Below are 576,716 nucleotides of genomic sequence, written 5' to 3' on the forward strand. Positions count from 1 at the left end.
GCTCAGAGACGTTCTTCTGTATACCTTGGTTGTGAAAAGTGGTTATTTTAGTTACTGTTACCTTCTTATCAACTCTAAGAACTCTGATCTTTCTCCTCTGACCTCTGGCATAAACAACATAAACTGGGTATTTTCTCTGTAAACCTTAGAAAATCCCCACAGATCAGCAGTTTGTGAAATACTCAGAGCGGTCCATCTGGCACCAACAACCATGCCACATGGTTTCAGCAGGTTATCTTCACCATCTCTGTATGCCTACATGTCTGTTGAGTGGATGCCACATGATCGGCCAATTAGATATTTGCATTAACAAGTAGATGAACCGGTGATGAGAATGAGTGATGACCCTCTGGAAAGCTTTTTTTAAACTCAGTCAAGTTCGCAAGCCTACTGAATATTATCATTCATTACTAGTTACTTTTCAGATTAACATTTTACACTTAAGTAAATATTTAATATGTTCAAATGCCTTATTAAACATTAAATCACTGGCTCCCTAGTAATAAAAGCATGGACATAAAAAAAGCCTTGAAGATGCAGAGAGCACTAATATCATGGCATTTCTTAAGTCAGTAGAAAAAATGGCGGGTTCATAAAGTGCCATGAGTTTGCATTTTCATCCTAACCAGTCAGTTTGCAGAATGCATCAATGAGCCAGGTCAAGATCTCAAGTGATGCTTCTATTGTGCACATTAACATGATCCAATACATGTATCACTTTATAGAACTATACTTGCAAAGTCTTTCTGTGAATGTCATTAAGGGACTTTGTTCCAGGGCTTTAAATGATCAGGTCATGATGAGCCTGTAGCAGCCTTCTCTCAGTAATATCACTGCATAGACTCCTCAATGCATTCGAAAAACTCTCCTGAGGATGCTAGGGATGTTGACACATGATTTGTTAAGAGAGCTGGTCAGGTGGATGTGTATGTTGTTTCATTAGCTGAAAGGATTATTAGCCTTGTTAACTGCTCTGAATGCCACTGATTTCCCCGGGGCATGCTGGAAACACATGAAGGGAGCATCCTGATGAGGCTGGGGCTTGTGATTAAATTAGTATTCAACTCCCCTTAACCAATAAACAGGTCAACAGGTAATTAAATATGATTCAGTCCCAGGTAGCACTCGGGAAGAGTATACGCAAGATTTAACGATGCAGCATCAGAGTCTGAGTCCTAAAACAGATCATAGTCAGTAAGATGAAGTCAGCACTTCTCAAAATGTTGTGTCTGTTTTGAGTGAACAATGCAATCATCTTTTCAAAATTGCTTTTGTGAGAACAAATTTGTGCAGGTATAAATTATAAATCAAGGTTAAGTAAACATTTAACCCTGATGTCCTTGTTTAGCTTTGCTTTCTCACATCAGGTAACAAAAAGCCTCTAAGATTAGATTGGAAAAAGAAATGAAAAATCCCCAGTTCCCACTTCGGCAATGACTTTTATCTGGCAGAACTAAAGGAAAACTCAAACTCTGTTTTTCTCCCTGAAGTTCTCTCTTTTTTTTCTACAAACTTCTCCAGTGGATGTCCCACTGTCAATGCCCAACTGTGTCTTTGTTCAGACTCCAATTATCTCTCATTTTCTCTTTAATCTACTCACTCTCCACTAGCTGCTTTTATCTCGCTGACATGAATGAAAAGTATAAAGTGATGTGGTGTCTGATCAACTGCGTTAACTGGTTTTAAAAGTGCTGCTTGATGTGTGGTGTCTGTTCACTGATGAACATAGTGTGGGTATTTATAACAGTGTGAAATAGTTTAGATACTACTATAATCTATGGCCAGGCCTCGGCCTGCAGGAGCCTCGTGGGTGGATTCGGGGTGTAATGGACTATCAGGTACAAAACTACACAGCTCAAAAAATTAAAGGAACATTGTGAAAACACATCAGATCTCAATGGAGGGGAAAAATCAATCTGGATAGCTATACTGATATCAATTGGATAAAAAAGCTGCCGGGTCATTCGATGGAAATAAAAATGATCAACAGATGGCTGAATTGGAAGACACCCCAAACATCCGAGTGAAAAAAATTTGCAGCAGTGATTCTAAGTACACACACACACACACACACACACACACACACACACACACACACACACACACACACACACACACACACACACACACACACACACACACACACACACACACAGGCAGCACAGGCACTGTTACTGGCACGTTTTAATGTGCCACCCTGGAGCAGCAGCAATACCTGTGCAACCTCTATAGGTCCTCTTTAGGGTCCAGGTATTGGCGATTGCTGCAAAACTAGTGGAAAAAAACAGTCAAAAAAGATGAGGAGGGGAAGAAAATGTCATTGATCTGTAAAACGATTCCTGTTTTCGGAGTTCTCTCATTGCTCCTCTTCTTGTGCACCTGCTAATTTAATTAACACCAAAGCAGCTGAAACTGATTAACCACCCATGCAGATCAATATCCCAGAAGTTTAACTGACTTCATGCTATAGTCTGATTACAAAATGTAAAGTTTTTGAGCAGTGTCTTTAGACAGTGACACAATTTTGTACACTATAACAGTGAACTTTTTTTTTTTAAGATGTGGTTGAAGTCCCTACTTTCAGCTTTCAGGGTTTAACAAAACCACTGCAAGTGCTCAGGAATTATTTTCAGAGTCTCAAAAATAATTCAACAATTGACTGACAAGATGTTTTGTGTCCAGGCGAGGCCTGTTCTCTCATTATTCTTTGGCAGCTCACACCAATAAAAGCTCTGGAGATGATTCCAAGTTTGATTTGGTAGCTGATCACTGGAATATAAGGTCAAAGAGGCCTTGACAACAAACTTGACAGCTGATCTACTGTGCATACTCAGGTTAAATCACATAAATCCAGTATTGTATAATGAGACAACAAAAACCTTCCATAAACAGAACAAAAATCCTGCACTTAAATAGCACAGAATCTGTATCTGGGTCTGGAACTAAATTTTAAATGATTTTCTCCAGTTTCTTAAAAGTAGCTTTGTAGTACTTTTTCTACTTACTTAAAAATAACACTCACATGGTGATATTTATCATGTATGACTTACTTGTTTATTTGTTGTTGGATCTGAGAACAAAGGAGGACAATATGTGAACCTAAGGTTTAAAATAGACAAATTGGAAAATACATGGAAGGCAAATATTGTGTGTGATTTGGGTGAGTTTGCCTTGCAGCTGTAATAACTCCGGTAGTTCTGTTGCTTTGTAGCACGGGTCATGGATACTCAAAGTAAGAAGAAAAACAAAAAAAAAACTGTATGGACGGTAGAAAATGGAGCATGTTTTTAGAGGCGATCTGTAAATTTAATGTATTCTTATGAAGACTGGATAAAATTTGAAGATATAAAAAATTGAAAAAACAGCTAGAAATCTCTCGAGACATGAATAAATAGAACGCCAACCTTGAACCAAGAAAAACAGGAAGAAATCATCAGCCGTTTCACCCGTAGGCAAAAAATTTGCTTCAAAGTTTCTTCCCTGGCCCAAAGCAAAACTAATTTAAATCCATGTTTTTAAGTTAATCTGCTAATGAATACTGAATTTAGAACAGAAAACCTCCCTAACAGAGGCAGTATTTATTGTACATCTATGTGAATTCTTTCTATATTTATAATAAACACTGAGTTCAAGTTAAAGTGTAAGAATATTTAGCAGATAAATGGTTTCTTCAAACTTAACTTTTTAACTATAAGTCATTTTTTTCACAGGTTTAAGCTTATAAAATGTAATTTTTTGACATCTAACTACATAACTTTGGGATTTGGACTCATGGTAAAACACTGGGTATGTCTGCTTTTTTGTTGATGCTTGTTTGGTTCCAGCTGTTCAGATAATGAGTGTTTGCTTTAACCCTAAGAATTCTTTAAAATTAACCTTCCCTTCCCTCAAATTAACCCTCACATTTATACTTATGTCTAAAAGTAAACAAACCATGGCAAAAAACTGTGTCCATTATTACATTTGCAGGGTTTATAATGAGCGTACAGACAAATGAACTGTGGTTGTTCAGATCAGAGACCCTTTGGCTTTCCCTCGTGAACACCAGCCTGAACAGATGGATGCACATTTCTTTCTGACACGGGATTTGTTTTAAAAATCCATATTTGTGTGATCTTGCTTTGTCACACAAAACATATAAACAATAGGCTTTTTAGAAAGTGTTTTTCATCTAGAAACAAATGCATCCTGACATATTTGGGCACACAGCCCCGTTGTGGACTCTGACATAACAAAACCCATCTCCCGTTTCTGTGTTTGGCAGAGCTCAGCCATTTTCCGTTCTTGCTTTAACATGCAAAATTGATTCATAAAACACTTTAATGCACCAAAGCATTTGATTTTATTGTTTCTGCCATGCTCTTTTAAGTACTTGTGCAACCTTGTCTTTGTGTGGCTTCCCGCTCTACCAAGGCAATCAGTGTGTTTACATAGAGTTTCTGATGCACTATGGCTGACCTGCCGGCAATTTCCGATTCCTAAATATCTGTTAAACGAACTAAGACTGAACTGAGGCTGAACTCCAGCCTGCAGCAGCTCCGAGAAGACAAAAAGGCGTGAAGAATACTAATTTACGTAAACCAGAAGTAACCCTTTTGGAAAACAGATAACTCTGAAAATGTAACTGCTCCTTATCTCTGAATTTAAACAAAACTGGATGTCCCTGTGAGTATAATTCCCTCAGTGTGCCCATTAATCATTCTTTCTTTTAACTTTGATGCATTTCTAAAGTAGAATATTATCTCTTTCCTTTAACCTTCATCCCACAGACCCTGGAGGAAAACGCTTTTTTAATCATGTCTCACAGATGCTTCTTTCTATCGTACCAATTTTTAGGACTAATGATTTCATATCATTGGTTTCTTTTGCCGTTTGGTGCTTTCTAAAAATGAATTGATGTATTGAGATTCTTGGGGACACTCAATTATATTAATGCAGTTTTAAGAAAAAGGAGCTCTTTTGAGCCCATGTCTCCTGATTTAGTGTATCATACAGGATCAAAGGAGGACAGGCACACTATCATCAGGAGGCAGACACAGATGCAGCAGGCACACATTTTCTCGTGCTCTGTGGAAGATGACACCCTATAGCATTAAAGCGCTACATAAACAACACTCAAGCCACCTTATCTACACATCAATAAAAATGATTTTAAATCATATATGTTACCCTAATTGTTACAGGTGGCGATAGTATTCACCGTACTCTGTTAAGTAAATTTTTAAAAACTTGAGAGTAAAAGCTCTTCATTGACAATTAAAAAGAAAAAAACAAAATATTGGAAAGTGTGAAATCACAAAGGATTTAACAGACTCTCAGTGAGTTCCAAAGTTCATTACAGCCACTGTAACGGTGTTAAATTTTCTTAAAAGCACTGATGCCTAGTAAAACCTGACCAGTGAGCTAAATCGGGTTTCGAGAGGATTTTTTTCAGCTGCTGTGGTGTGACTCCTTCTCTGTTCGAGCTGTTGTAATCATCTGAGACTGAATAGGGGAACATTTCTGTCGATAGTGCATGTTGCACAGATGTCAGCATCTCACCAGGCCACTGTACAATTGATCCAACGTGGCTTGATTTTCTTCAGGTTTTTTTTTTTCTGTAGGAGTTGTGTAGGTGCCTGTGAGCTTTGGACTATATGGCTGCCCTTTTTCTCACAAATCTTGCTTATAACATTCATGGACAAAATCTAGTTTCACAGTCAGGGGATGGATCAAATATGTCCAACGAGTGGGCTTCAGATTTGCGCTCCTGTCGAGCGGTGACCTCGAGCGTGTAGTGGGACAGTTTAGAGTTGAATGCAATGTAGCTGAGATGAGAATTGCCAGTTTTGAAGCCATGATTCTCAGGCAAACAGCTGGATTGCCTGCTCCAGGCCTCATATGGAGAAGTCAAGCATCTCAGTTCTTGTTCATGGTCAGGAATGACAGGCTGTTTGATGTCATTTCTGCAGCCATGCTCACCGTCCTGGTCTCTTGTGGTGAAGTGGGAGCACAGTTAATTGGTGGATCATCTTCTGTTTCTAACCACACCTATGTCCAAGAGAAACACTGAACTGACGGAACCTTCTCGGAAGAATGTCCTAGTATACCTTTAGAGACCAGCTGAGGAGCTCAGTCAGTCGTTTGGGAGCGGCTGAGAGCAGAGCTGCTGTTCCTGCAATACAGGAACAAGTTAAAGAGGTTTGGGCATCTGTCCAGGATGCCTCCTGGACGGATCTCAGGTGAAGTGTTTTGGGCATGTCCAACTGGAGGGGAGACCTCAGGGCAGACCCAGGAAATGCAGGATAGATTATGTTTCTTGGCTGAGGTGATTGCCTAAGTTTCCCCCAGGATGAGCTGTAGGCAGCGGCAGGGAGAGAGAGGGCAGCACAACTTACTGCTGTCTGGGATAAATGTTAGAAAAGCTATGGATGGATGTCAGATCTTATTCTTGTATTCTTATTATTATTTTAAATTCTCCAAAATAATTTCTCAGATAAATAAAGAATAACTCATTGTATCTTACAGAGTTCAGAATGTCCTTAAAGACCACTCAGAGGTAACTTTCTACCCATCACAATAAATTACACATCAAAGAACTACTACTGCCATAGAGAACAGCAGATTAACAAGCTCAGAAATACAAAGCAAAAACAATATCTATTGGAATAAGTGTGCAGCTAAGGAGGTAATCAAATGTCTCATTTTTAAACTTAAATAATTATATTCTAGTCTAGCAGTTTTTATTGGCTCAGTCAAAGGGGGTCATATGTGTTTTCTCTTGTTTTGGCTGTTTTCTGTTGCTGTGATTTATTTGCTAGATAAACAAAATTGAATTTAATTGGCTGGATCTGACTGGACTCACCGCTGCTGGGATAGATCTTATTTGCAAAAATCAAATAAATAAAGAAACATCCTGATACATTTTGGCACACAGCCTACTTGTTGGCTTTAATTCTGCACAGTCTAGATGCCTTCTTTTATTCAGGAGAGCACAGCATTTTACTTCTTTAGTCATTAAACACTTGAATGCACTGAAGTATTTAATCTTAGAAAATATGGTCATGTTTTTAGCTTTAGTGTGGTCAACAACATGCTTCTCAGAAGTCTGTCTACAACCTTTAAGCTCTTCTGTTTTACATAATTAGCTGTAAATATCATGAATGATGCTCACGTTTATAGACCAAATATAAAAAAACACAAACGCAAACCCAAACTGCATTGTAACTCTATTATTATGATTCTTCTGTTTTATTCAATTGTTGATCATTATTGTCTTTATTCTTTTATTTTCTTACAATCACATGTTATTAAGCTGTCTACACTAGTGATGGTAAATTTGATTCTTTTTACTGAATCGAGTTTTAATGAGTCACTCACCAAAGTGAATCGGGGTTCTTGAGTCATTTGAGTCACTGAGTCAGTTGACCAGAGAGTGCAAAAATGTATATTTTCACTCAAACTTAATTTGTTTCTCTTTTAATGTAAATCCTACTGCTAAGATGAATGATTGTAAAAGAAAACAACTATTTTTATTAGAGCAAAACATTTATTTATTTTTATTTTTATTTTATTGGTATTTTCCTTAAATGTGTCAAATATATATTTTCTCATCTAAATGTCCACTGAGCTGTGAGCCAGGGGGCGGTAAAGTGCCTTAACATTGGTTGCCAGCCAAGAAGAAGAAGAAGAAGCTGTGAGCCAGGAGGGAGGGGGTGAGTGAGTGAGTGATTCCTAACAGGAAGGGAGGGGGTGAGTGAGTGAGTCAGTGATTCGTTCAACTCGTTTGAGCTGTGAGCCAGGAGGGAGGGGGTGAGTGAGTGAGTGATTCGCCTTACGCTATGATTCAGCACAGCAAGGGAGGGGGTGAGTGATTCAGTGATTCGTTCAACTCGTTTGAGCTGTGAGCCAGGAGGAAGGGGGTTAGTGAGTCCTGAGTGATTCGCTTATGCTATGATTCAGCACAGCAAGGGAGGGGGTGAGTAACTCAAATGTGCTGTTAGCATGCTATCTGAGCGATGCTACTGTGAACCTAGGAGCTATTGTCTTGATGTGAGCTAGAAGCTCACCCTGAGTAGAAAAAACCCTGAGTAGAACTCGTTTGAGCTGTGAGCCAGGAGGGAGGGGGTGAGTGAGTGAGTGATTCGCCTTACGCTATGATTCAGCACAGCAAGGGAGGGGGTGAGTGATTCAGTGATTCGTTCAACTCGTTTGAGCTGTGAGCCAAGGGTTTTTTCTTGTTTGAGTAGAACTCAGGGTTTTTTCTTCCAGTTCAGAGCAGGAATGTTTTTGTTAATAAACTGGCTGTTGTTTTTTAATTATAAGCTAGATATATTTCTACTAATGGAATTAGTTTGCTAACAGCAACAGGGATGAGTCAGTGAGTCAGTTGCGCTTGTGAATCATGATTCACGAGTCAGTAAAGTGATTCTCGAGTATTGAACGATTCGTTCACGATTTGAACATCACTAGTCTACACAGCTCTTATTATCCAAAACTTTGGATCAGAGTGAGAAATTTCAAAGAAAAATGGATGTTTCAACACGATATTTAGTACAAATATGTTTGTTTGTCTTGATTTTTTTGTTTTTTACCACTTTCGTTCCTAACCTTAACCAATAACCATGTCAGTAATTTGGTATGATCTTTATGTCTTAATGTTCTAACCTTCTTATCAGCCCTCTGCGAACGCATTTTGCTTAAGGCTAATTGTTAGCATGCTAACAAGTTAAACTAAAGTGAGGATCCTGTAAGGATCCTGTAAGGATCTACATGTAAGCAATCAGAGAACTGCTATTTCCATCCGCAATAATTTATAACTGCCCATTTTCCAGGACCTCCCCACCCTATAATATGCAGAAATTAAAGGCATAGGACATTTAAAACCCCAGCACAGAACAAAGAAGGCATCAGTGACAGCATATATGACATCGATTAACTCAGGAATAGTAGTAAGAGAAGGATCTGGTGCGTATGTGGGTTGCAAAGCGGCTTACAGAGATGTAACACCATTATTTCAGCTGAGGTTGCAGATGCCTGAACTAAAACTATCCTCAGTTTTCATTCCCAGCAACTCTTCTTCTGATCCTCTGTTTCCTGCTTGATGCCCTTGTAAAACACATTAAGTGTCCTTGCTGTTCACCGGTGATACACAAACAGGCTTGTCTTGCTCATCCGTACCACAAAAACACCCCAGCCGCTGCAAAACAATGTTTTCATTTAATCATTTCACATTAAAAACACACACTGTATGCTGCATCACAAAATGAGAAAACGCTGTCCTCCAATAACAACTGAAGCTGACGTAGACAGAAGAAACAGCCAGTGTCGGTGCCGGCGAGAGAAGAGAGACACATTTATGTTCCCCCCTGCAGGGTAGCTGAGGACTGTGTTCGTCTGAAGCCACAACATGAGATAGTACACACAGACAGCAGGTTGAGCCACAGATGGGAAATCATAATTCAAACAGTCTAACAAAGCACTTGAATTCATTCCTACCTGTAATGTACATTACCATGATGACAGAGACCATGCCAGGATGATCATGGGCTAGAAATGTAAAAAAAACAAAACAAACAAACCCCAAAAAACTCAGATACACTAAATCTTCCGAGTAGTATCACAAAAGCTTTTGGTGTGAAGCCACGATGTACTATGTAACGGTTGCTTTTGAGTACACTCAAGGTTCAGCTAAACCTGTACTGAAAAGCATGGGTCTTTCATTTTTAGCACGACATTCAACTACCTCAATAACATACTGGCCTACTTAGAACTGCTGAATGAGTAATATTCTTAAAGAAACGTGACATATATGCAGTCAATTGTGGACCTAGAGTTGACGTTTCACCAAAGTTCTTTTAAATAAGATTTGCTTCAGGCATCTCTGCGTGGTACCCGTTTTTATGAAAGCCATAGAGAGAAAATAAAACACAATTATTTACACCATAACACAGCAGACCCTGTATCCTAACAAACATCCTGGCCAAACACTCCTCATGGTGCTTTTGTAATCATTTTTATAATCATGAAAATGGTTTAAAATTGTTAAGCTTGGGGATTTCTTTTGGCCGAGGACAAAACGATGCCATTCTTGATAAAATGGTAATAGCTGTCCAAAATTTCACCCTGACATTCTCTTAATGAAATAATGGTTTAACAACTCCCTGGCCGTATTCATTTACTGCAGTGTTTTGTACAAGGCTTGCTGTCTGGCAGGCAAATAAATCCTCTGGTGAAGTGCAGCAGCCAGAAGCAAGTCCTTTATTCACATAAATTAAATGTAAGCATACGGCATCCTTTTAAAGATGCTTGTAAAGAAGGGCTTAGCACTGCACGCAACGAACTTGCCTTCGAGTAAACTCGTTAAACAGAAACTGAAAGGTGAAAAGAATATGCAAAATGTGGGCTCCAAAATGTTCACACTGTTTTCAATAAACAAAGCAAAAAATATTAAGTTTTTTTCTCTCTCACCAACTTCACCAACTCCTTCTACTACAAAGATAATTAGCTGCATGTTGTAAGAAATGATAAACTGCTCATTAGAATAGATTTCAGAGACGGTTTGGTCACACCTGAACTATGATTTTAAACAACCATACGTTCAATCTGTACATTCGAAGTTCAATGTCTCACCTGGGCCCTTGTTACAGGCCTGTGCTGCAGATGGGGGGCGGGGCAAATGGCACACATATAGAGTAAAGCAACACTGCAGTCCAACGTATGCATCAGCAAAGAGAGCAAGAGAGATCGACGCATGCAGTTTGGACAGTCGAAACCAATTTTTGTACAGTTCGTTTGGCAGTGAGCAACATATTTGTGTTATTTTACATAAATATGCTGCACAGGGATGAGTCCCCTTTATGGGTTATTGTCCCACCCAGTCACATGTTTTGTGTGTGCGTGCATGTGGAGACTCAGACCCCACTGCGGGTTTGGCACAGCAGAGGCCACCCTCCCATTGCAGGGTGACAAAAAGTGCTGATAAGTCCAGCTGACAGCTCCTTCATCCCCATTAGTGCTTCAGACGGGGGGAGGGGTGTGACAGAGCAAAGCGCTGTCCTTAGACCAACCAGTGTTCTTGTCCTTATCTCCTCCCCTCCCTTTTTAAGGTCCTGCAGGATGCCGTAGCGAAGGATGTAGCGCCACCTAGTGGAGGCAGCCACTGGATATGTGTTGCTCTGAGGGGAAGGGAGACGGGCTTCAGCAGGCAATCTCCTCCAGGGTGCCCAGCGTTGTCTGCAAGGGGACAGTCACGGTGTGGCTGATGGACTCTGAGTGGTTTGCCACAGGGTCACAGGAACTCTGGGAAAAAGAATGAAAGGCCAAGGGCTAGGTCACATTATAAAGCGGCAAGATCATACAGCTCGTATTTAGAATGACCAAACTTCCACCTGAACTCTGAAAACTGAATTAGTATAAGTATGCAAGGTCTGATCTAAAGGTTTTTACTTTACCAATAAGACGCACAAACCCTCACTGGCTTTAATGTGTTTTCATTTCCTTAATCTGAATTCAGGAAAACAAAACAAATGATAAATCTGAGGTTATTGTACTCGGCCCTAAAAATCTTAGAAACATGGTGTCTAACCTAATACTAACTCAGGATAAAAACAATTAGTGATGCTATGAAAAGTTGCTTACTGCATTTATTACTTAGGCTGGACTATTGTAAATATCAAGTTGTTCTAAAAGCTCCCTCAAAAGCCTTTAGTTGATCCAGAACGCTGCAGCGAGAGTACCGATAGGGACTAGAAAGAGAGAGCATATTTCCCCTATACTGGCTTCGCTTCATTGGCTCCCTGTTAGTTCAGAATCAAATTTAAAACCCTTCTTCTCACATTCAAGGTCTTGAATAATCATGTGCTAGCTTATCTTGAAGTCCTCATAGTACCATATCACCCCAACAGAGTATGTTGCTCTCTTTAAAAATAGATTGGGAGGGCTCCCAGTTTGGATTTGGGAGACAGATACCTTCTCTACATTTAAGAGTAGACTTGAAACGTTCTATTGTGATAAAGCTTATAGCTACGGCTGGATCAGGTGACTCTGAACCCTCCCTTAGACACGATGTAATGCACCTAGGCTGCTGGGAAATTTGCATGATGCACTGAGAAGTTTTTCTTCACTCACCACTTTTCATTTATTGTGCATTTATATACTACTTTGCATTTACTCATTAGCTATCATTAAAGTCTGGCTCTCTTCTATAGTATGTATTTTGTCCTGTCTCTCTCTGCTCTCTACTCTTTCCATCATCCCCAACTGAGTGTAGTAGATGGCTGCCCCCTCCTGAGCCTGGTTCTTCTGGAGGTTTTTTTTTCCCATGTAATGAACCCTCTTGCTGTGAGGGAAAAAAGTGCTAACCTCTGCACTCACATAACTGGGAGTGCTAACCAGTAGACCAGCTAATTATTCCCTTATTAAAACTGAAACTCAGTCATGACTGGATAACTTTGTTAGCATAAGAGATATGCATATACACATGAGCGATTTTTTCAGTTTTAATAAAGTGCAGCAAAACAAACAATAATAAATACACAAAAACTAAATAATAATAATAATAATAACAATAAAATCAATTAGCAAACAAAAAGTAATGTCTAATAAGCTGCTACTAAAAGCTGATAATTCTCACTGACTACTCTGCAGATATCCTCCTTTAAATTTATATTAAATTAGGGCACAGTTTGACAGTTCTGTCCATCAACATTATGGTACTCCTTATACTGTCGCTGACATTAGTAACACTAAAGACAGTGGTTGTTGCTGCTTGGTTTCATCAAGACATCTCTTTTGGAGCTAAGCTTTCCTGCCAAATTGCCATGACATGGTCAGAACACAGTCTTAGTCTTGCTTGGGTGCCCTTTCTACATGCTTGTGTGGAGGAGCAGGAATAGGGCATGGATATGCATGATCAGAGTGAGTGAAATTATACCAAATTTACATGCTCCACTTCCAAAGAGCTCTCAGTGAAGTTGACTAACAAGAAAAAGTGTAAAGGTCGCTCTTACCACGTCCTCTCCATGACTCTCCTCCTCCTCCTCTCTGCTTAGTAAGTCCAGTAGTCTGTCTTTCACCACCTGCAGATCAGAAAATAAAAATCAGAAACACTTAATTCCGACTGTTAGAGAAGATCTCTGAGAGCTCTTCTTGTAATTACTGACTGTAAAGAAACATTTGGTTTCAAGGTAAAAACGTAATTAGGTGGGAAATGTGGCAACAAAGTACGACATTACAATAAGCTCAGCGTGAAAGCAACAGCTTTCATGTTGAAAGAAGTTGCTTTAGAAATGCTTATGTCAGCGACATGAGGCCTTCTTATCCCCATAACTCCTTTATGGTCATTAAAATGAAGGAAAAATTCTTCAAAATTACTTTTTCTGTGTATTTGTAAAACCCTAGGGGAGGCGAAGACTATTATGTGCTTATCAGAACCCCGCGAAGCTGAAAGCAGCATGAGAAGCTCAAATAAAAGGCGCACAATAGAGTAAAGGTAATGGAAAAGTATCATCCCACAGTCCTTTATCTCACCCAGAACCAGAGTAAATTTAGCTTTTTATGTGCTTTTTGTATCTGTGACATTGATTCTGTTGTCACCATTCACGGTCAGGGCTCTACCAAAAATCAAAAAACCAAGAATCATTAAACTCTATTGAGAGCAGGGCTGGTGTTCAGGATTTATTAGTCATTTCAACAGGTATATATGACAGTAAGAAATTTGAAACAGACCTCATACGCGTAGTCAAACAGCTCTAAGATGGTGAGGATGCTGGCTCCAATGAACAAACCCATCTGGCCACCAATATCACCTGTGGAAGGACAGAAGTACAGTACAGACACACCAAGAGAAATACAAAGCGAAGACACTCTTTTGTTTTTCTGGAAAGATCTTTGTGTCATGGTCAGGAGGAAAGACTTGATTTGATTTACTTGCAACACGTAGGCACAGATAACGGGGACAGACAGGCAGAAAGAGAGACATTTTTTTTTCATGGTGAAAACAGCCTGGTGTTATAAATTGCAAGAGGCGTGTTGCTACTGGTGAAATAAAAGATGTGACCCAGAAAGTCCAGCCACACTGACAGATCCATGGGTTTGATGGCTCATCAGATGGTGCTGCAGTTTGTTGGACCAAACTGAGACAAAAGATATGTTAGGTCTTGAAAGGTCATTAAAATGACTACAAAATTGCACTTTTTAGTGCATTTATTGCCTTTTAGAAAGTAGAAAAAGTAGAAAGGGATCATTTAATTTGGAAATAGTCTATCAGAAAGCTCTGCACCAATTCTGAAGCTGCTCAGGAGGAAAAAGGAAACACAGCAGGGAGTGATAGGACACCTAAACAAAATGCAGGGCATGAACCACAGTGCTAAGTATTAATGCCGACTTTATTGCTCTCTAAAACAGGTCTGCTATCCGTCTGCATCTAATATTGCTTTGGCACATAAGGGCAGTGATGCTGTCTGTGACGTCAGCAGCATCTGACTGAACGGCCATATTTGACATGGTTTATTTTTCTTTGGTAGTTTTGACACCAGAATCCCAGAACATCTCAAACCATCACAGCTCGTCTCAAAGCCACTGGCGTTCATAAACTATATAATATGAAAACATAAACAACTTTACTGAGCTTTTTGTGTTCAATCTCTAATAAGGAAACATGGAGATTATTAATGGGTAAATTTATGAGGTATGTTGGAATTATCTTTTTAAGACAAGATGCTCCATTACCAATAAGTAATGAGTAATTTAGCTACGGCTAACATCCTTTATATAAGAAATAGAAATAAATCTCAAAAATACAGTAACCTTACAAAAGCAACATTTTTTATAACTTAAGTATGAATCAAGTAAACAGTATAATCTATGAAAAATGCTCATGAATAAAGATAAATAAGATAAATCACACTTTTAAGACTTGTACATAAAACAAACATCAAGATTTTATACATGCGTTCTGTTTGTTTTCCATATGGGATCCAGGTTTGGAAATCAAGGTAATCAATGAGCACACCTACCCAGCAAGCCTGCCACCTCATAGGCTTTCTTCTGCTCGATGGTCTCGTAGTTCAAAGCTTCAAAGAACACATCCAACACCAAGATGTTGTCTCTGTAAAAGGTAACAGAAGGTTCATTTATTTTTCCTAATAAAACCCCACTTCAGGTAAAAACTTCAGTTAATAATAGTTCATTCATTTCAAGAGTGACTAGAGGAAAAACAACTTGCTTGCTACCTTAATTCAGCTTTCAACGATCCCTGTTATCTACAACCTTTATTTAAAGCAAGAACAGAGAAAAGGCCAAGTGGTTTGCACGGGTAATTGGCAGGGAGAAACTGCTGAACCTCTTTACAAGCAGAGTTTGGTTTTCTCCTTTTTTTTGTCTGTCTCCCCTTCAAATGATCAATTCATAGACACAGTAAGCTCAACTCCTTTTTTATTCAGTTGTAAAATGTCTGTACGAGTAAACAAAGTGAACAGTTCTAATTAATCAACAAAAGCACATTAGTACTCACTAAACTGGGTTTAATTAAGGTTAAAGATAACTACAAATTATAAACTGTACCACAGGATCAGTGATAAGTGTAGGAATTTTGTATCTGCAAGCCATCATGCTTTAAAAGAAGTTTGTGTGTTTATTTTTTTCTCGGAAAAACTCCTCCTGCACGATCAGTAGTGCTGAGCAACCAAACTTGGCTAACAAAGAACACCCCAGGTCTCTGAAGGTTCTCATCTATATTAGATATCATCATGGCATCATGTTGCCTTGCACCAAATGGCACGTTTTCATCGTTCACAAACCCAAAACAACTTACATTATTTTCATTTTATGATAATAACATCTAATTTATATTCACAAATCCTCAATTATGCACAACATATTCTGAAATCATCAGGTTGCTTGGCAACCACCTACCAATGAACTAAAATTACCTGTTTTTTTGCCTTTATGCACTTTCAACTACATATCACACCTTATTCTGTCGACATCTGCAAAAGCTGAATTATACACTATAACATCATCATGTTGCCTAACAACACCATGGTAACGGGCTACAATGGCCTATGTTTTGTGTCTATAACACCTTATACATGCATAGTGTCATTTCCAACAGCAATAACAGGACAAACTGTAGCATGGTTATGTACTAATTACTATAATATAGCAGGTACAGAATGATAAGGAGAGTTATCTACTCACGTGATGTACTTCTCTGACTTGTTGAACTTTTTCTGCAGGTAGCGGGCTGAAGTCTTGCTGGGGATTTTGACCATGGATAACTCTTTGTTGTAGCGGGTCATGTTGCATGGCGTCCTGCACATGCAGTTACTGCTTTCCACAGCAGACAGTTTAGCTTCATAAAGATGTGGTTATGGAGATGGGGGGAGTGTATTTAAATTTGAGATTTTAAAAAAGGAACAAAATGACGGAGGATGGGATGAGCATGATTGACACAAGAAAAAAACATTAGATTCCAATTCCAGACATAGTCGGAAATCCAATCTGAAGGCAGCAAATGGAGCAAACTGGCTCATATCTACCTGAACAGTGTTTTCATAAAGAGTTTCATAAAGTATTGATTGTGGGTGTGAGGCTCCTGATGTGTTTTTGAATATTAAGCTGACAATCTCCGCATTTTTTTAAGCCCTTCATCCCACAGGCAATTCATATCAAACTGGCAAAAACGACTCATCCCATTTCTTTAAAGAACCTTTGCCCAGACTGAACTGGTGTAATAATAAATTTCAATAAAAATGTCCAGGAAGTGAGTCATCTGCACAAAGCGGTCGATATATTAATCTAATATTGTATGAGAAAATCAACTCACCGTTGAGACTACAGAATATATATCTCTTATTACAAAATATAATAAAAGACTAAAAGAATGTCTATACTATAGGAATTGTCCCCTGGGATTGCAAACCCTTTTCTTTGCCCTGCTCAGAGGATAGTGCTTTCTGGGATTTTTAGTGGGGCTTACTGTCCTTTCTCAGTTATCTAAAGGTGAGTGGCCACAAAAGTTCATAAAAACTGTTTGCTTATATTAAGGTATAGAGCAGTAACTGACTGCAAATACATCTAGACTTGGGCCCAAATGCTTTTTTTAACCACTGAGAGCAAGAATAGTGGACAGTGAGCAGCACAGAGAACGAAGAGTGGGAGCAGCATTTGTGCAGACAAACAATGAATCAGAGAAATAAACTAGTTTGCTTGTTTCACTAAAGTGATGTTCTGAAGGACAAATAAACCCACCCACACCTCCACATAACCCCATTTTTGTGTATGAAGTTTAAGCTTATCCAGTCCACACTCTGCTCTCAACTGTAGAAGCATCAAAAACAGCAGTTCCCTCAGTGTCCACCTGAAGCTCCAGAACTCAATTCCTGATGTTAAAATGCTTAAAATGATGTTTAACGTCACAGAAGAAGAAGAAAAAAACAAAAAACAAACATGGTTACAGCCTAATACAAAAACAGTTTTTGTCTCTACCTCTTCATAGGAACATACAGAGTGATTTTGAAACTCACCCTTTTTAACCCTTTTAAACTTAATGCCAACTCAGGCAGCTGTAGCTGATATCTTTACAGGCACTAAACTGGATCTCTAGATTGTGCTTTTGAAGCTTTTTCTGGATGATTATCTGGATATCTGGATGTATTGTATTTGGAAGTATTGTATTTATAGTATTTTTTTTTTTTTACTTTGATACTTAGTAGTTGGCAGGATCTGTATCTATACGATGCACCCACATTGTTCACTGATGTAGCCTGCTAACCCGTCATTCTAATGTTAACTGATAAATTCACCCTTTCATTTAAATGTGACCACTTCTGACTACACATTATTGTGGTACTGATACACATTTTTACTTTTTTAATAGTTACTATAGTTTTACACTCCATCCAACTGCAAACAAACAAACAAAATTATTTGACTGACGACCTTTACTATTCTTTTCCTTGCTCGTCTGGCATTATTATAACTAAAATTAGAGGTCACACGTGCTGTACGTACAAACACCGGCATAGAAATCAGCATAAACGGCTGCCCACATTTAAAAAGTTCTATTGTGTCACGTGGATGTTTACTCAATCAAGCCCTAACGAAAGTGAATGTCATAATTAGTGTCACAGAGGAGAAATTATAAAGCATCAAACATAACCATGTGCTCTGTGATACACCCTTTACCCTGACGGGGACAAAGTCCTGATGCAGAAACATCAAGCTCTAGTCTGCCAAAGCTTCTGCTTTGGCAGACTCGGAGGAAAAAGTACTTGAATACACCGAATGAGTTTGTGTGAAGTCCACAGCCTCCTATATAACACCGACTCTCTCAAGAGTGATGGTAATATCAAGCAATGTTTTTTCAAATAAAAGGTTCTCGGGTACTGAGACTGCTCACCCATCACTCTCTTAAAGTCAGATTTTCTAAAATTGTTTAAATAGAGCTCATTGAATTTTGCCAGAGATTACTGAGCTCTTTTTCCCACAATGAAAAAACTTCTCTTTTCAGAGCTAAAAATCCTGGGAGTTAAAAAAAACTGTCAGAATGGAAACGAAAGCAGAAGTTAACACAATCAGACCTTTTTTCTGACCAAGGCAGCGCTGTGGCAGGCCCGCAGATCACAGAGCAGGAGGCAGATATTCCCCACGGTGCACTAATAGCTGGCGGGACCACACAGTCACGTAATTGCAAGAGGAAATTCAATATGGCTTCACAGTGGTCTCTTATTCTTATTCAAATGAGACGTTATTGGATACATGAGAGCAAGGCCTCATGCATTCGAATGATTGATTTCTTTGTCTAAGCCTATAACCTTTGTCCAGCTTCTCCACTCTTTTTCTCGTGCACATTTTAATCTAAAACGCCAAATTACCATAATGCATTTCCTTCTGATAAATTTCATAATTTTCATAATGCTAGCATTAACAGCTAGTTATACATTACCTGACAAAAACTACGAACACGCTGCTTATGAAGCAGCTACATGAGAAACTGAAGACCATTTCTGCCTGTATTTATAGTTTTAAGCCATCTACATTTCCTCAAAAGCAAAGAAAAGCAAGTTGTTCACAGACAGCAGATGCAACTGTCTCCTATTAAAATATATTTTCAAGGCTACTTCAGGACTTGAGTGACGCAGTTATATGGGTAGAGAAACCCAATCAAACTCTGCTGTGTGAAATCTCCTGTGGTGGGTATAGCAAATTGGCAGTTGGACTTTAAACTTGAATTCATTTGCATTCAATGATCCAAGCTGAGTGAGTGAGTGTGTTGGAATTATGAAAGCCTCACTGTTCCAAAAATGAAGCCAATTACAGAAGAGAGAGTAAAAGAGCTGTCTGGAATATGCACCTAAGCCTTGTACACTCCAGGATCGTACCATGTAACTTGTGCTCTCGAGTGCATGCTAACAAAATATGGGCGAGCTGCACCGAGGGCTCTCGTGGTGTGGGAGTGCTGCGGCTTGGTGCTGATTGCCTCAAAGTTTTGTTGGACTGTTTTGTCTATTCCTTGCTTGCCAGAAATAATTTATGATGAGATGAGAAAGGTGGGGGCTGAGCAGGGAGAAAGCTGTAGGATGAGAGCAAGTATTGCTGATGAACTCCCACTGGCCAGCAGTTGAGGTTGATAAAGGTCATCATTACTCATTGTGCTTCTGAATCTAGTCAATATTCAGTGTATCTATGTACTCGCTCAGTGTTTATGCGCTTTTGTTTACCATAAAAATATATTAGATTTGAATTAACATGGCTATCAGTGGCTTTGGTTAACAGTTTCAGGTGTGCCATGATGTCGTAATTACTAGTCTTTCCCCCCCAGTAACAGTGGAAATGTCTTGCATTGCAAAGGTCTTTGAGTCTTTAAACTGCAATGGGCCAGCGGAAAACCAAGCCAGACATGATGTGCATCAAAGTCACAATTCTTATTGTGTTTGTTCTGTTTCTCAGTTCCTTTCAAGAGGAACTTTTAGCCACATTCCCACTTCCTACATTTTTGTTTTCCCACTGGTCCCCGTTCAACAGGGCACATCCAAAACTCATAACTTTTTTTGCTACAGTTCACAGGTTGAACAACACATAGACAGTGGTGAGCTATAGGGCTTTCTGTGGCATTTTTGCTTGCCGTTCAGTGGGGATGTCAGAAGCGTTAAACTATTAGCAGAAAGATGCTCATGAATCCCTGGCGTATAAAAAAGGCGGCGCACATAATGAATGAGCTGCCATAGGTGCAACCTTGGGTAACATACCAGGGCACCACCATTTCTCTTTTTTTGAAAAAAAAAAAAGAACATGCTGCTGTGTGTCTTGATTCCCCTGCAGCCCTCCACTGACCTGTTTCCCATTTACTCATTTTCTAAGCATCTATTCAGGCCTATGTTTACCTTCTCTGGGCTACACCGTTGCTGTCCTTCACGCTATTTATTCTTGCAACCTAGCTTCCATCATTGTTATCATTTCTTCTGTATGTAGTTCCATCATAGTGAGCTCCAAACACCAAACTTTTTTATGCATTTTCAAAAAGAAGACACATTGAAAAGGGGACAGATGATTTTTTTTCCTAATTAAAAATGGGCTTTTCACCACCACAAGCATTAGATTGTTGTTGTTGCATAGACTGTGTTTAGTCAGATGTTGTATAATTGTCCTTCTTTTCTCTTGTCACTGTGTTTACATGCATTTATGCATACACTCAGAGAAGGCCTTTGCTACTGTATGTGAAAAGATAATTACCAAGTGTCTGTCCTCATCTTCCTTACTGATGCATTCACTCTCTCAGGTACAACGTGGGGACTTAAAGTTCAGTGTATAGTTACATTAGCTATGCAGTAGACTTTTTAACAGTGCTGCCAGGTTGGTTAGCTGCTGTAGTTTTATATTCCTTAAAGTTTTTTATTTAGGTGTTGTGCGTGCCCTAGATTTTCAATGAACTTGCTACACATAAGCTCCACCTCTAGCCTAAACTGAACTCTAACACTGCAGTCCCTGTCTTGCTAGCACACCCTAACATGACAATCATATATAGGAAACGGGATGAGAAAACACCTTATGATCCAGCAGGCTTGAAAGGCTATCACTTTTCATGAAATTTAATCTAGATAAAATCACAAAAAATCAATACTGCCTGGCTTGTGTGTCAATTTGGTAAGATATCAGACAGATGTATTTGCAGAAGCATTTTCATAGGAAGTCAAAACAAACAAGCCGTTGGATGAGCCTACACTTAATAAAACTGGCAAAGTTAATATAAAATCTTGACTCTGAAAAAGTGAGCCAGGCCTGTCAGAACTTTTTACATGGCTGTGTCTTTTAGCTCAATGCAGGAAATATGACGCATTATCTTTCTGACCATCCAGGCATTAAATTGAACTCTGCAGTCCCTGTCCGCTCTGATGGTGGTTACAGACTTGATGAGCCCTTCACGCACAAGGGGAAATATTAAGATGACTCCTCTTGATTAATTTAAAAACTTCATAAGTGACACATACACTTACAGTATAATAGACAGAAACTTTTGACGCCTTAGTAGAAGAGCAGCATTGTGTCTGCAGAGCCTATGTTCTCTTACAAGCAGGATGCACAGTGTGACAGTGGCAATCAGTTGTTGTCCATGTGTTTTACCACATTACTCTTAACCTGAGCTATTTCCCTTTTAAAATTCTCTCCAGTGTTGCTCACTTTTAAATCAGGTTTAGCATTAAAGCTCTGTGTCAACAGAAAAAAATAATCCTAATCCTTTGCTGAGGCAAAAATCATATGTAAACCAGCATAGGCTACATGTGTATCATCTTGAATCCCGAGTGTGTGTATCCAAACAGACTTACCAAGGGCAGGCTCAGCACAGTCCTTGTACTGCTCAGGTGTGCAGTACGAAGCATCTCCTAGGAGCAGTTTAAATAAGACACATTAGAGGAGGTGTTGACCCAGTGGTGTTTAAACATTAAGTTCTTGAAACACTCGCACCATAAACACATAGATGAATGAATCAATCTGCAAGGCACAGCACCTTTTTCCCTGCCAGACACATAATCCCAGGGCTTTTTAAATGCCAACACCTGATCCAGCATTGACTTATCATATCATTATGAGGCCTCTCAATGGAGTTAAAACTCATAAAACCATGCTGAAAACTCTTGCTGATGAATGCGTGCTCAATACCGCATCACCTCTACTTTGATGTTTTTCTGCCCAATCCTGTCAGAACAGCACGGGAGCTTACCAGGCATGTGCACCATCCTGCAGTTGCAATTCTCCACTATGTAGCGTGTTTCACAGTCGATCCTGCAGGCAGTTACACTGTAGACCTGGAAAAAGCCCGACTCCAGAGCTTTCGACTCACACTCGCCCCATGGGGGAGGCAGGTAGGTCAGCTACAGGTAAGAAATAAAGTGAAGGTTGGTTAAGGATGGATGTCTTTGGAGGCCTGTGGTATTACATAGTAATAATACATATAATGATGTAGACAAAGAACTAAGAAAGAAAAGGACCTACATCTATTTATAGATTTTTATTGACATTTCTATTGTGCCTGTATGCATCATCAGTTTGAAAATATTCAAGATTTGTATGCTATTTTTTTCAAAGACACTTTCAAAACCTGCAGATACTCAACAACCAACCATGATGCGGTCTGATAGTGACAGCAGCTCTACAAAACACATTCCTCAGCTGCTGAAATCTAGCCAAGTCGGAAAAGCAGAAGAGCCTCGCAACAAACCAGGCAGTGCAGAAAACAATTCAACAGATAGAGTCTGTCTGGGAAAAAAAATCCACAACACCCAGACATGGGAGCACAAAAACTCCAAATGTTCTCCTCCTGCTCCTGCAGCTCTGAGGACTGGGACAACAGATGAGAAACGAGGGACACCGGGCTGAGCAGCGTGGAGGCCCATCTGCTCCACAACAGAGGCAGTGAGGTCCAGCCGTGCACTGTATCCATCACTCACCACCCTCTGCTCCTTAGTTCCCTTCATTGTCATCACAGCGCATCCCAAGAGAAGCAACGTGCTCTGCCAAAAGACCACTTTTTTTTTTTTTTGGATGAGACAAAATGTTACAGCCTGCCAGGTGAAATTTGGCCACAGTCTGCTTGTTAGCGGTGACAGAATTTAAAAACTCTGCCTTGCTATCAGGTAATGTTGTATCTCTGCTTCCAGACAGACCTAATTCTGTAGTTCTGCAGATTCAATCATTTTACCAGCAATTAGAACAATACATTCAAACACAATCCAAACAACAATCTACCATGTTGAATGTTTCATAGCCCAGAAGCCTCTAGCCATTTCTGGGCAGGTAAGAATGTCTCCTGCGATAATTAAACATGTCCTGCATGATGGCTGCAGGAAGCGTGAGCAATGACTACAAACACCCAGGCATTATTAATTTGTTAGAGATTTACAAAAGGTGCCCCTCATCCTTAACCTTTAAAACCACCTTCACACCTCAGCTAATCTTCACTTCTGGCCTAATTAGAGTCAGCTGAGGCTGATTCAAAATCTGATTATTTCTAGTAATCAGATAATCTAAGGTGCTCAATATCACTTTTCACTGCGTTGAGACCTGCTGACCTGATTATGTTTCATCTAATAAGAGCTGAGGCCTGCGCCCCAGTCAAAGTGTTATTAATCAATGTTCCATTCCCCTTGTTATACCCCAGCAATGCAATTAGGCTTTACAACTTAGTCAGCAAAGAAAAAAAAAGTTTACAACAGGGTGGGCTACAATAAATTAGTGCCGGTTGAGTGAGCTGAAAAGCAAATTTGAGAGTTGTGGCTTAAGCCTGACCTCAACAAATCAGAAGCAAGTTCCAAAATTTGCACTTATCCATGTTATTTTTCTTAATTCTAATGCTACCACGGCAAACTGCAGCATAATGACTTTGAGCAATAGAATAATAGTATAATGAAATGTTTTTTTTATCCTTGGGAAGAATGACTGTGACAATGAAGGGGACACCATGCCCTTTTAGCTTCAGCTAAAAGCACACAGTAGGGCGATTTCTGCATCCGGGGAGCTTAAACTTGAAATTGCCCTGCTCCATATGAGGGCTCATTCATCCCTCACCATAGGCTATGTATTTTGTGCCTCAGCACACTTGATTAAAGCTGCTTTGATCTCCGCCTAATATTATTAACCAAAAATGAGTTCATTTATAGTCTTTGTCAGTCATTTTAACATGAAAACTGATTGGTATCCATTACAAAGATTCGCTAATCACCAAGCTTCTTAACATCCTCCACAAGGCCTCTTTCCAAATCATTGTCCCAAATTACCCTACCCAATCATCATTATCCTGATTGTTTTGGGACATATTTTAAAATGCCCTCCAGGTTTACGGAGAAAAAGCTTGAAAAGACAGGTGGGAACTGCTCAAAGTGGTAGCTTTTTCTTCTCAGACTCCTGATACAAAGTGGAGTTCTGCATTAATTAGCTGGAGTGGTGTTTCCCACCGTGCAGGCTTGTGGAGAGGGACAGTGTTTTCGCAGCAGGCAGGCAGGAAGAGCAGGGGCTGTCTTCACCCTGCCAGTCACAGAACTGGGCTGACAGATGAGCTGAGACAGAAGCCCTGGAGGCTCATTACCCAAGAGGCTGAACCATCCCTGGATAGATCTCCTCCTCTCCTTTCTGCCTCTCACTGAAGTCTCTCTTTGTTGCACCGCAATGAGCTGTGATTTAAAGAGGCAAGGTTTCAGCTACATTTTGTTCATGATAAGTTCCTAACATTCACGCTGGAATACCTTACTGACTTATCTTTACTTTTCCCCTCATTTTCCAAAGTGCTGGGCATTGCTAACATAATTTTGCTGGATTGGAAAATATAACAACAAAACAGAAAACAGCACTACAAGTCCTGTCTCCGCTATATTTAGACCATAATTTCTTTTTTTTATTTTTCTGCATTACCATCATGACATATTTCTCACACCTTATTTAGTTGTTATCAGATCCATAACTATTGCTGGTAGGTGCCCTCCTCTTCCTTCAATAAGGTTGAGTATACTGTCACTGTCCAGTCTACTCAGTGATAAGACAGCAAGACATATTGTGTAGATATGACATCTAGAGGCTGTGTACACATGCACATATTATGTATCTTTGTAAAATGTGTTTTACATATGTTCTTTTCCAATCTTAAGTATTTTTGGTGCTTAAATGATATCAAGTTCAACAGATGAGCCCCGAACTTGTACGGCACAGAGAAGTCAAGTGCTTTAAACATCCTCCTCTCTTCTAGCCACTCACGTGTGTGTGTGTGTGTGTGTGTGTGTGTGTGTGTGTGTGTGTGTGTGTGTGTGTGTGTGTGTGTGTGTGTGTGTGTGTGTGTCAGCATGTGTGGAATCACACTGCTGATAGTTATTTCCTTTCCCGTGATGTGATAACCACCTAGACGGGAGAGGAGGCAACATATTGACAGCATGCATGGGATTGATAACAACCATCCAATTTCCTCATAAGATTTGAAACTGGTGTTCCCAGACAGTGATGATACAAACCTAAAAATACACAAAAAAGTAGAACCTACTGTGTCAAAAAGAGATATCAAAGGTTCCTGTCTATGAGCCACTATGTGATATGTTGGGGGTGAGAATTGGCTGCTAATAGAGAAGCAGCAGATAAACTTGGAACAAAAAGTTAGGTTAATTATGTTTGGTTGATTATTTCTTTGTTGTAACAATGCTTCTTGGCAGTAAATCCAACCCTGATTTCCAGAAGTGTTCCTGAGCCCTTACAGGGATTTCCATGATGGAATCATTTCTGTTTTTACTGTAGAGCTGCCTGAGGCCCCAAAGATAACAACACGGATTATTTAGCAGATCCCTCACACAGAGATTTCTCCAGATTCACAGAATATTGTGATGATTAGATAATGAGATATTCAAAGTCTTCACAATTTTTCACTGAAGAACATTATTCTGAAACTATTCTCTGATTTATAAATAATGTTTTGTTGCAAACTGGTCTGCTCATCTTTACTTCTGAAAAATTCTGCCTTTTGAAGATGTTCTTTTTATATCAGCCTCTTGCCAATTAACCTAATGGGTTAGAAAATGTTCCTCCAGCTGTTTCTTTTTCCACTTACCTTTCCAGTCATTTGTTGTCCTGACTTTTTCGTGATGTGTTGTTGCCATCAAACTCAATATATTTAGCATAAAATGCAATGTGTTAATTTAAATAATTGATATGTTTTCTCTTTTTTTTGTGAATAGAACATTTGTGACATTCCTAAATCAGTGCATTATAACTGTATTTAGATTTTGAATCAGTCTTCTTGAAATTAGGATTGTAGGTCTGAATTTTACCAGCTATTTAAGCACTAAGGGAACCAATTATGACTTTCAGCAGCTACTTTGAATAAAAGTTTCAAATTTAAGTGTAACTTGATCTGGTTAACTATCATTTTGACTCAATTTTGTGGATATTTAAAGCCAATTTCCTTTTGTTGGCTTGATTTTCTGGTCCAGTGTTTTTTTGTTCATTATATGGTTTAACAATCTAGTATCCAATGGCCTTGATTGGCCAAAATAAAATCTGTTTTTGCGTGTGCTGTAAACCTTTAAATGCACTAACTGACAGGCAGCAGTTTTCAAAAGATATTTCATTTCTCATGCCAGATGCACAGGCCATTCTAAAAATGAGATGGCAATGAATTTATCTTGACAGAAATCTGCCTGCTCAAAGAAGGGCAATCTAGTCAACTCCTGCTATTGAGCCAGACAATAGATTTCTAAAAGCCTTACTGTGAGAGAGGAAAGGAGAAGGAGGTAGGCAGAAAGAAAAAAAAATAAGACATAGAGCCACAAAAGGTAAATGTGAAAGACAGAACTAATAATCTCAGTAAACTGACAAGGCTCACAGGAGCTAAAATAGAAATATATTCACTTTGGCACTGCAGAAACACCTTTTGTGGAGTTTTATCAACTCAGGCCTCAAGAAAATGGAAAAAACCCAACTTTATGAAGAGGAGAATGGTGACACTGAAAATGCTATTTACATCATATACAACTGCTGTATGCTTGTGAGTTTTGCAGCCTTTAAAACTGGCCGTATGTGATGTGAGAAAGCTTCAGTGTGATTGAAGAAGGCTGAGACTGAGTGAAGATCCTCTCTTCCAGAAAGGTCAAAGCCAGTAAATGGAGGGAAGTTCATCATTTGTCTGCCAACAATCATCAAGAGACCACAGAGGCCAATTGAAAGTTCAGACTACGGGGACCCACATGGGTTTCCACACCAATCCACTCACACGCCTGCAGAAAATCTCACAGTCCTGTTATGGCAGGTTATTTATCACATACTTTTTTGTCCCTTTTATCACTGTGAGATATGCTTAATATGTGAAAAAGGAGTGAAAAACTGCACAAGGAAGAGAGAAGATTTATAAAAAGCCATTAACTGTATATGAGTGAGAGACACTTACCCTCTGCTCCTGTGTTGCTACAAAGGTCTGGAAGCCAGGCGCCACACCAAAGCCCAGCTCGTGAATGAATGGAGGCTCTGCCTGGCTGTGGATTTGTACCCGCACACCTGCCTCAAAGGCTGTATCTTCTGGAAGAAAAGAAATGGAGAGACCCGGTTAGTTAATGTAATCTCTTAATAAACAGAAATTTGCTCTGAATGTCGCTGGCTTTCTGAGTGGTTCAGGTAAGTTGTTTGAAAGCTGTTTGAACTCAAAAGCAAAATTAATGTTGGAAACAATCGTTCAGCGATGCATTTCAGGGATTTTGAGTCAAAGCCATAGACGTAGGATTGCCTTTATTATAATAAACACGCTCGAGAGGTGCTATGTGATTTGTTGTGACATCATAGAGACAGTAAAAAAGGTTCAGTGCTGACTCCGTAGTTGAAAGGACTATTATCCTTTTATTCAAAGCACTTGTATGCACACACACATACACACACACACACTCATAGAAGCAAGCACCAAAAGGGCCATAACATTTATGGTCAAAGAGAGAGCGATTTTTGCAGAAATCGATAATGTTCTCTCTCCGTGTCCTCACATTCAGCCGCATGCTCCTGGACATTCAATCAAGGCATTCCCCTGCCAGCTGATCAGCCTGACACCTCGGGGTGCTCGGCAGCCAAGATATTGGAGTCGTTCGCAAATCGACATACTGCTCACACAGATGCACAACGGCATCAGCCCGCACTGATCCACTCATCAATCAAACATCTGCAGTGACTGATATGACGACGGCGTGGATGCAGTCACGTTTAGCAACAGATGAAGGGCTCAAACGTGCTTTTTTTCCTGCTCTGTGTTTGAGAGCATCAGTTGTGTGTAAAAGGGTATGAAAGAAACATTGGCTGTATGAGAGAGATAATCAGTCCACGTTTCTGAGAGAGTAAGTATAGGCAGGTGTGTGCATGTAAAACAAGATGAGAGATGCTGACTCTGTATTCATGTGTGGGGGAGGAATAGTTTTTGTTCTTCATCCTGTGCACTGTTGAATCTTTCACGTCTTTTGAATAGATCATGTCTTTTGTGATGACAGCCTTATCTGTAGCTAACAAATTTAATGTCTCATCAAAATTTCGACTGGACTAGGGTGATTTACATGCAACTGCAGCACAACATCTGTGCATGTTGTAAATACCATATGGCCAAAAGTATGTGGGGACATGAGCACAGCGCACGCTGCTGAGATTTGCTTGCATTAGAATACAAAAACGTTGACATGGTTTGCAGCTGGTCTCGCTTGCAGTTGCTGTTTCAAGGGTTTTGACCCGAACAATTAAAAGTATAGCATCAATCAAAAAGTGTGTATGGAGTTTTGGGGATTTTTTCCCCCCCTCTGATGCTTGATCCAAATTTGGCATATCATTGAACACGAATTCAGTTTGACGATGGTTTCATCTGCTCAAGGAGGGAAACTGCAGGGCTTAATTTTAATCTTCGGTTTGGCATGTTGACAACTTGACAGCCAAGTGTGATCTAATAGGAAACACGAACATGTGTAATGTGAAAACTCGAAGCCTCCCCTGCACATACACTGAGATTGGACTATTCAGTGATGCGAGAAATGTCGTCTGTCTAGTTACATTTTTTTTTAAATGAGCATCTCTATCATAGATTCACCATTTTTCAGCTAGTTGATATTACTTTACATAATTTTAACTATTTTTTCACCCCACTGCTTAAGAACATGTCACAGAACAATAATTATTCAGTGTAGAATATTTCTCTTTATATGGTTATTTATAGTGGGACTTGTTAAAAAAGAAACACAATACCCAACTATGTCCTTTTAATACTATTACTGTTATAATGCTGTAACAAATGCCCCATTAGCACTTTAAGATTGCACATAATTAGCCACTGTTGTCCAAAGACGATTAAAAACCATTAAAGAGCCCTTCTGTTGTACTGGATGACATAATCCTTCATTAAAATGAGCACTTAACAGTGTAAACAAAGAATTTCATCCCTGAGCTACTGACACTAACTATGCAGGCTGTTTATTTTAATAAAGGAGTATGTCACCCTGTGAGACTGTGTGCTGTCTAATGTCTTTTAATCGTATATATATGAGAAAACTGTATTTATATGAGTAGCAAATAAACAAAGGCTGTCAGCATAAACAATAACTACAGCATATATTCTCTGCTGGTTTTTATTTTGCCAAGGGACATTTAACAAGTTTTTACAGAGTATTTCTGCAAACAGTAGCTCAATAATATTCCCTTAATCATTATTATTATTTTTTCCAGCAGTCACTTTTCTGATGGCCAATCCAGCCATGTATACAGCTATCTTCAACATATAAAAACTGTGTTAAAATCAATGTATCAAAGAACATTTAATATTCTGAAAAGGTTCCCCTAATTTTGCATAAAAAGGGTAAACTTTTATATTCATGAAATATTTCAAAATTAAATATTTCAAAATATTTCGATTGTTTGTTTTACTTCATTTTTCTTTTTGTGGGCTACAGGCATGAGGAAAATAAAGTTTCCATAGGGTTCTATACAGTGCCATGAAAAACTAAATATAATGTTACTCCTCCCACAGCAATTAAGGGGATAAGTGACAGTCAGGTGCTGCTAATGAAATGTACTTGATTAACTGATCAACAGCAAGTGTGAGCACCTCTACAAAAAGTGATCAACTCAGTGTTTTTACTTTTGTGCCTAGAAAGACAAAATTGGCCAGCAGGCTAGGTTGTCCACGAAGTCAGTACGTCGCTGTGAGTGCTGTAGGGTTTCCATCTTGGTCAACGATGGACTCGAGCGTTAGACGCCATTGTTTAAGATCAAAGATTCAATTTGCTTGATTCAAGTCTTCTTGGGTGTGTCATGCTTGATTCTCCAGTGGGCGGGCCGCTGCTGCAGCAGAAGGCGATATGGCAGGCAATAGTTGCTTGCATGCGGCAGACGTGGCCAAACCATTGTAGTCGTCGCTTCTGGACCAGCTCTTCCATCGAGGGCTTCTGGTGACATTGACTACATATTGCTCTGTTGCTGAGACGGTCATTGAGGGACACTTGGAGAATCTGACACCAACAGTGCATTTGGAAGACCTCGAGCTTGTTGAGGTCATGCTTGAGGATGACCCAGGTCTCGGATCTATGGAGAAGAATGAGCAATACCAGTGTGCGGGACAGGCGGATTTTGGTGATGAGGCCTCTTCTTCCAGAGGCACCATCGGAGGGAGGCGAATGCTGCTGCTGCTTGACCGATTCTTGAGGGTAACTCAGTGTTACCTCAATGCAACACACAGCTGAATGTACCTCAAAGAACTTAGGCGACATTGTAAAGAAGATTGGGCCAAAATTCCTACAAAATAATGTGAGACACATAAAGTCATAGTGAAAGTCATTATTTCAGTCGTTTTTATAGGACTGCATAGCTCACATCATGTTTCCTAAGATTAATTAAAAAGTTTTTATTTTTGTCCAGTGTTTGGAAATATGTTCATTTATACGTTCGAAGACTGAGTAGGGCTCCTTTGTCAAAAATCATTCCATGCAGTGGAATGGAGGAGATCAGCTTACTGAATCTTTTCACTCATCTGTTTTCATTGGGGTGTTTCATCTCCCTCTTAACAATAGTTCAGGTCAGGTGAGTCGGCTGGCCAATAAAGCACAGTTATAATGTGGTCAGTATAGTAGTGGTAGTTTTGGCACTTGGGGCAGGGGATAAGTCTTGCTGGAAAATCTGCACCTCTCAAAAGCTTGTCAGCAGATGGAAGCATGAAGAGCTCTAAAAGCCACAGTTAGAGGGCCAAGTTGATTTTGGACTGGATAAAATCCAGTGGACCAACCACTACCAACATCGGGAAATGGCATGGCACCGAAAATCATCACAAACTGTTGAAACTTCACACTGGACTGCAATTACCCTTGATTCAGGGCCTCTCCACTCTTCCTCCAGACTCTAGGATATTGATTGCTAAATGAAATGCTAAATTTACTTTCATCTGAAAAGAGGACAGTGGACCATTGAGCAACAGTCCAGTTCTTTTTCTCCTTAGCTCAAGTAAGACACTTTTGATGTCATCTCTGGTTCAGGAGTCCCTTGATATTAGGAATGCGACAGATGTAGCCCCTTTCCTGAAGACGCTGGTATGTGATGGCTCTTGATTCCCTGACACCAGCTGCAGTCCACAGCATGTTAAGCTCTCCCAAGTTCTTGAACTGACTTTTAAATATTTTCGTTTTTCTCTTCCAGTCAAGTTTTCATTCTCTGTGAACAGCCACCCTTTTCAGCAATGACCTTCTGTGGCTCATCCTCTTGATGGAGGGTGTTGTCCTCTCGAAAACTGTCAAGTCAGCGATCTTCCTCAAGATTGAGGCTGTCTCTACATATCAGACTTATAAAACAGTCTACTTGATGATGATTTTTCTGCTTTTCTGAAGAGCATAAACTGCAGCATGTCACCCTATTTTACCCAAATCTGCAAATCTCCAGACAGACAAGACCCGATCATTCACTGAGATCAGTAGCAGACTTTCGCATTTGACAGCTAATAAATATGAGAAAACGACCTGGCTCTGTGTGAATGATGGTCATGTTCGGGTTGATCTTTTTACACAGGAGTGTGTCTGTTCCTCTCTATTAGCCCATCACAGCAGCTGCACCATCAGGCGAAGCTAACAAACTGTGTGCATAATTTCTTCTGAGATTCCCGTGAAATCAAAAGTCTCTACAGGATGTCACAGACAGCAGTTCTAGTACTCACCAGGCAGCTCACCTTTCCAGAGTATTCACAAAATAACAATCAATTTTATTTTATTCCAGCTGGGGATTAAAATGTTATTTTAGCAGAAGCAGACACATACATAGCTCAGAATCAAGCCATGGCAGTATTTTTTATTAGCAATTAACCACGATTTTTCAGTTAACGCGTTGGTCTATAAAATGTGGAAAAAGCTAATCATCATAGTTGTGCGTTTTTTGTGTTTTCATGACAAAAAAAAGACATTAACTACCCACGTAGCCCACAAAAAGCAGCATACTCATGCAAATGACAAGCTGGACTTGTCTGTTTATTTGAAAAAGCTTGACTTTACATTAGCTTTTATTCACACCCAGTTGTCTTGCATTACATAGCTAATAGAAACAAATCCAGTACCGAAGAGCAACTGCATAAAGGTAATAAATGATGATAAAGAACACCAAATAAGCTAACCATCCTGCAAATGAATGTTGCTTAGTTGTAAGACACTAGAATCAGACTGTTTGAGACCTTTATCTCTCATAACAAGACATCAATTTACACAGAGCAAGATGCAGCACATGAAACAATGATCTCTTGCTGTGATTGAAAATGTGTTATTTGTATTCGCTCACTGAATCTCTTGAGAAAGTGTACGCATGTGCGCGCATGTGTGAGCATAAGAGATCAGAGCAAATGGGAATGGCTGTGCTTGTTTGCGCTCCCATCAGTTCATCTTCCCTTATCAAAAGATGATCAAGAGGATCATGGATAATGATGTTTGCTACATATGACCATAGCTTTAGCAGAATCACAGATCTGCAGTTACCATCTATTTCATCACTGCAGTCACACTCATTTGACTTATATTGCCCTCTGTGCAGTCAGAGGGCTGGACTAACTTAGGATGCTATCAACAGCTACAGTCATAACCTGAATCCTGCTTGCTTTGTTTGACAGATATTAAATGCAGGTGGTGTTCTGATTTCACCTCCATTCACCTTCAGGATTTCAGCTCTATATAGGCGAAGAGAGAGGTGAGGAACAGAAGACGATCAACTGATCTGCGCATGCAAGACTGTGGGTGCATGAATAGTGTGTAAAAGATAGGATGACAAAGTCCCACCACAGCCTATCACCTTCCTCTCTCTATTTCACCTTTCTACAGGATTTGTCACATTCAGGACTGGGCATGTCAGGCTTTATAAAAGGTCTGTATTATGTGTGTAATGTAGGAGAGCAAAAATGACTTGGCAGCTGGCAAGCTGAAGAAAAAAATTCAAAAGAAAGTGAATATAAGAAGCCTTCACTCATAAAGTCTGTATAATCACGTGAATGCTCACTAATTTATTACAGTTAGCGACTGACTACAGTTTATATTTGATGTGCTTGTCTCTTTTTATTATTATCTGGTCTTTTTGCCTTCCTCTTGGTCTAATGAAAAATGTATGAACATCAGATGAAAACAAATAAGCTCTATTTCTTACTCTCTTTCTTTCTAATCAAGCATCAGGTCAACATTTAAATGTGTCTTTTTATTTCAGTAAATACATACTTACTGAAACAGATGGTAATCCAAACTTGATAAACTAGTGTGCAAACAGTGTGGATGTTAACCTAGTCGTACATATGCTAGTGTTGGGGTTCATTTACTCATTACTATATTGAGCTGTTCCTAGAATTACCATCAGATTCATACAATGTGTGAACCTGACAGTTTTATTCTTACCAAAGTGCATAATTTAGCAATTTAGAATCATTCTGAATTGCTGATAGGCCTGCTTGCAATCAGAAATACTGCCAAGCCCCCATTTCTCTTTATAGGGAAACAAATTTACCTCAAGGTGCATCATGGAGAAAGCCACCAGAGGAAAAAGAAGAAAAAAATCGCCTTAAAGTTGACCTGTATAAAAATACATTTTAAAAAGAAGCTACTTTCGGTTACTCTCTTGTCACAAAGGGTCGTCACAGTGGGTAGCTCCGCATGTTTGATTTGCCTTTCCTGACACAACCCTGAAGAGAATTTGTATCTCTAAATGGAAATCAACCAGCAACCTTTTGCTTGCCAAACAAAAAGGTAAACCACTACAATAAGGTGTATCTTTAACATAAATAAATAAGGAAGCTAGTGGAGCACAAAGACTATTTGCTCTGTCAGCCCAAAATGTGAAACTCACTGGACTTATTAGTCATCTGCTGACAAACAAAGAAATGCGGGAGAGAGGATCATGGCAAAGATGCGAGTTTGCAGTGAAGGATATCTGACCTGTTACAATTCCATGCAAAAAGGCTACATATATTATGCTAAGCTTTTAGCCCACACCTTTTCAGTCAATATTTATTTGCTTTTTACTTTTCATTTCTCTTCACTCACTGGCTACTTCATTAGGTACACTTAGGCGCACATTAACACAGGTATTTAATATGTCATTCAGAGCAACAGGCATCTGCTTGAGTTCAAATTGAGCATCATAACAGAGCGAAAGGTGATTTAAGTGACTTTGAATGTGGCGTGGTTGTTGGTTACAGACACTCTGGTCTGAATATTTCAAAAACTACTCATTTACTGGGTCTTTTTTTTCCACAGAGTCATTTCTAGCTCTTGGGTTTAAAGTAAAAAAAAAGAGAGAAAAAGAAAATCTCCGTTGAGCTGCAGCTCACAGCACAAAAAATGCCTTGTTGGCTTCAGAGTTCAGAGGACCTCTGGAATCAAGAGGACTTAAAGCACAGACTTGTGAGCACATGTACAGCATTTAGCGTCAGGAATCACTGTGCCTAACCACAGCCCCAGAAAGATGATGCTGACTTCTATAGCATATATTCATGCACTGTGCAGTTTCATATATAAAAATTCAACTTCTGTTGAACTAAAATCAATTTCTTAAATGCACTCACATTTTTCACCTTCCAAAATCTCACCATGAGGTCCATTTAGCAACTTTTCTGGACTGTTTGATCATACCATATGATCTTTAACAGCCCACAAGTTTCCCATTCGTCATGGAAAAGTTCACATCTCTACATTTTTTGAACACTTAATCTATGTTTATGTTCACCTGTTTAATCATTCATTCAGTACTCTGCTTCTCTGTTCAACATAAATGAATTCGACCGGCTTCTGTATTCAGTCTTATGTCTGGCATTTTTTTGTAAAAAGCTACAGCAACATCAATTCAATTCATATTCAGATAGAAACATCGTAGATAAATCTGAGCAACAGTCAAATCATACAGAGCTAAAATGCTGTCTTTGCTAAATTTTGACATGAAGAGTAATAATAGTTTCCAAGCAGACTGAATGAAACAGCAAAAAGCAGCAAATGAGCACAGCATTCAGATGTGCCACCTATGCTACTGTAGCTAGATGCCTAGAAAAAGATTTTTTGACCCACAATCCTGTAAAAATACCCAACTAAACATAATATTTGGATGGCAGATTGATTAAGAATTAAACTGATCCCTTGTATTTTTCCCCCTCGTCAGTTTAAGAAACAATACGGTTCAATCAAAGACGCACTCTAAATATCCAAGAAGAAAAACCCCACACACAAAAGATTGCACTTGAGAACATCACACTGACATCACAAAAGGAAAAGATACAAAAAGTAAAGATAAAAGGATCAAGGACTTTCCACTTCCACTTGCACTTGGCTTAACCTGCTGTTGGAAAAAAAACCCTGCTCCTTTTCTCAGTGTTTTCACCATTGCTTTCATTTCCTAACAGCAGACAGAAAATGTACAGACAAGGCACGATTTTAACGGCGGACTCTGAGGCTTGTTTGGGTTGGACTTTCCTGTTTGCCACATAAGATGGAAGCTAAAATCTGATAAGATGAATGGCAAACAGATGGAAAATAGACAACAGAAGAAGACAGAAACCCCTGACTGCTTATGTCTCTCACAAGTATTTATCAAGGAAGGCCTTTTAAAATACAACATTTTGGCTTCATTTTATAAAAAGAGGGGGACGTGAGGAAAGCAAGTGAAAAAGGATGAAAAGGAGCTAAAGCAGAGATAAAAAAGCAAAGTGACATAAAAAGAAACATTAAAAAGTTGATATAACATCCCATTGTCCCATTTACAAAGCAGAATTCAATAACTCTGTGATTCTTTGCATATCTCTTACAATCTGCATCCCTTCAACCAGGGCACAATACAACTGGCTGTTTAGAACAGTCTAGTTTTTGTACACAAGGGCTGACTTTATCTTTAAAGAAATCCTCTGTGATGATGATGAAAAGACAAATATATCTGATATAAGAAAGGACTGGACTTCAGTGTCATCACAGTTTGCGGCTTTGCCTGTAATGTGTCTAAAGAGATTTTCATTATTCTACAAACACTGTTGTGCTATTGAATGGACAGGGTGCTGAGTGCATAAAGACTGCTTGCTGACTTTAAATGGAAAAACGGATGAACTCTAGGTATTATGAAATTTTCAGAGGTTTAATGTAGTACCACAGCACTCTTAAAACAGCCAAAACAAAATATTTACTTAACGATCCAGTTCCTTCCCTCCTTACATTGAATATGGCACCCCTCAAGGATTTTAGATCCTCTTCCTTTTCCACTCTACCACATGCAATAACTCTCTACAGTACAGCCTGGCTGTCTGGCAGAAAGACAGCTGCCACATTATAATAACAACATGCAAGATAAATTCTTATGTACTATGATTACATATATGATTTTTAAATCCTTTCAACTGCGATGACAAAATGGTTTTCAAAATATCAAATACATAGACTGATATAGATAACAGCAAATATGTATCAGGTCATACACAACTACAAAAGAGGAGCTGGCATGAATGTGAGCTGACAAATTTGCTCGCTGATGTACAGCTACTGTACGCATGCCAAAGAAGCCTAAATAGCATACTCTATATGAGATTTGCCAATTAGATGGGTAAAATGTTTATCAGATGACCCAGTAGAAGATGATGTCCTGGCACTCAGATTTGCTCTGACTGGGCTGTGCTTCAGTTTCTGGCTTGCTTGAAAGAAGGTTCTGCACATGTTTTCTTTCTAAAAGCAGTTTGTCCTTATGCATGTGTTCTTATGAGTCTATAACAGGAATTGCATTTAAATTATATACCCCCATCCAGTATAAAATAAAAACATAAATAAACAGCTTGGCTGAAAACTCAGACCATATAACAGTTTTCTGTGGAAACTCTTTCGAGCCGCAGTTATGCAGCGGGTAAAGTAAGTATTGATCACGTCATCAGCTTTCTAGATAAATATATATCTAAAGATGCTATTGACATGAAATTCTCACCAGACGTTGGTAACAGCCCATCCAGTCCACACATGCAACAAAATCAAGCCATAAATTATTTGTAATAAGAAGAAACGACACAGGGAAAAAGTTTTGAGCACGCTTACTGAAATGTATTTAACACCTTGTACAAAAGCCTTTGTTGCAACGACAGCTTCAAGACAGGTCCTATATGTTAAAACTAATGGCATGCATTGTCCAGGTTTGATTTTGGCCCATTCTTCCACACAAGCAGTCTTCAAATCCTGAAGGTTCTGTGGGCCCCTTCTATGAACTGTGAGCTTCAATTCTTTCCAAAGACTTTCAGTTAGATTCAGTTCAGGCCAATCTTGCAGCTTTATTTTCTTGCTCTGAAACCAATTCAGAGTTTCCTTGGCTGTGTGTGTTTGGGATCATTGTCTTGCTGATTCACCCACCCTGATTTAATCTTCATCATCCTGGTAAATGGTAGAAGATTTTTTTATTAAAAATCTTTCCTTCAAATATATAAAGCGTGCCAGGGTCATGTGATAAACACCCCCACACCATAATGTTTTCACCTCTAACCTTCACTGTTGGTATGGTGGTTTTGGGGTGATATATGGTGCATTTTTACCTCCAAACATGGTGTTGTATTATGGCATCCAAAGAGTTCATGTTTGGTCTGGTCCTTGGACCAGACTATATTTCCCAGTATTTCACAGGTTTTTCTAACTGTTGTTCAGCAAACTTTAAACATGTTTCAACACTCAGCCATGGCGACTGAGTGCATTTACTCATCTGATCTTTTCACTCCTCTGCCTGAAATCTTGCGATTGGCCCCCGTTAATGGCCGGTTCATGGCGAAATGATCTTCTTTGCACTTCCGGATTATGGCTCCAGCAATGCTCATTGGAACCTTCAGTACTTAGAAATTCTTGCTGTAACCAATGCCATCAGCGTGTTTTGCAGCAGTAAGGTTGCAAAAGTCTTGAGTGAGCTTGGTTTTATCCATCCTGATGTGTTTCTTGTGTGACACCTTGGTAATGAGACACCTTTTTATATGCCATCAGTTGGGACTGAACCAGCTGGTATTAATTTGAACTAAGTGTAAGAATTGCTTTCTAATCACTGATAGATTTTAGCTGGTGTCATGAGCTTCCGTGCCTTCCATGCATCTCCCTTCTTCATGTGTTCATTACTTTTTCCCTGTGTTACACAACTGAATTTATCCACATTCATGGTTTGATATTTTCTTTGCATGTGTGGATTTGATGGGTTGTTACCAACATCTGTTGAGAATTTCATGTCAACTGCATATTAAGAAATATATTTACTTTGAAAACCAGTGATCCATACTTATTTTACCCGCTGAATATAAGAGGAAAGAACAAAAAATGCTTGATCATGGACCACAATGGTGTCCTAATTACTCTAATTAATTTCCTGGTGAGAATTTAACTATTTAAAGTCTGGCTGAGGAAGCATTTTGCAGGCAGCAGTATGGATAGGAAAAACAGACAGATCCAGTCCATTTATGATTTCCTTCACTGAGCAGTTTGGTCAGTAACATGGCGAGAAGAAAGCTGCGTTTCCAGGCAACAGGCCATCTGTTTTCTCCCACCTCTCAAAGTTATATCTGTCTTGTTCATTTTTCACAGAATGAAGCACATTTCTTGCGATGTTCGTCCGTCATGATAAAGTGAGGAGTATCATGGTTGCCCTGCAGCATCCTGGATACTGTAGTGTGATAATAGAACCCCAGAGACCCAACTGCTGCACTTCTGGATGATGGACAGTAGGGGAAGCCTTGTGAGGGATGAAGGTGGGTTGTCTGGATGGAGAAAAAGATAACTGGTGGGAGGATATGTGGAATTAGGGCCTGTGCAGCATGTTTCCATCATGTCTGGACAGCACAGAGACCTGGCACAGTTGAGGAAGCAGCATGCTCCATGCTGAGGCTGACTCAGTGCATCCAGGCTAATTAAACCACAAGGGGATAAACAAGGGCACTGAAAACTGGAGCCTGCTGGGAGAAGGAGTTCCACATGCTGTCAGGGTGGTGGCAGAAGTACAGCATGTTCAAACTGAATTAAAACCTAAAGGAGGTTTGGGTGGAATCCTGCAAAACCCGGTGTAAATAGAAAGAGATAAGGAGTGAGAGGACATGGAGTTTCTGATGATAGTTTTTTAATATCCAAAACTAATGCCCATCTGCAGAGCTGTGCATTGCTTGGCTAGATGCTGTGAACTCCCCTGTCTACCCTTCCACTTGTTTTAGCCGTGAGCTGGTCATTCAATGTGCTACAATATGGCACTGCTTACAAAACAAGCCTCCCTTAAGCAGTCACCCTGCATCAAAAATAAGATATTTACATGTATCTCACTAAATAGGATAATTTAAAGCTCCACTATTTTACAAAATAAATTAGAGATTTCAGTGTTTGAGCTGAAAAGAGTTTGAATATGTATTATGATCAGTAAGACGTCTACATTCTCAAAGGAAAAATATGCCCACAGTTGGGCATAAATGAAGATGCATCAAATGAAAATATCCTGAGAAATTTGTTTAGAGCCTTACTCAAAGTGAATACAACAGCAGTCGTGCAACAAAAAGTGCTTGATGTGGGCTAGAAAAGCTATACAAATAAGTCTTCTATTCATTCAAATCCTTGGGTATTGAGCTCAATAGAATGCAATACTTTTTACTTTTTAAAAAGACAGGAATGGTAATAACATTTTTCATCTGATTTACAAGTATAAACAAGAAGAGATTTATAGTTGTTTGGATTAAAAAAAACCTGATGACTGTCATCTCATGCATTTTAAAAATTTCACACCCAGTTTTCTGGAACTTTGTTTGATTTGGAATTTCTCGGTATGAATCTGTCCCTAAAGAGATTTCATCAGGAGAAACAAAAAAACCACAAATCGCTTTTATATGTATTATGTCTAAAGTAAATAAAGTGAATAAAAAAAAATACCATCAGCCCAAAGGCTCAGTTTGGGCAACAACTAGGGAAATAGTGTTTTAAACATTGCAATGATTTTTACCATCTGAAATTCACTTTGCAAGAGATCAGTTAAAAATATTCCCATAACACAGACAGACAAATGAATAAACGATGGAAGGAAAGAAATAACTTTGAGAGTTGACTGAAACAAGTGGACTCTCAAGAAGTCCACTTGTTTGAGTGGAATAGAATAATGTTTTGTAAGCTGTGTAAAATGCATTTTATGAATTATTGCATGCTAACACTGAAGCTTAGAACAACACAGTTTTTGAGGTATTGAAAAAAAGAACATGAAAACAAGCTTTTACCAAAACCAGGAATGACTGACTCATAGGTGGATAAATCTAAAGTGCAAGTGTTGCATGAGTTCATACGGCATCCTCGATGCAATCACATCAAGGAAAGAGGTACAAATCAGTCAAGGTAACTAAATATTGCTGTTGCATGGATCATATAATCAAGCAAAAGGCTACAAGTGAAGAAAAAAGCGGAGAACAAAATGAATCCTTCATGAGCAGCAACATTTGAAATCGCCTCGTTTAACTATAGTGGTCTTGTTTTTAACCTGGTACTGAAAGGGAAATCAATCAGTAATGAACTTATTTTTGAACATCATGGTGATGTTTCCAGGCCTACCTGTGTCACCCCATACAGGCAGGTACTCATCCTGCTGGATGTCGAGCATGATCTCCAGGCCATTTCCAGTCCCTCCCTTCATGGTGGTGCGCAGTGTCTTCCCCTCCTCTGCTGCGTTGAACATATAGCACTTCCCATATCTGGTGAACACCTAAGCAAAGACAGAGAGAAGTGATGACTTACGATTTATTAATGATGATGCAGAGACCTCAGACTATAAAAATATCACTGAAGTAGAGACATTTGGCTGCACACCGAAGGGTCTAATTTAAAAGGGGATTTATTTCACACCAAAGGCATCAATTTAGCAATTAAATTTATATCTATAGAACGATAACGAGCTACGATTCGATTTTTCATGAGCCTAATGTTTCCCTCTGAGTTGTCAATTATTATGTATTTCAATATGAATCTATAAAACTTTCTGCTTGGTTCTCCCTCTTATGATATAAACAGTTATGACACTGTCACTACACATCTGTGCACCTTATCTCACTATTTGGAGCAAGTCGGTCTACTGTGACATGTTGTTATTTTTCACATGTGTGCAAACATGTTCCATGGCTGCTTTTATGAGCATGGACCAGTGTAATTGTAAATCACCTTTGCTTACACAAGGCGGAATACAACAGGTGCTACATTCACTGTGCTAGGGAATAAACAGTGGAATTAATAATACATTTCTGCTTTTCTGGTTTCCTGTGGCTTTTCAGATAGATATGGTTTGACAGCATCTATATTGCTTTTGGTAAAATACTATTATTGTTTGCAGTTTGGTGCGTCTAAATGATAAAATATTGTGCTGCTGAACTTCTATCAGTTCCTGTTGTTATTCAAACACTATGTTTAAAATCAAAAAATTGCTCGGTATCAAACATTATACAGGCTAAATTTTGATTGAACATGATGATTGCTGAGGTGAGGGTCAGAGGAAGTACTCTCTTCTGCTAGTACACCAAAAGCACAAAAATGGAGACGATATTAGATGACAAATTCATACACAAACACGCTATTATGAGTGATGGAGCTGGACGTGACCGCTCAATCGGTATGTTGCCCGAGTTTCATCAAATACAACATTTTCCACTACAGTACAAGGATTTGTGCCTTATAAGAGGATGTCACGGAGGAGGTGTAAATTTTCCCTCGGGAAATGAAGAATTATGAGAAAGTCTACACTAATATGAAACAAAGCATCTGTCGCCACACGAGACAAGGATAAGAGGATATAGAAGATGTTGTGTGGTGTATGAAGCTAAGGTTGCCCAGCAACACTCAGACCAAAATGACACACGAAAGCATTTTCAGGTGATTGAGAACTCAAGCATCAAGGGTACAAAACTGACATCTAAGCCGTGTACACACTGGAAGCGATTTGTTTGCCACGCATCACTTTGAATCTGCCACTTCTGATATTCTCTGCTCTGGTTGCCCAGGTGACCCTCTAATGTCTTTACTAGCAGGTTATATGTCAATCAACGGTATTCTTTACTTTAGTAGTCTCTTCAGTTGCTCGCCTTAAAGTTTACTGGAGGTCCTGCCCACTTTGAATCGGCAGCAGTTATTTCATCTGTAGTCACTTGAAGTTGGCAAATATTATTCACGTTCTATGTACTTTGGTTGCAACATCACCACAATTCACTTCCAGTATGTTCATGGCTTAAGGAAGCAGTATCATATATACACCATACACAATCTATAGCAAACCTGTTAGAATAGGGAAAAAAAATCGGAAAATCTTGATCACAATCAGGAAAACAGCACAAGGAATGAGAATGAACATGTAACAATCCTCATTCGAGTACAGAGAATATAGATGTCCTGGAACAAATATAAACAAAACTAAAAAATGAAGCATTGATTATTTTTAAGCTGTTTTTTGTTGTTGTTGTTTTTTTTGTGCAGACTTTGTTTGGTCAAATTGTATTTTTTCCATAGTGCACACACAGAAACACAACACTGACAGTTAAAACGTTGCTGTTTAGTATGTCTACGTGAAGGTCAGCCTTGGCATTAAATACATCCTGCTAGAGGGGCACTTTCCCTCATTTCCACATCATCTACCTTTCTTTCTACAGGACAGTTGTTCACAGCTCTAATTTGCTAAAGCCAAAAATATAGCAGAGCCCACAGAAACACGCAACACGCACGAATCCAAAGGCAATGTTCGACATAATCACTTAAAAGCAGAGAGCGTTCGGCCTGGACTTGAATAGGCCTTCAGAGAATATGTCTCACAAACTTTTTACTCCTTTCATGTGTGTGTGCACAGGGAGGGAGAATAAACAAAACAAAGTCACATTCCTAATTACTGTATGTGGACAACAGCTTCTCCCTTCACTAATATCTCTCTGTGCCCCCTCCCGTTCACCAAAAACCAACTAATGGCTACAAGGCATTTATGAATAATAGACTGAGTTAAAATTGCAGCTTATTTGAGTAAGAATGTGTGTTAGTTTGTGTGTAACACAAGCAATGATAGATTTGATGTGATGAATAGCAATCACTGTAACGACCATCAACTTCGAAGCTGCAAATGACTGATTAAAAGGAAGTGACTGAATGAAACAGTTTAATAAATCAGGAGCACCACTGTTCTCTGAACCCTAATCAGCAAAATAAAAAATATACCCATCAATATCACAAACACCTCTCACTGTGATTTAGTACAATGCAACAGCACCACTGACTGCAGTCTTTAAAACTATAACAAAGCCTTAAATATTAAACACTTGTCTCAAATAGTATTGGCAAAACCCAGAACAATGTAAGCTATAATAATGGGCTACTTTAACAAAGTACACTGGTTTAACTTTGTAACTTACACATGCTTATATTGTGAAAATGCTTTTCTAATAAAGGTGTTAAGTGGAAAAGAGGGTGCTTGTTATGACGTTCCCACATTCTCTTTGTGCCGTTACAAGCAGCCCATGAAAAAGCTGCAGATGAGTAAAACAAAAATGAGCAGAGGCCATAAAGCAGGTTGTAGCTGAACTGGGTCTGCTAACAAGCCCTAAACTAGTTATAAGTGAGCAACATTACACATATTTTACGAGTGTCGCTTGATTTGCACATCACAGCGAAACCTCAAGAGTATCTCACAATAGTTTAGTGTTCTAACTCCCACACTGATATTTGCTCACTATTTGGAAACGGTCGAGATAATGAGAATCCTTTCAATTATCAGCTGCAATCTGTGATCATATGCAAATATCCAGATAACACTCAGACACAGATAATGGTACCCCGTACTTCCTAATGCTGAACTAAAAAACTTAAGAGATAGTTTAAACACCTTGTAGGGACCTTATTAACATCAGGGGCTGAAACAGTAAAATTTTACCCTTAGTTTCACATAACGTTGTCATGGTTATGGGTCCTTTTGGCCCAGCATTTTGTGTTTTCTTGTATTCTTGTGGTGTTTTGCATTATGGGTTATGATCTGGTTCATTAGTAGTCTTTTCTTACATTCCCTGTTTATTTCCTTGATTTTTTAGTATTTTCCTCTTGTGTCTTTGCCCTCGGTGTCTTTCTCTGTGTGTCTGTGTTTATATAGGTTGTGTGAGTTGTTGTGTCATGTTTCCTCCTCATGTTTCATTCTGTTTCCCCCTGCCTGCCATGCTTATCCATGTTTCCCCAGTCAGTCATGTCTCTGTGTCTGTCTGCGCCTCTGTGTGTTTGTTCCCCCATGTGTTTCCTGTTCCCTCGTCATTTAAGCCCTTTGTTTTCATCTGTCCAGTGTTGCGATCTCCCTCATAGTTGTGTGTGTTTCTCCACATCTTTATCCGTATGTTTAGTTTTCTTATTTATTCCCAGTATAATTTTGTACTATTTTGCCATTTAGCAAATAAAGCTGTGTTTTTGAGTTTACTTTCGCCTCTGTGAAGTCTGCGTTTGGGTCCTTCCCTGCCTTCACACAGCCAAATTATGACAAAGGCAGTACTGAACATAATTAAATGCAGACTGAAGTATATGGTAGCATACCAAGGTATACATTGGTGTGTCTAACTCTACAGTTCTGCAGCTGTTTCATATTGATCAATAACACATAAAAATGGGAACATTTTTCATCTCAACCTTCTCTCCTTTTATTTTAACACAGTGGTGGGTTTGTTAAAACCAGCTGTCTGTCCTCAATGTCGATGGAGGGAGAAATGTTGATTGTGACTACTCAAGAGGCAATCCAGCTGACAAAAATGTGGGATTCATGCCTCTTACTAAAAAATACCATTTTATTTTTGACTGCACAGTATTATGGTTAACAAGGTTGTTACTATTGGTTGGAGTTATTATTAACCCCAGCCTCTCCCACACAAACAGCACTCCCTATTCAGGACTGGTTAAAAATTCAGAGCTGAGAACACAAATCTTCAGTTTTGAGGGTCTGATGTTGATATTTTATGTTGCTGTAAAAAAAAAGGAGTGGGGGGGTGGGGGTGTTAAAGTGCATGGGTAATAGTTGGTTTTTCACTGCTGCTGTGTGTTTGAGATGGGTTTTTCATTTCATGCTCCTCCTCCTTTATTGACACTGGCCCTCTCATGGATGGTTTACACACATGATTGATCGACTACCTGATGCCACGCTGCCACAGAGGTGGTGCGCTTCGGAAGAATATGAAGTACCACATTAGAGGTTCATTCACCTCTGCAAAACAGAGGTGCTCTAGACGCATATGTATGTGCACGAAACAAATGACACAGAGAACCAGTCAGCTCCTCGTCTGCCGAGACAACTTTACAGCAATGAACTTGGTTTCATTAGCAGAAACCGTGTGTTGACATGCATCACATCACCTCCATTTTTCCTGAATGAAAGCATTTTCTAATGATGCCTCAGATGAACTTCATTTACGCAGCTGTCTAAACCCTCCAGAGACTGAAGTGTTCCATTTAACCCTCAGTAGCTAATTGGTGGGGGCCTGTACCATTAAGCGTAATTACCCAACAGTTATTTGCTATTCCGATACACATTTGTGTGTGCAAGTGACGAAAGCACAGTTTGAACTGAATATTTTCTTTAAAAAAATGCAGTTGTTGCCTGATTCTCTACATCTCTGTCATCTCTGGATTTTTTTTTATAGGAGCGAATTGCATTCAGGGGGACACTGCTTGCCCTTCTTTGCCTCTTTTTGTCAAGACTGATGATGTTTGACAGACAGGACCAGGGTCGGGTCAACATCCCATTAGACCTCAACCAGACAGAAAGGCTCCTCTTCAGCCACTTGATGACAAAGACCCTGACAAATCCTTGACAGTGGGGTTCTGTTATTTTGCAAATCCTCGCTACTGACCCTGCCTGCATGTCCCCCGTCTTTGTCACTTCCTCGCTGAACTGCCACTTCAAGCAGAGATGTCACATGGTAGAAGGTAATGACTTCTCAAACCTGTCTAGGAACCAGAAATGTAAAATAGCACAGAAACCATTGCTCTGCATGACAAATGTCTTAAGGAGGATAGGATTATCAGTTCTTATTTAACATTTAATTGGCAACAGTGAAAAGGCAACTAGATCAGTTATTAACTATCACTGCTTTCGGAAGTTTGTCACAGTTGCTCTTTGGAGAAAGCTGTCTGTAATGAGCATGGCAATGACACCTTTTCCAAGGTTGGTGCCAGTCGAGATAGTCTTAATTTATTAACAGTTTTAATATAGGGTTAACACATCACAGAGCAACTTGGAGTTCTGTATCTTGCACAAGGGTCCTTTGGCAAATAATACATCAACGGTCACATATTTAACTTGAAAGCCTCACACATTCCCAGAAAGTGTACTTCAAGTTTCAGATGGGATTATGGCATATGTGTTTTTGTATTGTGCTTGCATACACCAGATTCTTAGCAGCGCATTCAGTTTACGACTCTGCATCTGTTACAGATCTGAATGGGACATTCACCGCACAATCATAGTTTTTGATACATGTGTACGTGTAAGCTGATTTTGTCGGACATGTCATGATTATAAATAGGGCATTTTAGCACACGGAGCAGCAGCAGAAGTAAAATCGATGCATTGGTCATTGCTTCTGCAATCAGTGACTTCTGTACAGTGCTGTAATCATTTATGCTGATGATTGAGGCACGTCTGACTAGCTGTTGTCTTTGCAAAACAATAGGTTTTTGCACAAAATCAAAGCGATCATGCAGCTTTTCCCCACCGTTTTTCTGGTCTCTCATCTTTTCCAGCTACCTGGGAATATCTATGGCCCTGCATAGACACATTATAGACATATTTGCAGACTTGTGCTTTAAAATGCAACCCAGACAGGTGAGAAACAAAGGCAAAACAACACAAGACTACACAGCATGCCATCAGTGATATCAAAGCATGTTTGATGTAGTTAGTGTGCAACACTGTTTTATCAAAGATTTTTATTTATCCCGAACATCTAGTATCATTATTGATACATGTAATATTTAATATGGAAATGTCTCAGTTTACTACATATAATGTTGAAGCTTCTATATCGGCAGATTTGGATGCACATGAAAAATTAATTAATGTTTTTTTTTTACTTAGTGTTGTTTAAAAAGTGTTCATGTAATACATTTAGTGGAACTGCATTAAAAATAATAATTGCTAGTTTAACTTTATACCCTGTGTTGCTTCTGCCTCTTCTTTTCGGCACTGTTATATTTTTGAACACACTTACACGAGTCAGTGTAGTGTACAAAATGTCAGTGCTCAGTTGAGCTCAGTTGCTGCTGATATCACATTAGTTTTTCCTCTATTCAAGCCAGAGGTCTGAGAGCCAACCTGTGAGTGAAAGCGCGCACATTTGGGCTGCCAATTAAAATGCCTTTTGACCAGCACAACACATCTCATTAGTATTCACAGCTGCAAGTGTGAATGTCTGGAAGAGCAGAGCTGCAAACATGGCATGACCTTGCCTATTTGCTGTGCAACGCCTCCCACAGAGAAGAAGCCAAAGATGACATGGCCATTAGTGTCTATTCCTGTCATGATGAAAGGTCACTTGTTAACACTAACCACCAACAAATTACACTCTTAAACATGCTCCTGTATAATGCAGAGCCTAGTAAATATGCATTCATGGCATCGACAAGTTGATCAGGTATGCCAGTGGAATATAATGAATACCAATACAGTAGTTCTATCATAACCTCTGGCTCTACTATTTTTCTTTTTAAGTAACAGAGCTCATACCATAGTGGTGGTGTTTTAAGTAGTCCTTCATGCTTTACATACAGGCTGTTACAGGACTGCATAAAACTTCTAAAGTCACAGTATATGCAGTTAAAACAGTGTACTTGAGAAATTCTGGCTGGAGGGGTATCTTTAAATTTGTGACCTTGACTGAAGTCAAGTGGCTGCTCCTCATGTTGGACTGTCACACACCCCTTCTAGTCTAAATTCATCTTGTTTTCTTCCATACAATTCTATTTTGTTATCTCAGCTTTGCAAATGGCTTGCTGACACGATGCCAGGCCAAAAAAAGAAAGGAAAATGGCAGATTTACGCTGTAAAAAGAATATGTTATATTTTTTTCTTTTTTGCTCTAATGCCATTGGCTTCTAACTTATCTGCTTCTGCCCATGTGGTGTCCAAACTATCAACATACCCTGAGGTGAACCTGCAATATTTAAATATCCTACTTTTAGCATAACTGACACAGCAAAGCTATCTACTAAAAGTAAGTGTTTTGCCATATCACCTATGCTGGCCCTTGCCAGTTTTTTCCATTATTTGAATAGATTCTGCGATGCAGACGAGCCATTTTCTGTTGAAAATCGATAAACAGAAAGACCAGATGATGACTCCTTTGCATTTGTAATATTATGGTCTGTTTGAGATTGGATGTAGCTTCCTGAAGTGCTTATTCATCAGGTACTGGATGCTGACTTTGCTATTACTTTTCCGTCAGTTGTATTGTTTATGCAGCTTTACTATGAAATTCCCTTCCACAAAACTAAAGAAGGAAGAGCTGTATTCATTGTTATTTATTTATTTATTTATTTTGGATGACATTCCACTGTCAACCCTCTTGTATTTTTCCATTACAGTATAAGGAGGCAATAAGACACTTTTCTTATTCGTCCCATTTGCTTTGCTGGCAGGTGGAATATAGAGTGAAAAGCACCGAAGAGTAAATTGAAATGTTAAGCACAAGAGTCAGCCAACCAGTTTAATCAGCTCTCATGAAGCACCTCCAACTTTCAAGGTTATGGAGCTTTTGCACAAACTGTCTATAATGATCTGCTGTTATTGTTTGACAAATCAATATCCATTATAAGTGAATTTAGATGGCGTTTTATGATAAAAAACGAAGCATAAAGGGAGCTCGAGGGTAGAAGGAGAGATGAAGGAAAAAGGTGCTTTATCCTTATGGCTTACTGAGAGAGGAAGAAAGGAGTGAAGTTTATGAAAAAGGTCTTGCAAGGTGTGCACTTTCTCCGCTGTGTGGCAGCAGTAAAAGTGGTTGTACTGCTGTGGGGATAAATAATGCAGAGGGCTGCTGCGTTAGCGACAGGGTTGGCACTGAGCACGAGAAAGGAGGGGTTTAAGCACACACACACACACATATGCACACAGTTGCCTCACTCATCATTATGACTTTATGCACGCAACTCTACTACTTGCATGCCAAGCTAGCTTCCTGAAGGAACTTAAACACCCTTGCATCCTAAGCATATTTCAGATCACATTAAACAAATTCCGTCATTTATGTGACATGTTCGGAGCTTTATGGTACACATTTATCATTGCACCCTAATGTCATTTTACCATGGCAGTCTATAATATTTTATTTTACAAGGCAGCACATAAGTGAGGCAGAGCTGCGATAGGACACAAAGGATTGCAGGGCTGCTAGCAGGATATTTATGTTTTTGGAGAGAAGGGAATAGGTGCAGTGAACAACAAAGAAACAAACTACAAAGAGAACAAGAGAAATAAAAAGAAGAAGGCAAACAGAGTGAGTGAGACGCTGGTATCAAAAGACAAGCACCCCTCGAGTACAGAAAAAAATAAAACCTCTGTGGCCGAACCCTAACCAGGATTACTCGGCATTGTTTGCGGGTTCAAGAATTTCTCGGTCTAATGGCATTAACACTGGGAGAGGTCACAGAAATAAAGGGTCTGATCCCTTACAATGCTGCTTTTGGAAGAAGGGCAGTTGTTCTTTTCATAATGGCATTCTGTTTTAATTTCCTGCCCTATTCATCACCATCAAACTTCTGTCATCATGTGCCTTTTAAATAATCTTCATTAAGACCAGCCTGAACTGAATACCTGCTGTGATTCTTCTCTTCTTGTATTTTATGCCAAAACTACCATGTTGCTACAGCGTGATTATACTGTTACTAAGAGAACACGCCGCAGAGGCAGCGAGGATCAGGATACACAGAACTGACAAGTGTGTTGCAGTGTAATCCATCAAGATATACAGAAGCTCCAGAGCACCAATCTGCAAAAGGACATCCTATTGCCTCCAAAGGTGTCTTAAAGGAAGAGTTCAGTATTTGAGGGGAAATATAATTATTTGCTTTTCCCCTCCAAAAGAAGTGACATGAGATGATTGATATGGACCTAATGTCTCTGTCGAGATGGGAGTCTGGATGTGGATAATGTGTGTTATTGGAGGCAGGGAAAAAAATGACTACGCTGGCTCTCTTAGGGAAAGAAATATGTCCACCAGCTCCTGTAATGCTGAATTACTGTCATAATATATCTCTCAGTTTTGAGGAAAACAAGTGTAGGTACAAGTCCGAACTGTTGTCAGTGGGGATGCACCAATTCAGCCTTTGCCTTTTAAATACCAATTCTGCTACTCAACATACAATAAGTACAGATAGACAGCACCAGGACTCTGATATTCCCAACTTTAAAATATGCTTGTGAAATCAGTGTAAAAATAACAAAGATCAACTTAACATAAGGCAACACGTGTACAGATATTTTGCAGTGGCAGCAAACGAGCTGATGTGGCTTGCTGAAAAACATTTAATTTTATAAAAGGATTTACATTGGTCACTTAATGGCATGTAATCACATCAGTGCATAATCATATCAGTATCGATGCCACTGCTAATCTGGCATATTGGAGCTACATTCTTTTTATTAGCCAGTAATAAACCCTAGAAGGTCCTAGCAGATAGAAAAAAAAGAAGATGAATTGTTTGATTTGCTGTTTTAGACTGTGCAGCGGTTTGAAACTACGCCATATACCCTTTTAGCCTTAAAGTAAAAATTGAACTACCTTCATCGAGCAGAGCAGGACTGGCCAAAGCCAGACATACTGTAGGCCCCCAGCCAGATTACTACTAATAGGAGTAATCGCACAGAAATGTACAAGTCTATCAAACCTTGTCTGCCCAGGAAAGCAGGGAGAAATCATTAATGAGGGTTAAACAGAATGATTGCGAGCACTTTCGTTGGAAGGTAAGTTGTGTTTTCAAATTTCCTCCAGCCACTTATCTAGTCAACACACGCATTAGCACAAATGTAAAAACAACAATTTGTGATAATCGTTTTACCTCAAAATATATCCTCAGCCATAGCAGTAGCTGGACATACATGCACACACATACATGATTCATGTCTCAGTGGCACACACTTGGTTAAACTGTGAGATCTGTAAGATCAGACAGACTGGATAGTGTAAATAATTAAGTCAAATGAGATCAAACATGTTAATTACTAAACTTGGGGTACATGTTTCCCTGTAGTAATCTTCCTGTATCAAGATTGGGAACATAGTGTAAAAGGATATTTGTTAAAAAGCAAAACAAAAAAATCTCTTTAAAGCTCAAAGTCATTTGTAGCTTGAAAATATCCCCATGAGAGAAAAACATTTTGCTCAGTAGGCACTATGAGCCAGTGTATCTCCATTGAAAACAATAGAGAATTAAAGTATTTACACTGGAACTCTGTGCCCTGAGCCACAGGATTCCTCACCTTATTATAGAGTATCATCCCCAAGGTCCTCAGGTTCAGATTGTGCCTCAGAAATGACATCAAATAAAAGAAGAGTTACTTTGGGTGGAACATCTTGGCCTCCCTGAATAATAATTGTATTGCTCGCCTTCCCTTGAACCACGCTTTCTTCTTGCAGGAGCAGAAAAATTTAAATATTAAAATGACATGTTCTCTTTCGCTCTTCGTCTCCCGTGGCATGTCATTGTGAAGGAGGTGTCCATATATAGCTACGGACTACGAGCTGTCATCCCATTCTCATCAATCACATAGCACATACCCAGTCATTATTTTTAATAAGTCACCTCTCCCTGATGGCCGGTGGGGCTCTATCTCACCTGTCACAATGTGGCTGCCTCTGCCAGAGCTGATGCAAGGCAAAGTAATGGACCAGAGGTGAAGGACCTGTGGCAGCCCCTAATCACCAACAGAAAACCAAATCATCTGACTGGATGGCATGTCTCAACTCACAATGGTATATGCAGTAGATGCCAGTTCTGAGGGATTGCTAAGATGAACTGTCAGTCTCCTATATATATATATATATATATATATATATATATATATACACACATATATATATATATATATATATATATATATATATATATATATATATATATGCACACTCAAACTCACACCTCACACACATAATGCTGAATACTCCAACTAAAGGTCAACATTTCAAATGTTCAGATCTACATATGAGCTGAAATTTTAGGGTCTGGATTGTTCTGAAAGTTTAGTTTATGACATATTAGGAAAAAACACTTTTAGATGTTTATGATCAATGAGAAGTAGTTGGAGGGTAGCCAATAGAAGACAGGGGTAGAACTGAAGAGCTGCTCTGAGTCCCATTATCAAAGTAAAAAAGCATTATTTTAAACTAGCACACAAATCATGCAAAGCTACTTTACTAACATCCAGGAATAAATTCATGAAGTTGGAGATGAGCACATATGTCACATTTAATGCATTGCTAAGATTAGAATTTTTTCATCAAAAGCTGGCCTTGAAGATTGGATTCTCCAATTTCGAGAATGTCAAGAAGAGCCTTTAATAACGAGTTTGTTCAGTGTGAAGGACATGAGCTCTATCTTCAAGCAGACAGTATTAATGTACATGTAGGACCTGGCAGCAGCTTAGTCTCATTCCACCAAGATCTGACACTGCAAGGGCCGCCTTCGCTCTCTATTCTGTTCATATTTTTGCAGATGATGTGGGATGATGTTTTTCTTTGTTTGTTTGTTTTTGTTTTATTGACACAAGGTCGCCAGCTTGCACTAGAGAAGTCTGCAACAGAGTGTGAAGTAGTTTGGATGAGAGTTAGCACCACCAAGTCTGTTCTCAGCCAGAAAAGGGTGGAAGGGTGGAGTTGTTCCCCCGAGTAGAGGAGTTTCAACCTCTCAGGGTCTTGTTCATGAGTGTGGGAAGAATGGAGCAGGAGACTGACAGATTAATTTGTGTGTCATGTGCTGTTATGCGGAAGCTGCAACCATCTGTTGTGACAAAGAAAGAGCTGAGCATGAAAATGAGGTTGTCAATCTATGTTTCTATCCTCACCTATGGTCACAAGATGTAGAAGTGACCAAATAAATGAGGCTGCAGTCACAAGTGGTGGAAATGAGCTTCCTCCAAATGGTGTCCAGGCTCAGCTTTGTTCTCAGAGTACAGCTTCCAGTTTAGGTGGTTTGAATATCTGGCTAGGATGCCTCCTAGGCACTTCCCAAATGAGGTGTTCCAGACATGTCTGATGAAGAGGATGTCCCAGAGCAGACCAAGGACACCCTGCAGAGATCTCTTGGCTGCCTTGGGAATGCCTTGGTCTCTCTATAGAAGAACCAAGGAGGGTGGCCAGGGAGAGGGAGTTTTAGGCATCTGCACTGCCCCCACCTGACCTGACCTGGACCTTCTTGGTGTTTGCATGGGCAGATGGATGGTATCCAGTGAAGGTTCTTAATGGCAACCAAAGGGCTTAAAACAACACACCTTGGAGCAACATTTTTTATGGATGCTTGCAGATTGCTAAACTAGTGAAGTAGTTAATCCCTACTTTGATTAATCTATAAATCACAGTTTACAATACAAGAATTGTGAAAAAGAGGGTGGAGTTTAACTGGCGGATAGTATTTATCAGTTCTGACTTTGACACCGGAGAAAGGGAAACTACTTTCTGCTGCTCTCTTATACACAAAGGGTTGCCACAGCGGGTCGCTCTGCATATTTGATGTGACAGATTTTTATTCCAGATGCCTTCATGAAACAATCCCCAAAAGGACTTTTGTCTCCTCCCAGGATATAACAAGTGATCTTTGGCTTGTTATGCAAATGTTTTTCACATGCAAGATTCAACAAAGAAAAGATAATCAGATATTCACCATCACCAAAGGAAAAATTAAATGATTCTAGTGTGCTGAGTCATTTTTCTCTTGCACCACAAACTGGTTTTGATTTTTTGTTTTTTTGTAAATAGGAAAATATTGGATGGACTGTAATAAAACCGGTTACACTATTCACGTCTACCTCAGATAAAACCTGTTTTTGTCATTATCATGGAGTCCGTCATCTTTAATTTGTCTAACGCTTGCTGAAACATAGTCAATCTCTGGTGTACTTTTTCAGTTAATTGTTAACTAGAACATGGTTACATGGTTAACAAAGAAGAAAGAACATGTAGCATTTTAGCTAAAACACAATCTTAATACTGTGAGAAATGTAACATAATGATAGATGGTGCAGTCACTAGCATTGCTGTAATTGTCTATTTTTATCTTTATTGTGCTGCAAAGTATTTTAAAACTAAACCATACATAAATATATATTAGTTGGAATTATCCAATGATTTCCCCTATACCAACCATACCTTATTTGATTCACAGATTTTGCAGTTAAAGTACAAAAAATATCATTCAAAGCAATCCCGTCCAATAGCAACATTATTTTCCAGTGAGTGCGATATGGTGAACAAAAACTCCATCCCAGGTACACGCTGAAGGGCATTCTTTGTACATTTTACTCGCTCAGACTGAGCTGCTCTCTGAACACATATCCAAACTGGCCGAAGAGGTACATCCCTGCTGAGTTTAATTGTAAAAGTTGCTGGATCAATGTACCGGATTACTACATCAAATAATTCACATGTGAATCCACATCCACATTTCTAAGGAAGCCCCCGGAGTTCATATGCCTGCCTCTGAAAAGCAAAGAAAGCTCAGTGAAACAGCACAACTTCAAATTTGTCTTGCAAGTCTTTCTGGTGTTTTTCAAAAAAATATTTTTTATAGTGGTCAATATTCAGACTGCCAGTTGCTTACCTCTTTACAACCTGCATGGGGATTGTGTTTGCTAGTTCCCTGAGATGTCTACCTGTAACTCTTAAACTACTGAAAGATAAAAACACAAATATGAAAGAGATTCAATCTTTCCTTGTTTTAGAGTCTCTGTGAATAAAATATTTTGCTTTGGCACGATGACAAGGTTGGTATTTTTATTGTTTTAGTCAAAAACAAAAGAACAGCAGGCCAAAATAGAACTGAAAAGTCTCTGTTGAGCAAATAGCTTTCACTACACATCACTTTCCTTTTTGTGTAAGAGACGCTGCCACATGAATTAGTGATTTTGGCTTAGCTTCCCTGAAAATGGGGAAGGATGACCCTGGGATAACACAATTTAATATACTGACCTGACAGCAGCTTCCAGCCATGCTGGGGCAGCATTTCATATCTGCTGTGCAGTAAAGTTACTGGCCCATGAAATAACATAGACCCAAATGAAATAACCACTGATCACAGCGACTGCTAATGATTTTGGAGCTAATTTAAAAGATCATGTGTGTGTATGGTTGTAATCAAGAGAGAGAAGGCAGGAGAAGCTGTGCGTATTGTCAGGTTTGTGCAATTCATTATCAATCAAGGGAAAGTGTCCAAGAGAATCTAAAAGGGATTACCAAATCAGTGCCTCTCTGGTGATTTTTTTTAAACTTATTGCTTCAGCCTTATTAAACAGAAAGCATGCCAATGGTGTGAGGAGTCCATTGTGTATGGAGGGGTATGTGTAATACCTGCTATTGTGTGAAACTATAATTACTGCAAAATTAGAAAAAATAATAATAATCAACCACATGCCAAACCCATCTATTTGCAAGTTAGTAATTGAGCAGTTGGGCGTTTCCCCACAGCTACTCAATCAGCATGTAAATTAACATAAATATGAGGCTTTCTGTAACCAACGGGGATGCTTACAGATGGAGCGTGAAAAATTTGTTGTTTTTCTAACAAGTAGCTCATGATCAGAATTCACTGAACAGCTGACTTCTTTTGGATTTCATTAATAGTGTCAGTATCATTTTTTCTACCTCAGGAATAAAATCTGTAAGGTGTAGAAAGATCATTTTTGAAATGATCCATTATATTCTTCCATTCTTCCAAGTTTATTTTGTGAAACATATAGAATACGGCAGATTTTTGTTTCAGTCACTGCGGTGCAGTCGGGTTCCTAATGGCATGCTCCTGGAAATGAGCTCATCAGCTATACAGCAGACTCACACATTTTAACTCCATGGGAACAGTCAGTACCTGCCTCAAATGTACACGACCCGACTGTGAATTGCTCTTTATGTTTCAGCCTCTAGAATACTCTTGCTCAGTTCAGACAACTTGTACGTCAATCCGCAGCCATCCTCAGAAACAATATACAGTGCTGGAGGGGAGAACACACCTAGGATTAAATTTACCGAATGCTTCTGTTGCATTAACGTTGGCTCGGATGTTTACAGACAGCAGCTGCTTTCAGCTTTGATTACTTCCAGCGAGTTCATATAGTGGTGGGAGAACGCACGTATTAAAGCATCCAATAACCATTCATTTGAGCTTTTTTTTAAAGCCAGTAGGTGATCAGGAGACCATTTTTCTTTCAAATAAAAGATCATAAAGAAGTGGGTCATAAGGGAACACGGTAAGTCTGGTAACCTCAAACCAATGCCCTTCACATTTTTAAAAAAATAAATAAAACAGGTGTGGCGACAGCACTTTCTCCCTGTAGGTGATAAGCTCATTCATTATAAGCTTTGTAGGAGGATTAGTAATAGGGATGCCATATTCCCATAGTGAAGCCAGAAAAACCACTAGGACAAATGGTGATGAGCCAGTGAAAGCTTTGTGTTGGATGAGTTTGCTCAACATTAGATTAACTCTGTGCTGCAGATTGAATGCTTACAGGATGTAGCTGGAAGTTGATATTGATTGGCTACTAAAACCTGAAATATACTGTCATAACTACAATGTCAGGCTGAACAATGAATAATGGATAACAACATTAAAAAAACATAGGATTGTAGGATCCACTGTCCAAGCTTGTATCTATAATTCCAGGAGAGCAATATAAGGAGAAGCCGAGTGATGACTCAAGCTCGAGGATAACATGTGCAGTTCCACTCTGCCTTTCCTGGAAAATGCATTCACAATGTCGTATTTGATAGCACACATAAAAATAATAGAACCAACACAGAAAGTTAGAGGATTGCGTACTTTTCTCACCTCCGAACACCTGACCAATCACACAAGTGGATTTCAGATTGCTGGTGTCAGAGATTTAAATAGAGGGTTGAACACAGACCCCCCTAAGCTGCAATCAGCAAGGTTCACGGAGAGGCAGTTTCTCAAACTATTCAACTGTCTGACAAGCATTTCTGGTGACATATTCAAACCTCTTAAACCAGCTCTGTTTTTCAAGAAGGTGCAAACAAACATTTCAGTGAGAAACCACTCAACAAGCGTTTTTATTAGCAATGCTTGTTGAGTGTTTTATCAGTTCACCTGCCTATTCATGCAATTATCCAATCAGTCAATCATCTGGCAGCAGTGCAATGTATAAAACTGCTCAATGACATTTTTAAAAATGAAACAAAACAAAAACCTTCAAGTAACCAAAAGTTTCAAGGATAAGTGTGAGACACAAGAGGAGAATGAGCAGATGCTTGATGCTGGATTATAAACGATAAGAATATATAGAGTAATATCCTTAAAATATAATACAGGGCGTCCTTTTATAGTATGAAAACTAACAAGATTTTAATAACTACCTTAAGGAACCTTATAGACACTACAGACTAAAATATGGGGACTACTACTAAGGCCACCCACTTATCCGTGGGTGCAGCAACTTTTCTTACAAAGTAGGAAATGCTCACTTCCCACAACAAACCTGTTATGTTAAACTTCACTCACACAGGTGCAGCTGCTTGTTGTTACACTGAGTAAAACCCTGGAGACGGGCGAGCTGTCGCAGATTTAATTCTTAACTCACAAGTGTGTTTACAGTTCTAGAGTTGTTTACAAGCTGGCCTGATTGACTCATTGCAATATGGTGTTCTTTCTTTATGATTGTTCTGCATAGTCAGTGATATTTTTTATACTTTTTTATGTCCTTTATATTTTGATATTTTTACATCTTGATAATAATTGTATTTCCTCCCTTGATATTGTGACTTCTTTCCTAAATTTGCAGCATTACTGATATCAAGACTTCTTCCGGCCATGATAACCATGTAATGTAAATTTGACATAGCTGGAGCTTTGAGGTGAATTGGCCACAATGGCAGAACACAATGTTGGGTTCCACTCCTGTCAGCCAAGAACAGAAATTTGAGGCTGAAGTAGGCATAGGCTCACCCAAAGTGAACAGCTGAAGACCGTAGCCTGGTCTGATGAGGCTTGATTTCTGCTGAGGCTGGCAGATGGTGGGCTCAGAATGATTTCGTGAACCCAGCCTGGATTGTTACCAGTCCAAGCTGGTGGTAGTGATGGAGACTGTGAAATGTTTTGTGGTATATTCTGGACCTTCTATAAACAGAACTTTGTACCTTCTAATGGCTATTCTGTGCAAAATATGTGTCCGTATCACAAGGCTAAATCTGTCTTTCAGTGGAAGCCACTATGTATATATCCATGCAGATCAAAGGGAGGCTTCATGGTGTTCCTAATAAAATGATCATTGGGTATTTACCAGCTTTTCAGTGTGTTTCATACTAAAAAGGCAGGGTTTAGGCAGTTTATTTTAAGGTGAGGCCAGAATCTGTTGGGTAAGCCCTGAATAATCACAAGGCATAACCTGCTCTTACTTTCACAAAGAACTGTTTGATATTCATATAGAGGATCAAAGGAGAAGGACACTTAGAAGCTATGTTTCAGTCTTTAAGGTTGATGCTCTTACTAATCCCTGCACTCATAAAAGTAGGTTGCACTAAGTATCCCATATAGAGAGACTAGCAATGTGCAAGAGAAGCATATGATTTGCATAGCTGGGAAATCAAATAACAATATGGCACTAGGTCCTTGCTGCGGTACAGTTAAGGAAGCAGTGAGACGACAAGTGATATGGACAGCTAAAGTGTAATTGGGGAGCCATCTGCATAAATGTGTTCAGCTGATCTTGCATTTTCAATATGTCAAAGCTGTACAATGTCTCCCTGCATTAGAATCCATCACATAAGCTCTCATCGTGGAAGCTCCCTGTAAGTTCATTGCTGGGGGAAGGACAAAAAGAAAAGGAAATGTCTATATTGCCTCATTCGACAGCATGAAATTGGATAAAATGATGTGAAAAAGACGTGTTGTGATACTGGGAATCACCAAGAACAGATATGCCAAATACATAAAGACATTTTTATAGTAGTTTGTTGTACAAATAGGAAGTTAGTGGAAGAACACAGCAATATGAATTCTGAGTAAATGATTGTGGGCTGTATGTAACGGTGAGCACAGCAAAATGACACGTATCAACCAGTCGTCATTGACAGTATCTCATGTGGATTTGTTAAAGGAGCACTTGTGGATAGAATCTATTTTTGCATGCACTGTATGTGTCTGCGCGAGTGGTTTTAATGAGTACAAATGAGTAGCTGAAATGATCATAAGCTGGAGTCTGAAGTGACAGAAAGCTGATATTCAGAGTGAATGTACGTCTACTGGTAAGCATTTTGTCCTAGAATCAATGTTAGCATCTGCAGCTCAAGCACAGCTTGTATTTAGCATGATGAAACCTTTGGGATTTCATTTACCTTAAACAAATTTTCCAAAAACACATAAAATCCCCTTGTTTTGTACAACATGAGTTTACAAAGTCAAACAAATGTTCCACTTATTTATTAGTTTTTTATTTCTACTGCTTTCTTCTATTTTCTCACGAGGAATTCCAGACTAAACTAAACAATAATGACGGTATATGTCTTGAACTGTTTCAACACAGTGGCTGAAAACCCTGCTTCTCCTTTGGTTCTTACTAATCTGCATGATGTACTGTAAAATGCCTCATTTACTGGGAGGTGTTTTGAAGGTCAGGATGCAGGAATGACCCCAGTCGCTAGAAAAACAATTTTTTGAGGAACACATCCAGAGATAATTAACTACAGCAAATTGAAGCTGCTACATCTGCCCCAATCTGTTTATGCCAGTGTGAAAAATTTCCATTCAGTTCTCTGCAGTGTGATTTATTGGGTTCTGCTACAACAATAATGGCTGCAAAACAAGTTTAAACAACAGTTAAAACAGAATAGATTACTAGTGCTACTTTCATATGCCTGTCTCTGAATTCACAGCCTCACACTGGAGCTAGGTTTGTTCTTTAGAGCCATTGGTAACACTGGTCTGTCATGTAGTTACATCACGAATACATCAATACATCCAAACTGCTCCCCTGGCATTATCAACTGCTGGACAGAATAGAACAGCCTCTCGCGTGTTCAGTCTTAGGGGGGAAAAAAATCAGTCTCAGAGAATGTCAGCAACAGAGCAAGTAGTCCCTTGGCTTCCACCCTCAGCATATAAGAAACTGACAAATGTCAGGGCCTCCATCATGAGCTGCTGGCCTTTCCAAAACTGAGGGAGCCAGACACACCTGTTTCACCTCCAAAAAGACAATGAAGACAACAGACACAAAGATTCACAGAGACAAAGAAACAGTCTGTCACCTTCAGTGCATCACCTTCGATAAATAAAGCAGTCATCACGCAACATTACCTCTCTTAAATCAAGGACAAACTCAGAATTTGAATGAAATCTCTTTGAATATCTACCCGCACCTATCCCCCTCCTATCTCTGTGCACACATACACAAAGGTATTGATTCTGTTCTTTTTTTTTTCCTGATGGCTGAACTTGAGACACTGGCTGAGTCCACGCTGACGTAGTACAAAGTCATAACGCTTCTCCCTAAAAGACATGTGAATGCTCAGAGGTGGAGAGCAAGTCCATCTGTTCATGTACACGTCCATCTGTTCCACAGATTCATCCTTTCTATCTACATTAACATCCACACTGGCCTATTTCTCTGACTGACTGACTGGGTTTTGCATCATACAATATAATTTAGCCGTAATTAACTATCCAAAGCCGTCTGCTTAGAAGTTATGGAAACTAAAGCATGAGTTTACAGCTCTGCACAGCACTGAGAGCGCTGAAAGCACTGACCTTTCATTTTTAGGTCACAGAAGCCTAGCATCCCAAGCTTAGTGCATCTTTGTGGCCCTGTGAATTTTAGTGTGACATTTACTTGTTTTATTCTGCTTTGAAAAAATGGAATATTCAAGCACTTAACGCCAGTTGCAACAACTGGTCTTTACTAGCTGCTACGCTGGTTCTGAGAACAGACTGTAACCCTGAAAGACCAGAGCAAAGGAAATAGAAATGTCACCAACACTGAAAACCAGAGGCCTGCACAGAGAGTATAGAAACCCTCTGGCTGCCATGCAGTCTAACTTAAACATGAAATGGTCCACAGGGAAATAAATAAATAATAGTTGTGAGCAGGGTAGGATTAGAAAATGATAGAAAACTTGAAAGACAGTATATGCTAAGCAAAGAGGCGCTTTGTTAAATATAAATATGAACATCAGTACACAGCGATTGATGTTTTTGTAGAAAATTAAAGTGCATTTACTGGTTTGCTTGGAGGGGAAAGCACTTGTTAAAGCCTGAAACAATTGGGCTCAGACCTCAAGTGACATCAAGTTTAAATAGATTTGCAACCTCTAATTCAGCTCTTCATTTTTTTACACGCCCAGTGGAATGACAAAGTTCATCTAATGTAAAGATCTATTACGCCCAAACTTGGTATTATGGGTATAGCCTTACAGGCGTATACTATATTGTAAAAAAAAAAAAAAGGCTTAAGCTCAGATGGTGCAACTGCTCTAACAATTATTTCAGACTTAAAACAGGAAGTCATGACTTATGACTTATAGCTTAACCCCAGATGTGATTAGTGCAAATAAACCCTTGGTCTCAAAACGAAATTCAGCCTCCATAGTTTAACTTTTTCAGGCCATAATTAATATCAAGTCAGTGCCAATGCTGTACGCTGTTATACATCATTAATGTATGATCTTCTGAAAGGACACAGCATCAGGTGAGTGTCTATGATGAGGTGGACTAAGTTTGGTATAAGCAAGGATAAAATTTAGCAGAGAAAAGGCAGCTTTTTGAAACTGCAGGTATTATTTTTTAAAAGTTCTATCATAAGTAAATTAATCTCCCCAGTTTCAATTCTATATGGCCCAGAGATTTTGATATGGATTGCAAATCTGATGGTGCAGCATTTATCATTGGTATGCGGTAAAACGCAACACATCCGCCTTTATCATCACTGACAGGTGCGCAGGTGGTTTTTCTCACACTAACATTCATTATACTTTTGCAAAGCTCAAGCAAAGTGAGAAAAATGATTGCCGGCAACATTTAACTGGATCCAGTCCTGCAGGGTGAATAATAAACAAGAAATAAATAAATAAAAAATAATAATAACCTGGCATCTACTGGCTGATATTGACATGTATTTGTTGACTCATGCATGTAGGCAGAGCAATGCCTTAGTGTGATGAATAATGATCTTTACTGGCAAAGAGAATGATTAATGAGCTTCCCATTACTGACACAGAGACCGTATGCAGAAAAATGTGGTCGCCTGCTTAGTGTAAAATTTAAGGGGTACAAGCAGCTGTGTGGGATGCATTAGTGTTTAGTATTGTGTGTCTGTGTGTGGATACAAGTCTACTCAATGTGCCATTTATCTGAGACATCAAAAAGAAAACAGGTGCTCTATGTGAAATGTAAAGCACCATATTAAACAAGGTTTGGGGGAGCACTGTGCACTGGCTTAATTAACACTTAAAACCGGCTAACATCACTGGGCAAATTATTCTCAAACCATCTGAAAACATGAATATTTCAAAGTATTCTTTTGCTGCTACGCACAAATATGAGCCACATCCAGAGCAGGTTTTAAAGATAAGGTCAAGTCATTATTCTTTTTCTGTATTCGGATGCATCTCTGCATTTCTTAAATTCAGTTCTCTCTGTCTGTTTTACGACACTACGTTCACTCATTAAAATGACCCTTATTTAATGAATGAACACATGTAGTGACAGAAAACAGGAGCAGGAGAGCTCTACAGTCTATTTCATTAATCACTGTATCTCACATATGCTGGCTAATAACTAACCCCAATTACCTAAATGTGAAAGAGAGGAAACAACCGCGGCCATTGTAAGCGCCGTCAAAGATGACATGTTAAAAAAGTGATAAGCTGTGAGACAGCACATACAGAACACAAAGCACTATCAAAGCTATTTGCCTATTAAAGAGAAATGGCTAATTTTCTAGCAGGCATTGGCTTTGTTTTTATTAAAAAAAACATCTTAATTTTACTCCTTTGGTAAGAAAGACGTGAGAAGGCATTGAACACTGAACAGAATATTAATAACAGGCTCAAAGGTGGGTTCAACTGTTAGAAATGTTTATCTATAATTACAATAATCAGGACAGAGGCACAACCGTGTGCGTGCTCTTCATTTTTTTTAAATTTATTTATTGGTATTTACACCTTGAAATTGCTCCTGAAACATCTCAGGGAGGAAGGTTTGCAGAAACAACCCGAAATGAAAACTCGGGTGTCTTTCTGGCTACACTACCGCAAAACTACTCGCCAGGCACAACCAACAACTTCTGCAAAATAAAACAGAATTTAAGGAGGCTTATTGTCCACAAACAAAATAGGAATCTCAAAACAACAGGAAGAGATTGAAATATTAGAACATATGATGACTTGTCAAAATTGATGGACTTTCCCAGGAAAGTACTGTCAGATTTTCATCGGCCATGCAAAAAGCACTTGGTTTGGAAAGTCTCTGCTTTTTCAGATGGACAATGATCTCAAACACACTAGCAATGCAGTAAAAGCATACACACAATGGAACACTATTAGTCATGAATTGGCCTCCCCAAAGCCCGGACCTCAACAATACTGAAGCAGCTTGGGATCATCTTGACAGAGAACAGAACAAAAAGGCAGTCAACATCCAAAGAAGAGATTCAGAATGTCCTTCAAGAAACCGGGAGAATTACTCCTGAAGTCTACTGAAAAAAAAATACAAGAAATCTTTCCTAAGAGAATTCAGGCTGCACTGAACAATAAAGGTGTTCAACCTACTATTCAGTTTCAAGCTTTTGAGAATTGTCCAGACACTGTTTATGGCTTACATACTCCATTTACATATATGTTTGCACGTGTTTCAGAAATGCCTGCACCAATTTCCTGTTTTTGTAGCAAAAGAAAACAATGCGAGAGACTTTTGTGCAGTACTATATAGTTTGTGGCAAAAGATGCTGGGACTAGAGAATTACATAATACATATACAATATACAATATACATAATACAATACATACACATGCAGTGGTTTTCAACCTTATACCATGTGAATAGCAGGTGTTCCTGAAAACAAAATAAATAAATAAACAATTAATATTACAGCAAGTATTAATAATATATATAAAAGTAAACCTCTGTGGAAACACCTTGTAGATTTCCTGCTCTACCTTAAGCCTCTTGGGTGGAGCTTCATTAATAAAGGAAAGCCATGTAGCGGTATTTGCCTCCAGCTGTGTTGTCATTCTGAGCTCTCAGCCATTCTCACACAGCTGTAATTGCCCAAAGAGAAAGATCTTGATGAAGCGTTTCAACCTAAAAAACCTAAAAGTCGGCATGTCCCACGGAGTCGTGCCAGGATGGGAGGTGCGATGAAAGCCTTTTCACAACCTTTCAAAGGCTTTTCTCTGATAGGTTTTCTGCACGCGGAAAGTACTCCTCAGTAAATGTTCATCTTTTCCTGATGCAGACCTGCAAGAAGTTAGGCTGAAGTGAAGTTCTGAAGCGATAACAAGCGCTGATCCACTTCTCACTTTCTTTGCCTGTAAACCACTGGGGAGTGTCCTCCAATTCTTCCAGTTATCTCTGAGGGGAACTGCACTAACAGCCTGCTTTCAACCTCGGAGAGTGTTAACAGGAAACTGCAACCAGCTTGGATGTTTGGCCTTATCAGAACACTGATTTTTACAAGGACATGCAAACTCTCCCTCAAGCCCTCAAATTTATGTGGGCACAAAACAGACTTTCAATGCAATCCTCCAGATGCCATCAATAAACATTCTTGTAATTAATCACAATGGCTGATTTGCACAGTTTTGCACTGGACATATGGCGAGGCTTCATGTTTCCACTATTTAAAGCTCACAATAAAGTGTTTACACAAACTACCAATCAAAAGTTTGACATGCACACTTTGTAACATATGGAATAAATAAATGAATCCATAATCATTTTAACAGAGTACTGTATCTACATTGGCAGAGAGAGGCGTGTTTTAAAAACCACTGCAAGATTGTATAACCCTAATATGACTTTATCATGTTAAAATGCTGATTATTAGATTGTTTTAGATTTTATGATTTATTAGATGATTATTAGATTAAAAACAATTATATTAGTAAAAACTCATACCTGTATTCTTGTTCTAAGAAATTAAGGACATCTCATGCATGAAACTGTCAAAGGTTTTTAGGCTGGTTTTGGACAAAAAAGTCTCTTTATTGAACAAAATAAAAAACAGAGCTTTAGCCAGGGAGACAGTTTGTAAAGTGTATAACTGAGGAAGAGGACAAACACATCAGAGCCTGAAGTTTGGCTCCTAATGATTCTTTAACTAAGGGTAAGAGGTGGGACACACCCTGGATGGGTCACCAGTCTGTACAGGGTGCGTCACAGAGACGGGCAATCATTCAGGCTCACACTCATTTCCAAACCTGCAACAGACTGGCGAGCCAGGACCTTCTTGCTGTGAGGTGACACTGCTAACCACCACACTAATTTGTCACTCAGTTACATTTAATAGCATTAATTTCTAATTAAATATAGATTACAAAATTAACTCCAAGGACTGGCTGGTGCAGTTACTGGTACTCAAATCTATTATCCTGCTGTGGAAACAGTTTAATAGGTGGATCGTATGATCTGTAAGAAGGGCCTGTTTAATTAATTCAGCTTCCAGAAACCACTTGAGGAATTAACAGTTGAATTGTCTTTAGATTATTTCATCTAATTGAAGGTCGCCAAGCTGTGATTGTTAAATTACTCCTTACAAAAAGTAGCGTCTTAGAGGGACGAAAGTATAATTGAAAATCCAAATGATTATTTATAACCTTGTTGATGTTTTGATTTTTTTTCTTTTAATGAATAAAATGTAGCTTTCATGTAGAACATTTTGTTTTCTGTGTGACCTGCGTCTTTTAAACAGGAATTTATTCCTCAGAATATCATAAAAAAAAAGCAAGTCAGTCATTGTTAATGAGTTGTCAGCCATTTTTAAAATACTTTCCACAACTTGTGATAAAACTAAACTCAATCACCCTTGTATGACTGTAATGACTGTAATTACAAAATGATGCACTGATCAGGAAACCAGTCACGTTCTCTTTTGTACCTGCATATCTGTTAAAAGCTCAAACTAGCACACGCATACAATCGCACAAATTATACTGAATGTAACAGGTAAGACCTTTAAACCTAAGTGGGAATAAATTCTTCCTTTTATCCATTTCCTTTAAAAAAAAGGGAAAGTTTTACCTTGGCACAAAATCCATTCTTAGTGAGCAAGTGCCAGAAAAAAACTGACTAACCAATATTTAGTTTTCCCTGCCATTACAGCCCAGGCAGTTTGGTAAACACAAGCATCATTTGCATGCTTTAGAATTCTGGAAAAAATGGGCAACATGGTGGTCTGGAGATTAGCACTATTATACACACCGTGACGCTGAATTTGATCAGCGGAAGAGAATGGATGGACAGATGGAATTGGAATATAAATTTGAAGATACAGTATTTTATTGTATGCAGTCTATGCTTACTTTGACACATTGATTGCCTATGTATCAGAATAATTCTTTTCATTACCATTCCATATTTGAATATTTAGAATATTTATGTTTTAAAATTAAGTTGAAATGAAATATTCCTAGACAGACCTGAAAGATGGAGGCTCTACCTCCCATTCTACTTTGAAATATCCTGGGAACCATAAGTAAGCCAGCACTACCAGAGCGAAGTGCTCCATTGGGGCAAAATGCTACTATGAGGTCTTTAATTATAATATTATGCGGTTTTAATTAAATTTGATATTTTCCATATCACAGTCATGTTTGCAATAAGATGAAGTGCAATTTTCAGCATGACCAATCTCATACAGGGGCAATTAAAAAAAGCTACAATCATTTCTAGTCAAGGTTTATCACTGGATGTGAGTCATCAGCCACTTTTCCAACACAGAACTTTTTTTTCCCCCATAGACTGGGATTGATCACAAGGACCAAAGACTGAATTAAGCTCTGGGGGAATTATTTTATTCCACAGGACGTTCTTGCTCGGGTATAGTACTGTCTGAATGTTCAGGAACTCTGGGGGTGGGTTTGCAACACTGAACATTTCTCATTATAGCCTCTCAAGCAGCTTACATGCAGCATTTCAGCCAGTCTGCCTCACTCATCTCACAGTGATCTTTAGTTCAATTTACTTGTGTTAAATCACACTGCAGAAATGGTTTGTTATTATATGTATGTGCAACATTCAAATGTATCCCCCATTTTAATGAAAAAGACAGAGATCACAACGGTGGTCGGTTGAGGTAAAAGACGAGTTGAAATGGGGAAAGAGGTGATACGCACACAAAGAGATGTTTGTGAATGTAACCAAAAATCCTGTCTGCTGAGGATGCTCTACTCTGTGTGTCTATACCACCTGCAAAACAGAGACACAGACCTGCAGCTCTGACACAGAGAGATCAGAAGAAAGACAGATAGCAGAGGTGTAATCTGGTCATTTAGAAAACAGCCATGTGTACGACAAAAATCTTTAGACTGCAGTGGAAGCATAGACAATAATGATCTGCAGGAGTTCCTTGAAAAAAAGTTTCTGGTACTGAAAAGTTTCCAAGTGCTTTGAGTAGAAACACAATTATTCAGTGAGGAGCAGTAAACTACATGGATTAAAACTTGCTTCAGATACTCTTTATCTGCTGCAGATAGTTTATTTTTTAGACCTGCCAGGTCTTCTTTTGTCTGCCACTCTTCCAGTTTCAATTTTTTTAACGACACAATGCAAACCAGGCTGAAATATGCCAAGTTTTTGGCTAATAGCTCTTTGAGAATTAATGTGCTGGAGCAAAAATATTATTTTATGCTTGTCAAACTGTGTTATCTCTGGCGATTGTTTGTATTTCAACTAAAGAAATAGGGAAACTTTTTTGGGAACAGGCTGCTAATTTAAAATGTGTTCCTTGTTAAGATGTCTGTTATGTGTAGACACACCCATGGTTCATCCCTTGACCTTTTTTGTGCTTGAATGATTTATAGGTCCGCGTTACGTGGCTCAGCAAACATAAAAATATCCCTCTGAAACTGATCAGGTTCAAGGAGTGAACCTAACATGAATGAAAAAGCAACAAGCATGCAAAACGGAGCTTTGAAAGACCTTCAGTAAGCCCGGAGAACTCTCGCTCGCGGCCACTTTAAAAAGTTTCAAGAACGTCTGGCTGCTTGCAAGCGAAATACAAAGAAATGAGGAGCTGCTCATCATGTTTGCACGGTACTCGGCAATTATCTCATAATTTTTGTGATCTGGTGCACTGCTGAAATTCTATTTTAACATTCTTCTAATGAGTATTTGTTGGCTAACGCAGTAATCAGTGGTTTTGTCTTTTATAATTGTGCCAAATCTTTCTTTTTTTACTAATTGCTCTTGAGATTTATTGATACTAAACCTCTTTAAATCTGGTTTCAGCAGCAGATTTATCTTTACCTTTCCAGGCTGCTAATGCCTATCTCTTAACATTTGGTTTTGGGCTCTCTTAGGAGAGAGATAAATGACCTGATTGTCAAGCTTCTGATCCAGTAACAGGATTTAGTGACACTTTCCTGACAACTTCCACTGCAGCAGCCAATAATTACTCAAACTGGAAAATAAATGGCAGCATTAAGTAGTATTAGTGGTAAATGGTGGTGAGGGTTTTGACTGAGTGTTCTATATTTCTCTCACCATTCAAGCAACAATACAACCTTGAAAGCCAAAGAGAGAGCCCATCAGCCCGTCAATTTCAAGACGAAGAGAAAAGCAGCTTCTATCAAGAAAAGTCGAGAGTGTGGAGAGTGGAGGCGCTTAAAAAGCCTTATTTAGAGCATGCCGTCTCAACAATAGCAATGTTGTGATGGTCAGTAGTTACAGCATAGTTTGTTCCCCATGTGTATTTCAGATGTGATTATGTCTGTGGTCTATAATAAGGCAGACAGAGAGACAGATGCAGGTGGACAGACAGCACGAGGTAGCGGTAAATAGAAGGATAGGGACGGTGTCATGGTAAATAATGAGCTTGGGGAGCTCTTCATATCCCCGTTGCTTCCTGTGTTTAAAGAGGTCAGTCACCAAATGGACTGCAGGCTAATTGACTTTTAATTAGTGTCTGATCAAACACTTAAGCAGCCATGCTAATACACACAAACACTGCAGCCTCTATGCAGAGATCCCCACAAAATGCCTTTCAACATCAAATGTGAATTTAAAGCAAACGACTGCAAGATGCGTCTGATGAGCCACCGACTTTGCTTGCAACTCAACCTGGTCTTTAAATCTTCAAGGAAGATAAATTACCTTGTAAAATGCTACTTTTAATGACCGTGCATTGTGAGGAGTCGTTGGGGACCATTAATTTATAAACTAGTGAGCATCTTGTAACTCAGAAACAGCTATCACTTCTTTTTGTGAACGCAATAAAAACTGAAAAATAATTTACAGGCAGATGGGCAAAACGAACCGGTTATTGTTCACTCCTCCTCGGTCTTTTCCATGTCCGCTAACTCTTTTTTTTCACCCTCATCCTCCCTTTACATTTCTATTTGAAAGCCGTAGGTCTGTATAATAACATTTAATGTGAGGATTGTCGTGGCTTTCTGATTGCAGTGAAAGTGCCTGTCACCGGCAGATCAACACCTCCACTCTGAGCTCAATGCCCTGTCACGCCCACTGTGGCTGAGTGCCGCTTCGGTTTGGAAAAGAATTGGAAAGGAGGGAGCAAGAGTGAAAAACAGCAAAGAGGATAAGATAAACATCCTTTGAAATTAGAGACAATGTGACAGAGAAAGATTCACACCAAAGTTAGCCATGAATAAAAATACTGCCAGCACAAAGGGAAATGTGCAATTCCAGGAAACATTTAAAGCCCCTGTGTGTGTCTCCTGCAGAGCAAAATGAGGACTCTGTGGTTTACACACACAGATAATACAGTCTAGCATTTGCCACCGATGAGTATCTGTGTGGGCGTGAAGAACCATCTAAGATATGGTCTGATTGTTCTCTCCGATGAGGTGAATGTCAATAGGCATAGTGCTCTCCCAGTGTGAGTGTTGCACCTTGGGCTACGGTGTCACTGACATTTAACTCTGACGGGAATAAAAATCCTTCTGTAAGGTGACTGATGATACAAGCCAGCTGCGATGACTCAGCCACACTCTGCTGAGCTGCAGTGATAAGTAGAGAGAAATCAGTCCATCTCTTCTCTGATTGAGCTCATTGTGAAGCAGGAACACTCAGTGACAGCCCAGCGAGGCAGCCCAGCAGCAAATCAGAAGCGGTAAGATTAATATCTGCTACGGCTCTACCTCGCAATGACCGTCAACAAATTAATGTACTGTACATAGAGTCCAGTTTCACAGAACTGTGGAGTCTCTGTGATTGTCTTTTATTGTGAAAAAGAAGGGGGAAAAAACACCTCTGCGATGGGGTGGAATCACTCCGATATCATGAAAGGTCAAAACCAAACACATCACTTTTCCCTGTACCAAAAGGTCATCTGAGGCATAATTTCCACGGTGGATATCTCTCAACTGGATCTGGTTACTGTATGATCACGGCAATGGAGCGTCACGGTAGGATGAGTGACTTTTGGCATGTGACGTTCCACAAGAAGGTAAGGCCATTTATTTTCTCAATAGACAGTTAGATTTAGATGGCTCACACAGTTGGAGCATGAAACCTTGCTGACTGAATTTCAGTGCAAGCTTTGAGAAGGTACATTAAAACATATTGGTTCTTTGATGGAAAATGTTACAAGCCTATGTCTGCAAAAGATAGGGATTAAATTCGACTGATTATCAACCCAGAGTTGCCGTGGGGCTGGAAGCCTATCCCAGCTCGCACTGGTTGAGAAAAGCTCTAATTAGCAGCATTAAAATTTTACATATTTGTCAATTTTCCCATAATATTTTGGCCCAGATTTAAATAGAGCTTACAAAATATGTTTTCAGTTTTATGATTATCTACAGCCATCCTCCACATCAACCTGCTGGAAAAACATGATTTCTCCGAGATGCCCCTGAAATACCTAAAATGTGTTAAATTATCCAGGTGTCTTCTGTGTGTTCTACCAATTTTCAGTTATACCAGATTTATGAGCAGCAGGGACTGCCTTTCTATCTCATTTTTTTTTTCCAAGCTACAAATCACACTTAATTTTTGATTAGTGGGGCTCTCTGAAGAGGTACTCAACTGGGAAGCAGCACTGGATATGCTTCCTTACACAGATAAAGAAAAGCTTTGGACTCAATCTGCATATTTTCTGGAAATAAGAATATGTGATGTGGTGCTATAATCAGTGTGTCCTTCCAAAAACATGCTTATCTTGAACATACAGTGAACTTATTTTTAGGAGGAAATATTACGAGCTTGCTTCCACCTGGAGATTCAAATCCTGCCTGCTATGACATGTACAACTACTCTGTCACAGTTTAGCATCCATTTACTTGCAAAACTTGTGCAAGACTCGAATATTATCAGAGGTATTCCCTATACTTAGCAGTGGTACCCTGGAGTGATTGCAGAATCAGCAGGCTATCACACATACCTTTTCTCAATCTCCACATTTGTGTGTAAAAATGGTCTTCAGGTATCAAACCATTTGCTATTCCAAAAGCTGAGCTTAGGAATGAGACAGAGGACATGCTGAACTCTGGAGGAAGAAGTGACAAAGAAATCTAACAGCTTTTCTCCCCTTAAGGAGCAAAAGTTTCTAGGTGGGAGGTGTTTAAAGGGAGGTAGGAAAAAATTCTCTGGGGAGCTGTCAAAATGTGCAACAAAGCCAAAGCAAACGTCTTCTTAGCTCTTTTAGCAAGAAAATGTGCAATATTCAGTTTGCAGCATGAAAAACTGTTGCACAGCTAAATGCAGGGTAAACACAGGTACAACGTGGCGTGAGGAAAAAAAGTCCCACTGAGTCCCCTCCAGCTATAAAATGGCAGCCTCATATCTTTCAGATAGCCGCCATTGGCTCCCAGTAGAATGAATCCTTTGAATGGCCCATTAAATCATTAAAACAACCTCCCATTCAGAAACCTCTGCTGCATAAGTTATTAACTACACAGAGCGTCACACACAACACTAAACTCTCGCTAAATTCTCACAGGAACACTTGAAACGCACAAAAAAGAGAAGATAAAAAGACAAGGAAAAAAAGCCCACTAAAAGTTTAACATGGAATTTCAAATCCACATGAAATCATATTGCCTCTTTCTTACAGCATTTCTTTGAACAGCCAATAATGAAGCCATCTTCTCATTTCACAGAAATAAAAGTTTGACTTCAGGCAGCTCTGACAGCATGTGAGAACGCCAGCTGTAAAAAAAAAAGATGTTTCACCTCATCAATATACACATTTTTATAGGCTACATGAAATATGACTTTATTAGATTTTGTTTTTTCTTGCTGGATAAAGTGTGATATTCAAAGTTTCTACAAACAAGTGTCGGTTTAGGCCAAAACTCTGTGAATTCCATCACATGAGCACAAAGTGTTAAAATTAGTCATCTACAAGAAACCCAAAAGGCCACTTCTGTAGCTTCTTTTAGGTCAACCCGAGTCTCTTAGTGTCCCATGCATTCATGTGCGCAGAGGTTATATTTTCTTTTAGCAGATGGATGGCGAGACCCAATGCTAATGAATTTTATGGTTTCCATTTGTCCTCTAGCCTCACATCTGTCCATCCTGTCCCCGAGCTTATTGCATTTCTGTTGAGATTGAGTTTAATGCTTTACAGGGGCAGTGGGAGTTGTATACTCTTTTTGCTACTACTACAGTAGCCTCAATAAATATGATGAATCCCAAGAAGGCTTTAAACTGCACTGTGAATTTCCAAAAGTGAAGTGCTACATCACTCCATAACTGCTTTAGCAGAACTTGTGGTTTTAGGCAGTTTGATCTTTGGCTATTTATGAAATGTAGTTTGTGTATTTTTCAAAAAGAACAAGAGGAGGAAAAAAATATTTAATGCCAGATTCTTTTGCTCCAGGTTTATTTGTTTTGTCTGGCACACAATGCTCCCTTAAAACCCCTCCACTCATATTTCCCTTTATCTGAAGTGTACACAACCAGCCACACAGAAAGAAAATATAAATAAAATATATCCCTTCTCTCCTCAATCGTCTCTAAATGTGTTCTTTTATTTCTTGAGTGTCTGGATGTCTAGACCTATTCTGTACCTACGACTCAGCCTGCCTGGCTGCATAGCCACGCAGTCACAAATTGTTCTTCAAATTGTGAGCGACAGCAGGCTGCTTGCTGGAGGCGACCGGGAACAGTCTGAAGCAGGCCGGAGTTTTTTCATCCATCTAACGTTAGGATGCACAAGCGGGAGGAATGTCCTGGGCATAAAGGGGGATCCATATAAAACAAGAGATATAATTTAGAATTTGTGGTGAAAAATTAAGCTTGAAGCTTGTCTACTATATTTTTGGTTATTTTTTATATCACTGGCATATTTCTTTAGAGTAAAAGAAGACAGAAGACCTGCAAATGGTAGAAAAATAATTAAAATAACTAAAAAAAGAAAGGTGCTTTTTTAAGTCTATCATGGAAACACTGCAGATAGAAACCTGCCAGAAGACCAGCTATATAAAAAAAATGGCCATAGTATATATTGTTTCAGTGTTGAACCCCGAGGCTTGGACTGATAGTTTGAACCGCAGCGCTGAGGACACAGTGTCAGGCCACTCAGTCCTTCTTACGCTGAACTGTTGGTGTGATGCTGCTGCCCGAGGCTACTGTCTACGCTGTCAACCACTCCACCACTGTCTTCTTCACTACTTTATAAACATCTCCTCTTCTCTTGTCGATGTTTTGGAAGATTCAAATAAGAAAGTTTTGGAGTTCAGTGAGATTTGTATTTGAAAAGGCAAAGCGCTTCAGAATCTGAAACAACAGACGATGAAGCGCTGGTGAAGACAAGAACAGCTTAGCATCAAAGTTTACTCAGAAAACACGGCTCTATATAAATACACACATTTGCTTACTTTAACCAGACGTTTATGTACGAAGAACGGGGTGTGATGGCTGAAAGGAAACAATTTGCAAAACACAATCCTATATCCTACATATAAATAAAACCAACACATTAATTCAGCAACTCCCAAAGCACCGAAATTTTAGGAAAATACTAAAAACCTGACAGACACACTTGATCTAAAGCATATTTTGTAGGTACTACTGTCCAAAATTACTCAGAAAAACTGACCTTCAGCATTTTTGCATTAATCTGCTGCAAGAAACACGATAAAAAAAACAGCACTGAAGAATACAGGATCTTTAGTAGAGCCCTTTTTAGCGGTCAGCTTGGGAGATGGGTGTCGCTGAAGTCCAGAGGTTTGCAAACCACACTGAAGTTGAATTATACACAAAAACTAGAATCAAAGCAGGTTATGTGTTTGAGGATGTGATTTGTCATAAGCAGTGAGGCGGTGTGCGCAATCTGAGCCCTCAGAATTTATTCTGTGCCTGATTTCTGGCTCTGATGCACACAACAAGAAGGCAAGCTGCTCTCCAAATCAGAACGTGCAAACAGTACTGTTACTTTTTCAGTGCCTGAATAAATCTAGAACTTCCCAACTTCTGACTGGATGGGGAAAGACGCATATTTGATTGGTCTGAGCCAGGCTCAGCGCATAGCTACAAATAAACTTTGTGTAAAAATCTTTATTTTTGATTTTATTTTCATTAAATCTATTTGGTAACCTTAGTGTTCCTTGCCAGGCTCTGTGGTCTTGCCAACAAACTCTGTAAAGAAAATTACAGCTGGCAGATAAATAATAGTCCAGTAGTGATACTGTAGATTATCAATTGCAGAGACCTGAACACAAGCCTGCAGCAAACAGCATATGAAAACAGCTCTTTGTATCTCAGTAATGAAGCTGTTTTGCCATGAGACTGCCGCCTTAAAAAAATGTAATCCAGCAATAGAGACGAGGCAGTTTGACCATATCTTTGTGAAAACAACAGTGGGAATTTTAAAGAAAGGTCTGATTACTAGTTTTTACAATAAAATGAGATCTTTCTTTTTCAAAGAAAAATAAGGCAGAGAAATTGTCTATTCTTCCTGTTTTGACTGGAGCACTGCAGTTGTGAAACCCCGAAAAAGAAAATCTTATATCCCTTTAACACCGTTTGCTGAGCTGACCTTGGAGACACTTTTTTCACTCTGTTTCATGTTGATTTCCCTCTTCATCCTTCATTTTATCTTTTCCCATTCTCCTCTCTCCCCAAAGTCTCACTCTTGCCTTATCTTGCCGTTCCCCCTCCACATCTGCCTGCGACCCTCCATTTCATCTCAATATTTGCTTCAGCAACTAGAAAACAGTCCCGGTGTGAGAGAGAGACGGTATGCCCGACACACTCTGTATCTTTAAATTAAAAGAAAAACGCGGATGACAAGCAAGCGATGATGTCTTGGAGGAGAGGGAGAAGCACTTAAAGGGTAAGTAACACTGAAGAATGAATACTGAATAAAAATCCTCAAAGAATTTATTCTTTGAGAAGGAAATAAAACTAAATATAGAACCCAAAATGAAAGAAAATGAGTCAAATTATTGGTACGTCGGGGAAGATAACAAGGGGAAAATCAGAGTGCACAAAAAACTGACCTTTCAGCATGAAACTTTTAATAACGGTATTCAGACAGCTCATCATTAAGTTTGTAACTGAAGTCATTAACTGACCTGTTCATTTACAACATCACACTCCTCTATCTTCAGCTATCTGCATGTTGGAGAGTCTACCATCTTTCCTCACTTGGCCCTTTGGCATTTTCTGACTGAAATGGAGATGAGTCGCATCCCCACTCTTTCAAATCTCTTAAAACTGATGAATATAAAAAATAGAGATGAAGAACACTGAAACACTGTATTTGTGCTACTTTTCCTGTTAATAGGCCATTTTTTTCTTTATTCTGATAATCTTATTCAGTGAATTTAACAGCGCAGATGAGTCATACATGTTCACGTCAATGCTAACTAAAGGCTAAATTAGATAAAACCCAAAATGTTTTGCTGCAACGATCAGGTTTTCCCCACAAAGGTGAACATTAATCAGCACCTAAAAGAAAAAATAAATTATTCATACTTTCGGGTCTCATGTAGGGCACGGTATTATTTTTAAAAAATAAATTTCTGACTCATACCTAACTTTTAACTGCGTTTTTTCCCCCTGCTTATCTCAAGATTGGTCTCCAGCAAAGTTTTCCAGCTCCTCCAGGGGAGATCCGGAGGCGTTCCCTGGCTAGATGAGATATACTATCATTCCAGCACAATCTGTGTGTTCCCCGATGCCTCCTACCAGCTAAATATGCCCAAAAACCCACAGCTTGCCTCTTCTCCTTTTACAAAAGAAGAGCAGCTTTTTACCCCACATATGAATTCCACACCCTGTCTCTCAGGTCACTACCCAAAGCTCATGGCCATAGGTAAGGGTTAGAACATAAACCAGCCAGTAAATCGAAAGCTAGGGCTTCCGCCTCTGCCCCATCTTACTGATCTCAAGCTCCAATTTACTGCTGCTCACAAAGAAAAGAACTAAAACCCCTTAACCTGGGGCAGCAATTTACTCTTAGCCTGAAGGAAGCAATCCATTGTTTCTGGCAGGGACCCTTGGCTTCAGACAAACTTTTCTGCACCATAAAGTCCAGTCAGAATCAACAGAAAAAGAATCAGTGACAATTCATAACCCCAACTGAGGCCAAAACCTGCTGGAAAGTTGCTTGACTCACTACGAAGAATACAGAATCAGCTTTCACTCTGGTGATTTAAGGGCAAAACAGATATCCACACAAAACTCTCTTATGAACATGAACATAATCCTAAGTCTTCAGACAGTTCACAAAACACAGGGAATGGTGAAGAAACATGTTTATAATGAACAATATGTACAACATGACTAACATATTTAACCCAGCTAACTGAAGAGCATATGTACGGATTGCAACTGTAGAAAATTCCATTAAAACAAGAAACAGTTCCATCAAGTTCCAGCTTGTATTTACTTTGACCAATCAAAAACGTTTTATTTTAACAGGAGCCAGCAGACAGAAGCTTCTCTGCGAACAAATGTTCACAAGCGAATAAGCTTGTTTGCTGGATTACACTATCACTGCACTGTAGGGTACAATTGCCACTTTAGTGAAGATGTTTCATTCATTTTCTTGGGCCGGTTACCAAAGAATAGCACTGGAGTTTTATATTCAAACCCTGAAACAAAAAAGACTCTTTGCATCATGTTTCCTGTAAACCACTGGAATAGGGCTGATACAGCTGGTAAGGGGGGTGATACTTAATTGGTTCGGTGGACTTTTTACTGACAATTATAATTTATTTTCCCATTTCAATTATGAAAACTATACTTTGGAATTTATTTTCATCATTTTTACTCAAGGAGGGAAGAGCTTTCTAATCACAGTCAGCTGGTTCTTTGAAACATCAAACCACAGTCAAATTTATGGTCGTCTCTTACGATCCTCACTACCTCACGGTGGAAGTACAGCTGTATTCAAACAGTCCAACCTTTTTTCAGCACACTCATGCAGCTTTTCATCCTCCCTTTATCTGTCCAATTTAATTAGAAGTCTTTCGTCTCCCGTGCTCCTTTATGCTTCACCTCTTTCATCTTCTGTCCAACACAGATCAATTCTTCATGGCACACTTTCCCGGTCCCTGCTGATGCTGTCAGGCTTTCTAAGAAGCACACAAAACTTTGCTCCCTCCAGCGCAAAGTTTAACATATCTGAAAAAAATATGAGAACTTCACAATCCACTGGTTGCCCAGCAGTTTTTAAGTCCAAGTGTACCTCTGGTGGAAAAAAATCAAATGGGAAAGGATCTTAAAGTTACCATGTTGCTGATGGCATATTATTACATTGATAAATAACTCGTAGAACATATGGAGTACTTCTCCAGAGCAATTGCTCTATTCCTTTTGCATAGAAGTAGAGGATCAGCAGGAGGGTGAATGGGATGGGATAATCAGGAATACAAAGGGAGAGTCTGAAGGATGGTTACAGTGAGGCTGGGGGGGGGGGGGAATGAATCGAAGACACTTTGTGTATGAATAAGAAATAGAAAAATGAGCTTGCAGGGGATTAATGGAGAGAGGAAAATTTAATTTAAAGCACCATGTGTATAATGTAAATGTGGCTTCCATACTGTTCACCCCCCAAGTTGACTAAATCCATTTGTTAGATTTTTATTGTTAAATGTGATGTGAATCCATTTGACTCATGACCAGTGGAATCCCACAGGTGATTAACTAGTATGAGCTCTTGCAGGTCAGAGTGAAATCATCTCTGTTTAACCCATTAGCCAGGTTATTAATCAGGGCACATTTATGGTATCTCTGCGGTCTTCATTATAGAACAGGGTCTTACAACCCAGCCACAGGGGGAACATGATATAATTGTGGTAATCCTCACATACTCTCCATGAATTACTGTGATGTGATTTGATGCAAACCGCAGTGTTTTGTCACCCCGTCTTTCAGGAATCAAGATGCAAATGGATGCTTCAAGTACTGATCTTTATTCATTTGACTGTGCTCGTAACCTGGCTCACAATTAAATGCTTTTATCCCTAGTGAGATTACATTATAAACAACCTACGCCGTTTCATTCGGCACCTGCAGCAAACCACGGATATCTATCCATCGATTGTCTTTATCTGTGTTCCAGGCGGTTGCTGCTCCAGCTGGAGAGAATGCTGCTAAGGCTTAACAGAGGTAGCAATAAGCCCAGCAAGCAGCAACTACAGGATCCTGAGAGGGGAGAACTGGGAGTGTACTTTATGCGAGTGAGGGGAGCTGGCTGTTAGTCGTGCTGGATTAGAATCTGACAGCCAGCACCTTTAGATGCTCCCATAATAAAAAAAAGGAGAAGGAGGAGGAGGCCTCCTGTTCTACCACAAATGGCCATGACATAAGGTCCACCCATTATCGACACCAAGAGAAATGGAAAGACATGACAGAGCAACCCCGAGACCCTGCAGAGCCATTCACTGTCCTTCAGGATGCGACAACGGATGAGTCTAGGTGTGTATTTTTTTCAGCCAGAGAGAAAAGCTCCGCTGCCCCGAACAGAGGATGGAAAACTAATGATGTCTCAGTAAGACTAAGCCCTAATCCCCAATGACATTTCTGAGAGGAATTGTTTTTGTAGTCCAACTTTAATGACAGGGAATAAAGGGAAGATTTTGCTCCTGGTGAGGTCCAATTACAACCACAAGGACACACCAAGGAAGACTGAAAAAAAACCCCACTCATTTTTGACATTGAACAACTTCAACGCAACCAATAACTAAAGCGCTGTCAAGATCAGCTGGTGAAATATCACTGACCCTTCTGATATATTTATATTTTTTAAAAACAGTTAGGCTCCTCTTAAATAGAAAAGTGGATGGATGATCCTAATTATAGACTAAATATGGACACACCACTGTACTCTAATGCCTCATAAATTACCACAGGGATAAATCAATGCCTCCATGACACTTTTTACAAAAGTTGAAAATTATAACAAAGCTTATATTGATTGCGCCGTGTTAATCAAGCTGCACATTAATTATACGAGTGTTGATATGAGAGCAGCAGATCATTTACTTTATTTTAATTGTCATACTAGGATGCAACTTTCTTCGTATCATTTTCTGTTATGATCAATTTTAAGTCATCAGATACAAAATAAAAGTAGCTGAGTATACAAAATGTCATGCAATTTATTATATTTTATATACACTGTACATGTAGTGTTATTAAAGGATTTGTAAATGTACTGCAATATCTATCAGTATCACTGCCTGAGCTCTGAAACTCATCTAAAAGGTCTAACTATATTTTTCTGATGTAGTTAGTGAGAAGAAAAATCATGTTTTTTCACCAGTTTCAAACGTGCTTGTTATTAAAAGAGAAACTGGAGGCTACATGGGAACTAGTAATACCAAAAAACCATAATTACATCAATAATATCATTAATTTAAGAGAACCTAAAGTGATGTAACTTACTCTCACCCGGCAAAAGCAAAGTAAGTGATGTGGATATCATGCATGTGAAGCACAGCAGTTCACTGACTGTATATCACAGTTTGAAGCAGCAACCTCTGTCCTAAAAAAAATTAGAGTTAGCCTGAAGTAACAAACACTGCAATTCTGCCAACGGCCGCTGGTTCAATATCTGTACATCTGCTATTTAATGATGATGAAATTGGCCTCTTCAAAGCATCTTCAGAGCCATTAATAACAAGTTTCCCCATTTTTCCTTAAATTACTCGTCCTTAAACTCAAAATTGGACAGACGGCAAAACAGATAGCCGGATCTCACCTTCAAGCCACTGAACTATAGTCTGGAACATTTTCTTGTGCATTTTTAGTGGCAAGTATCACTAGTTGGGAAGTTAATGTGAAAGATTCAAAATAAAGGTACTATAGCCATCCTATAAGTCAATTCTAGAGTCCCATGCAGGGCCAACCCTGTGCAAGATGTAGTCAAATAACTAATGAACATGCTGCAGCACTCAAAGTATTTTTAGAGTTAATAGATGAATCTTGGGTTTTGTTCAAGGATAAATTGACTGGTTGTCTGTCTCAAAATGGTCTTCTGTAATACGGATCTGCTGAATGAGTGAGCAAGAAGGCATATATGAAGAAAAATAGGGGAATAATGCAGCAAATGAATGAAACAAGCAACTTTTCACCGAGACTGTAATGTCTGAAGAGTAATAACTCTCAGTCACTTTTGTCTGCACTTTTGTGACAGTGAAAAGTTCTGTATCTAAGCACTGAGATATTTGATGAACACACACAGCTTGTATGTATTAACAATGACTGTGGACTAACAATTAATTATTAGTAAATTACCAAGTTAGCTTGTAGTGAAAATGTAGGGAAGCATCCCCCAAATCATGCAGAAAAATATGAATTTCTTCTAAAACAGCACTGGATGTAAATCCAACCCCTAAAAACGCTGCTGGGAAATAAACCAAGTATATTTTATCCTTAAGACCTTATCTGGCCGTTCGTGAGTACCGAACCATCTGTGTTTTTTAAATATTGATCGATTAATTTCCAGAAGCCAGATATTTTTTCTTCTTCTGTATAGTTATGAAGAAATTTGGATTGAAACCCAATTGTATATTAAGAGGCATTTGCTCCCAGAAGCTTCAACAAACAGTATCATCTTTGAACATATGACACTAAACACTGCTTCCGGTCTGTTCTTCTCTTCTCTCTTCCAGCTCCAAGTAACACTGCAGGAATTCCCTGACTGCACTACATCTTTCCACTCTCTACATACAGATTACTGCATCACATCTGTTTGAAGAACAAACAGGCATACACTCCAACCTGAAGCAGTAATTGCATCCTGATTTCTAAACCTCTGAATAAACCTGGAAATATGAACAAGAAATAATCATAATAAGCCTCTGTAAACAGAGCCAAAACCTGCTTGCAAAGCCAAACAAGCATTAGAAAGGCTGTGGTCACACTAAAGGTGCTGCATCTTTATTTGACGCACAAATGTGAAAATATCTGGCAGAGCTAATTACTTGTTTTATTGTGAATGAACACAGGGCAGACTTTAATCAGAACTGAGGGAGGAAATAACTTTGATTGCTATTAAAGCGCCGTAAAAATACGAGGGCAAAGAAAGGGGAATTTGAATAATTATTCAAACTTGAATAATTTAACTGGAACACTGTATATTCCTGAATAATAATGAGTACTGCACCCCTTGGGCCAACTAAATTATTTGTGGGACCCTGTGACCACTGGTGTTATTGCCAGTGTCCTTTTGATGAGGGGGGTAAGGGGTGGAGGGGACATAGAAAGTAGAGCTTCCTTTTTATCAGAAAAAAACTGGGCACATAGCCTGAAACAGTAAGAAAATGCTGGCAGCAGCAAGACAAGAAAATCTACTCTCCGGTGTAACAGTAACTGTTGCTCGTTTGGACGAACTTGGCTTCAGGTACAATTTTTCTGTTTTGTGTTGCCATTTTCACAAAATACCGTCTGCACTAATTTATAACAGTAAAATAATCAACAAGTTGGTAGTTCTACCAGTCTTACATAAATGAAAATGGTGGTAAAAATCACATGTTTAATCAACATTACCTATCCTCTGTGTCAGTTGAATAGGTGTCAGATGACAAGAGGAATATGGATGCCTTTTTTTACATTGCTGAAATATACCAAACACATGCTTTTAACTTGAGGTATGACTTTAAACCATCAGACGTAGCTTGAGTCCTTTTTTTCCAGCAGCAGAGGTTAAAAGTTTGTAGAAAAATCTTTGAAAAGTACGTCAGAAGACAAAAAAGAGAGATGATTCTAGCTGGCAGGCAACAGAAAAGAGGAAAAATGGAAACACACGAAGGCTGAGTTCCCGCCTCTTTCCCGGAGCACAGGAGGACGTCTTCGCACAGGTTTCACTTCTTTTCAGAATAAATTCACACTGAACGTGCACGTAAGAGTTTTGTGAGAAAATTTTTTAATCAATAATTTCTAAAGTCATCGTCATTGATTTTAGATGCAACAGCATGTGTAAAATAGGGCGGGTGCGCATCAATGGTACAAATGAACCTCCAACAGAATCAATTAAATAGTAGAACAAATTCCTTTGTTTGTGGTGAAACACGATCCAGACCAAAACGCTGCAAAGAATCAAAATAGGTGGGGCTTGTCCTGAAATGACCTGCTTCGTGTTGAATTTTGACAGAGCAGCCTGCAGCAGCTTAACATTTGCTGTTCTGTTGGATACTTTTGTTTTTTTCTCTTGTGCTGAGCCTTTTTCATTTTGAAGATGTCAGTGGTTCTGCTCTTGTCCTCAGTGATTTTTCAAATGGCACTATTCTGTCGCATAAAGACAAAACTTGATGCACTCAAACTGATGTGAAAAAGACACGCTTATCACACAACTTATACAGCTTGATTATTTCCTCATAAACCTCCCCTGACCTACTTTTTTTAAAAATCTGTCTTTTCCCTACTCTTCATTTCACTCTACATAAACCTACCAAACACACTATAAACACTCAGGCAAAGCAGTACATATGTATGTATATATGTGTTAGAAGTCTCGTGGACCCATTTGTGGTACACATACATTAGCTACATGTATGATGTATTACTTGGTAAAGCCTAAATACAAAACAACATGACAGTTTCAGCTTGTCTAATACAAGCTGATGCCGTCCTTTGTGCACTATTTAAAGTAGCTTCTTTAAGAGACAAAAACTATTGGAAAAGCTTGAAGTGTGGGAATCTTTGACATCTTAAGCGGTTTTCTGACATTATTTTATATACACATTCAGTCAAACTAACTGTCAATGAAAATGTGTAAACTGCTGCATGCAACTACAGTAGAAATGATAAATGAGCACTACGGATAATCTTAACCTGCAATACACCTCTCGGTCCAGCTTTCTTGTTAAAGAAAGTGGGGAAAAAACAGCTTTCTATTATGATGCTAATGATGCACTTTGTAATCAGAGCTATTCAGGCTCAGGTTAGTGTAATTGGGGTATTGACTCACAGACCAGAGGGCCATGACAATAGCCTACTGCAGGGCTCTGACCTGATTAGACCAAACAGTAATTAGCTAATAACAATCTGATAAGAAAAAAGTAGCACACATAAATAAAAACGCTGTAAGAAACGTAAAAAAAAAAAAGTTTTTATTTTTTTTATTTTGCTGTTTATGATCCAACCTCATCGGAAATTAAGGGGGCACATTAAATAAATAGCACTCCTTGTTGGGGCTTACAATGGAAGCATTTTTTATGTAATCGGTTCTGTTTGTTTGTTAGCACTTTAGCCTCCACAGTTTTCACGATGTCATTTTCAACTTTTGTGTGGTGGCAGATATCGATAGTAGCTTGAGTTATTTTTATTTTGCTGAAAATTGGGTCAAGGTCACACCAAATGTGACAATCAGTAAAAACTTTACATTACCCACAATTTTTTTTATGGATCTTCTTTAAACTTTGCAACAAATACCAGGTCGTAGATATGTCTGTCATATACCAGGTCATGCAGGACATGACTTGACTTTGACCTTCATTGTTAGCTCTCAAGGTCAAAATAAATTTCAACAAACCATGTCAAGTAACATATCATATGAAAGGGCATGAAGAGAGCTGTGCAAAACACGTTCCAACATAATACGTAAACATAATTCTTTCAATACGACACTCTACGACAATGACGGACTGAATTAACATGACTTAATGTCTCAAGTTTTACAGCTTACAGAAGCCAAAGATTTCAGCCAATTCTGCGCCAATCATATAGGTAAAGATAACAAAGTACACATTTTTATTATATGCTTCAAGGTCATAGGTTAAAGGTCAGGGTAACACAAATTAGGAAAAGATGTTAGTGTAGTTTCCATCTCCAAACTTTAAAGCAATTTATTAGTAATTTGGGGACATAAGCACTTTCTTTGCTTGAGTGCTTTAAAGCATTATTTTTCAATACAGCATCATATAACACAAACCCATTAATACACTACACTAGATTTCTATATTAATTGTTAGGAATTTCCATATTTCCAATGCTGACAGCTGCATAAAACATCAAAGTTTTAGTGTTGCCCTTGCCCTTTTTTTGGACCTTCGTGAGAAGGTTCGTGAATCCATCTCAATTCAGATCACAAATCAGGTTTTTATTAATAGCTGAATTCATCTTTAAGGATTCTTACTGTACAGTTATGTGCTGTGAGACTCTGGTCCTAAGTTTGTTTTTTGAGATGGCATTTTTCCATTTCTTTCTTTTTTTTTAATCTAACCTGATCTCCTCACTTTAACCTTAATCTTGTACTAGTTGAGCCTTTAGGGGGTGTTGGTGTAATTGCTGTCTAAGAGAATGCATTCAAAGCCCCTTAACCCCAGCATGAGGGGAGACCTGGGCTTTGAACCAGTATCTGAAGGCTTCATCTAAAGCAGTTGTGTATATTTAGAGTGGCTGCCTTTGTCTTGTAAAATTCATGTTACAGCCTGGAGCGAAGCAGTCAGATCTTTCTCTTGATCTCTTAACATTTTTGCCTTGTTGTTGTTGAGAAGCCATTTGGGGATTGTCATGCTTCAGATTTTACTGCTGGAGCTTTTAAACAGGGGCCTCGTCATTAATGCCCTCATATTTACGACACAACAAACAAATCAATGATTTTTTGGTTATACAGTGCAGCTGTTAACTTCCTTCTTCATTTTATTTCATTTCATTGTGTATACAAAATCAATATCTTGTAATATGGAGAAGCGTTTCTGCAAGGCATCCTCGCAGGCTTAATTTCACATTTCATCATTTCCTTTATTACTCTTGCAAACATACCTCAAATCAATGAGGTCATTTCAAAGCTTATCTCAAAAAACTCCACACGCAAAGATAACTTCATTTTCTCCAGCCAAGATTTAATATTTCTGGTCCTGTGTGCAAAAATGATAAAGATGAAGGAAATTGTCAGTTTGAATGCAACTAGCCAGGAGCGTGAAAAGGATGTCGGTGGTAAAAAATGCGGAGGTGTGGAAAGGAGGAGCTGAGGAGAATCTCCTGACACGGATGAGGCCGTGTGAAATTTGTAAATCCTTGATTAGGAGGGATTGTCTCTTCCTCTAAGAGGAGATTAAAGAGGAACGTTTTCTAAAAATGATGCATAAAGTATGAGAATTTGAAACAACAGGGGGACTTCATGAAAACAGAAGTAAACTTTGTTAAATTGGTGTTTCTACAGTTCGGGCAGGTATTAGAGAGAACACCAGCTTGAGGAAATAAGTCCAGCAGCAGGGGATGGGATGTGGCTGGAGCTGGAACAGCAGGGCATCCAAGGTCTGATCTCTACATTTTAAAAATTCAGTACTACTCCTCACCTAAATTCAGGTCCAGCAGAGTCGAGATGACTTAACTCAACGCCGTAACTCGAAAGAATATTAAGAACACGTCTCACTTCAGGGCATATGAATTTTCAACATGAATTCAAATTTTCTATTTTGCTGATTTCCGTACGGTGTTGCAATGGTTAGCATGTTCAGCTCACAGCAAGAAGATCCTGGATTTGAACCCACCGACCGGCTGGGGCCTTTGTGTGTAGATTTTCCACATTCTCCCTGTGCCTATTTGGCCTCTCTGTTGTTAAACCTGCTTAAGTCCAAAAAATGTATGTCAAGAAAACTGGTTATTTAAAATTGACTGCAGTTGTGAGTGTATGTGTTAGCTCTGGATGCTGTCCAGGTTGCACCAGCTGAATGACAGCTGGGATAGGCTGGCTAGAATATGCATTCTATACTATATTAAGGAATTAAAAGGAAAACAAATGAGTAAATTCAAAATAAAATAAATCACTCTGCATCCAAACATACTCACAACTGCTACTTGGTGGAGCAAATCTATTTAATATCACCATCAACTGGAAAACCAGATAGAGACGCAGACTGAAGAGTTTAAACTGTTCACTTCATGGAGATTATTTAACATTTCACTGCGTGCTTGATTGAGTATCCAAATTAAAGCAGATGGTCTGATGGATTTTCATGAAGCACGCAATTATGTTGTTGTACTTTTTTTTTTTTTTCAAATCTATTGCTGGAGAGTCTATAATATGCTGTTCTATCGTAGCTTGGTGTGGGATTTTTATGATGCTACAGAAACAGCTGAGAGGACACAGTGAGCTCATAAGAGGAGAATAGTGGCTGATGGCTGATGTAAGAACTGTCGCGCTTTAATTCAATTAGCATAGGCAGTTTTAAAGCATGAAATCTTTAAGAATGATCACTTCTTTCCGTTCCCTCTGACGCCAGATAAGCTTAGCAGGCAATTTTAACTCGGTGGCAGCTGCTGTCTTCTTCCAGATCTCATGTGTTTTGTTTTTGTGTGTGTCTCTTTTAGGTTTGCTGGTTGGCTGGATTTTGGGCTAATCAAGAAACCAGAGGCAGCTGGCTTCTCTAGATCGATAAAGCCCAACTCTCCCTGGTATTCTGGTGAATCCTTCATCTCTGAGACCATTTTCTCTTCTCTTTGAGTTTTTACATTTCTGTATAGTTTTAATTGAGTTCATTTGTTAGCCTTGATTTTTGTCGCTTTTGTCAAGAAACACAGAGAATGCATTTCATACAAGCTCAAGCACAATGCTTTCCAAGAATCCCTTTGCCAAAAATGTTGAGCATTTATCAGAAAATTTAAAGCCTTCTGATTTTTTTTGTAGGAGAACATGAACCTGGTAAAAAAAAATTGTATTACATAGTTATACAAAATTCCTGAAAGCTAACCTGAAAGCACCTACAAAAATGAATACAGAAATGGAAATAAGTCCAAAGCTGATATTGTCAGTATTGTGACATCAGAAATTGTGGTTACCGTGCAGATTGCACACAGTACTGTCAGATGCCCTGTGTGAAACACAGTCGTCCTGAAAACCCCAGACCATTTGATGCTTTACCTGAGTCTCTAATTTGCATAATCCCTGCCTGAAGAGTGAGGGCGATAAGCTTTTAGGTTGAGGTTGTCAGCTTGTGGCAGTCAGCAGTTTTGTCCCAGAGGCATGCTGGTCTTGTTCTGTGGACAAACATAAAAGCCTAGACAGGACCGATAATGGTTTAACAGGTCTGCCGGGGGACAGCCTTTGCACGCACACTCAATGTGAAAAAAAAGAGAAAGTAAAACAGCCATGCCAATCTCAGCCAAATAAAAAGTTAAGATGGGCTGCCTAGTTTCAGAGTGCTGATCTGTTAGTCTGGGAGAATTGAAGCTTATCGGCTCTGCTCTCAGCATTTTGCCAACAAAAACAACTCCCTTTGACTTGAAGCAAACTGCAAACTTTTAAGGAGATGAGATCGCAACACTTAATAGCCCCAAGCTGATTGGTGAGGTCAGAAGCAGGCCAGATTCTTAATAAGACAATTTTTTTTATGTCTCTGATTTTCTTCTGCTGTTCCTCTGCCTGATCAAATGTGATGATAGGCAGGGGGATTGCATTCTGGTCTTAAAATGACTTCCGCCAGCTTATCCGCACTGGTCCATCCAGGTGCAGCAGCCCCTGACCTCTGCTGTCAACCGAGTGCTGCGCTTCCAACTGAGGCGGCCAGTAATAAAGTAAACAGAGTACAGAGACTCTCATGCATACCAGTGCACACCAGCAATGTCCAAAGAACACCCACACTTGGAAGCTGGTACAAATACCAAAACAAACAAGCAAACGCTAAATAATTTTGTGCACTTGTACGCTTGTGAATTCTGTCTCACATGTTAATTTTCAGAACAAAGAAGAAGCCCATTAAAAAAGCAGTCACATACTAATCTCAGGAAAAACATTTCTTGCAGCAGATAGGTGAGTAAACTTTATTTCCACACTTTTTTGTCAAACTTCATCAGAGATACTTGATTCTGTTCCAAATCTCTGCGCTCAGCTGCCTCAGCCACATCATTGGCAGGTCCATAAAAGCCAGGACAGTCTAAATGATAAATCTATGACAACTTACAATGAAGTGGATCAAAATGAAGAGCTCAGCGATTCTGTCTTAGGATGGCATCTTTACAATAAGTCAGTTTTTCAAATTTCTGTCCATCCAGAGTTGCCCCTGTCAGCTGTAATTGGACTGTTATTGTGATGTGGAAATACCTAGGAGCAACAACAGCTCAGCCATGAAGTGGTATGCCACATAAGCTCACAGTCAGAGATTGCTGAGTCCTGAAGCACACAGTGTGTAAAAATAATTTTGTCCTTGGTGGCAACACTTACTACCAACTTTCAAACTGCCTCAAGAAGCAACATCAGCACAAAAAACTGCACCTTGGGAGATTCATGACATGGGTTTCCATGACTGTGTGGCAGCCAGATCACCACCCATCATTTCCTGCACTGCCACTGCACTCCGAAGCACTGGGAGCACATTTTCTGAAGCTCAGTCAGGCTTCAGAATCTAATGGAGGAATTTGGGTTTAGTGGACGCCAGGAGATAAAGCCCTAATGCCACAGCAAACTGGAATATTTTAGACAGCAGGGTGCATTCCACTTTTTGGTAATCTGCTGAGTTTCCTATCAGAATACGATCAAGCCACCAGAGATGATGAAAACTGCCCATAAAAGCAGAAATCAGAGCTGCTTTCAATTTGATCTTCCCTTCAAGCTAATGTCTTTAAGCATTGATGCAGCACCTTTGGTGAGGCTCCTATTTTTTTCCCCCTCGCTTCCGACCACATGCACTTGTGCTTCAACAAAAGTCAAAATATTAACCTGTTTACTTGTTTTTCATTTTAGGAGAATTCAATTCAATTTTATTTATACAGCACCAAATCACAACAACAGTCGCCTCAAGGCACTTTATATTGTAAGGTAGACCCTAAAATAATACATTCAGAGAAAAAACCCAACAATCATATCACCCCCTATGACCAAGCACTTTGGCGACAGTGGGAAGAAAAAACTCCCTTTTAAGAGGAAGAAACCTCCAACAGAATCAGGCTCAGGGAGGCAGGCTCATCTGCTGCGACCAGTTAGGGTGAGAGAAGGAAGACAGCATGAAAGACATGCTGTGGAAGAGAGACAGAGATTAATAACAAGTGTGATTCAGTGCAGAGAGGTCTATTAATACATGTTGAGTGATAAAGGTGACTGAAAAGGAAAAACTCAATGCATCATGGGAATCTCCCAGCAGTCTACACTTATTGCAGCATAACTAAGGGAGGATTCAGGGTCACCTGATCCAGCCCTAACTATATGCTTTAGCAAAAAGGAAAGTTTTAAGCCTAATCTTAAAAGTAGAGATAGTGTCTGTCTCTTGAATCCAAACTGGAAGCTGGTGCCATAGAAGAGGGGCCTGAAAACTGAAGGTTCTGCCTCCCATTCTACTTTTAAATAGAGAAGATGAAGGGAAGGTGGTGAATGATGACTGCGTTAATGTGGCCAAAAACCTGTGTTTTCAACACACTGTGTGTTCACACACAATAGCACTTTTGCTTTGAATGCTCACTTGGTGACACTTCAGGATGTTACAACTGAGCCCCTGTTGACATTCTAATCCTGAGGGGGGTTAAAGGACACTGTTGACTCTTCTACTGGAAAAAAAAACCTTTCTGGCACTTGAATAATAGATGAAGGTGCAGCTCTTATTACCAGAAATGATTCTTGACATGACATTTTGGTCAGTTTCATATAAGTTTCAGTTTGAGGCATCCAGGGAAACTCGCAGATGCACAGGTCCAAGGGTCCGAAGCCACACTTAAAGCAGTCCAGAGATGCACAAGGAGATGACTAGGAAGGGGAGATTACAGGAACTTTAACTAGCTTTTTTGTTGTTGTTGTTTTTTTAAATTATACCCCATATGTGTTTTGTGTCTATACCACTGGCCTCACCTCCATCCACAGCTTTTCGAAAAAAAAAACTGCACCAATGAACTATGAGCCCAGCCACATCACCCAACATTACTACTGCAAAAACATGTGAAGGAAAAGAAATAGGAATGAGTTTCAGCTGACAAAGAACAAAACAAAGGGCCTGAGACAGGCTGGTCTATTTCATATGCAAGAGGAGGATTTTTTTGACACGGTGTCTCCACCTAACATGTTATTTATCTGACGCAGCTAGTCAAGTTTGTGCACGAATACACATACAGACTGCATAAATGTCCCTGGAGATTGTTGGTTGCCATGCAGCTTCGCGGATGCACATCATTTCGTACTGTAAACACACAGCACGTCATTGTACGAAGCACAGAAGGCCTTTGATGTTTCTGCTGCAGCACTGCTCAATGTGACCTCAATTCACATTCTTCATTGTAATTGAGGAGAATAGTGTAGCGCTCATTATCCCTCCGCCTTCCCCTGTCAATCCAAAACTACACAAGCGTAAAAGTACAAGCAAAGTGAGTATATGTATCATCACCTGCACACACACACACAAATCACGTACTGCTTTCACACACACATGTGCATGCACAGGGAGTAAGAAGAAAGTTGAGATTCACCCAAGAGTCTCAGAATAAGCCCATGGCTCAGCGTCTAGCCAGGAGTTATTTTATTTTATTTGTCATTCTGTTTTCTTCACATCAAAAGCTTTCAATTGGATGACAAGTAGTGTCAAGGCAGTTCCATCTTGGTTGCCTCTCAAGTCTTTCAGTCAAAGGATGCCTCTCTCACTCATTCCCCCCTTTTCCTTCTTTACTTTGCATTATACACCGCACTCTGAGACTGTGACAGCTGAAAAAAAAAAAGTGGAAAAAAAAATCACTGCGTCTCACAGATTGGTACCTGCAGTGCTCATGATAAGGTGAAGTGGACTGTGATTTATTTCATATTTGCAGTTGTCATCGTTGTCATTGACATGCACATTGTTCTCTCCCCTCACTTGGTTTAATACACCAAAAAGTCACAGTAAAGCAGATGCACACTGCACTAGGGTGTGTTCTCCACCCACTGATGGATTGACTGATCATTATAACAAACATCTGCTTTGATCTAGTTGAATAAAAAAAAATGCCTAAACAGAAAATATTGTACTGCAGGGTATGAATAAATGAAACGTCAAGAAAACAGTGAGGGGAAATGAAGTCAGACTGAGTGAAGAGGACAGTGGGAGGGGGAAAAGAAGGCAAGAGCAAAGCAGCTCAGGGAGTCAGTGAGGGGAGAAATGATAATGATGAGCCCTGAGACCGCCGACTATTTTAAGACTCCTTAAAAGTGAAACAGCAGCTTCGGGAAATTTATAGATAGTGCTCAGGCTGAAAAGTACTGTTTCCATTATTGATCATTATGCGGGCTGTTTTCTTAATTAAATGATTAACTGTTGATCCTCTAAAATGTCCCAAAGGTAAAAGTTACTTCAGATTTTGTTTATTTTCTATTTGGCTACCAGAGCTTTAGCTAGACCAGTGGTTCCCAAACTTTTTTTTGCTAGCCCTCCTTTTGTTTTACAAGAAAAATCTTCGCCCCAACCTACACGTGTATTTTTGAAAACACAGCTGTTTCTATGCGTTTGGGCCTTTCGTCCACATGTAAACGGAGTTTAAAAAATCTCAGTTTTAGGTGATTTGAAAACTGATGATGAGATGAATTTCTACAATCACGGATAGAGACAAAATACTGTTACTCTTAATCTGACTATCTGCAGTTTTTACACGCTTACATATACACACGCAGTTACTGTCCCTCCATTTAGAAAGGCAGAGGCGTCACGGTGTAATTATTTTACGTGTAGTTGTTTTTTTCCTGTGTAATAATATTCAACATTGCTTTCAATACATTTTTCAAAAAATGCCTCTCTGTGCAAAATGGGTTCAAAAACATAAAAAACTGTGGGATGCTGTTTGTCTGTGATTTAGACAGGGGGAACAAATTACAGCAGGATCAGCCTGATGTTGTTTGTATCCCACTTTAACTTTACTGTATAAAGAGCTAAAATGTCAGGAGCAGTTAGTCATTATAAGAAGTGTTTGTGAACTAAAAATCAAGAATGTGGGATACTGTTTGTCCGTGATTTGGAGAGCCCAGCGTGTGCTCCCAACACAGGGAAAACCAATTCTGCAGGGGAGACCTACCTTGGCACTTGTGCCGGTGAAGCCAAAGGGAAGATATGCTTTTCTAGTCTTTGGCTTGGAAGGAAGTTGGTTTGGAAACATATTTGGCGATACTTCATCTCCTGCTAGCAGTGTCCAAGCATTCTTTTTTTTTTTTTTCATCCCCCCCGGCAATGGCTCTGCACCAGCGGGCGGGCCCCACACTTTGGGAACCTCTGAGCTACACTAATGTTGTATATAAAAGATGAATTTAGCCAAAATCCATTAACCCAGTGGTTTATGGACTACCAGTCTAAAGCCTCGGGTTCAGCATTTTAAACCACAGTCAATGCAGCCACAGTCCTGGCTCACAGGCAGTGTTCCGTTTCATTCCAAAGGTGTTGGACACTTTGCTGGATCCTGCTGCAGCAGACTGGTTTTATACACAGGGATCTGTCTTGTTAAGAGTGAAGAACCTCCCAACAAATGATTGCCATGAAGTTGCAGGACACTAGTAAATAAATTCTTACTGTGCAGTGCAACTTTAAAAGTTGATTCAACTGGAACTCTAGCATATATCATTAAGAATCGCCAAAGATCAACTGGATTCAGATGCAATGACATACAATTATCCTTTTGGGACTATTTTGTTTTCAGCTATCTAGATCTGCCCATACAGCACAATCCAACCATTTAAAAATATAAATAGCAAGTGTTTACACAACACAGGTGCAAATATCGATACTGCATATGCATCTCTGCTTTGTCATCTCATGCAGGCAAGCTCTTCACATTGAAAATCTTTGGCCTCATTCCTCCTGTGGACGTCACACTTTATATAATGTGTTCTGACAAGAGCGTCACACCCCCTGAATTTGCAATACACCACAAAAAGGCACATCAAGTTCCCAATGTATGCACAGAGAGGCACACGTTCCCACCACTAGCGGATGAGGCAATCAGCGTTCAGGCCCACCTGGGAAGCGTGAGTGACAACCCTCTAAGAATGACGAACAGGATGTGAAACAAAATCTTCAAAAAGGCTGATCTGTTCCAGATCCTTCGCCAAGAAAACCCCACAGCTGTTGCAGTGTTTTTAAGCTTCACACCGAGGCTCAGGGTTATACATAATTTGCAGCAAAATGTTTAAGTGGCATTGTTTGGATGAGATGTCTGGGTACATGTTGGTTAAAGTCAAGAAAAAGGAAACGTGATGTGACTTTGCTTACTCACGTCTCTCTGAGCAGAGGAGTGTGCTCCTGACAAAGCGTGGAACAACTGTAAGTCACAGTGAGGCAAGAAAAATGAAAAAGGCTGTGAAGTCAGGGAGGAGGAGGCCCTTTACCCCGTCTGCCTCCTTTTATCTTTAAGATGTTACTTTAAAGAAAGAAGCCGTCTTTGTTACTTCTTCTGCTATCGAGGTGCAGAGAAAAGACAAGAAGCTGATGAACCTGATTCTAAACCAGACAAAGGAGTAATGGTCTGTATGTCTAGACTAAGTAGCTTATCACAATAAAATGACTTCTGAGAAACAACAGCAATCTTTAGATGTCAGCATTATGCAGCTTTAGTTGCAAGTAGCCATCAGGCATCTGAGTCATCCATCTGTCATCTCTTCTACAGAACTGTACAACAAAAGAGTAATTACTAATTATTATCCCTGTACATGTTTTGCCTTGAATGTAGTCATTTTAAAAATATTTGCTTGGCATTATATTTTAATTTAACTACATCATAATAACAAATATAGAAAATCTAATGGTGCTACATGTATTGTAAATTTAGATTTCACATCAGAAACAACTTTGTAAACAATGTCTCTAGGTAGGTTTCCATGGCAGCAGCTGATTGACATCTGCGAGCCAGTGTTGGCATGCAACATGCTGTCAACTTCCATTGTGTAGTATGAACTAGAGAGCTGAAGAGCTGTTATACTGTAACCTGCCAATAATAATACAGTTTTTAGTGTGTATGAATTAACAGGCCAAAAACTATATAGTGAACATTTTAGTGAGCTGTGTGAGCTGCCTGATTATTACCTTTATAATATTTAATATTTGTAATCATGGTATATTACTGTTATCACAGTTATTCCCTGGAATCAATGAAACCCACATGTGATGCCATTTAAGAAGAAGTCACCACCCAAAGGGAGATCCCAAAGGGGCTTAAAGGAAGATTCACCCTGTGCTCCTTAAAGTTTTGGATATTGTGGACTGTCCTGGTTAGGCACATCAGTCCTGCACTGTATGAAAGTCTGGGGCAGTACCTCTGAATTGGCAGAGTGTGCACAATATTTTAAAGACCAATGAGATGTTTTCCAGCTTCTGGGAGATCACACTCCTCAGCCTCCCTGGGAATGGAGGATACTGGAGAGAAAAGTCCAGACAACAGTCAAACCCTGAATTCAGGAGGAACAATGCAGTTCTTGTCCTGGTCAAGGATATTCCCTGGTGCAGGGGAGTCTGCCAAACTTGGCTAATTCTCTTTTCTAGACTTTAAGGTATTTGAATATCTTTCTGAAGAGTCAAATACCTTGTGTGGCATTTCAGGTCCTGTTACAGTCCATTTTGGTAACTACACAAGTGATGCAAGGGCTTGGTCTGCATTGTCAGCAAAGGGTGGAGAGACCACTCTGGATGTGAATGAGTTTAATATCTCAGGATCTTGTTCATTATTTGGAGGAAAGTGTAGTAGGAGACTGACAGATGGGACTAATACAGCGTCTCAACTGATGTGGATACTGTTCCAGTGTGTTGTGGTGAAGACAGAGTCAAGGATCATTCCTGTTATTACCTATAGCTATACTGAGAGTGACGATATAACCTCTTTAAAAAAAAACAAACGTCATTTGTGCTCTCTCTTGGAGATGCGCGAGGGTGACGAGCTCAGTCATTTGGAATGAGCTCAGAGTAGAACCACCACGCCTTCATATCAGAAGGACATCTGACTAGCTAGTCTCCTGAATGCCTCCTAGGGGAAGTGCTTTGGACATGTCCAACCAGCAGGAGACCCAAGGCAGACCCAGGATAGACTGCAATGATTATGTCTCTTGGCTGGCTTGGGAACACATTGGTGTTCTGCCAGAGGAACTAGAGCGAGCGTTGGGGGAATGGGAGGTCTGGGCATTTTGGCTTAGACAGCTGGCCCGTGACACAGACTCAGATAACAGATGGATGGATGGACGGCTCTAAAGAAAACTCACTAAGAAAAGATGAAATGTGTATATGTTTTTAGGGATAACTAATATGCTAGAGTTTAAGTCACTAGAAAAATTATTTTGAGGGCTGAACATAGCAGATAATTCACCATACAAACTTAAAAAACAATAATATACAACAGTGCATCTGAGAAAAGCATCAAATCTACAATTCTGCTTTTTAGTAATACCTCTAAAATACAGAAAGGAGCTAAACAAATTTATGCGATACATTTTGATTTTTCACCTTGACTTTAAAAGAGTGCGTGGAGACATTTAGACAAGCTTGTGAAAGCAGTTTTTATGATGAGATCAGAAATCTCTGAAATGAAGGGAATTAGTGAATTAAACCTAGAAATGTAAACCTAACAACACCAAAGGAAATGCAGCTACTTTAATCTCTCATAAAAAACAGCAGCAACCTCTTAAATTAAACATCCAGGTGCAAAAAAAAAAGAAACTCCGGTTAAAAAACAGCTCCTGCAGCTTTTTGAGGCTGTTCTGCAAGACACTGATAAATCAACAATATGGCATCGTAAGTAACAAAATTATCAGCAACAGCTTCTTATTTACTGGTGGTCTTACTTACAGCCCATGTGTGAGCAGCACATTCTCAGTAAACATTTACAGCTACTTGAGGACTGTAGTCTACCAGTGGTAACCTACATGGTGTTTATGTATTTAATGTATTTACTTTCAACTTCATGATGTCCGTCTCTGTTGCCTCTGTTGGTGTAGCTCAGGTCAAGCTGAGTAAGATCTGTGTGCTTGTGCCAGAAATAGCAGGAAGTGGTTTTGTAACGCAGAGAACAAGATGAGCAGATATATTTGAATCATGACGGTGCAAGGTCTGGACTGTGGCCTGAGAAGCTGCCAGCAATCCTGAAGGGAAGCCTCTGGAGACGAGGATAGTCTGTCAGGCCAGGCTGCTACAGACACACACCATGGCCCTGTTTGCCTGCCACATCGGAGCTCAGTGCCTTCGGAGGATATCGCAGACAGCTGAACTCGTCTCTAACTGAAAACAACTGATTAGCCTTTTTAAAAACTAATTTTCTTTTGGTTGCGTCTAAAGTTCCAAGTCGACCGAGATAAAAGACATGTAAACAGATATGCACGCCTCATATCTGGAATTAACTGACAGCTGATTCAAGTCTTGAGAGAAGGAATGATGGATATCCCGCCACAGGGGAAATCATATTGGGAAGATTTCTGCAATGGGCATGTATGAGCGTTGAACTATAACACACACAGCCAATTTTACTTCCAGCCAAATCCAGCAGCTGTGGACACCAGAACTATGCCACTGTGAGTTCAGGTACACTAATGACCACCCCAAACAGTTTTTCTTCTTCTCCAATTCACTCTGCAACTAATTTTTTCATATTTTGTACTGAGGTTTTTCCTTCACATTAACCTATTTCTTACATTTTTTGCACTTCTGCAACTGCAGTACTTGTTGTCATCTTAAAGTTGACTTGCTAATTACAACAACTATATTATTACAAGATTAATAATCTCAAGTAATATCAGATATGCTATGAGAAGCACAGTAAAAATCAGAGTTTTTAAAGCACAATATATTACGAATCATATAAAAATGAATGGAAGAGGATATTAGAGAGGGCAAATGCAGTATGTTTTTCAAATGATTCAGAGGCTTGGAAAATGTGATGGTTTGCCTCAATGGCTCTGCGTTTGCACTGGAAAAGAGTACTATAAGCCCAACTGTGATGGAGACAAAAGGTCAGGGCTGTGCAGGTCAGAGCTGGATGGCTGGTCAGGTTAGAAAGGAGCACAGTGGCAAAACAGTCATTTTGTAGCAGCATTTTATGCAGTACATGTAGTAACTTCTGCAGTTTTATCTGTATTGAAAAAGGTATTTGGGTTGAATGAGTTCATAATACACATGATTTAATATGACTGCACCGTGAGGGTCTTGGGGGTTCTCCAGATAATCCATGGAAATCCGGAAATAATAAACAAGACTGACAGCCAGAACAGAAATATCATTCTCGATTTGAAGCAGCTGAATAAAAGTAACAGCAGCATAAAAGTGATAAAAAGCTCTGAAGTTTTCAAAATGAGCTTTAGATATATGAAAAGAAGTTCTCTGGCACAGAGATAAAGTGGAAAACTTCTAAAGCCACTTAAGTTCTTAAAGGCAGAGAGAATACATCAGCTATATTGCATTTCACCTTGTCCTTCGGGATCTGCACTGAAAGAAGGGTAAATATGTTATTATTATTTTTTATTTTATTTATTATTTATTTATTTTTACCTTCATTTAAAAGGAATAAATCCAACAATGTTTTCCATGGGAGGCCTGACCAGAAAGCAACTCTGGTTAAGGTGTTTGGAACCACAGATTGTGTTTAGTTTGGTTAATATGCTGTTGGATTATTTTCACAAAAAAAATGAGCCCAGAACCTAGACATGCTCCTTGAACCTAACTAACTCAGCCCCTCGCAGGTGTACACCACATAAGTATGATGGTTTGGTTTGTGATTAGGGAACTTTTTTAGTTTTGTTCTAATCTATCTGCTCTTTTTTAATCTCTCTACACTATCAACTGCACAACAAAGGAAATTATTGGAAAGCCATGGGTGAATTCTATAATGCCAAATATGGCAACTGTCCGAGTTACTTCTACAAGAACTCGACTAGACATGATCCATCTAGATTTCAACCCTCACCAGTTCTTCTTGCAGCTAATATGTCTGATTAGCTGCAAGATCCCAAAATACCAGCAGCAAATAGTCACACGCACACTCTAATGTGGAATTGGCCATGTTTGTGTCCCCTAGTTTTCTCGTCTTTAGAGTATCCAGGATTTTTCAGAACTTCTAGATCAGTCTCTATTTTAAATCTTGATCATGGAATAACCTTCAGAGCACACTAAAGCTGAATGCTTCAATCTCCCTGGGAGATTTCAGAGCTCTCATAAAGGCTTCTGTAAGGGAGTATAAGTGCTACTCATAAGCTTGACCTTGTATTTATAGTATTTTGACTTTAGATTATTTTATTTTATTTTGTCCCATGAAAAACAAATGTTAATCTCAAAGGACTTCCTGGTTAAATAAAGGTTAAACAAAATGTATTAACAAAAGGATCAAAGCAGTTATGAGGAAAATTATGGAGAGGACTAAAAAAGAGAAAAGGTTTTGCTTCCTGTTAGCTGAAGAATTTATAAAAATACTGAAAAATTATGTAAGTGACATTTGTTTTGTTATATAAATCTGTTGCACCTGCTTTTGTTGGTAAGGTAAAACATGTTTGGTGAAAGTGGGAGTGCTGCAACTCATTTTCATACAGTTGTTTAAGTATTGAAGATCCTTTACGTTACTACAGTTTGGGTGAAATTGTGGCGTTTATACTTTCTTTTATTATGAAAATTAAATAAAAGAATTGACAAAAATCCATATCAGGGGGTCACAATGAAAAATCATAATCAGCCAATGAAATTACATTTCAGTGCATTTTGTATTTTATTAGATTTCACTTGAACTGTTTTTTTTTTTTTACATATATAGGGTCAAATTATAAGAAAAAAAAAGCACTTCTTGACGGGAAACTTTAGGAAGTTTTTGTTCCTGTTAAAAGAAAAGATAGTCTTCCTTTTAACAGGAAAAACCTTTGGCAGGGCCAGGGTCACAGAGGGGAAGCCTAGGGGGGTGAGAAGAAAGGGAAAAAAGAACAAATGCCAAGAGAAAAGGCAAAGAGAGCATGATAGCTACATGTGATTTGCCACTTGTGTTCTGACAGTGTTACAAATGATATAAAAATGCCTGAAAAACTAAATATGTAGAAGGAAGCTGGGATAGGCATTAATATTTCCTCAATGAATTAATGTAGCTTGTTGTTTGAGTGGCCTGCGCCTGACATTCTAATCATCAGATGCAAGTCATGACCATTATTGGTAAACAAGGGCAGAAGCCAATAATCCTGACAGATATCTGTCTGTAGGGCGTGTTTACAAGAAAATCTGCAGATTAGCATGCGTAGTACGAAAATGTGTCATGCTCTGCGTGCTCACAGTATGGGCTCACACTCCATACTGTTGTTTATTAGCTTGCAAAGCTGGACATGATATGCACTAAATTACCATTGGACCCCAGACAAGGTCCTAAAGATAGAACCACACTGGACACACTGGTGCATGCATAACAGTTACAGTGGCTGTGAAGGTGCAGTCTATTGTTTTACTTCTCTGCAAACAAGCCCATGATATTCTGATCATGTACTGCTGAATGTTCAAAACAAAAAATTGCATATTTATGTAAGGACCCTTAGGAGTTCTTATTTGTGTTTCTCAGTGAATTGCCCGTTATGATAGCGAGAGCATGATGTTATAATACTTCAAATAGATGATTATAAAATTCAGCTACAACTGCTAGTCAACAAATGCTGTGCTCTGTGGGTAAGGATATATTTAATCCCCATGAGATTTATGCATCTTATTAATGTGCTTTTAAATAAGATTTACAGTCTCTGCGGTGCTCAGGCCAATCTTAATGTTTGGCTAATTAGAAGTTTGATTTTGAGAATGGCAGGTGGTTGAATAAGAAATCTGCTGCTGGGTGACTCGTCACCTCCCAGAATGACATACCGAGAATGGATCATAAAGAGGAAACATAATAGCTGCTATTTCCCCGGCTGAATAAAGCGAGTTATCCGGGCCATTCGGCTTCACACTGCTTCCTCGTAGCTAAGATGCAGGAAAGGCCTGCTGAACAGATGAGTTAAGGCTGTGCATCTGGAAAATTGGACATAAGTTACAGCAGTAATCAACATGGAGGTGGAGGTCGTTTCCTGTGATGAACGTCTCAACGCATGCCACAGAGTCCGTGCGAGTTTCATGTGTCTTGTTAACGAGGCTGAAGAGACAAGCAGGCAGACTTTCAACAAGAGTTAGGGAGATGGATTTTCCAGCTCGTCTACATTAATGGATATAAAAGAATAACAAAAATCATTACCTTCCTACCCATGCCACCACTGAGAATGAATGCAGCAGGTTCAGATACACAACACAGATCATTTTTAATACTTTCAATTTCTTCTTCTGTCTGGAGCGCTTGGATTACATATTTGCTAGAATAAACATTGAAATCTTGCAGTTAAACAACATGTGTCTGCAGGTAAAGGCATTCGATGATGACATTAGACTGAACGTTTCATTACAGAAAGCAGGATAAATGTGTTCATGCCACCATGGCTGCATCAACTTGCCCGTGTGTCACTCACACTACAGCAGCGCATTCATAATATTACAATCTCATTTTCAAACTGATTTCATTTAACACTAGTTAATCTGCATTAGCATAAAGGCCAGCTCTTTCATACCTATGAGGTAAGGTCAGTGACAGTATGATGTGCAATTCAGGCATACAGCTCACGTGCAACAAGCAAACCAGAGATCGGCCTGTGAAATGCTAGGACTAAGAGGAGACGCGAACAGTAGAAAAAGACGAATCACAGCTAAGATGACAATGACAAGTAGAAATAACCAAGATCCCAATATAGCATATCATCAATACATGTTAGAGGAAAAATTGTGTTCACTTTATTTACTATACATCACAGTTGCGACAAAAACCCCCAATCCTTTTTCAAAACTCTGTAATCCATCATTATTATAGCAAATTAACAACTTTGGGAAAATATATTTGCTTATGGTAAACTAAGACTAATATGTAGCAGAGTTTTGAAATAGTTACAAATGTTTATGCATTAAAGGATATTGTCCATGTCAACAGCTCCATGTGAATGAGATTAATTTGTTCTTTTGTCTGAAGCTGCTGGTGTCACAAAGAGAATATATGGTGGTTTTTAGCCCTAGGGCCTTGGTGCTGCAACGATGTGAAATCTAAAAACTAACAGAGCTGTTTTGGCAACTTGTTTCTACTTGCTGATTAGTTTCCTTTTCATTACTTAGGTCTCAGTCACACAGGTCTAGAGAGCAGTCAGTGACCTCTGGCAAACATCAGTCACACTGTGTATTTTATGACTTATTGGTGAGTGGTTGTTGGGGGCTTTTGGCTTTGGTTGGGTGAAACAGGTCATAAATTGGGTGCTGCACCAAAAGTTTGATCGCATTGGTTGCTATCATAACGCCGTGGTCCCATTTAGTTTGTATGGAAGATGCTAAATTGTCTGCAAACAAATTGCTGAGTAGTGAAACTGCAATAAAAACCAGAAAACGCTCTTCCAAGTAAACGCTGTGGCTTACTGCTGCTCCCAGCATGTTTGAATTGATCTCATTTTGCATCATTCACAGTTTCACTACCCCTTGCTGAAAACTTTGTGAACACATGTCTGCAGTATTTGCAGAAATGTTGGTGTCTGCCACCAACTGGTCAAGGAATACACATTTTTTCCCTAGCAATTGGTGGTTGCCACCTGGTTGCTGACCTGAAAGAGTCTTTAGGAGTGTGAGTGAGGTCTTCACTCATTGCTCGGTCATATTTAAGCACAAACGTTACCTAGTTAGTTTTAGGAAAAGGTCCTAAATCAGTATCCCAAACCATCGCATCAATATATGATTAACAAGTGCCATGACCTGAGGTGTCACAGCAGATGCTAAATGGCTCCTCATGCATATCAGTCAAACACCAGTGGTTTTGACAAAATGGCAGATTTAAAATCGAGGAAATGAGGACTGGCTGGTGTCCTCAAACCTTTGTCTTGGTTCTCTTTCAATTTACTGGAGATGCCTCTTTATATATTTTAAAACAAATGATATTAATACAGAGTATCAGTATTATTATTTCATGTTTTATTTCATTTTAATACATAACTCACTACATAATTGGCTTACTAAAGTCCAATGACTGAGTTCATGACCTCTGAAAACAATTAGAGCTGCAAAGGAGTCAAAATTCATTTTGGCTTGAGGTAGGATTAAAATCCATCTGCACTATATGCACTAATAAAATGTAATTCTTCCAGACAAGTAAATCCCACATGACTATTTCTTTAGGGTCACGAGTGACACTGATGATCTTAATAGGAAATAAAGAGGTGATGAATCTTCTGCAGCCCTTACTCATTACACAGCATCCAGTGAATGTGGAGTATGATATTCTTTCACATATGCAAAAGTTTTCCTTTTCCATTTCCTCAAGAGTCAAATTCATCGAAGGTGAATTATTTACCACAGCACTCTTCCAGACACATCACAAAGAATACCTAATAAATGGGCTAGGTCCTGAGGCAGTTATACACTGCTCAACCAGTGTAAGTTATAAAAAGAGGAGATCCTTGTCAACAACCAAGAATCTGTAAATATTTTAATGACTAAATGAATAAGGAAAAAATATTGAACAATTTAATTTATCACCCTAATTGACTAATGAAATCTAAAATATTGAAATATGTCAATACACTGTGGACTTAAGCCTAAAACAGAAAATAGAACAGACTGACTGAATAAGTTGAACTTTTACTGACACCAAAGAAAGTTGGGTAATATAATTCAGTTCAAGAACCAAGAAGGTGGGAAAGCAAAGACGAAATACAAGAAGCAATGTTGTGGAGCACTTTTGGCTGTGAAAATGTAGCTACAGTCACAACACCATAGGAAAGACTAAGAACAAAGTCATTAGACAAGTGTGAAAAAATGAAATCTTGAATCCAAAAGACTAAAGTATGTCTATCCATTAGACAGAAGGTACTTCATAGTGATGTGCGATACCACTGATTTCCGTTCTGATCCGATACCAAGTAAAATTCAGGGTGGTATCGACGATACTGATCCGATACCGATACTTTGTACAAAAACGTAATGTTTTATTGCATTTCAAATTATAGCTTCATAATGATTACAGGACATCAGACTACTTGTTCTCATTGCTTAATAATGCAGAATTATCATATAGAAATAAAAAACCTGAAGTTGTGCGCTATTTGAACAGGTTGCCTGCCTAGCAGCACCTGTCCCTGTCCTCTCCTCCTCTTCAGTTCGCCTCATCATAAGCTCGTCATATCCTGTGATATGATTTACTCTGAGGTGTTTGACAGGTTAGTGGTGTTGCCACAACACCTCACTGTCTTGCCACATGTAACGCAAACTGCGTCTTGGCTGTTAGTGGAGGTAAAATACGTCCACACATGACTCCGTTTACGCTCAACCATTGTTGAAAGTGTGCACGCCAGGGGCTGCGACACCTTTATACAGCCATATTTCGCTTATGACTATGAAAGGCGGAAGAGGAAGTAGTTCCTTCCAAGTTAGACAATCCGAATGATATTGTTTCTTTCCACTGTGTTCCTGTTAATGATAAACTATAAATTTACCCCAAATTACTAAAATATCGATATTTTAATATGAGAATCAATTCTAGAACATAAATGACTGGTATCGGAGGAATCGATAGTTCAATATCGATCCGCACACCACTAGTATTTCAGACTTACCTTCGCATTTTTTAGATGTCGATCTGTTTGACATATTTAGTCTGATTTATTATAGCCAGTCTCGAAACAAGCAGCGCAAAATGATTCATTATTATTAGTTATCAACACTTATTATATGACACTGTAAAGAGTAAATTTCTCAATGTATATTCAAATGAATGTATACATCACAAGTGAGCATGGTGAAGTAAGTATGCTAACCTTTTGTGGTTCGAAATGTAATTTCTTTTTACTTGAATGACAAGATTTTGGTCATTCGCGTTAGTTTGCAGTATTGCAAAAATTAATTAATTTTATATTATTTTTATGGCTGAAATGACAAAGATAAAACCCAGCAGATCCCCAACATCAGTAACATCCAGTACCAACTCATGTGGTTCTGGTGCAGATCTCCCTAGGTGCCTTTGGACGATGAACCTACATTTCATCTGCTTTCAGACCTAAATAACATTATGTAGTGAAAGCCTGGGTAATTTCCCCTGAGGAAAGTCACAGTGAACATAACAAGCAGGTTGTATGTACAAATCATCTGTGGAAATCTGTTAAGGGCTATCAGAAGTAGTTTTTCAGTGTCTGGATCCAAAATTATTTGGTGTAAATGCATTGACAGGCTATACGGCGCCATGCTGGTGGAGAAGAAAGAGTCAACCCTTTTTTATGTGCCAGATTTACGACACTGCCTTCAGTAGTTGCGCAGCATACTGACAAATAGGCCTGATGAGTGCAGTCACCCTTTAATTTTGTTCTTGACTCTCAGAAGCTGTCATCAACTGTCATCCAATGAAGCAACACAGGAAGAACTTACCTTGAGCAAAATATAGTCTGACAGATAACATTTTCATATTTGTTTTTGTTAGGCTTATACAGCAAACAAGCCATCAGGGAGCTTCAGGTGTAGTCATGGATATCTTTAATATCTGAACACCAAGCTGACTTTTTCTCCTTTGGTCAACTTGCATACATTCCAGTATACAAAGTAAGCTACGGTGATTGGCTAGTGATGCAGTATTACAGTAGAGTGACGTTTAAAAAAAAGAAAAAAGGCAGATTATACAATAACTTCAGTTAACTCAACCAAACTTAATCCACATCTTTACTTGCCACAGAAAGATTCCATCCTTTTTCTTGTATTGAGAAAAAAAAGGCCAGTATTAATCATCCAAAATAGATGTTATTCTCAGAGACAGTGGGCAGCTAAAATGATACACACATGTGAAAATGCATGAATGCATCCAGCCATCCACCCACACACCTCTGTATCTTCTTTATCTTCTGTATCTTCCCACAAACACACAAGTTGGATCTGCTCATCTGCGACACAGGAGGGAGAACGGTCTGACAGCAGAGTATATTTGATCCCTCTGCACGACCGGTCCTGCAAGGCACGAGTGAGGGACAGTGGCTCAGCACTGCCCCACATTACCATCTCCACAGGTCTGCTGGGAGTTCTAAAACATGGGCTGCCCCAGAGCTCCACAGTCATGATAGGAAGGCTGGAGGGGGGATACTGTAATGTTTAGACAGGACTGACAAAATACCACCTGTCATACAGTCACAGCTGAGTAACATGCTGACCATTAGTGATGCTAACTCCTGCTGACAGAAAGATGGAAACAGGTGATATTGGAGCAAGAAAATCAAAACACAGAATAAAAACAAAGAGTGCAAATGTTTCATAAGCCAGTTTTAACAGATACAAACAGGCAGTAATGCACAAAGTGGTGCTGCCTCACTACCTATAAGGAAAGAAGGGATTCACATGCTTTTTCTGACTTTTAGGAAAACATAGGAGATGACACCTTGAATCAGAGTGCCTGCTTTGAGCCTGTCATTAAGGATAGGAGGGGAAGCAATTAGGAGCTGCCACATCGTTATGACATCCCCTTTAATTGTTCTCTAATGTAACGTATTTTTCATCTGCTTCATTACCTACTTGAAGTAAAAGGCGTTTAGTCTAATTATTGGGAAGAAAAAAAGTCTAATACAGACCATGTCACTAGAGGTACAAAGAAACTAAATATGTAATTTGTCAGCAGCTGATGGTTTTACACAATACTGATTAGTGTTGTCCAGTGTTCTACGAGTGTTGCACGAGTTGTCCAGCAGAAAAGTTTTCTTGCAGAACTATAGCAGTGAATCGGCACAGTATGTGTAAAATGGGACGAAACACTTTGCAACAAAGGTTTGCCACCAAACTGAAAGGATAAAGAGTGGTTACAAATAAAATACAGTGTCTCCAAATGGAGGTAGAGCTCATCCACATAGTTGATCACTCAGAACAACTTTGCATCATTTTGCAGTAGGGGTGCAACGATACTCTTAACGATATTGAACCGTTCGATACAGTGCTTTCGGTTTGGTACGCATATGTATCGATCAATACAAAATTTTTAATTTATTTTATCAACTTTTCTTCTGACGATGCTGTCTGTGTTGAGAGCTCAGTGGATCTGCGTTCGACTTATCCGCCTAGGCTGCACTGTCGAGCGCAGATCCACTGAGCGCAGCGCAAGCTAGCGAGACAGAAGTTAAGCTCCTTGCAACATGGCAAATTGAACCTCCCCCACCCTAATTCAGATCTGGCGTTTGGAACTATTTTGGTCTTCATGTGAAGTATGACCCTGAAGGTAAGCGCATCATGGACAAAAGTAAAACAGTATGTCGGATGTGCCACGCAATGCTCAATTACATTGGTGGGAACTAGTGCGTTAGCGCAGTTAGCTTGTTAACGTGTTGACGTCGTCCAGCCCCACGCACGGGGCGATCCGCGGTAGCTCGTTAACGGAGATTTGCCGTGTTGTGGCGTTAACGTCATTTCAACGAGATTAACGCTGACAGCACTAGTGGGAACACAATGAATATGACTGCACATTTACTCCGACATCATCCTAGTGCAAAGACAAGTGGAAGCAGACAAAAACAACAAGCACGCATGCTACAAACTTTACCCGTGTCATTTAGACAGCCGTTAGCGCATGATTCTCCTTATGGGGACCTGATATGTTTAATATGCTGCTGAGAATATAGCCCAGAAGAAGCGTATAGTATAGCTTTTATTTTGGAAAGAGCCATTTCTCTGTAATAAACTCTTTTTTTCCAAAGATGAGTGATTTCTCGATCAGATAGATTTATTATTTTGTTGTTTCAGCAACATTAAATTAAAAAACTGTACTTTTGAGTTAAAATATATATTTATAATTTTAATAAATGACAAATTAAAAAGGCATGAACATTTTTTTGTATCGAAAAAATATCGAACCGTGACACCAAAGTACCGAACCGTGAATTTTGTGTATCGTTGCACCCCTATTTTGCAGGACAACATAACACAACCAACAAGAGCCCCTGAACGCTGAAGCCAAGGGTTCAGATTTTATTAATGAATCCCTCCACTCTATCTCATGGGAAGAATTGAAAACTGGAAATCATTGAAAAGTCGGCTTGATAAATAAATAATAGAAATAAATACAAAGTACAAAAGACATATTTTGATAAAACACTCACAACTTTTCCCTACTTTTTGGTGTTAAACACCTGAGACGAAAGATGAGGTTCTATCTCAGAGATCATTATTAAAACATCACACGCAAAGTCTTTCATTAAATTATCTTTTTGTTATATTGTCTGACAGTATCAGATCTCACTGCACAAATGTAATCAGTGTAAAATGCAATCACGACCACAGCAAATGATGGAACGTCAACGCTGCTTTCAGCTGTCATCTGTTAAGGGAGCTGTGAAATCAAGCCAATGGTGTATTCGCTCTGTTTTAGCACCTGAAAAAGAAGGTTTTCACAGGTTTTCACAGACTATGAAAAATTAAGTACATCTCATGATTTAATAGCTTCTAAAAGCATGTTTAACAGCAGTAACTTAATGTCATACAGAAAATAGAGGAATTTGGACCAACTCTTCTTTGCAGCGCTGTTTCCGTTCATTAAAGTTTGCATGCATTTGCACAACTTCCTTAAGTTTCCACAGCAGCATTTCAAACAGGTCTAGGTCAGGACCTTGAATAGGTCATTGCAACACCTTGACTGTTTTCTTTTTCAGTCATTCTCTTGTAGATTAGATTATTGTCCTGCTGAAGGACTCACTGGCCAGCTTTAACTGTCAGATGGCTTCAGATTTGACTCTTTGGTATCAGGACAAGTCCAGGGTCGAGTCAATGACTTCAAGGCGTCTGGGACAGCAACCACAAATCATCCCCCGTTCACTATTACAGAAGGTACGAGGTTTGTACTGTGATTTTGTCCAAACATGGTGGTGCTCATTATAGCCAAACATTCCCACTTTGAATTTGAGAGTGCGTTGTTTCTTTTTCACGACTGACTACATTAAAAAATGTGTATTCTTATTTGTGATTAATGGAATCACTAGCTACATTGATAGAAAGGAATATAACACATTGCAACTGGCACAAGGCTGATAAGCAGCATGATATTTTGAGAAAATGAATGCTCTCAGGAGGAGGGCACTCATACCACAAAAAACCTGAGGCGCATAACTCGCCACGACACTGCACCTTTCCAGAGGCAGCATCACAGACTACAGCAAAATGGAGTAGGCAAAACACGAATCAGATGAGATTTCTATACTGCCAGCTGCCAGGTTAACATATCAGGGACAGATATTCATTTTGCATGCTTGACTTTGAAAATGTTTTTTTTTTTTTCCTGGTAATCCATTTGATAAGAATGATCCAGGAGAGAACTTGATCAGTCCAAGGCCCTCGCTCTAGGACTCCCATTCATCTCAGCACGGCCATGCAGCTTGCCTGACTCGTGCTCTTCAGCTCTCTTTTTGTGCATTTGGTTAAAGCTTTTATACAGCTGTCATCATCAGTATGGACAGCCCCAGCATGTCCTCTTTCCAAGAAGGTCCCCTATGGGCCAGAAGCACCTGTCCTTCAGAAGGACAGCTGGGTCTCTGTTTAACAGTGCTGTCAGGACCTGCATTCTTCCGGCTAATCACAAAGCCTTGAGGGAAGTGAGGAGGTGATAGGGATGAAACACTGAAATCCTGAGTGAAAGGAGTAGATAATGGCGCACATCATTATGGTATAGGGAACAAGGCAATTTAGAGATTAGTAATCACTGCAGGGTTTACACCCGTCTTTGAAAATTCTCAATAAAGCTGAATTTGGCAGTTTTTTTATTTTATGAATCTTTGTAAACAATCATACTATTATACATGTGTGCACTACTGTAGTACATTTTTATTCGTTTATTTACTTTGTATTTTATTAACATCACTTTACTTTGTTTATTGTAATTCTTGCAAACAATAAAATTAGACATGTTTAGTGTAATCTTATATGCAGCATCTACACAATGCAGTCTACATGTTGCAAGCATATTTGATAAAACTATATCAACAAAAAAACATTAAGAATTTGAGAAAAAAGTACAGTTTTGTACAGGAATGTTTTGACATGCTTCAGAAACCACTGCAGTGATTTGCATTTAATTTGGTTAGGGATGTTCTTTAAGCCTGGGTATAACCACTTTGCTCAATGCACTAAGCTCAGCTTATTTTACTAACTAGTCCATCGTGGCTGCTCAGCTCAGGCAGTTCACATGTATATTTGTCAGACTCTCTTTGAACAAAGTTACTTTGAGAGCTACCTGTCAAAGGGGGAAAGAGGATCAAAGAATGCATTTCAATTTTAAATTTCAGGTTTTTATGCAGTTGTGTCCATCAGCCTGAGTTGTCTGTGTTCCCAAGTTATCAACTTTTCTGGCAGAAGCTGTACTGTGCTTTGGGTCTGCTGCTGCTGCTGATTGTTTAATGTGTTTCAAAAAATGACTGCCTAAACTACTTCTAATGGAAACAGAACTATATTAATTCTCAGTCGTGCAGCACAGAAATCTGGGCTATCCATATGTGGTTTCAAGTTTTTTATGCTCTTCCCGTCTGTATGTGTACAGTATCTGCAAAAGCATGACATTGTGTAAATGTTATATATATGATAATGAGGTCAGTGTATACAAACCTAATTCCTAAGAGCCTAAACCGGAGACTTCAGATTGCTCTCCACACTGTGTTTCTAGTGGTTTCTACTCTACTTACTTCTATGAGGTATCGTTAATATGGACATCCAGACAGACAGCTCTGGTTGTGAGCATAGCAGTCCCACCCATCTCCTTCTCAAACCTGTTTGTGGATGGAGGGTAGCCTTAAAGGGACAGGAGCTAAAGCAGCTAGTTTTAGACAGTAGCGAATCGCTGTGCCAAAGCCAAGTGGAAGACACACAAGGAAGGTTTTTGAATTGTTTATTATGGAAAACAACTGTAGCAAAGCCCAAGAAAAGAAAATGAACTATGTCACCTTTACCTTAACTGTTCTGTAACAATGTGAGTTATTTTACCAACATGGAAAATGACTTCTTTCATATATTTATATCAGAGCATAGCAATGGCAAAAAGGGCTTATGTGTTACCGTCTTCCTGCGTTTGACTCAGTGAGCACAGACTAATTATATTCTTTTATTAGTTTCCAACATTTAGAGACAAACTCAATATCAAGAGCCCCAAATACTGCACTGATACAATACTCTTTATAATAACCTAAAAATAGATGGTGCTCTAATTGTAATGACAGATGTCCTTATAGCGCTACATTTCTACACTATTTAGGCTCGGTTTCTTGCTCTGGTGATATAAGATTCACTGTATGTAAAGTTTAAAGATGACGGTAATGTCCAGAATGTGTTGGCTGACAGATTGGCCTCCCTGCTTCTGCGAGGCCTGGGGCGGTCTGCTTGCCTCCACCCCGGGGGGAAAGGGTCACATCTCTTGGGTCTGGGTGCCGTTTCCCCCTCTGGGGGCGAGGGTACCTGGACCCGGGGTATAGAGTATGTTTGGGGAGTGCGATTGTGTGTACATGTGCATATATGTCTATTCCTACGTTGGATGAGTGCTGAGTGTTTGTATATGTGTGCATGAGGGTGGGAATGCATGTTTGTGTCTGTGTGTGCCTGTTTGTCTGTGTTTATATGTCAGGTCAGGTCTTAGACTCCACCTCTCTGGAAACACCCAGGCCCTCCAAAGTGTGGAGGCCTATCTCCCCTCACCACACTCCCTGCCGGTAACTGATGAACTCAGGGGTCGGTGCATTGGTGGTTCTTGGTGTCCGGGGCTGGGCGCTCAGGTATACACCAGCTCACTCCCGGTGGCTACTTGGCGGGGCCTGGTGCCTGTCGCTCGGTCAGGCCTCTTCCGGGGCAAAGGGGGCCCTCGAACCTCCGGCCTCGGGGCCTGCAGCTCGGTTCACTCTGGCACAGCTGGCTGCCGGCAGAGCCGGCGGGTGCGCCAGTGCAGCCCCCTCTGGCTTCTGCTCCGTGGCTACTGGGTGACCCCTCGTCTGGGGATCTCCTCAGCCCTTCCCAGGAGGGTGGCACGGATGCCCCTCCGGTGGTACTCCTTGGGCTCTCGCACTCTGGGGTCCCTGGATGTCTGGAGCCTGGATCTCCTCCATGCCTGCTTCATGCCCTGGGGGACGGGGCTATGGCCCTCCACACCCTCTAGCAGACCGTTACATGGGGAAACCTTCTGTATACAAGCGCGCTGATCCACACAGGTGTGCACACGGGTGTTCACTGTTCGTAGACATAAACTACACCTTTCTTAGCTGCTACTTCAAAGCACATTGTGCGCTGTCTGTGCTGCACAACAACATTCAATATTTAGTATTTATTGCTGTTTACACTTAGCTAGATTAACATGATGGTGTTGTGTTTAGTATGTTGCTTTGTTTTTTTTTTTTTGCTTGTTTTCTATTCTTTTTCTCTCAACAGGTGATCCAGGAGATTTTTTTTTCTCTTTGTCTTTGTAAGTGCCCTTTCTCACTGTCCCTCTTCCCTTCTGTTTTTCTTTTCCTTCCTCTCTTTCTTTCTCCCTTTCCTATCCCCCAATCATGTCTGTCTCATCTGTAACTACTGAAAATAAAATAAATAATAACAACAAAAGTTGATCAAATGGACCAATACGGCAATGCCATGATGATCCATTTGGCAAAATAAATCCATTTGGTATCCTTGTTGGTCTTCAGACAACAATTCTGACGGCTAAAGAACCAAATGGGACAGACAAAAAAAAAAAAAAATGTCCAGAACCTAAACAATGTAGGAAATAATGAATACTGTTTGGATTTTACATGATGTGCATGTAGGCTTATACTGTAAGCTTTATTTGTGGGGAGCCAGCATAGATAGACTCATAACTAATGGTGTCGCTGACTGTACTGTGTATGTGTCTGCAAAAGTATGACAGAGAGTGAAAACTAGAAAAACACTTTGATCTTGCTGGGTCTGACACCAATCTCTGCCAGTCTAGCAAGCGTTCCCTGCCTTATTTTGGTATTGCTCCACAGCATCTACTTTTACCTGTATACTTGTTTGTTTTTCTCCTCCGCTGTACTCTTCTATATTTACACAGCCTGCATAAATATGGCTAAGAAACACGGGTAAAGAGGGGGGTCACAGCTTAGGATCTAATTTATTTAGCCTGTTTTACTTTTATCATTTATAATGAGGAAATGCAGATTTATCCATTTTGAGAAAGAATATGTGAAGTCACCTTTTTCATTTATTTTCTTTGAAATACATGCTACTTTCAGGCCATTTCTTTGTTGTCTCCCACACGTGTCCTGACCCATACGAATACTCCTTGCCGCAGTGGGGATGTGCTAATAGTAGTCCATAATTCCCTTTATCCATGAAAGATAGCCCATAGGGGTTTGAGTAATGAGTCAGTGCCACCTGTGCCCATGGTGCCAGGGGGATGTGGACTATAATGCTGATGAGCTTGTGAGGGCCAGTGTGACACTCTGCTCCTCCATTCCCCCTCTTCATATGTCCATCTATCTTGGAAATGCTTCTTGCTAAAGCTTTGTATGTCTCCCATTTCACATATTTGTAAGAAGCGCTTTGCCTGCGCACTGTAAAGAAACATTTATGTGAAGGAGAGTCATGGGTCTCATTCAGTGAGGAGGGCAGTGTGGGAGAACACTGAAAGCACTGCAGAGCTAATGTGGGCTTTCTCATATAGTCTCAGTCTGGTTTGGGAACACACTATTTGTGAGGAAGAAACAAAAAAACACTAATTGCTGTGCTAAGGGAGGTGCAATTCGCTTTCACAGACTTTGTGAGCGGCTTTGTCAGCAGTGAGAGATGACTGTGAATGTATAGAAGACTATATCTATATGAATTGTCCATTATTTACAGTGAAGTAGTTTTCGCAGTACCCAGCCTTACCAGTAAGTCTAAGTTGGATTGATTTTGTTGGTGACATGGAGGGGTAATTAACCTCTGAAGTTCTAATTAATCTAAGAACCTCTAGTAGCAAAATCCTTTATTTCGTACAGCGTGTAAATCCTAAGAGAAAACCAAAAGCAGTGCTGAACGGTTCCCGCTAACTTTCTGTATATCCAATGCCTAATATAACTTGCACCTCTTTTTGCCATAGAGCTTTGCCTATGCCCAAAAACGATTTAAAATCATATCAGTGAGTCACACTCTTGCTCTAGGTGACATGTTCCTTCGTCACAATGAACACAAACACTGCAGTTTATTTTGAGTCCCTCTCTCATAGATATTGTTGCTAAAAAGAAACTCACCCAATGTGCATTTTCACTCTTATTTCCAACTGCAGTCATTTCTATTTGGAAGCTTAGCTTGGTTTTCGTGCCAAGTGTTGCAAAAGTCTTAAGACACCGCTCATTTCTTTATATATTGCTTCGAACTACCCAGACTTTGTCATTTTTTTTAAAGTAGTTTTTAAACAGATGTTCTCAGGGCTTTCTGAAGATCTTTAAAAGTTTTTCTTTGGACATCAGATGAATGAGGGCTCCCCCCTTTCTTTGTTAAGTCACTTAACACTGAATAATTGAAGCATAAAAAAGGCATAAAAGTCAAAGGATGAACCAGTGTTGATACAGGGTACAATTTTAAATCGTAACCTGACACAAGGGGAAATTTCCTTGATACAAGGTTCAATTTTAAACCCTGATACATGCCGTGATCATTCAGTTTAATCCACTTACTGCCATCATCAGAAACAAGGGGAAAAGGCTTAGGTTTTCCTAAATTACACAAAACTATGACAGGTATTATAATTGATCAATCCAAATTTTGATTTCCTCGGGCATTTTTTTATTCAACGTGTCATCAACATGTAAAGAAGAGGACTGTAAAGAGGTACAACCCTGAATGTCTTCAGCGAGCTATAAAACGTAGTGGAGGTTCTGTCATGGATCGGAGCTGCATTTCAGACAGTGGTACTGGAAAGCTGGGAAACTTTTCCTGAAACCTCCTTAAAGGAATTAGAGGAAAGATTACCTAAGAAAGTTCAGGCTGCATTGAATAACAGTGGTAAAAAAAATATATTTAAAAAGCTAATAAACTGGCAACAACCAGGTGATTTCAGACAGCAGTGAAAAGAATCATAAGAAGGGTTGTCCAAGAGTCAAGGACAGCTTGTGGAGAGCTGCAGAAAAACCTGAATCAGCAGGTACAAAGAAAACAATAACTAATGCACTCATGATATGTCTTTAAAGATATCTTCAAACTTCAATCAAAATTTCACACAGTCTGGAATCATCATGATATACTGTGACATTAATTTTTTTCCCCCTTCATACACTTTGAAATTTAAGATATTGCTGTATTCAGGTCTTCAGAGCAGATCCTGGCTTTTATCCAACATCACAGAAAATGATCACGTTTTGAATTTTTTTTCCATGAAAATACACTGAAGCCAATTTACTTCGGTCTTTGGGTCGTTGTTCTGCTGCATCACCCAACTTCTGCTAAGCGTCAGCTGGAAGAGAGCCTCTGTGATATTATCCGGTAAGATATGCGGATAAACCTGGAAATAATTTTCCCTTCCGCGATGGCATGGTGCCCAGGTCCAGAGGCAGCACTTACAAATCATAACGCTCCCCATGCAATACTTCACCTCTCAGATGATGTTTTCCTGTCAGTACTGTCACAACCTGGTTATGGGTATGACAAAATCACCAAAGAACTCATCTCTGTTGTTATGCCATCAGTTCTGCGTTGTATAAACTCAACAAAATCATTTCCCGCCAGGGTTGTAAACTTTACCAAGGTGCTCCCAGTTTGCCTAACAATGATAAAATGTGAGGCTGAGTCATTCAACAGGACAAAAGAAGGACTACTTTTAGAGTGACAGAAGAAGAAAAGAATCAAGGTGTAGGAATGACTGAGTCAAGGTTGTGACCTAGACCTGAAATGCTGTTGCAAGACCTCAAGAGGGCTGTTATTAAGTGATTGCCCTGCAAACTTCATTGAACATAGCAACACTGTAAAAATGAGTGGGGCAAACTCCCTTCACAACATTGTGAGAGACTGATAAAGCCATACAGAAAACAAGTTTAAGTTGGTGCTGATGAAGGTGCTTCTCCAAACTAATGAATTACGGGCAGTTTTTCAAAGGACTGCATATGGAACGTAGGAGTACTGAACACTTTAGACCAGCCATGCTTGATAACTTTTCTTCTGAAGGTTTTAAAATTAATTTCCCTGGTTGATGAATTAAAAGGGCTGACGGCATGAACCAGAGTGGTGGTTTCACAAGCTACCGAATAGATTTTCACATGAACACATAGAGTCCTATGTAAATTTTCTTTCTGTATAAATGGATTATAAATAATTTATGTGATATAGATTTTTTTTCTTCATAGCTGTAGTTATAATAATATTTAAAGAACTGACATATTTCAAGACACACCTATTTAAAAATAGTAAACCTTCAAACATATTTCCTTACTTTAACTTGCCACTGTAGTTTCTATCAATCTGTTATCTGATATCTACACACTAAGTGAAATGTTTTTTTGTCTTTTTTTAATTTCTGTGAAAAAATCATTTCACCATCAAAATCAATAACGATTAAGATTTCTTAATGACTGCAACTCTGTATGATGGTTGAAACATAGCAAAACTTTAAATAGTGAATAACAGAAACGAATACAAGCTGAAGGCACACGGAGAGAAAAAGGAAAAAACTTCTGTTTCTTCAGTGAACAGAAAAATAATTATTTCATTCCCATTTAATTTAATTAAAATATATTTATATAGCACCAATTCAGACATAATTTATCTCAGGGCCTCACTGTGAGGCTGAGAACGTACAATAGCATTGAAAGAAAGCATGCAGTTAGTGTAGAGGGAGAGGAGCATATCTGAATAGTCTCAGCTGGATTTCACACAACATTTCTTTTCTCTCTATTATTTATTTTTTGCACAGCAACAGATCACCTGAAGTAATAAAACGAGTGAGCTCACACAATAACAAAAACCGTAGTAAACATACAGAAACTTCAAAAATATATTGTTACAAGGGTTGACATATGGCAATTTCTTATTAATTAAGCCGAGTGGAATATTTAATTTGCCACCTACGGTAGATATAAGCAATGGGTAATACTGAAATATTTACATATCTGTATGCAACATATGGGTGAGACTGTAAAGGTAAATTAAAATGTGCTGTCAAGTTAACAGGATGAATTGCTGTAAATAGCTCCTTTTATGAGTGTATTCTTGTCTGAAATAGAGGCACAAACAACCGTGAGATATGTTAAATTATTGACAGAAGTTGAGAATCTCAGACAGGTTTCTCTCTTTGATATTGCTAAGGTTAAATCTGGCACGTTGCTGTGTTCTTTGTCTCTTGATGCCTACTCCCTTTCTTAGCTTTTTACCTATTTTCCTCTGACTTACAAAACAACCTCCTCTCCTCTCTGCCTCCCCCAAAACAAAACGGACCCAAGGGACGCGATATCAAAGGCTCACAGAAAACCCAACATGATAAAGCAGAAAGGGAGTCACACGCAGACTCATTTAGCTGACTTCAGTTTGGTATTTCTAGGCTGAACATACAACATGTGCTATTTTTTCAAGCTACTAAAAAGGAGGTGAGAGCCCAAAATTGAACTACTGACATACTGAGGTAAAGTTATAAAATATGGATTAAGCCAGACATCAATAGTATCCAGTTCAACTGACAGGTCAGAAACATAAGAAATGAAGTCTATATGGGAAACGTGGACATGCGCAAGGAAGTGTACGCACAGGGTGTGAGTGAGGGAACGCATCTTTGAGTGCTGGCTAAAGGCGTATCAGTAGAACCAGCTTTCATCAAAGATGCACAGCCTTAAAACAGACTGTCAGGAGAGTAGGCTGGTATCCTTCACTTGATTCTTCCTTCAAAGCATAATCTTGTGAGATTCAAGGGAGAACAAACATCTACTTGCCCTTTTAAGTCTGTTTACATTTGCCTGTGCTGTGGTCCTTCGTTCTCAAACCTGATTTACACAGGTGTCCTCAGAGAAGCCTGATCTACAGCAACATTTGCAGGCTGTAGGAATTTTCAGACGCACACACATCTGAGAGTCATCCAAAAAACAACCTCATACTGTTCACTACAGATCATCTAGGCTGAAGCAGCTTGGGAGTAACTGAACAAAGGTACAAGTAATGGAAATGGGAAAAATGGGGGGGAGCTCTAACTGAAGTCTCGTTTCTCTCTCCTTAAGATATCTTCCCATTTTAAAATTTGAAGAAGAAAACTAGCAGTGTGCAAAGGAACTGCTAGTTGTTTGTCAGATATCACCAGAAACCATAAAACGTCCATCAGCAGGCGCATTTCCTGGATGGAATAGTAACACTGTAGCATTCAAAAACGAGATAAAAACAAACAAACAATGGGAATAAGAAATGGCTGCTTTTGTCCTGAACATAAATGAGGTGGGCTGACACCAGAATCTTTATGATACATGAGTCTCTGATCAAATCAGACGATATTGTTATGCATATCCAGCGTCTGCATATAAGGGAATGCAGCATGATAAGAAGGGATGCAGCTAGGTGGGACTAAATATGTCTAACATGGCTGAATCTGCTTTTTTTCCCCTCCCTCTCCCAGAGCCAAGGAACTTTTATCTTCTAATGCCAAGACACATTTTGACCCGAGCCAGCTGATTTAAATCTAAAAAAACACAAACCATATAATGAAAGAAAGCAGGTTAAAAAAGAAGGTCAAAATTATGTACACTATGGTCATTCTGTATGTCATGATAACTCCCTAAGGGGATTGCAGAGCCCTGAATCTCATATTCAGAACGTGAAATCTGGAATGTACCGTATGTGGGATGTAATAAGTTGGAAATATGTTCTTGGCCTGTTTCCAGTGTGTTAGAAATTATGTATATTTTGTGCAGTGCCAAATTAATTCCTGTATATGTGCCTCTTAATACTTAATTAGGCTTTTAGGGTAGACTGTGGATTCAAAAAGAGAGAAGGTGTGAAGTTTAGAGTGCCGCTGTGAGGAAGAAAACATGCAGCTACACCATTCTCTTCACACTCTAATAGCATCTTATGTGTGTGTGCATGAGTGTGTTTTTGGCTGCATGGGTTGACTGCTGCCCTGTCATATGATAAGAGACTCCTATGAGGAGAACCACACAGAGCCAGTATCACATGCTGGGAAGCCCATATTAGTGTCAGTGCCGTGCCTGCTGCTGAATGATCCACCCCGTCTGTGCGTGATTTTTTTTTCTTCAAGCACTAACCGGTTGTTTATATGATTGATTCTAACACACGGGCTGTTACTGCTGTACTTTGTTTTAACAGAAGCAAAGGATCAGAAAGAACTGCAATCTGATTAAATTCTTACATTGACAAGCAGAAGTAGATGGCTGTAATGATAGATGTAGCAATACCGAATGACAGCAACATCAGGAAGAAGGAACACTAGAAGCTAGAGAAGTACCAAGGGCACAGAGAAGAGCTTGAGAAGATGTGAAGGGCAAAGGTAACAGTGGTCCCAGTGGTAATCGGAGCAATAGGTGCGGTGATTCCCAAGCTAGGTGAATGGCTCCAGCAGATCCCAGGAACGACATCCGAGATCTCTGTCCAGAAGAGCGCAGTCCTTGGAACAGCCAAGATACTGTGCAGGAACCTCAAGCTCCCAGGCCTCTGGTAAAGGACCCGAGCTTGAACTGCCCGCTAGGGCGAGAGGAGAATTTTTGTGTATATATATGTATATATGTGTGTATAAAACTACCCACTCTTGTTCTTATAAACTGTGACTCAAATAAATGCTACTACAACAATTACCACTCCCAATACAACAAAAATATGAAAATGTGAATCAGTTGTTGCATTAAAGAAATGTATGAGCTGTGTTGGCAATTTGTTTATTCCTCGTTCTGATGTAAATGACGCAGAGTCAAATTAATTCACTTGGGTAATTCTCTTTGTCAGGGAAATGGAAAAAATGTTGGGTTGATTTCATATAATCTTATAGTAATAATTTTTTGACTTGTAAAAATTGTTTACATAAACTTACAAGTTGGAATATTGTTTTTCATTTTCTCTGCAAGGTATTTTGATCATTAAACGACTAACTCTGTAATCACACTTCAGAGCTTTTGATAAGCCCTCCTGTTGTGGCATAATTAGACATTTTAAGTTCACCTGTCTCAAAACCCATAAACACATCTAATTATGCTGAGAAAATCTAATGAGTTTATGGAATGTTTTAGTGTAGGTGGCACTTTACAAAAGCTGAAGTACTATAAACATAAATCGTAATGTAAGGAAATCAAAAGCATGCTGAGCACAGTCCAAAAGGAAAATGCCTGTGATGTGATGTAGAGATGATGTCGGTGTGTTTCACAGGGGGGACTTTGGAAAACTGAACTGTCTCTTGGACTTCTGAAATGCATTTAATATTCTTCTTACATTTTGTGCTCTGAAATTAAAATATACAGAAGTGCAATGTAATGCAATCTGATAGAACATCCCTGCAATAACATCTCACCTTTGCGAAGCTTAGAACATTTAGTGATTGTTGACTTTGTGTCACAGAGTTGTTGATGCAACTGTAGGGTAATCTCTGAGACAATGTTACCAGTGTAGTCTTTGCTTGTGTTGTACTACACAAAATGCTGGATCTCATATAATGTCCATTAGCACTGAGCTATTTGGCCATATTGTATGTGCACAACACGGAGATGGTGCTGCAGGTGGGTGTTTTTTTGCCCAAAGGTGCTCACAGTGAATATAGATTTAAATCGTGGGTGTAGTAGTATGCATATCTTTAGAGCAGAATTTGTTTGTGTATGTGGGAAATGAGCTGTTAGGAAAAATGGTGAAATGTGAGACTTAAACTACACACTTTTTAAATACTGCAATCACTGCATGTGTCATCACTTATGTGCTGTATAAATGTTAAATATACTAAACACATATTGTGCCTTTAACCTTAACTACATCCCAGCCTTCGCTTTAAAATGAGATTCTTATTCACAAAAGCGTGTCAGCACCAAGCACTGAGAGGAACTTTGGGTTTAACGTCTTTCCTGATGACATGTCTCGAAGTGTAGAGCCTCGGGATCAGACCGACCCTGCCATTACTTGATATACCACTGCTTCAGTCACAGCCTCCTAAGAGAAGCTCAACAACGCAAATGTTTTTCTTAGCAGTACTACAAAGAAAGACCATGTGAAGCTCATTTGCTGGAACTCACACCCTTTATAAGGTGCAGTGGAGACTGGATACAGATTCTGCTAATGGTATTCATGGAACAGAACAGTATCCATTAGCTCTCTATTTCAAACACTAACCTCTTACACAAGTTTTGTGGTTTATGCATTGATGCGACCTTATGAATACTAACCATGTATAATCTTTTCATCTGCATTACGCTGGCAGATTAAGGTGACTGTTCGTTGTGCTTGCAGTCAAACAGCTACTGGATGCCGCCTGCATCTAGTGGCATATCAATGACCTGCGCTGTGGCCATTCATACACACAGTACTATTATGGTTTTTAATGTGGAACCTGGAAGTTGGAGCTCATGAAACCACTCAGGCCATCTGTTCTGAAGAGGGAAATTGGACTGGGGCTGAGGAGCATGGTTAGCACCAGGCCACCTGTGTTAATGAGATTGCTCTCGTTGGAGCTGAAGCTTCCAGCCTGACTCCCACTATTGTTTACTTGAAGCCAAATCAATAGCTTATGGTCTTACTTTGTGGAATTCTACCGAAAAGGTCTGTGACAAACGAAAGCAGGAGAGACCAGCATTATTACCTGGATGTGCTTAAAACTCAATCAGGGGCCTCTCCAGGCTCAGTGGAGATTGACCAGGCTTTGTAGGTGGCTTCGCAGGGCCCTCTGCAAATACGCCTCTTCATTGTGTTTATAGGCTCGGTGTGGAAAGTAAAAGAGGAAAGTCAAAAGGTGGTGCAGATCTCAGGTTTTCCCAGACAGACAATAAAATTGCAAATAATTAGAGCTCCAGAATGAAAATGGAAGGTTCAGCTGAAAATAGCCCCAAGACAACTGCAAGTACATCTACTGCCTAAATAAAAAAGTGGATGATGTTCCCAAACTTTCTGTTTCAGCTCAAAAACAATAAAAATAGGAATATTATTTTGAAGTAGTAGTTTACACATTCACATAAGAAATAAAATATTCCCAGTTTGATCTTGGGAGTAGACAATTCTCTTTGCGGATGTTTTCAGAAAGGCCATCTAGTGATATGTGCCAGTCAGGGTTCAGGTCCAATCATAGCCCAGAATCAGCTTTTCCTGAAGTCATCAATGACCTAAAAATCAACAGTGCTCCTTTTGACTCTGCTGATCATGACTTGGGCTTTATGATTCAGTTGGTTAGGTACTTGACTGGCTCTCGTCAAACCTAAAGGGTTGAGGTTTTCATTTTCAATTAGCAGTTGTAGATCTGCACAAATAAAAATTAAATCAGGGATTCCTCGAGTGTCTGTCTTGGTTCATTGCTCTTTAATCTTCGTATGCTTCCAGTTGGTGCTATCATAAAGAATCATAACATAGCCTACCATTCTTATTCCGCTGACAGACAGTTGTACCTATCCTTTTATGACGATCTAACGCCTGTTTACTGCATTGATGGCATTATTTGCTGAATATCTCAAAGTTTTTAGAACTGAACAGAGGCAAGACAGGGAGCAAGTCAGGAACCTCTGCATTATTTTAGACAGTGATCTCAGGTTTGATAATCATATTGATAAAATTAGCAGAAGTGCTTTCTATCACTGAAAAAATATAACAAAAGTTAGAAAATTCCTGTCTCAAAGAGACTGAGAAATTGGTCTTGCTTCCATGTCGGGCAGGTCAGATTATTGTAAACATTTATTTGCAGGACTCTCCAGATTGTTAGTAGGACAGACTCCTTATAAGTATGCAAAAAATATTGTGATCCCTTCATTGCCTCCCAGTGCAATACAGATGCTTTAGCTTTAAAATCCTTTTTTGCGTTCACAGAGCTTTTGATGGTTTTGCTCTCCAGTACATCTCAGACTTGCTTACTGTTTATAACCCAGTCAGACCTCTCAGGTCATCAGGTGGAGATCCTTTGTTATTAGAAACAGATCCAAGTGTGCTGAAGGTGCTTTCAGCTACTGTGGTTCTGTTCTTTGGAACAAGCTGCCTGTTGACCTGAGATCAATTACATTTGTGCTGACATTCAAAAACAAACTCAAAACCTCTTTGTTCACACAGGCTTACACTCAATAGCTGAGTGTGTATTTTAAGTTTTATTTTGCCGTTTCACTGCCTTAAGGCATTGTAACCCTACACAGGTTTTGATGCTTTTATTCTTTTGTGCTAAACACATTGAGTTTATGTGTAATGAAATGTGCCATATAAATAAAATTGCCATTGCCCTGAGCAAATTAAACATATCTGTCGTTGATGGCCACAGAACATCTTCTACATGTAAGCACATTAGTATTTTTTCTTATTATTAAAAAAAACCCAAAACACTTTTAAGCAATTTACTTTTATATAGACCTAAATTCTGTCTCATTTGTTACATGGTGAACCTAACGCTCCAGACAGTTACACCTTTAATGTCAGCAACATAAACACAGAGATGCAGAAGTCTCCAGTGTGAATTCAACTAGCTCAGTAGAAAACAAAGTTGGAAATGTGAGCTCACACGTTTCGCCCTTGACATATTTTTGTTTGGAATTTTTCATTTTTTAATTGGAAATGGTTTGTTTGCTTTGTTTTATTCTAATCAATAAAAAAGCAGACAAACAGTTTTTGAACACTAACTTTCTCTTGTTAGAAAATCTAGCAAGGACGTCCAGGCAACATTAAACACCTCAAATCCACGATGAGTTAGCATCTCTGACTTCGGTTTGACTTTACATCAACATGAAAATGAATCTAAAATCTAGAAACCTGGATCTAGAAATCTAATCTAATCTAGAAATTACATTAATCACCAGTGTAAAATCAAACAAACACACAGAACTGGCTTTTTTTTGGCTTCCATCTATTTTCTTTAATTTTGTAACCGTCATATACGAGCACCTGGAAACTATGAACAAATGAGAGCTACTATGTGGACTTCACCACTGGTTAAAATAAGCTGATAGCACTCTGGGATAAGGGTAGGGTGTAGGGAGGAGGGTTTTTTGTTGTTGTTGTTGTTGTTGTTGTTTTTGTTTTTTGTTTGTTTTGTTGTTGTTGTTTTGACCGCCCTTTTTGGTACTTTCCACTGTCTTGGTTGTGTGTTTTGTTTTTTCTTGTTTTTGTTGTTCTGGTTTGTTTTTGGGTTTTTTGGTTCACTTTGTTTTTCCCCTTTTCTTGATGACAAAACTGTAAAAAGGCAATGTCAGCCTATGGGGCAATTTGTGATTGTTATTTGTGCTTCACAATGAAAATATTTGAAGAGAGAATTTTGTAACCGTCATGTAACCAAACTGGTGAAAGCACGGATGCTGTTTACATGTATATGTACAATACTGAATTAAAGTATTGTGAAGCAAATAATATTTACTATTACTTTAATGATTATAATAATTTAATACATTTTGGGGGAAAAAAAGAAAAAAAATCCTTACTGTGATTGTAAGCAGAGAAAACAACGAACATTAGAAAATTAGTATTATAATAAAGCGCGTTTCTGTTAAGAGGTCACATAAGACAAAGACGCTGAACAGAGGAGCAGTTAAAGCCATCGTCCATTACACCATGCCTGACCCACAGCACCAATAGAAGATTATTAAATTTGTCATGTGCAACCCTGAGCAGACATCTACTAAACACAATGAGGAGATGAGGCTAATGAAAAATTAAAGTATGCTTAAAAGATTACTGCTAAAATTCACAAGAGACCTTGAGATTTCACCAGAGCAAAGGATTTGTGTTCAAATCTGTGTTTTTTAAAAGGAACCTGGGTTTCCTTTTTTTTGTGCAGTTGAATGTCACTTTAAACTAAACAACTACCTTCCTGAGCAGATTTACAAAAACAAAAGGATTTAGGGTAAGCTATGTCTATGTTGTTATATCGTGAAGAGGCAAACTTATATAATCAACTTCAAATTTAGGCATCCAGCAAACACAGAATATAGTTGCTTTGTGGTGCTGAGCAGCATGCAGAGGAAGCTGTAAGGTTGCTAAGACTAAACAAAAACAATAAAGTTGCTGTAAAGCCAAAACAATGAGCTGAAAGACTCTAAACTGCAGATGCAGATTTAAAAGTAGAATATACCAGCTCTAAGAAAAACTTGGATTCATTAATATTTGATACATGTACTGCATAATTCACAATTCAAAAACACGTATGAACCTCCTCAAGTCAAACCCCACAGGGGGGAAGGGCAGTATTAATGTGGCTCTGCAGTTATGAGATTTCTACTGAGATAGAGTTGATACATTACAGTGGGCAGACAGGGAGGTTCACCTTTTTTCATTCCCTACTTGGAGTATGATTAGGTGCTACTCTCCAACTCCAAGCAATGTTTAATTTGTCACTGCAGGTGCAGTTATCTCGTCCTTGATGGAGCTCTTAAATGTATGGTGGAGATGTATATCTGCTCGTCATAGGAAGTGGCTCTGTTACCTGGGATTTGATAAGGTATCAGCTACTCCCACTGAGGATGCTGAGAACAGTTTGCTTGGCCTTTGGCACGTTTCTCCAGATCTGTCATCCCCCGCTATTGGGACTAGCTGTGGGGTGGCTGAGAATACATCAGTATTGGAGATGTGGGAGCAATACAGACCACCATAAACTACAGCACGGAGCTAACAGATTTATTGATTTGCCAGCTTTCTACTAGTTCGCTGTGATGCAGTAGATTTAGCACATGAAATCCTGCTGCTATAAGGGCTGGGCAGAATTATGGGAACCATTTGTATTTGCGACCTGATCAACTAGATGCTTTTTTTTTTCAATGCCATCACTCACTTCCAACTTCTTGTCATACCTTTTTTCTTCTCTCCCAATCAAACCAGAGGCTGCCTGGCAGTTCAAAGGTTCCTCTGTACTCTAAAATCTGTAATAACCAACACATATTAAAACTGCATTTCCCACTTCTTTCTAAGACAGTTTTTACACACAAAAGAAAAGGGCTCTCTCAGGTTTATTTAGCCACAAGTCTATGTACGTGTACTTCCTATGTCTTGTTTAATCTAGCTGTTGCATGTTTTTTGGTCAGAGTGACACTGCTTTAAATACAGTGATAATGAATAGGCCTCAGGGAGTCTTTGCTGACTTGTAGCAGCAGGCTAATGAGATTAGCAAAACCGCTGAGGCCCGTTAACGCCATGAGGCCCACTTTAAGGTACAACAAGATGAAAAAGAAAACAGGACTGGAGCATCAATGTGACTCTGATCTGCAGAGTGGAGAACTGGCGTAGTATCCATGTAATAACTAACTAGGGAAACCTATATGGTGAAAAATATGCGCTAATTGTCGCTTGATTGGGGATCAAGCTGTGCTAGCGCTGCATCAACCTAGCTCCTTATGGTTTCTGCCTTTTGGATTTACTGGTATGGAGAGAGATTGCACAGATTGAGTCTTTATGTTTGGACGTTTGTATGTTGTGAAAGCAAGAAAATCATTCAGCTTGGATGAACTGCTGCAGTACTATTACTACTACTTGAACAGTTCACATCCTGAATGGATTCAACATCAAAAGTTTTGCATTGTTATATTGCAGCTAACCAACTGAATGCTTCTCCTTGACATCGATAGTAGCAACGCGCCCTTTCTACTGCTGCAAAGATTTCAAATATCTGAATTTAAACCAGAAAGAATATGTATTTGTCTTTACTGCAATCATTAGCATTCTTAAAAAAAATTAACGCATGGCTTGGGGCATGGTTCTGATTGCACACTTAATTTGCATGGTAGCAGTCTGATGTGCTTTGTCCTGTTTCTGACAGAGGACAAAAAGACAGAGTAAACACAAAGTTCAGCATGACAAATAAGTAAAACTGACGAAAACTAGTTTGATTGAAATGCACACACACAGAAACAACAAGAGTTGTGTGCGATTAGTCAGCTGGATGATTAATACAATTGGCTACAGCAATTATTCAAACTTTATTAATGCATAATTTAAGTTCACTCTTTGGTCTAAGATGCTATGCAGCCACTCATCACCAGTTGGAGCTATAGCTATTTCATATGGCAGCACCACTCTCCTTCCTGGAAGTTCTAAAATACACCAGGGTGGAAAATAAGAGATGAAACCATCGTGTGTCTGTAGATAGAAAATGGGTGTATGTCTACTAAAAGGGCATGTAAGTGCATTCAAAATGTGATCTGGTAAATGAGCTGGTTCTTATAAAGCGCTTTCCTGCTCTACCTGAGGACTCAAAGCGCTTTATATTTTGAGTGTCATTCACCCACTCACACACATTCATTTGAGCACTTTTTTCTTGTTTGCTTTCTATATAATATTCACCCTTGCCCAAGTTGCTCATATTGGAGAGCAACTTGAGATTATTTTTCTTGCCCAAGGATACTGTGGCATGCATACTGGAATGGGCAGAGATTGACCCATTAACGTTCCAATTGGAAGATGACCTGCTCTACCTACTGAGCTACAGCCACCTCTGGTTATTGGATATTGTTTTATCATTTAACACACTCCTTGAACATCCCTAAAATCTATGTTTTTAATTTTTTTCTTATAATCTGTGTTTTACTGTAAGGAGGGTTCCAAGCAATGCAATTATGCTGCTTTGTTTCTCAGCTTTTGTTTCTAAGGCTGCATGGCAAGCCATGTAAGAGCTTATACAAACTAAAGAAACTGAACTTGTATTAAACAACAAGAACAACTAAAAAGCTATTCATCTCTGAATCTCATTACTGAAGTGATAATGATGATGATGGTCTGCTCAGTTCTATTCAAAAGCATAAAGAGAGAAAAACACAGTTAGCTACAGTTTTGTTGTTAAACACAACAACTGTAATTCACTGGGATTTTTAGTGTAATTGTGATTATACCACCTGAAATGTCCTGCCAGTCTGACAGTATTGATGAAGAAGGAAAACAAAACTAGCAACACATCATGCCACGATCTAAAGAAACAGCTTTAGACAACAAACTTATTGATATCTATCGATCTGTAAAGGGATAGTAAGCCATTTCTAAGCCTTTGGGACTGCAGCGAACCAATATCCACAAATGAAGAAAACTTGGAATACTGGTAAACCTTCGTAGGATTGGCCACAGTGTTTTGAGTCCATGCTAGATACCATGTTAATTAACTAGTTATTAGGTTTAGGAGGGCAATTACTTTTTCACACAGGGGCAGACAGGTATTGGTTGAATTTAACTGAACTGAATTAAACTGAACTGAATCTCTAAAAATTTCATGTTGAACCTGCAGTAAAATGTTCTCCATTAGAAGAATCAGTATTAAAGTAAATTAAAATAAACTGTTGTAAAGAAAGCCTACATTAACCTGAAACCTGAAGCCTACACTACCCACAATGACACTTGACTATCAACTGTTCAGCCAGAGCACTAATGCAGCACTAGTAGCAGTAGTAAATGAAGTTTTTGGCAACATAGATCTGATAAGTTTACTTCTTGTCAGATTTGTTGTCTTCATTCAAAACCAAAATGATAGCAATTAAGACAGTGACGCTAGCTTCTTCTAAAGAAGGAATCTATGTCAACATATGGCAAATGACTAATATTCCACCTGCTATATGTGCTCCTCAAGACCTCAAATTAGACTTTGATTAAATCTGTGGAGTTCCCCTCTAACTGTTTTCTTCAGCTTCACTTTACACCATGTGCTGTATGGTCTTGGTTCCTTTTGTGTGGCTTATTATTGGAATTTATTGTAGTAAAAGCAGACAAAGTCACTAATGATATCAAAAACTAAATACTAAAAGTCTAAACTAAAACCTAAAAATTAAAATCCAAATATATTTAATTTTTACCAATCGAAAAAACAACTATAATTACGCTCACTATGGATTTGTTTAGATTTGTGTGCATTTTATACAGATATTTAATCATTTCTCCTTCTGTTTCCAACACTGAGTACATAGTAGAAAAGGAAAAAAAAGACAAAAAAAGTTTCAAACACAGCTTGAGCTTCAACATTTCCACAGAGAAAACATCTGCCATGTTTCAAACATGGCAAGGGAGCCCACGAGAAAGTGTGGGCACAGAAATCCACCAAACTCACATCCGCAGAGAAAAATAAGATGAGTGATCAGACACAGAGGCAGTAAACTCTCCTGGGGCAGTACTGTTAAAGAACATTTTTGATATGTAGGGGTCGTTTAATAGCCATTCTTGCCCACGAGCCTATAATTAGCCCATTTCATCTGTGTTAATGTATGATAATGGCTACTGTCATGCAACTTCCGAAACAAATCTTCTGAAAATGCATAAATTCATATCCCTTGGTTATTTTCTTAGCCAAGAGGTCTGGTGGTGATTTAATAAATGCAGAAAATGATGTTCAAACATTTCTATGATGACCAACAAAGCTTTAACAGCCAGTTATGCGTAAAATAGATTTTACAGTCTTATGTATTTAGGCTGACTACCGCAAAAGATGAGTTGCTTCAGCATGATGCAAATATTATTTTAACTTTTATACTGCAGTTTACTGCTTTCAGAAAGAAAAACACAAGAAGCCGACTTACAGAAGAGAAGTTATGAGCTCCACATGGCTCTCCTCTATATTTGCAGGACAGAAGCATGTCATCCAGTTGGTGGCTCAGTCTGTCCATAAACTCCAGGTTGGTCCCTTCAAAGTTTCTGGGTGGGAGAAAGAGCCTGAAGTCTGACAGTTTCTTGAACCAGGTGCGACGGTCCTCCTGAAGCAAGTCCAAAACCATGGGTCTCACTGTCCGGTTAGCAAGCAGCAGGCCCAGCCAGTGGCCAGCAAAGTACAGGTCACTCTTGGTGAGTTTGTAGAGGCGGATAGGGTTATTGTTACAGATAGTGACTGTAGGGAAAGCCAGTTCTTTGGCCCATTCAGTGTGGACTCGCGTGTATGTGGGAAAGGAAAGCCAGTGGAGTAAGCGGTTGGAGGACCAGGATAAAAGCAACCCTACAGAGGTGCAGAGTGCCAAAAGCCAGAAGGCCCTGCGGCCCACAGAGCCACCAGGGACGCAAATATGCCGCAACCCGTGTAGGCGTGTCCTTGACAGCAGAGTGGAAGTGACCTGGGCCAGAGTTGGCTTCGGATGAAGCCGCTGACGGCCTTTTCTGATCATGGCCGGAGATCCCCTCCGGAGACAGCGCCCTTCCAAGGCCATTGCTGTCCACAGTGCTCCTAAAGCCGCGGGAAAGGCTTCATTTCCCAGCCAGGCCTCAGGAGCTGGGGCCCACATGTAGCTCCAGGATAAATCCACTACTGTAATCCACACATGGATATGTGTTGGCCCTTAAAAACACTACAGACCTATAGACTTTGAAGTGCATTAACACTGCATGCACACACACACAAAAAGTGACCTTACGAAAGCTGTGTGTTTTGAAGCTGCCTTCTCTTATTGGTGCAGGAGCTCTGTTGAACTGAGCAGCAGCTACTTGTTGGTCATTTCTCTTGGTCTCTCCATGTGAGAGTGCTCCAATCATCCAGCTCAGCAGGGACAGAAAAAAAATCAGCTAGGCAAATGTGCTCCAAGCAAGGTGTCTTCTACATGAATGACTCCAGCATCCACGGCAGTTAGGGTGACAGTGAACAAGAGAGGATGAGACAGAGAGAGCGAAGGCAAGAGGAAGAGGGAGGGGAGAAGAGAGGGAGAGAAGAGGACAGAATACAAAATACCACAGGCTTAGTACAGAGGACAAAAAACAAATGAAAGAAGGGAAGGTAATTAAAATAATGAGATGACAGAGGACAGAATTGGTTGGTGTGGTGCAGTCCGCGAGAAGAGCCGTGTTCCAGCGCTGTAGTTTGTCTTCTTTTGGGTTAAGTATGTGTTTTTGAGCTTCACAGGCTTGCAGAAGTATTCATCAGCCAGAGGCAGCAATCACTTCCTTGTCACTATTAAGTATGTGGTTTAATTGAATTCACAAAAGTCTACCATCCTCATTTGTTTTCTTCACCCACTTTCTGGTCTCACTTTTGGTGCCTTTAGTTCTTTCTGATGTCACTGATCCGCTCCTCGTCTGTCCCTGAACTCGGTTTTAACCGGCGTTATTGGGTCCTGCAGGTAAACATGGGACAGCTTCATCGTGCAGCGGACCTCCTTCTCAGCAGCGCGGTCACACTTAGAGACGTACCACAACACACTTTCACATGGAGAAGGAGGCACTCATGCACGTACACGGACAAACACTCACAGTGGTTTCCTGCGGGAAACCAGACCAGAGATAATCTGTTCTGTCACACTCACATCTCAACATCTCTCCCCCCTTTATCTGTCTCCTGTTATTCTTTCTCCATCTTCTTCCCCCCTAGTTTTTTCTCCCCCACTCACAGACAGGATCTCTAATCTCAATATTCCCCTCATGTCTCCGCTCCTCCTTCTAAAAATACTCTCTCCAAATCAAATCCATCAACTTGCCCTCATGCTCCTCCTCCTCTTGTCTTTTATGTCAGTCAAGCCCCGTAAGCTCGACCTCCTGTCGGGCACCCCCACCTCCTCCTCTTCTTCTTCTTTTTCACTTTGTCCGAGCACTCCCTTGCTTTTCTTCCATCAGGAAAGGCTTCTGTGTGCGCTTTCCTCTCTCTGTGTCCTTGTCAGTTTCATCCAGCTCGCTCCCTCTCCCTGGTCTGAATGACTTCTCTCCTCTCTGTGATCTCTCTTTTCTCTCCGCCTCCCTCTCTCGATGTCTCTCACGCTTTTGCTCCTCTGTTTTGCTCTGCTTTTCAGGCAGCTTGTCCCCCCATTGCTCTTCTTCTCCTCCTCCTGCGCCACAGCTCTGTCCACGCAGCCGGTGAGCCCGTCACTGATGAGAGCGCCTGTCTCTCTCTGTGCTAACTTGCGCCGTCCTTCGCCCCCCTCTGTTTGTCTGCTGCTGCTGCTGAGCCACACAGCCTCAGAGCGATGAGAGGCTGCTGTGTGCATGCAGTGCACAAAAGCCACGCGTAGAATCTCTTGTTCTCTGGGTTAATTTTTTTTTTATCTCATTCTTTTTATTCCGGCAATAGAGATTTTAAATTTGTTTGGAAAAACTGGATTGGAATAAAATGGGTTATGCACTCTTTGCCGACTTTAGCTTTGGTCTTTTAGCACTTTGTCTAGTAAAGGGACCGTCTTCCCTCAGCTAAGTACCTGCTCATTGAGATTCACTGGATTTTTCTCTTAACTTTAACTTGAAATGGTCCACTAAACCTTAAGACATTTTAGTCTAGCAAAATAATAAGCAAAAAGAAAATTATATATATACATATTTTTCTTTTGATTGTAATTCCAAGCTGCTCTATTTCACGTAAATTTGTCCTTGTTCCTTAACCTGAGTTTATATCTCAGGTTAAGGAACACCCACTGAATTTTATGTTATTTCTTTTAATATCTCAATAGCAAAATTGATATGACCCAAATAGACACTCTGGCTATGGTATGTTTAGTGCTATGAATTAAAAAAACTATGTAAATCATTCATTTTTACACATAATTTCCATTTTTAATTTATTTGGTTCTTTGTAAGTAGCGCTGGTGGCCTCTGTAGTTCTATAAAGACAACGACCTTAATACATACCAAGCAAGGCTCCATATTCAATTCTCTGAGAAAGCTCATTTTATTTTTCATAAAACTTAGAGGCATAGTTCAGTCTTTGAGCGTGTCCTTTGTGGCTCTGAGCAAAACAACCTTCCACACAACAAAATGTTATCTTATTACCTCGCTTCTGATGTAAACCCACCTTTTGTACCATTTTTTTCCTTTTTAAATGGTGAAGGATTATTACATTCCTGGTCTGCAAATATAACTTGTGCCAACAAGCACTCTCCGTTTAGGACAGTCAAGTTAAATAGCCTTCGTCAATACAAGTAAACAGACAGCTTCAGAGCCAACTTGGTGTAAGGACTCTTGTACACCGAGTCCTGCAATGCATGGTTTTGTAAAATTCAAGGTTTCACTCATTAACATTCAGTAATGTTCTTGTGCCAATTACAGAGGAGACCATTTTCTCCCTGTGTGATGAAGGCTATTTTTCATTTCATTTTCATTTTTTAGATTGCTTAATTAAACTCCCCTAAGCTGCTCTCTGTTTCTACAGAAAAATGTAAAATAAAGCTCAGAATATAACCCCGTCTATATAATTTGTCAGAACCTGCAATGTGTGGTGGCTCTGAATAATTATCACGATATTAGATCATTTCTGTAGTTGTATATAATAAATGCCAGAGACCAAACGAATTAATATAAAACGGTTTCTTAACATCACGGGGTGAATATCGAACTCCGCGTGTGGGTTTGACAAGATTTTGACTGGAACCGTGTTGCTTTTTGCCGTTCAGCTGAAAGTTCTCGAACGCTGCTTGACAACTTCTTGTGATCTCATCTTTGAATGCGTAATGATAAGACATTTTTTAACTTTGAACTATAAAGCCCACACATAAGTTTAAAGAAACATTTCAGACTGTCAAGAGAAATTAGCACAGAAATCCAAACTGGCATGTGCTCGCATTTGCACACATAATGAAGCGCATCATTCCCAAACAGCAAAACGTGCACTGTGAAAACGTTAAAACAGGTCCATGTATAATGCATAACCAGCAAAAATACAAGAACAGGAACACAGTGTGAAATCTGAAATGTCAAATGCATGCATGTATATATATTTCTTCTAACGCCTACTGTATGCTATGGTGGAATGCATAAGCACGCACACATTCACTGCCTACAGCTAGAGGCAGAGGCAGCCTTCCAGAGCTTGGATCCACAGGCTGAATAATTAGCTTGGAGCCATAAAGAGGGTTTCTCAGTCCAGCTATGCAGCCAGTGTAACGAACAGCTCAAAGGCTCAATATATCCAATTTGCAATTCTAAAACATAAGGGAAATCACAGATTAATTAGGGACACAGCCAGCCCAAACAGATACAATTAGACCGCATTGTATAGCTGCAGCACCGTGGCACGTGTCTCCTATAAAATAATCCAGTATGTTTTAGTCAAACGCACTGTCACAAGATCAAAGGCCACATAGTAGCAAACTGGCAGTGAGAGAGCAGCCTGTAAATACAAACCACAATTAAACATTCATAGATTCATGTTAATGAGGCCTAGAATGTTTCAGAAGCCTGCATTAAACACTTAATAGTTAAACAGGGACTCTGCAAGGTTTTAGCTGATTCATAAGAGGGCAAGCTCCACGCTGGCCTTGTTAGTGAATGCACAGGTGAGGCTGTGTCAAGGGCAAGCAGAAGAAAGACAAAGGAGGCGAAGAAAAACAGTATACATGCACTGGGCTGCCATTAATCAAGACCCCAGCTTAATTTAAAATGTTAGCGGTGGCAGGCGAAGCAATCAGTGGCTTTTTCTGAGCTGTTAGACTTTTCCAAACTAACGGCAGCAACACTTGTCATCAGAGAAAAAAGCTTAGCGGGCAGCTTCACTTTCCATATTCCAGCTGGACTTAAAGCTTTTATTTTTTTAATACAAAGATAAGTCCCTGGGTAGCTACTGATTAAAACTTAAAGATTGATGTCTCATGGTAGCAGCTCATTTAATCATCATTCCATCTAATAGTTGTTGTCAGGGTTCATAGAACCATCTAGAGATCGCTTCCTTTGTGATGTGACAGAGGTTTGGCTTGGACTTGTCTATCATCTTCGAGTCTGTGTCAGGGATAACAACATGTTGAGGTGTGGCGCTCATTTGTGGCCAGAAAACTGGCTCCAGTGAAATCCTCAGCACGTTCCCCATCAAAGAATTCATATACTCAAACAAAGGTAGTGAATGCTGCTGTGCTCATCAATTTAGCTTAATTGATTTAACCTTAAAACAGCTGCTGCCTTGCATTAACACGAAAAATGTCTTTGATGTAGCTGATGCAGGCAGAACTGTCCTCCGGCATTCTTCTCCTGTAGAAGACAGTCTCTTTGGTTTATAGCAACACCTGCTCTAGATATTTTTTGTGTGTAAAAATGAGCCAGACTAAACCTTTACTAAACATTTCTCTGTTATAAGCCTTAGAGACACTTTCCAGATGTTTTTCAGTGACTTATTCTTACATTTAGAATCGCCCACTAAAATGCATTTTCTGTAAAACCTACAGTGTTTACACCATTTTTATCCAAGCAGTCACTCTTTTTCTGTTAATCAAAAAGACTGACCTCATTAGTAGTCAAAATGTTATCAGTGTATTTTTAAGCAACATTTTTTTTGCTCTATAAAATTCTGAGGATTAAGCTAGATAAATTTGATACGTCTTGGTTTTCTTTACTTTGTTTGCTTAGATAAAGTATGTCACTCTATACAAACTGCCTCGATGTGCAGCAGCTCAAAAGACAAGGCTGTTGAGACGCTTAAAAACAGTAAACGGAGACAAACAAAGGAGACTGTAGCGCTGAAAGGATGTGAGATAAGTGGCAGTTATCTGAGGATTTGTTACCAGTAGCAACACCTTCAGTAATCAGTTAACATGAATATTGATCACTGCCACTTTCAGCTACGAAATCCAGTCTTAGTTAAGAGGACTATAAATACATAGTGGTGTTCAGACATATATACAAGTCACATATACAGGACTATAATTTTGTAGCTAAAAGTAATGTTTACTTTTTTTACTGTACAGAATGAGATAAATAACTGGTATATGTTTGAAGTAAAACACAAATCAGCACGTTACTTAATTGAAGATAAGCAATCAGTCTGCTGTGCCAAATTCAGAAAAAAACAGGTTCTAGTCAAGACCGACTATTACAGAAGTTGCCCTTTGCACTCACCCGCATACTCATTTTGATTGAAAAGTCTTTAAAACTCTGAGTCACATAGAGAATAATAGGGCGCATGGTGATCATCCTACCTGTAAACGGCACAGCTGTCTCCTCTGTCGGGGCAGGAGGTGACACCACTCAAAGAAAACCACCAAAAAAACAGTCTCAGCAAGAAAACTGAACAGTTAGCAGTGATGGAGATGCTGTAATTCAGCCTGCAGGCTGAAAAAGAAGCAGCATTTTTTTGTGTTAAGAAAAAAACCACAGGAGCTCTGTTGCACATAGTCAGAAAGACTTATTTTAAAACTAGCTTTCTATACTGCGAATGACTTCAGCAACTGTCTAAAAGCAGCTCAACTTGCACAGTAGGTGTTAAGTTGAGATTAAATAATGTTAAATTGCATGAAGCCCTAATGATCTCTGTGGGATGTTGGGATTGAGAAAAGAATGAAAACACACGAGTGTAATGCAAAAATAATATTAAGAACACATTTAGAAACCTAAGAATAAAAACCGAGCACCGCTATTATTTAATCAGAACTTTGAACTCGTTTATTTTATTAAATGTACATATTATATTTTTCTTTGTCAAAATTAGAGAGAAATAACTGAGGGTTACTAGCTCCTCGCCAGCTAATGAAAAGCAGATTTACTTCATTTTCTGCTAAATCAATAGAGGTGGAAGTGGAATGACTTCAGCCCTGATGGCTTGAGGGTGGCCTGGAGGAACCCACAATGCCGGTGCTGTCGATCGCCCAACATTACAGAAGCAAACTGTGCTGAACATGATCACCTCTATTTTTATTAATTATCAGTGGTCACGGAAACATAACGAGGCACAGCTCAATAAAAAGAGTCCACTGATGTTGGGTTTCACCTGCTCGTTCAATATACTTATGCCACATCTGCTGCCACTGCTAAATGTTTTTAATTGATTCTCCGCATCATTAGGGAGTAGATTATGATGCTCCATATATCTTATATAACACATCAATTTGTCTGACTGATTTTGTTGCTCATTTTCAAAACCACAACTTATTTAAAATAAATCAGGAGTTTTGTAGCACATCATTAACATTGTACTCTTAGACTGCTGGACTAAAGTGGACAGAATCTGACAAATCGTTTCACCTAGATTACCAACAACGAAAGCTGACACCTGCAGCTTAGTCAGACGTTCATATTTGTAATGCTAATAGTGGTTAATGAAGCCTCGAGTTGGTAAAGCTTCAAGTTGCTAAAGCCTCCAGCAGAGATGAGGTGTGTGAGACTGACCAAGACCTGTCAACAGACGGTAATGTGAAAAATCAGATATCCATTTTTCGCCCAGGGACTTTTTATTCCCCCCAGTATCCATAATTTTATACAGTCACTGAACCTCTTCATAGTTGTTATTCATACGGATCCTGTGCTACCTCCAAAATCAGCTTCTCGTTTGAGGACAAAGGGAGCAAGCCAGGCAAACACTATCCTTTTTTTTCATCTGCTTCATGGTTGATTAGGTTTATTTTCATGCTGCTGCTCTTTTTTTATTAAACTACCACCACCTTTTTTGATTTAAAAATAGTGGGAAGCAGCTGCTTTAGATCCATCCTCACACCTGGCCCACATTTAGACAGAGCAGAAGGACATTTAAAATCTGACGAGCAAGTAGTTACAACAAAAAAGGGGAAGGTGCTTAAAATGTGGGCGTGCACACGTCTCAATGAATGTCCCAGTTTTAATAACCCCAAAACTGGTGTGTCATTCATCCAGCTGGACTCCAGTCCCCATGATTACACAATCAGCTTCAGTTACACTTACAATTTTCCCCAACTGACACTAGCTAAACACTGTCTGACAGGTTGGCAGCATCCCAGCTCCACTCTGCAAACACACTCCTAACCTTTATGGCTCCCTGCGGCCATCCACACACTTTGATAACCCCGGCCATGATTCAGTCTGCACACCAAAGAATCAACAGAAAACAATTGATGTCTTACCCTGGGATCTGCTGCGTCAGACAGACAAACTTAACACTAAAAGCATTCCTGTTTCCATAATTGTTGGAGCATTGCTGGAAATTGAATTAAATGCAAAAAGACATAATGTGCAAGTCATTGAAATTCTATATTCAATTGAATTTTGTACAGTTTGTTTTTATAATGCATTAAAATAAATTGGTTAGCAGTGGTTTGACATTGTCTTGCAGAAATAAGCAAGGCCTTTCTTAAAGAAAATGATGTGACATTATGTTACTCAAGCCTGTCCACAAAGCTACATAATGCGTCTTCTCTTTAATTTGCATGATATGGTACTCTTGATTTTCAAACAGACTTTCAGATTTTGTGTATCCAGATGGCAATGGCAGCATTACTGGCTCTTGTTTGGGTGCTGGTAGAGTTCTGACTTGCATTTGTGAACAATCTTTGCTCACTGAACATAAACACACATTTTCAGAAGTGTTACTGAAACATTGCTGTGAGCCATTTAAGAATTGTGATTTATTTATTTATGTTTTTAGAGATCTTAGCTAGTAGATCATGCTCATTCAGCACTGGGTTTTTGCCTTTTCCCTTATAGATAATTGCCTGGAACAGTTACTATCGGTTATTACAATATGATAGTATCTAGAGATTATGAAGTTTATGATGGAAATATTTTCCTACACAAGCTTAAAAAAAGAAAAACCTATTCTTATCTTTACTTCTGAAAGACTGAGATACTCTGGTATACTCTTTTTTTGTATTCAGTTCTGATACCGACACAGTGGATTTTTTCACAACTGTTCCACTCTTTTGTTGTATAGGGTGTGAACGGTTATATAACACTGCCTAGACCTGTTGGTAGAAGTAGTAATGGGGGTAACTTTAGGTCAGTGAAATCTAATTTACAATGTTTGTTTCTGCCATAACACTTAATGAGCACCAACTGCTGGCTGTTATGCAATAAGCAAACAACTTTAATTCTACCTTTTCACAAAATGAGGGTACTTAAATTTGCATTATTTGCATCGAAACTGATGGGGAAATCTACAAATGAAATCAACAAGTCTAGCTGGGTTCTACGATGGGTTTGTCCTTTTTTTCCCCTGTTATACTCACTTTACCCATGAATCAACACTTAAACTTTGCATGTCACATATTTTTCCAGGTGAAATTACTTTGTTCTTTTTTTAAGGTAATACAGTCCATAAGCACAAATTGAATTAATAAAGTAACACTATCATGAAAATGGGCAGAGTGTCTGAAGGCAGTCACAAATATGTGCAACAAATAAGTCTAAAACTTTTCTCTTTCTTGCTTCAGGCAACTAGCAAACATTAAAAACTCTCACCATGCATGCTCACAGCTTCTTGAGTGTGTCAGACTGTGACTCGGTAGTTATCAGCTTGCTCTTGTACAAGTTTAACAGCTGGTAAAGATTAGCGTGTTGATCCTTTGAGCTCAGAAAGCTGACTGTTCATGAGAGACATGACTCTGCTGCACATTTAAGATGGCTGGGAAGACAGAATCTGCAGCTTTGACACATAAAAATCTTGTTAAATCAAAAATTGAATTTCCAGCTGTTTTTTTTTCTTCTGATTGGCAGGAATTCATAAAGTACACCAAAAGCAAAGTTTCACTTGTGTCACTATAGGCTCCTGACCTCACCCACCCCCTGCAAAAAAATAAAAAAAACAGTCCATCATGTTTACGTACAATTAGCATCCAGGTGCACATGTATCATTCCCTTACTAATGATACAAGTCTCACTGCAGCTTTGCTTGCCATCTTTCTCTTCATTTTTTTTTCTGATCATTTTTCTTACAACAGGATTTGTTCCAGGGTTTCCATGGTAACACTGGCTACAGCTTAACTAACAGAATGACCAAAGACTGAACGTGGCAACACTCGGGGTTAAGGATCTACGTTTTTCACCTTTACTAAAAATAAAGCCAATTAAATTTAAAATGAACCCATCCCAGTCTAGGATCTTAATAACAACAGAAAGGATAAAGAAAATCTCTGTTAGGGAATTGAAAGCTCAGAGCCGAGACTGCCACAACAGTTCCAGCTAATGATGCCATTAGTGCTTTGGAGCACCACAATCAATCAGAGAAGTGATTAGCATGAGCATGTACAGAGAGTCGGGCCATTAGTCAAATGGGCCGTGTATAACCTTCAAGACATCGAGTCATCCGACATGCTTACACCTGCACACTAGAAAAAAAAAGGTGCATCACAGGGTAAGCAAAAAACATACAAATGGCCTTTATTAATACATGTTAAAAAGTATAATTATGTTGAGAGAGGTGTTGTGTTTCCATGGTAATTTTAGAGCGAAATAAAACGAGATCCAAATTTAGTCAAAGATTAAGTATGTAGCTAAGGTACCGCAGAGCTGTCTGACCTGAGCAGGAGAAGCAAACTTTACTTTTTAAGCGAGATGGATTAATGGTCTACCTCTGAATGCATTCTGTTGCATAATAAATGGAAATGAAAAATGTTTCAGGCAGAAGATTTAATGGAAAAACAGCAAACGCCGAGCTGACACTGAGCCAGGCCAGATGAGGGTGCTGAGGTGAAGCAAGAGAGAAAACACAGAGGGCAGTCATAAAGCTTTTGTTAAAATGCAACCATGGAAATCCATCTGTCCTTAATCTCCATAACTTATGTCAAAATAACGATGATGTCTCTGAAGTGATTCATTTTGTGCAACTTTGAGCAAAACGTCGTGTGGATTTAAAGTGAGTGGAAGTGTTCGGCAGATGTAGCAGAAGTGGCAGTGACTGATGGTGAAAAGATTTAGTTAATTTTGATCAAATGCGACACTAATTTATTTCAGAATATGCAAAGAATTGTCAAACACTGATACTTCATTATTAATGCAATTTTAATGACGCAGGGATTTATGAGAGTCGGAGAGATGGCATATGCTAAAGTCATTTAGGGAGCTGATGACTTTATGTTAACCCCACGTTAATTCATTCAGAGCTTCGTATTTCTAGCTCGAGTCTACCTTAAGAGCTACAGGTTTATGCAAGGAGGGACAAAACACAAGCAGACAGAGAAGAAAATGTGAACAGCTTGGATATACTGGCACTGCATGTATTTTTTTTTCACACTTCAACACAAGAGAACAAAAAGAATGTGTCTGAATAAAATAATCAAAAATCTTTTGTAAGCAGCGAGTGAGGCGAATATTTACAGAAACAATCGAAGCACAGTTTGATGAGAAAATCCTGCTGCTGCTCAGTTTTCTCTCATTTATGAACTTCAACCAATGTTGAATAGCGGTATTATGTTTGTATTGTAGAGATCGATTTTCACAACTGTAATGAATACAAATCACCACTGAATTAGCACCTTTATATCTCACCTGGCTACAGGGCGACGCCGAGCATTATTAGTTGCAGTATCCACAATAACGCATTTAATGACTGAAAATGAAATGAATGAAAAAGACATTAAGAAAAAAAAAAGTAATTACAGATATTGCAAATAAAATCAATTTGTCATGATTCAATAAGACCCACATCAAAACAGAAAACAATGGGTAAAAAAAACCCAAACACACTTTTTCTCTCTGTCCTGAAATTGCAGATCAATAAGAAAAAGTAAAGTTATTACTTCTTCACTGTACCTCTAATTTGTCTTAATTCCTGTGATTTGTTAAGGCTACTTGATTATGACAAAAATCATTTAGTTTAGAGTAGCTTGGTAAAGATGGAGATCTCAATTACTTCTCATGATTGCTCATAATTTATTGAGCTTTTTGCTATTCTACATGTTCACCTACCAAACACTTACGTTCATTTCCTTTACATGGATCCTTTTGAGCAAAGAGCTCTTTTACCTGCATCTTTGGGTGAAACGAAGTAAACTGAGAGTGAGCTTAAGCTTTAAAGGAAGAGCCAAAAAACTGCACTGGTTTTATATTTAACATAATATGAAATAAGTGTTTCACAGAAAAAAGACAAGTAAATGCAAAAATGTGTTGTTTTATATGGAAAATCTTGTAATCATGATATGTTGAATTCATATTGTGATCAAGCATTAACAGTTATCCAAGATTAAAATGACTCACTTAATATAAATCCTAGAATTGTCCTTTTTATGATCAGTCCTGTCATTACAGCTTCACACACTACACATTAAAACTAGGTGTGCTGTTCCTTAGCAACTCAAACTAGGGCCAAACTTCAAATAAATAACATCCCTTCTCTTTCCATGCCATAGCTTATTAACCAGCAGGTAGTTTAGAGCATATAAGCTATTTTGAATCAAAGTGCACAGCAGAAGCAGCAGTGTAGCTGGAGCTGAAAATCTAACACTGTCATCAGCATCAGTCAAAATACCCTCAGCAAGCCTCCACTCTTTGATTTAACCGTGAAAATTATTTTAGAATCATAAGCGAACTCCTCACTGTGGCCAAACTATAAAAACAGGCAGGCAAGTCATCGTTTTCCTCCCAGACCAGAGTAAATTTACACCCAGCATTGAAGTTTTCTGTTTCACTCAAATACTGTATCTCCTGAGAATGTATGTCTGATGAGTCTCACAACAGTACAAGAACCTTGCAGCTTTCAAATTTGCTGGCCGGGCTGCAAAGATAATACCCAGGATCAAAACTCCTCACACTTGTCAACAGTGGATGCTTCTCAGGGAGATGGAGGAAGGATGGAAAGTATGAGAACTGTGGAAGACATTCAGTAGGAAGCCTGCTTCCAGCTGTTTCCCTAAGGAAACATTGACCCTTCTGAGAATCTGCTTTTAGCGGTGCGCAGAAAGAAGACTGCCCTGGCACAGCACTGTAAGTGCTCCCATGAATTAAAGATGAGCTCAAGTTATTCTTCTGGCTTGAACTGACTGGAACAGATTTACAATTTGCATTTTATTTGAAAAGAACATAACCATCACATTCTTTCATTTGCAGGATCATATGTGACACATCTATGGTCAGTTTTCCAGGTTGCTCGGGAGATGATGGAGGCAGCCTTTCAGAAATAACGGTTAACTGTGTCTGTGTAAAATGTGTTATTTCAAGGCTGGGCAACGCTCAGAAAAAAGGGATCTTAACGTGAAAGATGGAACCAAGTGAAAATAAATTAAATATAATTATTATTTTATTAAGTAAAGGTTTGTGATGCAGAACATCATTTTAAAAATGACTGCAAATGTTAGATTTATATTTGTGAAAAACACTTTCTTTTTGTTTGTAACTTTCTTACAGAACTTGTGCATCAAAGTTAGACTTGTTAATTCGGGGCAGGATTTTCTTCCTAGCCACATTCTTGTTATGCCAAAACCAATTTATGTGACAGTGAGCTGAAGAAAGGTGCTGCCGTCTCCCCGATACAAGTGTGCAAACATCACTGCTGAAAGGTTGATGCATTTGAAGCCTGTAGACGATATCATGAAGACAGATGTGGTACACAGTACAGCTGTGCTTTAATCTAAACACAAACATCAGCCTCACAATGAAAACGTCAACATGCTGTTGTTAAGTGGGTATAATGTTTGCCATCTCAGTTTACTGTGTTTGTATGCTAATTTGGATTAGCAAATTACACAAGTACAACAGAGGCTAATGGCTATTAAGCAAAATACTGACAAACTGAAGCCATTTTCACCCGTGCACTGCAGTTGTGAATGTTTCTAGTCACTACTTTAAAGATGTACTTCATAGTTTCATATTAGTTTTATGTTGTGTAGATTTTCTTGGGTTTTCTAATTGTTAGGGCTCTGCATTGTGAATCATCTGCCTCGATCCCACCCTATTCCTATCATCCTCCTCTGTCATAGCAACCCTCTGGACTTCTTTACTGCATCCTTGAATCTTCTCTGTGGTCTTTGTTTTCCTCTACTTTCTGGCAGATCCATCTTCTACCTCCTTCTACCCATTTCTAATCTTGTCCATCCCGGTCCCTCCCAATGAAAATCGTAGCATCTTCAACTCTGCCACCTCAACCTCTTGTCTCCTGTTGTCTCGTCAACATCATAGCAGGTCTCACTAGCATCTTGTAAACATCCTCTTTCACTCTTGCCGCTATCCTTCTGTTACTAATCCTGACACTCATCTTCACCCACTCCATTCTGCCTGCACTCTCTTCTTCACCTCTCTTGTGCTCAGTTCATTGGTTTGAATGGTTGATCTCAGGTCATCAGCACTAGCCTCCTTCTCATTCATAAGCATGTATTCTGTCTTGCTTCTAATGACATTCATTTATCTTGTCTTCAGAGCAGACCTTCACCTCTCCAGGGTTTCTCCAGTGCTCCTCACTCTCGCTACACATCACAATGTTTCCTGCGAATATGCTAGTCCACAGAAGCTCCAGCATGACCTCCCCTGTCAGCCTGCCGATCCCTCTGGGACACAGAGCTTAAATACATATGAAATACATTTTTTTAGTCATATAAGCCCTGCACTAAGTGAAGGACAGTCTAGAGCTGTTACAATATTGTGCAAAAACTGTTTATTAATGTAATTGAGCATATAAGCAGATGGATTAGAAATGCTTCAAACATGTTAGATACAGTGTGACTCCAAAGAGCAGCAGGTTAACATGACCTCAAAAGCCACTCACACAATGATCCATTATTTTTCAGGTAGGGGCCTGTGATTGTAAAGTACATTATCTGGCAGCAGCTCTTACCAAAGTTCAGTGCTTCTCACAAGAGAAGTGAGAAAAACTGCTCTAATCTAGAACTTGTTCTTTAGACCTAAAGAACAGCAAAGGTTCTTTCAGGTCAGTGCTGGTAAACTGAATGTCTTTTTATCTTTTTATCTTTTCTTTTTTTTAATATCCACACCTGGTTGAGTAAAAAGGAAAGAACGTCTGAAAGAAAAATGTGGCTGTGCACTCCAAACAGTGTCCAGCCAGATTATTTGTTATGCTGACAGTGAAGGCACCTTGCAAACCTATGAGCTGGCAAACTCTCTCAGCACACTCAATTCAGAGTATAGCAGTGGCAACAACCTTGCTGCTTAAGCCAGGAAAAGCAGCCCACTCCAATGTGACCACCTATAAATTGGGAACTATTGTAGGGCATCATGTCCGTGTCACATTGTATGCATGTGTGGCTTGCACACACATTCAAAAGCTGTTATATATAATGCTTATATGGGGGATGTGTAGATATTTTGGGGCATGATCTGCTTGAAAACTGTTAACCTAAAGAATTTTGATAACAGTCATTATCACAATGATGTATAGGTTCAAACTGTGTCCTCTTCTGCTTCTTCACTACCTTATGAAAATCAATCACAGGTGGAAAATCTTTCAGCTAGCTATATCAGTATCTTCAGCAACAGCTACATGCTGATGCTCACAATAAGGGACACATAATCAATATCAACTGCACATCTTGATATATGGAGAAGAATGCAATGTACACACATGCCTCTTACAGAAAAGTCTGTGTGAAGCATGAATAGCTGTGTGTAAACACATCATTATCTTCTCCAAGCACATAAAGAGAAAGAACAGGGATTTGTTAGAACCAGTACAGAACTCTCAGGGCAACACTGAAATACACCAGGTAGATGTGAAATATATAGAAACTATTTCTTATTTATTTCCTTTTATTGTATTTAACCTTATAGCCTTTACATCTAGCCATCCCTCTCATGTTGTCTTTACTCTTGCAAATACAGTTGATGGAGTTTAACTTGTAAAGGTCAGAGATGTTGAGACAAAGCAATAATGAGATTTGTTGAAGGGCACCTGTATTAGGTTTACACCAGTGTGTGGCCTTTTTAGGTTAAAAATAGAAACTGTAAGAACAACAAAGACCTCGATGTTTTGGCACTTCATATTTAGTGACCTTTTTATCTAAAAAGCTTTGGGTGTTTGGTATATTACTGCAACACTGTCTGAGCAAATTATTATCTTTTTATATAAGTGTGATAAACTCAAACAGTACGTCTGTGTAGGGTTATTTCATTAGGTACATGGCATAAAACACTGCAGGAGGGGGAACAACTGAAAACACTCAAGTTACAAAACGTCTGACATGTAATACGAAAGGTTTTTGCTGAGTACCAAACAATTATTTTTCAGATGACTCCATCCACTGTATGTATAACTGCAACGGAGGTGAAGAGGAGACACGTTTTTCACTAATTGTCACACATCAGGAATTTTTTTCCTCTGTGGCAGTAAAACGCTGTCAGAAGCTCCCATAGATTCAATCAGGCATTAGACTTTGAAGGTTAAAAGAGACAATGCAAACAGACATTAAAAAACTCAAACTCAGTAGCAACAAAAGACTTAGCTAGAATTAGCGCATTCAGCCCAGATATTCTCAAAAAATGAAAGTATGATGAAAAATAGCACAAGAACTAAAATTGACATAGAAAATGATAATTTTGCACATAATTCAGAGGAGCAGTCTTTCCTATACAGAGCTTCAGAACAACACAGAATTTTGCCAGGCATATAAAAGACACAGAAGCCATTTCTTTTTTTAAATCTTGGCAAGGACTGGTACGTTAAAGATGCACCTATAGTTATTAAAAGCTTCATCGTCACAGTGAGGATTCGTTAGGAGTTGGCACAACTGCAAGCAGAACACTAAAAGTAAAAACTACAAGTACTGTAAGTATTAATTGTAACCAAAAGAAGAGTGGCACAGAATGACAGTAAATCTTACCAGAGACAAAATACAGATTACACAAACATTAATTATCAAGGTTGTTCCTTTATTCTAAATGGGTATTAAATGAACAAAAAAAAAAGTACAATCCTGAAATTATGATTCAGTTGATCAAATAATTGTATTCATCTTTGTATGCAGATGGTTTTGCTTTTATGTCTACCCATCCCTTTGTTTACTGCTGCTGCTCAGATGTATGTTTTTGAACAACAAGCTTAATGGACCCTAAGACACTTGCCGAACATGCTATTAGGGTCACTATTAAAAACAGCAGTTTAACGGCATCACCCGGTGAATAAGTATTTGTACTGCGATGATGCTGTAAAGAAATAATGTTGAAATAATGATCTTTGAAGAGAGCTGGACCTCGGGGTTTTACATGAACGAGTGCACTGACAACGGTTAGCAGAAAGCACTGCATGTATTTCTGCACAATTTTAGCTTTGCAACAGGTTGGAATAGCACCAAGCAGGAGAGGAACGCACTGTGATTTAGAAACAATACTGAAGTGCAACATGCCCCGAAACAGCAAATACATCTCATCAGCATCTAAACAGGCACGGAGTTTCGAAGACGCTGTTTCAGCTGCTGTCTGTTTAATAGCAGGATGCACATGATAAACTGCTCTACAGGATGGAAGTCTGATTTCTGATCAATTGCTTGAGTGCTGATGTTTTCACAGGAGAATACTGATAGAAAGTTTAACCCATCACTCATATGCTTGTCTTGTAAAATGTCTACAGAACACAGAGGCAGAATTTTGTTCCCGAACACATAGTGATGGTTTGGCAGGAACGCTGGTCCAGTCTAAATGGGCTGAAATCTTCCACTCCTTCACTGTTGCAATGGTAGTATGGAAATGCGACTATAAGGCTGTCAGTGCTGAGACTGGTCACCACTGGGAATGGGAGTTGCTGAGTTTGGTTAATTTGCTAAATTATTGAATTGCAGGCCTTGGAAGTTTAATAAAAAACCTAAAAAATACAACCATTGATGTGAAAAAAGGTTTATTTGCATGAGCCAATATTTGATTACACAGTGTGAGAAATACTATGTGATGACCACAGCATCAAGTCGAAATCTTTTAACTAAGGTTTCATGGATTGTAAGTGGGGCTTGTCACCTAAGGGAAAGTTCAAGGATGCTTTTGCTCCCCTACAGATTTGTATAAATGTAGGTAATGATATTTGAAATTGTTGGTGGACTTGTTGGTGGACTTGTTGGTGGACTTGCAAAACAACTGCAGTTATTTTGAAATGGTGAAAAATACTGCATTCCACCAGTCTCGATAAATAAACGTGCTTTCTGAATTTAGAAATACACCATGCACAGCCACAAACTCTCCAGTAAGCAAGTTATTCTTACTCTCAGCTGCCCATATTTCAATCTGTTTGATGATAAAAAAAAAATCACAGAGTGCTGCCGTACCACGACCAAAGAGCGGACTACAAACTGTAAAATGTTTCTGACAGATGGCCTGATATTTTATAGCAGAACACACAGACAAGCTTACAGATAAAAATATTCACAGCAAAGCTTGACTTACGAAAATGTTGGTTAAAGCTATTGCAACCTATCCTATGGATAGTATGATGTAATATTTTTGGATTTTAACCTCATGAAAAAACATTGAAGAAAAATCCCTTTAATGATTTTATCACAGAAGAAGTTTTAAAGAGAGAACTATATTGAAGGGTATGTTGGTGCACATGTATTCATATGTGCTATTTATTAGAATTCTCTCTTGTCGTCAGAAAATGACAAATATTCAGACATGCTCGGGAAATAAAAATGTGAAAGTACTGGGGAAACATTATAAATGTCTCAAGGATATACTGCTGCAAGCATTTCATCCAGACTTATTATATACAGTGGACACACTGCCAGGCAGCTGATGCTGACGTATCAGTAAACAACTTCATCAATAAATGACCTTGAAGGTGGCTCTGGATTTAAAATGGACAATGAAGTTAAAAAATGAGCAGAGGACAAATGGAGCTATTGGCAAGATCTCAGAGGTAGTGATTGGGACGGTACTTTAAGCACAAATACTAAAACTTAAAACTAGTAATAAATTATTATTATTATTATTATTATTATTATTATTATTATTATTATTAATAATAATAATAATAATTAATAAAAATAAAGACATGGTGGCACAGTGGACATGTGGTTAGTGGCATGAGGTTAATTGGTTATTTTAAACTTGTTGTAGGTGTGAATGTGAGAGTGAATGGTTATCCGTCTCGCCCTGTTAGCCCTTTGACAGACTGACAACCTGTCCAGAGAGTACCCTGCCTCTTTTCCACCATAGCAGCTTGGATAGGCTCCACCTTTCCTGAATTAGATAAGCGGGAAAAAGTGGTTGGGGGGATTATTATTAACAAATGGTGTTTAATGGGTCCCTTTATCATAAAAAAGGTCCTTTCTGACCCCAGTGCTCACGGGAGAATAATTTGCCCCATTACAGACCTCATTTTCATTTGTTTCCAAGAACTCCACACACAATTTTATCATTTTTTCAGTAGGTCTTTGTTTGCACATTTCTCTTTTACCAGTTTAACGTGTGCTAGTTTGCAATGTCCATCCATTCATCCATCCACTTTGAGATGCCTACACATCCCTTTCCTCAGTCACATCCTCCAGCTCCTGGTGTTTCCAAGGGGACACTTCAATGTGAAGGCGTAGCAACCCTACTCTTAACTCCCTTTAATGTACAAACCAACAGTTTTTAATGTATTGTGCTAGTTTTGTTGTTTATTAGCGATCGTCAAACAGCTTATAGATACAGTAGCACCATGTCCCGCTGCTGTTAAATCAAGTGAAGATGTACATTTGAAGATGAGGACAAAAAAAACAATTATTCTTTTAATTTTCTCTATCATTGACTGAAAATTCAAGACTCATGTTGAAATAGAAGCACTGAGATGGGGAGGTCAAGTGCCAGTTTTATCAGAATCCTTTGCAATAACATCGCATACAGTGCCATCACACAAAAAAAAAACGAATGCTAGCTTCACTCAGATGCTTTACTCACCTTCATCTCATCAAAGTTGATTTGAGAAGATGGGGAGTACAAAGAAAAAGAAATCGAAGACCAGTTTCACTTGCAAATTTAGCTTCAACAGGCATTTCCTGCTTTTTCTGAATTGCAGCAACACAAACATTAATAATGAGTTAAAAGTAAAACAACTCACGGATGACACAGTGAATACGGAACCACATGTGGCGTTAGCACAAGTAAGAATGGAAATGAACTTGTTCCTCTCGGGTGTTGCAGAAATCAAGCTCCTAAAGGGTCCTCAAAAAAACAACATCAACACAAAGAGCACAAAATCATTCCCCAGAAAGTGACCATGATCAAAGCCAGGCAAACAAACAAAACACCACTTTACTGATTTCACTGCTTCTTAAATTATTTCTAAGGACTTCTCTGTTCTCTAGTTTGGTCTGCAGTGACCTGCAGACTGGCGTAATTGTTTTCCCATTTATTACTTTAAATTATGGGCCAAGAAAACAAAAGAACACACAGTGCAAATAAGCGTGGTGCTTGGAAATAAAGCATGTTGTAAGTGAAAGGGGGAAAAAACAAAACTTTTGTGGCGTTAACTTTAACCACCTTTGCCTGTCAATTTCAAACAATTTGTCTGCTGGATATAAATACATCAAATCATTTTCTTTAGACAAAATTAGCATCACATTAAGGTTCACTTTTTGCTTAATATGATTTATGCTGTACTTAGATTTGTGAATTTGCCAGGTACTTTTTTATTTCATATAAGGTCATTAAAAGCAAAAAATTTCCTCTCTTTTTAAACACAGCGTTGGTGTGCAGCAGTTGCTTTGCTTCAGTAAATGTCATACTGTTCAACAAGATAGCAGCTAACAATGTCTGAGAACATCCTACTAATAAAACCACTTAAGATGCAACATTTTTATGCTCCTTACATTTCTTTTTTTCTGCTTTTATTCTTTAAGCAGAAAAGACCCAAATTAGGCTCCAAGATTAAAAAGGCTTCTTTTTCAGGGAGATCTTTATTTCGATGTATAATCCTAGATATCTTTTATTAATTGAAACCATTATTTGGTGTTGCATAATGATCAAATGCACATTATGGCATTGATATAAAAAACCTCAGTAAGAAATCAAACACCAAACACCATCAAAAAGTGATAATTACATCCTCTTTTAACTTTAAGCAAAGAATTTGGGTTTTGTTTTTGTTTTTTTGTAAATTTCAGCAGATGATCTTTGTCCACAAAAACTTCCAGGTTCACTATAGAGTTAAAAATCAGCTGGTATACCGTCATGAACCTGAATGACAGAAATAACACTGAGCATCTGAACAATGGTACTACTGAGTACTCACAGTTATTACATTTTAAGGTAGTACAGAGACGAATGCTGTCAGTAGTGCAGTAGCAGCCTGCAGGACCAAAAATTTAAAGGCGATGTCTTCTTAGTCAACACTCCAACATGATGCTTTTAATGATCTCTAAGGACAACATACTCATTCATTTGACTTCCAGGACCTTTTTTTAAATTCTATAATGTATTAAAAATAGTCCGACACCTTCCATTGTAATTTCCTGTGTGCAAGATCTGTTCTCTGATCTCCTGAAAGCTGACAGCGTCATCATCGTCTGACCCAGGACTTCTCCCCCCTTGGAGGAAACAAATCCATCTTAGTACACGTTTTCCCTCTCAGATAAGATGTCACCTTTCATCTCCTGTGACAGCACATGCTGAGATTACTTCAGTATGTGCTGTCTACTTCACTGTACTTTTGGCAGATGGGGGAACTGCTAATATCTTGTCAGCCAGTCCTAACAACTGGGCTTTGAAACCACAGAAGCACACGCTGGGCTACATTGTTTGCCTCCACTAGCATTAGCTTGGAGGGAGATCCAACTGTAAATAGTGTGCATGCAGTGTAGTGAAGGTTAAGTTCAGATTAAATTATCAGATTATTTAATTTAAACATCAAATTTGCTGGATATTGTTCATGAAGAGAGGTTTAATTGTGCACTCATGTGGTCCTCAAAGCCTTTATTTCAGGTTAGAGACTGAAATAAAGGCATATGGTAAGAAACTTTTGATCAATTGTTCAAAGTGGTGTGTATTTTGGTGTAAGACTTTAACCATTAGTTGCTGTCCACATGCAGCAGCCTAGATTAGCTCGAAAACTATTTATTAGCAGTAATTCCAATAATAAATCAAGTAAATTGCACCCAAACACACTGAAGTTAAAGAGTTGAGTTTCCAACTCAAGAAACGGTGCCAACTGAGAAGCATGTGTATGCTCGATAAATCAGCTTCACAACCCAACGTCAGCTGTGTTTTTGTGTTACTGCACAGCAATCTATAATCAGTACTGAACAGAAACAGCTGGAGTGCAGTTAGAGCCCAATGATCTCTTACAGAGGCTGGACAATAAAAAGATGGCCTCCTGTTGAATCCGCCCACCCGGTGTCTGTGTTTCAAATGGTAATCTGAGCTCGTTTCTTCAGCTCAAAAGGATGCACCCACTGTGATGACACTGACACCTGTGGGATCAAACAGCACAAGCTTTTGAACTGGCGAGGAAAATTTGCTCTCATGCAGGTATAGATTTCTGTTGCTTGTGATGCCAGTGCAGTGATTTATATTAGGCTGCCATATAAGGTGTTTTTGGCAACATGTTTTTGTAATATTACTCACCAAAGTGCACTGAGGGCGAACAAATACATTTACTTCATTGTTAAAAAAAAAAAAAAGGTAAATAATAATAATAATGACAAAAAATTATATTTCTCTACCTGTGTTGGCACATTATTGACACCACAGATTGACTACTGTTGAAGACATTGGCAGGAGTGTGTAAATTATTATTATTATTATTATATTAGAATAAACAAAATAATGGATGCTTGTGATTGAAGCATCGTGCAGCACTAACATCCTTATGTGGTAGCTGGTTTGGTTAGTTTGGTAAGTTAGTTAGCTCAAACCTGTATTTGACATTTCTATACATCTGTGCTAAGCTAATATTTATGAATCAGTCACATCGCTGCTTTATCAGCATTAAAATGTGCTGCAAGAAACAAAGACCTGTCAACACTGGCGTTTCTCACTGAACCACACGTATCCTTCAGGTGTAACAATGTTGAGCGAATTTTGCATGTCGTAGAACATTTGTAAAATCTTCTTTGTTGTGTTTTGCAGCAAAGAACTGGAGGGTGTTTTTTTTGCTTTTTTATTCATTTATTAATTTTTTATTTTTATTTGAATACTGTTCTCATCCCCTTTCTTTCATCACATTTAGGCAGATTTTGCTTCTTCTTTTTTTTAAACACCATTTTTGTGACCTTTTGTCTGAATTTAACAATAGCATTCATGAAACATTTGCATTTCAGTCCCCTGCAGGAAAATGGTTCGTATTAATATTAATTACACATGCTCTCAGTGCATATATGCATTCATGCACGTTTTTTAAGAAAACATAAAAATACACGAGCACTAAACAATACTCCCCGTGACAGAGTCACTGCAAAGTTGTATGTGGACAATCATGGAAAAAAATATGAGAAAAACATGTGAAATGAACTAATGAGACTTTGATTCCACTAAAATTACCCTAGATTATTTTTTATTCATAATATTTGTTAATACGTGATAAAAGTTACTAAGTATTAATCATGAAAGTTTTTTAATTTTTGAAGTAGGGCATGCTGGAAAAAATCTGACAACCGCTGCTTTAGAGGTCCCACGATTTTGACTAAAATTGTGATTCTACTCCAGTCTCTTGTTCCAGTCGTGTTAACTTCAATTATTTTTTCCTTTATGGGTTTGAATTAACTTTTGCTTTGCAGTTGTATACCCAAGGGGGAATATGACATTATTTGTAATAAGAACACTGCCTGCATGGTAATTTCCTATTAAGAGTTTCCTTCATGAGGTCACCATCCAAGTATTACAAGCGATGTAAACAACTGGTTTCCCATCAACCATCATCGTTATTTTAAATTCATATTATTTTTTAAAAGTTAAACAGAAATTTAAGAACTCCTCTGAAATTATTTCTCCAAGTGCCTGAGGGAGTATTAATGTCAGATTGGATGTGAATTTACACTGTCTGTTTCTAGTGTGGTCAGTGGATGCGTTTGTGTTAACACAGGATCATTTAATGAGTAGGGCCTTTTTTATATTTGAGTTATGACACAGGTATGCATCACATATGTATGCAGGAGATTAAGGTCCAGATCTTGTCTGAAGATGGCCTTTCTCGCAGGTAGCGTGCAACAGGAATTTGTACACATCAGCTGCGTTTTTACTACAATAACTAATCTGATTGGTTAGAGTAAGAATGATGGGTGGAGCCTGGGCAGAGTATGTAGGTTCCTGTGAATTCTGACATAACTCAGTCTAATGTTACATAGACAAATGATTCAGACTGTTACATTGTAACTAGAGCTCGCCAGCTGATATATTCATCCACTGACTCATTGTTTTGGCTCACAGTCCACCTCCAGGACTATATACTATCATTTATTTCTTTGTTTGTTGTGGGCATATATTTTTAATGCTGGTTCATTTTCCTGCAAATTACAGCACACATTTAATTGATCAGAAAGAAACGGTGAGCTAAGTCAACAACCACAGAAACGGGGATGAGAAGGAAACAAATGTATCTGTGAATTTATGTAAGAGATTTATTCCCTATGAAAGGTTTGTTTGCAAATGTCACAACACTTACCAAGAAGACAGTGATGAATATCTTCTGCTAAATGCTAATTTAACTGTTTTGGAAGAAATGAAAATGATGCAGTGCTTAACAAATTTATTAAACCAGTTGCCATAATAGCAACAAAACAAATATTTTAGAAATCTGTCAAAGATTAATTAATCATAACATTCAACCACGACCAAATCTTCCTGTACAGAAAACAACTTTTATTTATAAAATAATAATAATGTGCTGAAAAATGATTTTTTTTTTTAAATAAAACAGAAAATCGTGGATTAAAAACAATTTTTATAATTTAGCAATAAAGAGTTTGCATATACTAGTGATTAAACTATTACACACATATATACATACATATATATATATATACACATATATACATACATATATATATATACACATATATATGTGTGTGTGTGTGTGTGTGTGTGTGTGTGTGTGTGTGTGTTAGTTAATGTAGGGCAGCTGTGACATAAACCTTAAAACCTTACATTGACTGGTGGTCTAGAAAAATGAAATGGACTTCAGTACTAGACAGTATTTAATTTTACAGACCTGACTGACTGTCTACTGTTTACAGACCAAAGTCAAAATTCACAGTACACTGAAAAAGAAAAGGTTGAAAAACCAAAGTTTTCTTCTTTTTTTGTTTGTTTGTTGTTGTTTTTTATTATAAAGGATGTGAACCTGAGCCTGACCTAGATGGGGAACTCGATATACAGTATATACATCAATTTAGAAATTACAGCCTGGTCACATTGTCTATGCATCAACTGTTTACGCTAACTTGTTAATTAAGTCTTTAAGCAGTTTCAAAAAACAGTTTACAGTCAGTGCTATTAGAGAAATGTCTTAAATGTAATCATTCCTATTCATCTCTATTCATAGGGACCTTTTCACTGTCACACATAACTGCAGACGTCTCTGACATCAATTTATATTTAAATGTATATTTTGTTATACAATACAGTTTATTTTGTTATTATGCTAAATACTTAACCTTCATTTAGTGAGATTCACCTTAATTCTTTCTGGTCTCAGCTGATTATCATTCACGCAAATGTTACTTTGCATATTAATGGAACAGGTGTTGAATGTTCAATTCCAATTAATCAGTAATTAAATTATTTTTTTATGAAATAACTGTATGGAAGTTTGCATACAGTAGAAGCTCATCATTACCCTTTTTAAAGCTTAAAGCACATTAATCCCTAGTCTTTGGAGGATTTAGAGGAGTCTGGCTTTACTCGTAATGAAGAGCTAGTGAAAGAGAAGATGATGAAGAGAATTCTTTTTAATTTCAGAGCCAAGGTTGTAGCTTAATTAAAAGAGAAGTGCCACCCGGATTCTATCCTGGAAGGTCTTCGAGCTATGACCCGACAATGTAAAATTTTCTCTTGAAAGAAGTATGTGAAAGACCCCGAGTTTCTAAGGAGTTTCAAGTGGCAAACTGATGTAAGGTGAAGAAATACAGATGCTTGTTAAGTGCACTGAAAAAGCATATTATCAAAACCCCAGGGTGGAAACAAGGACTTCAGAAGTAGGAGCTCTATCATCAGAAGAGTGACAAATGTGCAGAGGTATTGTGTATAAGGCAGATAATATATCAGTGTTTGTCTATGTATCTGCCTACGCTCGCACACACATAGGTGCTGATAGTGCTTATGTACCTTTTTTGCATTTCAAGTCAATACTGTGAGATTAACAGTGGGGAAGAAATGGTTTAGTCATCAAAGCACGGTGGCCCCGTTTTCCAATAGTACACTGCACAGAATGCTGAATTACTTTCACAAGCAGTGGTCTAGCTGCTTTGATCTGAAAGCTGAGACTCAGACCATTTAATCATCTTTTCGGAATAAAAAAGGAAGAAATTTGATAGGGTGTGCATGTCCTGCCCAAAGGGAAACTCAATTGATTGAGAGAATGTAATCTGTGGTTACATATACAAGTGTGAAAAAGGAATATTGGAGTTTGGGTGGCAATATGTTCTCCACAGAATTGGGCAAAAAATAATATGACAGAGGAAATACGGATAAAATATCTGCTTGCAAGTTCATACAGTATTTATAGTTTCTGTTTATTAAAACAGCAGCCGTGTTTTAAAATTTGTAAGGAGATGTTTTATTTCTCTTGCTCAGCAATGGCTTTAAGCAGATTATTTACTGTTCTATAAACTGTATCGTCATCATGGGAGTAAAAACTCAAGAGGAACCAGATTTAAAAGCCTGATTATTTATTTAAAAGTTGTAATGCTCGCAAGGCAGGCTCAGCGATTAAACTGGAAATCTGATGAGAGGAAGTCAGTGGGTGATGTTAAAGGTACAGTAAGTTTTTTTTTTTTTTACTTTATTTAATATTAAAAAAGCATGTTGCACACATAAATATACACTTATTAGTGTCTAAGTACATCTTCCAAAAAATTAATCCATTAAAAGTACATAGGTGCAAGTGCTGGTGTGTAGAAGCCCTGTCTTAAATACAGTAGTTGAGACACTTTGGGACATTTCCATTCCACCTAATTGAGTTGTATGTTTGTGGCTAGAGACTGGTCTCATACAAAGCATGAAAACAGAGGAGAGGTGAACTGGTAGGTGTTTGTGTTCTGTACCTTCATACACAAGATATGAAGGATTGTACCCATTTTTTAATCACATTTTCACACCAAAGAAGTGAAAATGTGAATAAAAGAGACAAAGTGACGAGCATTTGGATAATACAATATCCTCTTCTTCCTAAGGTCAGGGCTCGAACACATGAAAATGTGCATAAATATGCTTCTTTATTCCAAATATTGTCGCAATGGTCTGCAGATTAGTCCCGTCTCTAGACAGCTGACAACGAGCCAGCTAAACAACAACAGCTGGTTATAAGCTAAAATTATGCCATGGTCCCCAAGTCCTTCTGTGCTGGTCTGCCTTTTCCTCTCTCCCTTTCACTGTCTCACTTTTTCTCCTTTTCTCCTTGTCTGTGTATGCATGTGTGCTTCCCTCTTTCAGAGGTGGTTTCATTGGGCTTCCTCGCTCTTACCTGCTGAAGACCTGCTGATGAACTCACCTGCTCCTCATGTGGTCATCAGACTGGCTATTTAAGGCTGAAGCAATCCCTCAGTCATTGCCACATCCTTGCATCAGCAAGAGGTATTATGCTCTGGCTTTTGTCCGGTTCATGCTTGCTGTCAGTGTGTTCTCAGCTCTAACCTCTGTTTCTGTGCAGATCTCTCCAGTGTCCCTCCAGTAACTGTGAAAGTGTGTGCATGTGCCCACGGACATACCTGCAGCTCCTCTGTCCACTCTCAGAAACCACGGCTTAAGACATTGCTTTTTGTTTTCTTTCTCTGCACTAAGGAAACCTGTAAATAAACCGGTGTAAACCTTGTAAGTGTCCTGCTAGCGAGTCCTTTCTATGAGTTTCAGGAGAATATGAGAGTTTATTTGCTAAGTGTCAGAGTCCAGCAACGACTTTAAAGAAAGTTTCACTGACGACAGCTAAGAGCAGCAAAAAAACAGCAGCACTCACCAAGAGAAAAGTTCAGGATAACCTCAACAACTGACCTCAGTATCACTGTCATCAGACAGAAATGAGCTACACTGACTTCTCGGTTTGTATCAGACTCATATCAGACTCCTCTGTAGAGTGAGTGTAGAACTTTCATCAGCAAAAAAAATATCATTGCAAATAGCAATCAATGTGCAATACTGGGTGTTTAAATCATTGTACTATATTCTTCTGTTCTTATTCTTGTTATTGTTGATACCTTAAGTAGTAAGGCAGACTTCAATGTAGCAGTTGGTCATGTTTAAGCAGTTTAACAGTATAAACATTTACTCTAAATGAGTAGTTCAACCTATAATAATAGATATACTTACTAGCCACTTTATTAGGTATGCCTTTTCAACTTTTCATTAATGCAAATTTAGCTAGTTGCATGGCAACAACTTATTTAGACAAGTAGGTGTGTAGACATGGTCAAAATGACCTTCTGAATTTCTCACGTGATCAGAATGGGGAAAAGCTGATTTTAAATGGAGCTGATTTGATTATTTTAAGAACTTTTGATCTACACAACCATCTCTTTACACAGAATGGTCTGAAAAAGATCAAATATCCAGTGTTGGTGTCAGAGGTCAAAGGTGGAGGTCCAGATTGCTTCAAGCTGATAGAAAGACAATAGAAACTCAAATAACCACTTGCTGCAACCAAGGTTAGCACAACAGGTTGGACCTTAAAACAGGGTGACTACAGCAGCAGAAGAACACGCCAGGTGCCACTAATGTTAACTAAAAACAGGTTACAGTTCACATGTGCTTACTGCAATTGGACAATAAAAGATTGGAAAAACATTGCATGACATGATGAGTCTCAATTTTCTCCTGCAACATTCAGATAAAAACATGGATTCATCCTGTCTTGTATCAGCAGTTGGTGGTGGTATAATAGCGGGAGGGATCTCTTCTTCACCCGATTATTGTTGATGACCATAACTTTATGACCACCATCGTCTTATAGTTGTTTCCAGCAGCTTTCCATGTCTCAAAGCTCAAATCAAATGGCTTTCTTGAAAATGGCAATGTGTAATCAAATGGACTACATAGTCATCAGATCTCAATCCAGCAGAGTACCGTGGGGATGTGGCAGACTGAGAGATCCACATCATGAATTTATAACTGACAAATCTGCAGCTGCTGCATGTCTGCATCATGTCAATATAGACTAAAACCCCTGAAGAATGTTTCCATCACCTTCTTGAATCTATGCAATGAAAAATTAAGGCTGTTCCGAAGGCAAAAGGGAATCCAAACCAATAGCAGCGAGGTGCAACAAAAAATGTGCCATGAGTGTATATTGGAACTTCATCATCTGCTTTGTACATCTTAATCCAAAAAGCAACTGATATTACTCCTGTCAAATAAGTGTAGATTAAATTAAAGTTGTTCCCTGTGACAAAAAAAGAAACAAAATCTTAGTGTTACACGTAATAAGAAAATCCTCGAACTTAAGCATTAGGTGGTCATTTCCATGTCCATAATCATATATATATATATATATATTGGAACTGTCAAAGATATTAAATTAGTGTCAGCAGAAAAATCAATGAGCAGCTCACTGTGGACTTTGAGGGGGAATTCATATGCTGCTGTCGTGCTTCTTGCATTGTGCAGCCAGTGTAGATTTTATTTAAGCGTCTCAAGAAGACTAAACCATATGCGCCTGCAATCTGTTTCTACTGGCCTACAGAAAGTTCTGCACCCTGGAAACCTTTTCTCATGAATGTAATGTTTAAATCTGTCAGTTATACAAAAAGGTGCTATCGCTCTTTACAATTATTAAAGACTTATTTTTAGATCTGCAATTAGAAGCGTTGATGCATTTTTACAATTCAAGTGTACCACAGTTAGCTACTTAAAGAAAAAAATCAGCATATAGATGCAGTCTAAATCCGCGGTGCCCAATCTTTTTTGCGCCACGGACTGGTTTATGTCCCACAACATTTTCACGGACCAGCTTTTAAGGTGTCGCGGATAAATACAACAAAATAAAACCAGTACCGGGACCACAAAAAATACGATTTATTCATAACACACAGGAAAAGACCCAGGGAAACCGAGGAAACGATAAAAACAAATAAAGCTATAAACTGATAAAAGCCCTGAAAACCATGAATTTCACACCCGAGCCTCAACTATCGTGGCCCAGTACCAAACGACTCACGGACCGGTACCAGTTCGTGGCCCGGGTTTGGGGACCACTGGTCTAAATCATTGTCACTATATGAGGCATTTTGAAGTCTTTCAAGTAGTTTGTCTGTCCAAGACAAACAAAAAACCCAAAAAGAATGACATTATGCTGGAGACATGGAAACTGGTAACAAGAAGACAGAATCACTTTTAATTCTCCAACTTCATCTCCAATTTAGAGCCTCTTTTTCTCTTCTGTTGTTCTGTTTGATAAGGAGTGATTTTGTTTATCAACCGAAATACTGAAAAATCACAGGACACTGCATACTAAGATGATAAGATTATTTTCACTTCACTTCTATTTAATAAGCTCTCCTAATTTGTTTTCATTTTAAAAAATTGTACCAAACATGTATACTCTAATCAGGTTGGGTTTTTTTACTTAATAGTTTTGCTTTTGTTGAACAAATGTGTGAAAAGCAATCGCAAAAAGAATTCGAATAACAATGGGAGCATGCAACCTAGTTTGTAACGCTTTAGTCCAGTAAATCAGTTACTCCTCTGTCACATTTTACCACTGATGTCATGAAATATTTACTTCAGGGAGCTAAACGTACACTGAGTGACGGCTTCGTACATTAGCATGAATGTGGACACTGGGATTTATTTTCACTCAGTTCCACTTTCACCAGCAACTGCCACAAGTTCACTAGCGCAGTGTTTGATACGTCAGTTCAAAGCAGCTCTCAGGAAATGCACTACGGAATTTTTGTGACCCATTTCATGACCCAAAAAGAACATCTTTAGTAGACTTGAGTGGGAGCAGGGTGAGAGCCACAAAAAAAGAAGGGAAGTCAAGAAGTACAATGACATGGAGTGACACACTGTGCCTTTCAGGGGATTTGTTGACAAAAACAAAAGTGTTACACATCTCCAGCCTGAAACATAGGGAATATGTTACAGTGGTGTCTTTTTGTGAGGTCTTTGGAAAATGAGGGGAAACAATGCGAGAAGGAAAGCAGATAAAAAGTCTTAATTTTCTCTGGATTCTTATCTATTCTGATAAATTAATGAACAAAGCTGTGGCCGACATGGGAACCGCTTCTCCTACTGCCTGTCTCGCCACTAACAGATGGATCTATAAAGTAAAAAGGAGCAAACACTTTACTCCTAAACAAAGATTTTGAAGGCTTTTAGTCTCCATAAGAGAAACAAGGGCAGAGGATGTGGTGGGAGCCACACAGGGAGGTTCTGGTAAGACGCTTGGAAGACAAAAACACCAGTGAGACAATTTGGTACCTCCTCTCCCAAATAGTCAGTATAATGCACTCATATATTTTTCTTAACTGCCACAATAGGCAAGGTCAGCACAGACAAACACTCCAGTGATTGCAAAACCATTCTATCTTTATTTTAAAGCTTTAGTACAGCCTGCTACTCACTTAGAAATACAACATGAGAGTAAACTAAAAAATGGGCATCATTTGAGGCGCATTTATCAAATCAATTTATACATAATTTTTAAAAAGCATGGCAGAGTGCTTTTTTGCTGAGCAGATAAGGAAGAGAACAACAAAACCCACAAACAGGGTATACAATTTTAAAATGACCTTAATGTATTAAATTCAAACAAATGCATCTCATATTGAATCCATCAGCATTACTCTTTTCTCAGGCCATTTCCTTCTATTAAGTTGTTCCACTGTACTACGCGTATTATGCAAAGTGTTTCCTTTTGCCTCGTTTCCAGAACAAGAGCTTTTGCACCTTATTCCATTGAGAGGATAATCATATGGGTCTGATGTGAGGCATTACTGAAAATAATTGCTTGTTGTTTGCGTGGCGGTTAGCATTTTTCTATTTATTACAATCATTTCATCATGCAGTGTCTTCACCTGAGAGATTTGAAGGCGTGAAGAGGACGTAACAGATGCTGAGAATGAAGTGCAGCGTGTAGGAAAGAGCAAAAGAGCTAATTACCGTAGCAACTGTTGGGACTGCCAGTCAGAGTGGCACTTTTCTGCTCAACTGGATCCTTATTTCTTTTTCGTTTTTTTTTTAGTGTCGGGTGCTCGACTTTAAAAAGCTCTCACTCTCTGCTTCGCGTTTATGACAAAGAAGCAACACACATGTATTCGTACATGTACACTGCTCACTGCAATTACGCCACATGCAGGGATGCAAAGAAATGGTAGCAGTAATAAGACATGATCATCTGGCTTTGCTTTCCAGAGATACTTTTATGTCTCGTGTCTCTCAGTCTGCTGTGAAGTAAAAAACAAAACCACAAGAACAAGTAAGTAATTTCAGAGTGCACGCTATACAGGAGCGCAAGCTATATTTGAGGAATAATAGACAACAGTGCTTTGATTCTTCACACTGTATCCTGTTGTTTTTAGTTTAAAAGTTTTCTGTCCTTAACGCCCACTCACAGGCGCATCTTTCCCAACCTGATGTGATAAAAATGTAACTCGAGTATTATGAAATCAAATCTTTTTGAGGTGATAAGATCCACTGGGTAGCTGCAAAGATGCATGAATTAGCTCAGGGCCACAAATGTAAAATATGATCAAAAACTATTAGAGTATAATTACATAGCATTTGAATCTTGGGTTGAATTAAAAGATAAAATTTTAAAAAAGGTCTTATAACTAAGATTAAGAAGCATTCGTGATGCATTTATTCTTGAATTGATTTTAAATAAAATAAAAGAATCTCGTCCTGCAGATTCTAAGTCTTTACGTCTACGCAGGCAAAACACATGGACGGACAAACTGATGCTAACAAAGCTATTATCTCTCTTTACTCGCTGATGAATAGCAAAGCAAAATTCGGGTAGCAGTTTGTCAATTTTAGGCCACGCTGACGGTCACTTTCTTAGACTAAAAGGACAAACATATCAGCTGTTGCTAATCTATTTCAATTCTGCAAGTAAATTGATAACATTAACCTTTATTGTTGTCTGCTTAAATTGCTCTTTGAAGGTCGGTGTCTGTGTGGAACCAAAAATCATTTGAGATCAGATTTCAGCAGATACCTGACGCAAGAGGACATAGGAGTGCGGACCCCGAAACCTTGACTGGAATATTTAAGAGATAATAGTGGAAAAAAGTGAAATGCAATAGAGATAAGGAAAAGGATAATTAGGTTAATTGGTAGTAGGTCAGTAACACGACTACTTAAAAAGAGCATCCGAAGTTTATGGAAAGATGGCACACAAACAGGATATTTGGAAATAGTGTTTCTCAAAAGAAAACACGAAAGATTTTGTGGACTAGACTAAATAGTATTGCTGAAATATTCAAAGAAATCTATGTACACAAGGGAAAAGGCCAAAAACCAACACTAAATGGCTGTAATATTTGGACCCTAAGGCAGCAGTGGATTACAAATGCAGCATGAGCTAAAGAAGACTTCTAAAAACTATTCTCAGTGAACACAGTCTTTTGCTAAAACCACCATTAATCAGGCAAAGAGAATAGGCAAGAGGCATAAATAACTACATTCTCTTTAACCATGAATGACAGGGATCACTGGTTTGTTATCAGCTCAAAAGCCAGAACGCAGATGGTGTATAAATAATAAGTGCAGGTCACATAAGCTGCATAGTTCAATAGATATTGCTGTCTGGTCCTTTTTCATTTCATGTGTTACACAAGTATGGCCCTGTTATTACAGAAAATCTTTTAAAGTGTTGGGATAGTGAAATGGTCTTTTTGCTGTCCAGAACTATTACAGAAAATATTTCAAACATTTGAAAACCAAAAGCAGCAACAAAGAAGCCCTGAACTACCATGCAGCTAAATAAACTACTACATCAGGCAAGAATGAGAAAACATTTCACTTTCAAAACCACAACCCGTCTCCTTAGTCCCAAAATGTGTACAAAGTGGTGTTCACACAAGATGTGATGCAACACAGTGTTAAACATCCAGAATTGCCAGTTTTTAAATCTTTGGCGAGCATCAAATTCAAACTGAGCACGTAAAAGGAGATAAAAAATAAACTTTTTCTTTGTTAAAACATTTACTGTGTACAACTTGATGTATTTGTGTGTGTGTGTGTGCACTTGATAAGACCATACTGAGGATTTTATAAACAATGCCCGAGTCACTCATTTAAGGGGGGAAATCAGCCTCTGCTGCACCAACAGAGGTGCATAAAAGATCATACTGTTTTCAGTGGATCAGTCTAATTTCTGGAAAATCTGTGCTTCTGATTAGATTACAGAAGATTGTTTTACATTGATTTTTGTCCCCCCACACGACAACGTGTGAAATATTTCTGAAACAACTGCTTACTTTGGGATTTTCACAAAACAGAAACAGCAGCCTGCACACATATTCACAGAAGCACATACATGCATGTCGTATTGAATGACAAACAACGCACATAAACACTAACAATTCCCCTGAAAGCTTATTTGACAAGCAGAACAGACCATGTTTTCCTCCCGACTGCCTTGTTCCCTCTCTGCAGACGCATGACATTGTCTGACGCTGATGGATGACGCTCTCACTTCTCCTCATTAAGAGACTCATCTGCTCCAACAGCTACGTAAATCACTGGGTTTACCTCACCTTGGCCTCCCTCTGCTAAATACTGTAAGAGATAAATGATTGTTGTGTCATTTTGACATGCCTGCTGCAGCATGTTTTTGTCAATATTGTGCTTTGCAGTGTTTGACCAGGAGCGGCAAAGCCTTCAGGGTAGAATGGCTTCAAGCTGTTTCCTCTCAAATTTGCATCACCAATTCTACTTAAGCCTACAAACTGTTTCAATTAATGTAGACTAGAATATTAAATGCAAAGGTGTGAACATACAAATTAAAATAATTTAAATTTGTTATAGTTTTAGGCAATCTTGAACTCAACTTGTCCTCAGTTCCTCTCCTTGTCCCCACACAGTGAGATGCCTCCCCGCAGCTTCACACTGACAGACTCTGTGTTGATTTCTCTAAAAACTAAGGAAAGCAAAGACACAGAAAATGAAACAGCAAAAGGAACATTTGACACAACTGGATACAGGCACATTTTGAAGATGAGCCCATTCTTGACCTACTACATTCAGAAATAAGCTAAGACTGCTTATGTGGTTGAATTATAAGGATGAACCCGATTCGACTCAACTTCTCAGCTGATTAATTATCAGTCACAACATGTGTGTTTTGTACAGGCTGCACTCTAAGGCCTGACTTTTTATAAAGTACTGCCTACTTGACACATTTGATTTTCTGTTAAATGTGTAATAAAAGAGATGGCACAATGTGCAAATACCGCTTACCAAAAATCCCCAAAAGTTGATTCTGTTCATCTGGACGTAGAGTTTTCAGTGGGAGAAACATTTCATCACTCATCCAAGGCTATGTTCACACTGCAGGCCCTATGCGACCCATATCCAATAATCGTATGACAGTTTGAACGGCACAAATCCGATAATTTCAAATCCGACCTGGGTCACTTTCATATGTGGTACTGAATCCGATACATATCTGATGTTTCAGAAAGCACCTGCTGTTTGAATGGTCATGTCGCATTAAATCCGTCTTTTACGCCACTGACACAAAACAGACGCCAATTATCAGCGCCGGAGAAGACAAACGAGAAATCATGGCGGCGGAAACTAGAGACGGAGCGAGTCAGTGGACAGAAACTGAGGTTTTGGAGTTGATTAGCATATGGGGAGACAATTCTATTCAAGCTAAGCGACTCAGTGTCCATATATACCTCTGCACGAAGGTAGCAGCCACTGCTCCAAACAAGGCCATTGTTAAAGCACGGGCTCTCTTTTTTCTCAGTGTCCTTCTTTCTCTAATTAATTTGTCAAAATTCTGTCGGTTTGTAAGATGGCGAAAGATGTACCCTTAGGCCCCCTTCTCGATTCAGAGATGGTCTTTCCCTTTTCACGTAAATGGCCTCCTTGACTCCGTGCTCAAACATTTCTCCCACTGAAAACGCTACGTCCAGATGAACAGAATCAACTTTTGGGGATTTACTTACCTGGATGATTGAGCATGCATCAAGACACTTACCAAAAACTACCTCTGCCTCCTTCAGCAGACTGCCGCCCCCCCCACACACACACACCCCAAAAAACCCAAAATCAAATAAATAAATAAATAAAAGACATCATTTAGGAGCACTCAAGTATCTAACAGACAATGAAACACAGTTTAATTTCAGTTGAACTTAAGTTGATGCACGATTTTTCATGTCTCACTCGACACTGAAAAAATAAATTTACTGTCAGTGTGAAAGAGATTATTTCATGGCTCCAGGCTATGTTCACTGTTTCAGTCCTCCTGGTTGGAGGTAATGAGCATGATATCCTAGATCTTTGGCCTCAGCCTTTCCCTGTATCTAGCTGTCTTACTGCTGGGTGACATCTCTGCATTTCACATAACTTGATGCAGACACTGAGACAGAGATGTGTTTTATATTTTTGTGTCTGTTACTCTGTCAGTGAGGTTACACCTAAACTAACAAAGTGAATTTCACGACACTTGGTGGAGAACAGGAGCATGGGCAATGAAGAATGCATTAAAATATGGAATTCTTTCTTTAAAATCGAGGATTATCTTTAATAACATTTATGATGACCACAAGTGATCATCATTAAATACCTAGTTAGATATGTCAGTACATTATAAATCAGTATGGTTCCCCTTTTGTTGTATCCTGTAGTAGTGCCCATGCTTTACCTTGCTTTTTTCACCAATTATTTTCACTGATGATCCATTGTGTGTCGCATACAGATGCTTCAACTTGTTGTTGAACCCGTAATTTGCTGGAAATATCTGCATTCACTCCTGAATACTGTTGATTATTGGTAGTTTAACAATTCAGTCAAATTAAATAACCTATTTTATTCATGTAATGTAAATATATACAGGGATAATGTAGAAAATGCTTAAACGTAATGATTACAAGCTGTAGACTGAAGTTTTCTGTGGGCTTTTAAGGACTGCCGTGGTGTGGACACAGGGGAACAGGTCCCTCTAGAAATGAGCTTATTGACTGCCACTGTGGCTGATCTGAGGAACTGATAACACCCAGTGAGCCTCGAGGTTGCTGTTGCCACTGGGAGGGTGGTGTGAGTGCTCTGGCTCCATAGCCATCAATTTGCCTAGCTCCGTGTGTCACAGAGCTCTGACATACATCTGACTTCCTATCACTGGCACCCAAAGACCTCTGAGACAGGGAACAGAGTCAGAAATTGATGGCCTGGCTCCCTGGCTAGGGGCTAATATGCTATAATAAAAAATACCTGTCATGAGAGAATAATTTTAAAAACGTAGCGTGCTTTGTTATAAAATAAATAAATAAATTCACTAATGGCATGTGGGTTCCAAAGATCAATTCAATGATTCAAGTATGTAATAAATCATAAAATTCTGTTTGAAAACGTAATAAAAGGAAATGAGCAAACATACAATAATGTTTACCTATTTCTTTCAGTACAGATACAGCCCACAGACAACTGAGTCAGACCCCTGGCTGATGAATAATTATTAATCACAATACTCTAAATGGTACACGTTTGTTAGTCACCATATCCACAATAAACTGATTTTAAATATGAGAGAACAACAAATTGTAATAGCCTTTTAGATATTGTTTGACCTTAGCATATTTAATCCCTAATAACGCAAATCCTTATGAGCCAAATAATGGAAAGACGTCTTTTTTTTTTTCCCCTTGTGCATTTTAATATTATGTTGTTTAATGTTTCAAAACTAAAACAGATGACTATGGGGCTTACCAATGGAAAGACAAGAAGCATCAGAGAGCACAAACCTCAGCCAAGGCAGCCCACTCTTTGGACAACTGAGCCTGACCCCCAACTGATGAATAATTATTAATGAATAACAGTACGCTAAAAGACGTGTTTGTTAGTCACTATATCCATAATAAAAGTATTTTAAATACAAAACATGCACAATGCATGACTGTAACTTCCAGCTAGTAACTGTTTGACTTTAGCATATTTAATTCCTAATCACACAAAACATCAGTCAAAAAAATGGGAAATTTTAAAAAATATGCATATTTAATATTAAACTATTAAGCCCATCTCAGGGTCTTGTTCACGAGTGACGGGAGAAGGGAGCGGCAGATCGACAGACAGATTGGCGCTGCGGACGCTGTACCTGTCTGTTGTGGTGGAGAGAGAGCTGAGTGTAAAAGCCAAGCTCTCAATTTACCGGTCGATCTACATCCCTACCCTCACCTATGGTCACGAGCTGTGGGTAGTGATTGAAAGAACGAGATCGCGGATACAAGTGGAAGAAATGAGCTTCCTCGAAGGGTGGCTGGCCTCTCCCTTAGAGATAGGGTGAGAAGTTCAGCCATCCGGGAGGGGCTCAGAGCCGCTGCTCCTCCACATCGAAAGGAGCCAGCTGAGGTGGTTTGGGCATCTGACAGGAATGCCTTCTGGGGGCCTCCTGGGTGAGGTGTTCCGGGCATGTCCCACCGGGAGGAGGCCCAGGGCAGACCCAGGACACGCTGGAGAGATATCTCTCGGCTGGCCTGGGAACGCCTTGGTGTTCCCTGGACAAGCTGGAGGAGGTGGCTGGGGAGAGGGAGGTCTGGGCTTCTTTGCTTAAGCTTTTGCCCCCACGACCCGGCCCCGGATAAGCGGAAGAAGATCGATGGATGGATGTTTAGCGTATCCCACAGAAAATACATGACTGTTACAGCTTACCAATAGAAAGACAAGTAGCACTCTGAAAGTGCAAATCTTCACTAACTCAGATCAAGCTCTGGGCAGTGTCAAAAATGCGGGGGAACAGTACTGCATTTTGTATACATTCGTGTTGTTTTCTTGGTTCTTTTTAAATTTATTTCAAGAATATTTTAGTGCAGTAAAGTTAAAGTATAGGGTTTTCTTATGTGCCCCCCAAAAACCCATTTTAATATACTATATCTGACATAATCTGGATTATAATTATTTATTATTTATGTGGATATAGAACATATGTAGCATCCATGAAATAAAAAAAAAAAATGATCACAAGTTTATTCTGTACCTAATCAGAAACTAACTCCACCATAGAGGTTACATTAGAGTGTGCTTGTGCCTTTTTTCCTGTAAGCACTACAGCTAAAAAAAAAAAAAAAAACAAAAAAAAAAAAAAAACTTTATAGGGTTGTAGAGGGTTATGTTACCAATTCATTAAAATTTCTTACATCCACCAAGTACTTCAAGGCAAACTTAATCATTTATTTGTCGAAAATTGACAAAATGCCTTAAAACTTATAAACTACAATCTTACATTTGCACATCTAAGAATCACAGTTTCTTTTGTCAGTTCTTGACCAATAAATAAGTAATTTGACCTTGAAGACCTTGGTGGATGTAGAGCACCATTGTAATGTATTGTTAACATGACCCTACCCCTACAAAGTTTTATAGAATCAGAATTTTTTAGAGATATTGTGTTTACAGACAGAACAACAGAATGAACATGAACTCAGGCACAGGTTACCAAAAACAAACTCCTTGGCAGAAGTAGTTAGAATAAGTTCCCTTCCCTCAGTGTCTCTCATGTACCTTGTGATGTTTTAGACATGCTATTTGAAACTCTGCCATTTCACTTACTGCTTGTCTCACAGGCTGTGAAAACCCACGCCGAAAGAAAGAACAAAAAGGTTAAGTCTCTTCTCTAAAAGCCAGTATAAGCTTTACCAGCAACCTCAAATCAATCTAAAATTATCCATAAAATTTGAAAGGATTAAAAAAAAAAAAAACATGGGGAATATGGCCAGTAAAAGTACCTCTCTCCGCACACCTCTGCTTCTATCCACTATATGTCAGAGTGTGTAAGTTCCTCTCTTACTAGTGTGACCCGTGGTAGGTACCCATTTAAAATAGGACAGAGCCGTAGGCGCACAGTCAGTTAAAAAGGGTTTAATTTTAATACAAAACAAAAGTAACCGTGTAACAGCAGCACCTAAAAACAATTAAAAACTTTCCTTTAATACGATAATAAAAAAAACAAAAAAAACGATAAAAATTGTATGACTGCCCGTGAGACAGGATAAGCGCTGCGGGGAACCGGTTAAGAACAAATCAACATATCACACACATTAAAAAGGGACGGCAACTCACACAGAACTCCGAATGGGCAAGACACTATAAAAAAAAAAAAAAAAAAAAAAAAGCAAATCTTCAGTGCCGTCTTCACTCAGACCCTCCGTAGTGCATACAAAACGCAGCAAGACAAAAAAAAGGATTTGTTTTCCACGCAGCGCCTTCACTGTCTGCAACAATATATATATATATATATATACACACACATTTTTTTTTTTTAAAAAAAGGATAAAACACTAAAAGACAATCAATATCTGCGGTGCCTACTGATACAGAAAAATAAAACAAGAAACAAAATCGACAGCCACAGCAGTCAGTCTGTCGAATTACACCAGGTTAGAACAAATTAAAATACACTGATGTGCCGGGTTCTTTGCCCGCAGCCAGAAATCCACTCTGCAAAGCAGCAGCTCGGTACTCTGTAAATAAAGGCAGCAGATGACTTACACTGGACAGTAAAACGCAGCGGGAGTATCCCTCAACTGTATTGTTTTCGTTACCTGTCCACAAGTTCGCATCACACCCTAATAAATATGGGACAGTGGCGGTAAAGTCCACTACACGTTTCTGAAAGGAGCGCAATGTTTCCCACCTACAAGGGTGCAAATAACTGTAAATCTCTGCCAAACAGCCAGAACTCAAGTGGTACATTTTTCTATAACCTACCGTTCTAACAGAAGGCTAGGGGGCCCCCATCAAACTTTCATAGAAAGTAGTTAAAAGTGCCAACTTGCCCGGCTTGGACCAAGCACTCGCAGCTTCAGGTTTGCTAGAGAATACCTAATTGCCCACACCTGAGCTTATGAAAGGGACAAAGACCAGCTCCGCCTACCAGGGGCGGTTCCCAGACTCAGGTCTCACCTGTCACACTAGTAATATTAGTCAAAGTAAGAATCACTACCTGTTCTAAACTGCCTAATATAAAACCATGTAATAATCTCATTACATCCTCCTGAGAACTGACCAAAAATGAATCTTCCCAATAAACTTTTTTTGTGATTTCCTGCCTTTTTGGAGCTAAACAAGCCCACCCAAACACATGATAGTTTCCTAATAACATCTCGTTCATGGGGATCAATTCTAAGGCAACTTCAAGAAACAGCAGACAGAGCAACTGAGATTCATCTCTCAGGTCCCGTGCTTGGTCTTTGTTATTATAATTCTTAAGGTCAAACTTTCATATATTATTCATGTACTGCTTTCTTCTTCTTCTTTTGTTCCCCACTTGTCCAGTTCCCTCAATTTTTTTAATACACTGCACACCACGCTGAGATGTGGCTAATAGCTCTTTTGCCCATAAAACTGTGTTATCTTGGACATTTGTCTAGATTTAACTAAAGAGATGAGAACAAATGACCTGTTTTTGTCACAGTTTGCTATTAAAAAAGTGCACATAGATACAATTTTGAACCCTGTTTTGATGTCTGTTATATCTTGACACAACACTGGTTCGTCCTTTGAAATAGTCGCATTTTACTCTTGAATCAGTCAATGTTAAGTGACCTAATCATGAAATAAATAAATCAATAAAAATAAAGCATATTTAAAAACATAAATAGCAGTGAAAACCCCAAACTAAAGTAAGAAACACCCAAATTGCAGCAGTTTAATTAAAAATCAATTTGCATTTGGGGATGGCTAAAAGTTTATCCACTTCTACCCTGAACAGTCATCTGGGAAGCAATGTTAGTAAGACTTTTATTATAGATTATACTGACAATATTAATTGTGACTTTACTGAATGCTGTCGTGCTGATCTTTTAATAGACTGTGCCAACTTTTTCATCAAAACATCTGTGGGGATGGAATCTAAATCCTTTTAGCCTGCTGACATTTTAGTTATTGACGTAACCTAATTTGACATTGTAGACGTTACAAAACATCCACGTTGTGTAATCTAATCCTGGCGTGGTATCAGTGAAATGCCACAAGGCCATCCATCACAGGACGAAGGAAAAAACAAAGCAAAACAGGATGACATAATAGTGTTCATCATACTTCACCGGACGATCACACTCATTTACACTCTGTTACTCCCACTCAAATATTATTAGTTACTTAAAACATTCTTTTTATGATTTCTTGTTCAATAAGTACTCGAGTCGTGAAGTGAGGAAACTGCAGAAGGCTTTAATAATGGCTTTAATAATGGCTTCGCCATTTTGTTTACATGGTTTGAGCTTCAATCACTTTAATCTATTTGACCCTACATCCTCACTGTATATTTAGACTGAGAGAATACGCTCTTGTGCATGATTCAGCTTCTCTGTTACACAGACACAGCAGATAGTATCTTGGTTTTTAATCGCAGACCAAAAATGAGACGTTAGGCAGTCTGTGAAGGGAGATGGGTGATAAAACCACACATTCATCACACCGCAAACTGTTGCAGTCAAACTCAATTAATTTCCAGAATGTGCTGTACAGTTTGCATTAGCGCTCATTTAGTGGGTGGAGAGCAACTGAGACAAGTAAGGCAGACAGGAGTAATATTGTCTTCATAAGTCACTGTGTTAAATGAGGGTGGTCTGATATTTGTGTCACAGAGAACTCCAGCTGACAGCACAGTTGCAACAGAAGAAAGCTAATGACCGAGGAGACACGGCCCAATTAATAATCATCTATTATAAATATGACACAACAATTAATTTAATAATATTCTCAACCAACAGCTTTAAGAATAAAAAAACAAAGACTTCGACTCAAGGTGGTCGTACCATTAATTGCAGGCGTAAGTATATTAATCAAGAGAAGGCTTACTGGAAAGCAACCTACTTTTCAAACACTCCATCATTAAAGGAAAGCTGTACTCGAAAGAACTTACGCAACTCGCGAGCTATCATACAATAAACATGACAGCAATGAGCACTAAAATAAAAGAAAGGAGCGTGGTGAATGATGGATGAGCCAATGTGCAGGATGTGTCTAGACAGCGGGTTAAAAAAAACCAGATCAGAAACACAGACAAAGGCAGTCTCTGACTATTGTTTGGCTTCCGCATATTATGACTGACATATTTTTCTGATTAGCAAGTATCTGCTCTACAGTGTAAGAACAGGTGACAGAAAAAGAAAGCTAACACAGAGATGCACACCTGTCCATGGAATTGAGCCTCAGACAGCTCGGAGACTAGCTGATTGTTTCACTATCTCAATTTGATCATACATGTGTTTCAAGTAGACATGATGTTCAGAACAATAAGTCACAGATAAAGACAAAAACACACACACTTACTTTTTGGAATATGAATCTGCTCAAGTTATTGTTACATTAAATATTATACTTTAATATCACGACGAAATCCAGAATACACATTTATTTTTAGCTAAATAAGTTTAAGTGTGGATAGACAGACTGTATCTTGGCATGCACTAATAAGTTCATCTCAGTGTATGCTCCCACAGTACTATCTCATGACTAAGCTAGTGCTGAAATCACAAAATCTGGTTCATATTGGTTTAATCAGAGGTTTGAGGTAAGCTATTTATGCAGTTTAACAGGAAATTACTGCTATTTCAATACAATTTGGTAACGAGAGTGTGAAATATGGTTCCCTGCAAAAAGGTAATAAATAACTTAATTGGCATGAATAACAAAAAAAATAATTGTGTGGGAATGAACCTTATAATTGATTCTGTTGATCTAATCAAGTTGTACCAATAAGAAATCTCTAAGTTCTCTCAGTAATTCTCCGTGTAAATGCATTTTTAGGTCACTCTCATGGCCTTTTCCTCTTTCCATTCCGCTCAGGTAAAGGTGTGCAGGTTACACTGTTTTCCTGCAGTTCAGTTGGTACGCCTGTTCCTCGTCACATCATCGCCTTCCAGCGTTTATGGTTGGTTTGAGCTTCCAGTTTTCACCAAATGTCATCACAGTGATCAGGTTCTTTGTTGATAGTTGTTGAGAGTTTAAGTTCCGAGTGAGTTCCCAGTGTTAATGTCATTCTCTACTCTGCTCCTTAGAAAATGCTTCTCATAAAGTCCTTTCTTCTTATGGAAATTACTCACCTGATATCCCAAGCTGGTCAGTTCCTGAGAATAAAAGATTGTGTTTTCACTTACCTCCAAAACTCACCTGCCTGTCCACTCTCCTCCATCACATGCGCCCTGGGAAACTGGCCAGTTACTCCCTCTGCTGCTGGCTTTCCATAGCTATGCACGTAAGAATCTGATTTGGTCCTGAATTTCTAAGGCTAGAGGCTGATACCAGCAGTACAGATTAACCTACTTCTACTTTCTGACAGAAGTCTCCTCCTGTACTGTGAACCAAAGCTTCCCAGTTTCTCCCCAGTTGCATATCCTTGTTGTTATTCCTGAGTTTCTGTTAAATAAATCTTTTGAATTGCACGCTGATAGTCTTGGGTTTTACATCAGAGTCTGCTGCATTATTTATCTACATTGGTTATGACAGTGCATAAATAAACACATAAATAAACAATCTGTCACTGTTAAAACATCGATACCATCTATCAAGTGTTGACCAGCAGAAAGCACGGTGCAGAGCGCGGTCCATGCTCCTTTTACTTTGAATGAACCATTCAAGGGTGACATTTTGACAGAGCTAAACAGATCAAGGTGCAGTCCAAAGTTTTATGTCTAATGCAGCTGGTAGAGCAGCTATCCAAAGAAGGAGAGGCTTTTGCAAACATATAAGATTGGTCTGTTGAGTTATGTCAGACTATGTCCTAAATTTGATGTGTTAGAGCTGACAGATGACAACTCTGCCTTTCACTGTGTGTGCTGGGAAAGGCTCCAGTTCCCTGTTACACTTTGAAAGGTACAGAAATGAGATAGATGGACTTGGTGGTATAATACAAGACAGAGAGATGGGCAATAACACAGCATGACTCACTTAAACCTTTCCAACACACTCCTCTGGAGCTTTAATAGAGCGAGTGCAAGGTTTCAGCAGGGTTCACTGAAACATAACACCTTTTTACTACCATGTATAATACAACACAAATCTCTGTGAAGACATTATGGAAAACCAATAGCAATGTTTTAGCGTTCATTATTTATAATCACATTATTAGTATTTGCAGCAATATATATGTTTAATTCCTAATGATTTCATACTTGCTTAGCCTGCTTTCACTGTAATCCAACTGTAAGTGTTAGAAGATGGATGGATAGAATTAAATTTCATAGTTTAATATCTTAAATATTTTAATGTAATTAGGGCTTCAGTGGTTTACATTCAGAATTGTAAATATTAACCAAGTCTCATCTTTATTTATTTGGTCACTCAGTCTGAGTTAACATACACATGCAGAACAGAAAATGACTTAATTCATATTCATGACGATCACCATGCATTTGATCTTGATGATTTTCTGTGAAAAATAATATTCTCTTCATTCACTGATGCAGCCATTTATTCTGGTCGTAAGTACCAGTTTTGATGACACCTGATGAATGTGATGTGCCATGAGTCTGTATTTTTAACATAATATGATGTTTTTCATCATTAGCTTTTGCAGCTGCACTAGCAAGACAGAAGCTCATTTCAAAGTTGATACAGCAGTGAGTGGATGGCTTTATGTATGCAATCTTTTCATTATAATCTCACATTATGAATCAATATGTGTACTTAAAAGCAACAACTGGCATTTTCTAATGGAAAGGCTCTATTTTTTAAAAGTATCACAACCTTTTGGGTTTCCAAATATTGTACAATAAAGAATCTGAATATCCTATTGTAAAATAATCTGCTATATCTACCAAATTTATAAAGTTTAACAAAGGTCAGCACTGTGTCATGTTAGAATTCTGTGGTTCAACATGTGGCGATTTGCTGACTTTCTCTTAGTCAGTAATGCTTGCTGGGGGTGAGGGGTGGGAAGCTCTAGATCAGGGGTGTCAAACTCAATTGCACAGAGGGCCAAACCTCAAGGCACACTTTAGGTCGCGGGCCAAACAAGATGAACATTTATTGAACACACTAAAACAATGGTTTTTTAAACATAAATATGAATAAAAACAGACAGGAATATAATTCCAGAATAAATAAAGTTAAAAAAAATAAACTTTAACTTTAAATATTTTGCTCTCCATAAAAATATATCCTGTCAAAATTATGCAAGTTAGAAATATGAACATGCTGCCAAAAACCCCAGAAAAAATAAATGAAAACATACACAAGGTTGGAGCTGCATGTAGACGGAGCTGGGGCATTGCTTAGGAATGGAACTAATAAACTGTGCGGGCCATTCAGTGTCGTACTTTCCCTTGAGTGTATCATTACACTGCAGCTCCATCTGAATCTGCACAGGTGCAGTTTCCACGTCAACTGTAAATGGGTTGTGAAGCAGCTCGAAATTCTCATTTTGTGCTTCAAAGTCACCAAAGCGCTGCGCGAACTCAGTGCGCTCAGTTTATCAGCAAAGTGCGCATTTAGGAACACTGTTGCGCTGACTTGGTTCAACATTACTTGGTAACAGGGAAAGTGAGGCAAGTTGCACTGGTGCATTTGTGACAGCTTCACTTGAAATGCCTCCACCGCATCATACATCATACAGATTTCCTTGCTGAGCTCAAAAACTCTATTGAGAACTTTTCCCCAACTCAGCCAACGGACCTCTGTATGATAAGGAATGCCGGCAAACTCTGAATCTATTTCCCACATAACAGACTGAAATTGACAGTGATTTAAACCTTTAGTTCGGATAAAATTTACGGTTTGCGTCACGGTGCTCATTACATGCTCTATTTTTAGGATTTTACCACACAGCCTTTCCTGGAGCATGATGCAGTATGCTGTTAACTCACCGGTACAGTTCTCCTGCATCTTTACTCGCATCCTGCCGACTAGTCCACTTTTTTCACCACACAACACCAGCGCTCCATCAACAGAAGCGCTTGTTGGACTTACTTACAACAGTAAGTCCAACAAATTTGTCCCAGGGCAGTTTCATGTCGGTTACACTTTGACATACATCTCTGCTCAGGCTCACATTTGCCAAAATCTGCGTTTTGTCTGGACACAAGACATCTCACACCTTCATCATACAGCTCTTCAGAAACTCTCCCTCGGTAAATGGCCGGGCTGATTTGGCTATCTCCTCTGCTACAATAAAACTTGCTTTCACAACAGCTTCACTTTGTGATTTTGCTCTGGTGAAAACCGTCTGCTGAAATGTTAGATTCTTCTTTAGCTCTTCTACTTTCTGTAGTTTCTGCTCTGCACTTAGGTTTTTCAGCTTATCCTGATGTTTGGTCTCATAGTGCCGTCTTAAATTAAATTCCTTAATTACAGCCACATTAGCTCCACAAATAAGACACACGGGTTTACCGGCAATGTTTGCAAACATATATTCAGTCTCCCACCAGTGCTGAAAGACTCTGTTTTCAGAATCAACTTTTCTCTCCACCATTGTGAGCGGCTAGCTTCGCAATAACAGAAGTTTGACTTGATTGATGCAGGAATGTTCCCAGCTAGCCTAGCGTTCAGCAAGGAGGCTGCAGCGCTGCATTTTGGGATCTGTAGTTTGTGTGTTATTAGCGCCTCATATCGCCGGGCCATGCATAACAATAATAATAAATCTATATAAAATGATCTCGCGGAAAAGATATAAATGTCCGCCGGGCCAGATGTGGCCCATGGGCCTTGAGTTTGACACATGTGCTCTAGACCATGGGTTGAGGAGCACATTTTACAAGCATTTAAAAAAATTAAATAACCCTACTGTCTCAAAATATGTTGCTGCTGGAGGGAACGAAGTTCCATAAACTGAACGATTTCCCGAGTCAGTGATATTACTTTTAAATTTAAACTTAATACAAAAACAGAGAAGTGATTATTTCTACTTAAGAGTCCAATAGTACAATAAGTTAGTGCCTTCCCTGCTGTGTTACCTTTAAAACTCTCACCCTTTGAGATTCTCCTGTATTTTTTCCCCTGGATCTTAACACGATGGATTAAAACAAGTTTGATTTAGTAATGCTGTTTGGGCCAGTATTTAAAATTCCACATGTGGAAACATTTAAGAATGAAAAGTCAAGGTGACTGGAAATACGCTTCTGAAAATACTTGTTCTTAGTCTAAAATACAGACCTAGGAGGAAACAGTTATGAAAGTTCATTTCAAATTTTAATTTGAATTAAAACCAAATTCAGTTTTCTCACTTCAAATGACTAATAGTATACACCGTCCTAGCCCAACCAGTGTCATCAGCACTCTCCCAGACACAGCTGTGGAAGTGCAGCATGCAACACGGGTTTATTTTGTCTGTGAAAACAAGGCCAAAGGCGGTGAAAGCACTCTGGGGATTTTTCAGCCTTCTGAGGAGACTAGATCTAACGTTTGGGCGTATTTTGGATTTTATACAGAAGGAGCAGTTGGTAAATCTGTCTGTAGAAAATGCAGACATGAAAATTCCACTAATCACTCCTTTACAGTGAATGCATGGCTGTGTGAATGATGTGCCGAGCTCAAAGTACATGTCATGGTTTGTCTCTCCAACTCTCCATCACCTTGTCAATAATCTGAAATATATAGATATAAATTTATTTATTTTATACTATAACACTATAATTCACATTATAATTAACTAACTAAAATAAATATAAGTCCAAAGCTTATTTCGGTTCAACGTTTGATCCCAGAGACACATCAGGGCAAAAGGAAAACACAAAAATCTAAATTTTTGGGACTGGCCCCAGTTTAGTCTGGGGAAAACGGCCTTTACTGAATTGTTGTGGCAGGACCTGAGGTCTGCAGTTAATGCTAAACAGCCTTCAAACTGAAGTGAAGCAGTTCTGCGGGGAACATGAGCTATAATTACTTCAGAGTGCTCGGAGAGCAAGATTAATTACCGCAGAACACATTTAATGCTCTTGATAAAAAAGGTGATGTAACTGTGTTTTGTGGAATAAAACTTATAAACAGGGTCAATGTTTATACTTAACTGGGCAGACAATAGTTGCTGGTCAGGCATATGTAATTTGGTTACAGAGGAAAACTGGCTTTAAAGTTCACACTAAAGGCTGCTCTCTTAAAGTGATTGTCACGTTGAATGAAAGAATAACTTAGGTCCCACTTGTTCTAATGCTTTTTACTTGTAGTTTTACTAAATTGAATTTATGTATTGTATACACAGTTCTTAAAGTATATATGTATAAACTGATCCATGAGGATAAACTTCTATAAAAATCCCAAAGTAGTTAATTGCCCCTTAAACAATTCATATTCTTTAACTACATTTCTTGATTTTTTTGCAGAAGTTCTTGTATTTTCATTCGGAACTTTATTATAAAACACGAAACAACCTTTGAATAACCGTGTTTCGCTACTTACTGGCATAACATCACTGCAAAGAAAAGGTCTAAAAAGATAAGTGACTGGGAATTTGATTCAATATATTTTCAATTACTTTCAAACTAATTTACTTCAGCCAAACTTTTATAGAAAAAAGGCAAAAATGAGGAAACAAACTGTAGACTGTGGACTCTATACAGGATGAGAAAAAAGAAAATAAATCCTTTTTTTTTTTTTTCCATAGTTCAACATGGTGATTACCATAAAATAAAAACAATCACACAAACACAAAATCGAACCAAATAACGACACATTTAACCAGAGACCATGCTGCAATGGGATCACACCAACCATGAACCCAATGAGTTTTTGGAAAGCACTCATCAAACTCCCCCTTCATTTTGATCTCAACCACGCACCGATCTCTGTAATTACATCTGGCACAGATGCACAGTGATGCCGTTGTGTTGACAAAATCTGTTGCTAGACAGACATAATCACCTGCCAAAGTGCTCACAATTGCCTTTGTGGTAGTTCCTGCTACAAAATTCATGTTTCATCGGGAGCATAATTTACTAAGACGAGTAGAACGCAGGTAGACAGACAGACTCACAGTGTAACAATGGTTCATACACCATTACAGCTATGAAAAATTAGATGTTTCTACACCAGATAAAGGCACAGTGTTTGGAGAGTTAGAAATACATGGGAAAGAATAACACCCCAAATACTGACACCCTTCTCTCAGAACTCATAGGTTAGACACAGCCTAACCTATATTTTAAATGGCTGCAAGATCAAGATAGGGACAACAAAAGACTGGAAAAGCAAGTGGCACTAAAGAGAAACAGCTGGAGGAATAGTTTACAACTAATTAGCTTATTCTGAAATAGTTTAGTAACATAACTGTGTATATAAAGAGCATCTTATCAATGCAGGGTTTCAACATTCTGCAAAATTTGAAAAATTTGGACATCTTATCGTCTAAGTACTAATATCATCGAAAGAGAATCTGAAGAAATCTCTGTGTGCAAGGGACAAGGCTGAAAATCAGTACTGGATGCATGTGATCACAGGGCCCTGAGGCCGCACTGCATTAAAAAGAGATTTGATTATTGACATGGAAATCACTGAATGCGCTCAGGAACACTCACTGAAATCACGATGCCATCCTCATCCTCAAATGCTCAAGTTAAAGCTGTATTGTGTAAAGAAGAAGATACATTTGAGTATGATCCTAAAACACAGCTTTCTTGTTGGGACCAAAGCTTTTACATGTACTGTGTCTATTACAACAGCAAGGTTTGGTAGCAGAAGAGTCCAGGTGCTGAACAAACCTCCCTGCAGTCCAGACCTTTCATCAAATAAAAACAAGTGGTGAAGATTAAAGACGACTAGCTAGAATCCTGAATGCAACAACACGACTCTCCCTAAAGTTGAGTAGCTGATCTACTGAGTTTACATCCTGTTGTTCAAAGAAGAGAGGATGCTACATAATGTTAAACATGGGACTTCCCCAACATGTGTTGCAGTTTTCAAAATGAGCTGCTAATTTTTATTAAAATCAAACTTTTTCTAAGTTTAAACATTTTATATGTTTTCTACATCTACTGTGAATAAAATATTGGCTTACGAGATTTGCAAATGATTGCATGTTGTTTTTATTTACATTTTACACAGCATTTTAACTTTTTGGAAACTGGGTTCACGTTTATTTATTTGTTGCTGTGGTGCTGGAATTTTACTTTTTGTCATTAGTGATGGCTGCATTATTTATTAGGAACAAGTGGTTTGAAGAGTGCTGCAGTAATGGAGGGGATATGCCACGGCCTGCTTAACAGTTGTTTATGATGCCAATAGCGCTTATTTGTGGCTCTGAAGTAGTGTCAGGGACTTATGAACTATGGTCATAATGACTATGTTGTGTAAAATAATGAGCGGCCAAATAATTCCGGAGTTGCTTGCAATCAACAGTGAACTGGGAAATCAAGGCAATACAAGCAGTGTGTGAAAGTCACACTGTTAAGGATCAAACTGAAGTTAGTTAAGTGTGATGTTTTCATTTTGATAATACCCCATGAATATTCACAACAATGTGGAAGTCTGAAGATACTCCAAAGCTCAGAACTTTCATTTTCTTCCCAAGTAGAAAAGAGCTGGAACAGTCAGAGGCAGCGCTCCTCTGGTGCTCCTTTCTTTTTTGAGCAAGTTTCTTGTGATCTGAGATTTGTCACTTATGAAAAGTAGGATTGTAGCTGTCATTGTACTTGTCAGGAACAACGTGTTTCCATCCAGCTTGGGAGATGTCAGAGTGACAGAAAATTTTTACTTATTCACTAATGAACTGTGTAGTCAGTACTAGTAACCCTGCTTTGTCTGATGTAGATGCTGTAGATCAGAGCTTTTGGATTAGTTTACTTTTCAGCACACGTACTGTTTTCTTAAAATTCAACTCTCAGTGGAAGGACACCTGTTCAAGTTTTGCTGTTCTAATATTTACTGTTGATGTGAGTCTCAAACATTTCTCTTTGAAACTATATTAAAAACAAAGAGTTTCAAAAAGCACAGGAAAGATTTTCCTCACTTTTATGACCCAAATTTTGATTTTTGCCAAACACTAGACTCAAACTATGGGTTGCTTATACGTTACATTTGCCTCCGATTCCTAAATTCATTTGTGTGATAACATGCATGCAATTTGGACAGCCGATTTAATTATGTCTATATTACTGCCACAGGTTTTCATTTCTCTGCTTCACTTCAGAATGCTTCCACATACTCATTTTACTTGTCATCAAGAAAAGTTGTGCTCGCTGCCTTTATATAAATCATGTTACTTATGTATAATAATAAACCTTGTGGTAACACTCAACAACCACGGCGTGCTCTAAGCAACTGTCTGCAGAACTTGAAAAAAAAGCTATCAGTTAGTTTACAAAGCACGGGAAGAATAAAAGACATAAAAGTGCTTTCAGTTTGCAATATCTGCTGTCTGAAATGTCATTATAATATGCAAAGCAAAGGAGAATAGTCAAAGTCAAGACAAGATCAGGAAGATGAAGAAAACTTTCATATCACTGCTTTGGAGTTGAGTGGCACCCTCCGGTACAGCAGCGCTTTGCATATACAGCAAGGAAGAATGGATTGGTAGCAAATTCTGGATGCAAATTGCATGCAGTCAGTCAAAAAACCAAAACAAGTCATACTTCTGCAGCATGATTATAAGTCAAGGCAGACATCAAAATCCACCATGAGCTACTTTAAGGAACACATGCTGCAGCTTTTGGTCCAGGGCTGCTTACCTGAAATGCCCAGAAAATCTATGGCAAACCTTTGAATATGCTGTGTTTGCAGTGTAGCCTAAAATATCTTTAAAGCCGAATTGTTAGTGAATGTTCTTGAATCAAAAGAAAGGCTCAGCTGGCTACAAAATATAAGGTATGTGCAACCTGTGATATCTGATTAACTACTGATTCACACAAATGTCACACTGCAGTTTTCTGTTTTTAATCAAAAAGATGCAGAGAAGAGGAGGTACATTAATATTAGACCCAACAACCTCTAATCAACAAAGCAACCAAGCCTATTAACCCTGAGTGGTGGAAAAAAATGTCTTTAGACCACTCATTGCGCCACACTGCTGGTTATTAAGCCTATTACTCTAAACTACTCAGATGAAAATATGAATATTTTATTAACTGCTCTCACTCTCATTTCATTTCCCTCCTATTTGGAACTTAGGTTGCAGGAGGGAACAAAACAATGCTGAAAAAAAGTAACTAAAATTAGTAATTGATCTGAAAAACTGGAAAGGAGAATGAGAAGGAGAAACAATGGGAGGAGCAGCCTCTGGGCAAATTGTAACCATGTGTGATTGTGTGCTAAGAAATTAATCTCCACTTTCTCATCAACATGATGGCATAATGCACCAACTGACTTGGAAAGTATATCTCTTTTTATTACTTTTATTTTCTGTGCCAAGAAGCCAGAGGTATGCGATCACTGCTGTTTTCTGGACTGCCTATTTGTCTGTTTTTCTCTGCTGTCTCTCAAGGAAATTACATAACGAACATTGACCTGAATTTCATGAAACATGATTGAGAGGCAGAGCATTGGCACAAGAAGAACTTATTAGGTTTTGGTGCTGATCCAGATCACTTTGTTTGAAAATTGCCAAACTGGGCACCGTCGAAGAATAAGTTCTCCGAGTGCCTTTTTAGTTTTCACTAATGTCATTATCATGTACTAGACAAAAGACCAGTATCAATAACAAAACTATTTGCACATCTTCCTCTTACATCAAAAACATCCAGCACTGGACCTGAATAGCTAGGCTACAAAGGTGAGGCGGAGCAAAGAAGCAGAACTATGACACGTTTAATTTCATACACACTGACACTAAACCAAAGATAACCACAATTGACTAGACAGCAGTTAAAGTGGGTTTGAAATTCCAAAGTCTTTAAACATAAAACTGCGTCTTGAAACAGAAACAGTGGAAGACAGTTGTGACACAGGACTGGCAGAAACGTCAATGATGGACGCCTTAACCTTTGATATAGGCAGGCATCAGGTAGTGAAGGGTTCACCAGAGAGTAAAAAACTGTACTTAACCTGCTACATGTTCACACAAAGAGTAAATTCATGTAGTTAAACAGTAAACCAAACCAGCAGCTAACGTCCATGCTTGTTTTTTTGACAATCGCTGTGCACGGTAAGTGAAAATGTAGATGTGAAAATGACAAAGGACAGATGAGAGACTGGTCAATGGTCAATAAGTGCCAACTTTGTTGGGTTGCTAACATGGCTATACATATTTATTGTAAATAAGCTCCATCTCTGGAAGGAATTATAACAAATTTTAGTTTAAAAAGCAAACAAAGACAAAGCAAGCAAATTTAAGTTACGTTTGTGTATTAGACAAAAAAACAAAAACTTTCTGCTAATGCTTTTTCAAAAAAAAAAAAAAACCCCACATCTGATAACCATTTTTCTGCAAAAAGTATCCTTGGTATTTTCCATAAAAATATACAAAATATGCAACATGCTAAATCCTGTGTGAAGGACTTCACCAAGGGTATAAAAGTATTCCAATGTTACATGGCTGGCATGTAAATTCATTAGACTTCAGGTAGGAATGAGCCTGATGAACTCAGTGGCAAAGAAAGGTTTCACATTTGCTTAGAGAAGTTAAAATATGAGCCTTCTCCACATACATTTTGCAGTCATAGCCGCTCCATAGTCAAATGCTTTAATATGTTTTTTTCAGTAGCAAAAATAAAGCTGCAACCTGTAGGACCCGCGACCTACACATTAAGATTAAAGAAAAGCTGCGACTCAATTAATACAAAGATAAATTGAATACATTTGTGGTTTATTGTTTACTCATATTAAAGTAAATCTATGCAAACAATACATTCAATCAAATAATAAAAATCAGAAAAACAGTTCTGCAAAATTTGAAAATAAAATCTGGTTATACAAAACTAGCAGCTACACTGTGGACACGCATATTAATACTGATGTTATGAGCATAAAAAGATGAAAGAAGAGTACATTCTTGTTTATATACACAGCATACCAAATGGTCTATGAAATTAGCACAGCTTGATGTGCAGCTCCACAGCCCTACCTATACACAGCAAACAGCTGCCTCAGAAACAGAACAGACAATGAAGTGAAATTTTGAGACCGGGGTGGTTGCCATGAATGAGATGGAAGTACAGCTATTATGTTCTCTTGATTGGCAAAGATGGTGAGACAGACCTCTGTCATATTAGAAATATTTCCAGATCTATCTAAATCTGACTTGTGATGAACAAACAAATGGACACGTACACGAGAATGTGAATGGAAAGAAAGTGCAAGGAAACAACATAAGGGAAGACGCAGCAGAGCTCTAGGTCTTTGGGGCTCCTCAAAGACTCCAATACTCCTCAAAGACAAAGCCAGATGACGAGGGACAAAAGGAGGAGCTGTCATTTTCACACTGCACTCTCAGAGCACCAAGCACAATTTAAATTCTATTTGGGAGGGGGAAATTAAAATCCTTTTGTGTTAGCAACAAATGAACTCCTACTTGTTTAAGTACTATCCTTTGGGAATTCATACATTGCATAGAAAACATTAGAAGATGAAAGTGTTCATGTAAGACACCAAGAAATGAAAAATAAGATAAACCACTGGAGGCCAAGTCATTAACTTGAGCCCCCTTTTCAAAGCTTTTGCTGGCAGATGCTCGCCCCCGTCTTCAGACGAACATCTAGTAAACTGATCTGGCACCAGCCTACCATGCTAAAATCTAGTCTAATCCTCAAAGCACTTCAAAGCTGTGCATGAGCGTGCGGTCTGAACTACCCTGTGTTGTACTCTTTTAGATGGGGAAAAATGCTCTCCGCAGCCTTTCGACAGATCTCATTTACATTTGGTTTGAAGCGCAAAACACCATCTTAACACATGTCTCATGTGATTTGGTTTCAAAACGTTATTTTCATTGTGTTTTGATGCTTGATAATATTGAGAAAGAATGCACAAGTGACAAAAAATAATATCATTATATTGTTAGAGCATACAGATGATTACTTAAACCCAAGGTTTAGTAGGCTTCTTCAAGATAAAATGTACATGTCAAGTTTAATAACTGGGGCCTATACATAGATACAGAAACTGATCAGGAGTAATTGTTTCAGTCAGCCACTAAGTATGAATGATGGTTTTAGTGTAAAAATATTGCAGTCATTTAATTAGATATAACTGTCATCTTGTTTTTGTTGAGTTTTTCTAACAATGATGCCACAAACATACATGCAGCACTGGAGTCAAATTAGTAGTTATTCAGATGTTTCCTTGTGTTATCAGGGCACAATGATTCAAATTAAAATTGAAAGCAAACAAATTGGATCACGCACACACAATCCTGATGAGGCAAACATTAACAAAGTCATGTTCTTCTGTACGGTTACATTTCTGCTGCTCTTCAGGGCTATATACATGTTTCGATGTCTTATCCAAGTATAGAAATTATTAACATTTAACAGTTGAAACACAGCACAGATCTACAAGTGTCGCCCTCCATTCACACCAAGCCAGTGAGATCTTATCCCCCACACCAAGAGTGAGTCTGAGAGTTATTTAGTAAGTCCCCTGGGTAAAAAAGCTGGGCTTACTTTTTTCATAATCATACTTTTGCATTTCTCTTATTACATGTTTTTTCTATCAACAAATGTCTCCTGACATCTTTATTGCAAATTATAATATAGCCAGGAGTGACGGCAAGTCACACGAGATAAAGTTGAGCCCAAAATAACAGAAATGCTAAAAACAAAACGGCATCCACAACAGCAACCTTAAATTTAAAGAGCTATAAAGTTGTCCTCTTAAAAACAGTCAAATAGTTGGATAATACAATTTCTGGGCAGCATGGTGGTGCAGACCAGCTGAGCCCTCAGCGTGTGGAGTTTGCATGTTGTCCCTGTGTCTGCGTGTGGTTCCTCCCACAGGCCAAAGGTATGCATATTATCCTAATGGATGATTCTAAATTGGCCATAGGTATGAATGTAAGGGTTGATGGTTTCTGTCTCCCTCTCAATTTCCACCTAAAAATACTATATGGAGCTAAATAAACAAAATAGTTGCTCTAAGATATCATGTTAATGGTGTTTTAGTTGCAGGTAAATGGCTGTGTACATATTTGACAGTAGCAGATGTGCAATATGGGTACAACATGTTTTACTAAAACCATGTATAACCTTCAAAAAGTCTTCGTCCAAGCAAAGCTTTGCAAAAGAAGATACTTTCTTGTAATCAAAGTCAAGGTTAATGGCTGTAGCTTTATAGGCCTGTAATGTTAAATAGAGTGTAGCTCTTGTGTAAAAAAAACAAAAAAAAAAACCACACATTTAATAGAGTCTAAGGAACTTGGAAAGAAAAGCGTCTGGACTTCTTTAAGTAGCTTGAAGACTACGATGACCTGGATGACTGAGAACCTCCACAGACACATTTCCTTGAAGATGTTTCACCTCTCATCCGAGAAGCTTCTTCAGTTCTAGAGTCAAATGGTGGAGAGTCCCAGATTTAAGCCCTGAGGAAGTGTCCCCCCAAGAGGGACAATGGACCTCCTATTGATCCTCTACCTAATCACATGAGCCAAGGTGTGAAAACAGTTGTGGGTCACAATCAGCCAAGGTTTCAGACGAACCCATTGTGAAAACTAGCCCAACCCTATCATGTGATTTATTGAGGCTTTTCTTTCCAAGCTCCTTAGACTATGATGACCTGGATGACTGAGAACCTTCACAGACAACATTTAATAGATTTTCCTTGTGTTCAAGAGAATAATGGAAATAAACACAATCCCCAAACATGCTTAAATGCATAGCAAACAGCAGACAAGTATGTGTTCTGCAGAGGCTACTGTATGTTGAATTAGGAAAAAAAAAAAGCATCTGTATCAAATATATTTTTCACTTTTAGATTTAAATAATAAAAATCCCTGGAATAAATGTATCTAAAGTGGACAAAGAGCATCTGTTTCTTTAGAGAAATAGCAGCAGGCCAGTTTAGTTTATCATTTAAGCAAGAATGCAAGATCCTATTGATTTCAGTGGGTCTTTTTGAGTAATTTCGCCTAGGGTGCCATGCTTTTGCTGAAAACTGGCAGCAAAATGTCCACTGTCTTTATGACTCAGACCGGAATAAACTGTGTCAGCTTGGCAGAACCCCAAAACTCTTTCACAGAAATGAAGGAAAGGGAACTGGGGGGAAAAAAGGAGGATGCAAGACACAAAGACTGAGCTCTCCACTCTGGTTGTGCCTCATTGAATCAATAAAACAGCCCTAAATCATGAATTAATTATATAAAATAGTCTGGGAGCATTCTCCCCTATTCACTTCAGTTAGATTCATGATCATTTTACAATTTATTTTCTCTCCTTGGTATTCAGATTTGGTCAGGCCTCGTGTTGTGTTGTATGATTGATGGCAGGCCCTAAGCAGCGAATGAACCCATGTAAAGTAACAGCTATGTCTCAACAGTTCTGTGCAGCGACTTTGACATCTGGCTAAAAAAATAAATAAAATAAATAATCCAGCAAACAACACAGTGCTATGGTCTGGGTATTCATGCTGGCTAACATGATGGCCACTGACCTGACAGTGGATGAAAGCCTTGGGGCTGGAGTGAAGTAAACACCCCCGCCTGCCCTCATTATGTAGAGCTGTCAGTGTAGACTCCAGCCCACTAATACACTGCAGAGGAAACAGGGAATAAACTCTCTTTAGACCTAACCCCCACCTAACCCCATTCGTTTCTCATTTCTCCTTGGACAGTCTAATTAATTTAGAGATAAGAATTAATTAAAAATGTTCACCCATCTGGGAACTGATACATACTACACCAGCAATGTTCATAAAAGCTTTCAGCAAAATGACGAACCCGGTTCTTTAAAAGGTTGACATCCTAAAAGATTTAAAAGATACAAGATCTAAGGTAGCGTTGGTAGGGGAGCTAATTAAATCTAATTATATTAACAGGTCTACAACACCAAAATTACCAGATTTAGACAAAGAATAACACAAAAATTGTGCTTAATTAAAAATAGAGATGGCATTGGCCTGTTAATGAAATACTTTTTTTTTCTTTTTTTAAAAAATGCAAAACAAATGATTAAAGGGAAAAGGTATTTATTTTGCACACAGAGCTCATCCACCATTTCTAACACATATACACTTTAGCGGGATTTAGCAGGATTTACTGAAAAATGCATAACCCTAAAATAAATTATAGAGCAAATTGAACAGAAACTTTTCCCCTTACTACTTCTTAGATCCCCCAATTCTGAGGACGATTTATCTACTTATTTATTTATTTTTACATTCTGGCAAACTAACTTAATCAATCGGAATGCAGGGATTATTTCTCTGCTGGGACAAAAACAACAGGCTGGATTTTAAAACTTATACAAACAAATTGGTAAAGGATGAACTTTGTGTTGAAATGTGAGGAAAGATTCTCTCTCACTCACAGTCAAGAAAACATGAGTCTGCCCCAATGGGAAGCTTTTTCTGTGTGTCTAAAGTGCACAAACTAAGTGTTCTGTAAGTGCACCATTTCTTTTACGATGGAAGAACTAAAAGGTAGAGGCGCTTTGAGGATAGACTATGTATGATCTGTACTAACACTGTTTTTTTTTTTTTCAACAAAATTCATTATATTTAATAGATTTTTTTCAGTTACAGTCACAGGCTGGCAACATACCCTGGCACAGATCCCCCCCTGCTGTGTCTAAAAATGACTCATCCAGGCAGAAAGTGCAACTAAATAGAAGAAAAGCGTTTTTATATTTTGGTTTTGATTGAATAACAGTATTCAGAAATTGGTGGAAACTGTTAATTTTCATGAATGAAAGAACACTGATTTTTTTTGTTCCCGAAACAATTACCTGTTGCTTAAACATGCACTTTTAGGCCACTTTATTAGATACACTTTATTAGGGGCTTTTCTTTGTGGGATAGATTCAACAGGATAGATTTCAATCCATATTAACATGACAGAATCACACACTTGCAGCAGATTTGTCAGCTGCACATCCGTGGTTCATATTCCCCATTGTACCACATCCATATTAGATTGAGATCTGGTACAATGAAGACCATTTGATTACAATGACCTCGCTGTCACGTTCACCACATCAATTTGAGATGATTTGATATTTGTCACATGCTGCATTGGAAGCTTCCAGGAGTGGCAACAGGTGTAGTCTATTGCTCTAGCCCAGAGGTAGGCAACTCCAGGCCTCGAGTGCCGGTGTCCTGCTGGTTTTAGATCTCACCCTGGGTCAACACACCTGTATCAAATGATTAGTTCATTACCAGGCCTCTGGAAAACCTCAAGACAGTTGAGGAGGTTATTTAGCCATTTAAATCAGCTGTGTTGGATCAAGGACACATCTAACATCTGCAGGACATCGGCACTCGAGGCCTGGAGTTACCTATCCCTGCTCTAGCCCATCTGCTTCAAGGTTTGATCAGTTGTGTATTCAGAGATTCTCGTCTGCATATCTTGGTTATAATGAGTGGTTATTTGAGTTTCTGTTGCCTTTCTATCAGCTCAAAGCAGTCTGGTCTCCTCTGACCTCTGGCATTAAAAAGGTCAGGCAGTGAACTGTCACTCAAGATTACCTTTTTAAAGAAATTCTCATCGCCCAGCAATTTCTGACCTACTCAGACCAATCCATCTTTCACCAACAACCATGCCATGTTCAAAGTGACTTAAATCACCTTTCTTCCTCATTCTGATGCTTGGTTTTAACTTTAGAAGACCACATCTTGACCACATCTCCATGTCTAAATGCATTTAGTGACTACCATGTGATTGAGTGCTAAGATATTTGCAGTGACAGTATACCTGTTCAATAAAATAGCTGGTGAGTGTATATCCTTCAAGGTCTAACAAATCTGTAGGCTTAAAAGCAGATAACCAGATTACCTTTAAAGAAAGACCATGGAACCGTTGTATTCATTCTGGTTAAAGTCAGGGAACTATTGTGTTCAGGAGTTAAAGAGAACAACACTGAAAGTCAATAAAAAACTTTAATGCAATATTATGTAATGAAAAGATTTGCTAGAGTTATTGGCGCTTCATTTTTCTTGGGCCCACATTCTCATTTAAAATTGTAATGAGTCTATACAGAATGAAGTGAATATAATGTAAAAGGCAAACAGAGCTGTGTGTGTATGTTTCTGATTACTTTGGCAAACTATTAAGTCTGTTCTGATAGCTTCATCCCAACCATTTTCCTCAGCATTACAAGGTAGTGAACATAACAACACAAAAACAGAGTGGCAACAGTCAAGGATTTTGACTGTTACCACTCTGTGTATATACAACATAAAAGGTCATAAGGACACTGTGTTTTTGCATCAAGTCATTTTTGCACAGCAGTATTTATTAGCGATTTTGTTTTTTGTCTATCAAACAGGTCTTTGCTAATCTGTAATCTTTTGTCTTGTTTTTGTCATCAGCAAAAACAAAACCTCAGGACACCCTGAGAAACTTTCCCCAATAAAAATCAAAGTTACATAGTAAATATGTATGAAAAATCCTCATTGATGCCATAAATTATCTTGATCCTGTGCATGCTGGGAACAGCTCCAGTCCACCTCTAACTCTGATTATAATTAGGCACAAAAAAGGCAAAAGTCTTTGCACTCAATACTTTCTTATACTGCAGAATCCTCTGCATTGCACTCATTGATTCGTCTCTGTGAAAGATTTACTACTTCTACATTAACCCACAGGTACTTAGTGTTCACAGGATTACAGGTTGTAAACACAAAATCAGCTTGAGAGTTATTTATAGAGGCGTATATCCAGACTTGAGATAAATGGAAGCAGTGGGATTTATCAGCAGAACTGTTGCAGCTTGACATTCAGTCTTTGGGTTGTGCACAGAAGCTTATTTAAGGAAAGTACTAAACAGCTTCCCTAAACCTGTCGTTAATATAATGTGCTTTGAACACATTAAACATATCTTGTTAGCAAAGTTTGTAAAATGCAGTGATGTCTTTGAGAAAGGCCCAATTTCAAATACTGCAATTTACACCTTATGTACTCTACCTGAACCAACTGTAATTTAAACTAAACACAGGCAGCCATTTGGGCTTCAGCTAATACCCAAGCCCGAAAAGCAAGTAAGCCAAAATATGCATTTTGTCAATGTTCCTGCCCAATTTGATGCATTGGGTATTTCTAGAAAAAAGGTTATTCCAAAAAAAGTAAATATTATATTTGACTCACAGGACTGCATATTTAATAATATACATTTGGTAAAACAGTGAATATTTCCAATAGCAGGACAGTGTGTCTGGGATTGAGATAAAAACATCACAGTGACCATGTTCATGGTAATAAAGTCACAAATGATGTGTTTAGTTTGTGTTTTGGAGAACAATGTAGCTCCACCATGCAGAGCAATAGACTTGATTAGGATTTTATGAAGGCACAGTATTGTGAGATCCTCATAGTGAAATCAAATCAAATTCATTTACTGTAGGGGTTAGGGCAACTCGTCATGACCCTAAAGCTGTAGAGCTTCCTCTAGATCTGAACTTTAAACCATGTGTGCAGCACATCCATGTGTCGCGTAACTATGTTTTGCAATGAAGAGTAATAGCAAGTCTTTTCCTGACTCACATCATTTCTGCTCAGTGCTTCACGGACTCTGGAGGGTTCTGGACATTTTGAGGTGAAAACAAACATGCGGGAAATAAACCCTCCAAATAGCACACTAACACACACAATGAGTAACAACATTTTCAAAGAGCCATCAAATCTAATGAGCGTCAAAACTGCGCATGACTGTCCTCCCCCTACTGGTGTTGTAGAGCTTCCAGTGTGAAAGGCTAACAGTGAGTGACAAGCACCCCTGATTATTTCATCACTGAGTAAGGTGTGCTGAATATAGCACGGAATTCAAAAACAGCAGCCTCTCAGCCTGTCAGTAGACTCGTTCCTCGCTTCAAATATCTACTAATGTCATAGACAGCGGTTTGAAATAAAAGGGACAACTCTAGTAAGAAAGATAACCTCCTGAGATGTATCCATAGCGTGTTTCTCGGCTGTGCTTTTACTGTCACGCTATGTAAAATTAGGTCATTATATCCAAACCAGTATAAGGGAAAAAAAACTCAAAACAAAACTTATTAATCATTTATTCCACTGTTGAATAAACAAACTGAAATTAGCATTCCCAAACTGTCAAGCAGAGATGGTGTCTGCAGAGCTGCACATTCGTTTTAATGAATTAAACAGCCAAGAAAGAAGATGTTCCATTCAGACAGCACAAAAGTGACTCATGTATAATTGATGAGTGACTCAGTGTAGGGAATTTTATGTCAGGGCTGGGTGTTATCATTTGGAGCCCCAGTGCAAATGCGCAGCAGGCAGTGACACTCGGGAAGTTGTTCCCACGATTCAAGTCCTGAAAGTGTAACAAGACCTATGCAGCGACTTGTGTGCATTTTGGCTCCATCTTAGTTCTGTCATTTATGGCACTGTTGCGACTTCAAATAACAACACTTTCTGGGACCTCAAAGACTAAAGCTGCTTGAGTCGATACCGTTTCCTCTGTCATTGTCCCTGGTGTCTAACCATCCTTCACACATCCATGCTTCACACATCAGCAAACTTGCACATACTTTTAGATGTAAAAATGCCACATACAACTGGATAAACAGCCAAAGGCCACCATGTACAATGCTTTCCAAGCTCCTTAGACTGTGAAAACGTGTTTGTCCCATTTCAGCTGTCATAAGCTTTTCAAAAGGCTCCACCCTCCAAAACTGAAGATGTGTCTACAGATCTGTCTTCAGTCATCACAACTAAAAGTAAAGTCTGCAATAGCTGAAATAATAACTTTTCAAGCTTTAATGCATGACCATAATTTCAGCAGGAAGGACACACTATGCAAATTCCACTTAATTATTGTTTTAAGGTGTCCCCAGTGCTTGTACAGGGCAACAAAATGAGCAAAAGCCATCTGCTGATTTTTCCTCTTTCTTCATATATCAAAAAGACTGTGTCGGAATAAGCCATTCAGTCCATGGTGATGTCAGTCGGATAAGCACTACGCCCTGGCGGGTGAACATATCCGCCCTCTTAAGTTCCAAATGAGCAGCTGCCTCGCAGTCCACCAGATTTATTTCCTCGCTAGAGCAGCTTCTGTTAACTGCAGAATGTATCAGCTATGAGCAAAGCACGCCAAATGTTTTGTTGTTGGCTCCAAGAGTGAACACAAGTTTTCCTGCAACCTGGCATCTGAGCAATGGAAGACACAGGACATTACTTAAGTTTTGAACGTGACTGCGGTTTCAGTTTCTATAAGTCATAGCAAATTCCAAAGGGTGATAATGATGATGATGCATTTTGGAAAATGTGCTCGATTTTAAACAACTGGGGTTGCTGTCTTTTCATCATACCTTTTCTGTTGAGCTTTGCCTGTCTGTGGATTACATACATGTAATCAATGAATGAGCGTGATGCTAATAATTTAAGAAATTATAATGTCATGTCATGAAAACATTCTTGACTGCAATTTAAGAATACCAGCTATATTGGGGCACAGGTGGCAGCAGCACATGTCAATTAAAGATAATAAAGTGAGTAAAATTTAATTGCACAGCATCTTTCAAGAAAAAGTTCAAAGTGCTTCACAACAAAATGCTAAAACATAAAAAATAAAATAAAAAATGAGGTTTTAGCTGTGTGCCCCACAACAACCACAGATCTCAAGCTCAGAGGGAGAGAGTACCAGAGTCTGGAGGTCACCATTGCAAGAGCTCTGTCTCCTATAGTTTTCAGCCTTGTATGCAGTATAGCCAGCAGGCCGATCACATGACCCCAGGGAACTCTTGAGGACGTATGGATATAAAAGTTCTCTGATGTATGCTGGTGCCTGTCCGTGCAGAGATCTAAAAGTCAAAACCAGAATCTTAAAACAGACTCTGGATTAGATGTGGAGCCAATGCAGCTGGACCAGCAACAGCCTGACATCTGAGTACTTACTTAGTCAGAAGCCTTGCAGCAGCATCCTGAACAACCTGCAGATATTCCCAACAAACACTAAACCAGCCCATTTGAAACCAGGCAAAATAACAAAGGTAAACAGGTGTTATGGAGTAAACATATAGTATTTTTGAGGTACAAATGAGGCTGGGTGGTCAAAACGTGGGACCTTTAGAAATGCTCTAACCAGATTTTTTTAAAGGCAGTGTAACATTTTAAAACTGAAATGTTGTTGGCAAAATGTGTCTTTCTGGTGTTAAATGCTGTATTACCCTTCACGTAATGAATGATGATTAAGTCTAACTGCAGTATGGTTATATTTAATTACTGGTATGTTTTTCCTTGAAAATTGTTGAATAAAAAGCTGCCAGCAGTAGTACCAAGCCAGTACCTAGGACATTTGTGAAAACTTAGGGATGTGCAACATTGTGCAAAAAATGATCAAACAGGTAAACAAGTCAAAGCACACATGTAAACTACTGAGGGATAAATCTGATTAAATAAATACATACAAACAGACTAGGGGTTATTTCAAGTCAGAAATACTCACAAAGGCGGTAACTTGTGACTCAGCTTATTTCATATCTATCTAAAACCAAGCAGGTGACTCAGCTTCATCTCAACCTGATGTTTCTGACAACAAATAAAGGTGCTAATGTTTATTCTCATTCAAGAGCTGAATAAAATTTGAATTGACTTTGCATTTTCACCAGTGTACTAAATGAGGGTTTTTTTCCCCCTCTGGATGCTAATATGACTTATTATAATAATGCACTCAGACAAGCAGCCAGTTGTTCCAAAAAACATCCTGGCTTTAGGAAAAAAACAAAGCAATGCCTGCCAACTCACTAACTCGCTTAAGGGTGTCTCAGATTGTGTTAACTTTTTCAAATCCATGAAAAATTTCACTTAATAGCTAAGACAAATCTGTTACTGCTGATATAGATGTTAAAACAGGACGTTACAACAGGAATATTTAACTGTGCATTGCATTTAAATTGCATTACGTTTAGTTGAATCATTAGGTTTGCTAATTTCTAAAGTGTATGTAATGCTTGCTTCCCTAAAAAAAAAGGAGCCTGTTAAGTGATTAAGGCAACAACAAAATTTTCTCTAAAAATCTGTGTTATCTTTACTGTATTAAAACATGTTGATCTCACTTCTTGCATCTGTTTTGCATCTCCTTATCCTAGGACGCTGGATGCAAAGCCAGTTATTCATGCAAAATATAGTGCAAACTGAATAAGGAAGGTTGTGACTCCTCATTCTCCTGGATGTGTTTTAATTGTTAAACCCTGCTGCTGGTCCTCGCAGAGGGCTTAATGGGGGAAAAATCAATTAGTCGACTCCACTGAGAGGTACCTTGTATGTACCAGAAGACTGAGCAACTATCAGAGCATAAACAGTTGATTTGTGTACTTATCCTGCAGAGGGGGGCATATGTTTATCACGTATCTTAAAAGTTAATCTACTAATGGTTGTAATTAAACCAACTTTCTGCTAAGTTGGAATAAATATGAAGTGAAGTGCATAAATATAAGCTACTTTGGGGGTTTGTCCAGCCGCTAGTGGACAATTCAGATTTAACAGCTGGTAGCACTGTCATTACAGAGAACTTGTTTTTAACCTGTGACAACAGGAATTTCAACACATGGGAAAGGAGAAAAAATCTGCAGCACAGGCTGTCCTGTGAAGCTCATCATACGCTGCAATGACAGCAAGGCTGAGAGATGACAATCTTACCATTAATTTGGACAAAAATCAGGTGTTCACAGTGTTTTAGCTACACGGCAAATAGTTTGCTAACATGCAGTGTCATCATAGCCAGCACAGCCATGCTCTACAAAACTGATATCATAGCACACCTTTTATTTACTTACAAAACTCTAACAGAAAAGTCTAACAGATTAAAAAAATCAACACATTAATAATCAAGATTTCAATCAGTTTATACAGAGACAATGGTGCTTTCCTATTTTTTTCTAAATTTATTATAAGAATAGGAAACAACTTGTCCTTTCTTGGCATTGTGCTGCAAATTGGCAAATTGAAATCAATACTGATCTGTATTAAAAGAATGTATAGGTTGATATTAAAGGCAAAAAATGTATATAGGCTAGATAAATAAGTGACTTATACTTCAAGCTGACCTTGTATTTTTGCACTTGTACCTTGTCTGTGAATGCTTGTAATGTTTCAGTCAGCTGCTGGACCAATTACCCAAACCAGTCTGGAATTCATGCACAAACTGACTTCTTCATCTTTGACCGTTTTTGTTGCTTTTTGGTTTTACTGTGCAGCAGTTCAGACTCACACACATGTCGTGCTGCTGTTCATGTCTCACAGGTTTTAATGTATTCTTTCATCTTGCTTGTGTTGCTGAACAGTCCATCCAGAGAGAAAGCTGTTTTTCTGTGGCGTTCCCACAGCACAAATCAGGTCATTCATTTGTGCACGCACTGTGACCAGATGTGTACGTTGTCTTTTCATCAGACACAGTGCATGCTTGTGAGTTCAAAAAAATCCAAAAGATGTTTTTGTCTACATCCATTAGCAATGAAAAAGATGAAAAGTTTTATTAAAATTCCCAGAAATTCAGTAAGTTGATATCTTTGCCTCCAATTTCTGACATCTGAATATTTGCATTGACTAACAATTACATCGTTCTTTCTGTTGTCAGACAAAGAGTCTAATGGAGTTTACTTGTACATTTGAAATCTAGTTTTCTTACTTTCTTACTTAATGGTGACTAATATTGCTTATACCTGATGTCAGTATTGCAATTTTTTAAGTATAATAACATAAATTGTGAAACTAAAATACTACTTATAACTAAGGACAAGACCAGGGCAATTACTATTATTACCTGACTGCCACCAATTACTGTAAAGGCAGGTCAGTGATGGCATACTGCTCCTTGGGGTCCTCTAATGGCAACAGGAATGTAGTAGGAGGGACAAAGACAAGGGCAGAATTATAAAAAAATACAATGGATAATTATTACATGCTTTTAAATAGAAAATGATGCCAAGGGCCAAAATTAAAATCTTTAACTAGCATCATTTAAAAAAAACTGAAGACAAAAATGTTCACTAAGAGGGCACATACCAGGTAAGAGCACTACCTGGGGTACCTGTGCACGTGCCTAAATGTGATACTTCTAGTGTGATTTATTAAATATGGAGAAGAAAGAACTGTATGTTAAGAGGTGAAAATCTGAATATATTACTTTTGAAAAAGGAAGCATTTTGTGAAAGACTGCACAAGTCAGTCCTGCACAAAGAACATTAAGCTAACATCAAATGACTAAGGGTTCAATTAACCCCCCTTTTTATTTTTCCCGTCATTTAATTAAATACTGCCTTGTACATTAAAATGAGGCTATCCACTACAGGCTTTCAAGATAATAAAACTGGTATCAACAAAAGTGAGGTGATCCATCTCCCCATCAGCCAAAGGCACTCAGTGGTGAACGTGGCTTTTATCCAACTGTGAAAAAAAGGGTGTGCATGCTAGAAAATAACAATTCTAGTTAAAACTGACTAACATTAATGAACTTTGCTAAAATTAAATCTGTCAAACCCTTATTAGAGGACGCAGTCAGTATTCCTGGCATGTAAGCATTGCTCTTCTTCTCCTTATAAGTTAAAATCTTTGCTTTGCCTTGTGCAAAGCGTGTTGTTTTAGTCTTGTTCTACGTTTTAGAAGAAGTCTTTAGAAGTCTTTTTTTTTCTACTTGAAGACTAAAGTGGCCCTCCAATGAGATGACAGTGCCAGCAGTGGCTCATAGCTCATTTAAGTTTGAGACCCCTGCTCTAATGTAAGCGTGCTGTTAATGCTGGTGGCATCAGTTACACAGTGGAGCCAGAGCCAGCAGTGCACAGGCAGGAATGCATTTCTTACTTGGAAATTCTGACACCACTTCACATTTAAAGAACAAAGGGAGGGGCAAAATCTGACCGTGTAATGCAAACTCTGTTTGGCAGCAAACAAGCTGCTGGAAGTAAGTTCTTTTTTAAAAACTAAAGTTAGCCTACTGCAACTACCTTGTTTTAGTTGTGGTAGCTACCTGGGTTATGTGCCACTTCAGTATCTTCCATGTACTATTGCTGTGTGATTTATTAGTATTTAATGAAGGCTGCATTACAACTGATAGCTGCAAATAATCATGTGCAGTTCTGAAAGCAGACAAAAAGAAAACATATTACTGATATGGAAATAGTTTTCTATACGAGATCGCTGCAAAAAGTGCAGCCTTTCCTAATGTCCACCCTACTGCTACTCATTTTATATTAAGATTTAAAAATCTAGTTGGAATTGGTATGGCGAGTAACCCTTAGTCATGTAGTTGTAAAAAGCATGATAATATAGTAATCGAAAGTATTCAGAATACATTACTCTCATTGAGTAACATAACGGAATATGTTACAAAATACATTTTGGGGCATGTATTCTGTAATCTGTAGTGGAATACATTTAAAAAGTAAAATTCCCAACACTGCTGGCAACAAAGAAATGCTTTCCAGTCCTAACCTTCACTCCAGTTAAAACTTTCACCCTATAGTACGTGTTTTCAAAGCTGATATATTTTCTTTTAAGAGATGAAATTTTTTTTAATTAACTTTTGAATTAACTTTAAAATAGATTTATAATTAATCAGCATTCCTTAAAACCTCTTAGGCCCCAAAGGGGTTTCTGAGCTTCCTGCTCGAAAATGCAATGCCCAAATTTAATTGATTATTTCTCTGCAATTACAAACTCTGTGCTTACAATCTTGGTATCAAAATAAAGCTAACACTTGTGAAATTTCATCAGAGGTGTAAATATTGAAGCAGATATTACTGTGTCAAAGTTACTGAGACTGGAACACAGAAAAAGTAAGTAGATTTTATCCTCGCCTAATTTTTTTTTTTACCTTTTTTTACTTTTCAGCATATAACCCCTTTAAAAATATATCTCAGTTCACATTTCATTCCAGAAATTCAGTAACCAACATATAAACATCATCTGTGCAAAGATTTATGTCGTGCGCATAGAGCGTTTAATTGGCCTCTGGCCCTTTAAACTCTGAGGGGCTGTAACTTTGGTTCCTTTTGGTCAATTTGCAGAATTGACACCTCGTTTTAATCATTTGACCTAATAGGATCACAGTAACAATGCCACGTTCACGTCACTTCAACCAATCAGAAGTTGCAAGGCCAAAACCCACGTGGGCCCAAATTTACTGCATGTGACATCTGTCCAGTCACGTGTCTATAGGTGGGTCTATAATGGAGGCTGTTGACAGAAAACGGTTCTGATGCGGCTAGGTAGGCATGGTAACTACTGATAATCACGTGGCTACTGGCTACGGGCGAAAATAACGGAGGAAATCTGGATGGTACGCCAATTTCTGTCTTATCGCATTTGCGCCGCTGTGTGTTTTTGTGGTCTTCTTTTGCGGCTCATTCAGTGAATTTTGGTCAGAGCGTGCTGAAACTTGGTGTTTGGAGTCAGTGAGAGCTCTGGAAGATAGCCAGCCTTTCTTTAGCCGGTTACATGAAGTCTGAAGAATTTCTTGTTTGGTTTTGTTTGTTTAGCGGACTTCTGCGCATTTCCGTAACTGATCGTTTAATCATGGCTTGTTTTCGGTGTGTTTGGTGGTTGTAGAAATGGTTTATATGACATTTTAGCTGAGATTCAGAGGTTTCTGTGGATACCACACATGTCTGGACTTATATTTCTTACCCCATGTTATAACCGATTAAACGTGATCTCCTTTTTGCCCCCGGTATCGGGGGCGTGGGGATATTACAACCATAGCAACATTAATAACTGTCTGTCATTAGAAATGTCTATTTGCTTTCCTAGCATAGCGGATAGTTTACTTACCTAACACATAAAAGCTCCTGAGTTTGAGGTTTTCTTTTTTTACCCAAAAATAATTTCTTCTTTTATCCAATGAGAAATAAATGATATTGAGGACAGAATTTTATTGTTAACCTAGGAATGTTTTAGTTATTTAAACTAGAAAAATTCAAACAACCAGAATGTTTGTCTAAAGACTAAAATCTTAGTTCAATAACAACAGTGAAAAGTTGAGAAAACTTGAAAATGTTTTGAGTTTTTCTTTTCTTTCCTTTAACAATGTATGACCAGCTTTGCAAAAGTAGTTTAACAGATGAGAACAAAATTACAATGTCTGCTCATAATGCACAGTACCACATTTGGCAACACCCCCCCCCCCCCCCCCCCAAAAAAAAAAGACAACACCCAAACAAACCCCAAAACACAGCCTATGAGCACAAACAACCAATGCTAATTGTCCGAGATAGTGGTTTGGGCATGACGATGTAGGGTTTTTCTGCAGCCACAGGACCTGGTTACCTTGGAATCATTGAGACAACCTGGACTTAAAGTCCATCAAAGTATTCTTGAGTGAAATGAGAGGCTATCTTGTCCAAAAGCTAAAGCTCGGTTGAAACTGGGTCATGCTACAGAATCATGATCTCAGGCGCACAACAGAATGTCTGAAAAATAAAAGAATCAAAGTGTAGCAATGGTTCAGTCAAAGTGCATTCGGAATGACATGCTATAGAAGACATTAATTTTTGCGCAACTCTCTTAATGTCAGCAAGCGTCAAACTAAAGCAACGTTGAAAAGTGAAGCAGGCCAAAGTGATGACAATGATAAATTTATAAATAATTATTTAAAGTTCCTGCTGCTAAGGGTGGTTCTACTGAATCATGAGGGGTACTTTTTTTACATGCTCCTTCTGGATTCTGGTTGTTGTTTAGATCTTGTTAAAATGATTTTAAAACCGGATGAGGAATAATTTTTCATTTGTAATAATTTTAATGACACAGTTTCTTTTTACCATGACTATATAAGTATAAGTTAGGGATGTTATAGTAACAGTAATCATAGTGTATGTTTTTTGCTGTTCTGTAGAAGAATTAGTGGAAAAGTACTAAATGCTCCCAAGCACCCAGAAATGCTTAAGCACACTCTTAAACGATAAGAATGTCACTTTGTTAATGTTCATTTTGATACTTGCTAACAACCATCTCTGAATTTTACAGTAGTTAATTGAGTACACCTACTTACAGAAACTTTTTCCCTGATCTTACATTTGTTTCTTTGTATTACTGTCCATTAAAAAAGAAAAACATCATCATCATCCCATGGAACCCCAACTTTTTAAACCAAGCTATTTAAACAATATCTGTAATCATCATGGAAACACTGTTAACAGACAGAGATGACACAATATTCTTGAACACAATCCAAAGATTAAAGTAGCACATCATTGCTTATCTTTTATTCACCAGCAACAACAAAAAAATACAGACTCATGCTTTAAGTTATGAAAAAGGCTAAAGTATTTTTAATTTATATATGTGTTTATGAGTATGTAAACCTTTATTAGAAGGCACAGATTCAAAGAAGATGAAATATGTACTGGCCCAATATGTCCCAAAAAGCCAACTGTTTCCATGGGACATATTTTTTCTTTTACAAGAGAATTTTGCAACAAAAATATCAGCGACTACACAAGTACCATCAATTCAAAAGGACAAAGTACCCAGCCTGTAGGTACAGGCTGTGATTAAAGACACTGCAAATATGAAAATGCCTCCTGTTAAAAGCAGGGTAGGCATTTTAAAAGAGGGGGGTGTGCCCGGTCTATTAGACAGGCAATGGATTACTGCTATTGAGATTTTGCACTGCGATGGCTCTTTAAACGTCATGATTTCTACGAGCAGGCAACAGAAAAGAGACAGACCAGAGACATGAGACTGAAACGGGGCCAAAGAACAAGACTAAAAAGAACAAGAAAAGTATTTTCACTCTGTTGACTTCATCCCCAACACTGTAAATCGTCCTTAACCATCAGTTATTATATCCATGAATATCGTTACCATCGCATTGCTATTAATTCCAAGCAATTAAAACTCCAGTCTCCAGTAATTTCCAGTCTGAATAAAGTCCTACAATAGATTTCACAGTCTCCACATATCTTAAGAATCAGACTAAGCTAAATTAAATGAATGAATGAAATGATGAATAGAAGCATGCACTTCAGTCTATGAGGTCTGCAGAAACTAACCAAAGATTAAGTAAAAAAAACAAAAAAAACAACTCAAGAATAAAGTTGTGGTAATGTCTTTAAATTCTAGGTTTCTCTGTTTTCTTTTTCACAGCATAGTCTGTGCTCCCTCTTATTACATCCTCTAGAAAACAGAGCTAAAGAATAAACACTGATGAGCAGAAGAACCTCACATACCTACCTTGTCAAACAACAAATAATAGTTAACAGATGCAAAGAAATTGGGCATAATCATTTTTTGTGGCTGTCCTGCACTACCACATAAAGGACCAAAATATTGTCCTTATATTCTCATAATGGCACGTTTTAAGTCTATTATTTCTGGTGACAGCATGAGGACATTTCCAATGTAGTCACTAAAGTCATTCAAAACAAATTTCTCATTTCCTAATACATTTTCAATACAGTTTGAAAAAGGAAGTAAGAATCTAGCTATTAAAAGCAGGAAATTATTTATTTGTTGTTTAGTCTTTATCTCTCTCTATGTAGGATTATTATTATCGTAGTCAGAGACAAGTCATTGCAAATCATGCAAAGTGAGTTCCCTCTTGGTATATATATTCCTGTTACATCCCAAACATATTTTTTTTGACATTTTTTGTAGGTTTATAGAAGAAAAGCTATGCTTCAAATAACTCTGTAGTAGTGCAGTGAATTTTTATCATTACCTGACCAGATATGAACCTCATTCTACGCCTTTCTCCAAGAGTAAAATCCTCCAATTCATTGGGGTTTTCGTAAACTTTCACAAAGTTTCAGTGATGTTAAGATCTACTGTAGATACGCTGAAGAAGCTGTGATTCTGTTTGGTGTAATATTACACTTCATAAACAACCCCTAAATTTGTTTACCAGAGTGTCAGGAGGTAATCATCATACTGGCATGTGAGAACATCAAAGGGGAAGTGTGTTTGTACCTTAGGTGCAATTCTTTCTGTCTCCAAAATAGATGTTACATCACCATGCTGAGGTGCCATCAGATAAAATGACAAGACTCGGCATGCTATTATGGAACCAATCCTGTGTTAAACTATCCTCGGCAGATAGTGCTTTTATGTTTCCATATTTGTTTTATGCAAACCCATTGAAAAACACAAGGTCTCTGGTCATGATTATATGAACTCTGTTTAAGTGTTTGCGTCTTACAGTTAATTAGAGAACTTTATGCCTTCAACATAAGAGGTTTCTGCAGTAATCCTTCCAGTAAAAAAAGATAAATGGGATGTTTTCATTGCACTGAAATACTGTTATATATTTGTGGCATAATTTCTTAGGAACAAAAAAACTCTGTAGGCTTGCAGTACATTTCCAATACTAATCAATTTTACACTAATTTAAGAATTTAGTGGCTGTCCAAGTCTGACGGCATTAGCTGGTTCCGGGTCCAAACTCCGTCAGCTTCAGGTCCCAAAGTCAAACGAACACTGCGGCATCACTGAGAGTTAAAAACTGTCTAAATTCTTTTATCTTTAATAAAATGATGAGTGTGGCTGTTCTACCAGGTGTAACAATTAAGTTTAACATCCAGGCATCCATGAAAACAAAATTTATGAAGTTTAACGGAGTTAGAAGTTAGCAGGGAGTTAGTTTCCATCTAAACATGATATAGCATGTTCTGACTGAGCGATTTCTGAAAAAACAAAACGTACAGCTCTGCTATCACCTCCAACATAAATGAAGACAGAAAACTTAACAGCAGTGGCGTTTTTAGGGTTACTGAAGTTGGACTAGCTGGTATATAATGATGTGCTACATGATCGCTAGCTACAGAGCATTATATAAACACATTAGCACAGTGAAGCTGGAGGATGAACTTTTTTCCACAAAAGTTGATGGTTCGGGACAAATGCAATCGCATGGCAGGATGCTGTAAATGGACCAAACTTCAGTCAGGAAAACAACTGAGATAATTCCAGCTACAATACGAGGTTAGCCATTAATATACTGCTACATGGGCTGGGCTGTAGTTATATAGTAATGTTTGAAAAACTGAGCTTTAAAGGGAACAGTGGTAACAAAAAAAACAGAGAGGCTGACAGTGATCACTGACTGTTTTAGGGGCTTGTTCAGATTAAATAGAACAAGATACAAAGCATTAAAACATGTTAAAAACACAAGAGCCTTAATACAAACGCAGAGTAGTTTGGACACGGAAGCAGGATTCATACGTCATCACTTAAAGATTGGATTACCCATGAAGCTTGTCTTTATTATGATGTTACCGCAACCAATTTGGTTTACTCTTATCCTTTGCAGACTCTGAATACCAACATATTCAAAATCACAATGAAAACTAACAGGTATAAGATTTGCTATTCAGTTTAGTGTCTTTGTGAGCTAACAATTGCACTCAACACAAAAGTAAAGCTGGGGTTACCTGGAACAGTTTGAAGAACACTTTCAATGAAAAGTTATGAAACCACCAAAGTGATTACTTAGATTATATCAAAAACCTGCAACTAAAGGTTATTACACTATTTCAGTTGGGTCCAAAGTAACTGAACTAAAAACATGCCATCATTGTCAAAGCTAAATTCTAGCCTCTGGTCTATAAAATGGCTAAAATGTCATAACTGGAATTCTAAAATAATAGCGAACATCATGACTCATTCATGACACATGCTACAGACACGCATTAATTTGAAATTAATAACTTGAATGTAGCTGCTTTTGTAAATGTGATTATATCATTCAGTAACTAAAACACAAAGCCATTTGAACTCTTTCAGCCTGCCAGCATTGAGTTGTACCTCTAGACATAAATATTAATACCCTTTAGCTCAGAGAGAGTATAGTCATCACAAATTCATCAAGGAAACCTAACAAACTGAGCTTTTGTTCCTGCCAGCTTTTTTGGAGCTGACATTTCCTCTCTGAGGGAGAGCTAAACCAGGTCAGCTCGCAGCCATTGCCTGAAAATACAGGACACCACTGGGGTGCAGGAAGATGTTCTCCCCAGTGGGTGAGGAGTGGAGCAACATTTCTACACATTTCTAAACTCCACACCCCAGAGAACATGCCAGGAGACAGTTTCAGCCAAAGAACTGTGATCCATTTGTGGATTTTCTTTCTCCCCGAGCTAAGGAGCCAGTTAACGCTGCAGTATAGATAATGGCTTGACACATGCCTGGACAGAAGTGGTAAGAGCTCAAGTAAAGGGTGTTACTTTAAGCATTTAGCACTTTTAAAAGGTGAAAAGGAAAATATGAGAAATGGTCGTATGCACTGTAAAGTACGTAACAGCATAAATGGGCTTTTCTCCTTCAGAATATGTTCAGGCAAGCACAAATAAAACCAGAGCTAAAATCTCATACTTAACCTTTTGTCTGCCACCTTTTAAACTCAAAATACGAATCCAAGACTGGCCATTCTGTGCCAGTTTGCCCCCCTCTTTGAAAGGCTGTTCATTGTGCTACAATCTTTCAGAACAACTCCTTGTTACTACTTGTGTTGCATGAGTAGCATGTCTATGAAAATCAAGGGGCACCATCTTTGTTCCATACATTAGTACCATTCAATAAACCCTAGATGTTTTATTGCTGTTAGAGGCTATTGTAATCTTTATTGTGCATACACTCATGAAACAGCAGTTTAAACCTGAAAATCACTAGAGGAAACTATCTTTTCCAAAAAATGTTTGGCATGAGTAAGAGGATAATGCCAGAAAAACACAAAAGACCACAATGCGGTGTAATGCAGAGTATACAATAAAATGGCTCAGACTCACCATTACAGATCTTATTGAAGTCTGTGAGACAGCTCAGTGGATTAGAGTCTTTGCCTGATTGTATGTTTTCCTAACAGTATGGAATAAAAGCATGGCAATGGCAGAGTAGGGGAAAAATAAGTTAATTACTCCAGCTGAGAAAATATTAAAGGCAAGCAGCACACTCAGTAACAATCAGCTAAAAATACAATACAGTATGTGAAGAATAATTCATGGTGCACAAGCGCTAGGGTATTCTGCTAGAGTTTGACTTTCAGCATACCACATGGTTCACTTCAATGTCTGTGGATGGAATTCCCGTGGGTTTAATCGCAGCCCCTGCCTATATAACACCAAATCTATACTCATGTTTTCCATCCAATACTTTAATTCTGCCAAAGCTGTAAAACCCACAGAATAGTTTTAATATATTATATAATGCTTTGATTTGCCAGGCTTTTCACTGAAGTCATAATTGAATTGTTCTGCTACATAATTTTACTTTTAAGTTTTCCAACCACTTACTTCCTCAATCACATTCAAAAATTGTGACAAAGACAAAAGACTCTTGGCTTTCTTGCTAATGCTGCTGCACATTATGCAGAGTCACCTCCAAGATTTTCAACCTCATAATGCTCAATTTATTGTAAGCTGTCACCTTGAACAAATCTTTTACACAATTAGATCTACTACACTCACAAACTAAAAGAAATTAGGAAACATCTTTCACAGTACCAACATAATATCAGTTGTGTTTTTGACTTAGAATTATAGTGTTTTTATAGCCGTCCCTGGTCAATTATACACAGCTTTGTCTTTCACTTTAAGGCCAGGCAAGCAAATTTTGTGCAAGCGTCCAAAAACAAGCTTCAAAGTCATAAAGAAGAGTCAGCACACAAGCTGTCAGTCATGTCAACACTTCTCTGTTGGTCTATAAATAGCATATGCAGCCTAACAAGTCTACTGATGTCAAACGATTGGTAAATAAGCCTAAAACACAAGTGGGAAATTCATTTTCCCAAGGGCCCACATGAGAAACTGGGACTGTTGTACAGGTCAGCTCCAACAAGATAAACAGCCTATTGCTGCAGCCCTCCACAACAGTCCCAGTGTCTAACATAACTCTATCACTTATATAATGCAATCCATCACCTATTATATGTACAAAAACCTCCATCCACACAAAGTTGTGGAAGACGAGGACTCTTGGCACATGCTCAAGGCACTGGAACGCAGATATGTAACACCATCACTACGCTTTTTCACAGACTGTAGCGCAGACTTGCAATGCGTGGAAGTTTCAGGCTGTGGATTCATATGCGACTGTACCAAATTATCTCACAGAGGACTAGCAACTGTTTTCTCACCTTCAAAATACCTGCGATAGCACAGTAGTCCTCACAGGCATTCAGTTAAGACGAACTAGACTATAATACAAACAGTTCAGTTTGCCAGGTTTATGACAGACTTTAATGCCAGCGTTGGTCAATGTTGTGTCAGCTTCACAATCTCATTTTGTCGTAATAAAACAGTGAAATGAGAAAAAGAGTGAGAAGTTTACGGTGTCATACAGAACAGATGTTGACAAAGTTTATTTTTGGAGACATCATTTGCAGTTGAATAAAGGTGGTAAACTCCAGTAAATCCCAATGTATCGCATATAGCTCAACATTTCAACAGTTTAACAATACTTTCATGATAATATATCTTGTTATATTTCATCTTTGTGATAATAGATTTCCCTCCTCTTAATATACAGCCATTATGTTGATATAGGGCAGAAGCAAAAACATTTATTTATAGACATAACTATCTATTGTCAAATCGAAAACAGTCCTAAGCTGAAATTCTGACACAGTGTCAGAGACCCTTAAGCCCTCTAAGACTCCATGACATGGTGGGATGCTGGATATTACATATACGTCTTCTGTCTTTTTTCTTTTGGCTCCGATAATGTTACTAGAAACTGGTAACTATCGCAAAAACCAAGGTCAAAAATGTAATACAGTTATTGTCTATGCACTGACATATGCATAAGTGTGACTGCAAATACTTGTCTAGTGTCACATGACCCGTGGAGAACATGTAGACACCACACAGAGGACCATCTCAGGTACAAACCCAGGACCCTTTTGACACAATACTGCTAACCACTGACCCACCATGTTGCCATATAGTGAACCAAAAAGACACAAGACTCTAAAGCTGTGCTAGCAGTTGTTTCAAACTGCACTTGGCAAACTTAGTAGTTGAAAGTTGTAACGCCTTAAAAATTATTTAAGTTATTAAAATAAAATGAGAAGAAAGAAAAAACGATGAAAAAACAAACAAATGAAACGTCTAAAAGGCACTTGGAGGTTTAGGGAGCAAAATCATACTAACTAAAGTGGGCGCTAAAGTAATTTCCACTCAGACACAGTGGATGGCTCATCAGTCATGGAAATCACCTCCTTCTTCCAATGTGCAGCCACCTCATCAAACACCAGTGATAAGGTCTCATTTCAGAAACAGACATCTCACCTTCTCTCCTGTTTAGTCTTTCCTTTCTCTGTCTTTTCACAGATGTGTGTACAAAATGCCGCAAATGAATTCTACCTGCAACGAGCAAGGCTGGAGAGTCGACAACCAAAACAGTAATGAAAAACAAATCCCTTCAGAAAGAAATTCCAGCCAAATATTCAACATTCATTTCTGATTCCAAATCCTCCCTTGGCATTTCCCTATCCCATTGTCTTCAGCCATACCTGTGGATGTTTTCCCCTCATATGCAGTCTCAAATCCTCCTATAATGCCAAAAAAATGAGCATCGTAACAACAGATGCCTGGAATATTTAAAATGGAATCAGAAACAGTTTTCGAAGAGTAATTTTAAAAAGAAATATAAGGAGTTTTTCTGTTTGGTTTCACTGTTTGCCAAAGTTTAGAATACATGTTTTACAGTTCCAGCTGTGGTTCATAAGCAGTCTTTTGGATTGGTGCTTTAATAATATTTTATTTGGCCTTGCACTCACTAGGGGCAAGGTTAGAAACAGTCCTCAAATGTGACAGCCATACTAAGTAGCAGGTAAAAGCTGCAGGGCCGAGAAGGTGCAGCTGCTGGAAACGCGCATCATAATAAAAACAGTACCACTATATTCCTGCAACACTGTAACATTCACAATATCATGAGAGACAAAGCGTGAACAGTCTGAGATGGGGCTTGAACCACAAATATCACCCAATCCGTTGCATTAATTTAGCCTTTTAGTTATCCCTGCCTCCAGAATCTAACTTCAAATATCACGAGTCCAGGTCCAGGAGCTCATGGTGTATTTTTAGGAGAACCGGTCAATTAAGAGAGCTGTTAATTAATCATTGTGCCATGTTCAGTAATACTTGTCCAAATTTCCCCATACTCACGCTAAATGATGAAGAGGCTCTGGACTGACAGTTCTTCTCTGTCAAGACCCGCATTCACAACAGTAAATTAAGAAATGAAAAGTACCCTAAATCCTCAAACTATGGTTATTAATTATGAACATAAGCGTGTATTAGGAACAGATGGGCCTTTATTCCTCTGTTTCTCTGTTGTTTTGGTGTACTTAAATGATAGTTTTGGAAGACATCACTCACTGCCTGCCTGCTGGGTTTTCTCTTTTTAACAAAAGTTCTGTGTCCATCCATTAATCACTTTCAGCCTATTCTACTTTGCAGTTTCTTTTTTGCAATACTTAAATACACTATGTTGCATTAAAATACTTTTTTTGCAATGTAAACGCATAATGCATAGCCTTCCTGGTACATTTTAATGTGGGCATATATTTTTTAAAAATCCTACAGCTAATGGAACTTTTAATGGTTGCAGCTTTGCTGTCCTCTCATTACAGGGCATCACAAACTGCCATTTTATGGCAGATATTCATGGCATTGCAGAGATTAGCAGGTGCTGTAGCAATTTCAGAGACGTCAAGATAACATGGTCTTTTATAGAGCTGCAACGTGCCAGAATGTTTGAGTTTGGCTAAATTGTTTCATTTTCACTTACTTTTTTACTTCACTTTTAATCTCCAGTATTACTTCACATGCGCAACATGACCTATTTTCTCCTGGTGTTACATCAAAACATGTCCAGATGACCAGTTAACAATACAAATTAGGCTTAGACGCTCACACACTGACATAAATCACATCCTAAAAAAGGAATACACAAGAGTTTCATTTTATTGTTACCAGAAATATAACCAGAGCTGGCTGTAAGGTTAAAAAACAAAGGCCAAAGTGAAATCTTGTGGCCACAACAAATGTACTGTCTAAACAGGTATCAGGGTAGAGATTCAATTCACTTCAGTTCAATTTTATTTATATAGCGCCAAATGACAACAACAGATGCCTCAAGGCGCTTTATATTGTAAGGTAGACCCTACAATAATACATACAGAGAAAAAACCCAACAATCATATTACCCCCTATGAGCAAGCACTTTGGCGACAGTGGGAAGGAAAAACTCCCTTTTAACAGGAAGAAAGAACCAGGCTCAGGGAGGGGCGGCCATCTGCTACAACCAATTGGGGTGAGAGAAGGAAGACAGGATGAAAGACACACTGTGGACGAGAGCCAGAGATTAATAACAAGTGGGATTCAGCAGAGAGGTCTATTAACACATGTTGAGTGAGGAAGGTGGCTGAAAAGGAAAAACTCAATGCATCATAGGAATCCCCCAGCAGTCTACACCTATTGCAGCATAACTAAGGGAGGATTCAGGGTTACCTGATCCAGCCCTAACTATATGCTTTAGCAAAAAGGAAAGTTTGAAGCCTAATCTTAAAAGTAGAGATAGTGATAGAGTGATAGAGATGGAGGCTAGAACCCCAAAAGTATTTCTATATAGTATTTCATCCCTGCTTTTGTTACCTATTGAAATATAAGGGTTCTTTGCTCTAAGCTTTATCTTAGCAGCATGCTACTTGGTGGCTCACTTGGCAGATGCCATGTTAGCAATGGCGTGTTGCTCTTTACAGCCATGTTCTTGTTCTTTCTCTGCCTTCCCATTATGCAGATATATTTATATTCTCAAATGTGTTCATTCAATGGATTTATTTGCTACATTATATTTTACAAAACTAACAAAGCAATGTTAAAGTCCAGCCTGATCTTGCCTAAAGCTTACAAGAATGATCCCCGGTCTTTTCCTCACAGCGAGGATTACAGCTTAATAATTCAACATTGCTATCAGATCAGTACTTGGTATTGGCAGATACCTTAAGCCGAGACATCTACTGGATCGGAAATGAATACAGCGGTATCAGTACATCCCTAGTGTTAACCCATTGTGTCTCAGCAATGATGCAAAGAACACCTGGTGTGTAGCTGTGTGATCCCAGCAGCTTTAAAAACAAGAGCAGTGTTTACTGCCTTGAGAATGACAAGTGGCTGATTTAACAGCAAAAGTATTAATTCATTTGCTGGTAAACACAATATTAGTAGCTATATATTCTGATAACCAGTTAAATAATTATTTTGGATACACATGTATGTCAAACATTCCATTTTCCAACTCTTTGATTTCAACAATTTGACTTTTTTTTGTTAATTGTGTGACAATTAACTGTTAATCTGTTCTGTGTCCTGTGTACTGTTTGTTTGTATATGTGTCTTTTTTGCTGCTGTTACAACCAAATTTCCCCTTGTGGGACAATTAAAGGATTATTCTATTCTATTCTAATAAATTTATACCTATAATTAATTTATACTCTTAATTGGATAAAACAGTTTCTGGGAGCACTTAGCAAGCCAGAAACCAACTGTGAAATTACAACTAATTGTGATATTATGACCAAGCAGTTAATACATTTACTGAGCAAACAGATCATGCTTCCATTGCTGCACAATGTTTAAATCAAATGTTCATTTGAGCATTTACAATATTTTGGGAAATGCAGAGGAAATGTTGTAGAAAAACAATTGTCATGCTTAATTTAATGAGAACACACACACACACACACACACAGTTGCAATTTGATCCAATAAGACAATGCTTAGTGTAGACAGGCATTGATGCAAAATGCCCCTGTCAAACCTCCAGCTTCATTGGATGTTTCATTGATGCAACTCAATGACAAATTAAAATTCAGTAATAATACATATTAACAAACATTACTGAGAAGGAACAGAATACCACAAATGACTATGTTATTTGGGAATGCCCATTAATAAGGAGTAAATGGTGAAAACCCTCTCATTATCCAGTTGTCTCCCTGTCCATCTCTGCTCCTGGCAGCATTGTTCATAAGCTTCCCTTTCTTTGAAAACGGGGTTTCTGTATCTCTGTGTGGAGAAAAGAAAAACACGCTCCACCCCAGAGTTTTCTATTGAAGGGGTCTGTTTTATATCTCTGTGGCCACTGTAGAAGTTTGACTTTTTCCTTGTGTACTTTTAGACTTATAGTACAACTATTCCACAAGAAAATCCAAAGCAGAAAGTTTTCTTCTGTTCTCAATTTCGATGTTGCGGAAGGTCAGTTAGATAGGTAACTATAATTTATTAAACAGCATGATGGCAGAGGTTTATTCCCCTTTTTTGTAAATGGGGGCTTGACGCCTCTTACTAAAAAGTAATGTTAAAAAAACAGATATTCTGTACACTTGCTTTCCTTTAGTTTGTACATGGAGCAAAACAGACAGAAAACACGGTTTCATGTCAATGTATGCATGGTGCCACAGTGACTATCAGTGCATGTGAGTGGGTTGATAGCGAGTAAATAAAGAAGTGTGGTCCATGAATAATGTATGAAGAGATATCCAAGGCTTAAATGTTTCTTTTATATGTTTTAAAAGTGAATGGGATAAAGCATTACACTTTATTACAAGAAGGGGCTATGTTGTCTGTGATGTTGCCTTCTAATAAAACTTGAGGCAACAATTTCAATGAATACAATCACTCATGCCCTGTAATTAACATAAGGCTTGCATAGAGTGCAGCTGTTTATCACACCCAGAGAGGCCTAAAACTGACTTGGAAAATGAGACACTTCCTCATCACACACAGCTTTAAGCAAGGAAAAAAAACCATTAGCAACTCTAACATTACCCTATTGTCTACTGGCACTCTTATTAACTGTGTTTAGTAACCGTTTGTCTCACAGCACGTACAGTATAGTAAAAGGTTGTATAATACCACGGGGTATATAAGCACTGGACTTTTGTTGTAAATTTGAATAACAAGTGGTCCAACTAATGTTACAGCAGTAAATCTGTTTTATGCACAGCCTAACACTGCCTCTTTCTATAATCTTTTTCAATATTTGCAGAGCATTGCCCTTGCCAGTAAACAATGTCAACAGCATTTTCTCATCCATACTGGCGCCACTTAAGTTTTCTGTCTAGACAGAGCCATGTGGCTGCAAGTTAGGATGCACAAACACTCAAGAGATATATAAAATATTTCACGCACAAATCACTTTAAATACGGATTCTTTGCTGACGAGCTTAGCGCTATTATAGTTTTAGATAAAAGTCTATAGTACATAAAATGAGTTTAAAGGTAATGAATTTCATACACAGCACCTAAACACAGGCTTCAGTCATTACAGTCCTACATGACCATCAGGGTAACTACAATTTTTATTTTTATTGACATTTCAAACTAACTTCCCCAAAAGTTGGAGCACTGTGTAAAATGTAGCTAAAGCAATGACTTGCAGATCTCACAAACACATATTTTATTTACAACTGAACAGAAAACATATGAAATGGATAAACTGAGGTATTTTGAAATAATAATAGCTGATTTTTAATTTTATGGAAGCAAACACATCTCAAAAAGTTGGTACAGTGACAATAACAGGTTGGAAAATGAAGTGGTGCAAAAAAGAAATATTTTAGGTAGAAATATTTTGTACCTAATTCGGTTAAGTGACAACAGGTCAGGTCCATCCATCTATCCACCCTGTTCCACTAATCCTTGTCAGGGTCATGGGTGGGCTGGAGCCTGTCCCAGCTACCATAAGGCAAAATGCGGGGTACACACTGGACCATGTCAGTAACATGAAATTAAAAAAAAGAACATCTTCGAGGGGTAGACGTTCAGCAATCCGCAAAAAGCTACATTTGCAAATTGCGGAATAATTTTAGAATAATGTTCTTCAATGTAAAACTGCAAAGACTGTGAATATCTGCATGAGCATTTCCAGTACATAGTATTATCAAAAGATTCCATGAAAATGGGGAAATGTTTGTGTGCAAGGGAGAAGCCCGAAAAATCAGTACTTGATAGCTGTGATCTCCTGAAAACAGGCATGATTCTGTCATGGAAATCGCAGCATGGGCTCAGAAACACTTCCATTATCTGTAAACACGGCTCACCATCCCATCTACAAATACAGGTTAAAGCTCTATCATGCAAAGAAGCAGCCAAATGAGGTAGAGATAATCCAGAAACCTTACCTTTTTCTGTGGGCCATGGACTAAGGCAAAGTGAAAAACTGTTCTGTGGTCGGTTGAACCGTAATTTGAAATCGTGGTTTGAAATCATGGATGCCTCCAGACTAAAGAGAAGGACCGTCCAGTTATCAGCTCTCAGCATCTTTGATGTTAAGGGGTCCATCAGAGCTCAATGCTGAAAGGTATATACAGGTTTTAGAGCCCAATACTCTAAATTTCAACAAGATGATGCTAACTCACATCCTCCATCTCTTATAACAGCATGGCTTCCTAATAGGTGTTGAACTGGCATGCTTGCAGTCCAACATTTGTCGCATCATGAAATGAAAAATATGTCAAAGAAGACCCAGAACTGTTAAGCAGCTGGATTTCTTTGTCAGACAAGAGTGAAACAACGCTCTTCACCCAAAGGTCCAACAGCTGGTTTCCTCAGTTCCCAGACATTCATGGACTGCTATTAAAAGAAGAGGAAACGCTACGTCCCTACCCTCACCTATGGCCACGAGCTGTGGGTAGTGACCGAAAGAACGAGATCGCGGATACAAGCGGCGGAAATGAGCTTCCTCCGAAGGGTGGCTGGCCTCTCCCTTAGAGATAGGGTGAGAAGCTCAGCCATCCGGGAGGCCGCTGCTCCTCCACATCGAAAGGAGCCAGCTGAGGTGGTTCGGGCATCTGACAAGGATGCCTCCTGGGTGAGGTGTTCCGGGCATGTCCCACCGGAAGGAGGCCCCGGGGCAGACCCAGGACACGCTGGAGAGATTATATCTCTCGGCTGGCCTGGGAACGCCTTGGTGTTCCCCCGGATAAGCTGGAGGAGGTGGCTGGGGAGAGGGAGGTCTGGGCTTCTCTGCTTAGGCTGCTGCCCCCGCGACCCGGCCCCGGATAAAGCGGAAGAAGATGGATGGATGGGTGGATGGAAATGCTACACAGTCTTGAACATGGCTCTGTCCCAACTATTTCGTCATGTGTTTTATGTGTTACCTGTTATTTCACATTGATTTTATATTTTTTTCTCAGTTTAAAATTTTGATATGTTTTCCATTTGCTTCCATTCCTTTTTATTTGTCTTTAAATTGTACACAATTACATTATTTCGGTAAATTGGCACTGCACGTTAACTTTGCTGAATAACTCCTGTACATGGTTATGATGTTTAGTATGCACAAGTGTGCAGAAGTGTGAACCAAAGCATAAATGATGATCTAATACATCTAATACAAAAAGAAAATACATCTGTTTTTCTTTTTCTATCTCTCTTGAAAGGATTACTGTTGCTGAGCATTACTCACATGCATATGCCAATAAATGGTTAAAAAAGGAAGGCAAGTGATGGCAAATTGTACCAAATGAGACCAAAAAGCCGTCCAAGACAGAGCCAATCAGGAAGCCATTTTCTTGTCTAGACTTCCTCTCATCAATCAAACCATCAAAACACTCAAGCACTTGGCCTTCACTCAATAGTCAAGAAAACAGTGAGAGCCATTGTTAAGGACTCCTTGGTGTAAGTGCTAATTTTCCATGGGCAAGAAAAGGTCAGGCAATTCATCTGTAATTTTTACCATGGCAACTGAGGGACAGAGGGAAAAGACTGGACGCGGCTTTGAGACTGTGAAGAAAAATATGCAAGAAATATATAGTATTCTTCAGTGACAGCAAAATCCGTAAAAATTCACTGCCCCAACTGCATTAAGCTGATTAAGATAATATTGTAGATAGTGTATCTAATATAGTGGCAGTGCTTATCTGTACTATTTTAAGTTCCCCGTGTTCAAAAGGGAAGGTGGGAGAATCAAATGTTGATTTATGACTCTTATAGGGCTGTTTAGTTTTAGATGACTGGCAAAGATCAGATTATACTACCACTTACAAGTGTGTCAAATATATTTAGAGAACATTGATGTCATGACAAATGCCTCAAGACATCATATTATGGCCTTGTGATGAGTTCTCTTTTACAATTGTTTAGTGCAGTCCACAAAATGTGGACATGCCTTAGAGAGCCACGGGTGGGCCTGAGGGTGAGAAAAGCATTTCCTTTTTGAAAATTTACCAGCCTATCATTGCTACCACATGGACATGAACAAATTATATCAACTTCCGTCATGCTTCAAAATGTTACAACTCAGCGTGATAGCTTATTTGACATTGCTTAATACCCTTATTTCTTTTTACCCTGAAATTTCACATGCATCAATCCCACTATAAATAAAATTACTTTGTCTATGTCTGGGTTCGTCCTTGTCTTTGTTTTTTAAAACGATTCGTCCAGTTAATTTCACACTTGTCAGTATGTATTGCTGGGGACCAAAGCAAGTCTAGTGTGGATTTTGGAGTTTATTGGATAAGTGGTTCCCAAAAAAATCACCACCCTTGATTACAATGATACATTTTAAAGGGAGCTACACCTATTCAAAGCACAGGTTCCCCAACAAATGAGCTATAGCTTAAAAAGACTCTATGATCTAAAATTCCAGAGCACAGAAATTAAATAAAACTAAACAGCTTATCACACCAGTAACTGCTTTGCACCAGCTCTTGAAACAAAAATGCCAGCAGCAACAGCAAAACAACACCACCATGTTTACATGTGTCCCCCACTGAGGCATGATGCTGTGTATCAGGATTACTCAAGAAGGAAAACATGTTCCATTAGTAGTGGTTTCTTCATTTTTTAAATGCATGCTCTGCTGCTGCTGTTGGGGCCATGGATACACAAAGTGTTCAGCTAATGATGTAATTAGGAAGATTTATATGTTCTTGTCTTGTAGAACATTGACAGAAAGTAAATAAATACAAGTGATTTTTAGTTTTTCCAATTATTTGTCTTGCTTCATAATGACAGAAAAATATATCTGCCATGAACTGTGACAACCACATACTCTAGCAATCAAATTAATCCAAGTTAAAATCAAGTTTTAAGTCTTATACTTAAGTAAAACCAGTGATCTTGAAAAAGTCGGCAGCGGTGTGCATATTATCAGATTGTTAGCTTAAAGTATCATATTTGGGACAAAGTAATTAATGGACCAAAGTAACAAACAAAATCCATATAATAATGAATAAAATGTAAAGATTTCATTATCATGATTATTATTATTACAGTTTTTACTACTTTTCAAATCTGTAATTTTACTCGTGTTTTTTATGAATGTAGAACATTAAACTTGTCCCTTTGCTACTTGTTCACTAATTATGTTTACACTTTCAATTATTTATTTATTGTTTATCGTTTGAATTATAGTCCAATTTTTTTACTACCTGCATTTTTATATTCAGTAAGGTGATCCAAGTACAAACCACTTAATGACTTAAAAAACTTCCAATGCCTTGCTTTAATGCTGAAAGGTTTAATTGGGAACCAAATTTGCCTTCGGGCAAGTTTGTGAAGTGGTTTCACTTTACAATTTGAATGTGTCTCACTCCCTTGTTTTACTAATCTGTGACACATCCCTACTTTGGTGTTTTGCGCTTGGTATTAGACGCAGAATAGTCACTTTAGACACAGAGAACACAACATTTTCTTTCCAAGCTCTAAATTTGCACCTACAATTTCAGCACCCAGTTTTTATATATTATACCATATTTATATAGTCATCTATATTATACCAATTTGTCAGTTTCAACTAACTAACTTCTACTGACGAAGCACAAAACATCAAAACAGTGAAAAGTAACACTGTAGCTGACTAAAAACTCAATAATGAAATGGTAGGTTTACTTGGATATACAATCCCTCTCCCCCCCCACCCCACTATTTAGAAAACTGAGAAAGCTACACTAAGCAATTGGGGCGTTCCAGATGGGCACATTTTGAACAGGCGCTGCACTGGTTAAATGTAATTCAGAAGCCGTATGAATTCTGTGTGCAATTCACCATAAAATCCAAAGTACCAAAATTCAAACAAAAACTGCTTTCAGAAGGCTGCTATTGTTTTGAAAAGCATATGTTTTCAGAGTAAACAAACAAATAGTTTAAAAGGAATTTCATTTTGTATTTATATGCAACAATAAAGCCAAAAAACAGACTTTAGAGAGAACAAAGAACAAAGAAATCATGCTGTGCACATGCAGAGTGCCATCAGCCTGCTAGGAGTTATTCATTGGTCCCTTTGGATAAAAAGAATTTTTCTAAATTGACGGGGATTTTTCATGGATCATTGTCATTTGCTCATTAGAACAAGTAGTTGTGGATTAAGACAGCCTTGCCTGTCAGCGGCCAAACCTCATCTGGCAGAGCCCTTACCCTCCCCCTTGTAGGCAGTGAAAAACTAAACTAAAATAAAACTAAAAAAGAAGGAAGAGCATTGCATACAAATAAAAACATGTATGTAATTTAACACCCAACTGAAAACAGTCATCGCTACCCAAGATATCAAGCAACATCTCTAATAACTTTTCATTTCTTGTCAACTTATATCTGACAAGCTGCTAGCAACCTTTGCCTCGTGCTTTTCAACAAATGTGAAATGCCAACAAAAACAAATTACAACACCAATAAAAACTGGTGTTTCATTTTATGTGATGTATTGTTTTCACTTGATATTTGCAAAATGACTGTTTGCAGAAGTGATTCAAAGACTTTAAAGAGAACAGACATCACATCTTACTGATGGATTCTGCATGCAATCATGACACAAATTAAGCTTTCGACATGAACTTTTTCATCTCACACCAGTCTCCAGCTTGAGAAAACTCATGCCAATTCTTGTTTTTCTGCCCATTTTCTATGGTGATTATCAGGGGAAAATACACTAACAAAGTTTATCATTATCTGAGCCTTTTATATTGCACACATTGAAAACAATTTCAAATTAAACATCAGTGCTGTTTCAATTTTGCGTTACTTCATACTTCAAATACACAGCTTGCTGTTGCATCTGGGTCACATAAGTAAATTCGGCTGTAAAATTTGACTACAAATATATATTACAGTTAAAAAGTCTTGGAAAACTTGTGAACAACTGTGCTTAAGATCTTCAGGCATTTCAGTACATGCCCCAGATGTACTGCTTGAACTACTGAACTTTTCTGATAACTATTTCTTGTTCTGAATGTGAAATTTCCAATAGACCACAGAGATTTCAGGCAAGTGTATTAGAGATATAAATAAACTGCTACACACAAAAAAGAACTTACCACACTTACAACAATAACTATAGACCTACAGTACCCATAGGTGTCCCATTTTATGCTAGACTGCATTTTTATCCCTTGTCCCCCCATATTGAGATAATTTCCCACATTCTGATTGGGAACAGTCTTCAAAAATCAACACTGCAGGATATACACTTAAAAGTGTGTCTTACATCCAGTGGCTGGAAAGAAAGCAACAAATGCTGTCATCACAGGTCAAGTGCAGGTTAACCTGTCACTTCTGCTGCGTACCCCACACCCCACGGGGAAAATTGTGAGTCATTGCGAGTTACAAGCTATGCAGATTTCAGCAGCATTTGACAGAAACTGCCACAAAGAAAAGCAAACGCAGCTGCAATAATGACTTGGAAACAACTTAGAACTGCGTGAAGCTAGTGAAAGGTGATTTTCTGAGATAATTCAATTTCGGAGTGCCAGAATCTGACGTGAAGTCACACAATATATGTGAGTTTCATGACAAACACCTGGCTTTGAACAAGACATGTCCTTAACTATGGAATCATCCATAATGAATACCAAAAGTGAGTAGCAGAGAGAGCAGCAGCTAAACCTCAATGCCAGTTCCTGCGATCACATTTTATGGCATTTGATATCACAAAACAGCCTAACAAGTTAATTTAGCTGCATTTAATGTCTACTGTATTTAATTTTCAGTAACATTCAGATAAACTATAATTATATTTCGTGGCAGACATGTGACACCTGTAATTTGCTTTGCTTTGTACTTTCACATACTTCAGTGTTGGTAAGAACTATATTATAATACAAAAAACTGGCAACCACCAGTGCTACCCCTCAGCCTCCTAGTAGGCATACCTATGATACCAATTTCAAAATCCTACATCACTTTGTTTTCAAGTTAATGCATTCACAAGATTTTCAGAAAACTTGACCTCTGACCTTGAGGTCACAGTTTCAAACTCGTCCGACAGTTTTAGTAGATGCCCTGAACCTAGATGACCTTCAGGTCAAGGTCACTGTGACTTGAACTCCTCTGACATTTTTAGATGCACCTATTGCATCAATTTCAAACTCCTACGGTGCCTCGTTCTTGGTTGTCTACACCGCCCGACCACCCGGCCTGCAGGGTGATGACAATACCCCATCAGTCTTTTACGCCTGAGGGTTAAAAGTCCAAATCGATGAGGTATTTTAATCCAGAATTACATTAAACAAGAATAATGGTTAAATTCTCTCAAAATGAAATAACTGCTCTGATCTTCCACAAGTCAGACTGTGTGTTCTGTGTATTTCAGGGATATTTTCATAAACATTTTTATGTTCAGTGAATGCAAACGACATGATTCTGCAAAAAACATGAGATTATTACAGATTCTACTGAAAACCCAAAGTAAATCAATAAAAGAGCAATGTGGCCTTTTTACAGTGATCCCTTTGACTACAACCTGAGGTGCTGTACAACATTATCACATATTTCCTCACCTTCACGAAGACAGTACAAATAAACAGATATTATCCTTTTATAACCAGGACACACATGCCCTGGGATGTGAAACGCAGCGCACTCACGCCAAACTTTACACATCTATACAGGCTGGAATTTCACCTTGGGTGCCATGTTGCAACAAGACTGAAAACAACAATAACAGCTCATACGACAGCTTGGGAATTGCATCCTGTGAATAAAAATGTGTCATGTTTGCCCCTCATCACTGAAATCTGCCCGTTGTTTTCTCCTGCCCACCCGGTATACACCCAGGAGGCACAAGAAAAAGATATGGATGAATGAATATATTCATATAGCAGGTTTGTTGTATATTATTACACATGTACAAAAAGGTTTGGCATAAACTGTAGAACAGGTGCTTCGCTCAGGGGTAGCACTTCCTTTTAAACACGCTGTGTGATTGTTTCACTTCTGCTGCCAAAACACAAAAAAAAACAATAAAAACCCCAACAAAGGTTCAAATCTTTACTTTTAGGATTATTGGTGATTTTAGCTAATTCTCAAGGTTTTCCTGATTTAAATTATGTTTAAATTATGTCTTAATTAGCAACAATGAAAACACAGATTCATAAAAGAAAATAAATGTTTTAAAACAATGTAAAAAAATAAGCTGATTTGCAATTTAATAATGAATCTCAGGTATGAGCATTTGTTTTGATTACCACCCAGTCACAAGGATGGTGCATGCTTAACCATGATAAATGCACTCTCACTATGGCCAAAATTAGCTTTCAGAAATCGAAGAATGTGTGTCTTATTTAAAAGCTAGCTCAAAAAACATTGAAACAATTTAAAATGTAACCCTCAATACTTCACATACATCACCAACCAGTCTAGCACCTTAAAATTCAGGAAGGCCCAGCTGGTTCCTGCACTCAGACTTGCAGCATTTTCCAATGTATAGCGCTTTGTTTCAAATCAGTTAATGAGCTGATAACTTTAACTGTCCTCTTGGTTAAATTAATTGCACAGAGAAAAACAGATATCGGCATGTTGACTACACTTTTAATAAGATGTGCCTGGGACAGGAGTGATAAAGTGGACACATGAAGAAGGTCCTATCTTCCCGAGTATTGAAAAGGCAATATAGTTCAGGTCAGACAAGACAACTTCCTCTAAAGGTTTCTTTGGTCCACCCAAGACAGATAATGAAAATGAAGCCATATACAACTAGACAAAACTAGATGCTGCCCATGTGATGGATGAATGACTGGACAATAACATGTTTACACTGAAGGTGTAAGTTAATCTTTAATAGCATTAAGACTCTGCACTATATAATTTTCACTGGCCTCTAAAAATCTGTATATAGCTACCAAACCTGAAGAGATTTCTGTTCCCGGGGCTTCTCATCTATCCATTCTAATGATGTTGTCGATGAATACTGAGTCAATATGCAGCCCTGCAGGGCAGAGCCACTCGCTCCTATTCTCTGCTTCCCATCAGCCTCAATCATCACCCTCTCTGCAGGGTTCCACGACAAACCACACTTTACCAAACAGCTTTGCTCAAATGACACACTGGCACCCAAAGGCAACGCTTTTAGTGGAAGTGAGAATGCGTGAATCCTCGGGGTACGGGTGGGCAGGGCTTGTGCCGGAACAAAGGACCAATCTAATCATAGCATTTAGTCCAAAAGCCAACTCACAGCCCTCAAGAGACAAGACAGCAATGGCTCGAGTAGTTGATGTACTTGTTTCAAGCTCGTCCCCTGTGGTTCTCTTAATCTTCTAAAGACCGCAAGTGAACGGTAGAGCATCCATACCTCAGTGTGGACCAAAAATATATAAATATAGTGGAACATAGAGTTGGGTTTGAAAATTAGATAGTGTGAGGATAGGTGAGAGTGTGAAACTCATTGGGTCACTATGGGAGTATGTACTGAATGGCTGCAATTCCAATGTGCATCACTTCATTAGAGGGCTGATGGCTTTTGAAAGTAACTGAGCTGGAACTGAACCACTACCGGTCCACGAGGACCAGGATTTGTACACTCTCTATGATCCTTTGAACTGTTTTTGACTCCTTCCCAAACACACTCACCACCCAGCATGCAAAGTATAAATGATGTGCTAAACGTCCCGCTGTGTGCTCTCAATATACTCCACACATAGATTACAATTGAGTAAATAACAGCCAAAGCGGCGTCCACTGCAGCATACTAATTCATGGGAAATTGTTTTCTCATTTCCTGCTCCCGCTAAACACCACTTTGCAATATGTGAAGACATATCCAACTCTCTGTGGGCAAAAATATCTCTTTTACTTTTACACTGACTTTGCTAAGAAACTTTATGATTTCTAGCTGTTATTTCCTGCAACACGGCAGGAGACAGGAACAGTGGGCTGTCTGAGAGACACAATTTATCGATTTTTTTGTTCCCCTCTTATATAGAGTTGCAAAACAGCATGATACCTGTTTATTCAGTTTCATATGCATGAATATTTGTGAGGCAGAAATAAAAATGGAGTTTATGTGTATGGTTAAGTGTGCTTGTTGTCATATAAAAAGTAAAGACCAACCAGCTCACTTCATCACCTGCTGATAGAATCAATTCTGGATCAACATCCAGCATGGCTCGTGGTGTCCTCTCCTCCCAGCATTGCAGGTATATGCACAAACACTCCTCTGGATTCCCCCCAGACTTCAGGACAAATCTGCAATCATTAAACCAACAGGCTTTCCGTAACATCTAAAAACACTGAGAGAAAACCTTTCCTCCTAATCAGACAAACATAAGAGTGTATTTTTTTTTAGCAGCTGCCAGAATAGAAATGTTACCCAATGATTGGACTCGAGCTGTGTTTGGTCTACATGCTTTGGTTGCTGTAGATAAGTGAGAGTTTAGGGGGGCAGGAGGGTATTTCATCAGTTTCAGGAAGAACAGACACAAAGCATGAATTATTGAAATGCTTAATCTTATTACGGTGATTTCATTATTCTGCACGCTGTAACATACTAGCAGGTTCTGCAGGCAGAGAAATGAATTTCTTAGGAAATGAAACCCAAACCTGAAACCACTTCATTACTCAGTGCTGAGTTTTATCAGAGGAAGAGAAGGAAAACAAGGAGGATAATAATAATAATAATAATAATAATAATAATAATAGGTAAGACAAAGTTGATGTAACCAAAGTTCCACCTGATGAAAATAAAGTACACTGATAGCCTGACTGAATACAGCTAAGCCGTACAGAAAGCCAATTTATGCCAATTTAAATTTGATACACCTGCACCAATGTGGACATTGCAGCTACAAGCCAAACTTGTTGAGCTTCTTCAGCAGATAATCTGGTGTTGGATTATTTCTGTACTGTAGGAATGACCATCAACCCAAGCAACCCCATCTACTGAAAGTATTTCTTCATACTTTAGTTTCAAGGAGTTTTCTTGGACATACCTAAAACAGTTAGATGGAATACAATCTTCTAAGCATCAGTGGAAGATCATGATGAAATGCAGCATTCTGAAACAAGCTGTCATCCAATACTCACTGTTAGGAAGACAGTATTTATTTAGCTTATTCAGACTTTATAAGATTTCTGAAACATTTAAAAGATTTGATTTTTTCTTTTTATTCAAAAGTGGAAAATCAGATCAAGATTTCCAGAAAATCTGTGAAGAAAATGTTAATTAATGCACATTTCCACCCATAACTGTCTAGGAACTGGGTGCATTAAGATAAACATTTGGTGGTGCTAATTGTCCAGTCCCATGTAATTAAAATACAGCAGAAGAAAAGAGTCTGATTTTGTCAGTTTTCCATTTTGGATTGAATTCATTGTCAGCAAAATTAAAAGTCACAGGCAGGAGATTATATCAGCTGTAGCTAATTAACATCAATTCTGTAACAGCTCTGCTGAAAGCTGTGGCTGTTTCCCTCTCCGGAAAACTACCCTCTTCACTTGGCCAAAGATTATTTAGAAGTCAAATAAAACATCATGCATCAATAGAGTCTACTCTCTCACTTAAAGTGGGCTGTGTGGTCCATATTAATATCTTAATGCAATAGCTGCAAGGCATTTACAAATATACTGTAGGGGCAGTAATTTATTAAAACACGAGCAAACATACACAGAAAGACAGTTTATAAGCCAAAAATAGAGTTTGCACAATTCCAACAAGCTTGAAAGTTGAAATATTTAGTATGACCACCTTTATTCCTCAACACAGCCTGAGCTCTCGTAGGGAAGCTTTTTTGTCACCTCTTCAGCAGAAGTTCTCTAGGTTGCTTGAAGGACATTCAAAGCTCTTCTCTGGAAGTTTACTGCCTTTTGCTCCGTTCTCTATCCACATCTTCCCAAACAGCTGATGTTGCAGTCTAGGTTTTGGGAAGGACTGACGTTGTTCCATTCTGTATTTTTCAACCTACGTATTGTTTTGTCCATTGCTAGTGTATTCTTCCTAGCATGGTGAATCAAAAATCTGACTACTTTTTTTTTCCCATTCATAATTCCATTAATTTTGACAAGATCCCCAGCAACCATGACAGAGCCTCCACCGTGTGTTGTAGATGGCTTTAGACACTCACTGTTTACTACTTCTCTCCTGACCTCATCTATACAGATTGACTTGTTGCTATTGTTTGTCAATAGCCTTTTCCATATTTCACTTCCTTAAAACAGCCACCCCTACCACTGAAATCCTTTCTGATGTGGCTTTGTGGAGCAGTAGATGGCTCAACTGAAGGGCCAGATACATCTCTTAAAGACCTGACCGACAGGTCTTTGATGGATATTTTTTCCTATTTCTTAAGGACCTGGCCTTCAGATACTGTCCATCTGTTGCAGATAGGTTACTAGGCCTCCCATGTCTTCTTTTGTCCTCCACTTGTCCAGTATCCTTGAGGTTTTCAAGGATACACATCACACCATGTTGAAATATACCAAAGTTTGTGGCGAGTCACCTTCTTGGTGCACAAAAATCTTATGCCTGCCAACCTGTGTTATCTTTGGCACTGTTCTTGGAATTAACTAACGGGCTGGGAACAGATTATGCGTTTTTGTGACAGGCTGCCAAGTTGTCTTTTATGTTTGGCTCGTCCTTTAAGTTAAGGATAAAAAAAAAAGGTACTTAACTGATTCACGGGTCAATTTTAAATGGTTTACAACCAAAAAAAAACCAAAAACAAGTGGTCAGGTACAAGGGCTGGAGTAAAAAACGAGTTACAAATGCAGTAAGTGACCAAGGAAAAACTGTAAAAGACTTTCAGCCTGAAAAACTTTTGCTTAAGAACACAAAAAAAAGATTGTAACAAAGTCTGGGTCTTTGGAAACAAAGACAGAAATGAGCAGCTATCACTTGTACTGGCTTAACTCACTTTTGGACACAAGACACAAGTTGCAACATACAAAGGTCACCTGTTAAGTGTCCAGCTTATTTGCCAACAGAAGCTCATAATAAACACTACTCTATTGTGCGTTGATTATAACTGAATCTACTCTCCATTAATTACAGCAAAAATAATAATTAGATTTGATCATTCAAACTGAATATATTTGATATATATTTGATTTGTCAGACCTGCTCTTGACAGAATAAGCAATTACTCAAATCCCGGCTACACAGCTGAGTCCTCCATTATATTCTGTAGTAGCAGACATAGACTTCTATGGCAACACTTTAATTCAAGGTGCTCTTCATTTTTGGCCACATTTCAAGGATCTGTGCCATTGTAATGTGAACAACTGCACATTCCACACATAGCAGTATTCTGCATTTTAGCTCTCAGTAAATCATACTCCTCCAAATCCAGAGAAGGTAGTGATAAAGAAAGAGAAATGAAGCTATGAAGTACCTAAGAGCCCTCTGTTATGACTGGTTATCTCAAGACTCGAGAAAACAATGCAAAAAAATGAGGTAAGTTTTATGAAACTACAAATTTCAAGGGCCGCTCAGCGTCTCGCAGATAGCGTGCAACGCATGTGTAGACAGTGCAATAAAGATAAGCAATTTCTTTGAGAGTGGTGCAGAGTAACATTTTATTTTTCATCTCACCTGGATTCCCATTAGCTGCTTCCAACATGACCGCAGATCTTCCAAAGGTAAACACACAAGATAAACAATTTATAGAACAAGAAGGATACAAAGAGATGTGAAGCAAAGGCAAGAACAAAAAGCAGAGTTTTTATTGTGACTATAATATAACTCTTAAAAATCTACTGTGTGCTGCAGTGTATCCACCAGCAGAAAACTTCACTCGACTAGCTCATGTAGCTATGAAACTAACTTAAACAATTATGAAAATCTAGGGCAGGATACAGAACAGCTTTGAGAACTGTCAAGTCTTTTTTTTTTTGCACTCACTGCAGGGATCGCTCTTTCTCTTCTCTCCTCTTTTTCAACAATAAAAGTGATTTAACAATCATGGAGATACTAGACTAATTTGCACTGCCAAACCATACATAGAGTCAGCATTTAATTTAATGTGCTTTATTTAATCTGCTTCATTTCATTAATTTAAATTACGAAGTGAAATTTCACAACTTTTTTAATATAAAGATGCTAAATTTAATACCCAAAAGGAAGAAGAACAATAAGCACATTGTGAAAGAAATTGTATATTTAGGGAGCAAATTAACATCAGCTCTGCTTTTTACAGAATGCAAAGGCCACATTGCTCCCTAATGAATCATATTTATCACAATACCACCTGATAGGCTGAATTTCGTGTGCATTAGTATAGCTACACAGTTCTGGTTAATCTTCTCTGCTGACATTAACTTTTCACCCCCTCTGATTTAAAAAAAAATGGTTTGACTTGGTGGAGTCTTCATCCAAACTGAGCTTGGAACGCTGCTATTAATATATACATCATATTGCACAAGCTGGCAGACAAATTTCTCCAACATACCAAACAACAATACTTTCTTCAAATTTGACAAAATTCAATATTTAACAGTATTCAGTAACTAAGCCAAAGGATCACATTAAACTCCTGGCTGTGCCCAGAGTGCTTTGTGCAAGCCAGTGTCTGTTGTTGGTTTTCTAGATAATGACTGCTCAAACATTACTCAAGCTGCTACAGTTCACAGCGAATGCCCCAGTGCATACAGAGGTACTAGTTCAATAAGGATACGGTCGTGGAGAGAGAAGAAGGACCTTGTTTAAAGTCTAAAGTTTTAAATATCGGGAGATAAAATGAGGGTAAGGAACATCCAGGTGCTCCGAATCAGACGCATGTAGAATGCTAAAGTTGACAGTGCAATTAGAAAAACAGTAAGTATGGCTTGTTTGGAAACGATGCAAGAGGAAAGCCTCTTATTTCTAAAAAGTAAGACTTAGGTTTGCAGAGTCATGTCTAAACAAACCACAATACTTCTGGAAAATGTTCTTTGGAAGAGGACAGAAGTGGAAATGTTTTGGCCATAATCCACGGTGTGACAAAATCAAACGCATCATATCATAACAGACACCTCACATCAGCTGTCTAAAACAGTGAACAGGTCATTGAGTCGAACATCAACTGTACAACAAAGTATTCTCAAGTCAAATGTGAGGCCATTTGTCTGACAGCTGAAGCTCGGTCAAAGTTAGTTCAAATCAAAATCAAATTGTCACAGCACATGTGCAGGTACACTGGTACAGCACATGTGAGTGAAATTCTTGTGTGCAAGCTTCACAAGCAACTGAGGTGTGCAAAATACAATACAATAACATAAGAACAAGCAAAATATAAGAATGGGAATGCATGCATCAGGGCAATGATCTCAAGCACAGAAGCAAATGTGCAACAGAATGGCTGAAAAAGACAAGAGTCAAGGTGCTGCAATGGTCCAATCAAAGTCCAGAAATGCTTAGGTGGAGAACTGAATGCCCAGAAATTAACCAAAACAATTCTGTAAGGAAGAACTGGACCAAATCTGTTCACAATCACATGAAAAATGAATAGTGTCATAAAGAAAACTTTTAAAATCACATGCCGCTTTTGCATTTTGACTAAACTTCTGTTAAATAAATAATAACTTGGTGTAACAGGTCATGGTATGGTTCATCTGAGGTTACATGCACCCAATTTTAAGAACAAGTAAGAAGCAGATAATTATTTCTATTATTAAGTCCTGATACTTCGAAATTTAGAGTTGACAAAAGGTCGACTTTCTTCTTACCAGCAATTTCTACTTCTACAAACAATTCCGCATGAATTTTACAACCTTAAAAAAGGTGAACAACTGTGACTCACTTTTAGCTCGGTTTAATCAGTAACCCAACACTGTATTTATGGATTCTGAAATGTAGCTGCTGATTTTTATGCAGTTTGTAATTTACAGATGCTGATTTTTTCAACTTGAAAAACTTGTTCTTTCTGACTGACTCTTTAGCTACATGATAAAAACCTTAGGTATTTTTAAACACCGCTTGAGTGTTCAGAAAAAACATCTCCAGTGCAATTAGTGTCAAATGTTCCCTCAAATATGCAGCTGTCCAAAACCTTCAGCTCATCCTGGAGGAACCAAAGCAAACCCTTCAGTGTCTTGCCCACTTCACGTTGAACTTCATAACTAAAGATATGAGTGCAGTTCTCACTCTGAGTATTAGAGTTTCCGCGAATCGCTTGCAGCAATGACCACAACTTCATCTGAAAACTCCCACAGGACCTCCTACAGAAAGCCTGAGGCACACTGTATGTAGGAGGTGTCCAAATCCACAAATCAGGTGAAAAGTGGATTAGGAAAACTGGCTGTGCCCAGAGTTTAAAAAACAACATACCAAGTCTAACATCAGATTCACTTTGTTGAGTTTGTTTATGTCTATACGGCACAGAGGATCCATTTGTAATGTGATACATTGCTTCACAAATATGACAAAAGTCCCAAGGTTCGTATCCAATTCCCCATGGATTAATCACTATAGGAAATGCTTTTTCTATTATACGCATTCATCTGATCGTTTCCTATTATAAACAGTATAAGTTCAGGTTTAAAAATTATTGTAATACTTTTATGTACAAGTTATGGTACAAATCCAACAAGCCCCGGTGGTATAATGTACAAGATACTAATGAAAATCTTACATTTATTCATGTTAAGTGTGGTTCTGCTATTTTGCATTTGATAAGGATTGGAAAAAGAAAAAGAAACTGTGTGGTAGAAAGCTCCCATTGCTTCAAAACTTTCAACCTTTTTAACTGTAGAATCTTTTTATGTTTTTCCCCTCACATCTGCAGATTTATCCACTGATAATATCGACTCTCCTATGACTGGAACCATTAGAGTAAATGACCTTTAGCAGGCAGAGGCACTGGTACAGCTATTCATTGTTATCATAATTAGCTCTGACTCTGACTGGGAACACGAACACTGATTAGACTGAACAACACTGCCTTGAACTTCGTTTGGGGTTTTGTGCAAATTAACAACCTTGAAAATCTCGTGGCCTGGAACACAGGAAGTGACAGAGAGAGAGCCAGACTGTTTTTTACACCGTTTTTAATACCAAAACTGTGCTTCGGCTATGATGTAAGTTTTCCTGACGCCAATTTAAGATGCCAGTCTTTTTGTTTTGGGGGGGGCGTTCACCCAAGTGTACTTGATAAACTAAACAGAGATGGTTATTTAAAGCATTAATCTAAAAAAGTCAACGACAGGTTAGCACTTGAGGCAAACAGTGTCAGTTACAAACGACATCCACTATGCAAGCTGGGAGATAAGAGTTATAACTTAAGACATTCCTACCTCTGCCCCTAGTCTGCTTATGACACCAGCTGCCAAGAAAATGAAGCTGCTTATTGTGTTTTGCGGCCAAACTAATGTCCTGAATGTGACGTAGCTGGCTGGCAAATTATAGCTGACAGAAGTAAATTACAAGTAAATAAAAAAGCAGCGTTGATTTGATTCCACCGATTTACAGCTGAAACACTGACTAATCCCTGCAACCTACTATCTTTAAAGACAACATCCGCAGTTATTTTCTGCAGTTAACCATCAACACTTTGTCAGTTCTCACGATCTTCCCACCCAGCAATCACTGTCAAAGCTGATTTCAGGAGTGGAGCCTCATTGAGGATAATGTCAGCAAACACAGGGGCAGACAGACAACTGACAGGTGGAACTAGGTGGATATCTAGCCTGACAAGTTCAGAAACTCATACTGACACGTACAAAACTGCTTACACTCCCTCAACCACACGAAACCGATATTCGACTTTGAACCGAATTCACCCCTAAGCCGTGACAATGAGAGGCGTCACGGGGGAGGATTGACAAAGGTAAATGTTTACCCTCCGTCTCATGAATAGAAGTGCTTAATCTGATGAAACCCTAAGACACACAGCACACACAGTCCAAGAACGCCTTTCCTTATCGCCTTCTAGCAGCAAGTGTTTCACTCTTGACTATGCTATACCATCTAGTGGACCACTCTGGTAGAGCACGAGGTGGAATGGAGCTGCCTCAGTATCATTAAAAACAAAAAACACACACATACTAACGTCAAGCTGTGCCTGTGACTCTGAGTGACAAAATCCTCCACAGTGATATTGCCTAGAAGAGAGGTAGACGTGGGTGGGCCCTGGCACTGTTTGCACACGAGGAGTCCAACAATAGATAGCAAATAAATCTCTGAGGATTTTTGGTTGAGAAGAATTACTGTACTGTATAAAACAATAATAATATGAAAATAAAATACAGCATCTATCCAGAGAGCAGACACAAAGTGTTAATGTCACAGCAGTAATATAAACACATATGCAGAGAAGGTGGAAGCCCCTGAGATGCAGTCTGGGTGATTTCTGTCAAATATTTAATTCACCACCAGGGGGAGCAGTGAGTATCTTTGTCCTTGCTGTCAATAGTTAAACAGAAAGTGGAAAAAAAAATTACATGACCTAGAAAACATAAGATGAATAACGTGAATGCTCAGCCATCTCTGAGCGTATACAAGTTTCAGAACTCAGACAGCAGGAGGGCTGGGTCATGTCACAGGAAACCCGGGACTGCCTCAACAGTGAAAACCACTTCAAGGCATTGTTTGTTCCAGTTCCAGTAACACACGTATTCAACAATCCTACAGTCACACTTTGCTTTTGTGACGCTGCCTCTGAAGTGTTTAAACAGCTACATGCAAACTTATTAAAAGACTTTTGAAACAAACGAGACTTTAACAAAATAAATCTAGGTATGAGCCACGTGGGTGTGAAAAGACTAATCCCCCCAAAAATGCTAAAACACCAATTTTAGTCCTGTTGCACTCCATTTCTCCTAAAATACCCCAGATTTGTTCCACTTCTTTTTTTCACTTGAATTTTTTTACTTTTCTTTTCTATATCAATGGACAGATTATACTCACAAACTTAGCAAATACAATTTGTAACAGCTACAAGGCTTTTATACCATGTACACATCAGAAGAATATCTGATGCAGTCAGGTCACGGTGGGATTATTGTGTTTGCCATTTCATGTTGTGTCTCTTACAGATGATGTGTTGGCTCTACCCTGCTTTCATACCAGACTACATGTTATTTTTTTTCATGTATCCTTAGACGCTTTGCTAAAAATTGAGAAAACTCATTTTCTGGCTACATGAAAAAAAAAAGAGGTCTAACCTTGAAGTACAAACACGGCTAGAAAGCATTATATGTCCTTAGTGGAGCATGTCTCCACAAGCTTGTTTCAGGGAATGAATAGGGGGGTCTTGGAGGGCTCTGGGCTAACTGTCCAGTTTAATCCAGCCCAATCAAGCCTCGTCAGGTCAAATGCTAAATCTCTGCTAGACCTCTGCCGTGAGTGGAAGCCTCTATCTGTGGAAGAGCATCCTAAAGAGCTCCTACACCAGAGGAGGCAGACTGTGAGTAATGCATTAAAAACAGTGCACTTACCTAAGACAGACAGCCGAAAGAGCCCACGGGGGAGGCAACGGAGCCCAGAGGAAACCCACGATTGGAGGTGGAAAGGTGATAAAGAAGGAGACCCAGCAGGAGCAAGGACATGAAGGACAGTTCAGCCAATCAGGAAGAAAAGAATAAAGAGAAACAAACATTCAGTATTTAATAATGGCCAAAACTCAAAACAGCGCTAAGATCAGTGCTTTCTTAAATAAAGGTAAACACCTGTCACTTTAAATCAATCTTTTAGTCATTTATGTAGATTTTTTTTTCTTTCATTACAGATTACATATCTTAAAGTGCCAGGCTGCTGTTTAGAAACAATAGACAATATTTTTCTCTGCACAATTTAACATTTTATGGTCAATTTAAATTATTAACAAGACAAAAAAGACTGCTATCATTCCCCAACTTAAACTTTTGATTTCTTTCATCCACCAAAAGTCTAATGATCACAAATTACTAACTGCCTCTTCTACTGCAAAGTGGAACTTAAGAAAAGTAGACCGTTTTATCCCCCGATCAAGTTATTGCACAAAATTCAGCAATAAGAAAAGCCCTAAAATTAAGTTGCGATGATTATACTGACTATGGCTTTGCATATGTAACAAGTAAAATGCAAAAATAATTAATATTGTGGCTACAAATGTTTATAGTTAAAAGAAGCGTGCACACTGAACATCTGACCTTGCATACAAGATTTTTTGTATGACTAAAACAGGAACAGCCAATGAACACAGCACGAGAAACTTGTGCCCACACATGCTGCTATGCTATATTGTTCTGAGAATAAAAGCCAAGAGAGGGAGCCCATTAGGGACAAAGCTTTCAGGGTTTGATTGTGAAATACGATACAACTAACTATCTGCTCAGCATCAAGACCAACACCATAACTCTGCGACTGATCAACAAACTGCTCTGTGTGTTTTTAGACTTTGTAAGCCACTGAAATTTAAAATACCTGAGCCCTCTCACTCTCTCCCTGCCAACAATTTAAAAGCAAGGGTAATGGATTCTTAAATTATTATCATCGCAAAGCATTAAGCCAGGGCAAAAATGTGTTGTATTTATAGAATCTCATTTAACAGAGAAAGACCTGGAGTTGAAGTGTCAGTGCTTTCAATTAATGAAAGACAGAGTTAGCCTTGACTAAAAAGAGCAGTCTCAAAAAGGGACTCAGGAGATGAAGAACACACCTCATTTTTTACACTGACATTAGCTAAACCCAGATCGTTTGGAGGGCGGGGATTATAAAACCACTCCTCTGCTTGTAGCCCCTCCTGTATACTCCAATTGAGGGAGTGGTTCATCTCTACTACGTCTCATTTTCAGTCTCAAATCATGCACATTGTGCTTTTGCGATATGGGAGGTGTGTACACAGTCTTTTTTGCTAGACTCTTTATCCTACAGCCCATCTCCCTCCTTCTAAACAAAGTTCTGCAAACATTTAAATCTTTGGAAAAGCATATGTACAACAGCATTGACAATTCTTTCACAAACCAGATCTGAATGATCCATATAAAAAATGTTTGCTGGCATATAAGGAGCCTGCTGGCTGTGAAAGGGTTTAATTAGCACACTGTAAACTGGAAAGTCTCCAGTTCAAGTTTTCTGTATCAAAATCCAAACAGCAGGTCTTGTAGGTCTAAGTACTGAGACTACATGTGCAAAAATGCTGATTGTGCTAGCATTCCTGTCTTTCTGTATTAAAATCTACAGTTTTTTTCTTTGTTTTTGTTTTTTCAGACCTTAGCTGTGGTCCTGCTTCTGCTTCTATCCACTACAGGAAAATGTAACCTCAGCCTTTTACAGATGCTGACAAACAGCAGCAACAGACCTTCTTTAATGATGTTGAAGAATGGCTTTATATGATCCAAGGTGGTGATAGTGCAGTGAAGATGCATCAGCACCTTATGGCTGCAGTGACACAATGGGACACTATAGGGAGGACTTCTAAGAATGGGTGTGCTTTAAAATCTCTGTCCTGGGCCTGAAGAGTTTGATTTAACACAACGATTATTAGGTTGCGTTGTTCCCAAGGTAACACTTCCCAGTTCTTTTCCTGCGTGTTGAGTGGCTGCACCATTTGGCAGAGCATTATTGGCTGGGGAACAGGAGACAAAGACATGATCAAGTAGAAATACTTGGTCAATACAGAAGAAGCTGTACTAGTCTGGGTTAATCCTTTTAGTAGGAGCAGAACTTTACAGGGACTTAAACTGCTGATAAAACGACTTGTCTGTTCTGCAGCAAACAGATGAAGAAAAAAACTGCTACTTCTGAAGTAAACTATATAAAACAAATTGAAAAAAGCTTTCTTGTGTGCTGTTTCATAGACATTCTGTACGGGCAGCATTGCAGAACGGTTTATGGAAGTCGAAGCAAAAGGAAGCCTGATCAAATCAACAAAAGTAAATGAAACTAATTGCATGAACAGATGACAAAACTCTGTCTCGCATGCTCAGAGCTGTGCTCCGCAGCATCACCGTAGAGAGGAAGAGTGATTACAGATGAGAGGGATTGGCCCTCCTTGTCTCTTTTTTAATTGCCTCCCACACTTTAATAGGAGCCATCTATCACTCTCTAGCCCAGAAGCAGAATTCTCACACCACTGAGGAAGAGACTATCTTATACTTTCCCCAGCACATCTACTGCTCCAATCCACCTGTCCCTAAACTAAACACACAAACACACTTCTGACCTGAGCGCTGTCACACACACTGAGGATCATCCTCCCACATTTCAGTCATTTCCCTTCTGACATCAGCTAAAGGATCTTAAAGAAGTTGGGGAAGGGCCGACTTTTTTAAGAGTCAGCATCTTTACTTCCCCAGAGGTTGATGAGAATCTTTGTTATAACCACCAGCACACTGCTACAAACACATTACACTCAATATCACTGTAACAATATAGTGTTTTATCACATATATTAAATCTGTGCAAGCACCATTAAACAACCTCTGCAGGAGCAATTCAGTATGTCTAACATTCCACTATAAACACAGCTGCCTTTAATTATTCAAAGAAAGATTTAGATTTAGCGGGCAGATCAAACTGCCTTTTTGCTTCATTTTTATACCTAATACTTTTGTTTGAACATTATTTTTAGTGCCTTAAATGGTTAAAATACACTATAGTATTTGACCGTTATTGTTCGCTGTCCTCCCTCAGGATGTATCTCTGTGACAATTCAAATCTGCAGATCCCCTCAGCTTTATAATGCTTTCTAAAGTCACAGTTTTAACTTACTCTTTAGCTGTCCGCTCCTTAACTTTAGTCTGGTGTCTCACTCCCAGTCTGGCGTTCAGTCATTTTCTATCACAGCAGGAGGCAAATTTTCAGCAAAAAGCTCTTCAAACCCACTCTACCAGCCTGCTCAGCACTGATAAAATTTAACTAAGTTAAATTTGTGTCAACCTAAAACTGAACTCAAACATTGTTCCAGCTGCTGTAATTGCTGGATGTTGTCCATGCTGGAGCACCTGTCCCTCTGTGGGTTTGTCTCATTCCCAGGATTGCTTTCTGCATTGATCCAGAGTGGAAAACAATTTAGATTCAGAGCATTGTCACCAATGAGTGTTAATACCCATTCAGTTCCACTGGTGTGGAACAAATCCTTCTGTACATTCACAGACCATTAAGGTGAATCACAGACTCGTGTGCAGAACAACAGCAGCTTGTCACAACACAGTGAGCAACGACAAACAAACAAAGAACAAGCAACTGTGTGAAAACTGCAATTTTCTGAACAAAAAGCTGCACCGCGACAGCTGAATAAAATGCATACATACATATTTATAGTATCTGAATGAAGGATGGCAGAATTTTGAAGCCAGTGTACACACGGTACATTATGACCTGGCTAGCATCAACAGCCACTTTATTGATCTGTAGTTAAGAGTTTTTAATGGAAAACACAAACTAAGAACAAAGTTTACAATGCAAAGACATAAATTTAGCTTTCTACCAGATGTCACACAGCCTTTCCGGCCTCTCCACGAAGTAGAAATTGTCTTATCATACAACAAAGCATGAACAATAAGGAGCAGATTAGGTCTAACTAATATGCAGACTAAATACCTGAACACAAATAATCTCTTTATAGACAAAGATAAGACATACTGGCAAGCTGCTCACACAAAATCCCAACACTGAATGTCAAGTTAGCTACACTTTTGGTGGAAGGCAGAACAAAAAGGAAGATGAAGCACCAGTCAGGAACTGGGGCTGGCGCATACAAATTTTAACACAACACCAGATGGCAAACTTTGATTTATAGTCTTCAGTTCTGCCCGCCTGTGTAGAGAAGGATTGTGGTAATTCAACCAATAGGGAGGTTATAGGGAAACACTTGTAAGAAATCCTCTGAAAAGCCAACAGCACTTCAGGCAGTGGTTATGATACTAACGTGTAAGTCAAATGACTGTTGGCTCTTAATAAGAAAGGTAATGACAACCGAGTTCACTACGAAGAGTTAAGAAGTGTTAACCACTGCACCACCATGCAACAATGTGACCTTGCAGCGAGAAGGTTCCTGGTTTGTAATCTCCTGGTGGGCTGCATTGTACAGAGTTTGCATGCTGTCCTTTGCATCTGCTTTGGTTTCGCCGCATAACCAAAACAAACATGTTTGGTTAATCGGTGATTGTAAACTGGCCATGGAGATGAGACGCATGAAGCGCTTAAAGTGTATAGAATATGATTGTGAACCGATCAACTGTGAATCACGATCAACATTACAGAAAACATTATGAACAAAAAGTAAAAGCAAGGCCTGAAATGGACAGTTTTGCCTATTTGTTCTCCCTCAATAAATATTCCCCCCCTCACACTTCCATCAGTTGGCAGTAGACCCCAACTACATATCGACACTGGTCGGCAAAGCTCGATGCAGGACCTGTGCACTATCACAGTGCTACAATACCCAGACACTACAGTGGGTAAGGAGAGTAGTGATGCAAGGCTGTAACGCAGTAACACATTTCACAATATTCTAAATTGCATAAGTTAATGTAAATTATAACTTTTGGCACAGGTCATGCACAATTGTTAAAAATATTGATTGAAAAATTAAATATATTTTATTACTAGACCATATAATAATATAAAAAAATACAATTAAAAACAACACTTTGCCTGTTTATTGGGTCTGTAAACAATAAATTTACACTGTATGTAACCCAATGAGAATTTAGGATGTGCTGCTAATTTGTACAGTGTGGTGTGAGGATGGCAGAAGCTTCTATTTAGACTATTGACATTCATGATTAAACATACAGTTTCCGATGCTGTATAATAAATTACACGTACAAGTATTAGAAAGAAAGTATAAGAAACCCAGTTCACCATCTTAAAAACCTAAAAATTGATTTCAAGTTTTTAAATAAAAAATTTTTTTCTGTACATGGCTGTGTTTTTGTGTAACAGCATTTGAAGTCAAACAGATTGTTTTATAATATTCATATATCTCTTCATCCACTCCACCATTCCACAGACTAAATGCTACAAATACAACCTAACAATACCTTGTTATTTATTTATTTTTTTTAGATGACATTATGTCTCTTCAAATGACAAGTAATTATGCTGAAGTGTTTTATATTCTGGCTTTTTGCTTTGACTGAAAAAGAATAATGACTAGCAGGCAGTGCGGTTTGTTTTGCATTGACAGTTGATGTAAATGATTACACTTCACATGAGCTGCTCTTCATCTTATCCAGACACAAAGCTTTGTTTATATTTCAGAGCGGGCCACACACACACACACACACACACGCAGCAAGATGATTTAAAAAAAAGAATCTGGCCAAGGTTTTAATCTTTGTAGAGCAAGTCTGACATCAATCTGACTCACATCACCGTGAAGTAGGCCTTCAGCAAACACAGCATCTATCCACCTCTTCAAATACTAGCCCAAATTCACGCAGTGACAGACTTATTTTTTACTGGGTATACATCATTCTACTGACAGTTCACTCTGATTGGAGATAAACCCTTTTGAGGGACAAAAGTATTGATATATCACAACATATATATCAGAATATTGGCTAAACTCACATTAAACAGGCTCTCAAACTGCAACATAACAATATCACTCACTAACTTCTTTTTAGAGGTGCACCTGAAGAGAAGGAGCCATTTGCTTTGGAGCAGACTGACAGCACAGCATCACAGCTTACTGCCAAAAAATAAAAATAAAAAATGAATTGAACCTTCCTCTCTGTATTCAATTAAATTCAATTTTATTTATATAGTGCCAATTCACAACAACACTTTATATCGTAAAGACCCTACAACATTAGAAATAAACCCCAACAAGGAAAAACTCCCTTTTAACAGGAAGTGACCACCACCAGAACCAGGCCTGGGAGGGCAGCCATGCATCACAACCGGTTTGGAGTGAGGGAAAAGAAAAGGGAACAGAACAAGCCAGGACAAGAGACACACTATTAGAAAAAGAGCCAGAGTTTAATAATTGCTAATGACGAAATACAGTAGTGGTGTATAAACACACAGGTACTGAAGGGAAAAGAAATTCTCAATGCATCATTAGAAGCTCTCTAGCAGCCTAAGCCTGTTGCAGCAGGTAACTAAGACGGGGTTCAAGGTTACCTGATCAAACTATAAGCTTTGTCAAAAAGGACGGTGTAAAGCCTGATCTGTCTGTCTCTCAAATTCAAACTGGGAGCTGGTTCCACAGGATAATAAATTAACAATATCCATCCATTGTCTTCCACCTACCTTTTTTAGGGTTGCCTGGAGTGTATCCCAGCTATCATAGAGCGAGAGAGAGGTGGGGTAAACCCTGGACAGGTCGCCAAACTATCGCAGGGCTAACACAAGAGGAAACAACTCGCACTCAGTGCGAGCCAAAACAACCTCACCAAGATCTTTGGTACGATTCCAAAAGAACTTCAGAGCGCTTTGTTTATGTTGCGAAAGTGATTCAGTTCCAATCCAAACCAGTTACCAGGTGTTTGTTACAAGTTTGAGCTAAAAAACTTCCTGTTTGTATGGTGAATAAATTACTTACTGATTCTAAATTTAACTGGGAGCCAATAAAGATGAAGTAATATGGGAGAAATATGGCCTCTCTTTCTCAGTTAAGTCTTGGTGCAACATTCTGGATTAACTGATGGCTTTCCAGGAAGTTTTTAGAGCAACCTGATGATAATGAGTTATAATAGTTCTGCCTAGAAGTACTAAATGCGTGAATTATTCAAGAGACTTTCCCAAAATCAGCATCCTCCAACCGGAACAATGCTCATGTATATACAGACTGAGCTCGCACTATCAAATGAGGTAAGGTATCTTTTGCCTTCCCTTCATAAAAACTTCTGAAACCTCACTGATCTTTAAGTGAAACAGTTCAAATTGTTCTCCTCTGCTTGTTATTCAAAAGTCTTCCCTGAAACTCATTCACTGGGAATTACAGCACATAATCCATTATGAGACAAGCTCCTCATCTGCTGGTGCAAAAGCCAAAGCTCTACATTCTTTAGCTGACTGACTGACAATCAGACAATGGCTGAGTGAAGCTGATTTTTAAAAGAAGAAGAGAGAAAATGAAAAGTAAGTGCAGAGGATGAAGCAAGGACATGTTCAGACTTCTTTACAAGTCTCTTCAACACATTTCTTTCCCCTTCACAAGTTTTGATCACGTTTTTTCACTCTTCTCAGCCACCGAGGAAAACATTTCATTGTTCAATATTTGCACTTCATCAGTTCAGGTTCACACCAAGTTCACACAAATCAGGGGCTCAAAAGCAAAGTCACCTTCCCATTAAGAATGAATTGCTCACGAAGGTAATTCAGCTGAATGAAATGTCTGCATACGCTGCCTCCTGAGGTCTTTGAGAGGTTTAAAACTTGAGCTTGTCCCCATATGACTCTCTGAGGATAGAAGTGTTTTGATCAAAGAAGCCCCTGCAAAAAAAAACCAACAAACTGCAGCCTTGTATTGTGAAAAACAGATAAAAATCTGAGATATGCTGCTGCCATGGGTGTATTAAAAAGTTGAAAGAGCAGCAACCCAGTCTTGTCTGACATCTGTGTAACAGGAAATCACAAACCTATACAAAGAAGGAAATCTTATCTTTAGGAATGTTTAAACAATGAATATTTAACATTTGAAAACTTTGCTACAGTCTAGAAAACCTGTGTGTGTTACATCATTTCAGTGTTAACTCAGCAGCATGCCCTGGGGTAACAGAGGAAGACAAGGTACAAACAAATTGTTAGTGTGTGTGTGTGTTTCAAGCGACTCAAAGGTCACTGAATGAGCACTTCCACACTACCACTAAAGATTAATTTATGCTCTATTTAGGGAAACAAAAGTATTTGTATAGAAACGATATACACATTAAGTAACGTCAAAGGCATTACTTATATTCAGAAACATGAACCATCAGCTCCACTCAGCTTCAGGGTGCCTTCGAGGGAGTTCAAGTTCACTTTTGAAGCAGTTCAGCTTCCAGCTTTACTCTTTTCATCTACCCCTTCCAGCCTCAGGGTTCTAGCTGCCGCAACAGATCGTGGTTTTCCACAGAAACCTCTTTACATCCACTGTTCATGACCTGCTTAGCACCAAATAAAGTCAGATCAGATAGCTGGTGAGCATGATGGGACATTTTCCGTCGTAAAAGCCAATTTTCCCAATCTGCGAACTTATCAGCGATCATGCTTCGACTTTGCCTGTGGGGACAACAGCAAATATTTTGTGGTTTCCAGTGCAGCCAACAAGTATTGGAGCCACTTCCTGTAGCTGTTTACAAATGCAGATGCATTTAGGAAGCTAATAAAAGATTAAACAGTTGTCAGACAATAGCTGGTGAATCTGATTATCGGTATGCAACTAAAGCTTGCTCAAATGTCACAATATTGCTCTGACTACATGCAGAGTGTAAATGTAAACCAGAAGGCTTCTGCTTATAGACATTAGATATTTCTAATGTCTATAAAGAGACATAAATCTAAATGAATGAAATTAAAGAAGAAGAATAGCATCATCTGTTTGGCTGGCATATCTCAGAAGAAAAATTGCTCTTGTGGTTCAGCGTTTGGTTTGATCAGTTTGATAGTCAACACAGAGTCCAAGTTTCCATTGGGTTTTTTTCAGTGCATGGTCTTTATTGCTATGCTAGATAATTACAAACAATTTCACAAAAGGAGAGAACATTCAGTTCTATATTGGGCAAAAATTACAAATTATTTCACCATAAGACCCCTGCAGTGGTGAATCCTGATAGTGTTGCTGACTCTCAGCCAGAGCAATAGATCAATGCGTGCCAGTGGGAGGATGTTAAGAGGATCCTCTCACCTCTGGACAGACGCACACACACACACAAAGCACAAGCCAAAGTGTGCAGCCAGTAGTGAGCCTATTTAATCTGTTACAGCATCCTCTGTGGAGCACTCTGTCAGCACAGGAGGGGGAAAGAGCAGGATTACGACTCAGAGCCTCTCAATTTATTAGAGCCCTGCTGACTCCTGATGCTTCACTTTAGTATTCCAGTTTACCCTCATGCAAATGGGCTCCCACCGAGTCAAGACACAGAGTCTGCAGCTGACGATGCATGTCACTAGAAATGCAATAGTGATGACATAAGGTGAGAATGTGATGCACACAGCACAGAGGATTGCTTGGGCGGTTGACATATAAGCGGAGACGGAAGAGAAATGGCTGACCACATGGGTTAGTTTATATTTGTTTATCTTACCGAGACTTTCCTGCAGTTGTTCGCAGATGTTGCCCTATCACTTCTAGCAGCGCCATTAAGGCAGAGATGATTTTCAGGCCATTTGGATGTCACAGTATTGCTTTATAGCTCACTCCGCAGCTGCTTTCTGCTTTAATTATTTCGATCTCCGTTCGCGCTCTGATACACCGAGTTCAGTGAGGAAAGTCATGTGAAGAACAAAACACCTTGAGCTTTTTGGCTGAAGTATAATGTTAGCAAAAGCAGACAGATCCAAAGTATGTCTGTCACTTGACAGTAAAGTAGATGTGTTTTATGAGCCCACTGAGTCAAATGGTTAAATATTTATCTAAAAAATATACAGTTTGACTGAGTTGACAGTCGGTCTAACATTTTTAATGTCAACCCAAAAATAATGTGTAATCCTCAACGTAAGTGGATATTTCAAGCAGGAAATATTAAACGTCCAAAATCTTCACAACAGCAATGTCTGGGCAATCATACAAATTACAACCTCCAGCTATCTTCAGGCTAAATCCTTTATACATTGATCAATAATAGGATTTCGACTCTTAAAGTGGACTTGTTATTTTCAATTACATCTGCATAGATTCATCTTTGCATGATTCACATTTTAAAAAAGTCCCTATTTATCACATCACATACTGATGCATCCTTTCAGTGAATCCTTTGTCTGAAATAAGCAAGCTGCAAAGTGATTGCAATACATCTTCCCATACTGTTACATACTTGTAACTGGTTTTACACACATAAAACAACTCCCAGTGATTAGAGGAATTATAAATAACAGCTTAGACACACTGTGAATGTGCCCATTATCTACACCAAAGCTAGTCACAAGCTATTCAATTTGATTTTCAATTAAAGATAAAGATTTCAGGGCCATAATACCACAACTCCTTAACATCGTTGTTTAGCAGTCGCTTAGAGGAGAATCCAACTCTATGGTGGGCTCCACTGTGGGCTCATCAGTGAGGGACAAAAACAATGATATAGGGGGGCAGTCTGAAAACCAAGTGTATAGAGCAATCTGAAGTCTGAGCCACACACACACACACACACATCTACACATACTGTGGCTGTACAAAACCTTATGTACTAACTGCACTATCACAAATTATGGTCATACTGCAGTAGGTCTGTCATTACTGTAGTAAACAGATCATCAGTTCATTTTAAATTACACTAAAAGCCTATTTTATGACTTAGAGGTAGACAAACCCATAAAAATGTTAGTACTTTATATTGCTCATAATTAAACCCAAATCCCTGTTTTACTTTAGTGCCACTGACCACATATTTCTTTATTGTAATTGAGGTAAACATTCGAGCTGTAATGTTCGATTGCACTGTAAATGTTGCCATTATAATTTCACAGCACTGCCATTCATGAAAGCATGTACAATAGCATGTGGGGCATTGCAACATGGCCAAAAAAATGCTCCCGATCAGACTTTGCAGTTGACAGGAATCAACAACCTTGAAAGCTTTTCGGCACAAAAAAAGAGAGCAGCCTGACAGAAGGAATGCATTGATCAGTTCTGTGAAATCAGTCATGTCAGCCTGCAGAAAACTTCTCAGTTATCCATTTTCAAGTCAGTGAGAAGATGAGTGTTTGGACTGATACACTAGCCCAGTGCCATAATGCATCTGTGCGTGCCTTTTGAGTAAACAACAATGAAAAAGTCAGCAGGAGACTTCAGATCATGCTCTAAAGAAAAAAAATTGCAGTCATCGACAGATGGAGATACTGATGCAGCCGAATCATGTCAGTTACAGAGCATCAACAAGCTGCACGGGTCTACTTTAATGTCCCCAGATTGTCTAAGGCACTTACCAAGCACCCATCTCAAAAACACTTTCGAAGTGCATTAAATTGATTATGAATTAACCAAATGCATTTAAGTGGTGCCTTAAAGGCACATTTAGAATAGTTGTAAAATTACTAAATTACAAGTCAGCCTCTATTGAATTAACAAATTCTATTAGCAAATTGTATTAAGCAGAACAGTAACCCAAGTTCTTCATACAAATCAATGGTTGAGGTTTATGACGACTCCCAACAGTTTGTGATCCATCAGTGTACAGCATGTGAATCACAAACAGCTTGGCTTAGAGACTTCTTTATTAAAATTTCATGGAGATTCCACTTTTTAATCAAACATCACAAACAAGACATTTTAAAAATATTCTGTGAACTATGTCTGCGTCTTCTTGACAGATTATGATGAACTGACATATGCAAAGGCACTTCTGGTGAGCTTTTCTGATCAGTTTTTGCCAAGCATCACACTCAAATGTTTGGAATTTTTTCCCCTTGATCCTTAAAATAAATTCACATCATCTATTGGATGAGAAAACCTTATTCACAATGGCTTACATTAGTAGAGAAGACGAAGGCAATGATTGGTGAAATGCTCTGCAATGAAGCCTCTGTCCAGGTTCAGCTGATAGAAACAGCAGATGGCACTATTTTGTATTACTATTTTCTACTGTAAAATTGTTTTTAACCTCATGAACCCCTTAACATCACTGTCTCTGCCTTGCTTATCCTTAACTTTATTTTTAACTGTACTTTTCTGAGTTCATTGGAACTTTAAACATGATGGACTTGAGAAGTATCCGAAACAAAGTACTTGACTTGTGTTGGTTCGCTCCTATATACTGTAACAACCAACTAGCAGTGTCAGCACAAACTTGTTTAGGTCTGAACCCAAAACCATAAATCAAATCTCTCTCCCTTGTTGAGCTTGTTTTTGTTTAGTTTCCGTGAGGCCGTGGGTGTTGCAAAGCAGTCCTGTGCAAACTCAATCAAACGCAGCACCTCTGCAGTTCTTTTTCTGAAGGCTCTCTTTCGCTGTGATTGACTGAGTGTGAGCCTCAGTCCAGGACAGTGTAGTGGAAACAGAATACGTGACAGTGTAAAATAAGAAGAAGATCATATTGATTTCATATGCTTTCATCTAATGCTCACGCTCTTGCTTTTAATAAAAAGAGACCCTTTCTTGTTGAGAAAGAAATTAAAAAGGAGAGAAAAAAATCACCATCAGTAAGTAATTTATCACCTCTGTGGCTGTAGCTTTGTCTAACAGCAGGATATAATGTGTCCCTGAATTTTGACTATAGTAATACAGCACTCATACTCCAATGAGTCATGTTAAGGTAGCATCAACTTCAGCCTTTTTTAAGCTCCGTAAGCTTCCTGAAGTCAAAGTGCACGTGGCATTAAGCCCCCTTACAATTCACTAGCAAGGTCTTGAAAGTTTCCATTATACTCTGCTCTCTTTCTACACTGCAGACTAGTTTTTCTGCAACAAACTGATATACAGCAGGTGAACCTATCACTCAACACCTGTGCCTGACTGCTGCAGCTTTTCAGGAAATTACTGTGGCACCAAACAACTCCAAATTAAATGTCTTAATGGAGTTTGTAATTAAGTCAAAAACCCATGAATATATTGCTATAATTAACACTTCTTTACCAATGGATTTGCACAATTAATCCCAGGCGAATATAAAAAAAAAACAACAGCACTAATAAGACTCTAGTGGACTGTGCCAGTATGCAGCTTTATATAGCTATATATTTAAATTCCCCTACTTATTTTAATGTTAATCTACTTCACTAGGAATGAAAATTTGAATATAAATTTGAAAATCCACACTGAAATTTGGCAGAAAGGAAACAAATAGAAGCTCCTCACAGGTAATCAACATGACTGACATGAGGCAAATCTTTGCTGCAACACTTGCAGCAAGTGATGCTGATTGGGAGAAAATAAAATTCTCCAGTAGACCAATCAAGCTGCGGCTTTGTGTTTCGGTTAAACTGTGGTCCGCATGGTGGACAGCCAAACAACCTGTACAGTGTAAGAGTCTGCAAATCTGTTAGCAAGTCTGAACCACACAACTGGAAACATTAAATCTGTTTGATTTTGATAAAATTTACACATTATATAGGAGAAAGGGGAGTAGTACAGCATGAAGAAGTCAGGAGTGGCAGAGAAGTATGTGAGGGTGGTGGAAGACATGTACGAGGACAGCGAGCCAGTGGTGAGGTGTGAAATGGGAGTGAGAAATGGATTTGAGGTAGGGGAGGGATTACATCAGGGATCAGACTGATCAGCTATGATGTTTGATGTTTGCAGATAACATTGTATTGTGTCTATTGTACTGTAGTGAGAGTAGGGAGCAGGGTGAAGAGAGCCTGGAAAAGGTAGAGGTATGGTCTCGAGCAGTGGCCCCCCAACCTTTTTTGCGCCACGGACCGTTTTAATGTCAGACAATATTTTCACGAACCGGCCGATAAATACAACAAAATAAAATGATACGACCAAGACAAAAACTGTAGTACTTTTTAAATATAATAATAAATGTGAATTCACTGTGTAAATGTGTTTTTTAGCAGCGTCCTCCTGAAATGCGCCAACAACACTGAGAGTAACATCCTCCTCTCTGCTCCTTAATGCGCTCTGGTTGCTATGGTAACGTGTAAACATTTCATTCAAAATAAGACACACAACTACAACATGGGAAAAGACCCAGGGAAACTGCGTTAATGATAAAAGAACCCTGAAAACCATATATTTCACACCCGAGCCTCAACTCTCGCAACCCGGTACCAAATGAGAGCAGAGGTAGTGAGGTAGGGTAGGTGAGTTTAAATACCTTGGGTACGACCATCCAAAGCAACAAACAATGCACAAGACAGGTGAAGAAGAGAGCGCAGGCAGGGTGGAGCAGATGAAGAAGCGTGTCAGAGGTGATTTGCAACAGAAGGACAGTAGCAAAAGTGAACGGATTTCCAAAATGGTAGGTTTGGTGTGGTATGATTTTTAAGACAGCGGAGTTGAAAATATTAAGATTTTAACTGGGAGTATCAAGATAAGTGGTTTGGAAATAATAATAATAATAACTGAGACCAAAAACAGCATTTTTGTCATTTTTTGACAGACGATACAAAAAATGAATGAATTAAAGGTTAAAGCTACAGAGAAATTAGAGCACCCTTGAATAAATGGTACAGTACATGGAAGTGTCATTATTTCTCTACACTGTAATGACCCGACAATGATTTGCTTCCTGTAAATTAATTTCGTTTTGTCCGTGTCAGCCTGACCTCATCCTGCTGCTTTACGCTGCTCTACACTGCATGAAGCTTGAAGAAAGATGACAAAGAAAGATACTGCACAATGAAAGAGGGCGCTGGTCATCTTGGCCGGCACCATCTGGGCTCCCTGGTCTGAAAATGAGTGGGCACGGTGCCAGCTACAAAGACAGATAGAGCTCAGATTCTGCATTGTGGGCTTTCACATACAAGAGTCACCTCATACACTGCACACACCGAAGAGCTGAATTACCAGGCTGGAGCCCAGCTGCCAGAGCGTCATATATTTCTGTCAGGCTATTTATCCCGGAAATTTATACTTCTACTTAGCAAAACAGCCAGAGGGCAAAGAATGTGAAGTTTTCCTCACTGTGCCAAACATCTACACATCATGTCTTGATGACACGTCCATGTCAACAAGTGATCTGCGAGGTTAGAAATGTGTCAGATGCTGACAATTCAACATTTTTCCCATTTTGTTTGGACTATCAGAATAACATGCCCATTGCCTAAAGATGGCGTTCAGATCATTAGAATCTAAATATAACAAACACTGATTGCTTACATAAGTACATAAAATATCATGTTTTGTGAGCCTAACAGTCCAAAGCAGACAGATATTTCAAGTACCATCGTGCTGAAAATGAAAAAGAAAAGCAACCAGGGCTGGGCACAGAGCTGGTGTGCATTCATAGTGGCTGAAGGACATCAGGACCACCAAAACACAGTTAACCCCAGTTACATACAGCAATTAATGACACAACCTACCACAGTGAATCAATGTAGTCTCTGTACCTGTTAACTAACATCCACTAATTGAATTGAGATTAATCATGCTTTGCTACAGATGAATACAGTTAGCTTATTTTGTGTTGTCTCCATGCTACAGCCTACAGCGCTCTCTCATCACGGGGGAAATTGTGAATAAACTTGCCAGTCTTTTTCTCAGTGTCTGCACACAAGTGGCAAGAACTACACTGCTCTACTGTTTCATGCCCCACAATTGAAATGTGGCAGGTGGATGGCGGTACGTGAATAGACTCCAACATTTACTGAACGTACCAGTCCATGTGACCCTCCAGGACTGCAGTTGTTCTAATACTAAACTCATTTTCTTTAATTGAGTATTAGAACAATTAGCTCGCTGACCAGGGACATAAGCATGAGTGTGTTCATCACCCTTTGGAATACATGAAGATATAAAAATATTATATTGTAATCTGAAAACTTTAAAGGGCAGTTGAAAGAAAAACATTCAAAAGCAGATCCATTTGCTTTTGACCCTTTATCAGGTGAAGCAGGTGAAAAATTCTTCAAATATCTTCCAATAAAACTGCAGGGTTGATATTTAGATTTCTCAAATATTTTAATAAATGCCCTATGAAGGGTTAATAATGCAAACTTGAATACGTTGATCCAGTATGTAAAAACCTACCTTATGAGATGTTTACTACTCTGCTAATACTTATATGTAGGAACGCAAAACGTGCAATGACATTCATTCATTTCTGGGAAGGATTGCAGTGCATTTTCTATGACATATATTTCAATAAAGACACTGAATACTGGAGATGGTTCAGACCAATAAAAAGTCAAATCACACTTTCTTGATTACCATGGTTACAGTACCCTTGTGAATGAGCGGGGGACACATTTTTCAGCTATTCCTGTCACTCATCAACATCGTCACCTTATCGTTTGTCTTCCGAGCTCGTTACTGCATCGCCGCATTACTTCGCTGACCCTAGATTGAACTCTATTTGTACACACTCAGCTCAGCTGCGACCATGCTGGCTATTCACAACTCCCGCTGGGTCCAATTTGCACCGCTAAATTATGTGACTCACGAAGCAAAACCAATCAACAGCCAATACTGCTTGGCATATCCTCATCTGTCATTCAGAAGACCGCAGTAGAAGTCCAGAATGGAACAATGAGAGTTTGTGGTTTTCTGCGAACCACCTTCTTAACAGTTTTGTTGTCTCAAAAGATCTTCTTTGTTAGTATGCAGTCAATTTTCACGAGTAGAGCAAACCAGAAAACATTTTTTCTTGTATCAACTGCATGGCATTGATTAGTGTCCAAGAATATGTATACCATGTGCCAACTCAAGCAGCAGCAGTTAAGTCTGGTTGAGCATCTGTCAAATTTCATTTGCGGTTACCATACAAGCAGGGATGATCTGTTTCACTAACAATTACACCAATGCTGGACTCTGGTAATATGTGTAGTTGCTCTCATGTTACTGTTTTGGGACTCAGTGAGAGCAATTGGAGACTGAAAAAAATGAGGGTCAGTGATGACAGGCAGGAAAGTTGTTAAATATCTATAAATGAAAAATGACAAAATTTAAACTATCCTGTTTGAGCTTTAAAACAACACAACACAAATGTCCTGGTGTATCAGCTACAGTAATGGGCTCGTCCTGTCCAACTTTCTCATCACGGGTCAGTCATTCGGTAATCATTACTAGGGGGCCTGGAACCCGCCCAGACACTTTGGATGGCTGCCGTCACTGCAGGACAGCAGAATCTGTCGTCTGTCAAGTTTAGTTTGTTTTTTTTTTCTTGTTTTTTCCTTCTACCATCCACAAGGTTTTCCCAGCAGAGGGACAACATGCAGAAATCTGGCTACAATCTGTTGACTGGTTGGCAGGGATCATCTGAAAACCCAAACATTCCCCACTGTCCCAGCATGCATCAGCACAAAACAATGGGGAATTTGGGCAAACCAAACCTGTATAGCTGCTGCAGCATGCTCATTAAAATGTGGCAATTTTTTGCAAAAGTAAAATTTTAAAGCAAATAATAATAAATTAATTACTGGTAACTTGTATGCAGAGCTAAAAATAAATAGTCAATCAACAAAAAATTAATTAGTGAGCAACAGCTTTGACACTTTATAGTTAGCCATTTTACAAATGAACATGTCACAGCTTTTCAATAATGAGTATTTGCTACTTGTGTTTGGAGTTTTTTCCTTTTTTGTTTTTTTTATCAAACAATTGAAAAAAAAAAAAAAGCTTGAAAAGATAAAGACAAAATAGCATAGCAATGCAAACAGCCAAATACAGTGTAAAATGTGACTAACATGCAAAGCTTTGGTTGGTCAATGATCCAAAAATTTACAAAGCAGAGAAAATCTTCAAATTCTATAACTTCAAAGACTAAAGTCCGTGAATATTTTAAATATTTGCATGAAAAATGCATTTTTCTGCATTATTTTTTGCCATAATAACAGAGTCAAAGGATCCCTTCTATTCATCTTTGTTACAATACTGTAATACTGTACTGTAGTCAGCTGGTATGTCCGTAATGGCATTCCAGCATCATTCCACAACCCAGTGTCTAGTGCTGCGGAACAATTCGAGTAAATTCACAGAGCATTTCATCACGATCTGCATCTTTTTTCTACATGCAGCAGCTACATATTAGACACAAGAAGTCACATGCTTTCACTCACATTACCATTTATATTACAACTGCAAAAATACAGAATGACTTCATTTGAACATGTTGTTACCATGCTTTTAAAAAGGTTAATGAAACACCTTCACATCTCTTTGCAGGGAAATAAATTACCCAGATTAGCAAACTAATTATTGTAGGTACATTTCACGCTGGTTACATAACAGCATATAAAAAGCCGGACAAGAAAAAGCAACTTACTCTCACAGGAATTAAAGCCTGTAACCACCAAGACAATGCAACAATGCAAGAAAAGAGGAAATATCCATTTAGAAAGACTCAAAGAATGCTTCATCCACTTAAACCATTTGGTCACCCCTATAGTGCTACGTTAGTCTTATGTAAACAATGTGTGTGTAATATGATAATTTGCATAATGTATCAAAGCAGCATACATGATTTATTAAAAATTCCCAAATGTTTAAATATTCATGTGAGATGTAACTTAAGTGCTTAGACACACAGAAGAACAGTTAAACACACTCAGAGAGTCGTTCCATCTGCCGTGCAAATGCAGTTCTGTAGAGCTTTTCCTCTTTTTGTACAGTGACCAGTGTCTCTTTATATAACCTTAAAAAAAAGAAAATGGAATTTGTGCACAGCACACAGTGTGTGCTGTTCTTGAACAAATGATCACTATCATCTGCTGGTACAGTGCGTCTCAATCTCCAACACTCAGCAATGACTTTCTGCCCATGATTCTCTTTTAGTACAATTACATCATCTAAAAGACAATTACTGACAAAACTACTAAAAGTTGAACTGGCCATCACTCACGAAATCAATGAAGTGTTGAACAGAGAGCTCAGCTTTTACAGCAGAAACTGCTGGGCAACTTTTAATGTTGCCACTAAAAGGAGACAGTCACAGTAAATCACATTTTTACTGTCTCTTTCAACGCAATTAGGCAGCACAATTACAGGAGACAAAATAATAAGAGAAAAGGTTACTGGGGAAATTTGTATGGCCCATAACAGGGGAATTAACAATGAAACAGAGCTCATGTGGAGGTTATAACCCCAAAGAAATAAGTTCACAAAGTTCTCATGAAGATTTAAAGAAGAAAAAAGGTGTGAAAGTGTGAACTCAAGAGTTGGTCACCTTCTATAATTAAAGTTGTATTTGTTTGGTTTTCAGACCATGACAAAAAAACATATAGAGCCTCTTAAAGATGGAAGGACTCGTGTATAGGAACACTAGTGGGGTGCTGGGACCTAAAATATAATGAAGCTGCCAGCTATAGCCTGCCATGAGCACTGCTTGTTGTTCAGTGGAGGGAAGTTGGACTTTGGCCCGACTGAGATTTCTTTACCCTGGGGCCCCAAAACAAGTTATTCTTGCCATGAAGACTGCGAGTTGAAGAAGTTTCATTTCCAAACAAATATCCTCTGGAGCCCATAGTCACCAACCAGCAGCAGTTATTATGATTACCGAGGCAAATACACAGCTGCTTTGTTATTTTCAACTCGTCTCCACTATGTAAAGGAGCTTTAACATAGTGGAGAATAATAATCAAATGCTTCTCATTCACGAGGGAAATATTGAAAAACAGCTAGTGAAAATAAATGCAAAAATTACATGGCTCAATGCAAGCCCAAAATGAACTTGTGAAACTTACGAAAGGATAGAGTAACAGACTCCCTCTTATTAGATTGCTACACTAACTCTTGTAAAAAGCCAGTGAGCAATCTTTGTGTCTTCTTCACAACTCACAAACACACTCTACATAGATAAAACCTTTTCGAACATAATGTCCTCAGAGCAATACGGGCATTTTGTAGTACAACAGCACAGAATCCTCCCCAGCGATATTACCATAACAGAGGCCATTCATACATTTTGCATTACAGACTGGAATAACAGCATAGCCTGCTGTACAGACACAATGTATAGAGCTGTTGGAAGCACTGAGATTAAGGTGAGGCAGAAACAGCTGAAAATGGAAAAAAAAAACAAAAAACAAAAAAAAAAAACAGCTCTTGCTTTCAAAAACGCTATCTGAGGTGCTCTACTGTGGAAAAGATGCTTGTACACAAGCGTGGACAATACGGTGTACTGTGCTTATCTAAATCAGACTCATAATACCCTGGCGTAGGCTTCACTCTGAACGCAGACAGGGCTCACTGTTATAATACTGATGAGAAACAAACTAAATAAATAAAAATTCACTGACAGCTTTGTGATCACCTAACCCACTCGCAGGCCACTACCATTAAACCGAATATATTTTCAGCTAATCCTATGGCAGAAACTCTGTGTGTAGATATGGTCACAAGGATTTGCTGAAAATCAAATCAAGCATCACAATGAGCAAGAAAATGACCGTGGTCTGGAAGTTGGGCCCAAACAGGCTAGTTTGCGTATTCAGAAACTGCTTATCTACTGGGACTGAATATACAAATGGACATACATTATATTGCCAAAAGTATTCACTCATCTGCCTTTAAACACACTGTGTGATATCCCATTCTCAATCCATAGGATGTAATATGATGTTGGCCCATCCTTTGCAGCTATAACAGCTTCAGGTCTTTTGGGAAGGCTTCACACAAGGTTCAGGAGTGTGTTTATGGACATTTTTGACCATGTTTTTAGAAGCCTATTTGTGAGGTGTCCACTCATGCTGGACAAGCAGCCGCAACCAAACTCGCTCATCTATCTCTTAATGGACCTTGATTTTTGTGAGCTGAAGCGCAGCCACGTTGTATCAGGAAGGGGCCATCTACAAACTATTCCCACAAAGCTTTGCTTAAGGATTAAGTGTTTTTATTTCACTGAAGTTAAGGGGGCGAGCCCAATTCCTGAAAAACAAATCCTCCCCCGTCTTTTACACTTGACACAGTGCAGTCAGACAAGTGTCGTTCTCCTGGCTACCACCAAACCCAGACTCATCCATTGGACTGCCAGACAAAGAAGTATGATTCATCACTCAGAGAAGAGAGCTCCACTGCTCTAGAGTCCAGTGGCACTGTGCTTTACATCCTTGCATCCAGTGCTTTGCAATGCAGTTGGTGATTTAAGGATTTGATGCAGCTGCATTTCATGCACTAATCTGAAGGCCACATGAAGTTTGGGATCTGTAGCTGTTGACTCTGCAGAAAGTTGGTGGCACTATGCACCTCAGCACACTGTGACCGTGCCCTGTGATTTTATGTGGATACTACTTCATGGCTAAGTTGATGTCATTCCCAGCTGCTTCCACTTTGTAATCATAGCACTAACTGTTTCCTCTGTAATATTTAGTATTGAGGACATTTCTGGGCTTGTTACACAGGTGTCCATCCTATCACAATATCACACTGGAACTCACTGATGCCCTGAAAGTGACCTTTCATAAATGTTTATAGAAGCAGTCTGCATGCCTAGGTGCTTGGTTTTATACACCTGTGGCCATGAAAGTGACTGGATTTATTTGGATGGGTGTGTGAATACTTTTGGCAGTATGGTGTAGCTATCATCTACTGTTTTTTTTGACACTGCCTTTTAAAGCCTCTGTGTTTGCATGTTGAATGCTGCCATGTTGTTTTTTTTGTTTGTTTGCCAGAAGTGACCATATTTAAGCAAGCGGGTGCAGTGCTATGGGCTAACACTATCACACTTGAAAAAGCATGTTCGTGCATGTGTCTGGGGGTGCAATATACATACACAGACACCTGCTAATTAGTTCTGCCTAACAAAACTGCATCACACAAAAGTCATATTAATAAAAGACTTTTTTAATAATATGGGGGGGGGGGGGGGGGGGGTGTTTTAAAACACAATCAAGAGGTCTGGTGTGGTTATTTAAATTAGTGTGGCCTGGCAGCAAGCTGCTACATGCAACCTCAAATGTCAATGCCTTGAAAGTAGCCACTGCATTGTTGTTATGAAGAGGGAAAATATTCATACAGAACAAAATAGTCTGGGTATTTAACCATCAGAGTGGGGCTGTGCCATATAATACCATTCACAATATTGCAGTGTTGAATACAGCTAGGCTATGCAGAAATGCATAGTAGGAGATACAGTCAGCTGGTGACGTGTGGCCCAAAAGTTAACAAATGACTCCACTGAGCATTGCAGGAGCCCTCGTTTGCTGCCCTCCATGTTACGGGAAGAGTGGATGTAAATTACTGATGCAATTACATGGTGCAAAAACAGGGTGTAAAGCAGCTGCTTAAAGAGCTTGACAAGATACAAGGTAGAAAATATAATGTGTGAAACTATTATTGTTCAAGTGTTTAGGAGTTATATTATACCTTAACTCAAATTTTTCTAGGGAAAACACTACCTAGGCTACTTTTGTGCTTATGTTTCACTTACCTATATTTTACATTTCACCACTATTGCAATACAATGGTGCTGCTCCCACCTTGTGACAATAGATGCACACTTTGAATTAGGTAGTTTGTCATCAATGACAGAAGCTCACTGTAAAAGGATAATGAAATATACAATAACCTTCACTTTGCTTGCACTAATAAATAAAGGCTGCTTCCTGCAAGCTGCAATCACAGATAAAATGTTCAGAGTTTATTTTTGTCTACATCATCATAATTACTATCACAAAATATCTCATATTTCATAATAGAATTATGAGGCTACATCGCCCGACACTACATGGGAATGAGTGAGTGGCTCTCAGCACAATAGTGGAAGGACACATGGTCTGCAGAAGATGGAGCATAAAAGGGAGGGTATACGAAACATTAAAACGGGTCCTGAAGTGGAACACTGAGGTATGCCACAAATAGTGAAGTGAAGGAAGAAAAACTCACTCTTTATATTTTATATATATATATATATATATATATATATAGTTTTTGAAAGAAAGAAAAAAGGGTTAGCAGTAACAAAAGCTATGTGTAGGTCTAAAAGATTAAAAACTGCACAATTATAGACAAGAGCGGGGAATTAGAAGGTTTAAATAAAGCCCTGAAGCCTGACTGATATTATTTCAGTTTATAATTTTTAAACTGAAACCAAATATTTGAATTTGAGTTTGTACTTGCAGTAAATTATTTAAGTCTTATCTGTCAAGTTGTTCCCCCTCTATCTGATTTATAAAAGGTTTAATGATAGACATCTTGGACCCCAGCTAGGCACCAGTTTTATCTACTTATTTATTTATTTATGCATGTATGTATTTGGTGACCTACAGATTTTATTTGATTTTTTAAAATGAAATGAAAAGGCTTCTTATGCTTGTCGAAGATTACCACTCAGAGTTCCTTCTCCACATGAAAACATGGAGTCTGGGGAGATTTCAAAGCTGTCTGAGGGCATAACATTAGTTTGAATGTTGTCAGAGCTGAAATACAAACAGCTGCAAACAGCTGCCAAGTTTTAAGATGACCCAGTGGACTTTTGCCTTGAAGAATTTTAAGACATTAGCTGGAAAGATAAGTTTTGGTGAGAGTTGTTCTCACGGTTTATTATGCAGGCTGAGGCCTTTCCAACCTTCTCCCCGAGTGATCATTTTGTCTGTAAATATAGTCAAAATCATCTAATTCTCACTCAAATTTATTTTTAAATATGTCATTTTTCCCCACACAATAATTTCTGCTTGCTGTTGTTCTTTTGTCCTTTGATCTTTTTTTAAGATTTCTTTTTGGGCTTTTAGGGCCTTTATTTGGTATTTCGCTGCATACAGAAAAGTGGGATTCTTAGTTAGGCAGACCAAGAGTTTTTATTAGTTACTGTCACATAATGACAATTTTTTTTTTAAATTTGCAATTTCCACTTTCTAAAATGTCATTAAGAAATAGCAGTTAAGGGAAAGTACTAAAGTCAAGACTAGATTAGAAAGACCAGATAAGGCAAAACTGACTGATGTTACATCACTTATTCCTCTCTTGCAGTTTTTGCTGCTGTTGTTCTAAACAACAGTTAATCTGTTAACCAAACACTGCTTTTCAGTGTCGCAACTGGTTGCCAGGTAACATCACTGGTACAACAAAATCCCTCACACTGTTTGTGAATAACATTGTTTAGTGTATTAAAATTAGCTACAGCAACACAGCAGCAATCCTCTCTCAGGTCCACAAAAAAATTGTATCCCAAAGCATTGTGGCAAAACAACAAACAGAGATATACAGTATAATGAACAATCTATTACTAAAGCATGCATGCACATGCAATCACACAAAATAATGCATTTCATTATATCAATTTTCATGTCTGATCAGAAGCTGTGGAAACTAGATATTGTTTTGGAACTTTTTTTAAACCCAACTTTAATGCTTAATTTGTATTTTCTTTTTAAATCTATTCCATTTTACCACTCGACTACACTGCTGGGAAATAATAAAGTTTATATAGCCTGAATTAATTGTCTGATCTATGTGTCAACCCATTTTGCTCATCTTAACTACAGAAATACCATTTCCATCTTAGCAGCTCTCTTATGGATGTGATTTTCCGAGATAATTTACGGTGAAAGAATATACCCAGGAGCTTCTCTTATATATATATATTCGTCTTATATACATTCAGTATCAATGTATTGCCCCGTATCCATTTAATCACTGTTTGCAAAACTAAATTTAAAATATTTAACTTTCTTTTTTCTCCATGAGTGCTGACATGTATATTGTTAAATAATCTGCATACATAAAAACTTGTAACATATTCAGGACAATTGGCATGTTATTTGTAAAAATAGGGTGCCTCCTTTGGTCACTCCAGATCCCATTTTATTTCCTATTACTTAAATAACTCCTCATCCAATGGTGGCCAACTTGCTGGCCAGGTCACTGTTATGGTGGTTGTCAGTATCATTCAGGTGGACTGAAACCAGTCATTCCTCTCAAGGTAGAGCTTGATTCTAAGACAAATCTGCAGTTGGTGCAAAGGGACCTGATCTGATGCAACACCAGCCTCACAGAGGCTGCAGAGCACAATGTGGACCACTGTCACCAGCTGTAGTCCAAGTCTGTGGAGTTGAAGTCCAGCCATAGGCTAAGAGACACTTTTATTTGTATAAAGCAAACAAAAACTGAAAAAGAAAAGAAAAAAAAACACACTGCTAACATCCCAACCTGTGAGAAGCAATATGCATTGTAGCACACCCAGACCATATGAAATACACTGTTGTGATTCGCCCCATATGAAACAAATGAAATATGATTCTCGGACTAAAGGTTAGTAGTAAAGCATTCCTATATTACAACATTGAAGCTACATCACAACTGCAAACCCCACAGTGTAACCTGTCGTGAACGTCTCTAGAAATGGAAATACCAAGGTTTGTTCAGCACCTTTATTTCTTCTAAGCATTTTCCAGCTACTTTATCATCACAGTTTTTGAATTTATCACTAAAAGAATGTATCACTGTCCCAATATCCATCCATCTACTCTCTTACACGTATCCAATTTTAGCTCTGTTATGATATGGTAGCATATCCCAGCAACCCATTAAGCAAGAGGCGGGGTTCACCCTAGAGAGGTCACCAGCCTGTCACAAGGCTAACACAGAGAGACACAGCCATTCACACCTATGGGCAATTGAGAATCACCAATTAACCTAACTGCATGTTTCGGATTATTGGAAGGAGTCAAAGTATCCGGAGAGAACCCATGCAGAACCCACACAGAAAGCATGTAAACTCCACACAGAAAGATTGTGGATTTAAACACAGGACCTTCCTGTTCTGAGGCAACAGTGCAAACTGCCATGCCAATATGAATAATGACCATGGCATCAATATAACGACTCACAAAAAAGATAGACTGCTCAAACTATTGGAATCAACAGGAGGAAATATACCAAATTGAGAGACAGATACGTTTGTCCCCCCAAAAACACTGACCACAACAAATAGTGGGGACCAAAAAGGTGCAAAAAGTCCCAGCACTTTTTTAGATTGGCTGGCACTCTATATAAAACATAGGTTGTGTTGTGGACTCAAAGATTCCCAGCAGAAGTTTAAATCAGGCCTTAGTCTACTACTGCTGCTGCCTTTTCCACTCCTGGCACTGTCCATGGTGCTGAAATGTTTATCATGACAGACTCCCTAAAATACTTAGCTGTCACAAGCCTCACATAAGTTTTAAACTTTAATTAAAGGGATCAATGTGTTTTTAATCAGAGGTAAACTAATCTCTCACTGCTTTAAATTAATTAGGATTTGAATGAATTCCTAAAAACAAAGGAGTAGAATGATTTACCCTTATTAATTCTGCACATAATATCCTGCCCAGGGTTTGTTTATTTTACCAGCATTTTTATATCACATTTTTACAACAATGTCTGCATCTGTCTACACAGGTCTGCAATAACTTTTATACTGAAGAACAAGGATATAACTGCAAGTAGCACTCAAAAACCTTTATAACCAAAAGTTTATTTCAAGTTTGAAAATGTTTAAAAACAGCATTATGAATAAAACTGGTTTTGCTTTGCCTCTATATGATGTCTCTTTCAACAGCTCATTAAGAAGTAAGACCTGAGGAAAGAAGAAAAGCATGATCAGCTGTTGTTCATCATTTATAATCTTCAAAAAAAACCAAACAAAACATGTATTTGTTATTCAGCTGTAGCATTATGTTGCCCTGCAACATCAGGATCAATATTCTGATCATTTCCCAACGTCGTGTCTTTCTTGGATTGCTCTACAGCATTGCAGCACCAGGTGTTTCCCTGAAAAACAACCGTATGACTCTTTCTGATTATCGTATCGGAAATTAAAGCTAAAATCAGCAACATCTGGCATATTAAAATCTTAGACTGCCTACTGCTACGAGAATAATGACCAGCTTTGTCCTCAGCAGAGCAGAATTAATGATATTAATCTGAAAGTGGTTCCAGTTGAGTTTCTGAGTAGAATTACATTCAATAACTTTATCAAACACTGTCCTCTCACATTCATACAAAGGAGATTGTGTTCATCTTGATTAGTGTCAATCATAATACTTAAACAGAAGTACCAAGATAACGGTATAAAGAGTCAAACATAAAGATAGACAGCAGCTTTATTTACAAAAAACAAACAAACTAGAAAACATGTTTTTGCACACACATAACAGCTTGATGACTAAAAAGAAACCTTTGTATGGAAACATCAGAATTATATATTCTGATTTGAAACAAATCATAGTATTCTCTTCTTTTCATGTACAAATCAAATGGTGTGGGAAGCATTTTTGCATTATCTGCAACCAATAATTCTTTTATTGTTCAACAAAACATGAAAGAAGAGAAAAATATCAACAGAGTGTTGCTTCGTCTAGTTTAGTTGGAGAAGACTAAACTGAAGCATGTGACTTCATGTCTACTCACAGCACTAGCTAGTAAACTACTGCAGCTGGTGAACCAAGAACACCAGCCACATGATAGCAGGCAAGAGGTAATGGTGTGTGTACAAGATTTACTGTGCCAATTTCAAGCATGGTGATTTGTGAGGCAGGTTTGAAACCTAAACTAGGTCATGTTGCCTTATTTCCAAGGCCCAGTATCAGCTAACAGGACACTCCATTCACACAGTTCATTTAACATGCACATTTACTTCTTCAACATATACTTACTTTGCCCAAACATGAGATTTCAAGATTGGGTGATATTTTTATGACAAACTCAAGTCGCCCCAATCAAAGTTGTCCACAGATGTTAAGTACAAAGCCTCTTGGGTATGGAGGGCAAATACATCATTAATTTATGAATATGAACTGCTGTTAGTTTGTTCTATTAGATTTGAAATTAAATGCAATTAATGCATATTATTTTGACTGTTGGTAAAAATACATTCGACAAACACTGGTTATAAACCTAATTTTTCCCCAAAATTAAATGTTTCAGTGGTTATTATAATAAATACTTTATATATAAACAGTCCTGATAGATACCTCTGCCTCGATTAAGGTTGTGACCAAGTATAGTCTCCACAACCCTTGTGGATTAAAAACCAGCTCATTGTCTATCTAACACAACGTCAATGTCACCACTAATCCTGCCTTTGAAAAATCACATCCGCCTTACATCCAAAGTGTTATTTCAGACCAACAGGATTCCCGCGACTGCCTTCTTGGAATGGACCGCCAGAATCTTCGACCAATCCCATCATCCTCAGAGAGTCCTGTGTGTCTATGGCCCTGCTGGATCACATTAAGATCACGCTCATTGAAGCTGACAGGCCAGCAGAGCCAGGAGAAAACCAGCAGAGAGCGGAGGGATTTTAGAAAGTGTGGGGACACAGATGTACTTTCAGTCCTGTTGCAGAAACACAGATAGATGCATCCAGCAGTGCTGACATTTCTACCAGCGATCTTGCTCTTAGTTTGCCTGCCTGCCTTTACTGTCATTCCTTCTAAATCAGCTCAAATCTAAAAATGCCTACAGTGCTTCTCCCTGGTTTAGCGGTCATGTTATGATGTCTGTCAGCCCATCAGAAGGCCACAATACTTTAGAAGTTCACACTCAATATCTCTTCTGATCTCTTTAAATTCAGCTTTCACTACTTTACGTCTGGGTCTGCAGTAGAATTACAACCATCGACTCGAAAAGTGGAAGTTGAAGCGATGTGGGCACGGAGAACTGCCTTACATCTTCTCCCTGTTCAAGCTTCCAGGAGGACAGCTGCTTTATACAGTGTGAAAAAACCCATCAAGTTTCCATTAACCTCATGACCTCCCTGTTTGCAGGAGGATGAGATGGAAAAGAAAGTGATGGCCAAAAAGATCAAACTTAAAGCACTTTGAAGAGGATCGAAGTGCCATTAGCAAGATTATTGCCATTATAATATAATTAACAGGAAACATGATGGCTAATTTGACTTCTGAATATTTCATTTCAGGACTCGGGACTCTTTGCGTACGTGTGTGTGTGTGTCTGTGTGTGTGCGCGCGCGCAGGCGTGCGGATGTGAGTTCTTGGAAATTTATTGCCACAAAATAATTTGATGACGAGCAGAAAGAACAAACAAACTGAAATTAAAAATTCAATTATAAATTCTTTGCAGGTTACAGCTGTAACCGTGCCAATATAACTCTATTATTGTTGTGATGAAAGCGCAGCCTTCATTTATTTTTCATTGCTTCTCTGCCTCTTATCACACCTGCCTATTCTAATACTTCCTGTCCTTCCAGACTCTGATTTTCCTCACCACCGAGCAGTTGTCCCCAGCTCCCCCGTTCCCTAGTCAACTGATCACTTGCCTGTGCAGCTCTTATCAGTCACCTTGTACATGTGCACGTCCACCAGCAGCTCACATTTGCCAGCTTGTCTACAGCCCTGGTTCTGTTTGCACAGGTTGCTTCTGGTGCTCACTACTCTTTGTTTTGGGATTCTTTTTGTTCTCTGAATACCTGAAGCGCACTGCCTTTTCACTATACCTGCTCTGCTTCTGATTCCCTTTTTAGGGGCAACAACAAACAGTCATACATGAGGGTTTTCAAAGAAGTTGTAAAGTCAGCGTCTGAATTTGTTGTCAAGTTTTTAATACATCTACTGATAATGCTGATTAATATATTCATCCATATCCAAACTTGTACAGTCCCTGTACACATGTTGTTGATATTCTGGGGAGTATTACCATGCATTTCATTTGTTTACAACTCACTCTGTTCCCCTGTAAGAGGTTTTCTGTCTTCTTTTTTTTTTTTTGCAGTAGCAAAATGTATTTGCAATTGACAGGCGCAGCAGAGTTTCTGCAGTAGAATTAAAAAAATAATAAAAATCAGAGCAGCAACATGTTTTCCAGTGCCACATTTTTATTTTTATCTGGTGTCATAATGCCTTTTTGAAAACAGGATGGCGGGGCATCAAATGCAACCACAATCTTGTACAAATTGCCTGCAGATTTTCTCTCTCTTTTTAGTGTCAGTTTGTTCCAACACAGAGCAAATAACTTTTCAGTCTCGCTCATCTTCTTTGGCTCTATATGGTAATGAAGTGCAGTGCAACATGCACTGTGGCGGTGGGAGGTTGTCAAGGCCCATGTTGTTTCTAAGCTCATTTTAATAAAGTCGTACTTTTCTTGATGACTGTTAAATCTTTATTTAGTGAAGCAAATTAACTGCAACACAAACATCGTTGCTAGTCCGATGGCGTTGCCTTTTAACATGCATCACATTATCACCAAAAAATATTAGTGCTCGTCAGCAAATAACACAAGTGTCTGAAGCAAGATAACATACAGTTGTGAAAAAGTACGCTTTCACAGGGCTGTGATATGCTGTTTAAGTCAAGTACACTCCTACTGCCTCCACAGGATTTAAGTAGCAACCAGGTGCTAATCAAATGCAATTGTTTAAATGTTCATCAGCAAATGTGACCACCTCTATAAAAGCAGAAGTACTTACAGTTTTCTAGTGGGTCATACAGGTGTTGTGGATGTCCCTGCAGTTTCCCCCTAAGTTTAGACTATCCAAGAGAAATACTGCAAAAAATTCAAGCGCTACGTCTCTATAGGCAAAATTAATGTGCTAAATGTGAAAGTTCATGACAGTACAATTAGAAAAAGACTAAACAACTACAGCTTGTTTGGAAGGGTTGCCGGGAGAAAGCCTCTTCTTTCTAAATAGAACATGGCAGCATGGCTTAGGTTTGCCAAGTTAAATGTGAACAAAACATGGGGCTTGTGGAACAATGTCCTTTAGACAAACAAATCCAAAGTGGAGATCTTTGCCTAACCCTAACACACAGCACCGTGTTTAGTGACAACAACCCGCAGCATATCAACACAAACACTTCATACCAACTGGTGGTGCATGGTTGACGGTTTGGGCTTGTTTTGCAGCTACAGGATGTGGGAAGTTTGCAGTCACTGAGTCAACCATGACCACCTCTGTAAATCAAAATAATCTAGAGTCAAATGTGAGGCCATCTATCTGGCAGCTAAAGTTTGGCCCAAACTGGGTCATACAACAGAGCAATGATCACTTATACAAACGTTGTAAACTATTGTTGTCTCACTAGAAAACGTAATTAACACAGTCTATGCAATTTTATGATCTCTCACTTCCTCTTCTAATCTTTAAAGCTATGAAATAAACTAGAATAAAGACTTGTATCTGGAAGAAGCAAATATGGTAACAAAAAAGTAACACATGCACTAATTAGCAAGAGAGTTGCACAGTAAATCATGTGTCTTCTGTCCTGTCTCCCTCTCCTCACCCCCAACCAGTCGCAGCAGATGGCTGCCTCTCCCTGAGCCCGTTTCAGGTTTCATCCTGTTAAACGGGAGTTTTCCCTCCCCACTGTCACCAGCTGCTTCCTCATAGGGAGTTGTGCAATTGTGGCAGTTTTCTGTACATTATCGTAGGGTCTGTATTTTACAATATAAAGCGCCTTGAGGTGACTGTTGTTGTAAATTAGTGCCACATAAACAAAATTGTTTTGAAAATTAAAGCATTCGATATGTCGACGTAGTTAATATTCCATCCGGTCCTGAGAAACAGTGAGAGTAAAATCGGCGTCGGATAGTGTACTTCCAATAACAAAAATGCGAATGGAGCCAATTATCAGCAGTTTACTCGAACAGAAAACACTCTGCTTCTGTGTGTTCAATTACTTATTAAGTAAATGAAGCATTTATGTATAATGTCAGCACAGCAAAGGCACATTTTTTAACCGATACTATATTATCAAAATTTCATTACAATAACAGGAATCAGATCTTTGTGTTACACAGAAAATACATTTCCTCTCACATCTGCTACAGGTATGATGCATTCTGTAGGTGAGCTGAATTTTTCAGGTTAATAGTCCACAGATGATATGTCTTCAGATACAGTTAAGCTGAAATCCAAATTGCTTACCACATTAGTTGTGTGCCATTTCTTATCCCTGTCTGAGCTCAAATTGGTGAGCAAGAAATATGTTGCACATAAAGAAGATTGACACCTTCTGGTAAACTGAAACACAATTTAGCTTTTACAATGACAGTGAAATCCCGGTGCTAAAGACTGAATGCGATAATGGCCAGTGAGCTTTTTCTCGGCGTAATGTATTTTACCACAAGACATGAGGGATATTTGGTTCATTTTCTGTTGCCCAGAGAGAAAAATGAAGAGGAAAATAGCCAAAGGAAAGAAGGGAGAAAGATGCAGACAGAGACACTAATGACTGCTGTTAACTGTGTGTCATAGTGACTATCCAGAGAGATTGCTCTGGTTTTCATTATCAGCAGAAGAGCTAATAGATTTCTTTTCCACAAATATCTCATGTGCCAGTTATATAAAGTCTCAGGTCACGTCTACACTTTGTTTTAAACAAATGGAGCCAAAAAAAATATCAAAAATATATCCAATTTTGGATGAATGTTCTTTACACTGAGAAAAGGAAGCAGAGTAATGTACACATCAAACATCTGCCATCAACCTGAACAAAATCAAAAACAAACAGCCAAAATGACTCCTGATCAAACAGCACAGGTAGTTCACCAGAGGGGGAAAGAAGACAAACCATATGTGCCACTGTAACCAAAAATACTAAGCTGAAATGTGTTTCGGTTCATGCCGTGCAGGATATCACCTTCAGTTCAAGCTTTAATTACCTCTTCCACTGAGCCAAGTCCAGCTAACAGCCTGCCAGAAAAGTCTAATCAGAGTAAAGCAATACATGAAAAATAATATTACTTACATAAGAGACAGATGGAGTGCCATAAGAGTAATTTGACAATGTTGCTGGTGCACAGTTCAGCAATAAGCCCCTTAAAACTAGCTCAGCTAACTTATTTTGTTTTTGCATTAAGTGCTTCTAACTGCCAATATCCATTCAGTGATGAAGTGTCTTAGATCATCATTTATATTCTTTACAAACAACTCCAACTAAATAAGCTGATGTTTTAATGTTTTCTTAGTAACTGTTTTGAAAATCTGGTGTAATTGGAAGAAGTCATAATTTGGTGTAAAATCGCCAACAGTTCTTCAACCATGGTGAGATCAGCTGACTGGGGGAAGAAGAAAAAAAGCACAGGATTTGTTTTCCTCCTCATCAAACTATCCAGTGACCTGTTCCCTAAAGATGGGGATATTTACATGCTGTAAAAGACCACTCTAATGCACATGTTAAACCATAAAATGAAGCTCATCCGTCAGAAATGCTTTACATTGAGTTATACTCATCCCTACAGGGCTCAATGCCATCAAACCTCCTCCCACGGCATAAAAGTAAATCGCCCTCACTGTAGAGATCTACTAATTAGGTTTTTCATCTGCATGTAACTAAATGTTTGTGCATGTTACATAAATATAAGCCATTTTAAACAACATCATGAGGAAGTCTTTCTTTAGTACTGCACTGGACATACTCGGCTACCTGTGATCGGGTAGTTCTGCCAGGCAAACTTCTCAAATAGTTCTGTGGAAGAACATTTTATCATTTGCATTGGAGTTTAAAAATAATTTTTAATTATTCTCACGTGGCAATTATTTGACTTGTCTTGTACCAATATTCATTCGCTAATAAGTAAAAGGGAAGCTCACCATGCCTTCTAGCTAATATAACATCCAGTTTTAAGTGCGCATGGTGATATCTGCTGATAACTGTTCACAGTGCTAGTCACTGAGGACTATGCAATGAGACTGTAATGAATCAGACCGGAATATAAAGCATTAAGTACATGTTATTAATTTAATTAAGAGTAGACATTACTCTACATGAAAAGGCTCTCGTATAATGCTCTGCATTTTCACAATGTATTAAAGGACTTTTTTTGTTTGTTATTTAAAATGTAATAAACACTTAACATTTTATCGAACAATCATTGCAGTTTTTCAGGCTGAATGGTACAGCTCTAAATCCCTAGTTATGTCTAAACTGTTTCAAAAGTCTAACATATTAGTTTTTTATTGTGTAAACGTATTTAGAGTATTTATTTACAGAGAATCGCCTCGTTGTCCCAAGTTGCCCTTTGGCTTCACTGTGTTAGCAACTAACAGGGTGGATATTTGATGCTAGCACATAATATCCTCTCCTAAAATTCATTACTAGGCTTGAGCTGTTTTTAATTTTCTGGGGGGGGGGTTTTCTTTACAGATTCTATGCACTGTTTTGGTTTAGGCACCAAAAACTACTAGATTTAATATTTTTAACAACATGAACTCTAAAAGCTGAAACATGCTTGTCTTATGTCTTTAAATATAACACCAAGCTTCTATGTGAGAAAAGCTGATTGATAATAATAATAATAAGAACTCTTATTCATAATATCAATGTAAAACTTTGACAAGACAAGGTCTCAGCCTACACAAAGTGCAGCGCTCTGTGAAAAAACAACAATAACAATCATTTTAAAAAATATATCCAAGAAGGTCAGAACTGGATCTATTGAAGTGTGGGTGGTTCACAAGTTTTAAAGAAAAAGGAAAAGTTAAAAAATAAAAATAAATACTTGTTCCCTGACATAGTCAAGGTTTTACAAAGTTTCCCCTACACCTACGAACACAGGGAATATAAATCTAAATAGCCAATTAACATTAAGAAGCTTTAAAAGATTGCAACAGATCAGGATGACAGCACGGTGGTTAAGTGCTATTAAATGAAGATGACCTTGCTGCTTAAAAATTAGCCTTTGTGCCAGCCCTCCTGTTCTCTTAAGAGAGATAAATCTTGGAGTTGATATAAATGACTGTCTGAACCAACTGCATTCAGCATAGCAACCAGGAATGCTTTGCACATCCTTAATGCATTTAGCCCATAAGATAACAAAAGCTGTTGCATGCCGTGATCAGATGGTTGGGTGAGATGCACAAAAACAAACTAAGCCTTTCATTTTCTATTGCACACAGCAACCATCACCTTTGCCAGAGACAGCTTTCTTCTCCGCTGTTACCCTGCCAAAAAAAAAAAAAAGAAGAAAAAAACCCTGCTAAATCCTCTCACACAGCAGCGCAGTTTGCGAGAAAATGAGCCAAGGCGAGACTTTCCCCGCTGTATTCGGGCCCATAAGAGCTGGATTTGAAGTCAGGAATTAGGAGCACAGACACCTTGACAGGCTGGAGGCGCCGGATGGGGAATGTGCTGCTGATTCCACAGTGTGACTGATGCCCTGCAGTTGCACAGATCCACCCAGATCCCCCAGAGTCTCATTTCAACACACTCCACCTGCTGACAGCAAGTGCTGCACAGGGACTGCTGAAGACGCCAGCCTCACCTCAGTGTTTATTATAGCTTTGTAATGTTTGCAGTCAACAAGGGGAGAAGAAGGCAGCACTTCCAAAATAAATCCCTACTCAAACTGTTTATCTGTGTCTTCTGGATGTGTAATTATGAGTCTATACTCAGACATCAAGGGATCAAATTTCAATAGGGTTTCAGAAAACGAGCTCCTTATAAACGTGGCAGCAGTGAGCATCGTGGCTAATTAAAACAACTTATAAATGTCAATAACTAATCAAAATATCAATAAGTTATTATGCCTAACGTAAGGATGCCAAATCACATAACTCAGTGTAGTCATATTTCTGGCCCTAGAGGCACACACATATACATAAAGTTTCCTGTTCTTCAGTGTTTCTGTTTCTCCGCTCCCTGTCGGTTTTCTTGTACGTGACTATTACTCCCTACTCTGTATTAACATCAGCAGGTGTCATGTCTCCTCTTAGTTATCTCAATCTTACCATTTTCAAGTGCTGGATTCCTTCTTGTGCCAATGTTGTCTCTGCTTCACCTCACCTTGCAGTTGCAAGCCTACCAACCCACTTGATGTCATCTGCTTTTTCTCCTTCAAGCCATCCTCCTTCCCTGTTCACCTCCCAATTTGACTCTTCAGCCTCCTGCTTTCCTGTTCTACTGTTTAATAAAACAGCTCATTAACACTACACTACCCAAATCCGTTGACTGTGTTTGCTTTGAAAATGTGCAAGTGAGGCATCGGACCAAATCTGCCTGTGTGTACAAATCAAGTGACCTGAACCTGATCCTGTACTACTTTCCCCCCACACACAGAAAACTGATCAATAAGTGATCAGACAGGGAATTGGACCTGTCTGCAGACAGACATCTTTTTTTACACATCAATTTTATGCAACATAAGAAATAGTCCAAGAACGAAGACAAGAAAGTGCAAGAGGTACAAAATCTGAAAAGCACCGCACTGGGATAAAATACTGTGAATGAACAGCAGATGTGATGCAAAAGACTTGTGTGTGAGATTTGAATTAGGAAGCTGTGACTGCATGGGCTGCAGAGATGGGGCATTCAGCATCCAAATTTTGGCATCCAAACTAACACTGACTATAAAAGGGAAATCTGTATTTATAGTTCCAAAAGACCAGATCCCCAGCAGTAAGAGAAACAAACGCTGAAACAACAGCAAATCTGATTTTTTACAGGGTCTCAACAGATCATGTGTATGCTTGAACACTTGATTCATAACAAAAAATGACATTTTCACTGAAAATTTAAAACAAACATGCACACATACATTACCTCTTCCCCCCTAGAGCACCGTGTTCTGGGTCAAAGCGCCAACTTGCACCATTCTTTGAAAGCTACTTCGTGTGTTCACTGGCCACCTACTACAACCGGTACAGTATTACAATAAATACCTGTTATGAAATAGGTATAACACTTGGTGTTATTAAACTTTTTGGTAACCAAACTCCAAAGTTTGGTGCGTCTGGTGCTGCAGACTTTTTCCTTGCTTTATTAAAATTATTTAATTTTGCCTATGGGTCACAGTAGATGTCATATTGAGAACATTTTCTATTAAAATGATTTAGGTCACCAAAGCTTTGAACTGGTGCTTGGTGATCTCACATAGTGATCTGTGACCAAAGATTAAGTCCTGGTGGTCAAAGCTCATGAATCACTGATTAAAGAGACATTTTGACCATACAGGATACCACATATTGATATTGCAATCACAATTTTCCATGATGCTCCCACACTAAAATCCACCTTTTTATGTATTCTCAATTTTGACATCAAAAGAAAAAAAAAGTGAGTTGCATATATCAAACTAGGAAAATGGCTAAAGTGAGGCAGCAGATTGAGCGCAGCAGTTGCTCTGGAGCATAAATTAATTTGTGCCCCCGCTTATCACAGCAATTAAGTTGTGTCATTACAGTTAAAACAGGACGGAGCCTTTTGCTTCCTCTGTGGATGCCCCACATTTCTGTACAGTAAATGTAGCTTTTTCCTTGCATTCCTTGATAGGGGCTCCACCAAAAATTACTTACTAAACTACTGTTTTAATTATTTAACATTTAATCAACAAGCACCAATTACAACCTTAGATGCTGAAAAGTTGTCCTACAAGTGGTTCTGTGTGCAGTTTTACATACTAAGTGCAAGTAGCTTGAGAGAGATTTAACAAAGAGAGAGAGATTATCATCATACAGGCGTAATTTTTGCACAGCATTAATGAGACAGGCTGGAGGACTACTAATGACCCTGACAACTAGTGCAATTATCCATAGATTAATTTGCTATTAAAACTTCCACAGCTCTGTTTGCATGCATATACATGCATACGTGCACTAATGAGAGATCATGGCTCTTCTTACTACTGCATTATTAATCTTCATGAGACATAGAAGGGTAGCAGCATCATGCTGAGGAGGATGGCTGTGCTTTATAATGATCAGTCAAATGTGTCACCGAGGCTCTCAGTAATAGTTTCAGCCTCCAGCCGGAGTTCAGAAAAAAATCTGGCAGCAGCCAGCAAAATAACACTCTCAGTCTTCTGCTTGTGCTCTTTTTTTAACATCCCATTTACTAGAGATGTATAACCATTTGATGCAATAATCTTTTCTGTTCTGATCTGAGTCATACACCCTGTCAAAACTTGAAACAGCCATCAAAGAAGCTGTCGACACTCAGTTTTCTGCCACAGCTGGGGACCTCGGCTTGCCTGTAAAGGTCTGAGTTGTCTGCTTGTGCATCACAAGCTGGAGGCTTTATGCCAGCTATTATTTCCACAGTTGTTTCAGAGTGTTTCTAAGATTAACCCAAAATAAAACATTACTTTGCACCGAGTGCATGGATTAATTCTCCATTGTTTAATATGTAGCTGTTTAAGCATAAATCTCCCCATATTAGGCTCATAAATGTGCTGAGTATTGCTGTACTTATGTTAATCTATGAAACAGTTTGTAATCCTTTCTTTATTCGAAACAACTAAATTCTTTGTCCTTGATTACAGACTTCAAGTCCAAAGCTGTGTAGTTCTTTTACATTCTGTAGTCTATGCGCATATTTAGTATTTATTAAACTGCAATTAGCCTAATTGCTATATAATGCATCTTATGGATAGTCACACACATTTACCCTGATTGCAATCAAAACAGCAAACTGTCACATGCAGATTTAAATTACTTCCAAGTTAGTGTGGAAGTCAATAAATTCTTATGCTGCTGTTGACAGGAACTCACATTCTACTGCCCTCACACCTCATCAGTCAGTTAGTCAGGAGGGAACATAAATATGGATGAAACCAAGGGAACCAAAATTGAAAAATATACTTCAGCAGCTTAAAACTGGCAGGCAGCCGCTGATAAAACGAAGTAAAAAGTTGTTGTGAACACAAAACCAAATGGGGGGGGAAATGAAAAGAAAATGAAAAATGTGACAGAAGACTTGGGTGAAATCTCATCCACTGCATGACTAGACTACATGTGTGGACTGGCTGAGTTTTATTGTGATCCATACAAGACAGAGGAATGTTAAAGTAAAAAAATATATACTTTAGCCAATAAAACAGACACACTGGGAGTAATAAGCACCATCCATCCATTCTCTTCCGCTTATCCTTTCAGGGTCACGGGGGGAGCTGGAGCCTATCCCAGCTGTGTAAGGGCGAGAGGCAGGGTACACCCTGGACAAATCGCCAGTCTGTCTCAGGGCTAATACATAGACAGAGACAACCATTCGCACTCACATTTATTCTGCAATTTAGACTTTCCAATTAACCTATCCCCACTAACTGCATGTCTTTGGACTTCGGGAGGAAGCCAGAGTACCCGGAGAGAACCCATGGAGAGAAACATGGGGAGAAGATGCAAACTCCACACACAGAGACCCCAGCCTGATGGTGGAATTGAACTCTGGACCTTCTTGCTGTGACGCAACAGTGCTAACCACCGTGCTGCCAGGAAATTAGCCACACCTTTTAAAAGTTTTGGTCAAATGAAGCCATTTTGGAACATAGAATATATGGGACTCTCATATGTTCTCCCCAAATTTAACACTAAACCAGTCACTTTTTAGAAAGTCAACTCTCGCAAACTGTTGGCCTGACACATCGACTGAGAGGCAACAGACATAATATATTATCTAAAGCCAGAACAGCTTTGGTGGTTAAATATGAGTTACAGTAACAGTGACCTCCACTTGCAAATCCTTACTATCACCACGTGCTGACGAACTTCACGTATGTCAGTAACAGTGTAGGTTGTTCAATTACTCTGTAAAGACTGGAAAAAGAAATTTCTTGAATAGGGGATAGATGGTTGGGTCATTTTTACTTTTCATATCTTCAAGATGGATAGCACAAACCAGACTCTGATTTTCACATAATATCAGATTATACCTTTGGTGATGATCTCTTTACTCATCTTCTCTGCTACTTGATACAAACTGATTAAATGTGCCTGATCTCAATTTCACGGTCATCTTTTCATGCACCTCTGGACCTTTTGGATCAGGGCTGCTATTTTCACCAATTGGACAAAGCAGCTGCTGGAGATTCAGCTCTCATCACTAACGATTCAAGTGAGTCTGAAACAGAAGTTGGTTGCTTCCTCCAGAGGTTTAAAGTACAGCTTTCCAGAGACCAAACTAGAAGTAGGATTGGAACAGCTGTCTCGACATGAAGGTGACCTTGATTGGCAAGCATTTATAAAGCATATACATGAGGATTGTGTGCAGGAGTGTTTGAGTCTCAGAAGTTTGTTGCTTTCTCCAGAGGTACACCAGTGTTTCGCTGGATCAGTGTCCTCTGTGTTTTATTTTTCTTCATTGTGTCGGGTGTTTTTTCCCCAAGCACATCCATCCGTGTTGCAGCATAAAAGGTTTCTACATGTGCGTCACACCTCAAACACAGCTAAGTTTCTTATGAAAGCATCACTGGGAATCCTAACATTCATCACAATCGTTGCAGGAAAGGAAAACAAATCGGCAGCTTACACTTTACAATAAGAAAATGAATAGATAGATGGCCAGACAAATGGATGGGCTCTTGTATTGTGGTTGTAACTGAGTTTTAATTAAAAAATCTGTGAAGTAACTGAACTGATTTATTTTGACGGTTAGAAAGAAGCAAAAAATGTCAAACTGCCTCCCTGACCATGTGACGGCATGCATGTCTTTTGAAGATATAAATGCCACAGTACACACAAATATGCATACACAGAAGCTCATTCACATATCCTCAAATGCAGATCTGTCTATTTACACTCCCTGGGTGACATTAAACAGTCACATTCTCCCAAAAGGACAGTGCTTTCATCAAAGCGGTGACCTTCCAACACCCCACACTCCCTCCATCACCAACAACCATTATATATACTCACTTTAACAGGTCCTGACATTTAAGCACACACATGAAAACGTGTGTGTGTGATGTCATGTGCGGATGACGTATGAAACAGCAAAAAAAAAAAAAAAAAGTGGTGATAACCAACTTCTCAACAAGACAGTTGAACAGGCAGAGCCTGCAAGAGTGTAGCAAAGTAGTCAGAGATGTTTGAGCTCTTCACCCACAGAGCGGAGACACTGCTTAAGGAGTGAAACTGCTGCTTCATCACAGCAGGTGACAGACAAGTGGAGAAGAATCATTTTTATAAAGTGAAAAAAACCTGAAAAGAACCTCTAATTGGCCTCCAGCATCCCAACATTTGGGCTTCACGTTTAGGGCACACACGCACACACACAAGTCGCATTTCTATTCGTTCTACTCATGAATGTTCTCCTCCGTTCAATGCACACCTTGACAGACTGCCAGGCAGCAGCAGGAGGCAGAACAGAGTGCTTTGAGCTGTGAGGAGGTTTGCTTCTCCCCCCTCTTCGTAACACCTCGTCATTTACGTTGCTTATACATTTTTTTGTTTTGTCAGCCATCACTTTTCCTACCTCTGTTTACCACTTTCATACTAAAACAAAATGTGCTCACATTTCCTTTTAGACTGTTGTCTCCATCAAAGACATCTTTAAATCTCACAGCTCCATTCAAAGACAGGTGTGAAAGTGAGCTTTTGAGGCAAGAGCAGCAGTTAGAGGAGCAGTAAGTACAAGCACTACACAAAACAGACAGATAACACTTAAAACAATCTGTTAAAAAAAGTTACTGTACAAGCTCCCACGTATAAAGCGCATTGCTGGTCATGCTTTTTGTGTCTCTGTCGGCGAAACTCAAGATCCACAGAGTAACACTAATGAGCTGCAAAAACAATGAAGTCTGCAAATCATTTCCACTGAGTCAATGTATCATATTTCTGTCTTAGCAGTAAACACAGATTATAGGTGACATTTCAAAAGACGTGACACAAATAATTCTGTTCTGCTCTCACTCTGTATTAGCACAGCAGACTGACTTTCTGTGTGTCCTCTGTCCCTGTGTGCCTGAGAGAAGTTCATTCTGGTCCCTACATTGTCATCTCCCTATATATTCTCTACACATCCTCGAATAAATGGTTATTATGTGCCCAAAAAAGAAAAGAAATGTCATTTTAATTAGCTCATATGGCATTAAGACCCCAGAGAGACAAAAAGTCATTTTAACAACATACTAAAGTCTAATGCCAATTTTATTCTTATTAGGAATTATTTAAGTCAAACCTTCTGGGACAGGAGAGTTTAAGTGTACATTTAAATGCAATTCAGGGGCAAATATTAAGCTTTAATGAAATTAAACAAATAATGAGTTTTCTTATAGAACTAGACGAAAATAACATCCTGTACTGGCAGACTTGCATTTCCATGGAAATGTTAAATATGCCATTTCTTGATCACCTGCACTTACAGTGTCTAGGCAACCCAGAAGAAAAAGACTGCTAAAACAGTGGAAATAAAGGTAAATGGAAACTGCACTTGAGAAATGATTTAGAAATAACTGGAAAATTTTATTTTTATCTCCTCCAGCAAATCAGCCACAAATGTCAGGTTAATTAATGTGCAGAGCACGAGCATTTTTTAAAAGTATTATTCTGAGAAGTTAGACTCTACGTATTTAATTTATGTTTCATGGAATAACTTCAGTCCTTTGGGTCTTGACTGGTATATCTTATGCTCGCAAAAAATTAATTTTTAAAAACCCACACACAAAAGAAACCTTTCATCACGGTGCAAAAACCATACTGTCACTAGAATCACTATTACAATCATTTTGGGGCAATTTGTCCATCCTTTCACTTTAGCCTGTCATCTATTTCAGACAAATTAGGCCCCACAGATTTCTCAAGAGTACAGCAGGATCACCATGACCTCAGTCAATGAGACCTTGAAAATAATTTCTTCATTTTAAGTTTACTTAACTTTTTAGATTTCAAAATGATGGAAAAAAAAAAGGTTTTAAATATTCAATTTTATCATCTCAAATAAAAATTAAAAAGTCTCAGATGCACAATTCACCCAAGCTCACCTGTAATTATGAAAAATAGAATTTAACTGACCAAATGTTGACATTATTACATTGTGAAATACAATCTATATAAAAACTATGAGTTTTTCTCATCTTGGATTCATGCAAAACTGCAGTTTATTATTTAAAACTGTAGGAGTGATTTCTTTGTATTTCAGAAACCTTTAAATTAGTGTTGTCAGCGTTAATCTCGTTAAAATGACGTTAACGCCACACATTAGCGTCGTGCAGCACCACGCACCTGGCGATCCGCACTAACTCGCTAACGGAGATTTGCTGCGTTAATGCAGTTATGGCCTTAACGTCATCTTATCTAAAATTGTTTAGATGTGCCATACTTTTAAATTCAGCTCATCTCGAATACCGTTGGTGGGTAATGTGTCTCCGCCTTAGAAAGCTGTTATCATAAAAGTACAGGGTGGGCCATTTATATGGATACACCGTAATAAAATGGGAATGGTTGGTGATATTAAAGTCCTGTTTGTGGCACATTAGTATATGTGAGGGGGCAAACTCCTCAAGATGGGTGGTGACCATGGTGGCCATTTAGAAGTCGGCCATCTTGGATACAACTTTTGTTTTTTCAATAGGAAGAGGGCCATGTGACACATCAAACTTATTGGTAATGTCACAAGAAAAACAATGGAGTGCTTGGTTTCAACGTAACTTTATTCTTTCATGAGTTATTTACAAGTTTCTGACCACTTATAAAATGTGTTCAATGTGCTGCCCATTGTGTTGGATTGTCAATGCAACCCTCTTCTCCCACTCTTCACACACTGATAGCAACACCGCAGGAGAAATGCCAGCACAGGCATCCAGTATCCGTAGTTTCAAGTGCTGCACATCTCGTATCTTCACACCATAGACAATTGCCTTCAGATGACCCCAAAGATAAAAGTCTAAGGGGGTCAGATCGGGAGACCTTGGGGGCCATTCAACTGGCCCACGACGACCAATCCACTTTCCAGGAAACTGTTCATCTAGGAATGCTCGGACCTGGCACCCATAATGTGGTGGTGCACCATCTTGCTGGAAAAACTCAGGGAACGTGCCAGCTTCAGTGCATAAAGAGGGTAACACATCATCATGTAGCAATTTCAAATATCCAGTGGCCTTGAGGTTTCCATTGATGAAGAATGGACCCACTATCGTTGTACCCCATATACCACACCAAACCATCACTTTTGTTGTTCCAACAGTCTTGGAGGGATCCATCCAATGTGGGTTAGTGTCAGACCATTAGCGGTGGTTTTGTTTGTTAACTTCACCATTCACATAAAAGTTTGCCTCATCACTGAACAAAATCTTCTGCATGAACTGAGGGTCCTGTTCCAATTTTTGTTTTGCCCATTTTGCAAATTCTGTGCGCCGATCTGGGTCATCCTCATTGAGATGCTGCAGTAGCTGGAGTTTGTAAAGGTGCCATTTGTGAGTAGCTAATATCCGCCGAAGGGATGTTCGACTAATGCCACTCTCCAGTGACATGCGGCGAGTGCTACGCTGTGGGCTCTTGCTGAATGTAGCTAGGACAGTCACTGATGTTTCTTCATTAGTGACAGTTTTCTTGCGTCCACATTTTTTTGGCAAATCCAACACTGAACCAGTTTCACGAAACTTAGCAAGCAGTTTGCTAACTGTAGCATGGGAGATAGTCTCGTAGGGTGTCTTGCATTGAAATCTGCTGCAATGACCCGGTTACTACGTTCACCAGATATCAACACAATTTCGATCCGCTCCTCACGTGTTAACCTCTTCGACATGTCAATGGCTGTGAACAAAGAGAAACTTGTAAATAACTCATGAAAGAATAAAGTTACGTTGAAACCAAGCACTCCATTGTTTTTCTTGTGACATTACCAATAAGTTTGATGTGTCACATGGCCCTCTTCCTATTGAAAAAACAAAAGTTGTATCCAAGATGGCCGACTTCTAAATGGCCACCATGGTCACCACCCATCTTGAGGAGTTTGCCCCCTCACATATACTAATGTGCCACAAACAGGACTTTAATATCACCAACCATTCCCATTTTATTATGGTGTATCCATATAAATGGCCCACCCTGTATAATGATTACCCCTCAGCCGTAACCGCTCAGAGAGGTGTTAATGAGCATCACATTTAAATTAAAGAAAAAATTAAGGAACATGCTTAAAAACGTGTGATTTTTTTTTTTTTTTCATTTTTACTGGGCTACTTGATGTCTTTGAAAAAAGTTAATTTAAGATTTAGTTTTGCATATTCATTGCACTAACCGCACCTCACACCATCTTCAATTTTCCTCATAACTAATTTATTCTTGGGGGAAAAATGCATGGTGGAAAAAAAACTGTACAACTACTCTAGCTGTGAAATGAAGCCGTGTGTGGGCACATTTAAAAGGCAGGGAGAATCTTGTTTAGAAGCAGCATTAAGTAAAAATATTTCTGTGAAAAAAGACGCCAAGAAAACTAGGACACAGTGACTTCCCAAGGATCAAGTGGCTTGGGTTCAAATCAAGCATAAAGGCTGAGGAACAAGAAAATTATTATTCTGGGAGTAATACATTTATTAAATGATACAGCTTTACAATCAGCCAAGAATAAAAACACATTCATTTTAGCTGGCAAAGCTTCAGTTATCACTAAAAAAAAGGATTTTTCTTCTACAAATTTGAATGATTTCAGGTAGCCTCATTACACTCTGCACAATATGTTATCAGTCAAAAAACGAATCTCTCAAATGGGGTTCAAATTAGCATTTAGTGAAGAAGTAATGATGGATGGAAGAATAAAACAGATGAAGAGGGTGGATTTAGAAGAACCACGCTGGATCTTAAACAAAAGGGCACAGAAGCTGAGAAAATTGGAAAATGCAATACTTAAAACAACTGTGCTATTCATTCACAGTGATGTAATTTATTGTAAACACATCTCTATTATAACGGTAGTCTATTTCGTGATTATCGTAGCTTGAATACTCATCTTATGTATGCATTAAGAGCTGAAAAAGGTCAGAGTTTTTGTTCCCCCCACCAAGACCACAGTGATCCGCTGAGAGCAAAGAGAAACTGCTGCTGACTTTCATGTGTCATCAGTCTGCCCATCTCTGCTGTACACTCTCCAACCATCTGTCTTCATCTTTCTCGTCAGCCTGCGAAGGCTTGAAGAACTAACTTCACATGCCGTTCAGCAAGGCTCTTCTCTGCAGTTTCTCACAAGTGTGTCTCTATGTGAGGACAAAGTCCACAGTGCTGTTATTTGGATCTTTCCAGTGAGATGTTGTAGCAAGTTACCACAATGAAGAGTGGGAAAAAGGGCTCTTTAAGTTTGACCTCTCTATTTCACTTTTTCACTTTCTTTTTCAGTTATATAACCGTTGTTTGAACTTCTGGCATGTGCTTTTCTTGTCAGAAGCACTTATTTCAAAGATAGCACAATGCAACAATCATTGTGGTGTTAGAACTTCTATCACTCACTTTCCCTGTGTTACAGAAAGTCCCCCCCCCCCCCCACACACACACACCCACCCACCACCTTATATTTACATAGGGTTTTTCCTCATTTAGAATTCTATCAATAAATAAACTTTATATGAGAAAAGGCTTGATCCATAATTGCTGGCTCCCTCAGCTATCATTTCTGTCAACTGCTCAGAGATGCCATGACTCATAGTGAGTGGATTGGATTTAGTCTCTAGATATGGGAGGTTTACTGCCTATAGTAGCGAAATAAAGTATCATGCACAATGATCTGAGCATGCATTTGCTCTTTAAGCAGGCTGATAGTTTTTATTACTTCTAACGACTAAGTTCCCCAAAGTACACTTAACACTGATGAACTATTGGTAAACACTTTTTAAACCGGCTGTAGGTATTATCTGATTCCATGTTCAAGGAGTCATTTAATGCATGTATCTTATAATTTATGATTTCATATTGTTCCTTCATCTCTGCAATATCATCTATAGTTACTACTGTATGACTGTTTCTTTTGCTAAAAACACTTTTAGCTGGATATCAGCAAGACCTTAATCTGTATTTATTTGTATAGATTACCTCTGCTACATTACTGCCTCTTTAATCAATTTCTCTCTGTTTAAATTTCCTGCTAAATAAGGGTTTACAAGCCCACCATAGAAATACTAGTTAGAGCATAAATTTGGGCATTTTCTCTACAGGGGTTTGTTAGGGTTATTGATCAATACCAATGAGTCAGCAGTTGCTTCACAAAGTAGCTTTCAAAACTCAATTTCTGGCCTATTTCTATTTGGAACAGAAATGTCCCTCCACTGCAGCAATTTTTAACAGCTCAGTGGTAGAGAACAGTGCTACAAGCGACTGCCTTCAAAGACATTTTGTTCTGAAGCCAACAAAGCAAGTTATGGGCCAAGCAGCAGCTCGGAGGACTGCAGCCTTAATTTTCCTTGTTTCCGACTCCCAGTTTTATCTGGTAAATTGACCGATTAGAGGTCTAGAGGGCGAAAAAAATGAGTCTTTGTTGCTGCTACGGGGAATTGCAAGAGACAGATGAAGTCCAACTGTGAGATAGAGAGGATTAACAAGTCCAAAAGTGTAACAGATTACTGAAAGGATTCATGTAAAGGCAGTACACCTTTTATTTTTACATTTTCCAATTTGTAAAGAAATTAAATACTTAGCCATAGCACATTATCAGGGCTGATACAGGGTTTCATAAAAGCAATAATTCAGAGTGAACACTTAGCTTAAAATTGTCACATTACACTCTCCATTAAGAATGCCTAATGTTTTGTGAAGCACAACATATCCTGCACAGGTGTGAGATTTATTTGTGCCATTAACATTTTTTTTTTTTTTTTTTGCCGAACAATAACCAAAAAAACAAATAAATCATTAACACAGACTGCAAGCCAACCTGGACTACGTCCTCTATTACTGGTTTATATGTTGTTGTTAACCAAGGAACCTTTAACAGATGTATGCAGAAGCAATATAACCTTAATATCTATCCAGTCACATGACAGCAAAATTTAGTCATCTTTGTAGTCACAGCAAAGCAGCCTCAAGTACCCACAATTCTATGCTGACATTCACTAGAAACTAACTTCACCAAAAACAACATCTGTTCTGCTTGGTAACAATAACCATGCAAAACATTTAAAAGCATACTGATTTACACAAAGGTGTTTCTTCTTTGAAATAAAATGTAAAATATTAGGGGAAACTATAGCTATTTTAGGGTGTTACTGTAGCCACTACGCTGTACTGTTTCTTTGTTTCAAATTGGATTTGCCTGGGAGTTTTCTCTTGTTTTATGAATCATTAATTTTAGTTAAAGCAACTGTCATTTAAAATCTATTAGCTGGGGCATGAACCACCCAGTTCAATCTGGATTGTACAACAAAAAGAAGCTGAACACAGCAGCATCGTAACACCGTTCATGGAAACAGGTTGACATCAACATCATAGTCAGTACTTATTATCAGGCTCATCTCTCAGCAGGATTTCGTGGTCATTTTTCTTCTAGGAAGAGTGTCGATGCTGAATTGACTAAATGGCCAGGTTGTTTGGGCCAAGACAACTTTAATTATTTGGATGGAGGGAATTCGTTCATCTGCTATCATCCACCTAATCTACTGCCATGTAGGTGGTCACATCTACATGGCAGTAGAAAAATTTGAATTTCCTTTTAAAAGCCGTACAATGTGTTTAATAAGTTTAAAAGATCATTATATATGGTTCATTTCTACGAGTATCCTGTTTTATTTTGAAGAGGTCATGACTGTAAGAGGAAGTGAACGTGGTTGTGATCGGTAGCAGGACTGAGAGAAGTTGCAACAGAAAGTACGAGAAGTCTGTCCAAGTGTGTGTATGAGCTGGACTGTCTGCTCGTCTTTGTTGATGCGCACATTTTGCAACCTCCCTGTGAGAAGCTGGGGATATATCTGCTCAAAATCCACCGCGTAGCTGCTCACTTTTGCTTTACCATCAAGAGCCCGCGCCATCTTGGAGATGTCCTGATCGCTCTGCATTCCTTCACACATGTTCAGAAAATAACTGGAGACGCATACAAAGGTGTAAACAAAGCTACAGAAAAATTAACTGGTATAAAAACCTCCACCCTCAGGAAACATGGGACTATAGAGCCTATAGGAACAGTATATAAATGTTGATTAAATAGTCTACATTTGATTTTGAAAAGATCCATCCATCCATCCACGTAAAACTGGATGTCCAAAAATGACATATAAAAGACGTCACTCATACGCAGAGATGGGCAGTAACACATTAAAAGTAATGCGTTGCTGCAATCTGATTACTTTTTCCAAGTCATGAGTAAAATAAGGGATTACTATTGCAAAAAAAGTAATTAGACTGTTACTTTCCCGTAAGCATGCTGCATGACTGCGTTACTAAACCGTGATTTTGTTTGTGAGAGTGTCTCATGACAATGACGTACAAGCGTGCGACGTCCGACATCAATTTCATATGATGGTTAATGCAGAAAAAATAGAATTGGGCTCAAAGGTCTATGGCTTTATAACGTATTCAGGCTGTGTATCATGTTTTTAAAAAGTAACTAAGTAATAAAGTAATTACTTTTGAAAATAAGTAATCAATAAATTAACAGGAGTTAAGTTACTTTCTTGGAGAAGTAATCACGCTATTTTCAAGTAACTGGACCAGCACTGATCACCATGTAAGAAGCTAGATAAGAACTCCACACTATATCACTACTACTATTTTACTACTTCAGATACACTTAAGACTAGCTGGTGAGGACACATTGATTGCAAACACACAATGCATTGCACTAAACAACTGGTCAGTACTGACAGGATTTCTGCTGGCTAACAACACAATCCTATATTCTTGTACCACAACAAACATAGATGGAAATCAGCAGCTTGGACTGTTTACATGCAGTGACATTTGCACTCAGAAGTGTCTGTGTGAGGCAGAGCCACAGGCAAAACAAACACAGAGAACTGGAGTTCACTGAACTTTATAAAACGAAGACAACTTTAACTATTTGCATGTGTGACACTAAGTCAGCATGCGACTGATCACTGCATTGTTAAAGCAAAAGGAGAGCATCACTCCTTTGATGCACAGTTAAAGACCCCGCAGCTGGTAACTTATAAAACAGGATTCCCTTAACATTAATGTAGCATTCCAGCAGTGCAGCAAAGCTTACTGTTAATGCTGTAATAAGCTATGAATGGTAGCATGACAATAACCTAAAGGGAAAGTGGCCAGCTCTGTTCAAGGCAGTAAACTGCCATCTGCCATGGCCTGCGATCAGCCAGTAGTTACTTTTTATTAGAGAGATGTGTGGCATACGTGGGCTACTACAAAATCATCCATCATCTTTCATTTATGCTTTTCTAACTATCAGATTTCAAAACATCTGCAGTGAAAACTTATTCTCTATGCTGAGCAAATTAACAGGGCAAGGACTGATGTCTGATTCTCATCATTTTTCTTTTCAATCCACTGGCACTCACAGCATGTAACCTGTAGACCCAACAGTTTTCCACGTAAGGTTAGGTGATGTCACTCAGTGGTGGTAAAGTGTGTGTTGTGAAATTGAAAGTATTTATTATTTGCAGGATTCAGTACTGGATTTAAGATAGTTGCACAAGCCTACATGAAACTGTATCCTTTACTTCTCAAAACCTCAGTAGAGTGAAGAGACTAGAGAGAAGACTAGACTGACATGAAACAACATTTCTTGGGGTCTAAAATAAAGCTTACAGTGTTTATCTGAGAACACGGGCACCCACACTATAGGAAACAGTGTTTTCCAGTCTATCGGGTGAAAACAGCTCAATTTCAATGTGCTTCATTAAGTGCTCTTGGTGACTAGAAAATAATCAGTAATCAGAGAAGACTGGAGGCTGAGAGACTAAACAGAAATAAATCTTGCAAAATTAAAACCATCACATCACAATGAAGACAAACAAGTGCAAGAAATTCAAGAAATCCTCCTTTTAAATCCTCTCAAACATTCGTTGAACCATCATGTCTTAACCCTCTGGCAAATACTACACTGTTGTTTTCATCTGAACTAAGATGCGAGGAAATGAAAACTAATATTTTGTCCTAGAAGAAATCAGACTTCCTGTCAAACAGTAGCAAACTTCCACACAATAAACATCCATGATGATTGGATTAAAAATAAATCAATAAAAAACAGAATGGAAGCAGTTACGCTCAAAATGCACTGCTCCTGCAGGGTTATACCTTACACCAACAGGAAGTCTTATGCTGCATCAACTCAAAAAGAAGAACTGCAGCAGTGCACAAGGGTCTGAGCCACTTCGAAAGAGCCAGTTTCTTGTGATGTTTTAAAGTGGCCTGCTTGAGCAATAATTCTCCAGGCTTTCTGAATGTCTTTCAAAGTTTTTCTTTGCACGCTGGCTTTTTTTCCTCTCCACTCATTTTCAGTCCGGCCCCTGTAGCTGAACATTTTTAGAGGAAGGTTTTTTAGCCACTTTTTAGGCACTTACCAGCAGCGTGTTACAAAAACACATTCTTTAGCTGAATCTACAATAAATTCTAAAAAATAACACAAACTTGTATTTCTGCTCAAACAAAGTGAGTATAAAAAAAAACATAAACACACTATCTAACACTATCAGTCATGAGTTGGCCTCCTCAGAGCACAGTCCACACATTTGTGAAACACTGTGTCCTGAGAAGATGTCCTTCATGAAACCTGGAGAATTATTCCTGAACAATAGTAAAACGTACTTGTACTAGCTTTTTGTACAAGCGTTCTTATACTAAAGTACAAGAAGGCTTGTCTAAGAGAGTTCAAACTGCTTTCACCTTAGATATTGCATCTTCACTTATGCTTCAACAAATGGCTGCAACTATTTCCTATTTCCATTGCAAAATACAAAGAAATAGGTTGTGGATCAAGAATTTAGTACAGAACTGCAGGTGAGTATTCTTACTTACCAGTTTCAAAGTTATAAGCTTAAAATCACGTGTGGACACCAAAAACTTAAACCTGATTTCTCACAGAAAGAGCTAATCTCTGCAGCTTTGCAAGGCAATAGCTTCTTTATGTCACTGTCTTTATAATGACACAATGTGTTGTATGGGTCTGAATATGTCTCACCTTCAACTTTTTTTTAAAGTGGCTTTGAGGCCAGAATTAGGTCAGTGGAATAAAGTGCCATGGGGTTGTCAGTCACATGCCTGGTCCCAGCAAGTGTGAAGGCTGCACATATACAAAATAATAACGTGTGATAGCATGCAATTGTATTTTTTATATGGTTTTATTTTATATGTATACTTATAACCTGCAAGGATAGTTGACCACAAAAGATTCAGTACCCAACTAAATACTGAATCTTTTCCAAATGTGAAACATCTACAGCCCTTTATTTCCTGGATTATAGAATTTAAATAATGGATAAAGGATTATGATATTACTATAAAGTTGACCTTTTCAGTATTAACTTTCAGTAACTTATAGATTGGATATTTTGGTGAACTTTAGTAATAACTGAATTAAGACCAAAAGTGATTTGGTGAGGTCAAAGTGACCTTTAATCACCAAAAATCAATCAGTTCTCCCTTTAGTCCTCATAAACATTTGTGCAGTAATTCACGAAATTCCCTAAGGGCACAAAAGAAGTTCATAGTGTAATCTATTAAATATAACAAAATATAAAATATAACAAATACTATTTTTTTTTTTTTTAAAACTTACTCTTGAGTGAAGTGGACGTTGATGTTGTAACTGAAATAAATAACTGTCACATGCTTTCAATACATATTATTAGCAGTCAAATAAATAAAAAAAGAAAAGGAGAAGTTGTTTGAGGGAGTGAATTTGTTTAAAGACTTATCAGATTAAGTTGGATTAGAACTGCCAGTTATGGTGGAGAGCGGACCCTGAGGCAGACACAGGCGCAGTAAACAAAACAATCTTTTTCTTTTTTATAAAAATCCGGAGAACCAAAGTCCAAGGGGCAGAAAAATAAAATAGAAATGAAAAAACAAATGCTAGGGGAAATAAACAGAGCACAAACCCACAAAGTGACAAGAACAAAGGTAAACACAGGACTACAGGCTTTTCTCATTTCTCTAATTTGAGTTTTCTTGTCTCCTCTGTCCTCCTGCCTGTGGCCCCAAAATTGTCAGTATGCCATGCTGAAGGATGGCTTTATTCCTAAAATGGATCTGGAGGAGAGAGAAGAGAGAAAACATACTGAAGGATCTTTACACAGATGTATCCTTTGCCCAAGTCTGGGGCAAGTGTGAGGTGTGCCACACAGACGGACATAAAAACCATGGCGAGAGGGGCGTGTTTACAGCTAGAGCACATCTGGCATTTTGTAAAGATGAACAATTAACTCCGTTCACCAAGGATGTGATTTCAACAAAAGTTACATCACGATGTTGTAAAACATATCATGAAACCTAAGGGATACATCGATCCAAGTTTTTCAGTTCTGATCTAAAACAAACACCTTGGTTTAAGGTATTTATGGATAAAGGCGGCCACAACTACAAATCTGTGTGTTTAATTCAATCCACCCAGGGGTATTTAAGCATATGCCACCCACCTAAATAGGTAGTGCAATGCAAACACAAGCTGTTTTTGAGTCTGCTTTTGACTCAGGATCAGACCGATATCAGTGCATCTGACATCATTAAATGTAGCCGTAGGTGAGCTAAAACAAAGCTATTTATAATCTAGCTGTGCCTCGTGTCATATTTAATTGACACCACTTTTCAGTGACACCCTGATGATTTGTGATGAGCGAGTATTTACTCACTCGTTGAATTAAGCTGTTCCAGTCACTTCCATAGCCACAGGTGTGTATAATAAAGCACCTAGGCATCTAGACTGCTTATTCAAACATTTGTGAAAGAATGGGTCACTCTCAGTGAATTCCAGCATCGTTCAGTGATTGCACCACCTGTGCAACAAGTCCAATTGTGAAATTTTCTCGATAATAAATGCTTCACAATCAACTGTTTGTGGTATGCTAACAAAGTGGAAGAGACTGGGAATGGCAGTAACTGAGTCAGGAAGCAATAGGCCTCATAAAATGCTGAAGCCCAACTTTCTAAAAAGTCGATCACTACAGACCTCCAAACTTCACCTTGAGCCACTGTTCATGAGATTAGCTCAAGAACACTGCATGGATGGTTTCCATGGCCGAGCAGGCGCATCCGAGTCTTACATTACTAAGCGCAATGCAAACTGTTGCATACAGTTGTATAAGCATGCCACTATTGGACTCTAGTGCAGTGGAGATCTATTCTCTGGAGGGAAAAATCACTCTTCTCCGACTGGTAATTCAACGGACGAGTCAGGGTTTGGCAGTAGCCAAGAGAACAGTACTTATCTGACTGCAGTGTGCCAAGTGTAATCTTTGGTGGAGGGGGGATTATTGTGTTGGGTTGTTTTTCGGGAATTGGGCTCAGCCCCTTAGCTCCAGTGAAAAGAACTCTTAATGCTTCAGCATACTAAGACATTTTGGATAATTTCATGCTCCCAACATTGTAGGAACAGTTTAGAAAGTTTGGTCCCTTCCTGTTCCAACATGACTGCACACCAACGAACAAACCAAGCTCCATAAAGTCATGGATGAGTGAGTTCGGTGTGAAGATCTTGCACAGAGTCCTGACCTCTGACAGAACACCTTTGGGATGAAATAGAGCAGAGACTGCGAGCCAGACCTTATGGTCCAACGTCAGCGTCTGATCTCACACACGTGCTTCGCAAAGAATAGTCAAAAATTCCCATAAACACACTCCCAAACCTTATGGAAAACCTTCCCAGAACAAGGTCGTGAAGGTAGACAAGCGAATACTGTATCTCTGTCAGGAGTGAGGCGCAAGAAGGAAACTAATCTTCAAAATTAAACAGTAATTAAATTAAAAAACAAAACTGAGACAAAGATATTTAGCAGGATGACAGAGACAGGGGGACTCAGAAAGTAGAAAAAAATAAACATTACAGAAGCAGTACACCAAATGTACAAAAAGTGTACAGTACATTCTTGGTAAGGGCTACTCATTTACAATTCCTGTGTCCCCCCATTAATAACAGAAAGGTGATGATACTGCACAGCATTTGTTTATTGCTCCTGTGGCGTAACAATCAAGTGGTAAACTCTGAAAATAACTGCAAATCAATTCTAAACACCTAAGGCATCTGCCGCTTCACAGCAGCATCCAGCCAACCCACGCACAGACTACAAAAGTGGGGAAAAAACAAAAAAATCAACCTGCATCTGCAAATTTTACAATTATGGATCAGACCTGACAACAACCTCCACTACTGACATCACCTTCTGGAAATAAAACATCTTTATTGGTTTATCAGCCTGTGTCAACTCACAACTGCACACTCAGCAAGTGTTAAGCGAGTGAGTCAGCTTGTGTGTGTTTCCAGCTTAGTGAGGCCGTGAACTTATCCTGTTAAGTTATCTTTCAGTGCCATTAATGAGCTCCAGATTGCATCAATCTCCATCTCCACAGTCCCTTCGGACACAAACATAGTAAAGTAAACACACAGATGAGTGATGGAATGACGGAGAAAAGTTTTTATGAGTTCAAGGGAGAAAATGTTCAGATTATTCAGAAGTAGCAGATAATGAGGTCTGATTGAGGAAGCAAGTTTATCGGAAAATGCCCCATGGTGCCAAAAGGTGCCAAAGCAATAAGCAAGGCTCCTGATAGATGTAACGCATATGCACACATACGGGAAATACTACAGGCTGTTTATGAAATGGTACGGATGAATAACAAGAAAAAGAGAATAAAGTTTTACTATTTAAAGCTGATCATAAGCATGTTTGTAAGTGCTTCCTGTCAGCTGGGATGCTGTTATTCAGTGCAGTTTTCCACTCCCATCCTCTTTTTTTAAACCTCCTTTAATGACATGCAGTTTATTATTTCTTTGTTTGGTTTTGCTCTGTTTTGATTGGTTACCTAGTTTTATGGACATTTCACAACACAAAAATGTGGAAATTAAATGTAATGACAATTTTTTTCTTTTTCCTTTGCATTAAACACACATATAACAGACAATTATACCAGGTTTTCTTTTGCTTAAGGAAATCATAAGAAATTTAGGGGAAAATATGCTATCAGTGAACTCTTCACTAATTACAATTTCTCATGTGTACAATGACCCAAATTGCTGTGTCTTCTGTTCAATCTGAGACCCACAGTGATTACATTTGATAAATTAGCATCCAGCTGTGTTTTCTACTGTGTCGTCTACAGAGTGTGTGCGTGGTTTTTTTGTTTGTTTGTTTGTTTTGGGATTTTTTCCAATTTGTTGTGGTTTTCTGGGCTATAACTTTACTGATTTGATTCATTTCCTCTGCACTAAAACTCATTTCCAGCGGCAGCAGGCAGCTGTTTTCACTGGGGAAAAAAAACAAATATAAACAAGATACACAACCCACGCGCTCACACACAAGCTGACAATGACTTAAGACTCATAATTCACCAGTTTAACACAAAAATACATTCAAATAAGTGCTCTGTCTCTGTTGGATGAATAACCAAGAAAGTTATGATTTAGAGTTATGTAGGAACAGTGAGAAGTGTATTAAGGAGACGATAATACCTCCGTCTGTTTTCATCATGGGCGTCACTATGTTTGATTAAAAAAGGTCAGTACAAAATGGTTTGTCCACAATCACTCTCATGCTCTTTGATTCTTCATCAGCAAGACAAATGTCATTTATTATTGATGTTTCAGATAAATAAACACTGTGATACTGTGAACAATTGTACTGTATGTATACGTTTTTCAGTGGATAAGAGGAACTACATTAGTGCCAAAGTCATGAGTCAATAATCTTAGATACAGTGACATTCAAAGGATTGTCAAACAAGCATGCATACGTTACATAAATATAATTTTAAGCAAGTTTAGAGTACTATTTTTGTTCTGCAAAATAATTAGAAAAATAGATAATGCCACCTTCGACGCTTGCAATTGTACAGTAGCGAGGTTTGTAAAAAGAAAGCAGAAAACTGAAAGAGATGAACATATTCATCAAAAAGCATCTTAGCAAAACATAAATAAATAAAAAAGACGCAGACATCGCAAGAGAAGACCATTTAAAAATAAAATAGGATCCAAGCAATATGGACATCAAACTGGAAGATATACATCAAACTAAACGGGACACCAGAAGAGTCAAATGGATAAAGGAATGACGTGAACTGGACTGGTATAAGTAAAAGTGCGACACAGTATAAATAAGTTTTTGTGTACATTCACTAACGTACTTCATGATTAATATCCGGTCTAATTATCCCTCATCATTTAATAGTAAAGACAGGAATACAAAGTCGTTAAGAGAATTGGAAACCTGATATTGATCCCGACAGCAGCATTTTCAATCATATCAAGAACAGCTGTAATTATTATCAGGAAAAGCAACTAAATGAAATTACAAATAGAGATCAGATGTTGTCAATAATTAATTCTAATAGCAGAAGTATTTAGGGCAATTTTGAAAATATTAAAGGATTTATAATGCAATTTAAGACCCCATTTAGTATTATAGGCATCTCGAACAATTATAGCATTTAACGATGATTTAATAATTCAACACCGGAATAATAATTCAAGAAAGATGCGGATATAGCCTTCAATAAATTTATAAGGATATTTAAATTATTATATGATAACAATTCAAATGATTAATAAAAGTTAGAAATATAAAAATCATCTATGGTTAACCAAGGCGATACGAAATGCTTGTAAAAAGAAAAACAATCTTTATACAAACTTTATTAAAAGGAGAACTAAAGAATCTGAAAATAGACAAAGTCTACAAAAATAGGTTAACTAAGTTTGTATCTTCAACATACAAGTTTCTTGTTTTTACAGTCTGAATTATTAAAAATTCATGATTTAGTTAATTACAATACAGCACAAATAATGTTTAGAGCTTCAAATAAGCTATTACCAGTTAATATTTAAAATCAATACTTAAATATTGATTTTAATCAAGTTTAAATCAATATTTATTTTATTTATTTTTTTATTTTATTTTATTTTTTACAATACGGGGATAGAGGGTTTGGGGGAGGAGAGCATTAGGCTAAAAGAGGCGTTTTCAATATAGATATTATTACCGCTAAAGAATGTGTTAAATATACTCAGGGAGCAGGTGCACAACCATATGACTGAGCTATAAATATGTGAAGGGGGTGAGAGTACATAAGTGTTACTTCTTCCCACTGCTTTTTGAGCAACTGTTGTACTACAGGAGAGTGTTTTCCTTCCTGTATATTTGCTCTGTTTGGTATATATGCTCTAAATAAATGACCAAATGAATGAAATGAAGGTGACAAATGCATGTTTGGCCACCACACATATCTAAGAGCTACTATATTTTTAGATATGGCATTTTCAAGTAGATTTCACCTCATAATGTCATTAAGAAATAGCAGTTAACAGGAACAGTGCAGGCTAAAGCTATGGTTCAGAAAACTCTCTGAGAAACCTGCTCAAAGATTTGATGAAAGGCTAAATCAAACGTGTTTGATTTCAAAAGGCCTTCAGGAGAATTAAGACTCTGGAGTACTCAATTCCACAGAGCAGTCAGAGGAAAAAATAACATTAAATATCTGTGGACAGACCTTAAAAGACCAGTACGTGCAACACAGTCCCAGAATATCTCTAAACTCAAGGGCTTTTGCAGGAAATATTGGTATTAATCCCACTCCAAAATAAGACAAGGTTCTAAGCTGCTACAAAGTCTCTACAAGCTAAGGTTCTTGTCAAAGATTTAGTTAGTAATGACCCGGCAGGATGTGTAAAGTTCTTTTGTTACTTATAAATAATATATATCAAGTACTTTGACTTAAAATATCCATCACATTTAACTTTATATCCAGTGGAAGTCTTTCTTTCTGTTTCCTGACAGAAACAGAAATTCACCACGGATGCTTGGTATATCAGAATGAGCTGTTTCCTCTTGATTAGATGTGTGAGGAAAGTTATGATGTTGAGGCTACACAAAAAAAACCTTTAAAATTAAAAGCCTGCAAAAAATATATATATACCTATACTCTCATTCCAACTGGTCCCACCCCTCAGGGAGAGATGGCCGCCCCAGCCTTGTTCTGCCAGAGGTTTCTTCCTGTTAAAAGGGAGTTTTTCCTTCCCACTGTCGTCAAAGTGCTTGCTCATAGGGGCTCATATGATTGTTGGGTCTCTCTCTCTCTCTACACACACACACACACACACACACACACACACACACACACACACACATATATATATATATATTAGGGGTGCAACGATACACAAAATTCACGGTTCGGTTCTTTGGTGTCACGGTTCGATATTTTTTCGATACAAAAAAATGTTCATGCTTTTTTAATTTGTCATTTATTAAAATTATAAATATATATTTTAACTCAAAAGTACAGTTTTTAAATTTAATGTTGCTGAAACGACAAAGTAATAAAAAAATAAATATCTCATGGAGAAATCCCTCATCTTTGGAAAAGAGAGTTTATTACAGAGAAATGGCTCTTTCCAAAATAAAAGCTATACTATACGCTTCTTCTGGGGTATACTCTCAGCAGCATATTAAACATATCAGGTCCGGGACGGGCGTGAGGTTCTGGGGGCGCTCCGTCTCTGGGCTGGGGCCCTGGCCGGGCCTCGGGGGCTCGGGTCCTGGTTGGTGTGTTGCTGGGGTTGTGGGCGGGTGGGTATATGGGGGCCCAGTCCTGGCGCAGGGCGCCGCCAGTGCATCGAGCCACCTGGGGGACTCTTCAACTGGTGGGGGAGGTTGTCACATCTTGCAGGAGCTTTCCTCTCCTCAGGAATTCTCTCTGCAGGAGGGGGAGATATAGGAGAGGTGGAGGAAGATCTCAGCCTGGGCGTCTATTGTCTTGTGTAGTCTGGAAGATGAGTGGATGATGGGGTGGGTGCAGTTTTCTCTGTAGTGGGGTCGGGTGGGCTGTCCCGGGCTCTGTGGGGCCGGGCGGCGCTGCTGCACTGGGCCCTGGTCCGGATGGGCCTGGGCCCCCTTTCCCTGGCGGGTTGCAGAGCATGGGGGTGCCTACTGGGGTCAGCGGGGGAGCTGGCCCCAGGGAGGGGTCACTTGCCCCTCCCTTTCTTCCCTCCCCATCTCCAGCTGCCTCCCTCTTCCCGCTCCACCACAATCACCCACACATGCAGGGCCTTGGGGTAGGGGTGTGTCACCAGGGTGCAGAGGAGGCATCCCCCCCCTCTGTCCCCTTCTGGCTGCCTCTGCCTCAATTTTATCTCACAACTTAGACATTCACATTACTCACACTCTCATAACACATACATATAGGATCTTGGGGGTGGGCTCACAACACGGACTCCAAATTACCATCAGGGTGTACACCTCACCCCTGGCGTCGTTGCCCACCTCTCAATTTTAAATACACGTAGACATTGAGGGCTATCAGGAGGGGCTATGCGCTTACCTGCTGCTCTCTGGCAGGTAGCTCCATGCCCTCCTGGGTTTTAATTGCACCTTAGAACACATATACATCAACACTACATATGAGCGGGTAGAGGGAGGTTTGGAGTCTTCTCACACCCCCGGTCTCTGCGGCCTGCTGGAGCGGGGGGGCTAGGAGGAGGAGTTGGCCGTCCGACTGGGGTCTGGTGTGTGGGGCCTCCCTGCTGCTGCGGAGTCGGGGCAGTCTGCTTCTCCCCACTGCAGGGAAAAGGGTAACACCACCTGGGTCTGGGTGCAGTTTCCCCCTCCAGGGGCAAGGGTACCTAGACCCGGTTCTTAGAGTACGCTTGGGGAGTGTGATTGTGTGTACAGCGTCTCTTTATGTCTGTCTCCACGTTGGTATAGTGTGGAGTAATTGCCTATGAGAGCATGAGGGTGGGAATGGATGTTTGTATTTGAGTGTGCCTGTATGTCTGTGTCTATATGTCAGGTTGGGTATCAGACGCCACCTCTCTGGGGACATCTCAGGCCCTCCAAGGTTTGGAGGCCTATCTCCCCCCACCACTTCCCCTGCCGGTGGCAGACGCCCTCAGACATCGATGCGTTGGTGGTTCTTTGTGTCCGGGGGTGGGCGTCCGGGTACACACCGGCTCACTCCTTGGTGGCTGCTTATCGGGGCCTGGAACCTGGGGCTCGCTCGGGCCACTTCGGGGGTGGGGTGCCCTCGGCCTCTCGGCCTGGGGCTCGGTCACTCAGGCACAGCTGGCTGCCGGCGGAGCTCACGGGCACGTCACTGCAACCCCCCTGGCTTCTGCTCCGCGGCTGCTGAGTGATCCCTCATCTGGGACTCCCCTCAGCTCTTTCTGGGACAGTGGCGCGGCTGCCCCTCTGTTGGTCTTCCTTGGTCTCTTGTGTTCTGGGGGCCTCTGGATGTCTGGAGTTTTGATCTCCTCCATACCTGCTTCATGCCCTGGAGGATGGGACTGTGGCCCCCACACCCTCTAGCAGATCATTACATTAAGGAACCTTTTAAATACAAGCGCGCTCATGCTCACAGGTGTACACACAGGTGATCACACACACAAACTACACCCTTTTTGGCTCCTACCTCAAAGCACACTGTGCGCTGTCGATCTTACGTGCTGCACAATAATGTTTAATATTAAGTATGTAGTGTTATATTCCCATATAACATGTTATATTCCCTTGGTCTTCGTAAGGCCAAGGAGGACGCCTACAGAAGTGGTGACAGGGCCCTGTACAAGCAGGCCAGGAACACACTGACCAAGGAGATCAAAGCAGCTAAAAGGGTCTACTCTCAGAAGCTGGAAGAACGGCTCTCAGCCAACGACCCTGCGTCAGTGTGGAGGGGCCTGCAGGAAATCACCAGCTACAGACGCCCCCCACCCACTGTTGAAGCAAACAAAGACCTGGCCAACGAGCTAAATACATTCTATTGCAGGTTTGAGACGGACAGACTCCCACGCCTCACCCTCCCCTCCCCAGAGACACTGCTTCAGACAATGACCCCCAACACACCTTCCACTTCTCCCCCCTTCACCCTCCCCCTCCCCAATCCAGTCTCAACGACCACCCCCATCCTCCCCATTTCAGACTCAACGACGACCATCACCCTCTCCAATCCAGACTCAATGACCTCCATCACACCTCTCACCCCCCTTCCCTCCTCCCTGAAACTCAGAATACACACTGAGGATGTGAGCCGACTATTTCAGAAACAGAAGCCCAGGAAAGCCCCCGGACCAGACGGTGTCTCACCCTCCTGCCTCAAGACCTGTTCTGAACAGCTGGCTCCCATCTTTACTCGCATCTTCAACAGATCCCTGGAACTGTGTGAAGTTCCCTCCTGCTTCAAACGCTCCACCATCATCCCTGTTCCCAAGAAACCCACCATCACAGGACTGAATGACTACAGACCTGTTGCCTTGACGTCTGTGGTCATGAAATCCTTTGAACGACTGGTGTTAGCCCATCTGAAGGACATTACAGGCCACCAGCTGGACCCTCTGCAGTTTGCCTACCGGGCAAACAGGTCTGTGGATGATGCAGTGAATATGGGGCTGCATTACATCCTGCAACACCTCGACCGCCCGGGAACCTATGCCAGGATCCTGTTTGTGGACTTTAGTTCGGCTTTTAACACCATCGTGCCTGAACTTCTCTCTTCCAAACTCTCCCAGCTCAGCGTGTCTCCAGCTACCTGTCAGTGGATCACCAGCTTCTTGACAGACAGAAAGCAACAAGTGAGGCTGGGGGAGATCACCTCTGAAACTCGGTCCCTCAGTATTGGTGCCCCTCAAGGATGTGTCCTCTCACCACTACTGTTCTCCCTCTACACTAATGACTGCACCTCCAAGAACTCAGCTGTAAAACTCCTAAAGTTTGCAGATGACACCACCGTCATTGGCCTCATTCAGGATGGTGATGAGTCTGCATACCGGCAGGAAGTTGAGCGGCTGGTACTCTGGTGCAGTCAGCACAATCTGGAGCTGAACACTCTTAAAACTGTAGAGATGACAGTGGACTTCAGGAGACATCCCTCAACTCTGCCCCCCCTCATCATATCAGACAGCCCTGTGTCGACTGTGGAGATCTTCAAGTTCCTGGGTACCACCATCTCCCAGGACCTGAAGTGGGAGACCAACATCAACTCCATCCTCAAAAAGACCCAGCAGAGGATGTACTTCCTGAGACAACTGGGGAAGTACAGTCTTCCACAGGAGCTGCTGATCCAGTTCTACACTGCAGTCATTGAGTCTGTCCTGTGCTCCTCCATCACAGTCTGGTATGGTGCAGCCACCAAACAGGACAGGAGCAGACTGCAGCGGACTGTACGGGCAGCAGAAAGGATCATCGGCGCCCCCCTGCCCTCCATCCAGGATCTGTACCTCTCAAGAACCAGGAAACGGGCAGGGAAAATCATCACAGACCCCTCACACCCTGGACACAGACTTTTTGATCTGTTGCCCTCTGGCAGACGGTACAGAAGCCTGCAGACCAGGACCACCCGACACAGGAACAGTTTCTTTCCCCTCGCCATCTCCCTTCTAAACAGTTGACCTGTCACACTGCTCCCACTGCCAGACTGCAACTGCACCTTATGTACATTCCGTGGTATTCATTCCACCTCATTTCATTTCTGTATTTTGTGTATATACGTTTAGATTAGTTATTTATAGTTGGTTTACACAGCTTTGTGTATGTATGTGTATGCATGTGTAATGTATATATAGATACGTGTGTGTGTGTGTGTGTGTGTGTGTGTGTGTGTGTGTGTGTGTGATTTACATTGCTGTGCTCGAGAGCCACCATCTACCGGAACCAAATTCCTTGTATTTGTCTGCACATATACTTGGCAAATAAACACGATTCTGATTCTGATATATCATTGTGATGTTGTTTATTCTATTACTCTCGTTTTCTTCTGCTTGTTTTCTTTTTTCTTTCTCAACAGGTGATCCAGGTGATCGATATATGTATTTTTTGTCTGCTTATTTTGTTGGTTTTTGTTTTTTGCCCTTTATCCCCGTCCCTCTTCTCCGCTGTTTTTTTTTTTTTGTTTGTTTTGTTTTTTCCCCCCTCTTTCTTTCTCCCTTTTCTTTTCCCCTGTCCCGTATCTAGCAAGTAAAAAAAAAATAAAATAAAATAAACAATAAAAGGTAAATCAAATGGACCATTACGGCAAGGCTGGGATGGTCCATTTGGTAAAGTAAATCCGTTGGGCATCTTTCTTCGCCTTTAGACAATAATTCTGATGGCAAAAGAACCAAACGGGACAGGTTTAAAAAAAAAAAAAAAAACATATCAGGTCCCCATAAGGAGAATCATGTGCTAACGGCTGTCTAAATGACTCAGGTAAAGTTTGTAGCATGCGTGCTTGTTGTTTTTGTCTGCTTCCACTTGTCTTTGCACTAGGATGATGTCGGAGTAAATGTGCAGTCATATTCATTGTGTTCCCACTAGTGCTGTCAGCATTAATCTGAAATGACGTTAACGCCACAACACGGCAAATCTCCGTTAACGAGCTACCGCGGATCGCCCCGTGCGTGGGGCTGGACCGTGAACACGTTAACGAGCTAACTGCGCTAACGCACTAGTTCCCACCCATGTAATTGAGCACTGGGTGGCACATCCGACATACTGTTTTACTTTTGTCCATGAAGCGCTTACCTTCAGGGTCATACTTCACATGAAGACCAAAATAGTTCCAAAGGCCAGATCTGAATGAGGGTGGGGGAGGTTCAATTTGCCATGTTGCAACGAGCTTAGCTTCTGTCTTGCTAGCTTGCGCTGCGCTCAGTGGATCTGCGCTCGACAGTGCAGCCTAGGCGGAGTAGTCGAACGCAGATCCACTGAGCTCTGAACACAGACAGCATCGTCAGAAGAAAAGTTGATAAAATAAATTAAAAATTTTGTATTGATCGATACACATGCGTACCGAACCGAAAGCACTGTATCGAATGGTTCAATATCGATAAGAGTATTGTTGCACCCCTAATATATATATATATATATATATATATATATATATATATATATATATATATATGTATGTGTGTGTGTGTGTGTGTGTGTGTGTGTGTGTATATGTGTGTGTGTGTGTGCGTGTGCTTATTCTTTTTTTTTTCTGTTTCTATCAGGAAACAGAAAGAAAGAATTCTTTTCTTCTTCTTTTCTTGGACATATTTTGTGTAATTCTTCTCACCTTCTGCTTTCTGAAAACTTGTTTCTTGTCTGGTCTCACCTATCATCCTCCAGACTAACTAAGATCCGTGTCAGCGGTTCAAAAGAGAGAAAAGGTCAAAAACCGTTCTTCTATTACAAGCTCTGGGGCCTTGATGTTTAACACACAGACATAGAGGCAAGGACACAGTCGCTAACCCATGATCCACTCATTGTCCTTCTACATGTCCCGGATCAACAACAGACCGTGGGGATAAAATGATCAGCACAGCGGCTGAACTGCAAAATAAGAAAAATGAAAATCTTTTGCAAAGACAAATCCCTGATACTCCGATAGAGAGCGCCTATTTAACTGAGAATAAATTATGTCTGATAAAAGCCTGCTGTGTAATTGTCTTCTCCAAGTCTTTGTTTACAACCGATTATTTTTAAAAACACAGTTAAGATATTATTTATGATTTATGACTGAAAATGTGTGGCTGTCAACACTTACCCAAGCATTCTTACCTCCAGCTGCTGTTAGTTTATGCATGACTGTTATCATCTGACCTTTTCAGTTTGTTAGGTAATCAAGAAATCTTTACTGCATCATAACTGCATCTGTGTCTTCTTTTCACTTGACTATGTAATAAAGGCAATATAAAATGACTTAAAATGAAATCTGTCCCACCTCCCTGATCAAAAACATTTGATTTAATTTAAAAAGTGAATTACACTGGACAATATGAACTCGCCATAAATGAAAGCCTATGGTTAATGTTTGTGAAATGCAAAAGGTTCAACTGCTTACTAAAGTTATTTGATGAACACAGATTAGCTTCCATACTAGTATATATCACAAAAATGCTAATTTTAGAGGAAAGTGAGAAAAAAGTTGTGTTTGCTGTAAAACAAACTTTCAGAGAAGCTTTCAGAAGAATTTGAAAAAGCTGTTGTCAAAATAATTTTAAGTATTCATGAAGAAAAAGAAGAGCTCTTAAGAATGATAGAAGCTGTCCATCTGTGGCACTAAACTTGAGTAAAAGCAGGCACCAGCTTTAAATTTGAACTTCCATAAGAAGTATATTTGAGAGTGAGGAAATGTCCCATTAATCACATCTTACAAGAGAACAGATAGAGACATACAGATTATATAACAAGCAAACTTCCTGTAACAAAAAGAAGTCTTGTGAATGAAGAGTTACACTGAGCTCATTTTAACAGTGTATGACAGACCAAATGACAAATACACATGCAACGTCTGCTCTGCTCTCCTAAACATAAGGCCTGCTAATGCAGCAGGCAAGGCATATCATTACTTCCTCTTATCTACCTCACAGCACAGCCTGCCTGCCAGCCAGTCCCTCCTCCTTCCCAACTGTCACCAACCCTTCTCAGCCCCCACAACCTCCCATCTGCTCACCAGTTCACTCAGGGACGAGGAAGAAGGCGAGCAACCATGTAGGAGATTCAAACACCCGGCAAATATGTTCTGCGTACACGACAAAAGAGACTCAACTTCCTAAAGACTTCAAGCTGCATCTGCACCATCTAACACACTTGCCTATATAATGGAACATGACGAATGGGCCAAACAGAACAGGAATTAACAGGATTAACTATAAGTATTGTTATAGAGCTGCAAATCCACAATAAGCCCAATAGCCACAATAAAGTTCCACCCTCTCAAACAATCAACCGTTACTCATTAGATGTAATTTTACATTGTCTCTGAGCGATTTTCCCAGCAGTCACACAACTGTTGATTTTCAGTTGGGGCTGTAATTGATTATCGTGATTATATTGATCAAATTACAATTATTTGTCACATTTTTTCATTGATTTTAGTGACAACAATGCTTTTATTGCACCGTCATGTAAACAGAAAACTGCTTTCACATCTTCACGTTTGTACCAATCTTTGCATCCCAATAAAGTCAGGCCTCCTGAGTTGCCTACATTCAGTGCATCGCCCGGAAGAAAAATAAATAAGATCAATTAAAGAAACTGTACCAGTAAAAAGAAAAATATAAAATAACAAGGCAACACTGTGACTTCTACATAGTGTGACATGCCTGTAAATTAAAGCTTCCTTGCACACAAATAAGGTGTTTATTGATCTAATTTGGGGTGCCTGTACCTGCATGATGGATGTGAAAAGACCTGCAGCAAAGTATTCAACAGCAGCAAAATCAGTATTTCTGTGATGTTTTCCATAAAGCAGAGATATTGCCATTTCAGAAAAATAATTATGCAATAATAATTATAACCCCTCTTTTATATAGTGAGGTGAACATGTTCCTGAAGCCTTTGTTACTCGTGTTTATTGAACCCACATTTTTGGCCAGATGGAATACGACTGTGTTGGTGATTTCAGTGTGTCTTTGTCTCTGTGCAGGAACACTTTTATGGATGTTTAGAGCTAACACTGGACAATTCACTTAAGCAAATATTGCACTGTTTTTCTTGGTCTACAAGCATTAACTGGAGTTGGTAGTGCATTTTCTAGCAGTTGAAAAAGTTGGTTGCCTTGCTTCACAGTGCAAAAGGCACTCTTTGCTATGATTTGTCCTTGGTTAACATCAATAACATCACTTTCTTTAGAAATCCAAAGTATTTCTAAAGAACCGAAGACGATCTCCTCTGGGCTACAAGCTTTTCACCGTCTGTTGTGCCAGACATTTGAATTTTTCTCTATAACAGTCTTTAACATATTATTACTCATCCAGACTACTCCGGGAAACTGCAAGCTGCACGGTGCAGGGGACAGCTGCGATTGGCACGTGCAGACACATGGTCGTGCAGTGATTTAGCGAGGGCTTGATTTGCTTTCGCTTTGCATTCTATTGGCAGAGCACACATTCTCAGTATTACTGAATCATGTTCGTTTAAGCCAAAATAATCATCAAGATTCAAATTTGATTAATTGTGTGGCCGTAATTTCAGTTGTAACTCACTCAAGTGCCCATTTCTGTTGCATCATATTTACAGACGTGTAGCATAAAAAATGGCCGAACCTGCTTAAGTCTTAATGTATTGCTTTTGAACTTAAACAGAAGACAAGAACAAACTGTGGTGTAAGTTTTAGCACCATGCTTAATTACTCCATGCTCTGGTAGATTTTAGGCAGTTGTGCAAACACAGAATGATTAAATTTCTGTTTTAGCAGCTCGTGATGGATTCAGTCTCCTCTTTTATCCCTGCGGTAGCAAACATACCCTCCTCGGTTCCACTTTCAATGAAGTTTAAAGAAGTTCACAGAATCCATTCTTTACTCTACCACGTTTCCTGTACAGCAGACTGGCACACAACACTAATTAGGAATATTTCAACCTCAAAGGCTAACAGTTGGCAAAGTGCCGATTTCATCAAAAGCTGCTGTTTTTCTTTATCAGTCGTAACGTTGGTGACTGTGAGCAGAGAACTACCTTTTAACTTGCTTTTGACGAAACATCTGTTCACCAGAATTACTCTGACTTAACCAGATGTTGTTTGTGCCAAGTTGTTTTCCAAGTTGATGAGGTTACAGGTAATCTTTCTGAAGTTACTTTGAATCAAAAATCTAAAACGTTTTGATTTTTTTTAACACAGCAAAACAAAACCCAAATATGATAACAACTTACTCAGTTTTCCCGGCTTTTCAGACTCGAGTTAGTTTAATCTGCAGGTCTTTAATCAGCTGCTTTTGTTGTTATGAAAGTGACTGAGGATTAATCGCCCAAACTTTTACAGAAGATGAAGTTCCTATTTCCTCTGGGTGCTTTTTCTTTTTCACAAAATAATAAATAATTTGTGGATGACTTATGAAGACAGCCTTGCTTCAATATCATTTGCTGCACAATATGTATTTACTTCGTTTCATGAGCCAAGGTTAAACAAGTGCAGGAAGACAAGTGGGAAGATGAGCACAGGTTTACATAATGTCAAAGGAGAGGAGAATAAACAAGTTGCTTAAAGAAGAAGACAACCTGAGAAATAGAAAGAGAAAGATATACTGTAGGGAGACAAACAGTAATGGCAAGGAGGGGATTGTGGGTATTGCTTTGCTGGATCATAATGGATTTTCACATGCTCTAGTCAGTTGGTAATGGGAGCATGTGAGCTTTTAGAGTATGAGTCAGTGCTGGCGGGTCATACAGAGGTCACACGTGAACAAGACAGCACCTGGGGCCAAAGGACGACTTGAATTTGACCGATATTTATCACCACACATGTAACATTTGGTGAATGTAATCACATACAAGAGGGAGTGTGTTAAATCAAGATCGACGGTGGTTCAGCAGAGTCAGTGTAAAAAATACTTCAGATTAATGTTTGTATTATACTCCTCTACCGATCCAACATGCAGAGCACAAGGAAATATGAAAAGAGAAGTAGACCATAAAAATGATACTGAATAGGATGGTGCCACAGAAATGATGGATGAGACTGGCAATCATACAGACACATTGTTTCATGGAGATAGACCTGACTCCTCTCTTTGTTGGCCACTGTGCTTGGTAGGTCAGTTATAAATAGTACAAGTCTCTACAACTGAAGCTAATCTTTGCAGATGGGATGTTTGCAGCACAGCGGTAGCAGCAGGGATGAATGCAGTCCGAGTCCACTGCAGAAGAGGATGTAAACCTGTCCTACACACATGGTCTTTCCCTGAAATGTCAACTCAAACAAATTTTCTTTGTTTTTCTCTCATGATTTCTAAGTCATCTGGCACTCTGAGTCATATCTTCCTATATTTGTACAGCGATAAACGGAGTTGCTCTTTCCTGCCCAACGCAAACACAAATAGAGATATACAAATAGATAATAATAATATGAGCAAATGTATGCATTGGGTTTGATGGTAAATGATAAGAAATTTATTGCTGGCATTTGTAGAATTTTCTCAAATCAAAGCAAATACAACAAACGTGAAGCTGAGGGTGAGCTCAGTTTTATTCTTTATCAACCAAAGCTCCTTTTTTCTAAACATAACTTCACTCATGGTTACAGATTCTAACTGTCCTCTGTGAAACTTTTTTAAAACACTTTTTATTTTAACAGACTTCTGTTTCCATGTGTTAAAATATTCACCCTGCGGTGTTCCACGTTGCACTTGAAAGAGTGTTTTTAACAAAAACTCAATGACATCCCTTTTAATTATCGGCTTTGCAGCACAGCACACCTCTGCAATCCTCTCTTCTCAGTGCTTCAGCACCGACATCACCTGTTGTACATTTAGAGATGTTCACTTATCTAATCAGAGATCCTCTTTTTCTTGCATCAACTAAAACTTGGAAGGCACCCTGAAAAGTTTTTGGGCATGTTGTACCCTTAAACATTTAGTGAGGTGCCAAAGTCAAATCAAAACATTTATTTTTAATGTTTATTTTTGCATTTATAGGAAAATTTATTTTCCATGAATCCCTCACTTGGTGTTTCCGTCTCTGTGGTAGAGAAAATAACACTACAAGTTGCTCAATCATGTGCCTCCTCTGGGAGCTTTAAGCATGTAATTCACTGCAGCCAGAGATGGAAAAAAAATAAATATTTTATGTTATTATATAGAGCTACATCCCACACACAGCTGGCATTCAGGAGCCTTCCCTTATAGAGGAACCTGAAGTTTCAGAAGCTCCATATGGACATATTTACAATACGCTAAATATGCAGATCGCTACTCAACACTGGAGTAAGGATAATGTTGCTTATGTGCAAAGTTGTTGCAGAAATTCCAAAGTATTGGTAGATCTGTCAGAGTTTTAGACTGAAGACACCGCTCCCCAAGGGCTGTGTACCAAAATGTTTGAGCTAATTTCTAATTTGTAACCTCGACTGACTGCAAATAACAGTCAGTTTGGCCTGATGTCCTCATAATGAATTCAATTACCAAAGAATGCCGAGTGGAATTAAAACCACATACACCCAGCTCTCTGTGCTACAACCGGGCTCCAGATGAAGACGGAGAAGTTCAACTGCTGCATTTAATGAGCTTTAGGCAAACACAAAGGCATGCATATAAAATAACTCACATTTTTAAATAACCTTAATAATTTTGCATTTGTGACAACTCTCTTCTCTTGATATGCTTATACTCAACCAGCCTTTATTTTGAAGCCAATTAAAACACAACATTTCTATAGATCCAAAGAATGCATGTGCGTGTGCGTGTGCGCTCCGACTTTATTACATCTGCTTTCGTGTATTTTTAAAAGTGTTAAGTTCCCCCTTTCATTTTGAAACATTAGCTTAATTATTTCATGTAAACAAAAGCGTTGCCAAGCAGACTGGCAGCCTTAACACTGTTGATGTGACACTGGTTCAGATTTGGCAGCAAGTGTGCTTAAGTGGCATCGAACAAGGCTGAAACTTTCTCACAGTGTCAGATGGTGCGGGGTTTGGGGAGCTGACAGAGGAGTGGGAAAAACCTCCCAACATGTTTTTCCCATTTGGCAAAACTCAAGAAGCAAACTAATAAAGCGATACAGAAGCGAAATAAAAACTTTATTGTGGCGAGCACAACCACCAGACTGATGGGAAATGCTCGCCTTTTCTCTTTGTTTTAAAAGGAAAAACAATATAATTACTGCAAATGGGGTCCAATTTCACATTTTTATAAAGGTAATGGAGAGAAAGCAAATCTCTTATTTGGTTCCTTATAACTCAGTTTGTTATTTAAATGTGCCCTTAAGTGACTCATCTATGGCAGTTTACAGTATATATATGTAATCTGTATTTTCTGATAACAACACCTTTCTGGAGTAAATCTCTCTCTTAATACAACGCTAATTCCAGTGAAGTTGGGACGTTGTGTAAAGCGTAAAAAAAAACAGAATACAGTGATCTGCAAATGCTTTTCAACCTATATTCAATTGAATACACTACAAAGACAAGATATCTAATGTTCGAACTGATAAACTTTAGAGTTATTTTGCAAATCCTCACTCATTTTTAATTTGATGTCTACAACACGTTCCAATTGGAATTGGGGTTGGATACGAATGCCTCAAACATTTACATAGTTAGTACGGTCCAAAGTACACATTTCAAAAAAAGTGCTGGACTTATTTTGAATTTTCCCAGCGAAATATAAAGAATTTAGGAAAGATTATTCCACAGTATTTAATATGAAATATATATATTCAACAAAAATAGTGTATAACTGCACATTATTCTCTTGCTGTAGTAGAAAAACCTTAAGATTTTGGCTTTAAAAACTACCTCCTTCCTTATTTTAATTAGCTATTTATTAACACTGTTGTTAAATTTGAGTCCAAGTCAATAGTTACAGGAAATGTAATGACTTTCCTGAGAATATCAAATTCACAAGAATGGGATAGATGTCATGTTACTGGTCTTTTCCTACAAATTTGAATCGGTTCATTCTTGAGATCAAATAAATGTTCCCGCACTTTTCAGGATGAGACCACCCACCCAAAGACAAAATGTAGCCACTGCCGTCCCTGGAAGGGAAGCGTACAAAGTTTTATAACAAGTTTAGTTTACTAAGCTGTAACAATACCTGTGTTTTTATATTCTTTAACAAACTAAGTCGAAAACTGAATGTTACATCTTGTTGAAAAGGTCCTTATTGCCAGCTGCTTCCCAGTTGAAAAATTAAGATAATGATTTTTCTTTGAGGTGGGTAATGAGGATAAAACAGAGCTGTTGCTGAATAAGAGATGTACAGAAAATACATGAAAATGAAATGGATATGTAACTTTACAGGTGATAAGAAAAAAGAACATACATGATTCATGGTAAAATGGAGAAATTAGGTGGTTTCAGAGAGCCAAATTCCTTCAGTTTCCACAATTTTATGCAAATTTTTCACTATATAAATGGTTGTGTGCCTCACTGGGTGCGAAAAACAGCAATCATCCCTCTGTGCCTTGTGGGCACGAGTGTGTAATGAGAACAGATCTACAGCAATAATACAAAATCTGAGTCTGAGCACACACAGAGAGCCCTACATGCAGGTTTTCGGTGGCATCCTTTAGTGCGTTTGTATTCATCTTCCATTTCTCTCTTTGCCAAATGAGGCCACGCAATGTGTGTGGGGATGGGGATGGGGAGGGGTAGAGGGACAGTAAGGGGTGGAGGCAGCAGGCAAGAGGATGCTGGAAGAAAGCACAGTTTGTCCTCAAAGGGAGTGACAATATGAATTTCAGACTCACTGTAAAGGGAAGATAGTTTTTGATGGTTGGAGGTTGTTGTCATTTGTCATTTCCTAGGAGCCACGTCGTAGGCCAAGGTCAAACAAACCCGACTCATCCTCCACCCAGCTAATATTCCTCACTGTGCTTTTGTTTATTCAATGCCTTTTAGCAAAGCAAACAGAGAGTGGAATCATGGGAGCCATAGTCTTTATATTTTTCTTCAGGGCTGCAGGTGAACGGCGCTTTGGGAGCAAGTATAAAACAGAATTATGGAAAGAAAAAAAAAAAAGATGGAGGAAGAAGAAATTACGCTCTGCAACACCATCGTGAAAATCCCACAGGACAGCGGCCCACAAGAGGAGCTCAAAAATGAGAAAACGCCCCTGTGCCACCTACGACAGCTTCAGGCTGAGATAAACGAAGGAGGGTGGAAGAGGAGGAGGAGGACAAAGATGAAGGCTGTAGGAAAATGAAAGATGAAAGCCACAGCGAATACCCCACAAGAAGCACTGCTTTGAGACTGGAATATAAGTTAATTTGCACCTCAGTAGAGACGGAAAATGATGCATTACTGATGGAGCTCTGTGTTGACTGCGTGAGTGCTCGAGTTAGTTTGCTGCAACTGAGTCGTTATAACTATGAATCTAATGTTAGCACCAGAGCATGTCCCATGGTTAAACCACAAATGCATGTAAGAAGCACTGGCAGGGATTTTGAGAGTAAATCTTTATTGAATGACTGAACATTTCATGCCACTATTTGAGGCTCATAAATGACACATTTAATTCATACATCTAGACTGTTCTTGAATACCCAGAGGCTGACACACATGCCATCATTCATGAACCCAAACCCACCTGTTGCAGTAAAAAAATAAATCAAATCAAAAGGAACATAAATAAAGAAAAAGGTTATGTTACACTTTCTTATAACAAGCCAAGTGCAAAACACATGACAATTACTTGAAGAAGCTACCAACAGATGGCATTTATAGTTAAAAGACACTAACTAAGACTCACTGGTAAAAGGATATTTGTAAAACACTCCCAAGTATCCAAGTCACGCAATTTACAAGATCATCCACCAGAAAATTTTGAGCTGCTTAGTTAGCAACAACTTTTAGGGGGTGACGTCCACATGAATGCAACACCCAAGGTTCTAAGTTTACCCATGTGACCACTTTGACAGGACCTCTTGACAATGAATGTGATGTTGGTGAAGAATTATGAGATAAATAACATGTCATAACTCAAAAATATTTGAGCTACAGTTTCAGAATTTAAACTGTATTGTATTCATACAGTAAGTTACTTTGCAATGCAACTATACAGTCAATAAGTGTAGCCTGCGAGGGAACCTTGCTAGAGAAATAGCTCAGACTTTGAGTTAATAATGTGGGTCACTTCTGGTCACAAAAAAACAAAACAGCTTCAGCTAAAATGTTCATGTCTAGTCTTCAGACATCACACCAGTGAATCGTATGTGTTGTGTCTATTTTATTAATCAAAACTCTATTTGAACAAAATGGTCGATTTAAATTCATACGTGTGTCAGTGGTTTAAATGTTAAAACCTTTTTCAATTTCACTTTCTAATTAAAACATGAAAAGATCAGTATTCCCATTTTCCAACTGCTTTAAAATAGAATAGAATAGTCTTTATTGATATTGTACATATACAATGAAATTATGGGTGCTCCATGCCAACTGTGCAGGAATAAAATGTAAATAGGAATAAATAACAAACAGGAGAAATACATACAATCAACAGGAATACATACAATCAAGAGGAATATATAGAAAACAATAAACAAGAACAAATTGGAGAACAAAGCAGTGCAATGGACTTTGTCTGAGTGGGAAGGGTAGGGTGTAGGGGATTGTGTTTGTTAACAGTCCGAATAGCCTAGAGGAAGAAGCTGTTTGTGAGTCTGGAGGTGTGGGACCTGATTGACCTGAGGCACCGACCAGAGTGCAGGAGGTCAAACAGGTAGTGCGCGGGGTGCAAGGGGTAGTATAAGGCCACCACCAGATCCAGTCCACGTTGTTCTTCCTCAGGACACGAAGGAAGTTCAGCTGCTTTTGGTCCTTCTTTACCAGAGTGTTTGGTAACGCTCCTGTTCTCCATTTATAATCAGAGGGGAGTAGACCTGTATGTGCCTCCTGAACTCCATTATGAGTTATTTTGTTTTAATGAAGTTCAGTTTCAGGTTATTTTGTGAGCACAAATGGGACAAGTTCTCTACCTCTGCCCTTTATGCTGTCACATCTCCATGAGAGATGAGCCTAATCATGGTGGGGTCATCAGCATACTTGATGATGATGTTGGTTAGGTGGGTGGGTGTACAGTCATATTCAGTGTTGGGGAGTAACGGAATACATGTACCGCCGTTACGTATTTAGAATACAAAATATGAGTAACTGTATTCCGTTACAGTTACCGTTTAAAATGGTGGTATTCAGAATACAGTTACTTTGTTGAAATAAATGGATTACACGGCGGTACTTTCCTGTTTCATATTGTCGCGGGTCAGGACTGTTTGGGTTTGTTTGACAGCTACGCTCTGTTGTTCCAGGCGGCAGCGTTACGGTTGCCATGGTTACAGGGTGACGCTCTCTCTCTCTGCGTGTTTCCTGGGTGAGCGAGCGCTTTTTTGTTGTTGTTGTTGTGCTAAGCTAAAAGGCAGAATGCTACAGGCATAGCTCTAAAGAATGTAGCCTCATGGGCAGTGTAGTCCGTGCTGCAGCGAGAATGGACTGCCATACACGTTATGTGTCTGTGAGCGAGGGAGGGAGAGAAAGGAAAAGTCCGAGCTGTCACGGAGCAAAAACGGGAGCTGGAAGCATGTAAATATAATAATAACAACCACTGCAGCCAAGAAGAGTGCTTGACGAGCCCAGCTGTAAGTAAGCTATTAAGACTCGACTGTACACTGTGTTCGTGTTTTCCTCCGGAAAAAATAAGTTCCGTAGCAGCCTTTCAACGCCTCTCTCTGTCTTTCGCTAGCAAAGTTGACCCAGACAACAAAGTAAAGCTATTTTTCGGCTACCAGCCCGACACGGAACCCACCGTATTAGCCAGATGTCCCTTTACTACGGTTCGGAGCCGCAGACCTTCAGTAACAGTAATAAATCACAGCAATAGTACAATCAGCATGATAATATATTAAGTAATCCAAAGTATTCAGAATACGTTACCCTCAGTGAGTAACGTAACGGAATACGTTACAGAATACATTTTGGGGCATGTATTCGGTATTCTGTAATGGAATACATTTTAAAAGTAACCTTCCCAACACTGGTCATATTTATACAGGAAGTACCAAATTTGACTTTGGTAAGGCATGCAACGGACAAATCAGCAGACCAACCGCTTATATCAGCTTGTCATAATAACAAAAAATGAAGAGTTATTAGTTTGCATTTTCTTTTGCTGACAGTCTGTAAATGATCAAAACATCTCCACTGACCCCCACACCCCATTCTTCTCTGCTCTAAACCTCTAACATCCTTTCCCTACTCTGCATGCCTGCTGTGTTGCATTTTTCAAAAGGATGTACATCAAAACAAAACGTTCCTCTGAATGCTGATAAAAACACGACACAATAAACACTGCATGACTAACATCACATAGAGAGAAAGACAACTGCTTAGTGTCGGGAATGTTGATGTCTTAATCCAGTCATCCTTTCTTTTATTATTTAGTTTTGGTATTCTGTCTTCAGACTAGACTCTCTCAAATAACTGCATGTTCCTCAGACAGCTTTATGTCCCACTTCATTTTAAGGCTCAGAGGGCAGGATATTTCTGCACAGCTTTCGAAGAAACACGCTCTCAATAATTTCAGAATCCTCCCGTCTCTGACTGGATGTCAAATTTCCGCATTTCTGTAAATCTGTCAACTCATGGTCATTTTTAATGGCTGCATTATAAGCATTCAGTGTCAATCATAAACCAACTTAGCCAAAGGACAATTATAATAAGAAAACAAGCTGACCTTATAAAACCAGTACTAGTAATTCATAAATCTGTGGCTGGCAAAGCCTTTTGTAGCTACATAAGAGAGCAGAAGATCTGGATGTTCAGTACTATGTATGATCCTTTAGTGCTATTCTGTGAATAGAAGTAACAGTTTAATTTGCAAGATTACTGATTAAATCAAAATCATAAAAAGAACATTTCCATCACCAGGCAACACTGCAGCTGCTCCCTGAATAATCTTCAACTCATTTCCTCCAGAGAGAAACTACACTGAAGTCCCACGTGTGAAAAAGCTTGTTTTAGTGGAATTTCATTGCAAATATATACATCCATACACTGTTTCTTTATGAAATATGCAACATGTCAGTTTGATATTTCAGGACAATGACACCCTAAACCAGCAGTGCATTACAACAGAAATTAATAAGCCTATTAGTCCTTGTTACAAGTTTGGAAAAATGAAAGAAACAGTCAGTGACTGTGACCAAGAGTATTTCTATCTTGGCTGTCTCACAGTAGCTTCCAGCAGAGAAATACAGATTTAAATGAGAGTGGGAGTAACAAAGATCTTAGCTGGAATAAGTAAAAGAAAGACAGAGAGTGAGAAAGATCTGACTGCTTACACTGTTGGAATTCTTAACTCAAGAAGCCTAATGCAAAGCTCTGAAGTGTTCAAAAAGCCAAGCTCATTCTGTGGATAGACAAAAACTGAGGGTGTTTCACACCGATAGTTTGTTTACTCTGGTCAAAAACAGCTAATGAGTTTGTAGTCTTGTAGATTTTCCCCGTGGTCTGGTTTATTTTCACACACAGAAAAATCCAAGCAAACTCCAAGCAATCAACATGCGTCCCTACAAACCACGTGACAATGTTGAGTCCACTCATTGGCTGGATTCGTGGGAGGACAGAAGCAACAAAAGTAAATACAGGAAGAAGGTGCTGTGTGACAAAACTGAGAATTTACGTGCATTTCACGGCTAGCTGATAGCTCGTACAGACGTATGAAACCTACTTCCGGGTCCAAACTACTCTGCGTTTATTAAGGTTGTTGTGTTTTTAACATGTTTTTATGCTTTGTATCTTGTGCTATTTAATATGAAGCCCCTAAAAAAAAGGCAGTGATCACTGTCGGCCTCTCTCGGTTTTTATTACCACTATTAGTTTTAAAGCTCGGTTTTTAAAACCTTACTATATAACTACAGCCCAGCCCATGCAGCAATAAATGAATGACTAATCTTCTATTGTGGATGGATTATCTCAGTTGTTCTCCTGACTGAAGTTTGGTCCGTTTACAGCATCCTGCCATGCAGTTGCATTTGTCCCTGACCATCAGGAACCCTCACATTAACTTTTGTGGAAAAAAGTTAGCGTTCATCCTCCAGCTTCACTGTGCTAATCTGTTTATATAATGCTCATCATAGCTGTGTAGCTAGCCATCACATAGCACATCATTATATATCAACTAGCCAAACTTCAGTAATCCTACAAAAGGCACTACTGTTTAGTTTTCTGTCTTCATTTATGTCGGAAGTGATAGCAGAGCTATACATTTTAATTTTTTCAGAAATCCCTTTGTCAGAACCTGGTATATTATGTTTGGGTGGAAACTAGCGAGCTAACTCCCAGCTAACTTCTAACTCAGTTAAGTTTCATAAATTCTGTTTTCATGGATGTTATGCCTGGATGTTAAACTTAATTGTTACACCTGGTAGAACAGCCACACTGATCATTTTATTAAAGATTAAAAAATGTAGACAGTTTGTAACTCTCAGTGATGCCGCAGTCTTCGTTTGACTTTACTTAAAGACCGGATTAGCCGCAACCAACCACCCACATGACGTCATGTTCCATACTGACAGAAGATGGTGCTAAACATGTTTTTAAAACTTTAAGCACTTATTTATTAAATCCAGCTTCACAGGAAGTGTTACCTCTATATCAGTTTTTGAGAGCAGGGCTCAATGGTGTAAATTAGCCTTTATATGTGTAGCATTTCGTATCCCCTTTAAACAAACTAAACACTGCAGGTGTGAAAACACCCTTTGACAACTAATATGTCCAGCAACATGTTCGACCACAAGATTCCTTTTCATGTACTTAAACAGATTTTTAAATTATTTAAATTGATAAAACATAAAACAGCTGCAATTCTCAACAGTTAATGATGGATGCACCATTTTCTTAAATCTCTTTTAATCAAAGTCTAAACTAGAAAATATCATATCTTGATTGCTTAACTTCAAATCCATTGCTTTGTAAAGTGTACAAATAATAATCGTGTCACTTTCCTAAAACCTGTGGACCTGACTGTACAACATATGATAAAATCTTTGTTTGTTTGCATGAGCTTATCCTGTGTCAGATAAAGTGAACATGTCCAAACCAGGATGTATTTCTATTTATTTTTAAGATGCTTTTAAGGTAAACATTGCGAAGCCACAAATTACACACATAGAAGACAGTCACAAAATACCCCTTTCAGCCCTATTAATAATTACATAAGTGAAACTGAAAGAGTAATTTGTGCCATTACTTTGACAGTTCTGTTTGATCATGCGTTTCCCTCCATGCTCTGACTTAATTTTCACCTCTGTGTGTTCAAATGCAATTATGATTTCATCAGTGCTTTGAAGGCCCCAATCACACACACACCAAAAGAGAAGAAATATGGGAGGGCTCCTGTGGGTTCTAACCGTGCCTGTGTTAGCACAGAAGTGGGCCGAAATCTCTCTGAATCTCTTTCACAGTCACCTGTGGCTTTCACAAACCAGCAGCAGAAAGAGAAGAGTGCCCAGGGTCCCTCACTGGCACTCAGCAGCAAGCAACTTTTATTAAGTATCCTGCAAATCAACTTTTATGGTATCAAAGCTGAATACTTATTATATAACACACCTGCAGAGAGAATCTCGTCTTTATTAATGGATGCTGAGATCAATCTGGCCAAATAACAGAGGGAAAAGATTAGTTCAAGTTATGGTTTCAAAGGGCCGAGTATAACTACACAGTATGCAATTCAATTCAACAACCATGGCATTTATGTGACCTTTGGTGAGCTAGTATTCATATTTAGTACAAATATGTTTTTCCCTCAACAAGAGAGGAAAATGCACAACATAATGTAAGCACAAACAGTGCATTTTTGAAAAGAATTAGTGGAATTTGTGTCCACATATTGGTCTTTTCCATAGGTAACCATGCAAACATCCTCACCACTCTACACATCATCAGTCATACTGGCTTCCAGATGGTTCCTTTACCAGTTGAAATATGAGCTCAAGACACAGCTATGATCACTTATAAATCAAACAGAAAATGGTGCAACAGGGGTACAGAAAGGAAAGATTAATAAAGAATAAAGAGAGGAAGTCAGGGGTGGAATAAATAAAAGATGAGCAGAGGACAAATGAGCAGGTGTACATGGCAACTACAAAACTTGTGAGGTAAAAGCCGAAGTGAGCACATGTTGTGCCAAGAACCTCGATACTCTAAACAGAAACGGGTTGCCACACACACAGTTTTATATGAATATCAATACTTCTTAACAGTTCATCTGATCACAGAGATGTGCAGATAAACACTTCAGAAGCAAAAATAAAAACATAGAGCGAAAGTATAAATGCACAGGCGCACATTTGTTACAGGTTAAAACAGGCTTTCTGCCTCATGGCGCTCATAGTGAATGCACTTTTAAGTCACTAACTTTCTTGTGTCAGCTCATTTCCTCCTTGGCTACCCACCTCTCCAGGAAATACTCTGTGCCACCTTTAATCTCCACTTCCTGCCGCTTGCAGGATTCATTTATCTGAAGGCGAGAGGAAGACAACATGCCTGATGAGGCTTTGGCAGCATGCAGGGCCAAGGCAGAAGTGTTCAAGAGGAGAAAAGAGGAAGCAAAGAAAGGCTCTTAAAAACTGTTGTCATGGAGACAAAACATGTTGGACATGGTGAGACGTAGCCGTTCCTCCCAAAGAAACAGCAAAAAAGGCCGCTTACTGAGGAGGCGCTGACCATTAACACGCCGCACGGCGTTAAACAAAATGACGAAGATGATATGTCACCCAGCGTTGAACTGAGCCACAGCGAGGTGACAGCAGTGAAATAAAAATGTCATCTCTTCTGCATCTCCAAAAATAATGCTGTAAACAGTCACCGGTCCAGAGAGACACCTAATCTCAACACAGCAAACTGCAAAACAAGTCACACCTGAGCAGTCTGCATGTCCTCGCCTACACTCTGCACTCGACCTACTCATCTCTGCCTCACTTCAGTATTCATCATGCGTAAGTAAGTATGCAGTCAGTTAGGCCAAGCATGTATTAAGAGAGCAGAGGGCCAGAGGCACGTTCTCAGCATCCTAGTGAATAAAATATACCTGTAGATAACATACTCTTATTTATGTTCACACTCCACAAAGACATTACATTACATAGGTGCAGACATTTAATGCAACTAATATTAAAGGCAGTAACAATGCATCGCTGGAGTAAATATATTTATACTACGCAGAGTAAATGTAGAACTTCTATTTTTAAAACTTACTGTTTTTAGACCAAATCTTAAAAATGCATTAGTGTACATGTTGTCTCAGAATGAAGCAACCAAACAAGAACTTTATCTGAAAAAATAACCAGATATTTAATATTGCTTTCCACAGCCCCATGAGTGAATAGGGAAAATTTAAGCCCACACCAGCGTGGGACAAAAAAATGCCAGAGTCTAAAACCTGACCTGTGAGGATATACAATACAATACACTGAATAGTGAAATAGAAACCAAACCCACTATCTGGTGTTGCAAACAACATCTATTCTCCCCAAACAACTGTGAATGCAACAATGTAACCTCTTTTGTACAGTCTACACTCCTAACACAAAGCTGACCCATATGGAAAAGAAATAGAAAAAACTTATAAAAGACTTGCATAAGATGTGGCCTACTTCATATAGTGAATCATCTAAGGCTTATATGATTTACTCATGAAAGTGGCCACTTTCTCATTATATTCATATATTGTTTTAGTAAGTATCCAAAACATACAAGTTTCATTTATATAATTTTTCAAGCGATCTTATATCTGTTTTCACTCTTGTATGCTTTTCACACAAGTTTCACACAAGACAGATACAAACTTTATAAGATTTATATATATCTTTTCCATATGGGGATAGCAAAAGACCCAGTACTCTTATGATTTCTTTAGCGTTCAGAAATGCGGAGATATAATTTTCAAACTAGTACTAATGAAAATGATAATGACTATTATATGATATAAACAACTATTTGCTGAAACACTTTAGAATCTTGCCTAAATTTACAGTGGATGCTAAATGCAACCTTATTTCTTCTGCCTGGGATGTCCCACATATCAATTACCTTGCAGTGCTCAAGCCATTTTAAGTGCAGGTAACAATTATTTTCATTATTGATTATTCTGTCTTTTAAAATGAGAGATTAATGGTTTAGAATGTTAAATGTCAGTCAGCGGGGAAGAAAATCTCCCTAAAGTGAAAGATGCACCCCTCGTTGCCTGCAAACAATCGGAAACATGATATATAATTTACAATAATAATTTTTTTTTTTAATTAAAGAAAACATGAAAGAAGAGCCAAAAGATAACATATGCTATATATACTAATATACTGAGTGCTGAGTATAATCAGCATTTTTTATTTGCTCTAAATGTACTTTAACTGTTTTTATTCAATGGAACATGTGAGAAAATATTGTATGTTTTCATTTCCAAAACTCAATATTCTTAAATTGAAAACCCAGAAAAACACTCCCTGGGAGGGTCACAGACACATTTAGGTCGTTTCGGAAACTAAAGGAAATAAATGCACATTGAGAGAATATGGGAGAAGACTGCATTAACAAAAGTTCTTGACTGACATCAATTTGTGTGTCCGCCATTAATTATCTGTCACTTTATTTTTCGGGAAAAGGACAACACATGATAAAAATCTAGTTCATCTGATGCACTAAACGTGCACTGTGTTTCTTTTTTGTGTGTGTTTTTTTTGTGCTTTTTTGTTGTTGTCTTAAAAAAAAAAAACATTGTTTCCACGAAAAATTTCAGTAATTTCTAAATCATTTAAACTCTAATTGGTACAGAGGCAAAAAATGTCATGTTAAAAATCGGGGGTGGGGGGGCAACACAAGCTGCACTGTGCTAAGCTGGAGTTATTAAATGTCACTTCTATTTAATTTTTTAAAATATTTTTTTGATATTTCATAACAGAATTGGGTAAAATTGCACTGCTGAGATGCAAATATAGACAGGTGAAAATGTGTGGATAACCCAACTTCCAGTGCTTTGTAAGCTACTGGTCCACATGCTCAACCAGAACAGTGTGTTGGCACTGATAGTAGATTTCTGGAACCTTACTGGAAGGATGAAACAGTATTTGATGTTTTTATGATGGTGGGGAAGAATAAGTGGGCGAGGGATGGCTGGGGTTTGGATCTGACAACAAAAAAGGCCACAACATATGATTCACAAATTTTCCACACACATTGTTCCATTCAGTGATCCCTTATTCCCCATAGCTTGTATCGATTTGCTGTAATCCTTTTCTCCAAGACGACAAAATGCCCCCCATCACATAACAGAGTCACCAGATCCCTCCACTGTAGGGGTTCAAGCATTCAGGCGTGTACAGTCTCTTGGTGCCCTCACTGAGGATATGTTGAAGAATGACTAATCTGACCACATCACTTGTTTCCACATCCCCATGTAACAACGCCTGCAGCTTCTGGACCAGTGAACTCTTACATATCCATCTATCTCTGTGATGAGGTGTTTATGTACTGCCTATAATGCTCCTCTTTTTATAATAGTCTACAGTCTGCTCTTGTAGACCAGTGTCCCAGCCACTTAAAAGGAACAGTAAGTAATTTTCTGTGGTTATTTATAAGAAAAGAAGGTTGTTGTACTTATTAATATGCGTTTATTAGTGTGCAATTATGTCTTTCAACCATTAAATCCATGAAAATACAGAAAAACAGGCACCATCACCAAATCTCTTTTTATGTTTCTCCACAAATTATTGAATTACTTTTGTGAATTTGTCATCCATCTGTTGTTCAACAAATTACTAAACTACTAAACATAAAACTGCAAACAATTATCCCAGTTGTTCTCCTGACTGAAGTTTGGTCTGTTTACAGCATCCTGCCATGCGAATGCATTTGTCCCCAACTATTGGGAACCCTTGCGCTAACTTTTATCGAGTGGAAAAAAGTTAGCGTTCATCCTCCAGCTTCATTGTGTTTTTTTATGCTAACATAGCTGTGTTGCTAGCGATCATCATTACATACCAGCTAGCCCAACTTCAGTAACCTTACAAACATCACCGCTGTTTAGTTTTCTGTCTTCATTTATGTTGAAAGTGATAGCAGAGCTGTACATTTTAATTTTTTCAGAAATCCCTCAGTCAGAACATGCTATATCATGTTTAGGTGGAAACTAGCGAGCTAACTTCCTGCTAACTTCTAACTCCGTTAAATTTAATACATTCTGTTTTCATGGATGCCTGGATGTTAAACGTAATTGTTACACCTGGTAAAGCAGCAACACTGATCATATTATTAAAGATCAAAGAATTTAGACAGTTTTTAACTCTCAGTGATGCCGCAGTGTGCTGGACCTGAAGCAGACGGAGTTTTGGACCCAGATTTCTCCGCAAGACTCCTGACTACGGTAGCCATAATGCTTTGACAATCCATGCGGCTTCGTAGCTTACCAAAGTCGTACCAAAACATTTTTGTCAGTAAGCACAACCAGAATTCATACATCAGGCACACCGGATTATAAGGTGCACTGTCGATTTTTGAGAAAATTAAAGGATTTTAAGTGTGCCTTATAGTGCGGGAAATACGGTACATGTTTTGGAGAAACCTCTTATGTGGCCCTGCGTTTTTCAGTAAGACAGTTCTGTGTATGTTTGAAAATTCCTATTGGTAGAATATCACTGGTGGTTATTCAACTCTCACACTGGCTAAAAGACTGTTACTGATGGAACACCGTAAGTGGAAGACTTATTGGCAGACCACCACTAGAAAAAAAGAACACATTATCACAAAATCTTATCAACTGCCAAACCCTGTGCCTAGGGGGGTCTTTTTTAGGTTAAACGTGACCATGTTGTAAGAATAAAGCAATATTAAAAATATTGTGCATGAGAGTTTGAGTTCTGGCCTAAATATTTCAGTAACTTCTTGGTTTGCAAGCAGCTTCTAAATGTTAGATAATGTCAACTTCCAAGCCATTTGGTATCACCACCTTTTTCTCATTGCTTTCCCTCTGTCCATGTTTTCTAACCACAGACATGCTCATAATACCCGACAGCCGGTTGGCTTTTTTCATGCCCAGTGCTGTGAATGATTTAACATATGCCCAGTCATGTCCTGGAGCACGGAGGATGAATAGAGGAAAATGCAAGTTTCATTACATTTGTGCTGTGCTGCAGGCAAGTAATTATACTCAGGCAACAGCAGATTTTACTCCTTCCTTTGGATGGCCAGGTTGAATGACCCTAGCTCTGCATCTACTCAGCAAAAAGCCTTTTTATTGTGGATGGCCTGAAGGGCAAAAGAAGGCAAGTCTTTTGACTGAAAATATATTTTAAAGTCCTTTATTGCAAATAAAGTTCAAGTCCCTTGGTGGCACAGAAAGAACCAGAAGCAGTTAAACAGTGCTCCTGTCTCCAGAAAGATTATGAATTGCCACTTTATTTTTGATTGAGGTCAACTAAAGTTCAATATTCTTGGGAAGGTATATAGTTGAAGACCCCAGAGGATATAATGCCAGCAGGCAGACTGATGTGGATCTGTGCAGAGCTCACATGTTAACCAGGCATAATTTGACTGTATGGGTCACAACAGGAGCCATTTCCATCTCCAGAACCTACAACAGGAAATATATGAAATCAAAATGTCATCTTAGTAAACTTGCACAAAGCTGAGATTATGCATTTTTCTCTCCAGTTTCCAGATGACATTTAAGGAATGGAAACATCCAGCTGGTACAGTAAAAAAAACACAGATCATTTTTACACAGAAACGATAAAAATCCCGTAGTTCTACTTTATCAGGTTTTGTTATTTTCTTTTGTTGCTGTGATTTCAAACAGAATTTCTCAGTATCATGTCATCTGCAATAATGCTGGTATAAATACTGGTGTAACTTTTTAAATGACAGGAGATATCATAGGACAGCACAGTGGTAAGGTGGTTAACACTGTTGCAAAAAGATCCTGGATTCGAATCCAGTCTGGCCAGGGCCTTCTGTGTGAAGTCTGAATGTTCTCCCCATGCTCATGAAGGGTCTCTCCGGGTACTCCGGCTTCCTTCCACAAACAGTCCATGAAAGTTATGGGTGAAGTTAAACGATGGACAAAGAGGACTTTAAGGAGATAATTATATTTCTGAAGTTGCAATATTAAGTATCTCAAATTTTGTTAAAATATGGCACCAGGGGTGAGGCTAAATTACTCACCCATAGTGCTTATGTAAAGCAAATAATTTACAGACGAATACTTAAAACTTTCCTTTTTGTTCTTCTGAGTCATATTTTGTGTCTAAGACAGCTTATGACTGTACTGTTTACCTGGTGGACACTTCATTGTGGGTATTCTGAGTCAATCTAATGGTGTTCATTTTTAAAATCTAAATCCTGTAAATTACAAATAAAAAAATCAAACTAATCAGCATTTTCACATTTTTTCTACAAGTTGCAATGACTAACATCTCAATAATATGGTATCCCTCCTGTATAACGATCTCAGACAAATAATCACTTGACTGCACTGTAATGGTAAATGGGCCTCAGGGTTGGAGATCAAACTTTCACTTATTTGCATGTAGAGGAGAATAAAATGCAATGAAATCCAGAGGAGAACGTTTAAATAAAATATCATGGGTCAACATACTTAGCAGAAACTAATAAGGGACATTTTATTTCTCCAGTAGGTTCAGCATATCTCCCTAATGACTTCTTTGCATTTCTTTTCCCAAGGGATAAATTTGGTCAGTAAATTTGAATTCGCACAGACTTTTGTCTCAATCAAACCAGATTAGTGCTCCAACAAGAGCAGAGTAATGAAATATTTGACAAGCTCCACAGTAACTCAACTTATCATTCCACACAGCATTTTAAGCAGTAAGAAATCACAGGATGCAGGTTGTAATTGGTCGAGCTTTTTTTTTTTTTTTTTTTTTTTTTTGGATCCCGCAGATGTCTGTCCGGTCTAGATAGGCACCAAATGTGATAAGAAACAGCAGGCATTTGGGACTGTAATTTTTATGTGGTACAGGGGAAAAAATGACACATATTTATATACAAGCTTTACAAGACTGATTAAGGAATATGATATTAAAATCATCCATCTTTCCTTGCTGAAAAATAAATGCATTTATTCTCTGTTATTGCAATACATAAGCAACGCACGATTATGTTCAAATATCAAGAGGTGCCTTGATAATTACAACACTCCAGTATGAGCAGAGCTTTGCTTGATCAAAAACACATGCTATTATCACAAAGAAAGCAACATTTAGTCCAAATGTCAAGTGATGTCCAGTTATGTTTTCACAGTAAACTGTAAGTTTCCACCTTTAAGTCACTGTTTATTTTACATTACACTTTGCAGGATGTCTTATTTTGAAAGCAATATTTGCGCGCTACCATAGTGACCAGAGAGCATCATGGGGCAGAGAGGAGGATGTTACTCTCAATGTTGTTGGAGCATTTCAGGACGACGCTGCTAATAAAGTTACACAATTACACAGTGAATTCGTGTTTATTATTATATTTACAAAATACCACAGTTTTTGTCTTGGTTGTATCATTTTATTTTGTTGTATTTATCCGACACCTTAAAGGCTGGTCTGTGAAAATATTGTCTGACATTAAACCGGTCCGTGGCACAAAAAATGTTGGGGACTACTGCTCTAAGCGATCAGCGTGAGTAACGGGCAGAACAATTACATTCTCTTCCACTAGAGGGCAGAACAACTACCTGCTCTAATTAAATGGGTTGCCAACTGCCAGTAAAACAGAAGAAGACGAAGAAGAAATTACATAATAATCATGCTGTGAGTGAGACAACAGCAATAGATAAATATTTGAAAAGAAAAAGTGGTCAGTCTGACCTGGGTCCTGGAGAAAATTCTGACTCAGATGAAGGTCCTAGCATGAGTAGAGGTCAGAAGAAAGCAAAAAAGGTATACTGGGGACAAACTGAACCAATTCTGTTATGCCTGGTGTGCAGGGAAAAATTATCAATATTCTTTCTTTGTGACATTTTTGTTTGGTGGTGTATCGTGTGATTTTTCTAATGTGAAATATGTGCCGTGGCTCCAAAAGGTTGGGAAACAGTCCTCTAGTGTGCGAGACATGAGACATGAATACATAGCAATGACAGAGGTGGACAGAAGTAGTGTTTAGACTGCTGATCAGTCGGAACTACTGAGCACAGAGTTGGTTGGTAGTTGTTAGAACTTCACTTTAGTTTAGGTAGAAAAAAATACTCACACAGAAGTTTATTAGGTCAAGTCACTCAGAAGACAGTTGTTCAGCTTTATAACTGCAGGAGAGGATTTGAATGCTGTGGCTATAGTAGGAACATTCAGCAGCGTAATGAACATCTGCTACCAGACAAGACATATTGAAATATGATGAACAGTAAGAAAGAAAATGCACGTAGTATTTTTTTTTTTTTCCAATGAGCAGTCCAAACTCTGACTCGGGGGGAAAATGTTGTCATGTCTGAGGTGAAACACGACTGAAAGCCGACATATTGGAGCTATGCAGATGTAGTAAACTGGGGTCAGATGGTTGGTAAGAGACTAATTATTGTAGAGTGATTTGCACTAATAAGATCTGAAACCCTGCACTGAGGTCAGCTCCACTGAGGGCAGAATGGTGATCAGTTCAGAGACCAGACGATAAGTCTCCCTACAGGCAAACCCGTGCCTCTAATGAAACCATTACGCAAATGTTTCTCATTCAGTATCCTTCAGTCACCCTTCCATTTCCTCACGTCATGTCTACTGCTTCTCCAAACCTCTCCCTTCCTTCCACTCTCCTCTTTCCTTTCTTTCTCCCGTTCTCCTCTTTGTGTTGCCTCTCACGCCAGTGGCTGCTGAATTATTGATGGGATGTTGAGCTGGTGAGATTTCTCCTGCTGCGGACTTGTTTGTTGGTCTGGGTTTGTGTTGCTTTCTTTCTGTTGTCATGCTGCGTCTGTGTGTGTGGAGTGTAAGTATACATTTGCGTTCGGCTAATCAAATCTTCACTGCTTCACCGCAAGACTTTTTAATCAGCGAGCACTTGTTCTGAACCATCAATGTATTTTGAGAAGGAGAATTAGATGAAGCGCAAGCACAGGAATATATAGTCTCCTAATATATGCGTACAATCAGTCCGCAATCCTTTCTGAGTCATGTGAGTCATGAAGGATTGATGGAAACAGCATGACTTACAGTACATAATTGCCAAAAGCTTTATTCCCCTTATGGCTGGGTGACATCTTCAGTATATTGTTAATTTATGGTTTATGGATAAATCATATAAACTTATAACAAAATGCAAGTTCTAGTTTACACCCTGAATTGACCTTTTGGATATAAAGCACGATCACTTTATAATTAAATCTTTTAAATGTATACATATTCTTTATAATATAATTATAATAATGTGTATGTGTTAGTCCCCATAGGGAAATTAACTCCTCTGCATTTAACCCATTCACCCAGTGAAGCAGTGGGCAGCCACCAATGCAGCGCCCGGGGAGCAGTGTGTAGGGATGGTACCTTGCTCAAGGGTACCTCAGGGTAGCCGTTCAGTGGAGTCGAACCCCCAACCTTCCGACCATGAGGCAACCACTCTACCTGCCTGGGCAGGGAGGAAATGAGTGTGCTGACTAGAGAAAAATCAACCGAGAGCGTGGGTGACCAGGTTACCGAAGAGAAAAGAGATGATGGTTCCAATGCCGGAGAGACTGTCGAACGGAAGGGCCATAGAAGTTCCGTAGTGCGAAGGTATTTCGTAGTGATGTGTCGGTCGCGACTTTTGACGTGAACGACGCGATCCGGCTCCTTATCGCGAGCCGTGGGGTTTTTTACTTTCCTTCTCTCACCCTCTCTCTCGCACTTTTTTCCGCTTCACTCTGCACGCGAGCCTTGTGCTTTGCGCTGGGAAGAGGGGGGAGGGGCGGTAGTTACACTCGCAGTAGCACAGGAACAGAGCGGGAGGGAGAGAGAGAGAGAGCCAGGGACAACAACGTCACATTAGAAAGGTATAGTAATCATCAACAACTATTTTCAGTTGCGGATGATAAAGGATTCAGAAAGTTCAGAAAGCTATACAACAAGGAGAGATTGAAAATTTCCTTTTAGTTCTCAGTTTATTTGATATTGACAAAAGTTAGTCCATTTTGTCTGTTCTTCTGTAAAACAAACTAAGATTTATTTTTAGAATTAATATTTTGTTTCTAAGTGGAATTGACAATTTAGTAGTCTGTTTTGTTTGTTCTATTTTGAAACTTAAACGCTTTAGCGGCTGCCTTTTGTGTAGTTTGCAATATTTGCCTTTATTTATCTGAAAAAGTCTCATGTTCCTTAAGTACATCTACCCTGTTGAACTTATTATGGGAAATAAATATTAAAATCAAGACAAGATGCTGATTATTTCACATTTTACTTGTGAGCAACGGCACATTTAAATTTTACAAATATAGTTATTTGGCTTATATCGTGATATATATCGTTATCGCCTGAAATGAAAAAAACATCAGGGCTCGCAAAATTTCAAAATCCCTGGTAGCCCTTCGGGCAGGGACTCTTCAGTTTTTGGTAGCCCAAAATAAATTTAAGTAGCCCGAATAAAAAGGAGAGCAATTTTTTATGTTTTGTTTCCTGTTTTGTTTCCGTTACAATATTATACTTTAATGTATAATATTGTAACGGAAACAAAACATTAATCAAAAAATTGTTGAAACACAAATTACAAAATTACAACATTCAACTCAAATACTTGGTTCTAATTGAACAGAAATTTCTATGAACTTGTAAGAACTGTGTACAACAGGAATCAGTCTGTGTCAGATCCTGAATTTGAAATTTCCACTGAAGTCACGGGTAAGAGGCAAGTGGAACCAAGATCTAGGCCAGGGGTGGCCAACTCCAGGCCTCGAGAGCCGGTGTCCTGCAGGTTTTAGATGTATCTTTGATCCATCACAGCTGATTTAAATGGCTAAATTACCTCCTCAACATTTCTTGAAGTTCTCCAAAGGCCTGGTAATGAACTAACCATTTGTTTCAGGTGTGTTGACCCAGGGTGATATCTAAAACCTGCAGGACACCGGCTCTCGAGGCCTGGAGTTGCCACCCCTGATCTAGGCCATTTGCTTTTTGAAGTTTGCAAAGACTCCTAAATTTTGCCAGTACGCTGTTCTAAACAGATTTTTCAGGTTTATTTTTAGTATGTTATTTGCAATTGGTGTTTGTTCTGGGAAAGATATTGCAGACTGAGCAGTAATGCATTTCTTGCATTTCTCGTGGGTTCTAATGGGGCCTTTCTTAAAATTACTGGTCCCAGTAACAAAGGACTCAGAAATCGAGGGAAAACCAACAACACACCCGGCAGAACATTATGTTATTTACACGGGTGCACATAAGTGGTCTGCATGTGCGCATTAGCTGTCAAAATAAAAACGCGCACCAGATAAGAAGTTGCAACGCGCGTTTGCGTCCATATAAAAGGCAGTGTTTTTGTCCGCTAGGGTGGGATTTTCACGGCACATTCTGCACCACATCTCTGTGCGTTCATCATTTGTTTGAAGCCTCCTGCAACCACTTTTCCGAGAATACGCGCTTCTGTTGTGGTTCGGACTCCTTCTGACATTTCTTTGGAGGTGGAGGAACACGAAGTAATTGCTTAAAGGAGCTTCTTCGACATCTTTAAGAGTTCTAAACAAATGTCTGTACTCCTCCAGAAAATCTTATGGACGCAAACACGCGTTGCAACTTCTTATCTGATGCGCGTCTTTTATTTTGACAGCGAATGCGCACCTGCGGACCACTTATGTGCACCCCTGGTTATTTAGCTTGTCATATTGCAGCCACTGAAATTCTTTTGTCCATGAAACCATAAAGCTGCACTTTCTTTTTGCCTTATAGTCTGATTTGTCATAAATTTTCTGTTTTGTGGTAAGCTTTTCTTTGGCTGTCACTTCTTCACCCTGACCGGTCTTATTTGGCTCAGCAGAACTAAAATATATATCCTGCTGCCTTTACACACGCACTCACATAACGCTCAGCGATTCTCTGTGTGATCAACCTCTCACATGTTTAAGCTTGCTGCGGGAGATTTCACTTGTCATGTTTGCATAGTAAGCTAACGATTGATAAGACGATGTCAGAGGAATTGGTGCGCAAATTATCGTCACTCACCAATCAGTACTGTCGCTCTCTATACACAGTTCGCGCGATTGCAAAGTGAAAGCAAAAAACAAGCGCAAATTCAAACGCGATTTCAATATGTCACATATTGACAGTGGCTCACCGATGCCAATGACATAATTACCCAGCTACATTTCCGAAAAAATGCACAAGCATTGACATATATTTTTCCTTCCTATGATAGCCCGATGGGCAGGGCAGAGATAGATTTTGGTAGCCCGACTGGGAAAATCGCTAGCCCCGGGACGTCGGGCTAGCGATTTTGCGAGCCCTGAACATATCATGATATGAAAAAATCTTATATCGCCCAGCTCTACTTACAACCAAAGTTTTTATCTGATGTAAAATGTCTAGAAATCATACATATACCAACAAGACTGTACATCACTGTCACAACACCATTTGTTTTCATTCAAAGGCTTTATGGCTTTAATACCTGGTGGGCCCGTCTCTCGTCAAAATGCCCAGGCCGATTTTTTGTCCCAGTCCAGCCCTGGGCACGACACGCAGTGAATTAATCTGAGAAGGTGCATTAAAAAATAAATGGCCAGGCCAGCGGTGCACATCGCAAATTAGCTCGCATAGACAGATTAGTTGTGCCACTTCTTAATGACGGTATCTTAGCTAACAACCCCAACTACCAGATTCAACTTGTAATTGGTTAAAAATAACTTAGCCTACCGGTGAGAGGGACGTTGCTAGCTGGCAGTTTTTTCAAGCGATGCTGAAATTTCCACATTCTGACACTTCAAATGGTTCAGGAGCTGTCTGCTCAGCGCAGCATCAGCACCACGGAAATACACGTATACATCCGTAGACTCGAGACTGATCAAACCAGAAAGCTTTAATGAGCAGCTGGATTTGTCTCGCATTAACTGGCTGAGTTAATGCCAGTTAATTAACTCTGGCATTAATGCGACATCGAAATGCAGCTGACTGAACTGAAAAGCTCGACTCTGTGGGGGTCAAAGTTTGCAGAACTACGAATACAGCTGGAATCCATAGCTGTGCGTGTTCATGGAGCTTGCATTTTCACTTGCTGGACATCACTACCTGATAAGTTTAGCTGTCTTCAGAACATTGCAGAGGCCTTATTGACAGTATTTGGCTCTACATATCTGTGTGAGCAGATTTTCTCTCACATGAAGAGTGTCCTCAGGTAGCTATCTGAATGCTGGACACTCGGAGACCTGTGTCTCTGAGTGGGAGACGAGAGATCACATTAACATGTTTATCTCTGTACTAACAAACATGCCATATTGGCCCAGTTTATTTTTCTTATCATTGTTGTGAGGAGACCATAAATAGCATTTGCATTTTCTGTTGTACAGTTCATTTACTGTTATGGAGTTCTTGTTATGGATAAAAAGTGTCTTTTTTTTGTTTCAAAATAGCTGATAACTATTCGCTGATAGCTGCCAACATCTGTGAACAAATATAATTCTATAAAGTTGTTCTATATAGTGTGTAACTGTTAACATAGAGCGTTATTAAATTTATATATATATATATATATATATATATATATATATATATATATATATATATATACACACACACACACACACACACACACACACACACATACATACATATATACAGTGGCTTGCAAAAGTATTCAGCCCCCTTGAACTTTTCCACATTTTGTCACATTACAGCCACAAACATGAATCAGTTTTATTGGAATTCCACGTGAAAGACCAATACAAAGTGGTGTACACGTGAGAAGTGGAACGAAAATTATACATGATTCCAAACATTTTTTACAAATAAATAACTGAAAAGTGGGGTGTGCGTAATTATTCAGCCCCCTGAGTCAATACTTTGTAGAACCACCTTTTGCTGCAATTACAGCTGCCAGTCTTTTAGGGTATGTCTCTACCAGCTTTGCACATCTAGAGACTGAAATTCTTGCCCATTCTTCTTTGCAAAACAGTTCCACAACTGCCCTGTGATGGCCTCAGAGGTTGTCTAAGAGAATGTTGGGAGCAACAACACCATGAAGTCCAAAGAACACACCAGACAGGTCAGGGATAAAGTTATTGAGAAATTTAAAGCAGGCTTAGGCTACAAAAAGATTTCCCAAGCCTTGAACATCCCACGGAGCACTGTTGAAGCGATCATTCAGAAATGGAAGGAGTATGGCACAACTGTAAACCTACCAAGACAAGGCCGTCCACCTAAACTCACAGGCCGAACAAGGAGAGCGCGGATCAGAAATGCAGCCAAGAGGCCCATGTTGACTCTGGACGAGCTGCAGAGATCTACAGCTCAGGTGGGGGAATCTGTCCATAGGACAACTATTAGTCGTGCACTGCACAAAGTTGGCCTTTATGGAAGAGTGGCAAGAAGAAAGCCATTGTTAACAGAAAACCATAAGAAGTCCCGTTTGCAGTTTGCCACAAGCCATGTGGGGGACACAGCAAACATGTGGAAGAAGGTGCTCTGGTCAGATGAGACCAAAATGGAACTTTTTGGCCAAAATGCAAAACGCTATGTGTGGCGGAAAACTAACACTGCACATCACTCTGAACACACCATCCCCACTGTCAAATATGGTGGTGGCAGCATCATGCTCTGGGGGTGCTTCTCTTCAGCAGGGACAGGGAAGCTGGTCAGAGTTGATGGGGAGATGGATGGAGCCAAATACAGGGCAATCTTGAAAGAAAACCTCTTGGAGTCTGCAAAAGACTTGAGACTGGGGCGGAGGTTCACCTTCCAGCAGGACAACGACCCTAAACATAAAGCCAGGGCAACAATGGAATGGTTTAAAACAAAACATATCCATGTGTTAGAATGGCCCAGTCAAAGTCCAGATCTAAATCCAATCGAGAATCTGTGGCAAGATCTGAAAACTGCTGTTCACAAACGCTGTCCATCTAATCTGACTGAGCTGGAGCTGTTTTGCAAAGAAGAATGGGCAAGGATTTCAGTCTGTAGATGTGCAAAGCTGGTAGAGACATACCCTAAAAGACTGGCAGCTGTAATTGCAGCAAAAGGTGGTTCTACAAAGTATTGACTCAGGGGGCTGAATAATTACGCACACCCCACTTTGCAGTTATTTATTTGTAAAAAATGTTTGGAATCATGTATAATTTTCGTTCCACTTCTCACGTGTACACCACTTTGTATTGGTCTTTCACGTGGAATTCCAATAAAATTGATTCATGTTTGTGGCTGTAATGTGACAAAATGTGGAAAAGTTCAAGGGGGCCGAATACTTTTGCAAGCCACTGTATATACACATACATATGTATGTGTATATACATATACATATATATATATATAGCAAACTGTGAGATATGTAAACTTGGAAAAGCGACCCACTTCAGTACTGGATAGAACATGCTAATCGTTTTCCCTCTATGGTTGCTGTTGCAACCCAGTATCTCAGTGCCCCCTGTAGCTCTGTGGACAGTGAGAGACTTTTTAGTGCCGTTGCAAACGTCCTTGATGAGAACAGAAACAGGCCCGAACCTGACAAGGTAGAGATGTTAGTTTTCATTATGAAAAACACACATTTCCTTCTGTGAAACTTACTACTGTGATGACAGTAAGAGTTAGGAGTGCAGTTCCTAAAAGCACATTACTGGCTTTGCAAACACTGTGGCACTTTTATTTATTTATTTTTATTTGTTTACATGCCTGCCAGATATTTTAATTTGAGGTGCAATTTGTTTTTATATTAGACTTTTTCTATATTTACTGTTGCACTAAAGTCCATAAGTTAAGAATTTATGTTATTTATTATTTGATTGTTCGAGCTACCTCATAAAAGTGCTTTGTTTGTTAACAGAGTTGTTGAATGTTAAAATAAGGTGAATTAAATTTAAAAAATGAGGAACATCCAGGATCTGTTTCTACACTCCTCTTTATTCTTTTTTTTTTTTTTTTTTGTATTATAGAAGTATCGGATCGGGACTCGGTATTGGTAAATACTCAAAATCAAATGACTCGGACTCGGGGGCAAAAAAAACATGATCGGGACATCCCTAATTTACAAGATTATTTTGAAAACAGGGATTTTCTGCCATTCTGAAAAATATCTGTCCACACAAAACACTAATAACTATGTCAAGATTTGTCAAGAACATGTAAAAGCAACAAGTGGTGATATCATGCGAACAGATACAGATAGATTATCCTGTCATAGCATAGTATGGAAAAAAGGCTGGGCTGCTTCAAGGCCCAGTGACAGATGAATTAAGAATATTTTCAACTGTCCATGCATAAACATATGGAGCAATCTGAACCAAAACAGCATCTAAAAGCAAAACCGTTGCATTCTACGAAGCAGCTGAGGGCAGATGTGCCCCAATAACAAAGCAGTAACACTTTTGAAGAAGACTTCCAAGGTTTTCCTGATATCAAATGCCAATGACTTTTTCATTTCCTTCCAAGGTGCCTTTTCTTGTAATACACAAAAGTTTTGACCATCTCCAAGAAAAACCATTTAAAGCATTGTTGTAAATCTAGATAACGATACATTAATTGTAGTGCAGGGCCTGTTTGTGAGAAACGCTTCTTTATTCTATTATTTAGGTATTTTCCTGAATTTAACACAATCAAAACAATGCCCAGCCCTAGCTTCTGTGTATCATAATAGTAAGCAGACAGCAACAGTGCGTTGGCCAGGGTTTGAACAAGTACAGATGCAATAATGACCATTAAGAACTCACCATCCAAATCTATTCTTCATAACATAAAAAGCCAAGATTAATGCTGATAGTGTTTTTGTTTCTAAAGTTTATATACCACATGAGATTTCTCATTTATCAATTAGCTAAAATGAAATGAAAATGTTATGTAGTGTTTTTGTTTCTTTCTTATAAATAAAATTCAATCTGAGGTTAAAAGTGTAGTATTTTAAATTTACACAGCTCACTCAGTACTGGGGAAATGAACAGTGCAAAGCTACGATTGACTTGTATGTTTCCCCTCTGAAATATGATATCTATATATTCTCACTGCGCAGACCGCTCAGTACTAAAAACCAATGCCATATGCCAAAGAATGTCCAAGACGGTTCGCCATATTTCCTCATGGATGACTCAAAAACACCAAGAAGCATGATGACTCAGTAAATAAATAATGTAGCACTAATTAACATTAATTTACAAAGCAGGGGAGTATTAACTAATAAAATCAATATTGTGATGACATTAAGATGTTCCAGATTTTGCTTTTTTGAGTAATTTTGTGTAAACATAATGTCAACATTACTAAACACACTCATATGTTTAGGGCAACTGCAATTTTTCATCTAACAAAGTGTGTAATGTTTACTGCTCCAATAGGATACAGCAGCAACCTCCTACACAAGTACTTCTGGGCCAACGTTATCCCTGTCAGACTTTCCAGACTCAAACTCAAGTGAACTGCATGAAAGCCTCAGTCTACAGATCTGTTGCCACACAGGCATGTAGTGCAGTCCATGTCCCTTGGAAGCACTATAATTAACTAGACTGAGAAAAATTAACTCATATGTTTGTTCCATAGCTGCATTAAATCAAGCTATATTTCCCCTCACTCAAATCAAACTCTCAAGCCCATTTGTGAATAAATAAGGTTTTTCCCTGGATAATTATAACATCATAAAGTGTAGAACATAGGTATTGCTTGCCATCAGAACACACTAAGGATTTAATGAAGAGTTTATACTCAGAAGTACTCATTTGTACTCAAAGAACACTGTACACAGAGCAAGGTAATATATTCAGTTAGCATACAGAGTTCCCACACTGGAGATTTTCTTCAAGCGTTTCATTTCACAAACAATCAGCGAAGCCACCTTTATTGTAAGACACATATCCAAAGATCGTGACTGTTGTTTTACAGCTGTGGCACTTGACATGAATATGCAACATGTTGTAGTCTACTTTATTTCAATAAATGTATCTTCATGCTAAAGGGGTTTAAAGCTTGAAAGAGACCTTGAGACATGACTAAGCTCCAGGGAGCCCTTTTCCCTTCAGCATCTACCAACAAATTAATTACTTTACACAGTATCAGTGAAAAGGACAAAAGTACAGACTATAGTAGCTGACACAGATGAGACTGGTCTTTAGCTAAAGGCTGCTTGATCCATCTGCACAGAAACTCTTAGAGAGAATCCAACAGTGAGCTACAGTTGCAAGACAAACCTTTTGTACAGCATGATTTCTACAATCACTACTCAATAAATGTGGTCCAATTTGTACATTTTAGATTTATTTAAATCACATCTGTAAATGTGAGACCCAAATGTAGATAAAACTTCCCACTTTTGATTGAATACTTATTCACAGTCTTGAATGGAAAAAACCCAACAACAACAACCGAATATCAGTGCTACCTTAAAAATTCCAATCCAATTCCAGTTCCAATAAACAACGTGAACTCTTCTTTGCTAAGAGTCTCCTGTTCTCCAGAAGAATGTTTTTGTGTCAACAATCAGAAGATCTATGTATGAACTCCTCTACCTAGGGGTGGATGTCCTGCAAAGATCAGAGCAAGAGCAAAACATGGAATCCTGAAAGAGGTGGAAAATAACCTAAGGCTAACAGCAGGTAATGTCTGCAGGAATCTCTACAACTTGCTAAAATCTTGGTTTTTGTGTTTATTACAATAAAAATACTGACAATTGTGTTATCAGAAGGACATCACTAAGGAAACCACTGTTCTCCAAAGGCACAAAACATTGTGGAGCACATACTGAATACAATTATAAATTAAAAACTAGATAAAACATTTTTACACATCAGTATAAAAGCAGGAGTCTGTGACCCAAAGCTTATAAACTCTCAGATGATGCAAGAAGACCAAGACCCAAAGCATGAATGTAAAACAACAACAGCATGAATGAAAAACCAGTACAGTCATGTTTTTGGGATGGCCCAGAGTCCTGACTTTAACCCAGTAGAGCAGCGGTCCCCAACCTTTTTTGTGCCACGGACCGATTTAATGTCAGACAATATTTTCACGGACTTGCCTTTAAGGTGTCGAATAAATACATCAAAATAAAATCATACAACCAAGACAAAAACTGTGGTATTTTGCAAATATAATAATACACGTGAATTCACTGTGTAATTGCGTAACTTTATTAGCAGCGTCCTCCTGAAATGCTCCAACAACACTGAGAGTAATATCCTCCTCTCTGCCCCTTAATGCTCTCTGATCGCTATGGTAACACGTTAACATTTCTTTCACAATAAGACACACAACTACAACACGGGAAAAGACCCAGGGAAACGGAGTTAACGGTAAAAACCCTGAAAACAATGAATTTGACACCCGAGCCTCAACTCTCGTGGCCCGGTACCAAACGACTCACAGAGCGGTACCAGTCCATGGCCCGGGGGGTTGGGGACCGCTGCAGTGGAGGATGTGGCATGACCTTAAGTAAATCTAAAAATATATTTGAGCTAAGATGGAAATGAATGGTCCAAAATTCTTCCTCCTTCTTGCGCAAGCAGTATAAGCAGCTATAATAAACATCATATAATGATCCATCGGTGCAGGAATCCTAAATAGTCCAGTATGGTGTAAGTTGGTGTTTTGAAACTTGACTATCAACTAAAGTAACACATCAAGTTTTCTGCTAGTATTTCATGTTCTTTTGTGTTTTGGAAGGTGAAAAAAATACAAGAACAATGTGCAAAAATGCAAAAGTTTTTACACAAGTCCTGTTAAATAACTGAATTCACAAGCATCATTGAGCTCTTCACAAAACAGAGAAGCTTTCTCTCTTTGCTTAACATTTTAGCATAAATTGTGAACTAATAAGTAAGTAAACTCATTAATTCACTTTAAATTTCACTCACAAAACTGTACAGAACACAATGTGGCATGTGAGACATCTGGCTTACAAAGCATGTGAAAAAAAGCATAAATAAACAATGAAATGCCTTGTTATTTGTTTTTAATCTTTTCTTAGTTTGTTTAAAATCACAATGGATGCAATGGATCTAAAAGAAAAAAAGCTACTGTAAAACATAAGATGATCAATATTTGACTAACTGCTTATTACACTTATTGGCTCATAGCTGGCTTCTCAGCTGGATGGAGGAAAACAATGCTGGGCACCTCTAGGTTACCAGTAAGCCAGTTTCAAGCCTTTATATGATATTATTTGTGGAGGAAACAATATAAATCAGGTAATCCATAGTTGTAGCACATCAGCTTGTATTGCACTCAGCAGGGAATCACACTCTCTCATGGTTGACTGCATGTTGCTCAGCTAAAATGAAGTAGGAACTACACCTTCCATAGTAATTTCACAAAATATATGTTGCTTTTACTAAGGCACCCTCACTTTTACCAGACACACAAATAGCAGTGTTAAACCTGATGATGGCTCTACTCTACAAACAAGTTAAAATCATGCCTTCAAACATAAAGAGATAAATATACTGCTCCCTGGTGTTTGAATAGTTAATACTCCCACTTTACTTTGCACCGTTTAGGTGCACTGATGGGAAAACGGTAATAGAGAAAAGTCAACAGGAGAAGCGGGAGGAGGGGGGAGCGGGAGGGGGGGGGGGGCAAGAGAGAATCCCATCGGTAAATTTTGGCGGGTGGCAGTAATTTGTCATTAGCTGTATTACAGAGACGTTTGTCTGTTTGCTTCCACTGGTTTTATCATTAAACTGATTATATGTAAGGCTTTTGGAGACACGTTTATTAATGCCAATAATTCTATTTGGATTAGGAAGGAATCCAAATCATCTGCTGCATTTGCTGTACTGGGACGGAGTCAGTACAATAGTCAACAGTCTCTCTGTTCTTTTCCCTCACCCTGTCTCACTTGTATAAGAAGGCCGAGCTGCACACTCAGTTCTGCTTCTTTGTGTCGATGGCCAGCAGAAGGGTAAAGGAGTCAACTCAAGTAGAAAGCATTAAACAACAACAACAACAATAATAATATACAGTATTAGACTATTTTTACACTGCAGTGAAACTCCATTCTTTACTTGCTTCTTGCCACTAAAAGGTCAGAGGTCACTATACCATTAAAAGCTCTCACTTTACCACAACAGACTGCTATGAAATCTGCATTACCACAGATGGTGCACCAAGCTGTCTGTCAATCTTAAACTCCATTCTCCCCTCAATCATAAATGAGACCCCCAACCATTCATCATCTACTTAGGATAGCGGAGGAGTTTAAGTACCTCTGCTAACTCATCTACAACCTGCAGTGGCCACTCCAGGCTTTTCCCATCTGAAAATCATGACCTCAGACTTCCCATCACATCTATTTCACACTGTGCTGCAAACCACTGCACTATCAGGGCATCACATAATGAAGCCAAAAGAATCACATCATCTGCAAAAACCAGGGACAAGATCGTAAGACTACTGAACACGACAACCTTCCCACATTGGGGATGCCTAGACATTCTGTCCATAAAAATGATCACCAGAATCTTGTCCAAACACCCGTCTTCTTCTACATAGGTTGTGTCAGTGGGTGTCATGGAAACTTTTTGAAGTATCCCTTCCACCACTTGATTCTATCCTTAGTTGATTCAGTGTGGGCAGAGAATTTTTCCCATCCAAGTTGATCTGCTACAATTGCTACAAAGCCAACCAAAGGTCTCGCTCCATGGCCTCAAAGTACTCCCACACCCAAGTTTTAGCTTCAGCCACTACTATAGCTGTACTGCTATTGGTTTGCCAGTACCTGCCAGCTGCCAGCAACATCCCACAAGTCAAACAAGCTCAATAAGACTCAGCTGACATATTCTTTTACCTCCAGTGTCTATCATTTGGTTCACCCCTATGACAAGCACCAACTACCTTAAGGCCAAAGAAACATGCGGTCATCTCCTCCTTGGAGATGCAGAACATTGGGCATTCACACTGAATGTCCCCATTCTCCCTCAGAATGCTGCCGAAGTGCTACCAGAGATTGGAGCTGAAGAGCTACTGGATCAAGGGCTTCCTGGCACACCTTCACATTTTGGGGACTTAGGGCCTGTTTGGCATCCTCCCTATTACCTGACCCAATTCGTCACAAAGAGGTGATTAGTTAATTCCTTGTCTGCCCTCTTCAATTGAGTGTCCAAGCCACAGAGAAGCAAGCCTCTTCTCAACTGGGAAAAACCCCAATGCACTATTTTACATGACATTGCTATCCCATTGTGTTCAGCTTCTTCACATACTTCAAATAATGCCAACTAGCCCAAACAGATAAAGTTGAACTTGAGGAAATCACATTATATTCTCAGAAAATTACAGCAACAGAAAAAACAGAGGATTTTGGAACTGATTAAGTCTATACATGGATTATCCGAGCAATGAAAGTGGGTAAAGATGGCAGATGTTACACTGGTTGTTTACTAGCTAATGCTTTATTATTATGAGAAACACGTGGTCTCCATTAAATTGATGTGGAAGATACATTTGTAGACAGCTGAACATCAGGGTGCAATGGTTCACCAGAGAGCTGAACATTTCCAAGGCTGACCAAGGTTAAGTGATCATGGTTGATCAGCTGAAAACCATTCGACTGTGGTCACTGACCAGTTGCTCATGTAGCTCAAACTCAAACTTTTCCTTAGACATCCCAGTTTAACAGGATTCACAGAGACTAAAAACCATTACAAATACTGTAAGGAAACAATAACAATTTAATCCCCTTCCTCTGCTCTCTGTAAAAAACCTCTACTACATCCTGAATATGTAAAGCATCACAAAAATGCACAATCGACTTTCCATTTCATTGTGGTTAATTATATTGAGTTAAATACTGTATTGTTATACTTAATTATTAATTATTTTAGCACACACATTATTTGAGGTGCAGGGATATGCTGTATTGAACTTAGAATAGTCCTGACTTTATTCTTTCCCGACTTGTAGTCTCAACTGACAGAAAAAGAGTATCGCAGCTTCTGGGCATATGTTTTTAAGTTTACTGCATCTTCGCTGTCTAACCTGGGGACATACAGCAAGGGCAGTTTTATGTGTATTTCTGTACAAAATGTGAGCATAAAAAAACAGAAAAGGTGAAAACACATATCGTTGCATCAGCACCAGCAGTTGAGAAAACAGAAGACCTGTTCTTCCAATTTCCTGTAAATATGTCTTCAGCCATTTACGCTGAATATTGCTTCTTTACCTGTAGAAATCAGCATCAAACAAATCACATTCCCTTACATAAAGCTGAGATTTTATAGCTTATACAGACTATGAAATACCTGCACATATACCTTCACAGCCACAAAACTTAAAATCAAAAAGAAATCTCTCCATCTTCTGCACATATACAAACTCGTTGGTGACCTTTCAGGCTGATAATTAATTGTCCCTGCTAAACTGGCCCAGACTAATATGCCACCTCAATTTGGTAGACTGAACCTTGTTTACCCTACTCTTCTGTTAAATCCACAGCAGCTCTGCTGCTCTGAAGCTCACCTCAAATTTAAAGAGACTGGTTGAGAATTGTTAGAGGTATTCTGCAATGAATTTAAGAACTGAACAAGAGCACATATTGAGCTATTAGTAGGGAAAAAGAATCACCACAAAGATGCTGCAAAATATCATTTATTCAGCACTGATTTTAATGTTATGCAAGTTCATGTAAGTTTAGGTGAATTAAATACAACAATGACATTTATTCCACAAGCAGAACATTGTAAATGTGAACGTCACAATAATAATACTACATCCAAGTCAAACTTTAGTGTTCGAAAAACTGTCAACAATACAGACAAACTGTGGCACAATTTTTATATGTATTTACTTAAGAACAACACAAATTCTGATTGTTTAAACCTTAAACTGAATTAAAAAATAAAATAAAATAAAATTTTTCAGAGCCAGTCTAGTTAAACAATTCCTGTTTAACTAAGGGAACCGTGATAACTATTTTCCTGGCATAGTACACTGGAATTTTTGCTCGAAATTTTAAAGAAAATCTTGAGTTTCTCTCTGAAATAAAGTGAATAATCTGGGGGACAAAAATTAAAAATGTTAAATGCTTTAATTGCATTTGATGGCAAGTGTACACAATTAAGTGGAGTTTTTATTTCACCTTGGAAGCTGCTATGAACAGTGCACTGGTTCAAAATAACAATTTTAAATGCTTAATATCATGAGGTAAATCATACTTCCTCCCTCGCTTTGACTTTCTTTCAACAAAAGTCAAGCAGTCAGACCCTTTTAGGGCTAATCTGTTCTCTATTATTAAACCGGAAAACTCATTTACTTTTTTATATTCAGACAGGCCACTGGAAACTAGCTAGTACATAAACCTGAGACGAAATGGTTATTAACTAAAAAGGCAGAATATAGACTAACACCACAGTGAAGCGAATACTCTACTGGTTCCATTTAAATATCCACCAAGAATGTTTAATGGGTTTTAAGCTGTGAGCAGTTGACAGTGTGAATTAAAATATAGATAGAATGAAGCTCCTTCAAAAAGACAATGCTCAATCAGATATGGTTGGTCCAAAGCATAGATAGCCTCTCAAAAAACTGACTTATGTGACAAAATACACGGTGATCACAAACGCCTATGAGAGACAAAGATGCGTTACAAATGTACTGATTACGGTCTACAAGTTACCCCGCATAATGAGTGAGTACCACATAGGGCTGTTCGATATAACGATGTCTATCGGATGACGATATAAAAACGTCTATCGTTTCATTTTACGGTATCGTTTGTTTCATGGTGTCGCAAAATAAACTGTTTACGGCAATATTTTTTCATCGTTTTAATAGTCACTGTAGTGGCTATATTAATTTCTTAACGTTCTCTCTTCCTCTTATATTTTATATAACCACACTACGGACCGGCAATCGCCTGTTTTTATGCGTTGTCGTTAGCAACAACAACGATAAAACCATCACGTGTCCGCTTGTTTATTTTCCACATAAACCTTTTACAATAAAGCTCAAGATCCTGTTGAGACTTTTCAAAATAAACTGAATCACGTGAAAGAGTATGCAAAGAGTTTACGGATGAGAAGCAAAAAATAAAAATAAACCTTAGGCTACATTCACACTGCAGGTCTTAATGCTCAATTCCGATTTTTTGATCAAATCCGATTTTTTTTTGTCTGCTTGTTCACACTACAAATAAAATGCGACAGCAAACGCGCTCTAGTGTGAACCCTCAAAGCGGCCCGCATGCGCAAAAGAAGATGTCACACACAACGCGCTCTGTTTAGACCCAGTTGTTTGACTGATGGCCCTTAATATAAAGACTTCGGACTTTACGTTTCCCAATTTTTGCTTTAAGTTATTTTGTTATTCACATAATAATGTAAATAACCTAATAATTATCCTTATTGCTGTTTTAGAGGAGCGGTGCTTCAAAGGATAGTTGCAGATTTCTGTCAGAATCTGCAGATTATACAGTACAAATAAAATGTTCACGTTTCTCCAACGTTGTCTTCCCAACAGTTTCCCTAACATCTACGCTGGATGGCCAGGAAGCGTTCGCGATGTCTTCTCGGGCGCTTCTCCGGCGCTGATAATTGGCGTCTGTCTTGGTGTCAGTGGCGTAAAAGACGGATTTAATGCAACATGACCATTCAAACAGCAGGCGCTTTCTAAAACATCGGATATGTATCGGATTCAGTACCACATATGAAAGTGACCCAGATCGGATTTGAAAATATCGGATTTGTGCCATTCATACTGTCATACCATGATCGGATATGGGTCGCATAGGGTCAAAAAAAAAATCGGATTTGATGCGCTTTCACCTGCATGTGAACGTAGCCTTGGACTCAAACGTTAGAACAGGCTTTTCCCCGCAGCACGCCGTGTAATAAATACTCACAAAGAAAACGGCGGCCGTTACAACTTTTGTCTAAAAATGTATCATTTCATGCATCGGTTAAAACACTCGACTCCAGGTTAGTGCTGGGCGATATGACGATATATATCGTGTGGACGATAGAAAAGTGTCTATCGTGCCATTTGTCTTCTATCGTTTCTATCGTTTCTAACCCGAATTTTACAAATTATTAGATAAAATATATCATTAACCCTTTACAACCGGTCGGAGCAGGCACACTCCGTTTTGCCTAACTATTTTTAAATCCCTGTAGAACTGGAACCACGTAAGGTAGCGCAATAATGTTTTTTTTGCATATGAAGCCGCAGGAGTTGTACTTACATCTTATTCCATTAGCTTGTCCTAAGTCACAGTTTTCTTCCACATATGGCTTTGCAAAAATTGCATAAAAAGCACTTCCAGCAACAAAAACATAATATTCCAGACTTGCAGCAACAAACACATAATATTCCAGACTTGCAGCAACAAACACATAATATTCCAGAAACAGGCTTTGCCGATCCGATCAGCTGTTCATAGCTTCCTAGGTTGGAATATAAGTCAGCGCGAACTATCGCATGTCCGCCATTACCTGTCCGAAACCGGAAGTGACGTCATTTTCGCGGAAAATGTAGTTTTTTAAGCTTCAAAGCCTATGTTGGTGTTTTTAAAAGTCATGTTTGACTTTATGCTTTTCTGTATCGTTTCTGGGATGCTTAGAAGTCAAATTACACTGTTGGAAATAGTTTATTTTGATGCACATGCTGTGTTTTTGCAAATTTGCATTTATTTATTTTCATTTTTCCTGTAGTATATAAAAATTAGTGTATCTCAAACATAAAACTATGAACACACTCAAAATAAATTTCTCGTGGTTGGAAACTATTTTGTGCAACTTTTTTGTATTTACAGTTTTGAGGGATACGCCTCTTAAATTTCTCTAACTAGAAATATATGTAAAAAAAAAAAAAGATTTTCAATTTTTTTGTAGTTTATTGCACTTTTTTGCAATTTATGTAGTTAATATGGACTTAATGCATACATATTATTAAAATTTGGGCTATAACCGTTGTATTGATGTATAGCAACTTGAAATGCTCCCACAAATGGCACTACAGCATGTAAAATGTAAAGATAAGCTCTGGCGGACTTGGTTCTATGGTAGGTCTTAAAGGGTTAAATAGCCTGTGGCAAATATATTAGTGTTGTCTTCTCACTATACATACTCTGAACTTTATGCAAGAGAAAATAAAGTATAAAAAAATGATATTTTTCACAAAGAAACTCTGTCTTGTGGTTTTGCAACATGGTACTGCTTTATGTGCACCCAGATTTGCGACATGCTTTACGGTAACTCAAAACAAAGACTGCACCCTCTCCACTCGCTGTTTACAGACTGCATACTTTCCAGATGACCACAGGTCAGGTGGTATATCGTGATATATATCGTTATCGTGATATAAAATAATTCATATCGTGATAAATATTTTTTCCATATCGCCCAGCACTACTCCAGGTATATGATGATATTTAGCAGGATTTTTTAAAGTTATGATTGTCGTGTGCACTGATGACACAGCTGGTCTGTGGAAAAGCTGATTGCCAAGCAAAAAGTCTAACTACATAGTACTTGCGTCTTGATGAAAGGTTGTCAGCACTGAACTGCAGAGCAATGAATCAAGATCATGTAGGCCAGAGCTGGAGACTTATCAGGGAGGACAATAAAAGCACTTTACAGTCATTCTTCAAATCTTAAAATTAGAAATAAAAGGATAAATTTTAGGTTACATGCGACCGAAAGAACAAGACTACGGATACAAGCGCCGGAAATGAACTTCCTCCGAAGGGTGGCTGGCCTCTCCCTTAGAGATAGGGTGAGAAGTTCAGCCATCCAGGAGGGGCTCAGAGCCGCTGCTCCTCCACATCGAAAGGAGTCAGTAGAGGTGGTTCGGGCATCTGACAAGGATGCCTCCTGTGCATGTCCCACCGGGAGGAGGCCCCGGGGCAGACCCAGGACATGCTGGAGAGATTATATCTCTCGGCTGTTCTGGGAACGCCTTGGTGCTCCCCCAGACAAGCTAGAGGAGATGGCTGGGGAGAGGGAGGTCTGGGCTTCTCTGCTTAGGCTGCTGCCCCCACGACCCGGCCCCGGATAAGTGGAAGAAGATGGATGAATGGATGGATGAATGGAGACATGTGACCACTAGGGATGGGTATCGTTTAGGTTTTATCCGATACCAGTACCAAACCGGTACTTTTGAAACGGTGCCGGTGCTTAAACGGTGCTCAAACCGGTGCTTAAAGAATGGAGAACACAAAATTGGTCCAAAAACCTCTCATGTTCAGCTGTTTTTTTTGTAAAAAGATAACAATGTTAGCCTTTTCTGCAGCTATAGGGCATATTTGGTATCACTCTTGGCTGGAAGCAGTGCTTAAACAATGGAAAAAACACAAACTTTGTCCAAAAACCTCTCATGTTTAACTGTTTTCCACTTTTTCTTTGGTCATTTTAGCCTTTTTGGCCAGGGTGAAGGGAGTATCTGCCATCAAACAAGAAGACAGCCGCATGTAACTACGACGGTGTTTGCTAGTTCACCTTACATGCATTAATGTAATAACGTGGTTAGCCTACTCAACGTAAATTACACACGAACAACATTAAGCTACTCACGCAGAGAAGAACGGCGGCTGCTGCCATCATCATCCGTCATCATTTCTGCTACACTGGCAGGGCTAGGGGCCAGGACTCTACTCTTCGGGTTTTTGGGGGATGTTGCTAACTCCGGGTCCGATAACAGGCACGACACCCGCAGTAGATGTGCACGGTGTGAGGTCTCGCAGCAAGCTATCAAATACGGCGCATTTCTCGGCTTTTAAAAAAACGCTATGCGTCGCCAGGTGTTTCATCAGATTCGAGGTGTTACCTCCTTTGCACAGTATCACAGTATCAGCTTAAAGCACTTGTTGCAGGCTGCTGAGTTTGCATCTTTTGCTGCTAAATACAGCCAGACTTTTGACCGCTTCGCCTTGGGCATTTTAAATCTGTAGCTCTGCTCTAAAAAAACGTACGTACCTGGGCCCGCCTACTATCCTCGGAAATAGTGATGGTAAATTTGATTCTTTTTACTGAATCGAGTTTTAATGAGTCACTCACCAAAGTGAATCGGGTTTTTTGAGTCATTTGATTCACTGAGTCAGTTGACCAGAGAGTGCAAAAAATGTACATTTTCACTCAAACTTAATTTCTTTTCTCTTTTCATGTAAATCCTACTGCTAAGATGAGTGATTCTAAAAGAAAACAACAATTTTATAAAGCAAAAAAATTTCTAAAGGGAACATTTATCTTGTTTATTTTTATTTTATTAGTATTTTCCTTAAATGTGTCAAGTATATATTTTCTCATCTAAATGTCCACTGAGCCGTGAGCCAGGGGGCGGTAATGCGCCTTAACATTGGTTGCCAACCAAGAAGAAGAAGCTGTGAGCCCGGAGGGAGGGGGTGAGTGAGTGAGTGATTCGTTCGCTCTATGATTCGGCACAGGAGGGAGGGGGTTAGTGAGTCCTGAGTGACTCGCTGGCTCTACGATTCAGCACAGGAGGGAGGGGGTTAGCGAGTCCTGAGTGACTCGCTGGCTCTACGATTCAGCACAGGAGGGAGGGGGTTAGCGAGTCCTGAGTGACTCGCTGGCTCTACGATTCAGCACAGGAGGGAGGGGGTTAGCGAGTCCTGAGTGACTCGCTGGCTCTACGATTCAGCACAGGAGGGAGGGGGTTAGCGAGTCCTGAGTGACTCGCTGGCTCTACGATTCAGCACAGGAGGGAGGGGGTTAGCGAGTCCTGAGTGACTCGCTGGCTCTACGATTCAGCACAGGAGGGAGGGGGTTAGCGAGTTCTGAGTGACTCGCTGGCTCTACGATTCAGCACAGGAAAGGAGGGGGTGAGTAGCTCAAATGTGCTGTTAGCATGTTAGCAGAGCGATGCTACTGTGAACCGAGGAGCTATTGTCTTGATGTGAGCTTCTACTCAGGGTTTTTTCTTCCAGTTCAGAGCAGAAATGTTTTTGTTAAGATACTGGATGTTGTGTTTTTCTCCACAATTTTAATTATAAGCTAGATATATTGCTGCTAACAGCAACAGGGATGAGTCAGTGAGTCAGTTGGGCTTGTGAATCATGATTCATGAGTCAGTAAAGTGATTCTCGAGTATTGAACGATTCGTTCATGATTCGCGCATCACTACTCGGAAACGTAAAATGATTAGCTAGAATCTAAAGTGTATCACATCTCAGGAAAAAAAAGCACCGAAATAAAGCACCGAAATGTGCGCTGCTTTTCGGTCTGGTTACTACCGTTTATGTCAGAACCGGTACCCATCCCTAGTGACCACTAACTACATGACGCTAACTTGTCCACCCTTTTGGACATGTGGCAATCATGATGACAATCTGGGATCAAGTGAATAAAGCGCCAGTCACACAGTCCTGGAGACCAGTCTACCACCATCTGACAACCACCTGTCATTAAAGAAGACTCAATATTCCCTGACCGGCGGGTGCAGGTAGGTGGCAGGTAGTAGGAAAATGATTGCTAAGGCCTTCAGATAGAATAGATCAGTGACTCCAAATCAGTTGACAAGAGCCTCTTTGAGATTGCTTTGGTCCTAACGTATTACTGCGTTGGACAGACACTACAAACACTGCCAGCTGCTCTCTGAGCTGTAATGAGACTATAAAAAGTGCGACACAAACCAGAAGCAAAAGCAAAAGGTCCACCTTATAAAACACGTTGAAAACAGCTCGGGAGCATAACTTTTACTTTGAAGGCAAGCATTTTACATTTGTGTCACACTTTTTCGAGTTGTACTGTTGCTCGGCTAGTAGTTAACGAATATTTGCAGACAAGCATGAAAAACTACAGGCAACTGTTGCAATCTGATAGCAACCACAAATCACTAGGTGGTTTTTGGTGCAGCACCTTCTTTGCCTCAGATTTCACCCAGCAAGAGCCGGCAACCAGTCATTTTTTCCTAGCAACTGTTTGTTGTATCACGTTGGTTGTAATATGGTGGACAGCTCTTAAGTGATGCTTAATGTGCATATGACATCACACAAGAAACATCAGTAACAGGCTTCATTATCAGGAAAGACAGTTAAGTTGCCCCTTGGTGTCTGTGTGCTGTGTGCAGAGAAATTTATGTTAACTGAAAAAAAACTCTGCTCATCCTTCCGTAGCCCTTGGACAGTGTAAAAGGATTTGATGGACAGATGTCTGTAAGGGGATCGCTTCCTCAGAGGATGTAGCCACTAGTAAGCTGACTGAATTACTGTAGTGAGCCAGTTCCTCTGTTATTCATTCCTCTCTGAATCTTTCTGAATTACTTTCCCTGACAACATTTTCTATTCTGTCTTTCTCAGCTCTTCTTATGTGACAGCTGTGTTTCTTGTCCATTTGATTTTGGGGGGGACTTTCTTACTCTTTCTGCAGTAACAAAGTCAGGAGTATTTTCAGGAGAAAATACAGCGGGTAGATTAAGTACTGAACACATCACCAAATCTCTAAGTAAATATAAATTCTAAAGGTGCTGTTGATATTGAAATTCTCACCAGTCGGTAACAACCGATGCAATCTACACATGCACAGAAATCAGACCACAGATGTCCATAAATTATGTGTAATAATAACAAACGAACAAGGAAAAAGTATCAAACACGTGAAGAAAGGGAAGTACAGAAAGGCATGGAAAGTCATGACACCAGCTGAAATGTAACAGTAATTAGAAGCAATCCTGCCACTTAGTGCAAATTAATATCAGCTGGTTCAGTCCCAACTGATGGCCTAGAAAAAGGTGTCTCATTACCAGGGTGTCGCACAAGAAATATCTCATTATGGGTAAAACCAATGATCTCTCATTATGGATAAAACCAATGATCTCTCTCAAGACCTTTGCAACCCTTACTGTTGCAAAACATGCCGATGCCGTTGGTTACACAAGAACTACTGAAGGTTCCCAGTGAGCACTGTTGGGGCCATAATCCAGATATGGAAATAACATCATTTTACCATAAACTTCAGACAGAGAAGTGAAAAGAATTATAAGATGAGTTGTCCAACAGCCAAGGACCACTTGTGGAGAACTACAGAAAGGCCTGGAATCTGCAGGTACAATTATTTCAAAGAAAACAATAATTAATGCTCTCAGCTACCACGGCCTGTATGCAGGCTCACCGTGCAAGACTCCATTGCTGAAGAAAAAGCATGCTGAAGCATGTTTAAAGTTTGCTGAACAACATTTAGACAAGCTTGTGAGATACTGGGAGAATATAGTCTTTAGAAATATATTTACTTAGAAAACTGGTGACGTGTTTCATACTTATTTTACCCTCTGTGCTCTGTATGTATTTGCCTAACCATCTAAACAACAACGCAGCCAAAACATTTATCTGATTTAGTGTTCTGTTTAATCCACTAGTGTGTGGTGCTTCACTAGGAAGATCCCTAATCCTAAATATGAAATACTCCCTCTGAGTTTTCTAATTGAATCACTTTGTCAATATATTTGTCCAAATCTAATTCAGTTTTAAGTGAGCTTGACAAGGTTAGTCATCCTTTGGTGCTTGGTGAATGCGCAGCTTAAGTCACATGTTGAAAACCAACTCTTTTTTCCCTTTTTTTAAAAAAAAAAAAAAAAAAATGGAACATGGGATTTATTTTTTTTTTACATGGGTACTGTCCTTCCAAAAAAGGGAAAACAACTTGTTGGTAGACGATATAGTTGGAAAACGCTATCTGAAAAAATGCCAAGCTTCAAAGATCTTCCGTAAGGGTGGCACAATAGTGTACACTTATTTATTGCACTCACTGTACTCATTGATTATTTGGACAATTAACATAAAGATTTAATAAATAAAAACAGTCAAAAAAACATCCAACAAGAAACATTTCTTCTCCACTTCTTGTTTATTATTCATTTTAAAAGTCTTATTTTTCCTCTTTATCCCTCACATATTCTGTCACTGTCACACATTCTCACTATCACACACACACAGACACACAAATACACACTGTGAGCTTGTCTCCTCCTGTCCTCATTAGTAGGCAAGGCCCCCAATCTTGTTTGCACACTCCACTGTTCTGACTAAATGAGAAAATTAATGAGCTGGGGTGAGCTAGAGGGAGCACCACAACCTTCGATGCCCCCTTCACCCAAACCCCGTCCCGCCCCACGTCATCCACGTACTCCTCAGTCCACCCCTTTTTAACTCTTTCACCTTCCTGCTCTGTCTCCTTTCTTCATCTTGCACATCCTTCTTAATTTCACGCTGTGCTGCCACTGATGCCTGTCTTGACCCTGTAGATGGGCCTTTGGTAAGCAAAGATGGTGATGTAAAACTTGACCCACGCCTTCTTCATTGTTCTTAATGTTTGGCTGGAGGTACACTACACACTTAGTAAAGAGGAAATTGATCATCAAGAAGAAAAGTTGTGTAGCTAAAGAACTGCTGTTTGATTATAACTTGTTTTAATAAAACTGTAGAAGAGGCAAGATGTGCACACAAAAAAAAAAACACTTAAATGTACAGTTCCTCAAATAACTCTTTGTTTAAGGAATAATACTTCAACATAATGCTGATGCACAGAAGCTGATACACCTAGACATTGTTTACACTTTCATGAATATAGGAGAGAAAGGATATAAACAAGTAGCCACTTGCCTTGCACAGAATATTAATAATGGATTGTTCAGATTTACTGAATGCTGGAACTGAATGAAAATGCATACACAAATACAAAGACACAGAAAGGCATTAAAAACATTTGCAAACAAGCTCCAGGGAGGTTGAAGACTTATTTAAAGCCATGTTTGTACTGTCTGCTGCCTCAGCTCAACCACGTATTTGATTTGTTACCTAACCGGTGTGAGACAAAAAGTTAAAAAAACAAAGACTGCATCTTTTAAAAAAAAATAATAATAATTCAATTTTTGGTCCATTGACAAGAATTGGCTCAAAGTAGGTGATAAGAACAGAGTCCACACAAGAGGTTTACTTAAATAAAAGATAGTAACCGAGAGAAAAATATTATATTAGTTCATGCCAGGTGGCAGTTCATCTGAGCCAGCTTTTATGCCCTGGAAGACACAGGTGAGCTGCATTAGCTGACCCTCCCATGCAACTTCCAGCAGCAGGTCAGGAGAGTGGGAGGGTCATCTTTTCCACAGTAAACAGCAGCATTCTGCAGCAGTACAGCATTCTCTCCTGAATTAAACTTCAGTGTCTTTATTTTTGTTTATCAACCTTGTTTCATTTGAAAGGTTGACAAGCATCTACCTTTCAAAGTCTTCAAAAATGTGTCCTTGTTTTCAGACACAGCAAAAGAAAATGTCACTTCAAGTCTCTGAATGCCAATTCTGTCAGTTGCAATGACATTTGCTGCAGCCGCAGATGTAACTATCTAGCTATCATGCACGACACGCTGTTCTTTCAACACCAACAGACTTACATTAGCTGGTGCATGTGATTAATACATATCTTAGACATTTGGTCATTTTTCCAATTTATTTGATGAAAGGAACTGAGACATCAGATGAAGTACGATTGTAAATTTTCTTTTTTAAATAGATCTTGAATTAAATAAAATATCTTAAGGCAATCATAGCACCACAAGCCACTTTGCAGAATGAGCCATTTTCTTTTTTTTTAATGCATCAAAGGAGTGGCAGAGCATTTTGAGCAGAAGTCACTTAAAAGCAGTCATTTTCAACTACAACTACCAGCCGGTCCTTACACACTTTTAAGTGTCTGCTTCAAGTAGATTACTAACATTGGACGGACAGAGCATCTGAGAAGTGCTCACACTGCTTCGCTTTTTCACATTTTGTCATGTTACAGGCTTAATTCACCTCAAACTACCACACAAAGTCAAAAGAAAGTTTGCTTGAAATGAATTAAAAACAAAAATATAATATGCACATATGTATTCACAGCTTTTGCCATGATACTCAAAATTGAGCTCAGGTGCATCTGTTTTCCACTGATCAGCAACCAGATGTTTCTCCAACATTACTGGAGTCCACCTGTGATAAATTCAGTTGACTACACATGCTCTGGAAAACCACACACCTGTCTATATAAGGTCCGATAGTTGACAGCGCGTGGCGGAGCACAAACCAAGACATGAAGTCCAAGGACTTTTTCGCAGACCTCTGAGACAGGACTGTATCGAGGCACGATTCAGGGGAAGGGTACAAAAAAAAGGTTTCTGCAGCACTGAAAGTCCCAGTGAGCACAGTGGCATCCATTATCCATAAATGGAAAAACTTCCAATCTGAGTAATCGGGGTAGAAGGGCCTTATTGAGGGAGGTGACCTGATGGTTATTCATACAGAGCTCCAGCATTGTTCTGTGGACAGAGGAAAACCTACAAGAAGGAACAATTGTTCCAGTGGCTAACTCTGGTAATCCAAGTTATTAATTTTTATTTAAAAAAATATCTGTGACCATAAAGAATATGGAAAAACCAGATAAAAGAAAAGCTACTTTTATGTAATTAATATTATGCATATATCCCTGTCTGGTTGCTTATAGTAAGTAGGCTTGTGCTGATGGGATAAGTGGCATTATGTTACTTAAACTGCTTTCATAAAGTAATTTGTTACAATAATCTGACATTAATCCGTAACGCAGGCTGAGACATAATGTAAACATACTGACACAAACCCCTATCTCCATAAAGAAATATAAATGATTATTCTGAGGTTCTTTCCCGCTAGCTTTTTGTTAGTGTGTCATCTTTACAGATGTTTGCTGAGAGGCAATGTAGTATCAGCAGCGGCTGTTTCTGGCCAAGTTTGCACTTTACCATGACATTCTTGTCCTTTTGTGCAATAAAAATTAAAGCAATGTCCATATCTCTACTCCTCAAAACCTGCAGAGTGCACTACCATTGTCCTACCTGCAGACAAACTGAAGTCAGCTGATTGTAGTGCAGCTATGCGGAGGGGGGTGACTTTTTTTTTTCTATCTGCCCATTATGTAGGTAATTGAAAAACTCTGTGCAAGTAATGACATAACTGTATCTGTAATGTAATAAATGAATTTAGCACAGTGATGTGTTATTGCACTTTCTACCTTACAGAAAAAATGTAATGCCATTACAGCAACATATTACACCCAGAATTGCTAATATTACTGTCAATTATAACAAAAGAAACAACGGACTTGGTTCAAAGAATACTTCAAATACCTCCCACCTCACTCATGAAACCTAAATCTGGTTTCTTCTCTTTTTTTGGACATTAAGTGCTTTGCGTCCTCTGCTGATCCACGGTTATCCCCAAATGAAATATTATAAATGAGAGCAAAAAGGAAGCAGTACCATTAGAGGGCTCGTGTTGTATTTTTTATGCAGGGTCTAATAACTGAATGGGTCCATGGGGGAGGTATTGCACTGACTCCAGAAAGCTCACACTTGGTTTTTAATCAGCCTTTGAAATGAATAAACCATGATTGCATCCCTTCCACTGCCTTTCCATACAAAGCATGGCCTACAGGAATCAGATCAGCTGATATATTAACTAAGATTAAACCTAATACATTTTAAATACAGGGGATGATAGGATAGTAGATGAGAGTGGGGAGATATTTATTATTGAAAAAAATGGAAGAAGAAAACTAAGTGATAAGGGCGGTAGGGAAGAACACGTCACCAAAACAAAGCCAAATTAAGTACCACTGATCAACCATTTAGCTCACACGCGATGAATCCTCAGTGCTGCAGCAACTCATTAAGAGCAAAATCTGAATTATATTCTAGTCCTGTGATAAGACATGTGCTCAAGGAAGTAACTCAGGTCTGTAAATAATAGAAGCAGTTAGAATTTAAGAGTGACATACACAGAGGGAATGAAGAAGACAAAACCAAAGCTGGTTTGATCAATCAGAAAAAGCCGAGAAGATATATTCTTCATTTTAGGTGGTTATTTCATACCCTTCCTTGGAACTGCTTTTATTTCACAAGAACATCTTATGTTTGTTTATCCAAACCTCTCATGGGAGAATGTCATATGAAAGAACAGAAGGTAAGAATCACTGGAATTCCCTCAACACTGGATTAAACCTCACACACAGTCTGCAAAACTTCTCCATCTGAGACTGAAATGTAAGTCTGTCTTTGTTTTGATTAAACAAAATATTATTTTTTTTCCCAGTGATAATATTGTGAGCTACTGTAACTGACACGGTTATTTAATTCTGATGCTAAACATAGTAAAAATTTATGGTCGCTTCAGGTGTGGATCACTGTTCGAATTAATTACATGACACAAACTGACTGCAACTTGCATCTTATTTTTACGATTTTTGTTAACATTTCTATTCTTAATAATACTGTCTGGTTAAGTTGAATGATGAGGAAGTAGGTAAAATTGAACATCACAACCAAGGTATGCACAACCGGGCTACAGCGGCAGACGACCACACTGGCTGCCTTTTGTGTCAGCTAAAAGCAAGAAACTGAGGCTACAATTAGCACAGGCTCACTAAAACTGGACAACAGAAGATTAGACAAATGTCATCCAGTCTAATGAATTGTGATCTCTGTATAGCTCCATCTTGCCTTTTAATCATTGATCAGGCTGTTGGTGGTGGTGTAATGATGTGGGGAACATCTTCTTGGCGCACTTTGGGCTCCATAGTCCCAACTGTAATTTAAACCCTACAGCCTACCTGAGTATTGTTGCTGACATGTAAATCTCTTTATCAACATAGTGTACCATCTTCTGATGGCTGCTTCCAGTAAAATAACTTGTTATTTTACAAAGCTCAAATCATCTCAAAGTGGTCTCTTGAACATGACAGAGAGTACTCAGATGGCCTCCACAGCCACCAGATCTAGGCTAAATAGAGCACCTATGGGATATGGTGGAACTGGATGTACAGCTGAAAAATCTGCAGCAACTGTGTGATGCTATCATCATCATCGAGCAATCGTTCCAGCACCTTGTTCAATCTATGCCACGAAGGCAGTTCTGAAGCTAAAAGGGCGTTCAATCTGGTCCTGGCGAGTTGTACCTTACAATGTGTCTGGTCAGTGTAGGTCAAACTTAAACCAAGAAGCTGATCTCCAGGTTGTGCTTGCGGAATACATTTCCATTTTGGTTAAGGATTCAACTTTTCCTTTGTTCTCCTAAATTCTGCTTTAGTCCTGCTAGTACAAATGACAATACTGACACCATCCAGGCTAATGTACTATCAATGTGTTATCTGCCACACCGGTACATTATCTGGATTTGAACAGAAAAGCAGCTAAATATTGTTACATTCCCTTTAAAGAATGTAAAGAGGAAAAAAAAAAAACCCAAACACAAAGTTAATGTTTTCCATGCTGCTTCCAGGTCCTGACCTCAGAGTTCCTCTCCGCTTTCCTATTGGCTGCCAATGTTGCTGTGTTACAAGTCATTGGCTGTGCCAGTGGATGCTTTCCAAGGCCTATATAAGCTGACTGAAGCTACACTTCAGGGCCTATTGGACATTTCTGCGGCTGCCGTGCTGTTGAGTGTTGCGGATGTTGCTAGCCTAGGTTTACCTACCGGTTTTATTGTTCGGGTTATTTTCTGGCTAGCTTACTGATTTGACCTTTGTGTCTCTACATTCTGTCACAGTGCCCAGAGGAAGCTTGTAGGGAAGAGCTGCCATTTCCCTTTGATATCCACCCTTTTCTCCTGTTTGACTTGGGTGATAGGAAGTTGAGGCAATAAAACTTTTCAAACTGACTCAATAAACCTCCCTGCATTTCTCTTTCTAGTTATCTTACATTTCCTCACCCCCTAGAACTTCTTGGGGTTGTAACAATATGCACATCTGTGTGGCCTGCATATCACATTTGTTTCGCTGAAGTTAGTTGGCCCAAATGTCATCCTCTGTCTCCTTATATCTACAAAACTGGGCTTGTTGAGGTTCTTGGTAGCAATTTCACTTTATCATAGTGTCACTCCTAACAACTCACAAGGAGGAAACACCGGTTACCTATACACAGTTTTCTCACCAAACTGACAGAGTAAACGTAGAGAGCAGGTGGAAGGGAAGGAATCATATTTGTGGATGATAGGTTAATACCCAACACGGGCGGTGAAGGATGCCCAACTCTCACGCTCACTGCAGTAAGCCTGCAAGCTTGGATCAATTCTCAGAGTGAAGCAAAGAGGAGAAGGAGATGGGGAAGCAATCCAGACAGCCCCTACATCGCTCAGCCTATCAATACCATTTGTCAACTGTCATGGCCTTGCCCCAGCTCACCCTCTGTCTTCTCATGAACTCGTTATTCATTCAGACGTTTTCATACTGGCAGACAAACCTGGCTCCAACATCTGCCTCTCAACCTTGAGACAAATCACCTGAGAGTGTCTGACTGATGGATAGTTTCCTGAAAACTGTGGAGAGCAGGATCTCCCAAACCTCAACGACAAGTCAGTGTCAATTAATCATAATCATCTTGAATATTAAGAGGCAATGTGTTCCAAAAATGTTAAAGATAGGGGACCATGACAAGACTATTACAGTATGCACTCACCATGAAGCCTCAGAACACAGCATTATTACTTTCTCCACACTTTTTCAATCTAACACCGCATGACCTAGCTTCTTATTAAAAATCATCATGTCAAATAAAGATTTTTAGGAAATATTCAACTCCAGGTTAACATGGCATTGATTCTCTATAATGCCATTTTGTATTCATTTCATTTAAGCTGAATGCACAGCTAATTTGCAGGCATTTTAGTTATATTCATGGAGTAATGAAACTGGTGCAGGAAAATAGGCTCAATGCCAGCATTTTAAAGATGTATTCATACATTTCATTTGATATATCAAAGGAAGAGGAGACACAGAGGACCTAAAGTGATGAAATGGGCGAGATAAGGTTGAGAGTCATAGAAGATTTGATGAAAAATTGTAACTAATAAAATGAATGAGAAAGGAGGTGTTGTAAAAATGATGAACATCAAGAGCTCTAATAGGACAAATGCTTTGGATACTTTTCCAGTCATTAATATATTTTTTTTTAGTTGAACCACTTCTTTATCAGACCTTGAGACAAAAACCTTTTTAAAAATGTATTTGAAATATAGAAAGCAACAGTATCAGTCTGACAACCATTATCTTCCACTGTGACAAAGTGAATGATTATCCCCACCATATTTAAGGTGGATGGAGGAGGTGATATGTAAAAAAGTATTTGATTCAAAGCTATAAGTTTCTCCATATTTGTTTTTTCAAGTACTTTGTGACAAACACAAAAACTTGCCAATATAATAACTTGCATGTTCAGTGCGTCTGTCATCTGGCAGATGAATTTAAACTTCACCAACTACAGGTGGTGACAATAGTCCTTGTTCTGCTGTGCAGCCATACTGAGCTCAGCTTGGCATTAATCACCTCCACAGTGCATCTCCAGAACAAAACAAGGACTTTGATTAACAGATGCAGTCCAAGGTAGAGTAGATCTTCTATGAAGCAGCTGAATAACATGAAGGGCCACCACAATAGCAACAGGGCTGATTAGCCATCTGAGATAAAACAAGATGAGATGGACAAGGGCCACCTGGTTATTAAAGACTGAAGTTTTAAAATGCAGTCCAGCAGATTTCCTACTAGGAAATCAATCACAGACTGCATCAATCTCTGAGATGGATGAAAGAAAAATAAGTGAAATGCAAAAATGTTTTTCTTTATGATTAATCTTTAAAGGGACAAATATAGCCTGAACCATGTCAGAAATCACAGTATTTAAGCCAAGCTAAAAGCTACCTGCCCCATCTGTCCCTTGATTCATATACACAGTTTAACGAGAAACCTATACAATAATACAGTAAACATCCTAAGTAACATCATTCATAACTGCAGAAATGATCTCACTAAAAAATAAATAAATGTAAAATGGATCTGAATACCTCCTCAGACATTAATGTAGTGGGTCATTTATACATAAACTCAAGTTAAGTCAGGTACCTGTTAAGTTTCAGAATTCATTGGTCTCTAACACTAAAATTAGCTTCTAATAAACGTTTATACAAGTATTCTTCAGGTCATGATTTTGTAAAATAAAACAAAAAAATAATGGCCTTCTAAAAGCTTTTTATGATGGAGGGTAAGTTCACGGGAAGCTAATCAGCTCAACATCGAATTAAAACCCAGCAGTAGCACATGAAGAAAAAGTACTTTTTATTCATTAAAGCTCAACTGAATTACTTAGTAAAAAGGCACCTTACTTTGTTTAACAATTGTACATTAAATGATTAGCAATGCCAAATACAAACATTGTATATGCTATAATTATGTGATTATACAGAAGGAAGTGTATTTAATCACTTTTAACAGAAACACTGAATAATCAGGCTCTGTAGACCTCAGTGATGATTACCACAAACCCTATTTACACATGGTATTAATTAACAAAGACTTTTTTCCACAGAGGACAATTAAAATTAACATTGGGAAAAGCACAATATACATTATAGAATTACGGACGGAACTCCATGTAGCTGTTCCATGTCACACTATTATGACAGGTATTCCAATAGAGCTTTATTATTTTTGAAACAAGCTCTTTTCTTGCTATGAAACGTCAAAATTTGCTGTGAAACAGGGCTGTGTTGTGCAATTATGAAGGCAGAATTGACAAGAGGTCAGACAACAGTGATTACATTTTTGCTGCTGTACTTGGTTTCCCTTTACCCAAAACAGGGTTTGTAGTTTCTGCTTTAAAAAGCATGCAATGCAGAGTTAGGTGACCATAGGGAAGATCATTTTCATAGCTGTGTGGTCAAATTAAGTCATATAATTGCATGTGAAACGCTGCTGAACTGGTATGTGGTCTGTCAAATGTCCCCTTTGTTTACTTACATTTAATTAATATGGCCTTTATCCTCATAGGAAATCAAATATAGACTGCATGCGCTTTCAGTATCGGGTGCAGAAGCCTTAAAGCTACATTAAGGAATTTTTTTAGGTTATTTAACAGGAAAAAAAAAATAAGTGTTGTACTTACGAATATACATTGTTTATTGTGTAATTACATCATCCTACAATTTGATGCGTTCTCATAAACGTAGAATTAATCCATTAAAAATGTAAAGATCACAAATGACTATTTCAAACTATAATTGACCATTTAATATTTGTACATGCATATTTGTAACATCCTTTTCTTGTCTTTCTTCTCCTCCTCTTTATCTGCTTTCTCCACAATATCTCTCTTGCCACCCTCATTTCCACCTCAACCTCTTCGCCACCTCAAGCCTCACCTCCTGAGCTGAAGTCAGGGCTCTAACACACATAAAAATGTTTATTTGTTCCTGATATTGTCACAATTTCCTTTCTTTTTTTTTGTCAGCAGATCAGGCATGTGACCTTTTTGTCTCCCGACAGTTGACATCGAGCTGGCTAAACAGCAATGACTGCTGGCTATAAACTAACATTGTGTTAGGCTTGAGTGTCCTAAAAGTCACACATTCCCTCTGATAACCGTTTCATTACATCCTCACACTGTATGAGAGTGTGAGGATGTCAGAGTGGAGGAATGCTAAACTTCAAAGAGCCTCACTAAGTTTTTGAGATGACTCAAGGGTAAAAATGTATGACACAGCAAAAATATTTAAATGACACATACATTTTTTTAAATTTCTGATTTATAGTTAAGGGCTAATATTATTCAAATATGTTAAAATATAATTTAATTGGGAAGATGCAAAGCAGCCATCCACGGCTGTAATTGGGTGCATTTAAATTAATATTTTTGATTTCTTTTGGCTGACTAAAACATGTTTGTCCCACAGCAGCTACTGTAGCAACAGTTATGAACTTATCCAGCAAAGCACAGGTCAGCTTACTGCACTCTGCAATCTACTGACATCTAGTGGTGAGATTTTGTACACCGGACCTTTAAAAAGAGTTTCCAGTATGGTGTCTAACACTGTAACATTAAATGTTAGCATCAATTCTGATATTATGGTAAACATCCCAATCTCATCAGTCAGTGCTGTAATGTGCTGTTATAATATTCCGCTTATCCTTTTCAGGGTCGCGGGGGGGGGGGGGTTATCCCAGCTGTCATAGGGCGACAGGTGGGGTACACCCTCGACAGGTCGCCAGTCTGTCCCAGGGCTAACACACATTGACAGACACATTGACCTCACTCACATTCACACCTATGGGCAATTTAGATTAATCAATTAACCTATCCCCACAAACTGCATGTCTTTGGTGGGAGGAAGCCGGAGTACCCAGAGGGAACCCACACAAACATAGGGAGAACCTGCAAACTAACCTGCAAACCCCGGCCTGATGGTGGAATTGAACTCAGGACCTTCTTGCTGTGTGGCAACAGTGCTAACCACCGTGCTGCACCTTGTCATAATATTTCCCAGCTTTATTTGTTAAAATACTGTATGTGCCATGTTTGATTTGATGAGCTAGGTGTCGTTTACAAACTATAACACATTTTCTTCATGTGTGAAATATGTATTAGATATTCTTTGTTTTCATTTATATAATATACTTTTAATCACATGGATAACAGATAACTCCCCCCGAAATAATTCTAAATTTCTGATCTTGTGATAAATTAATTTACTGCATTACCCATTATTTCTTGTTTGAGCGTGCCCTCTCAGCACTTTTCTTGTCTTACAAAACAGCCTTTAAAGCATCATGCCATCAGTAACTATTAATATTATTCCACCTCAGCTGATGATGCTGATTTCTCGCAGATAACATTTCTTTCCGTCAGTGTGGGGGTGTTTGTGAGATGCAACTGTTGAGCCTTCCTATCAGTAAATATTAACAATGTCCTAAACTTTTACTGGAACAATAACACCTTTTTATAAATACAGGTTTAAAAAAGAATGACCAGGCTTAACCTGACCACAGCTGTTAATGACAACAGAATCTGTAAATTGGATTATGCTGTAACATCTTACTCAAAAGAGTCAACACAATCAGAAGAAATGTAGCATCATGTCCCAGAGTAATTGGGTATTTCATTACAGCACATTTAAGCATGTCATTTTTATATATGCACAGCCTACACACCCTCCATCTTTTTCTGCTTTTTTTTCTCATGCTGTTTCAAGCCCTCCAGCCCACCAGAGCTGAGAGTGATTGGATCAGACATCAGTATGCCAGGTTCTTACACCACAGAAGGAGGCGAACACAAATAGGCACAATGCATGGACAATCATGCTCACAATCATCAAATGGGAAAATGTTAACATGCTAACCATATATACACAAAACTGCATGAAATTATGAAATTAAAATAAGAGGAAACATCAAGTCAATAATAAAGACTGTTTAGTCACTTGGCATGACCCCAGAGGACATCAGCATTTCAAATTTAAAGTAAATGTAAAATTTTGTCAACATTATGTTATTTACTATTTTTAATATTAAAAGACAGTCCTGTCAGGAAGGGTGAGTGTCAAAGCACAACAGTCACCGTGAGAAAGCCCCAACGCTGAAAAACTAACAAACAAGTTTTGAGGTGTCATGTGATATATGAGTGTTTAGAAAAATAAAGTAGAATAACACTCTGTATCTGTATGATATATACACAGATAGAGACTACAATATGCTGTCAGCGCATAGTGACAGGCAAGGTGAATCACTATAATTGACACTGTAAGTCCTTCACATATCTGCAAATAAAAGGTGAAACATCTGGAACCGGATATTCACAGCTTTGTGGAATCACTGTTTATCACAGCTACAACGGTTGAGCATACAGGCTATACACCAAAGACGATTAAGACTACGTCCACACTAGCCCGGATAGATTTGAAAACTGCGTTTTCATCTGAAAACGCTCCGTGTCCACACTAGCGTTTTCAGTCGTTTTCACAGAGTTGTGCTTCCACATTGAAACGGCCCAAAACGCTTACGTTCCAGTCCTGCGCATGCGCAAAAGCGAGTGAGAATTAAGAATTTGAAGAAAAGCTATCTGGAGCATGTACAAACTGATATTAATCTTTTTTAGGGCTGTCAAAATTGAGAGCAATCAAAACAACCAGTGTTGCCAACTCCTCAGTAAGGAAAATCGCTATTGGTTGTCCTAAAAGTCGCTAGAAGTCGCTAAATGACATCATCACCTAATTTGCATAATTGGTCATGCTAATGTAATTGTAACCTATGTTGTTGGAGAGAGAAATAACATCGTGGAAGAGACATAAAGTGAGTAAAAAACGTCCTAAATGCATTTAGAGTTTATTTAGAACTACAAATTAAATTTCTTTTAGCAATTATTGTTTTTTTAATGTCACAATTCCAACCCTGCTCCTTTACCCGGGCTTGGACTGGAAAAAGTGACCCGAAATAGGCACTCTGGTGGAGTTACTTTGTGTGTGTGTGTTTATAAGTAGTTTTAAACCTTGTGATCCACAAAACAGCATAAGAGTAAAAGAGTAAAAGAAGAACTGACTGCGTTACAGCACCCGCTGCTTGTTGAGAGTAAAAGCAATACGCGCTTTCACGTCTTTTTTTAGCGACTTTTTTTAGAAAAAAAGTCGCTAGGGGGTCTGAAAACTCGCTAAATATAGCGACAAAGTCGCTAAGTTGGCAACACTGAAAACAACTGCTGTATAATGCACTCCGCTATCTTTGTTTAACTGGTCACATGACTACATCACATGACTAAAATGCATCATCGTTTTAGAAAGTCTGCGTTTTCGAGTGTCCACACTGCGATGGGACAGCTCCGTTTTGAAATGTATGCATTTTCGAGAGCGTTTTCAAAACACTGCGCTTTTCCTTGGGGAAAACGCCATCTCAGTGTGGACAGGAGGCCAAAACGGAGAGAAAACAATGTGTTTTCTAACGAAAACGCATTAGTGTGGACGTAGCCTAAGTTTCTTTTAAGTTATAAATGTTCATGCTTCAAAGTTGGCCACTTTTTCTTCTGCTGTGTTGCATTCCCTTTTGTTGTTGTTACACAAATAAAAAATGAGTTTCATCTTCTATCGAAACTTTGTAGATCTTTTTCTGCATCTGTGCACCTGGGTACGTTGAGCAGTGCAGCTGTAATGGCTAGTGCTCTGGACAGAGCCTGCCATTAACGGCACTTTCTACACTTAAAGTAATATAATGAGGTGTAATCAGCTCAAGTACTTCACTTCACCCGTCTACTCTGCTCCAACCCACCAACCAAGCTAGGGACATTCCTGCTTACTTTACTAGCCATCTTAACTAGAGCAATTGGTGGTTACACACAGTCTGTAAGGAAACTACATGTGAGTGTGGCTAGCATTTGCAGTGCTAGCACCAGCAGTCTCCTGTGTTTGCAGGTTAAAATTCATTCGCCTGTGAAGAATGTGGTTAACACACTGCTCCAGTCGACTGATTTTATGCCAGTTTTCTCTGAGACATCCCACATACAACTGTTCATATTTTGCATCAAAATGCTGCAGAAACATGCAGACTGTCATCTGTCTTATTTTCCATCTGCTTGTTTGCAATCTCCTGTCACAGAGAAAGAAAGAGAACCTTAATGACAGATGATATGTGTAGTTTTAGTTTTTGGCTCAGGGAGTTTGCATCTGTTCTCTTAAAGTCAACACAAAGTGCACTTGAGGTTCCTGCAGACTTTTTAAAATGCGAAAGAAAAATTCAACTACAGTTTTCTTGTTTGCCATATGTGAAATCATCTTATCACACATCTCCCTACAAACATGTCCATCTTGGATAGTGCCTAAACTAGACACAGCACAGGAGATCATAAAAATGTATGTAATGGCTGCAGTTGCTAAGGATACAGAAAAGGTCAGGCACCTTAAAAAAAGCAAAAAAACAAAACAAAAAAAAAACAATAAAAAAAACAAAACAACATTCTTCCCGAGAGTTTTGTGCTAGACAAATAGAGTGAGTGAGAAAATTAAAGATAAGTCAGTCATTTCTCTGCTCGGATGTTTTCATCATTTCTTACACAGTATCTGAACTGACATTTTCAATCAGAAAGCTTCACTCCGTTGCTTTCAGGGATGATAACCACTATGACAGCAGAAGGAATTAGAAAATATGAAAATCTGTATTTTATAAAACTCGAGAAATACAGAATGCGCAAGCTTTGAGACAATACATCATCTGATCTGTCTCTTCTCTTTTTGTTACTAAGGTAAGAGACACCTTTAAGGAAATTAACTCTCTTCTACCATCTGTAATGTTTATGTCTGCAGGTTATGTATTATGCATTATGTCTTCTTTTTGTTAAAGACATCATGCTGTAGTTTAGTTGCAACCTCTCTTAAATACATGCACACACTATGAACAGGGGAAAAAAAGCAGCATTAAGGATTTATCGTGTCCCATCCCTTCAGCAAAAAGGCAAAGCTGCAATATAATTACTTGCCTTTAATTAAGCACCCAAACTGCAGCCACGGCTGATAACTGCTGAACTCAATCTAGATTTCTCATTTACATGTCAATGCTTCCGGATCTATACAATGCTGATAAATTCTAAAAAATAGCACCACAAAAGTCACAGCATCAAACCAAATGTACTGGTCAGAGCTTTTTAACTGTCACAATATAAAGGTGCCAAAACGCAATAAACAATTTCAGACATATGACATTCAGGCATTTTACCCTCCTTCATTCATTTGATTGGTGTATCAACAGTATATGCTTTGAGGTGCTTTATTCCCTCTCAGCACTGCTGTCATGTAAAATTAAATTATGCCACTGTACTTCATTTTGCACAAAAACAGGATGCCTCGAGCATGGTGCAGAAGCATAATTACTCAAATTGCATCATTGCTTAAAAGTTATGGGTGGATGCTTGCACACACCTTTAGGTCACCATTTAGTAGTGTGATTAATTCAGACTCAGATGAGCTGATTTTCATTCCTGTGAGAAGAAAACCCACACTGAGAGTAAACAGGAAGACACAGCCCGAGAGAGCGGACTGAAAATAAAATAAAATAAAAAAGGATACAAAAGCAAATAGGATGTGGATATAGCTATTCGCTCAGGATAAGATCCAGCTGGGGACTGAAAGATTGGCCAGTGGTGTAGAGTTTTCTCTTCTGTTTGCTTATTACTATCTTGCTACAGCCTATGTGTCTGTGCTAGTCACTGGTCCTCCTCGGCCCTGCGCCGTTTCAGCCCCAGGGTGGTCGCTGTGCCCTAGGAGCTAATTGCTAAATGGTCCGATCCTAATCCTGTCTCTGATCCGTCTTTTCCGTCAGTAAGTCAGTGGTGTTGCCCAAAGCTGATGAGATAACCACTCAGGCAACTCATGCGACCAAGATCGATCAGCTCTCAAATAGCTGGGAGTCTCGACAGGTCGCCTCACTTTTAGTCACATTTCCGCTGATTTTCACGGATGAGGTGGTGTTGGGATGAGAAGGCTACAGTGAGCCAAGCTGCCTGCTGTGTACTGGATGGGTTACAAGGGAGCAGGGCTGTGCACCACTGCACCAGTGTGCTGGACCACATCAGCGCTGGAAACATCAAACAGGCAGGACTCAGCTGAAAGGCAGAACAATGTGTAAAGGATAATCCTAGCATTGTCCTATCCTTCTGCTGTTGTCACTGAATTCCAAGAAAAGACCCCCTACTAAATCCCCATCTTCTTCTAACTTTTCTTAATGACAACACACACTAATTACAAAACACTGGCAACAACTGTGACTTTCTATATAGACACGTCTAGACACTCTTAGCGTCAAAAACCCAAGCACTCATTCACCTCAACTGTCCAGAAACGTAACTTATCAGATTTCAACTTGTCTTTGATTAAAATAAGAAAAGCTACACTGGGCTTTGGATGAATAAGTAATGTTTGGAAGTGAGATCAGTGGCTGTTTTTGTCTTTTCATGGGATTAGTGGAAGACATCAGCAATCCCTCTAAAGTGATGAGAATTCAAACAAAGAGAATTATTCTTAAGCTGCTGCTTTAAATTATCCTGATAATTAGCTGCACTGTCATCTTGCATTAAAACCATTTTTAACAAATTATTCACATGTCACATCTAAAAGTGCAAAATTACATATTCATGAAATAAGTAAGTTTCTTTGGCATTTTTATAAAGTGCTATCTGCTAGGACTAGAGAGAAAAAGAGTGTAACACGTTTTTTCATAATCAGCAACTGTACAACTGGCAATACACTAGAAAATGTGGTAGCAAGTCAGGAAACTTACCATCCAAGAATCCCAAACAGATGTCATTTAAATGTAACATGGCTCGTCACACAAATATGCACTAATGATCCACCATCAGGCTACTTTTATTAGAGCTACTGCTATGGTCAAACTGACCTTAGACTGCTGTTAAACAAGATGTCAGTTGAGTGGAGGCGGCTCAGTTGCTCTTAATTGCGTCCAAAGATCAGTGGGGATATGACAACATCACAAGAAGGAAGATGTGATCTTTCACACTAAAAATTAATTGCCATCAACTTTGTTTTTTGGTACTTTTGATGAAGGCTTCCAAAAATAGTTTTTGAGTTTCTTTCTGCACTGAAAGACCAGTACACAGTTATTAATCTTTAAAAAGAAGACAAGAGGGACAGACTGCTTTTGGTAATAGGCCATCATGACTTGTTTTGGAGTGTTCCCTGGAAGATTGCTTCAGGGAAACGCAAGTTATTTTTGCTATTACTTCAGTGACCTAGATAAACACCTCATTATTCTTCAAGTGTTGAGGCTTTGTATCAACTTGTAATACAAAAATGTTGACTTGCAGAGTACAAGTTTACAATTAACATGAGGACAGACGACTAAAACCAAAGTGGAGAGAGGAGATTACCATCATTGGACAGTCACTGGACACTTGACCACTTAATGATAGTCTGTTCTTGCTTCTGCTACATTATTTTTATCACCTGTTGGTTTAAAAATGAAACTATTTATTAAACTACAAAACTATGGCAAATCTCATGATCCTGTAACAACAGACAAGATAGGGGGGATAATTCGTATCCCATTCCTTTATAACTTTTCATTATGCCACCAAGCACCATGGTTGTCAACATGAAAACTAAAAAAGAGAAACAAAAAAAATGCAATTCAGTTTCTTTTTACATAACAATAAACTGAAACATGCACTTCCCTCAAAGTGCTTTATACTGCAAGGTAGATTTAGTGCTTAACGTTGTACAAAAGACTTAAAAAACAAAACAAAAAAAAAAAAAAAATAGAAATATTCCTACTGAGTGTTAAATACATACCTGCTGGTCTACATCATAATTCCCTACAAAGGAATAAGATCCAAACCTTCTTTTTTCAACTTGTTAAATACCAGTTAGGGCTCTTTCTGTGATATCTTGCATTTAGAAAGCCTTGCTATTAAGGGATCTATGAAGAAATGATACACACAAACACACACACAGAGTTTGTTGGTGTTGCAACTGATGGTGCAGCCATATTTCCATGTGAAAAGATCCCAAAGATAACCATCATTCACTGCATCATTTACCAGTTAGAGTTGCAGTCCGTGATTCAGTAAAACACAAAATTTAGCCATTTTCCCATATTTATAGACTCACAAACTCAGAACATGTGTCTCAGCAAATGAAAAGGTTTGCCCTCTTCCCTGTTCAAAGATTCGTCAGTGAGGGTAAGAGAGAAGCAGTGTGCTGCACGTGACCCTCCACAGGAAAGCAGTAGACCGTTTCCTTAGGTATTGGTGAAGCTGAATATTTATTTGTTCTTTTTTAAACTGGCAACTGTTACATTTTACATCATCTTATATTAAATATTCAAGTCAAATGGCCAAATTGAACTAAGTGAAAGGCATGGTAAAAAAGCATCTACAACCCATCGACATCACCAAAAATTGCACTGCCTCCTTCTTTTACATGTTTTCTGCCAAACTCTACTCTGGCCTTCTTGTCTGAGATAGTAACCACTGTTTGCACCATTTTATAAACCCTCTGTATTTTCATTCTTAAAGCTGTCTTTCGATTGGAGACTTTGACAACGATGCACCTGACTCCTTAAGAATGTTCTTGATTGGTTAGATATTGTGAAGTTGTTTTTCTTAACAAGAGAAATAATTCTGCCATAACCCATTTTACTTGTCTTCTTAGGTCTTATGGGTCTTCTAGTGTTGCTGAGCTGGTAAGTGCATTCCTTCTTTAAGAATATACCAGATTGCTGATTAGACAAGAAGTTTTTACTAACTCTCTGCTAAATTCATTTTGCTTTTTTTCAGCCTTATAATCCTCCCTCACTTGGGTTGACATGTCTTTGGTCCGATTATTTAAAATTACAGTAAAAGGTTATAAAATACAAATTCAATATTTTAAATATTTCATCTTCCGATATTACGTCAGCATCACTGTCATTAAATAACAAGGGAACAGGCTTCACCAAGCCATGAAACTGCTGATCAATTATCCAATTTAATCCAAATTTTGGGTTAAAAAAGATTTATGTAAAGTGTCCACTTTTAAAACATGTTAACCGTTTGATTTGAAATCCCCTGTGGTAGCGTACAGAGGCAAAAATACAAAGTTTGCTTCATTTTTCAACAGATTATGGACCAAACTATATATTTGAGAAACACTGACATTCTTCCCAAAAGAATGACACTAACATTGTTTTTTTAGAAACAATGTTGTTGTGATGGTTATATCACAGAAATGATAAATATGGGCTGTAAGTGCACTGGAAGAAAGATTTAGTAACATTACTCTAGACCCCCAAATGTAATTAGTTCAGACCTGCTGGATTTGTTTTTCAGAGCGAGTTGCAGACTTAAGCAAAGAAGCCAAAATGAAAAAATGATGGCTTTACTGTATTTATTATTGTACAATCTACTTCAAATTTTAATCTTGCACTGGAGTTCATACAGGGTGGTATAACACAATGTAAGTAAAACTATAACATTACATTTTTATTTAAATACAATTATTGAGCAGGTAAGACTCCTGGCTTAATAAAGTGTTGGGATAAAACAACATCAAAAGGCCTTTGCACTGATGATCCAAGACTTTGGAGCTGTACCAGAGGGACTGACAACCATTCTTATAAAAGATGTTTCCTTATTTGGTTTTGATGACTGTCGTGTCCAAAATACTAAATATTTGGTCAAATGACTTTAGATCTGTTGCTTGAAAGCCCCTTATGTTCTGTGGGTGGAAACTCTGGCATCCTGTGAGACAACACACAGAAATGTTTAATGACAGGATTCTAGTGATCTAGTGAAAAAAGACTTGCATTGATTTAAACTGATCCTTTCCTTGGAGACAAGCAGACTCTGAGCATCACAGCAAAGTGTCCCCAAAACATAAAAGACTCTCTTAACGTCTGCTTTCAACTGGATTCTTAAAGTGAGACATCTCCGGATGGATTCTGGTCAGCATAAGTGAATAATTGCCAAGCAATTTTTATTTCCACCCTGTCCCTGTGAGGTTATAACTTCAAAGAGATATAAACTTAAACTGGTACATTTTTTTTCTGTAACCAGTGGACACATTATAACAGCTATGTGGGCCTCCAGAGCTCTTCATGCCAGACGTTCTCAGTAAATTAATACACGGAAAGATGATTAACCTTATTAATAACAATTTTATGGTCATTTTGGGTTTATTTTTCCATCATTGTGATCGGAGCACAAGAGCACTTCTTTTAAAAACGGGGAGAAAAAATAAAAAGTTGAGTGAAACACTGTAGAGCCATTTTCTTTTTATTGCTCTGGGATGCTCTGTAGTGTAAGACACAAGCAAGTAACTGACTTTTTTCATCGAAATATGAGCTATTTAAATATGCATGCTGCTGCAGTAAAACATGTTTTAAGTCGCTTAAAAGTAAAACTGAATTTAAATTTACAACGTTTTATTACTTTCTCCATGGTACATGTGTTTGGGTTCAGCTGGCTAAAACTGAAAATATCTTTAAGCATGTTATGTAAACTATTTGCATTAATATTAGGTAAAAGGGCTGTGTTGTGTGGTCACTAAACCAAACTGACCAGGTCAAATAGGATTTGTTCAAAAGAAATGACAGAAAAGTGGTTCAGCAACACAGAGTACTGACTGAGTAACTAAAAGTTATTATAAGCTTGTTCTACTCAGTTAAGGTGTATCACGGGGATTTGGTTATGAAAAAAGAACAGTAAAAGGTGCTGGCTCTATCAATTAATTACCTACTGCTTATAATGTATTATAATATTGGAACACACTTTTTGAACCTTTATTCACAATTTCTGTTCAGCGAATCTACTGATGCATACAAGATTAAATATGCTAAACAAGCTCATTTCCTAGACAGCAGAAGCTGCATTTTTCTGCATCTGCCTGAAATTAAACACTTGTAATTGCATAAATTGCTTTGAATTTTTGCGCTAAACTTGCTACTGTTATCACTTTTAACTGCATTATGCACCATACAAGCATAGAAAGCTCAGTAGTTTTGGGTAATGGCCACAAATGGAACATAATTTGTAAAGAAAGGCAGCATAGAAATGTTGTGTGTGCATACGAAAATCAAATCATTCTGACTCTGCTCAGAGATAAATCTTCAATTCAGACCTGTGTGAATCTTGACTTTTGAAGACATCACTTACATATATATATACATAGCACTTTTGTGCACATGCGGCAATCCACAGACATTTATTGAGCACTTTATTCTATGCCTTAAAGCATGTTTTACATATTGCTCACAATCCACTGAATGCATGAGGGCAATTTGGGGTTCAGCATCTTGCTCAAGGATCTTCAACATGCAGAATGCAGTTGACTGACCTTCCAATTAGAAGACAACCCACTCTACCCTCCTGAACTATAACTGCCTGATAATCTCATAATGTATTCAAGGGATCTGTGTCTGAACCTCTGTTTGTCAGAAGCTTACATGACATAAAGATTTTTCAAATTCACAAAATCCACTGTGGAGTATTTGTGATTCTTTTCCAATTCAAAACTTTATCCAAGTTCAGCCTATTGTTTTGTCCTTAAATGTCTCAGTAAAATGTGATTTATACTCTGATACCGATATAAATCTCTGAAGGACAAACATGGGGATTGGTCTGTGTGAAAAACACGCATAAATAACACACACATAAAAGGTGAGTAGTTGTATGATGAGGTTGCCACAGCAGTTTTTCTTGAAACACCTTTTCCAGTCTTTTTCACGTAGCATGCAAGAACACACCAGATAACTACCTAAAATTGCAAAACAGACTTGGTTATTTCCGTAACAAGAGAAATTGTTGTTTGTTTTCTTCTTTTTTTTCCACTGATTAATACACAACACGAGATTTCTCTAAAGGGTCATGACCTTCATCTTAAAAATTAGACACAGCCATGAGCAGCATATTGATTTTTTGAATGTTTTATTTCAGAATTTATGCAGGGAGCATGTGGACACAATACAGCCAGAGCAAGACTAAGCGAAAACCTGAAGTACCTGAAGTGGTGAATGATAATTATGATCATCAGGTGTGTATACATGTTTTTTAGTGTGACAGTAACCTTTCCGCACAGACCTCATGCACCTCTTCTGGGATTTGTTTACAGGCTTTGGAAAATCAGCATAGCTTATATTTGTCAGAATGTATGAATTTATATAAAGTATGTTTTCTTCTACACTCACCATGTGTCTAGATGCATACATTTGTAATAGAAGCTAAAGTTAGCAAATCACTTAAGGTTTTTCCCCCTAGGTGGAACATGATACTTTGAAATAATAGAAATGTGTAATATACATATAACAGTCGAAACCTAAATGGAGTTAGTACAGTAGGAGGAAAACTTCAGAAAAATGACTAACTTGTCAGACTCAATTAGGTTCTGAAGTCAGTCACAAGTATTAGTCCAGATAAATTTGAAAATCTAACAAAGCACACTCCAAGTGCAAACCAACGACATAGATGTGGGCAGATAAAGCACTGAATGGAACTGATACAACGGCAAAGAACTTTAATTTCTTGAAGAGCTGGAAGAATTGCTGCCTCAAGCTGTAATCTGCGAGAAAAATATACTTGTAACAAAAATGTGTTGTAATGGATTGAAGTCAGACGCACTTTAAAACACGCTGCCAACAGCAATTGTCTTGTTGCTTTAAGAATGTGGTCTGATGCAATCGCAAAAAACAGCATTTGTAAAAGTGACTGGTTGCAGACAATGGCAATACAAAACGGAAAAAAAAAAATTCCCAGATGGCACAGGTTGGATGATATTGGCCAGGTTCTGGTTTCAGATCCTTCAATCACCAAAACAGCAACAAACAAAGAGAAACACTGTCAATGTTTAGGGCTAAATAACTCCCATTATGGAAGAAAAACAAGATCTTTATATGGTTAGACATTCCTACGTTCACACAGACACAAAAATTACAAAGCTCTTTCACCAGAGACATTTTAGTCCAGGCTCATCCTGCCAGCCACTCGATTTGATTTAATAAAATTTCAGTTTTTCTCCCATAGGGAACAGCAGTTAAAAGCATTCCCGTGTACTTGTCCTTGAGCCCAACCAATGCCGTCATGGCTTTTAGCTCCAGCTGCCTTCTCTGCATTTCTGTTACAGTTTTGACCAAAAACTTGGCCTCAGCCTGCAGTTATTCCGCAGGATGACCCATCACTGTAGTCTTTACCCTGGCTACTGACTATCCATACAATCAGCTCTCAGTCCTTGTCGGGAAACACAGGCTGCTTCCCACCTCTCGGTTCATACATCCATTGTATATTTGCCTACATAAGGTGTTCCAGTGGATGCAATTTGGATGACTCACTAAAGTACTTCCTCTGCATATTCGAATAGCCTTTCTAAGATGTGCTCTTTAGAAAACCAGACATTTGGCATGATAACACTATTCATGGCATTTTCCTTGTTGCCAGTTACCAACATCCTGAATTCAAAGGACACATGCTAACTTTTCGTACCTCATGCAGGCTATGCTCTAAAACACTAAATCATACTTTTCCCGTATTTCAAATCCCTGACATCTTTCACATTCCCTGCTTGGTAGGTGCTCGTATTTTTCAAACTCCATGCACTGGCTTTCTGTCATAAATTTGGAGCCTCTGAACTCAAGCCAAGAAAATCGTGGCGAGGTAATTTTCTCAGTGTTGATAAAACTTCCCCAGAACCACCGCAGAAAGTTTCAATAGTACACCAAATCACAAGTAAGCTTATGTTCATGTATAAAAATCAGCAGAAGTCTAACTAAAAAGATAATAACAACATAAAATAATTATTTGCTATGCACTAAAGTTGCTCATAGGGTAAACAAACTTAACAAAATATGTAAAATATATCAGCATTTAGCTGGTAGCTAATAACATTTTCAGCATTTTATCTCTCTGTTATCCCCAAGGATGGATTCTTCTTTTTATACAGCATCTGCCTGTTTTAACCCAAGGTATATGCAGGAAAACACAAAAGTGCATTAAACAAATCCAAACTCACAAGCGGTTCTTTCACTTTATGAATCTGCTAAAGCATTTTGTGGCCTCATAACAGTTCATAACCACCCACTGTGCTAATAAACAGAGCTCACTACAGTTTTAGGAGAAGATAAATTATGGGCTTAATTATAAACCTTGGTTTTAACTCTAGTATATGCAAACAAAAGCACAGATACGCACTTACATTTACAAGGTGTTCCAAGAAAATGATGTTGCTTCTGCACAGTTAAATTATTTCACACTACATAACATTTCCCACCTTTCTCACATTCGCAAAGACCTGAAACTACCACTAAGACTAGAGTTAAAATGAGTTGAAGTAATCTCACTTAATGTCCAAGAGACGAGTAAAAAGAGGGCATTTTTGTCACCTGATATTATAATCGTCTGTCATCATTTTACCTGCGGTGAGGCACACAGGCAAATTTACAGAGAGGAAGAGGTGGCAGTAGAGGATGGCAGGTTTATCACGACCGCCTCAGTCACTCGGAATAACCCCCTGAGCAACAACAGGGAGCTCTTACAGTTATTTCTTTTCCTATCTTTTCTTATCCCCAAACTCTCTCACTCACTCACACTGCATTTGGTCACTTGAATATTATGACAGCCTCTATCTGATGTTCTGCCTTACTCTCTTTCCCCTTCAACCCTCTATGCCCTTTTCCCTGTTCTGTGCCATCTATCTGCTGCATCTATTCCCTCCATGTTGACGGCCTCTACCAGTTTTACTGTGATCCTTACTGTAATGATGTCTCTCCATCGCTCTTTCCATCTCTCCTTCACATGCTTCTCACAGGCAGGGTGTCAGAGTCACGCTGTCATCCTTAATGACAGTCTCTCATCGCATTTTCTTCTGCAAGTTCTGACACCCTAGAGACAAAAAAGAGGAACCATGGACTTATGTGACATTATGGAAATGCATATTTTTAATATCTGGGCCCTCTAATCGTCTCTGAATGTACATGTCTTTCATGTTATCTCTCTGCTGCCTGAAGCTGCTTGATTCTTTGACTGACTGGCATCTATTTGGGGGTGAGGAAAGCACTTAGGGAATAATTATTATCGCTATTTGCATGAGAATGCCACAGCCGTCAGCATTCCCTTCACACACTGCAAGAGATGAGATTAATTTTGGGTTTCTGTCCTATTGATTGTCTCTGATAATCACAAACTGCAAAGAAAGGGTATCAATCAGCCATACTCCCTGCTGTTGGGTGGGCCCAATTCACAACAAAAGCAAACCAGAGAGGGTTTCATCTATTTTTTCCTCATTAAGATTCTTGCATTGTAAAATTAAATCCATAGTTATAGGCAGAGTAGATAAAAAAAAACAATGCCAGATTAATAAATATGACAAAATTCTCCATGAGATGACAGAAATGTGTCAATTAAAACCATTGCTCACGCTACTTTAATATATCTACTTGTATCTGGAAAATACAACGGCATCTCTTTAGAATGACAATTAGGGCAGTGAAATAACTTGATTTGTAAAGTCCTCGTTTTTACTGACTAGTCACTTTGGCAAATTGTTAGAAACATTAGGTCCAGTATTAAGACCACAATGTTAAAAATGTTGGCAATATGATGAGATGTTAAACATTTTTACGTATGAAAAATATTTAGCTTTCAGTAAAATAGTGCGCTTGTCACTGTCAGTCCTTACCCAGCTATCCAATCACAATGGAGTAGGGGTGGGTCAAACACATCGAACATCAATTAATCAGCACATCTTACATATACATGTATTAGACAAGAGAGGAGAAGTTCATAATGCTTCTCTCTGCATGCTTGTAACAAATGGCATACAATGTTAATACTGAAATTAAAATTAATGCCTTGGTTTTAGCATGCAATTTTATTTGCTGTCTGGCAGTTCAGTACTCACAACATTACTTTTTGTTATAATACAACATTATCGTGTCTCTGCTAATAAAATACTTTGCCTCTAAAGCGCTTCCAGCTGGAGATTTTCAGCATAGCTGTTGGCCTTTTAACTTAGCACAAAATGCATTAGTTTACCCTTTACATTTACTTGCTAACATACCAATGTTAAGAACAGAGAAAACTATTTTGCATATGAATTTATTCTGTCAAGTATTTGAAAAAAAAAATACAGTTAGGAAAATACTAGGAATAGACTCTGCACCTCTATCTACTACACGTGCTGGCAATGGTGCTTAAAGCATTGACACAGGGGAGTCTGAGTCACTCTGCTACACAACCAATGTGAAGACAACATTTCTAAATTAAGTCAAGAATCTTTTGTTCATGTATTTCTCCAGAAAGAAACATGTTTCATGCAGCCATTAAGTAAATACGTAGATAAATTTAATCCTACAAAAACAACATAACACACTCAAAGCATATTTAAATAGCATCAGTAAATTTAATAACATCTCAGCTAACAGATTGTGAGAAAATCTGCCTGATTTGCATATGTTTGTCATGTTATTTTTTAAGAAAATACATTTCCTTTAAGTACAATGTCCATTGTAGGCAATCTTATAAAGGAGCACAGTCCCAGCAAACCCAAACAATAGATGGAACTGCTTGTTCACAAACATTTATTCCTGCAAACTAACAGAACTGAAAATGACTAACTTCTTCTCAGCTGGCCTGCAGCTCTTAATTTGTAGTGGTGTGAAATACTCATGCTATTTATGCATACAGTGCAGGGTTTGGAGCTCTCCATAAGTGAAATGACTAAGAAAGACTGCAGTGCTGCCAAGCAGGAAAGAAGACCCCTTCCAGCAGGGCAAAGTTCTAACTACCATGATATAAATGCAAAGCAGAGAGCAGCTGATACACCTTCAAGCTTTTTAATGCTCTCAGACCAGAAGCTGCAAAACACGGATAAGTTGACTGCACCCTGTTTCCAGTAACCCCTAACCTCATGCCTCTGTAATCCACTACCCCAGCTGTAGGGCTCACAGAGCATACAAAAAATAGAGTGCACAAGAAATAGTCTTGTTGAATAAGTGGTAAAGACCTATGATGTAAAGGTGAGGAAGAAGAAATACATTTAAGGAGTGAGGTAGGAGGGGAAAAAGCAGAACAGCACAGGCCAACAGAGAAAGGTAGATACAGCACAGAAACGTGGAGATAGAGCAGAATAACATTAGTTATCCAGTGACTTTAAGCTGTAAAAACAATGTTGAAAAAAAATTGTTGCAAACACTGAATTATGCATTTTCATTAAGGTGTTAGCAGCTTCTGTCTATAATGCTGCCCCATTTCTAGACACCCATGAGAGCTTACACTACAATCAGGGAGCCACTAGGGAAAACAACTGTTTGAGACCATAGCACGACAAAAACGATGTAGAAAAAATTGTGATCTTGTTGCCATTGAAAATGGTTGCTTCGAAAATGGGGGGCCAGATCTATAACCGATCACAGTCAGCTGTCATCTTCAGAGCAACTTTGGTGCATCAAGATGGCAATATAACATCAGTAACACGGAGCAAAGCTATGACTTTGCAAATAAATGGGGTGAAGCTGGCAATTGCATTCCATCTGTTTGGAATAATACAGCGATTAATTGTAATTAATTGGCAAAAACTGCAAATCTGGTGCCATCTACATACATTGAAATTCATATTTACTACTTACATTCAGATTCAAGCTGGAATCTAGTCAATTTCTTTTGACCTGTCCTCCAGCCCCCACCCGTCCCGATGACAATGAACTGGATACTTGGAAGAGGATAGATGGATGGATGGCTTTATTTTTTGCCTTTTTTTGATAGTACAGTAATATGACGTAAACAGAAAAGAGGGCAAGAGAGCATGGGAAGACACAGCCTCGTGGGAAGTACCCAAATCTGGGCTACTGCATTTCAGCTGTATGACTGAGTTGCCTGCTCAACCAGTGAGTTAAACCATCCAGAACCTCATAGATGTGACACAGTAAGTCAAACAGGAATGGTGACATAGTTGTTGCAGTACAGTGATTTAACAGCAAAATGACATAAGAGCTCAGCAACATTGTTTTTATATAGGTATGTAACAAGAATTCAACCAGTTCCCAACCGGTTGGGTCGAGTATCAGCACAGACTGACACAGACTGACTGCAACAAATTAGCAATATGTTTGCTTTGATAAAATAATTTCAATCTTTGCCAGTCAGTCCAAGTTAGTCAGGCTGCTTCCCTGAAGGCAACCTGGTGCAATTGGCTTGTGATCAAGAGTGGTCACCAAGCAGTTGAGGGTTTTGCACACTTAACCTGTTGGTAACCACTTAGTCATAATAAATACTTGCAATCATTCTCCCACAGAAAAAAAGAATTTGTATTAACTCTGTATGGGCTTTAACAGGGGGAAAAAATTCCAATAAAAGGGAAGTTTAGTGTTTCCATCACAAGTAATGGTAATACTGTGAAGCCAAAAAAATAGCTGACAATAGCTAACATAAAGCAAAACCTCAATCCCAATGCAATACTACAACAGTACATTAAACAACTGCACAGTATTGGCAGTTTTTGAGAGGTGCAGGGCAAAAACATCACAGCAGACATGGTCATCGGATTCAGGGAGTAAGTGCAGCAACAAAAAGGGAAACTATGTTTCAGTCTTTAATGTAGACTTCAAGGCCAATGAAAAAAATATGATAGAAAAAGGAATTTGAAAGTAAATCCTTTCATTAGCACTCAGAGCCAATTAAAATATTATATAACATAGCACGAAGAGGAGCTTTTATGATTTGTTTTAAAATATTTTTTTCTTTTTGAAGTTTTCACTATTTTTACTCTTTTTTCTATTCATCATTTTTCAGTCTTACATTTGTCTGGAATAATGTGCTGCTGTTTTACATTTATACTGTGTGAACAAAAAAATTCCAGTCAAGGGAATTGTGCCCCGTAGTACTTTATCTGCCTGCCTTATTTTACAATTTTAAAACAAAGCTGAATCCAAATATTTAAGAACACGCATCATATAGCTAAACGTGTCAATTCCTTTTACGCTTTGCACACATCTCACAGAAAAAACATTTTTTATAATCTAGCTAAGGTCATGTTGTGGTGCTCAAAGATGGCAGTAAACAAGTCAGTTTATCAAATCACAGGCAAGATGCACACATGCTAAACACACACACACACACACACACACACACACACACAGAGAAAAAAAAAACACTGCAGAACTGGAAGTACACACTTGAACACACTGAGTGTTTCAGCACCGTGAGAATCAGTTTGTCACAAAGTCACACGGTAAGCTACAAATCCCTGCATAACATGGAATATTTATGGAGAAAACCACAGCACTGGTACTATTGTTTACTTTCAGTTCCTGCAATTTCAGAGTTTTATTCCTAAACTGTGTCAACTTGATAAAAAGTTTAGAGTTGCTGCAACTGACAGGTCATACTGCCTACGATACACACACAGCAGCGTTCTCCTGTTGTGCCACAACAATAGATACTCTGTTGCGGTTCGAAGCAGTGCTACTCCTTCCCCGGCTCAGTCAGGAAACCACCAGCTGCTGTCTCCTGTACATCATGATTTTTCTTTTTAAAACAGAATGGAATAAAGTGGCTTTTATTGTCACTATATACTTGTACAATGAGATTAAAAACAACTAAAATAATTTCATATAAATGGATATATATTCATCATATTCTTGTTATCCAATTGAGCATTTTGGGGGGCTGAGCCTGTCCCAGCTGCCACAGGGTGAGAGGCAGGGTGGACCCCAGATGGGTCGCCAGACCATTGCAGGGCCAACACAAGGAGACAGATAACCATTACACTCACATTTACACCATCAAAAAAAAAACCCCAACAACATAAAATTCTAGAGCCCTGGCCCAGAGTAAGATCACAGAATGAAAAAGATAGTTAAAATGCCAGACTGTGTCTGAGTCCATGATGAGAAAAATCCCTCACAAGTGACCTTGTACTATGACAGCAAGTGGGCTGAACCAGTGTCTCAAGCATTTATCACCACAAATGCTGAAGACCTAGTATTCATTCAGGGCACAAACACAAAGTTAACATCGAGGCAATTTAAATGGGCAGCATTTTACACCAGATCAACAAGAAGGACTGTAAACTGCAGGTTCTCTCACACTTTTAATTGAGTAAAAATGCCAACAGGGTGCAAAAAAGAATCAATACAACAGCTAAGAGAGAAACAAAGAAGAGAACACAGCTTAAAACTGCCACAGTCAACAAATTTTAATATTTACCTGAAATACAAAATAAAATGTTGATTGCATTTCACCCTGTAATTAAATTACCATCACCATCCATCATATTCCAAACACATTTGTAATATATTCATATTGTCATTTTGTTCAACTGAATAAAAATCAAATTTTATACTGATTATTCATTTTGTAAAACAATAAAACATCCAATGAAAGACAAAGAAAAAACTTTGCCTTTTTCCTTCCTGTGTGACAAAGGAAAGTATGAGAGTATAAGAGGTGGTTATACAGAAAAATTACTTCAAAATTAAATCTGAAATAATAAGATCTAAAAAAATTTTTTATCAAATCCTGCCTTCATTGCCACACTGGTGAATTTCTATGATTTTTTTATTCCAATTATCAGACTGACTTTTCACTCCAATTTGATGTAGTATGTAAAGATCAGAACCTCTTGATGTTGCACTGTAGTATCATCATAACAAAGAATAAAACGCTTTTATTGGCCACAGACTGTGAATACAAGCATAGTAAAGATTCCCATGGAGCTGAACTGAAACAAGAGCGAGGAAAATTATCTATTTAATAACATATTGTATTTTTAAGACAGTAATAACTTAGTCTGACTTCTACCAGTGACTTAACCAGGAGAAGATCATGCTGATGTAAGCATGAGTAATGTCTTTACATGTGAAAAATGAGTAGGATTTTTACTTCATGAACCAGAGGTGTCTAAAATAGCACTTCCAACTTTGCAACTCTTTGGATCAAACACCTGACGTATTTGGATGACACCGGTACAGAGGCTGCTAACCAACTTGCCATCCTGTGTGAGGGCTCTGTAAGACTGTGAACCTCTTGTATTTATCTTTTAGCAAGGACAGTATTTTTATAGTCATGTGGTCATTATTCTTGAGGATTTGGCTCTGAAAGTCATAAGAGAGACAGAAATGTCATCTTTTCAGGCTGCTGATGGAATAGAAACTGATTTGTCATATTTTATCTTCTGTTTATTTTCATTTGATCATATTAATGTGGCAGGTTTGTATATGTCTGTAAAGTTTATATTTTTATTGGTAGCATTTATTCAACAGTTGCCACAAACAAGGATAATTTCAAAAAGAATAATAAAAGCTTCTAACAACTAACCATTTTGAAAACAAGTAAATGAGATTGTATCTCTTTGGCTTTATGTCATCTGTCAGCCTTTCTGAGATTTTTGCTTTAAAAACATGTCCTAGTGAGAATATGTTTGATGACTGGAAATAACCTGATTTTTCTAGCAGTTAGCATTTCAGTCTGAAACCACCCGAAATTTCCGTGGCTTGATTGTGTACCCTATAGTATTATTAAGTGTGTCTACAGGCTGTAATTACCTCGAAATTGCTTGGACAATAAACATCAGACAGGCTTGTCAAAGAAGGAAACTTAATGTTACTGTTGCTCTGGACATCAGTCATCATGAAATAATGCACAATGTTTGTTTGGTTTTTTGTTTTTACATATTACTCTGTTTTGCTTTGTATGACTTAAAGTTATAGTAATCTCCAAAACTCCTTCAGATTTTTCATTCTCAGTCAATCACACACAATGAGAACATCAGTGCATCTGCAGTGTAGAGCAGGGCGATATGACCAAAAATATTTATCACGATATACATTTGAAAATTTGCGATAGTGATATAACTGACGATATAATTGACACTAGACAAAATACTTTACAACTCCTCAACTTTATTAGTGCAAAAAAAAAACAAACATCAATGTATTTTCACTTAAACAAGCAGCTTTTTTAAGTGCATTAAAGTTACATAAAAATTAACAGTGCAAATGCAAATTCCTTGCTGACAGTTTAACCAAAAGGCATTTCCAGTGGAAACTGGCCGACATATCCTCAGCATAACCATGTATAATATCCACAAAACTTAAAAAGAGGTTATACACACACAATACGGTAATATTATGTTGAAGCAGAGTACGTATCACTCCGTGAGGCGCCTGCCTACGATAGCCGTAATGCTCCGACAATCCATCAAGCGGTGTGGGTTCGTAGCTTAGCAAAGTCGTACTGAAACATATGACAGATTTTCGAGCGCCGTGTACCACATAAAATCGTTTCAAGGTCAGTAAACACAACCAGAATTCATACACAAGGCACACAGGATTATAAGGGGCACTGTCGATTTTCAGAAAAATCAAAGGATTGATTTTAAGTGTGCCGTATTTTCCAAAAAACACGGTAATAACGACGGCCCGCTAGCATGCTCTACCAAAAATAGTGCTTTGTTGTGTATCTGACGGACGAAAGCTAAACCAGTTCCACACCACTGAAGTTGCAGCATTTTTACAAACCAATTCTGGTTCATCCGTTTCATTCAACGATCCACTTTCGCTCTTCTCTTTCTGCGTCGCCGCCATGTGCGTATGTAAACAAAGGCACTGCGTATGCGCGTTTTACCCATATTCTATCGCGATATTTCATTTTCTTATCGTTGCCCAACATTACACCGGTATTACCGTGAACGGTATGATATGGCCCAGCCCTACTGCAGTGTTCTGCTGTGTTTTTGAAAAGGGTTAACTGTACTGTTTCTTTAAGGCAACACTGATGCCTCTGCACCCATCATACCTCCTAATCCACCTCAAAACATCACAATGTTATTGTCTCAGTAATGCAGCTGCCAACAGCTGTCCTCTTTCTTTGTTGTGAGAGTGCCACTAGAAGCAGGAGGGTCTCAACTGCAGCCTTTGGCGAACTGGTTCATTTGCTGCTGTGCTAAGCTGACTAAGGCTGTCAAACAGGAAAATGATTAGGTTGCAGCAGCAGATCAAATATGTGCAACTGGGGTCTGTCAGCTAAATGACATCAAGGAGCAACATTACAACAACCTTGTCAGCTTGTAGGTAAAGAAACACAAACAGAAAGGGGATAAAGTAAAAATCAACATATTTTCATTTTACAATCTATGAGACTCCTAAGAGTCAAATCAACTTCAGTTGTAGATCACCATGATATTAGATCATCAGATCGCCAACTCCTGATGCCAGGCATACATTACAGTGTTTTGATTTATTCCAGCTTTCTAATTCTTTAGGAAAAATCTTTTCCAAAATCTTAGCCAGTAATAATTTTCAGCCCAGATTGTTTGATAATGTGAGGGGGGTTACTGAAATATTCTTTTGCCTGAACTGGTGGTGGACTCATTAGAGCCATCTTGATAAAACTCTAACATTTTTCACTTTTAAAATGTGGTTGATTATGACTAAATCAGGAATTTCACAGCAGCAAATAAGTGTTAAATGTAAAAAGAGATAAAAGTGAATGATAGGATGTTTAAAATGGTGACTGCAAAACAAAGAAAACAAGGACCCATTGTAATTTTGATTTGCAGATCTGAGATGGAGGAAATCTTTCTGATGTGTGACAACAATACGACCTAAATAACATCAGTCTCATAGTAGCCAGCTGTGTTGCCAAACAGTGTAAACATTATTGCCCTTGAGGCTAACATTAGCTAGCATACTAGTGTTGGCAGATATTGCTGAGAGTTAAAATCTCACTTCCCTGTTGTTTACTGCTTCTTCCCCCACTATTTCATACAGACTCATTCAGCCTCATGCTGATGTTTTCTTCCTCACTAGCCTTAATTTTTATTTGTCTGTGTCCCCATGAGGACGTGTGAGATAGCACAATGATCTTAATAATAATCCCAGTGTGCAATGCACCATTACCTGGAAATCATTTAAGTATGTTCATGTTTGAGATTTCACACAAAAATATTCTAGTTCCTTTTCTTTGAACAAACACAATTTCAAAATTGGCTAAGATTTTAAAAATCTTATAGCCTAAGCTTGACATAAGTTGATTCATCATTCATATAGCTTAATTACCTTCTGTACATTTTGGAGTCATGAGGAAATGTCCTATGAAACTTCCTTATGCAGTTTAATCAGCTTTAACTATGAGAAATATTCCTGTTTAGAGATGACATTAGAGACCTCATGTAAGTGTAGCCTTGAGGTCTAATTGATATGCATAGCGACATCAAGCATTAACACAGATACTGACCAAAGTTGGTGTAGCTGCTGATATTTTATATGCACCTCAGGTCACCCGTTTTATTTTCTCTGTTTTAAAAAGTAAAAGGACAAAAAGCTGCAAGCAAGTCATCATAAGCACAGCAAGAACTCAGATTTGATATCACATATCTGAGTACTAGAAGGTCTACAAGATAATTTGGTTTTATTTTACTGCTAGGTATTGCAAGTGACTATCAGACATCTAATAAGAAAAAACCCCCAATTATTTTAAATTCATTCAAGAAATTATTAATAATTAATTTATAGCTACCACAGACCCCTGGCAAGTGAAAACAACAAGAAACTGAAAATCTCCCTGAATGTTCAGTGGAATGCAGAAAACTCACATCAGCACTGTGGCACTACGGGACAGATTTACTAAGACTGACTATGTCTACATGAGAGTTCAAAGTTCTGCAAGTGATCCACTAACTGAAGCACTTATAACTAGTGCAGTCTACCAGAGCAAGTGATTCAGTTTAATAATAATTCCCTTTAAACCAGGTTTTATGTATGTAATTCCCTCCAAAAACAGTGAGCCAATTAAGCTCAATGAGAGCTTAATAGCTGACGGAAAATCAATGTTTTGATATACCAGCAAACTCTGCTATTTGAAATTGCTTGTGAATGTGTGGATAAATTTGTGTGATTTCTGCATAAATTCTGTAGAGTGCAGAATTGATCTAGTGGAACGCATTAATAAAAACTATCCCATCATGTAAATCTGCTAATCTGCTGAACAGCTGCTCTGTAGGATGTGCAGAACATAATTTACCATCAGATCCTGACCCATCCGAATGTTAATGAAGTTACTGTTACTGAGTCACTTGCTGAAATACATACCTCGCTCTTGGGTTTTATGGCTATCACGTAAGGCTGCACATAATTATAAAAGTCTGTATAACATAGTGTACTGTTAAGGCATTATTCTAACATACTTAAGGTAAGTCCCATTAACAGTTTTAATTTGAGATACATTAAAGTATGTAATAGATCTTGTACTGCAGAAAGTAAAAAAGAAAACATAAAAGTTATTTTCAAGTGCAACTGAAAAATTACAATTGAAAAATCCTGAAAAATCAGCTGAGAAAAGACACACAAATACTTGTTTCATTGGGTAGCTAGAATAAAAGTTTCCTCCTTCCTACAGTCACTCTTTCCATCTTTGACACCAACTCCCTAAATTTACCAGCTTAAGTACAGCATGATTTCTCACATTTCTTTTGTTTTCCATACACTCTTCCACTCGCACATGCCTACATTACACAACTGACCTGCCGAAAAACATGTGCTCTTCATTTATTTATGTTCTTGTCAATAAATTCTCAATTTGTCAATTTTAATTCTCAAGTTACTTCCTTAAATGGTCTTACACTTTTTGTTACAGTCAATGAATCAAGCCACTTCTCGTTGTAAAAAGTAACTTTGTTTCCTGTAAAACAAGACACATTCCACATATCTTGTATTGGTATTCTTCCCCTACTTTCATTGGTCCATACAAATTAGGTTCTGCTCTGTATCATAAAAATACCAGTATGATTGAGAATCCAAACTATGTGGAGATCAGTGACTTAATGAAGTTGTTACAGGACACAACAATTGTTCCGGCACTGTGTTTACAGCTTTGACTCAATTCTGAGCTTGTTATAATAAGATATCCCTGGCATTCCAAATAAATAAATACTTCTACCGGCAACTATCACAGTAACATCAGTCCCATAAACTTGCGTAGACACAATCATTTGATACATTTAAATAATCCCAAATTTTTGAGCTCTGAAAGGTGAAACTCTTATAAATACATGTCAATAAGGCAACCTGAAAAAATAACTTGTTCATATCTTTCAGTCAAAAAAATTAAAGTTCTGTTTCTTTAATAAATCCCGACTTTAGTTTAATGTCAAGAAAGCATCTGCAGTGGAAAAGACTTCAATCTCATCCTACATGTTCTCTACCTAAGTCAAATTAACAGTCAAGTAGTTAAAAAGACAGGTTAGTGTCACAGTATCCAGTCAAATTATTCCAGGGTATTTTCTACTTTATATGCAGATTTACTTTATGTATAAAATGATAAGGCCAAAAAGGTAGCAATCAAAAATGAAAAACAGTTATAGCCATGCTTTGATTTAATAAAAGGATTTATGTTATTACTGATTAGTTGTAATTCTACAAATAACCAAATAAGTTCCTATTTAAACTGTCATGTCACTGTAGAAATATTATAAAATAGGCAATATAGTTAAAAATGTTCATTTTTGTGCAGACCTCTATATCTAAATGTTTATCCTGTGTAACATTTCCAAAGATTGTGATTTCAGACAGAGCTAGGAAAAATACCATCATCTTACCAAGGCCATTCATCCCAAAAGGAAGAAAGTATTGCACTGCATTAGATGTGCTCATTTCTGACTAGTCTCTTGTCACCTGCTGAGATAAAAGATGTTTTTTCCCCTCTTACAGAACACTAATTACTTCAAATCATCTGAAACATGTCTCCATGACGATTCATATTCAAAAACAGACTAAAGATGGAAAATATTGGCAGAAAGAGAAAATAATACCAAATTGTGCCTGCAATCTAAAACCATCAAAACGACAAGACAGCTCTCTAGTGTCTCGGGTGTTTTTTGCCTTCTCTCCACACAGTACATTCTTTGTCGCAGGCTCTGGAATTATTTGCCAGAGAATTCCATAAAGAGAAAAGTTGCAGAAATTTCTCCTACAAATGAACTGAAATGAGCTGACTGGAGCTCAATAATTAGTAATTTTTATTTATTTATTTTACTTCTAATCGCTTATTCTGAGGACAATTGAAAACCACATATAATGTCCAGGCCCAGACATGTCTGACAGCAAGAGCTATTTCAGCCTCTGATGACAATTTATTGAAAAGGGATCTACTTTAAAAATCGACAAAGTAGTCCAATGCTTTGCAAAATATCCAAGAAAACTGTTTCACCAGTTGAGGCAAAAACACTAAATGCTGCTTCCTGCAAGTCACAATCACTAATAAAACAATGTTCAATCTAGGTTTGGGTGTTTCTTTCTTCATTATCTATTATCATAAATCTCCTTGCATTGCTTGGATATAATTTTAGGCTATATCACCCAATGAAAGATTCTGACCTGGATAGCCTTGGTCATAAAGACATTTTCAAAAATTCATTCATGCAATTTAATAATAATAATAATAATAATAATAATAATAATAATAATAATGTATACTTTATTGATCCCCGTGGGGAAATTCCTCTCTGCATTTAACCCATTACAAATTACAGCATTGTTCAGTCTCTACATAACAGAGAAAGAACTGTCTGGTAATTCACACTCTAAAATCTGCCAGGACACTACTCAGACACTGGGATTTCTGCTGCAGGAATTCAAGTATTAAGTCATTTTTAAACTAAACTAAAATTACTGAATTCAAAATAAATATTCTGTCCCAAATTATCTGGGTCAAATATAAGTCACATGCCTAACCATCACCCATCAGATAAACAAAGGAAAGCTCACGTATCTCACAATACAAAGACAGATTTCAACAGAAGCATTTAGCAGTTAATTTATCATAATTTACACCAGAGTTCAGAGTAATAACGAATATCAAACCTCAATTTATTTATGGTAAACCAAAATGTTACCAAGCTTGCATTACAAGTTTGGTCCAATTTATAGATTATTTTTTAATATGATCATTATGTAACCAACTCTTTAAAATGTATTTAAAAAACTTTGTCTTATGACATTGTACACAGTATTTGTATTAAAATAAATTAAGGAATTTGTCCAAGCACCAACACTGAAACAATGCCATTATTAATCAATTACAGGCAATACAATTTAATGTAATAATATATAAAGCAAAAATATCAAATGTTCGGCACCACTTTCTGAAATGTGAGAGTTAATGTTTTTCTCAATTACATATCAATACAAATAAAATATTTTGGCGATTAGAAACTACAATCAATTAATTCATGAATGTAAAATAAAAGTTTTTTACTGCAGAAAGCTAAATTGTAGTAGGTGACTAAAACTGCTACTTCCAGAACAAAAAAAAGTCTCACCAAGAAATAACCTTGGTGTCCTCAACAGTTCTGCAATCGATTAACCGAGAGAGGGTTTTCCAACTCTGGGAGGTCATTGTGGCAACAGCGATTTAGTCTCCTGTCCTGACAATTGCCAAGTAAACAGCAAAATAACTGGCCCAGAGTGTGAACTCAACATTGCCAGATGACATTGACAATGACAAATTGTCTCACAGAACAAGTTCATAATACTGGCAGGTGATATGAAAGGGGGAAGGAAATGGTTATAGGTGTTTTTCAATAACAGAGCTGAAAAATATAGGTTTTATGTTTGACTGCCCAAGTCCTGAAATTATCTTCAATAAACAAATACTTGGAATGAGAACAGATATGGCTATACACTGACAGTCACTTCATTAGGTACACCTAATGAAGGTTTTGGTTTTAGAACTAAAAAAGCTTCTCGAATAAGAGGTTAAACATCTTCAAGAAACCTAAAGACCACTTGCTTTCTTTCCAAGCTGCTTGGACTAGTGGTCCCCATCCCCCAGACCACGGTCGTTTGGTACCAGGCCACAAAAGTTGAGGCTCGGGTGTGAAATATCTGGTTTTCAGGGTTTTTAATCTTTTTTTCTTTTTTTTTGATAAAAAAAAAAATCATTAACTTTATTGTTAACTCTGTTTCCCTGGGTCTTTTCCCGCGTGTTATGAATAAATCTTTTTTGGTACTGGAACTGGTTTTATTTTGTTGTATTTATCTGCGACACCTTAAAGGCCGATCCGTGAAAATACTGTCGGACATAAACCGGTCCGTGGTGCAAAAAAGGTTGGGGACCCCTCGCTAATGTGTGTGTATGTATGTGTTAGTCCCTGTAGGGAAATTACTCCCCTGCATTTAACCCATTCACCCAGTGAAGCAGTGGGCAGCCACCAGTGTGGCGCCCGGGGAGCAGTGTGTAGGGGCGGTACATTGCTCAGGGGTAACTCAGGGTAGCCGTTCAGTGGATTCGAACCCCCGACCTTCCGATCACTTTACCTACTGAGCTATCCCTGCCCTTGCCTTAGGCTACCATGGCCTGGATGACTGAGAACCTACAGAGACATTAGGTACACCTGTTCAACTGCTCATCAACTCAAATATCTACCTACCCAATTACAAGGCAGCAACACAATGAATTTAGGCATGAATACATGGTGCTGAAGTTCAAATGAGCAAAAGAATGAGGGGAAAAAAGGCGATTTGAGTGAGTTCGAACATAGGTTGTTTATGCAAAATGAGTTAGTCTAAGTATTTCAGAAACTGCTGATGTATTGGGTTTTTCCTCACACAGCCATCTCTAGGGTTTGCAGAGAATGGTGTGAAAAAGAGAAAATATTCAGTGAGCAGCGGAGAAAATGCCTTCTTGATTTCAGAGGACAGTGGAGAATTGCCAGACTGCTCGAGCCTCAAGCTGATAGAAAGGTAACTCAAACAACCGCTCATGACAACCAATGCAGAAGAGAATATCTAAATGCACAACAATGTTGAACACTGAAACATATGGAATACAGCAGCAGACAACTACAATAGGTGTCACTCCTGTCAGCTACAAACTAGAAACTGAGACTCTCCATTTGGATGCCAGCTTCATGAATGCATTGATCTATCCTGCCTTGTGTAAACAGTTCAAGCTGTTGGTGGTTGGGTAGTGAGTATTGGGGTTGAACATGTCCATCCAATGATAGTTCACTGTGTTAAATGGACTCCACAGACACCAGATCTCTGTCCAACAGAGCACTTTTGGGAAATGGTGGAGCTGGAGTTTTGCCTAAATGATGCAACTGGAAGTGCAACTGAAAAATCTCCAGCCACTGTGTCATGCTATCATATCAACATGGACCAAAAGGAATGTTTCCAGCAACTTCTTAAATCTATAACGTGAAAAATGAAGACAGTTTTAAATACAGAGAGAGTTTTAAATACAGAGAGAACAAGTATCAGAAAGGTGTATACAGTGAGTATACAGTGTATACAGTGAGTGTATACAGTAATGTTCCTTCATATTCTTGACACAACACCACTGAGGAGTCCCCTGAGAAGCCTAAAATTCATTGTGCATTATACACTACCATACATAGAATCTAAATAACAAAAAACTACCTTTAGTGACAAGCAGAACAAAGAATCCCGGTGCCAGCGCTATTTAACATGAGCTCCTTTACATTCTCATCTCAATGTTAAATCCTCCTTATTCAGCCAAATAACACATTTCGAAAGTCAGATATGTTATTTTTGACATGTTACCATTAACAGCAGAGGTGTAGTTCACTAGATGATTCACAGATGTGATAACCTACAGACCATGTGTACACAGATGTGTGGAAAAGTCTTGCCTGTTTACTGTTCCATGCGTCATTGTCTGCTGGTAATAGTACTAATTTGGTAGAAAATTGCAGGTGGGACAAAGAGTGTTGGCTGGAGAAGAAAATAACAGCCAATTGCTACCTTACCAGAGCATCAGTATTTCATTATTTAGTCTCCCTTCGCTGGTAGAGAAGGGGTAAAAAAAACAAACAAAAAAAGTGAAAACTGAGAGTATAATGTGACACAAAACAGAGTGGAGTTCAAAGCAACAATGACCATCATTCTACTGCAGTTCCAAGAAAAACTGTTTTATAACCTTCATAAAAGGAAGATTTTATTGCAGGGCTGTTGTTTTAGCCCATCTTTGTTCAAAATACACTGTTGGGCTGAGTGTTTTTCATTTCTTATTACCAATATAATTTTTATTCCAATGCAATTGTAAAACATACCCATGTTTCCCATCTGCACCACCACTCGTGCCAGCGGACTGTTGAAGCAGTGTTACTACTGATCCTACCGGGGTCTTGGCTGTTAAAACATAAAGACCATATTACCTAAAAGATCTTCATTCTTTTTCAATGTCTTCTGAGATTGCAAAGAGGTTAGTTAATTCATGAGCTAACCATTAAACATCTATTGAAATGTGTGGCTAACCAATTGTTTGGTTCTGTTTTCACCCTCTGGCTTCTTAAATATAGGACAGATTCATCTTAGACTCTGGTTAACTAGTGTTTTCTTTATGTTGAATACTAAGAAGAGCAAGTAAATAAATTGTTTAATTGATAATGAAAATAAATGGCTGTAGGGATCCTGTTGTAACATCATGTCTCTTCTTTTTTCTTTTCCTGTTTGTCAAACAAACACAAAAAAACTTTGCCCAACTCTCTACCCTCTCATCCTGCCCTTTTCATGCAGTCAGCCAGGCATGAGACGGCACCTCTTTTGGTGTCAGCAGTCTTCTCCTAGCCTGCTGTAACATTAACACACATGTCCGAGCTGAGCTCACCCTGCTCTACTCCTCCTTTCCCACCTGCCTGCCTGCCAGTTGTCCTCACACTGAGTAAATGTCCATGTAGATCCCAGATCAAACACTGCCTCTGCTGCTCGCCTGCTGTCAGTACATATTCATAACAAGTCCAAACGCCACAACCACCGACCTTCCCGTATCAGAGCTGATGCCGACAATGAGCTGGCACATTCACTTCACAAAGATGCACTCATCCTGTCAGGAACACCAGCAGGTATCACTGCAAGCAGTATGGGAAGTGTTGTTGCAGCATGACATGATAGAGACAGCTACTAATGTTACAAGTCGCCGCATGAGGTGCCGCATGAGGTATCTCAGGATGAAGTTTGGATCCAGATCCGTGGACATCCAAGCAACCACTCCTTGAATAATGAATGGGAAGGGAAAGTGAGGCAGTAACTGCCAAAGCAGAACTGAGTGTGAATGCAGACGAGAGAAAGTAAATAAGGCAGCACTGACACAAATTCAGCTAGATATAATTAGACTGAGAATGACTGAACAGGTAAGAAGGTAAAAAGTACAAGGTGAGAACAGCAGAGTGCGATAAATAACTCAGTGCATTTGTTTGCAATCCTGTACGATAATGATGCTAATATATGCGTAATTTATACAAAATAAAACTGGAATGTATTTTTTTAAGTTTACTTTCATCACAGGAAAAAAATGTCTAGTTAAGATACAGAGTTGGAAGAAAGGATTATGCCTGGTAAAATATTCATTCAAATGAGCTCTCAAAGGATGCTATGAGTGCTGCAGAATACAATAAAAGCACGATGCTACATTATGTGGAATGTCACAAGTTCAGATTTATGCAAGACAGCATATCAGACATCTGAGATGTCTCTTATCGAAGGCTTTTGTGGTTTTCACCATGGTGTTCAGTAAATACCCAGACAGGTACTTCAAATTCAGTGTCATCACTGCCCATACCATTTTCCCTCCAAGTGAGAAAATGGGGACATGTTATCTGCTGGTTGCGCCATCAACTTGTGTCTTTATACTGGTGTGCTGTTTACCACATTTCCTCAAATAGTAGCCATGGGTCTTTCTTTTTTTTCTTTTTTACCCTAACCACAGATGCCAGCAAGCTGGTATTACAGGCAGGCAAGTACTCCTGTTTGATTATTAAGTAGTCATCTTGGACAATTCCGACTCTAATTTGCTTCCATTTGTCATTTCGAAGGTAGTTTTAAGCTAATTGCACCAGAGAAAGTAAAAACTAATACATCAGTAAGATCAGTGAGATCATTTCAGGTTCTCTCATTTAACACAGAAGCAGACATCACTAAATGCACTTATCTACACTAACACAGGCATGGTCCGCAAACCAGCTAACCTCTGCTTTAAAAAAAATCAAACATGACAAAACAAATATAAACAAAACACCCCAATATATAGCTGACATTCACAATCTTTGCAGCTGCAACATGAAACCTAAAAACTTGCCATCCTTCAACATTTCATTTGCAGCATACCAGCTTTTATCACTGACATTGAAATAGGATCCAATATGAATTTCAGTGATACAAAGATCAACAATGTAGCATCAGCAAAGAGGTTGCCCAAGACATCCAATCCATGTCACTCCCCATGCAGTGGCAAGAATCACTTAGGGTTTGTGAATCGGGTCTGTTCTTTGTAACAGTGTACTTGGAGATCTGAGGAGCACTGAGTAGACAGAGGACAGAATAAAATAGTGCATTCTTTCATCTTTTTCAACATACACAAACAAACTTTAACCATGCCAACAAGCAAATAAATGGTTCTTCATGCAGGTTTTATTTTATTTTGTACACAGCGCTGCTGCCAAATCGAGAAGAGAGGCAGTGATGGCAGCTGAAAGTGAGACTGAGTTCACTCAGTCTCAGCAGAACAAAACTTTAATTTTTAAAAACAGCAGAAATCAAGTTTTAGGGTCATACAAGTTCAAAACACAGCAAGTAAGACAGAGTCAACGGAAGAGAGAATTCTCCAAAAACTATTTTTTGACAGCTGTCACACACCAGAATTAAACACAGCTTGGAGAAATGTGTTTTAAATTAGCAGCATGATTATATTTACTTAATATTGGTCTTTGAATTCCATGATTTCATGATCCTTTTACACAAAGAAAAGCCAGCATGTAAAATTTAAGTTAACTGAAACCTCACTCACACAGATACCGGCCGATGACCACCTGGCAACCAAAAGTCGTTGCGACCTCCATCTACACCAAAGTGGCTGGAATTCAAATTTTCATTTGGCAGGTGATTGGTGTCAGGAAATACACACTATTCCCTAGCGACCAGTGGTTGCTAAGGGGTCACAGACAAGTCTCTAAGCCTGCGCAACTGGGGCTTAACTAAAGTGGAAGTGCATCAGGTACATAAACAGCTAAATAGTATTACAAGATAGGTGTGAGATTCTTTAACTGTGAATAATGCAAAGGGTTGCTTTACGCTTAACATACTTTTAGCTCTGTTCTTTGGTCTCACCCAATTCTTGAGAAACGTTTTTTTATGTCATTACTTCTTGTAAGACTAGGTTCATCGCATTTTATGTTAAAATACTGTTAGTGCATTTATATAGGCAATGTATGCCAGATGCTTTATTGGAAAAACTTGGATCTATTGCTAACATTTACTAGCAATCCAAACAGAGGATTGAACATAATGAAGTAAACTGACCAGAGATTAGATAACAAATGTTAAATGTTTTTAGCTTGCAATTATATTTCACTTAAAGATATACTCCAAGATATAGTGAAAAGGAAGACTACAGTCAGACAAACTCAAAAGCAGACAGAGAATCAATCCAACCTTGGCCTTGTGGGGCCACCGTCTGTGATTTCCAGTCATGCTGTCTGCACACTGTCCTGTGTCATTTTGATAAAAATATCACACATTGTCCTGACACCAATGTAAGATCCTTTCTAGGAGAATAGCACCCATACCTGAAGACAAGGCAGATCCTGACAGATGGAGCTGTTGAAGGGGTTATTAACACATTTAACCCTTCGTACCATTCCTCTTATTTACTTAGGCCTCGTCTGCCTCTCTAAACTTTGTAGTGTAAAGCACAAGCAAGTAATTGATATATTTTCTGCACAACATGCAGTTGTTATGAATTGACTGAAAAAAAATACATTAAGAATGCTTTCTGACCTTGTATATTTAAACCACAGTTAACTGCAGGTGTATATGCAAGCAGTTGTTACATAGTCCATACTCAACAAATCAAGGTATCAGTTTAACCAATGGTTGCTTTCCATCAAAGTCTCTGTATCCTGGCAGAAACAGGGCCCTGAACATCCAGCTCTCACGTGCGTATGACCATCGAGATCAAAAGAGCTCCAGTGTAGCTTACGGAGATTAAAAGAGACAGGTGTACAAAAAGGACTCTGAAAGAGCCAGCCACCCTGTTTAAGGAGAACCTGTGATTTTTTTTACCATCAACTGGTCAGTTCTGGAAATCTAATGCTCAGCTTAGAGTTCTTTGCCTTTCTGTAATCTTTCACACTATGTGATAGATTACAGAAAGGCAAAGAAGGCTAACATATGAAAGGTAATCACTTCAGATATCATGAAATCACGTGTTTAGCTACTATGCTGATAAAAAGTACCCAGCTGTCTGTGCTCTGCTCGCCTGCAGAGGCATTGTTGATGTAGTCATCTTTATCAGAATTTACACAACAAAAAAGCTGACTGTCAAGCGTGCTCAAATTCCCATAGCAGGAAATTAAACAGTACAGACCATGCAGAGAACTGCTGATGGATGATGGATCAATTACATGTCCCATGTTTAGTTTAGTGTTTTAATCCCTCAGTGTAGCTCTTATTTAAAATGCAAATACTTTATAGCTTTTTCTAAAAATAGAACAATCAGCATAATTTTACAAGATTGTAAATTGTCTCTTTGTAAAGTTAATTCTTCACCACAGTGAGATCACTTTAGGCAAACCACTCAAAATGCCACCTTGCAAACTGATGTAGAGATAGCAAGTCAGTCCTCTGTATTATAAGTACCTTAAGTAAAAATTTGACAGTTAGAAACTTAATCTTTTGACAACATGTGACAAAAATTTGCATTTATACATTGTTTTCATTTGTTTTCTTTGCTGCACCAACAAACTTTCTCAACTCTGATCCTAGAAGTGACATACCAACTGAACAATGAATCACATCCAACCTCACAAACAAATAACTAAGGACCAAAAATGTTAACAGAGTGAGCTATAGCAGTTCAATGTCCAATGGCCAATTCAATCTAATAGCACTAATTCATGAATATTTGATTGCAGTCGATGCATTCCTTTATCAGAGTATTGAAACCAAAGTAGGTTTTCCAGTAGCAGCAGATACCCTGACTGTAGCATTCAATTTCAGTTCTGTGCATTACCCTCGAAGGCTTGGCAATACTTTTTGCACACGGTATGTGAAGTGTAAAAAAAACACATTACCAGTTAAACACTGAAACATGAACATTTTTTACTTTGATCTACCCCTGAAAAGCACTGAAATTTCAGGTGCCAACTGAGAAACCAACAAAAATATATTCAGGAGCTTCTAACTCTGTAGATGATGTAACAACCTGATCATACTTAAGTACATATTAAACTTCAAAGTAATATATTAAATGATTGCTTTCCAAAACAGTTTTAGGGATGCAAAGCTGTTTTATCAAGGGATTTTCACATTTATTGCTGTACTTTGCCTATTGGCAAAATACAGCTCAGGAGTCAGAACTGGTCTACAGACTATCTCAACATCTAAGAGGAAAACAAACAAAAAATACATTATACATACAAAATAATAATAAAAATTGATGACTAAAAGCTGTAGCTCCAGGAGGGCTTCACCTGGATTTTCTTAAACAGTTTGTGATAATAAATAATGGATTAATGTCAGCTGTCTCTGTACAGCTAGTAAGTTTCTTTTCACTTGAACAGACCTGAACTCCACCATCTTGAACTTTAGTCTACGATAATACTCTTGGTTCTGTTGTGCAGCCTAAGGTCACAGCATCGCCGCACCTGAACCAGTTCTCACCCAGCTTCAAGTGCTGGTTTTAGTGACCCCCTAGCTCACAGATATTAAGAAAATATCGGGGGGGTAGCAACACACTGCAGCCTAAGACGGTGGCGTTAGTTTATCAAACTGCAGGATGAGTCTCACAACATAGGAGTGCTATGATGACCATAGAAGTGCTGGTGCTAATGGTTCAGGTGTGACTGAACTTTCAAAATAAGAGCATGGGGGATTTCCCAATACCTTAGTGATCACATCGTTTTCAAAGATGGACAAAACAAATAAAATCAGCAAACAACTCGTAGCCATTATATTAGCTAGACTAATTAATGCATCACACTTCAGGAGTCGTGAAGTGTGATGCATTAATGTTAGATTAGGTACACAAGTGAAAACAGTCTTACTCAAGAACACAGGTCACCACAGAAAATGATTTAATTCATTCGCATGAATATGACCATGTTTGTGACCAATGTTTATTTTATCCTTTCAGTGATGCAAACATCAGTGATTTTAAAAATAAATGTGTAACACTAAGCATTTAAGGTGACTGTACAGCAGGCTGAGACAGAAAAGTCAACATTTTCTAACCTTTGGTTTCTGACTTTTAGAGTCATTTGTTGTGGCCACTGAAATTCATGGATTTCAACACATCTGAAAACTAAAACTGCACTGAAACTGCAGGAAGCATATAAATATGATTGCAATCTCAGGCTTTCACACAGCTTTATGTCTTTATGTCCCAGGGTGCTGCTCCCAGCTGGCTATACTATCTGCAATACATGTAAACAATAATACGAATTCTCAAGCTGATCAATAAAGCATGCGAGACGGTATTTCTGGGAGGTTAAGTACTGATTCAGAAAACATGTAATTTTCACTCTGTGGCTGCCAAATAGACTAAAGGAATTCAAGTTAACTAGCCACTTGACCTTTGATTTCACAAACAGTCAATATCTGCTGGAAGCAACTGATGGCTAATTCATCAAGGAGCTCTCACACACTCAAACACAAACACACATGAGGACTGATTGCATATGACAACACAAACCCATACACATAAAAATATAAACATAGCCTGCAGTACATTAAATCACACACATCATCCCGTCCTCCTCTCGTGGCCAAGATGAAGTAGGTCCCCAGATAGGTTGCTTAGGTAATGGGCAATACCACTCTCCCCTCTTTCAGCTTTCTCTTCTTTCTTTGCTAGTGTGAGCGCCAGCCAACATCTACAACCATGACTTCATGGACCGCCCTGCCACAGCTCCATGCCTCTGCCATAAACCTCTCATTTTCTGTTTCCTGCAGAGAAACGCTGGGTGGTTAACTTAGTCACAAGAATAAAACGTAGTCTGGCCATTAGTGATGTCCTGAGCTAGACGACAGGATGGAGATAGTTTTTCTGAATGGGACTGTCTACAGTTTTAGTGAAGGAAGCTTAAACCAATTAGAGCTGCTATTTTTTATCTTATGACTCAATTATTTGATTGACAGAAATATAATCAGCTTTCTCTGGCCATTTGTTTTTCTTTTTTTTTTTTTAAGCAAAATGTCAAATGTTTTCTACGTCCACCTTTTTATTCTGTTTTGCATCTTAATGTTGATAAAGTAAGATAAGATAAGGTATGACCATGCTTTCTGGTTTTTATGGATCAAACAGTAGATCAGTTATTTAAGAAAAAATATAAAATTTACAGCTTACTGACAAATGAAAATATTTATTAAATGTAGGCAAAACCTATTATCCGAAAGGCTATATTATGTCAACATCCTATAATTGAATTCAGCTTTGGGGCAAACAGTATGGACAGTATTTTGTTCATGCTAAGGACAAAGAGCTCACCAGTCTTAATGAACACATTCTCATAAACACTCCACTTCCCATTAGCAAGACACATCAGGCCATATCATACTGTCCACTGGTATAAATTATGTGTCATATCGCAATATCTATGATATACCAACACCACACGTGAGTGGTGAATGAGGCAATCTCAGGCATGCGGAGGCAGTTTAGTACTTAAAAACAGAGCTACTTCAACAGGCTCCATGAAAACACCTTGCAAAATATGGAAGACTACACTTGCCAATAAATGTGGAAATCACTAACTTGTTTCACTTGAGGCAAAAAAAATAAAAAATACTATCGAGCAAAACCAGCCTATGACAGTTATCCTTGGAGAAAATGCTAGCAGCTAGTGATGTGCTTCCCAGAAGTAAACAAATGTGTCAACTGAGCATCACTCCACCTAACTCACTAGATAGACTACTACCATTGCACTCTAATAATGCTACTTATACCTCGTGTCAATAGATTCGCACTTACAGAATTAAGTAGTCTGTCATCAATGAGAGCAGCTTATTTGAAAAGAAGACTTTCAGTGGGTTTCAGTGATTTTCAGAAACCAAACAAAATATTCTAAAACAAGGAATAATAAACCATTAAAAAAATAAATTTCAAATTTGGGCCTCTACTTTTTTCAGTTCGGTGATTTCTGATTTAAACTCCAGTTTGATTTCTTTGAAGCAAAGTTCCAGGATGGCTCCCAGTGTTTAGACTACTATGGAAAGCAATGCTTCTGATGCCCATATCATAATTTAAAGTGTTTTTTATGTGTAATATGGTTAAGGTAGCCTGATAACACAGTTATAGGTTGTAATTTAGGCTGTAACATGCCTCTCATCACACTAAGCCAAAATCACATACAAAAAGATAAACAATTATTCATTAAATCTAGTATCCTTTATCATTACTATATAAAAAAACAAGCTGCTTTGGGGCAGTGTACTCCATGTCTTAATGTGATAAAGGCCACAATGTTCACTGATGTATTCACTCTGTTAAATTAACAATTTACCCAAGAAGACTTCCTTTATACTTCTTGGTATATTTAGCTCAGAACAAAGCTGGAACGGGTATGCTCCTCGTGATTAAAGCTGTAGAAACGAAGCACTTCACTTTCACTGTTACACCCAACATCTCCTGCATTATTTTAGTCGGGGAAAAAAAGAAAAACTTTGTTTTGACACAAATAAATTAACCATTACATTAATTACCAAGGCAATTATTTTTAGTAGAAAACCCCTTCGGGGAAAATTACTCCTTTTACACACACTCCATCATCAGCCTACTATAATACACCACTGCAGACAGCTGCACTGTCTACTACATAAGCACTATCCACACACTAAGCTGTCTGTCTGTGGCTACACTCCAACTTCTTCAAAGTTGGTTAAACAGCACAGGTTGCATGCCTCTCCAGGGTGTTTTAGAAAGGCAGGCTTGTGGGTGGCTGTGGTGCTTTCCATGCCCTTTAAAGAGACTGAGATATCATGCCTGCAGGGAATGTAAAATGCCACGGTAATACCACATTAGTGATTAATACAGTACATCCACTAAAACCTAATGTGACGCACTGGGCTTTCAAATGTTGAGAAATGAATGCAAAAGTGATAAAATGCTGTTAGTGAGATGGAGTGGCCAGAGGAGGAGGAGAAGGGGGAGGACAGATTAGAAAGCACATAATCCCCCGACACATTGGTGACTGACAGTAAGCTACTCCTGCTCTACTGGTGAAAGCGAGGCAAATCTAGCCATGCAATAATTAGCCCGTGAAGTGCTAAGGCCACAGGTTGCATGTAATGACTAACTGCTGTTGTTGTAAACAGCCAGCACCATTACATTGACAGTGCTGCTCCAACAAGGTTCCGGTCAGAGGAATGGATGAGTAGCTAATTAGTATCTGTTTGATACAGACCTCTGGGTCTGGCTGCTATCAGGTTTCACATTAAGCCTGAGAGTGTGATAGGGTCATCCCAGGATAGTCCTACTACAGGGGTATTTATATATATTACTGAAGCATGCAGGGAATGCAGGAGAGGCCCAATGAGCTGATTCACTCTGGCAGACACTGATGTGTCTTGTCAGTGTGATCAATCAGCATTTAATCATGGCTGTAATCACACCCAGCAAAACAAACACAGGCACAGGCAAATTGATTAATACACAAACACATAACACATGATAGGCTTACACCTACACCAGCAAAATTTTAAGGATGGGCAATGGGCTTAATATGAATAGATAAGTACAATTTATGCCAGGAAAAGACTGAGCTGAAGTTATTAGGCACACAGTTTCTTACAATTTTCACTGCATGATCAATTTGGTTAATAGAAGAGTCCCTAAATGATAGTCATGCTCATTAAATTAAAGACATTTGGCATCTGCTCCTTTTCCCCGAAGGTTAAAGTTTCATTATAAAGTGTAGGTATGATATTAACTGGATTCTTCCAGAATGACAAGCCTTAGGGAGTGAGGGGGTGTCTATTAGGGTTAGGGTTACAATTGGAAAAGGTGGACTTTGTTTCAGGCAAAGCGGGACAACCATTAAAATAATAACATTAATAAGTATAATAACACTAATTCAATATAGTACTTGGCTCTGAGTAAAAATATTAGATGTCTAAAATAAATTGACCACATTTCTAAAATACTTGACAGACAGGTATCGAATCAGCACTGCAAAGCTAAGCCAAAAAATTATATATTAAGTGCTATTTACAAGCTAGAGTCAGCAAGCACTTAACAAAGTTGTTACACTGCATAAAATAATGGAATTAAAAGCAGCACAACAAAAAACTGAAATTGAAAGCAGCATGAAAACTGAAAGAACACAGGAATTAAAGCAATGGAAAGTTAAAAATGATATCATCGATACAGCCATCTCCAACACTATGAGGGTTTTTCTCCCCAAACAAAATCACATCTATTATCCATTTTCATTAATACAAAGATCCCTCAGGCACAAACTACTTATGTCACTGTTTCTAGACTATCTGAGAAACCTACATTTATGCGCTGCAATATTTTTCCAGTACAGAACATCAATAACCCTCTATTAGTTTTACTTTTTCTTTTTCTTTTTTTTGGAAAGGGTGATATAATCATATCTTTATGGGACAATGCAAGTGATAGAAGTTGAAAAAGCATAAAATTATTCCCAGTATTAGCCAGGTAGGTATAGACTGAGCCTTGGCTCTGAATTTCTTTTCCACACTGAGCATCACAACTTTCTCACAGATTCACAGTCACAACTTGATAACTAGGATGGAGAAGCACTACGACCACTCAGCATCCTTGCAGACGCTGCGTTGAAAGAATCAAGTGGGGGGGAGAAAAAAAGGCAGGCTTTTGTTTTGTTCACTGGCTTTGGAAGCGAGGATGCTGAATTTGGCTTGAAATGCGCCCTGCTTTTCTGCCATCCTTGAAAAACGAGCACACCAAAGTGCTTATTTAGAAAGAATCACATCAAGTAGGTTGCAGAGGCACTCATGTATAAACAGAAATTAACAGGACGAGCAGTCTGCGCATTTTAAAAATGCTAAAAAAAAAAAAAACGAAGGCAACACATAATACATGCATATACGTGGAAATGTGCACACTGTTGCTGTTTCCCTTTTGTGCAGCACTGTGTTCCAGTTCCATCAGTCACATCACACTGACTCTCGTGTCCCCACAATCCTCCCCACGGTCATTCATCACAGTGTCACTCAAGCGCTGACTCGGGTCCCTGGAGTGTCATGGTAATGCTGTGCCTCAGTGTGTGTATACTCATTCATGTATATGTATATTTTGGTGCGTTTGTGTATGAGTTTGTCTGGATCCATGTGTTTGAGTCCATTCATGCATGCATTTTTCTATTTTGGGGGTCCTACTGTTTTTTCTTTTTTACTCAGAAGGCGCCGGAGATATGAAGGTGTGTCGCTGCAGTGACAGAGAGAGGGAGAGACAGTGCAAGTCGACAGAGAGCAGTGGGGAGAATTCAGGAGGAGCTCAGAAGCAGCAACAGGCAGAGGGCAAAGAGGATGACAGTGCCTTCTAGTAGCCGCTCTGTCAACACGATTATCTTTGAACCCGGCTTTAGGTCAAAGACGCGTCACACAATATGCAAGACGGTTACTAAAGGGAAGTTACACTGACTCACTGAGCTGCATGGAAAGGAACAGACATAGCCAAGCCAGCTCTGAATTAACTCCCTGAAGATTCAACACAATGAAATTATGAAAATCAAATGTTCTCCTGGCAGATTTAAGCAGAGAATTGCTCACCAGCAGCTTTGCTGCAGCTTAGTGCAATATGGATCAGAGCTTCCAGGGAAGTATCCATATGAAGGCATGAACAGAAAATCACTACTCCCAAAGTGTGATCTACCATTGTTGTTTTTCCAATTAACGTCTGCATCGAGGATAAAGCACGATGATATCAATCCTAAAATAAGTGTCACAGAGCGAGGAGCTTTAACAGCTCGGATTACACACATCAGAGGTTCGGTAATGCTGTTGATGTGTTCTGTGAGTCCACTTCACAAAATTAAGAGCTCTTCAAAGAAGATCAAATCCCAGTAGCAGCTTCAACAAGCTGTTGCATGCATTGTACACGCATCACTGATCAGGTTTGGGGCAGGCACAAAAAACAAAACATCTCATTAATACAGAGCTATATCAGCAGCATCTTTAATAGAAATTCAAGCTGTTGGGCAACTTCCTAAATAACCCCATGCATCATTTTATTACTGCTCTATGATGAAAAGATGGACCAGTAGATACAATTCAAAAAGATTCACAGAGTTTTGCATGCTTAAGCTTATTAACTTCATACATTTGATTTTACACACACACACACACACACACACACACACACACACACACACACACACACACACACACACACACACACAGCAAAGCTTTCTTTAATCAGCACTGTGGATTTTTTCATACCACTTAAAATACTTTCCATCTGTTTTATGCAAGATTATAATCTATTGGTGAATTTTTGAAGTTTGAAGAATTCATAACATCAAGTTGGCATCATTTTTAGTAATTTTCCAATAGCAGTTCTATTTTAATACGGTTCACAGTCATTACATTTAACCTGAAAGGTGAAAAAGTTCATGCTTTCTCTCAAAATGGCCTGGCCTGTATTTGTGTAGCGCTTTCTAGTCCCTAAGGACCCCAAAGCGCTTTACACAACCTGTCATCCACCCATTTACACACACATTCACACACTGGTGATGGCAAGCTACATTGTAGCCACAGCCACCCTGGGGCGCACTGACAGAGGCGAGGCTGCCGGACTGGCGCCACCAGTGTCTTTACCTAGTCCAACATGAGGCTAAACTGAAGTTTGTAATACTATTAAAGTAGAAGCAGTACATCAGACCAATGTGTCCCTTGAAGAAAACTAGGCCATTAAAGAGACTGTGTCGATGACAGCACCAACAAATGTTTTACAAATCTTGTAAATTTGAACATTAACAGCTGAATAGTTTTATTCAATTTTATTTATTTAGCACTAACAGCTGCCTCAGGACTCTTTATATTGGAAGGTAGAGACCCTACAATATTAGAGAAGATACCCCAACAATCAGGCCCTGTAAGTAGTACCTGGCAACAGTGGAAAAAAATGCACCCTTGTTTAACAGGAAAAGAACCAGGCTATGGGAGGGGAGAAAGAGAAAAGGAGAGCATAACTTGTGCATAGGGAGTGAAAAAGAGGGGACTGGAGAAGAAATACTCAGTGCATCATGGGAATTCCCCCAGCAGCAGCACAACTACAAGATGGTTTCAAGGCGCCTGTTTGAGTGAATGAAGCCAATCAAGAGAATGTGATCAGTGACTCATAATATTAAGTTGATTTAAACCTGGATTCATGTTCAAAAACACAATCAAAATCCATTAAACTTCCATTATTGTCATAGTTACATTGCTGCAGTCACATAATAATGGCGAGCAGATTGATGTTGAAAAATCTTTAGCTTACCAGGTAATGATAATGCAACACCATTAAAACTAATGCAGATTCTGTGTTCAGTATGATGAATTGTATAACTCAAAAGTCTGCCAACAGATAAGCAGCAGAATAAATAAAACATACAAATCTCCGATACTGCACAGGATGCATTTAAATTGCTCTGTAAAATATTACATATGCAAGACTTAATTAAACCTTGAAATAACTCTGGGATACAACTCACTGTCTTGGGACAAGCAACAAAATCCATGATTTTCATAGCTATAAAGTCTTTAACAATTGTGTTGAAGAATTCTCAATGAAGAAAGTGCCATTTATATCCTGTATGTCTACAGAAAGAAAAAAAAACACTGCACTGTTCTCTTTAGTAACATTCACACACTGCATCCACTGCACTGTTAACAGAATCAGTAATAGATCTAATTGCAAAATCCAAGTATGCAACAGATGGGTGTTGCGAATGCTGTCTTTATGTGTTAAAACCAAATTTACTGCACAACTTGCTCACTCTGACTGCCAAAAAGTAAAATATCACAAACACAGAGGCCAAAAAGCCAATTTCCTTTTTATTCATGCAACCAGACACAACACACCTCCACTTTGCTCTGATCAATGCCCTCAAGTTGTACAAGCACATTAGAAACACAGAACAGACAAAGGGGTCCTACACCTGAAAAGATTAAAATAATGGTATGTTTTAGCTGTGACGTTCCACTCTGAGATAAGCCAACAGAGTGATTTAGTGGTGTTATTTATTTGGTACTTGGTGTTACTGGATTTCAGAGAACAAAAATACTTGAGTGCAGAAGTAAAGAAAGTGCCAATCGGATATGACGGAATTTATTATTCGCTATGGCCCAAGACAAATCTGTTCCTCTGCTTCAGTGACTAAAATACTTTAGACTTGTCACTGAAGTATATTTTGTATTTGCCAGCGAGGTGATGCTATTGTGTGAAGGCTGAGGACAACAACAAAGCAACAGAAAAGAATATATTTTCAACAAAGCTTAAACTCCAACCTGTGCAGCCAAACATAGTAACTCAGAAAAGAAACAGCCAGGATGCTCTCAGTCTTGCACCATGGGAGGGAAAGCACAACCATCAGCCACCAAGTCATTTTACATTTTTTCTTCACTGGAAACCTTCTACGCGTAACCTGAACACCACAGAAACAGAGCCACCTGATGGCTAGGAGACTGCAGAGAGGGTCCGATCCCAGCTCAGCCCAAAAGAGCTGACATTTAGAATACAACACGTAGAGAGTATACTCACGGTTTTGAAGTCGCTGGGACTGCAGTCTTCACCTTGGTATCTGCAGTAGAGCATCATCTCTTCCAGGTCATGGCCAACCCTCTCAATGAACTCCTTCATGCTGAACGCTTTGGGCCTGTAGGCCGTGAAGTTTGCCTTTTCCTGTAGGAACGCAAGCACATCAGGCTCCGCCAGGTGTGGCTGGGGGATAGCCAGGTGCACATCGAGCAGGGCTAGCAGCTCTCCGGCGTGGTACAGGTCGTTGCGTGTGAGACGGCTGAAGCGATACACATTGAGGTTACAAATGGTCACAGCAGGGAAAACCAGGCTGCTTGACACCACAGCATCCACGCTGGTCACGTGAGGGTAGGAGAGGAAATAGGCCAAACGCTCTGTACTTTCCAGGGCTAACAATCCCAGGCAGGCCAGCAGAGCCACAGCCCAAAGCAAGCGGCGTGCACTGGGCTGACCATAAGGGAAGATAAAGCGAAGGCCATGCAGCGTGCTGGTGTGGACGAAGGCCTGCCAGGAGGTGGGACGCAGGCTGGAGCTTTCCTGGCTCCCCTGACTGCCACAGTTCTCCTTCAGATCCATCATCAGCTCTCCACCTCCTCAGCCAGGGAGCACCCGTAAACTCACACCTGCACAAACAGAGATGGAACTTCAGTAAAAGGCTTAGATTCATAGTCTAAAATCATATCGACTGCACTGATAAGATGCAGGGAAATAGGCTAAAAGACAAAAATGAAAAGAATTTTTTAGAAAACTGGAACAGAGGTCTGCAGCAAGCGCTGACACAGAGCATGCAAATACAACGGATAAAAAAGAAGAAACAACTGAAAAAGGTAAGGAAATAGATACAGGAAGACAAAGATCTCCACAACCCACATAACTACTATAAAGAGTAAGAAGCAGAGGAGAAAGATGCTCCCTCAGGGCATCCCTCTCCTCTCCACCTCCATTCTCAATCACTCCCTTGAGCTCAGAGTTAGTGTGGCTGCCAGACTGCCTGTGGCTCCTACTACACCCAACACACACATACAAACATCCACTCAACACACACTCTAGACAAATCCCAAACTGCCCTGCTCTCTTTCTTCCTCAGCTGCCCTCTGTGACTGCTTGATTTCAGACAAAAACACCAGAAGTAAGTCCTCTGTGACACCCGGAGCAAGAGGTGAAAGTCACTTAAGCCGAAAGCCAGAGAAAGCTGCCTCTGTGTATTTAATGTCCCGACTCATCTCCATTCAAAAACACACACATACACACTCTCTCACTCACGCGGTAACTCTCTTATGCATGAGTGTGCATGCGAGCTGCCACACACATACAAGCGCACACGCACACAAGGCTTCTCATGGTTTCCGTGCCCTCAACTAATGACAAGCCTAAGCACCTCTCTCGTTCAGCCTAGCGAGAAGACATCCAGCCGGCGCGAGCGTGAGTCTGACAGCGCACGTGTGTGTTTGTGTGCGTGTGAAAGAGAGAGAGGGACACAGAGAAAAGCATAAGAGAGAGAGGGGGAGAGTCGTTGATGATCAGAGCCGCTGCTTAGTCTCGTATGCCGATCCAAACTCCTGCTTTCCTGTGGCCAGATACATCCGCTTTCCCTCCTCTTCCCAGCTCATCTGTGGTGGCGGCGAACAACAGCGGAGCCGGGAGAGACGGAAGGCGCACACACCAATACACGCTTGTACAGAGAGAGAGAGTGGAGAGAGAGAGAGAGCGTGAGGGAGGAGGAGGGAGAGAGGAGGGAAGACAACACTCTCCTCCCTTGCTCTCTCAAGAGCAAAGTCTCTTATTGAATAGCTTTCCTCCTCCTCCTCCTACAAACACTGCCACCTTTGCTCGCATTTGTCTCTGAGCCCTTCATATTTTCATATGGCACCAACCTCAAAATGAGTGATGGATGAATGCAAAATAGGAGGCTGTCAGGGAGGAAGATAGTAGACGGGAAAACTGTGGTGGCTGCTTGGCCGGGGATGGGGGGGGGGGGTATGTCATGGGAAGTGAAGCAGAAGTAGAGACGGAGGAGTAAAGGCTGGGAGATGTAGGTTGAGGGGAGGGATAAGGACAAAAATAAAATTGGAAAACTAAAAAAAGAGCAAACGAGCAAGCGTGGTCACACAGGCTGCACAGCAATGTCACACAGAGGAAAGTAATTTAGACGTGCAACGTCACATGAGGAAGAGGGAGACACGGATGTAAAGGGAATAACAAGCACACAGAGTGTGTTTGCCGTGTGGAATGCAACATTTAAATCACAAGCCTGTAATTCATAAGGAGTCTGATCTTTCTCAGAATGAAGCGAGAGCAAGAAAACAGCGAGTTTTGTGAGGCAACATAAGGAGACAGGAGCAGCAAAGTGGTGAGGAGAGAATAACACGAGGGTGTGAGGGTGTTAAAGGTGGTAAAAGAGGAACGAGAACGCCTGTGTGTGTATTTGGACTGACTGGAAACAGGTTGTCAGAATGAGCCCTAAAAATATATACGAATTTCACCTCCAACTGAATAAGAAATTGGATAGCTGGAGAGGAAAATATATCAGTTTGACACATTTTATTCAATTGGAACCGCTAATACATGAGCTAATATTTGTTTTTAACTTAAATCCACAATAAACTGATTACTCCTTAGGTCAGAAACTTAGACTTCAATAAACACAAAAGCAGTCTTTTGCACCAGGGAAGCTTTTACATCACTAAATCAAATTCAAATAAAAATATGTTAAAACTACAAGAAGAAAGAAATGGAAAATATTGTTACAATTTTACCTAACATGTTAATCAGAGGTTATCAGGGTTCTGACAGGTTGGCAGGCTGAATTACACAGTAGGCCATGTTGCACAAACAGGTTACATTTACCATGTTATTGAAAAGATTAGCTGTAATTATGAATAATGATTATCTGGGTCATCAACATAACACACAGAGCAACTGACACTGGATGCATTACACCTGCTGAATCTGACAGTACACTAATACTCTTATTCTTTTAGTCCTTATTCTGGTCCTCGTGACTGTATGCCAGCTCCCAAGCACTTCAAGTTTCTTAAAATATGCACACATAACAATAAAGAAAAATGTATACTAGACAACCTCCATCTCATCAAACTCACACTCACTAATAAACACCAACAAACAGACACAGCTGATACTTGATTTGACAATTCCAGAATAGTATAGAATGAGAACTAAGGAGTGATTTAGGTGAAGTCAGTGACAAACTTTAAAACTTTAGGATCCCTCTTGGTGAAATCCCAACATGCTGTCAGCTGAGAAGCTCATTTTCTAAAATTACCGGGCAATTACAGCATACCCCTAATCAAGTGATTAAAAAGTAATGAGCAGCCCAAATGAAACAGCCACTCATAAAACTATGTGTCGGTGCCTGGAGCACAAACCTCTTCACTATTTCTAAAGATACGGTTTGATATTTAATCACAGGTACATCAAGTGCCAAACATTTTTAACTATGTGAAGTTACTAATGATAATTCATGCATTTTTAAACTCCTGCCATTATAATTAGCCTAACTTCCTACCTGTACGCTTGTTTTCTAAGGCACATCAACAGGTTGATTGATATGCTGTTGCACATCCGGTTCAACCTGTTTAACAAATGATACATTTTTATTAAATGTATTACACTTTTATTTCAGTTGAACATTTCTCAAAACATTAATACCCTATTGAAAATTTGGTGCATTGGCTAACCCGTGGCTAATCTCAGCTCATACAACAGGTGAGGTTTTAACTCCTCCCCCCCTTCGTACTGTTTTAAATAAGTTCATCATTTTAGCCAGGGCTCCATTCTGTTTGTTTATAGGATATAGAGAATATTCTAATATTAAGATTATATTTATTTTTCTAACCAGAATATTCAAGAATACAGACCAGCTCAACAGCTTGTGTTGTCTTCTGGACCGACTGTACACTTTCACCTTTAAAACAAAGATGGCGACCGGAAATTAACTACTTCTGCCCGGATTTCACAACAAAATAAGTTGATGACTACTTTAAAAAAAAACATGTATATATAACCTATTAAACCAACAAAACCAACCTAGCTCCTGTAAGGACAAACAATGTAATATCTTTTATTTCTTTGTTTAACCAAACCAGAGGAAAATTTTGGAGAATGGTTGCTTGTTTACCTACTACTTCACAGGGATATAATAAGTCAGTAGCTTATTGTATAACCAAGCACTATCTAATATAAAAATTAAAGTTGTGCCTAAGGCACGAAGTGGGTTTGGATCTCCAGCAGTTATTTGATCTACAAAGAAAGTCACAACACAATGTTTTTTTTACTCTTTCTACTTTTTATTTGCCATTTAAGAAAACATGTTTGATATTGTCCTGTACCTATGCATCACTTTGCCCTTTCACACTTATTTCAGCAATTAGCAACAACACAAAAATCCTAATCCCACAGAAGTTGAAAGATTAGGTTATTTTAGTGTTATCTTTCTGTCAAGCACACACTCCGAAGCGCACTCAAAGCCTACACCCACACACACTGTCAGTCGATCACACAGTCTTTCTCCGAAATGAAATTTGCTGTGGTCTCAGACAGCTGCAGGGTTTGCTGGTTTCTTAACAACTTAATTAAGCAAATCTCCCCTTTTTTCACTGAGGTAATGAGCATGGTTTTACAGGGATTAAACAGTCTCCAGGGTTGAAAATAAGGCTTTATGTGTTAGCAATCTTATCTTCCTTTATCCATCCAGCCAACTTTCCATGCACAGGATTAGTGAAGGCAGGAGAATTGTTAGCATTGCCATATATTGCTCTTTTTTTAATTTGCATGGCATTAATGCTAAAAAGCTTAGTGCAACATTCTGAAATGAGTCTGTTTATTATTTTTTTTTCTGTCATTGGGGAAAGGCATAATATGCTACTTGACTTGGATTAACACCGACAGCCGATGATCAGTCACACATTTAGAAGTGCCAGGGAAAAGATGCACCTGCATATGAGTGATAAATAAATGGAAAGGGCAAAAATTAGTCTTGGTGCAGCTGCTTTCTTGTCATTGATTTATCAAGTATTTTAAACTACACTACACATGCATAAGATTTTTTGCTATTTTCATAATGTCTATCACCATAAAACACATATGATTCTTATTATCAAATCAGTGGTTCCCTATGCTCCATGTGTCTGTTTGACTGAACTTATTATTGGAGTAAATAACCCAAGTTTTTTGTTATTATTATTATTTGTCTTCAATCTAATGGCCTTTATTTGAGGACCTCTATAACAGTAGTGAACAGGATACTCATGGGCTATTTTCCCAACATTTCAAATATCGTGCGGCATGAAAGATGGAAAATGATATTTAAAAAAAAAAGACAGTGGGATTTTTCCAGATTTTCTCACAGAGTTAACACTGCTTTACATCAGACATGAGAAAATGTTCTTTTCTGCTGGGATACCAAACCAGAGCAAACCACAGACAGAAATCCTTTATTAAAAAAGAAAAATCTTTTTTTAATTTTTTGGGTCACTAGGCAGTTCGTGTACTCTATGAATGATGAGACTGAAAGAGTAATTACACTTTCTGACTATCTTAATGGATTATGAAAAATAATAAGCTCTTACCAGGAGATAATTAGGATGTGTACAGTAAGTAAGTACCAGACTTGGCAAGACTGGGCACAGCTGATTATTACCTCTGGCGAGAGGCGATTGAAGTAGAAGGGCAAATTATTCCAGTATCTGAGCAATAGCGGCAGTCTGGCTCAAACCATAAATCCCCCTCCCTGTTCCCCGTTTGTGAAGATCTTAATTGGTAGATGTGCAGATTAGAAAAAGAGCAGCCCCTCCTGCACATACACAGAAAGACCGACAGTTTCAAAGAGCCTTGTTCTGGTCAAATTAAGTTCCCCTCCAATCGGGAGTTTTATCATCAAGGCTCTTAACTGGGTGTTGGATGCTTGTTTGTTCTCATAAGCACATGAACTGGGTTAATGACGTCCACTAGGACCTGCCAAGGAGGCAGTTTAATGCAATCCTTGCTGCTATCTGTGCAGATACTTTATATCATATGCAATATATATGGAGCTACTGCAGTGGACCTCAACACGTATTTATTTATTTATTTATTTTGTCTTGGATTGCTTTTCACTTGTGACGACTTATCCCTGAATATGCAAGAAGAGCATTTACATCCCTGGATTGGTTCATTTTAAGTGCTTTCGGAGAAGCTACAATTTCACAGGGGAAAAAAGGAAACTAAGTTAACCACAGCAAGGACCTATTCATAGACAGGCATCCATTATGTTTAACCAGACCGGTCTCTACAAGAAGAAGAAAAAGCTACTTCTGCTACAAAGAAATATTAGGAATTATAGTCCCTTCAGTCTTTTGCCATAGGTATCGTGTCCCTCAGATTTATGGTAAGGAGGAAAAAAACCTTCTTAAAGAAGTCTCTAGTCTACAGGGGTAATCAATGTCTGGGAAACTGGCTGAATACGTCACATGTAGTTTTATTATACCAGAGATTTGCCGGGTACACTTTCAGAGGATCACAGATCACGTCAGATGGACTAAACCCATCTGTGATTCTTCGAGTAGTACATGTGATTTTTCAAAATCCATTTGTGTGATCACAATGTCTATAGAAGCTGGACCAAAATGAGAAAAGATCATAAACCTTAAAGGATAAAGTAAGGCTAATCTAAAATCCCTTTTCAGCAAGCTTGAGCCTAGATTATGATGGCAGGTCAACTATTTCAATGCCAGCATTTGTTCGCTCTTTTTAAAAAAAAAAAAAAAAAAAAAAAAAAAAATCAGACTGTACTCCTTTGGAGGTCTTAGCATATAACGTTAAAGGACAGACATATTCAGTCTTTTACACCTCCACATTATGTGTCCATACGCCTGTTTTCTCACGGATTCGCATGGATAGCTCGTGATTCATCTGCTGTAGTAGCAGACCTTGCATTTCACTATGGTGCCATTTTCCTTTTTGCACCTACTCTCTGTGCTGTCACCATCGCTAGAGTTCACTAGCTGAGGACAACCTGATGTGCCTTGCTTTAGTCCAGTCTGTTATGTTACTTATTCCACTGATCTTATGCTGAGTTTTGCCCTGCTCAAAACTAATGTCGAAGCCACACAGCCGCTCCTGCTCTATACACTATATGTGCTGTCTCCTTGCATCTATTGTTGTCTGAAAAAACTGAATGTTTCCTTAATGTAAATTAATAATTGTACTTATGAGAGTTGACCACAATTTAATTCCTTGTAGATTTAAATGACAAAAACAGTTAAGTTTCTCTTCGTTAAGCCCACTTGGTTAGTTCTACAAAGAAACCACTCGAAATACACAAGGCCCTCACATCCCTTTACCAGTGCTTAATTTAAAAGCAGATTTGTGCATTTTCACTACAAAACATTGGTAGTACCAAAAAACTGACCCTGGGAAAGTGCCACATCATTGCTGGGAAGTTGAAAGCACTAATGGTGGCTGTAGAAAAGGCTAGTGTGCCAGATTCACAAATTTGCAACCCACAGATTCGGTCCTATTAAACCCACGTACAGTGGACTGGTTCTCAAAAAGTAGCCTGGCAGCTTTAGTTCTTTGAATGGGTAGCATAAACACACAGTACAGTGTACAAACTGCCTTGCAGTAACAGTATGCAGGTTGTTGAGAATACCACTGCGAAGGTAAAGTCTTAGTACTCACATGTCACACTGTTACCAATTCAGTTGCTCTGGCTCCCCATTAACTTCAGATTTCACTTTAAGATTCTGATTTTGACTTTCAGAGCTCTGCATGGAGAAGCACCAGCATACATGAGTGAACTCTTACATGCATACATCTCCAGATCATCCCAGAGGTCATGTAATCAGGGGCTGCTGGCTATGCGTCATATAAGCCTGAGAACTAAAGGAGAGTTTTGCAACAGTGGCCCAGACTCTGCAACTCTCTCCCCCACAAAGCCCCGAGCTCTGTGGACTGATCTCTTAAATATCAGCTAAAACCTCATCTTTTTAAACGTGCCTTTGCAGAACTTTCTGGCATTTTTGTTGTGAAGCGCTTTGTGCTGCTGATCTTAAAGACCCTAAATGAAATTTTACTTACTCAAATATGCTTATTTACATTTAAATGAATCAATGGGTTTTATATTTTTAGTGATGACTGAGTTTTCAAATTGAGTTTAAGGGTTTTAGATCAATACTCAACAATGGCAATGTAACAATTTAAAAGCAAAAAGCTGAACAGTAAGATGACTTTCTAGAAAGGACACTGTTTATTCTGGATGAGCCACTGACCACACTCTCAAACCTGCCTTATAAAGTCAGTATAAATGAATCGAAGGAGGACATCACGTCTGGATAGAAACATCAGTTGATCCATTAGGGCAGTGACAGGCTACAATGTAATCAGCCTTACATTTACACTGAAAATCATTACTCTCTCCTCTCATTTACTGGCCCATTACAAATCCAACGTGCAGAAATAGAGCGCAAACAGATCATGTGTAACTGTCCAAATACTTAGACCGCACTGTAAATGCACTTATTTAAGCCACACGGCTAAGTTGAAAAACTGCAAATACAACCCATTTCATCATCCCTGTTCTCTCTCCCCCTCTCTTTTCAACTTAAACCAGGCAATTTGAGCAGCTGCATCATACTCAAAATGAGAACGAGGATGAGGATTAACCTGAATCTGTTATACTCAGGCAGGAGTGCTGAAGAAGTCTGGATCTGGGGAGGAGATGTCGGGAAAGCCACCATATTAGCCTGTTAGTCACAGTACGACTCCACCCCGATGCACTGCACAGTTGGGTAAACACTGCTTAGGTCAGGAAACCACATGGGACTCATACTACCTCTTGCAATCCCAAGCCAAAAATCTCTGATACACCTCTTAATGCACCATAAACAAGCAGGGTAAAAATCATCCAGTCCACTTTGAAGCTGAAAACTAACTAACTGGAAAACAGCCGCAGCCTCACCTTGATTTCATTTTGCATAATTAGTAAATCAATGCTGTGTAGATTAGTCTTCCATTTCAAGGTCAGTGGAGCAGGTACAATGAATAAGAATGAAACAAAAGGAAGGGAAACATCTCTAATACGCACATAGAAGAGGCTCAAAGTCGCTACAAGAACACAGGATGTGTAGATGATATCGAAAGAGGCAGATTTTTGGAATTAACGAGCGACTTATCAGTTATCGGTGATACAAAGCATTGGCACAGTTACAACAAATTCATTCAAGACTATTCTCTGTTTGTATTTATAAACAGATTTGAAACAGTTTTGAGTAAACAACATATACTGTATTTCAGTGTACCAGTATTTCAGTGTTTAGAAGGTGACTCTAAAGGAAAATGAGGGTAGAAGTGCAAGGTGAGTCAGTCATAATGCAAGTCCTGGGAGACAGTCTGTAAAGTTTCATGTGAAGTTTCCATCAGAGGCTGCAGGCATCCTCGGGCAATTCTCCCAGCAGTTCATCCAGGTCATCATCTGTGCAACAAACACACAGGTCAGGACATGAGACAGTATTTTAATGCCTCAGACATTTGATTAAACAAAAACAGCAATGATTGCAATTTTTCAACTACAATCATCGTGGGTTAGTTATTAAGTAAAAAACACACATGGTGCTGGTTTCATCTTGTAATGCTCTAATGCTCAGTTGGATGAAAAACAAAGCGATGCATTTTTTATTAGGTGCTGCTGCAAATGCAAAATGCAAAGAGTGATTTGAGGGTGATGCCAGATCAAAGGCCATGATGGGATCATAACGGATTTGTAGAATAAATAGTCTGTATATAGCATTTTAATCCAGTTTTCCCGCTCACATGCATCGAGGCAGTGAGCTGCTGTGACCACTGGATGCAATTCAGTTTGTTCCCAAAAGACATTTCAACACGTGGGCGGGAGGAGCTGGAGCTCAAACAGCCCCCACGTGACCACTGTATGTCATTGCCATTATTGGTTTTTAGACTGCGCTCCAGAATTTTAGACCATAGCTAGATTTTGATCAGCCTAAGAAGCTAACACTTCACATTTCTGCATGGAAATTCTCAACTGTGGATTTCTTAGGATTTGTCCTCCAAAGACAGTCACTGTGTTTGTCATTTAGGCAAACTGAGATAAAATTCTGGTACTAAGAATCCTAAACATGGCTTGCCTTTTTGCATCATATCATTTTTAGATATGAGATAAATATTTGCTCATCAGACAAAAAAAAACAGTTTAAAAACAAATCAGGCTATGACTGATAGGGTTTCAGAATTGCAGTCAAATGCCAGTGACCAAACATCATTAATGTTTTATTCAGAAAATAACTCATTTTATTTCAGAGCGACAGCAGGCAAGCTCACAATGTGAGAAGAATTAATCTCTCTTCTGCTTCTCTACAAGTGTTGCTTGTACTAAGCTCTTTTCTCCCTGTCTGCAAGAGTTACTGCATGTGCCCCACCTGCATCCCAGCTTGGCTCCTGTGGTGCTGTGTTCCCACCACGCTCCGGGGAGCCTCTGCTGTAGCTTCTGCCACTGTCTACCCAGGCTTGAGGGTCTCCCTCTCTCTCTGTGTGTCTTTCCCAATCTTTTCCCTCGTCATCCTCTTCATCAAACATCAGCTGCATGCAGGAAACTGGCTCCTGAAGGACACCGGGAGACTGAGTGGGTGACAGCAACATCGGCTCCTAGAAAAGAATGAATATGTTTCAAAGGGACTGATGACAGGTTGACAGGACATATCTAAAAAAAAATGTAAATATGTTTTTGTATTTCTTGGAATGTAGATGTGCTAATCTTATTTTCAGCAGCAGCCGTCCTGCTCACCAGGACCAGAGGGGGAAGCTGAGTGGAGGTCAGACTGACTCCATCAGCAGCGTAGATCCTCAGCAGGTTATTGGAAGTTACATTCAGGTAATGGTTACGATGGGAGGGGGAAAACACACCCACCTGTTCACAGAAGTAAAAAACTGATTTGTAACCACTGTACAACTCAGATACAACACTATAGCTATATGATTGTGGGCGGTATGCCTTACTTGTTTGAGCAGCAGCACAGCCCCGACCTTTAGCTCCTCTGCTCTGTCCTCTAAAAGACGCCGATGAATAGTTCCCTGAATCTCCCCTTCAGTCCAAAGCATTATAAAGAAATAAAGTATAAAAAAACATTTAAACACACAGAACTACTCATAACTTCTCACTAAAGATACATTTTAGCTGCATAAACACATCCTCATTTTTTCGCTTTGCTTCTTGAATACCAATATGTTTTTATCCATAATCTGTATTTTATGATCAAAATATATGAAACACTTCATTATTTACCTTCTTTTATATTAATCTAGCAATATTTTTTTTTTATTTTCTGGACAGGCAACCACAAAAAAAGTCTGATAATTCAATGAAATGGCAAGAAAGCTCTCACTTTAATGTGCATGTGAGTGTGCACATTTGCACGAGATAAGAAGAAAACATGGAGAATTCATAAAAAGATACCAGTCAGAATTTCTTTTCCTTCTATTCACATTTGAGTAGAAGACAAACTGACCCCCAAACAGCATAAAGGTAAAGATTAAAGATTCTTTTTAATCTGCTGCTCTTTATTCTTGTACTACTCTTGCTTAGTGAAGTGGAAAAAAGGAAAATAATGCCATGCAGAAGTGGTGGTTTACCAACTAATGAGCTTCTCAGCTCCATGGCTTATTCGAAATGACTTTTAGGAGAGACCAGAGGGGGTATTACTCCATGGGAAGTTCAACACAGCCAGGCTTTCTTTGCTGTAGCTGGCTCAACTAAACCTAAAACCTTTCATTGTTATGCCAGGCTTTCTGCTTCCCACTCTGTGTGACGCTCTCATAAAACTGGGCGTTTCATACATCACGACTCTTCTTATCCACAAAACGATCCCTATGAGCGTCCCTACTATAATCAGAGAGCTTATCAGGTGATGATAAATAGATAAAGAACATAAGAAAATAACAGTAAAATGCAACACTGTTGCAGTTAAGATGATACTGAAGACCAGAGATTTAGCACATGGTAAAAAATAAATATAATTCTAATAGTGGCAGTTCCAGCAGTGTTAAAGAAACTCGACAGCAGATTAACGAATACAGTCGTGAGAATTTAATGCACAATTAGCGTTTCATTCAATGGTTTTAGTAAGGTGCAACTTAACAGCGTGCACATATAAAACAGCTTTGGCAAGCAGAGAATCTATAATGCGCTTAAAACAGGCTGTAAATAAAACCATCAGTGGAAACACTGCACTTGTACTCAATTTTAAAGTGAAACTTGGAACATAACCTGCTCCTGACCAGTTTGTGTGTTCAGCAGTAATTCAGACAGGTAAAAAGTATCTTGAGCCACAGGAAACTCCGTAAACCCCTCAAGTGATCCAAATTTGCAGGATTTATGAATACTCTGCTTGCCAACTCGACCAGCTCTGCCAACTCTGAAACCTTGACCCAGCAATCATTAGCTACGAGCTCCTAGAAGCAGCTGCCTAGCACTGAAAGTTAAAATAATTCATGCCGACAAAGCAGGAGAAGGCTCCAAAATGACAGCAAAGTGCATTCATTTAGCTGTTTCTTCAGTTCATAAAGAGCCAGCAGTTAATAGATCAAGGTCAAGTTGATGTTAATTACAAGAAATTCATATCAAAACCACCATGTGACACCAAAAAGACCTTGGGGAAGACACAGCAGACTCCTTTGTCTGAAAAATAGTTGAAATTTTGCAAATGAACATCTAAAAGCATTTTGGAACCAAAAATTTGACTAATGAAGTTGAAGCGAGGCGTAGAAAGGGTGGGTGCAGCAGCGAGTATCACTTGGAAAAGAAGTCTAGCAGAAGCAAGACTGGATTACATTCATTACCAGCAAAATCTGAAGACAAAAACAAAAAATATCACAATCTCTGTAAAAAACAAACAAAACAGGACAAAAACAGACAATAATCATAAGCACAGATGCCTTCTGCAGTAGCAACAGAGAGAAAAGTCTCTACCAAAAGTCTCTCCATGCTGTAATGAATGGACATTATTAAGAGTCGACTATCTAGGATGCCCCAAAATTTGCTTTGGGCCCTTTTTTTGGCCATTTTGAAACTAAAACAGGAAACTGAGTGTGAAATTAAATAAATAAATAAATGTGTCATCGTTTTTGGAAGAATCAGGTCACATTTTACGTGCCTAGCTATTCACAGTAACCCAAAGTTTTGCAAGCCGATCCACATTTCTAACAATGCAAGAAAGCTTTTTCCACACTTTGTGATGTGATTATTCCGAGTAAATATTCAAACCCAAGAGGATTCAAATATTCATGTTTAACGGAAATTTCCAAAAGAAACCAGAGACAGCAGCATTTTGCACACATTTCCATAAACTTTCTGACATATTCAGTGTAACGGTTTGGGCAAAAAAAAAAAAAAAAAAAAAAAAAACACACACAACAGGAAAGCCAAAAAAAAGGATTTGAATAAATCCGAGATTGTATTGAGAGTTTTCGAACAAGCCTGGAATAAAAACCTTTTAACACCACAGCTTCCTTCTTCAAACTCATAAGAATAAAACTGCATGTTTATTAGACAGCTAAGCTGCATCTAAAGATCCTCATCAGCATCTCCCAGATATGGTTCTTCTGTTTTCATATAAATATAAAAATATCAGAAAATATTGAAAAACTTTCCTGAAGCTCAGAACGACATCTTCTAACACCACAGCAGACTCCGCTGTCAAGAACCTGATCTAAAGATCCATGTTTCCATTTTTTTCCACCACCAGACTGCTGTCATACGCACCGAGTCGTGTTTATAATAATAATAATAATAATAATGCATTGGATTTATATAGCGCTTTTCAAGGCACCCAAAGCGCTTTACAATGACATTATTCATTCACACTCACATTCACACACTGGTGGAGGCAAGCTACGGTTGTAGCCACAGCTGCCCTGGGGCAGACTCACAGAAGCGAGGCTGCCATATCGCGCCATCGGCCCCTCTGGCCAACACCAGTAGGCGGTAGGGTACTGTGCCCAAGGACACAACGACCAGGACAGAGAGGCCGGGGATCGAACCGGCGACCTTCCGGTTACAGGTGCCCTTCCCAGCCCCCTGAGCCACGGTCGCCCAATGTACACATTAGGAATATTTTACCCATTTTAAACTGCAAAAAGTCCACAAAGTCCCTCTTTCATGTCGAGGGATCGGCAGCGACATGAAAGAGTTCATCGCTCACCAGAAACAAGTGTTTGAATCCCCATTTTTCATACTTATATATACATTATGATGATGATGAAAGCCCAATATTTTTTGTTAATGATAAATGATTAAGATACCAATATGTTGATTAATTTCTCATCAGCTTGTTTCCCCCCCCCAGCACTAGTGGATGTTAAGCGCGCGCTGTTAGCAGCTTCTCAGATAACACTGTCTGCTGGGTAAAAAAACGAAGAACCTTCCAGCAGGTCAGGGTCACATGACTAAGCAAACGGTTTCTTGTGGTGTCAAAAGCACTTAATACCCGCCCACTACTGATGCCAATCTGTGGCAATTGAATCACTAATAAGCACTTAAGTCCGGTGTTGAGAGCAACATCCACTCCTGAGTGATGATAATCAGTTCACCTCATGTGGCTGCTCTCTGGGGGCCATGGCAACCGACTCAGCTTAGAGGTGCGTCAGACAAAAGTGGGGGGAAAGGTTTAAGAAAGAGCGGGAGAGGAAACGAGTGCCGGGAAGAAAGAGGCTTCCTGCTGTTTGGGCAAGACGGGGTGTGTGTACCGACTGCCTGTACATGTGCGTATGTGTGCACGCAATCAAGCGTGTTACAATAGCTGAACTCTGCTCTCGTACCTCGTGGAGCTCAATCAGGCGAGCTCCCAGTGAGCAAATGTCAAATGTGCAGGAAAAAGCTTGCAGCTCCTCTGCTCCCATGGTTCAGCACTAGTTAACACGCTTTTCTGTTTCTTTTCCCTACCGAAGTTTGCTTCGAGGCTCAAGTGCTCTACTAGAGTTGAGCATTGTAATTGACTCACAATGAATCATCATATTTATTTTAAGACTGAGCGTGTCTGGGTTTGTCTGTTACCTGTCGGGTCCTTAAACACTGCCTTGGCATCAGCATGCGTGTGGACGATGCTCTTCAGAAGCACAGCCATGTTTGGAACTTTATTTCTGACCAGCTGTTTCAGTGCAGCCTAACAAGAAGAGGGAAAATACACACACACATGATAACTTTTGCCAACAATATTTCTAAATAATTGATGGATTAACAGATTAAATATAAAAAAAAGTTGATCATTCATCTTTTTAGTAATGGTTCAAGCAAAAATATCACATTTTAGCTTGTAAAATGAGTCTGAAGCATTTCTATGTTGAATACAGTAGAAAACAGAACTCCATTAAGTGTTAAGGAAAACATGTAAGCTAAATAAATCAGCTGAGGATTGTCTGATGACACTCTGATTTCATGGCACACATTTTACTCACATATATATTTAATATTAGCATTATAAGAAAATAACCGAATCAACTGTTTGTTTTTTTTTTTTAATTGTGTAAACACATGTTCTGTGCTCCAATTGGATACTGAATTTTAAAAACTCTTGTGTGCAACTTCTCAGATTTTTTTTCTAAATCTTCAAATTTAAGCTCTAAATCTATCAGCACATCAGGGATAATGGGCTTTTCACATAAGAGCCTACCACCTGCACTATTTATTACATTTTCGATGGGAAGAGGAGGAGGACCGGAGGTCTAGCTGGGCTGATTGGCTGGTAGTACAGTGGGCAAGTGCAAGCCCAAACAACTGCTGGCTGTGCACACAAATCAAGAACACGCTCGTCTCCCACAAAGATAAAAAAAACATAAATGAATAAAAAAAATCATCTTTTGAGGTTCTGGGGCAGAATTACGCTTGTTTATCCAACAAAATGCTTCTGCAATATAACAGCATGGAGGAAATTTTATTTTGGCAGTGGACTACCTGCAGCTGTAGGATGCGCAATTTAAAATTTACAGGGACATAAACATGAAGGTTGGTTTCTGGGAGGCGGCTGGGGACTTGGCACCGTAAATGGCCAGCCAGGACGCCTCGCAAATGGACAGAATTATTGCTTTTTACCTTGTTTGACTGTGGCCTCTGATGTTTTGGTGGCTGTGAGCACAAAGCAAGAGAAAGCCTGAGTATATTTGCAGCCTTCCTTCTCTCGGTGACAGCCAGTTTGAAAACTTCAGTGTTGCTGATGCAGCGTGGTGTTGAATTTAAACCACATTCGCTTTAATTCACAGCACTGCAGTAAAGAGAGTGCAAAGTGCACTGTGACTGGGTGAAAATATGGCATCATATTGTCCAGGAGGGGTTTGATTTCTGTGCAAAGCCGCATCTCAATGCAACATGTTGTCTTTTACGTAAGTGCTGAAGGTGCAGGGTTTGGAGTTGCTTAAAAGTGCCTCATGTGGGTGTAATACTTTTGACATCAACTAGAATGCGAGGGTCTGTTTGAATCTCTTCATGTGGACATCCATGTGCCCTCCAATGTGCCAAAACTGCAAGGTCGCCAGCTGTGCAAGCATCCCTCAAGTGGAATAGGAACAACTAATCATCTGTGATGTCCACAGCTGTCTGCGAGTGTTTCCACATTATAAACCCAGCCTTATTTACTTTAGATAAACTGAAAGTGTTCAGTCATTCTGATAATCTATGATAACCTGATGCTTTGAAAGAAACTTTAAAAACGATATCAAATCTTCTCCAGTGTACCACCCTACTGATTAACCTCAGTTTTTAAATTAACCACAAATCTGGTGTTACGAAGATATACTGATGGAAGTAAATACACAACAGTGAGCAGGATTTCCTCTTGAGATCAACCTGTCTTTACACTGCATTTGTTAGAACAAATTGGGGCGGTGTGGCAATTTGTTTATTCGCGAAAAACAAGGATTTGGGGAAGCCGACATTCACGTCAACGGCTTAACCTGAACGAGCTTATCCAGCGTCCTGCCACCGACTCTGCTCCTGTTAAACGGAGCCAGTGACAAGCAAACACAGCAGAAACCAGCGTGTAAGGTTTCAAAATGACTGCCACTCAAAGCTACTTCACACTGGCGGCCCTTCACACACAGCTACAGGAGAGCGACAGCAGAGTCTCCATTAGTGTGATTGATGAGCGATCGTACTGTTTATAATTACACAACACCTCCAGGACAGCGCCGTCATTTGTCCTGATTATGCCAATAGACCTCCAACGGCGGCAAACGGGCCGTTGTGGTGTGAAGACACGCAACTTGTAAAGAGGCTTGACCTAAATATTAGACGGCGCTTGAATAAACAGTATGAGTGGGACTTTTTCTCCATTTGTGTAAGACATTGTCAGCTCACCTTGCGAAGCACCATGACCACACTGTAGGAGTGCAGGAAGCATGATGGATTCCTCTCATCCAATCCCATCTCCATCTTCATCGTTGCCCAGGCACCGCCACTGAACTCTTCTTCCTCAGTCTGTGAGCTGGAAGCCTTTAACATAAAGTTTTTACACCCACAAACATACAGCGACACTATAAATGGAATTCTTGACCTTTGCTGGTTCTTCCAAGTGGCTCTAATTAATATTTCACACAAATAACTGTAAATAGTGTTATGTAGAGTACTGCATCCTGTACAAACAATGCACAAATTGGCAGGCAGATACTCCGTCCTACGTAGACTAGCTGTTGAACAGAGTGAAGCATTAAGCAGCTGATGTGCCAGATGTTTCCTTCAGGAGAGCAAAAGTGAGAGAATATTGCACTTGACATCAGGGGACTATTAACAAGCTGGATGTGTAAATAGGCAGCTCTTTGCCATGTCAGCTCATAAGGTGGTGTCAGTGCTGTTTTAGTCATTCATATCCGCTGCCTCCATGTGGCCAAAAAAAAAAAAAAAAAAAAAAATCTGTTCATGATTTACTGGCCTCACGCCGTGTGGACACCTGGCATTTTCAAGCCTTTTCTGTAATCTTGTCTGCTTTTGAAGGTGCAACAGTGATAGAAAAGATGGAATTCAGCATGGTGCACCTATTAGGGAGTAAAATTCAAAGATTTTTCTATAGGCTTTTGTTGGGAACTAAAAAGAGTCGAGAAATAATCCAATATTAAATAATTTTAAGTTAAAGTCCCAGTTTCTTCAGAATGGATTTAGTAAACAGAATTAATCATCAGGTGAGAACATACTACATCAAAACCTTGATTTATCCGTCCATATTTTAAAGACAATTTCTTTAAAAAACCTGTTTTATTTACCTGACTTGGTAGTCGAGCCACAGCCCCATGGGCAGGAGTCTGAGGAACAGAAACCACAATCGCATCCAGGTTCTGACCCTGAGGCTGAGAGAGGAAATTTAAATCACTATATGCCACAAAGGTGGGAAATAAAAACAAACAAAAAACCCAAAACAAAACACATAACTAATGCATTTTCTTTCTGATTTCTACTCAGGCATGTTTGCCTTGGTTTGACCGTGCTTGAGCTTTCATTTGCAGAAAACCAGATTAGGAGAGAGTGCATCAGCATCACATGAGACCAACCTGCTGTGGCAGAAGCCCAGCTGGACCAGGGAAGCGCCGGGTCCTGGGCTGGCGTAGCTCTGAGCGAGGCCTCTTCTTGGGAAGCTTATTGGAGGCAGAGACTAGCTGGACCAGGCGATTGGTGAGTACTGGCGTGTGAAGAGGATGAGGGCTCACAGAGGGAGAGGGGGAGGAAGAGGGTGCCGGGGAGACTGTATCAAAGAGGTTGTGGGGCTGAGGGGAGGGTCTTGGAGTTGTACATGTTTTCTGTGGCTGCTGAGGTTTGTTAATCGTCCTGGAAAAAGAGCTTGGGGCTGGAGAAGTTGCAGTAAAGCCAGGGAAAACGTCAGACCTCTGTGGAGGGGCTAATGGGAAAGCAGGGCGAGGATTTGGATGTTGGACAGGTGGAAAAGGAGCCAAGTTGTGACCAGTGGAGCTAGAAGTCTTGGATGCGGCGCTAAGCTCCCTCACTGTCCGAACAGGTAGTGTCTGAGTCTGTCCACAGGTCGAGGGTCGCAGCATTTTGGCTGGAGGCTCTACTGCGGGCGCATGTGGAGCAGGAGGTTCAGGCATCCGTCCCATTTGGCCATCACATTCCTCCAGGTCTGCCAGGTCAACATCCCAGTCATCAAAGTCATCCTGAGCCACACAGGGCTTCGGCAGCCCCTTAGCGTGAGCATGACTCTGTTGTGTTGCCCGATTTGGCTCGGAGTTATTCAGCGTGGGAGAAGGAGTAGGGAGAGGAGAGCGGGAATGAGAGGAAGATGAGAGCCGTCTCAACCCCAAAGCAACAGTTTGTCCCGTAGCAGCAGTGTGCGTGCTGCTCTCTGATGCTGTGCCATTGCACGGGGCAGCTGATCTCTCTCCAGTTTGCTGGAGGCAAATTTTCTCCGGCTCTCTGTGAGCAACAGAGGAGGCACGCAGAGCGCAGGATGACACAGCAGCTGCCACATCGGCTGGTCCAGACACGGAGCAGGAAGCCCAGTCTGTCTCGAGCAGGTCCTGGGAAACAAACACACACACACACACACACACACACACACACACACACACACACACACACACACACACACACAGTGTGGGATTACGAGGGAACAGAAGGAGGACCATTATGTGACAGAAAGCAGCCTGAAACGACAGTTAAATAAAATCAGGTGTTATTTTATTTACTGATTATTACCTCATCTTCAAAGTCCTCGCCAATGCTGAAAAGGCCACTTAATTTACAGGTCTGTAACACAAATAGAAACACAACAATAAAACACAGCATGAGTAACAATAAATGTCACCAATAATAATAATAATAGTAACAATGTGTCCTGGTAAACTCGAAAACGTGCCACACATTTGAGCTACTTAACGTGTATTAGCTTAGTTAGCCTCAGCTGCGTTCAGTTTGCTGGACTTACCATTGCGGTCATGGGCTATCGCGATAAAAACCGTTGTTGATCACTTTGAACAAATATACCAAACTTTGTAAGACATTAATTGCCATTTAATGCCGGCTTACAAATATGATCTCTGCTATTTTTATCCTTTTTTACTACAGTTAAGCGAGACTAGCTTGCCAGCTACAGGTAAAGTTTATCTGGGCTGTACTGCTTGGTATCGCGCCGCCACGTTCAAACACGACGTGATGACGTAAGGAATGTTTTTACAAAGGAGGTTGAAGTGAAGCGAGATGATTCAATCCCCATTCCCATTAGATGTAGCTCCGTTTTTGTTCCAAGTTTAGCGACGCTACTACGTGGTTAATGACAAACCTATCTAACTAATAAAAATAACCGATTCACGCAAATACTCATTTTTCTTAAAAGACAAAATTCTTTAGCAATTTTGTAAAGTCTCCCAAAAATAATTCTACTGAGACATCCAGACGAGTTAGTATCATCTCTGAGAGAGCGAAACATTTTCATTTTTTTTACTCGTGAGCAGTAGATGTTCAGGTAGACAGCTGTCGTAGTTGTGAAAGCTATCACGTTTATTCGTAATAAAGTCCAAATTGGCTTTTCTTCTTACCACCTTTCCCCTACGTGAATTTCGGGACGCTATGAATTTACTCACTTTTTAAAGTTGTGATCACGTGGCCTTCCTCGTTGATTTGTATAGGTCTATCTTGATACTTATATGCTCTTTGGCGTTCATGACCGTAATAGAGCTAAATGCTGGGTCGATACTGTCATCTAGTGGCCGCTGTGGAAACACTTAGTATCAGCTTACGTTCTGATCTATTAATATTCAGTGCTGAACTTGTGCAACAATCTTGTGACTGTAGCCACCACGGAAGGGCATTTAATTTGGAAACCGCTTCATAATAGTTTAATTTCAAAGGGAAGTGAACCTGATTCTAGCTGTGAAAGTATTAGTTGACCTCTTCTTGGACTCCTGTCACTCACAGCTGTTCAATTAAAGGGTGAGTAAAAGCTGCATGTTGCTATTTTCAGTAAACAGTACTTCCCAGTGCTTCAGAGGCTGGAGGCTGGCTTTAGCGGGGTGAATGTGTTAATCTTCTGCTGTGATAAAACTGGAAAATGGCATGAAATCAGTACTTTTTAACCTGTGTTTTGACTTTGAGGCCCCATGTCAAAGGACACATTTCCATTTACCTCTACTTCACTGCGCTCTCTGAGACTGGAGCAGGCGTTTCAGGAATGGGAGGATGCACGGCGAGCACTGGCTCACAGGAGAGCCATGAGTAGAGCGCCTTTGCCTCGGGCCCCGAGGCCTCCTCCCCGTCAGCAGCGGCTCCAGGAAGTCAGGGCCCCTCCGCCCCAGGTGAGGTGCAGAGACACTGCCGTCCACAACACTTTCATGTGCGGGGACATGAAAGGAGTGTATGCAGTGCTGAAGGACCCTGCTATGGTCAATGCCTTGATGGAGACAGTGCATGAGGAGATGGTGTGGGCTCCAGAGATGGGTATGACTTTACAGACCTCTATCTTTTAATCTTCTATAAACGCTTTAATTGAAGGAACTCCCTTTTCCTTCTTCCGCCAGGCATGTGGACCATGAGCTCCACGGTGAAACAGACCTCAGCCTTACGTCTGGCTGCCAGCAGAGGACACACAGCATGTGTGGAGGAGCTGCTTTTTCGTGGGGCGGAGGTGAACGATGACCCTGGAGGCAACACAGCCCTCCACGATGCCTGCATAGGTGGCCATTCTATTTGTGTCCAGCTGCTGCTCTCTCATGGAGCAGAGCCTGATCTGTTGGCTGCAGATGGCAGTGCCCCTCTTCACCTCTGTACCTCTGCCCAGTCATTCCAGTAAGTGCTAAAAAAGCTGACGACTTTATTCTTACTGTGCTTAAATAGAAATATTCAGCAGAGGGTATTGTTGCCAAGGAGTAGCTGAAGCAAAGCTTTATATTAATCTTGTCTTATATGGAAAATGTTCTTTAAAGGCTATTTTCTCAACTGCGGTAAATAAAAAAAAAAAAAGTAGTTTAATAGACCGTAATGTTATACAAATCTAGTGAGCCAGGAAAAAACATTTCTGAGATATTATGAAAAATATCTGAGGGAGATGGATTTCTTATGGACTGAATGTAGATATTGTGCATGTCGTGACCAGTACATGTACTATTCTTTAAAGCTGTGCTGAGCTGCTTTTAGAAGGAGGTGCAGAGGTCAACGTGAGGACCAGGGAGTCAAGACTCACACCTCTGCATGTGGCTGCTCGGCGAGGCCTCGAAGAGCACGTCCAGCTCTTTCTTAGCCACGGAGCTGATGTGTTAGCCACAAATCGAGAGGGCGAGACCCCTCTGAACGCTGCATGCTCCGGAGCCGAGAGACCATCTGAGGCCGGACGCTATCTTCGTGTGGTTCAGAAGCTTCTGGATGCAGGAGCCGATGCTCGAACTGCAGGCAGGAAGCAGCACACTCCACTGCACAACGCCTGTGCAAACTGCTGCCCCAGGATTGTAGACCTCCTCCTGCAGCATGGGGCCAAGGCTGATGTCACCAACTGTGCAGGATACACAGCCATGGACTGTTTGCTGCAGGTAGCAGATGCTGTGTATAAGAGCAACAAAGTACTATTTAGCATTGCAAACACAGAAACACATTTTTAAGTTCGAGCAGTCGGATAAAAACTTTTCTGCTTGGTTCTTAAGGTGGTAGAAGATTTCCCGGACCAGCAACCTGAAGCAATTGCACAATCACTTCTGAACCACGGAGCTAAGCCTGTTTCACCAAAGGTTTGATCAAACAGCCACGCTGTGAGGGAATGTGAGAACTGCTGCATATAAATTGTAGTGTTATCTAATGCGCGCACACCGACAACACTGACTCCATGCCAGTGCTGTCAGTGTGGTGATGAAACTTTATGAGGCAACAGTTTAGATAAATTCTATATCAGGGATTGTAAAAAAAAACAAAAAACATCTTTAAATGAAATACTAATACATGTCAAAGTCTGAAGAGTAGAAACAAACAAGAAAAAAACATCATGAAATATTAGATGGGCAAGAGGGAAAGTCTGTCTACATTTTTGTAAATCCACAATAAAATATGTAAATAAAAAAATGTAAACACTTTCAAATTAGACAAAACCAACACAGTTAGTGAGAACATAAAAAGCAAAAAGTGAACATGGGGAAAAAAGGAATAATGTAAATATGTCCTTTTTATTCAAATTAAGTCTTTCTCTTCATTTCAAGAAATCCTGACTTTTATAAAGTTGGAAGTTGGGTTTATAATACTCGTTTTAAACGGCATATAAGTAAGCTAGTGTGGTGGCTGAAAGAACACGGCTGAGACGCTGTAGTCTGCAGTTTGCTTCCTGTTTCGGCCTTTCTTTAGTTTCATTTTTACTAGCTGTTTTATTTAGGGAAAGATCATGGTTTATGTTCAAACATGAGAAGTCAGGAGTGAAACCAGGCTCTCTATTGCTGCTAAAGAGAGTTATGCACATCTCTCATACTGCAGTGACTTTCATTATGTTTGACATGCCTGAGCTGAGAATAGACTCAGTGATTAGTGATGAAACCTTTTATCACAAGAACAAATATTTAATAGTGTGAACAATTATATAAATACACCTGCCACTTTATTAGGTATACCTGTTTAACTGTTTGTGAATGCAAATGGCTAATCATCAGCAACTTAGTGCATTTACGCATGAAGACATGGTAAAAAAACAAAAAACAAAGAGTTCAAACAGAATGGGGAAGAAAGGTGATTTCAATTACTTTGAAGGTGGCGTGATTGTTGGTGCCAGACTGAGTGGTCTGAGTGTTTCCAAAATTGGTCATCTCACACAACCATTTCTAGTGTTTACAGAAAATGGTCTGAAAAAGAGAAAATATCCAGTGAGCATCAGTTCTGTGGGAGAAAATACCTCATTTATGTCATAGTTCAGAAGAGCTGATAGAAACCAGGTAATCCAGAAACTCAAATAACCACCTGTTACAACCAAGGTGTGCAGACGAGTATCTCTAAATGCATAACAGATCAAACCATGAAGCAGATGGGCTCGAGTAGGGGTGTCCAACTCCAGGCTCAAGGGCCAGTGTCCTGCAAGTTTTAGATATCACCGTGGTTCAACACACCTGAAGCAAATGATTAGTTCAATACCAGCCCTTTGGAGAACTTCAAGACATTTTGAGGAGGCCAGTTAAATCAGCTGTGTTGGATCAAGGACACATCTAAAGCCTGCAGGAGACTGGCCCTCGAGGCCTGGAGTTGGACACCCATGGGCTGCAGCAGCAGAAACCACACCGGTTGCTACTCATCAACTCCTTAAACATGACAGTGATGTTACTGTACTCAAATGGCCTCTAAAGTTACCAGAGCTCAATCCAATAGAGAACTTCTGGGACGTGGTGGATGTGAAGGTGACATATCTGCAGCAACTGCATCATGTCATCATTTATACATGGACCAAATTGTCCGCTGAATGTATTCAGTACTCTGTTGAATCTATGCTATGAAGAATTAAGGCACTTCTGAAGGCAAAATGGAGTTCAACACACAGTAGCAAAGTGTACCTAATAAAGTGGGTGGGGCCCTTATGTGTCAGTTGTAGAGAGGACCTAAATGTGCTCAGCAGAAGCAGGAGAAATAGAGAAGAGGTGAATCTTTAATGGAGCGTCTCTCAGCTGTCATAGGATGAGAGGCCGGGCAGGGCCCAGGGCTGGAACAGATGAGGAAGACAAGGAAACTAAAGCACAGACAAAACAGAGGAAGGCAAAGAAACACAGGAGACGCTGGAAAAATGTGCAGAATGAGAAAGAACGTCATTTAAATCAAAACAGGAAACAAAAACTTAACAAATACACAGCAAAAAACATGGACTGTGACACCAGTGTCATCAGCATGTAATAGTTATTGGTACCAAATGACATAAAATTCATAAAGTAACATGTTTTATTACCAAAATAACATTCACTTAAATGTTATTAGCTATTAATTGATTGATTAATTAGTTACTGTCAAATTTTACAAGCAGTGTTTTATTTGCAGATGCTGAAGCAGTGTGTCCTCTCCCTGACCACTGTCGAGGTGCTGCTGAACTCGTACCCCCACCTCCCGCCCTGTGAATGGATGGATGCTGTGTCTGCTGAGATGTATGAGGTGAGCTCTCCGCAGTGTTAAATCTACTCTCCTCTGCTTGTTTACCTTCAGCACTGTAGTGTTTCTTTTTCTTCCTCCCTGCCTCAGGAGCAACGGTCTTTCTTCCAGCTGGTGCGTCAGCGAAGTGCTCAGCCTCGCTCTCTGCAGCATCTCTGTCGGTGTGCTTTACGTCAGCATTTAGGAGCCCAGTGTCACTCAGTTGTCAGCAAACTGGACATTCCCAGCTGTGTGAGGGATTATTTGCTGCTCTGTAATGATGGCACGCTCTTCTGACTGTACATATTGTGTATCTTGCCTCATTGGAAACTTATATTATTTTAGATTTCAGGGGTTTTCAGGTGGTGACCCTCAGATACACATGATAGAAATGAGCGTGTGACTCAACTTTACAAAAATAGTTGCACTGAAGAACACAAATGTATGTAACATGTATAGCATGTCTGTGATACTATTTTAAACTAACACTTACTTTTTGTGAAATTCAGACACATTTAATGGTTTTATTTGTTCATGGAGAAGAGAAATAACCAAAAAAAACGTTCAGATGATGTTATAAAAAGTTTTGGCTATTTACTGTTGATTTGGATTGGTTGGTGCTATATGTGTATACGAAATGTTCATGGAAGCAATGAAGAAGGAGCTGCAGACGGTTGGCGTGACAGAGGAGGATGCTAGGGTTACAGGGTGGACTGGAGGCAGATGTTATGCTGTAGCAGCCTCTAACGGGAGCAACCTGAAGAAGAAGATGCTTCAACTGAAATGTGCGTAAAAGGTGTTTGACATTAGCATTGGGGGAGTGGTGAACTAAACATATAGGTACATATTTTGCAGTAGCTGAATTGGCATATTATACGGAGAAAAGTACTGGGCCACTTACAGGAGAAGCTCGATTGTAGAAATCAATGAAAAAAAGCTCCTGGTGAACAGTTTTTGTCCTGATGTTAATGTCAGAGGAAGTTTGAAATGCTTGTCGTCCCTCTCTCAGCTCTCATAGGGCAGAGACTGGGTGCACACTGGACCGGTCGCCAGTCTATTACAGGGCTAACACAGAGTTCAAATATTTATCCATTTAATTCACTGATTTCGTTTTGTATAAATACTGAAACTATGAACAACTTTGGGCCATACAAATCATAGGATTGTTTTTTTCTTAGTTGTTTATTTGAAAATGTTTAAATATTTTATTCATTTATATATAACAGCAACTAACAACGAGGTAACAATAAAACTGTTCTCAAAAAAGCTACAATTATGTATTTATTTACGTTGTATCATCGAAGTGGAGCAATGGGCGCGCAGATTCCAAAACACGCGCCCACCCCGCTGGCCCGTGATGACGTCACGCCGCCACTATGTTTATTATGTGGTTTTTAAGCAGCAGCAGCTGCTAGCTAGCATTAAGCCTCGCCTTCAACCATGCGCTGATTTTACAGCTGGCAGGTGAGATCATTTGATGTTTATGTATACCGGTACATACGCTGAAGACTTTTATATGTCTAGCCGAAGCAGCGGCTCTGTCGGACAACTGTTATGCGACAAAATAAGTCGAACTATGAGAGCCGTAAACAACGGAAGGTCGTGGTTTTTTTCCAGTTAGCTACTTAAGCTAGGTGGTAAGCTAAGTTAGGTCATAGACAGCAGCGTAAACTACAGTGTTGTAAGTTGGAAGTGCAGCAGAATAGCTTTCGTTGTGGCTAGCGTCTAGGTTAATGCTGTACATCGTGTGGAACAATCATGACAGGAAAAAAAAAGGGAGGAAAACAATGCTGACACGGCCCCGAATTAGCCGGATGGCTGGCTGAGACTTCCCAGCTACACGAAACAGCTGTTGACCAACCTTGGTAAATGCTACGTGTATTTCTGTAAAGTAATTCTGACGCCGATGAAACCAGGCCTTGATTTCTATGTTTTTCCCCTGCAACAATTCTTCTTCTTAAAAAAAATAAATAAAAAATGTAAATATGCAACTGCATGCAGCTACTGAGCTTTGAAGTGCTGTCACTAGAGTTTGTGTCTACAAGAATAGAAGAGTAAATGCACAGAAAAACTGGTCGTAAGCATGAATGAGTGTCCTACACTGCTTTTTATTCAGTCAGGTGAAAACTTGGTCATTGCTACAAAGTTTAAAAGTAAACTTGTTAAACTTCAAGAAGGAGGAAAAAAGATATTACACTTTTGTTTTTCCCCGTCATCATACAGCCTATGGGTGGGACACGTGAATCAAATCCTGTGTCATGGCGTTTTCATATGTTTTCTATATAAGATGAAGGTGGAAAACAAATGGGCTGAAATCAGTAAATATTTTGACAGTTGAATAACCCAAACTTCTCCTTTGTCAAGTTCCCTTGTTTCTCTGCTTTTCTAGTGTTTTATAGATATGCCAGTAATAAAGTAATTGTTTGATGCAGTAAACCTTAAGTGAGAAATTGCTATGAGACGGAGGGTAGTTTGTCACAGTTAAGTAAACCCAATGCTACCATATGGCTGTCTTGTTCAGTGAACGGTAAGACCTGTAGAGATCTCAGAGTGCAATTGATGTTGTTTAGCTGTAACTGAATAGATGCAGAGGAGCCTTCTTGCTTGTTTGAAAAAACAAAAACAAATAAAAACAAATTAATATACCAGAGTATTTCATGGCTTCATCTACGGATGTGTGACTACAGTCTAAGTTTCCATTAAGTAAGGATAATGAGTCTGTTACATTATATAACAACCCCCCCTCTTGCTTTGTTATTTATCAGTTCATAAATAGAAGTTTCCATATGCTTGGCAAAAACGAAGAATTGGCAAAAAAGAGAAAAAAAAACTTTACAATGCACATATTGTTTTTGGCTTAGGCTAAAACCTTTCTGTAGAGTGCCAAAAGGTTTGTGCAGGGGGGAAACAAACAAACGCAACAATATTACAGCTGGCTTCCTTTGGATAATCTTCTGCCATGCCTACCACCTCATTCAGTCTTTGCTGTGTTAATTTTGGTTTTCCTCCAAAGAATAAACACCAGATTATAATAGAAATTGTCAATGACCAGAAATAACAGGAACATTCCTAAACTTATTCCTAACTCAAAATGGATCTTCGGGTGGTTACTCCACCCCTATTTTATGCTTGAGTATATGAACCCTGATTAACAGTGGTTTAAAAAACTATTTTTTTTTATTATGGTGATTTTTATTTGAGGGGAAAAAACTAAACTACTTTGGGGATAACAGCAAGTCCCATATTTGCAGGAAAAAAATCCTGTTTTCATGTAGGAAATTCTGTGCGCGTCTACAATGTTATCCTAGAAAATAAAATTTTGAGTTTGTTTAGATCATAGTATCACATGCAGTATGAGACAAACTGTTGTACAGGCTCTACAGCACTTGGAGCCACATTTGAAATTGTATGCTACGAAATTTCTTAAACTTGTGTTTTCTTCAGGATTAGAGGACAGAGATGGCAGTGTGTGCACTGACCATGTTGGATGGGATGGAGGATGAGGTGACAGCAGCAGGTGGTGTATTGCTTCTGTTCTTGGCCCTCATCTTGGCTTGGCTCTCAACCCATGTGGCTGATCGGGGAGACCACATATTGGGCACGATCCTCACTGTGGGTGCTCATGCCTCTCTGATTGGACTGGGAGGCCATGACAACTACGGTGGAGGGTCAGCTAGTGCCGACACCCCTGAGCAGCAGACGCCTCCACCTTCTCAGGAGAACAAGCCGGATGAAGGCGAGCCGGCGGCTGACAGAGGAGAGGGCGAGGGGACTGGAGAGGGAGCCGAGGGGGTTTGGACAGATTTGTTGCTGGACATACAGAGCAAACAACCACAGGCTGGAAGACTGCTTGTCACTTCTGATGGAGAAGATGATGAGGCTGATGAGGAGGAGGAGGATGAAGAGGAGGAGTTGGAGGAGGAAGTGAAAAAGGCTACAAAGCCTATTCCAATTTTGACCAGCACCACCTCTTCTCCTACCATCACCAGTAGTACCACTTCCATCTCTGTCCGTCTGAAGTTTTTGAATGACACAGAGGAGGTGGCTGTTGTAGAGCCACAAGATACAGTTGGGATACTAAAAAGGTTGGTAAAATAACTGTGAAAATCCACCAAACTTCAAGAATATCAGAATAATTCACAGATGATACACCCATAAGGCAGTTAGCTTAGCATAAAGATTGTGCTGCCTTGCAATGTTAATTTATCAAGACCTTATACTTAGTTTGATTAGCTTTGTTTGGTTTTAAAAGAGGTTCTGTGTGGGACTATTTCTAGAGTCTCTGCTGGCTTACACTGGAAGGCTTTACCTTACTGTTGCTTTTCATGTTTTTTGTTTTTTGCGAAGCTTAAACAAGATGCCACATATTACTCAGACAGCTATAAATGTTCATTTAAGGCATATTTTATTACCTTTAGACAGAGCCAAAAGTTTCTTTTATTGTCTTTCTGCTAAGTAAGCTAATTGGCTTATGTCTGAAACCTTGGATTGATTGTACAGGAGTAGTATTGATCTTCTTGTCTAACTCTTGGAAAGAAAGCGCCTTATAACTGCTTTAATTTCTCATCTCCCTTCTTTTCCAGCAAATGTTTCTCAGGGCGGGAGCATCAAATTAAATTAATCTTCCAAGGCCAGCTGCTGCAGGATCCCAAGAGGACTCTGATATCCCTAAACATCACAGACAACAGCGTGATCCACTGCCACATCTCTCAGGCCCTGCATGATTCCAGTCCAGAGGAGGGGGCTCAGTCCGGGACAGGAGCCGGGTCCGGAGTCTCCAGTGGATTCAGGGCGGCAGGTGTAGCCATAAGCACCAGCAGCCTGGTGGTGCCTGTCTTTGTGGTGATTCTTGCTGTCGTGTGGTATTTCCGCCTCAACTACAGGCAGTTCTTCACCGCCCCTGCGACCATCTCCCTCGTGGGAGTCACTGTGTTCTTTAGCTTTTTGATATTTGGGATGCACAGCCGCTGAAAAGGCAAAGAAAGGGCACACACTTATAGTTGAATGTTGTGAGGTGAAATAAAAATAACTACAGCAGTGGGTGAGTATCTGGAGAGATGGACTGACCATAAAGGGCCTCGGTGCAGATGCTGCAGCTGGTTTGAGAGCGTGCATTTGTGCGAGCGTGTGGGTGGTTAAGTGAGCCTGTTTGTGCATGTACAAAGATAAAAACATGAGTGACTGAGGAGTGTAAGTGCAGTAAAAAAAAAACAGCAGTGAGTGAGCATTTGCTTTAACTAAAACCTAATTTAGTTCCTATTCAAAGATGTAGTGGTTCAGACCATGTTGTAATACTGGCTTCATCTCATGGCTCTTTATTGCTGTAAAATACTCATTATGCTTTCCTGTGCGCTATTCTTTGAGATTACTTTGTGTTTTAAAGGTACAGTAAATACAGTCTACACTTACTACAGGTGAACGGCAGCCACCTTAATTAGCATTATGCACTTGAATTGGGAGGGGTAGCAAAATAGAATTCAGTTGACAGCAGTCTATCTGTTGACGTCTAGTGGTAAGATTTTACATACTGTACCTTTAAGAAAACAAATGGCTTAAAATCATTTGGAACCACTCACTGTTGTGCTGCGTGTGCCAGTTTGAGTCTTTGCTATCATTGTATTATTTGAATGACTCGAGCTCTCTGTATGCAAATATAAATTGTACAACTGCCTCAGTGCAAGACTGTTTCTTTGTTTCTTTTATGCTACGTAGGAGTAGTTTAATTTAAACATTATGAAAAGATACTGTAAATATATTGTGTATTTTGTGTAAATAAAATTATACAATGAATCAATGTGCATCTGGCACTTGCTGTCAGACTGCTCTGGTTTCAGTTGCATCTCTTATTAAAGCATTTCAAAACAAACCCCTTCTACTAGCTCTTTGTGGTTTAAAGAAGTCAGTCTCATGGTATCGGTGTTTATTTATATACAAACATCAGTATGCATGGCAGTGGAAAAAAAAAAGAAAAATAATTTATGTATCACATTGTGTTCAGATACAAGTCGTGCACACATGCACTTATTTGTGCTTGTGCATGGAAAAAAAGGAAAGTCACAACATTGCTTTCTTTGTCATTGCACTTCTACAGCACAGAAATACACAAAGAGCCACAAATAAACCACAAGCAGTTACCCTTATTCACAAACAGTGCCATGACCATTGGATCATAGTTACCAAATTATCTCTAACAGTTCATTTAACATTAGTGCACATAGCAAGATTTTACTGGACAGATTCAACTGGGCACAGTCAGAAATATAGGGAAAAAGTACAAAATCGGGTTTTGGCAGATTGTCACGATTGCGAGAGAAAATTGAAAGCACTTGACTTTAAGGATTGTATTACATGACCCTCAAAACTTGAACAAATGCTTAAAAATAGAGAACCTGGTGAATGTGAACCCTTAATCAGCATCAATCATTAATCCACCAAACAGTCTGGTACATGCAGCACCTCGCGGTTGCAGATGTCGAGATCGCTTTCTGTTCTATTTCTTGGAAATAGTTGGTCCAAAAGCATCAAGAATGCCTTCATAAAGAGACATGATTGTATCTTCAAAACACTGCCAATTACGCTGATGTTAAAAAATAAAAAATGTAACAAAAAATGAGTTTGGACAAAAGTGCCAAAATTCTCTCTCCGAGGGCCTTTTAGTAAGACAAAGTCACAAAAATGTCCAACCTCATGAAAGGTATATATGAAAATGCAACAAAAAAGTGCAAATAATGAAAAAATAAATTAAAATGACTGGTTTAAAACAGGGGTTACTTAAACTATTAAGTAAATCAATGGGTTGACCTCATTTCAAACTCCACATTCTTATTCTTCGTATGATTAACAGTTGACAGTTAAAGCCCCACATTTCATCCTCTATCTGAAATAAGTGAATTTAGCTCCTTTGACTGATTTCTGGTTGGTTGCCTCCTGCAAACAGAAGGTTCTAACTATAGGTGGGTGGGACAGCTGTGTGCTTGAGATGACCATACTAAGGATATCCCCTCTTGATGAATCGCAGGTGCTTACGTCTGGCACATTGGCAACTTTCCCCATGTTTAATATGAACATTCAATATACACGAAATAAAATAAGAATAAACAGAATAGGTCAACTTTACCTTCCCTCTTTATGAAATCCTGATTAAAATAAAGCATCCTGGATTTGCACTTCAGATTCCACTATAAAAACTGCATAAAGTCTTTGGGTGAGCAATTTCCAATTTAGAAGAAAAACAAATTCTTCTCCAAGACCTGAAAAGTACAGGACTTTGGCATCTACAATATGTAATAAACCTCATAATTTACATCAGACACTGTTGGTTACAAGCTTACAAAATGCAGCCTTATCGCTCATGGTCATTAACAACAAGCTGAACTGCTGGGCTGATCTACTTTTACAATGTAATCTACAAGCAAAGTGAGTGAAAGCACACAGGACAAGGCTTTCTAAGGAGGAAACAAATAAACGTTGAATTCATGATTTATGTCAAACATACATGTACTGTACATGTGCCCCAAAAGCCTACTGGCTCATCAAATATCAAAATCTGCATTTACACACAAGTAATATGCACATCACCACAAAGGCAGTGACAAATACAAACTTAAATATACCGTTAATGTAAACGAGTTAAATATTCCAAATGACACACATACTTTCACAAGAGTCACATTCTAGGATGCATAGTTTTGTGAAAAGAATGATTACACACACACTTACACACAGGCACGCACGCACATAAATTGACATTCACGCTAAATGCAAATCATCATACAGACACACAAACCCACACACACACGACTGTGCAATACAATGCTAGAATTAAAAAGCCACTGATGAGTACTCCAGTATATGTGTGTCAAGTGTTGAACGTGTCCTTACGACTGAGTCTGAACACAAAGTCCAAGAAGACGGGCCGATCACAGGCTCACCAATGACAGAGTATCTGAAGGTTTTAGAATTTAAGGCCTTTCAATTTAAGTCAAACTTAAAGAAGAAAAAAATCTCAACTTTTCAGACCACAAGCTGGTAGTGAAAGTTTTTTTCAGTTCCAGGACATTGCAGTGCTTTGTATGAATCCAGGTGGTCTTATTATTGATGTCTTTTGTAACTTCAAGGCCCTCCGTAAAATAAAATTTAGAGCACAGGAGATATCATTTACCCACAAGTGGTTCATTTATTTTCAAAGATTTATTTCTAAGCTTTTTTTGCCTTTATTTCAAAGGATCGGCTGCAAGAGCGAGGATGACATGCAACAAAGGAGTGGCACTGAAGCCAGGTCGCCATCTTTGGTACATGGGTAACGTGTTCTTTATTTCTATATCTTAAATAAACAAGCTCTAAAAATTTGGCTACCTATACATAGCAAAAAGTATGCGCACATCTTTGTGGCTGTTTTTAATAAACCTAAATATTCCACTGAAGAGAAGTGTTAACACTGCTGCATAAAATTATGTTTTGGTTCAAATAATCTACTTTCACTACTTTACAATTTTCTCATGCATTCGGGTGACGCCACACAAAGCGTCACCCGAATGCATTAAGTCCTCCTCGATATCAGCTGAAGACAAATATATGTCGTAAATTACGTGTATAGCAGAAGTAAATTCTGTTTTACACTGGAAGCGAGCCAATCCGTTACTGCAGATACTCTGACTGGACTCTGACCGTAATTCTTAAACTCTGTGTTCATAATTCAGGAAGGATAAATCTTTAAATGTAGATGCCTCAGTTATCAAGGCCAAATGATTACTAAGGAACTTCTAAGTCAAGTTTCATCCCATTCTGCTCAGACCTTTAAAGCTTGGTGTGAAAGAAGGGACTTAATAAGAGGAGGCGAGGGCTGGTCTGACAAATTGGCCTATGCTAGTTTAAATCATCATAGATACTTGAAATAGGAGGTGCTGAGAGTTTGGGCCTCTTTTTTTTGGTCGATATACTGATATTACTCTGAGAGCTGCTGCCGCCGCCTCCAGCCAGGCTTCCACTCCCACTTCCCCCTCCTCCACTGTTCAATGGAAGAGATGGCTTCTTCTTTTTCTTGGGCTTCCGAGAATCTGAATGGTTGGTGCCTGCAACAAGAACAGGAATGTATTTTACTGATAAAACCTACATGTCATAATTACTAAATGAGTGTCCCTTCCTTACTGGCTTTAGATGAAGCAGAATCAGTAGGTGAAATATCAGAGTCCTCCCACTGCAGGCGGCTCATTAAGGGTTGTGCATCTGGAATGTCAAAGCTGTCAGTCTCCACAGCATCTGCATCAGGCAGCGTTGGCCTGTGACATAAAAAACAGACACAGTAACACAGTTTTAGACAAAGCCACACACAGATACACACACAAACAAAATGTCTATATATCTGTCATGTAATTGCACTTTTCAGTTTAAGTTTCTTTTCCATCTCTATAATACCAATAACAACACCACAACCAACAACACTACTATTACTTTTAATAATAACTCTACAACACTAATGCACATTTGCCCAACATTTTGCTTATAGTTGTTGGACAAATGTATCTTTGTGTGCTTATTAACACGTGTCCTTCTTTCTGACCCACACTGGTTTTTTTTATACATGACTCCCTCTCATTGGGTTTTTGATTTTAGGTGAATACTTGGGGAAAAAAGAAAATGTCTCTAGAGTTAAAAGAATCAATTTTCAAGCAAAAACAATAACATCAAAAACTGCTTATTATTGCCTCTATCAATAACAAGATAAATAGCTTCATTTTCTGAACCGTGTGCATAAAGGCCTGGAAAATTATACTTGACCATTTTCACCATTTCTATCACTTTGTAGATGAAATATTTTATACATGAACTAAGATGATATTTCTGTTTAAGGTAATTCTTTAAGTGCGGTCTACTCATCTCAGCTGTTAAACCATACCTTCCGACTGAGATGTATGGAGTGGGTTTATTATTATTTTTAGTAAGGCTGATAGGCTGTGGTGTTTGTGATAACAAATAGTTACAAGTGAGGGTGCTACAACCACAGATTTTGGTGTCATGTTAAGATTCACAGGACCAGAAAAACTTCCTGTGGTAGTCTACCGATCTTTCCCAGTGTTTAAAACTCATGCAGCGTTCAGTTCTGTTAGGCTTTACAAGTCATTTACAACAGTGCTTTTGCATAAAAGTCGTTCCTGGCAAGAAAGGCGTCCCTCTGCCAGAGTATTCACAACACTGACCAGCAGCATTGCTCTGTCACTGTCTCCAGCTAAGGCAACCATATCAGCAAACAGTGAACTGTTTGAGCAAACACCTGCACGATGAGGGTAACAACACCAACTCAAACATGACTTTTGTCAAGTGCACTCTAGGTAGTGGTTTTGGTGAGGAACGGTCAGGGTACACTCACGCGGACGGCCCCAGGAGGAACACCCTGACGGCCCTCCTCTGTTCGTCCGTGTGTTGGGGACATCGCTGAGACCTGGTGGGACACAAGGTGGCATTATACATCCCTGACTGATGGCCCGCCCACACCCACCACATAGTTTTACACATCTCCCTGCCTGCAGGCCAGCAGGGGAGGTGGGACGGACTGATGGGACACAGTCAGAGACCAACTGATAATGGGCTATTATGAGTTATAAACTATTAGAGGTTAGTCACTGATGGATTCCTCATTATTATAAGTCTATGTATTTACTGCTGTTGTTAAGACCTTTAAAGATTTGGCTCTTCACCTTGGAGAAAAAGAACAGGTCCAAAAGAGATCAATTATGAGTTGCCACTTGTGTTCCCCTGAGTTAGTTTGATCATACAAAATCATCTTCTTTAATTTAAAAAAAAAAAAAAAAAAGAACTCCTTATATTTATGTATTTCATTTTCAACCGTGACTTTCAGTTTCAGACAACAGTTCTAAGCAATTAATATTTCAAGGTATGAGGATGCTGACCTCAGAATTTAGATTCAGTTAGATGGTTAAACCAAAACGAATCCAGGTGTTATGTTACCAGAAACTATGCTGCAGGGAGCTACACAAAAGCAGCTGGCTGTTTTCTCAAAACGGAAAAGGTTTAATTACAAGTTAATCTCTGTGTCAGAGGCTTAGGCAGTAATTACCTGGTACACATCTTCTTTGTGTGCTCAGATATCACCCCACATTGCTGTAGAAACACACAATACTTTAATGATTCACACTTATATAATTAAATCAGCAGTTGGAACAATAAAAAATGACATGCTTGGGCAGATTCATGAAAATTGCTCACCGTCGTTAGAAGGGATCTGACTTCATCGGGGCCCAAGGTTTCATAACTGATGCCAGTATTATAGTTGTACTGAATTTAAAAACAAAACATAAACCTTTATGAGTATAGAATTTACAATACTTTATAGCCTAGCAATCAATTTGATCACAGGAGGATTTGTTACCTTGTAAGATTCGGCACCGACGCCACTTCCAAGCTCACCTGGAATGCATACGCACAAACACACTGCTCATGTAACAGATTGAGACCGCTAAAAGCACATCAAAATTGAACTATAAATTCCATCTGCATCAAAAAGAAAAATATTCGCATTTCACTTTGAATTGTTTCCTACAACTTTGAGCTATGAACTTGGAAACTAGCTTAAAAAGCGAGATTAGCAGATGTATACACGCTGTGTCTTCACAGCGTGATCTGCAACAGCAGCTGAGCTCTGAGACTGCTCAAGTTCAAGCCTAAGAAATGTTTTGAATCGGTAACCCACATTTATCAAAACCTCTTGACTACACTTTAAAAAGAAAAAAACCCGATAGACTCACCGTTTTTATGTTTCAGGGATTTGGATCTTCTTGGGGAATTTTGACTCTGCACAAACAAAAATGTTAAGATTAAAATAACCTTATGATACACATGAAAAATTCATTTATACTAACAATGTGTAATTTAAAAAACATACCTTATCTGACTTTCTCTTCTTGGCTGTAAAAAGGAAATAAGAAATGTTTATTTTAAGTAACCACCTGGAGATTTCTTTCATCTCTCAGTACAATGCAATCACTCAAGTGCTCACTTTTTTTTTCAGCCCCATACGACCAGTCATTATCATTAAGGTCATCATTGTCTTCCTGATCACTCTCTGATTTGCTCATATTATTACTGCTGGCTAGCCTGTTAAAAGAAGATCAAATAACTGAATTAGAATTTCATGTATAACTTTGGATCACTACAGGAATTTCTGCTTTATGACCTTCACTGACCGACCTGCGGTTGGCGATGCGGCTGCTGTTGCGTCCCATGCCGAGGCATTTCTCCAAATGCGGAGCAAAGCGAGAAGCTGCTATTAATCTTTTACAGTTGGGACACTCACACTCTTTGTTCTTCCACTGATTGTACACCTGCCCAAATATGTCCACTCCTGGTTGATCCACAATTTCTGGAGGGAAAAAAAACAAAACAAATAACAGTAAGCAAACACATTGAAGACAGACAGAATAGAAACCAGATCCAACGGCACCAACCAAACTCCTTCATGCTCTCTTGGTCCGTTTCATCCAAGAAGAAATAGCCCTGTTTAACAGCACGATGCACCTCAAAACACAGGCCCAAACAGGCATCTTCCACCAGCTCAGAGTAGATGTCATGGGCCAGGGCCTACAACAACAAAAACATAGTGTAACACCAAAAACAAACCCAATGTTAGGTAAATGCATGGGTACCTGTATGCACAGGTAATACCTCACCTCCAGCCTGGTGTTGTCTGGGCCTGAGAGGGGCATATCCTCCATTTTCATTTGAAAATCTCTATTGGAAGTCTTGACAGCAAGGTAATAAGATTGATATCTGATGACTTAAAAGAGATAGGATGGAAGTGAAATCACAGCATGCTTGAAAGGCAACAGATGTAAGGCACACAGATTCAAGATACTAGTAGCAAACAACATACTTTAAAAATATGTATTAGCACTTGTTCCAGGTCTATCTTCATCCTGTTGAAAAGAAGAAATAATCGCTCGTCATGTCCAAGATCACCACAGAAGTTTCATGTAAACATATGATAATTAGCGGTACAATCTGACCATTGTAACCCCATGCCTGAACTGAACATATCAGCACATATCAGCTACAGCAACATCCTGATTTTCACATTACTGGACATCACACACACAGAGAAATGTGGTTTTAACAATGTACTCTAACCAGCTTTAACATTACATGTGGTTGATTGAGATAAACAAGATACCTATGTATCCAACACGAAAGCTCAAAAATAGCTACATTTTACAAAAAATGTTCATTTAAACTACCTTACGAACGACTAGCTAACGTTAGTAGAACCTAAACGCAGGTAGTGACAGTTCCTTAGCAAATTAACTCCGGCTAACATCACCTTTCATGGTTTATATCTGCTGGCCCCACTGCTCTAATAATATGAGCTGAAGGAAAGGCCTTTGTGGCGTTCAAATACTAAGAAACAGTGTAGCGACGTTAGGTGTGTTTTAATTTCAAACTGTTTCCTCTTACCCTGTCATGCCGAAAACTCAGCCTGAACCGGGCAGTTTCTCTGAAGGAGGCAACATGACCGAGTCCATCCACATAAAACGCGTTAGCAGGAGGCCCGGTCTTCAGCTACAGCCATTCTAATAACACGGGTAAAACAAAAAGCTCGATAAAAGTGTTTGCTGTCGCAGGTGTCGGTTAGCAAAACTGACGGTACGAGCGAGGAGGCCGACAAAGCATATAAACCAGCTAACTTCCGGTTGTAGCAATAAAAATAAAAGCTTAACCTGCAAATGTGAAGCGAGTTGCTGGAACTCGACAAAAAAAACAAGAAAAAAAAAACAAGAATACAGTCCATGTTGAAATCGTTAAAAAGGATGGAGATTAAGCTAATTTAATCATTCAAATGCTTGTAAAATATATAAAATTAAAAGTAATGTTGCTACATTCAAAAATACCAATACACAGGAAACAGTTTGAAATCATTTAATTTTTCTGTCACTATTTGCTATATTAATGTGCATTTTATATTAACAAGCAAGATGAAGAAAATGTATCTTAATTTTTTGAAAATCTAATCTTTTAATTTCTAACTGAAAGAAGAACAACAATTTAAAAACAATTGTTAACATTTTTATTTAGCCACATATCTTTAACAGCTAGCTACTTGCCAGAATGAATTTTCTTATTTATTTTATAAGCTGTCGAGCTCATTTAACATCACAGGGAACAAACAGCCAATTTGAACTAGAAATTGACAGTAAATTTTGAAGAAAAACTTTATTGTTCATATATTATTTAATTACTTTGGCTTAAGGGACAGCTTTATAAGTAGAGGGAAACGGTAAAAGCTATGAAAATACAATGTACAGTCTGAAATTTATGCCCTCTATCACATATTCCAAAGCAGTCCAGTGGACCAGACTGGAATTTTTGTAGGGCCCATTCTGGCCCCTGGGCCAGCAGCAGACAAAATTAGCGCCATCTAGACCAGCTACACTTAAACGCCTTAAACGGAACTAAGAAAACAAACAAAAAATCTAAGGCCCTAATAAATTACATAAAATTATGTTTAAAACTGTGTTTAAAAATTGAGTACACAAGAAACTTAGTGACTTTCTGGTTATATGGCACCCTACATAAAAAATACAAAAAACCCAAAACAAAACAAAACAGAAAAAACTGTGAGGTATTGAAGAGCGCGTTTATACTTTTACTTTGAAGGTATAGTTCGGGTGTTTCCGCTTTCACAGCGAGGTTTCTTTCAGTTCAGACATCCATAAATGAACGCTAGATTTTCGCTCTTTATCTACAATCTGTTTGTAGAGCCTGGGCGGGCTGAATGAGGTCATCACTTGAACTTTGTTAAATGACAGAAAGTATGTGGACACCTTAACATTACACCAGCATAGGATTATTGGACTCTAGCTCCAGCTACTTTTAAAACCCACAAGATTTTGAATTTTCTCCATCCCAGCTATGCTGGGTGAAGAGTTGGCCCTCCAGTTTATCTTTTATGTGTTGGATTTGGTTAAAGTCAGGGATTCACTAGAGGCCATTTTTCCATTTTGGTGGAACTTGATATACACCACCAGAGCAACATCTGACATGATGAGATCCTTGTGGGGGACCCTGCTTTACAACATTACATCAAGGTTTGAGTATTGCTTCAGTTTAGTCATGTGTAGCAGAACTACATTTGGGAATCACCAGACACCCCATGATATATTATCACAATACTTCACTCGACATCCAATATTTTTTTGCCATTTTTAAAATTTTGCAATTTTTCACCTTTTTACAAGTCAGATCGTGACTGTTTGCAGAAATGTTGCCGCCTGTCAGATGACCTGTGCAATGTTTGTAAGTGTGCAACACTCTGACATCTGAACAAATTGCAATCAGTTGCAGAATATGAAAAAAAAATCAATACAATCAAAAGGCAGCACACGTTTTTCTTGTAGATGTCCTATTTTACTTATGCAACTGAGCCATTAGCTTTCCGTGAAGTAGGAGGTAGCTTCATCAAGTCTAAGCGTCCGCTCTTGGATGTTTTTTCGGTTGAGTCGATTTCATGCAAGAGAGATGAGCCCTCTTCTCTGCAGGGTTTCCAGAATGTTGATATATTGGCATGCAAATTATCATGATGCTATGCTGTATTCGTTCCTCCCAATCAAAACTGCTACAGGTAAAAAAATTTAGTGCAACAAAAACTTTTCTTCAGCATTTTTTGCTTCGTGTGATCCATGCCCTGGATCCTGTTTGGTTAAAATGTATTCAGGACCATATATAACAATTCTTAAACTGTAACTAAGTACTGATTTGTGTGCTGTCAACATATTAAATAAATCCACACTTTTAACTGTTAAAGGTCATTTATTTGCCCAAATACTTGAACTACAAGGACATAAGAACACCCTCAGCTATATAAAACATCAAATTCTGTCAATTTGTCAGCAGTACAAACTTGTAAAGCTTTGCTGTTTTAGATATCTCTATAAACCAACATAAGGGAGAGAAGAAACAACTAAAACAGGCGAATTTAACCAAAAATTCTCCCCCGTGAGTGAAAGACTCACTGGCCTTAGAAACCACAGATGAGGGCTTGCCAAAATAAAAGTACTAACAAAACAATAAGCACTCGATACAAAAACAGTATTTACAGAAAGTTACAGTTGCTTTTTTTTTGTCTTTTTTAACCCCAAGTCCACTGGCAACTCAGTTTCCTAATTCCCTTTTACAAACTTTCGTCATTCAAAAAGGAAATGCTTTGCTTTGCTTTTCCCTCCCCCAGTTATTTAAATAGTCCACGCTGGTTTTATTTCAGTTTGTGATGAGAATCAAAATGGTCAAAATGAACCCATTATTAACAGATTATTAATAGTTGCCATGTACTTAATCTGTCTGGAGACCCAAAAACACAGTCACGTAAGCCCATTTTTAGGTTTTCAATGACATGACCGCAAAGACCTTTGGAGAAAAAAAAAATAATAATAAAAGATTTAACAATATCTACATTCATGGTGTTGGTATGATGTCCCCGCACAGGCACATACATGCACACTGCTGTCACGTCATGGTATGCAACTAAACGGCAAAAACAACACACATTAAAGCAAAGAAACACGCAAACGCCCTCATATATACAAAGTTCTGTGCATGCATGCACACAAACTCACACAGAGGGACAGATTTACAATAAGTGCACGCTTTTTTTGGGATAAGCATCAGAACAGAACCCATGTGGATTACAGTCAATACTATTAAAACTCTGAAATAAAAATGGACGAGTCCATTCAGCTCAACACCCACGACGAGTCCAGATAGATCAAAACACAACTGCTCACAATTAAAACAAACCTGGTAGCAAATCACAATTGAACTGTAAATGAAATGGAAAGCAACAGTTCTGAAGAAAAAGAAAAGAAGCATATTTAACGTTGCCTTTAAAAACAGAGTCAGACTGAGCTTTAAATATGGACAAGTGTTGCTCCAATTAATAATTACAACCTGCTCAATTAACTGAGTAAGAACTGTTAAGACTGATCGACTACAACACATCAGTTTGGATAAATGATATTTTTCAGTGACAGACACATGGCAATGTGCAATATCCTGGAAAGTATTCAACCCCCATTGGACCTTTATGTTTTATACTGGAACCATAACGGCTAATCCGGCTTCATAATTCTTTTACGGCCAAGTTAAAACAATCCCTATAAACCAATCTAAATTAAGTCCCAATATAAAACTAAACTGTTTACACAGTTTGACACTACGTTCTAAATCTGGAAGCCCAAACAGCTAGGTAGACAAGAAAAGCACCAGCATGCAATCGCAGTCTTGTGTTTTAGATTCGTGTTTAATCTAGACAGAATCTAGCTGAGGGAATATTCCATCACGCCGAGGCTTAGATGAAGTCGATGTCAGTTCTGTGTTGAAAAGCTTCACAACACACCCCAAAAGATGCAGTCTGTTAATTTCCAATAAATGTTGCTATGCTTCCTTACATCCCGATGTGTGTGAAAAGGTCCAATTGAATCTTTGTAATGTTGAAAAGCAATAAAACATGAAAAATCCAAGGATTGAATACTTTATAGGCAGTGTAAATTTCAAATGAAAAAACATGGGTATGTAACAAACTCTCAAAATTTTCCAGCGACAAAAAAAAGACATTCATAATGGCTTGATTTTTTTTGTTTTTCCTGAAAAAATACCACCTCTTTAAGAACCAAATCATAAAATCTACATCGTAAGTCGAGGACAACACAACAATGTTGTGAAAAAAAAAAAAAAAAGATTAAATGAAAAATTTTTGTAGAGTGCAATTTTCCAGTACCCCGCATACCCTCCCCCCTGCCCACCTTCAGGTGATCCACCGTACTGTGTTCTTTGGCTCAGCCTGTTCACAACTCAAGCCACCTGTCCTTAACTAATCATAGGAATAACAAAAATAAAAGACTGAACAGGTAATCAATTACCCAACACATTAAAACTCTAACCTTAAACCACTGAAGCTGCAAGTCAAGATTGAACCAGTGCAGAAATGTTCACGACATCACCAAACCAGTGGGATGCTGTTTTTGGCATACTGTCAGTGGCCCGTGCTGTGAGATGACTACTGCGCTGGGGATGGAATTGAACTGATTTCCAGATAGGGGCAGGGTCTCTCCTTCTGTACAGATCGCCAGCGCAGCAACATAAAGTGGGTGAGTGTGAAATGGATGAGGCAATGCAGGGGCTCCCTCTGGTGGTGGGAGGAGAGCAGGGTTGGCACAGTGGCAGAGCTCCCTGGACTCTTGGCTCAGCTCAGCGCTGCTCAGTTTGTCAGTGATGGCGCGTTTCAGTCTGAATCAGAGTCTGACGACCCCTGTGAGTTCGACTCACTGCTGCTGTCCTCCGACTTGTTCTCCTTGTCGTCTGCTTCGTCGTCCTCTTCGTCGTCTTCATCGTCGTCATCGTCCTCCTTCTTTAAACAAAAAGAAATATATACACACGCATTTTCAGCAAAAACTCAAAACCACTGGCTGCAACTATCTCATGTATCTGAGCAAAGAAAACACTCACGTCATCATCATCCTCATCATCATCCTCCTCACTGGAAGAGTCGCCTTCACTAGAAGCTTTCTCCTGCTCATCGTCGTCGTCGTCATCCTCCTCATCGTCGTCATCATCCTCGTCCTCCTCCGTATCCTGCAACAAGTGATTCCCCCCCCCTTTCAGATATTGCTAATAACATGACTATAAAAAATTAAAGTTTCTGCTCAACTCAGCTCCAAGACAGCAAACAAAGAAATAAGTCTGTACTCACAGATTTCTTGGCCTTTGCCTTGGGCCCTCCTGGTTTTGCGGTAGTTCTTCTTTTCTGAATGGAAATAATCGATCATTAAAATATATTAAAGACAGATCTTGCAATTTCAGCTGTTGGTAAATGCTAGCTGTTACAAATCAAAAACACTCCTTACTTGTGAATTATATTCTTTGTAAGTGTTTCTCTCTTGCGAAGACAAACTCTGTGGAAAGATGGAAATAGATTTTTCCAAATGTCTCAAAAACATCTTGCCTCCCGCCCCCCCCATCCATTAAATTCTTCTTACAGCGAGCCACTGTTCCAGTTGGACTTTGTACTGCCTTTGCTTCTCCTCAGCAATCTTCTTGTAGCGGTCCTTGTCCTTCAGTGGTAACCTCTGCCAGCGGCTGCCAATCTCAGCCATCCGCTCTTTCATTGGGAGGTGATTCAGCTCTCCATTGGACAGCATCTCCTGAGAGAACTTCTGATATCCATTTCTAGAGTCAAAGTAAAAGGAAAAAAAAAAAAAAGTCAGGCCTTCAAATCGGCTAAATCAAGCAGCACAGATGAGCTGAATGTCGCAAACTTACGATGGCGGTTTCTTGGGTTCACCCTCAAATTTCATCTTCTTCCCTGAGGCAATGGCAGCAGCAGGCGAGCGCATCTCACTTACTTCTCTCTGTTGAGGACAGGTAAATCAACATTTAGCTCTTACTGGTGTCATTATAGAGAAATAGGAGATTTTATTGAGACTGTGTCCTAACCTCATATCTTTTCTGGTCCTCTGCTGCCTTTTTGATCCACATAATCTTCTCTTTTTTCTCCATGGTGCTCCAGGTTGCTTCCATTGCTTTCTGTGCCTTTGGCCGGTCGTTCTGCAAACCACATACTGGCATTAAATCCATTCCTGGGTATGTTATCTGTGTTTCCAGCACTCTGTCATCAACAGCATTACACATCTGTAGCTCATTGTTAACATCAGCATGATTATTAAGTAAACTTCTATTCACAAAAACATCCAAATATTTTAAAGATTTGTTATTATGCTGAATAATTTGGGCTAAAATACAACAGCTAGTTTGTGGATACCTTAAATCTGGCTAGGTAGTCCCCTATAACACTCTGCTGCCAGATGTCTTGTGCATTTTTGGGCGGATCTGGGAGTCGACTGCGGTCCTCTTTTTCCTTCTTCTCCGATTCTGCCTTCAACACCGATTCTAAGCGCTTAAACTTCTCCTAAATCATTAGAGAAATCCAGCACATCACAAAATAATTGAAAAATCCCACTTTCAGAATAACCTTTGAACTTTAAAGTCTACCGATGCGGCATTTCTGTTCCATAAACTAACACGCTACCTTCTTCTTATCTGGCAGCTCGTTCCACATGCGAGCAAGAAGTCTTGTGATCTCACTGTCAGCAAGGTCTGGCCGCTCCTGCTGCAGTTTGGGACGTTTCTCCTCAGCAAATATGAACATGGCTGAAATTGGTCTTTTGGGTTTTTCTGGATTTGCCTGCACGTTCCACGTGAGAATATCAGAATAATACACGAAAGCATCTATGTAAATAGATATCTAACTGTAAAGCACACTTGAATTTAAAATTCGTATTAAAATGTTATTGCATTATGCTGCAGTTTTCTCTTTCTGTACCTCTGAAAAACAGACCGATTGGCTTTCTGTCTGAATAGTATCGCACAAATACATTTTCCTTGCCTTTATACCTTTGCGTGTTAGGTGAACATGTAAACAGCTACACTATATATCAGAAAATAACACGGAACAAAATCTGACTCGAGCATATATTGCATTGCTACACTGACAAGTTGTGTTTTTCTTAAATGACTGCATCATTATCAAAAACATAAAAAGTTGCTATATTCTGGGACATACGTTTGCTTTAGAGTTTTTCTTTTTAGATGCGGGACTATTGGCTCCAGTGCTTTTCTTAAAACCAGTCTTCGCCTCACCCAAGACCCGCTGCTGCTCCTCCTCTGATATACTCTACAGATGCACAGCAAATAAACCACACATAAGAAACACTTCCAGTAAAAACAAAACATGTAAACAATGTTTGAGACTTACACTGAGAAATCTGTTCATCTCAATTTCATACTCTTTTTTCCTCTGAAAGAAAAAAAGACAAAAAAAAAAAAAGTGACAATTTAGATAAACTTGCTTTATTTATTGACTTTTTCCTCTCAGTTATTCATGATTCTCAAGTCACCTGTTCGCAGCGTTTTTGGTAGGCGTCCTTTTCACCCTGCTTTAGCAGCTTCCACCGCTGGCTACACATCACCATACGCTCTGTGCTGGGAACGTCCTTCATGCTCGACATCAGCTCCGCGCAGAACATCGAGTAACCGTTTCTTAAGCATTCAGACACCACATGTTAAAACTAAAAATCTCGCAAGGGCAGTGACCTACAAAAATCCCCTCCCTCAGATGTGTCAGGAGAGTAATTTGTAGCCGTGACTCACGGAGGAGGTTTGTCAGGTCGGCCGTCAGATTTGTCCTTCAGGTGCCTCTCTGCCTTGGTCAGGGTGGACTTTACGATGTCTTCCTGCGTCATATTTAACTCCGGATGCTGTTGGATGTATTCACGCATCGTCTCCTGGAAGATCGCAAAAAAATTCCTCACAGTTAAAAATAATTTTCTTTTGTCATCTTAGGCAACCACACACTGATTCTTGTCTCACCTCATACTGCTTCTGCTGTTCCAGCGACTTGGTGATCCATTTGAGCCTCTTTTTGTCAGAAAGCTGCGTCCACTGTTTGCCAAGACTATCTTTAATGTCTTTGGTGGTCGCCTGGGTGAGACACAGAAAAAGTTAAAATCTCTGAAAGCGGCTAAAAGTTGCATTCTGTTTGTTGCGCAGCTAAACTCACATCAGGGTGCAGCTTGAGGAAGGCCTTCTTTTCGTGGTTGTACCACAACTGTTGGGGCGTCTTGGGCTTCTCTGGTACATTTGAGCCTTTTTTGGCCATGCTCTCCACCAGGTCTGGATGCTCTTCCCTGTTTAGACATCATAAAAAAATGTATTAAACACAGGTATTATGCATTTTAGGCTTATGTGTTATGACTAGTTTAAAAAAAATAAAGTAGTAAATCATCTCACCTGAACTTCATCATACTTTGAACAAATGTTTCCTTATCTCGTAAGAAGTCGTCAACATATTTTTTCTGTAGTTATGAAAAGAAACGTTATTTTTCCAAGGACATTTTTTTGGGGGGAAAAAAACATATGATGGTAAAAACAGTGGTGGCGTTCGTCTTTGACTGACCTTCTTTTTATCAGGCAGTTCCCGATACTTCTTAGAGAGGATTTTAGTGAGGTCCAGGTTGCTCATCTCAGGGTGCAGCTTTGCATACTTGGCCCTCTTCTCCATAAAGAAACGGAAGTATGGAGTCAAAGGCTTCTTGGGGAAATCTGGGTGTTTCTGTATTTGTGGGAGGGAAAGGGGACATAATTACTTAAGCCTTGAACTCCACTAACACAACTGGTAGGCCATAAATCATATGAATGTTGACTTGAATTCACCTTTATTTTCTTGCCCTTGTATGGGTTCTTTATGTAGTCTTGAGCATCAACTATCAATTCTGTCAGGGTCCTGAATTTACGAATCTGTGTTTGGCAGAAAAACAAAACGGAGAAACTCAGAAGACTTGACTTAACAGAACAATCTGACCTGGAGAAAAATCGATACAAATCAACTCACCTCTTTCGACACCTCCTGCCATTTCTGCTTGCACATCTCAGCTGTGTAGGAATTGAAAGCAACTTTCTGCCAGTCCAGGTGGGACTCTGATGTTTTGTATTTAGTCAGGTCTTTCTGTGGAAGAGCCACTTTCATGGCCTCCAGCAGTCTTAAAAGGTCATCCTGCGCCCATACTGTGAAAATGTTAAAAGAGAGAGAGAAAAAAGACATAAAAATCACAAAGGAAAAAAAACAGATCTGCCCAAAATGTCTTTCAAATTATACATCCTTTTGTGTATTCTGACAAGAAAAAAAATAAAATTACTATTCTATTCTTACTATTGGCTTTAAGTTGGTAAATCATATATTCTAATCTAATCTAATTGGAATCAAACATTCAGTTTTAATTGCTGTAATTCTTAGAAGAACTAGTACATTAATCAAGTTTAATACTAAGGTCTTAATATACAAGGTTATGTAAAGTGCTGCCTTGCCATGATTAATCTACATATCAACTCTGTTCAGAAAAACTTGATTTAGCAAAAAACCCACCTTGGTCTTGTGTCGTTGCCTCCATTTCTCCATTCATTTGCGGATATTCTGTCTTGGATCTGCGAAAAAAAAATCCCATAAGATTATTTAAAAGCATATCTTTTATATATCGACTTCAATCAAGAACCAATCAGCAGTTTATAATATACATATTCGTGTATATTACCTTTAACCAGTTCGTGATCTTTAAAAATAGTAATTAATGTTATTTTGTCTTTTTGTATAAATGGGCTTAATTACCAATTAAAGTGGCTAATTCTTCATATAAAAGTAATAATGACGAGTCAAAGTCGTTAAATTTAAATTTGGCTCGACATAATGGTTTATGTTCATTACACCGCCCCTTAAACGTTTACGCTACATGGTGAGACATAGGCTATTGCTTGTGACGGCTTCAAATCTCAAATAACACTGCGGAGGGCTTCAACTAGCACATCTAGCTACGACAACAGGAGTCTCCGTCGAGCAAATTTTGCCAACCGGAATTTGGCGTATTAGTACTGTCCTTATTCCACAACAAAAGTATCGTGGACACACAGGAGCGACCATTTTCTCGCCTTGTCCGCTCAGTAATGGAGGATTTTCTGTCGGAGCTGAGGTTGGGGAGGATCCACGGAAGGAGGAAGCGAATGGACGTGGACGGACGGGCAGCTGTAGGCGACCAGCTGACCACGGACGAGGGATCTGCTTTCGGTCTCCGAGAAAGGGGAATGGTAGCTTGGAAGCACTGCAGCCAAATGCGCCACTCGACAGAGGCGCCTCATCACCGTTGGGCGCTGATCTAGCTCCGCCACGCAAAACCTATAATCTTCTCCTCGCAGTGTTAACTGAGACCGGAGCGATGAAATCGAAAATAACATTCGTTTACAGTAAATAAATGTGTTTTAAGGTTATCTGTAGGCCGTTTTTATTCACGTTTCAGGCGTTTCAGATTGGGATTTGCTAGCAAAATCCAGAGCATTCTTCAGCGAGGCGTAACCGAGCTGTGTTCCAATGATGGCGGCTGCTCGTTGTTCATCTTGTCCTTGATGGCCCCAGCTCAATGTGGTGTCCGCCGTGTGACCTAGCTACATTTAAACGATCGATTTCACCATTTGTTTAACTAAATAACCTCCACATTGTATATAAGAAACTCTTGAAACATAAAATCTACCTTAAATTTCATTATTATGACAATATGGGTGATATAAATTGGAGTGTTGAGGCATTACACGAGCAAGGACGATTTGACACGCCGAATGCGGCTAAAATTAGGACATTTTCTTTTAAATATGCTATGCCTTTTAAAAGGTTATTTAATACAAGGCTTTAAGCTTTTTGGCATCTAAGAACAATTTCGTGTCCTGCAGAGTAGACCTGGACCACATTAACATTAGCTGCTGTTTACAACCAATCATTTAAATCACGTAACGGTTTTTATTTAGCTGCCTTTAATAAAAAGCAGCTAATTTAAATGGTGGACAGCGGAGAGGGATTAGTAAAAAATTGTAAAAATGCCCGTAAATATCGTGGTGGCTGGAAAGACTTGCTGAGGCGCAGGAAGAAAGAAGAAAATGGAAAATGTTTTTTAACGGCCAAATGTTATCGCATCAAACTGATTTTTTGTTATTGTTTTAAAACCAGAATTCAGTTTTAACCGTAGCTGCTTACAGTTCCGGTTGGAGTATTGTAGCATTAAACGGCATCTAAAATGGTTAGCTAAAGCTCCGAGGAAACATGTTAACAAACCGCGGCTGAGTAGCTTCTCTGGCGCGACAAACAGCTCCAGGTCCGCCATGCTTCAGCTCTGCTCTACAAGGAAACCTACCGTGACAAGGTCCAATGGCGCACTGCAAACACAGAGAAACGGAGCTTAAAACTAAAGCCAGGGCGTCGCAGACTCCCTTCCCTCGATCCAAAAGCGTTTAAGCGAGGGCAAGAAGGCGGGTTCTCCGAGCTCGGTCGTCGGAGGTTCTGGGCTAGCCAGTGAGAGAGAGGGGGAGAGAGAGGGCGAGTCTCTGCACGGTGAGATATTAAACTGAGATCCCTGATGGCTAACCGAGAGAGGCGGCTGGCTGTTCCGCCAACAGCCGCATGGAGGTCTCGGCGCGGAAACCACCGTTTATTCTCCTACGCAAATACTCCCTGTATAGCAGAAGCAGGCGAGTTTCGATGAAGGGGTTAGCTCAAAAGAGCCTTTTTCGTGTTATTTTGAAAAGAAATTTATCACGTTTACCCCAGGGTCTTACATCCAGTTCCTTCCCCGCTGTTTGGGACAAGAAATTCGGGTATGGCCGCCCTCGTCTGTACCCTACCACCGTCGGTTTATTTCGCTACTACAAAGAAGCTGCCGACCGAGGCGCTTTACGAGAAAACAAAAACACGCATTAAATGTATATTTATCGCGTTTTGATGGCTTTTTCGCGGTTTGTTTATCACGTACGCGCATTGTATATTGAAACCGATCGGCTGTTGTGTTGGCTTACCTGTCTCTCAGCGTGAGCCTCGGTGTCGCTGTGGAGGAAGAAGGGGAGGGTTGAACGATAGCCAGCACTGCGCCGTCGGTCCTGGGCTCCAGTCCCCGCAGAGATGGTCCTTCCCCCCCGCCTCCATCTCACTCGCCGTCTCCCTCCACTCAGCGCGCAGCAGCTCTTCTCTCTCCATCCAACCATTTCGCTACGCCGAGACCTCCACATTTTTTCCGATCTCTCAGTTTGAATACAACCGAGGGCGATTATTTTTACTCCCGCAGGCCGACCCCGTCACATCTGCAGCCGAAGTTTGAACCCACCGAATACTTTATCGGGTCACCGAGAGTGCAATGAAAGCCAACGTTTTACAGGTGATTGTAAAATTCATGCAACTCAATCAACTCACGTTCTTCCCTCAGATTTTTTTTTATATCAACTTAAAACCGAAACTTAACAAATTTTACTTAGAAACGCCAGATTTCCACTTAAAATATAAATATTAAAGTGGTCTATAAAGCAGAAACCGCGCTGTTTCTCGCTGCTCCTAACCTCTTTTTTGTATATTGTAAGCGGCTGTTTGACAGCTTCATTTTGGTCCAGCATGTTTTGCTTTTCAACTCCACCTTGTGTGTTTGTGGGCGGAACCCCCGGCCATCCAATCCAGGCAGTCCGATTCAGGGAAAACAAATGACTTTCAGGCCCTCGGCCTTGTTAAACCGTGTTGCGTTCCCATGGTGTAGGAAAAACGGGTATCTTTGCATGCGAAGCGAGTTCAGACAAATGAAGACATGCTTGAATGAATAAGTCATATAGAGCTAATCTTAACTTCACGAAATGTCACATTACCTATAGAAAACAAACAAACAAAACTCATTGTAAAGAGGCAGGGGACTTAGCAGTGTGCAATGTCTGTTTTTAAAATTTAAGACTCAGAACAAGCAATTTACCCCTTTCCTGCTGTGATCATTTTTAACTATTTGTGTCGCAGTTCAGTTTGCCTCAAAGCAGTTGCACTATTTAAGGAATAGGAAAATCAGCCGGTCCAACTATGTTTGTCTTGATTGAATATTAGAAACACAATTAAAAAGTGACACCATGAAATAAAAAATGCATAACAAAAGGCGTATTTTATAACTTCACGGTTTTGTATGTTGTGTATCTATGTAAGCGGCTGTTTGACAGCTTCATTTTGGTCCAGCATGTTTTGCTTTTCAACTCCACCATGTGACATGTCATTCAGCTAAACATGTTTTACTAGTCCGAGAAAGAAAGCAGTATTCTGTTTAATGATTCCCTCTGTGTTATTATCATAGTTCAGGCTAAGAATAAGTAAGCCCTTGTCTTCCAGAGCAGCAGGACTTTGAAGTTTCCTGACATCATTGAAGGCAGCATGAAGCTGAGTGGCAGACATGCTCCTCACGCCCTCTCCTCTTTCTTGCAGGGTAAAAATAATGACAAAATGTTGACATGTGATGTGACATATTGTGTTACTTAATGCGTTCATGAAAACATGCGTTTTAAGGTTGTCTTTATTTTTTAATAAAATTAAATCCAAAGCATGTACAGTGTTTTGCACACAAATGTGATGGGCAACATAAAATGCACAACAAGGAAAATGTATACAGAGTTTTACCTGATTATGTCATCAGTATAACAATCAATTCAAACAATAAGATCTCAGCATCAACTATCTACCTGCACTGCACATCTCATTTAAAATCACAAAGCATTTAAACACTTACACACAAGCAGTGCATTTATATTCTATATAGACCAACTGAACAAAAAAAGTCTAAACTGTTGCATAAAGAATACACAAAGTAAATGGGAAAACTTCAGAAACAACTTCACACTTTTCTGAATAATCTGATACACTATGGACAAAAGGCACATTATAGTCTCACAAAATTAATTATTTTGTGCGCATCTGAAGAGTTGACATCAGATTTCCTTATCTTAAAGTAAGGTGAAATTACATTATTATAACATGGGCAGAACTACAATCTAACTGCATTGTTGTAATATTAAAGCCATGCTGTAATTGAGCACTAAAAGAAAATAACACTATTATATATAAATGGATCTATCTAACATCTCAGGGGAAAATATCTCTTATTTTCAAAATTCATTCATTCATTTTCCCTGAGAGAAAATGCCACTCTGTAAGTACATAAACAGCCACTTATACCTTAAAAAACATTTTCGAAATCCTAAAACTTCAAAATATTAATTAGTAATACCTGATAGGTCTCGATGATGAAATTGAATAAATTTTAGTTGTCTGTTGTGGTTGCAAACACAAATTTAGATGCAGAAGTCATATATTAATAAATGTCAGGTAATGCCCTTTAAAGACAAACAATAATGGAACAGTTTGAATCTGTAAAGAAGTGGCATCACTAAATAAAATGTGAATATGAACGGTATGGTGATGTTTGTGGCAGTATGGATCCATCCTACTCATCCTCCTCAAATGTCACCTTGGCGTCATCAGCGTCCAGCTACAACAAATGCAGATCAGGTTACAACAAGGAAATTTACATATGAAATGACACGAAGAGGTAAATTTGAAAAATATAGATAAGCACTTACACATTTCATTTCCATGGCAGTGAAGAGCTTGCCAGTCATGAACATGCGCAGAGGAACGGTCAGAATGAGAACAAAAGGCAGAGCCAGAGAGAAGTCACTCATCTTCACCGTCCAAAGTAAAGCCAGGCACACGAGCTGGATCAGAGTGAATAGATGCATTCGCATGGTACTCACCTGTAAAAATGACAAAAATAAGAGTGAGAAATGCACTAATTGACAAGCTATATGGTAATTACGACACCATTAGACTTGGATATATAAGGAAAAGCAGGATGGGATACATAATCTAATGCAAGGAGCTGTGAACCATAGGCTGTTTTTGAAAGTACCATTAACAGGTCTTGGAAAGTGAGTAAAAATGAAAGCAAGGTAAAAAATGATCACAAAGATATACAACAGAAGACACAAATGTGAGGCACAAAGCTACAAAGACATTCAAAAAATAGCAAATAGATTAAAAATTGTAAACAATGCTAAATACTTTTTGTGCTCTGAGGAAAACTCTAACACAGTGAATTAGCTTCAAAACACGAAGGTGTACTGCATACAAATTAATTGTGATTAGCTGATAAGTGTAAAATAAACTGTATTTGTGCTGAATAGATACCCTGGTGGCATAGGCATCAGGGGGATGGTATTTCTTGGGAGTAATGAGCAGAAGGACCCTGTCCCACATCTGGATTCCATTTAGAGAAGTGATACCCATATAGAGGAAGATGCCAAACAAGGCAGTCATTGGAATCATCTTCAGAATAGGCTCCATGTAAATAGAAACTCCTGAAAATTGGCATGAGAGGTAAAACGGTTATTTACTCTGACTCTGCTATGCCTGCATCATTGCTGTAGATGGCAGCACCTACCAATCATGATGGCCACAATCATGCCGCTGACCCTCTGCTCAATCACTTTCTCTATCTCTGGTCTGGGGCCCTTGGTCATGACAGTGAGAGCATTGGCGTGGGTGACAGATCGCACAGTGGCAGCACTCAGCCAAGGGACTCCAAAGATAGATGCGATTCCTCCCATGGTGACCAGGATGAGAAGGTCCCAGTGGAAACCCGACCCTTTTACCATTTTCCTTTCCGGTTTGCTCACAATCAGCCTGGGATTCACAGAGAACATTGAAAACAGAGATTTCTTAAATATTTTCTTTTTAAGTAGTCGAAATCACACAAACTAATACTGTAATCGTTTAAAGTGTCACTCACGTAGTAATTTGGGACTCAAGGAAGATGAGGATGAAGACAAGCACTGCAGGTATACAGCTGGCACCTATCATCCAGCCGGGGAAAGGCTTCTTTTCTCCCATGGGATTGATAAACCATCCCCTCGCCTTGGGGTTAGTCACTTCAATACCTTTTGGCACAACCAGTTTCTACGAGAAGACAGAGTGATGATGCTGATTAGAAAGACACAGTTAAAGGTAGATTATTTGGACTTCCATCATACATTTTGAGAACTGGTTGGATTCAGAAAATGCATGCTAATGGGACAGACGTAGAGGGGGCAAGTTATCTTGCTTTCTCTCTAAGGGTTAGTTTAAAAAAGATAAGTTTAAGAATGCTAAACATGTGACATTAGAAAGGGTTTTGATTTGTCTTTGAATGTAGACACAGCTCTAACTGATCTCAAGAAAGGCACATTTCCATCTAATTTAGGGGATGTTTAAAAGATCTGCACCTGATCACCATATAGGTGTAACTGGGTTAAAGACACTGAGCATGTCAGATATGTATTTGGCGGACAATGAAGTGACTTTAATACTGGGGTAATATGTTCAAATTTTCACAGATATATAATAGATTTGGCTTCTGCTATCTGAACAAGCTGAAGTCCTACTGATCGTCTGGATAACCTTGCAAATAGAGCGTTAATGTTGTGTAACCTGCTTGACATAAATACAAGGACCAGTTTCACAGAGTCATCTGAGATAAGAATTTTGAACTTTTGATATATTTTACAAGTGGTAGAGCTGACCGTATCATTAGTATGATTAGCAAAATTGAAATCACTCTCCAAAATAGTGCCAAGATTTCTCACTGCGTTTCAGATACAGAGATAAAATTTTTCCATCTCTGACCTTTTGGACCAACAACAAATATTTCCGTACATTTGAGACAAAACAGGAAAAATGTCTGTAAAGAGCTGTTGATAATATTCACTAAATGATTTATATATCAGTGTCTTTGTGATTATTTGCACACAAAGACATGGATACTTTTTAAATAACTATTTTTATATGCTCATTTCCACAACACTCACCTGAGTGTAAGCATCTTCAATGCTGATATCTACTGCAATCATGAAGAAAATAGCAATGGGGACTCCGAAATCTCCAATCAAACGACGGAGCTAGTAAGAAAGAGCAAAGGACACAAAAAGGTCAGATTCTCAGCATCTAAATAAAGTGTTGATTTGGAATACTTCTCTGTTCAAGACTTGATCTTACCCAGCCAGGAAGGAAATGGCCATTCTTAAATTGACGGAGGAAGTATGCAATGAAGAAGCAGCCAAACATCAGGCACATAGAGAGCAGGGCAGTGTTGGGGTATGCCCTTTCAATTTCCAACTCATGAACTGTTACATTGCCATCTGGATGGACCTCAACATGCTCCTTGATGATTGGGTGGAAAGGGTTGTCCAGTGTATCATTCAGATGGTCATAGTTCAGGATCAAAGGATGGGTTTTGAAGATCTGAAAAAGAGAAGGAATAGAATAGAATAGACCTTTATAGTCATTGTACATATACAACGAAATTATGAGAAAGAACAAGAAGATAAAGCAAATAAGACAGTTAGAGAAATCAAAATAATCTCTCTGTTTTAAAATGGATCGAGGAATCACATGAGGAAACCTTAAAGAGCTTATTGAAGGTCTCGTAGATGAAGATGAGAGAGATGAGGATGGAGAAGATTTCTTGGGTGAAGCGGGAAATGTATCGGACCAGGAAACTGCCCTCCATTGCCACGATGAGAACCACGATCACTATCAGCCACATACCCACCCATATGCGGCCTACGATGTACTCAATACCCTGCATCTTGCAGAACTGTTAAAAAAGGAAAAAAGGAAAGGAAGTTTTAAAAGTTGCCTTTAAGAAACTTGAGTTTTTGAGTTCTAACATGCAACAACTTTTACATACAACGAAAAAAGCTTCCTCAAACACCAGCAATGGTCCGGAAAAGCCGATGACAAGGACTGGCTGGGCGGCAATTAAACAGAAGAAGACACCCTGGGCGGCAGTGGAGATCATGAGCTCTGACACGCCCATCATTTTTTCCGTTTTGTCAGCTGGGTGCACACAATAAGGATGAATATTAATGAAACAAAGCAAATTTCTAAAACGAGTTAAGAATGTAAAATCACACATTTCTCTCTATCTCACTCTCTTTTACCTAGAAGCCCTCCGAAGGTGATGGCTGGAGAAAGGGCAGCGAAGTAAATAAAGATGACGGCAGCAAGAACCTGAGGGTTCAGAGCATCTGTGAAGTCGCTGACGTAGTGGCGGTAACGGCGCTTGATATCCTTCATCATGCCACCAAAAGGATAGCCCGTTCGGGCCAGAGGATCCTCCTTCGGCCCCGGTGGAGGTTGCAGAGCTAGAGAAACAAACAAATCAAATAAATTTTATTTATTGCCAAAATCCTTCAGTTTTTCCTTAAGCATACGATTCTTTTAGAAATCTTTTTCTAATTTTGGTTTGGGTTTTTTTTGTGTGTCCATTTTTTCTTTTTCTGTTACTGTGTACAATAAATTAAATCTAAAGGAGTTTCATATTACTCCCCAAACCTTATTGGCTCATTTTGCTGTTGTAGGTGTTGTAGATTTCACTTTTTAAGGCCAAATAGGAGCTTCTTATTTTAGTTGTATGCTGACCTTTCACCCTTTCTCCAAAGGCAAGACGGGGGTCAGTGGAACGGAGTCTTTCACTCAACAGTTTTTTCTGAAAGTCGATCACCGGCTCCAGCATTGCCTTATCTTGGATCTCAGTGGGAGGAATCACAATGCTGCAGTCCATGAAGTCAGCGATGGCATCTGTGATGTCTTTTGAAGTCTGAGCCAAGTGAGCTTCCAGGCAGAACACCTGACATAGAGACAGATATAAGTTTTTATTCACCTGAAACCAAACAAACGAGGTGTCCTTTATTTTGATTAAACTGCGCAATTTCTGCAGCGTCATGCATCCTCTTCTTGCTCACCCAGTCGGCCAGCAGAGCACCCATGGCACGACCGCTTTCGCTGTAGTTGATTCCACTGTGGCCGGGGCCCACCAACAGAAATATGAAGCGAACGGGGATAGAAGACTCCAGGACAGACTCCATCACCACAGAGTCACTCAGCCTGATGAAGGCCACAGCTGGTTTCTGCAGGAAGTCCAGTTCACCTGTGGGAAACACGCACATTTTGATATATCTGTTCCAGAACTAGGTACAAAAACTGAAGATAAATGAATGGGAAATCAGAAAAAGTTAGGCATACCTGAGAGGACAATTGAAGCCTCTACATTGTCAGAGCTGTCTCTCTGCAAAGAGAACAAGTAAAGTAGTAAAACATGTAAACTCTGCTTCACTGACAATAAATAAATAAATACACATATAATAATCTGCATAACCTCCCCCCAAATTTGTACCTTTTTTGTGACAGAAAAGGTCTGCATCTGAATATCACCAAAGGGAGTGACCACAGGTCCCTCAGTTTGACTGGAAGGACAAATCAAATGAGCAGTCATGTTTAAGAATTTGGCATCTTGCAAAAGAAATATGTTGTATGGGTTACCTGCGTTTCATCAGGAGAACTCTCAACAGGTCATCATGATCACTGGAACGGATCACATCCTTGTTCAGCAGCTCATCAACCATTTTCTCAACCACAGCAGACAGATTGCTGGCTTTCATGTCAAGGATAATAGCACCTGGGGAAATGTAAAACAAGTTGTTTTAAAGTTTGATTTTATTCAGATATAAACACGGATTTGTGTACACGTTAAGCTCCATACTCACCTGTACTCATGGCCTTGCGGACGTGGATCAGGCTGGTAAAAGTGAGATAGGAGACATGAGAAGGACCCCATTTTCCTGTGGCATGGTTAAAGTTTTCCTCGTAGCCCACCCAGCGGCCAGTCTCCTGCCAGATGTTTCCCTCGAGCTCATTCAGCTCCACATAGGCCTATGATAATTCAGTGTGATTAGTTCATTTCATTGGTGAATTTTAATAATGGATCTGAAACACTAAAAACTGTAAACTAACTTGGGCATCCCCTCTTGTTGTGGCATTGGTATTCAGGTTCAGAAAAGCTGAAATAAAAAGACAGAGGTGTGATTTGTACGTAGGTATATAAAATCAAACCACAACACAGAGAAAACACAGACTTTAAGAAGACTTTACCCTCTGAATTGGTGGGAATGACGATGGGCTCCGGAGATGGCTCATCCTCTTCCACCTCCTCCCTCCCCCTTTCAAGGTCAAAGTCATCACTCTGACCTGGGATGGTCCTAGTGATAGCACCAAAGGAAAACACTATTTAAGATCAGGGATCATCATGAATTCTGCTCAAAAACACCTTCTGACATCACATCAAGTCGTAAAGACAAGCAAGCAGTTGATCTTACATTTTATAAAGTGATTAAATATAAATAAAAAAAATTACATTGCCTTATCTGTGTTTTTAGAGAAATTAACTTTGAAGTCTGTGATTGCTTTTAGCAAAGTAAATGTCTTTCCTTGATTAAATCAATCAAACCACTCACACAGTTAGTCTGTCATTAGTGTCATTCTGAAAATGGCCACAAGATGGCAGGCTTGCTCAACTAATTTGTTAGCTGCTTTGTAGCGTAATGATGATTGGCTGTGTATCTCATGGCTGACCTATAAACTTAAACTACCTCTGCTACCCGGAATTCATGATAATTAAACATTTGTCAGTGTGTGAGCTTTTGTAAGAGGCATCCAGACCTCTCTTTCCTACATTACTTAAATTAAACATAATTGTAAGCTATGGCTATTGAGAGCAGCCCAACACGCTGTTAGGCAGGTACTATAATTGTAAGCAGCTGCCCACGTATTACACCCAGAAGGTATCTCGCAATATACAAATGTCTCTTTTTGATATTTTTCTGACCATCTGATAAGTTCAGCATGTATCCTGCTTTTGGTGTCCCAAGCTGCATCATTAAGTTTATGTGCTATTCTGTTGCTAAACTGCGATCAAGTAAATGTGGATGTTTTCACTTAGTGCAGCTGACTACTGCTATTGCTGTATCTGAAAACCTAAACAATTAGCCAAAAGAGCCTAAAAACCTCACAGCCTAACTTTGTGGTGGAAACTTATCAGACAAAATAGTTTGATTAGAACTTGACCAAAATACAGTCATGGAGGAAGTTGTTGGGGCAAGAGTATGCTCATTCTCAGCTGAGGGCAGGGAAGGACCCACTTATCTTATCAGAGACACCACAATTTCAACATAAACATGGACTGCAGTTTTGCTTAAAGACGCCAGGAGGAACTCACAGCGTCACTGGAGAAGGGAAGGCTGAGCCATTGTCTTCATACGACATGTCACTGCCCTAGATATGAGCAAAGTTGTAAAAGAAGTCATTCAAACAGCTGGATGAAAATGGATTAAAAAAAAAGTGAAACAGATTTTAGATGGATGAATGGATGGATGTAAAATCACAAAACAAACAACCTCCTCAAAAGTTAAGTTGTTTTCCATGGATGTTGGCTTATCTGTCCTCCCAGTTTTCAGATACTTTCATGCATTCCCTGGGGCAGAGGATGAATGAACATATACATAAAAACACATGAGATAACTAATAAGAAATAACAACACCTCACTATGGACCAAGCGCAAGACAGGTGTTTTATCTGCTGGGATTTCTGGCATACTTTGATTCCCTAAATGATCACAGTAAAACCTGCTTTGATCTTTTTTAGGGAGTTTCAATGAGGAATCCATCATATATCATCCCCGTTCGTTAGCAGAGTTGCAGCTGAGGGCAGATAATCAACCAGCCGTTAAGAATATGAACTACGTCACAGCTGCAAAAAGGCCCTACAGAGTCTTATCTCTGGGTTACACCCTTCAACAAGACACATCTCTTATCCTCAACAACACTACAGTAAAATTATAAAATTTTTGACTATTTGGTATTGAACCATAAATTATAGAAAAATACTATAAATCTAACTGTAAATTATTTGAGTGTAGTGTATTTCAAGTTTTCAAACAAACGAACAAGTCTTGCACTTTTGGTATAAATGGCAACCGAAAATATTTGTTGTTGGACACCTAAAAAAGTAGAAAAATAAAGCCTTCATATTACACATCTACTCTATACCTGATCAGAATAATAACTTTGCAATTCTTGGAACAAATGACATTAGTTAGTTTAATAGTCTTAAGAAGGCGTTGTCATTTGCTGATAAAGATATTTTTCCCGGCACTGAAAATATGCAGATTATTAAACACATAGTCAGAATATGTTAATTTGAATGCATGATAGAACATGCATTCAAATTAACAACAAAAAGCTGAAAAGTAAAGCAACAAATATAAACAACAAATGTTTTCTTTAACAAGATTACCAGAAAATTACTCAAGCAAAGAATTAATTTCACTCTAAACTTCTTACAAACATGTCAGAAACATAAAAAGCTTGACTCTACATTCCTACTGGAGTACATTCAGATATTCATCCTGTTTGACCCCTTCCCTGTGGATCATTAATGCTAAAAAGTGTGTCTGAACCCTACAACAGGAGGTAACAGCCCTACCTGTACACAGGTAGTCCTACCTGGTTTCCAGCACAGGAAATAGGCCGATCACAGGCCGAGCCGTTCTGTCAGCTTCGACAAGCCCGGCGACAAAATGAGCCAGAACAAGCGAAAAGACAAATACAGCAAGAAAACTCGAGTAGCGGGAACACCCATAAGAAACTACGTCGACCGTAAGAGGTGCAGTACCCTCCTGGTCCTCTGGTTGGCTGTTGGGGCAACCTGGCAAGGAATGGGTGGGGGGTGATAGAGACAAACATGGCTATCAGCCTTAGACACCTTGACATAGGGATATCCCAACCCTAATTTGGCCGATCCGCCCTCTCAGCATGAACCAAGTCCGAGTCAGGACAGGGACAGCATGAAACAGCAAGCTGCACTTCAGCTTGTCGAAGGAGCACACATGGGCCAAAGAGGGTAAAGAAGGGGGCAATGTACTGTATCAAGAGCAGAGCATCTCACTGCGTCATTTTGTTTACGTACTGGGGATTCCCTCAAATTGGGGGTTGGGTGAGTGATGTGATGTGATGGGAACACATTAAACTCAACCTTTTTTTCCGTTACAGCCTTCAAGCTCACCTGGTTTGTCCCTCGAACATGTCATGTGGTATCAACAGGGTGAGACATCCTCAGCAGTTGCCTGGCGGTGGAGGCTGGTAGCTGGTGACAGATAAGCTACACATGGATGTGGCTAGACTGAGAAAAAGTGTAAAACAGATGAATAAAGACACAAAAACAATAAGAGCAACATAATTTTTTTTTCAAAACATGTGATAACAGCTTGTGGAAGAGCACTGCTAATGAGAATTTACTGCAGTGCAAGTCCAAAAACAAGTGCAGTTATCAGTCAACACACAAATTAAACTGACCGTTTTCCTGTTCACAAGTCTTCTGGGGTAAAACCAACCATACAGGCAATCTTAAAAGCACTCCTGTTGGCATTCACAGAACACATGATTGTCATCACTGATAAACTAAATGCATTTTTGAAGGCTTCAGTATCAGTTCTGTATTAAGATATGTGACCTGGGCCCAAGCCAGCATCCCTGCCAGCATCTGCCAACGCCAGCCCCCCTGAGCCTGCGTTCACTGTGAGTAAAACTGATTAATCCCGTGTGTTTTCTCTGAGACAGCAAATTCCAATCATAAGGCTCTTTCCAGTTTCTTAGCAGGCCAATAATAAAGTGGTGTTTTCTCTTTCTGAGTCTGCAGATTTACAAATTAGGTGTTCTGTTTCTGAGTGGGAGAGCAATATAACTATGTGTTCTTTTTCTGCATTGAGACTGAATGCTGTAGTGTAAGAAAGATTTGTGCTATTTTGTGCTCTTCAGTCTGTACAAGCTGCGTTAGCATCTGAGGGAGACAGTCTCAGAGATTGCTTTATGAAGGGCGATCCAAGACACTGACTCTCAGCTGCCATGCCCCCAGTCATCCCATGTGTCCTGTGCATCTTTCATTGGGTCCTGCACAGCTCAAGCCTTAACTCAAGACTGTGTGTCTGAAATTCAACATCGTCTGAGTTCTGGACTTTGTTTATGGCCCAAACTATAAGCATTAAAGCTAGCCTTGGTGTCATTCCTGTCTCCTGTGTCCAATATTTGGGTCTGAAATTCATCCACCCATCACACAGCCTTAAATATGACAGATCTTGGATCAAGATCACAGTCTTTAAAACTGCAAAGTATGGCATTGACACCGTGGTTGGTGGAGAATGTGCTGTTAGCTACTAATCTTGCAGATGTTGGTGTAAGATGTTATGCCGTTAGCCAGAGATTTCCAAACTTTTTGAGGTGAAGGGCCATTTGTATGACCTCTGATCAAAATAATAATGTGAATGTGTGTTTCAGAGAAATTTACCAGCTTGTGTAAAGTAAAATGAAAAAAATTAAAAACTGAAAGAAATTCTGTATAATGTATAATATATAATGTGCTTTATGCAGCTTTGTTTAAATGTTGTATTACTCATAAATACTTGTATATTAACTATCTGGCGGCCTGGTATCTGGCAAAGATAGGTGTCCATTGATATCACTATGAAACTATGAATGAACACATATGGAATTAAGTAGTAAATAAAAAAGTGTGAAATGATTCAAAACATGTTTTATATTTTAGAAGTAGCCATTCTTTGCTTGGAGTACTGCTTTGCACACTCTTGGCATTCTCTCGATGAGCTTCATGAGGTAGTCACTGTTTTCCAATAGTCTTGAAGGAGTTCCCAGAGATGCTGAGCACTCTTTTTCCCTTTGCCATCTCAACAGGGTTTAGGTCAGGTGACCATGGAGGCGAGGCCATCTGGCGCAGCGCTCCATGACTCCTTCTTGGTCAAATAGCCCTTACACAGCCTGGAGGTGTGTTTGGGGTCATTGTCCTGTTGAAAAACAAATGATGGTCCAATTAAATGCAAACCGGATGGGATGGCATGTCACTAGAGGATGCTGTGGTAGCCATGCTGGTTCAGTGTGTCTTCAGTTTTCAATATATCCCCAACAGTGTCACCAGCAAAGCACCCCCAAATCATCACATCGCCTCCTTCATGCTTCATGGTGGGAACCATGCATGTAGAGACCATCCGTTCACCTTTTCTGACAGGGCAGGTGGAACCCAAGATCTCATATTTGGATTCATCAGACCAAAGCACAGATTTCTACTAGTCTAATGTCCATTCCTTGTGTTTCTTGGCCCAAACAAATCTCTTTGCTTGTTGCTTTTCCTTAGTAGTAGTTTCTTATTTTGATCATAAAGCCCTGATTCACACAGTCTCCTCTGAACAGTTGACGAAGAGATGTGTCTGCTTCTGGAACTCTGTGTGGCATTTATCTGGGCTGTAATCTGAGTTTTTAAAGTAATGATGGACTGTCATTTCTCTTTAGTTAGCTGATTGGTTCTTACCATAATATGAATTCTAACAGTTGTCAAATAGGCTGTCAGCTGTGTACCAACCTGACAACACAACTGATGGTCCCAACCCCATTAAGAAGGCAAGAAATTCCACAAATGAACCCTGACAAGGCCCACCTGTGAAGTGAAAACTATTTCAGGTGACTACATCACGAAGCTCATTGAGAGAAGGCCAAGGGTTTGCAGCGCTGTCAACAAAGTAAAGGGATAGCAACTTTCAGGAATATAAAATGTAAAACATGTTTAGAGTTATTTTTCAATTTTTTTCTTTGCTACGTAATTCCATATATCTTGCGTCATATATTTGATGTCTTCAGTACGTTTACAATGTAAAAAAATACAAGATAGTATAAAGTAGTATAAAGTAGTAAAAATAAAGAAAAACCATTAAATGAGACGGTTTGTCCAAACTTTTGACTGTTAGTGTACATACAAAAAAACCCCAATAAATAATAAACAGCCTGTACCAATTGTGTATAAATATCTGTACTAGAGAAAAATTTGAACCAGTTTTACATGTTGGCAAGTTCCTCTTTCTGAGAGCAGGAAATCGATACAGTGATACTGTACCACTGTCAATGCTTTTTCTGTGTGATATGGCTTTTTGACAGCATAGTATTATGATTCTGGATTTTGTGAATGTGTCTCATTTGGTTATATTTTGTTTATGACGGAGTTTGGCAGAGCAGAGTTGGTGAAACTAGATGAGTCTAAATGCTTGGGGTCAACAATCGTAGGCAATGCACAGTTGACAAGAGAAGAATAGAGTTCAGGCAGGGTGGAGTGGGTGGAGACGAGTGTCGGGGTGATTTGTGAATGAAGCACAGCACCAAGAGTAAAAGGGAGAGTTTACACGATGGTAGTGAGACCTTCTATGACATATAGTTTGGAGATGATGGAACTAATAAAAAGACAGGAGACTGAGATGGTTTAGACATGTGAAGAGGTGGGATATATTGGATGATGAATTTGGAGCTGCCAGGCAGGAGGGAAATGTTTATTAAAATAATCAGCTTAAACATTTGAATGAAAAGTTTATTCTGTGAATTTAAAAAAATCTTAGCATTGGTCTGCTCCCTTTGGCTTCGATGACAGCACCATTTGAGCTGCACAGGACTCCAAAAAAGATCTACAAAACCAGGTTTTCCATGTACCTTAGCTTTGATTTGCAAATGTCCTTGTAAATATTTCACAGGGTTTTTTTTCCCAGTGTAGTATTAAATTCAAAAGTAAACAAATTGTAGTAGCTTTGGTCCATAATATGGAAAAAGTAGCCAAATAGTGGATATGGATTACACTGCAGCAGATGATGCTGTTGGGTCAGAAAGATGTGAAAATAGTAAAATGCACTCATAAAGAAATCACTGTAACATATCTAAACAGTAGAAACAGAAAAACTGTGTTTGTCATTTGTGACTGTGCTTGGATGCAGTCCTTTAAGATAGACACATGTCAGTGTGCTAACAGGGGCTCAGTGGCAATGCTAACATACTGAAACTACCAAGACAATCTAATTAGAACTAAAGTCAAAGTCATCTGAGGCTGCATCAAAGTCAGGGGCTCAAAATAATCATATGTCTAATAAGTGTATCTATCTGCTCTACTTTGATTTTTTTAAAATCTGACTTGTGGTGTACATTAGAGTTTTTATTTTCAAGTTTTCAAGGACTCCCTTAAGCTGACAGTGTGAGCTCATCAAATATGTCTTCATGCCCACCAGCTAGCTAGCCAGACAGTAAACAGTGGCTGGAACATTTTTTGAAGTGAGAAGTGACTGATTTCAAATGAGAGTTTAGAAACACTGGCAGAACTACTAACAACAATGTATTTGTTATACGGGCTTAAATTGCCTTCATGCTTATATATGGAACTATGATTATACATGATTATGATTTTATAGCTGCTCTTGGCACCATGGCCAGTGGGTTGTGAACTCCTGGTTGATGACCTGGCATTGAAGGAATAATAATTGTCTATGAGAGTAAATACATAAATATACTCCACAGTGAGGGAAGTGGGCCCCAGCCAAAGACACTGTGGCACTGTTATCAGCAATTGTAGAAGCTATCTGCGGTGTCCATGTTTCTACGCATACAGTGTACAGACACTCCCAAGCTTCATATAGCCTATTTGATTATGAATGTGTGTCCAAAAACACACTTTCATAAACATTTAGGGAACTTCAGAAAAATGTGACAGCAACATGAAAAACTTTCCATTTGTGGTGGCATAAAAATATGTGAAATAAAAAATTATACAGAATTGGAGGAGAGCCTCATTATAGCAGTTTGAATATCTATAACTCAAAGCAGACTTTTAGGCTTCTTAGTCTGAAAATGAAAGATAAAAGAGAAAGAAAAAAGAGAAGGGGAACGTTTGCTGAAACACATCACAAAATGTTGAAAAACCTGTTTGCAGTTATGTGTGAGTGAGCTGTCTTACAACATATCCATGTGTACAGTAAATATGAAAAATATTCATCTAGCGTGCCATCTGGTTTTTGTAGTCACATAATTGGTTAAATGGTGTCAACTGAGTCAAGACATCTGACTAAAGTATATGGAAGGTGACACTTAAATACTCTTTAGAGGCACTGCACATTTTCAGTGCCCTTATTGGAGCACTAAGGCAACACAGATGAGCTCTATCAGGATTACAAGAAGCAGGCTGATGGGAGTTATCATTGCAGGCCAGAGCCAAACACCAAAGACACACCTAGACAAACTATGCAACACTTGATTACACAGAATACCATTTCTTATTAAAAAGCAGTAAAATGGTTCAATGCATTTCTTTTCAAAATAAAGGCCTTATCACATTTATGATTCAATTCATAATTACAGTAGTGACCTTTTAATATTTGCCTTCTAAAGTTAGCTAAATCTACCAATCCACAAATAATGAGGCCCAACATTAACTTCCAGCACATTTGTTAAGATTGTGTGAGTCTTCATAAGCTTATGAATGGATAGTGTCCTCAGCGCATACATACAACCTGAAAATGCATTCAGAGCCTTGGTTAATAGCATCACCTTTTTATGTATAAAAACATAGTTTATAGCTTAAAAAAACAAACAAAAAAACCTCGAAGGTTGCGAGACTTTTTCAGACAGTTTCCTTATTTGAATTCAGGGTGACACTCTCTTTGACAGAGGGTACGCTGGAGGCAAAATACTTGTGATGGTAGTCTTTGTTGAGTTTGGCGCCCCTTAGTGCAAAAAGTATGACAAACAACTTTAGAACTAAGTTTTATTTATTTTTTGTCTCTAGCTCTGCTTCAGTTTCTTTAGGCCACATTTCTGTATTAAATGTTGTCACAAGAACACCCCTCCCCCATAAAAAAAAAAGAAGAAGATTCCATCTGTTCTATCAAATAGTGGTAAATAAGTCACTACCTATTGAGGTGAGAGAAAAGAAAAAAAAAAACAAAAAACAACAACAAACAATTTGCGTACATAACAGGAAGTAGAAACCTTGAAAACTGTGTCAGTGAATATGTGAAGAATCCTAAACAGGTATAGCTTGTCTGCCATTTCTGTCAGAGGACACAGACATAACAGGAAAAGCCTACTGAAGTCGTGCTGTAAAATAATTGGCAGTTGGTATGCGATTCTCCTTAGAGGTTGACAGACTCAGCCCACAGAGGAGAAGCTGTTTTGCATGCAGTGAAAAACACCTGGTTACCAGTTCCAAGAACCAAATGCGTGCAAGCACAACAATCACATACAAGCATTTTAGAGAACTCATTCAAGGTAATTAGACCCCTTTAATTATGAAGAAGAGACGCACCTAGTACTTAAAGAACAATTGCCTTTATTTCTTGCTCCAGTTTTAATAACAGAAAACAATGCAAAAGGATTTATGGAATATGAGCTGACATCTCGTATGTGAGCTTACATCTAATTTTAATGTTTGGTACTCCTTTCAAATTTGATATGCATTAAAAAAAATGTCAAGATTCACTTTGCATCCACCAAACCACAAATATGACATTGCAATACTATTCAAAACCAGCAGAGTGAATTACTACGTTATGAAAATGATGAAATGTCATAAAAATGCTATGGAGACAAATCACTATGCATAGTGTGCTGGAGAGATAAAGTGTTTCAATTTGTATTTTTCCTGCATTCACTGAAAGTTTTTAACTGCAAGTGAATTAACAAAAATCCAAACCAACAAACATACAGTGAGAAACAAATAAAAACTAGTCAGGTAGAAAATGACAGGCAATAGGATAGAAAGGTGAACTCCCTCTATATCATCTGCAACATCATCTCCCTGTCTTTGCTCCTATGATGAGGGAACTCCAGGGACAGATACATCAGACCATAACCTTTAATAGTTGAAGCTACGGTAATCATTAACACCCTGGAGGACCACTATGGGAACAGAGAGAGGAGCCATGAGGCAGAGCAGAGTTTGGTTTACTGCTAATGCTTCCCTTCTGGGTGTGTAAACCACAGCTGCACGGTTGTGTAGCAGTAGGGAGGTTTACATGATGACGCATGGAGCGCGGCTTTTGGTGATCTTCTGCACAGGTTTGCCATCATAAGCATTCTGAATCGCGTTCATGACCTGTGCCAAGAAATACACAGCATTAATAACACTGTGTTGTGTTCCTTCTGTTAGTCTTTTCTTCCTGCTGTCTTACCATTTACACTTTATTCCTGCACAGCTGGTGTGGAGCACTCAAAATTTCCTTGTGCACAATAAAGGGCTATTCTTTTCTAATAGACATATGATAGGAAAATTGTATGCACAGTACTTACGTCATCCTCATAAGGGAATCCACCATTCTCAAGCTTGGAGAAGACCAGCTGCCCATTGATTTCAATCTCAAAGCTACCTATAATACCAGGAGCAGCAGAAATAAAAGAGGACGTTAGAATAGCGCTTTGATGATCTAAGCTCACAATAAAGGGAGGGGTGGAATTTAAGACTGGAGTTATGAATTCATGGTTTGTTTCATCTGATATGAAACAAAGCATAAATTCCAGCTCCAGCTTTATCTGCAGCGATCAACGATGACTTACCGGTTCTTCCCACGAAGCCTGTCACGTCCGCATCGCTAAACTCACCCTTGACAACACGGGCGAGCTCACGATAGCGGGGCTCGTAACCTCATCCACCACTAAATGAAATAAAAACACAGGTGCGTAAGAAAATCCTACTAGCAAAAGCAGAATCAGCGCTCCTTACTCTTGGCTCAGGCTGCTGCCTGCGCAGGCACCTAGCTTAGCTATGAGCTAGCCAAAAGTGAAACTGTGTTTAAACTGAGAATTATGGAAAGACAACAGACAAAAAGTTAACTGAAAATATAAAGAAAGTACGTAATATGAAAGATAAATACCAATATTCCACTCTGACTTTGACCCCCATCGTCGCCGATCCTCTAATGACCACAGAGCTCCGATCGCCTGCTTTGGTAACCACCGATTGTGTAAAACCAAACCGGAAGAGGGGCGGAGCTTATATACCCCACAAACCAAATAAAAACCCGGTCTGTCGAGAGAAGTCCGAGCACAGAGCTACACAATGCATTTCTTTCTTTATAAAGAAATACATGTTAAATTACATTTTTTAACATTAAACTTTAACTTATTAGGTTATTTTGAATGGCTTAACCGGAAGCACTGCATGTAAATATCATTGGTAAAGCGCAGAAAAAAAAAAAAAAAAGTGCAACGTTAGTGTTACACATTAATTATTTGAAGGCTCATTAGAGTTTTAGCTATTGTTTAGGGGTTTGGCTGCACATTATATTTTATTTTATTCGCTTATCAGGCGAATAGAAGAATAAATAGAAGTAGGAAACAGAAAAACCTAAAATTTGCTGTTAATTTGAATGAAGGCATTTGGTTACATGGCGACACTACAGGATCCCAAAAAATGAGTGTGATTATGGTGTTAGTTTTTTATTTTATTTTTTCTTTTTACAATGTAATGTCCCATGATTGCAAAATTACTTATTAAATGTTTTAACCCCCAAAGCTCTCTGAGTATTATGAAAAAAATACAGTTTTTGTTTGTGTGGAATAAATGATAAATGGTTATTAGTGTTTATGGCAGGCGTGTCTCATTGCTGACTGCAGATGACCTTCAGACTCTACACACTACCATGACTCCTTCAGTGTCTGCATTTTTCACACAGAGGCTGGAAACATGGAGTAGACATGTGAGAAAATGATGATTGTTTTATGCATTACAGGCTTATAGACAGCACAGATTTGGAGATGGCAACTAGCAATCTGTCAACATGTAAGTGTTAATATCTGATTCTCCTTATTCACCACAAAACGTACACGATTATGTCTGAAACCCAAAGACTCTGTATTATTAGTGTCATGAAATGATTTCTTAATGTTTCATTAATAAAGAAATTGGTCACAATTGACTGATTTGTGATGTTTCCACATTGTTTTGTTCATTTTTGTTCACTATAGTTTCATTGAGTAGCATGGAGTTTAATGCTCTTATGTAATAAAGTGTTGATATGTTTCTAATAATCCATGATTAAACATAGTCAGCCATAAGGTATATAAGCTTGAATAAATCTTGCTTGCTTCATATTTACTCATTTTTTATACTTACCTCATATTCTAATAGCTGTTTCATTTGTCCTGTCTTTAAAGCGTCTTTTAGTGCAATGCTGAATCAGGGGAAGCTGCACCCATCTGTGATTCAAAGTGGCCGCGCCCATAATAAAGCTTAGCTTTAAGGCCCTATCACAGAGAAAATGGATGCGTGATATCATAATTTACTCCCGTACACTTATCAAGAAGGGGCTAATTAGCCAATGTAGAGTCCGAAATGATTTATCTTTATCAGGGTGAAAACATGTTTTGGGATCTCATATACAAAAATACTTTTAAATTAGTCTGCCTTCTTCTTGTTGTTTGAGATACATGCATTTCTGATTTCAGTCTTTTTGATATTTTATGTCATGGATGGGAATTCATCAACAAGTAAAAAAGAAGATTTTGGGATTAGCTTTAATATCTTCGTTTTCATTCTTGCCTCTTTTCCTTAATGTGTATTTCTATTTTTCTTTGTTAGTGGATGGTTGGTGTACATCACAGTTAAAGATTGTCCTTCTTGGTGGCAGAGACTCTGGAAAGAATGCTATAGGAAACTTAATCCTGGGTAAAGAAGAGTTTGGCACAGAAGAGAGGACTTTATGCTCCAGGAGGATTGGGAAAGTGTCTGAACTGCGGGTCACAGTTGTGAACACTCCTGGCTGGTGGTGTGACTCCAGTGCTCAGAACACACCTAAGCTGGTGAAGAGGGAGATCATAACCAGCGTTGCTCTCTGCTCACCAGGCCCACATGTATTCCTTATAATAATTAAGGCAACCTCTGTCTTCTCAGAGAAGCGTCGGAAGGCTTTGGAGGAACACGTGGCCCTGCTGGGTGACGCGGTGTGGAGTCACTGCATGGTTGTTTTCACCTGTGCTGAGAAGTACAAAGACACAAATTCAGAAGAGTATGTAGAAAGTGGGGGGAAGGCCCTCCGCTGGCTCAGTGAAAAGTGCAACCAGAGGTGTCACAGTGTTGTCCCGAGTGATAACTCTGAACACACAGTGCTGCTGGCAAAGATACAGAAACTAGTCACAGAAAATGGAAACAGTGTGTTTGAAATGCAGGAAAATTTTTTATGGGTGAATGAAGAGGAAAAGAGAGGGATGGAGGAGAGGACTCAGCTGAGGTTTAAGAAAATGAAAAAATACAGATCTCTGATACAAAGTGAGTTGATGTGTATGTACGTATGTATGTGTGAAAGTTATTAACACATTTGTTGAAATCTTAAAAGACGGAAAACAGAAAGTAAGAATAATCTTCAGTGAGAGAGGAAGTAATGAAAAGACAAAGTACTAACACAGAGACAAAAAGACTCATTAAACAAGATGACAGTGAAAAGGGAAGACAGGAGAGAAAAGGAATTAATACTGAAATCAGATAATAAGGGAGCAGGTGTAGCAGAGGGGATAACAATGAAGTCAAAGTGGGAACTAAATTCTGAGACTAAAAGTCATCATGTAACAGAACATTAGATAATGATAAAGAATAATAAAACAGAAAAATATAAATCTTCAAACACTAGACTAAAAATAGAACAGACCAAACAGAAAAACAAAATTAAATATATTAAACAAGAATCCAAAACTCAAAAACACAAAACCTAGACCCTGACAGTAACATGCAATCCAGTTTACTGAAACTGTGTGTTTTGGAAAACCCTTCGGGCAGTTTTTGCCCTGACGCAACTGGCAGATGTCACGTAACCATTTTGCAAAACTCAAACCACAAGAAGCAGAAGTTTAAAAAACAAAACAAAACCCCACACCATGCACAGATGTCATTTCTCCAACTGAACAACTCCAAATTACCTCTATTTGTTTGTTAAATTGTGATACAACCTATATAACCCTCAAAATCTCATTCTCAACAAAACTGTTTGTCTGTGCTTAAAATCACACAGTGTAGTCAGATTATGCACACAACCAGCTAAAATCATAAGTGCTGAGGACTGATTACACACTAAAAAAACAGAACACAGTGTTCACTACCCGTAACTGAGGTCTTTCCAAATTCGTGTGCTGTCTTGCACAAAAGTTACAACACACGAAATAAAAAATTCCCTACGGCAAATTTAGAATCACGAGTTAACTTTGCAGCATATCTTTTGTCTGTGGGAGGAAGCCATGGTGTTCAGACGGTGCAAGCTCCACACAGAAAGGCTCCAGCTGACCACCTGAAACCTATAACCCTGTTGTTCATTACTAACCATAGTTGGCATCAACCCTTAACTTCCCTTTTCTGGCCTCACACTCAACTTTTAGGCTGTATCAGTAGCAAGTGTGAACATTTATTTTAGTGATAGTTGTGTTTCTCTTCTGCCTCACATTATGCATTGTGCATCACGAGTGAATCCCTTTGCCCAGTGTGTCATAGTGAGCTATTAGTGTACACAGAATTTGGCTTAGACAATGGGAGTAAGTGTTTTAGTAATTAGGAAAACAACTGTAATAGTATCAGTAATCTTCCAAAACAGCTGAGAGCTTTAAGAAAGAGGTCCTTTATATATTCTGTGATGAAACTAGAAAGTTCAGAAAGCTCAATACATAGCTGCTTACAGCAGAAAACAGTGTTGACTACAAAGTATATGTCCAAGAAACTTCCACTTACTTTGACTGCTTCTTTGCTGACCATCGCCACCCCAAATGTCATACACTTAAAATTGTGTCTGTGTAGATGTGTTTATTGTGTCAATATAAACACAATCTACTTAACCAACCCTTGTTCTTCTTTACTTCTGTCAGATAAGTCAAAGGGAGCTACTAACATCAGGATTGTGCTCCTTGGAGCTAAGGGTTCTGGGAAGACTTCAGCACTCAACACAATCCTGGCAAGAGAGAACAACCCTAAACCTATTAGGACAGTTCGTTGCCAGGCTGGACAAGAAATGGTGCTTGGGAGATTGGTAACTGTGGTGGACACACCTGGGTGGTGGATGAACTACTTCTGTGTTGAGAGCTCCAACTTTGATCGGGGGGAATTGGCGCTGAGTTCGTATTTTTGTCCTCCAGGACCTCACGTATTTCTGCTGGTGATCCGTGTGGACAGAGCATTCACAGAGACCTGCAGAAGAGCAGCACAGGAGCATCTAGATATGATCGGTGAACACATCTGGAGTCACGTTATCCTGCTGTTTAGTTTTGGGGACTGGCTCGGAGACACGCCTATTGAGCAGTACATTGAGAGTGAGGGAGAAGCTCTGCGGTGGATTGTTGAAAGATGTGGCAACAAGTATCATGTTCTGAACAGTAAAATGAAAGATAAGGAATTTCAAGTCAGAGAGTTGATTGCAAAGATTGAGAAAATCATCACTAGCGGTGACAATGGCTGCTATTATAAACTAGAGAGGACAGTGTTGGACCAGCTGGAGGGGACGATGCGAAGCGAGAAAGAGAGAGCCAGAGAAAGGCTAATGAAGAAGAAGAAACAAAGGCAGATGGCAAGAGCTCAGCTGGGTGAGTTGGATAATTAACAAAGTCAACAAGATCTTGTTTTACTCATTTTAACAATATTTAATTTAACAGTGTGGTTGCTTTCTGTTTAGATTTTTAGAAATAAATAAATATATAACACTTCTGTTTGCCAGAGAACCTCGAACCTTTGACAGAGCTGAGAGTCGTGCTCATTGGTGGCCCAAAAACAGGCAAAAGCTCCTGTGGAAACACCATCCTCAGCAGAGACTGCTTTGACACGGCTGCTCAAACTACTTCCTGCATCAAAAGGCAGGGAAATATCTGTGGCAAGATGGTGGTGGTAGTAGACACACCAGGCTGCCTCTCTGTGACATCGGACTTCTTGAAGGCATCCTGTGCTATACTTCTGGTTGTCAATCTTAGCTCGTCGTTCAAAGATACCTGGAGGAAAACCTCTCAAAAAGACCTGGAGGCAGGTGGAGATCAGTTATGGAGCAGATGTATGGTCCTGTTCAGCTATGGTGACTTGCTGGGTGACACAAGCATCGAGCAGCACATTGAAAGCGAAGGAGAGCCACTGCAATGGCTTGTTGAGAAGTGTGGGAACAGATATCATGTTTTAGACAATAAGAACTGGGGAGATGGAGCTCAGGTTAAAGAGCTAATTGATGTGATGGAGGAGATGCTGGTTGATGAGGCTCTTCTTCACAGAGGTGATCACATGTGGAAAAGTGTTGCTTCAGCTCAAGAGCAGCAGATAGGCACAGAGCCACTGTGCAAAAGGGGACCAGAGGATTTCATGCATAGCAGATCCGAGCAGTCCAACAACTGTGAGTAAACCTAATGAAACTATTTCTTTTATATGTCTTTTGAATTTGCCAAGGGGTTTAAAGACTATTAACAAAATGAAAATTAGAGAGCATTATGAGCTAATTTAAATAGTGAAAGTAAAAAAAGTGCACATAATAAACATCACAGAGGGAAACACAAAGAAAGATTCATTTAGTATGTGGTCTATGTGTTTTATACTGTTAATAAATAATAGTGTTAATAGTGTGGACTTTTTGTTGCTCACAGGAAATCACATCAAGTGTTATTATTTCCTTCACAGTGCCTGAATCCCTCCCCTATCGATCACCAAACCTCTCAGAAGATTGTTCTCAGTTAGTAGTATTACCAGCAGGAAGAACCATAGAGTTGGCTGGATGCATCATTGTGGACCAATATAACTTCATGTCCTATATATTCTCTTTGCTTTCTGGCAAACAAGTACTGAGGTTGCCAAAAGTGACTCAGCATGTCCCATCTCCTGCTCCTCACAACCACCTGAGAGTGAACAGGGAAGGCCTCATGGATTCCATCCCACGCAGACTTGAAACAACGCATCTGGTTTCATCTCAGACACAGAATGAGGCATGCGTAGAACAAGATTTGATCAGTGTGCAATCACTCTGCCATCCTGCACTGATAGAGCGGACTCTTAGGAGGGTCTCTGAGTCTGGAGGCCTGCAGACATTCATTGATCAGTGGGGCAACAGCAGCCTGGAGGAACTGGAAGCCTTCGTTGACTTGCACTTTGAGATTGTGTGGGAAGAAGCCATGAGATCATGTCAGCCGCCTGAACCGAGCCACGCCGTGCCCGAGCAGGATAATGCTATTGGGGAAGCTGGAGAGGAAGTGTTTACATCCATTCACAGGAAACTTTCAAAGCTGGAACTGCTTGAGGAGATAAAAAGGGATCTGGCAGAACAGAGAAAGCGTGTGGAGCAAATCTGGAGGATCATACAGCAACTTGCATACGAAATCAAACAGGGTCGTAATAATACATGCTAATAAAGGGGTCTCAGTAATAACAAAAAAAAAAAAAATCAATAATAAAAACAGAGAACAGAAGAGAGAAATTGGTATTTTATTGAGTGAAAATTAATTCAGAAGCAGTTTTTGGGAGGTTTATGTAAATAACAAGAAAAACTAAAGCAGATTTTATGGTGTTTCTCCACAAGATGGAGCTATTGTATAAGGGAAGGTTGGGTAAGCTATGTTCCTCTCATTCATTTAACTTTTTTTCATGGAAAATATTAGAAATGGATTATACAAATAGTTTCTGTCATCATTCATTAAATCTGATGTAACACACTGATGACTACACCTCCAGAAAAAAAAGATCAAAGGTTAAAAATTGTTAGACAAACATTGAAAATTGTCATAAATCAAGGCAAGAATTAAGATGCTGTATACTTAAAACAATATTCCAACTTCTATATATTAAAGTGACAGTGTTTAGATTGTAGATTTACAGCAGGCATCTTAAAAAATGTGTCTAGCAGACAATGCCTCAAGTGAGCGCATTTTAAATAAATAATTATGAAAATTCTTGTTTAAATATGGAAAAAGACAGTTGAGATCTTGATAATCACAACCTAATGTTGTCCAAATATCTTTCTCTTTTTATTATAATACTATAAGAACACAACTTAGGGAGGAATATGGCTAACTCTCAGATCTTTCCAAATATACATGTATGCCAACACCAGGAGGCGGGTAGCAATTTTTGATGTAGGTAAAGATTACTGATGTGTATTCTGAACCTAGATGCAAATATGAAACAGTGATATATCTGACATCTGAGGCATCAAAAGATGTCAGATGTTGCTTGGTCATTCTTCCCAAGCAACATCACTGTGTTTCTATTCCCTTTATTAAACATGCATTATTCAACTTTGCAAATAGGTGTCTCCACATGGTAGTGAGAGATAAGACACCTACTGCCTTCATGGCATGGTAATGCTTTATACTTTTGCCTTATTACAATGTTACTAGTGCGCAGAAAGCTATGTGATGCCAGGGCACGGATTCATGGATTTAGATGAGACATGGGATACAAATTTAAACCCCTACCTGTGGTGTCTTTGTGTGAGCCTATTGTAAAAAGGATAAAAAACAAGTGATGAAAAATCAGTAAGGACAAAAGTGATCATGGTGACTCACTATCCTATTTTGAGTGACAAGAAACAAAAGTCCACAGCCATATCAGCTAGTCTGTGAGTTTACATTAGTATACCTAAGGCTATGATAATGCCCTAGTTTTGCTGCTATTTGATCATAAACTAGCAAAGTGTCGAAACAAACCAACATTTTGACTTGAATGTGAAACTAGACGATAAGTCATATGTAGGAATGTGATCATGTGGACCAAAGTTCAAATTCAATTACAGTATTTGAACTTTTGAGGCATTTTGCACTAACCGCACATGCTGACCCCACAGTGGCCCTAGAAGAAAAATTACAGGATCAGCAAAGAATTTGGGATTCATCCTTTGGGGATGGAAAATTATTGAGATACCTCAGTCACGATGAAAGCAGTGGAATTATCAGCTGGCCTCCAGGCTAACATGGACTGAAGCTGTGCACCCATGATTTGGCAACAGATACTCCAACTCTGTAATCAGTGAAAGTGGCTACTGAGAACACGGCATAAGTGGCACATATATACTGGGAAAAACAAGCCTTATATCACAGTGGCTATGCTGAATGTGGGGCAAAATGTATCTCTTTAGTGGTTACACCTGCAGCACACTTTCTGTATTAGGACTGCACACACCTTATGTGAAAAAAAAGAAAAAGAGAAGACAGGTCTGTTTGAACTTTTGGCACATGCACACCTCTTATGAGTTGCTCTCATGCCTGATGGATCCACGGATGGTCGGCATATGCACAGCATTCAGTGTAGCAACGGGGTCCAGACTACAGAATATTTATCATGACTGCATTTGAGAAAAAAGATTTGAGAGACATTGCAGAATAGATGTTGGTCTCCAGGAAGGTGACAGGTATTAACCTCTGGATGCAAGGTTTTAAACACACTATGACCTGCACAGTTGTGTGTTGATTTTTGTGCATAAAGACACACAATTGTTGTGGAACTCCTGTGTAGTAAGTTTTTTCACTGCTTGTTACTGGGCTTGCTCTCCGATTGCAGCATCACTCACTCCCCTATCATCCACAATTTTATTTTGTTATGGATTTTCCTCTGCCAGCCTCAGCTCTGCACTCAAACTTGTACTTATTATGATAGCTATGAAAAAAGACAAAGAAATCTAAATGTAGGGATCCAGGACAGGGATGGAGACTTTTCGAGGATGGAGTTACGGGAGGCATAATAGCAAAGAAGTGATTTGTCGGCAATCATGGTCTATTTATCTCTGTCAGTCTTCATCTTGGCATTTTCTCTCTTTGCATTATACATTTTCGAATATCATTAGTCCTTCAATCCTCTCTCCCTCCTGTCTTATCATCTATCTTCCTCTGTTGTCAACATGTCATTCCTCTACTCTATTCTCCCGCTGCCCATTTTCTCTCAGCCTATTCTCCCTTTTCTATCTCTCCACATGTCTTTTCTCTCAGCCGTCCCATTCTCTCTGCAGGTCTCCATCTCATGGTCTCCCCTTCCTTCTCTCAAATCAAGTCGTGAGTGTTCAGCCCTCCCCTCTCATTAAGGGAGTTCTGTAGCCCAGGAGGAAGTGCAGTAGAAATGGATCCCCCCCCTCTCTCTCTTCGTTGTGGAGGCTGTTCAGGAGACAATTCTGAGCCCACATCCATCTCCATTAGTGGGACAGCACAGCGACCGGCACGACCCCCCCCCAGCCGCTGCCCCGTGTCACGTTTCACTGCCTGCTATTTTTCCAGGTGGAAAGAGAAAGCCGGGCAGAGGGACAGCAGGGTAGATGCTGGGAACGGGTCTAGAGAAGAAGGAAGAGAGGAATGATTTAGACCTGGAGTAAAGAAATCATCCATCCTCCACTTCTTTTCATGCTCTGATACACTGACTTCCCCTGGGGGTGATGTCTGGGACATGGTGCAGTGTCGACCAGTGCACCTCAGCGGGAGTACTGAAACTTTCTACCTTTTTAAAGAAAGTCTGCATGATGATCTCACAAGTGCTTTAGGCTTACATAGCTAGTACAGCACAGAAACAGCTGCTATTAGGCCAGGTCATGTTCATGCGTGCTACAGCTAAATGGTGAGTTTAGCATTAATCTGACAGGATGACACTTAATTCTATCAAGGCTGTGATTAACAAAGGCTTTTCCACAGAGACATACAGGGTATTTAAGGGATTATTTTAAATAGTAACTTTCTCTTTCTGTTTTTTCTCTTTAAATTTCACAGTTATGCCACTAAATTATGGGTTTTTTTCTTTTGAGGCTGTTCACGGCAATTTAAAAAAATACTTTGGCTAATGTTAGATTTTAGTGTTAACCAGCAATGGTTGTGACTCATGATTTCTAGCACAGCACAGTCATAGACTTGCAGTAGTAACTTTCTGTGAATCCACATTCCATCCATCTGTTCTCTACCACCTATCCTTATCAGGCTAGAGTATCCCTGCTACCACAGGGTGAGAAGCAGGGTACACTGTGGACAGATGGCCAATCTGTTGCAAGAGTAACACGGGGAGACAGACAACCATTTACACATTAACACCTATGGGCCGCGCATAGACTCAACCCACTAACTCTTTTGGACTGTTGGATGGAGCCAAAGAGAAGATGCAAACTCAACACAGAAAGGCCAGATGGTGGAGTGGAACTTGCTGTGAGGCAATGCACATGCTATCCACGTTTTCGTGATCGATTTCATTTGCCACCAATCTTTTGGGAATTTTTAACGGAAAGATTTTATAACTTTTGACTGTAGTACCAAGAAATCCTAGACTGTGTATAAAAGACTGGTGTAGCCACTGTGACGTTACCTGTTTGTTAGTGAGGTCCTGTTGTCCTGTTGTTGGTAAATGTGAAACATTTTACTTTTTCTGCAATGGCAGAATCAAGTGAAATTGTTAATCTAATCTGCCAAAACAAATGACATTCCCATTATTCTCAGCCGTACTGCAGTTGAACCTGGTCCCAATCTTCAAAGTAACTACTCCAAAGACAAACAAGACTGCAAATTTATTGTTTACTGCAGTAATTCTGGTGTGGTCTCAAACCCCCATTTCACCTCGTGTGACTGTAGCATTATCGTGCCTGGAATCAGAATTTAGCTCAAAGTAAACTGGGCATAAGGAGGCATAAACAGCATGGTCATACACATACATCAAGTGTCTGTAGTAAAGAGTCTTTTGTGACCACTTTCAGGTGTGCATTTGCAATTTGCGCCATGAAGGCTCTGTCTTTGTCGGAGGGCTCTGAATGACTCAGCCTTCATGTTGTGGATCATCACTTGTCATGAGAGCTACCACCAAGAGATCAAACAGAAGTCTTCATAGTGAAAGACCCATTAGTCTCCAAGGCTGACCAAAGCGCCTGCTGTCAGGAGCGTGGCCAGGAAAACGTCTTTTTTTTCTTCCTAACAGTCACAGGGTTACGCATTGTAAATCTGCTCACTGGGGTCAGACTGTCAACGTGGAGTTGTAATGTGCTGTGTGAAGAAGACCTTTCTGCTGCATAAATGACCCAAACTGTTGCTTGTGTCAGTGTTGCCTAAATTACAATGCACTGAGTTTTTAGACCACAACATGCAATAGCTGACCACACACAGTATTTGCTTTATTTTTGTCTGTTCAACTTCTCTCTCTTTACCAAAATGAAATTTGAATAGCATTCTTATTGCTGGTGTTAAGAAAACACCAGCAATAAGAAAAACGCTGCAAAAGCACACAAAACACAATGGAAACAGGAAAAAAGAAAACAGAAATAGGAAAAAACAGATTTCCAAAAGCACAAGGGAAGTGTTTCTGGGGAGACAATAACCCGACGGACCAGTTGCAGTAACTAAAATATGCTAAGAATTGCGCTGGGAGACACTTAAAAGAAGTGGAGGGTCTATCGGTTTTGTGAGGAAAGAAAAGATGAGAGGTAAGTGTGTTAGCCTAACTATTAGCCTAAAAATCCGTCATCAGTATTATATGACTAATGAGATTAAAACACATTATCTAGCATGTTTTGGTTCCTCCAACTGGTCCGTCGGGTTATTGTCTCCCCAGAAACACTTCCCTTGCACTTTTGGAAATCTGTTTTTTCTATTTCTGTTTCCCTCCCCTATTTCCGTTGTGTTTTGTGTGCTTTTGCAGTGTTTTTCTTATTGCTGGTGTTTTCTTAAGTTGCAGTCCGTTTGGCCTCTCAGGGCCACTGTAGGCCATTCCCACTGGAAGAAATCCAGTACATATCAGAGCAGCACATGCGGTCAGAATGCGACTTTTGTAGAACCATCTAAAAATAATAGCAGCTGTGCTGGAAGCAGTGCAGCTCTCTTCAAGAATGACCATTCAGAACATCTACAGACACTGGATTTTGGATAGTCCATTTGACCCTTTGCTTGATTAAGTTGGATAGATAAAGTTCAAATTCTCTGTTTTTAGATTTGTCTGACAGGGCTTCAACTCTCAAGTGCACAACTCTTTCATATCCAACCTCTAGGAACTATTATATCTAAATATGCAGTTTGCTCTATATGTATTATAAGTAGTGTCATGGCTCTGAATCCTCAACACATGTAGAATATATAAGGGAAATAAATACTGTCCTCTTTATTTTTTCTCATTACAGCGCTTAACAAATTAATTAGACCAACAACCAATTGACCTGCCCTAAATTAACAGGATAATAAAAACGTTAATACCCCAGTACATGCAAGCCCTGTAATTGATATTTTAATGCCAAAATATAATTATTGTTTTTTAAATTTAATGTTTTTTAAAGGCAGAAAAAAATACTAAATAACATTCATATTTTTAACTTACAGCACTCCTTTAGTTGTAATTCTGCTATACTTCTGGTCAAAAATGAATGATGCATTATAATAGCATCACTGTTTACTGCTTTCCTGATACAGGATGCTTTAGAAGCTAAGAGCTTTGATGAAAAGGTTGTGACAGAGGCAGTGAGAGGAGTACTGGGTTGACTTGGGATGGAGAATAAAGGGATGCATGATAATCAAATGCTGTCTTTGTTTTTGTTGCAGACACAGGGCAACATTTCTCAAAAGTCTCAGATCTTCAGCTGTTTCAAAACTAGTTTAACCAATGAAACACAGGACATTAATGTGGGAACCCCTGTGCTCATTAAGTCCTCTTTAAAATGTCATTTAGCTTGTGGGAATTTCACTGAAAATGTTCAGGAGTACTATGAATATATCCAGGCTTCAAACATGGAGATGATGGAGGAGTTTGTGTCAGAAGTAAATGAGGTACTTTTGGCTTTGCTGCCACCTGGCCCAGACCAGAACAGCCGCATTTACACACTCACACCCAGGCCTCCCCATTCCATCTTCCTAAATTCATGTCTGTCATTTTGCCCCATCAGGATATGCCGGGTCAGGGAAAACCTCTAGGGCAAAGTTCAGGAAACAATTAAGGAAAATAACTGCACGCCAGTTGAGTAAATTCCCATTCCATTTTGAATTTGTGTCTGTTTCTCACAAAGTCTCACTCGTTAAATCATTAACCTCGTGACTGGAGACCAATAAAGTAACACAATTGTATGTTAAAAATTTAGAACTGCTTTGCAAGTGACTATTACAGGACCTATTACGGAGAGTGAAATGAGAGAATAGCTCCCTGTAAATCAATCAGCGGTGGCATACTGGGTTTGTGGTCTGACCCTGAAGTGGATTTCACCTTTAGACATTATCTTCCCACTCTGGCCAGGCAAAATGCTTCCACAGCACTTTATTACTGGAACATGTCAGTAGCACTTAAATAAGATATATATCATGGATCTCTTATAACTTAACCACTATCTGTGTGCAGGATTGCAGTGTAACACTGGAGCTCGACTCCTATAGAAATGCAGTTTGGAGTCCAAATACATATGAAAACGTTTTTTATTTAATAGCTTTTGAGCCTCGTGTGTCTTTTGGCCAGAGTTTTTTTTACTTGAAGACTCCAGTGGATGATATGGTAAATTACCATGAAACTTTGTACAGACACTCACAGTTCACAGACAAAACACAGACAAAACACACTGCTGTAACTATCCATGAACTGTGAGCTCTAATAACACTCGGGTGATCATTTTACTTTTTCTTCTGACACCATCCTCAGGTCAAAATCTCTGTTTATCCAAATCGTCTTGACACATTCTCAATCATCCAGGAAAGTAAATCTCCAAAAAGTTGATTCTGTTCATCTGGACGTAGCATTTTGTGGGAGAAACACCTACAGGCCAGTGGACACTCTTTCAAGGATGAGGATGTACACATCTTGGACAGGGAGGAATGCTGGTTTGAGCGTGGAGTCAAGGAGGCCATTTACGTGAAAAGGGAAAGACCATCTCTGAATTGAGGAGGGGGCCTAAGGGTATATCTTTCGCCATCTTACAATGCTGTGATTGCAGCCATTCCCCAACTCTCTGTGAATGGTACTCATGGCCATTGATCAATGGTCTTTGATCAGTGGGTTTTGGTCAGTGGTTGTTGATCAATGGTCATGAGAATTTGCATAATTAAGATTAAGGAACTGACCTCCCAGCCCATTGTTCCTTCAGTGGGCTGGTTTCAGTCATTATGCAAATGCACTGTTTATAAGATTGGGGAAACCTGCAGTCAGCTGAGACTGAAGAAGTCACTTGGATGAGTGACGAAACGTTTCTCCCACAAAACGCTACGTCCAGATGAACAGAATCAGCTTTTTGGAGGTTTATCCAAATCCTTTCATTTATGCCCAAATATTAACCAACCATTCCGACCACTCTCATTTTTAAGTATCAGCAAGAGTTAACTCAAGATGCTGAAAATGTAAACATTACCCATCAAACACCAGAACATTACTGTTATCATCGTGATCATGTTAATGCAATTTAGCTCAAAGTACATCATGCCTAAAAGGATGTACATACAGGAAGAGGCTGGCACCAATGCAGTGAGCAGAGACCACGTAATGTAAATTCAATTTAGCTTAAGCTTACCCAACCATAAGCTACATCTTTCTCTTTGTCTTGCTACTTGAAGAAATGGTGTGCAAGAAGTCACAGCTTTAAATTATGAATCCCAACTTTAACTTATTTTAGTCTCATTTTTACTTTCAAAGTCATGATGTTGAATTCATTGATTGGTCAGTTCACTTGTGCAAATCTGTCTGTGTGATGCTAGAATAGTGCAGGTATTACCTCTGCCTGCATGCACCACACAGGTAGCGCCCTCTTGTTAACATATGTAGACACAGACTCTCTATATTCTAATGTTTAATGTATCAAAATATAATAAAAAATCATCTTGTCTTTACCAGGTCTTAAAATTTGGTAAGTTTAAGCTGGGAGAAACAACAACACTTGACGCACAGAGTTATTTTTATATAGCAACAACTAAGGCAAAATGCAAAAGTGGTGGGTAAACAGCTACGGAAACCCCATGATTCAAAAGTTTGCAGAACCTCCTTTTGCAGCAATAACTCGAGGAAATTATTCTCAGTATGAATTTATCCATCTCTCTCATGTTTATGGAGAAGTTTGAGCCCACTTTTCTTTACAACACTGATTCAGTTTATGTACTTTTGACTCCAGAATTGACTTCAAATTGTTTGGACGTGGCCTTATAACCCTTCCCAGATTGATGAGGAAGACAATACTGAATTGTTTCTTCGTTAGCAGTGTGCTAACACACACCTGAATACAGAGGTGTTCACACTTGCTGATAATCAACTAATCAAGTGTATGTGATTATTAGTACCTAGCTGCTACTTATCCTTTTAATTCCTAGTAGCACTTAGTCTTCCCTCCACAGCTTCAGCATTTCGGCTTGGTCTTTGTTAGATAAACAATACCACGGTGTAATATGTCATATGCCGTTGTATTTACTTGGTAATTAACAGAAGATTTAAAAAAAATCCTGATATGTAAAACCTAGAAGAGGGTGTAGTTTCTTTTCTCCACTGCAGTTTTCATTAGTGACAACGTGTCTGAAGCACATTGTGCCCATGCTGTGAAAAACCTCTTGACCAGATTCTCCTGACATTTTTCAGATTTCATGAGTGAAAACAATCATTTTTTACTGGATGTTGATTTCTGATCTTTAATCTTCTGTGGTTGGTTTTGTGTAGCCTGGCCTGCAGCTATCCAGACTGCGTGTGGTTGTGAGTCATAATAAGTTACATCATATTTACATCATTTTAGGCGTCACAAGAAAATCTTTTTAGAAACCATTTATCAAGAGCACAAATATACTGATGTGCTTATTTTCTGTGACACATGAACACATTAATAGGGGTTATTTTATAAATGGCAGGATCCATGAATTTAGTCTGGATTTTAAACAGTATTTAATCATGTGCAGCTATTTGACAGTTCAGCCATTGGTCTTTTTTTAGGCAATAAAATGGTTGGCTGAGTGGAGAAAGCCTGAGGTGTATGGCTTGAATAACAAAAAAAACATATAGGAAAGTGAGGAGGTTATTGTAATGTGTAATGTGAAAAGAGGGATACAGGGAAATGAAATAATGGAAAAAACAGGAACAGGAAAGAAAACCACGCCAATGAATACAGATTTAATGTTTAGAGCCGTGAATTATGACAAATGGACATATACATTACAGACGCACATGCATGAACGCGCGCGCACACACACACACACGCACACATGAGTTTATTTTGTCTCTGTGCCGAGGATTTCCAGCACATTAGCAACCAGCCATGTATGCCGTTTGAAGGAACACGACTTGAGAACACAAGGCCTTTGATCACTGCCAGTGAAACAGAAAGCATGATGGGGCTGAAATTCAAGGCTACCACACATCTAACACACACATGCAGAGAAACACAAACGCCTCTATCAGCCTTGCTGCTGTTCTTGCATGCAGTGGTTGAATCATATTAGGACGAAAAAACAAAATGCACACCCAGATCCGCGTGCACAAAAACGGATTAAGTAATTAAAACTTTCATTACTCAATATTATTTCACAGTATTGAGCTGCTGTGGAAGATCACATTCTAGATGTAAAGGATTGGAGGAAGGTAGAGGAAGAGGATCAGGTTTTGTATTATTGCTATTCAATATCTTCCACCCAGCTAATCACATTAGTCTCTTTTTGGTGCCCTGCTGTCAATGCACGTCCTTGGATTGCTCTCAGTCAACTAATCCCTTTTTGCCAACACATCTATCCTTCGCTTTGCTCCTAGCACTTCTTTTCAGATTTTTTTTTTCAGATTTCTTGACCGCTTCTGTCTCCTTTCATATGACGTCTACTTTCTCCCAGATGCTTAAGAAATCAGAAGACCATCGGTGGCCTTTATGATCCCAGGTTGCACATAAAGACACACAAAAAGGACATCATCCTCCCTTATTCATAGACATCAAACCCTTCTTGTCCCATGACAAAGACAAACCTTGTGCAGGGCAAGCCATACACCTGAGGGGAAACTATGCAGATTTTGTGCTGCTTCGATTTGTGCAAATAGAATGAACATAATTGCAATTCTCAAGTTTGAATACATTTGAATCTTAATTTGTGCACCATGATAATAACATTTCTGATCGATTCAGAGGAAACAGCAGTCTTACGTACGGCGGTGCTCGATGCAATCTCAAGGTGCAGAGAAGGTTTAACAATGCCATCAATATTCCATCACCATCACCTTGAGTGAAACAGCTCATCCATTTGGAGGATAATAGTGGTTAGCTGAAGCGTCACCATGAAGCAATTGAGAAAAGCAGTCAGATAAGAACTACTACTCTTTTTACAGTGGATCAGAGAAAGATCTTATCTGAGGCAATGTTTCACTTCCTACGAGGGAGATGAGAGAGTGACAAGTAAAGAATTTGTGCTAATACGAGCCATTCAAAAGTGTTTAAGAAAACTAGACTTTCATGTCATTTTCAGGACTAGCAAAATGATCAAAGCAGCATCTCATAAACAATAAAACATGACAATTAAATTTTAAGTACCCATGTGGAGTAATAAAAGGCAAGAGATGAGTATAATAAAATAGCATTACCCCTCTTATCCATGGCTAAATTCATCTCACTCTTCTTTTTCTCGCAGTCAAGTTTTACAGTGGTTAAAGCCCTAAACACAAAATCATCGTGCTAGACATTACAGTGAATTATTGGTGAAGAGGGGCAAATATTCGGTATGCGACCCAGTTTCCAGAAAAGCATGAATGCAGGCTAAAAATTTAATGAAAGAAAATGGTTGTATTTGTGAATTTTTAAAAGTCTATCTTTATTGTAAGACAGTAAAGATATTAAATGTTAAAAATGAAATAAATGTTTTGAATTATGTAAGCTTAGTTTGAATATTTATGCCACATTTATTAATGCAGGGCAGATTTAAAAAGACAGCAAGAGATGGTTTTTAATTAAAAGAGACAAAACAACTGGGTGACTATACATATAGGTTAATTAGTAATGCCACTGGGTATGAAAAGAGTATGGCTATAGGTACATAGCTCATAACTATACATCCTTTCATACATTTAATTTCACTTTTTCAAGTCAGGGTTACAGTTGGGCTGAAGCCTATCCCAGCTGTCATGAGGCAAGAGGCACTGTACACCCAGAAGGGCTTACTAGTCTGTCACAGGTCCCAACTGGTCAGCAGATTAAAACCCAGGACCCTCTGTGAGGCAAACACTGCACCACTGTACTGCTAGGGTTCGAAGATTAAAAAATTCATACTAAATGAGAGGAAATGACTCGTTAAGATGGCCGTCTTTGCATGGATGTGTTCGTTTTCTGAGCCTGCGATCCTGCGCTCGCAGCGTCTGGTTCCTGTTACACTGGGACCATTTGTACTTAGGGGTCACATGTTTTACAACTTGGTGCTTTCATGCTACTGCCTCCCCACACGATGACAGCAGGGGATCTGCAGGTGAATCTGAATGTGAACACGACCCGACCACCAGCCATGTCAAGACAGAGGGCACAGACAGGCCACGTTTTATACGACCGCCCGGGAACGCCGCACCTGCTCAATAACACTATTCTCCGTACAGTTCGTCTCGATGAGGTTTATCAAGTATGAAACGACTGGTATTTGGTGGCCGAGTGTGTGTTGGGTCACTGTAAATACGGTGAACCATCTCAGAAGCAATATGACACTCACTCAGATGTTTTACTACACCTCTGCTGCATCCTCCTGCTGCCTGGAAATCCATCCACTCTGTCACGAAGTAGAGGCTTTCTGGCAAGATATGGTCATCCAGCACATGTGAATCAGACTTATAAGAATGAGGGCACAATTGGGGCCCTTTTTCTGGGAAATGTTAAAAATAGCAACATCCAGCCAAAAAGTTGTAGTCACTCATTCTAACTAATTAATGCTGATGATTTATTCAGTTGAACAGTGCTTATCCAGTAACCACAGGATTTCCTTCTGTTTTGGTTCAGGCAATACATTTCCCTTGTTTTGCTCACTTCAGAACACCATCTTATCAAATGCAGAAAAAGGGTTAACCTCTGGAGACCTGGCGTGCAGTTGTATTTGGGGTAAATACACCATGCAATCTTTTCCACATTAGTATTCTGGTTTAAAAAGAAAAACTTCTAATAAAGCAATTCTTTAGAAAACACATAAACATTGATCTATACTGTTTCTCATTAGAAGAGATTTTTTAATGAGGCAGACCAGCCCTGCAACACCAGTTTTATTGTAAGTTAGAAAAAAGGACACGGTCTTAATGTCCACACATGCAATTGTGTTTTTTATTAGCAATCTATGACACAGGACAAAAACAGCATGATTACACTGTAATGCTAAAATAGATTAAAAAAATAAATAAATAAAAAAAAGACATAACCCGGCCCTCACCATGCACCTTCCAAATCTCTCATTAGGGGATCTGACCATTTCTGCAACCTTCTGTATACTACAATCTGACATTTACACCCACTTCATGGTGTGATTGTACAGCTGTGTGGAGGTGAGGGAAAAGCAAGGTTTTGACCTTCTCTCTCTACCTTTCCAACTTGTCATGTGGCTGTTTCTATAATCGGAACTGTGCACAATATAAATTCTTTCTCAGAGGTATTATCTGAAAACATGCTATGAGATATGTTGTCCCATGGCTTAAAATAAAGAAACCTCTCTAATATGTGGTGTTGCTTTTCAGGTTTTCTGTTATCCACAGTTTATGTTTTTTTTTGGTTGCATTTAGGCACAAAAGCTACTTGGGTGATCATAAAAAGGTTGGCTTGGGCTAAATCCATCCTTTAAAAAACACTTTAGAAACCTCAGTTTCATTGTTTGCCCTATTCTGCCCCATTGACAGGTGACAAAACAAGCTCACATTTCACATGTAACTCTTCACACGATCTGCAGGTCGCAAATCCAGCATGTACAAATTACACATAGTGCCATTTTGGCTGTAGATCAAAAGTTAAGGGAGCAACAGTTCATCCTGATGGGTGAACTGCCGAGTCAATGCCTGTATGAAACTTTATGCCAGTCCATTTATACCAACTCTTGCATGGCTAATTAGTCGGATGCACAATTACATTCATATGCATAAGTCATTATGAGAACAAAAGATTAGCTCAGATTTGCAGCTGATACTTATTCAGAGTGTTTTGTAACATGTCTTTGTGCAATTTAACAGTTAATCATCAACAAGTTAATCAGGAGCTACTTTGTTAATGAGCCTTTACGTCCTGCTTTATTTTTATGTGTTCCTTGGAAACTGTTCAGGAATTTGTCTAATTTATTGTAAACTTGTTTGCTGCTAAATCAAGTTCAGCTTTTTTTTTCATGTCTGCCTCCAACTTGGCATCCTGTGTGAGTTGCTGGCGGCAGGTCATCTTTCCTGTTCCTTCACTGTGGAATGTATATGGCTGAAAACACGGCTTTGAAAGTCCAAGCACAACAGATGAGCAGGAAACTCTAAGATGAAAAGTCTTGAATTTTGACTCTCTGCTTTGATTTTGGGCAACGCTGGTGTGTTTCCAATGAATTGGCCTTGAGATGAGAAAGAAAAATCTGGCTTTGTAAAAATGCATTGTAAACATGAGTCACTGAAGCACATTTCCCAGGGGGACAGTTTCTTTCACAAACATACACTCAGACAAAAAGGAAGTAACAGGAGAAAGTAGGATTCATCGTGCTCTGTGGATAAAAATGCAGCTGAAGTCATTAATCACACACTCACTGTAATTAGAAGAGGAGAAAATTTATGCCTAAGTAAATCACTTAGCACTGCTCAGAGGGAAAAAGAACTGTTAAAAACCTCAGCCATGTGTCTTAAAATGCATAAAACAGCCTGTAAATGAGTGCAAGATCTGGTACTGCTGTTTTTTTTTCTTCAAAGTATATACAGTCACAGCAAAAAGAAATTACACCCCTGTCAGTTTGAAGGTTTTAAATATCAGGACATAAGATTTTTTGCAAGAGTTTTTTTTCAGGGCATTTGTTTATGCACAGGTCTCTTAAGGTTCTGACACAGCATTTCAATCAGGTTGTGGTCTGGACTTTGACTGAGTCATTGCAAAAGGTTGATTCTTTTCTGTTTCAGCCATTCTGTTGGAGATTTGCTGCTGTGCTTGGGGTCACGGTTCTGTTGCATTACCTAAGCCAAGCTTTAGCTGTTGGACAGGTGGCCTCACATTTGGCTCTAGGATACTTTAATATACAGAGGAGTTCGTGGTCAATGTCTGCAACGTGCCCGAGTCCTGTGTCTGCAAAATAAGCCCAAATCAGCACCCCTCTATCCACATGCTTGACAATTGGTATGAGCTGTTTGAGCTGATATGCTTTGTTTGGCTTTCACAAAATTTGGTGCTGTGTATTATGGCCAAAAATCTCCACTTTGGACTTGTATGTCTGAAGGACACTGTCCAAAAGTCTTGTGATTTGTTCAGAGAATGAAGCTTAATCCAGACAACCCTTACAAACAAGACACACTTGTTCAGTCTTTTCTAATTGTACCGTGGTAAACTTTAACATCCTCTCAAAGGCCCGTAGAGCCCAAGATGTAGCTCTTGGATTATTTGCACTTCCTCTGAAGATTGACATGAGTCTGACCTTGGGGTGAATTTTTTGGGGCGTGCACTCCTGCAAAGATTGGCAGCTGTCTTGAACGTTTTCCACTTGTGAATAATCTTTCTTACTGTAGAATAATAGACTTTAAATTGGTTGGAAATTATGTTACAACCCTACAATTGTTAATGTCCCTCCACTTTGCCATTGTATTAAGAAACATCTGAATGCTCCAGACCAGCAAACTGTGAAAACGTCTTCTTTTATAGAAGTGGTCTCACTTGCTCGTTATCAGTTAATTAATTGCATTTGATTATAAACAGCTGGCTGCTACTTACCCTAATAATTCCTATGGAAGGAGTGAGGGTGTTATGGTTGTTAATTGATGTGTAAAACCTCAGAAGCGACATGTGCATAGTGTCTTTTTACCAAGCTACTGGGAAGAAGAACCCTTATATTTAAAACATTTATTTCTGCTTGTAACAGACCACAAATTGTGAGATGAAATATTCAGTTGAAATTTACAGTATCTGTTTTACATAAATATATTTGAAATATGGGAACACTTTTGTAAGAAAACCTCTCTATTTCATGAAATAATACCACAGCATGGTGCGTTAAACGCTAAAGGATCCGTTTTTATTCTTTACTTTGAACCTTTGATATTAAGTTAACCAGGGAGAAAAAAACACACACACACACACCATCTATATGACAGCCTAAAGACAGCCTGTCAGGAGGAAAGTGTATGCTCTCTTACAGCTCTGGCTCAGCTCCAGTCTTCAGCGTGTACTTTTTGTGGTTTTATATTTGCAAACGATTTGTGAAGGGTGAAAGCACCTCCTCCTCTGTGTTGAATCTCATCTATAATTCTTGTTTTTAGATCTGTAACCAGTCACAGGTGATGTACTATCCCCTACTTGGCAGCCAGTTAAAAACATGTGGCGTCCACTCTCCCGACTCCGTATGGCTCCCCCAGCATGTTTCCCAATGCATGCTGAGACATAACTTTATACAGTGGCCCTCCAACTCTTACATCAGCCCCAATGTGTCACCTCAACGGCAAACAGATAAGAAATCAGTGTGGTTAAACATCACACAGGGGTCATCCCGTCTTTAGACTCAACAGGAGAGGCTCTTGTCTCGACTAGACTTATCTTTGTCTAAACACCACAACATCTGTATTTTATATCCACACCAGTATGCAAGAAATCAAATCCATTCCCTCAGTTTACATCGTTCTTTCAGATCTCATGCCATGTTTTTGACAAAGCAGTATTAACCTTAACACTACTTTCCCCACATTTCTGCAATCAACAAAAGGCAAGTACTGATAGAATATGTGAATATTTTTTATTCTATTCATGGAAGGCAAAAAAACCTTTCCATTATGTTTACATTTGAACAGAATAAGTTCAGCACATATGAATATCCGGCAAACAGGCGGTATACAAGGTAGGCAGGTTAGCTCAGTTGGTTAGAGCGTGGTGCTAATAACGCCGAGGAAACTTGTTCGATCCCCGTACGGGCCACAAGCTGTTTTGGAAGGGGAAAGCTCAGTAGGCATGACCAGAAGGTCAGGGGTTCAAACCCACTAAACGGCTACCCTGAGTTACCTCTGAGCAAGGTACTGTCCCTGCATGCTGCTTCACTGAATGAATGGGTTAAATGCAGAGAGTAAGTATAGAGAAAAAAAAGACTGAGTGAATCTGAGACCATTTCATCGTTGGAGATGATTTCAAAAATAAAAGGGGATTGTCTAAGAATACATTTATAAATAAAGGTTAGCCAGTGTGGCTACAAGTGTACAAAAATGGTGACCAGACAATGGTGATTACACCCACGGATGTATTTTTCTATGATTGGGTGAAGACCAAACAGTAGCATCTCGGGCACAAAATTGCCAACAAATCTAATTTCCTGGAAAAGAAAGTAAATCCACATATACAGTCCCGATCAAAAGTTTAAGACCACTTGAAAAAATAGCAAAAAATCATATTTTGCATGGTTGGATCTTAACAAGGTTTCAAGTAGAGCGTCAACATGCAACAAGAAGAAACTGGAGTGAGACAAAATATTTTTGTGAGCATGCAATTTATTGAAAACAATGCTTAAACTGAAACAGGCTGTTCTACAGCTGATCAAAAGTTTAGGACCACACCTCCAAAAAAACCCGTAAACCCCCCCGAAAAAGAAACCAAAGGTCCAAACATGAACTCAGTAATGAGTAGCTCCACCGTTATTGTTGATCACTTCAAAAATTTGTTGTGGCATGCTTGGCATGCCTCGAAGGGCATCTATTGTCTGGAACTGTTGTCCATTTTTGTAAACTTTCCTTGCCATCCTTCCCCAAAGGTTCTCAATTGGATTTAGATCAGGGATGGTCCAAAAGAATGATGCTATTCCCCTGGAAGAAGTCCCTTGTCCTGCGTGCACTATAGCATTGGCTCTTTGAAAAACCCAGTCCACACAGATGAGGGCCCTCAGTCATGAGGGATGCTCTCTGCAACATCTGGACATAGCTAGCAGCTGTTTGACGCCCCTGCACCTCATGAAGCTCCATTGTTCCACTGAAGGAAAACTCATCCCAGACCATTATGGTGCCCACTCCACTGTGGCGCGGAGAAAACATCTCAGGTGGGATCTGCTTGTTATGCCTGTAATGTTGGAAACTATCAGGACCATCAAGGTTCAATTTTTTCTCATCAGAGAATAAAACTTTCTTCCATCTTTCAATGTCCCATATTTCGTGTTGTCTTGCATTTCTGTGGCATTCAAGAGACGAGGCCTTTGAAGATGTTCTTTGTTTTTGGTCCTAAATTTTTGATCATCTGTAATACTGCCTGTTTCAGTTTAAGCGTTGTTTTCAATAAATGTAAATTTTTTTGTCTCACTCCCATTTCTTCTTGATGCATGTTGAAGCTCTACTTGAAACCTTGTTAAGATTCAACCATGCAAAATATGATTTTTTTGCCATTTTTCAAGTGGTTTTAATTTTTTGATCAGGACTATATATATATATATATATATATATATATATATATATATATATATATATATATATATATATATATACATATATATTTATGTTAAACTTTCTAACTGTAGAGGAGGGAAAAAAGTTGTGGTCCTTCAAGACAACTGTATAATTAATCTTTTATGTAACTAATCTATTTAATAATCAAGAATCAAAATATTTTGTAAGTTGTAGAACGGCCAAAAGTTGGGTGCGGTTTTGTCTTGTTCAGCATTCAGTTATGGTAATGCTCAGCGAACTCCGGCGTTTTCTTTCACACAGGGATTCAGACAAGATGAAACCCTATGAAAATAAGAGATGGAGAAAATGAGGTTCATCCTGTTCAGTAGTGGAAGTGTAGTGGAAGTCATTAATCACTAACCCAATTAGGAGAGGAGCTAACTTAATAAATCATTTCACACAGCTCGCAGTGAAAAGAATTGTCCAAAAAACACAAACTTGGTTATGCGTTTGTGGCTTTTGTCAATGCTACACAAACACCTGACTTTATTTGCACACACTGCACTTCATAAAGCTTCTGCTCATTAACTCAAAATTTCTTTCCAGCACAGTTCACAGTCCAGGACCAGCTTCGCTTGTCCACTTGTGTGTCAGCAATACTGGATGAGTGCTCCACCTCTCTTGTGGCTGAGGCCAAAACTACACCCAACCGCTGCAGTCTTTTAAATTGCATAAAACGGAAAATATGTAAAGCGTGGGTGGCCTTCATGATTATATGTGATATAATCATTGGGCACAGTGTAATCATTGCAATGTTTTTATAGTCACTACTTGAAGACCAAGTGACATCCTTTGTCTGTGAAAGACAGAAAATTCTGTTCTTTGACTCGTAACTTGGTGCTGGGTCCACTGAAATTGAAAATTTTCAAGTATTTGGTATCAAGACTGGTTGCGACAAGCCAAAGTTTTTCTCACATAGGTAAAAACCAATAGGAAGGTATGAATGTGCATAAAAGGAAGGACATACACTTTGCTCATTATTGTCTTAATAACTGGATTTGGTTTGATAAAACATGTTTAATTTGGCCTCCAGCTGGGTTACAAAAACATCAAAATTATATGGTCAAAAATTGAGATGACAGTCATTTTTGATCACCAGATGCAGATACTATCTGCTCTTCCAATTTGTAGTAAATAGGTCATTTGGTGGGAGGATGAAGGGAGTTTTAAACTGCTATTTGAGATGTTTAAATGCTCACTGTAGTATAATTTGTGCTTATTGTGCAGTTAAATTAAGTTTCTCTTGGTCTGGTTTCGACTAAAAGAAGAAGAGATAAATAAATTACATACAATTACATACATAAATAAATAACACTGTGTTGCCGGGAATGTCAAGTGTTGCTGCCCTCAACTAACACCTTTTACTATGCAGCAAGCTCTCTTCATCAAGATTATATTATAATTGTGACCTTGCCGGCTGACATAATGTTTCCTTTTGCCGACCAGCAATAAGACTGAAATGTGATACATGCAAAAAAAATACATGCATCCTACCAAAGGCCTTGTAAACATATATCAGTTACAGCACTAATAGAGTTCACATTCAGAGGGCATTTTTCTATTTATGGCTGTTTGCTCTGCGTGTTGTAGAACATCTATGTTTCACTGTTAGAGCAGTGATGACAGCATCAACAACAAGGTTGAAACAAGCTAATTATTAACATTTATTTAACATGTGCAGGAATGGCAGGACCCGTGGTAATTACTTGCACTTCTATAGTGGCTCTGTAGTGATTATAGGTTGTAAATCCTGGCTCAAGCACGATCATCACATGAATGCAATATCAAAGACACTAGTATTGATGGAGAAGAGCGCTGTCAAAGTTGTGAGAAGGGGGTTAGATAGAGACGATGCAGGGGTGATCTTAAAGGAGGATGTAGGAAGTGGGAAAATTGATGTGTCCCGAGATCAATAATGAAGAGCATTCGGATCTCAACAGTGTAACTGAATCGCCTTGTGGCTGCTGCTGCTGTTTCAGGGACATCAGCCTCTGTGTCCCCTGAGCTGATGATCAGTATGGAAAATGTAGAAATGCTAGTGTCAGGGAGATTGTAGAAGAAAAGGTTGGGAGAGGTTTGAAGCAGATAAAGCGGTCCAATTTTTGGTGACTCCAACTGGTTCGTTGCCACGTTTTCTTGGATCAATATCCATCAACACTGGTTTTCCTTAAATGTAAAGGCTAAGTACCTCAATGGGCATCAAACACAATTACAATCCTTAGACGTGCATTAGTGGTTTTGGAGTGGTCTCGCCAAATTTAGTATGATCTTGACAAAAAAAAAAAAAAAAGATGAAGCAGATGGCACTTAATGGGATTAATGTGATCTAAACTTCAATAAACCTCAACGTGTCTGGCAGGTTTCCAAACAAGTGTTTCAAAATGCACTATTTCAAAATGCAGTCAAAGTGTGAAACTGCCAAATACTGCACTAGAAAACGAGTCATGAATTAAATAGACTTTTCAGCTTGGTAGATAAAATTCAGGACTTTACATCAAAAACACATTTATAATCTAAACCCCTTTCAGGAGGCTCCTCTTCAAGTACGAACAGCACTAAATTGTGCCGTAGCATCAGCAACACACGAAACTAGAATTCAGTGAAAATCAATCCTTTTCACAGTGCACTTCTCGCTGTGAAGTGGGAGGAAGAAAAACCTCATCTTTCATTCTTAAGCTCAAGATCATCACACAAGACTGAGTGAGCTGCTGCTGATCTGTGGCTCAGCTGAGTCGCCCTCTTGTGGTGCATGGCGACAATGCACCTTGAAGTCCAGCATAGGACTTTTTTTTTTTTTTTGCAAAAGATTCACAACACATTCAAAATAATAATGACAAGAAAAAGATAAAGTAGTAAAATAAAACCACCATTGAATATAAAAGAAGGAATAGCTGCAGTGATTTTGTGGACTTGTTTTGCTGTTGACCTAATTTTAGAGGTAAGTTTGGAGACTACTGGAATCAGTGGTGCTCTTTCTTTCTGTTTCCAATATCGTGCCTCCTTCCTTCACTTTTAGAAACATTAGAAACACACTTTAGCATAATGCAATCCAGCTCAACAATGCCACAAGCTACAGCGAAGTCTTTGGCACACCAGCAGCCACTCCACCACAAAAACACGATTAATTGAAGAACCAAACGCCACATTAGCATAAATATGTAGACACTCGCGAGTAATTGTCATTACTGGTAAACTGGCTGATACTCGGTGTTAGCCCAGGTGCTAGAAAGAGGGTTTCCCCAAACCTCTCACGTGACTCTTTCGTATAAGATATAAAGATACAGTATCATTAATTTCTGTAACGTGCACGATGATATTAGATCAAAGGCAGGATAAAAGTGGGATGAAAGTGTTACTGTGGGGCCAAAAGAATGTAGACAGATGTGTCCACATACTTTTGGGTATATAGCAATAACAACAAAGACGTGTGTGGGGATTATTACTGAATGTGCAAAACATTCATGTCGGTCTTTAATAATAAATATAAATCATTTTCATTATTTGATATTTTTCAGCTAGTGAGACCTCACGTGAGACTAAAACGAGAGAGAGAGAGAGAGAGAGAGTGTGTGCGTGTGTGTGTGTGTGTGTGTGTGAGAGAGAGAGAGAGCGAGAGAGAGGGAGAGGAGCAGGTTGCACTGCAGGAGCATCAGGAGTAATAAAGTGGAGGGTGGACGTGGCCCTCTCCTCTTTTCGCCTGCCTCCTCCGCAGTGCACTTGCAGTACTCCGGACAGGACGGTCTCCTGCACCTCCTCCTCCGCCTCGTCTTCACTCTGTGTGCTGGTGCGTTAGTGTGTAAGTAGTGCCGCTGCTGAGGAGGTGCACCTACACTTGCATCTGACTCCGGTCCAGAGGTCCCGGATAGACGCGCGATGGTGCGGACTCATTGATAAAATCCGTGCCGCTGGAATTAAAATGAGCACTTCTGCTGAGCGGCTCTTCTCACACACATAGCTCTGCTTTCTCTGCACAACACCTCTTTTATGTGACTCCGGCTGACGAATCAGGATGACTTCTACCTTATCGCTGGTCATTTCATGCGCTTTGGTAAGTACTCTGTGCAGCAAGTGACTGCAGCAGTACCCTGCTTCTTTAATGCTGTCATTCTTTAAATTGAGTTTTAGTGACCCGATGGACTTTTTCATTTTACTTTTTCATTTTTTTTTAAGGATTTCCTTTCACTGTGACGTCTCTATAATGATTCCCTCAGTAACATGCCATCTGGAGCTGAAATTGTTTCCCACTTTGCAAATCTGTGCTGCTGCTGCCCCTGTGGGGACTTTCGTGGTGACTTTCTCTTGACCATTGTGTGGCATTTATAATCCGTTTTGAGACATTTCTGTCATATCTTTGTAAATATGTATTTTATTGCTGTTGTGAGGCAAGCAGTAAGTCGTTTATCTGGTTAAACATGACACGCGGGTGCTGCATGTAGCTACATGTCAACTCATTTGATTATGACTTTGTGGACAGACCAGTTGATGTTCAGCTGTGCGCGCACCCACCCACCTACCCTACCTACCTACCCACCCACACACGCACGCACGCACACACGTTCCCCTAAATGCGCACTTGTACCTCCCTTTTGGTTTTCACGCATGGGAGAAAAAGTTCAGAAGCACTGCTGGAATTATGTTTATGGAAAATATCTTCGATATCTTCTTCACCCTGGGTCACATGCAGACACCAGAAGCTTCAGGTGGATGCATTGACCTAGAGTTTAATACCAGTAATGAGTTTATAATAATGTTTTGTCAAAATGTTTACTTTTTAGTGTATTTTGGCCATATTTGGGGTGTTAAATGAAAACCAGAGCTCATGTTAAACTCATTGAATGTCCATGCAAACGTGGATTTTTTTTCTTTTTTTTTCTTTTTTTTTTTTGCCTAAAATCATATGATTCTTAAAATTAAAGTACTGATTATAGGAAAAAAGTTGATTATAGGAGATGGTGGTAATAAAGCCAGGAGCAGAGGTCACATCCTCCCAGCACTCTGTTAAGTGCACAGCAGCTGGTCTTATTGGGCTGTGTGGCTCAGTCATCATGTGAACAGACCTGGATGTGAGCGGACACTCTGTTATGACAGCTGGTTTAAAGAGTGGTGACGGTCGGATGCACTTTGGTAGAATTAAATTTAGAAATAAACTCTCAAATTGACCATGAAATTGAGGTGGGAGCAAACCAAGCATATCATAGCTGCGTCACTGTACATTTTTATTAATATGTGTATGCATATTCCTGCTGCCCGTTTCACTGTATTTGTCATTAATCTGCGTTTTAGCTGAGTGAAATTCCTGTGAGACGTAAAAGGAAGGGGAGAGCAGTTAGAGACATGAATCCATCCCCTGTAAGAAGGAATGTCTTTTATGGTTTTGGGATCCATCCAAGTTTCATTTTTGCAGACTCAAAGTCTGATAATGTACTCTTACAGATGCAGAAATTTGTGCAAAAACGTTGAGATAACAGGCTGTAAAGTCAGGAAAAATGATTAGGAAGAGGAATGCACCTTGAGAGTAAAAAGTGGAGTGACAGATAGGGGGAAATATTGAGCAAGAGAAGTGGGAATGAGAGAAAGAGAGAGAGTGGAGAGAGAGCGGTGCTAGCTGCTCAGTACATCTGTTTCTGAATGAAAGCAGGGACAGTAGAGAAGGGGGGGGGGGGGGCAAGGAAGGATGACAGAGAGAAAGACAGAAAAAAGACTGAATTGATGTCTCAGCAAATGTGAACTAAGTGGAAATGAGCTTTTGCTCGTTACATAATAAAAGCCACAGGACATGAAAGTGACTCAGTATAACGCTTTTCTTTGTTCTCCAACGTCTGGGTATGAATTCTTTTCATTTTGCATTGTTGTACACACACCAGCGGAACAAGCCTCAGTTCTTTTGCGAGTAAAGCTGCATGGAATTTATATCACTGAGGGAAATGCAACACAGAGGAGGTGATAATGGGAGAGGATGGGGCATTACCAGACAGGATATTAGCGACAAATAATTTGTGCATGCATGAACCCTATTGTGTGGGGAGATGTGAAAGAAACACCATAAAAAGCATTCAGAGTGCAGAGACCACATGATTAACTGTGGTGCTTAAATATGCAAAGAAACAAGACTTTAAAATTAATTCATGACCTCAGCTGCTGACTCATAAGAGTGAACTTTTTTTTTTTTTTTATCTGGGGAGCTATCTCCCATTTATTGTTAAAAATCTCCACAATGTAAACTTTCACCTTCAAACTTGGACCTCCATTATGTAGACCAATTTGAATTAGCCAAATTAAAAAATTTAAGGCTAAAGTAAAGGATGGATTTACACATGCATGTAATGGTTGAGGGAGGTTAGTGAGAGGAAATGCACTTTTACAATTTATAAAGTCCTCACAAGTGTAGAAATACAAGCGCTTGTGCGCATGTGCCTGTGTGCCAGAGGAGATCGGAAGCAGAGGCTGACATTCACAACAACTTTCACCTTTAGACAGTAATTAGGACAGGCATGTGTATAATGTCGTGCACCCATGATTTTATGCTTACTGCCCTGGCTAGAGCATGTCATAAGTTTACTATTAGAGCTGATGTGCCTTTAGGGGAGCTATTAGGACAGTTTAGACGACTGCCTTGTTTAAAGTGTGTCTAATGTAGGCGGAGACAACATGATTTATGATGAATCCCGATGGCAGTTAGAGTTAAGGAACAGGTTGGACACCTGGCAGTAATTTTCATCAATTTGCTTTGCCTTGCACGCCACAGCGGTCCTACGCAGCACGTTTGTCTATGTGTGAAAGTTTGTTCTCTGATTTACTGTGCCGGTGTCCCGGTGTGCCAGGTGGCAGCGGTGCTGGCCTCCAAGACGGAGCGGGCTGTGCTTCTCTCCTGTGAATCTCGCCAGTTAACCAGGAATGGAGAATGCTGCATTGAGTGTCCACCTGGAGAGGGAGTGGTGAAGAAATGCGGCCTTACTCAGACCGTCTGCGCTCAGTGTTTGGACAGTGAGTATTGTGTTACTGTTATTATTATTGTGCATGCAATTAAAAATCAATAGAGTAATCAAATCAAAGTTACAAAGCAAGTTTCTCTGATGTTGGTTAATATATCATTATTTGGTAAAATGTTTGTTTTTTGCTTTAGGTTAAATCCTAGAATAGATGTGTGGAGAGAGAGGATTCAAATCCACTAATTAACAGTTTGTTAACATTTACAGCTTTCAACTTGATTAAATACTGTGCAAACTCTCTACCAGTGGCTTGCTATTATTTATAGCTGCAAAACACACAAGAGCCAAGGGGATTTTTTTTCTCATTTACACAAGCCAAAAGCATTTTTTTCCTAACTGTAAAAATTGATTTTTTTTCATTTCCACTAGGAAAACACATTTTTTACTGATCAATAGGCAACAATGCATACACCAAGCAAGTTTCAAAGTATTGTATTAAAAGATAACACTTTTGAAACCATTTTGTGATATTTACTGAATTTTGTGTTGCCTTTCCCATTTGTGGCCCTGAAACGTTCCGCCTAAACAAAGCTCAACAACAATGAGTCTTACCACAACCAAAATACAACCACAAACCACACAAAGAGTTTTCATATAAGTGCAGAGTGGTTCTAATAAAGCAGGCCGAACATGTTTGTTTTATTGTTACTGGCATTTAAGCAACCAACTCTTGAATTTTTGCATTTTAGAACTTTAGGCTGCAAAAAACTTGACTCTACTTGTAAGCCCAATGTCAGAGGATTAAAATAAATCCAGAAACAAATCAAACACAGTATATACACGTATAAACTCAAGCACAGCTGCAAAACTGAATGTGATTACCAACATAGACACATCTGATTAACACAAACTTTTAACAATTGCATCATCTTTATTTACACATGCCATTCATATTTGGGGGTCTCAAGATCCAAACTAAAAACAAAGATTTTCAAAGCCAAAAATACTGTTATTGACCAATTTGTATAAACTGTATGATCTGTCTCTATCGAGTTACCCCAAAATAATGCAGGAATTCATCAGTTTGATGCTTGTAAGTGGGTCCAAATGTGTTCATTTAAAGCTCGGCTGAGGCTGTAAACCATTAGGGACTTGCTCTATGCTTTCCCAGAGTTGGAAAAGGTTCCAACTTCACAACAACACATAGAAGAAAATAAGATTTTTGCATTTTGTCGTAGCAATTCTCTTGTTCTGTAGCTCTGTCAGCATGCAAAGTAAAGGTCTCGAGTGTCACTGCGTAGTTCAACAAAAGCTGCACAACTGTTTAACACTGACTTGTGGCGTGAATCCATTATGGCAATGTGCTGGAAAATCCTTTCATAAACAAGAAGTGCTGAGCAAAAGTCTTTTAACATCAAAATCTTCCCATGTGCTAAACAGAACCCCCAAAAATATCAACTGGATGCCATTACGAGGGAGATGATTAAATTGTGGAGGAATGATTGTGGACTGGCCGGAATACTTTTTATCCACAGAGAATTCAAGTCTTGGACTTGTGAATTTGTTTGCATAACAAAATGCAAATCTCTGAGCCACATTATGTTATTTAAGCATCTCAAGTCAGGCTAATTTCAATCCTTTGAAGTTTTTTGCCTTGGGTATCTCAAGAGCTGCAGTTGTTGGTGCAAGAACAGCGAGCCAGTTTTCTACATGTAGAGCAAAACAGTGCCACAGGCTGAAAAAAACCCGGGTAAGATACAATGAGTCAATTTCATATAAACCTACTGTGTCAAAGCAAAGGAAGAGGCATGAATTTGACAAAAATGGGCTGATGTGCAAAAGTAAAAGTGAAATTTTTATGATTTCCCATCAGCGCTGTTGAAAATCCAGATTAAGAATTAATATTATAAATATTAGTTAACATTGAAAAACGCATTTGATAACTTGGAACGACTAATTGGTTAAGTGGTGTCTGGAGTCTGAGGAGAAACGCGCTGCTATTTCATGGGCGTCTGGACTTTATCACTGCTTTGACGTCACGAGGACTTCGTCTTGCATACCATATTCCTTTTCATATTGCTACGGCAAACAGTGGCAGATGATGTGTAGATGCTAAACCACAGCTTCACTTTCCTATAATGTGGGCCGGCTCTCTTGACTGTATTTCTGAATAGACATTGTTTCATTCTCTCCCTCATCCCCAACTCCTCTACACTAGCAAATCTCACCAATTCTTGTCGTGTCTCCCTTCATCTCCTGTTCTCACTTTTCTCAGCCAGCATGCCGCCCCCCTCCCCCTTCCTGTTGCTATGACTCATCGTCTGTATTAGCGGATAAAATGGTATTAGAGAGCCAGGCACCAAAGGGCACGATCTGCTCATTTATCATGCATACTGTTACATCAGTGCATCTTTACCAATTTGATCCAGCTAATTAAACCATATTGAAAAGCCTATTGTGCCTCTAACAGCGAACAATTATCTTGCTTTGCAGTACAGGAACAGTATTCACCACTGATAAACACTCAACAATTAAGCTCAAATACCCAGGAGGTTAAATTCAATTTCCGGTGCAAATGCATTTTTATACTTTTCTGCATTGTTTTTGTTTCAGCAATTTAAATATTAATGCACCTGAAACCCCCAGGAGCACAGTCGCTAAAATAAGGCTGAGTGGCGTTTATATACAAGCAAAGGTTAGAGGCTAAAACAGTGACCTTACTCGAAAAACGAATGCTATAAATACATTTTCTAAAGTGCAGATATGAATAATTGAGGAGTAAAATCCAACACATCCATTTCCTGTTTCACGGTAAATAAGGGCAAATCTGTATTCACCTCGACCCCCTTTAATATCCCACTTCCTGTATCCCACTTCTACTCCTCCACCTACCAATGGTCTCCCCGGTCCCAGCTCGGGACGAGTGCCAGCATCAGCAGCAATAAAATATTTATCAGTCTCCTTCACTTTCACTGCTGTCATGGGAGATAAGACAACCAGACTTGCCTCACTTAGTAAGCCATTCAAAGGTGCTTGAATGCAATATGTGGGGCAAAACCCCAGGAGTCAATGTGGAAGAGCCCTGCTGGCCAACTGGACTGGGACTCACTGGAAATTAAAGGAAGAAGGGAATTCGAATCATGGGATGTCTGGGGACGGCTGAAGCAGAGCATCAGGTTTCTTCTAACTTTGGATAAAGAAAGGGAAAATGGAGATTTTCTCCTGGCAGGTCTTCTCTGACTTTAGCTAATGTATCAGATGAAGCTAGTTCCTTACATAACACCCTAAAAAAGTGACATTAGTACAGGATGCAAGAACGGACATTGATTGCTAAATTATATTTTGCCTAATTTGGTCTTCCTTGGAATAGCTCCGGTTAATAATATTCCCTCTAGATTTGAAACACCTGTTTCAAATCTGGGGGAAGCAAAGTGGTCCAAAGAAGCAGGGTGATAATTACAGACAGAAATGATTTGTGTTCAAAAAGCCAAATAAAGCCGTCACGCAACTTTCCAAATGTTGATAATTTATCCTCAGTCAGCAGAGGGTCAGCGTTTTGGGTAGTGTCTGAGCAGAAACACGGTACTTTCTGTGAAGGGTAGGAAATGTCCAGCATTGCTCATGCTCACACCTAAAGTGCTGATTGTGAACATCATCAAATAGCTTCAAGGCCATCGAGAACTACATTATTGATGACACTAATGGGACCGAAACACATCAGTGTTAGAAGGGGGGGTGGTCCTCCTGGGCTGAAGTGGCACAATTTAAGTGCATCGTGCTCCCATGCACGACCACATTTCCCTTTACCCGCAACCACCTTTATAGCCAAACACGATGACACTAAACGCTGATGTGTGCTCATCAGAGCTCAGCTGGGGACAATTAGAAAGAAGGCTATATTTTATTAAAGAATGCACTCTCACCTGATGGCCTTTAACTTTCTTCCTTTCTTCTTTCCACATGAAAGCGCTGACGCATGCACCGCAGACACACGCCCACACACATCTCTTCTGACAGTTCCTGCTGAACACTCGCTGCATATGGTCACATTTAGGCATGTTTACGCACAAGAACTGCAAAGGGGACTCATGCATGCGAGTTAAAATTAGCGAGGAAGCCTGTTCGCAGCGGGATAATTGAAATGAATGAGGAGGGGAGGTTTACTGGTTGAGCCTGACTGAAACCAAAACAAAGGTTTCAACCTCACAAATTCAAATGATTATTTATTTTGGAGGTCTGGTGTTTGTCTGTGTCTGGATCATTCAGTTAGTGTCACCCTCCTCTATCACTTCTGCCTGCATACAGTAATAAGAACAAAGGGTGATGACAGACTCACCCTTAAAGAAAAAGCACAGGATTTGATGGTGTCTCTCTAAGAAGGAAACTGAACGCACTTACATCCCTGCTTGCCTCATTTCCCGTGACCCTTTCTCCTTCTACTTGTACACCAGCCCTTTCTTAACACTAAAATATGCTTTTTTTAAAGTGTGTGTGTGTGTGTGTGTGGGGGTGGGGGGGTGGTTGGTTTGGGACCACCCTCACAGGCTGCTTATAGTTGTGCTGCGTCAAACAATCTAGCGAATCATTCGAGCGAATCGAGCGGCTGCTCGCGCAGAGCTTGTTGATCCATCTACCTGTGTCTATATCATTACTTCCATCTGCTCCGCTCAGTCTGCTTGTATAATGTGACAGGTCTCATAGTCGGCCTCTTAGCAGCGCTGCTGTTTACAAGGTGTTTAGAGCTTCAATTGGTGCCAGTGTTTACTTGCCAGAGCCGCTTACAATGTAAAAGCAAGCGCTGGGACATTGCTGCAGGGTTTCTCACACTGACAATATGTTGTTTCTCAACACGACACCCGCTAAGCAATTCTTGTGAAAAACACATATTCCGAAGCATATGGATATGCAGATAAGAGCTCTGCGAGTCCCAGACATCCACACAGGCATGTGGCTTTATTTATAGTTCCGCCATTCCCAATGATTTATTTCACTTCAAGACAAACAGCACGGAGCCGCCGAGGAGATTTTGAAGAGTGTAAACTTGCTACATGCTTCATTTTTGTGAAATTCATAGTAAAACGAGCAATGTCTGGTGTTAATTAAGCAGTTTATAAAGCTGCATTCTTGTCGCAAAATCTCATGTTGTGAAACCTTTATTCCAAACAGCTTTGTCACCCATTGAATGTTGTGTACAACACAACAGTCTTTGTGTTGTTTTTGCAGCTCTCTCAAGGTGACCGCTCTTATATTATGCACATACACACACACACACACACACACACACACACACACACACACACACACACACACACACACACACACACACACACACACACACACAAAAAAAAGGTATTTGAAAAACAGTGACGCTGCCTCTGTAATGAATCTGAGCTTTAGTGTCGCCCCCCCCACCCCTGTTGGCCTTTCTACTATACTCTCAACTCATTCAACTGCTAAAGCACACTCATAGGGCACACAAACACTCTCGCTTTCACATTGTATGCATAATTCAGCAGGCATCCAATTATATCTGAAAATAAGTCTATATGAAAATGCAATATTAATAGATTACTTTGTGCCCCGAGGAACTCTCAGTGTAAGAATAAGCTAATTTGAGGTCATCACTTCCTCAGTCATGAACTCTCCCAAATCCTCCCGACTCCAAATAGCACCGAAGAACAAATCTGAAGAGCTTGAAGTAATTCAAAGGCAGCCAGTAATAAGTCACCACAGCTTTTACCTCATTTCTCTGATAACACTACTGTGGTCTGATGTGTTTTTCTCCCTTTGCACACAACTCACAACAAAAAATTATACAGTGAAATGTGCCTTAAACTCAAGGTTTTTTGCACACACACACATACACTGTGACGGTTTAGCAAACATATGACACAAACATGAAATAACATGTGTTTTATATAGATGACGCTACTACTCAGTCCGCCAGTTTACACACTCTTACTTCAGGCAGATCAAAGAGTGAAGCTTAGCTAATATTAGCCTGTGTTAAACCTAAAGCTAAAATATCTGAAACTATCCTACTGAACAGTATCTGCTTCTTATGAAGTTGTTGCCTTGCAGTTAAACGTTTATGCCTATTATCAGCATTTGTGATGATGGTTATTATTTAATCTTACTGCAGTTACAAAAAGCTTAAATAAAGGTTGGAGTTACATTGGATCATTAGTGTAACTCCTGGAAGTGTTTGCCAATTTACATTAAAAAAATCCAACCTTGGTAATAAAGTGATATTTTCTCTGGGTTGTCTTTATCTGTGTGAAACAACTTGGCAAGAACTCAATGCGCCTTTTGCAGTTCATTACTGGGTAGTTCAAATATAACAAAGATGGAACGCAAATATAACAGTTTTCAACTGTAGCGCAATCGGATTCTCTATTTCAAATTCCACATTTCTCCTTCACCTCATGGTGCTATCCTTGAAATCAAGGAAGATCAGCAAGGAAAAGAAACAGGAGGTAAATTTTTAAACATACGACTGCAGCCTAACATTATGTCATGTTATATTCAATTATGTTATGGCAATTCAAAATTCTATTTGTGCTTTTAGATCAGTTTATATTATGACCAGGTAACAAAAGTATCTTAATTTACTTAAGTCAGTGATGATGACTTTTAAAGACAGGCTTTCAGTGGAAGGATGTGGATGCACCTGCATTTCACTCGCCACGTATGACTGAGATTAAAGCAGTTTACTCAGCGCAGCACAAACACTCTGGGATCGATATCGTAATGAGCACAGCAGGCTTTTGACTTGCTCCCCAACAAGAGCACCTTTCTTGTCCCGAAGCACAAATCACTAAAGAGCCCAGTGGATCAATGTGTCCTTCCTTTTAATGAATGTGCAGTAAACATGATTAATGTCATTATATTCACTGTTTTTCTCCCTGTTTATCTCCTCACATTTCCTTCTCTCTTCATCTTCTAATCTCTTTTATTTTTTTTCTCATCTCCCATTTCCTCTTTCTCACTTCTCTATCCATTCCTTTCAAACCTTTCCTCTATTGTGTAGGCGAGACCTTCTCTGAGAACTACAGTCATACAGAGCAGTGCAAGCCATGCACTCAGTGCACCGGGTTGATGCGGATGGAGACGCCATGCACCGACTCCAACGATGCCAAATGCATTTGTAACTATAACTATTTCTTCAACACTGTAACTGGCCGTTGTGAGCAGTGTACGGTATGCCCTTTGGGACAGGGCGTGTACTCCCACTGTGATCACGATCACGACACGGTGTGTGAGGAATGTGTCGACGAAACCTTCTCTGACCAGGAAAACTCCCTCGAACCCTGCCTGCCCTGCACCATCTGTGATGAAAATGAAATACAACTGGCTAATTGCACGCCAACCAGTGACACTGTCTGCTACAGTAAGTCTGCACTGCACACTCTGCACACTAACGTTGCTTTCATATAGTTGAATTTTTTTTAAAGGATATTTTTTCACCTTCGAACGAAACCAAGGTAGAAACGAACCAAGATGGTTTCTATGCCAAACATATCAGGGGTAAAAGTTAGTTTAAAAAGTTAGCAGCTCCACACCAAAACTGCATAGTAGCTATGAGTAATTTTAAAACAGCATCATATATGTCTCAGTCACATTTTGCACAAATCAGCAGGGGTAACTTCCACATGTGTGGGAACAAACATGGTCAGAGGTCATCCCTGGTCCGATTTTTAAACAGCAGGATGTTCAAAGTTTTAGCATTAAAAGGTCAAAGTTTGCTGCAGTGTCAACAAAGGGACAATGAATAATCGTCTCGACCACAAAACAGAAGCTCAGAATGTCGGCGCAAAGTCAAGCTCCTTGTACCAAAGGAAGCTATAAATTCGCTTGGGTTAGACAAGGCGTGAAATTGACCTCATCAGGGGCCACAAAGTTCAAATCTGTGGGGTAAAATGTCTTCGCTGGTATTGCTCTCGATTTCCTGTATGAAAAAATGTTCTTCTGCATTATCTTATGAGAATGCATGCTTGAACCAGTGAGGCACTTTTGAATAAATGCTTCAAAGAATGATCGTAATAGATGGAACACTGGCTAAAGGCCTCCTAATCTCTTGTGCACATTATCAATTTATTGAAAAATGTTTATGTATAAATTTTGGTATTCAGCAAGGAGCTGTAATAATCCCCTTTTAAATGTTGAGAGGGTTGAGATTTCATGGCCTCAAACACTGGTGGTGGCAGGTGGATATACCAAGTTAGTGAGCCTCAGAAATTTGTCAAGCCCATGTTGTAGTAGAGAGGATGACTTAAATCTTCTTATAATAGGTTCTAATGGCAAAAAAGACAATGGAGAAATGGACTGGAGGGAAAAAAGCAGGAAAAAGGACTCTAAACATACATAACAACTTTTGCATGAGCGCCATTTTTTATTATTAATTGATCAGTAAGGTAATTTTTTACACCATTCAAATTATGGTCTATTTTTTATATTGTTTAGCCACCATGTTAAAATGATAAAGAAATCAGCCAGACTGATTGGCAGATTTCTGTGCTATTTTCAAAACTAATTAATTAGAGTTTGAAAAATTACAATTTTTTAAAAATTAAAATTTAGACTTTAGTTTTAGTCGCCTGAATAATGCATTGGCTCATCTCAAAAATATATATGGTCCAGGCATATAATCTGCTTCCACTTGGAATTTCAAAGTCATGCCTACCATTAGCCTGGCCTGTCCAAAAATATCTGCTGTCCCGTAGGCCACAATGCAGCCTTTTGCTGCCCATTTAGCGCCCACCCAAGCAGATCAACTGTGACCCGCCTTGTCCTGAGTGATGGTACTGCAGCAGCAGTAACGGTGGGGACTGGAGATGGCATGATATGTGACTGTTTGAAAAATAATAGCACCAGTGGGCCTGCGGGTAATGGCTGCAGTCACATGCGGTCATGATGATGCTTGCTGACCCTACATGGTGGTCTTTGATACTGTGCATACAGTAAGCCTGGTATGACAAAGGAGAAACTGCCTTACTGGTAATTTTTACAGGAGGAATTTTTATATTTTATTCTTGCCTTTATAAAGTATATACTGTAAATAAGATGTGATTAAAGCATTTTAAAGTTCCCAGATCTTCATATCCAGCTGTCACCAAGTGTCAATTACATGATACAATGACAGAGACAGAAAGAGAAAGAGAGGGCTGCAGCATATGTGCTGTGCTGGTATTCTATGCAGAGGGGTCGATATCAGTCCAGGGATTTCTTCTACTTGTGCTCAGGTTTCGCTGATTGACCTCTATGAGCACCCACACTTGACTACAGTATGCACACACACACACACACACACACACACACACACACACACACACACACACACACACACACACACACACACACACACACACACACACACACACACACACGCAAGCTTAGTCGTCTCCAACTTCAGACACACAAATGCTTTATATGAGCATCCCGAATCAATACAACTGATAGCAGGCTAACATGACGCGTGCACACTCTCCCCCTGCCAAGTGTGATTTTATTCCTACGTTTTTCATTAAAGACGCTGCACATGCGTGAACCTTTTTGATCTGAAGCTGTAAACACCTCCGCCACATTTTTATCGAAGACCTTTGATCCTGTTGGTCCTGAGATAGCTTTTCCAAAAGGTGTTGTCCGGTCTCCAATTGAGCAGGTTTGCATTAAACGTGAAATGCTGAGCATCTGTTTGACAGTTTTTCCAAGAGAAGGGGAGGGAAAGATTAAAAACACAGATAAAGCAGACTTCTTTGCTCTTTTTTTTACCCCACTCTCATCACGCCACGCTCATCACCTTCTCTCCTCCCCCTCTTTCTATCTCTTCCCACAGTGGCCCTCAAGTGGCTGGGTAAGCGGAGTGGTGGAAGTTGGCCAGTGTGCATTCAGTGCCTCCACTGCTGCAGTATAATTACTCCTGCTAATCAGAGCACTTTACAGCAGCTCCTCTGTTCATCTGTACCCCCTCCTCCCTCTCTCCTAACACTCTGCCTCTCTGTCTATCCTCCCCTCTACTCTTCCTATTAACCCTCCCTCACAGAAGACAGAGCGCTCACTTGAATAGTTCGTAGTACGTGTGCGTATGATAGATGTGTGCACGGCAGGCAATTGAGATAGAAGCTGAGCTGAGACAGAGGGAGAGTGTTTGGTGGCTGATAAAGAGGTCATTGTGCGTGTTCTGCGCCTGATAGTTGCTCATCTCCACCCTGAACTGGCAGCAGTCAAGACATCAACCTCTGCTCAAGACCCTGGGGTTAACTTCACCATAAAGACCTCAATGGCTCATAAAGATTCAATCTTTTTTTTTTCTCCCCTTTTGGTCCACACCCCACTAATAAACACATCTCCCTGAACACACAGGCCCACGCTCATAAAATCCAGGGTTAGTTTTATTTAGCGTCACGATTGTTTTAAACCCTCTGCTCCGAAAATTAAATTGTTAAAGTTCCACTGCTGCCTTTAAGCTCCTGCTCTGTTCCAGTTAGTGTATGCGGCCTCTGCAGGCTTATATTTGTCCTTTGGTCTATAGCCAAAGTTTTTTTCTTCAACCCATAGAAATGAGAGCATGAAGGAGTCACAATAAAGACGTAGCACACTGTACTTTATGTGTTGAGTCAGAGTTATGCAAAGGATGCTCCCAGGAGAGCTGTCATCTTGGCTCGGAAAGAGATAAACGATTTACAGCAAATCCTAGGTGAGACTTGTACTGTAAGCATACATCTGCATGGTAAGAGCACTGATTGCACCAAAGCGTACCTACAGAAGAGTAACATGATTGAAAAGCCAGTGTGAAGACAAACGTGTAGGGATTGCAACTTATTTGACAAACTGTATATAAGCCTAGACCATCTGCACACTTTCACACCTTCCATTCAAAATGTGTTCTATTTGTGAGCTCAGGTTGCATTGCTAATACCATTAGCCATCCCTGCATTAGCCGGATGATGTATGGCAGAGCTTAGGAAACCTGACTACATCCCAGGAAAGGTCAAGAAATGCATGTAATACAAACACCCATGTTCCACTCCCTCCTTTTAGACAGATCCCAATCAATAGTGCCGCTTTAAATAGGTCTCCGCATTATTTCTGTTTCTAAGTATGGCTCTGTTGTGCTCTGTTTTTCTGTCCCACGAAATATATTTTCTGCTTTTTCAGCAACCCAATACCCTTATGACAGAACTGCCCCTCCACAGTCATGCAGAAAGACAGACCAACGTGGACTCTTAATGACAAACAGAAAAAAAGTCCAGACAAATTGCCCATCAAGATGCAAATGAACTATTAAAAGAATCATCCGTATGTAATATATGCAACAAATCACCGTGAAGAAACCAGAGTATTTGCTATATCAGAAGAAATAGGACAGCTATTGGCTGTCATGGTCCACTGAATATCTTTTTCGTGTTGTTAACATCAGTGGTCCCAGCAATCATGTGGTGTGGTTTTCCTTCCATTACTAGTCTTTTCTGGAAGATTGTTCCCTTACTCAATATCCAACATTCATATAATACAGAATATTAATGACATGACATTGATACATTCGAAACGTGCATTTAAAGCACGAGGTAGAGGGGAGGTGGGTTGCAAAGTAGCTTGTAGATGTGTTAGCAGGAAAGTTGACCCTAGTTTTTTGGTGGAGCCTTCAAATGAGAGATTTGACAAAGATGTGTAGAAAGAGTACCAGCTGACTGATGGTCCTGATGAAGGCTTGTAAGCCAAAAACTGTTGGAGTTTTCTTTTTAGGTTAAATATAACTATGCCATTAGAATAAATTCTATTTAAATTTGAATTGAGTTCTTTATATATAATTATTATTTAAAAAGGATGTTATAACCGATTTCAAAGACACCATGTTTAAAGGTTATATTGTACTTATTGATAAAAGCTTAGAATACAGAAATATAATATATGGAAACCAGATAGCAGCCCTAAAAAAATCATAACATCTGTAAAGAGGGGACACCTAAAGTATTTCGGATAGAGTGTCCCGGTGTTTGGCCATGAAGGAAACCCCAGGAGTCTCCACAGGGTTAATCCTGCAAGTGCAAGACAAAGCTAATGAGGAGCAGCCTGAGGTTCTGGTGGGAATTACTGGCTCAGATCTGAACCAGGCTGCACAACTCCTTCCCCACTCTGCTTTTGTGCTCAGAGGGGTCTTAGATTTGACTGGACAGACCTCTTACTTGGCCTGCTCGACCACACTTTGACAGAAGGCACAATCTGTAACCTTCTCTGCAGACCTTTTCTGTCATCTAACAGAATCACTGCTTTGTAACTTGCAGAACTTTTCAAAACACATGCATAATATGACAGGAGTGTTGGAGAGATATGATAGATACGTTGTTTTTTCAGAAGAAGCAATGCCCATCAGAGTGGGCATGGTGCTGCTGCAAAATAGGAAATTACATTGAAATAATTAATGGAGCTCACAATGAAAGAGGAAATAGGATAATTTATGAAAATTACTTCTTTACAGACATAGCTATGATAGAAACCAGACCCGTCCAGTAGCACAGTGCTCTTCTCGCTTCTCTGGCCTCAGCAAAGGCTAAACTCAATGTGATGACCTCGCTAAAACCCCAGACTTTGTTCAGCTAGAAACCATATGGCCTCAATGTTGTGCAGTGCGCAAAGATCACACAGATGGAGATGTGACGAGAGGAGACCTGGCATGCAAGGCCCAAACTTGGTGTGGGGAAAGCTGAGTGTGTAGTGGGTGGTGGATATTTACCCCCTTAGTTAAAGAGCATTCCTTCTTTCTGCACAGAGCAACTCAGGAAGAACCCATCTGTCTATCAGAAACAGCTGCTACATTAATGCAGCACGCCAGACATCTGCTTGGGGACTTGGTGACTTGTTTGATTATGGTATATGTATGGGAATATACAATGGAATTAATACGTTAAGGCTTTGATTTATAAACAGGAAGTGAATAATGTTTATATGTATATTATACTATATACTTCTATGACTTCTTGGTTCTCACAGAACTTATCTCTATTTTTGTAATGTTTGGATTTCTCCTTTTTTAGACAGCAATGGATGAATAAAAAGATTTTCCCTGAAGTTTTCATACAGTACTCCCCTTAACATTACAAGCAGGGCAAAATTTTCCAGTGCTTTGGTTTATGATAAACTATATATAGCAACAACAAGTGGTGTTGCTGTGAAACTAAAATGGTAAATGCTGTAAATGTTACAGAAAGCTGGTAAAAGTCTCCATGCTGGCACTGGCACAGTCTCCTCAAAATATTGAGCTCAGAGTGCATCATGTTAACTTCTGAAAATCCTGTTTCAAGCCAACTTGAAACCAAAGGGCAGTTCTAGTGAGAAGTTTACCTACATTCATCATGGACATGAATGCCATGGTAATTTGGGGCTTTAACGATTTCTTTGAACTGTTGTTTTTCTAGGTTTCTTGAGAAGGAAGTACTTCCATGCAGTACACAGTCAGAGACAGAAATAAATAATTTTTTAGCCTGCAATGTGGACAGAATTTAATTGTGCTCTATTTCTATAGCTGTATACAAGCAGTTTAAATAACATGTTTCCTGTCTCATAAATGCTCCTGTCTCTCTGTTTTCTTCCTTATAGATCCTAGTTTACCTACCGATGTCATTCCTACCTCTGATTTGGATATATCTTCATCCTCCCTCCCTGATCCCTTCCTTCCTGATGCCTCTGACAGCCCACTGCCAGGAGGAGAAACGACTACATCCAGCGCTGGTTCTCCTCGCTTCCTCGGACACGGCCTCAATGAAAACCTCATACCTATCTATTGCTCTATCCTGGCTGCCATGGTGGTGGGCTTAGCCGCTTATCTCATCTTTAGGAGGTCAGTTTGTGAAGAGAAATAATTAAAAGCAACTCTATGGTCAAGGATATTGGCTCATTTGAGTTTTACAACTTATTCAAAAATGTTGTCTGGTGTAGATTGAGTGAACAATGATGGTGGTCTGGATGTTGCTTGGAGCAACATCTGCCCCAGGCAACATCTGGTTGAAAAGTGGTAGTAAGGTGGCTGGTCGAATATTAATTCCAGTTGTGGTTGAAGAGGCTTTAAGCCATTTGTGCTAAAACACACCATAACAAAAAAAACCCCAAACTCAGCTCTTAATACTTCAGAGAGCTCTCTCTCTCTCCCTTACTGTCTCTCTTTCACTCTCTCTCTCTCTCTCCCTCTCTCACACACACACACACACACACACACACACACACACACACACACGTTAGTGAGGACGTGCAACCACACATGCAAGCACTCAGACAGACAGATACAAACCCAGGCTATAACACATTTGAAGCAAGTAAACAAGCTCATTAAGGGCATTGATTGTTTGAAAAGTGCCGACCAGAGGAAATTTGAGTGCCAGATTTATCAGCACAGTCACGCACACATCTGGTTAATAACCTCATGTACTTGTTGACATGCATAGACAGACTGTAAATTACATGAATGTCTTTAACACCCAGTATTTTATAAGAAGAGGTGTTTACTATACTGTACCACTCAATACCTCATGAATATTTAAATTACTGATTCACATTACTTTATCTTCTACAAGAAGAACACTTTGTTGTATTTCTTTTTTATAGTATTTTGTATATTTATTTTATTTAGTGTGTTTCTTTTTCTTGTAGTTGTATCCATAGCACTAATTATAATTCTGCTTTCTAAGATTCTAGTACAAAATATAACTATGCAGTTTACAGTGACAATGACGACAGATTAACTGTTAAAGCATTTTCTGAAGAAATACAAATGAAAGTTACTCCATTCTAGCAGATGGCTGTTGAATTTGCAAGTGGAAGTGACAGCTGTGAATGGATTTCAATAAGGTGTTAGAAGCTGTAGCTAGTTAGCTAACTAATGCATTGCAATGAACTGATTTAAAATGCTGTCTCCATCTGGACTTTATAATGTTGATCACACTAAATGTTTGTGGCAAAATCTTTGTGTAATTCACAAATAAGAAATAGAAATAGATGGAAATGGAAATATTATCTTTGCATAGGACTGTGGAGCTAGTTAGTCCATTAATTCTGAGGATGATGTAAAATATGAAATATAGTTTACTAATTTGTCATTTTAGTTTTTTGAATTAGAATGATCTTAAACACTAAATGTGTTTAGCTAATGTATCCAGTAAAGTGGGCAGAGCAGCTGGGATCTTAGGGTGATATTTTTAGGGTGTTAGCGTTGTCGTAGTTCTTTCAACATAATAAGTAATATTGTTGTAATTTTCATCATTGCAACTGACTAATCCTGCTAATGAGATGGTAGTGGGAGAAGTTTGAATGCAGTGCTTTCTGGCAGAAAAGGCTTCCAGACAGAAACACTTTAAAGCAGGAAGGCTTTCAAAGACCAGGTGAGGTAATACAAAGAGTGGAGCAGGTTGTAATGGATCCGGTGGGTAAAACGTGTTTCATCATTTGCACTGAAGATTGTTAAATATGATGTTTTAGGAGCAACACCAACGTTGGGACATCAGATCCCACACTGTAGATAGTGACTTGAAAGGGCCATTTGCAATGTAACACAATGTAGATAGTTGATAATGTGGTGATAAGCCACCCTCTTAACCTCTTATTGACTTCTGTTTGTCTATTACAGGAGATAAGAACATAATTTTGTTCATTCAATAGTTTTGTTTTTGTGTTTCTGGTTTTAGAAATGCTTAAAAAAAAGCCAAAGACAAGTAATACTTTAATGAAAGAAGATTTGTTTTAGTTTAAAACCATGACTGTATCTTTATCGCACTGGATCTTATCTGATGTGCTACTTTTCCACAGGTGGAATAGCTGCAAACAGAACAAACAGGCAGCTAATAACCGTGCAGCTACAAACAACCAGATGGTGACGCCGGAAGGAGAGAAGTTGCACAGTGACAGCGGGATCTCAGTGGACAGTCAGAGTCTGCAGGAGCAGCAGCAGCAGCAGCAGCAGCAACAGCAGCAGGCCCAGGCTGAAATCCAGCCTCAGCCTTCGCACTCTCATACACAGGAACAGATAGGTAAGCTCAAACCCTAATCCCAGCTTTTCAGTCTTTCCGTGTGATAAAGGGGTATTTAAGTATCCAAAATGCTTCATCTTTCATCTTTCTGTCCTCTCTTGCTTATTGCAAATCAATTTCCCAGTTCCATGAAAGCATAAAGAGGAAATTGCGTGACCGTGTTCTAATAAAATGATAAGCCTGATGGGAGCTAAGGTGCTTCACTCCATGAAAACCTGGCCTCTCATCACAGAAACTTAGACTCATCCCAGACTGAATTCATTTTTCCTTCACGTGGTATTACTTTCAGTGCCAAGGAAAGTCTACCTCGATTAAATCAAGATATTCTACTGAGATTTTATCAATGTGTGTAGTGGTGTTTTTTGAGCATTGTGCAAGCTTTTCTCTCAGAGGGAAGACACATTTCTGCAGGATTGAGATCAAAAGCAATATATCACCTAACAGCAGGACTAAAATCTACATTTAGCTGCCAAAGGCAGGTAGGTGAGGCCAAGTCTTACAGGTATTCACGATGCATTAGACTCAAGGAATGCACAGACTACGGCTCTACGGGAAACCTGCCGTCAAAACAAGGTGAAAAATTTCAGTGTTGACAGAATTTTGACACAGATTCCATCTCAGTCAGTACATTGGAGGAATGTATAGACTGGGTATGTAACTGTATATGTATGATCTGTATTTGCCTTTACCACTACTCCTCCATATATTTGTCTCTGGGGACTTGGGAAGTGTTTCTGGTGTAGGTCTTTAGGACAGATTGTGCAATGCAGACTCGAAAGCCAGACAACATCTAAAAGGTTTGTTTGTAAGATGAACTCAATAAATGATGTCTGGCTTAGAACCAACATTATGCACTTTACTAATCTATTATAAAGCAATTTACCATGTCCTTAATTTACTTCTTGTAATGCAGTGCATTAAGATGGAGAAACACAGAGATGAACTTTTTTTGTGTGTGTTTTTGTTTGTCTGAGATATCTGCCATTACTGTTAATATAGATATATTAAGATAACTCCGAGTATACATTTTTTTTCCAGTGCTTTGCCATTTTTGTGTGCAAGCCAGAATTTCTGTGTTTCCTACTAAAGGCATAAATATTGTTAAAAATTCTTTTTTTTTTTATTTTTATTTTTTTTTTAAAAAAGAGCTTTGACATTTTCAAAATTAGCTGGGAACTTTAGATTGTAGGGAATGTTACTGGATCAGGAGAAATCTGTGCATTTTGGGGACTAACTTGCATCACTAGCAGCAAGTGATGTTAAAGCAGCATGAATGTGTATGTTGAAATGTGTTTTTGATTGTTGGGAACAGCAGTAATTTTTAGCAAATTCATTATCAAGCTTTGCATGTAAAGACAATGTTTTACAGGATCAATATGTTAGAGGGATCTGATCACAATAGCTAAAACCCCCCAAAATGCCGGTATCATCCCTTAACCATTACAAGAAATATAAATGCAAACATTGAATTATTACTATATTTGAGCCCAGTTATCTCAAATTATACCAGTCTTTTATGACCATCTAATTCTCCTTTTAAATCAATATAAGATCAGGTGATTTCATTCACTGCATAGCACTGAATATATAAACGCGAAGAACGAGGCTCGGTGAGAATTGTCACTAAATGTCTGGAAAAAAAGAGCCTTGGAGGATAAAAGTAAGTGCTCCAGGAATGTGAAGTGGCCTCTGCACAACACTGAGCCATCCATCGTCCTTCAATTCTCAAATAGCACTTACAAAATGAAACCAGCTTTTTTATTTGATTTATACATATAAGAGTGAGTTTTTTCCTCTACTGAAGAGGTCTTAAGTTCACCCGTGATCTTGTTTTCAGTTGTTCTCGCTTGTCCTGTTCTTTCTCAGGGTTTTATTTTTCCCTTCCAAAGCATATTGTGTAAAGATTAAGAAATTGTTATAATAAGGATAATAGTATGCGAAGACAAACAACTGACAAATCCTTGCTTCTACAATCTGCACCACTGTGTCTGGTCTAGGATGCCCATTACATTCTAATGAGGCCTGGAAAAAGCTTATTTTGTTCTTGTGTTTTGTTTGAGTACCTCTTTTCATTCTTCCACTCAACAAATGTGAAGCCCGCTGTATGTCGAAGAAAAGAAAGGAATTTCTTTTGGAGGCAAAGTTTGGCATTGGTTCATTGAGAGGATGACTGCCTGCTTAACACTGTCACCTCTTTAACGGATTGGCTCATTAGCAGGTGTTATGAGATGGGATCCAGGCCTGGGCTCCAAATCTGATGTAGTATCAGTGTTTAGCACGTGCTAATTGGCATTACCACCGTCTGTCGGTGCGGAAGCCTTTAAAAAGGCAGCAAATGTGCTTGTGCAGGGGGTTGTGTGCTCTTACACGACCAACTGGGACTGTAAAAAAAGCAAAGGGGTGAGAATATGCGCCATAAATCCATGATAATCGCAGGGGGTTTCCTGTTTCCACTGAACCATATTTAACTGGTAGCTAAAGTAATGGGAACAGCTTCAGTCAAAACAAGTCAAAGAGGCTTTTAAAACCAGAAACCGAGCACTTAAAATGTCCCCTCGCTTTGACTGACACACTCAATGAGGGTATTCCCTGCATGATTCACTGGTGAGGGGTGAGACCTCCAAGATGAAGGGTCCTTAGCCTCATTTCTGTCTGCTCGTCTGAATTGAAAAGAACCATCTCATCTGTGCAGTGCCCCTCCCTGAACTCTCCCTCGCTTACTGCCTGCTTCCCCATATGAATTGTGCAGATTGTATGTGTTTAAAATTTAAATGAGACCTCATTGCCCACCAAACTGAGTCAAAGCAGGTGTCAGTCAAAAAATATTTAAAGGATTGTCAGAGTCATTGGAAAAAACAAAAGACCTGATGATTAAAGGGTAGAAATTTGATGTTAGAGCTTCAAAACTGACCTAAAATAACACCGTAGCAAATGTACAGTCCCAGATTTATGCTGCTTAATCTTCCTATGAAAGCCACCGAAAGAAGGTTTGCTGAAAACGCAAAGGGACGGCAGTCTTTATTGCATCACTACAGTCAACCTCCATCATGGGGTTTACATGTGGGATTGCGTTCGAGAGCCGACGGTACCTGCAGAATCTCAGCAGTACGTTCTTTACTCTGTAACATTATACAGCTGAAAGTTACAGTAATAATGCAGCTGAGTCATGTTACAAATCACTAATGCAATTTCTTCAGTACAAGAGGGATGACTCATAACTGGTTGTCATCCTCCCACATTAGCAAGTTTGCAAAAACTTCTCTGGGTGGAAGTATTCTCACTGCTGTTGTTATCTGAATAATGAGCATAGAAGTAGGCAACAGACACCCTGCATGAAATAAGTATGTATTTGGTGCACAGTAGAGCTGCAATGAGTCGACTAACTGATTAAATGATTCTACAACTACTTTAATAATTGGTTAAGTGGTTTGATTACCCTGAAGATGTTGGTTTAACAAATCAACACACTTGATGGTATCAACAAGGATTTAGGCTGTCCCCCCCCCCAAGCCAGAGTCTTATTATTTCATCTGTTTTTGTCAAATCCACAATCAAGGAGCAATTAGGTCTCGGAAATAAGTTCACAACTAAACTAAATATTCACCCTCTAATGTCCTGATTAATATTCAGCTTCCCTTTATCACCAGGATGTAGAAACAAATTTCTGAAGTGCTGGGAACCTGGTGACTAGTTTTTTGAATTAGCCTCTGGGGACAACAACCAGTTGGGGCTTCCAGTGTAGAGAACAGACATCTGGTGCAAGACTTCCTGCTCTGTAAACCAGTAATTCTTTACAAAGGCAGATACATTTAAAAAAAGCTATAAAAATCTAAATTATGATCTGAGCCTAGCTTAAGGTTCAAGGTTGAATTTTGGCAAATGAGTTCACTCTATTGCTCCCACCATGGGCTGTTTGTTGGCGTTGAAGCAAAGCATCAAACTTGATTGGTAAGTAGAACTCAGACTGCAAATGCACAATTGGGTACAAATATCTTGCCCCATGGTACAAGTGCATAAGCAGATATTTGATAAAAAGACTATGGAGATTCATCAGCTTGGTACATGCTATCACAAATGCCTGATGACAAATAAAAATACAAAAAAGAGGGACCAGGCAAATTTAGCAAATAGGTTTATAATTTAGGAAGAAAAGACTGTATTCATGCAGGGTTTAGTTAATCAAGTAAACACAAAAATATGTAGTATCCTTTCAAGTGCCCTAAAAATGAAAATGGATCTAAGTGGAATAAAATGAGTTCTGAAATGAATATAAGTAGTGCTAAGTAAACTATCAAAAGAAAAACAGATATATATGTGAACATAGTAAAACACTGGCTCTATAACTTTTCCTTTGAGTTCTTGTGACAATCATGAAACCACAAATCACAATCACAATTGGCAAATTTCAAAGCTTAACAGTGGCTTTGGATCCAATCAGGATTCCCTGAATGTTCTGATTGGAAAAAAAAAAGTCAGTAACAAGGCTTCGCTCTGATGGGGAGTTCACATTTCAGAGTAGACCTGATTGAACTGGTTCAGTGAAAGACAGCTTGTATTGATTCTTGGAATGAGGTCGGACTCTATAAAACAGCCATGTGGCTATTATTATCAATGCTTGCCTCTGAAATGAGGTGCATTGCCAGTTCAGAAACAGTTGGACTGAAGCAGAAGTGCAGGTGCAAGTCACTGTGTGTCTGTGTGCATGAACTTGTGCGTGATACAGATGGCTGGGCACTGGCCAGCGTCAGAGTCTTCCTGCTCTGTGTCACTGAGGATGCCTGTAGAGTGTCTGTTTAAGCAGAAGGAAGAGACAAGTGCTTTGGACTGCCGCTGGACATAATCAGAGTAGATGGAGAAAGGAAGCAGAAAAACTGGGTGTAGCGATCTTAGTGCTCTTAGTGCAGTATATTGTTTGGAAAAGGATTTTGGGAGAGAGTGACACTATAGGTAGTCCCTTCTTAAAACTGTGTTGTACTGTAGTTCACTTTCACAAGGATGCATTGATAAGACACAAAAATGAGCCACCAGACTTTGGGGTCCTCTCAGAATTATGTCTTCATTCCCAAGGTGTTTCCATGGTTTCCCTCAATCAGCTTTGTTTCTCATCCTCATGGAGCTAATGATCCAGTTTAACAAGCCTGAACGAGTGGATGACACCATAGGGCCCTCTACAGGGTAGAGTGTGATTATCCAGAGTTTTAGAGGTTTTACATGACTTATAGTAAGTAGTTTATTTTTTGGTGAATGGATAGCTATAACATTTGGGCGATTTAACTAGAAACATTTCCTTGTGATTAAGAAACTTTTTGAAGAAGATAGAACAAGGATCTTTTCAGTGCGAGACACAAGAAACAGTGTTGGTATGAGTGAAATTTCGAGATAATAAAAGAAGAGCTCTACAACAAAAACCCCCCCACCAGTGTCTTCTTTTCACAGCCTGACATATATCTTATCTTTTTCTGCAGTGGTTAGGGTGGATGGGGGTCCCCAGCCTGACTCGCCTCCCCCTGAAGTCTAAGGAGGCGGAGGCCCAAGACAAGGAGAAGACAGTGGGGACTTAAACAGTGGACCAAAAGGAAGACAGGCGGCCACAGAATCTAAAAACTGACTCTGATTTATATCTGAAGCTGCCACAGAGCGACATCTCGACTGATAAGGACCTCCCAGCACCTTTGGGCCACACGCTGACTCTTCCTCCATGCACATACAGTGTGCCTGGACACAATCTCTTTGGCAATATCAACCAAAATCTGAACCTGTGTTACACAGATAGGTAGATATTTGCCAGTGCATCTTGTATTACCTGACTATTCCAGTATGACATGACATAATTCTCACTAGCTGCCAGTTTAGAACCTCCTATCCATCTCGAAGCTTTTCATTTACCTTTAAATTTTATGATCACTTGCAATGAAACATCTATGCCTGATAGGTAAATAGGTAGAAAGACACTTCATTATATTCCCTCTTTTTTCATGAGCATCAAAGAGACATAGGGAGCTTGTCCGTCTCACATCTTGCTCTGTGGCGTCCCACTCTTGGATAATCCTCTGCCTCTCTCCACGAGATTCACTCTATTAGACCCCCACTGTCATCAGCGATACGAAAAGCAACAGGGGAGCCGTGAGTCACTCCCAACTTCTTCTGAAATTTCTTTCTCTTGTATCATTTAACCACAGATACGTTTCATGTCATGTTGTCTTATAAAACGTCTGCGTCATTGTTTGAGATTGGCTACGCCGACTGATGTGAGTGACTCATATTTGGAAAAAGAGGTTAACTATTTTGTTTTTTTTGCCTCAGTGAGATGCTTCTTCCTGACTTTCTCTCACAAACTAACCCCGTTACGGCACCTAAAAAGGATTGTGTTTCGGTAATTTCACGCTTTTAATTCAACATACGCAAATGTATATCTTCTGTTTATGGTGCGGTACTTTAATTTTGTGGCTTGAGCTACATGGCTGATTCAGCAGTGGTCCTCCACACTCCTCCGTGGAGCCTGGATGTGCAACATGAGGGGGAACGTCTCTGCATTGTGGAGCTTTGCTGACTCATTGCAATGAGTTAACTTGGCTGATGGGAAGGGGAAGCCATCTAATGAGCAACAAACTACGTCATCAGTGCTCATTAAACTGATGTTTAAATGAATCTGGGACACAAAATCAGCAACAAGGAATCCCATCTATAACAATTTACGCTTACTGAGTGGAAAATTGGGACAACCCTCAGAGGCACACTTTCATTTCATAATCTGCACAAGCAACTACATCTCCACATTCTCACTCTTGCAGTCTTTCATGCAGCTTGGTCTGAGTCTGATAAACAGTGTGGAGGTGCTAATGCTTTGCCGCTGGCACTCACATCAACACAGGACCCATTAGAGAGACATCCTGACAGGCAGGTAGTAATTACCTCAGGGTTTCAGCTTCATTTACCCTCTGCTCCACTCTCATTGGGATTAATGCTGTGGACAACAGAGGGGTGACTACGCCCTCGCTGAAGCCTCAACGCCACATTACAAATCCTTTATCCCACTCTGAGGCTGCTGACATTTACTACATTGGCTGGTGATATAAAAGCACTTAGTCCAGGCTCACATCGAAAGCTGGGTGATACCTTTTATCATGAAGGACCACTTTTATGCTGCCCCCCTCCTGTTGCCTAACGTAGCTGTAAAAGCAATTGACATAGATACCTTGCAAAAGATTGTAGCTGAGCTCACCGGCATTGCTTTAGCATTCATTCCTTCAGGGGCACGTATCTTCTCAGGGTCCCTCTTAATATGGTGTGGATAAAATGATAAAGAGATCTTCAGAAAATTAGTGTGAATCATCTGTAAGTTGTGTAATAGACCTGCTAAGTAGACAAGTAAAGTAGCGTAGAAAGACACGGGTTGATATAGATTCAGGATTTAGAAACAGAATCATTTAAAAGAATAGTTTGATTGCTTTTTTCACGAATATTTTGATGAGAAGATTGTTGCAAATGTCAGATCCAAACATTCGGGTTAGCTTAGCTTAGAATGAATACTATAAAACGGGGGAAATGGTTGGCTGACTCTGGCCAAAGGTAAGAAATTCACCTACCTGTACCAAGTTCCCTGATAAACACATCACTTCTCCTAGCTTCATACGAAACCTCACATGTAAGAGATGACACATGGCTTTTAAACGGGGATTATTTGTTATACCATTATCTATGAACAAGTGGATGTGTTTACTTGTTAGCAGAACTTGTCGAATTTAATGACCACCAGATAGGAAATGTCACACAGTGAGAAGAAGACAGAGAAAGTGAGTCATTATATCCGGCATGCATCAATCACCTGGTCACCAACAGCTCAAGACAATTAAACTTTCTCTTCACTTGTGATTCATGAATCACTGCAGCATAATGAATGGAAGCAAATAAAACTCTGCTGTCCTTTGCTCACACCTCCTCAGCTGACGCGGTGCGGACATGTGACCACACACACATACAGACAGTGTATGATTCACTCCTCTATTGTAAGAGCCGGTATGAGTCATCCCGATCCTAGCTCTGGCAGTGACATTAAAGCAGACTCTGCTACAGTATGAGCGACCAGAGTGTTGACTTAACAGGAAAGTAAAAAAAAAACCTACTCCACGACTGCATCCCCCTGAGGCCCAATCAGCCCTCCAGCAGTGAACTCATATACCCTGAACTGACTTATTCTGTGTTACTCTAACAGCTTGTAACGTGAGACACACTGTAGGAATGTACAACCTGAATATAAACAGAAATATATGCAAGACCAATTCAAGGATAAGGTTTGAGTAGCCCTAAGTTTTTGTTGTAAATTGATTTTTCTTTTTTGTCTTTACATTTTCCTGTTTGTTTGTATGACTGAACAATATTACACTTTTGGAATCCGTATTTTTTCTAACTGATGTTATTTTGTAGCACTTATTAGACATAATATGAATGCACTCAAAGAGTGTACCACAGTTCAAGTGCCTGTGTACAGTGTCCAGTATCTTTGAGTTCAGATGTATGGCTAGTTTTCTTTTGCAGTTTTCCACTTATTTTGTGTTTTTTGTGTATTTTTAAAAATATTTTCAGAGCTAATGAAGGTTTCTAGTAAATCGAAGTCAGCACTATAGATGAACCTTGGAGACGCAAGCAAACTGTATAAACTTGGCACCAGTATAAAGAGACTTACAGTACAAATAGGTTGCCAGTGAACACATACTATATGTTAACATGCTATAAATACTGGTGACTAACAGGGTCATGTAGCATTGCATAAACATGCCACCCAGGACTTCTACTCTTAAGCTCACACATACTATTTGTCAATAGAAATCAGCTCTACGGTACTGATTTTTTGCATGTACAGTAAGTTTTATCACATACCTCCATCACAGAGGCAACAAGATATGTAATCTACAGTAACATGAAGTCTATAGGGAGGTTCACTGTGATACTCTGTGATAATATTACTTGATACAGATAGATCAGGACCTGGTCCCAGTAAAGCTGAATGTCATCTGCAGTAACCTACTAATGTAAAATGCATTATGTAAATGTGAATTTCTTAGCGTTGATACAAGACAGAAAAATACCCTATAAAATGTATAAAAACAAAAATATGTGCAAGTGTAATGGACATCCATATTAAAATAAACAGATGTCATTGCATTATTTGTCTGCTCTGTCTTTGTAGCTACACTGAGATTGATTATACTCACACGAATAGATAAATATGGTGTTAATGTTATTGGTTAAAGGAAGAGCTTGAGATCTTGGCAAACCTGCTTGCTAAAAAGCGATCTGTTTTGCAAATATGAAACCTGTGCCAGCTGTTGATTAGCTTAGAGTAGCTCAAAGAAGTTCAGTGTAATAACTTTTTGTCATGACCTTAAAAACATGAAAAATTATGCAACAGTTGTAGATGGGTGAAAGTATGGACTTAATAATCCGGTTTGTCATATATTACTGCCTGCTTGCAAATGCTTTTATTGTCTGGTAGAACGCTGCGTCTTAATAGTTTATGAATTGCAGATCATTTCAGGCTCAGAGATATTTTTAGGCTGTTTTCGTTGTACATTTCCATTTCCAGTGACGTTTGAATCGGTAGACTTTGAGGTCCACTCCAAAGAAACTGCAGCTTGCAGGTTTTTAATAAACTTGAAGCAGTTCATTAAGGATTTATGCTAATGAATCCACTCTCTGAAATCATCCTTCAGTTTAAGTTTCATGACTGACTGCATGACATGTACATCATTTACTTTTATATCCTGAAATGATTTCCTCTTTCCTTTGCCCATTTAAAGCGTTTTTTTATGCATGGCTTGTATTTTCTTGGTTTCATATCAAAATCCGTGAAAACCAGGAGTACGTGGAATAGCAGTGTAGTGGTTAGCACTGTTCCTTGATGGCAAGAAGGTTTTGAGTTGGAAGCTCGATGCTAGGTTGGGGTACTTCTGTGTGAAGTTTAGATGTGTCTATGTGGGGTTCCATCCCCCCACAGTCCAAACTTGCTGGTTAGAATAATAAAGGGTTAAAAATAATCACTTAAACTGCATATTATAATGTGCTGCATGAATGTTTGTGATTTGTAGCCCAAGGGACTTATTGAGCTAAGTAAGACTAGAAGAGCAGTACAGTATAAATCTTCATATATTTTCAGTCCATACAACATCATGCTGTAATCGATTAAATTTAGAAGCACTCGTAGACTGATTTGTTAGCTGCAGACACAGCCTGGCCAGCTACTGTATACTTGTGGTCAGCATGAGGAGAAAACACAATTGTGGTCAGAATTTACAAACAGTCGTCATGGGCATGACCGTCATGGTAATTTGGGGCTTTTAATGATTTCTTTGAACTGTTCTTTGTCAGAGGGTAATGATTTTAGAGGAGACATATTTAATTTAAAATCCAATAAGAACTGGATGCACAAGTTTAAATTTATTTTGAATTTTCTCTAATTCACAAGGGGGTCAAAAGTTTGCTGGCATGAAAAGAGTACTCAAGACCAGTACTCAGACCAATGGGTCCAAAGAACTCAGTGCAGAAGGAGAATTGTAGATTTACATAAGCTGGGAACACTTTTTAAACAACTGAAGATTCCAATTTCATTAATTCAAACAATGTTAAGTACAAAGTATTTGCACGTGTCTTTGCAAGTATTTGCTAAAGCCTGGAAGAAGACCCAACTGTCATGCTCAGATGGGAGGAAATGAATTAGGATGTTCCAGACCAAGCCAGGAGCCACGGAGGCTCAAAGCTCTTGTGAACTGAAAACTGCTGGAGCATCAGCATCACTGTCCACAGTGAAGCCAGTTTTACATTGCTTTGGGCCGAGAGGGTGCCAACCAAGAAAGAAGCCTCACCTCCAAAATCAACACCTTTAATGCAGCTGCCCATATGGACAGGACAAGCGCCATCTGGAGAAATCATTTTTCTCCAGACGAGACAAAGATTGAACTGTCTGGGCAGAATGACAAGAGGTCTGTTTTGAAGGTGAGGCTTTCAAACCTACAGTATGAATATTTTACCACCATGGCAAGCATGGTGATGGTAACATTTTGCTTTGTGACTGTTTTGGTTCCATTGATTCTTATACTTTGCACAAAGTGGAAAGAATAATGAAGAAGGAGGACTCAAATCAACTGCCAGGTGGCTGAAACTTGGACACGATTGAACGCTCCAGCAGGACAGTGATCCCAAACAAATATCAAAACATGCAGTTTCTGGAAGGACCTTCCCAATAAAAGTTCAAAGAAATCAATAAAAACCCTAAATTACCAGGGAATTCATGACCATGATGAGTATATACAAACTTTTGACAACATCTGTATTTCTTCCTCATGCTAAGCTAAGCTAACGGGCAGCTTGATTGATTCCATTTTACAAACATGACAATGATGCTGACCTTGGTGGGGTAATTCAAAGATTTTGATCAATTTCTTTAAGTCAGCAGTTGAAAGTAGGCTGGATACATGTATGACATATAATCTAAAGAGGGTGGGAAAAATCGCAGCAAGCTTTTTATCATTGGGAGAAATATATTAGATTATTTAAAATATTTCCAAAACTGAACATGCAGGTGTCACAATCTCACAGAGCTATCAACATTTTAACATTTCCCACCCTACTAGTTTTGATGAAAGGCAGTTTTTGTTGTCCCCCCCCCCCCCTTTTCAAAAACACCCAAAAGCATTGTGAAAATGACCTCAAGCAAATGAAAATAAAATGCTTAAACCAGAAAGAATGGCGTGCTGGACTCACAGCCAAACCACAGTTTAAAACAAGACCATATGTGAAGGTCTACTGGACCCAGAGTGCGGTTCTCTACAGTCTTATCACCACTTAAACGTTTTGGATTCCAGATGGAATTTTTGTTCCTGCTACGTGTCAGAGATTAATCCTCAGCGATAAATCCTTCATCAACAACGAAATGACATAATAGCAAGAAAATGATCAAGAACAGTACTAACGTCTGTTCTGGTTCAATTTTTGTGAAATAGCACAACAGTTTAAAAAAATGAACTATAGTAATACAACACGAAAGTGATGAAATGTTTTTGTACAGCTCCCCCCTTCACTAGTTTCTACTGAATGCAACAAAGCAGAGCAAGATGGGGTTGACAGATACATTTTAATTTGATCAGCAGGGAACATTTACATGGAAACACTAATCAACAGAAGTTTTTCCTTCTATCAAGATTAATCAGGACTCCAACTCAGCTGAAATGACAAAAAAGCCCATAAAGAGATGAAATGAAAGAGATACGCCAACTTGAAGCAAATCTGCAAACATGCTCGAAGCAATACAACTGAAACTTGTCTGTGTGACTAATTTAAAAAAGAAACAAGCACCTACAAGAAGAATGTCTCAGCTTGGCTTTAGTTTGTTGATGAATGCTTTTTTTGTAAATTTAAATCAGCAGGTTATAGCTTTATTCATTCACATAGACACGTTATTTACACACTTAGATAAATTCATCAGATTTTTGCTAACAGGGCTTACACACTCCATCAGCACTTAATGGGCTAAAATGTGCATGGTGATTAGTCATATCTGATGGATTCATGGCACAAAAACAGATGAGAAAGAAAAATTGATTTTTTCTCAAAGAAACCGAAAGAAATATAATAGTATAGTTATTTTAAATATCACGCGTTAAAAATAGAAAAGTCCAGTCATAAGGACCATATATAAAACAGATCTTTGTCATTATCTAAAAGATTTAATGATGACAAAAGGCAAAAAATTTAATGTGGGCATTTCAATAAATATGCAGGAAATTTCTTAATAAAGCCAAAAGACATGAGACTTTCTTAACGTCTGAAACTCTGGTTGTCTGAAACTTCGGGGAATTTCAGCCAAACCCTGAAATTATGAGCCAGTCGCACTATTGGACTGACATGAGTGCAAAGTTGAGGTTCACAGTACTTTCACATGTGCTGCGGCAGGCAAGCATAAAAAGAACCAGTCACACCGATCATGTCAATACTTGGAATTAGGCGCTAAATAAATCCATCATTTTGTGAGACTGTGAGTGAGTGAGTTTTGTAGAAGAAGAACCTGTAGCACAAAAAAGACTTTCAAAGCTTTTGGGCCAACATCAAACTTGTAAAGAGAACTTAATGAGATTTGACTGATGATTCGACTCACGAGGTGTTTAATGTTCAGGTGACCACTGAAATAAAAGTGTTATGACCCAGACTTGATTTTGTATTCTGTGTTATTGTTTTCCCTCCTCCCTGCCTGAGGAGTGGTGTTCATTTTGTTCTATGCTTTCAGTTATGTAAGCTCTATGTGGCAGCTGACCACTGGTTGGAGACCGGAGGTGCCAGCTTTAAATTAGGACCTGATACGACTGGATTAGCTCTGTCTGTTTCCAGACTCCACACCAGCCTATGCTGTGTGTCATTGTAGTGTCATTGAAGCTAGAAGAGCTAGATTACCAACTGCTTACATGTTTAAAATGTAGTGCTGGTAGCTGTGAGGTTGTTTTAGCAACCTTCTCTAATGTTTATGTCTGGGAGTTTTTCTTTTTATCTCTATGGTGGAAGGTAAGATTTTTTTTCTACTGTTTTGGTCGTGCCCACTATGGCGTGCTCTATCCAAAATATCTGGCTTGGACTACAAATTTCACCATGGAGCTAGTCCTTAATTGTGAGTAGGGGACAAGATGGCCATGTTTTTTGTTGCACTCTGGTTTATGTTAAAAAGGATGTGAGAAATGTCTTGGCATTGTAAACCTTAAATAACCACCTGGAGGAATTTCCAACATGGCTCCTGAGTGGTAAAATTTGCCTCTCACTTTGGACAGAGGACTGTGGTCTATACAGTGAGACACAGTCATGGCTGTGTTATGGATAAAGTGTCACTTAAAGAGGTTAACACATTTCGGTGAATATTTTTTTTCCTAAATATATTAACAGAGCATACAATGATGAAAATAGATGGATGGATAACGACAGAGATTCAATTTTATTCCATTTCACCTTCAGTTCTTGTTTTTCTTTTCTCATTTGAAAATGGCTCAACACTAGTGGCAACAATTGCCACTTCCTCTGAGAGAGAAAAAACATGATTCAAGCCAAAACGTGGCTTTCATTTTTTTTAAACATTGACTGCTACATGTCACACTTCTGACTCAGTTCCTCACTACAGCAGAGCAGGTTGGAATGAAATCAAAATTCATCAAACACTGAAACACATCTGCTTGGAAACGTTTTGGACTGTTGCTTCAGTCGGTCAATCTACATCTGCAAACAATGTGAGCTGACATTATGAAGGAGGATATTTTTAGAGAGCAGTGTTTTTTTCACTAAGTGGAGGAAGGAGTAAATCTGTGAAGGTCTTCCAACAGGATCCCAGAGGTTGAACTCTGCACTCCTATGCTAAAACACCTGACAGATAAACATACAAGACATAAGAGCAAACAGCATGCACGCATAGCTTCAGAGAAAAGGAAACACGGGGCCATTTTTACCAGATTTTTATGTTACGTTACTGTTTATGTTTCTGCTTTATCAGTGTTTTCATATATGTCTCTGTAGGGTGTGAAATCTATGTAGGAGAGCTGGCTTCAGGCCTGAATACCAGCTCTGCGTCATGTGTAGGGCACATAAGGAAACCATCCAGCCAAGCAACAGTTAACAAATAAACAAATCAATCCAACCCAGCCTCTCCCATTTGCTTGCATCCTACATAGAAATTAGCAGACCGCCCTGTTCCTACTCACTTAACTATAAAGACAGAAGAATTAAAAGAGAAAATGTTGGAAATGACTGACTTGGAGGTGGAAAATCGGGAATGAATAGACTTGATGACAACCAGCTGTAGGAGCGCCATCCTGTAACACCTCACTCTAGTGGATCCCAAAGTTAAACACTCCCCACTTTAGACCCTCAGCAGTCAGAATTATTTTAATTTATGGCATTGCACTTGTTGCTGTGGGGTTTCTAATGCATGTCATCTGGTAAGAAGAAAGATGAAATAAGAAAACTTTTTGCCTTTGTTCAGAAATAAAACGACTGTGTGCCTCGTACAGATCCTTAAACCAATTCCATATGTGTATGGACCCCTACTGTTTACACCTTTACAACAGAAAAGGTGAAGTTCTCCTCCTTTATTGATAGGTAATACCCAAATGAATGACTTCTTAAGTGATTATCTATAATGCTGCTTGCAGAGTTAACTTTATTTATGGAGTGACTAAGGAATCTAAAGTATGTCTCTTCTCATTTCTGATGCAGCAGCTCATTGGATTTTCACGCACGGATGCGGTTTGCTTATTTCCTGCTCTGCTACAAAGTAGCATGGACAACAAAGTTGACTAATGGAACGTTAGAGCGAGACTCACTGGGATTCAGTTTGCCCACATCCATAACTTGACTGTCACTTCATATCAAGATAGAGATGAATAATTTTAGGGCAGAGTTAGATTTGATTTTTCTTCTCTAAGTTGAGCCTCAGAGTGAGAAAAATGAAAGTGTGTGACCACCATTGTAATGCGTGCACCTTCAACGCCTGGTACAATTCATCTTGTCGGATACGGAAGAATACTTTGTTACACACAGTTAACTGGGCAGAAAGTGAGAAAGATATTGGGTCATTCTAGCAGCACAAACAGAAAAAAAAACCAAATCAAAAAACAATAGGCCTCGGTGAACTGCAACAATTCAACATGTATCTGGAAATGCAACGAACTTGGTTACTCTCTTGTGAAGGAAACACAGGGCAGCGACGCGACTGAGAATAACAAAAGGCACCTTTTGACAAAAGAAATATTGCATCAAAGAAAATGTGTACGACTAATTTTTACCAGCAAAAATTGTATCTTATGAAAGATTGCAATTAAATTTGGAGGCTATTTTTTTAACACATAGAAAAGTTTTAATGCACATTTCTAATAAGTTTCAAACTGTTTATCTAAGACATGTAGTTAGTGGGGATAGGTTAGTTGGAAACTCTAAATTACCCATAGGTGTGAATGTGAGTGCAAATGGTTGACCTGTCCAGGGTGTACCCTGCCTCTTGTTCTAAGACAGCTGGGATAGGCTCCGCCCCCCCGTGACCCTGAAAAAGGGATAAGTGGCAGAGAACGGATGGATCGATGTTTATCTACTACAATATTTACTCTTCATATCTGATTAAATCAATGAAGCATGTTTCATATGTTTTTCATATGTTTTTTCTGGTTCAGTGCAAAAAAAAAAAAATGCACGAAACACAATGTGCATGCTGCATTAAATGACATTTTACCAAAAATATTCAAATTCAATAATGCTCTTCCTGTCTAATAACATCCTTGGCTTAAGTTTTTCACTTTGTGTACCTTTCATGCCCTCTAATGACTTTCATACAACCTCTTTCCCTTTCAAAAAATGGATTACTTACATAATTAAGTAATACATTAATTATGAAAGTAATACAAATTATTATTATATTATTATTGTTGTACATTTATAGGAGACAGGCAACCTAATAAAGGCAACCTCTCCTTTGAATGCTAACAAATTTTACATTTAAAGAATATATTTCAAACTTGTAATATATATTTCACAATGTATTTTTCCCAAGCACAGCGGGTGCCAGAAACTATTTATTATAACAGAAAAAAAAGCTTTTTAAAGAGCTCAAACACTGAGGAAAATGTAAATAAAAAAGAGATGTAATGATTTGCAAACCTCATAAACCCATATTTTTCACAATAGAACATATAAAACATGAAATAACAATATAACATATCAAATGTTTAAACTGATAGAAAAAAAAAGGGAAGGGGCATGTTTACCACTGTAAAACATTCCTCTCTTCTTTCAGCAACAGGACTTGAGAAGACCAGTTGTTGGGTTTTTGGGACAGAAATTTTGTTCCATTTTGGTCTGATATACGATTCTAGCTGCTCTACACATGCGGCTCTGAATGGTTGCTTTCTAGATGGTTGCTTTCCAGTTATGCATTTGCACTAATGCACCCTCATACCATCAGAGATGCATGCTTTTGAACAGAGTGCTGATTTCAAGTTGGATGGCCCCTCTCCTCTTTAGTCCTGAGGACGGTGTGTGCATTTTTTTCTATAAGGAATTTCAAAGTTTAGTTAAACAGTTTTCCACTTTGCCTCGGTCCATTTTAAACAATCTGTAGTCCAGAGGAGGCAGCAAGGTTTGCAGATTATATTCATTTATAGCTTCCTCTTTACCTGATAGACCTTTAACCTGCATTTCTGGATGGCACGGTGAACTGTGTTCATAGACACATTTCTGGATGTATCTTTGAGCCTATGCAATGATTTCCGTTACAGAATCATTCCTATTTCTGTGTGTCGCCTGAAGCCCTGAATACCACGGGCATCCGGTATTGATTTTCAGCCTTTTCCCCTGTGCACAGTGATTTCTCCAGATTCTCTGCATCTTTTATTGTATTACGCAGTGTAGATGATGAGATATTCAAACATATAAAGATGAGCTATTCTTTGCAATTTTACAATGAAGAAAATTATTGTGGAATTGTTCCACATTGTGAAGACAGATTATTGAACTGTGGCTATATTTGCTTCTGAGAAAGTTTGCCTTTCTAAGATGCTCTTATTATACTACTGACCTTAGTAGCTGCAAAATTTTCCACTAGATTTCTCGAAGAACTTTTTTCTTTCCAGGATTTTGTTTGCGTGTCCCGACTATGAGATATGTTTGTGCCTTTTTTTTTAATTAAATAGTAAAATGCCTCCGTTAAAGCATTTAGTATTTTTCATTTTCTATTGTAAATCTGTGTTTAATTTGTGTTCTGTTGTAATTTACATTTTACACCTCATGCAGCTTTCTTAGAACTGGATTTGTCACTGTTTATTTACCATGTTGTCTTCAGGGGCATGAAACACGTTATACCAATCAATCAATCAATCAATCAATCAATCAATCAATCAATCAATCAATCAATCTTTATTTATAAAGCACTTTTCATACAAAACAAACTGTAGCACAAAGTGCTTTACATGGTTAAAAGCAGCCCACCCCACCCCACCCTCCCACTCATTCCCCGCACTCTCATTAACAGAAACGGTCATGGATACACCCCCCCCCCCCCCCCCCCCCCCCACACACACACACACACACACACATATACACACACACACTTAAAGAGTAAAATTGGGCTGGGTACGCATTAGCCAAGTGAGGCTAATGCGACCAAAGTCCTTCCTAGAAGCAAATCCCTTGGCAACACCTTTGGGCTCTTATTTTGGTAACTATTTTAAAACATTACCTAAAATAACTAATTTAAATGTTACTTGGATATGAGTTTTTTTAATTTTATTTTATCTTTCTACGTTTGCCAGTGCTACTTGAATCACAGTTTTAATGAGTTATTTTGGGGGTTTTGTAATTCTATCAATATTTACAACACTGTGTTTAGTTTTTCTCTCTAATGTTTCAGGATTCTGAGTTGGGTTGGGTTTCTTTGCCATTGCTGAGCTTGTAAAATTCACTGACATGCTCTATCTGATACTGAGAAAAACAAATAAACTTGACTTGACAACAAATGCATCTGTACTAAAAGTCTTTTTCCTAAAAAGTATTTACCTTAACCAGAACATTACTGTACCATATGTTTATCTGGACACAAAAGGTGGCACACCCCAAAATGGAACATACTGTAAAACCACAACATTTATAAATATTTATAAAACTCTAAGTGCCTAGGGTAAAATTTGGACACAGTTTGTTTTTCCCACTGTTCTCTGATACCACGAAGACCTAGACTGTGCTTGCATGGGACACCTGGTCTCATATTCTCTGGCTTAAATTCTAATAGCCAGCAGACGGAAAACACAGACTGGGTTAATTTTTGTGACACACCTTCTCCTCGCTTTGATTACAAGACAAGAAGTGATTTTTCCACTCTAATCATCTTGGCTTTTCGTCCTTGACTCCATGTATGACAAAAGGATAAACAGTTCATATATATACAAACGTACAAATTAAGTTTCTCTTCAACAAACAAGCACTTCAATCGACCACACTGATGAATAAACTTCCTCCGGGTACTGAGGCTGATCAGAGGCATTACAGCATCCTTTTGCCATTCTCAGTGATACCTAGAAAAAAGGGGCGAGGTAAAGCGATCTTAGATCATTACACTGAACTCTGCTTTACAGAACATTGTTGATATCCATTACATGCAGTGAAATGCTACAAGCTGCACGTTTTGCTTTCAAAACTTCCCTCAACAAAACAAGCACTGACTACAGGACATGACATTGAAGTTAACCAAACCCAACAATCAGGTTTTTCTCATTACTCTTCCATTCACACCTTCTAATGGACTCTATTTCTGTCAGCAACAATGCACACAGAGTTGTTTTTTCCCCAGCTCTAGCTGCAGATGCAGTGCTCAGATGCTTTCAGCACTATGCCACTTGAATAGTGAGTATCTAGTGCCTACGTAAAAATGAATGTTTGGGATCCCCCGAGTGTTTTCACAGTAGGTGTGCTAAGAAACTGTGCGGGCTAGTCAGCAACTGTACTGCTACATAGTGATGACTATGTAGCTGTAAGTATACAGGAATGCGTGATAAGAGAGGGGGGAAAAGGGTGTTTTGCGAGATAGAAAAGATAGATGGCAGCCAAGAAGGATTGGGCTGCTGTGGTGTATTTCTCCTCAGGGTCGGAGATGCTGGGTACTCACAGCACATCTTGCTGCATCTGCACAGGGCAATATGTGCAGGTGACAGTGAACAGACAGCTTGCTCTGCTCCACAGCACACCTCAGTACAACAACTGGACCTGGAAATCAAATTTATGATAACGTATTATCTTCTGCATGTGTCAGGACTGAGACTATCACAGTAAACCACCGCTGTGTCATGGTGAAAAGAATTTCCATTTCTCTCTGCTCTGCTTTTCTCTGAATAAAATATATAGCAGTTGAAAAGCCAAGTATCCAGCCCCCCCCCCCCCCCCCCCCCAAAAAAAAACCAAACAAACACAAACGAGCAGTAATGACAAAGCTTGCTTTTTAAAATATTAATTTCTATAAAACACGACATTGGTGGTTAATCAAAGGAAGTCTAATGTAGTTATGGGTTAGGACCAAAGGGCACGCCTCACTCTCATTTAATTTCCTGTGCAGATGGTAACATGGGAGTCTAACTCCTATGTTTTCTGATCACTTATTGTGTCATTTACATGATTCCTCATCAAGTCCTTCCTTTGGCCTCCTTCTGTTTTGCAGTAAAGGAACCACAGAGAGGAAGCTGATTCATCAGCAAGAACTTGGGGTTTTCTGGTTCTTATTGTCCATTTATTTTTTCTCATTCAACCACATTTAACCCACATTCATCAATCTAGTGAACACTGTAAAATACACTGTATTCAACTGATGGAAATTAAAGATATTACATATATATTATATTTTCTTTCTCATAAATACTTGTGGCTCTGGTGATGGCAGTGTCGTATTGCTAGAGCACTTTTAGATTAGATGAAACTTTATTTATCCCTCGGTTGGGTTCCTCTGGGAAATTCAGTTAGAAAGAAACAGAAGCAGGGGAAGCCCTGGACCTTGAAATTTACATTCCAAGCTCCCCTTGCCTGGACCTCCCCTCAGCAGGTGAACGTACAGAGCCAGGTGAGCTGGGGAGTTGAACCAGCGACCCTGAGTTTTTAGCCTACTAGCCCGCCACATGACGGAGTAGTAGCACATTTTTAAACCTTTGGTAATCCTGTTCTTTTTCCATCCTAATGCTACCAAGAGGCTGATATTTATGACCCTGAATAAAATGTCTCAAGAGCTTTTAGATGGATTATCCGGCCATTTGGTGTGCACATTTATGTCCCCATCAAGATTATTTGTAACCAAGCTGGTGGTCTTTTTACATTTCATCTTTTTCCCCATCTGGTAAAAATTAAAATAAATAAATAAATAAATAAAAAGGTCAGTAGTGTGATTTAACACTTACTACTAAGCACGTTTTTATCAAACATTTCCACTTTGCCCAAACTACTGATATGTAGAAGATATGGACAGGGTGCCTTTTTGGCCTCAGTGGTGTCTCAGACCTTTTGCTAAAGTTAACCAAGAAGTTTTTGGTGCTTTAGCCTAAACAAGCAGTGAGAAAAAGTGAACATAAAAATCAAATGAAAGTGAAACAAATTAGCGAGTGAAATCAATGCAAAACAAAGTCATAGATGTCCCAGATGGGATATAAAATGTCTCTTGGATGAGAACAAATGACTGGGACCACTTGGCATCCAAATGAGGATATTGTCCGGCTGTATTAATGCCCTGGGATAAGAACAAAACATGTTCCCATCAGCCTTACATATAATTTAGAGCTCAGATTAGAAATAAAACCAGCACCACACAGCCTCTCACATGGCTGTAGGCTCTCATTTTATTATTTCTATCCCTCCTTTTCAGAGTTGTGGGGTGCTATGGAGCCTATCCCAGCATGCATTGATTAATATGTGCTGTGCACAGGGCTGACACACAGGCAAACATTTTGACAATCAAACCTTCTGAGCTTTCAATTCATCCAAACTGCATATATTTGGCCTGTGGGAATAAACTCATGCAGGTATAAAAACAGCAGGATCCTCAGCAGCCTTTGAGGTGTTAACAATAATCCCATGTTATACTTCATTTATTGATAGAGCAGGACCCAGTAGGTACATATAACTGACACAGAGAAGAATGGAGAGAGCAGTTAAATACAGACATGCCACCACATGTACCCGTTGATTAAAAGAGAACACAAAAAAGCTAAAATTATACCTCATACTAAATTAAGTTCCCGTTTTCTGTTCTTCTATAACACTGCATAGAAACTATTTTTACTTTGTCTATGTGTCATTAATCAAAAAATAAAGAGGACTTAGAGTGCTACAGTCAATTAATGACAAGATCAATATCATAAATAGAAGAATATAGAAGTAAAAAATATAAAAGAACCACTCATGCTGAAATGTTTAGTAGTTTTTTAGAACAACATGTCTCTTATATGGATAAGTATGTGCTATTACTTAGTTGTTTGGATGGGTAAAATATCATGAGTAGTCACATTATTAGCCAGCAATGTGTGCAAATATTCTAGTGGAAGAAATACATTTAACATTAATGATAAAACAAACATTATGATTACTGCAGATGAAAAGCTGCAGTCACTTTTAAAAAGAATGATGAAAAGGTTTTTAATAAACTAATAAATACCAACATAAGGAAGGAAAATGACAAAATCATTGGCATTCTGAACATAACAGGAAGTATCAGGCGCAACCAAAAGAAGATCATTACCATACAAATGAAATAATAAAGAGCCCAACAGCACCTGCTCCTTGTTTGCCAAGTATGAGGAGATCTTGCTGAAAAAATGAAAGTGTAATGCAGAGAATAAAAGTCTGATGATTCACAGTCTCATAAAGCTTTACAGATATATTGGATATTCATAGCATGTATTTGACAATAACAATGCTGACATTTGCTTTGAGTAAATTGCTGCCTTTGTGATTTCCATCTATCCATTTTCTGCTATGTTCGAGTTGCAGAGGCAGTAGTCTGAGTAGAGACACTTAGATCTCCCTCTCCCCAGCCACCACCTCCAGCTCGTCCATGATGACAGTGAGGCAGTCCTAAACCAGTCCAGCAGATGTAAGCTCCCCAGCATGTCCTGGGTCTACCCTGGGCCTTCTTCTGGGAGGACATAGCCGAAACACCAAACCGAGAAGGCACCAATCAGGTACCCTAGTTATATTCCCAAACTGCCTCAGCTACCTTCTTTCAATCTTTAACCTTTAAAACAACCTACAGAGGATGTACACTATGAAGGTATATATGTTGCAAAATTTGAGAGTTGCAGAATAAAAAGTCAGAGTGTGTAGAAAGAAATTTGAACTTATATTTTGAAAATTTCAGTTGTGAAACTTGGGTTTGGAGTTTGGAGGCGGAAGGAACAGGAGTGGAGGACAGCCAATCAGAAAACAGAAGATGAAGAGGTCTCATTCCTCGCTCTCCTCCATCCGCCATGCTGGATTCACAAGTGCAGAGCACATGTAGCCAGGGTAAGTTTCCTTTAAAGCTTTGTTTAGTACATTAGCACTGTGAAGGAAATCAGCACAGACCCAGAAATCCCGCATTAGGAGTAGCTACTTCTATTTTAGCTAACGGTAACGGTGCTAACCCATGACTGCAGAAAACTGTTTTCTAAAGTCATTGGTGCTAACGGTGCTACCTAACTAGCTATCCAGCATAAATACACTGATCACTGATCGCTGTGCTGCCCCGGCATTGGCGTTAGTTTGGATATATGCCATACATTCAGTCTACATCAGAGCAGTGTTTTTTTATTCAGTTTGTCCCACTGTTGGCAATAATAGAGAACTTAGTTGACCTCTGTGACCCCGTCACTGTGAACAACAGCACAGTCACTCAGGGACATCAGTACATCACACTTTAAATCCCACTAAATCAGAGTCTTCCACAGTGCTGTCATACTGATCTGCCCATGTTTTTATTATGTTAAAGGAAACTATACCAACATGGTGTAATGCACCAAATTAGTTTAGTTGCTAATGGATAATTGCATGAAATGTTAAACATATTTAAAATCTATAACTTCTTTGGCCTTTTCTCTCAGTAGTGGGCTCATCATGTGGTGTTTGCTCTGAAGTACCAACCCAGTGCCTGGTATTTTAGGTTTCTGGTAGAGTAACTTGATCCTTTGTTCATCATTGTCATCATCAAGGAATTCTAATTTGCTCATAGTCTGACCCCTCACCCTGGATCTGCTTGCTTTGTGAGACCTTACCTGTGGTGAATTGCACAGGACAATGGGTCACGCCTTTATCATGACAAGATAACGATCCACAGAGAGGTGTTTTCTGATTTGCATAGAAAACTTGAACTAATTCTTACGTATCAGTAAGGGTTTTCCTGTTAACTTTAATCACCTAAAATCGATTGTCTATATTGATTGATTAGCTTTTGCTTACGTGGCCACTCTCTGACCACTTTCTCTGACTTTGGTTTGAATCTAAAGCAACATACATATTTTTCAGAATAAAACTCAATATAAATCTTGCTGTTTGCACAGCTGTCATAACAAGTGTGCTCATTAAAGTGATTGATCACTAATGCCCTTTCTTTCCCATGTTTTTCAGTCACAGTTTTAAACATCTGCTTCTTTGGTCTCACAGATTTACGTAATGAATTTTCTTTTTTCTGAAATTCTTGTAAAATTTACACAGTTCTGTTGGCTATAAATGACATGTGACCAACTCCACATGTGAAGAATTAAACTGCATGTTACCAATATTTGTGGCTTTTTGATTAGCTGGTGAATAAAACAGCCCCTCCTGCTGCTTACCAAGAATGTATGACAGAACGTTTAATACAGCAGTAAACATTAAATGATTGCAGAATGCAATACATCAAACACACAAATGGAAATAAAAATCACAATAGCTCGAGCTTTCAAAATATAGTTATTTTTTATTAAAGTAGATCAAATGAAGTATATACACAATACAAATATAAATATATCAAATTTTGTAGGGCATGAGCCAGTGGCGTGTATACTTAATTGCTCTGAAAATCAGTTAATAGTAAGTTTGTTACTTTGTCACTTATATAGGTCAAAGTGCTAACTGTCAAAGTTTCATCCATCCATCCATCCATCCATCCATCCATCCATCCATCCATCCATCCTCTTCTGCTTCTCCTGTAAAAGAAAAAAAAAATCCACACAAAAACCACAGTGGCTTTTATTGTTCCGAAAAGCCATACTGGCACAATGCTGGATTTCACAACTCACTTGGCATGTCCACGTAATGCCATAAAGAAAAGCTTTAGCTTCCCACAAAAATCCTCTGCCACCCAACCGCTGATTGCTGACTCTTCTTAATGAGAGGTAAAGTGGTGATTAAAACAAAGGGAGGCTACATGATCCATTACTGGGGAAAAAATAAAGATGAGATTAAAAAAAAAATGTCCGGGTGGAAAAAAAATCACCACTAAAAAAACACACACACTTTTGTCTTTGGAGGTTCCACTGAGAGGACACCCACATACTGTAAACGAACCCCAGGCCACTAAAGTAAAGGTGCAGTCATCAATCAGAGCTCTGCAGTTTCATCAACACCATAAGGATGTGGGTGTGTTGAGAGGCAATGGGACTCACAATCCCAGCCCCTCCTTTGCCAAGCCTGCCAAGACAAGGAAAGAATTTCTTCTCTACAATTGGTGATATTTATAACCCGTTGACCAAAAGAATTAAGTATCTTTATCTGCTCACCACCTGCTGTGTGGCAGAAGGTCGAGGCTTTGGCAGATCAGGTAACAATAAGCAGTATTTGGCAAAAAGGTTAAAAATGGTTCAAGGTATTGGGTAAAAAGGACAATAAAGAGTGTGAGTGCAGCAGTCTGGAAAGCTGACACAAAGTGTGTCACGTTAACTCCCAAAAGAGTTCATCAATCAGAGCTGTAGTGCAAGGGGGCCTGACAGCTGCTAATTTAGAGGGATGGATGAAGGCATAGTCTGAAAAAGAATATGACTGAGCTGCAACTACAACTTAGCAGAAGTCAGAATAAAGAATATTTTTAATAACTGTTTTTTTTTCTAGTATTATATTTGTTCCAACACCACGTGCCTCATCTGCTCTTTCCCCTGTTGCCGTCTCTTTCCTCTCATGGGCTTTCCTTTCGAGGTCTTATCAACACATCTGTCTGGAGAAGTTAGCGCTCCCATTCATTTTTACACCATGTTTTCCTAAAGCGTCACTAGATCCCCAAACAGCTCCGCTCATTCTCAGTTTCCCTTCGGGCACTTTTGAGAAAAACTGTGTGAAACTAAAGACCTCTGACTAACCGCTGCCTAATATTAACCTGCAGAGAGTCACTGACCCCCTAACTGGTCTGATCAGACAAGCCTTGTGCTGTTACAGTATGAGAACTAATGAAGAAGCGGCATGGTGCAATGCATTCCACTGTAGCATAACTGACTTTGCATGAACAGGTTGATCTATAAATAAAGTCGGTGAACATCTGTTAGGCTAAAATTCCCTGTTAAAGTTTGTCACTCTTTGTGGGACCTCTTACACATAAACTCTATGTAACAGATGGAAAGCTAATGGTTTCCAAATGGAATGACGCCATCACATGATCTACTTTAGAGCTGAACTGGTAAACTTTTGTGTCAGTGAACTTATCAGTAAATGATATCAGAAACACAGATGTGTTTGACATGTGTTTTCCTGGGCAGTTCCATTCCTCACACCATGCCCTGGATGAATATATTACTTAGATATGCTGATACCAAATGTCACCTCAAACTCACTATAAATAGACCCAGTGTTTTTCTATCTTAAAGGAAAAACACAAATCCAGGCATATCCAGCAAACTCAAACCTAAGCAGCACTAACTGATGGCCAGACAGTCATTTTCTATAGAGCTGAGGGTCTGGGTAAATTTGCAGATCCAACTGTGCTTGTCATTAGCCAGCCCACGTGGATCCACTTGTTCTCTTTATGGAAATGCTCCTACTAAATTTTTATTAAATTAGACTTCAGTGTTGCTCCCCTGCCTTCTTCACTGGTCTCACATGCCTCTCTCCACATTCTCTCCAAGCAGCATTAATCAAATAGTGAACTGTCAGATACAGAACAACAGAGCAGAGCAACTGTTTCATTGGTGAGCTTTTTCAGGACATGCTTGTAGCGATGGTAGGCAAGCAGGGCTATTGGACAAACTGAGTTTCTGTGTCTAACTAATGGTTTTGAGGCTTTGTGGGGACAAAATGGATGCTCTACCTTGTGCAGCGCTAAAATACCCAGAGGTCCTATTCACAGTACATGGGATGTACAGTTAAATTGTGCTTAGTGAGAGTCATTAAAACAGAATTATTGCACTAAGTGCTACGAGGAGAGTAACTAAATGAGCACTTGTTAGCTTTATAGCACTAGTGGTATTGGCACACATTCTCAAACCTGCAACAATATAGGTTTTGTGGGCCACAGAAATTTACTTCAAAGAAGGTCATCAAGGTGAGAATGAACTAATTCTGTGTAAGGTTCAACAAACATCAGTATCAGCAGAGTATTCAGTTTAAAATCTGGATGGTATGTAGGTAAGAATAGGATTAAAGTAAAGCAAAAGTTAACACCTTTATGAACACATTTAATTTAGGCTGAAATGTAAAAAGGTAGGTAAAACATCGAATTCTCACAATACAACTGCATTTTATGCATTTATGCACACAGAAACAAAGAAGTGCCACTACTGCCAGAGCCTGTTATTTGATTTGAAGGCTGCTCACACATTCTGACATGCATTAAACCAATGACATATAGCCTGACATAGATCATATTGGTCCCAACTTGCAGACTGTGACATGGTTTGAAACTGGAAGATCACTCTTACTGGAACAAGGAGCCTTTTAATCATGGGGTTTGTTTGTTCCAACAGCATCCTAAAAAAGCCATCCACCTCATATTGCCAGCCATTTAAACTTAATATGTATTCAACACCAACTACAGCAACATTATGTGCTAAGGGCAAAATAATGCCCCACTAATGCACAACATCATGATAACAGCAATATGTTACTGTCTGGCTTTAAATGTGTCTGTGTGGAGATGGGTGGCTTAATGTACTAAAGAGTTACATTGGACAGCAAGGGCTGGAGGGCCAGATTTGACAATAAGCCTCACAGAGCCACTGTTCAACATGAAAAATGATGCGACTCATCTATGAGTGCATCTGGTGAAAGAAGTGAGTTAATGCAACAGACAGCCTGGGGAAGATCAAAAACAAAGACCTGAGTTCCTGCCCGCAGGGCCATCCTGGAGAGTGGACATGTTCATTATGAACGCCGGCCTAAAGACATCAGTCAGATAGATCACCATGTTAGATAGCTCGCCCTCTCTGTTGTGAGATTACATATAAATGCAAACAGTGCATTAATGGGTTTGGATGAAAGCCTCTGTAGACCACAGAGTTCTTTATTTCTGTCTGTAATGAGCTTGGTGATAGCAAAGTTAAGAATGTTACTTATATAAACTGCACTTTCTATTTGGCATCATTTAGTTGTTTGCATTACTGTGGTCCTATAATTAGAATGCTTCAGGCATACGATTTAAAACAGTAAAAGGTCACTGAGGATTTGAAGCAGTAAATTTTAACTGTCTAAAACCAAAGTCTAAATCCATCTAAATCCAACGTCAGAACAAACAGTTCAATTAAAACATAGTCAAGGATCTCTGCTGTCGCTGTTGTCACTCGTTGGTTGTATGTTATTTTTGCAATGACCAGTTTTCTCCATGTCATGGTCGCTATGATCATGTGCAGCATTGTCGGTTCAAAGGTTTCTGTGTCCACTGCTGTCATTATGGCTGATGGATTTTGCAGCTTACAGACAGCAGATGCTCTCCTCTGCATGGAGCCTTTGGCAGGCTCGTCTTCACCTTCATCCATCCGCTGACACTTTTCATCAAGTCACAGCCACTTGTAAATTAAACAGTGAGAATTATATAATGGGGCAGCAGCTTTGTTATATGAGTGGTGATGATGTGATACAGTTTCCATAAATAGTGTTGATCTTTAGTAGGAACATTTTATTTTCAATAAAAAAGTTAGATGGATAGGTTAAAAATGAATAGAAGCTTGTCTCACTCTGATGTTGCAACTGGGCGTTACTCCTCTTTTAACTACATCTCTACTGTAGAAACAAAGTGAAAGCAAACTCTTTGATCTGTCTGTCTTTTAAAACCAAATATAATTTTCATCTGACAAAAACTGAACTCTCCACAAATGTCTTAATTTTTTGGAAAGGTTTGATAGATTCCTTCCACTCATGGAGGTCTTTAATGCATCTACAGTTACAAGCAATAAGATGTTTAAAAGAAATGTGAAAATAGATGGTCATCTCAAACGGTTTCATTATTGCCTTAGTTTAACACCATATTAGGCGCAATAAAAGCCCATGCCGTCTCTCTTCAAAGGTAAAAGACTTTGAACCTGCCTGGATGTAATTTCACAGGAATAGTTTCCGAATCATAAAATCTGGTTGAAAACATTTACGGCATTAGGTTGGCATTAGGTGCACTCAAAGCCATCGGCTAACCACAAGCCTTTCAACTGGTTTGGAGGTAGATTCGTCTCTTACCGCAGATCAGGGAACAGTTTGTGATACCACAAACAGCTGCACGGAGAACTATTTACTGTAGCAGCCTAATTGAATGAACAGTTTCTGTTATTCTGTTAGGATATACAGATATTATCTTTATTTGCTGCCACTTCGCGAAGAAGTCTTTGATTATTTCTATATTGTCTCCTACACTGTTGTTTTAAAATCTTCTCGCTTTTTTATTGGTCACACCTGTTTCTCATCTTGTTCTTCCTCCTACAGGGGTGGATCATTTAACTTCTGTGGTAGTTCTGCATTGTCTCAAAGTGGCTTCCAGGTGCCACCAATTAGCGTGCCAAAGGTAGGGAGTTTAACAGGGACCTGGAGCAATGCTACAATTTTTACATATGTTTGCAAAGGTTAAAAAGAACATGACAGTTGGCCACTAGGAGCAAAATGGTAAAGTTATTGAGGTACCATTTGAATGTTTAAGCTAGCCATGGTCTATATACTGAGCCCGTTCTCACTCCCGAGGCGTAACATCCCGACGTTTTGTCACGTCCCGCGGCGTTCCTGAGGAACGCGAAAGGTGACCTTCCACGTTGTTATGGTACGCGGCGAGTTCCAGCCCTGTATTGCAGCCCTAAACCTAACCTTATCCCTAAGCCTAACCATAACCTTATGCCTAACCTTAACCATAACCTTATGCGTAACCATAACCTTATCCCTAACCTTAACCATAACCGTATCCCTACGCCTAAACCTAACCTTATCCCTAAACCTAACCATAACCTTATCCCTAAACCTAACCATAACCGTATCCCTAAGCCTAAACCTAACCTTATCCCTAAGCCTAACCATAACCTTATTCCTAACCTTAACCAGCACTGTAATGAGGTGAAATAGTGTTTTCCCAAGCGATTTTAAGGGGAAAAGCGAAGATGTGTAGATTGAGTCCAAACGGTTCTCATGTGTCCGCAGTTTTCCGATGTCGTCACGTAGGAACGCGTTGGGTGCCCGAAAACGTAATATGTTGACGATTTGTCACCTAGCGTAAAATGTTACGCTTTGGGAGTGAGAACAGGTTGATATACTATGTGCACATTCTTAGTAATGTTGGTACGTCAAAAAAAAAGGGCGGTTGAAACACGAAACTAGTTCAAGACGAAGTATTTCAGCTTTAAGACATGCTGCTGCACACAAGCAGTCCCACACTGGGTAAATATGTGGTATCAAAGATGTGAGCACGCACAGATGTTGAAGAAGGTCTTGCCCTGTGAAACTTATTTGACATTAAATTAGCAGACACAACCTGACCGTCTGTGTGCTGTGTTGTGATAGCTGAATCAGCGGTAGGTGTCTGGATGAATTGACATGGGAACGAAACGGCAGAAAGCCACAGCAGGTGTTTCAACTCCAGCTGGAGAAAAAAGAAAGTGAACCATGTCAGGTGTCAACCACAAACCAACCCAGAAATCCCTTAATTTTATTCCCAGTGGGGCCTGTTCCTTCTCTAGCAAAACGCGAGGTCTCTCCCATGTCTTGCTCCCACTGCTTTTATTTTGAAACTGCCAAAAGTGATTACACGGTAGTTGTAAATAGGCACCAGCTGTCAGGAGAAAACAGGACACAATGAAGCTTTTTTAGAGGAAGTTGTGTGAAAGGCTGATAAAGCCCATAGCAATTTTTTAAAATTACTTTGTAGAACCTTTGCTCTTCTTATCTTTATTTTGAAGTACTTTCACTCGTTCGGTTTCTCAAACCTTGTACTTGTGTGGTCCTGGTAAGTGTTTCCGCACTCATATAGCTATCTTTAATTTCACTCCATCAGAATAAAAAGCACAAAGCGGCATGAGTTGATGAACACAGTCACCTCTCTCTCTTTTGTCACAAAATTGGAAAATGCAGCGTGTCTCATTGGGGCTGCAGTGCAGAAACCCATCCGCGTGTTGTTATTGTGGCTTGTTTGCGAGGCGGCACGGAGGCTGGAGGTTATTTTCTCAGTGCAGATGTGCTCTCTGCCCTGCAGAGAGGGAAATGCAGCGGTGTGGAATAGAGAGCTTTTTAAAAGCTTGTGAATAAAAGCTTTGACATCCCTGCCCCGTATCCCTACAGCCATTCCCTTCTTCTGTTTCCACCAGCTGCCCTCACGCCACTGTTTCTACTGGAGCATGTTGAGATGCAGGGAACACAATTAAACCCCATGTAATGAAATCACACTGTTCTGGTTAATGGAGATGCTGGTGAACGGGGTCAGACGCTGGACTCTAAGTGGGCTTGTGTGTGTGTGTGTGTGTGTGTGTGTGTGTGCAGGGTGGATTGAGGTAGCTGTCAGACCTTTCTTTTATGTTTCAGATGGACCACCAACCTTGTCTTTCTCAATAAAACAACCTACAAATTACAGACGAAGACCAAGAACTTGATTTAGTCTAAGTGTATAAAATACCATAAAAACCTTCTCCTTAGATGTGTTATCATGTCAATATAAAGTATTCATTTGACGGAGACATAACGGGGGTTGGAGTGGCTCTGTGCCGCATATTCTTGATTAAGCTCATAAAAATGGTGGCGTGTTTAGTCTACTCGATGGAACAAGTGAAGTGATTATATCTTGACCTCTTGCATGATGCCAAGAATGGCAGCTAACAAATTAAGCAGTTATTCCAGCGTTATTAATAAAGACAGAAATAATGTTTCCAGTGTGCGACGAATAATAAATGTAGTTCTAAGACAAACAGTGCAAGAACAGCACACGAAAAACTCATTACGCTGAACTTAACACATCATTACACTCAGTGCGACCTTAACCAGCAACACCTCAATGCAGAATCAAATAGATTAAAAACTCATTGACATTTAATTCCCGGATCACATCATAGGAAGCTGGTGACCCTCGATTAGTGCAGCATGAGTCAATCTGCTGCCTCTTTATACTCAGTACTGTAGATGTCAAACCCTCACATGCAACACTTGGGAATTGGGACTCAAACTCTTTCTTCCACCTCAGAGGATATTCAAGTGGATCTTGAGCACACTGATCCTGAAAAGTAAATCATCCGGATAATGGAAAAGATGCATATACGCAGAGGCACCAGCAGAAGACTGGATTAATGTACCAAATGAGGTGGATATGTCGCACAGCAGCACTGGGCTGGTGGATGGTTGGAGCCTTAGAGACATGAGGTCATTTGGCATGTGGCAGGCTCCTTTCTTACGCACTTCATGTTAATTCACTGTATGATTGTCATGTTGGTATTTTAAACAGGAACCAACAGTTAAATGTTTATTTGGAGGTAGTTTGTTCTATTTTTCAGGCTACCAGAAAGATATGTTTTCAGGAAAAAAAACTGTTTAATGAAATGGATTAGTTTGCAGTCTTCTTCTTTTGGCTGCTCCCTTCAGGAGTCGTCACAGTGGCTCATCTCCTCCCCATCTCATCCTACTGTTACGGCCTCTGGCCTCAGGTTGCCCCGCCTAGCATCCTCTCTGTCACATAAATCCTCTGCATGTCCTCCTTCCCTACATCAGTGACTCTTCTCTGTGGTCCTTCTCTTCTCGCCTGGGGCCTGGCAGCTCTATGTTAAAAACCCTTTGTCCAGTACAGCCCCTGTCCCTCTTCTGCACATGCTCAAACCATCCACCTGGTCTTCTGCACACATCACACTTCTCTCCATTAAATAAGCCAGCTCTATCCCTTTTGTTGTATCCATAGATATATTTTAAATCCCTACTCTTACCACCAAACTCCTGCCTTTCCTTTTGTCTTGCAGCCTCCCAACCTTTTCACCAATTTCCACTGGCACACTGCTGGACAACTGCACTGGAGGCTTTCATTGTTGACCCTGGTCCCAATTGAGCCAGTGTAGAAATCTCATTCAAACATATGTTTGATTTAGCCAAGATTTTGTGCCCTTACTGAACCAACCATCCCCAGTTATCCTCGCTTGGGATCCAGACTAGGAGATTACAGGCTTGTATCCTCCTGGGGTTTAATGGGCTAGTTTGCAGTGCCAATGCTTAAAACCAACAAAGTCTTTGAGGTCTCTGTTGGATATCTTTGAGACTGCAAAAATTCTAATGAGCATCATTTAAATGAACATTAAGCTCCAGACACATATCATTTTACTTAAAACTGGCCACATTAATACATTTAAAGGTAATCCTTACCAATTTAGTGATATTTTTTAATGCAAGTATTGAAAATGTAGTTTTAAAAAATGCAATGGAAGCACTCAGTTTAAAATAAAAGTGAAATTATGATAGTCATGAACTTCAATGCCACTTAACCTTAAGCTCAAATAAAAAAAATAAATTGACTATCGCAGTGACTGACGTAAACCAAGTTAAAATAAAAGCTAAAAAGCAAATAAATAGTTTAGCCAGTCAAGTGATAAAATATTATTATTTCTGTTATTGTATATAACATGTTAGTTGAAATAATGAAAATAGGTTAAGCGGTTTGGAGACAAAGTTAAAGAGGAAAGGCTGAGATGCTTTGGACATGTGCAGAGGAGAAATAGTGAATATACTAGACAAAAGATGTTGAATATAGAGCTGCCAAGCAAGAGGAAAAGGGGAAGACCACAGAGAAGATTCATGGATATAGTGAAGGGGGACATGCAGAGGGTTGGTGTGACAGAAGAGGATGTTATTGATAGGGTGAGAAGGAGGCAGGTGATTCGCAGTGGCGACCTCTAAAGGGAGCAGCTGAAAATCCAATAACACAAAACAAAGCAAAGAACAAAAAGAAAACAGATTCCATGTAATATAATAGGAGTGGATTGCAGATGTATTTCTTTTAATTTTTTTAACTGGTGTTGAGGTTTATGTGGTGTGAAAGAATACAAAAGGCCCACTAGTGTTTCAGTCCATTATTACCATTCATGTACAAGAGACCATTGGAGTTAATTGTATTGTTATGTGTGTGTTGGATGGGGGTGATATATAGAGGCACACTGTCCCCTTTTTCTTTCTAACCCACTCACTACTTATCTTCTTCAAAAGCAGTGCAGAAGGCCTAATGGGCTGGCCAATGTTATTGGGTTCTCTGGGGTATTAATCAGCTAACTGTCTGCCATGGAGGTGGGCAACACTCCTCACACTGATGTGCATGCTTTTTAATCAAAACTTCCTGCACAAATTGCAGCGTGCTTGAAAAGCTAAGATTAAATTACTACTTTGATCTCTCAAATCCAATTTAGTTCTCTGAAGTTTAGCGTTTTAGTGCACATGCATATGCAAACAAACATATCTATAAGATGCATGCTAGCATGTTGTCTCAGAATGACATCTGTATGAAGACCTTAAAATTACCTCGGATTTTTTTTTTTTTTTTTTTTATAAAGTGGACCAAAAGGATTTTTCTTCCAAGAGTTTGGCACTGAAATACCTGCTGGGAATAACACTTACTGAAACCCTCACTCAGGTGCCTAGGGTAGAAATCCCTTTAACAGCTCCTCTGTTGCAGAACCTGGCTCCAGACCAGCATTATTATTGCCGTCTTTACATTTAAACCCTCACATATGGCTTCACCCAGGAATGATTTGTGAATCCAGTGGTTCACACTTCAGGAACGCTGAACACTCAGGGCAAATAATTCAAGGAGATTTTCAGAAATGCAGATCTGGGGAATTAAAACCAGGGCTCTGTGATTCAATGACATCTGAGAAGCTGTAGAACTGGCAAAGGACTAGGTAATTGTCGGATATGTAATTGGAGCAAGAAATGATATCTGACACCATTTGGATTGCTCTGTTTCGTTGGTGTTTGTTGCTGACTCTGCTTCTCTTCGTGTTGGTCAAACGGTAATTTAAAACTATGTTTTGTATTTGTTTAAATAGCATGGATTTTAGGCCAATAAGGCAAATTGATAATAACAATAAACAGGAAAAAAACTTAACTGACTTTTGTTCCACACATATGAGGCATCGGCATCCAAGATAGGTCGTAAACTGCAAAATGTATCTGCAATGTCACCCAGCTTGTGTATGTGTGTGCATTACTGAACTCATCTGTAGTCCATTAAACAGCCTGTCCAAGAGGGGTACTTTGGTTTCATGGGAAACTTATCTGTCAGAGCTTGTTTTCTATAAATCTGCTGTTTTTCTTGAAGAATTATAATTTTTTTTTAGTACACTGAATGCATTTCAGATATCAACAACTTAGATGGTGGCCACACATCTAACAAGCAAGTGACGCAGATAAAATGGATCAAAAGCATATTAGGGGTAAATTCAATATTGTCTGTAGAAGCTCTTTGCATTGCACGAATCCAGGAAAGATAACACTTAAGCAGAGGAAAGTGAGAGGAGTAGAGGTGGCTGATGGAGGGTAATGTAAGAGGAGGGGGAACACAAGAGTGTAGGGATGAACAGCAGTTTCAGAAGATGGCATATAAAGGATGCTTCTTTCTTTGTTGATAACTGTCTGGATGAATCATGGGGTGGACGAAAGGCTATCCAGTTTAAACTAATGTGGAGGGAATTTATGGTAACACTTAAAGAATGAGATCAATAGGAGGAGTGCTTCCAGCAGGGAGGAGAAGCGGAGCACGCTGCCCTAACAGAGTCAGTATCAGCAAGCAAGAATCGGTTACAATTCAGCGATAGCAGGAGAGCAGTCAGAGAGGAAAGTCAATATATGTTACCTGTTGCCTCCTAACAGGCTTGATCTTTCTCATAAAGAAAATGCACATGCACTCTTGATATTCAGTCACTTTGCTGTATTTTTGCAGTATTATTTATAGAGATAATTAAGGCTTGCATTTACTTCGACTTGTGGTTTGAATCACAATTATTTCTCAGCAGATGCATTTATGCACCGCTAATTGGTTTTGACATTTTGCCCAGCTTTGGATCTGTAATACTGAATATATTCACTGGTTGTTTTTCAAAGGAAGTATGTAGTTGTTATACCACACAAGTTGGACGGCATGGTCATGGTAGACCTCTCAGGAAAAGCACAGAAATTTGACACTGTAGGTCCTGAGTTAAAAGCACTTTGGTAAAAATTAGGTAAAGACACCGATTCTAATTAATTCAGTAAAGCTGTTCTCTCAGAGCTTGGATAGACTCATTAAAAGTTATGAAACTTGTATGTTAGGGTACAGTTTGTTTTTTAATTTCTGGATTAAGCACGATTTTATTTTGAAATGTGTTTGTCTTAATAAATGAGTATGTTTGTATTTTTTTCTGTTAGGTTTTCTGTGTCTGTTTCTTTTTTGTCCTTTGTTTAGACATCCATGTTGATATTTGGTGTAGCTTTTTCTTTGGCCCCAAATTAGACATTTTTTGGTAAAACTACAATAATTGATTTTTATCTGTTTTTTTTTTTAAATGTTTATTCTTTTTTCAGACAATTTGAAGTAAATAGAAAAGCGAAGAGAATGAGAAGCAGATGATAAAAATGCATCCATCAGTCCATTTTCTTCTGCTTATCTCATTCATTCATGGGTGGAGTTGGGGGGTGGGTGGGCTATAAATGCTATATTTACAGTATAAAGCATTTTTTAGGAGTAAATATTTACATATAATTGAAAAGTCAGCAATGTGATTAGAGGATAAGAAAAGCTGATTGGTAAAATGTTTTTAGCCCAAAGCACAAAATATACATCAGGGAAAGTGTTACCAAATGTTATATATATATATATATATATATATATATATATATATATATATTAAAAACTATTGCTTCTGCAACATGAATAATGAAAAATGCATGTTGTAGTGGATTTCATGATGTCAGAAACATCTCTCTTCTGAGAAATATTTCAGCATTTAGCCACTTTATGAAAGCCACAGAAATTTCCAGACAGCCAACACGGAGCAGAAACCGTACTGTTTTCCCTTTTAATGCTAAGTTTATATAATTGCCTTATAAAACGTGGCAGACAGACCAACATGCAGCCAGTGGTTACAACTGTGTTAAACCTCAGCTAAGGACCAAACCTGCTTCATGTCAAATTCATACCTTCACCCCCACAGAGGAGACCCTTCACTTCAGGATCCGATTTTTCTTGTGACCCTGAAAAGTGTTTAAAAGGTGGTACGAGATGCTCGCTGGCCTGCAGAATCAGATTTTAAGGGTTGAGGAATAAAATCTGTGGCCTTTTGCTTTCATTAAAAACAGTTGCACAGGATGGGGTTGTTGCCTCGCTTCACAGTGGAATGTTTTATCCAAGGTGTTTCTCATGATAATCATTTATGCTCGGCTACAGCTGATATTGCCTTTGCTCAGGCGGTGGGTGGATGCTTTTTGAAGGCACTGTGGCATTTAAACAGTAGGGTGAGAGCTGGAGACATGAATGAGTAGCACTGGTTTTTATTTTCCTCTCTACTCTTTCCCACATTAATATTTCTCTCTGTTCTCCCCCTTTCCCCCCCTCCATCCTGAAACTATTGACATGATGCCTCAAATACTGATTGAACACATTGCGCTCATTATAATGCTGGATCTCTATCCAAAATAAACCCTCCATTCTTTTCTTTCTTTCTTTCTTTTTTTACTCCCTTGGGATTTAAAGTTACGACAGTTAAGATCCAAAGCTTTTTGACTTGACTGCTACATCTCTTTCGTCATTTAGCCTCTTTGAATGCAAGTATTTCTTGGATTTAGTGTGGGAAAATTAGTACCTGAGACAAGATCGACATCACCGAACAATTTTATGATCCAAATGTTGAGGTGAAATAAGAGAGGGATTGAGAAATCAGCTGTTAGAGAGAACTTCCCATAATGGACGCCAGCACTAAAATGCTTTCCAAAAACATCCTTTTTGTTAGCTAAAATAACACTAGGAACTATTTTGAGAGTAAACTTTTCCTGTGGACTGAGCTGTAGCTATGTTAACATCCATTGCCAAAGAATTAAACCTTTAAAATTCATTGTGCTTTTAATTATTTTAGATGGAAGTCAGTTTCTATGCAGCTCTTTGGTACCGTCAGATCTCTTTGATTCACATCAATATATGTGCACACATGGTAAATGTCAGTGTCTTGGTGCCATGGTGCAGTTACTGTACTCTAATACTGAACCTTATGAAAACATATTAAAAGAAAGAATTACAGACAAAATTTGTGGCACATGAGAGATCTGAAAGTATGGCTGCCTATTTCCTAAAGTTTCAGGACAGGACTCAAATGTTTGCAGCCATGGGTCACATGAAAAGACCTATGGCATTGTTGTGGTACATTTTGATTAAGCCTTTTTATAGAAGTGATTTTAATAAATTCCTTTGTTGAACAGTGGTATGGCCTTCAAGTTTGCTTGTGATCTTGAAGGGAACACTTTAATTTATGAGGTAGTTTGATGAGAGGTCAATGCTTTCCATGCACAGACACAGAAAAGAGTCCAATAAAGAAAAATCCAATATATTTAGGTAGGGACGCAGACAGCTGAACACTGCAGCTTGTAACCAAAATAACATGTGCTGCATTTCAAAAAGGGGTTACCTGTCTGTCTCTCTGCAGTTTGCCATGTGTTTGGCTTTAGTTTGGGAAGACTGGGACCTGCTGTCAATGTGATAGAGTATGTTAAGCTAAGGGGGAGGAGAGGGCGATGACAGGGTTTAATCCCTCTCTGTGGCACAGGCCTGTTGTCCATGTCACTACCCCTGTGGTTAAAAAAAGGATAGATCAGATCGAACTCTTAGCCTTGCAACTGAACATGTTTGAGATATAGAAATCCAAGAAGGGAGTGAAACAAAATGCATGTGGGGGTGAAAAAACAGGAGAGGTTTGCTGGAGAGACACCAGGAATAAGTTCTCACAGGCAACATTTGAGACACATCCCGATACTCCCATGCATGCACATTCAGTGTCACTGTACTCCATTATATCTTTGCTAAGAGATTCGTATTGTTGTTCTGCTGCACTGTACAACAATACGCCCACCTGCAGGTATGGCATGTCTGTTTTATTTTAAAATCCAAACCTCTTATTACAAGATTTTGGGCCAGCCAGGGGCCACTCTGGGAAACCCATTAGGAGGTGTGTGTGAGCGGAGCCAGCCTTTGTGCGGTTACAGTAGTGCAGGAATCTGTCTAATGACTGAAGTGGTCTGTCTCTGCACTGTAATGAAGCAAGAGCTACTTAATCTTTAGCCTGACTTCATAAGGTGTCCTTTCAACTCCAATGGAGCTGGGATAAGTGTAACCCTTGAGAGAAAAAACCCTTATAAAGTACAGCATTTTGACTGAGCAGAGCTGCTGTGCAACGTTCAGCTCAGCTTGTAAGGTCAAACTGCTTGTGTCTCCATTATGAAAAGTGCTTGTTTTATTGCTGCACAACATGTTATCATCTATGGCAACAGTGATTGGGCTGCAAATACACTAACGATTGGAGGAATGGCACAGTACGGCGAGGTAAGGTACAATTAGAGGATTAAAGACCACCAGGGCAGCTGCAGTCTAAACTCTCAGCTGTCACTCGTTTAAAAACAAAAAACTGTGACAAGGATTGAGAGGCAGATTACAATTTGAGGCATACAAATATTTTTATGTGGCCACTCTGGAGTTCGAGTTGGCTGAGTTAAACCTCAGTGGATGGAGAGAAGGAGACAGGATGGTGGTTATAACACTGCAAACAAACAATCATTCTGTCATTACATAGCTTACAGAACAATGCACGATTAAGAAAGAACTTTTTACACTGCTCTGTTTACTGTTATTTAGGCTTTTGTAGTGAATTGCTGTGACATTTGCCTAAATGTCACAGTAATTCATCTCCAATTTGTAAAGATCTGCCACTTTAAACCACAAATGAAAATGGATGTATTTACAGGGAGAGCTAGTGGATCACTCATAGATTTGCATTGCTTTTCAAAGGATGAGCGACAAATATGGCAAAAAATCCAGTTTCTAGCTATTTCCTTCTTTTGGCTTTACATTTTTGTTGGTTGCCAAAGAGAAGGACAGAGCTTTCTTCAATGTTTTCTCATTTACAATCAATTAATACTTTCAACTCCCAAAATGTTCAGTCAAGAATGTGAGCTAAATTTTAGTCTACTTTTACAAACTTTTTCCAAGAACAGAGACAATCTCTGGATGAAAAATTCAAAACGCGAGGAGGCGAGCATGTAAACTGGCCTTCTAGTTTACTGAAACAGATACTTAACTACTGAAAGTCCCCCTGGGAGCAAGATTTTCCTCCTTACATGGAAGAAGGGCAAACCCCAATCACTGTTCTCTGCATTGCAATATTGCCTTTAATGATGTTTATTTGTTTTATTAACTTTATCAATTCTTCTTTAATGGCAGTAATGTTACCTTCAGCCAGAGAAATCATATTGTTTCATTCAAAGCTGGTATTTTTTTTCCCCTTTGGGCATCAGAACAGCAGAAATCTCTAACAATTAATATGTTTACTTTAACCACAGTGCTCTGATTGATGCCTTGATTGATTGTGTTGGAAGCCAATTACACGACCCAAAGGATCAGTGCTATACAAACAGTGTAAACAAGCCATTACCACTGAGCCTTTGCTTCCTTGTAGAAATGAAGTACAAATACAGGTAAAGCTCCTTTTTACATTTCTAAGCCATATCCTGTTACATGACCATTGGTCCAGTGTCTGCCTCTGGCGCTCAAGCAGCCCCTGTAATGATCTTAGTGACCTTTTTAATGGGCGAGGACGTTGAAGAATAGACATAGCCAGTGGTTCTTCATCAAGGTAGAGAAAATAAAGAGGAAGGAAGTGAAAACTAGGAGAGTTGATGCGTCCCATATGTCAGCATCACTAAAGCTTGTTTCTAATCATGGCATAGCCTGAAGACATATATGGAAAGACTAGCTTTAAAATAAACCAATCACTGGTATTATTCCCATGGCACCTACTTAAATACGCAAGTAATGATAATAATGAAAAATGATGAGTAAGACGAGCTAAAAGTGATGTGTAGCCCCAAAGGTAGAGATCATGGCTACAAACATTAGCTATCATGAAGCCACAGATACACAAATAAGCAGCTTTGAGGTATTGCTGCCCCCAAGAAAATTAAGCAAGGCCCTTAGAGCTATCATGTTCTATTAAAACAACACTAGTTACTTCTCCATACTCTGAGATGCGTCAGTGCATGCAGTAAGCCATTCCTGTCTCCCAAAAATTACACTTTAAATACAGCTAAACTGCAACTTCAAGGGCCTTTTCCTGTCAAAAAAGTGCTCACATTTAAAAAAGATGCCTGCATAAAGAGGCTTGAAGATTCAATTTTCACTTTCGTTTGATTTAAGTTTAATTGAAACTTTTTTATAATTCACTTGTTGTTTAGTTTTCGAATTATGGAGGCAGCCATCTTGTCAAACACACCCAGGAACAGCCCTCTGAATGATGAGGGGTAACCATGCGTGTAGCTGTCACCAAAGCAGGAATTCAACATTACCATAAGCCGTGTCTGCTTCCCTCCAATTTCTCCCATGTCAGAAGAAGTGGCTGTGGTGTGTTTACACAACTTCAGTTCCCTCAACAGTGAACCAGAGCAAGAAAACTCATTTAATAGAGCACTACTTAAATGACATAACAAGTGAGGCACTTCATATGAAACATCTCATCGCTTACTGGGGACTTAATAGAAATGGAAAAAGTTGCATGTAATATTGCTGCATGGCTTCACAGACCATATGGTGTGTGTGTGTGTGTGTGTGTGTGTGTGTGTGTGTGTGTGTGTGTGTGTGCACGTTGTGTGTGTGTGTGAAAAGTCATCCTTCACTGTCAATAAGCTTAAAAGCTCACACACCCATTGCAAATCAATTACAAGTGATATGAGGCTGAACACATGTTGCGTGGCTTACACACTGTACTCATCTCTAAAACTGCACAATAGGATATCAGTCAAAGCCCAACAGTTTATCGCAGTGCCTGAAGACAAGTCCAGCACCAGCCTGCTGCAGTGTTTTTGTTTACTGGGCGGCGTTGTTGCTCAGTCTGTGGGTTATTACACTGTTTCCTGGGACCCAGACGCAATCAAACCTCACCTGTCTGCTGGTGGAGTGAGAAAACCGATTTAGACTGGACCTCCGGCTATCCGAGTGGATTATACATCCAGCGTGTCTGATAGGCATGGGACGGGGCACCACCCACAGCCTCAAGCTTGCTTAATGGTTTCTCAACCGTGCTTGGTTTTCTGACACATCACCTGCCAGCCAGAGCACATCCAGAGAAATACTAATACTATGACTACTACATTTTGACCAAACTATAATCAAACCTTAATACAAGGGCAGACAAAGAGATCCAGAAAAAATAAATATTTTACAACAAAAGTTCAGTATAAATTTCAAGTAAATACAAAGCACCTATAGTTTAAAAGTGTAGGTAAATTTGAGCTTCATTCCCAAGATGCCATTTTGTTTTTTTGGATGCTGTTCACCAGTGGCCCAGAGCACCCCAGAAGCTCCCACTTCTCTGGGATCACTTATATCACAGCTATTGACTATATTATATTGTCTTCTTCGGTAGGTTTAGTGTGAGTATCATAGAGCTGTGAAATTTAATTCTTTTATGTTCAAAGGCTGTTTGGATCCCACAAATATGTGAGCTTGAAAACTGAGCTTGACAATTTCATGGACCACTACAATTACATCTGGATACTTTGTACTGATTTACAGAAAGGGTAGTTGGGAACTGAAGAAACTTGATTCTGGAAAATCAAAACAGTATGCGATAAGCTGCAGTGATCCAAAGAGGAGGTGCTGATTTTCAGTGGGAATGGCAGCGTAGATTTAGTCAACATGATAGTGTCACAACTGTGCAAGATTCACTCGCGTAGTTTATAGGGAAAGTGGCTGATTGAAGTGCTGGTAGGGTTTAAAGATAAGTAGTCTGACCAAAAAGCACTATGCAAAGCTATCTGCATGTAAGTGAGGGCAAGGAGTCACTGATACCAGTAAACTCAATCAGAAGTCTTTAGCTATTGTTATTGTTGACTTCCCAGTGATATACTGTTCATGTGTATTTCATTTAAGGGGGATTAATCTTCCAATAAATTATCAGAAATGCTGTTCAGCTGCTCCAATAGTCACATCTCTCTCTAGTTTGTTTTTTTAAAATCAAGTTTCATCATTTGCCAAATAAAAAGAAAACCAAATGTCTCCCAGGAGGGACTGCCTGAAAACATGACTGATCCGGCAATGTACAAGTAATCCCAGGCTATAAACTCTCCCAAAAGTGTCTGCATGGTCCATATGGTTCATATAACTATATAACTATTAGCTATAATTGACCAGTACTTGCGTAAAATACAGCCAATCTCGAAGCACCAGTCCCTTCAGCTCTTTGGAAAGCAGAGTCCAGGAACGAGTTCATCAATCAAAGTAAGAAAGCTGACAAACGAAATAAACATGTCATCACTGTTACGTGGACATAGTGTAACACCTTATATTGAAACACAATGTGAATAATAAATGCATTCTTTACTTTTGGTGTATCTGGCTGCATTTGAGTTATAGCAGTGTGCTGTTTGCAGTGATCTGAGGCAGTTTCATCTTGGGGTCAGATCACTCAGTGGAGCCCAGTAAACCGTCCTCCCCACAGGCCCGGCTTGTAATGACAGAAAAGGGAGAGGCACACCTGGACACCATCCAGAATGACATACCCCTCTTTTCTCTAGCTGACTGTAAAGCATGGCTGTCAGTGGAGCTCTACGTGTTTGTAAGTCCATTTTTATGCCTCTGTGTGTGTGTGTGTGTGTGTGTGTGTGATATGATGCTTTACTTTGTCACATCTATGAGAGCAAATGTACCACGAACCACTTGAACTGGCCCCCACTCATGCATATGTTGCTGAAGCATCACATCAACAGTGTCAAACATCTTTTATGTGTGTGTTTGCAGTGGAAACCAAAGATGATGGTTAGTGTGTAGGATGTTTATTTCATCAACGCTGTGGGTATCCCTGTGCAAAGCATGTGTGTTTATGGAATTTGGACAGAGGTAGCAATGATAGTACTGACTAAGCAAATTACACAAAAGTCTCATTTGCACATAAACACACCGGGAAACACTTCTACACATGTGTATACAGAGATGGAAATAAAGAGAGACACACATGTGTTACACTGCTGTTCCTCATTTGTGCTCTGTATCTGTTGCAGCTCTATCATATGTTAAACGGAGGAAGAATAAAGTTGAAAGAAGCACATTTTGAGACAGTTTAATCAATGCTTAGAAATGTGAACAAATGTCTCCCAGAGCGCCATGCCGTCATGATTTACAGTTTGGAGTGTTTTCTATAAAAACAGTGCTTAATTAAACAGCAGAGCCAACACATACAAAGCACAAAAATGCTGTCATGTCTTTTATGTGCATTAATGAAGGCATTATTGACATATGGAGGGAGATCATTCTTCTCCTAATTGCTTTATGGGCAAGGGTCAAGGGTCAGGGTCATCAAAAGAACAGTGACTTTGGAGCTTAAATTCAGACAAGTTTGTGTATGTGGATGCATTTGTAAATGTTAAATGTAGATTCACTTATAGATAAGATAGACTACTCCAGAGTGCTAAAACAGTAGCACTGGCCCAGTGGAGTCCACAGAGGGAATATATTTAAGTAATACAAAGAGCCTTCCTAAGTAAAATATTAGATTAAGAAAATGAAATGACCTGATGTCAAATGAATGACAAATCTCTAATCAGTATGTGTTACTTTTTTTCAAAACATGCATAAGCACATTTCACATGCTTCCTGTGAGTTATTTTCACCTGCAATAAAGTAAGCCACCACATTGTTTAATTCAGTATACCGCCTATATGCAAACAAGAAATAGAATTTTAGAGAATGCAAAAAATGTATGTATAACTGTAGAAAAGTCTTACTGTGAGTGACTGGAAGAAAACTGAATGAAACTGTCAAACCTTTAAAGTACAGTATGCTGTAAGAGCAGGCATGTTGCTTATTAAAACTTGAAACAGATACTGATCTGCTCCTCACTTCAACTTCTTCCCAAATATTAGTTGGAGGTTCTTCGTTTTTGGCACAGTAGGTCTAGAGTGCATTGCAGATGTGCGCTTGCAAATGATGAAAATGGAACTTCCTGGAGCAATTTTAAAATAGCAGCAGTTCAGGAATTGTACCGGGACTTTTCTTGCAGTTTGGCCATATCTAAATCAAATTTGTTTTTTTCCCAGAAGCCTTGTGATTGCACCTCATATGCCAATAAAGTGAGCAAGACTAAAGACCCAACATGCATTAATCTTCAGTTATTGTCTTCGTACTGGTTATGCTTTGATAGTTTTGTTCCAACACTCAAAACATACCTGAACAGATGTTTGTTTCTGCACCAGCACCAGAGCTACTTGATTCATCTGGTTCCATCTGTACATTCAGTCCATTAACACCTCCATACCCTTCCCCCACTTCCATCACCATCATCCTGTCCCATAATTCAAGGTTTTAGATGGCTCCAATCTACATTTACTATGGAAACTTATAGTACCTGTCAATGTCACGTCTCTAAGAAGACCTCAACTTGTTCTGAAAATACACTTTACAAGACCTGGCTCACACCAAACTTTTATAGACTGTCACATGGTGCAGGTCAAGCCTACACGTGTTCATAGCATCTAAGGTCTTCTAAACTGTGTCACTTATTAGTCCCAGATGATCAGGATAAATTATGCAGTATTCATTCCAGACTTTCTTGAACTGTAAGTACAATGATTTCTGAAGTTTTCTAGACTTATAACATTAGAACAATGTTTTATACAGAAGAATGAATGACTTTAAGTCTGTGCCTTCCGCTCTAATGTCGTCGGTGAGGATGGGCTCATTTGTATTTTTGATTTACAGTGCTATGAATTATGAAGCACCATTTCCCAACACAAAGGGCTTATATTACATTAGGAATCCTAGCCTTCTTTAACAGTTTAGAAAGATAAATCGGTTTGGGAATAATCTTAAGGGAGACACTCATTCTTCAAAATCACACCAATGAAAGAGGGAAAGAAGAAAAACCTATTTGGAATAGAGATCCCCGGTTTCTCTCGTCAAAGTTGATCCAAATTGGAAAGGATTTTTCTTTTCAGTATTTGAATCAAAACCTCTCTGTTCACAGTGAGTGCCGACTGATGAGGTGCAGAGCAAAACGTAGTTTATGCCTAAAGGCGTCAAATGCCATGTAGCTCAAAAACACCATTACATGTGGAAAAAACAAACAAACAAAAGAAACCTCAAAAAAAAACATCAATCCTAACAAGGACACGTTTGTGCATTCTCTATTACATTTTAGCACAAAAGAAAATCAGTCATAAGGAGACATCGGGGTGCAGACTCTGTCAAATGGGTAGACGTGTTGTTTTCTTTCTTTCAGGCTGTATCAGAGATCGGTATGATCTTAGTTTTACATTGAAAAAACATCACAAAAGTTCAACATTGAATCGAATTACAAATGTAGCAGTCCACCACAAAAACAAAACCCTATACAGATAGGAGGCAATCTTAACTCAAATGACACAGTGACTTTTGGTTTTGCATACTTTACTGTGCCATAGATCTTAGTTTAGGAAAAAAAAGGAAGAAAGAGCTATAGAACCACCTCTAAAATAAGATGTTACATCTCCAGGGGTACTCTGCCAATAAATTCAAATTCACAGTAAAAGCCAAAACAAGAGTGACAGAGAAATGTATTCAGATGCTTTATTCTGCTCATCTTATTTCCATTATAAACCTCTTTGGGAGGCTGGCAGACTATTATATGGTCAGGTGAAAGGGCCTAAAAATACATTATAAAAAATGATGATAGAAAGATTGCATTGTTGAAAGGCTAATACAAATGCTGCCGTCACATAAATAAGGGAAAAAAATCAGCCAGATATAGAAAGAAAGTTGTAGAAAGTGGTAGAAAGGATGAGCCAAGTATTTAGTAAAGTAAACACTGTTTTACATAAAAAGAAAAACACAAGAAACTGCATGTCAGTATGTATAGAGGAGTTACATCCCTGCACATCTTTTGCTTTAACAGGCTCTGTCATTAAGAGAGAGAAATCCCTTCTCTGTGTATCCTTGAGTATAATAAGAAACAGGGGCTGGCTCCTTAGAACTACTGTTCGGTGTGTATACATGATTCATCAAGCACGCAAAAAACACACGTAAATGACAGCCTTCTGACAGAGTATCCTGGGATTGTGCGTACGATTTTACCACCCAGACAGCAGCTTTCAGCTGGTGGGACATAGGAGCGAAAGAGGCGGGGAGGGGGGAAATGAAGAAGGGAACGCATTCATCTTCTCCTCAAATGGAGATGTTATAACAAAGGGAGTATAGCACACTCACCCCAGGGATTTCAGGCATTTGGACAGAGAAAAGTGGATTGTACACATATAAAGGCGTACACTTCTGCACTGTGTCCAGCCCCGAGTCCCCAAGCGCACTGTATTTTTTTATGTGCGTGCTGCATAGCTCATCATACAGTTGCTTTCGGATGCCTGTGCTGAAAGAAACTGCTTTCAAGATGGACCAAACATAATTGGATGTGACTACACATGAGCCAAATTGAGATGAATTGGAATACGAATCAATATCAGTAAGTGACCGGCTGTGCCGTGGCGCACAATAGACCTGCAGTTTCTACCTCTTCTCTCTGTGTGCAGCTCTCATTTTCACCACAACTGGGTGTCTATATAGACTCATTAGTGGCTTATGGGGATGGAGGGTGTGTGCAAGTAGGAGGTGGAGGGGCAGAAGCCATTACAGGAACCACCTGCCTTCTATTCTACCCATTGCATTAGCTTGCCCCCTGCCTCTCAACCATCATACACACTCTATACCAACCTCAATACCATCCACTTAAAAGCCCTCTCACTCGCTATATCAGAAATCCACTTTTATAAGATTAAAGTGAGGGAGGTGGACCAGACACCAGCATAAAGGAGATGGGGGTGAAGAGGAGGATGTGGTATTCAAGGATGTTAGGCTCAGAGGAAGGGGAGCTCCTCTGAGAGGGCATTTGAAGCAACACAGTCCGAACATTTTTTCAGCGGTGAGTAATACAGTGGCTTTGGGTAGGCAGCCCTGTCATCACCAGCGAGGGTGTGGGCAGTGGTACAGTGGTAGAGATGAAGAATGATGGAAAAAACAAGCAAGACAGAGGGGTTTTTCAGCAACTTGTAAAGGGAATCTTTATAAGGGCTGCGATGTGCCACGGAGTCCCCTAAAGACCGATGATGTCTGTCCATAGTTTTATATGAATGAAACTAGCCCGAGGGCTTCTTTGGTCATCGAACAAAGTGAGACTCAGTGTGTCCGTCTGCGTCTGTCATGAGTGGATTAGTAAAAATCTTTGGGGAGCAAAACCCCAAAGTTGAAGCATATGGTCAACACATTTCTGAGTTTACATGAAATGATCATTAAAGAGGAAAATGAGAGCAAACAATATCCCCAGAACACGGACATCAGACGGGTAAAACGGGGCAGTTTTTGAAACAAATCCAGTCCTGTTTGAATTAGCATCAATGACTGAAACAAATGGTGATGATTGAAAAGCGATGCACGATTCATCTGACATAAACTGAGAAGATTGACATCGACAGCTCGATCAAAGAAAACAGAAACCAGAGACATAAATGTAACATCATATGGTCGACATGTGATTTGAATAAACAAAATGACCAATGTCAGGTGAAGAGGTAAGATTAAATCAACATGCCTCTGCCACTTCTTCCCCTCTCCAGTGAGAAAAGAACCCCACAGATCGGCTCAGGAGTGAAAACAGTAGAAAAAAAACATTTGGAAAACCTTGCGTTTTCCAATCATTCCTCATGGGAGAAGATAGCTATTTCACTTAATTCTTTACAAGGATATTGTTTAGATGGAAACACAGATGTGGTTTCACTAACTAATGAGTAGCACATACACGCTTACACACAGTGGACTGGTATGGAAAGAAAATATACAACAAGGCTTTGGCGTCTCATCGCTCAGCACTATCTCTTCCTCAGCATCTGACATCCAGTGAGTTTAAGGCTTTAGATGCAGCTGTTACATCTGTTTCCCAAGCCACTTTAAAGCACCCTTGGATCCTCTGTGGGTAAGAAATTGAATCTATTCAGTAGTAGTTAGCTATATAGACATATACTGTATATTGTGTATAAATCCACATGTACATTCCCGTCTCCTTTTCATATAGCTAACAGCTGTTTGAATGTGTTTACACTGTATTTCTCTCATCCATTCCCATCATTTTATATAGACTGACAGGTACTACACGCCTCTTTGTTGTGGCTTGGTATTCTATTTGCTTGATCCTTTTCTGATTTGTGCGTTACATGTGGTTTTAATGATTCGACATAAAAGATGAAATCATGCAAGGCAACATTTCACTGTAGCAGCCCAGATAATAGCGGGAATTAACTATGTGAAGCTGAAACTTCTAAAGTGTTCAAGTCTTCTCTGAGAAATGATTTGATGTCACATACCTGAAGCAGTTTTAAGGTGTTTTTCACCCTCTATTCAAACTTTTATCTCTGCACTAACAGGCACATCGACATCAGATAAAATGTGTCACTCTCACAGTGTAAAAGCAGTACTCTCGCAATCCAGAGGCATCAGACTGGTCCTGATGACATCACATTTCAAATGACATGCTTGCAGTGTATGTGTGCAGCTACACAGACAATACCTGTTGGTGTGAACATCAAATATGAGGCTCAAGAAATTAAGGCCAGTCTTATATTGTGTAAATTGTCCATGTGCAACAAACATACGTGATATCAAATTGGATCAAGAACAATAGTAGGTAGCTGGCAGTATGATAAAAGAAAGAGTCCTATTATCTTGGAGACCAGGTAATTTACATTGACAGACTAATTTAAGGTGTAAGAGCACATCCTTTTTTGGTGCAGAGCGTAGACAGCCACTACCATCATTCTGATATTAAATAGTCAGCTGACTAGGGTCTTGTGCTTGTGTCCTTTCATCCTCAACTGCAGGCGTGGGAGCTGAAAGGCAACAATAACATAAGAGCCCAGAGATAAAGCAGCCTAATTTTCATGGCTGCCCAGGTTGGCTGTGATAGACAGTGCCAAGGTGCAGGCAGTGCCAGTGCCATACTGTGATGAATAGGTCCTGCGGTGCGTCGTGACTCACTCCGCCTCAGGCGGGCACTGTGCCCACCCCCTCTCCTCCACTCTTGGGTGCTTTTCCTCCCATCCCTCCTCTACTGCAGCAGATGAGTCAGAGAGGCTGTTACAGTATGAGATGGAGGCAAGGAGCAAGGAGAGGGAATTAATAAAATAAAAGAATGAGAAGCCTGCCATTAGGAGCCCTCCCCAGCACACAGTGATGGCACACTTGATTTAATTTAAGGTTTTTAATCTAAGAAAGGGAGCTGTGCTTTTATATCTCTTTCTCTTCTTGGCAGGCAGTGTTTTCAGCTTTCCAGGGAGTTCTAATTGTTTTAAGCGCTTCCTGGGCAGGTGTCAGCCGTGACGGCCCCACGTTATAAGCAGAAGGAAGGGTAGTGGGCACTAGTTTATCTTCTGTACTTTGGAGACTCAGCTGAACGTGTCAGAAAGTGTTATAAACCTTGTGAGATGTAAAATAGAGGGGGAGTGTAATAGCTAACACCTGACAAGAATTCAGACCAGTCCAGCATTATCCAAGCTGTCATTACAGTCGTGACACTCTGCACATGGGCACATGTCCACCCACCTCACACACACATCAAAGAGAATCACCGGGTTTTGGTTTATTTCATGACCTTCATCTTTGTTGTAACCTTCATTGCTCAAAAGGTGTTAGAGTGGAGGCTTTGCAGGCTTTTGAGGTCAAGATAAGGAATTTCTCATTTTGCTGGTGTCAACTGAATGACACATTTGTCCTCTCTGTTACACTGGGCATCTGCCTGTAAAGCAGGTAGGGTAGTTCAGCTGATTCGAATTATATCCACTGTTATTACTGGTGAGATCTGTTAGTGACAACACTGGAATCCACAAGTGATTACATTCATATACCTCCCAATTACCAGGACCATTTTGAATAAACAAAGTTTGTTAAATAAAAGGACTAAAGGATAAAAGACTCTGCAGAACCAAACACTGCAACTAGGTTGGCTATTATTAGACTGCAAGCAAATCTCTCTGTAAACTGTCTTTAAACTTCATATACACAATGATTCATCACTTTATTAAGCACAGCTGTACAGTGTAACAAATTCTAGCACAATACTGAAAGATGTCTCTGATGTTTTACTTTTTAACTTTTATGATAAACTCAGACATCAGCGCGTTGTTTGTCCTGCCCCTGTTAGTTAGCATCAAACTAACTAAGCAAGTTTGCTGTTCTGATTTTCAAGTTTGCTTCACATAGAAATTCACTGCATTTTACATGTTACGGCTATATGTTTTTATAAATAGTTTTACCTATTTAATTTCATTTTCATTCATTAAATTTTGCTTTTAAAAATTATGATCTTAATACTAATTGCAGAACCGTTTTAAATACTGGCATGTGCTCTCACATATCTCGCGTCTCTGATTTCACCTTTAATTTTCTCCTCTGCCTCATATCATATCTCACCTGTCTGATCTCTGTCTGATTTCATCTAATTTCTTATCAGTCAGATCTTAACCCTAGTTTCTCCTCATTCGGGGCATGAATATAAAGTCTGCAACTCAGGACACAAAAATAAACAATGTAACAATATATGACTTACATTTGGCCGATCTCCCCTTCAGCGTTATTTCTTTTTGAACCCTTGGACTACCTGCTGGTTTGTGTGTCTGCTCTTTCATCGCTTACTTCAATCCTCCACAGAAATCAAACATCAACTTCAAACTAGCCCAACTTTTTTTAAACGATCGCCACTAGTAATAAAAACCTGATTTTTGGCAGTGACACCAAATCCAGCAGTTTTCAGCGGAAGAGCTCACAGCGTGCAAGCACAGAGATGGGCCATTGGGTCAACACAGTTATTGCAATGTATATAGATATTTTTGGTAAAGGATTAAGGATTATCATTCAATTCCATCCTTTGTTTTTTTATTTGATTAAATAAAGATAGGCAAAGGCTGTGTGGCGTAGTATTTGACTGGCCCTTTCCATCACTGGAATGATCTTTTCTGGGGTCTCAATGTTTTCTTCATCTTTCCTTTTCTTCTCACTTAATTATTATCAGCAAAGAAGCATGTAGAGAGTATACGCCTGGCTGTGGATGAAGCTGCATGTTCACATTTATGTGTGCTTGTGATAGGTTTGTTCCCGATTGTCCAAGTTGACCGTACATGGGAGGCCAAAACCATCTCCCAGTGGGCAGTCTTGCTTCCAGCCTTGGAAAGATATGACCCTGGAGGTTAGCTCAGTCAGATTTCAACCAAATATGGTTTGAGTTTCATGAAACTTTATAGCAGTACCTTTATTATTTACGGTATCTTAAAAGTCACCTTTTATATTTAATTTCAATCTCTTTTAGTGTTATATTTTATCTTCATCGTTTATGTCTTCTCTCACACAACATATCTACGAATTATAACAAAAATCAGACGCCATACAGATATAAATAAAGTGAACTTTCTCCTTTTTAAAATAATCCAGTACTTACTGAAGTTGCACTCATTAGCAGCCCATTACCTCTGGTCAGCTCATTAGAGCAGGTCTAAGTCTGACGAAGACCTGAGCTTTCATCTGGCTGTTTATTTAGAGTACAGTCAGTGTCAGAGGAACTGAAGTGTTGCTGCACGGTGAGCAATGGTGGTAATTGAATGTGTGTTCCTGTGTGTGTCCTTGCTCACATGTGCACAACTGATGGAGTGAATTAGTCTGAGCATAAAGAGAATGACAAAGTGCGACTTTCTGGGAGTGTGTGTTTATTTTCCAAGATGTTTGATCCATCATGTTCAATTGAAACCTGCAAACCAGCACCCTCCGACTAGTAGAAAAATAAACCTTGAAAAACCATGAAATCTTTCCACTTCCTCCAGAGCCTTCACATTCTCCACTGACCCGTGTCAAAGCGAACTGGGCCCGATTCGAATCCTTTCCTCTCTTCGCAGCGCCCTCAGATCCACATGCCCTAAATCACAACCCCTGCCCTTGACAGCGTGCGATGGTGCTGAAAACATCTTTCCCAGCTTTTGATTGTGATGGATTAGTCAGAGCATAAATCATACAACAAAAGAAAAAAAAGCTGTCTGGAACTATAATAGTGGCAGAAAATGGCTAGTTAAAACAGAAGGTGTGTGCTTCAACAGCTGAACCAAAATCTCTGATGAAATGCAGCAGTTTTTAAGTTTTACATACAAAAAAAAAAAATCACCAGAACACCGTAAATGATCTGCAAAGGTTGAAGCTAATCTTTAAAATGACCACCTCCCCAACGCTTTTTGCAGCTGCTAATTCAGGATGCTTATAATCATAAAAATGACATAAAAAATCAGGCCAAAGGTCAGCATTACATCACCACAGTAATTCATGGATTCATTGGCTATTTGGCCTTTTCCCATAAATATTGCCCTGTTGCACAAAAAAAAAAAAGAAAAAGAAAGAAAGAAATGGAAACATTATTTCCACATAACACGTTTTTTCTTTCACTCTTGCAGTTGTTGAATCGTAATAAATAACAGTAGTAGGTTGCAAATTATCCTGCATCCAAATTCAGTTTCCTGTTAGTTCATGCATGACCTTCTGCACATCAGTGCTGGAGAGATGAGGGAATAGTGTGTTGCGGATGTGTGTTTACAAGCATTCCTGAAGATATTGCTGAAACCCTTGTAATAATATCATTGGAGTGAGTGGGAGCAGCAGGGAGGCTGATTGGCTAAAGTGTTTGAGAGAATTGAAGTGAGCTGTTTCTATAGGGATCAATTCTTTCCCTCCTAGTCCCCAGCCACACATGAAACACATGGAACTGATAAAAACCTGGTAGTTATACAGTAATGCTGAACCAAATACATGCACTACAAGTAGAGAGATGAGAGCGATCATGGGAAAAGGAAAAGAAACCCGCTAGACTGTGCTCAGAATAGGGGGCTTTCCTTGATATCTCACTTTTCTTCATAAAATGAAGAAATTTGTGTGGGTCAGTGACAGTGTGAGCTTCCAGTAAGTCGGGCAGTAATCTGTCACCATTTACACACATGCCAGGCAATGAAATGTGAAATGTAACCTGTTAGAAGAACATTGAATTTAAGAGGGGAAAAAAAAGTAACCGATTAGATGGTGCTATAATAAAACTAAAAGCACCATGTACTTCAAGCGTTATATAGGATTTTGCAAGCAAAACACGCAACCAATAAAAGTTCTGTAGGGGAATTTGGCATATTACTCACAAAAAGGCTGCGATGCATTTCCCCTGGTGTCTCTCGCCCTTACAACTGTGGTGGAACGTATAAATATAAAAGCCTTTCATTGGTCCATATGGCAAATAGCTCAACCAAAGTGTGCTTGCTCACTTTCCTTGAGTCTAATCAGGCTGACGTATGGTTCAGCTTACTCTGCTTAGACAAATCTTGTTTGTCAAAAAATGTGTCCTAATGCTGTGAGACAAAGAACAGACATGAAGTTTATTTTATAAGGAGTGGTTTGCACCACCCGTCTGACAAGATGGGGCATCCATCAAATCCACCTCCTACACTAATTTGCAACACTGTTCTCAGCTTTTCTAGAATCGTACAGCTGTAATACTTATCCATGACTGATGTAAACCTCCTCCGTGGTGCAGACAGAGCTACTGGCCGGAGCTGACAGATGGTAGTTAACACAGGTATCGTCTCTCAAACACCGAGCTAAGATCAAACACAACCAAACTGAAGAGTGAGCACCTCTCTGCATGAACATTGTACTGTATGGCTGTCGGAGACCACATTTAGACTCACTCCTGAAATCTTTAAAGAAACAAAGGCCTCAAGGTCATAGCCATCACATCATTTTTACTCAGCTGGTAAAACGACCAAAATTAAAAGATGTGCAGGTATATCTTAAATCATATATTTAGCGGTACCTAACCATCCACATATTTGGTTTAATGTTCCAAAGCTTTGAGTTGTCTGATTCATAATACAGTAGAATTTTGTATAACATACACATGACATATATGACACTGTGCTACACAAATGAAATTCCATTCACGCCCACTTTTGTGGGAGGGTGACAGAAGACTCAGAGATGGATATCTTAAAGTGGGCAAACAAAACCAAAAACCATCTGCATGGCTAGAAACCATTACTGCTAAGTAGAAAAATATGTTTTTTATGTGGGCTCACTGTTCCTTTACATAAGTTGTTTTCACATATTAACTTCAGTCAAAGTTGGGAGAATCATGTCGGGATATTGTCCACAGTATGCACTGTAATACACAGCAGAGATAGTTCTTTTCAGACACGCTCTCATGGAAGTACTTACTACTTGTTTTTGGCAGGGATGGTGCCTGGGTAGAGAGTGTAGGAGACAGGACATAAAATACAGACTTCCGCTATTCTCACATAGGTACAATCAAATATCACACAGACTTTGTTCTAGGGAACTGGCAGGTTAAAGACCATTTAATGTCTGGCCTGATTGAGACAGACACTTGCATTCTCACATGAGCATGTGATGTCTAGGAAGGAAGTACATATGCAAAAACAGCTGCTGTATATTCTGCAATATCAGTTTAAATTACATTTTATTTTGCTATAGAGCAATTGTACTTAGTAGCATCCTAGACTGTTTGTTGTTTTTAGGGAATTCTGGGCTCTTTACAATTTCTAAAATTATGTGTGCATTATTTGCATGACAGATAGAACAAAAAAATTTGATAAAGCTAATTTACAATCCTATTTGTGAGGGCACGATTACCGTGAGGACAAAAAGGTGGTACATGCTTTAATCTACTGCCCAGCTGCAGGTTGACTGCTATTACAGAAGCTGATCTCAATCAATGGCAGCACTCTGGATTAAATTACAAATTGAGTTTAGCAGGGCTGCTTTTTCCCCTCTTTATTTCTACAGTGTCCCCCAATGAAACTCCACTGCAGGCTATTTCCAGTGCCCTCATCCCGGTTAAGTTAATAATGTGAGCCCAGCCTGGATGCAGCTTGACACACAGACCTACCACTGAATCACTGGGCCTGGAATTGCTCAGACACACCCAATCAATCTTGAAGTGGAAAGGGGTCATCCCCAGAGCACCCCCACCCATGTACCTCATGGCCTCTCACACCAGTCAATACGGGGCATTATTTTGATAATAATTGTATTAGATTTTTCACAGAGCGCAGCAAAACAGCATCCCCTTGGACCCACTTACTGGCAAGAGCTCTAATACGCTATTGTTGATTCATGTATTTGGCTAAATTGCCTTATTGACCATGCTCATTGACTTTTTATTAATGGATTCAGTCTGTTGCACTTATGGTCAAAGACACTGACTCCTCGCAATCAAAATGCCAAGTGATTATGAAAACGAAGGACAGTGAACCTGCACGGGCCTTTAACAAACCCACCGACTAAGCCTGCAGGTCACATGGCGCAAAATGCTCGGATCTTGAGTAAACAAAGGGAACACAAGCATGGATTTCTGTGGTGCATCTCCATCGTTTTCTGTCAGTAGTATTTGTGGACATAGAAGCACAGATTCCATGTGATTCTATCCAGTATTTTTACAGTTTGTAAAAACGCTGCAGATTTTACTGGTTTGAGACTGGAGGTTGTGTTAGTCACTGGTGTGAAAGACAGTGCTTACTGTCATACTGTCAGGAGTATTGGATGCACATGATTCACTACTAAAAATCTATCATTAAGGCATGATATGTTGTTTTTGCAAAACTGCCTTCATGACTGGATTTTAGTAGGTTTGGCTGATTGCTATGTGGTGTGTATTTAGGTTATGCGTGGGTGAGGTCCAGAGTGAATACTGTGGAACTCTGGGGGCTACATACTGCAGCTGTTTATAGGCTCCACCGCAGGAGTCTAATGAGGGAGATGCAGTCAGGGCAATTACACAAAAGTTATGTTTCCCCATCATTAGAGTTAAAGGTAGCGAGAGAGAGGGAGCACCAGGGAGAGTGGAGGTCAGGCATGAATTGGTGGTGTTTTGAGTACACGTGTGAAAAAAGATAGCTGAAGCAGCCAATTTAACAGCCTTTCTTCACAATGCCTAAACCACAGCTGACACACAGGTTGCATGCCTTAGCCTAGTTGGACCCTTTCCTCTGCCAACGCCCACATTGCCTCCAGACAGGCCAGGAAATCACATGACAAGAGAAGGCCTTCAGCCTCTGGGACTCTCAGGGGGCTGAAACCACATCGGCCTGCCACAGAGTGGTGGTGATCGCAAACACAAAGTGATGAAAAGGCGCCATGACAGCGTGAGAGAGAGGAGGTACAGCATGAAGAGATCAGTTTGTCTAAGAAAAACTGGACTGCGGCTCTTCTGTGCGGAAAACAGAAATGCAAAATTGTGCAGAGTGGCCTCTCTGAGTGTTGTGGTAATCCTTTATAGATAACAGAGATGTCACTGAGTTACTTTGTTGAAGACATAGAAATGTTTACAGACCTTTTTTCTCTTTTTTTAACCACAGATGTCAAAAAGTGGCACTTTTAGACCGCATGTCTCAACTCATCAAATATATATAAACATAAATAGCATAGAGTATATTCCTATAATTATCTATCACATTCAAAGCACAGCCCAGTCTCATAACAAACTGTGAAAGAGTCATGAAGAAGCAATCTTTTTTATGTTCATGGAAAAAAAGGTCACTTGTTTAGTGTCTGTGAGGACAAATTTGTAAGAAATGTATTCTAATAATATGTATATTTAATGTCCGAAGCAAGATTTTTGTTTAGAGAAAGTAAAGAGGTGTCTTCGCTGGCAACCAAGAAAACAAAGATTTATGCAAAAGACATGGCAGTCATTGTATTTTAACTCAAAACATGACTGTCTTTCAGCTGCAACCACACAGGATGTGATTCACTACAACGTGGCGACCAGAGACCAAACAAACTCAGTGATATTCAATGACTTCAAGTGACTACTGAAGAAAAAATGCTGGCTACACGAAGCTGGCGTGTCTGTTACATGCTTTGATGTCTAGTTGATAAACTTTTCTCGGCTGTCATTGAAGAGACTGCCACTGAGAACACAGGACGCCGCT

At 39.2% G+C, this 576,716-nt stretch overlaps 10 protein-coding genes across 18 annotated transcripts; 4 read left to right on the forward strand and 6 right to left on the reverse strand.

The window, feature by feature from the left end:
- Positions 1-9,200: 9,200 nt before the first annotated feature.
- Positions 9,201-403,548, reverse strand: asic2 (acid-sensing (proton-gated) ion channel 2). 3 transcript variants are annotated; one of them, XM_063472341.1, is made up of 11 exons: positions 403,299-403,548; positions 401,924-402,543; positions 41,025-41,175; positions 27,398-27,525; positions 22,202-22,352; positions 21,807-21,863; positions 16,180-16,333; positions 14,997-15,088; positions 13,708-13,787; positions 12,990-13,058; positions 9,201-11,280 (listed from the first exon to the last, which is right to left on the reverse strand). In XM_063472341.1, exons 2-11 carry the CDS (start codon positions 402,497-402,499, stop codon positions 11,179-11,181), a joined length of 1,560 nt encoding a protein of 519 aa, XP_063328411.1. In that variant the 5' UTR covers positions 402,500-402,543; positions 403,299-403,548; the 3' UTR covers positions 9,201-11,178. The 3 variants fall into 3 exon arrangements, with proteins under 3 accessions (XP_063328411.1, XP_063328412.1, XP_063328410.1); XM_063472342.1 differs by lacking the exon at positions 403,299-403,548 and adding an exon at positions 402,791-402,858; XM_063472340.1 differs by lacking the exons at positions 401,924-402,543; positions 403,299-403,548 and adding an exon at positions 129,760-132,032.
- Positions 403,549-411,230: 7,682 nt separating this feature from the next.
- hrob (homologous recombination factor with OB-fold) lies at positions 411,231-421,976 on the reverse strand. Of its 2 annotated transcripts, XM_063470815.1 has the most exons (10): positions 421,846-421,976; positions 421,617-421,667; positions 420,458-421,438; positions 420,173-420,256; positions 419,274-419,408; positions 416,979-417,087; positions 412,928-413,013; positions 412,716-412,838; positions 412,351-412,576; positions 411,231-411,389 (listed from the first exon to the last, which is right to left on the reverse strand). In XM_063470815.1, exons 1-10 carry the CDS (start codon positions 421,855-421,857, stop codon positions 411,334-411,336), a joined length of 1,863 nt encoding a protein of 620 aa, XP_063326885.1. In that variant the 5' UTR covers positions 421,858-421,976; the 3' UTR covers positions 411,231-411,333. The 2 variants fall into 2 exon arrangements, with proteins under 2 accessions (XP_063326885.1, XP_063326884.1); XM_063470814.1 differs by lacking the exon at positions 421,846-421,976 and having other exon boundaries at positions 421,617-421,767.
- Positions 421,977-422,934: 958 nt separating this feature from the next.
- asb16 (ankyrin repeat and SOCS box containing 16) lies at positions 422,935-428,056 on the forward strand. Its single transcript, XM_063470816.1, has 6 exons — positions 422,935-423,353; positions 423,434-423,701; positions 424,030-424,438; positions 424,550-424,633; positions 426,900-427,010; positions 427,098-428,056. Exons 1-6 carry the CDS (start codon positions 423,017-423,019, stop codon positions 427,281-427,283), a joined length of 1,395 nt encoding a protein of 464 aa, XP_063326886.1. The 5' UTR covers positions 422,935-423,016; the 3' UTR covers positions 427,284-428,056.
- Positions 428,057-428,352: 296 nt separating this feature from the next.
- Positions 428,353-432,843, forward strand: tmub2 (transmembrane and ubiquitin-like domain containing 2). Its single transcript, XM_063470817.1, has 3 exons — positions 428,353-428,450; positions 430,431-431,071; positions 431,570-432,843. Exons 2-3 carry the CDS (start codon positions 430,446-430,448, stop codon positions 431,955-431,957), a joined length of 1,014 nt encoding a protein of 337 aa, XP_063326887.1. The 5' UTR covers positions 428,353-428,450; positions 430,431-430,445; the 3' UTR covers positions 431,958-432,843.
- Positions 432,844-432,889: 46 nt separating this feature from the next.
- Positions 432,890-440,669, reverse strand: atxn7l3a (ataxin 7 like 3a). Its single transcript, XM_063472331.1, has 14 exons — positions 440,451-440,669; positions 439,873-439,915; positions 439,670-439,776; positions 439,448-439,580; positions 439,191-439,362; positions 439,000-439,097; positions 438,886-438,908; positions 438,749-438,794; positions 438,373-438,410; positions 438,210-438,278; positions 438,061-438,104; positions 437,353-437,424; positions 436,134-436,264; positions 432,890-436,057 (listed from the first exon to the last, which is right to left on the reverse strand). The coding sequence occupies exons 3-14, from the start codon at positions 439,718-439,720 to the stop codon at positions 435,852-435,854; spliced, it is 1,083 nt and encodes a 360-aa protein (XP_063328401.1). The 5' UTR covers positions 439,721-439,776; positions 439,873-439,915; positions 440,451-440,669; the 3' UTR covers positions 432,890-435,851.
- Positions 440,670-442,794: 2,125 nt separating this feature from the next.
- ubtf (upstream binding transcription factor) lies at positions 442,795-452,824 on the reverse strand. 5 transcript variants are annotated; one of them, XM_063472338.1, is made up of 21 exons: positions 452,430-452,824; positions 449,965-450,023; positions 449,434-449,606; positions 449,256-449,339; positions 448,999-449,154; positions 448,833-448,897; positions 448,603-448,729; positions 448,413-448,523; positions 448,194-448,327; positions 447,941-448,082; positions 447,799-447,840; positions 447,607-447,717; positions 447,073-447,228; positions 446,806-446,952; positions 446,481-446,591; positions 446,307-446,395; positions 446,024-446,213; positions 445,892-445,939; positions 445,738-445,791; positions 445,494-445,619; positions 442,795-445,395 (listed from the first exon to the last, which is right to left on the reverse strand). In XM_063472338.1, the coding sequence occupies exons 2-21, from the start codon at positions 449,999-450,001 to the stop codon at positions 445,270-445,272; spliced, it is 2,229 nt and encodes a 742-aa protein (XP_063328408.1). In that variant the 5' UTR covers positions 450,002-450,023; positions 452,430-452,824; the 3' UTR covers positions 442,795-445,269. The 5 variants fall into 5 exon arrangements, with proteins under 5 accessions (XP_063328408.1, XP_063328404.1, XP_063328409.1 ...); XM_063472334.1 differs by lacking the exon at positions 452,430-452,824 and adding an exon at positions 451,772-452,152; XM_063472339.1 differs by lacking the exon at positions 452,430-452,824 and adding an exon at positions 451,693-452,152.
- A 1,151-nt stretch (positions 452,825-453,975) lies between these two features.
- slc4a1a (solute carrier family 4 member 1a (Diego blood group)) lies at positions 453,976-462,932 on the reverse strand. Of its 2 annotated transcripts, none has more exons than XM_063472333.1 (21): positions 462,782-462,911; positions 461,694-461,770; positions 461,516-461,571; positions 460,393-460,499; positions 460,255-460,301; positions 460,008-460,173; positions 459,784-459,919; positions 459,638-459,707; positions 459,487-459,529; positions 459,207-459,391; positions 458,884-459,091; positions 458,403-458,606; positions 458,150-458,298; positions 457,862-458,056; positions 457,456-457,701; positions 457,269-457,358; positions 456,215-456,381; positions 455,867-456,108; positions 455,614-455,783; positions 455,007-455,180; positions 453,976-454,915 (listed from the first exon to the last, which is right to left on the reverse strand). In XM_063472333.1, the coding sequence occupies exons 2-21, from the start codon at positions 461,718-461,720 to the stop codon at positions 454,871-454,873; spliced, it is 2,727 nt and encodes a 908-aa protein (XP_063328403.1). In that variant the 5' UTR covers positions 461,721-461,770; positions 462,782-462,911; the 3' UTR covers positions 453,976-454,870. The 2 variants fall into 2 exon arrangements, with proteins under 2 accessions (XP_063328403.1, XP_063328402.1); XM_063472332.1 differs by having other exon boundaries at positions 453,977-454,915; positions 462,802-462,932.
- Positions 462,933-469,478: 6,546 nt separating this feature from the next.
- Positions 469,479-471,138, reverse strand: LOC134625572 (migration and invasion enhancer 1-like). The gene is made up of 4 exons (XM_063470819.1): positions 471,036-471,138; positions 470,719-470,816; positions 470,455-470,531; positions 469,479-470,260 (listed from the first exon to the last, which is right to left on the reverse strand). Exons 1-4 carry the CDS (start codon positions 471,062-471,064, stop codon positions 470,177-470,179), a joined length of 288 nt encoding a protein of 95 aa, XP_063326889.1. The 5' UTR covers positions 471,065-471,138; the 3' UTR covers positions 469,479-470,176.
- A 1,490-nt stretch (positions 471,139-472,628) lies between these two features.
- Positions 472,629-477,507, forward strand: LOC134626782 (GTPase IMAP family member 8-like). Its single transcript, XM_063472706.1, has 5 exons — positions 472,629-472,650; positions 472,742-473,428; positions 475,006-475,716; positions 475,848-476,504; positions 476,945-477,507. The coding sequence occupies exons 1-5, from the start codon at positions 472,629-472,631 to the stop codon at positions 477,505-477,507; spliced, it is 2,640 nt and encodes an 879-aa protein (XP_063328776.1).
- A 21,780-nt stretch (positions 477,508-499,287) lies between these two features.
- ngfra (nerve growth factor receptor a (TNFR superfamily, member 16)) lies at positions 499,288-527,682 on the forward strand. Its single transcript, XM_063472343.1, has 6 exons — positions 499,288-499,661; positions 502,435-502,597; positions 509,573-509,932; positions 516,139-516,379; positions 518,338-518,558; positions 524,024-527,682. The coding sequence occupies exons 1-6, from the start codon at positions 499,623-499,625 to the stop codon at positions 524,074-524,076; spliced, it is 1,077 nt and encodes a 358-aa protein (XP_063328413.1). The 5' UTR covers positions 499,288-499,622; the 3' UTR covers positions 524,077-527,682.
- The last annotated feature ends 49,034 nt before the right edge of the window (positions 527,683-576,716 follow it).

Source organism: Pelmatolapia mariae, linkage group LG4 (genome assembly GCF_036321145.2).
Source record: "Pelmatolapia mariae isolate MD_Pm_ZW linkage group LG4, Pm_UMD_F_2, whole genome shotgun sequence".
Classification (NCBI taxonomy): Eukaryota; Metazoa; Chordata; class Actinopteri; order Cichliformes; family Cichlidae; genus Pelmatolapia; species Pelmatolapia mariae.

What these genes read in the sequence shown, in the direction of transcription:
- asic2 (XM_063472340.1), bottom strand. Translation starts at nt 130,452, where the DNA reads ATGTGGGCCCCAGCTCCTGAGGCCTGGCTGGGAAATGAAGCCTTTCCC. An exon ending in TGAGGTGGCAGGCTTGCTGG is followed by an intron (nt 13,788 to 14,996) that starts GTAGGTGTGCTC and finishes GTCCTTCCACAG; the next exon opens with GTGATATTGGTGGCCAGATG. An exon ending in AGAGTCATGGAGAGGACGTG is followed by an intron (nt 11,281 to 12,989) that starts GTAAGAGCGACC and finishes TCTTTTTCCCAG; the next exon opens with AGTTCCTGTGACCCTGTGGC.
- hrob (XM_063470814.1), bottom strand. Translation starts at nt 421,706, where the DNA reads ATGCTGTGTTTTATTGTTGTGTTTCTATTTGTGTTACAGACCTGTAAA. An exon ending in TGGTCATGGTGCTTCGCAAG is followed by an intron (nt 417,088 to 419,273) that starts GTGAGCTGACAA and finishes TCTTCTTGTTAG; the next exon opens with GCTGCACTGAAACAGCTGGT. An exon ending in AGTGTTTAAGGACCCGACAG is followed by an intron (nt 413,014 to 416,978) that starts GTAACAGACAAA and finishes TTTGGACTGAAG; the next exon opens with GGGAGATTCAGGGAACTATT.
- asb16 (XM_063470816.1), top strand. Translation starts at nt 423,017, where the DNA reads ATGTCAAAGGACACATTTCCATTTACCTCTACTTCACTGCGCTCTCTG. An exon ending in GGTGTGGGCTCCAGAGATGG is followed by an intron (nt 423,354 to 423,433) that starts GTATGACTTTAC and finishes TTCTTCCGCCAG; the next exon opens with GCATGTGGACCATGAGCTCC. An exon ending in ACCTCTGCCCAGTCATTCCA is followed by an intron (nt 423,702 to 424,029) that starts GTAAGTGCTAAA and finishes TATTCTTTAAAG; the next exon opens with CTGTGCTGAGCTGCTTTTAG.
- tmub2 (XM_063470817.1), top strand. Translation starts at nt 430,446, where the DNA reads ATGGCAGTGTGTGCACTGACCATGTTGGATGGGATGGAGGATGAGGTG. An exon ending in ACAGTTGGGATACTAAAAAG is followed by an intron (nt 431,072 to 431,569) that starts GTTGGTAAAATA and finishes CTTCTTTTCCAG; the next exon opens with CAAATGTTTCTCAGGGCGGG.
- atxn7l3a (XM_063472331.1), bottom strand. Translation starts at nt 439,720, where the DNA reads ATGAAAATGGAGGATATGCCCCTCTCAGGCCCAGACAACACCAGGCTG. An exon ending in CAGACAACACCAGGCTGGAG is followed by an intron (nt 439,581 to 439,669) that starts GTGAGGTATTAC and finishes TTGTTGTTGTAG; the next exon opens with GCCCTGGCCCATGACATCTA. An exon ending in TTCTGCTTCATCTAAAGCCA is followed by an intron (nt 436,058 to 436,133) that starts GTAAGGAAGGGA and finishes TTCTTGTTGCAG; the next exon opens with GCACCAACCATTCAGATTCT.
- ubtf (XM_063472338.1), bottom strand. Translation starts at nt 450,001, where the DNA reads ATGAATGGAGAAATGGAGGCAACGACACAAGACCAAG. An exon ending in GGCAGGAGGTGTCGAAAGAG is followed by an intron (nt 449,340 to 449,433) that starts GTGAGTTGATTT and finishes TGCCAAACACAG; the next exon opens with ATTCGTAAATTCAGGACCCT. An exon ending in AGCTGCCAGATAAGAAGAAG is followed by an intron (nt 446,953 to 447,072) that starts GTAGCGTGTTAG and finishes CTAATGATTTAG; the next exon opens with GAGAAGTTTAAGCGCTTAGA.
- slc4a1a (XM_063472333.1), bottom strand. Translation starts at nt 461,720, where the DNA reads ATGGAAAACAACTTAACTTTTGAGGAG. An exon ending in GGCTTCAATTGTCCTCTCAG is followed by an intron (nt 459,392 to 459,486) that starts GTATGCCTAACT and finishes TGTTTCCCACAG; the next exon opens with GTGAACTGGACTTCCTGCAG. An exon ending in GATTGTGGCCATCATGATTG is followed by an intron (nt 455,784 to 455,866) that starts GTAGGTGCTGCC and finishes GCCAATTTTCAG; the next exon opens with GAGTTTCTATTTACATGGAG.
- LOC134626782 (XM_063472706.1), top strand. Translation starts at nt 472,629, where the DNA reads ATGGATGGGAATTCATCAACAA. An exon ending in GGATGGGAATTCATCAACAA is followed by an intron (nt 472,651 to 472,741) that starts GTAAAAAAGAAG and finishes TTTCTTTGTTAG; the next exon opens with TGGATGGTTGGTGTACATCA. An exon ending in ATCCGAGCAGTCCAACAACT is followed by an intron (nt 476,505 to 476,944) that starts GTGAGTAAACCT and finishes CTGGCAAACAAG; the next exon opens with TACTGAGGTTGCCAAAAGTG.
- ngfra (XM_063472343.1), top strand. Translation starts at nt 499,623, where the DNA reads ATGACTTCTACCTTATCGCTGGTCATTTCATGCGCTTTG. An exon ending in TGGTCATTTCATGCGCTTTG is followed by an intron (nt 499,662 to 502,434) that starts GTAAGTACTCTG and finishes CCGGTGTGCCAG; the next exon opens with GTGGCAGCGGTGCTGGCCTC. An exon ending in GCTTATCTCATCTTTAGGAG is followed by an intron (nt 516,380 to 518,337) that starts GTCAGTTTGTGA and finishes ACTTTTCCACAG; the next exon opens with GTGGAATAGCTGCAAACAGA.